This window comes from Schistocerca nitens, chromosome 10 (genome assembly GCF_023898315.1).
Source record: "Schistocerca nitens isolate TAMUIC-IGC-003100 chromosome 10, iqSchNite1.1, whole genome shotgun sequence".
Lineage (NCBI taxonomy): Eukaryota > Metazoa > Arthropoda > Insecta > Orthoptera > Acrididae > Schistocerca > Schistocerca nitens.
Window position 1 is genome coordinate 169,916,386 of NC_064623.1, and position 449,250 is coordinate 170,365,635.

Consider the following 449,250-nt stretch of genomic DNA (forward strand, 5'->3'; position numbering starts at 1 on the left):
TTCATTATTGGATTTATTACTAATGGAGAGGGGTAGTTCATTGAAGAGTAAACTGTCCATATTTCTCACCCAGTCACAACACCTGCTCAATCTATGACACACCAGACGAATGTTTGCTTCGGTTTGTGTCATGGTTATGCATTTATCCATCTGTTACATACAGGCCAAGTTTTTTGTTTCTCGAGAAAGAGGTGCTATTCTAGTGTGTGCTGGCTCACGATACACAATTTTCAATGGCACAACTGCCTGAGAATTCCAAATTCGTAGTAGAGACAACTGAAAATTTTCAGCAGTTTTTGTGGTGGCCGCAGTGAAGTTTGCTATCAGTGCACACCATCCAAACAATTTCTCTGTTACTTGTTAAATTCTATTCTCATCAATATGCAAGAATTTATATGGCACAGTGAATAAAATATCATAGGATTCATTTTGCTTCTGAGAAGATGTACACATCTTTTATGTAAATACCTATTGTGCTCCTGGCTACAGAAAAGTTTACCCTTCCCTGTCATTGGTGTAAGTGTTCTATGATGCAGAAACTAAGCACACCACAAAATTGTGTGATAATTTTTGCACTGGTCGGTGGGAAGGTAAATTTGATGCATCGGTTCATGCTACTGTACACAGCCAATATCTCTCTCTCTCTCTCTCTCTCTCTCTCTCTCTCTCTCTCTCTCTCTCCCCCTCTCACACACACACACACACACACACACACACACACACACACACACACACACACACCCCTCACTCTCTTGTTCTGTCATCCAATTGATTGCTATTGAGGGTATCTTCGTCCAACTTAAGTCACTCTGTGCTCTCAATACGACACTACTTAGCTTGGAGTATTCCACGTTCTGGTTTCATTGTGTGTATTCACACAAAAAAGAAAACTGAAAGTGAAACCCCCAATTAAGTATTGTTCACAGGTGTGTCATCGATGTAGGACACTTAAACGTCTACTATCTGAAATCAGCATCCTTAGAAAATGACAAAGATTGTGTAATTTATCTACTTACATAACGAAATCATATAAAGATTGTTTCTTTGGCAGTATAACTACTTACTTCACCACCGGTCTGCAGACTTTCTCAATTGAACAACACTACTGTAAAGCAATTCTACTGATACTACTAAAAGACTATGTGAGGTTCTAATGAGACTGAATGTAAAACTGTATTAACCAGTGTATGCCAACTTTCCAGCTTCGTAGTACAGCAGCACAACAATCATAGAGCTTTGTGGATATTAGAATGGAGGAGGCAAAACAAAACTTACTTTTGTTCACATATGTAACATTAGCAATGTGTCCCTAAAGACACAGCAGGTGTGACTGACACTTTTTCCCTCTCAGGTATTGCATGCATCTTCGTATTCTCTTTCCAAGTTGACAATGCATAAATAAGTGCCTAGGTATGTTTCTGATTCATTTTTCAGACTAGTCAGTGTTGTTTTTATTTAGGAGGGTTAAAAAATGCTAAGTGGCATCAGGCACCTCAACTGAGAGTAAGATTTCCAGTTGTCATGCCTGAAATTATGTCGGTACTACTCACTAAAAACTAACCTGAGTAACTTCCGTCATGCTCCAAACCTATATATTTCTGTGAATTTTTTCATGTAATTCCCTAATGACGACCTGTTAATCCTTGTCACCCTGCTGCAAAACTGTGAAGTGTATTGGCATAGCATTACATCAAACAGTCCTCTAATTGGCAATACCTTCTTCATCAGAGGGAGAGCAACCAGTGAGATGACCCACGTCTTACTAGCCAAAATACAAGAGACTTTCTATGTGGTATGTATATACACTGAGGTGACGAAAGTCACGGGATATCACCTAATATCATGTCGGACCTCCTTTTGCGTGGCGTAGTGCAGCAGCTAGACATGTCATGGACTCGACAGATTGCTGGAAGTTCCTTGCAGAAATACTGAGTAACGCTGCCTCTATAAGCATCCTTAATTGTGAAAGTGTTGCCAGTGCAAGGCTTTGTGCAAAAACTGACCTCTCGATTGCATCCAGTAAATTTGCGATGGAATTCACATTGTCCATCTGAGTGGTGAACTCATTCACTTGATTTGTCCAGAATGTTCTTCAAACCGATTATGAACAGTTGTGGCCCAGTGATGCGGCACATTGTTGTTTGGAAACCTGAAGCCATGAATGGCTACAAATGGTCTCCAAATAGCCGAACATAGCCATTTCCAGTCAGTGATCAGTTCAGCTTGACCAGAGGACTCAGTTCATTCCATAAAAATACAGCCAACAGCATGGCGAAGCCACCACCAGCCTGCACAATGTCTTGTTGATGACTTGAGTCCATGGTGTCATGGGATCTGCATCTCACTCGAATCCTGCCATCAGTTCTTACCAAACTCATCTGACCAGGCCATGGTTTTCCAGTCTAGGGTCCAACTGATACAGTCATGAGCCCAGGAGAGGTATTGCAGGCGATATGCTGTTAGCAAATTTTGCCGCACTGTCCTAATGAACACGTTTTTCATATGTCCCTCATTGATTTCTGTGGTTATTTCATGCAATGTTCCTTATTTGTTATCACTGACAACTCTATGCAAACGCTGCTGCTCTTGATAATTAAAGGCCGTGGGCCACTGCACTGTCCACGGTGTGAGGTAATGCCTGAAAATTGATATTCTTGACAGGCTCTTGACGCTGTGGGTCTCGTAATATTGAATTCCCTAATGATTTCCAAAATGGAGTGCCTCGTGCTTCTATCTCCAAGTACCATTCTAAGTTCAAAGTATGTTAATTCCCATTGTGCGGTGTTAGAAACATTTCGCATGAATCATCAAGATAAAAATGACAGATCCCCAAATGCACTGTCCTTTTATACCTTGTGTGCGTGATACTTCTACCATCTGTATTTGTCCCTATCGCTATCCCGTGACTTTCACATTAACAGGAGTGGAAAGTGCTCCACCATGAACACCTTACAGAATGCTACCAACCTGAGACTAGTATTTCCATACCTGTCAGATGTGATTAAAATTTAATCCTTATTCACACTTGCTTGTAGTAAAGAAAGAAGCCATTCCTACATATGAAGAATGGTGTGAGTTCATAATGGTTATCGGATGTGTCCTACATCACTGCAACATTTCAGGTGGAGATTGCAATACTGCTTGTCCAGGGGACATTCACATGCTGCTGATTGCCATCATTTGGACTTTGAGACAGGTCAAATCATTGGCATGGTTGAGATAGGAGTGTGTCAGTGTGACCGAATCTGACAGTCGGCTGTAGTGCAATCACTGCATAGTAAGTGTTGAGATTGATTCAGTATAATAGAATGCAAGAAGAGTAGGCAGAAGTCCTTCCAGAAGGACCACACCATGAAAAAATCTTAAAATTAGGATTGATCGACTCGCTTTAAAGGATGACACCTGAAATGTAAGCAGAGGTTACAGGCACCACGTACCATAAGGAAAATACTACTGGAAGGTAGGTTCAGACCTCAAGTTGCCATCAATCACCACAGACAAATAGAGATATTCATGGTGCAGAGGCAGAATCAGCAAGGACATTGAGTGATATTCTGTGTTGGTCAGTGACGAGTTTCATTTTTGTTCATTTTGCTCGTGCCGACGCAAATCTGCCCATGGAGAATATGGTGAAACATCAGTAGAAGCAGTTATTGTGGAGGCTCGTACCACAACTACTACTGGATTTGAGGTGTGGGAAAAAATTGGATATGACAACAGAACTGATGTGATAATTGTTGAAGGGAGGCTGAATTCTTGCCAGTATGTGGCAAGGATGGTAAATACTAATGACATATCCTTGACGATTAGGTACCAAACGGCATATTCCAACAGGATAATACAAGACCCTACACTGTAGTTTGCATCTCACACACATTGAGGAATGTACAGGTACTTGATTTACCTAACCAGTTCTTGATTTTTGACCCATAGAGCATGAATGTGATGGAAAGACGTACATTTGCATCCCACTGTCTTTGGGAACCAACAACAATTATTTCAGACGGGATAAGGAATTTTATAAAGATAATATTCGGAGGCTGTTTGCTTCCATGCCACAATAAAAACAAGAGTACGAAATAACAATGCAATGTTCCTTCGAACATGCATGCATATCCAGGGGAACAGGCACTGCAGTGAGTGCAGGTGTCAAGAAATGCCGGAAATGTATTTGCAATTGTGAATGTGGATCACCATTGGCTGTATATTGGAATGACGACAGTGAACATTTGTGCCAGACTAGGACTCGAACCCAGTTTCCTGCTTTACACGAGCAGTCACCTTAACCACTTTGGCTACCCATGAATGAATAATGGTGAGGCTCAAACTTCCATATGTTATTGTCCGTGTGTGACAACCTTCACTCGTATATTATGTATATTTCCATTCAGGAAGGACATATTTGTTGAGAGTCAAGGGCCTGGTATTGGCAAATGAATAAAAAGTACAGGCATGCAGGTCCAAAGGAACATCGCATTGTACTTTTTAACAACATATTTATTCGCCAATACCAGGCCCTCGATTCTCAACTAAATATGTCCTCCTTAGGCAATAATATACGTAATGTATAAGTGCAGGTTGTGTCTTATGGATGATGGGATGGAAGTTTAGGTCTGGCCATGATTCATGCACGGATAGTTGAAGTGGTGAAGGTGGCAGCTTATGTAAAATAGGAAATCCGGGCTCAAATCCTGGTCTGACACAAATTTTCATTGCCATCATTCCAGTATATTGGCAGGTTCTGTTTAAGGCCCCACTAGCCACTGCTTGGGGCACCAAGTGAAGAGGGGCACCCAGGTGCAAGATTTGTACACAGTGTCTATCACCATTAGTAGCAAAAACTGACGCAGGTGAAAGTGTATGAGAGAATGGCAGGAGAGGAACAAAGTGATAAGTCACTTCTGTGGAAAAATTATATCGAATTGGCTTGGAGTATTGGACTGGTGCTTCATGATATAACACTGTTTACTTCTGTTAATGTTGTAAGGTGTCATAAAGAATAATGGGACAAACGTGTGTCCACTGGTATTAAAAGCAATCCTATCAGAGCAATTTCTGTAATGTGATTGCAGTAACCTATCAGATACTTAATTCACTTTCCAAGGAGATGCAGTGACCAAGACACTGTAGTAGCGTTTGATGTAATTAGGTTTGAAATCTACACCTGACCTAAATGAAGTATATTCACAATTGTGAATACAGATCACCATCAGCTCTTTAATGGAATGACAACAGTGAATGTTTGTGCTGGGTAGGGACTCCAACCCAGGTTTCCTGTTTATTGTGAGTGCTCGCCACACCATTATACTATCTGAGCATTTCTCATGGCTAGAACCAAACTTCTGTATTAATTAACCATGTGTCTTCAACCTGTACTTATACATCTACTTTGTATGTTCCCGTACAGGAGAGATATTTAAATTAAAATTCATTTGACTGTTGCTGGCGGATCAGGCACTGTGGCAACTACCATCATTACAAACTAAATGAAATCTATTTACAACGGCATATGCAGACAGCCATCGGCTGTATAATGGAATGACAACAATTGTACAGCTAATCATTATCCATATTCACAATGGCAAATGCAGTACATGTATTTCGTAATGGCTGTAGTTGCCGCATAGTCTGTTCCTTCGGACATGCATGCATGTTGTTGTGGTCTTCAGTCCAGAGAATGGTTCGATGCAGCGCTCCATGCTACTCTCTCCTGTGCAAGCTTCTTCATCTCCTAGTACTTACTGCAACCTACATCCTTCTGAATCTGTTTAGTGTATCCATCTCTTGGTCTCCCTCTACGATTTTTACCCTCCACACTGCCCTCCAATACTAAATTGGTGATCCCTTGATGCCTCAGAATATGCCCTACCAACTGATCCCTTCTTCTAGTCAAGTTGTGCCACAAATTTCTCTTCTCCCCAAGTCTATTCAATACCTCCTCATTAGTTATGTGATCTACCCAACTAATCTTCAGCATTCTTCTGTAGTACCACATTTCGAAAGCTTCTGTTCTCTTCTTGTCCAAACTATTTATCGTCCATGTTTCACTTCCGTACATGGCTACACAAATACTTTCAGAAACGACTTCCTGACACTTAAATCTATACTCAATGTTAACAAATTTCTCCTCTTCATTAACGCTTTCCTTGCCATTGCCAGTCTACATTTTATATCCTCTCTACTTTGACCATCATCAGTTATTTTACTCCCCAAATAGCAAAACTCCTTTACTACTTTAAGTATCTCATTTCCTAATCTAATTCCTGCAGCATCACCCGATTTAATTCGACTACAGTCCATTATCCTCGTTTTGCTTTTGTTGATGTTCATCTTATAACCTCCTTTCAAGACACTGTCCATTCCGTTCAGCTGCTCTTCCAGGTCCTTTGCTCTCTCTGAGAGAATTACAATGTCATCGGCGAACCTCAAAGTTTTTATTTTTTCTCCATTGATTTTAATTCCTACTCCGAATTTTTCTTTTGTTTCCTTTACTGCTTGCTCAATATACAGATTGAATAACATCGGGGATAGGCTACAACCCTGTCTCACTCCCTTCCCAACCACTGCTTCCCTTTCATGTCCCTCGACTCTTATAACTGTCATCTGGTTTCTGTACAAATTGTAAATAGTCTTTCGCTCCCTGTAGATTCTACCATCATTACAAACTAAATGAAATCTGTTTACAATGGCATATGCAGACAGCCATCGGCTGTATAATGGAATGACAACCTTTAGAATTTGAAAGAGAGCATTCCAGTCAACGTTGTCAAAAGCTTTCTCTAAGTCTACAAATGCTAGAAATGTAAGTTTGCTGTTCCTTAAGACGAGTCGTAAGGTCAGTATTGCCTTATGTGTTCCAACATTTCTACAGAATCCAAACTGATCTTCCCCGAGGTCAGCTTCTACCAGTTTTTCCATTTGTCTGTAAAGAATTCATGTTAGTATTTTGCAGCCGTGGCTTATTAAACTGATAGTTCGGTAATTTTCACATCTGTCAACACCTGCTTTCTTTGGGATGGAATTATTATATTCTTCTTGAATTCTGAGGGTATTTCGCCTGTCTCATACATGTTGCTCACTAGATGGTAGAGTTTTGTTAGTCGTGGCTCTCCCAAGGCTGCCAGTAGTTCTAATGGAATGTTGTCTACTCCCGGGGCCTTATTTCGACTTAGGTCTTTCAGTGCTCTGTCAAACTCTTCACACAGTATCGTATCTCCTATTTCATCTTCATCTACATCCTCTTCCATCTATCTTACCCCTAGTGAGATAAGCCTCTACATCCTTACATTTGTCCTCTAGCCATCCCTGCTTAGCCATTTTGCACTTCCTGTCGATATCATTTTTGAGACGTTTGTATTCCTTTTTGCCTGCTTCATTTACTGCATTTTTATATTTTCTCCTTTCATCAATTAAATTCAATATTTCTTCTGTTACCCAAGGATTTCTACTAGCCCTCGTCTTTTTACCTACTTGATCCTCTGCTGCCTTCACTACTTCATCCCTCAAAGCTACCCATTTTTCTTCTACTGTATTTCTTTCCCCCATTCCTGCCATTTGTTCCCTTACGCTCTCCCTGAAACTCTGTACAACCTCTGGTTTAGTCAGTTTATCCAGGTCCCATCTCCTCAAATTCCCACCTTTTTGCAGTTTCTTCAGTTTTGATCTGTAGTTGATAACTAATAGATTGTGGTCAGAATCCACATTTGCCCCTGGAAATGTCTTACAATTTAAAACATGGTTCCTAAATCTCTGTCTTACCATTATATAATCTATCTGAGACCTTCCAGTATCTCCAGGTTCTCCCATATATACAACCTCCTTTTATGATTCTTGAACCAAGTGTTAACTATGATTAAGTTATGCTCTGTGCAAAATTTTACCAGGCGGCTTCCTCTTTCATTCCCTCCTCCCATTCCATATTCACCTACTACGTTTCCATCTCTTCCTTTTCTTACTATCAAGTTCCAGTCACCCATGACTATTAAATTTTCATCTCCCTTCACTATCTGAATAATTTCTTTTATCTCATCATACATTTCATCAATCTCTTCGTCATCTGCGGAGCTAGTTGGCATATGAACTTGTACTACTGTGGTAGGTGTGAGCTTCATATCTATCTTGGCCACAATAATGTGTGCAGTATGCTGTTTGTAGTAGATTACCCGCATTCCTATTTTCCTATTCATTATTAAAGCTACTCCTGCATTACCCATATTTGATTTTGTATTTATTACCCTGTATTCACCTGACCAGAAGTCTTGTTCCTCCTGCCACCAAACTTCACGAATTCCCACTATATCTAACTTTAACCTATCCATTTCCCTTTTTAAATTTTCTAACCTACCTGCCTGATTAAGGGATCTGACATTCCACGCTCCGATCCGTAGAACGCCAATTTTCTTTCTACTGATAACGACGTCTTCTTGAGTAGTCCCCGCCCAGAGATCTGAATGGGGGACTATTTTACCTCGAGGATATTTTACCCAAGAAGACGCCATCATAATTTAACCATACAGTAAAGCTGCATGGCATAGCGTTTCTGAACAACACAGGCTCTGCAACACCCTATGTCTGACCATTCACATGTTTTCTCTAAATAACTTATGATTCATTCAGAAATGTCACAGCCAGTTTCTTCTGTCATCGTTATCGAGTTGGAGCTGGTACTCTGTATAGTATCAGTGTGGCACTGACAAGATGCTGAACTCTGATGTTCATTCTTTTCACAGATTATTATCCAGATTCTGGTCATCAACAAGAGCCCCTTCAGAACTGGAAAGGTTTGACCTCTAGCATGTGATTGTTCCTCTCATGCTCATGGTCTCAACTCCTGCTCTCCTTCTGCATAACACAGTGTCATTTTACTATCAAATTCATTATCACAACTCATGATAGTTACTTAGGAATTCCGAAATGATAATGAAAGTATCAGCAGTAGTGTTAAGTGCTTTTGTTTTCTCATGCATTAGGTAGGTGCATACATTTGTAGCATTTTTGTTTCACATGGTGTTATTCTGGTTCATATTGGTTTATTTATTGATTGCCATTTTTTGTATGTAGTTCACTGTTGCTATCCAAGTTTACAGATCGTCATTTGGAAATATTGAGTGAAGCTGTGGATGGTAGAAAATGTTGTGCCAAGTGGAGAAATCCTAACATTTCTGACATATTCTTTCGCTAGAGTTCATTAGAAGAATGACAGCAGCAGAGGCAGTGAGAAACATGAGTACTGTGTATGGGGATAATGTCACTGGACGGAACCGGCATGAAGATGGTTTTCTCATTTTAAGGAGGATCTTTTTCACATTAATGGCTCTACACATTCTGGAAGACCGTTGATGTTTGACGGAGATCATTTAAACAAGTTACTCCACAATGATCCACATCATTGTACTCGAGAAGTGGCAAATGTGAGGAACTGTGATCATTCCACCGTCATGCAACATTTGCGTGCAACAGAAAGGTTCAAAAATCGGGTATATGAGTACCGCATGCTCTAAGCCAAAATCACATAAATCAGCTGGTGTCCATATGTGTATCCAGGATTGCCTTGGTTCTGGAAATCAGGGAATTTCAAACGTGTCAGGGAAATTTGAAGAAAACCTGGAAAAGTCTTGTTTGTCTCCGTACATGAAATGGTTTGTTTACTAAGGTGTCATGCATCGTCACTGGTTGGGTGCAGTGAAGTATGTTCGTCGCTTCCCTACTGCTTCTCCCCTTTCTACCACTCCCATCAGCTTGCAGTCAGTGTTGCCGACACTTCTTGCCGCTAGCCTAGCAGCTGCCGATGACAGGCAGGGACACAGGAGGGGTTTGCTGGGATCTGATTCTCAGAGATCGTTGATGCAGCAGCTGGAGACGGGGGTCATGTGTGCATGTGTTGCGTCTGAGTGATTGTGTGAATGTGTGTGCACTCTTGTTTTCTGACAAAGGCTGTGGCTGAAAATTTAGTTGTGAGAGTGTGACCATCTTTTATACGTACCTATCTGCGGCTCAGCAATCATCTCTTCGGTGAGTTGCTACCTATCCTCATTATTATTGATTCTCAGAGTATTTGAACAAGCTATCTGCTTCATGGATTGATCACTGCAGTCTCATTTCGTCAACATGTTTTCTGTGGCTCTTGAATAGTTGGCCACACGAGTGGAATTCCGTGACGGGCCAAAACTGCAGGCCGTTTCTGTGGGTATCTGTAATGGATCAGGCCTGCTGATCTGAAGCCATTCAGTTCCCACTAATGTGCATGACCTGCACATCGGATCTAGTGTCACTGATCTGCCCACAGTTCGGGTCTGTATATGTGTGGCGTAATGCAAGAGATTTTTGTGCTTTATCCATGGAACCAGGACTGCGGTGTTCCTCAGCAGGCCAGAGCCACAGGCGATGGATTTCAGGAATTGTGACTGTCTCACTGCAAGTACATGGTACAGTGTGGAGTTTTAGACACATTTTATTTGTTCTTGTACATTTTGGCACTTCAAAGGTAGTTTATGTATTATAAAGTACGGACGATAAGAAGAAGAAAAATGTGTCTGTTGCTGGCAGTTCATACGCTATGTACTCATATATTTCCACACAATACCTGTAAAATAATACATATAATACAGTGGGCAGTGACTGACTTTAACGAACATAGTAGAACCAACATTTGATTCCCAGTCGCTTAACAACGTTTGTTTACGCAGTTCTTTCCCACCAAATCCACTTCTTTCAAGAGACTTACTTTTTTCTGAGGTTATTGCTAAAGGTATTTTAAATCTGTCTTGTGATTCCAAGAAAATGTGTATTTTTGTCACCAAATGTGCTTTGATTTATTGAAATAAATATTCATTAAAATAGCACGTAAAGCAATTCATTAAAAAAGATGTTCATTTCAGATTTTTGCTCACATCAGGAAATGCCATCTGCTTCTTTTTATATCTCCTCATTTGCACTATTGTTTCTTTTCTGTAGCTCCAAGGACAGGTTGTCAATTTACATCTTAACTTACCCTTGATATCTCAAAATTTGTCATGGAAAAATGCTAAAAGTTGTCTGGAAATCAGGGAAATGTCAAGGAATTTCACTTGGGGAAACTTGTGGCAACCCCGGTATCTCTGCTTGCTCGCCATAAATTGGGTTGGGAACAACACTCACCATTCCTATCCTGTGTTGTTACTTGTGATGAGTAATGGTGTCTTTTTGCTAATGTAAGGAAAAGGAAAGAATGGTTAAGCCCAAATAGCAACAGCTACCTGTACAGAGACCTGGACTCCACAAAAGATAACATTATGCGTATGGTGCAACACTGACTGTGCGGTGTACTATGAATTGCTTCCCTGAGACGTAACCATCACTAATGATAATTACTGTCAACAACTGAGATGTCTTGCAGACGCAGTCCAAGAACAATGAGCAGGAAGACTGCATGAAGTGATGCTACTCCACGAATAACACCCGCCAGCATTTTGCTGAACGACAAAAAACACTGTAAAATAGTTGGATTTGGAAATCATTCAGCACCCACCTTATTCATCTGATCTTGCGACTTCAAATTTTCAACTCTTACGCTCTGTAGAACATCCTTCAAGGAACTTCCTTTCCGGATGAAAATGTGCTCCGAACATGGCTCTACAAGTTCTTTGCCCCAAATCAATGTTATTTCTACAGTCGAAAAGTTACCCCAGCATTGGCACACTGCTGTAAATAGTGAAGGAGAATACATTATTTATGACTAAAGTATTGTTATGTTTATGTGTGGTGTTCGTTAAACTTACATTAAAACACTATGAAATTATGCACCAACCCAATAGTTGCCTTCGAAGTCAAACTTTTTGGCATATAGTTTTGAATAGTATGTCCATTTTCCAGCCAATTATTGTATATGGGAGAAGTCCATTTTGATGGCATAATGCTAAGTAACTGGGCTTGTATTTTAGAGGAGCAGTGCTCAAATTCCTGTGTAATCATTTTGATGTAGATTTCACATGATATCACTACATCACTTGAGGTAGATGGGATGGTTCCTTTGATGTGTGTGTGATTCCTGCCTCATTTTGCCCAGACAGATCTAGAGATCTGTCATGACCTTGTCATCAGAAAGATGCTGAATGTCAGTGTTCCTGCAGAACAGCTACAGGTTAATATTGCCAGGTGTAAATTTTTCATAGCTATAAAGCTATTGAATAACAAGTGCCTCCAAAAAACTGTAATTGAAATTTCAGTTGATAGTAATGCAGTGTGATAAAATGGTTTTAAATATTACCCAAGTTTTTTTCTTGTATATTACAGTGATTCTTAAGTTGACCACAAATGCCAGTTTTTATATTGTATGTAATTGCCTAAAAAAAGGGAAATTAAAAGAAATTCGTAGAATGCTTTTCTATGAAAAAGAGTTAAAATTCATGCCTACCAATGTCTGTTTGCTCATTTGTTATTCATCAAAGCTTGTTTTGGCATTACTATGCCAACAATGTGCAGTTGTTTGCCTGCTTGACACACAGCAGAAATCGGCAATTATGTTGACATACCATCTGTTCCAGTAACTGTGTTCTATCTGTGACAGCCATGTGGAGCCTTTCTACTTTTTCTTTACTGACGTTATTAAGATTTAAGGAAATGTAGTTTCACAACCCACACTTATAGCTTTACTTCTGCTAGTACCTTTCTCATACCTTCCAAACTTCACAGAAGTTCTGCTGCATACCTTGCCTTGCAGGATCAGCACACAAAGAGAAGAAAGGACTCTTGAGTAGTTAAGTGGAATGAACAGTAGCTTGAAAAGAGATAATAAGATGTACAGTATCAAAAGTAAAACAACACTAATGGGATGGATGTAGTTTAATGAAACCAGGAAATGCTTAGAGAATTATATTAGAAATGAGACACTAAAAATTGTGACTGAAATCTGCTGTTTGGGCAGCAAAATAACTAACTAAAGACAACAAGAGTAGAGAGGGTTTTAAATGCAGACTGACAGTGGCAAGAAAAGCATTGCTGAAAAAGAGAAATTTGTTGTTGTTGTGGTCTTCAGTCCTGAGACTGGTTTGATGCAGCTCTCCATGCTACTCTATCCTGTGCAAGCTTCTTCATCTCCCAGTACCTACTGCAACCTACATCCTTCTGAATCTGCTTAGTGTATTGATCTCTTGGTCTCCCTCTACGATTTTTACCCTCCACGCTGCCCTCCAATGCTAAATTTGTGATCCCTTGATGCCTCAAAACATGTCCTACCAACCGATCCCTTCTTCTAGTCAAGTTGTGCCACAAACTTCTCTTCTCCCCAATCCTATTCAATACCTCCTCATTAGTTATGTGATCTACCCATCTAATCTTCAGCATTCTTCTGTAGCACCACATTTCGAAAGCTTCTATTCTCTTCTTGTCCAAACTGGTTATCGTCCATGTTTCACTTCCATACATGGCTACACTCCATACAAATACTTTCAGAAACGACTTCCTGACACTTAAATCTATACTCGATGTTAACAAATTTCTCTTCTTCAGAAACGATTTCCTTGCCATTGCCAGTCTACATTTTATATCCTCTCTACTTCGACCATCATCAGTTATTTTACTCCCTAAATAGCAAAACTCCTTTACTACTGTAAGTGTCTCATTTCCTAATCTAATCCCCTCAGCATCACCCGATTTAATTTGACTACATTCCATTATCCTCGTTTTGCTTTTGTTGATGTTCATCTTATATCCTCCTTTCAAGACACTGTCCATTCCGTTCAACTGCTCTTCCAAGTCCTTTGCTGCCTCTGACAGAATTACAATGTCATCGGCGAACCTCGAAGTTTTTACTTCTTCTCCATGAATTTTAATACCTACTCCGAATTTTTCTTTTGTTTCCTTTACTGCTTGCTCAATATACAGATTGAATAACATCGGGGAGAGGCTACAACCCTGTCTCACTCCTTTCCCAACCACTGCTTCCCTTTCATGCCCCTCGACTCTTTTAACTGCCATCTGGTTTCTGTACAAATTGTAAATAGCCTTTCGCTCCCTGTATTTTACCCCTGCCACCTTCAGAATTTGAAAGAGAGTATTCCAGTTAACGTTGTCAAAAGCTTTCTCTAAGTCTACAAATGCTAGAAACGTAGGTTTGCCTTTTCTTAATCTTTCTTCTAAGATAAGTCGTAAGGTTAGTATTGCCTCACGTGTTCCAACATTTCTACGGAATCCAAACTGATCTTCCTCGAGGTCCGCTTCTACCAGTTTTTCCATTCGTCTGTAAAGAATTCGCGTTAGTATTTTGCAGCTGTGACTTATTAAACTGATAGTTCGGTAATTTTCACATCTGTCAACACCTGCTTTCTATGGTATTGGAATTATTATATTCTTTATGAAGTCTGTGGGTATTTCGCCTGTCTCATACATCTTGCTCACCAGATGGTAGAGTTTTGTCATGACTGGCTCTCCCAAGGCCATCAGTAGTTCCAATGGAATGTTGTCTACTCCCGGGGCCTTGTTTCGACTCAGGTCTTTCAGTGCTCTGTCAAACTCTTCACGCAGTATCTTATCTCCCATTTCATCTTCATCTACATCCTCTTCCATTTCCATAATACTGTCCTCAAGTACATCGCCCTTGTATAAACCCTCTATATACTCCTTCCACCTTTCTGCCTTCCCTTCTTTGCTTAGAACTGGGTTGCCATCTGAGCTCTTGATATTCATACAAGTGGTTCTCTTCTCTCCAAAGGTCTCTTTAATTTTCCTGTAGGCAGTATCTATCTTACCCCTAGTGAGACAAGCCTCTACATCCTTACATTTGTCCTCAAGCCATCCCTGTTTAGCCATTTTGCACTTTCTGTCGATCTCATTTTTGAGACGTTTGTATTCCCCTTTGCCTGCTTCGTTTACTGCATTATATATTTTCTCCTTTCATCAATTAAATTCAATATTTCTTCTGTTACCCAAGGATTTCTACTAGCACTCGTCTTTTTACCTACTTGATCATCTCCTGCCTTCACTGCCTGCTGAGAAATTTAGTATCATATAATATGTATTTAAATGTTAGGATGTCCTTCAAATTTATTCTTGTGGAGTGTAGCCTCGTACGGAAGAGCGTCGAATAACTAATCAATTACTGGCCTGAACTGGAAAGGAAATGTAAAGCATTAGCATATTAAGAGGATTGGTTGTTCTGAAACATAGAGGACACATTAATTTGATAATGGAGGGGGAGTAAGTATTGTAAAAGGTACCAAGGTTCAAGTACAGTAAGCAGGTTGAAATTAATGTTGAACTTCCAGGCAGATTAAAACTATGTACCCGATGGAGATTCCAATTAGGAACTTTCCTTTTCACTAGCAAGTGCTCTACCGAGCTACTCTAGTGTGACTCACGATCTGTCCTCACAGCTTTATTTTCGCCCAGTAATTCATCTCCTTCAAAGAAGCTCTTCTGTGAAACTTACTAGAGTAGCACTCGTAGGAGAAAGGATACTTTGGAGATATGACATAGCCACAGTCTGGGGGACGTTTCCTGAGTTCAGGCCTCGGTTCATCACACAGCTTTAATGTGCCAGAAAGTTTCATATCATCATGCACTCAGCTGCAGAGTGAAAACTGTATTCTGGAAACATCCCATCGGCTGTGGCTAAGCCAAGCCTCCACATTATCCTTTCTTACTGGAGTGTTGTCTTGCCAGTTGTGTAGGAGACTTGTAAAGTTGGAAGGTAGGATATGAGTTAATAGTGGAAGTAAATCTGTGGGGATGGTGTGCTTGCATTGCTCACTCAGTAGAGCTCTTGCCTATGGAAGGCAGAGGTCCCAAGTCTGAGTATCTGTGTGGCACATAGTTTTAATATGCCAGGACATTTCATATCAGTGCACACTCCACTGCAAAGTGAAAATTTCACTCTGCAGCATTTATGCAGAGATGTAGAGGCTTACACAAGATAGATTTGTGTGGAGGACTGCATCAAACCAGTCTTCAAACTGAAGACCATAACAACTACAGTGTGAAATGTTGCCATGTGCTGTGCATTTATTGTGCATGTCCCATTTCCATAAAATGCAGTGATACTTTTGTGTACTCTACTCCTCCCCATATTGTCCAGGAAATGTGGAAATAACTTTGCAGTCACTGCATATGATCAGTCCATGGTCTCTGTGTTTTAGTTTAGTGAGTTGCATGTGTATAATGGGAGACAACAAGGGGTATTAAATATACATTGCTGGAAACAAAATTAGTACACCTGGAAAGACAATGTCAATTTTGATCTGATGACAGCATATACAACCTAGGGGATAGTAGATGTGGTGATAATGGTTTCAACATCATCCGCTAACAGACAGCTTAGTGGCATAGCTACCAGAGCCCATCTGCATCTATTCTTTAGCAGGAAATGCTCTCAGGCAGAAGGCATGGAGTGGAGCCACAGAGATGCTCTCGTGCTTCCTACAGCCAACTGAGCAAGTTTGAAAGGGTGGTCCTTAAACAGAATTGCCATACAGTTTGGATGTGGTTTATCAGTTGTGCAACAGTGCGGGTATCAATGGTCACACGAATATTCTCACACTTGCAGACAAGGTTCTGGATACACATGTAACACATATGCTTGCCAGGATCGTCATCTTCTAAGGACAGCAGTGACAGATCGTACAGCTACCACAGAACAAGTAAGAGGGCTTGTGAGCCTAGATGTTTCAACATGAACTGTTGTGCTTATAAGCAGTGGGACCATGGGCACACACGCCTGTAGCATGTCTTTCACTCAAGCCACTGCATTGACGTGCACAGCTCGACTCATTCCAGAGGTCACTTGGCATATGGAATGGCATGACCCGCTTGTAAGCAATGATAGCGGATCTGTCTGTATGCAGGTGATGGTCATTTGCACATACAACGTGGGTCTGATGAGTGCTGTCTTGTAAAGTGCATTCATCCAGAAAAAGTGGTCTGTGGTGTGATAAGCTTCAACTCTCGTTCATCTTTGGAGGAAACACTAATTGGCGCTTGGTATGAGCAGAATGTTTTTAGAGTAAGATGAGCAATGACTTTCTGGCCAGCACAATCTTTCACCTTGTTTCCAATAGAGCACATGTGGTTTACAATGGGACGAGAAGCGTCTCGTGGGACTCACCAGGCAACAACTCTTCCAGAACTATGTGAACAGGTCAAGCAGGTGGGGAATTAAGTCTTAGGTGAATTGGAAACCTCTAAAAGGGTGTACTAATTTTTTTTTCCATCATTGTGTTTAAAGACATGGAGTATGAATGGTAACAGGTTAGTTTGACTTGTGGGAAAACATACGGAGGTGCTAGAACAACTTTAAAGGGCGAATGCTTGAAGATTGCTGCAAACTATCCTGTGGATGCTATTCCTGTAAATTACGGCCCAGTTGTTTCTGAGTGTGAAAATGTGTTCCATTGGTTTCAAAGGAGACGAGTTTGGTCACCCAGATATCAATATAAGCTCACTATCATCATTCTCAAGTCACTGTAGCACGATTTTGACCATGTGACACAGACATTTATGCTGTTGGAAGACGTTGTCATTATCAGGCAAGTCATCAAGCATGAAGGGATGTAGGTTGTCTGCAATAATGTGGTAATAGTCCACAGTTGCCATGATGCCTTTGATTACTACTGCAGGTCTGATGATGGTAGCTCAGGTGTGTGTGTGTGTGTGTGTGTGTTTGTTTGTGTGTGTGTGTGTGTGTGTGTGTGTGTGTGAGAGAGAGAGAGAGAGAGAGAGAGAGAGAGAGAGAGAGATCAGCCTGCATCCACGGCATGACGCATATTTTGAGCAGCTGATCGTCATGTATCTGAATACAACTATTGACATGGTATAATAAGAAACGTGATTCATCTGACCAGACCACACTTTTCCTTTGATCTATTGTCCAGTCCCGTGTTGATTGCAATTGTAATTGTCAATGAACACTGCACAAACAGTTTGAGGGTCACTTTTTAGGAACGCCATCATTTCCTCCATTGTGATGCATATGTTTCAAATTTGTCTCAGATGTGGTTAGAACCTTCATCTGTAATGGTACTAATGCATGACACCTTGCAGTGTTAGCTTCAGGCTCGGTGATGCTTCAAACAGCAAAGTCTCAACACGTGTGGAAAAAAAAGTTCAGAAGTTCAATTCAGGTGAAACGTCTGTTAATGATGTCACATTTGCACGAAATTTCACTACAGCTCTTGCCCAACGCCACCGTGGACATACCACACATTGGAAAGGTCGTCACATCCCTCTCATTCACACCTCACCCCCCAATCACTTGACACCTCAGCGGTGGAGACAAGAACTACGACACACAGTGCTGAAATCGCATGGTTTTCTTAGGAATGGCTGAGGAAAACATTTAACACACACAGCCGCCAGAATTGACATGAGAATGTCTCTGGAGGTGGCATAAAGGGCATCAGTGAAACAACCCATTCACTTGGAACATTTATTTACACACAGTTCATGATTGAAAATCACAGATTGCAATGTGATATGCAACAGAACGACGTTTTTGAAAACGTGTACCGCTGCTGCCACCCCCTGGAAGATTCAACATTTCTATAAGGACGTTGAGGAGCTGCAACCACATTGCACATGCTCCGAAACCTTTGCAGCATAGCGTGACCACAATTTTTGTTCTGGTATGCGGGATGGAACCACTAGGGACCGTACGGCACCACTTGATGGAATCTGAACGTGAGCCGAACGTGCAATGCAGAATTGATTTCGCATAAGTGTCGGATGTACTTGCGAGATTCAGCTCAGCACAAAGTTTCTCCTTTCTTCTTCCCGTCGTTCGTCAGTGTACGTTCACGTGGCGGTATTCATATTGCTTATGAGCAGAACGAACCTATATTCAAAACTGTTCAAGTCTTTGATTTGGCCACTACTGTTCTTTCTTGTTTCGGCTATGTACAAGTTTAGAAAATATTCAGACTTTCAATAACGCTATGAAGTTCAACAAAACGACTATTCATGTTGGTGTATAGAATGTATGGGACTGGTGATACACCATCAGACTTTCAGAAAAACTTCACCCCACAATTCCGAAGAGAGAATGAGTTGCAAGTGCGAGAACAATCGCACTATCAGCTTGACAGCTGATGTATCCAAGTTGCTGACAAGAATAATATACAGAAGAATGGAAAAGAAAATTGAGGATCTAGTAGATGACGATCAGTTTGGCTCTAGGAAAGGCACCATAGAGACAGTTCTCAATGTTGCAGTTGATAATAGAAGCATAACTGAAGAAAAATCAAGACACGTTCGTCAACCTGGAAAAAGCGTTCAACAGTGTCAAATAGTGCAAGAGGTTCGAAATTCTGAGAAGGTGTAGGTTTGGTTTGGGGGATGAAAGGGACCAGACTGCTACGGTCATCGGTCCAAGGTGTAGGCAAAGGCAGGTAATATACAGTATGTACAAGAATCAAGAGGTAAATGATAAGACTGGAAGATCAAGAATGAAGTGCTTGGATTATACAGGGATGTAGTCTTTCACCCCTACTGTTCAATCTATACATCAAAGAGGCAGTGACGGAAATACACTGATCAGCCAGAAGGTTATGACCACCGATCTATTATCCAGGCGACAACAGTGTTACCTGACGAGGAATGACTGCTGGTCACACACATGTATGGTGCATGTAGTAAAATTTTGAAAATGCTCAATTCAGGTGTTCGAGGAGTGCTGTGGTGAGTGTCTTCAACATGTGGTGAAACCAAATCCACAAGTCATCAGGTTGGACACCCACGCTCATTAGAGATGTTGGATGTTACAGAGTAGTAAAACAGGACAGGCAGTGAACTATGGCAGAACTAACATCAGACATTATTGTTGAGCAGAGTACAAGTGTGTCGAACACACAGTGCACTGAACACTCCTAATGATGGGCCTCTGCAGTTGATGACCCATGCATTGACCAATGTTAACACCACGACATCAGCAACTACGACTGAAATGGGCACACGACCATCAGCACTGGTTCTGGCACAGTGGCAGAGCATTGCACCGACTCGCGAATCCTGATACCTTCTTCATGATGCTGATGGGAAGGTGCGAATCCATCATCTTCCAGGGGAGCAGCTCCTCGACACCTGTACTGCGGGATGGAGACAAGCTGGCAGTGACTCTGTTATACTCCGGCGAACATTCACGCTGAACTTGTGCAATGGATCGTGAGGGCCAATGAGTATTGTACACTGGTTGTAAACCACATACACCCCTTCATGACGATCGTATTTCCACACAGCAGTGGCACTTTCAGCAAGGTAATGCACCATGTCACAAGGCCAGGAGTACGATGGAGAGGTTCGAGGAGTGTAGTGGCGAGTTCCAATTGATGTGCTGTCCCCACAACTCGCCAGATCTGAACGTGATCGAGCACATCTGGGATGTGATTGAGCATGATGTCAGTAGTAGGGTCAATGGCGGTATCAGGTCATTTTGTTATTGAGGATTGCCTACATCAGGGGCAAGCATAGATTCAGGGGCCAACCTATTGTTCTGCTGCATGCCAGTCCTCAACCTATTGTTCTATTTCGATTGACAGGTCCTTAACCTGTTGTTATACACCACTTGTGATATCAAATTGATATGCAAATTAATTAAATTGTGATAACTGATTGATTTATAACTCCATCCACACCCCTTAACCCATTATTCTGCTAAATGTTTTGTGACCCACTGGGGACACTCCGTTCTGTTGAGAAACCACCCCCACACCGTCCCATCCTCACCCCACAGGGAATTGCCCTCGCCAATGCAAACACACGGTCAGGCGTGAGTTACTCGAATAGCCCCCTCCCACTCTCTCATTTAGATTGACTAATTGTTGTTGTTGTTGTTGTGGTCTTCAGTCCTGAGACTGGTTTGATGCAGCTCTCCATGCTACCCTATCCTGTGCAAGTTTCTTCATCTCCCAGTACCTACTGCAACCTACATCCTTCTGAATCTGCTTAGTGTATTCATCTCTTGGTCTCCCTCTACGATTTTTACCCTCCACACTGCCCTCCAATGCTAAATTTGTGATCCCTTGATGCCTCAGAACATGTCCTACCAACCGGTCCCTTCTTCTCGTCAAGTTGTGCCACAAACTCCTCTTCACCCCAATTCTATTCAATACCTACTCATTAGTTATGTGATCTACCCATCTAATCTTCAGCATTCTTCTGTAGCACCACATTTCGAAAGCTTCTGTTCTCTTCCTGTCCAAACTATTTATTGTCCATGTTTCACTTCCATACATGGCTACACTCCATACAAATACTTTCAGAAACGACTTCCTGACACTTAAATCTATACTCGAGATTAGCAAATTTCTCTTCTTCAGAAACGCTTTCCTTGCCATTGCCATTCTACATTTTATACCTTCTCAACTTCGACCATCATCAGTTATTTTGCTCCCCAAATAGCAAAACTCCTTTACTACTTTAAGTGTCTCATTTCCTAATCTAATTCCCTCAGCACCACCCGACTTAATTCGACTACATTCCATTATCCTCATTTTGCTTTTGTTGATGTTCATCTTATATCCTGCTTTCAAGACACTGTCCATTCCGTTCAACTGCTCTTCCAAGTCCTTTGCTGTCTCTGACAAAATTACAATGTCATCGGCGAACCTCGAAGTTTTTATTTCTTCTCCATGGATTTTAATACCTACTCTGAATTTTTCTTTTGTTTCCTTTACTGCTTGCTCAATATACAGATTGAATAACATTGGGGAGAGGCTACAACCCTGTCTCACTCCCTTCCCAACCACTGCTTCCCTTTCATGTCCCTCGTCTCTTATAACTGCCATCTGGTTTCTGTACAAATTGTAAATAGCCTTTCGCTCCCTGTATTTTACCCCTGCCACCTTAAGAATTTGGAAGAGTGTATTCCAGTCAACATTGTCAAAAGCTTTCTCTAAGCCTACAAATGCTAGAAACGTAGGTTTACTTTTCCTTTATCCTACTTCTAAGATAAGTCGTAAGGTCAGTATTGCCTCACGTGTTCCAATATTTCTACGGAATCCAAACTGATCTTCCCCGAGGTCGGCTTCTACCAGTTTTTCCATTCGTTTGTAAAGAATTCATGTTAGTATTTTGCAGCCGTGACTTATTAATCTGATAGTTCGGTAATTTTCACATCTGTCAACACCTGCTTTCTTTGGGATTGGAATTATTATATTCTTCTTGAAGTCTGAGGGTACTTCGCCTGTCTCATACATCTTCCTCACCAGATGGTAGAGTTTTGTCAGGACTGATTCTCCCAAGGCCATCAGTAGTTCTAACGGAATGTTGTCTACTCTTGGGGCCTTGTTTCGGCTCAGGTCTTTCAGTGCTCTGTCAAACTCTTCATGCAGTATCGCGTCTCCCATTTCATCTTCATCTACATTCTCTTCCATTTCTATAATATTGTCCTCAAGTACATCGCCCTTGTATAGACCCTCTATATACTCCTTCCATCTTTCTGCTTTCCCTTCTTTGGTTAGAGCTGGGTTCCCATCCGAGCTCTTGATATTCATACAAGTGGTTCTCTTTTCTCCAAAGGTCCCTTTAATTTTCCTGTAGGCAGTATCTATCTTACCCCTAGTGAGATAAGCCTCTACATCCTTATATTTGTCCTCTAGCCATCCCTGCTTAGCCATTTTGCACTTCCTGTCGATATCATTTTTGAGACATTTGTATTCCTTTTTGCCTGCTTCATTTACTGCATTTTTATATTTTCTCCTTTCATCAATTAAATTCAATATTTCTTCTGTTACCCAAGGATTTCTACTAGCCCTCGTCTTTTTACCTACTTGATCCTCTGCTGCCTTCACTACTTCATCCCTCAGAGCTACCCATTCTTCTTCTACTGTACTTCTTTCCCCCACTGCTGTCAATTGTTCCCTTATACTCTCCCTGAAACTCTGTAAAACCTCTGGTTTAGTCAGCTTATACAGGTCCCATCTCCTTAAATTCCCACCTTCTTGCAGTTTCATCAATTTTAATCTGTAGTTCATAACCAATAGATTGTGGTCAGAGTCCACATCTGCCCCTGGAAATGTCTTACAATTTAAAACCTGGTTCCTAAATCTCTGTCTTACCATTATATAATCTATCTGATACCTTTTAGTATCTCCAGGATTCTTCCATGTATACAACCTTCTTTTATGATGTATGAACCAAGTGTTAGCTATGATTAAGTTATGCTCTGTGCAAAATTCTACCAGACGGCTTCCTCTTTCATTTCTTAGCCCCAATCCATATTCACCTACCATGTTTCCTTCTCTCCCTTTTCCTACACTCGAATTCCAGTCACCAATGACTATTAAATTTTCGTGTCCCTTCACTATCTGAATAATTTCTTTTATCTCATGATACATTTCATCAATTTCTTCATCATCTGCAGAGCTAGTTGGCATATAAATTGTACTACTGTAGTAGGCGTGGGCTTCGTGTGTATCTTGGCCACAATAATGCGTTCACTATGCTGTTTGTAGTAGCTTACCCACACTCCTATTTTTTTAATACATTATTAAACCTACTCCTGCATTACCTCTATTTGATTTTGTATTTATAACCCTGTATTCACCTGACCAAAAGTGTTGTTCCTCCTGCCACTGAACTTCACTAATTCCCACTATATCTAACTTTAACCTATCGATTTCCCTTTTTAAATTTTCTTACCTACCTGCTCGATTAAGGGATCTGACATTCCACACTCCGATCCTTAGAACCCCAGTTTTTGTTCTCCTGATAACGACGTCCTCTTGAGTAGTCCCCGCCCGGAGATCCAAATGGGGGACTATTTTACCTCCGGAATATTTTACCCAAGAGGACACCATCATCGTTTAACCATACAGTAAAGCTGCATGCCCTCGGGAAAAATAACGGCTGTAGTTTCCCCTTGCTTTCAGCCGTTCGCAGTACCAGCACAGCAAGGCCGTTTTGGTTATTGTTACAAGGCCAGATCAGTCAATCATCCAGACTGTTGCCCCTGCAACTACTGAAAAGGCTGCTGCCCCTCTTCAGGAACCATACGTTTGTCTGGCCTCTCAACAGATACCCCTCCGTTGTGGTTGCACCTACGGTACAGCCATCTGTATCGCTGAGGCACGTAAGCCTCCCCACCAACGGCAAGGTCCATGGTTCATTGGGGGGGATTAACTAATTAATCAAATCAATAAAATAATTAACCTGTCCCACATGGGCAACCCCCCAAGTGTCACCTTTCCCTCCCCACCTGGAAATTGGCGGGAAAAAGACTCAATTGACTGGCTGTTTGGCGGGTAGTCGATTACAGTGTGTGGAATAGTGTTTAAACAATTTCTGATAGACTAGGTATTATGTGGAATATTGTGTATTTAAACAATGTATGGGATATAAGGAAATATTTGGATTATAGGATATTTATTTAAAGGATATGTTGGGAAATCGACTACAGTGCATGGAAAACCATTTATTTAGACATTTTGAGGGTTACAAGGCAGTATGGAGTATTTAAACAATTGCAGTGCTTTTTTATTCCGATCATACACAGAATACCATCAACCTAAATCATCGCACGTAGTTGCACTGTTAAAAAGCCTTTCAATCGCAAAGTACGCGCTGACCTTCGTGCTGCATTGAGTGCCAGCCACCTCACATATTTTCACATACACACCCAAGCTCCACAAACACTGTTGGCTGCTGCACAGCCAGCCAGCTTATGCAGCGTGCAGACCAGAAGTTGCACTAATTCCCCAAACAAAAATTTCAGGTGATGGCAACCCTTTGGCAACTGATACCTGAGAAATCCCCGTTGAAACATAAGAGGAGCGTCTGAAAAGTCCGAGAGATGGCACCACCGGCGCTTATCGAGGTGATGTTTAGTTAGTAGCATCGTTGGAAAGAACGCACACCAAGTTTCAGACACAATGGTCTATTTCTTTGTGTTTGGCATTCGTGTGAATCAAGGAATTCGAGTGATTGTCAAAAAAATGGGCGAAAAATAATTTCGTGTGCTGATTAAACATTACTTTATGAAAGGAAAAACGCCTCAGGATGCTAAAGAGAAGCTTGATAAACATTACAGTGACTCTGCACCTTCGATTAGAACAGTTTATACGCAGTTGCAAAATTTTCGGAGTGGCCATATGAGTACAGGTGATGCTGAATGTTCTGGACGCCCTGTGAAGGTTATGACTCCAGGAATCATTAATAAAATCCATGCATGGTATGGTGATGGATGACAGAAGAGTTAAGGTGTGTGAGATTGCTAGTGTTGCAGGCTTCTCGAATGAATGGGTACATAATATTTTGCATAAACATTTAGATTTGAGAAAGCTATCAGCAAGATGGGTTCTGCGATTGCTCACGCTTGACCAAAAACGGAATCGTGTGAAGTGTTGCAAGGATGGTTTGCAGCTGTTCAGGAGGAATCTGCAGGACTTTAAGGGTTGTTTCGTCACTGTGGGTGTAACATGGAATTATTACTATACTCCCGAGACCAAACAACAATCTAAACAATGGGTTACCAAGGAGAATCTGCACCAAAAAAGGCAAAGACCATTCCTTTGGCCTGAAGGTTAGGGCGACTGTGAGGAATAATTCTCATCGACTAACTGGAAAAGGGTAAAACTATTACAGGTGAATATTATTCATCGTTATTGGACCATTTGAAAACCGAGCTGCAAGAAAAACGCCAGCGATTGTACAGCAAAAAAGTCATTTTCCAACACAGCAATGCACCAGCACACACCTCAGCAGTTGTGGTCGCAAAATTAATGGAAATAGGATTCCAACTCGTATCACTCCCCCCCTGTTCTCCAGACTTGGCTCCCTCAGACTACTATTTGTTCCCCAATTTGAAGAAATAGCTGGTAGGACAAAGATTTTATTCAAACAAGGAGGTGATTGCAGCAACTAAAAGCTATTTTGCAGACTTGGACAATTCCTATTGTTCGGAAGGGATCAACAAATTAGAACAACGTTGGATGAAGTGTATAAATTTAAAAGGAGACTATGTCAAAAAATCAAAAAGTTTACCCCAAACACGTAAGTAGTTGTTATTTTTGCACGGACTTTTCAAACGCCCCTCGTATTCTCACTCTCTCTCTCTCTCTCTCTCTCTCTCTCTCTCTCTCTCTCTCTCTCTCTCTCTTTCTCTCATGTGCCACATGCTTTCGCTTGCCACTGCCAGCCCTGCACGTGCCGTCGGTTGCGGTTGAACAGGACAGCAAACAAAACAGCATTAACCTGGCAAATCCCCAGCTGTAGATGTCTTGGAAATATTTCCTCATTCTATCAGATTGATCGACTAATTAATCAACCTATTGTTCTATTTTGATTGACAATTCCTTAACCTATTGTTATACACGCGCGCGCATATTAAGAAGCAGTAAAGACCACATATTTAATCATCGTTCCTTTCCGTAGTAGTAGTTGTCACAGCTAGACATCAGAGATGGCCGATGACATTCCATTCGCTCATGCCCCAATGTCCACCGGAGAGGACTGCCCACCAGTCGAAGGTTTTCTAGGCATGGTTCGAATGTTAGGAATGCGGATGTCCAGTACCAACACTTGTTAGTGATTGATACTGAATGATCTCCAATACCCACATAAAAATCAGAGAATTTTCGCAACACACGCAATCACAAAGGCTGCCAAACCTGTATTGCATATTAGATCGCTATTCAACTATCCAGAGGGCACCACTGCTGGGACATGCCTTTGCATCTACAGGGTGTTACAAAAAGGTACGGAAAAACTTTCAGGAAACATTCCTCACACACAAAGAAAGAAAATATGTGGACATGTGTCCGGAAACGCTTACTTTCCATGTTAGAGCTCATTTTACTACTTCTCTTCAAATCACATCAATCAAGGAATGGAAACACACAGCAACAGAACATACCAGCGTGACTTCAAACACTTTGTTACAGGAAATGTTCAAAATGTCCTCCGTTAGCGAGGATACATGCGTCCACCCTCTGTCGCATGCTATCCCTGATGCGCTGATGCAGCCCTGGAGAATGGCGTATTGTATCACAGCCGTCCACAATACGAGCACGAAGAGTTTCTACATTTGGTACCGGGGTTGCGTAGACAAGAGCTTTCAAATGCCCCCATAAATGAAAGTCAAGAGGGTTGAGGTCAGGAGAGCGTGGAGGCCATGGAATTGGTCCGCCTCTACCAATCCATCGGTCACCGAATCTGTTGTTGAGAAGCGTACGAACGCTTCGACTGATATGTGCAGGATCTCCATAGTGCATGAACCACATGTTGTGTCGTACTTGTAAAGGCACATGTTCTAGCAGCACAGGCAAAGTATCCCGTATGAAATCATGATAACGTGCTCCATTGAGCGTAGGTGGAAAAACATGGGGCCTAATCAAGACATCAAAAACAATGCCTGCCCAAATGTTCACATAAAATCTGTGTTGATGACGTGATCGCACAACTGCGTGCGGATTCTCGTCAGCCCACACATGTTGGTTGTAAAAATTTACAATTTGATCACGTTGGAATGATGCATCATCCGTAAAGAGAACATTTGCACTGAAATGAGGATTGACACATTGTTGGATGAACCATTCGCAGAAGGGTACCTGTGGAGGCTAATCAGCTGCTGATAGTGCCTGCACATGCTGTACATGGTACAGAAACAACTGGTTCTCCCGTAGCACTCTCCATACAGTGACGTGGTCAACGTTACCTTGTACAGCAGCAACTTCTCTGACGCTGATATTAGGGTTATCGTCAACTGCACGAAGAATTGCCTCGTCCATTGCAGGTGTCCTCGTCGTTCTTGGTCTTCCCCAGTCGCGAGTCATAGGCTGGAATGTTCCGTGCTCCCTAAGACGCCGATCAATTGCTTCGAACGTCTTCCTGTCGGGACACCTTCGTTCTGGAAATCTGTCTCGATACAAACGTACCGCGCCACGGCTATTGCCCCGTGCCAATCCATACATCAAATGGGCATGTGCCAACTCCGCAGCCGACCGCGGTGGTCTAGCGGTTCTAGGCGCTCAGTCCGGAACCGCGCGACTGCTACGGTCGCAGGTTCGAATCCTGCCTCGGGCATGGATGTGTGTGTTGTCCTTAGGTTAGTTAGGTTTAAGTAGTTCTAAGTCCTAGGGGACTGATGACCACAGATGTTAAGTCCCATAGTGCTCAGAGCCATTTGAACCATTTTGAACCAACTCCGCATTTGTAAACATTGCACTGACTGCCAAACCACGTTCGTGATGAACACTAACCTGTTGATGCTACGTACTGATGTGCTTGATGCTAGTACTGTAGAGCAATGAGTCGCATGTCAACACAAGCACTGAAGTCAACATTACCTTCCTTCAATTGGGCCAACTGGCGGTGAATCGAGGAAGTACAGTACATACTGACGAAACTAAAATGAGCTCTAACATGGAAAGTAAGCGTTTCCGGACACATGTCCACATGACATCTTTTCTTTATTTGCGTGTGAGGAATGTTTCCTGAAAGTTTGGCCGTACCTTTTTGTAACACCCTGTATGGGCAAGAACCGACTAGCCGGCCGGACAGAGCTTTTCCTTGTACCCACTGCTTGGGAGGCCTTAAGCTGGAAATCCCATTCGTTCCAGCCACAGGCTAGCTGCCACTTGCCATACATCCCAAGTGCTGTTGTCCTAGGAAACCAGCCATATATTTGTCACTGTAATTGCGATTGCAGCCTCAAACTGATGACATTCAACAATGAGCAAAATATCAGAAATACCTCCTCCTGACAGCTGTGGCTCTGGAAATACACTCCTGGAAATTGAAATAAGAACACCGTGAATTCATTGTCCCAGGAAGGGGAAACTTTATTGACACATTCCTGGGGTCAGATACATCACATGATCACACTGACAGAACCACAGGCACATAGACACAGGCAACAGAGCATGCACAATGTCGGCACTAGTACAGTGTATATCCACCTTTCGCAGCAATGCAGGCTGCTATTCTCCCATGGAGACGATCGTAGAGATGCTGGATGTAGTCCTGTGGAACGGCTTGCCATGCCATTTCCACCTGGCGCCTCAGTTGGACCAGCGTTCGTGCTGGACGTGCAGACCGCGTGAGACGACGCTTCATCCAGTCCCAAACATGCTCAATGGGAGACAGATCCGGAGATCTTGCTGGCCAGGGTAGTTGACTTACACCTTCTAGAGCACGTTGGGTGGCACGGGATACATGCGGACGTGCATTGTCCTGTTGGAACAGCACGTTCCCTTTCCGGTCTAGGAATGGTAGAACGATGGGTTCGATGACGGTTTGGATGTACCGTGCACTATTCAGTGTCCCCTCGACGATCACCAGTGGTGTACGGCCAGTGTAGGAGATCGCTCCCCACACCATGATGCCGGGTGTTGGCCCTGTGTGCCTCGGTCGTATGCAGTCCTGATTGTGGCGCTCACCTGCACGGCGCCAAACACGCATACGACCATCATTGGCACTCTCCATTCGTCCCTCCATTCACGCCTGTCGCGACACCACTGGAGGCGGGCTGCACGATGTTGGGGCGTGAGCGGAAGGCGGCCTAACGGTGTGCGGGACCGTAGCCCAGCTTCATGGAGACGGTTGCGAATGGTCCTCGCCGATACCCCAGGAGCAACAGTGTCCCTAATTTGCTGGGAAGTGGCGGTGCGGTCCCCTACGGCACTGCGTAGGATCCTACGGTCTTGGCGTGCATCCGTGCGTCGCTGCGGTCCGGTCCCAGGTCGACGGGCACGTGCACCTTCCGCCGACCACTGGCGACAACATCGATGTACTGTGGAGACCTCACGCCCCACGTGTTGAGCAATTCGGCGGTACGTCCACCCGGCCTCCCGCATGCCCACTATACGCCCTCGCTCAAAGTCCGTCAACTGCACATACGGTTCACGTCCACGCTGTCGCGGCATGCTACCAGTGTTAAAGACTGCGATGGAGCTCCGTATGGCACGGCAAACTGGCTGACACTGACGGCGGCGGTGCACAAATGCTGCGCAGCTAGCGCCATTCGACGGCCAACACCGCGGGTCCTGGTGTGTCCGCTGTGCCGTGCGTGTGATCATTGCTTGTACAGCCCTCTCGCAGTGTCCGGAGCAAGTATGGTGGGTCTGACACACCGGTGTCAATGTGTTCTTTTTTCCATTTCCAGGAGTGTATTAATATCTACATCTTCTTTATGACTGGACATAATTTTCCACATAAAATCCTTCACCACTCTTAAGGCTATCGGTGTGCTGAAATCACAGTCTCCCACTTCAAATCCATACCCCCCTTACGACCAGATATTGTCATTTTCTTTGCACATGTTGGAACAATGATCATAGTAACTTTACACACCAACACAAACTTTATGATTCTGCCAATCACAGTGAATACATCAGACATTCCCTATTACGTATAATACTTCACCAATAACTGAACGCTCGTGGCACTGAACGAAAACCCACTATGGATGGACGTGACTCATTTGTTTTTCATGCAAATTGTTCCAGTGTGTTTTAGGAAGAGAGACATATTCGTCTCATAAGTGACCAGCTGTTAAAAACGCGATCGCAACGACCATGTTAATGTCACCCCGCATAAAAAGCAGTCTCTGTTCTATAGGTACACACAAGTATCGTTAATGATTTTCAGGTTAAAACATGTACAAAAAAATGGTTCAAATGGCTCTGAGCACTATGGGACTTAACAGCTGAGGTCATCAGTCCCCTAGAACTTAGAACTACTTAAACCTAACTAACCTAAGGACATCACACACATCCATGCCCGAGGCAGGATTCGAACCTGCCACCGTAGCAGTCGCGCGGTTCCGGACTGAAGCGCCTAGAACCGCTCGGCCACCATGGCCGGCAAACATGTCCATGCTTTATAAATCAAGGTATGGAATGACCTCCGATTGAAGTAGTCTTCTGCGCAAATACCACGACATTCAACACACAGTGTTGAAATCACGTGGTTTTCTTAGGAATGGCTGAGGAAAACATTTCACACACACTGCCGTCAGAATTGGCACGAGAATGTCTCTGGAGGTGGCATAAAGGGCGTCAGTGAAACAACCCATTCCCTTGGAACATTTATTTACTCACATTTCATGATTGAAAATAACAGTTTGCAATGTGATATACAACAGAATGACGTTCTTGTAAATCTGTTCCGCTGCTGCCACACTCTGGAAGATTCAATATTTCTCTAAGGTCATTGAGGAGCTGCAACCACATTGAACATGCTCCGGCACCTTTGGAGCGTAGTGTGACCACAATTTTTGTTCTGGTATACGTGGTGGAACCACTAGGGACCGTACGGCACGATTTGATTGAATTTGAACGTGAGCCAAACATGCAATGCAGAATTGATTTCGCATAAGTGTTGGATGATCATCATGGTGTTTGTAGTAACAGACCGAAAGTGCGGGTGCACATCAGCAGCAGTGTAAGCTTGTAATAAAATCACCCTAATCACCAAATTTATAAAGTGGTTCGGCTAAGGAACATGATATTAAGCCGATATTTGCAACTCCCTCGTACCGTTTCTAGATATTTCCCACACTAACGTACAGTATTTGTAACATTCTATCTCGATGCCAAGTAGACAGTGTAACAGGGGTTCTGTGATATATCTACGAGTTATAGAGAACGGAGAACGATGGTTGAGTGAGAAGTATCACATACAGTATATGGTGTGCTATGTAAGGAATCACTTACAAATGCAACTCTAGATCAAAGTCATAAGAAATGTAGAAAATCCTCTGATCAATACATTGACCTTTCAGATCCATAGTTTTCTGCTTTCCGGTAGAAACACTATTTGTAATATGGAATCAAGTCTCTATTCGACCACATACTTGCGTTGGATCGTATGGAGATGTCTTTTATTGATTATAGCCATAGATTAAACATATCTGTGGCACTCTCTTATCTTGAACCGAGTCACCTATTTCGAACCTCTCTGCTAAGAACCCCAAACAGCTAAACTCCAACGTGGCTTTAGACAGTCCCTCTGCATCTTGTACTGTTCCTACGGCTCTGCTCCACCCTCCCTGCAGCTTTGTCCATATGACCACCACAACTTTAAGTCTGGACTGAGTGAAAGTCAGAGAGCGCTATATCTACCACCTTCCGCATACCATTAAGAAACAGGGTGAGCCGCGTTAATGCGACAGGACTGTGTTTTGACCACTTGTTGGAAATAAGAATATGTTGTCGTAGCTCTGGCAACCGTGTACAGTGTGTACAGTCAGCACAAATAATGCCTTCTCCTGCCACATGATATAGTAGAAAAGACAGTATGAGCAGTTACGGTGGTGTTTCTTATTGGCAAAATTAGGAGGACTCCACATCATACAGGAGCTGGAAGGAGGATGAGGATTTTGCTACTGCATTGCAACGTGTTTCCAAACTACATATAGGTACAGCTGTCCAAAGGAGATCTGCGTCCATCAGGGTGCATTCATGTCTGTCACCAAAACTTCCTATCTATCCTCATTATTTGGTACCGTCCAACACAGAAACTACAAACTATAAAAACACCACTAATGTCACCTGATAAGGAACTCGATAAGATGTTACCACGTCCCTCTCACACAATACGGTGAAAAAAAATACTATCTGTGTGCCAACATCGAGCATACGTGGCGATCCTATTAAATATACATGTATTGGTCCATTTGAGCAGGGGGCCAGTGATTGAAGTCACTTTCACAGACCAGAGTAAAGTTTCATTGGCCGTACTGTAGGAGGACCACACCCCACATACCATCAGTTGCAAGAGAGAGTCCCTGTGTTGTTCTTCCAAAAGTAGTTTGATACATTGTTTTCCTACTGTAACACATCCAAACAGTATATGACTACATCCTTGTACAGCACCATACATTTTGTTTTTTCACCACGACTGTGAGGTCTGTATCAGGTGCTAAACCGACATTAACATTTTTCCATCCATACGCTGTCACAAAAGAAGCAGGACATCACATGGTGTAAACTATGCTGCCCCCACAAGACACAGATTGGTTGAAATAAAAGACAGAGGTGATGTTTCTTATTGACAAAATTGCGGAAGATGTTGCAACCTATGGAAACTGCAAGAGTTTGCACCACTGTGGAGCATTTCAAAACAGCTGCCCAGAGGTGATGACCTGTACATTTAATCTCATCTTTCAGAGTGACAGGGTAGTAGATGGTTAGGTGTTCCATTTTGAAGAGACTGTAGCGACGCTGCCGCGCGCTAATTCAAGCTCGCCAGTGTGTGTGTGTGTGCTGTGCGCGTGTGTCAGTACAGTGATGTAGCGACGCTGTGTAGTTCCGCGCCCAGCCTCTAGAGGCGCTGTGTTTTATAACTTTTATATACGTTCTGTTTCTTATGATTAGTATTCCTTGTTTTTTAGAGTTAGTGAGTAGTTCCTTGTCTCCTGACTTGTGTGGACGGATACTATTTTCTCTCTTAACTAACTACAGAAGTTCCCGAGGATTGAGGATCCTCTGTATAGATCGGAAGCAAAATTTTATAGCCCCGAACTGTCCACGCATGCCGGGCGTCGTCAGATACGCGCCGCAATAAAGTTATTATTACTCAACTGAAGGTCTTCATTCTTCCGAATCACGTCAAGCAAAAGTCGGACAGCCACCAGTTTAGCTGTACCCGACAAGTGGTGACCCCGACGTGATCCAAGCAGAGACCGACGTGATTAAGAAGAAGCAGTCGTGAGCTACGCAAGTAACGAGCACATAATGACCGAACAGCAGGCCGTCTCCAGGATTGCAGTCCGTTTGCCGCCGTTCTGGCCCGACAACCCAGTACTCTGGTTCGCGCAGGCAGAGGCAAGTTTTAGCTGCGCTGGAATAACGGTCGAAGCAACTAAATTTGCGCTGATTGTGAGCCAACTCGACCAACGTTATGCAGCCGAGGTGCAGGACATAATCCCAGCACCGCCCGAGGCTGGAGCTTATGCCAGGCTAAAATCAGAGTTGATTCGACGGGTTGCCGCGTCACAAGAGGACCGGATACGTCAGGTTCTGACACAGGAAGAAATTGGCGACAGGAAGCCTTCTCAATACCTACGACACCTACGCAGCAAAGTTGACACCGTTACTGTGCCAGACAGTCTGCTTAGAACGCTGTGGAGCAGTAGGTTGCCGCCGCAAATAAAAGCCATAATCGCCTCACAAACGGACATGCCGCTGGATGACGTGGCGCAGCTAGCAGACCGGATTCAGGACGCGATCACACCGGCTCCGGTCAGCGCAGTCGCGGCGTTGGACAACAGTGCAAACAGTACCGCGTCTGTGGCACGGGCCGACCATGATTCTCTCGCTGCCAAGGTTGAGCTTTTGTGCGCTCAGGTCAGTGCGCTGCTAGCACGGGACGACGACAATAATAGAAGAAGTCTATACAGACGGCGGCGTTCGAGAAGCAGATCTTCAGGCAGTACTACCACTCCGCAAGGCGAGGTACCGTTGTGCTGGTACCACCGACGATTCGGCGATCAGGCAAGGAAGTGCACATCGCCATGCTCGCACCCAAACGCCACCGGCGGTCGACAATAGGCGCAACCGACTGCCAGTTATCCTCCAAGCGCCTGTTCGTTACCGATAGGAGTTCCGGCGTTAAGTTTTTAATTGACACTGGGTCGGACCTGAGTATCATACCACGAACAGCCATACATCGTTGCCGGCCGCCAACTGCCTTCCGTCTGACGGCTGCCAACAATTCTTCCATCGCAACATATGGCACACAGAGGATGGAGCTTAATCTCGGCCTACGTCGCGCGTACGAGTGGAATTTTACAGTTGCTGACGTCACGGAGGCGATCGTCGGGGCTGATCTCCTCGCGCACTACCACCTGCTGCCGGACGTCGCGAACGCACGCTTGGTAGACAGCGTCACTGGCTTAGCTGTCACGGATTTCCGTCGCAACACCGCAACGCACAGTGCCAAGTTGGTCCATGCTACGGAGGGTGAGTACACTGAATTACTGCTTAACTATCCGAACTTGACCAGGCCGCCCGGCGCTCCCAGGTTCATACCACATGACACGGTGCATCACATTCAAACGACTGATGGTCCCCCAGTAGCATGCCGGCCTAGGCGTCTCGCTCCGGACAGATTGAAGATAGCGAAGGCAGAATTCGACGCCATGATTCGCGAGGGCATAATGCGGCCATCTAAGAGCCCGTGGTCCTCCGCATTACATCTTGTTCCGAAGAAGGGTGGAGCTTGGCGCCCATGCGGTGACTACCGTGCGCTTAACGCGCGAACGGTGCCGGACAGATATCCCGTTCCGTTACTGAGGGATTATAATCACGCTTTACATGGTGCCACGGTGTTCACAGTCCTGGACTGCGCTAAAGCGTATACACAGATTCCGGTGGCCAATGACGACATTCCAAAGACTGCAATAATAACGCCTTTCGGTTTATTTGAAAGTAAATTTATGACTTTCGGTTTACGCAATGCCGCTCAGACCTGGCAAAGGTTTATAGACTCGGTTCTCCAGGGGCTGCCGTTCTGTTTCGCCTACCTGGACGATGTGTTAGTGTTCTCTGCTGACCACGATCAACACCGACAACATCTGCGAGAGATTTTCGAGCGATTGGAGCGTTACGGTGTCGTCTTAAACGTGGACAAGTGTGTTTTTGGGCAGTCAGAGGTGACATTTCTTGGCCATAAGATTTCTGCTGAAGGCTCTCTTCCTCTGTCCGAGAAGGTGGACGCTATCTTGCAGCTACCCCGACCAACTACAATCAAAGAATTACGTCGTTTTTTGGGGATGCTCAATTTTTATCGACGACACCTTCCTCACGCTGCGGAGCTGCAGGAACCTTTGACGGCGGCATTATCAGGCCCTAAAGTAAATAGCAAGTCTCTGATACAGTGGACAGAGGACATGTGTTCTGCGTTCGAGGCAACAAAGAGGAGTATGGCCGACGCGGCGCTTCTCGCACACCCACGACTCGACGCGCCATTAGCAATTGTCGTAGATGCGAGCCAGACGGCGATCGGTGCCGCGTTACAACAATGGTCCGACAACGCATGGCAGCCACTGGCGTATTATTCCCACAAGCTTTCGCCTGCACAGAGAAAATGGAGCACATACGACCGTGAACTCCTGGCAGTATACCAAGCAGTGAAATATTTTCGCCCTCAAGTGGAAGCGCGAACTTTCACGGTATATACGGACCACAAACCACTCACTTTCGCCTTCCGTCGGAATAGTGTCAACTGCTCTCCCCGTCAATTTCATCACCTTGAGTTCGTGGCCCAGTTTACTACCGACATTAGACATATTTCTGGGATCGACAACATTGTTGCGGATTGCCTTTCACGGATCAGCAGTGTTTCCAGTAACATAGACTTTCCTGCACTGGCACAGGCACAGAGAGACGATGAAGAACTCCTTGCCTATGTTAAAGACACGGCTTCAGCATTGCAACTGAAACTTGTTGATGTTCCGGGGGAGGACACACAGCTATACTGCGACGTTTCTCGCGGCCGACCTCGTCCCTTTCTGACGCCGGCTTTTAGAAGGCAAGCCTTTGATACGGTACATGGATTGTCCCATCCAGGGGTACGCCCGACATTCCGCCTAGTATCGCAACGTTTCGTGTGGCCAGGCATGCAAAAAGACTGCCGCGAGTGGGTCCAATCTTGTCTTCAGTGCCAACGCTGCAAGATTAACCGCCATGTACACGCACCGATCGGCGATTTTCCGGATACCACCGCCCGCTTTGCCCACGTTCATTTGGATGTAGTCGGACCACTTCCACCTTCGAACGGGCAAAGATATCTGTTTACAATGATCGACCGTTTTACGCGTTGGCCGGAGGCAGTGCCGGTGGATAATATCACAGCAGACACATTAGCTTCCGCTTTTGCAATGACGTGGTTGGCAAGATTTGGATGCCCACTACATATTACCACTGACCGCGGACGGCAATTTGAATCAGACCTGTTCTCACAGCTGGCCAAGTTTTGTGGTTACACCCACCATAAGACCACAAGTTATCACCCAGCAAGCAACGGCATGATCGAACGCTGGCACCGTTGTTTGAAGGCCGCGCTGATGTGCCACGAAGAAACCTGGACAACCGCACTACCAGTGGTCTTGTTAGGCTTACGGACGACTTTCAAACCAGACCTGGGGTCGTCAGCGGCAGAACTGGTTTACGGAGAAACACTGCGCCTTCCTGGTGACTTTGTAGAAGCTGATGCCACGGAGACAGTTGCTACTGGCCAGCCGGATTTCTTGCGACGATTGAGGGACCATGTATCAAGGATTCGCCCTCCGAAAGCCACACGTCATGGCAAGCCGCCCACTTTCGTGCACCAGGACCTGGAACAATGTCGTCACGTCATGCTCCGCACTGAGGGCGTTAAACCGCCTCTACAAGCTCCTTATTCTGGTCCATATGAAGTGCTACGGCGCGGTGCCCACACCATGGATATCCTAGTGAACGGCAAAACGACGACTGTCGCGTTGAATCGGGTTAAACCTGCATATGTTTTTCCTGACACCCCACTAGCGGCACCTCGTCGTAGGCGTCCACCTACCGCTGTTCCAGACACTGACACCACATCTCCGGCGCCGGCTCTTCAACATTCGCCGCCCAACGCAGCACAACATCCGCCTCCTGACGTTGTTCCTCCTCCTCCGACGAGGACGACCCGTTCTGGACGTCGGGTGCACTTTCCGGCGCGGTATCTCGACGCCGACGCTCCGCTTCCGCCCGGGGGGCTGATGTAGCGACGCTGCCGCGCGCTAATTCAAGCTCGCCAGTGTGTGTGTGTGTGCTGTGCGCGTGTGTCAGTACAGTGATGTAGCGACGCTGTGTAGTTCCGCGCCCAGCCTCTAGAGGCGCTGTGTTTTATAACTTTTATATACGTTCTGTTTCTTATGATTAGTATTCCTTGTTTTTTAGAGTTAGTGAGTAGTTCCTTGTCTCCTGACTTGTGTGGACGGATACTATTTTCTCTCTTAACTAACTACAGAAGTTCCCGAGGATTGAGGATCCTCTGTATAGATCGGAAGCAAAATTTTATAGCCCCGAACTGTCCACGCATGCCGGGTGTCGTCAGATACGCGCCGCAATAAAGTTATTATTACTCAACTGAAGGTCTTCATTCTTCCGAATCACGTCAAGCAAAAGTCGGACAGCCACCAGTTTAGCTGTACCCGACAAGACCAAGAGCATAGATTCCTTATATTGCACCCATGTATGTAGTCACTGTTTCGGTGCTGTCCATCCCCAAATGTTGTTGCTTGTTACTTCCACTAAGACACTTCCCATCTCAAAGAAGTGATATCAGTCAATCATTATGTGGTAATCGTTAGTGTACCAGTGGATGGACGGGTGGAAGAGACACCATCAATATGGGATAATGTACTGTAATAAGCATCACAGTTGATAGTGCGAACAATTTTAGTACTTTTACCAGATTTTTGGTAATTTCAATGACACAACAGTATGCTTCCCAGTTTCTGCTACTTTGTGTGTATCATATACTAGATTGCAAATGTAGATAGATGACTATGCAGTACATCCATTCGTGGTTAATTATCGAACATATACACCAAAGCATACCAGACAGCGCCCTATTCGATGCAGTTAGGTTACCTACGTATTTCTAGCACTTCGATGATTGTGTGTAATTTACGATTGCTCATCTTTTCCTATGTGGAAGGGAGTCACAGAGCATTCTTACGATAAAGTTGGAGATAGAAAGATCTTTGCGCATTGTCTTTGATCAACCCTCCACACAACACTGTCATTGATTTAATTTTCATCTGACCAGAAGTAGGAGGGTACTATACCCACTACAGTTCATGTCTCGTGTAGGAACAGAGTGAGCTGAGTCCGTAACTGCTATTAAGGGGCTCCGGAACGCCCTATACTTGCAATGTTAAAATAACGCTTATAAATTACATCTTTCCTCACAAAGTATTTGAGGTAGGAAGTTGAACTTTTTACAGATTACTTATTGGAATATGGGCTGCAACTTAACACAGGGATTTTACAAAATTTTAGTTCAGTTATTAAAGATGATTTTTTTTCAATTGTAATGAAAATTCACAAAATTTTTTTGCAATTTTTTATTTATATATTCAAAAATATACAGTTTTTTGGAAAAAGGCTGTGTTAAATTATGCAGAAGGTACTGTGTAACATTTACTGAAAGTTTGAAACAAATATGTTTGGAAGATCCTTAGAAAACATGTAATTAGTATGAGAAAATAAAAGTTTTGGGAATCGAGCGACAAAGATTGGATTAACTTTTTAGTGCATTCCAGGTCCATAGGATGGATTATCTTCATCCTCTGCAAACTCCTCCTCCAGCTTCCTCTTGTTCCTCCTCCTGTTTACTCTTGCTTGTATTTCTAGACTCTTTACAGCCCTGTCTGCAGCCCGAAGGCGTTCCTTGTCTAAAGCAAGCATCACTCGTACCATGTTAGAACCTATCTTCATTCCCATATTTCTAAATACCTTTGGCTTTCCAACATTTCTCCTTTTCTTAAAAGCCTTCAGAGGATTTCTAATAACTTTACTTTTACTCATTATTATACTTCAACAAAACAGAGACTCAAGAAACAGAATTAATTACGAATATTTTCGAGATAACGACAGAGTAAATAAACATGAAACAATCGACAATCACACCAGCGATATATATTGAACCATCACAGGTTAGCCACAACACATACTTTATCTCACATCACTAAAATGTACCTGATGAACACGGACGTTAATAATAACACCATTTGACAGCAGTTTAACAGCGCCACAGTGGGTCACGCCCATGTAGAACACATTTCAAAAAAAATTTAAAAATAGTTGTAGTCTTCGGAATTGAATAAATTATATATCTATTAAAAGGTAATAGTCTGCAGATTCAGAAAACGCAAAAAAGTAAAAATTGAACTTTTCATGATTTTGAGCCTTTCCGGAGCCCCTCAAACAAAGACTGTCTGCACCAGTCTTACTCATGGCCCCCATTCAAGTGCACAAGATCTCTCCAGATGCACGCATGTCAAGGAGGTTAGCACCATTTATCGGTTTATAGTAGATATGAGAGTGTTGTGATGATATAACAGACAGTTCAGAACAAACATGTCTGAAGTATTGTTCTAGTGTCTGGCGTCAGTACCAAGAGATAAATGATCATAGAACATAAACACATGCAATCCTAAGGCTACACGGTTGTGCACTTAAACACACTATATTGTTAAGGCCATGTGATTTCCAAAAATTAGTCATGTGGAGTGTAAAGCTCTTAATACTCTAATGCAGGATGTATACGTCCATCATCTGAGATACATCCATCCTACAAGTTCTCTATCTCACTCACTACAGTGACAAACTTTAAGATGATAAAACTACTTCCTTCTACACCAGAGAGAAACATAGCCTTTGTGACACATACACAGTATAGCTTTCTGGAGGTGTATAGCGCCCAATGTTCACATTCGATTATGGTTCAGAAATTATACTATGATCGCGTCAGTCCTGTAAAATGATCGTCAGCAATGGAGACTGCCTCGTAGAAGGAAACAGACAAATGAATGGCAGCGGTGTTTGATGTGTAAAATTACGTGCCATGGTGCACTAACTCCATAAACACTACAACAGTCAAGCAGATGTATACATAGAGTTTGCAGTACTAACTTAGAATCACTACAGTTATGAAACTGAAGACTCAATTTACGTCCAAGATGCGGCAGCCAAATGGAGTACTTCGCATACATCTTCATTCGTCTAGAGGAGGGTGTTGAAATAGATTTTCGACAGATGGACATCATTCATCAAACATGTGTTGGAAGCCCTCTGTTAACTATGGTATGGACACATTTACTGTTAACGATTGCAGGTAAATAGCACTCTAAGTCACACAAAGAAAACGCAATTGTATATGAGTCAAATGCAGGTAACACCACCCAACTGAAGTACTTTGAGACAACAACGGAAAAAATGGTTAAATGCGTGATAAATGACCTGGAGCAACATCTCCCTCTCTGTAGTTTACCATTAAATGATACTTCATTACAAACCTTCTCAACCAATTGCTCCACCCACCTTCTGTCATCCTTTAATGCAGATCCATGTCAATTTAGAAGCAGATGGTTCTCTTTTCCAGGAAAGTATCAAAGGCAGCAGTCAACTTTTGTGTATGCTTGTGATCCAAGATACATAAATTTATTACTCTACATTTAGCGGTCATCCATGTTAAACATTCTATTCAAGTTGCCTTAGTGTTGTCGACGAAAAACTACTGTTTTCCTGGTTCCCGATGCTTCCATATCAATGTTTGTTTGTATTCCTCTTGGTGTCACATATTCGTCCCCAAGTACAAGGATTTTCCTGCACCAAGCAGAAGACATGCAAGTACTCCTTCATCCTCCCTCCCCCAATTTCCCCGCATTTTACCATATTTACCCTCAATTTATATGTATTTGCAGTCAATTTTCGTATTTTCATCGACTTTATGTCACTTCTGCCCATGAAATCATGAGACTTCTCGCCATGAATTCTGAAATTCTTGTAAACGCATTACAGTTGTCAACACTTAGTGCAAATGCATCACTTTTTCGGTCAGACGGTTTAGTATAGCACTATATTCAAATGCATCTAGTCACCTCCAACCACATATTCTACAGTTGCAGTGCATTTGCTCTGTTTTCAGTATGTCTGTGTCTGTGTGTATGTTGTAGATGGCTCCCATGACTCAGAGCAGACCCGGGGTAGTGTTCAAGTGTCAATCCCAAATGCGTTATTTCTGGGGCGATGTTCGCATGCAGATCCTACCTCGCCTATAGCTCCATTCTTATATTGCAGAACCTCTGTTACACTGTCAATGTGGTATTGAGATAGAATGTGTTACAAATACTGTTAGCCGGTCAGAGTGGCCGAGCGGTTCTAGGCGCTACAGTCTGGAACCGCGCGACCGCTACGGTCGCAGGATCGAATCCTGCCTCGGGCATGGATGTGTGTGATGTCCCTAGGTTAGTTAGGTTTAAGTCGTTCTAAGTTCTAGGGGACTGATGACCTCAGAAGTTAAGTCCCATAATGCTCAGAGCCATTTGAACCATTTTTGAACAAATACTGTTTGTTAGCGTGGGTAATATCTAGCAGCGACACGAGGGAGTTTCAAATATAGGCTTAATTCCACATTCCTTAGCCGAATCACTTTCTAAATTTTATTATGAGGTTACACCGCTGGCGACGTGCACCTGCACTTTGTCTGCTAATACACATCCTGAGACCACCATGTACACTCCTGGAAATGGAAAAAAGAACACATTGACACCGGTGTGTCTTACCCACCATACTTGCTCCGGACACTGCGAGAGGGCTGTACAAGCAATGATCACACGCACGGCACAGCGGACACACCAGGAACCGCGGTGTTGGCCGTCGAATGGCGCTAGCTGCGCAGCATTTGTGCACCGCCGCCGTCAGTGTCAGCCAGTTTGCCGTGGCATACGGAGCTCCATCGCAGTCTTTAATACTGGTAGCATGCCGCGACAGCGTGGACGTGAACCGTATGTGCAGTTGACGGACTTTGAGCGAGGGCGTATAGTGGGCATGCGGGAGGCCGGGTGGACGTACCGCCGAATTGCTCAACACGTGGGGCGTGAGGTCTCCACAGTACATCGATGTTGTCGCCAGTAGTCGGCGGAAGGTGCACGTGCCCGTCGGCCTGGGACCGGACCGCAGCGACGCACGGATGCACGCCAAGACCGTAGGATCCTACGCAGTGCCGTAGGGGACCGCACCGCCACTTCCCAGCAAATTAGGGACACTGTTGCTCCTGGGGTATCGGCGAGGACCATTCGCAACCGTCTCCATGAAGCTGGGCTACGGTCCCGCACACCGTTAGGCCGTCTTCCGCTCACGCCCCAACATCGTGCAGCCCGCCTCGAGTGGTGTCGCGACAGGCGTGAATGGAGGGACGAATGGAGACGTGTCGTCTTCAGCGATGAGAGTCGCTTCTGCCTTGGTGCCAATGATGGTCGTATGCGTGTTTGGCGCCGTGCAGGTGAGCGCCACAATCAGGACTGCATACGACCGAGGCACACAGGGCCAACACCCGGCATCATGGTGTGGGGAGCGATCTCCTACACTGGCCGTACACCACTGGTGATCGTCGAGGGGACACTGAATAGTGCACGGTACATCCAAACCGTCATCGAACCCATCGTTCTACCATTCCTAGACCGGCAAGGGAACTTGCTGTTCCAACAGGACAATGCACGTCCGCATGTATCCCGTGCCACCCAACGTGCTCTAGAAGGTGTAAGTCAACTACCCTGGCCAGCAAGATCTCCGGATCTGTCCCCCATTGAGCATGTTTGGGACTGGATGAAGCGTCGTCTCACGCGGTCTGCACGTCCAGCACGAACGCTGGTCCAACTGAGGCGCCAGGTGGAAATGGAATGGCAAGCCATTCCACAGGACTACATCCAGCATCTGTACGATCGTCTGCATGGGAGAATAGCAGCCTGCATTGCTGCAAAAGGTGGATATACACTGTACTAGTGCCGACATTGTGCATGCTCTGTTGCCTGTGTCTATGTGCCTGTGGTTCTGTCAGTGTGATCATGTGATGTATCTGACCCCAGGAATGTGTCAATAAAGTTTCCCCTTCCTGGGACAATGAATTCACGGTGTTCTTATTTCAATTTCCAGGAGTGTATATTGAAGTTCACAGTATTTATGTGGAAGATCACTTCATTCAGAAGCAGTGCCGTATCTCGACATATAAAGCGCATATACTTGTGTGTACCTGTAGAACAGAGACTGCTTTTTACGTGGGGTGACAGTAACACGGTCGTTGCGATCTTGTTTCTAACAACTGGTCGCTTATCGGACGATTATGTCTCTCTTCCTAAGACGCCCTGGAACCACTCGCATAAAAAACGAATGAAGCCTGTCCATCCATAGCGGATTTTCGCTCCAGCACTAGTATTCAATTGTTAGCGAAGTATTGTATTTAGTAGGGGATGGGTGTTAGATTCGCTGTGATTGGTCTGTAAGGTTACTGTGGTCATTATTCCAATATGTGCAAAGAAAATGACAATGTCTGGTCATAAGGGGGGGGGCTATGGATTTCACGTGGGAGACTGCGATTTCACTGCACCAATAGTCTTAAGGGAGATGAAGGACTGTCCATGGAAAATTATGTCCAGTCATAAGAAGGATATTGATATTGATACTGTAGTTCCAGAGCTACAGTTGTCAGAAGGACGTATTTCCAATACTTTGCTCATTGTCAAATGACATCAGATTGAGGTTGCACTCTTATGGTTCAAATGGCTCTGAGCACTATGGGACTCAACTGCTGAGGTCATTAGTCCCCTATAACTTAGAACTAGTTAAACCTAACTAACCTAAGGACATCACAAACATCCATGCCCGAGGCAGGATTCGAACCTGCGACCGTAGCGGTCTTGCGGTTCCAGACTGCAGCGCCTTTAACCGCACGGCCACTTCGGCCGGCGGTTGCACTCTTAATTACAGTGATATATATGTGGCTGGTTTCCTAGAACGACACCATTTGGCGTGCGGGTTGCGTGGCAGAGGTAGTCTGTGGCTGGAACAAATGGGCATTTGCAGCTTACGACTCTCGTGAGTGGCAGGTAACAAAGAAAAGTTCTTGCTCACAGTTGCATGGGGAAATCCTGGTGGTGGTGACCTCTGGATAGCTGAATGGTGGACTAATACTCAGTATGGGTTGGGCAGCCCTTGTGAGTGTGAGTGTTGTGAGTACTCCGTGAGTTTTATGTGGATATTTGAGAAGATTCAGTATCGACCACTGACAAGTGTTAGGACTGGGTATATCGATTACATCAAAATTCTTACCACTCCAATCATCCCCGGACACCCTCCATGACCAGGCGGTCCCCTATGGTGGGCCAGGCCTGTCTGATGACCTGGCACGATCACTGAGACACGCGTACACTGCGGCAAATATCAGTGCACGTGTCCCTGGCCTGGCTGGTGCTTGTGGACATTGGAACATGAGTGCAAGGGATGTACGAATATTTCAGCAATCTCCGATGTCTAGTTGCGACAACCGCTACTATGGAACAGAACGAGGATTAAGTGTGTGGTGTTCACTGCTTCTCAATACAGTCCCGTGGAAACTGTCTTGCAGTTGTATTTGTTCTTGTTACTATCCCATCACGTGGTAGAACCTTCATCTTCCTCCTCCTCTTGCTAATTCTTCGTCCAGGTGTAGTTGAGAGAACCAATTTTGGGGTTATATAGTGTTTTAAAAACCCAGTGGCAACATCAAATTCCAGATTTATCAATTTGTTGTCTCCAGTAGTGGTATTGCGAGCACACATACATCAGTGCAATCACTCCACAGATTGTTTAAGGTCATAGCATGCGACTGAGCTGAAAATTGAAATATTTCAGCTACCTCCAATGTAACGGACTTCCTACCAAATGACCTAACTGTGCCAGTATCCACCGATAGGAGGCCCCAATAAGGTTTGGAAGGTTGAATCCCCCCAAATATCCCAATCCTTGTAAGCACCAGTAGGAAGCAAGGAAAAACTGTCCCACACAAAGTACGTCGATTTAATTAATAGTCAACCAACCCGATAGAGTGAGGGAATATTTCCAAGACATCTACAGCTCGGGTTTTACCAGGTTAGCCCTGCTTTGTTTGCTGTCCGGTCTGACCACAACCGACGGCACATACAGGTCTGGCAGTTGCATGTGACAGGACGTGGGCAGTTGTGTGTGTGTGTGTGTGTGTGTGTGTGTGTGTGTGTGTGTGTGTGAGAGAGAGAGAGAGAGAGAGAGAGAGAGAGAGAGAGAGAGAGAGAGACCATGTGTTTTGACAGGAATTTCTCAGGTATGAACTATCAAAGCGTTGCCGCCACCTGAAGCTTTTGTTTGAGGGATTAGTGCTACTTCAGTAAAATGACATACGGCCGGGAGAGTGGTGTGCTGACCACATGCCCCTCCATATCTGCATCCAGTGACACATATGGTCTGAGGGTAACGCGGCGGTCGGTCGGTACCATTGGTCCCTCATGGCCTGTTTGGGCGGAGTTAAGTTTTAGTTTTTTAGTTTCCTCGAGATGATGTTCCTGGCGGCAACCTTTTGACAGGTCTCCTCGCAATGACATTTGTATGCTAGTGATCTGCCCGGATTGACACCTGGCTATGTTGATTTATTTGTATGTTCTACATTGCTGCCGTTCCAGGTGGCGTTCAGCTTTCTCCTTGCCTGTTTTGAGCAAAGGTGGAAAATGCTAACTTGCTTTTTTGTAGGATTTGATTTGAGGGAATTGTTTGCTAATATTTAGATATAATGTTTAATGTGTTTTCCAGTTTCCTTCCTACTTCCTCAAAGCTCTATCTTTGTGTAGTAATAGCTGCAACATTGGCATGCAAGAAATTCGTAGTATGGTCTGGTGTTGGTTGATTATTTCTGTACAGATTAAATAAAAGCGGGGCTAGGACATTGCCCTTTGTACGACCTCTGAACCGTAAATTTATTTTCAAAATCTTTTCTTAAAGAAATTACTTTATTTACTAGCGATTCATCAAGAACATTAACACACTATGTGAGCGTGAAAGTAGTTGCCAAGCAGTAACTGATGGAAACAAATTAAATTTCAAGCAATGGAAATTTTATTCATAAAAGCCTTTTCAAAAACCGATTTAAAATTTATAAGCAGAAAAGCACCCTCGAAATATCAAGTTACAATTATTCAGAGGCAGAATTATTTTTTTATGTTTTTTTTATTTTATTATTATTTTTTTTTCTTCTTACAGTAGGAGCCTTCGGGCTGAGAAGCTTCCCGCTCCCTTTCAACACGGCCGTAGTCACGACTGCTCACAACGACCTCTGAAAAACTACACCGGTGCAAATCTGCAACACACCACATTACTGTAAACTAAAAATTTTAACAATCACACAAACACATTAACTATGCACCCCGTAAGAGGGATGGAAATGGTACAAACACTCACACAAAGAAATTATTTTCCACCAAAAGTGCAATTTGCTTTTAAAAAGGCTCTTACGGTGAAAGAGTGGCAACCTTATAAAAATGACTATTTAATTAAAACCTATGAAATTCAGACTTACATAAAGTGTACAACATGCTCTACATAACATATATACCGCCTCGCAAGATGATAGGCAAGATAAATACATATTTCAGGAATTCGGCCTTTACCTTTATTCTATAAATTCATTAACACCGAATACGACAAACATGACAGAGGCAGCTATTAACGTATGGCAGATTGACAGACAGACAGACACTAACTGCCTAACAAATACGGACGAGAGACAAACGAGCAAGCTGGGGACAAGAGACTGACCAACCACACAAGTAAAACTTAACAAGTACTTGAAACAACATATCACTAATCACTCAACTTCTAATAACTGCGATGTCTGGCGAAGTTCTGGCGCAGCACCCACAAAACGCTCTTCTGGACCGTCTGCTGCCAGCCGCTTCAAAGGACGCAGGAAGGCGCGCCATCTCCCGTCCCACGGCGTCGCAGCTCGCCCCGGCTACACTGATGTGGGTTGACTCCTGTTGCTCTCGTGGCGGCCGCGAAGCCACTACCCCTCGCTATACGGCGCGGCCCACTGGACTCACGTGGCGACCTCACCTGCGAATACGCTCAAGGTTCAAATGGCTCTGAGCACTATGGGACTTAACATCTATGGTCATCAGTCCCCTAGAACTTAGAACGACTTAAACTAACCTAAGGACAGCACACAACACCCAGTCATCACGAGGTAGAGAAAATCCCTGACCCCGCCGGGAATCGAACCCGGGAACCCGGGCGCGGGAAGCGAGAACGCTACCACACGACCACGAGCTGCGGACGAGACGCTCGAGGCGGACAAGTCTTCTCGTGTCTCAGTGGGCGACCGACCAACGAACAATCCAACCACCAATGACCGTTGCCCGAGCAACTCGAGCAGACTGGCGGCCTAACGCGCATACTCAGATGCACGAACTCAGCCCCGACCGGGCGACCACTAGCTGAGTTCTGTTACTGACGGAGTGGGAAGACTCTCATTTTCTGGCTTTACGGTTTGATCCAAACGACAGACATACTAGCACTCCGACGACAGACAGACACTAAGTGTTGGAACATCGACACTGTCGATGACCTCCTGAATGACTGCTTTCAGCTCACCAATGCTTTTGGGGCTATTGATGTACATCTTGTCTTTAATATACCCTCACAAAAAGGAGTCGTATGTGTTCAGATCTGGAGAATATGCCGGCCACTGTAGGCCCAAGCCAGCGGCCTCTTGGTATCACAGAGCCTCTTGCTACCCCCAAGCGCTCCTCCAGGACATCAAACACTCTCTTGACTCTCTTGTTTCGATGGGGTCGAGCTCCATTTTGAATGAACCACATCTTGTCGAAATCTGGGCCACTTTGGATAATGGAGATGAAATCATCTTCCAAAACCTTCATGTAATGTTCGTTAGTCACCATGCCATCAACAAATATCGCAGTCACCTGTTGAGAGTGAAGAGACTTCTCGATTGCGAAATGCGGATTCTCAGTCCCACAAATGCCAGTTTTACTTATTGACAGACCTATCCAAATGAAAGCAGACTTCATCGCTAAACCTAATCATGAAACTTCCTGGCAGATTAAAACTGTGTGCCGGACCGAGACTCGAACTCGGGACCTTTGCCTTTCGTGGGCAAGTGATCTACCAACTGAGATACCCAAGCAAGACTCACGCCCTGTCCTCACAGCTTTACTTCTGCCAGTATCTCGTCTCCTACCTTCGAAACTTTACAGAAGCTCTCCTGCGAACCTTGCAGAACTAGCACTCCTGAAAGAAAGGATATTGCGGAGACATGACTTAGCCACAGCCTGGGGGATGTTTCCAGGTCACGAGTTTGAGTCTCGGTCCGGCACACAGTTTTAATCTGCTAGGAAGTTTCATATCAGCGTACACTCCACTGTAGAGTGAAAATCTTATTCTGGAAACCTAATCATATTCACATCAAAGTCCTGTTCCTCAATTCTGTGGGCAATAGTGTTGGCGAAACACAACCGCTGTTCCATGGCCCTGATACTTTCTGGTTAAAGTCAGTCGTGGCACCCGCTGTTTTTATTTCAGATTTAAGTTTATTGATGTTTGCACATAGCGCAATCCCTTTTCCAGACTTCGTTTAAATCGTCAATATCGTATGCACCACGCTCTATTTCCACAATTTCTTTTCCACTACTAAATTTCAGAAGAAGTTTATTGTTAGCCTCTGTAATATTCGGAATGCTGTTATAAGTATCCAGGCCAATCACCACAATACTGCACTCCCCGTTGCATAAATAAATCGGTGGAAAGTAATTCACGCATAATACTGACGATCATTCTTTTAAACTCAGAATATAAAACACTGCATCTGAACCATGACTGATGGGTGAATGTTTAGCAACGACCTTTCCGCAGTGGATACACCGGTTCCCGTCAGATCACCGAAGTTAAGCGCTGTCGGGCGTGGCCGGCACTTGAATGGATGTCCATCCGGGCCGCCATCTGCTGTTCCCGGTATTCGGGGTGCTCTCAGCCTCGTGATGCAAATTGAGGAGCTACTCCACCGAATAGTAGCGGCTCTGGTCGAAGAAAACCATCCTAAATGACCACACGCCCCTCCTGTCCGCATCCTCAGCTGAGGATGACACGGCGGTCGGATGGTCCCGATGGGCCACATGTGGTCTCAAGACGGAGTGCACATGTAAGTGTTAGGACGAATATGATGAACAAATGCCCACATAAGTAGGTTTTAAAGTCTTGGTAGCGACGAAAATTGTATAACACACGTCTTCTGTTGGTGAAGTATGTTTGTAACTCTTCTGGCGGCTGCAAGTCTCCAAATGAGTCGAAATAGTAGACGTTATTTGTATTTTTCTTAACACACACCACCCAGTGGGTTCCTGGCACTCCAGCAGCATCTACATTCACAATTCCACATTGTCCAGATTTCCACATAGACTTCGGTAATGTATCCTGCATAAACACACCACGGAATCTTGAAATGCTGAATTTTTTCCTGACAGAATTGAGCTGATTTGTATCTGTAAGCGGTCTATCCAGTAGGATAGGTGATGGGCTTTTTTTTTTATTCATGAAGAGGCCTAGTCCTTTCTTGTATGGCTTCAGGTATAGTCCTTTTCTGGTGGCCGCTGCTTCCATCATGCGGTTGTGTCTTCTTGCTTCTTCTAGTTGCTCCTGGAAGTTCTGTGCATTATTCTCTCTTCTGGCAATAGCCACAGCTCTACTAACCATTGAACCCATAGCTGGCAGACATGCAAGGGCAGGAATGGGGACTGGGGTAATTCCACCTGAAGTCTTGGGTACCAGCAGAACCATGGGTGCTTTAATTGGGCTTTATACTTCAGGGCACTTTTAGCTGCACACTTCGCTGTCAGGATACAATTTCATCGCTATCTTCTTCTTCAGTGGACTATGTGCAGTGTTCATAACTTGCTTGAAATTCACACCCAAGCCCAACTTAATTTTACCACACATGGTTTTATCAACTACAAATGCTGCAATGCACAGTCCTATACCAATATACTTTCTTGCACATATTGCCTTTGTTTTATAAGCTAAAATTCCTGACGTCCTGGAAGATATTTATACTTTGCATATACTGTGTCGTGTTCGAAACACGCATCATCAAGCAGGTTAATCCCCTTATCACAATTAGCCAAACGTTTTTGAAGCTTTCCGTCAGATCCACAGTAATAGTACCCTGGAATGTGCAGTTTGACGAGAAGTTTGTCGAGAATACCACCACCTACTATTACGCAGCTCCTATCATGCATGTTATGCTACTGTGCTGGTTGTGCAGTGTGCACCGCATTATACAGCAAATCGTCAGCGTGAATCGAGCTGTTTTATGTTGCAGGAAAACTATGCCATTTAACTAGTGCTCTATTCCCTTGACATCATATGACACACTCTATTGAGAAACATCTGTGGTTCTGAGCTCTTCTGCATTTCCTAGGTGTAAAAGCATCCTGTAATTTCAGTGCCGTTGCTATCCTTTAAGACATAAGTTCTATGATTTGTTGTCTGCACTTCAGAAACTCTGAATATGATGTCACTCGACGAGTTTGGGAGTGTGAATTCTCAAATGCTGTCTTGTGTTTTGAGATCTGTACCAAATCACTACATAAAATTTCTATTTACATGGATCCAGCATATTAACACGATAGTACACCGTATCCATGATTCCATTATCATGATCATCGATTGGTCTCATTTTTATTGTGCTATGTTTGATCCGATTACACTGTGCAATTATTTCTGGGACGATATCTGTCCATTTCTATGAACCGTGAAGATTGAAACCCATCCACATTTGAACTTCTTTTGTTCTGTTAAGACGTTCCATGATACTCACCTTTAGGTGGTTAAATGTTGAGTAGTGATGTATTCCATACCGCTGCATCACGGCCTTGAAATACATATTGTAAAATTCTCCACCATGATTGGTTTGGAGGTTGTCTGTGCATCAATTCGACCCTATCTGCAACAAACGCACAAGCACATCGACATTTCTAACAATTTTTATTTCAACAGATAGTGCTGAGTTAAATTTGAAGTATGTATCAATACCCATTAAAATATATTTGAATCCATTATTCTCATGTGAATATTATCTCATATCTGCAAGATCAGCCTGACGTAAGAACAATGCAGGAGTCCATCTCTAGTTCCCTAACACTAGCATCTAATTTGTTGATCAGTCTCAGAAGGGTCGGGGCATACATCTCTAGCTTCTTAACTTTATGTCTGAGAGACTGAAATTTTCCATCTATGTACAGACGCATTCTCTGTCTATGCACATCTATCCTCTCAGGCTGAATGCCTGACAAACATGCAAACATGTCCATGGTGTTATGTATACTAACATTCTCATCACTTTATACATAGAAACTCCTGTAAGTTCTGTCTATACCTGCCATCATTCAGTTTTCTTTATTTATTAATAAAAAAAAGCCCATACTGTGTGTAATTCCAGCAATCGGCACATATCTTTGCAAAATCATTGAATAAGATTTCAGTCCCTACATGTACCTGGTAAATCGGTTTTAGACTGAAATTTTCTTGTCCGAAAGCTATAACGAGATCTGCATTATCCCTCACCAACTGTTTCAGGATTCTGAAATATGTCTGACTCAAAATATATCAATATCCAAGTGACGACTGAAACAGAAATATTGTAGAATTTATGTTGATTTTCCACAGCAACATAATCAAGTACAGACATTGTATTTGGTTTTACTTTTTCTGGCAGAGAGATCTCACTGCTGTGACTGAATATCATGTATGTTCCACCACCAACACTCTGCAGTATCTTTAGTAGTAGCCGACACTTGAGTTGAAACAGCATTGTTGAAAATACATATGCAAGCTCAAAGTGGACTGCATCTGGGTGTGTTAGCAGTGTGACATGAGAACATTTGTCTTGCCACAGTTGGGTGGACCTACAGTTATTGCTCTTATGTTATTGGGTAGGAGTACCGAAAGCTGCTTCTTCTGCACGATCACAGTACTAGTCACTTATAACAAAGTCCTGTGTTTCACCCATCTGGTCATCATACTGACTACATCAGATTTTCATGTGTAATGGGCTCATAGAAAAATGAATGCTTGTAATAATAATATATGCAGCCATTATAGCACAATCATCTTACCAACTGGGCTACAATGGCTACACCCTACATTGTATAATGAGGGGGTAGTTAAGAGAGGAAAACAACAAAGATTTGCAATTTTATGTATATCTTATTTACATTTTGCCACTGATACAAACGCTGCATTACATCAACAACATAAACAACTGATTAATTGTTTTACAGTATTTCCTGAGTAACTGTTTCTTGTATACAGTAAATTCAGCATGTATTTCTCTCAAAATGATGAGTGTTCCTTCAGTTTCTTCTTTTGACATCATATTAATGCATGGTACTAAATCATGTGTGTGCATACTATATGTACAGAGATAGTTCACAATGTCTTTATACATACTTTGAATACATGGCAGCCCACGGTTCAATCTTTCTGCAACAATGAATAACACCGTCCATAGGCTAAACAAGTTTGTAACGGTGGGCTGTTTCAGATAATTGGATCGGCCTCCAGATCTCACCATGAGTGTCATGTCATCATACAATAATGTTATAGATAGCATCAGGCTAGCACGGTAAATGTCCAGAAATGGTGAATACTGGAGGGCATATGTTGGTTGATGTAGTGTTCTGCACGGCACAGTTCACTCCATTCCAATTCCATAAATGGCACTTCAACACTTCTTGCTGCATTTTCAATCTCTGACAACATGCCAGTCACTGTCCTCTGATGCTTCTACACCAGTATTTAAGTGCTTTGGACCTACATCTGTTAAATTATAAGCTGAAGTGAAAAGCAGTAGAGCACTGGGAGGCACGGGCAGCTTCTCATCCACTGCACGAACACTCTGCACTTGCAGTAACATTAAAATGTTCTGGGACGGTGTGAATGTCGGAGACCGGCACTGGCCTGCACCGTGTGGTGTAGGGCCCCCAGCAAAGTTCTTCTGAGAGTCACAGACTTGCTGGGTGTCTTCATTACACAAATCAATGAGCAGGATGGGTAATAGCAACTTGTTGTCCTGCTCCAACATGCTGGTCACGTGCACAGCAGGTCCCACGGTGCAGCTACCATTGCTAGTCATGACAGGTCTGAGTTTGCTGCAGATCCTGATGAGCCAATGGTAGCTGCTGCTAGCGCAGATACGCTGGATGTTGCTACAGTTCTAGGCATGCCAGTTGTTGCTGAACAAAGAAGAATAAGAAGAAGAAACAATAAGCATCCAAGACAATGGCATTGAGTTGAAAAAAGAAAGGATACTTGACAAAGAAGAGCAGGAGGAATCACTACTGCGGTAATAGTAGCAAAGACATGTAATGAGTACTTGCTTTTAGGCTTCTGTAATGGAGAGGCAGATAAGGATCTAGGCTGCTATTGATACTTCACGGTTCATCTTTTTCCAGAGACTGACTGTGACAGATCTGTGAGCTACAGCATCCGCTTTATATCCTTTGCATCATCATTACATGACTGGAAACTAATAGTAAATCAATTTATTGACTTTGGCAGTATTTCTGGATCGATTCCCTCTCAGGTATTTGGGATGAGTTCTGGCATGTCCTAGTATCTTGCAGCACAGGGTTTGGGGGTTCACCAAGTAAACAATGCTTTGTTTTTGGTGGCACACTACAGGAAGTGGCCAGTTGAGAGAGAGAGAGAGAGAGAGAGAGAGAGAGATGGATGGATGGAGAGAGAGAGAGAGAGAGAGAGATGGATGGATGGAGAGAGAGAGAGAGAGAGAGAGAGAGAGAGAGAGATAGATAGAGAAAGAGAGATGGAGAGAGAGAGAGAGAGAGAGAGAGAGAGAGAGAGATGGAGAGAGAGAGAGAGATGGAGAGAGAGAGAGAGATGGAGAGAGAGAGAGAGAGATGGAGAGAGAGAGAGAGAGATGGAGAGAGAGAGAGAAAGATGGAGAGAGAGAGAGAAAGATGGAGAGAGAGAGAGAAAGATGGAGAGAGAGAGAGAGAAAGATGGAGAGAGAGAGAGAAAGATGGAGAGAGAGAGAGAAAGATGGAGAGAGAGAGAGAGAGAGAGATGGAGGTAGAGAGAGAGAGAGAGAGAAAGATGGAGAGACAGAGAGAAAGATGGAGAGACAGAGAGAAAGATGGAGAGAGAGAAAGATGGAGAGAGAGAGAGAAAGATGGAGAGAGAGAGAGAGAGAGAGAAAGATGGAGAGAGAGAGAGAGAAAGATGGAGAGAGAGAGAGAAAGATGGAGAGAGAGAGAGAAAGATGGAGAGAGAGAGAGAAAGATAGAGAAAGATGGACAGAGAGAGAAAGATGGAGGTAGAGAGAGAGAGAGAGAGAGAGAGAGAGAGAGATAGAGAGAGAGAGAGAGAGAAATCATGTGTTTTGACAGCAGCTTCTCAAATGTAAATATTAATATCAAATGGTTGCCATAACCTGACACTTTGTTTGGGAATAGCATGACTTCCGGTCTGCACACTGCACAAGTCGGCACTGTGTGCGTGGTAATACACAAGGCACCTGGAACATGGCTGCACAGTGTCCCAGCCATTGTGGATCCTGGCACGACTGAAATAAGCTTAGTGCAAAGAGAGGATCAGAAAATTATTTAACACTGTAATTATATGTGATGAATTATGTTGACATCGATTTTGTGACAGTATTCCTTGTGCGATTAGAAGAAAGCAATCTACTTAATTACTTCATTTTTATGTATTTTACAAGACCTGCATCGTCTCAAACAGCAGATATTGACGAGCTTTTACCACCAAATAAAAGAGGAATCCAACCCCTGTGCACTGAATTTTATAAATAAACAGTATATCGTTTGATAAGTAATTGACATTGATTTGAGCTTCTTTCTGTCATGAGACCCTTCCTCTCCAGCACAGACCGAGTCCTTTCCCCACCATTTTTCAGATTCGGAGGGGAGGGGTAAGTAGGGGGGGTGAGTGAGGAAGGGGGTGGAGAGCTGGGAGAGTTCCCAGAGGGCGAGGGGTTAATTAATTTAAAATTTAATTAATTAGTCAGTTAATTTGATATCAAAACTGTGCTTGTAGCAGCGATGGGATTTCCCAGAGAGGTGGGGGAGGAAGGAGGAGGAGAAGGAGGAGGAGGAGGAGGAAGTGGGGAGGACAGATTACACCCAGAGGATTATAAATCAACCCCCAGGTTGTCATAAGTAAATTAACAGAATTATAGGTTGGGGAGAGGGAGGTGTTTGCCCCTGAATGTATGGAAGTGTCATTAACAAAATGCACCGATCCTGGCTTTGTCCCTCTACTAGCATGTGCTACTAATTGCTTCCCCAAGGTGTAGCCTCACTGACACGTCTTGCAGATGCAGTCGAAGAACAACAATCAGGAAGACTGTGTGAAGCAATGCTTCTCCACGATAGCGCCCACCTGCGTTCTGCTAATCTGTCAAAAAAGATGTATACATAGGCTGGGTTGGGAAATCATTCTGCATCCACCGTATTCACCTGATCTTCTACACTGTGAAATTTTCGCCATTTCTGCTCTCTATCAAACTACACTCAACGAACTTCCTTTTCAGATGAAGATGCGCTCAAACATGGCTTGGTGAGTCCTTCACCCCCAAACTTTGTAATTTATACAGTTACGGAATCGAAAAGTTACCCCAGCATGGCAAACTGTTGTAAATTGTGAAGGAGAATATATTATTGATGACTAAGGTTCAAATGGTTCAAATGGCTCTGAGCACTATGGGACTTAACATCTGAGGTCATCAGTCCCCTAGAACTTAGAACTAATTAAACCTAACTAATCTAAGGACATCACACACATCCATGCCCGAGGCAGGATTCGAACCTGCGACAGTAGCGGTCGCGCGGCTCCAGACTGAAGCGCCTAGAACCGCTCGGCCACTCCGGCCGGCAGAGTCACAACTGTTAGACTGCTCAGGTTGGCAGCAATCTCAAATAGACCACCATCAACATGGAGTGTTCTGAACTGTACTGACATGTTGCGATCAGTACGTTGAGGCTGCTGGCCAACTTCTCGCATGTCTGCTATATAATAAACTATCAATAACGAAAGTGACCAGTAGTTACAGACGTGCAGTTTTCAAGCGCTCTTCAGATTACGAAGACCTGGGACATAGAGGTTTTATTTCAAATTTCCTCGATGAACGCACCACCGCGTAAATACCTCAGCAAGCACAGAGAAGTTTACCCATTGTGTTGTAAATATTAACTGCAACTACAGTGTGACTAATATTATATTCCACTTGACAGTTAAGAGCACGTATTGCCTGTATTTGACTGGGCCAATCATATCTTACAGTCTAGCATGTGAACTCTCCATAGTTGCCATTTGCCCGACAAGCGCTCTGTTAGAACTGTCGATACGGTTCTCTAGATGTGGCAATGCAGTGCGACCCTTTCGTCGGCTGGCAGGTACAAAGTAATTTTAATCGCACTACTATGGGAACACTGTCTCACATGATACTCGAACATTCGCATTTAGAAGACCCAATATGGATTGTATACATCTGAACAGGTGCAAATTGAATGCTGATAATGTTGGTTTGTGGGGCGCTCAACATCGAGGTCAGCTGCACCCGAAATATGAATGACAAAGCCAGAAAAGTGCAGCAAAAAACACAATAATTAAGTACTTTTTATATTTTAATTTACGGGTAAAGAATAAATACTTACCGTTTGCAGTTGTTGTCTGTACCTGACTCCGATGTCGAATCAAAAATATACTGCAGCAATTACAGAAGCCGGATGTGAGAGCACACTTGACATCTTGGTAACAAATAATCCTAAGCTAATAACGAACATCAAAGCGGATGCAGCGATTAGTGAACACAGGGTAGTCATAGCAAGATTGAATATTATAACCCTCAAATCCTGCAAAAGTAGACGAAAAATATAACCATTCAAAAAAGCAGAAAATAATTCGCTTGACGCCTTCCTGGGAGACAATCTCCTCTCCTTCCAAATTAACAATGTAAGTGTAGACCAAATGTGACTTGAATTGAAAGAAGTATAAACAGTAATTGAGCGATTTATGTCAAATAAAGTAACAAATGACGGAGCTGATCCCCCTTGGTACACAAAACTGATCAGAGTACTGTTGCAGAAGTTCAAAACAAATTGCGAAACGATTTAGAAAATATATCTGTATGGTGCGAAAACTGCCAATTGACCCTAAATGCCGGCCGCGGTGGCTGAGTGGTTCTAGGCACTTCAGGTTCGAATCTTGCCTCGGGCATGGATGTGTGTGATGTCCTTAGGTTAGTTAGGTTTAAGTAGTTCTAAGTCTAGGAGACTGATGACCTAGATGTTAAGTCCCATGGTGCTTAGAGCCATTTGAAACATTTTGAATTACAGAAGGCATGTGGAAAGTTGGCCAGTCGCCTCAGGGACGAAGCTGGGTGCAGGGGCCGACGGATTTGTCATTGAAGGATGAGAGGACTTGATACGACGATTTCCTTGTTTGGCTTCCAGTGGTGCCTCGTACAGATCAGCTGCTATGGTATCAATTTCAAATGGAAGTAACATAGATTTGTGAGTGTCCAGGTCATCTTCGTCATCTTCGTGTGCACTACATGCACTGAAGAGACAAAGAAACTGGTACACCTGCCTAATATCATGTAACGCTCCCCAGAGTAAAACTGAAGTGATATCAGGTGTTCCCCAGGGAAGCGTCCTGGGACCTCTGCTGTTCCTGATCTATATAAATGACCTGGGTGACAATCTGAGCAGTTCTCTTAGGTTGTTCGCAGATGATGCTGTAATTTACCATCTAGTAAGGACATCCGAAGACCAGTATCAGTTGCAAAGAGATTTAGAAAAGATTGCTGTATGGTGTGGCAGGTGGCACTTGACGCTAAATAACGAAAAGTATGAGGTGATCCACATGAGTTCCAAAAGAAATCCGTTGGAATTCGATTACTCGATAAATAGTACAATTCTCAAGGCTGTCAATTCAACTAAGTACCTGGGTGTTAAAATTACGAACAACTTCAGTTGGAAAGACCACATAGATAATATTGTGGGGAAGGCGAGCCAAAGGTTGCGTTTCATTGGCAGGACACTTAGAAGATGCAACAAGTCCACTAAAGAGACAGCTTACACTGCACTTGTTCGTCCTCTGTTAGAATATTGCTGCGCGGTGTGGGATCCTTACCAGGTGGGATTGGCGGAGGACGTCGAAAGGGTGCAAAAATGGGCAGCTCGTTTTGTATTATCACGTAATAGGGGAGAGAGTGTGGCAGATATGATACGCGAGTTGGGATGGAAGTCATTAAAGCAAAGACGTTTTTCGTCGCGGCGAGATCTATTTACGAAATTTCCGTCACCAACTTTCTCTTCCGAATGCGAAAATATTTTGTTGAGCCCAACCTACATAGGTAGGAATGATCATCAAAATAAAATAAGAGAAATCAGAGCTCGAACAGAAAGGTTTAGGTGTTCGTTTTTCCCGCGCGATGTTCGGAAGTGGAATGGTAGAGAGATAGTATGATTGTGGTTCGATGAACCCTCTGCCAAGCACTTAAATGTGAATTGCACAGTAATCATGTAGATGTAGATGTAGAGCACTCAGAAGTACCGGAACGTGGCGTCGCACGGACTCGACTCACGTCTGAAATAGTGCTGGAGGCAATTGACACCATGAATCCTGCTCGGCTGACCATAAATCCGTAACAGTACGAGGAGGTGGAGGTCGCCTCTGAATAGCACATTTCAAGGCAGCCCAGATATGCTCAATAATGTTCACGTCTGGGGAATCTGGTGGCCAGCTCAAGTGTTTAAAATCAGAAGAGTGTTCCTGGAGGCACTCTGTAGCAATTGAGGCAGCGTGGGGTGTCTCATTTTCCTGCTGTAATTGATCAAGTCTGTCGGAATGCAAGACAGACATGAATGGATGCAGGTGATCAGACAGGACGCTTACGTACGTCTCACCCGTCAGAGTCGCATCTAGACGTATCGGGCGTCCCACATCACTCCAACTGCACACGCCCCAAACCATTACAGTGACTCCACCAGCCTGAACAGTCCCATACTGATATGCAGGGTCCGTGGATTCAAGACGTTGTCTCCATACCTACACTACTGGCCATTAAAATTGCTACACCACGAAGATGAGGTGCTACAGACGCGAAATATAACCGACAGGAAGAAGATGCTGTGCTACGCAAATGATTAGCTTTTCAGAGAAATCACAAGGTTGGCGCCGGTGGCGACACCTACAGGGTGCTGACATGAGGAAAGTTTCCAACCAATTTCTCCTACACAAACAGCAGTTGACCGGCGTTGCCTGGTGAAACGTTGTTGTGATGCCTCGTGTAAGGAGGAGAAATGCGTACCATCACGTTTCCGACTTTGATAAATGTCGGATTGTAGCCTATCGCGATTGCGGTTTATCGTATCGCGACATTGCTACTCGTGTTGGTCGAGATCCAATGACTGTTAGCAGAATATGGAATCGGTAGGTTCAGGAGGGTAATACGGAACACCGTGCTGGATCCCAACGGCCTCGTATCACTAGCAGTCGAGATGACAGGCATCTTATCCGCATGGCTGTAACTGATCATGCAACCACGTCTCGACAGCTGGGGACGTTTGCAAGACGACAACCATCTGCACGAACAGTTCGACGACGTTTGCAACAGCATAGACTATCAGCTCGGAGACCACGGCTGCGGTTACCCTTGACGCTGCATCACAGACAGGAGCGACTGCGATGGTGTACCCTACGACGAACCTGGGTGCAAGAATGGCAAAACGTCATTTTGTCGGATGAATCCAGGTTCTGTTTACAGCATCATGATGGTCGCATCCGTGTTTGGCGACATCGCTGTTGTGATAAACCTTTTGCATTTCCTTTATGTTTTCGTCTTCTTTAAAGGCAAAGAGACAAGATGAAGCGGTAGCCCATCATAGAGCCTATGCCTACCGTCATGTATTTTTTGACTTTCAGTTGTTAATAAACAGAGGATTTTTTCTGGTACCAGAAGGAGTAAGGAGGGAGTCGCGCTCAGCTAGTGAACGAGTGAGAAGCACGCCATTTTTTAGCGAGTAATTGTAGACCGCCATTTTGGGGTCGCTATGAATAAGTGAGGAGTGTGGATTTCATATGTGCACCGTTTAGAAAAATACAGTATTGTTTTATTAACAGAAAGGTCGTGTGAGTTGTTATTTCAAATAGTACAATAATTACAATAACTGAAGCCCACCTGTGTACTTTGGAAAATTACGAAGATCCGATAAGCTTAATAGGAACACGGTCAAGACTTCAAAGGTGAACGCGGCGACCAAACGTAGCATTATAAAGAATGGTAAGCACAAATCTACAGCGGAGAAAGAAACGACTTCTCCCTGCAAAATAATATGAACTAATACGAACTTATTTCCAGGCATAGCTCAGCTTATTGTGCTTGTCATTCACGTCGAAAAATTAATCTCATTAATTCAATACATTTAAAAAGTCACGCATTTTATTATCATCTATTCCATTATTTTATTATAATATAAAGTGGCGACAGGTGACAGGCACGATACGCAGTGGGCAAAACTGTGAGTACTAGTATTGTTAGGAAAATGAATATACATGTATGTTAACGATTTCTTTATGTTCCATGTACGCTGATGATGTGACGGAGACGATGATGTGGTACTGAAGAAGTACTATAAAAAGGAAATAATAAATAAATTAGAAGGAAAAAGGCGACAATATCAAGAGCACACAACAAAGCACAATAGAGGAAGTACGATTTACAAGACAACAATCAGGTAGGACCGCGCAATGCATATAGAGAATGCGTTCCCAGTAGACCTATTAGAAAATCCATCCACCTATTTCCTAAATTCCAGAACCTAAAGCTTCAGATATTAACGCTATTGTAGTGAAGTGGAGATAATGACATTTCTTTATTAGTATAGAAAATATATTGACTAAAGAACAGCTGAGACTACAATTACATACAACTGTATATGCATTTTTTCGCGTGAGAAGTAGCGCGGAAGTAAAATCTTAAAAAAGAAAATTTTATTTTGATAACTGCAGTGGTATAAGGATTTCTATAATGGAGGGTCAAAACAATAAGGAAATGTCATTCGAAAATCATAATGCGAATGTAGTGGATGTTCATTTGCAAAATGCAACAATGAGTGGTTTGGAACTGTTTAACGGTGATTATTTGGATGCTGGGCGCGACATGCCATTGTTGCATTCGACGCCCGTGAATACAGAACATTTAATTACAAGCAATACGTTAATTACAGTAGACGTAACTAATGGAACCTCGAGGCCAGAGAATATTTTAAATGAGAGCAGTACGCGTAGTACGGACACAGATACTGACAGGCGTAGGCCGGAAGTGAATACGGAAGATATGCAAGCCTTATTTCGAGCCTTAACAGAATCCATACAAACAAGCATGAATGCAATGAAAGCAGACATAAATTCAAAAATGTCGGGCTTAGAGACTAAAATGTCAAGTTTACAAACGATACAAGCAGACATGACTAATATGAAAGCAGACATGACCACAGTAAAGTCCGAGATCGAGAAGGTTAATACAAACATGACACACATTTCAGACGACGTAAAAAATTTGCGCACAGAACTCAATAGTCTGGACACGAAGTTCACACAGCAGATTTCACAAATCTCCACGGAGGTCGATAGTAAAATTAATGAACAAGTACAAATTTCGGTTCACGATATGGGTGAGAAATTAAAAGGCATAGTGGGCGAAAAATTTGAAACACTAACACACACGTATCGACAGGAGCTATCCGGAATTAGAGAAACCCAAGAGAATTTACAGGCAATGCAAAAGAATACACAGGTCAACTTAGACAATGTACAATCAGATGTAGCGAAACTACATTCTTTCTGTAACGACTTGCCAGAAAATGTAGAAAAAATCACATTGGAGGTAGGATTACTCAAGTTAGAACACAAGAGGATCAATTCAGACATTGTGCACCTTTATGAATCGGTAAAGAGCAATGCAAAGGACGACAATACAACGTTCGCAGAAAAATGCGTACGTGAACAGCGTACCTATGTGGAAGCGGTAAAGGAAGTAATGGGGGACAAGGAAGAAGATATCTTAAAACGCGTAGAACATGATATGAGGCAGTTAGAACAACGGTTAAGAGACGAAATAGGTAACAAACAAAGTACGGTAATATCATCGCCTGGGGCGGTAAGCGGAGCGATAAACAGCCATCCGCCAGTGGGAGGAATCAGTGGCGCGGACAACAATGCCCAACCCACGCCGCGCGACCGCATGTCGACGCGCGACGCGAGCAGCGGGCAAAACTTTGCTGAAACAAATATACCATCACCGCAGGGAAATGCTGTTCCGCCGTGCTGGACAGCGTTGTTAATGGATGAGAGCTTAATAAAACATCGACAGTTTCCCGTATTCTCAAATGAGAAAAAGCGAACGCACCCAGTAGTGTTTGTCCGAGCCTTTAGAAACGTACTGCCCAGGACTTGGACAGAAGCTCAAAAAATTAAATATGTAGTAGGACACACCGAGGGTGATGCCCTTTTGTGGGCTACGGAGATGTCAGAACTTTGCGAGACATATGAGCAGTTTGAGAATGCATTTTTAGATAAATACTGGTCAACAGCTATCCAGGAGAGGTTAAGACGAGAGGTATTTAACCCAGTACCATATCATTCAAAATTCGGGGGGCTAAGAAGCTATTTTGAAAAATATCTAAACAAGACCCGTTACTGGAATAATCCGATATCTCATGTCGATGTACTGAAAATCTTAAAGAACAAGTTACCTGCAAATGTTAGGGAAAAATTAATAACTGTTCCCGAATATGATCTCGAGTATTTTCTTTCAGTGCTCGACTCAATAGATCTGATTCATGAGGATGGGCAAGCCACGCCTAGTTATCGTAACGGTAATGGGCACAACCCAAACGGGAAGAACTACGGTAACGGCAACGGCTTTGGAAATTATAACGGTCGTGTGCGTATGAATGAATGGCATCCGTATGTACCGCCGCGCCACAACGGAAATCCGTACAATCGGTCTACCTACCAGCCACAGAGTGGCCGAGGGTCGTACGAAACTAAATATCAGCCCCATAGGTACGGTAATGGCAGAGACAATAGAAATTCGAGGGAAAACTTCGACAACGGGCGACAAGGAAATGCAAATTACCAGGAACGGAATATGCAACACAGGGATCCGAGAGATAACAGGCAGCCCGTACAGTCAAATCGAAACAACCGGGACACGAACTGGCGAGCACGCGAACATACAGTAAACATAGTAGAAGTGACGGCAGAAAATGAAACAATACCTTTACCGGCCCCAGGAAATAATAATCTAGCGTGACTAGAGGAAGAGGGTAATGAACTGTCAGTGTGCCACAGTACTAATATGAGCGACTTCAACACTAAAGCGAACAGGAACGGAAAGGAGGAAGCAGACACTGAAACAAACCTACACATACAGCATATCCGGAATCTATTTTTAAGGTATGATAAGGGCGCAGAAATGAAAGAAGACTTGTTTATCGAAGAGAAAGAAACAACACGCAAGGTAAGTGAAATTATTCAAGCAATAATAAAGGTAAAGGTGGGAAACATAGATGTACTAGTTGTTTTGGATACTGGCGCGTCGACAAGCCTGATGTCTACTAGCTTGTTCAAAGAGATAGCGAGGGAAGTAAATGTTCCCACACTACCTGTAGAGAACTGTAAGATCGTAACGGCGACGGGAAGTAAATCTAAAGTTATAAAATTACAGGCCAGCATACCCATTAGCATCTGTGGTGTAATTTTGCAGTGTACTTTCTTGTTGGTAGACAAACTTATAGTGAACCGTTCATTATTATTTTACTGCACACTTGGTATGAAGGTGTCAAGAAGGTAGGAGATTTGTCGCTCTTTGACGAATAAACCGACTGGCGCTCGGTTCCTCTCCAGCTAGGGGGTACAATATTTATATTTCCGGTGCCCTCTCCCTCTTCTACTATCCTGTTTAGCCAATAAGTAATGTTCAATTTTCGTCTACTATCTAACATGCAGAGAGTGAGATGCAGCCTAGTGAAAAGAAATTTTCCTTGTGTTTTGATATTGTACTTTCTTAAGATTTAATTCACTGCGCGCGAGCTTTAGGCGAGAGGCATGAGCGATGAAGTGTACTGAGCCATGCTGCCGCGCTTTAAGCGGAGCGTACTTCAACAATTATATACGAAGCGGCTCACAGCTGATCGTAGGGGCCGAGTAGGCAAAAAGCAAGGTTGAGTTCAGTGTCCCCTGTAAGATGCGCAAAGACACACTGCGCACCGCGACGGAAACCATCCTAGAATTTAAGCGAATCGGCACTCACGGCGCGCAGCCAACTGGACAAAATAGGAGCAATAGGAAATGGAGTATCTATCAGCTAATTACTACGACGTAAATCAAACACACAAACAAGACGAATAGAGACATTTATTCCAAAGTCGTAGGCTAGCACTAATTTTAAGAGTGTATCATTAGTTTAAGCATACGTAGCTTTAAGAAAATGAGCGCATTGACGCAAGTAAACCATAAGGAGAGTAGAATACGCAAAATTTGTGAACTTAACACGATCCATTGAACGTACATAGTTATACTTATTTCTCAGTATTCAACGTAGAAGAGAATAAACACAGGAAATGACCTATCCGACTATATACAACAGGATTAAGACAAGTTGAAAAGGGTAGTAACAACATGTACACTTGAAAGAACGCGATTAGCACATAACTTAAGAACTAAGCGACTTACATACAACACATACGCGAGCGACGATGTGAAAGGTAGAATGAGACATAAACATAGAAAAATGCGTGTGACTGAGACGTGCGTGTGACTGAGACATAAACTATAAAATAACATATCATAGAACCACACTTCTTTACAGACAACATTAGAAGTAGTGAGCTTAATGTACAGGGAGAATACATATCCACAAATTTGTTATTACAGAGCTCACCTATGTTAGTTGCTATTAATTACACGATACCTTATAGTATAAGCAGCAAAATAAAGCTGTAAACATGAATTGAACAACACGCGGGAGATAAGCTAAGTAAATACAAACACCAACCAATACGCACACAACGTAATTGCATGAACTTAAAACAAAAGAACTGAGGTAAGTACTGTATGTTTACAAAAGCGATATGGAGAAATAAATGAAATTTCACTGCCGGATAATATTTTGAAGTAGAGAGAGTGAAAGGTTTTATTAGATTCGATTGAAGGTATTAATTGGTTAATCTACGTTTGTGGTGACGTACCGTGCATGGAGTGAATCTAGGAAGAGAATGAAAGTGTATTCGAGTAATACGAGTTTATTTATATTTGTGGGAAGAAATAAATAGTGCGGTGGTTCTAGTGTGAGGGCCCTGTAGGTAGTACACGAGTATAAATGGCGATTTATGTGGAACATTTTAATGAATAATTATATGGGTATACGGCGATGAATATGAAGATTAATGTTACAAAGGTACCTAGGAAAGGGCCACGAAGCTGACGTAAGAAAGAATACACTATATAGTTTTAAGTCTTAGAATGAATGGTTGTATGAGTGTGGAAAGCAAAGTATGATGATGCACGTACGGTAAGTAATTATGAAAACGAACATCACGAAGAAGCAGTGAGTAGTATAAAAGAAACAGTGAAGTCGATAGCAACAATGGTACATGATAAACATTTAAAACACACCACAGCACAGTGATTTGCTACACAGACATCAGAATGTAAAACAAACTAGTATGAAAAATATTGCCTTAGCGACTAACTGTTACAGCTCGAGAAACTATAAGGTTAATATAAATGAAAATGTGATACACGATTCGTATGAGGAATGAACAAAAAAAAAAATGCAGTGAAACAATATTTTCTACACTGAGTTCTTGCACGCAGAACCGAAGGCATCATTTTAACACATGCGCGTTCTTATCTATCGGTAATGAATTATGAGTGGAGCAACACATGACAAAAATACGGTAAAATTATCGGTCACACGTCACAAAGGTAAACATGTACATGTCGTCGAATCAATAAGGCAGAAATATGGCTTGAAATATGTGTTCACGAATGTGGAATATTACGACGATTAACAAGCAGTGATGATAGTCAGGTTTGTCAAGGGATAAAACATCCCCCACACTCGCTCACAAACGAGCATTGGTAAATATTATACATAGTATGAAGATTTATCAAATGCCAAGGATAGAATAAGTACACTAACGACGCACTACAAATAGCAATCCTAGAAGCAGCTTGATCTCTGAAGCAGACCTTAGCAAATCCTGTTTTCCATGTAGTGAGTAGTGCTGGAACGTATTTTCTATGTGTATTTGTGATGCTAAAAAGACGCAGGAGGTTGAACCTGCAAGTCAAGAGAAAAACAAAAATTCAGAACAAATGAGAGATTCCTTCTAATTTACTTATTAGTGTGTAAGATGGATGATGCCTAACATGGAACCCATATAGGAAATATGAATGTGACTTGAACATTTATGTGTCAACTTTACTATTGCCAATGTCGATGTCTATGAAAATATGTATGTAGTATTTTCTATTGTAGTTGTGGATGTAAAAACGCGCAGGAGGTCGGTCCTGCAAGACAATAACAAGAAAGAGCAAACATTCAGAACAAGTGCAAGATTCCTTCTAATATACTTATTGCTGTGTCAGATGCTGCTTAACATAAGAGTCCATATACGAAATGTGAATGTGAATTGGACATTTATTTGCCAACTATATAATTGTTAATGTCGATGTCCATATAAAATGTATGTATGTACTCTTTTCTTCCTTTCTATGTGTATTTGTGGACGTAAAAACGCGCAGGAGGTCGGTCCGACAAGACAAGAACAGAAAATGGGAATGTTCAGAATAAATGAAAGATACTTCCTGATTTACGTATTAGTGTGTAAGAGGGTGCATGTCATGGAGTCCGTATATGAAATGTGGATGTGAATTTTAAATTTATGTGTCAACTCTATTATTGTCAATGTTTATGTCTATGTATGTACTATTACCAATTTTATGTGAGATTTTATACTTGAAGAAGAACAACTTATGTATGTATGTGAAGTGCAACGTGACGGACGAGTAAAATACTCGCACGGGTGAAGTGATATAAAAATATTAAGGCGTAATAATATTGAAAATAACGGCTCAGCCGTAATATGAGTAAACGCTACAATCTAGCAAAGTGAATACAGAGAGTGTGATGCGTGTGCGACGGAGATATCAGAGGAAATCCGTATAACCACGAGTTGAGGTGTAAGACCCACTGAACTATAATGCACGACGGAAGATAATGCCGTATCCTGCAGTGCGGCTCTTACCTTCAATGTCACTGGCCGAAAACCTCGCCCAGGCGCGAGATGAGGTATTGGTGTTCTTCGGGTTGAGCGTTGGAGCTGAATCCGTCGTATCCAGTCTCCGGACTGGAGGGCAAATACAACACCGACTTCACGAGCCTGGAGCGACATTACAGTGTGGGCGCGGGCAGTGCTGCTGCTCACGTGGCGCTTGCGTCACTGAGTCGGGCGCGTTAAACAATGAGCTGCTGCTGGCCATAAGTGCAGCGAACAATGAGATAACGTGTGCCGAAAGGACAGCTTATCAGAATGGCTAATGAACCAAACACCAAGGAGAAAAACAATTATTAAAATATGGTGAAAGGACAATGTAAGAAATGTAACATTTTCCTCCTGATAATACTGCTTAACAAATGTAAGGAGAAATAAGAGACTACGACGTTAGCACGCCATGGACGTGCGATATGTAATATGAATATATGTGAATGTAATTACGTGATATAAGTATATGTGAATGTATTTATATGTATGAATTTGTAATGGCCAAGAAAATGAGCTTTTAGATATATTTGTAGTAACATAAGGGTATTAAAACTCCATTGACGTGCACCAAGTGACTGAACTATGAGCCCCAAGGTTAATAAGACTACTGTATACTGTCTCCCTAAATAAAGAGACTTATTTCCGACAGTATACAGTAGGGGGGCATTTGTGATAAACCTTTTGCATTTCCTTTATGTTTTCGTCTTCTTTAAAGGCAAAGAGACAAGATGAAGCGGTAGACCATCATAGAGCCTATGCCTACCGTCATGTATTTTTTGACTTTCAGTTGTTAATAAACAGAGGATTTTTTCTGGTACCAGAAGGAGTAAGGAGGGAGTCGCGCTCAGCTAGTGAACGAGTGAGAAGCACGCCATTTTTTAGCGAGTAATTGTAGACCGCCATTTTGGGGTCGCTATGAATAAGTGAGGAGTGTGGATTTCATATGTGCACCGTTTAGAAAAATACAGTATTGTTTTATTAACAGAAAGGTCGTGTGAGTTGTTATTTCAAATAGTACAATAATTACAATAACTGAAGCCCACCTGTGTACTTTGGAAAATTACGAAGATCCGATAAGCTTAATAGGAACACGGTCAAGACTTCAAAGGTGAACGCGGCGACCAAACGTAGCATTATAAAGAATGGTAAGCACAAATCTACAGCGGAGAAAGAAACGACTTCTCCCTGCAAAATAATATGAACTAATACGAACTTATTTCCAGGCATAGCTCAGCTTATTGTGCTTGTCATTCACGTCGAAAAATTAATCTCATTAATTCAATACATTTAAAAAGTCACGCATTTTATTATCATCTATTCCATTATTATATTATACTATACTGTGAACGCACATTGGAAGCCTGTATTCATCGCCATAGTGGCGTATCACGCGGCGTAATGGTATGGGGTGCCATTGGTTCCACGTCTCGGTCACCTCTTGTTCGCACTGACGGCATTTTGAACAGTGGACGTTAAATTTCAGATGTGTTACGACCCGTGGCTCTACCCTTCATTCGATCCCTGCGAAACCCTACATTTCAGCAGGATAATGCACGACCGCATGTTGCAGGTCTTGTACGGGCCTTTCTGGATACAGAAAATGTTCGACTGCTGCCCTGGCCAGCACATTCTCCAGATCTCTCACCAACTGAAAACGTCTGGTCAATGGTGGCCGAGCAACTGGCTCGTCACAATACGCCAGTCACTACTCTTGATGAACTGTGGTATCGTGTTGAAGCTGCATGGGCAGCTGTACCTGTACACGCCATCCAAGCTCTGTTTGACTCAATGCCCAGGCGTATCAAAGCCGTTATTGCGGCCAGAGGTGGTCGTTCTGGGGACTGATTTCTCAGGATCTATGCACCCAAATTGCGTGAAAATGTAATCACATGTCAGTTCTAGTGTAATAAATTCGTACAATGAATAAACGTTTATCATCTGCATTTCTTCTTGGTGTAGCAGTTTTAATGGCCAGTAGTGTATATACATCCATCCGCTCGATACAATTTGAAACGAGACTCGTCCGACCAGGCAACATGTTTCTAGTCAGGCCAATGTTTGTGTTGACAGGCCTGGGCACGGCATACAGCTTCGTGTCGTGCAGTCATCAAGAGTAAACGAGAGGGCCTTCGGCTCCTGAAGCCCATATCGATGATGATTCGTTTAATGTTTCGCACGCTGACACTTGTTGATGGCCCAGCATTGAAATCTGCAGCAATTTGCGGATGGGTTGCACTTTTTCACGATAAACGATTCTCTTCAGTCGTATGTCGCGATCTTGTAGGATCATTTTCCGGCCGCAGCGATGTCGGAGATTTCATGTTTTATCAGATTCCTGGTATTCATGATACGGTCTTGAAATGGTAATACGGGAAAATCCCCGCTTCATCGCTACCTCAGAGATGCTCATGCGCCGACTATAGCAGCACGTTCAAGTTCACTTAAATCTTGGTAACCTGTCATTGTATCAGGGGTAACAGATCCAGCCACTGCGCCATAAACGTGTTGTCTTAGATAGGCGTTGCCCACCGCAGCGCCATATTCTGCCTGTTTACACATCTGTGTATTTGAATACGCATGCCTAGACCAGTTTCTTTGATGCTTTAGTGTATTTATAACAACACACAAGAAATTAAGGCTGCTGTAATACGACGCACTGAGTAGAAGAAAAATGACATTCAAAACATTTATCTAATATTGGTTATGTGTCTTCCATTCTATAATGAATTTAAATATACAGTCACTGTTATTAACCAGTTAATCATCCGCTCAGACAGACAACACATTGTCGGGCAATTACAGTGTCACTCCTTTAGGGTCGCTCAAGGTGACAGCAATGTGAAGAAGAGAGCAGCTGACACGAAGTGTTCGAATGGATTTCTAAGGACCGTACTTGGGGACCAGGGGCCAACTTATTGCGCCGTTACTATAGTTGGCGTATTGGGGGCTCGTAACATACTAATTTATGTAGGCTGCAAACCCCCATGCTGCTTGTAATGTATGACATATGCATGTGTGGTTGCTTAATGCTGTCTCCGGGATGGAATTCTCACGACGACAAATGACTAAAACGACCCTGCCATTGACATCCCACACCTGGGGCTTTCTATAAAATGAAGTCGTGCTGTGCTTTTACGTCACTTCACTTAAGCAAATCAAACCAATTATTCTTATTGGGATGGAAATAGAATGAATCGCAACTTCGATACCGCAATTACACTGGTGTCCAATATAAGTTCGATTATTTCTCAGTTCGAATATAATGAATTTCCTTGAGACAGAGAAGTTGCTGTCCATGCATCAGCACGGCTTTAGAAAGCATCGCTCCTGCGAAACGCAACTCGCCCTTTTTTCACATGATATCTTGCGAACCATGGATGAAGGATATCAGACAGATGCCATATTCCTTGACTTCCGGAAAGCGTTTGACTCGGTGCCCCACTGCAGAATCTTAACTAAGCTACGAACATATGGGATTGGTTCCCAAGTATGTGAGTGGCTCGAAGACTTCTTAAGTAACAGAACCCAGTACGTTGTCCTCGATGGTGAGTGTCCATCGGAGGTGAGGGTATCATCTGGAGTGCCCCAGGGAAGTGTGGTAGGTCCGCTGTTTTCTGTCTACATACATGATCTTTTCGATAGGGTGGATAGCAATATGCGGCTGTTTGATGATGCCGTGGTGTACGGGAAGGTGTCGTCGTTGAGTGACTGTAGGAGGACACAAGATGACTTGGACAGGATTTGTGATTGGTCTAAAGAATGGCAGCTAACTCTAAATATAGATAAATGTAAATTAATGCAGATTAATGGGAAAAAGAATCCTGTAATGTTTGAATACTCCATTAGTAGTGTAGCGCTTGACACAGTCACGTCGATTAAATATTTGGGCGTAACACTGCAGAGCGATATGAAGTGGGACAAGCATGTAATGGAAGTTGTGGGGAAGGCGGATAGTCGTCTTCGGTTCATTGGTGGACTTTTGGGAAGATGTGGTTCATCTGTAAAGGAGACCGCTTATAAAACACTAATACGACCTATTCTTGAGTACTGCTCGAGCGTTTGGGATACCTATCAGGTCGGATTGAGGGGGGACATAGAAGCAATTCAGAGACGGGCTGCTAGATTTGTTACTGGTAGATTTGATGATCACGGGAGTGTTACGGGAATGCTTCAGGAACTCGAGTGGGAGTCTCTAGAGGAAAGGAGGCGTTCTTTTCGTGAATCGCTACTTAAGAAATTTAGAGAACCAGCATTTGAGGCTGACAGCAACTTATATTTCGCGGAAAGACCACACAGATAAGAGAGATTAGGGCTCTTACAGAGGCATATAGGCAGTCATTTTTCCCTCGTTCTGTTTGGGAATGGAACAGGGAGAGAAGGTGCTAGTTGTGTGGTACGAGGTACCCTCCGCCACGCACCATATGGTGGATTGCGGAGTATGTATGTAGATGTAGATGAAACTTTTGATTGCTTTACTTTACGTAGGTTTTCCTGGAGTTGGTTTGCTCATGACTTGTGTTCCTCCCACGTCTGATTTACCTGAGCACTGATATTTTTGATGTCCGTCCTCGTCTCGTTATCTCGTACTAACTCCATTTCCTTTAGTCCATCACTTTTCTTCTTCATTCCCATTAAAAATGCCACCAAATTTAAGCCCTCTTCCTTTTCCGCAGTATTGTGATCCACCGAACTCATACTTGAATTCTGCGATGTTGTTTCCACATCAGTGCGTTCTGTTACCTCCCTGTCTTCTCCGCCTGGATTTCTAATAATCACCTCTGCTTCGATATGTTGTAGTATGCTCACATCTTCCATCACTTGCGATCTGACACTGCCCGTCCCCTCAAGGTATACCATATCTGTTTGCTCGCTAGCCAGGAACAGAAATTGGATTCAACTATTTTTATATAGAGAAGCACTTAAATGTGTGTCAGTCTCCACAGAGAGATAACAAATCGTCACTTGAATAAAGAAAGTAACAACTCCGTTCATGGAGAAACGACTTCAGTTCTGAAAATCTAAGCGCTTGATTTTCCACTGTGGGTCTCGCCCGTGAAGGTTGATCCCCGGAGAGAAGTGTCTTCACTCGATCCCTGTAGGGAAGTCTCTCCACACCCGCTCCCTCCTGGATACGTGGCCCTACGTTTATGCCCAGCCAATTAATCCGAGCGGACGTTACAAAACCATTACCTCCCACTACGTGGGTCACGAATCAGCCAGCCAATCACCTGTAGCTCATACTCCTTTCAGAAGATTTTCTGGAAGTTTCCATTTCCCCTGCTACATCCTTAGTACTTCGCCAATCAAATATGCATCTCTGCTTTTCTGTGCGAAGTGTGCCCCGGCAGTCCCCATGAGAAGATTCCACAGAGGCCAGCTGGCGACCATCGTGTGTGACCCTCCCTATTCCTTTCCACTGAAAAGGATGTCCTTTCACCTTTTTCCGCCCCTGACGCTTGTAATAGTAAAATGGTTCAAATGGCTCTGAGCACTATGGGACTCAACTGCTGAGGTCATTAGTCCCCTAGAACTTAGAACTAGTTAAACCTAACTAACCTAAGGTCATCACAAACATCCATGCCCGAAGCAGGATTCGAACCTGCGACCGTAGCGGTCTTGCGGCTCCAGACTGCAGCGCCTTTAACCGCACGGCCACTTCGGCCGGCATGTAATTGTACTGTCTGCTGCTGCTGTACCATAATATTAAAGTTGGAAGAAGGTTGTGAATTAAAACTATCTTATTAAAGTAATTATGGTATAAAGCAACAGAGCAGTGTTATCCTATGAGAGGAATTTTGTTGTTGACCGTGTTGTACCTAACTGACATGGCTTATCGGAAGTGAAAGTCAGAATTACGTAAATATTCAAAGAGTAACAAATAATGGTTTACCTAGCTACACTGTTTAAAGAATAAAGAAAACGGTCTCTAGCCTAATTAGCAAGAGAAAGATTAACGTTCTTGTTTAAGAAAGTAGGTATGAGTAACTTTAACGGACAAACACAACCTATATTTTGCCACACGCGAGCGCAATGAACTCTGATAACCTGCATTTGTTCACGGTTAAGATTGGAAGCTGACAGAGCAGAACAAACTATTTACATAAATATAACATAACAATACACACAATTACTTTCGGGGCTTATTCAAACTGAATGGTCTTTGTAACATTACTATTAATATTCACTGCAGAATCATTAATTGGACATAGGTTAAGTATTATTTTTCACTTTCCTAATTGACATAAAATTATAAATGTAGTTCACTGCAAAATTATGAAGGAAAGATATGCAACATCAAGCACACAGGGAACGCAGGAGCGCCGTGGTCTCGTGGTAACGTGAGCAGCTGCGGAACGGAAGGTCCTTGGTTCTAATCTTCCATCGAGTGAAAAGTTTAATTTTTTATTTTCAGTTTCTGTGACCAACTCTTATGTTTTCATCACTTTTTTGGGAGTGATTATCACATCCACAAGAAAACCTAAATCGGGCAAGTTAGAAGAATGTTTTTACCCATTCGCCAAGTGTACAAGTTAGGTGGGTCGACAACATATTCCTGTCATGTGACGCACATGCCGTAACCAGTGTCGTATAGAATATATCAGATGTGTTTTCCTGTGGAGGAATCGGTTGACCTATGGCCTTGCGATCAAATGTTTTCGGTTCCCATTGGAGAGGCACATCCTTTCGTCTACTAATCGCACGGTTTTGCGATGCGGTCGCAAAACACAGACACTAAACTTATTACAGTGAACAGAGACGTCAATGAACGAACGGACAGATAATAACTATGCAAAAAAAAAGAAAGTAAAATTTTCACTCGAGGGAAGACTTGAACCAAGGACCTCTCATTCCGCAGCTGCTCACGCTACCACGGCACCACGGCGCTCTCGAGCTCAGATCGTCCATGATGTTGCTTATGTGGCCCATGGACTACTCAGTTTGTATATTTTGCTTATTTTTTCACAGTTCCACACAACTTCTTCCTGTTTTCTCAATTGATCTGTGTTCAGTTTATCAAGGCCTATCCACTGTGCCAACTTATAACTAAAACTGAGGGGGGTGCGATGGGGAGGTTCCCTTGTCAGCCATGCAGTGCTTCATAAATTGTTAGGGCATGGTGCTGGCCAGTATCAGCCAATGAAATGGTTAACAATCCGATTCCAGAATGAGATTTTCACTCTGCAGCGGAGTGGGCGCTGATATGAAACTTCCTGGCAGATTAAAACTGTGTGCCGGACCGAGACTCAAACTCGTGACCTGGAAACATCCCCCAGGCTGTGGCTAAGCCATGTCTCCGCAATATCCTTTCTTTCAGGAGTGCTAGTTCTGCAAGGTTCGCAGGGGAGCGTCTGTAAAGTTTGGAAGGTAGGAGACGAGGTACTGGCAGAAGTAAAGCTGTGAGGACGGGGCGTGAGTCGTGCTTGGGTAGCTCAGTTGGTAGAGCACTTGCCCGTGAAAGGTAAAGGTCCCGAGTTCGAGTCTCGGTCCGGCACACAGTTTTAATCTGCCAGGAAGTTTCAATAATCCGATTGTGCATCGTAAACAGTGACCTAATATAAATATAAATCGAAAGAATTTAAAGAATATTATATCTGTTGGGGCAAAATGTTGCTGCCTTACAAGGTTGTCAATAATAAGAGCGCACTGTTTACAGTACGAGGTACCACTCTACAATGTCACTATTAGCTCTTGAAAAAAGAAGTTTTACGACTAATGTTACAGTGAGGTATCCTCAGCTAAGGGTCGACATATGAAGCGTCCCCTTAGAAAAATTATAAATGACTGTGCTGAAAAACCTCTTACATTATTTGGTTTTCAAACAGCTGAGCAAAACTGAACGTACTCAGACATTACTCTCTTTACTTATTCTGATCAACACTAAACTGACACACAATATTTTTAGCGCAACGCAATCTGACTTTCAATAATCCCTACAAACGAATGGCCCTGACTAACAATAACGTATACCTTTCATGAATCACTTACCTCACTAAAATCTTCGTTACTCAAACTACTGCAATACAGCGAGCGCCAATACTGCCAGCTAAATAAAAGATTCAAACTACTGAAGGCACTAACTACTGATAGGCATAGTTAGCAAATGAAAGATTTTGATAGAGAACAAACGATGTATTTACCTTAATAGTGTTCAAAAGTCATAATATATATATCAGTTCATGACATCCAGTCTTAACAAATTTACTATCTCTGATGTACACACGTCCAGATCATCCGCTCTCAAAACTCCGCCATCTCTCTCCCCACATCCACCACTGCTGGCGGCTTTCCTCCAACTGCGCAATGCTACGCGCTGTTAACAGCCAACTGCCCAACACTACAATAGCGACTATTCGAACAATGCCACCCAGCCACAGACTGCACACAGCACAGCTAGTGATTTTCTAACAGAGCGCTACGTGGTGTTACCAATATAAAAACCTAAACAGCCTACTTACATGTTTTACCTCGCTGCGCGGGATTAGCCGAGCGCCGGCACGGTAGCTCAGCGTGCTCCGTCAGAGGGTTAGCTGCCCCCTGTAATAAAAAAACTGAGTGAATGGATCAATAACGAACTTCAACGGGCGTCAGGTGACGTCCGCCACGAACAATTGAAACGAACAATAACGAACAAAAAATGAGATTACAAAAAAAAAAAAAAGCGGTCTAAGGCGCTGCAGTCATGGACTGTGCGGCTAGTCCAGGCGGAGGTTCGAGTCCTCCCTCGGGCATGGGTGTGTGTGTCTGTCCATAGGATAATTTAGGTTAAGTACTGTGTAAGCTTAGGGACTAATGACCTTAGCAGTTAAGTCCCATAAGATTTCACACACACTTGAAAATTTTGTTTTACCTCCAAGAGGTGCTGATAAATATTCTCTACTGAGCAACCATTTTCGGTCCAAGGACCATCATCAGGTTCATAAAACACTTTCATCATACCAGGCGATATAAAATAAATGGCATCAAATAATAAAATCCATGTATTCGTCACTGTTGTCAAATAGTAATACAAATTACATCGTCTGTCATAAAAATCTGCCAATCAGTGCACTGATTCATATTATACAAACAGCCAACATTAATGTTACTGTGGCATTCTACATACTCTAATATTGACAATATCATGTATTTCATTATTTGACGCTATTGTTCGCCAGGATGAACAAACGTTACGAATTTTGTATAACTTCCAACAAGAAGTTGTACCAAAGAACAGATTATTGTAAAGGAACCTGAATCAGGGGCGGTTCTAGAAGTTGGTCAAGGAGGGGGCTAATTGGGAGAGGGAGGGTATTGGGGGAGTGGAATATCACCTAACAAAAGGAGAGTTGGGGTCCTCCGCCGACAAACTGGTAAAATTTGGTGTTGCTTAGTTTTTGGTAACTGTTTTGGAGTTCAACGTAAAAGAAACTTATTTTCACGTGGGAGATTTTATAAATTACATAAACCATGAAATAGGTCGACTTACAACAAATAAGTTTTCATTAATTTTCTGGATACAGAAGGTGACATGAATGTAGAAACTTGAACTTGACATGAATATAAAAAAAAATCTGTAACAAAATTCACTGTATATTTCCGTCTTCTGCCCAATTTGTCATGCTCATTCGCCTCTGTTTCTTTTTACTGAATATGTCAATGAGATTTTCAATTTCCATATATCTTTCCTTATGGATATTTGCAAGAGCCAATTCATTTAGTCTCACCTGCCCCATTGTGTTACGCAAATAAATCTTTATTCGTCTCAAAGTAGAGAAGCTTCGTTCAGGAGTGCTTGTGGTGACAGGAATAGTCCCAAATATTTTGAGTAAAACATATACATTTGGGAAAAACTGCTTGTCACAGTTCTTTAATGCTTCAGTTACTGTTTCAGGTCTTTTACTTTCATCAACCCACTTTTTCTTCCATAGTTTCAGTTCTCCTTCCATTAAAAGCGAAGAACTCTCCAAAAACTGTTCATATTTCTCGGATGTCTGGATCACTTCATCCTCACTGTATTTTAAACAGTATGCAGGAATAAGTCCTTCAAGTGGTAATATGGTGCGAAAATCTTGGTGAAATCTTGTTTCTAACTCGGCAATAAAACGATCCACAACAGGTAAAAATACTGTTCGCCTGAAGTATTCCTCGGCGTTTGAAGCAGGAACGTTGTCTTTTTTGGTTTGTGTTGAAATAGTTCTTGGCATTGCTATTACACTTCCAATATCTTCTGCCAGTTTAACAGCGTCTTCAAAAATACTTCCGAATTCTATTTCCGAATCCGTCCTTATATTGTTGAACACCTCAAGCACATCATTGACATGATTTAAGGCATTTGTTAAATCCATTTTAGGACTTTGGAGCTGTTCGCTTAGTCTTAAAGAGAAGCAATATGCTGCAGTTGCTAATGCTACTACGAAGTCTCCTCTTCGGACAGCAGAACTAAATATGCAAGCTTTACAAGCCGTTTCTGCGTTGGTTTCACGACTACTTGAAAGTTCATCAAGCAAGGCCACGACCGGGACAAATAGCTCCTTGAAAGTAATAAGGGTATCGTGTCTTCCCACCCATCTTGTTGGACACATTGCCTTCAACTTTGTTTTCTTTGACTCCGTGAACGGTACTCGTGATGTAACTTCCTCTAGGGAACTTTTTCTGTTTGCAGAGGCAGACAAGAATGCTGAAACTGGTCCTACAATTCCCATCATATTTCTAACTATTGGAGTATCACAAGACTTAGAAATGCACAAGTTCAAAGAGTAGCTAAAACAGTGGGTATAAATAGCCAACGGTTGTTTACTTAAAATAAGAGCTTGAACTCCTTTAAATCTGCCAGCCATGTTTGAGCCGCCATCATAGCCCTGTCCACAAAGATATTGATAGCCCAGCCCCAGTGTCTTGAGTTCTTCATCGATGGCTTCTGCAATCGAAGTGCCAGTAGCTGATTTAAGCTGAGTAAAACCCAGAAAGTCTTCTTTGGTAACAAAGGTCTCTATGTCAATGTACCTAACACAAAATGTCATCTGTTCCTTAGTGCTGACATCAGTTGTTTCATCACATATAATGCTAAAAAATTTAGCCTTTTTCACATCCCTCGATATTGAGGAGCGAATAGCGTCACCAATGCAATGTATGACTTCGTTTTGGACTGTGTTACTTATCATAGAACTGTTTCGGCCATATGTACTGAAATGTTTTAAATCTTCATCTCCAGCATCCATACGAAAAGCCAAAAGACTCTGAAACACTCCATGTTTACTCTCTAGAACAGGGGCGGGCAAACGTTGCACGCGGCTCATGAGCACACAGCGGTGCACGTGTGCTGCTCGCGTGCAATCGTCGACAGGGGCAGTGGCGACAGCCTGCAGGTTGCGGCAGTGTAAATAGTACCAGGCTAAGCTGCGGACGTTGAAGCGAAGCGACCACTACGTAGTGAACGTTGTATTTCAATAACCGGAAAATGCAGCGTGAATCGAGGAAACGGAGAATTGGAGATTTGCTATCTTTTAAAAAGGAATGGGAGAATCATTTTTTCTCTGTGGAAAAACGTGAAAATTGGAAATGTATAATATGCGACAGTATTCTCGCTGGTGAGCGGAAGTTTAATATTGAACGCCATTATAATAAATTTCAGTATGTTGCCGTTCTTAGTGCAATAAAAGAGGAATTTCTCAACCGATTTGGGGATATATCTTACTTATCCCAAGGTTTTGAATAGTTCTCGAGAGAATCTGGTTTCTGTAGATGATATTAATCTCAGTTCGCAAATGGAATTAATAAATCTACAGTGTAATTCTCGTCTGAGAGACAAGTTCCTTTTGGCAAGTGGTGTAATAGATTTTTATCACGACTTTCCACAGCAAGAGTTTCCTCGTCTCCATCGTGAAGCCATGAAGATAGTCAATGTTACGCTCGACATACTTTTGTGAGAGATTTTGTTCTGTTATGAAAATTAATAAGTCTCGGTTAAGAGCAAACATCAGTAAAGAAAATTTACGTAACTGTTTGCGTTTGTCTGTATGTAGAAATTTTGTTCCAGACATTAAACGTATTGTAAACTCCACCTGTGATAATTAAATAAAACGTATCGTAGGTAATAGGTACTCTTTCAAACCATGATTACTTTCAAGCAGTCCTACTAACCTTATTCCTTCATTTAATAAAGGAGGCCAGGAAACAAAACGCATTACAGAGGAAGAAGCGGAGAGACGGTATGGTGGGGAGGGGTGAGAAGCGGGTGGCCAGCTTGCCCCTGTGTGCACGCAGAACACCTCGTAACTGCACACGTGCATGTGCACCGCACACGTGCAGAATTCCTGCCCGCCCCTGCTCTAGAAGATCATCAGTTTTTTCTTCTTTTAGCTGAGGAATTAAACCATGATCACGATGTCGTCGTAAAGGTAGGTTATTTCTAGCACACAGGACTATAGTCTTTATAATAGGCCTCAAGCGTTTCCGGTTTTCTTCAATACCTGAAGATTTCTTGGTATCGAGGACAAAGGCAATACGTTTTTTACTTGATTCCATAGACTTTGTGAACTCTATAGCCTTCTCCATGGAAAATTTGTGATGTTTTGTGTTTTCATGGTGACGGGAATCTTCCGTAGCCTTCTTGTATTTGACCAATGGTTCTTTTACCAGTGTTTTCAACGCCTATAAAAATAAATTAAAAATGTCTTAGGCAAAGAATTAAGTAAAGAAAAAATAGCGCGAACACCAAACCTTGCAAGCACTCGAAATGTTAGCAACATAGAAATTTTTGCTGAGAAAGCAAGCCTGAAAACTATTTGAATACTTATGTTTTTGTATCTGAAGTGTTTCCATTTAAAAACGACACCTCCAAGTTATTTACGTTTTTTATCAAGCCAGTTAAAGGTTTCAGTTATTTAGAATAATCGGAAGCTGTAATAAGAAGTACCTGGGAGCCGATTCCGGCACCTGGAGCAGAAAACAGAACACATGCAGTATAAAATGCACCACGCAACATTTTACTGTATGAAAGCCAGTTGTACTGGCTCATCCATTCATGCTTAAATCTTCGGCTTTGCTTCCCTTCTAATTGAGTAGGAATAGAAAAGTGTGCAGGAGGCTTCCAAGTATTCTTTAAAAACTTAAGCTTATCATCACGTAAGGCGCCTTTAACAGCTCTTCCTATGTCATATGGGTCATAATATGTTTCAGTCCTTTCTGATCTTTCTTCCTGTGAATTAAATATGCTTTAAATGTCAGTATTACGTACAAGTGGCTCAACACAAAAGTATATAGCGTTATTTACACATATAAAAAATTTAAATTTATTATGACCACTAAAAAGTCACCATTTGTCTTCCAAAACATTAACGTTACCCCATATCCCTCGGTCTTGCTCCCTCCCTCTTCAAACATTCGTATGGGCGCCCTCGGTAAATAGTATTGAAATGGTCTTGTGTATTGACATGCTTAATGAAGGTATTAACTCCAGCAATTCCGTACAGTAATGACAAGGAAAAAAGACACAGAACAGTGAAGCAGTAAAGAGTAAGAAAGCAGACAACCATGGCTTCTTCAGACAGTGTTTCAGCCACCTAATGTTACCGGCAGCCCGGAACAAGTGACTGCCATCGCCTGACTTTTACCAATTCAGGACTGTCAAGATACAGTTTGTGGTGTCTGGCGGTGACACCACACAGTTTACACACTGTAACTCTTATTTGTTTGTGAAACTGGTCTGTGAACGGTACTTATGAGTCCAAAGATACATAAAATCTAAGTTTCTCTTAATTTAGTGGTCTCTGCCCGGAAGTTTTGTTTGAAAATGTTCCTACAGAAAGGCTTCAAAATTTAGCACGACATTAGCGATCTATGTCAGTGAAGGTCGTTGCTTGGTTCCGCCCTGTGCCATCAGGCGGTCACAGTCAGATTAATAACAGCAAAACCACTAAAGATTCCGCATCACATTATTTACTGCGAGCCTATAAGCTTTCTTCTAGTAGTTTGAAAAGCTTTTAGAAACTTCAGAAATTCTCTCACATGTTTATAGACTATTACTGAAAGTTGGTAGATCTTGTTGAGAAAGAAAGATTTGAATAATTTGTAAGGTGACAGAATAAATGAAGGTCAATTTAGCACCTTACATAAGAGCTTTATATATCGTAGAAGGTGAATATGACACCTAACTTAATTTGGCGGTAATGAGCAGATTGGCCTGTAAGTATGTAATGCAAAAGGGACGACACTCAATCGACGGTATTAACACACGGATCATGTAATGCATGTCTATGAGCAGAAGGTGAGACAAGCAGCGAGGAAAAACGTTTCGATTTGGAAGCAATCGCGAGGAGAGGCGAAGGCCACACCACAGGGGGTACCACGGAAAGCACTTAGGGCGCGACCCAAGGCGGGTCAACGACCGACCGACCAGGTGACTCTGACCCTATTGATCGAAGAAAGCCGTGACACGGAGAATGAAAGAACCCAGGTGTGGAGACAGTTCGGCTACGAGAAAGACAAGACGGAAATTTTCGAGGACTCTTCTCTGACCAGGCGTCAAGTGCAGAACGGGGAGCATAACGCTCTGTACGACGCAGAGGTGAAATTTGTGTGAACACTGCGTTCACAGCGGCTGACGTCCAGCTAGGAATTAGCTCCAACAGCGGAGAAACGAACCAGACAGTTAGTTAATTGTTCTCGAGAGTACTGAGAGGGCATTATAATATGGAAGCTGCTCCAGCCATGCGCGTGTATATTGCCATATTCCAAAACTAGGGATGAGTACTTATTTTCTCGCATAACGAGAAACTTAAGGAAAAATTCAGCAAACGTTTAATAAGCTTTTATAGGAATTTCAGAGGCAGAGAGCGGCCATGCATATGATAGCTCATCACAGCAAAGGTAAATACCGCGTGCAGAGGCGTAAACTTGTAGGTTCACCAGTTTGTGTTCACTGTAAACTCGAGCGACCTTGGGTAATCTTTTGCTCAACTTGTCGCAAAACTAACCATCCTCCGTGAACTTGATTGTCATCCTAAATAGAACCGAACTTTGAAACGGAATCGGATATTTTATCGTTGTACTAACCAACATCATAACGTAATTGTAAGAATAATTTTGTAAAGAAACTTCTAGTTAACATTTAATATTGTTGTGTTTAGGATTAGTTAAATTTCAGAGGACAAGATGCGTCATTTTCACAACTGTCTTAACATTGTCACATTGTAAACTGTGGCCGGCCGAAGTGGCCGTGCGGTTAAAGGCGCTGCAGTCTGGAACCGCAAGACCGCTACGGTCGCAGGTTTGAATCCTGCCTCGGGCATGGTTGTTTGTGATGTCCTTAGGTTAGTTAGGTTTAACTAGTTCTAAGTTCTAGGGGACTAATGACCTCAGCAGTTGAGTCCCATAGTGCTCGGAGCCATTTGAACCATTTTTGTAAACTGTGTAAAAGCGTGTATATCTCTGAAAAGTTTGCAACATCAAACAAATGTCATTACAGCATACACAGTTGTGTCCTCAGTCATAGAATGAACAACCACCATCTCACATCTTACAAATTTTGTCGATATTATTAATACCAAAAATACCCATGGCCAGGTTTAGTAAAAAAAATACAACAATAAAGTGTTATTTTTTAGTACAAAATAATTAAATAATGCTGGTTTGTGCAGAAAATATTTTACCTCCTTATAGACGAATAGCGTCTTTAAAAATTGACCTCACTTTTTATGTTTTCAAGCAGTCGTATTCTTATCATTAGTTATCGATTAAACATAATAGCGCTAATCCTACATAATTAAACTAATAACTACTAGTAAAAAATTTCAGTAACATGAACGAAGTGTTACTTAAAATTAAAAAGATATGACGCTTACCAACTGTTTTGTGTTGTCGAAATTGTAGTCTCTAGATGCACATGCCTGTGACGGTTCCAGTTCTATAGCGCAAGCTTCAGATTCCTTACGAGAGTTTTTGGTCCTACGCTCAGGTTTGCCAAAATAATCCGTTAGCTTGCGATTCATTGCAGTAACGTCTTTAAACGTTCACTCCAATCTCTAATACACTATTACTTCAGAAAAAAATTGACACTTCTCGACGCATGATTCGGTCACACTACTCAATTACACACTTCAGTAATATCAATAATCGTACTCGGAAAACAAGTGTTCGCTGACAGCACGTGGAAGCGTTGGAAGGACAACTGACTGTGTTTAACAATCGATTGGTCAGTCGATTGTTTTTTCATGCAGTCGGTTTCTTCACTCGTCTGCAGCCGTTATATGAATTTTACACTCAGTTTCCGGGTGTGAGTAATTTTATTTACTTTCTCTTTCGGACTTTTCGGTTATCATATCAATTCTTGGCTGGTTTTTAAAATTTACTATCAGAGGCTGTCCTTTAAATTTATGTATATATAAATGAACCATCACCTTTTAACACGTTTCTGAAATATCTATGATCAAAGTTGTAAAGATCGTTTTGGAACACCGTGTATTTTCCTTACTTCTTTATTGAGATAATGAGAAGCCGCCAACAATAGGCGATCGTATACACCGCGACGTTGCCCCGCTCGCCAGACAACTGAATAATTTAAATATCGTTTGCCTTCTACTCATTGAGCTGTATTAAAACAGTCTTAATGTACGTTCATATTCCTTACTACAAACGCGTACTATGTTTCAATATGAACGTCCCTATAATGCGCTTTCACAAATTCCTGTAACTCTCGTGTGTAGTTTATATCTTCTGGTCGAAAGGTGGCGCGCACCCGCTGGCGTTGCCAGCACTACAACGCGTCTACAGAATGTATGTGCCCGGGAAAATAATACGATTTGACCCAGATGTCCAGCTATTTTGAAGTTTTTGTCTGGGGTTAGTAATTTAAGTATTGGTAGGCATACCTGGCATATTTAGCATTCATGATTATTGTAAGTGGTACATTAATACACATCCAGTATATTAATAAATAATAAGACGCCCATTTTAAGTTAAATGATATTTATTCGTTTGGATAGTAAGCTGTTTGCCGCTCTTATTTTTTTGTTAAAATGTGTTTGAAATATATTGCAACCTATATTGCTACATAATTATATAAAAAAAAGATTGAATCTGTTGAAGTAATACACTCCTGGAAATTGAAATAAGAACACCGTGAATTCATTGTCCCAGGAAGGGGAAACTTTATTGACACATTCCTGGGGTCAGATACATCACATGATCACACTGACAGAACCACAGGCACATAGACACAGGCAACAGAGCATGCACAATGTCGGCACTAGTACAGTGTATATCCACCTTTCGCAGCAATGCAGGCTGCTATTCTCCCATGGAGACGATCGTAGAGATGCTGGATGTAGTCCTGTGGAACGGCTGGCGCCTCAGTTGGACCAGCGTTCGTGCTGGACGTGCAGACAGCGTGAGACGACGCTTCATCCAGTCCCAAACATGCTCAATGGGGGACAGATCCGGAGATCTTGCTCGCCAGGGTAGTTGACTTACACCTTCTAGAGCACGTTGGGTGGCACGGGGTACATGCGGACGTGCATTGTCCTGTTGGAACAGCAAGTTCCCTTGCCGGTCTAGGAATGGTAGAACGATGGGTTCGATGACGGTTTGGATATACCGTGCACTATTCAGTGTCCCCTCGACGATCACCAGTGGTGTACGGCCAGTGTAGGAGATCGCTCCCCACACCATGATGCCGGGTGTTGGCCCTGTGTGCCTCGGTCGTATGCAGTCCTGATTGTGGCGCTCACCTGCACGGCGCCAAACACGCATACGACCATCATTGGCACCAAGGCAGAAGCGACTCTCATCGCTGAAGACGACACGTCTCCATTCGTCCCTCCATTCACGCCTGTCGCGACACCACTGGAGGCGGGGTGCACGATGTTGGGGCGTGAGCGGAAGACGGCCTAACGGTGTGCGGGACCGTAGCCCAGCTTCATGGAGACGGTTGCGAATGGTCCTCGCCGATACCCCAGGAGCAACAGTGTCCCTAATTTGCTGGGAAGTGGCGGTGCGGTCCCTTACGGCACTGCGTAGGATCCTACGGTCTTGGCGTGCATCCGTGCGTCGCTGAGGTCCGGTCCCAGGTCGACGGGCACGTGCACCTTCCGCCGACCACTGGCGACAACATCGATGTACTGTGGAGACCTCACACCCCACGTGTTGAGCAATTCGGCGGTACGTCCACCCGGTCTCCCGCATGCCCACTATACGCCCTCGCTCAAAGTCCGTCAACTGCACATACGGTTCACGTCCACGCTGTCGCGGCATGCTACCAGTGTTAAAGACTCCGATGGAGCTCCGTATGCCACGGCAAACTGGCTGACACTGAGGCGGCGGTGCACAAATGCTGCGCAGCTAGCGCCATTCGACGGCCAACACCGCGGTTCCTGGTGTGTCCGCTGTGCCGTGCGTGTGATCATTGCTTGTACAGCCCTCTCGCAGTGTCCGGAGCAAGTATGGTGGGTCTGACACACCGGTGTCAATGTGTTCTTTTTTTCCATTTTCAGGAGTGTATATTCGCTGATTTCTGAAGTCATTTTATCCAATATAAAATGGTACTCCTTCAAGGGGGGCGGGGCTATAGCCCCCCTCCCTCTTGCCACCGCCCCTGAGCCTGATGGAGGTAAAAGAAAGTAACTTAATGGTCCTTTGTGGGCAAACGCAGTAAATACGCTTGGTTTTCATGTTCCGTCAAAATGTCGGTTCATTATTTCTGGCAACTCTTCACACTAATTGATTTGAACGCAAATACCCTCAAGCAATGACGTAGAGACTCATACTGGACCATTTACTTTGATTTAAATCAATTAGTAGTCTATAGTTGTGCCGTCGCTAAACGTGATTCTTCGCGAACGGCGTTCAGCCTTTATCGCCTACCAATTAGGCTACCTGCAAAACAGTACCGTGTAATGTATTATCTATCGGCCAGGTGCAACGAACAGCTGTGCATACAATTACATTCCGTGACCCTTCAACTAGAGAGCTTTCTGAACAAATAATATATCGCTGTCTATGCCTGACATCTTGTGCTAGTACACTGCTACAACGATCAGTTTCCGTATTTCGTAGGATCACTACGGTTGTCGGAACACATTGCTTCGCTTCTGCAATACACATAATTGTGACCTGTATCAGTTCATACCTTTATTGCGTGATAAAGTTTCAAGAACTATTTTCACAATGTGGTAAGTAAACATTAATGTCGGTAACAAATTATTTTTTAAATACAGCAAAAAAACATAAAATAAAAGCAGAAAACACTGTTCATTATTTTTTACGTGTAATGGCAACACTTAACAGAACATAAAAGGGAAGAAGGAAATCCATTTACCATCAATTTTAATACCTCAGGACGGTGTCGTGGTAATATATGTACCACCATTATTTTGGTTCCAAATCACAAAAATAAAATTATCAAAAAATAAATATAATCACTTGATCACATTTCTAATAGGATAGTAAAAAAATTATCTTCGCTGAGTTGCTACAAAAAATGCACCCGCGAAAGGGTTAAATGTAAGTACAATTATTGTTACTGATATCGCCCATGGTCGAAACTCCCTTATAACACAATGTGAGTGCCGTTATATCGAGTACAGTAACGTCAGATGCGAAATTATTTGCATTACAAAATCATCAAATGGCAATTAAAACTCTCAAAATTATCCGGAATTACGTGCGGTGAACATATCAGTTTATCTTTCAATGCAACAATAGAATTATCATCTTACTTTGTCTACACAAAAATTGTATCGCTTTAGCTCTTCGCCTTTCAGTCCAACTCATTAGTGTTCTTCTTCGAGGTACAGCCTCAAACAAATATTGTTTCCGTATGACAAGGAAAGTTGTAGTTATTAAGAGTGAAGGAACTGAAAATTAGAAACACTTTAAATGTTGTGGTAACTGCGGCAAACGAACACAAAGTTAGTTCCGTTTACTCTTAGACGAATGTAAGTAAAAACGGGACGTTAATAAACAGCGCGTTTGCTGCCCCTTTACTTCGTTACTGAGTTTCATATTCCACTGCTGACAGCATCGGTCAGTAAATTGTATTGTAGCATTGTAGCCACCATGTATGCATGAGTTACTGCAAATGAACTTCTGCAACATTTAAACATGAACGTCCCTAGAATGTGATTTGACGGACCTTTGTTACTTTCGTATTTCATTCTACCGTAGCACCTGATCGGTGTTGGTACCAGTGTTTAGCAATGTGGAACGAAGAAAAACTTTTATCATGTATGTCTACCTCCTTTTACCTCTCATATTGACTATGTACACAAGATTTTTTTCTTATTCTTGCATGGCGAAGTTCCTTACGAACTATATAAGTCTCATTGGCCTCCTTGTATAATTAATTTTAGAAATCGGTACTTCAATTTTCGATTTTCACGTTCTAATATTATTACAGTTCAGTAAAACAGTAGCATTATCATTATGAGTGTACACATTTCTATTACTTTCTCTATTCGAAAATTGCGTCTGTCTAGTTCTGTGTCTTTCATTCAGAACCATTAGTGTTCTCCTTGTAGGCATAGTCTAAAACAAACATGGTTTCCGTAAAATAAAGGAAGTTCGAAGTCATACATATTCAAAATGAAGAAATCAAAAATTAGAAACTTAATTCAAATATTCTGGTAACGGCGGTAAATGACCGCAAAGTTACTCTCACAGAAAAGTAAGATATATAACGACGGCAATATACTACGCTACTTTACAGAATTCGTCACTACGATATTTTGATTCCCACCGTGGAAACGTAATAGACCCAGCAGTTGTTGCACTGTAGCTGCCTGGTATGCCCGTGTCATTGCAAATGAATCAAGGAAACATGAACGTCCCTAGGTGGCGATTTCATGAAACTTTGTTACTTTCACGTGTCATTTCTACCATAGCGCCTTATCGATATGCAGGGCAGACGTTGGTAGCACTTCAATTTTCGATGTTCACTTACTAGAGATTTTGATGCCCTATTGAGAAGGTGTTACCAGAGCTATGAATATGAAAGCATCTACTTCGTTTTACCAATCTTAATGGCTAGGTATATACATAAATTTTTCTTTCTGCACATTTATGGCAAAGTGTCTTTCGAATTATATAATTCATTGGCCTCCTTGTGTAATTCATATTAAAAATCGGTACTTCAATTTTCGTGTTCACGTATTAATATTATGATTAATCAGTTAATCATCTGCTGGCACAGGCAACACAACAACACTTTGTCAGACAGTTACAGCGTCACAGCTTTGGGTGGCCAAATGTAGCAGCAATCTGAAACAGAACAGTTGATACGAAGTGTTCCGAATTGTGCCGACTTTTAACGATCAGTACTCGAGAGCCAGTGGCCAATATATTGTAATCCCACTATAGCAAGTCTATTGGGGGTTCGTAACATGTTAATTAATGCAGGTCAGCCCTTTAACAGTGAAGAGTGACGACGACCAGTCTACCTCTTGTTCAACCACGCCAGTATTTCCACTCTCATCATTAAATTGTATCTCCTGTAAATATTCGGGCTCCATCTTAAATAACTACCTTATCTTTACCATAAAACTTACAATCTAACTGAAGTTATATACAGGGTGAGTCACGAAGATATGCAAATATTTTAATATATTATTCTACAAGAAACTATAAGGAAAAAAGTTCATATAAACATAGGTCTGCAGCTGTTTAGTTGGCAATTTTTCTGATATGAAGCCATCGCAAAACTGTATGAGGTTAAAGTAAAGCACGATTCCCATTTATTTTATTGTTATTGGTCTGTTGGATCTAATATAACATGTCCCCAGAGAACCTGTCTCCTGTAACATTCGAAATATTCCACTAATGGTTCGTGCATTCGGAATCCTGCGAATTGGATAACGTACGCGATATTTGTTAATTGGAGCCGTAGCATTATCATCACATTTGCCACCAATAAACACCATATCGGCGTATTACTCTGTCGTAAATTTGAAAGGCATCCCTTTTTCACAAACTATCTACAAACTACAACAGTTACCATGTGGTTTCACTTCAATACGCTGCTGTTATTACGTTTTTTCACTGAACAATACAGAGAACTAACACGTTCCAAGGTTAGAAAACAACTGAAACAACTCACTAACGGTTGCCAACAATGACATAAACGTTTCTATATTCTTAATAGTAAATAAACAAATTTACTTACACAGGGTGAAAAGTATTTAAACCGACAAACTCTGGGAGGTTGTAGGGGACATAAAAACAAATATTTTTCGCTAATGTCATTTTTTCCTATGAGGAGTTTTTAAACCGGTAGAGGAAGATTTATCTGGCCTTAAATTAATTAAACCGACAAACACTTTTCCATTTTTTTATGACCAAGAGACAACACATTAAGATAGCCCAATTTCAATTACAGTAGATTTTCTAAAATGCCTTCATTGACACGTAAACAAAGGTTACACCGTCGGATCATGTTCTGTCTGACACGGGAAAAACCCCAGGAGTATCCTGAATTGTTCCTGCTGCTGCTACTATCCGGGCAACCACATCCTTTTCTGATGCAACAGGAGTTGTGTAAACAAGGTTGCGCATCTCCCCCCACACAAAAAAGTCCAGAGTGGACATATCTGGGGATCGAGCAGGCCATGGTACAGGAACACCTCTGCCAATCCACGTTTCTGGGAACTGTCGGTCCTGGAATCGATGCACACGACGACTGAAATGTGCCGGCGCCCCGTCACGTTGGAACCACATGCGTTGTCTTATAGGGAGCGGGACGTCTTCTAGCAATTCTGGCAATGCTCTGGCGAGAAAATTGTAATAGTGCCTGCCATTTAATGGCCTAGGAAGCAGATACGGCCCAGTTAAACAGTCCCCAACAACACCGACCCACACACTAATAACGAAGAACCGCACTTGATGAGCGCTAGTAACTGTGGCATGTGGGTTATGCTCACTCCAAACATGGGAATTGTGCATGTTGAAGACTCCATCACGCCCGAACGTTGCTTCATCGGTAAACAACACAGAGGATGGAAATGTAGGATGCATTTCACACTGTTCCAGGTACCACTGCGAAAACTGTGCTCTGGGTGGATAATCAACTGGTTCCAGGTTGTGGACACGCTGTAAGTGAAATGGACGTAACAATTGCTCTCGAAGAACTTCTTACATTCGTCTGATTCGTCCCCATGTTACGTGCAATTGCACGAGTGCTGATTGAAGGATCCCGCTCCACATGCTGCAAGACAGCCTCTTCAAATTGCAGCGTTCTTATCGTGCGACGGCGTCCCTGTCCAGGTAATCTGCTAAATGACCCGGTCTCACGCAGACGTTGGTACACAGCAGCAAAAGTCGTATGATGCGGGATACGGCGATTCGGATATTGTTGTTGATGAACCCGCTGTGCAGCTCGTCCGTTGTGGTGCGCTACGTAGTACGCGCCAACCATATCAATGTACTCACTCCAGGTGTATCGCTCCATTAGTAAACAGAGACAATGCACTACTACACTAGTGGACAGCAGTTGCCTACAACTGCGGATCGTAATACGGCCTCTAACAACTGAAGAGCGTAATACGGCCTCCACCGGTTTAAATAAGCCTCATAGGAAAAAATGACATTAGGGGAAAATATTTGTTTTGATGTCCCCTACAACCTCCCAGAGTTTGTCGGTTTAAATACTTTTCACCCTGTATAATAATGTTTGCTTCTCTTGATGCTCCGGAAAACTACCGCAGATACACGTCTAGGACATGTTTTATTAGATTCGCCTGACCAATAACAACAAAATAAATGGAAATGTTGCTTTACTTTAACCTCCTACAGTATTTCGATGGTTTCATGTTAGCGAAGTTGCTAAATTTCAAAAAATGGCTCTGAGCACTATGGGACTTAACATATGAGGTCATCAGTCCCCTAGAACTTAGAACTACTTAAACCTAACTAACCTAAGGACATCACACACATCCATGCCCGAGGCAGGATTCGAACCTGCGACCGTAGTGGTCACGCGGTTCCAGACTGAAGCGCCTAGAACCGCACGGCCACAACGGCCGGCTGCTAAATTTCAAGCACCGTAACTAAACATTTGCGGACCTATGTTTATATTGACTTTTTTCTTTAATTTTACTTGTAGAATAACATATTAAAATATTTGCATGTCTTCGTGAATCACCATGTTTTTGATTTAGGGTATTAATAAACTTCTTCAGCTGTATTTAATTCTTTATTATTGAATCACAACCGGTTTTGTGGCATTAAAAGCGTCATCTTCAGGTGAAGACCTAATAACAACAAATCCACAAGGTATAGCAACCCTGAGATATACACTGGCATGTAAATTATTTTAAGATTTAAAAAAAATTTTAAAATATTAAAAACTTTTACATGAGAATATCAAAAAGTTTGAACTCACATTACCAAAACGTTACAGCGGAAAAGGTCAGACGTTTGTACCCAACATTCGTTGTCTGTCAGGACAAAACTTCGCTAAAAGGCGGTACCAGAATGAAGCAGCCGGATTCCAATATAGTGGATGGGTCCTAAACAAATCACGCCATAGTGATACATTGATATGATGAAAATAAGTGAAAAACTATTAATACCTAATTTTGGGCCAGATTGAAAAACCAAGAAGTGGTTGCCACGAAAAGTAGGTATGTTCTATCTGGATCAATCGCGTCAAGTAAACAGCTATTGACTGAAAAGTAGAACATGAAACCGCACTTACTGCTTTTATTTATTTGGCCCTCCGAGCAGCAACTCAATTTAGCCATCAGTTAGACGTAGTTACAATGTACATAGAACTGAATATAAATGTAGAGAAATGTCAAACCTTTGTAGCTGTATCCACTATATTTATTCAACAATTGGATTGAAAGGTAGTTAAAATTGTGTTGAGTTACAGTTCACACCATTCCTGAAATACTTTCAGAAGCGAGACAGAAAAATAGAATATCTACACCAGCCGCTTCTCCGATCTGTACGGAATCGTGAACAGGGGACGCCGCCGCGTGTGTCATACTGACGGCAGAAAACAAATAAGCAGCTTGCCTGTGGACGGTCCACGCATGCGCTGAGGATATATGGGCTCGACCGAGTTGTTGGTGAATTTACGTAAACAAAATTATGGCGATACACAATTGCAAAAGCATGTAAAACAAGAATGTTTTCGAATACGGCCTCAACAAAATGCAACAGTCGACCGTAGCTATGTATCTACGCATGTTTGCGCTAATGATTTCAGCTAGGGTGACCAGATGCAATTGTTTAAAAAGGAGGACAAACAGCTTCAAAAAGGAGGGCAAAGGAAGAAAAAAGAGGTTACATCAAACGGGTCAACTGCAGATGAAGATACCACCCGTCAGCTTTGGACAAGTCACGTGACTGCCGGGAATTACCGGTTAAACTAGTAGTTAATTGTTACTGATGGTCAGGTGGTGGTTAACTGAGCAGTATAAAAAAAGTAAAAACATTGTGGTGACAGTGTGGCGTCAATTGTTTTTTTATGGCAACAACACGAAATTGTTTACAAAGCGGAAATGGTTCAAATGGCTCTGAGCACTATGGGACTCAACTGCTGTGGTCATCAGTCCCCTAGAACTTAGAACTATTTAAACCTAACTAACCTAAGGACATCACACACATCCATGCCCGAGGCAGGATTCGAACCTGCGACCGTAGCCGTCGCACGGTGCCGGACTGCGCGCCTAGAACCGCGAGACCACCGCGGCCGGCTACAAAGCGGAAAACATAAGACCATTCACCTCCCTTCATTCGACGCACCGCCAAGTCAAGCAGCAGCTGACGACATGTAAACTGCACTTTAACCTTCCGAATACAAATAAACTGAATGACAATGAAATAAAACCAAGACAGTTAATCTGTCGAGTTATTTCTTACCTTTATTCGCCACTGAGACGTACGTTCCAGCTCCACATATCTTACATTCCGCTTCAGATTCATTTCTCCCTTTCTTAAAGCCGGATATTTGCAGGAAAGGACATCAGAAAATGTATACTTTCGTTTAGGCATAGCCAAATATTTTACGTAGCTCACTCGGTTAAAAATTATACTCACAAATGACATGTGCACTACAGGAAGCCAAGCCAATACAAAGCGAAGATACGAAACGAAAATTTTAAATAATCAATATTTGCATTCGCTTATAAGTAGATCAACAATAACATCGACAATCCTGGCACTACCTACTGACACCGCCTTCGTGCGTGTTTATCACGAAGGCTGTGCCAATAGTTAAAGTATTTAAGAAATGAGCAATAGAACGGGACGAATTGTAAATTTAACTGTATTACGCTCAACTATGCGAAAAATCCGGACACTGTAAAAATCCGCCCGGACCCCGGACAAACAGAGAAAAAGGAGGACATGTCCGGATTAATCCGGACGTCTGGTCATCCTAATTTCAGCCCTCTTGCTCAACTAAGCTGCTGGTTATTGTTAAGTGTAAATACTACTAAAAAAATTTAAAGCAGAACCCCAACCCTGTACGAGTACTCCACACTCGGAAGAGAAGAGGAGGAAAACTCTATACTCAAGCAAAATAATAGACTAAGTCTTTCTTATCTGCTATTTTATAACAACATATAGACATCGATAATTTTTCTAGTTTTATATTTATGATTCTAATCCAGTACTTCAGATCTTTTGTTTTTGTATATTTATTATTTTCATATTCTTTTTTAATGAATATATACTCCTATCTTTTTCGCATTCGATGCATTGTTTCCATCAAAAGAAATAAAGAATAATTATAGCAATGTGACAGACACAATCATGTAATAATTCCAATGCAGGTGATGACGGGTGTGAATATTTGCCATATTTGCAAAACACTAACAAGAATTCTTTAGAGAAAAATGGAAAAACTGGTAGAAGCCGACCTCGGGGAAGATCAGTTTGGATTCCGGAGAAAGTAGGAACAATAGAGGCAATACTGACCCTACGACTTACCTTAGATGGTAGGGGAAGGAAAGGGAAAGCTCAGTTTATAGTATTTGTAGGCTCCGAGGAAACTTTTGACAATGTTGACTAGAATATGCTCTTTGAAATTCTGAAGGTAGCAGAGGTAAATAACAGAGAGCGAAATACCATTTACAACTTGTAGAGAAACAAACTACTGTTATAAGTGTAAAGGGGCATGAAAGGGAAGCAGTGGTTGAGAAGAGAGTGAGAGAAGGTTGTAGCCTAATCGCCTTGATTATTTAGTTTGTACACTGAGCAACCAGTAGAGGAAACAAAAGAAAAATTTGGAGTAGGAATTAAAGTTCAGCGAGGAGAAATAAAAACTGTGGGGTTTGCCGATGACATCGTAATTCTGTCAGAGACAGAAAAGAACTTGTAAGAGCAGTTGGACGGGATCGACAGTGTCTTGAAAGGAGGATATAAGATGAGCATCAACAAAAGCAAAACAAGGATAATGCAATACTGTAGAATTAAATCTGGCGATGCTGAGGGAATTAGATTAGGAAACGAGACACTTAAAGTAGTAGATGAGTTTTGTTATTTGGGCAGAAAAGTAACTGTAACTGATGGTGGTCGAAGTAGAGAGGATATAAAATGTAGACCAGCAATGGCAATAAAATCATTTCTGAAGAAGAGAAATTTATTCACCTCGAGTATAGATTTTAGTGTCAGGAAGTTCTTTCTGAAAGTATTTGTATGGAGTGTAGTCATGTATGTAAGTGAAACATGGACGATAAACAGTTTAGACATACACAGAATAGAAGCGTTTGAAATGTGGTGTTACAGAAGCGTGGTGAAGATTAGATGGGTAGATCACGTCGCTAATGAGGACATAGGGAATAGAATTGGTGAAAAGAGGAATTTGTGGCGCAACCTGACTAGAAGAAGGGATCTGTTGGGAGAACACATTCTGAGGCATCAAGGAATCACAGATTCAGTGTTGTAGGGAAGTGTGGTGGGTAAAAATTGTAGAGGAAGATCAAGAGACGAATACAGCAAGAAGATTCAGAGGGATGAAAGTTGCAAAAGTTATTCGGAGATGAAGAAGCTTGCATGGGGTAGAGTTGCACGGGGAGCTGCACCAAACCGATCTTTGCTCTGAAGTCAACAACAGCATCATACATGAGGTGCTGTTAAAAGAAGTCCTGTCTCGGTATGCCCCAGTGTATCTCACCCGATAAAAAGGGGAGAGAGGGAGTGGGAAGGAGAGAGAGAGAGTAGCTAAAATGTTTTTCTTTTGTTAAATAACATGAATCGAAGTTCGTTTAATAAATTTACATTGCAAAGGTTCGACTTTTCTGTAGTGTGCAGATCAGCACACAATGGCGCGTGGTTGGAGCGCAAATCGACAGCTCACCAAACTGCTCTCCCTCCAACTTCAGTTATGCTAAAATAGAGAAAGCTTTTATATCATTAGTGACAAAAGATAACAACAATGATCTACAAAAGAAACATGGACGAAAGTAATGATTAGTACTGTTGTTACCAAACTTCATGCTAAGCTGCTGCGTGAGAGAGAGAGAGAGAGAGAGAGAGAGAGAGAGAGAGGGAGAGATTTAAAAAAAAGAATGTCGTAATTCACATGAGGGATTGCTGTGGAAATGTAACAGCAACGCCTTAGGATTACTTTCCTATCGAAATATTTACTTCCAGTATCACAATTTATAGGGATATGAAGTGGAACGATGACAGAGGCTCAGTAGTACGTGCGGGAGGTGCAGGGTTTGGTTCATTGGCAGGTTAGTGGGGAAAAGCAGTCACTCTACAAAGAGACTGCTTGCGAATCACTTGGGTATCCCGTCTTACAATGTTGTTCAACTGAGTGGGACCCGTATGAAGTGGATTTAACAAGTGATACCGAACATATTCAGAGATGGGCGCCGCAAATGGTCACTGGTTTGCTTGACAAATGGGAGAGTGTCACGGAAATGCTGAGAAACTTGAAGTAACAGATGTTTGATGATTAGACGCTAGTTATACAGCGAAAGAGTACTTACGAGGGGCGTTTGAAAAGTCCGTGCAAAGTCCAAGAGATGGCACCACCGGCGCATATCGAGGTCATGTTTAGTTACTAGTCTAGAAGCCAATTTAAAAAAAAAAGAAGTTAATAGCATCTTTGGAAACAACGCACACCAAATTTCAGCCATATTGGTCTATTTCTTTGTGTCTAGCATTCGTGTGAATCAAGGAAGTCGAGTGATTGTCAAAAAATGGACGAAGAAGAATATCGTGTGGTGATTAAACATTTCTTTACGAAAGGCAAAACGCCTCAGGAGACTAAAGAGAAGCTTGATAAACATTACGGTGACTCTCCACCTTCGATTAGAAAAGCTTGTAAGTGGTTTGCCGGCCGGGGTGGCCGAGTGATTCTAGGCGCTACAGTCTGGAACCGCGCGACCGCTATGGTCGCAGGTTGGAATCCTGCCACGGGCATGAATATGTATGATGTCCTTAGGTTAGTTAGGTTTAAGTAGTTCTAAGTTCTAGGGGACTGATGACCTCAGATGTTAAGTCCCATAGTGCTCAGAGCCATTTGAACCATTTCTTTGTAAGTGGTTTCAAAATTTTCAGAGTGGCCATATGGGCACAAGTGGTGCTGAACGTTCTGGACGCCCTCTGGAGGTCACGACTCTAGAAATCATTGATAAAATCCATGATATGGTAATGGATGACAGAAGAGAAAAGGTGTGTGAGATTGCTAGTGTTGTGGGCATCTCGAATGAATGGGTACATAATATTTTGCGTAAACACTGAGACATGAGAAAGCTATCCGCAAGATGGGTTCCGCGATTGCTCACGCTTGACCAAAAACGGAATCGTATGAAGCGTTGCAAGAATGGTTTGCAGCTGTTCAGGAAGAATCCGCAGGGCTTTAAGCGTCGTTTCGTCACTATGGATACATTACTGTACTCCTGAGACCAAACAACAATCTGAAGAATGGGTTATCAAGGGAGAATCTGCACCAAAGAAGGCGAAGACCAGTCCTTCGGCCGGAATCGTTATGGCGACTGCCTTTTGGGATTTACAAGGGATAATCCTCACCGACTATCTGGAAAATGGTAAAACTATTACAGGTGCATATTATTCATCGTTATTGGACCGTTTGAAAACCGAGCTGCAAGAAAAACGCCGGTGATTGGACCGCAAAAAAGTCCTTTTCCATCACGACAATGCACCAGCACCCACCTCAGTTGAAGAAATGGCTGTCAGGATAAAGATTTTATTCAAACAAGGAGGTGATTGCAGTAACTAATAGCTATTTAGCAGACTTGGAAAATTCCTATTATTCGGAAGGGATCAACAAATTAGAACAGCGTTTGACGAATTGTATAGGTCTAAAAGGAGACTATGTCGAAAAATAAAAAAGGTTTGCCCCAAACATGTAAGTAATTTTTATTTTTGCACAGACTTTTCAAACGCCCCTCGAACAAAGTTTCTTCATGCGTGGATCCAAAGGCTCGACATAATTTCTGAATGATAAATCTGTTTTGAGGGGGTAGAAACGCTCGATTTTAGAACCGATAATCGTGATTTTTTTTCAATAAAATAACTAATTACAAAACTGACTTTAGAGCTTTATGGTACACCCTTAAGAATGTATTATGTGTTTTAAAACAAATAACTTGCACCCATACGGCACTGCAGGACATCGACGAAAGGGCTTCGCGGAGTGCGATGGCGTTTGATGGGAGCTCTGAACGCCAAGATTTTCAACCGAACAACAAAATTTCAAAATCTGCTTTGAAACTGATGATATGGTCTAACGTTCTATATACGGATTTTTTTTTAAAAAAAATGGATTTTAACAAAATAACAGTAAATTTTTTCGACAAAAAAATCGACATAAAAACGTGCACCAAAAATCGAAATTAAGATATATCGCATAAATCCTAAGTACTATAGTAGTGAAAACGCCGACTCACGTGTTACAAAAAGTTATAGAGTAATTGCATGTGTATTTCATAAGTTATGGCTCCCGCCAACTCGAAAAATGTTGATTTGAAAAAAAAAGAAGAAAAACAAGACTTTAAAGTTTAATCTTGTGTTTTTTAATATTCAGATTTAACAAACCGCCGCGCGGGGTAGCCTTGTCATGGTCCGTGCGGGTCACCCCCCCCCTCCCCCCCCCCCCCCCCAGCATTAAGTTAGTTTAAGTCAGATTAAGTAGTGTGTAGGCTTAGGGACGGATGACATTAGCGGTTTGGTCCCATAAGACCTTACCACAAATTTCAATTTAACTAACCTTTTGTCGGAAATGCCAACATCGTACAGTTTCCGCTTTTTCGCCGATGTCGAAACAGTCTCATTTTGACGAAATTATATCAATGAATTGTCTTCCTTTCCCCAACAAAAGCGTTTTTTGCACGACTGGAATTACTTTTTCGAATCTTTTCTATCCGTGTAAATAAGCTTGTTTGTCATTTTCAGGCACTCTCGTTTTACTTCGTATAAAGAACAAGCTAAATGACAAATTAAGCAGACGCGAGACAGTCACGTGCTTTCACACTGTTTACCATAATTAAAGTATTGTTGAGAATAGTATTTTGGTTGATAGAAATGCCCTCAGTGATACTGTCCAAAATTGACAGGAGCCCTATTCCATTACAGTATTACATATGTTGCATTCTGGCGCTGGGATGCGCCACATCTCCATGCAGTAAATCGCGGTCTTAACATATTTTGACATTTGTTTCGAAACTCATGAAATGTGCTACGTGAGATTGCTGAAGATTAAGTGGTTGGATCATGTAATTAATGGGGAGGTACTGAATAGAACTGGGGAGAAAAGAAATTTGTGGTGCTATCTGAGTAGAAGAAAGGACATCAAGGGATCACATACTTAGTAGCTGCTGAAAGGAAGAGTGGGTGGGGGGGGGGGGGGGCGAAATTGTAGAGGCAGACCAAAAGATGAATATAATAAGCAGATTCAGAAGGATGCAGGTTGTGGTAGTTATTCAGAGATGAAGAGAGTTGCACTGGATAGAGTAGCATGGAGAGCTAACAACCCTACCACAACAAAGCTCAAAAATTAATTACGATTGTAGTGTTGCTCATGCTGCTAAATATTGCATTTTCGGGCAACAACAAAGTTATATTATGTGGCAGGTGTCATTAGAGCACAGTTAATAAAGTCATTTCATGAAATAATGGATTAACTAGGCACTCATCTTTTCGTGTTTCCCACGCTGGTCTCGTTGTGAACTCATGGCTCAATCGTCGAAAATCTAGGTAGTGATGATTCCAAGCTCGGATGCAAAGAGGCCTAGGTGTTATTCTGCGAAATTCAAAAGTTTTATAGATGTGTTTCATAAACCATTCTTGAAGATTAAACTTTTGCAAGTTAGGATAATGGTGATGTAAAAAAGTAATCAGCACTCCGTATTTAAGTTTCACTTCTTTTTTATTACTTTTGTTGCAATATCACGTAACTCGTTCCAAAACATCACTTCACAATATAAAACATACTTGAAAATATCTTCCTCACTATTAAAGTTCACATTTCATAAACCGACTACAATTTGTGTCTTTTTGACATGACGACCAAAGCTTGACTCTCTAATAACCGCTTACGCGCCCAAAAATCCGAGTTACAAGTACGTCAAAGATCATAGTGACAAAAGAAAGAATAGACATAAGAATAATATCATTGCAATATATACATATCGATGTATCGAAGTACCTCTACATTAATGAAATCAAATCTGAATGTTGTCACAGAAATATGTTAACTATTTTACAGAAACACAGTAGAATATTGCTGGTATCGAGAGGTTGAGGTGAGGTGCCGTAATGGTTACGTAGTTCAAGTACCATTACAAGCTGCATCAAACTATTCCTCGAACTGAGGACCATATGTAGCGTTTCTCAACAACAAAAAAAAGGTATTTTATACTATTGTTGGTTAGATAGATATCAATGAATTAATTAAAATTTAAAGTTAATAGATTAGATTTCTGCTAGTAAACACGACATTTAAGAAAGCATTGAATAATTGGGTAAGTACTGGTTGAGAACACTACAGTAATGTTCCTTGCTTTGCTGGAAGTAATACTACTGAAATGATAACACATGGCACAGAAAAAGTTTACTCCGTTTTCTAATTAAGCTCAGCTCTGCCTTCCAGCTTCGTCATTACATCAGACAGGCGGATGCGTTGGTACACAACATTGTTTGGAGGCCAATGACCGATCTGAATATTACGCGATTCGCGTAATTACATTGCCCGGATTCTGAGAGAAAATGATCGGTAAAAATGATCTCGGGGACGTATGAATTATAATCTGACGGATTAAACGGCGAATGAACAACAACAAAAAGAAAAAATGTTCGGCCGTGACCACCAAACAATGCGCCAGCACCTTCTCTTCGATGCAGCCTGAAACTGGACTAAAACAATGCATAATAAAATCACATATAACATGAAATTAACGTAATTATTCAACAAAAACGTGTAAGTAACACCTACACAGGTTATCTCGGTAGCGGAGGGCAAAAGAGGGAGTGCGAAGTCGCGTTCCTCTTTTTTAAATCGTTAGACAAACGGATGTACCTATTACATTTTGTTTCACCGAGTTCTTTACACATTTTAACGCACAGACACTTCTTACGAAATTATTCATGAATGATTAAAAATAAATAATCTCATTAGTGTATTATTTCTTTCTATTAATATACAAATTTATTTATATATGTAAAATTATTTATTATATTTTCAGGGGTTAATTAAAATTGAGGTTACTTTTTTACACATTTATAAGATATTTCACACAATAAACAAAACTTGATATACTTTGTAGACGTGAATCTCAGAAATAGACTCTCTAAGGAACACTTAAAGCTAATAAAAAAATTAGGTTAAAAAAATTGTGCCCTGGTCCGCTCTCTTCAAATGTCCACCGGAAGCTGCCAGATATTTTTAATGCAGATAAACTTTATTGCATTACGTACAGTATTGCATTAATGGCCTGTTTTGGCCCGTGGCCATTTTCAGATTTATCTGCGTCGGCGAAATGTGTCTCATAGCACTAAATAGTTTTTTAATGACTGTCACAGCACTATATAGTTTTTAAACATGACACATGTATTACCGATGCAAGGAATCTGAAAATGATAACAGGCCGAAGCTCCTCAGTAGTGTAATACATGGTGCGATAAAGTTCATATGTATAAAAAAATATCTGAATGCCTCCGGTGGATATTTAAAACGGGTTTATCTGCTTTCAAAGTTTCGAGAAGCAAATTTAAGTGAAGAATTTTAAGGTCTACGTATTGACCCCGTAGAGACCGAGATGACAATATTAGACTAATTACGACACGCGTGTTGACATTTAAATAGTCAGTGATCCTTACCGAGCCGGCCGTTGTGACCGAGCGGTTCTAGGCGCTACAGTCCGGAATCGCGCGACCACTACGGCCGCAGGTTCGAATCCTGCCTCGGGCATGGATGTGTGTGATGTCCTTAGGTTAGTTAGGTTTAAGTAGTTCTAAGTTCTAGGCGACTGATGACCTCAGAAGTTAAGTCCCATAGTGCTCAGAGCCATTTGAACCATTTGATCCTTCCCGAGGTCCATACGCAACTAGAACGAACAAAAAGCTATCATACTTTCTGGTTACATACCATGGGCGTCACCGCCAGGGGTGGGGTGGGGGCGGAGGAACGTGTCTTCCCCCCACTCCCCTAATATTTTGTGGAATAAAATTACAAATTTTTGAGTCTTAGTTGACAAAAAATGACACCTCTGAACGTATAAATCCATGCTTAACTAATTATCACTGTTCTACAAAAAAAAAACTTTTTTTCTATTTCTGATAAAAAATATTGTGATCCTAGTTGTATTTTGAGTGCTGAATTGAAAACTGTTGTTGGCTTTATTCTGTCAGGGATAGTTTATGAGTAATCGCAATTTTATTTCTCTTTTCAGTTTCTGATATAGTGCAGCAAACGTGAGGTGAAATTCGACAAACAAATGCACATCTTTATGATGTTATAAGTTCATCACATTAATGGAGGGTGGGATCTAACATATAACACAGTAACCTATGTGTATACACTTTGAAGCATTTATTTGACATGAGAAATTGCAGATAATTGACAAACAACTGCCTTGTAATGCACATCACTTTTTTCTCTTGTATTGTGAATCTTTCTTCTCTCGAATGATATTCCAGCAATAATCTGCTAACATAGAAGGTACCCACTTCCCTTCATAGCGCCTTTCTATGGTAGAAATGTCTTTATGGAATCTTTCCCCATGTTCATCCGATACGTCACTACAACTCTCTGTGAAGTAGTCCAGATGAGAGTCCATCATATGTACCTTCAAAGACATATTGCACCCCAAACCCTGATATGCTTTGATCATAACCTTCACAATTGCTTTGTAGTTAGTAGCTCTTTTTCTTCCGAGGAAGTTTTCCGACACCATCTTGAAACAGTCCCATGCGGTTTTTTCTTTATCAGTTAAACATGCTTCAAAATTTGCATCTTTCTGCAGCTCCCTGATTTGTGAGCCCACAAATACACCTTCCTTTATTTTTGCAGCTGAAAGACGGGAGAATTTGGTAGCTAGATATGCAAACCCACAGCCTGTTGGATCCATGGCCTTCACGAATTGTTTCATCAGGCCAAGTTTGATGTGAAGCGTTGGAAGTAGTATATATTCAGGAGCTACCAGACTTTCGCCAACTTTCCATCTCCGCCTAGGCCATTTCTTTTTCACGAAGTGAGAATTTCGGTCTCGACTATCCCACTCGCAAAGAAAACAGGCATACTTTGTGTAGCCTTGTTGCATTTCCAGTACCATAGCAATTACCTTGAAATCTGCACATATTTTCCATTTGTGTTCATTGTATTTTAATGAATTTAGCATCCTTTGTACGAATTCGTAATTCTCTTTTGTCAAACTAGCGTAAGCTACTGGAACAGAGGGTATTTTATTTCCGTTATGGAGCAAAACACCCTTCAGACTTGTTTTCGATGCATCTATGAAAAGTCTTCACGCACTTTCATCAGGCCAGCAACATCATTGCAAAATGTCAGTGCTTCGTCAGTTGAAAAATAAGAAATAAAGGCATGTTCTCTGTGCCTGAACACACTGATTTTAGTACTTTGGTGCAGTAGATTATACTCTTGTAATCTTGAACCAAGCAGCTGCGCCTTTTGTTTACTTAGCCCTAGATCACGTACTAAATCATTTAAATCTGCCTGTGTTAACAAATGTGGCGATGACTCACTTGTGCAGTGATATAAAGAATCATCATCTGTGATTTCTTCAGTACTACTTATTTCACTGTCACTCGGAATTTGATCTCGAGCTCTTGAAGGTACTGGAAGGTTGGCCGAATGCCGCACTGGCATTCTCGCTGAAGGCAGATCTGGGTAAACAATGTGCCTCTTCGACTTTTTGTTTGTAAAACCCTGAATTTTTGTTAGACAGAAATAACCATCAGTAACATGATCCTTAGGCTCCCTCCACACCATTGGAACAGTAAACATCGCCACATTCTCTTTACCTTTCCACCACTGAATTAGTTTGCAGTAACATGTAGCACAACAGAAATGTTGTGCCCATTCTTTATCTTGGTCTCCACCTCTACTCCAAAGTAATGTTTGTATGCTTTCTTTATGACTGAAGAAATTTTCTTCCTATTTCTGGCAAAAGTGAACTTCCCACAGATGTAGCAGAAGTTGTCCGGCTTATATCGACATCCACGACGACGTGGCATTTGTGCAAATTAAAAAATACCACTTTGGTAATACACCTGTATTAACTTAATAGTAGGGAACCAGAGGAACGCTGATGTGTAAAAACAAGCAGTCGTTTTACCTTCAGCACCAGGCTCAATCAGTTTACACACAGGAACTAAAAAATTCAACCGTACTCAGAAATATGACAGTCACTTGTCAGCCAAAACACCCACTCGTTAAGACTGACACAAATTGCGGCTAACACCACTGTTGTAAACTCGATGCACCTGCCCCTAGGAGGCGTGAAGCTTTACTGCCGAGGCTGCGACCGGCTGTCGCCGTTCGAGTTAATGAGATGTTTCAGGTGGTCTTAATGACATAGGTGTGGCGGGGGTAACCTAATGATGTCTGATTCTTCCCACCTGCTGTTGCACAAGAAATTATCACGTTCTATCACTACTGGATGCAGCAACATACTCGTATTTCTCCAAAACATCTCTGGGTTTGCCATGAATTGTGAATATATATATATATATATATATATATATATATATATATATATATATATATAGTATCCCTGACAACGATTTCTTGTTTCCATATTTGAATTTCCCACGGTAAAATGGTCTAGAAGCACATACTTTAATATCAGAAATAGAACCCATGTCGAACAGTGTTATCCATACTAACAAGGAGACGACACGGCCGTGGGGTCGGGGATTTTTCCGCAATTTTTTGTGGTGAAAGAGGACCTCTAACACATCATGTGGTTAAAATATTAGGACGCACTACCCGGAAAATCCCGGGAAAAATCGAACCAAAGTTTCTTAGGTGCCTTATGAGCATAAAATGTTCAGTGTCGTGCCGCCGTCTGGCCTACATGGTTAGCGCTCGGACCCTTACGCCAGAGGTCTCGGGTTCGATTCCTCCTCCGGCACTGCTTTTTTTCTTCTGTTGCTTGCAAAATTGCAGCACATTGTTACAGGAGCATCGTGAAATTAATTCCCGGGAAGATTGTATAAAAATTCAAGCAGTAAAAGATACAAAAAAAAAATTCGGAGTAGGTATTAAAATCCAGGAAGAAGAAATAAAATCTTTGAGGTTCGCCGATGACATTGTAATTCTGTCAGAGACAGAACGGAATGGATAGTGTCCTGAAAGGAGGGTATAAGATGAACATCAACAAAAGCAAAACGAGGATAATGGAATGTAGTCGAATTAAGTCGGGTGATGCTGAGGGAATTAGATTGGGAAATGAGACACAAAGTAGTAAAGAAGTTTTGCTATTTGGGGAGCAAAATAACTGATGATGGTCGAAGTAGAGAAGATATAAAATGTAGACTGGCAGTGGCAAGGAAAACGTTTCTGAAGAAGAGAAATTTGTTAACATCGAGTATAGATTTAAGCGTCAGGAAGTCGTTTCTGAAAGTATTTGTATGGAGTGTAGCTATGTATGGAAGTGAAACATGGACGATAAATAGTTAGGACAAGAAGAGAATAGAAGCTTTCGAAATGTGGTGCTACAGAAGAATGCTGAAGATTAGATGGGTAGATCACATAACTAATGAGGAGGTACTGAATAGAATTGGGGAGGAGTTTGTGGCACAACTCGACTAGAAGAAGGGATCGGTTGGTAGGACATGTTCTGAGGCATCAAGGGATCACCAGTTTAGTATTGGAGGGCAGAGTGGAGGGTAAAAATCGTAGAGGAAGACCAAGAGATAAATACACTAAGCAGATTCAGAAGGATATAGGCTGCAGTAGGTAATGGGAGATGAAGAAGCTTGCACAGGATAGAGTAGCATGGAGAGCTGCATCAAACCAGTCACAGGACTGAAGACCAGAACAACAACAACAATTCACCATCAATTATCGTCACCAATATTCCGAGACATGATTTAATATGCCTGGTTTGCCTCAAAATTGTCAGAAACTCGAAACATTTTCGTAAATGTTAATGGGGCATGTTTTTGTATAGATTTATTGCAAACCCCCTGTGATTGTAAAAAATCGGCTTTTATATGTTGCGCAAGATGTCGCAAAAATTATTGCTTTGTTTGTTTTTATGATAATTAGCACTGCGGTTCTTGTTTATAATTATTATATGTATAAAAATTGAATGTTTCCCAATCGACTTTGTTATTGTGATTAAAAAGGCAATGTTTCTCCTCATATACTTTACAATGAAAAATGGAAAACCCACCGCCATGAATTGTGTTGTTGGACAAAAAGAAAATAATTTTTATTCAATAATGTAACTAATTTGTTAAAGATAATGTAGGTTTGGGAAACTTTCTGAATAATTGTGGGAATAACCAAAGAAAATGAAACAGAAGAAGAAAAAAGTGCCATAGGAGGAATCGAACGTGAGACCTCTGGCGTAAGAATCCGAGCTCTTAAGACCGAGGCAAGACGGCGGCTCGGCAGAATACTAACATTTTATACTCATAAGGCACCTAAGAAACTTTGGATCGATTTTTCCCGGGATTTTCCGGGTAGTGCGTCCTAATATGTTCACCACGTGAGGTGTTAGAGGGCCTCTTTCACCACACAAAATTGCGGACAAATCCCCGGCACCACGGTCGTGCCGTCTCCTTGTAAGAGCTCTTGTGTAGGCAGAATTAAGGGTTTGTAGGATATGCTAACGTGTCAGTAAATCAAATCCGCTTATATTATTCACTAAAGCGACAATATTCCAAATTTTAATTAATTGTGTTCGTAAGGCCACAAGTGACGAGGATACGAGGTATGTAAGCACGAATCTGATTAGTTTCGCTGTGTGTGGTAACGGTGGCCAGCATGCAGACGGCTAACAATCGTACGCCTCATGAAGGTGCGTTTTTACATTGCTATTTGTATCGGCACATGTATGAGATACATGTATATGCGACTTTGCGACATGTATCGCGACTTGTATGAGTTGACAAGTATCAACTTCATACATGTATGAGCGTGCGTTTACACTGATTGATTTGTATCACTGTGCGATGGCTTCCGACGACGATTTGGAAGATTTCACATTTTTATGTGCTGGTACACTTGCTCTTCTGGAAGATGATAGGAAGAAAAGGCGGAGGAAGCGTAGATGGTGGCAGAGAGAGTTTCTTCGCAAACGCTCTACTCACGGAGCTTACGCAATGCTCGTTCAGGAATTAACGCTAGAGGATGGCGCATATTTTAGAAATCATGTTAGGATGAGTATGGAGGATTTCCGCGGTTTGTTATCTCTTGTTGCTCCTCTTGTGTCCAAAACCAACACAAACTTTCGGGAAGCGATTCCACCAGAGGATCAGTTAGCAGTAACACTCCGTTTTTTGGCCACTGGGGATTTCTTTTCGACGTTAATGTATCTGCATAGAATATCAAAAAGTGCCATATGCAACATTATTCTTCGTGTTTGCGAGGCCATTGTGCAAGTTTTATCCCAAGAAGTAAAGGTAAAAGTTATATATATATATATATATATATATATATATATATATATATATATATATATATATATATATATATATATATATACTCCTGGAAATGGAAAAAAGAACAGATTGACACCGGTGTGTCAGACCCACCATACTTGCTCCGGACACTGCGAGAGGGCTGTACAAGCAATGATCACACGCACGGCACAGCGGACACACCAGGAACCGCGGTGTTGGTCGTCGAATGGCGCTAGCTGCGCAGCATTTGTGCACCGCCGCCGTCAGTGTCAGCCAGTTTGCCGTGGCATACGGAGCTCCATCGCAGTCTTTAACACTGGTAGCATGCCGCGACAGCGTGGACGTGAACCGTATGTGCAGTTGACGGACTTTGAGCGAGGGCGTATAGTGGGCATGCGGGAGGCCGGGTGGACGTACCGCCGAATTGCTCAACACGTGGGGCGTGAGGTCTCCACAGTACATCGATGTTGTCGCCAGTGGTCGGCGGAAGGTGCACGTGCCCGTCGACCTGGGACCGGACCGCAGCGACGCACGGATGCACGCCAAGACCGTAGGATCCTACGCAGTGCCGTAGGGGACCGCACCGCCACTTCCCAGCAAATTAGGGACACTGTTGCTCCTGGGGTATCGGCGAGGACCATTCGCAACCGTCTCCATGAAGCTGGGCTACGGTCCCGCACACCGTTAGGCCGTCTTCCGCTCACGCCCCAACATCGTGCAGCCCGCCTCCAGTGGTGTCGCGACAGGCGTGAATGGAGGGACGAATGGAGACGTGTCGTCTTCAGCGATGAGAGTCGCTTCTGCCTTGGTGCCAATGATGGTCGTATGCGTGTTTGGCGCCGTGCAGGTGAGCGCCACAATCAGTACTGCATACGACCGAGGCACACAGGGCCAACACCCGGCATCATGGTGTGGGGAGCGATCTCCTACACTGGCCGTACACCACTGGTGATCGTCGAGGGGACACTGAATAGTGCACGGTACATCCAAACCGTCATCGAACCCATCGTTCTACCATTCCTAGACCGGCAAGGGAACTTGCTGTTCCAACAGGACAATGCACGTCCGCATGTATCCCGTGCCACCCAACGTGCTCTAGAAGGTGTAAGTCAACTACCCTGGCCAGCAAGATCTCCGGATCTGTCCCCCATTGAACATGTTTGGGACTGGATGAAGCGTCGTCTCACGCGGTCTGCACGTCCAGCACGAACGCTGGTCCAACTGAGGCGCCAGGTGGATATGGCATGGCAAGCCGTTCCACAGGACTACATGGGAGAATAGCAGCCTGCATTGCTGCGAAAGGTGGATATACACTGTACTAGTGCCGACATTGTGCATGCTCTGTTGCCTGTGTCTATGTGCCTGTGGTTCTGTCAGTGTGATCATGTGATGTATCTGACCCCAGGAATGTGTCAATAAAGTTTCCCCTTCCTGGGACAATGAATTCACGGTGTTCTTATTTCAATTTTCAGGAGTATATATATATATATATATATATATATATATATATATATATATATATATATATCAGAGTATGTAATACATTATATAATTTTTTCATGCATCTGGCACGTATATCAGTTTTTTGCTATTATTCCGGCGGCCTCGCGTGATAATGTTGACAACGGATGCTAATGCCGACAATCGTGTGTGAGACGTTGGCATTAGCAATCGCGCGACAATGGAAATGTTTTGTCATGGAATCTTCGTTTTACGAGGGCAATTACTTTTAACGAGCGGACGAGGGTACATACAAGTGAGTGTCAACCAGGAACAGCAGCACAAATTTTCTACCGCGCCGTTGATGTTGCCAACATAACCACGTGAGGCTGCTGGAATAGGAACTAAAATTTTAACGGCACATACATTTTGCAGCATAAATTTCGCAAATTTTGCTGAAATGGGTTAGCTTTTAGTTCTTTGGAACGACTGACATGCTTCACTCAGTAATACAATATCACAATTTCTGAGGACACTTTCTGCACAGTAAAGATATCCAACAACATTAATTTGTATTTAGTTTTATTAAGTAGTACTTGACAGCACATGACATGCATATTTCAACATTTATACACGTTTTTAAGGAATCCATATATTACGTTGCATTTGCATCTATTAGTTCATCGTTTGCCTCCTGTAAACATCTGTATATTCCGTTCTCAAGTCTTGCCATAATTCTAGTATGGCCATTTTCATAATGAAATCTGAGCTGATTGGCGACAAAGTCACCCAAGTGGGTAAACTGATTCATTTTTCTGCCTGCCAAATTGTCGCCAACTTTTCTTAAGGTCTGTAAAAGACCTCGGTCTTCATCCAGGTCTCTCCTGGCTCTCTTCAGTGCACTTGATCTACCACTTCCACTCTGACTTGGAGTGGTACAGGGTGACACGGTTGCACATCCACTTTCATGTGGAGGCACAGAGATGACTGGAGTGGTTTCCACTTCCACAATGTCTTGTGGGGGCGTGGCAGATGTCATCTCCTCCATTTCTGTTACATCGAAAGGGAAACTAATGCTTCCTTCTCCTTCTCCTTCACCATCTCCTTCTGTGGCTGGGGCTTCCATGACCTTTAAAATACATAAGACATTTCTAAGACAAAGTGAGCTATATGTTATACATACATTTAATCAAAGTATCTTAACGTATTGAGAATTTTTTGAGTGTCCATGTGTAAATTAAATTAAAAAAGTAACAATTTTTTTCCAGCTTCCTGCTACTGCAGAGGAATGGCTGAAATTTGCCAAAGAATATGAAGAAAAATCGAATTTCCCCAGGTGTTTGGGAGCTATAGATGGGAGGCACATTGACATTGTGGCACCACCCAACAGTGGAACAGTTTATTTTAATTATAAAGAGCGCTTCAGCATTGTTTTGCTAGCAATTGCTGATGCTAATTCTAGAATAATTTACGCTGATGTTGGCACGCAGGGGAGGATTTCACATGGTGGTGTCCTTAAAGACACCACATTTTACAAAATGTTAGGAACCAAAACTTTAAATATACCACCATCAACTCCTCTTCCTGGTAGGAGCAAGCCTGTTCCATATGTTTTCGTCGCTGACGAAGCCTTTGGTCTAGAGGAAAATATTGTGAAACCATTTCCAGGTCTGCATGAAAAAAATAGTTGGCAACGTATTTTTAACTATAGAGCATGCAGGACAAGAAGAGTAATAGAAAATGTATTTGGGATTATAAGTGCTGTTTACAGAGTGCTGAGGAAGCAAATGCTTCTCAGTCCGGAAAAGGCTACAGTGGTGGCACTAGCCTGTCTTTATTTACATAATTTTCTTCAAAACAGAAAATCTCAAAGGTATTGTCCAGCAGGAAAATACGACAGAGAGGGAGATGATGGCAACGTAATACCTGGGTCCTGGAGGGACACCCCTACTGTGCTGGAGCCACTGTCCAGAACTGGTCGAAGACCTTCATTGCTGAATGACAACAGAAGAGAATATGCTGAATACTTCTGCAGTATTCAGGGCTCCATCCCATGGCAGTATGGAAAATAAGTTCCACATCATTGTTAAATGATGACATAAAGTTATATGCTCTATTCTTCTGCAGTATTCAGGACTTCAAACCATAGCAGTATGGAGAATCATGTTTTTCAGTGAAATTGTAAATATTCACATTATGTAAAGCATTAGCACGAAAAACTGTTGCCAAATATATGATTAATAAAATAATATAACAAATTTACTTACTGGTACTACTTCATGTGTGCTCCTATGAGAGAGTGGTTTGTAATTGTCTCTTATGAACTGCATACTTCCAAAAGCATACCTTGAAGAGTGGTACAAATTGCTTGTAGCACTTCCAGTTCCTTTGCTGCTCTTCCTTTTCGCTAACTCGCGACTACATTGGCTTTTCAAATTATGCCACTTGTCCTCGCATTCCTTCCTTGACACGTTAAATGCCTTGGCAATTTCCTCCCACTCGTCGTACCTTTTCTGTGTGTTCTTATAGTCTCCTAGTTTCACATCCCAAATACAGGGATGCCTGCGCACTGCCTCTATAAAATGCAGTGTATTTTGTTTTGACCAAGAAGTCATGGCAAATTTTAAAGTATTACATGAGGGCACAACACAAGACACAATACACAAATAACTACACAACAAACGACAGTCGGCACCTCCAAAACTCTAACAGCCGCCAAAGCGCCTGGTACTACGCATACGCCGGCCGTGGTGGCCAGGCGGTTAAAGGCGCTACAGTCTGGAACCGCGTGACCGCTACGGTCGCAGGTTCGAATCCTGCCTCGGGCATGGATGTGTGTGATGTTCTTAGGTTAGTTAGGTTTAAGTAGTTCTAAGTTCTAGGGGACTGATGACCTTAGAAGTTAAGTCCCATAGTGCTCAGAGCCATTTGAACCATTTGAACTAAGCATACGCTAATCGTCAAAATAAGCGGCAGGCGACAAGACGACAGGAAATGATAGTATTGCGCATGCGCGAGTTCTTAAAATGTCGCTCATACATATCGCGTATATGGCCAAAAAGCGATATACAAAATGTATATGCGACATGTATGAGCTCGAGGGTCCGCATACAAGTTCCGTGAATTTTTGTATGAGGTATCACATCTCAAATTGACGTATCGCTCATACATGTCGCGATACATGTATCCCAGTGTAAACGTACCTTGACAACCACTCACAGTTAGACATGGGCAAACTGAAACACGCAACTGTTTCGAAACAAATGAGACAGTACAGCGTTTCGAAACAGTGAAACAGTTTGTCTTTTGTAATTTTATAGGCCTACACATTATATCATATTGTCTACTGTATAAATATTGTCATAAAACACAAATGAGGTGCGAGAGCGCCAATAATATCGCAGAAAGTATGAAAATTTCACTTAGGTGTCTTGGAAGTTTCGTATTTCCTGCAGCAAATGCGCTGCTATCATGTCATGTGACTTTCATATTTTCCAATTGGCTGTATATTTGACATAACAGATTTTGCCAAACTCGTTTCCCTGTATTCTAGTGCCTAAATATGATAGGTTCCTTGAGTGATGATCTGTATGTGCTCTTGAAAAGGCATGTTGTTGTTGTTGTGGTCTTCAGTCCTGAGACTGGTTTGATGCGGCTCTCCATGCTACCCTATCCTGTGCAAGCTGCTTCATCTCCCAGTACTTACTGCAACCTACATCCTTCCAAATATGCTTAGTGTATTCATCTCTTGGTCTCCCTCTACGATTTTTACCCTCCATGCTGCCATCCAATGCTAAATTTGTGATCCCTTGATGCCTCAGAACATGTCCTACGAACCGATCCCTTCTTCTAGTCAAGTTGTGCCACAAACTTCTCTTCTCCCCAATTCTATTCAATACTTCATCATTAGTTATGTGATCTACCTATCTAATCTTCAGCATTCTTCTGTAGCACCACATTTCGAAAGCTCCTATTCTCTTCTTGCCCTAACTATTTATCGTCCATGTTTCACTTCCATACATGGCTACACTCCATACAAATACTTTCAGAAACGGCTTCCTGACACTTAAATCAATACTCGATGTTAACAAATTTCTATTCTTCAGAAACGCTTTCCTTGCCATTGTCAGTCTACATTTTATATCTTCTCTACTTCGACCATCATCAGTTATTTTGCTCACCAAATAGCAAAACTCCTTTACTACTTTAAGTGTCTCATTTCCTAATCTAATTCCCTCAGCATCCCCCTACTTAATTCGACTACATTCCATGATCGTCGTTTTGCTTTTGTTGATGTTCATCTTATATCCTCCTTTCAAGACACTGTCCATTCCGTTCAACTGCTCTTCCAAGTCCTTTGCTGTCACTGATAGAATTACAATGTCATCAGCGAACCTCAAAGTTTTTATTTCTTCTTCATGGGTTTTAATACCTACTCCGAATTTTTCTTTTGTTTACTTTACTGCTTGCTCAATACACAGATTGAATAACAGCGAGGAGAGGCTACAACCCTGTCTCACTCCCTTCCCAACCACTGCTTCCCCTTCATGTCCCTCAATTCTTATAACTGCCACCTGGTTTCTGTACAAATTGTAAATAGCCTTTCGCTCCCTGTATTTTACCCCTGCCACCTTTAGAATTTGAAAGAGAATATTCCAGTCAACATTGTCAAAAGCTTTCTCTAAGTCTACAAATGCTAGAAACGTAGGTTTGCCTTTAATTTAATCTTTCTTCTAAGATAAGTCGCAAGGTCAGTATTGCCTCACGAGTTCCAATATTTCTACGGAATCCAAACTGATCTTCCCCGAGGTCGGCTTCTACCAGTTTTTCCATTCGTCTGTAAATAATTCGTGTTAGTATTTTGCAGCTGTGACTCATTAAACTGATAGTTCGGTAATTTTCACATCGGTCAACGCCTGCTTTCTTTGGGATTGGAATTATTATATTCTGAGGGTATTTCGCCTGTCTCATAGACCTACCTCACCAGATAGTAGAGTTTTGTCAGGACTGGCTCTCCCAAGGCCGTCACTAGTTCTAATGGAATGTTGCCTACTCCCGGGGCCTTGTTTCGACTCAGGTCTGTCAAATTCTTCACGCAGTATCGTATCTCCCATTTCATCTTCATCTTCATCTACATCCTCTTCCATTTCCATAATATTGTCCTCAAGTACATCGCCCTTGTATAGACCCTGTATATACTCCTTCCTCCTTTCTGCTTTCCCTTCTTTTCTTAGAACTGGGTTTCCATCTGAGCTCTTGATATTCATACAAGTGGTTCTCTTTTCTCCAAAGATCTCTATAATTTTCCTGTAGGCAGTATCTATCTTACCCCTAGTGAGATAAGCCTCTACATCCTTACATTTGTCCTCTAGCCATCCCTGCTTAGCCATTTTGCACTTCCTGTCGATCTCATTTTTGAGACGTTTGTATTCCTTTTTGCCTGCTTCATTTTCTGCAATAATTTACTGAGATAGCATGCTGGGAAGTGAGGCAGTGAATTAACATTGACTGTGCCACTCACACTTTTCTTACTCACAGTTAAATTTTCCATTGCTTTCGGTATGTTTCCTTGAAGTATAAAATCCAGACTATAATTTAAAGCAATTCATACAGTGTAATGTCTTTGTGATACCTATATCATGGCAGATCTGGCTCCACACCACTTACAATTCTTGTTAAGGAAGTTTGTTCGATGTACAGGTATATGGAGTGCCCTCAAGTACTCACAGCAAGCAGATATATTATCATTTTATTACAAACTTCCACAGGAAGTCAGAGATAAAGTTAAGTTGCTGTTGAAATTCAATTTTTATCACAGTATCTGAAAGCCAAAAATGAAAGTATCAAAGTACCGTTGTTGATTTGCCTGAGAATTATCTATGACACACAAGTAATAAGATCCCTATATTGTGTAATAACCAAACATAGCAGATTTACAACACACAAACATATACATACATGAATCAGATAATTATTCTCGAACACATAAATAAACATACTCAAAAAAAAAAATTAAACTCACTGAATGGTGAGCAAAAACGTAAGTGTCTTCTGCGTGCAACAAATCTGAGAAAACTGTTCTTGTAAGATAGCTACATGTAAGATTTATTGGACTAAACAAAATACAGCCAAATACAAATTCAGTGTACATTGGCCAGAGAAGAAGAAAATCATCTGAAAGTTTACTGTTTCATTTCTGAGTAGATCTACTGTACCCATTCTAAGTTGTAGTTTGGAAATATCATTTTCAATACTTTTTAGCTTGAAAGACGGGATCGTCTGTCTGTTATTGTTTGCCCTGCTTTGAAAATATGCGCTCACGTGGAACAGAGGTAGCCATAACGCAAAGACGCCGTTTCATTATTTCAAACAGCGTAGGAAATAACATATGATTTTCTTTCCACCATAGCAATGGATCTTGTGATCTGTGTATCAAGGGCATCTTCATATACACTCCTGGAAATGGAAAAAAGAACACATTGACACCGGTGTGTCAGACCCACCATACTTGCTCCGGACACTGCGAGAGGGCTGTACAAGCAATGATCACACGCACGGCACAGCGGACACACCAGGAACCGCGGTGTTGGCCGTCGAATGGCGCTAGCTGCGCAGCATTTGTGCACCGCCGCCGTCAGTGTCAGCCAGTTTGCCGTGGCATACGGAGCTCCATCGCAGCCTTTAACACTGGTAGCATGCCGCGACAGCGTGGACGTGAACCGTATGTGCAGTTGACGGACTTTGAGCGAGGGCGTATAGTGGGCATGCGGGAGGCCGGGTGGACGTACCGCCGAATTGCTCAACACGTGGGGCGTGAGGTCTCCACAGTACATCGATGTTGTCGCCAGTGGTCGGCGGAAGGTGCACGTGCCCGTCGACCTGGGACCGGACCGCAGCGACGCACGGATGCACGCCAAGACCGTAGGATCCTACGCAGTGCCGTAGGGACCGCACCGCCACTTCCCAGCAAATTAGGGACACTGTTGCTCCTGGGGTATCGGCGAGGACCATTCGCAACCGTCTCCATGAAGCTGGGCTACGGTCCCGCACACCGTTAGGCCGTCTTCCGCTCACGCCCCAACATCGTGCAGCCCGCCTCCAGTGGTGTCGCGACAGGCGTGAATGGAGGGACGAATGGAGACGTGTCGTCTTCAGCGATGAGAGTCGCTTCTGCCTTGGTGCCAATGATGGTCGTATGCGTGTTTGGCGCCGTGCAGGTGAGCGCCACAATCAGGACTGCATACGACCGAGGCACACAGGGCCAACACCCGGCATCATGGTGTGGGGAGCGATCTCCTACACTGGCCGTACACCACTGGTGATTGTCGAGGGGACACTGAATAGTGCACGGTACATCCAAACCGTCATCGAACCCATCGTTCTACCATTCCTAGACCAGTAAGGGAACTTGCTGTTCCAACAGGACAATGCACGTCCGCATGTATCCCGTGCCACCCAACGTGCTCTAGAAGGTGTAAGTCAACTACCCTGGCCAGCAAGATCTCCGGATCTGTCCCCCATTGAGCATGTTTGGGACTGGATGAAGCGTCGTCTCACGCGGTCTGCACGTCCAGCACGAACGCTGGTCCAACTGAGGCGCCAGGTGGAAATGGCATGGCAAGCCGTTCCACAGGACTACATCCAGCATCTGTACGATCGTCTCCATGGGAGAATAGCAGCCTGCATTGCTGCGAAAGGTGGATATACACTGTACTAGTGCCGACATTGTGCATGCTCTGTTGCCTGTGTCTATGTGCCTGTGGTTCTGTCAGTGTGATCATGTGATGTATCTGACCCCAGGAATGTGTAAATATAGTTTCCCCTTCCTGGGACAATGAATTCACGGTGTTCTTATTTCAATTTCCAGGAGTGTATTTATCAAGCTCGACTATAGTTGCAGCACGTGTATGTAATAAGAGATGTGGAATTTGACTGAATTTTTTTCGCACTTTTATTATTTTGAATGCAAATAGTGCGCGTTATTTTATTGTTTGTTGGTGTTTATAAAGCAGATATTACGCTGTTTCGGAATAGGGCAGTCAATTAGAAACGAAGCTTTATTTTCGGAAATCTTCAGTTTCGTGCTGTTGTGTGTCAAAAAGATTTCGAGACACTTGAAAGTGTTTCATGAAGTGAGATGTTAAATGTGTTTCAGTATCTGTACCGTGCCAAAACCACGTCCGAGACAGAGCGGAATGAAAACTCTCTGTTTCGATACAATTAGTCCGTTCCAAGCGTAAGTGGACTGAAACAGCGACACAGTTTCTGTGTCTGGCAAGAGATCGAATCTGATCCCGGTATCCGAGACACCACTGTTTCGAAACAGTGAAACATAGCCGTTTCGAAACACAAACAGTTCCACGTATCGATACACTGTATCGAAACAGTGGCCAAGTCTGCTCACAGTCCTGTGTTATACTGCACTTGTCAATGAGGAAAGCTATGAAGAGAGTTCAAGGCACTTCATCAGTACTGTCTAGCTGTAAAAGGCAAAGGAAGTAAATATTTATTACAAAATATATTCCAATTTACACAGTTTTACCTCTTCATTGTAGTAGAACACCTGGTTTATACGAATTAACCAAAACAGGAGATGCTAAGCGGTTGTCCGAGGACATGGTTCCATATGAATTTCCGTCGCTTGAAGAACTTTACAGGCAAGAATATTCTGAAAGGGCTGTCCAAGTGGTTAGGTATGGAATACTTGGCTAACCTGGCATGAAGAAATAGGTTTCCTTGGAAAAATTATTGTTGCAGAAAAAACGACACGATATGGTAGCTCCATACCCGGAAACCAATATTCGATTTTTGAAAACGGACCTTGAACACTTTAATGTAGGATACAACGTAAGATCCCTGAAAGACGCAGAAAACATGAAAGGTCTCTGTTGGATTCCTTTCATGTTTAATTTCTCAAATTTGTTGTCTTTTAAGGAATAAATTCCTCTTCTAAATTTACTGTGGCGTTTCTGACTATCTGGGAGGAGACTGAGTAGTGGAACGTGTTACTTTTACACGTAAACAAGAACGATCTCTCACACTACTACACTTTAAAGCACAGTTTATATGTAATTCTTATATGTAATTCATGTCACACAGTCTCATACGGAACCTACATCCGCTTTCTTTTATATACTGTGTATGATAAGATACTGTCATCCCCCTTCCCTTCTGTGTGAGAGGATGAATGATCAAATGTGTTTGTAGCTGCATGCTTGAGGGTAGCAGACAAGGCTGTCTGCTAGAGAACAGTAGGACCAACGTTGAAACAGGTAGCTACGGTTCCTAAAAGCAGAGAGGTTTCCATTCTTAGTATGGTCCGGTCCGTCCCCTGTCATGTTGGTATAGGAAGCTGCCCCTCTGGCGCCTTCCGTTTGTCTTTGTGAGCGACTCTCGGGAGCACGCTGGGAGTTCAGTGGGAGTCTGGCAGTTGGAGAGTTGCAGCCGAGCAGTAGGCAGTTGGAGTCCAGTAGTAGCGCAGGGCAGTCCAGCAGTAGCAGTCTGGCGGTAGCGAGCGTCTGAAGTGGTAAGATCTCCGGCTAAGCGCGTGTCTGTTAAGTCCATAGGACAATGGATTTGTTAAGTTCAGCTTAACTGAGAATTTAATCATTTTATTTCGGGTTAGCTTTAAAATAGCTAAGGTTATCTTTAATTGCAGCGGAGTGTGATTCTCGTGTCCAGTTCAGATTATTTGGCGGTAGTTGCTTTGTTATTACTTTGTGAGTAAAGTGGAACCACGTGTTGGTCAGTAACTCTAAGTAAGATCAATCTTAAAGGCAAATGCTTGTGTGATTATAACGTATCGTCTTGAAAAGATTTTGAATATACCAACTTTTCTTTATGTTCAACCCACGTGGCGTGTACTTTGTGAGACCAGTACCACGTGCTTATATAACTGTTTGACCCATCAGGTTAGTAGTAAGACGTTAGTAACCAGTTCGAGGTTTTTCTTTTGTAATTTGCTTTTCGATCGAATGTATTTTTATTATCTAAATTATTGCGGAGTTATACGCTTTCTGTAAACCAAGTTGACCACGTGAAGGGTAATTACAAGACGGACAGGGAAAAGAAAATTTGAATCTATTGGTTGTGGTTAACTTTCTGTTGCATGTGTTTCAATGTTCTTTGTGTGTTGTTTTATGAATGCAGTGTTGTACCCAGTCTCCCAATCTTGGCTCCATATTTTATGTGTTCCGTAATATTCCAATCTCACAGTCTCACAATCGTAAATAAGGCACCAGCTCAGTTATAACTCACGTATAATATGCTGAAATTTCAATGAACAATCTTTAAAATAAATTTGCAAATATAGATTTCTTTCTTTTTATTTAAATTCTCCTTTTATATAGATATATTACCGGTTGTTGTATGACTGTAAAAGATTATAATCAATGTTAGTCTGATTGGTAAGGTGGTAAACCTAGACTAGTTACCTGCTGAAACAGTGGCTCAGTAAACGCTCGGTTAACCTCCCAAGACAGCTCACAGTTTTAAACCGCTTTCATGGTCTAATTAGCACCCGATTTCAGCATACCAAATTCAAGTCACAATCTTACGCTATTCAGCAAAGCAAATTAGAGTTACAATCTTTCACATGGCGACCCTGTTCTGTGATTCCGCTAGACTCTGGAATCTCTGAGACGTTAGATTGCAAGCGTTGAATAATCTTAATTTTTTTCCCTACAGCGCTCAAACAACTTTTGCGTTGTTTCCGAGCAGACGTTCAAAAGATTAACGGCGTTGTTGATCGGCGTTGCGTTGTTTGTCTTGTTTTGTTTTCTATATTTGTGTGTTTTATATGTGTGTGTGTGTTTTTTTTTCTCTCGCTTGTAAATTCCACTGTTTCGATCTAAGATAAAAATTTGTTTTGCGTGTAAAAAAGTGCGTACTAGGTTGAGTATCTTTCGTGTGACTGTCGTAATTTTTGGGGGACACATTTATTGTGATTAGTGTGTTGCGTACTGGGTGTAAACTGCACTAATGCTGACACGTAACCAAGCTAAAAGTAAGGGGTCCGACAACTTAAGCAACATGGACCAAGGGGATAATTTGATTTCCAATATTAACGCGTCGGGCGGTTCCGAAAATGCAATGGGGAATACTTCAGACGAAATGCAAAACAGCACGAACGGGCTCACATCAGAGCCAGAAATTAATTCGCCTCCAACTAACCAAATTGATTTGGCAGAATTCATGAAAGCCTTATTGCAACAAAATAAAGAAAACGCAGAGAAATCTGAAAAATCGATCCGCGAGCTAGGCGAACAAATGACGCAAAAATCAGAAAAATTGTTCCGAGAACAAAAAGAATCCGAAAAATCGATCCGCGAGCTAGGCGAACAAATAGACAAAAAAATTAATCCAGCAGACAAATAAAGTTGACAAGTCGATGCAGAGAGTGTCCGATGATATCTCACAAAGAATAAACAATCTGGCAAGTGAAATAAAAAGTGACATTATGAAAGAATTAGGCCGTACATTTGAACAAATCGATGGTCGTCTGCAAGCCTTAGAACAGAGTAAGCGGATTGGCGAGGCCAAATCTAAAGAAAGCGAAGAACGGCTACTTAGGAATTTCCAAGAGCTGAGAGAACAATGCCAAAGAGATCGCCAGCAGGTACTCTCGAGGGTCCAAGAGGCTGAAACGCATTGTCCCACGGCCGTTAGCAACACAATAGCGGACAACAGTTTAGCGATCCACGCGTTGGAACAGGAGGTCGAACAATTGAAGCAGACTGGGGCGGAGGACAAGAGACAAGTAGATGAGAAGATCGCGGCATTAGCGGACATTGTAGGCACGATGAAGCTGACGGAAAGCGAGAACAATATCACACAGGTAGCGGCCGCAGAGACCGAAGAAGTGCGTTCGCTTCTTAAATTCCAGAAGGGACAGTTTGAAGTGAACAGACAGCACAAAGCTGTAACAGGCGATTTACAAGAACGCGTGGCGCATCTGGAAAACCGCATGGCGTGTGATTCCGAACTCGCCAATAGCAATAAAAATAGCCGTACGAACAGTGCAGAGAGGGACTCCGGCCACGAGGGAGATTTTGACGACAGGGAAGAATGTAATTTAAGGGGCAGACATGAGACAAATAGAAACATTCAAGGGCCTCGCCAGGAGGAAATGCGGGGATTTGATTTCAAACATTTCCTTACGGTAAGAAAATTTGAGATATTCCGAAATTCTCAAAAAGGCTTACATCCACGAGCATGGCTCGAGCAATTTGAGTTCTGTCTTCCTCCCGACTGGGCAAGTTCACATAAAATAGAGTATATGTGTGGCTATTTGGAAGGCGAACCGGCGAGTCGTATGAGGTCGGCAGCGCGTCACTGCAACTCCACTCGGGAGTTTCGACAAGCCTTTCTCTCCGCCTATTGGTCGGAAGCGGCACAAGATAGGGTCAAACATGGCATAATTATGCTGCCAAATTTGAACCAGTCTGGTTTCGGCAGCCCTGCACGCCTATTCGACCACATGCTGCAGGCAAATCAATTTTTATACGACCCATACGGACCTGCGGAACTAATTAGGATATGCATCACCAAATTGCCGATGCACTTGATGCACTTGCGGCACGTCATTCTTGCGGGACGATGCAAAGAGGACGTGGAAACGTTTAAAACGCTTCTCCAAGAGATGGAATACAATACAGCAGAATGTCCGCCTAATCAGGCACAAAGTTATTACGGGGCACAGCAGCGCGATCGCAGTCGTGGCCGTATTACTAATCAACGGCGTGACTGGTCGTCGCGACGCGAACGAAACAATAATCGGGACAGGCCGTATAGAAACTGGGGTAACAGTCGCGAACACAGGTGGAGCAACAGAAATGATCGAGGACGTGGACAGAATCGTGAACGGAACAGTTACGGCAACCAGAATCGATACTACGGTGAACACCTCATGATGTTGAAATTCGGCCAGCTAACCCTAGACATAATCCAGCAAATGGAAATGAACAAAACCGGCAATGACAAACGATCAGCGCAGAAGGCGCCCAATCGGAACCAATGAACGACATGGCAAAGGAGTGCATACGGTATATAGAGAGGGAAGATATTAGAGAGGATCTGTTGCAAGAAACTACGAGTGCTAAAATTTCGGGAATAAATCCAGTCGTGACAGTTGCAGTAAACGAAATATGTTTTAAGTGTATCATTGACACTGGAAGCCCTTTCTCGATAGCGAGGCAGCATTTCAAAAATGCGAAGGGACTGGGACTTGGCCCGTTTTTCAAGTGCGAGGAATAAAGGTGAAGGGCGCAATCTACGGTAAGAGCGTAGAAATCCGAAGGCAGACTCGGCTTAATTTTACCTGCCAGGGAAGAGAGTTTGAGTACAATTTCTATGTGCTCCCAATGCTGAATGTGGCAATGATTTTAGGCAATGACTTCATGAATACCCACCATGCGGTAATTGACATGGGTGGAGGAGTAATGACAGTTCAAGTTGGGGATCAGCAAATTAATTTAGTATTTGATGAATGCATATTACGTGCCGAATCAGAAATTAGTTGCCTAAAATTTCAAGCTCAAACCGAGTCGCAACCCAAACTGGAGCCACTCGTGAACTATGTAAGTGAGTCGTGCTCTATGTCTGGTGAGCAGGGGAAAGATGTTGCTTTTGCTGATGCACTGAGAAAGAGCATCGCGGGTGTCAGAACCACGGACAGGGAAAAGGAGAAATTGTATTGCCTACTTAGGAATCATGAACGGGTATTTTCTGAGACTCCGGGGGCCATTAAGGGTTTTATGTACCAATTCAGAGTACGTGACCATCAGAAGTTTTCTGTTAGACCATACCCTATTCCCGTGGCGTATAAAGCACAGGTGGAGGAGGAAATAAACAAGATGTTAGATCAAGGAATAATTGAGCGGGCAGTAAGCTCGTACAACTCACCTTTGCTTGTCGTGCCAAAACGCGACAACTCAGTTCGTTTGGTGCTAGACTCGAGACAGATAAACACAATTATCATGTCGGAAACGGACAGGCCTGAGAGCCTTGAGGAACTCTTACAACGTTTCCACGGGGTAAAGGTACTATCATCTGTCGACCTCCGTTCGAGTTTTTGGCAAATCGTGCTACACCCGTCTTGCAGATTATATACAGCGTTCCTGTGTTACGGAAATTGTTTCCAATTCCGGCGTCTCCCGTTCGGACTAAACGTCTCATCAGCTGCTTTTATAAGGGGATTAAATAGCATTTTACCTGATGATTTGAAACAGCGAGTGACAATTTACGTGGATGACATATTAATTGCGGAAAAGTCGTGGGAGGACCATAATGACGTTCTGAACAGACTACTGGATGTTTTTGAGAAGGCAGGTGTAACAGTCAACTTAGATAAGTCACAGTTCGGACGAGAGAACATAAAATTCTTAGGCCATATTGTCTCAGCAAATGGAATACAACCTGACCCGGAGAAAATTGCGGCGATAGCGGAGTGTGCAATGCCGACAAATAAAAAACAGTTGCGAGCATTCTTAGGCCTGTGTAATTTTTATAAGCGATTTATAAATTTTAGTGTACTTGGTACACCCCGTCTATGTGGACTAACAGGGAAGAACGCTTTGTGGGTCTGGGATCAAGAGGCACAGGATGAATTTTATAAATTAAAAAAGGCATTGGTAGAGGCTCCCATCCTCGTGCATCCCGACCTGACACAAGAATTCTGTTTAATGACGGACAGTTCCTTGTCAGGATTAGGTGCGGTACTGTTTCAAACGGAAGGAAATGATGATATTCCAACTTGGAAAACAATCTCGTTTGGGAGCGGGGTGCTCTCTCGATGTGAAAAAAATTATTCCGTGACAGAACTCGAAGCACTCGCGATAGTTTGGGCATTCTCAAAATTTAGGTATTTTTTATTTGGAAGGACCACCAGGGTGTACACTGACCATCGTGCACTCCAATTTCTGATGAGCACAAAAATCACGCATGGGAGACTAGGACGCTGGGCACTATACCTACAGGAATATAACTTCACTGTAGAATACATTCCTGGACAGAAAAATGTAATTGCTGACGCTTTATCGCGCATTCCTATAGGTTTGGTTCACACAGAAGAAAGGGAACTCGGTGAAAATAATTTTAGCATCCTATACTTACAGAATGTAGCGTTCGAGAATTTTGTTACCACCTCTTTAGGGAGTATAGCGGACGAACAGGATAAGGACGCAGTATTGAAAGATATAAAGAAGAAGTGGGAGGACAAGGAGAATGTAGGAATACGCCAGTACTACTTAGTCCGCAACAGAATATTATTCAAGAAACGAGCCCCGGACGACTCCAGATGGGTGTTGGTGATTCCGGAGGAACTCGTAAACAAAATTATATGGTACATACACTTGAGTTATGGTCACTTCGGAGCACAGAAATGTTGTGAAAAACTGAAAGAGACATGCTATTTTAATAACATGCTACGGCGTATTCGTGATGTACTTAGAGTGTGCGGACCTTGTCAGCGAGCAAAGGCGGCCACAGTGACCTATGCTGCATCTTTGCACCCGATAATACCTAGCAGACTTTGTGACCTCGCGACCGTGGATCTATTTGGGCCACTAATACGATCTAAATCAGGTTTTGCATATGTTTTCGTAGCGGTAGAGCTAACCTCCAAGTTTGTGTGTCTGACTCCGTTGAAGCGAGCCACAGGAAGGGCAGTGGCAACTGCATTTGCAAAGCAGTTTCTGCATGAAGTTGGGAGAGTGAAAAGAGTTATCTCAGATAATGGACCACAATTTAGATCGCAATACTGGCAGCGGATGCTTCGAAGAAGAAGAATTAAACCTATATATATATCTCTGTTTCACCCCAGCTCGAACCCCAGTGAGCGTATTATGCGTGAATTAGGAAAATTATGTAGGTTATACTGCAGTCGTGATCACCGATCGTGGGACATACACCTAAAAGGGTTTCAGAATATAATTAATGAGTTGCCTAATACGTCAACAAAGCTTCCGCCAATCACTGTGCTAAAAAAAACAAGGAGCCCCCAAGCAAAATCAAAGAGGTGGTGCCTTGGCCACCAGAGCCGAGACTACGCCGGAACGCAATTGTTGACTTAGCTTTACGCAACATCAAACGTGCAGCAGAAGCCAGAGTCAAGGCGTATAAGAAACACGTGAGAAAAACAGTGTTTCATGTAGGACAAAAAGTTCTTATCAGATCACACAAGCTGTCTAACAAACGGTCAGGTGTCTGCAAGAAATTTTTTAATCTCTTTAGCGGCCCGTATCGGATAAGGAGGATTCCCCATGAAAACGCCATAGAAGTGGAAACTCTTCGATCGAAGAAATCAAAAGGGCTACACCACGTGTCAAACGTAAAACCATACATTGAGTAGAAAGGACAGTGAGAAGTAGAGAGGACGGTGAGGAGAGAGAATTGATTAGTTTAAATTTATGGCGTAGGCATTTTGAATAATATGATGGTAAATATAGTGATAAAGATATTTTTATGTGATTGATTGAAGTGATGTTGTTAATTTGTTTTCTTTCCTTGTGCAATTAGGATTTAGTTTGATTCAAACGTAAAGATAAAAGGTTTCCTTGTGAACAAGTGAAATGCTTTTTTTTGTGTCAATTGAAAAGAGTTGCTCCTGAGAGAAGCAAGATCGTTGCTGAAATTGCAAGAACTCAGGGGAATATCCGATCTGTGGATATTATGGGTCTGGCAAACCCAGGTCCCCAGCTGTTAGTAGCCGTGTTTCCGATTTTCTGTTTTCAGTGCTACTATCTATCTATTACTATTCTATGTCTGTCAGTGTAAATGAGGATCTCTTACTATAGTATGCGTGCTGTATGAATATTTTAAGATAGGAGAACTCTGAGAAAGGAATGAGTAAGTTTAGAATCTTGAAAACAGGATGTGATAATACGATTGTTTAACCATTGGCTTCCCAATATGCGATGATATGTTAATATTGATGATATATGTTTTTTTTTTTTTGTTCTTTATAGCTGAGTACGTAAAGTGCTGTCTGTGGATTTCGTAAGTATATTGATTCCCTTCAAGGTGAAAGAAGAATTGTGGTTTGTGTAATTTACGTGGTTCTGAAATATTATTGTGGTACTCAAATACGAGCAGTTTTTCAGCAAATGGAGAATGGAACGGAAATATGGATCCTTTTTTGTTGTTGTCTTGATTGATGTTAAGCCGAAGCCTAAAAAATTATTCTGCGTTAATACTTGTCCTAGAAAAGCGACGTTTATGTGTTTTGCTGATGCTGTGAGCATTACAGCTTACTGTTTTCGCTGGTGCGGGATGCACTGCAGCTTATATGGTTTGTACTGAGGAAGTTTCCCTCTTGAAGGTAGAGGATGATTAAATAATTTTGATTATGGGAACGAAGGAAAGCTTGGTTTAAGGTAATAAGGATGAAGCAAAACATTTGTCATTTAAACTACAAGAGGATTCGAATCTTTTGTGTCTGTTGTAAGTTCAAATATGTAAAGATGAAACTGTTTTACAGAATAGAGGTCACCACAATTTTGCCATTCATGAGAAATGAATCCAGAATAACCACCACAGGCGAAATAACTGATTTGAAGGCGAAAGGTAACGTAAAGAAGGAACGAAATCGAAGCAAAATGGGTAAGGAAATGTAATATAACCTGTATAATTAAAATATTTTACCTTCTCAGAGCCATCTGTGTGATTAATTCTTGTAATAACGTAATTTTAGATGAAATTTTCTTACTGTGTTATGTGTGAATATATGAGTATGATAAATGTATAATTGCGAGTCTCTTTTCAGGTGTGTGAACTGGTATAAATGTTTTTGCGTGTAAATAACCATTGTTCTTTTTACTGTGTATGTTTAAGGAAAGTTCTCCATTTATCATGTGACAAGACGTATGCCGCGAGCGTCAAGAAGAGGGCGAATTAGAACATTTCTGTAGTGGTGTAAACACTTTGTTGAAGTAGCATTGAAGTGGCTTGTGGGATTAATTAGTAGTGGATAGAAGTAGAATTTTGAGTAATGCATGTTTATGGGTAGTTAGTTTGTAGAATAGACAACAGGTGTGCATGTGTGTGTGTAAATAACATGTGAACCCCATGCTCTCCTAACCTATACTTGCGCAAGGCATAACCCTATTCATTTTAGTGAATTAATAAGTGGCATTTGATTTATTAAAACACAAGTGAACCACATTAGTGATGTGGATTTAAATATTGTATTGTCAGTTCATTTAATTTTTATTTTTACATTGTAAAGTCATTTCACTTTTATTTTTTATATTGTCAAGTCATTTAACTTTTAATTTTATATTGTCGATTCATCTAACTTTGTTCTTAAAAATTGTGAAAGACAATACTAAGTGATATTATGTATGACATTGTGTAATCACATAAGGATGATGAAAAATTTCTGTGAATGCAGATGAGAACGTGAAAGCGAACCGGCAAAACTCTTAAGAGACAGCGGGAGCAGCCAGGTAGTTGTAAACTGGCGGGTTTCCCAGCGGGACACGCTGTCAGGCCACTTCGGGAGCGCGGCCGACAACAAAAGGACGCGGGAAACACTTTCCCTTGCACCTGTAGCTAATGGGCGGCCGCCCCGCGCGACCCTAGCTGAAGGGAATGACCTGAGATGGGCGAGCGGTCCACCGCGCGGAAATCCATCTCCTGGCCACGCACGCGACCGTGACGAGACGGCCGCGGTGAAACAAAACAAGGGGCGTGGGGCCTTTTCACAGGTACTGTCCAAAGAAACTTGCAGACGTCAACGACGCCTATCGACATTTCCTGACGGATGCCTACTGTCAAGCGACAGTGAATCATGGTTCGATGTTCTCTGGTCGCTAATGGTGACACAAAGAAGAGCCATTAAGTGTCATCCTTGCCCAAGAACATCAACCTGGCATGTCAATAGAGGATACCACACGAATTTGACAATACAAACATGGAACAAAATCGAGATGTACGTGACACAAGAGAAACTTCATGAGAGGGCAGAGACGGCGGGATCGCACGCAACAGATGGACAAAAATCCCTACTGACAGCTGCGGCGACGAACCCCCTCCCCCTCCCCTTATATTGTGCCACGGAACAGTGGAACTAGTGAGTGTATAAGTGAACAGTGATTATACGGTTCTTAGTTCAATGCATATACGTGTGGTTCTGTCACAGAAACTTTGACTCGTGTGTTTTGCAGGGACTCGATTTATTGGTGTTTATTAAACTCTGACTCTTGTATTTTGCAGGTGTTCTATATTTTTTTAAACTTTGACTATTGTATTTTGCAGGTGTTTTATTTATTGGTGTTTTGTTTTAGATGTTGACTATTGTACTGTTTTATTGATCAATGTTTGTTCTTGTGTTAGGTATTAGATTTGTGATATTTTGTTTCATAAATTCATTACTGTGGCACTGCTTCCTTTATCAGTCAGATTGCTATTCATTCTCATTGGGCTGTGATCGATTAGCCTTTGCATGGGGCATATTTATTGTGAGGAACCCCTTAAGGGTAACAATCACACAATTATTGTAGTTTCAGTATAATGACACAGTGCTCATTGTTTGCTAACTAACTGAAATATTGTAGAGTGATTAAATTAGTGCCACATAGTTAGGTTAATTCTACAGATTATTAGTTTTGTAAGATATAGAATTTTTTTTGCGATAACCGCTTTGTAAAACATGTTTTTTCTCTTATCAATTTTTTTTGCTTTTGCGAATTGTGCATTGTAAAGTTCTGCTTTATAATACTGATGTTATTTCATGTTCTTTTTTTTAATTGCTGTGGCACCTTTGCTATTTTCATAAATTTTGCTTGTTAATAAACAGTCATAAATTTGCCTGTGATCAGTTGGCTCTTGCAAGGAGCAAATACTGGTGAACTCCATAAGGGTAACAACCAGAAATTGTTTTCATATCAATGACACAGGAACCATTGTTTTTACTTGCTGACCGATTTAGGTCTACACGACCTTTTAAATAGGTGTCACAGATTGTGTGTTTTTTTTTTTCTCTCTTTGAAATTGGTAGATTGTAAAGATGTTTGAAATTATTGTGTTTTAGCAAGTAGCTGGTGACCTTTTGCCTTTTTCTTTACACTTTTGGTTTAAGTAGGGTGTGAGAAGCCTGCTTGGGAATGTCCTAGCATGGCCAGAAAATTCCCTGCACAGTCTTTTCCCGGAGCGTTGGGGTTATGAAAGGTCTCTGTTGGATTCCTTTCATGTTTAATTTCTCAAATTTGTTGTCTTTTAAGGAATAAATTCCTCTTCTAAATTTACTGTGGCGTTTCTGACTATCTGGGAGGAGACTGAGTAGTGGAACGTGTTACTTTTACACGTAAACAAGAACGATCTCTCACACTACTACACTTTAAAGCACAGTTTATATGTAATTCTTATATGTAATTCATGTCACACAGTCTCATACGGAACCTACATCCGCTTTCTTTTATATACTGTGTATGATAAGATACTGTCATCCCCCTTCCCTTCTGTGTGAGAGGATGAATGATCAAATGTGTTTGTAGCTGCATGCTTGAGGGTAGCAGACAAGGCTGTCTGCTAGAGAACAGTAGGACCAACGTTGAAACAGGTAGCTACGGTTCCTAAAAGCAGAGAGGTTTCCATTCTTAGTATGGTCCGGTCCGTCCCCTGTCATGTTGGTATAGGAAGCTGCCCCTCTGGCGCCTTCCGTTTGTCTTTGTGAGCGACTCTCGGGAGCACGCTGGGAGTTCAGTGGGAGTCTGGCAGTTGGAGAGTTGCAGCCGAGCAGTAGGCAGTTGGAGTCCAGTAGTAGCGCAGGGCAGTCCAGCAGTAGCAGTCTGGCGGTAGCGAGCGTCTGAAGTGGTATGATCTCCGGCTAAGCGCGTGTCTGTTAAGTCCATAGGACAATGGATTTGTTAAGTTCAGCTTAACTGAGAATTTAATCATTTTATTTCGGGTTAGCTTTAAAATAGCTAAGGTTATCTTTAATTGCAGCGGAGTGTGATTCTCGTGTCCAGTTCAGATTATTTGGCGGTAGTTGCTTTGTTATTACTTTGTGAGTAAAGTGGAACCACGTGTTGGTCAGTAACTCTAAGTAAGATCAATCTTAAAGGCAAATGCTTGTGTGATTATAACGTATCGTCTTGAAAAGATTTTGAATATACCAACTTTTCTTTATGTTCAACCCACGTGGCGTGTACTTTGTGAGACCAGTACCACGTGCTTATATAACTGTTTGACCCATCAGGTTAGTAGTAAGACGTTAGTAACCAGTTCGAGGTTTTTCTTTTGTAATTTGCTTTTCGATCGAATGTATTTTTATTATCTAAATTATTGTGGAGTTATACGCTTTCTGTAAACCAAGTTGACCACGTGGAGCATGTGGTGTAATCACCAAAGTAGCCATCAGCTATTCTTCTTGGGAAGATTTCACAAAGATTTAATGTGAATTTAGTATACCAGTGTGTGGTAATTACATGACGGACAGGATTGTGCTTCGAACGGAAATTCTTTGGGTAAAAATTTGAATCTGTTTGTAGTGATTAACTTTCTCTTGCATGCGTTTCAATGTTCTTTGTGTGTTGTTTTATGAATGCAGTGTTGTATCCAGTCTCCCAATCTTGACTCCATATTTTATGTGTTCCGTAATATTCCAATCTCACAGTCTCACAATCGTAAATAAGGCACCAGCTCAGTTATAACTCACGTATAATATGCTGAAATTTCAATGAACAATCTTTAAAATAAATTTGCAAATATAAACTGATTTCTTTCTTTTTATTTAAATTCTCCTTTTATATAGATATATTACCGGTTGTTGTATGACTGTAAAAGATTATAATCAATGTTAGTCTGATTGGTAAGGTGGTAAACCTAGACTAGTTACCCCTGCTGAAACAGTGGCCCAGTAAACTCACGGTTAACCTCCCAAGACAGCTCACAGTTTTAAACCGCTTTCATGGTCTAATTAGCACCCGATTTCAGCATACCAAATTCAAGTCACAATCTTACGCTATTCAAAAAGCAAATTAGAGTTACAATCTTTCAAACATTTTGGTTGCTATGAAAAAGAAAGCCAGTAATTATTTGCTACTGCTGAAGCACTGGTAAGTGGTAAGACGCTTTTGTGTCCAGCTTCAAGCTGCGAAGCAAAACGAAGTTTTACTGCTGTGCGGCAACAGAGGAACAATTTGCGTTCAACAATGAGACAGCAATGGCTCAATCGTGTAGCAGTTTTCAGTGTGCGCGACTTGTTGTTGGATCAAACAGACTTTAGAAATGTTGCAAAAATATTTACATCCAGTTTTGACAACAGGAGAGGATCGTAGCAGGTCAGTCGCACTCCCATTATCATTTATTATTCTTGCAGATCTAGATTTCGGCTATAAATAGCTACATTCAGTGCATTTTCGTTACAATTCAACACGGCGGTTGAACAGTAACGAAAACGCACGGAAAATGGCTATCTACAGCCGAAATCTAGATTTTCAAGAATAATAAAAACTAATGGGATTGCGACTGGCTACTGTGTGCGTCTCCTTCCTTACAGTCTATGGAATCAGAGTTAATTAACAGGAGAAATGTGTTTGGAACACCATAGAATGAACATTGCGTTTATTATATCCTCTTGACGAAGCAATTTCCGTTTTGCCCTTTTTCTGCTTACAGTTTTATTCCTAGTTCTCATGGTTTTCCGTTTATGATTATAAATGTGTTTTTTATATTTGAAGAACGAAATAAATAAAATCGTGTATGTAATAGACGTAATGTCCACATTTCCAATAAAAATCAGGCAGAATTTAGTTTGAAAAAGTATTCAGTTTGAAATAGGTTCCACGGTTGTTTGGGACATAGTACATAACAATCGGACACACAATGTCGAGAAATTTAAATGTTAACATTATGTAACTTTTTTATACTCGGTAATCGCAAAATATTTTAACCAGACCAGAAAATTGGTATGCTTTAGGAATTTTAAGTGCCATTGAAATATATGGTCTGAGACATCCAGAATGCTAGAAAGTGGAGTTAGGTTTCAGTTTTTCAACTTTCTTCAAAGGGATCTCCAGTCTATGACGAAGTGCCAAGCAGAATATTAAGGTACTGTGCTACACATATTAGCCCTGTATTTAGCCATATTTGTAATTTTTCCTTTAGGAATGGTCAGTTTCCTGAAGATTAACGTACTCAGTAGTAAAGCCGCGTTATAAAAAAGGATAAAGAGATAATGTAGACAATTTTAGACATATTCCTATGCCATCAATTTGCTAAAGTTATTGAAAACGTTATGTATGTAAGGATAATTGATCATTTTATATCACACGATTTGCCATCAAATGTACAGTTCGGCTTCAGTAGTAGTTTAACAGCTGTAAATGCTATATTCTATTTTCTCTATGAGGTACTGGATGGGTTAAACAAAATGTTTCGAACGCTAGGCTCATTTTTTGATTTAACTAAAGCGTCTGATTGTGTTGATCGTAATATATTGCTCTAGAAGTTGGATCATTACGAAGTACGGGGAGCAGCTCGCGGTTGGTTCACCTCTTACTTTAACAACCAACAGCAAAAGGTCATTATCCACAATATTGGAGCCGGCCGCGGTGGCCGTGCGGTTCTAGCGCTGCAGTCCGGAACCGCGGGGCTGCTACGGTCGCAGGTTCGAATCCTGCCTCGGGCATGGATGTGTGTGATGTCCTTAGGTTAGTTAGGTTTAAGTAGTTCTAAGTTCTAGGGGACTGATGACCTCAGATGTTAAGTCCCATAGTGCTCAGAGCCATTTGAACCATTTGAACCACAATATTGGGAATGTCTGTGATGTGGGGTCTGAGTGGGGTACAGTCACGTGGGGGGTGCCCCAGGGATCAGTGTAGGGGCCACTCCTGTTCCTTATTTATGTAAATGATATGCCCTCTGGTATTACAGGCAACTCTAAAATATTTCTGTTTGCTGATGACACTAGCTTGGTAGTAGAGGATGTTGTCTGCAACACTGACTCGGTTTCAAATAGTGCAGTTCATGGCATAAGTACATGGCTTGCAAAAAATAAACTGACGCTAAATCACAGAAAAACTCAATTTTTGCAGTTTCTAACACACAATTCATCAAAACCTGACGTTTTAATTTCACAGAATAAGCATATGATTAGTGAAGCTGAGGAATTAAGATTTCTGGGTGTTCAAATAGATAGTAAACTGTTGTGGAAAGCCCACGTTCAGGATCTTGTTCAAAGGCTTAATGCTGACATTTTTACTTTTCGAACGGTATCTGAAGTGAGTGATCGACACGGGAATTAGTCTACTTTCCTTATTTTCATTCGCTTATGTCGTACGGCATTATATTTTTGGGTAACTTCCCATTCTAAAAGGATATTTTTGGCTCAGAAACGGGCGGTGCGAGCAATTAGTGGTGTAAGTTCACGAATATCTTGTCGACCCCTGTTCACGAGTCTGGGGATTTTGACATTGGCGTCTCTATATATTTTCCTTACTGTCATTTCTTGTTAACGACATCAGCTTATTCCCAAGAATAAGCAGCTTTCACTCAGTTAATATTCGGCAGAAATCAAACCTACATTGGGATCGAATAATTCTTGTGCAGAAAGGTGTGTAGTATACTGCTGCGCCCATTTTCAGTAAGCTACCACTAGAATTCAAAACTCTTAGCTGCAATCCACGTGCTTTCAAATCGAAACTGATGAGTTTCCTGATGGGTCACTCCTTCTATTCTGTCGAGGAGTTCCTTGAAAAATTAAGCTGATTGTTGTATTGTTGATTGCAATTGCTTAAACTTATGGCTTGACCTTTTTCGGGTTCATAAACATTTTATTTTTATGTGTTATTACTTTTATGTCGTAATTTAATGTTGCTTAAACTTATGGCTTGACCTTTTTCGGGTTCATAAACATTTTATTTTTATCTGTTATTACTTTTATGCCGTAATTTAATGTACTGACACGTTCCATGACCTTGGAGATTTGCTCCTCAATTTGGTCCTATGGAACTTGACGTGTAAGTAAAATAAAAATAATAAGAAACCCTTGTTATCCATACCTTATCTATCGAATCGTTGTCCCCAATAATTTAGTGCTGGTGACGCCCATGGGTAGCACTCTCTGCCGTGCATTTCACAGTCGTTTGCAATCAAGTACACTTTTCCGCAAAAGCGTTTTTCCCCGAAGCTGAAGTCCCTGTTGCTTTCGAGGCACGCCTGCTGTTTCGTGCAGATGCAGGCGCGCGAGCGTTGTTTTTCTTCTCTGTCCCCCCACCACTCGCCAGCCCCCACCCCACTTAACTGTGACGTCGCTGGCTTGCCAGACCTCGGTCTCGTGAAAACTGGCTAGCGGCAGTCGGTGAGAGAGAGAAGCCGCGTGAGGAGATTGTCAGTTGCCCGTGTTTCAGCGCTGTGCAGTGCAACCTTGTCAGCTTCTAGCACTATTCATCCGGAAATCAGTTCTACCTCCTTCTAAGGTACGTAACATGACGTACGTCATTAAACAATCGATCGCGTCGAGATAATCGTAGGAAAGTCAGTACGTTCTTTGACTGTAATATCTTTGTGGGTTTGATACTTCAAACCGTATAGTTGTGAAGTTCAAGACGGCTGTGGTGTCGTTTGTTGCAGAGATGCGCTGATTAATAACAAATGCAGCTGGGGAAAGATATTCAATTGTTCTCCTATTAAGGCCTGTATGCTAGGATGTGTGCATGTGCATGTGACGGGGAAATATTGATTTGCTGATGTGTGCGTGGGCGAGCTGAAAGGAATATATTGTGAGTTACCGGCAGTTTTGTTTTCATGACATGACTTGTAGTTTTGTTTACACCTTTAGTGTATTACATTTTAGTATCGTGGCTGTGACAACATGAAACTGTGAACGTGAAATCAAAACTTTTTGTAGCCGTCCGCTGTCACGCTTTTCCGTTCGTAAACGTGGAAATGTTTTACGATAGATTTGTGTGAGTACATTCAGCAGGAAGAAGTATTGAGAAAGTTTATCGGTTGCATGTCTTTGACATAATGTAGGATATTTGCTGATGTATGGATGGACCTGTTTTGGTAGAAATGGGTTCATATTACGTTCTTATAATTGTTAATGGTCTAATAAATTGCGTATTACATTCATTATGAAAGCTCGCCTACGCGACCGTAAACGGTTGTCTGTTCATTGTCATCAGTACTACAAAACTTACGAACAAGAAGCAGCAAATATAGCTTGAATTTAATTGTCCTTGCTGCAGATTCTTGTTCGACAGCATTCCCATGCAAGTTAATCGTCTGAACTCCCACGAGCAGTTTACGTGAAATGAATCAGCGATGCTGCCAGTAAAGACGTGTGTGTGTGTGTGTGTGTGTGTGTGTGTGTGTGTGGGTGCAGGAGTGATGCAGGGGTGATGCAGGGGGCTACCCAGAGCTGTGGAAGAATTCCAGTAATGGAGTTTTAACTGTGGTGCGTAAGAGTATTCATTGCAACAGAACTCCTTTGAATAGCAGTGTAATCAGTGTACTGATCTGTCTCCCGTCTAGGCAAATCGCCTTTGCATATTAGCAGGCTGTAGGAGAAACGTCCAGTTCTGAAGCTCATTTCATGGCTTAAAATTGTATCTTATTATTAACGTTTGACGGTGTTTAGCAAACACTTGCTTACTGCTTCAGCTGTACTTTATTTTGAAAATGCAGTCGGAAAAATGACATACAAACTTGAATAGTACCACATCAGACGTCTGTTCATAGGCAGGTAGAACCAAAATCAGAACATTACGAAATTTGTTATGTACGCGAATGCCTCTCCCTCCTTCCCCATGAGAAAGAAGGGGATGGGTGGTGTAACCCCCATTACGTATACGGTACACATCAAATGTCGTGTTGTTCCCTTGATTCTGCCTGTTTGTAAGCACGTTTCTGATACTACTGTTAAAAGAAATGCCCTCTCATATTTCATTTCAGTTTGTTTACAAAATCTTTCAGATCGCTTCACAGGTTGTAAAGAACTCCACCTGTTACCATGTATTATGCACAGGACGGTTTTATTTATAAAAGCGTAGGTGTTGTAACTTTTAGTTATTCCTCTTATCAACCAATGTCTCCTTGCAAGATCTAGTTGATTCCCCTACATCTCGCCGATAATCCAAATCTTTTTCATTTTCCCGCGAGTGTAACAATGACAACCCCCCCCCCTCCAACCCAAAAATAAATAAATAAAATAAAATCTTGCAAGTTTCGATGCCAGACTGGTAGCTCGAGGGCTGCGTTTGTGGTTGCCAACATCCGTTCCACTGTGCCCTTTTTGAAAATCCAAAATCTTGAAGTAAATTAAATGACCCTGTATTGTATATTTAACGAATCTTCGCTTATTTTGTAGAATATTACGCGCGACATTGAACATAAGATCGATACAACGAGGCATTGCCTTTCATTGGGCTACTTTTCACTGGTAAACGTTTGACTTCAGTTTTTCTCTTAACAGTTTCTTGGGAACTGTTCGCTTTGCTCACAACTACACAAATGATTCCGTCGTTTGAATTTTGTATATATTGTCACCCACCCCCAGCAGAAGTCTCACCGCCCATTAAAATATGTGATATGGATCTTAGTGTAGTGCTAGATACAAAATATTCCTCGCGAAAGACAAAATAAAATTTTAAAGTGTCACAGTTGTTCACTGGCGCCGGCCGGAGTGGCCGGCGCTTCAGGCGCTTCAGTTCTAGGCGCTTCAGCCTGGAACCGCGCAACCGCTACGGTCGCAGGTTCGAATCCTGCCTCGGGCATGGATGAGTGCGATGTCCTTAGGTTAGTTAGGTTTAAGTAGTTCTAAGTTGTAGGGGACTTATGACCTCCGCTGTTAAGTCCCATAGTGCTCAGAGCCATTTGAACCCCCCGCTTTTTTTTTTTTTTTATTTTTTTTTTTTTATTTACCCACTGGCAAACAAACCCTACCGGTTCATTAATATACAGGAGGTGAAATGGCTAAATATCTTAAATTTTGTGGTAAGTTCCTAGGGTAGCAAACTGCTAAGGTCACCGGTCCTTAGGCTTGCACACTACTTAATCTAACTCACGCTAAGAACAACATAGACAGCCATGCCCGAGGGAGGACTCGAACCGTGGGAAGGCGCCTAAGACCGCACGGCTACGCCGCGCGTCTGCAAATTAAAGGATAAGTGCGGTCTCTTAACGTGTCTTGGGTACAATGACTTATTTTTTATTTATTTAAGAACGCTGTCAGTAGAACCACGTTAATTTAATCCCTATCAGCTTACATCATACACAAGGGGTACAAAGAATACCATCACTATAACATGAAACTCTGATATATTACGCACACAAATGCCTACCAACAGTACGTCCTTCACAATTCTAGTATTCAGACACCTATTTCTGGCTACTGATATGGAGTGTGTCCACACTTCGCCTTTATGATGAACTCTGCTGAGAAAACTTTCAATACGGTGTCGGAATGCCTGTGGAGGAAGAGCAGTGCATTCCTCCTGAAGAGCCGAAACCGGAGAAGGTACTGATGTTGGATGCTGTGATCTGTAATGAAATTGACGTTGTGACTCATTCCAAGGGTACTCATTGGGTTCATGATGGGACTCAGGGCAGGCCAGTCCATTTCAGGAATGTTATTGTCCACAAACCATTGCCTCGCAGATTATGCTTTATGACAGGTGCATTGTTATGCTGATACAATTATAGTCTGCGGCTGTTCTTTTACCGTACATAGCACACGATGCTGTAACATGTGTTCATATCATTCCACATCTTCTTAAGGACAATAAAGGGACAACATCCTAAACACTTCTATAGCACACCCAAGTGCTCCGCACTTCATTGCTGGCACTACACTTGATGGCAGGTAACGTTCTCCACGCATTTGCCAAACCGAAACTGGAGCGAAATCGACATTCTGAATCATTCCAAAGGTAGTCATTGGGGTCAGGTTGGTACTCAGAGCGGGTCAGTCCATTTCAGGAATGTTATTGTCTACAAACCATTACCTCACATATGCTTTATGACAGGGCGCATTGTTATGTTTATACAATCATAGTCTCCGAACTGTTCCTCTACCGCAAACAGCACACGACGCTGTAAAATGTGTTCATATCCTTCCGCACATTGCGTTTTCTTGAGTATAATGCAGCGACAACATCCTAACACGAAAAATACCTCCTTAGCACACCCATGTGCTTCCCTCTTCACCTCATTGCTGGCACTACACATGATGGCAGGTAACTTTCTCGAGGCATTCGCGAAACTCAAACCCTTCCATCGGATTGACACACAGTGTGATTAATCACTCCAAATCACTCACTGTCTAGTGGCGTCACCTTATCAAGCATCACTTAGCATGGACTACAAAATTGTGCGGCCTAGGAGCATCTGTTCGACCACTGTACTCCATTCTTTTCAACTCACTATGCACACTGTGCTAGCTAGCTAGATCGTTCGTAGCACTTTGGAACTCGAGAGAGATTCCTTCCGCTGATTCCATGGCATTTTCGTACAACCACCCTCCGCTGTACTCGATGGTCCCCGTTCGTCAGGACACGCGGTCTGCTTGGTGACGTCACCACAGCGACCTGGGCAGCTTTAGAAGTGGTGAAATGTCCCTGACGGATTTGTTACTTGGTGACGCCCTGCACTAGTTCACATCGATCCACTGTGCGCTGCTGGCGCACGCATTCTGCTGTTCCTGGTGCTCTACTTCAAACATAATACTGCCTGCCACCCTTGGCACTTCCAGATCCATCCCTCGTGACATCGAGTCGTCAGTTGCGCATTACATATGGCTGTCCGGATTCTTTTGATCAGGGCTAACCTACGTTTCTGGCATTTGTAGACTTAGAGAAAGCTTTTGACAATGTTGACTCGAATACTCTCTTTTAAATTCTGAAGATGGCAGGGGTCGTGTGACGAGGGCCTCCCGTCGGGTAGACCATTCGCCTGGTGCAAGTCCTTCGATTTGACGCCACTTCGGCGACTTGCGCGTCGATGGGGAGGAAATGATGATGATTAGGACAACACAACACCCAGTCCCTGAGCGGAGAAAATCTCCGACCCAGCCGGGAATCGAACCCGGGCCCTTTAGAATGACAGTCTGTCGCGCTGACCACTCAGCTACCGGGGGGCGGACGATGGCAGGGGTAAAATAAAGGGAGTGAAAGGCTATTTACTATTTGTATAGAAATCAGGTGGCAGTTATGAGTCGAGGGACATGAAAGGGAAGCATTGGTTGGGAAGGGAGTGAGAAAGGGTTGTAGCCTCTCCCCCATGTTATTCAATCTGTATGTTGAGCAAGCAATGAAGGAAACAAAAGAAAAATTCGGAGTAGGTATTAAAATCCATGCAGAAGAAATAAAAACTTTGAGGTTCGCCGATGACTTTGTAATTCTGTCAGAGACAGCAAAGGACTTGGAACAGCAGTTGAACGGAATGGACAGTGTCTTGAAAGGAGGATATAAGGTGAACATCAACAAAAGCAAAACGAGGATAACGGATTGTAGTCGAGTTAACTCGGGTGATGCTGAGGGAATTAGATTAGGGAATGAGACACTTTGAGTAGTAAAGGAGATTTGGGGAGCAAAATACCTGATGATGGTCGAAGTAGAGAGGATGTAAAATGTAGACTGGCAATGGCAAGGAAAGCGTTTCTGAAAAAGAAATTTGTTAACATGGGGTATAGATTTAAGTGTCAGGAAGTCGTTTCTGAGAGTATTTGTATGGAGTGTAGCCATGTACTGGGAGATGAAGCAGCTTGCACAGGATAGAGTAACATGGAGAGCTGCATCAAACCAGTCTCAGGACTGAAGACCACAACAACTGTGTTCTTGCAACCGATTCCTTTTACTGAGGCGATGTACTACACTGCATCTGAAACAGAGAACAGGAAACTACCTGGAGAAACATTGTTGAGCAAAGATACCCACACTAAAGGAAGCACGTTTGTTATAAGGTCAAAAATACATTCTACGATAGCCTGGACTATTTTAAGCTAATACAGGGTGTTTATAAATGAATATCAGGGTTTTAACGCTTTAGAATATTTTACAGTTATAAATGATATGTCAAATGAAAGAGCAACTCAAATAGTTTTACCAAGGTCCTTATAAATGGTCAATGGGAGCACCGTTTGTCACATGGCACACATCAAGTTTATAGCCGAGTTCTTCCCAAAAATTGATAAGTGTGTCTTCAGTGATTGTAGCAACAGCTGCTTCAATCTGATTTCTTAATTCAGCGAGGTCTGCTGGTAGCGGAGGCACGTACACACGATCCTTGATGAAGCCGCAAAGGAAAAAAATCGCATGGCGTTAGGTACGGGTGCACGTGGAGGCCATGCAGAGCAAGGCCTGTCATTGGCCCCCTTGCGGCCTACCCAGCGTTTGGGTACAGTGAAGTTCAACCAATCGCGTACTTGGCTGCGCCAGTGAGGTGGCGCACTGGTGGCAAACTGTTTGAGTTGCTCTTTCATTTGACATATCATTTATAACTGTAAGTTTAATGTAATAAATATTATAAAGCGTTAAAACCCTGATATTCATTTATAAACACCCTGTATATTCAGTTACATTGCAGATACACACCTCACAGAAATGTTTTTAACTCTGTTGGAAAAGCCGTTTCCTTCTTGTTGTGTCTAGACAAGACAAGACAGCCTAGACACAATGAGAGGAAGCCGAAAGGCACGCGCTTAAACTCACGCAGGCTGGCGTGAGGTCTGAAACAGGATACGTAATGAACGCTATAAAGAAAAGTACGTAGCTTCTGGAATACTTAACTTTAATCCACATTTGTAGAACATCGCTCTTGATGATACATTAATAGAATCTCAATATCAATTGAATACAGCGCCTTGCTAGGTCGTAGCAAATGTAGCTGAAGGCTATGCTAACTATCGTCTCGACAAATGAGAGCGTAGTTGTCAGTGAACCATTGCTATGAACGTCGGCTGTACAACTGGGGCGAGTGCCAGTACGTCTCTCTAGACCTGCCGTGTGGTGGCGCTCGGTCTGCTATCACTGACAGTGGCGACACGCGGGTCCGACGTATACTAATGGACCGCGGCCGATTTAAAGGCTACCACCTAGCAAGTGTGGTGTCTGGCGGTGACACCACACTTCTCCAACCTCTGTATGTCGGCAGTGCATTATAAGATATGACACCAAAGTACGGCAGCGGCCGCCTTGCATTGAGTCCAGAAAACAACAGCTGGTTTAACCGAAATTGAAAGAAAAACAGTAAGCGACATGTTTCGTAGATGTGAAACGAATCTCTCACGCCTATTCTACGAGGTGGTATCCAACAGTTCCCGAAATATATTTATTACAGTTATTACATGTTACTTAGACATTTTTATGCAGCGTCAACTCCCATGGGAGCTAATACTACGATCGTAACGTTTTCGTCGCTTTTGAAATGTATCCTGTAAGTCTTTCTCTGTTACAGTGTATACACACTCCGCAAAGCTGCTTCAATCTCCTCCACTCTATCAAACCTTCCTCCCTTCAGCTTAGCTTTCATGCTGCTGGTGAGGGGGAAGATTCCTTTGATTAAAAATTTCTGAACAATGTAGGCTGTATGGGATCGAACATTGTCATGGCGGACATGTTCTCCTCCTCCTTTCCTCAAGCATCTGAGCACATCGTGAAGAACTGTTTATAGCCTGTATCACCAGGAGGGACGAACTCTTTGAACAGTCCCGTCCCTGTATACGGGTTGATGTTGGTAAGGCCGATATTACACTGTCAAATTTCTTTGTCCAGTATCTTTGTCAAAGATATTTGATGGTGTAATAGGGAGCTTTGTCAAATGTCGTCCAATATTTGATCAAATCTAGGGCCTCGGTGTAGATTTGATCAAAGAAGTCGCTTGTCTTCTGTTCACTGCAATGTGACATGTTACCACATGGAGCGCTAGCATCGCTGCAGCATTCTGTCGTCTGTAATGTTTTTATAAACATTGCCGGTAAATACAATTGGTGTTTGCCGACAACTACAAAACTAATAGAGATGTATGAAGCTGATGAGGCGCTTTACAACGTGAGGCACGCTGAGTACAAAAATAGATTAAGAAGATTGGAGACCTAACCTAACTTAACCTAACCTAACCCTCTCCTTTAGCAAGGAATCGGAGTGTTACAGTGAACCTGTCTTCTGCAGATGTAGCACTTCTTAAGTGAGTATTGGGCTTTGTGATGTGAGGATACACTTCACTGAGCACATACAGAAATGTATGCTCATCCATTCTTAAGTAATTGATGTACGACTTGACGCGCTCCACTGTAAGCTCACGTAACAAGTTTTGTTGAATGCTTTTTGTTGTGTTGGCAGAAGAGCCAACACCGTGTTACGGGAGGAGGCCAAAATGCATGCGTTTTAGCTCACGCAGGCTGGCGTGAGGAGGGAAGAACTATACTGATGTGAGGTCTGGAACATGACAAGGAATGAGAATTCAGAAAGCGGACGTAATTAGTTTGATACTTAACTTTATTCCATTAATGATGAACGTCGCTCTTGACGGTACATGATTCACAATATTATCTGTTCAGATTATAGTAACTGAATATAGCGCCTTGCTAGGTCGTAGCAAATGACGTGGCTGAAGGCTATGCTAAACTGTAGTCTCTGGAAATGAGAGCGTATGTAGACAGTGAACCATCGCTAGCAAAGTCGGCTTACAACTGGGGCGAGTGCTAGGGAGTCTCTCTAGACTAGACCTGCCGTGTGGCGGCGCTCGGTCTGCAATCACTGATAGTGGCGACACGCGAGTCCGACGTATACTAACTGGCCGCGGCCGATTTAAAGGCTACCACCTAGCAAGTGTGGTGTCTGGCGGTGACACCACACTTTTATCGTGTCGTCGTAAAACCCACGGCTTCACCCAGGTATGTTTCCTTTTTTTCCCTCCACTTCTCTTCCGCATGTGCACACAGTGCAATTGTGGTACATGCAACTGCTGTGGTTAATAACACGTTGTTGTTGTTGTCAGCCATTTTGAACTTTGACAAAAAATATGACAGTGTAATACCCCTTCTAGCGCTACGTCAAAGATCTTTGTCAAATATATTTGACGGAATATTTGGTCACATCTTTGATCAAATCTTTGGCAAAGAAATTTGATAGTGTAATACCGGCCTAAATGCTGACAAACTTCAGGAATCCCTAAGAGGATAAGGACCCAAAAAGGTCATATGGATATATTACCGGAAATGCATTCCAAGGGAGGTACAACCTCTTGAAAGTAGAGAAAAAAGATTTCTGACAATGTATGTTTCAGTGATTGAAAGTAGACGTGAGGATACACCAGGCAAGTTGGAATGTTATGTCTGTACTAAGGTTTCAACTCCTCGTTCAAGAGAGCAGAAATCTGGAGCATCATCTTGTATGAGAGTCGTTCGATATGTCTGACGAATTTCCATCAAAGAATGGAACATTTTTGTCGCGTCTTCGTGGTTGATAAGCTCGATTATTCCAAGGATCACATAAAGAAGTTCAACAATGTAGAGTATACAATTTATTGTTGACAGCCGTTTGAATTGGTCAGCAGAGATGGGCAAACCGAAACACGTAACTGTTTCGAAACAAATGAAACAGTACAATGTAATGTTTCGATACGAAGTTTCGAAACAGTGAAACAGTTCGTATTTTGTAATCTAATAAACCTACACATTTTATCATCTTGAATGTCTACTGTATAAGTATGTCCATATAAGCACAAATGAGGTGCGAGAGCGATAATCATATCGCAGAAAGTGTGAAACTATCACTTAGGCGTCTTGGCAGTTTCGTATTTCCTGCAGCAAATGCGCTGCTTTCGTGTCCTGTGACTTTCATACTTTTCAATTGGCTGAGGACAGGCATAGCTGAAGTCAGAAGAGCCACCACGAACGGAACTGGAGATGGGAGCAAACTGCAGAAACAACGCATATGCTACTGGGATTGCCACATTCCGTTAGTATGAGTAATATACCCATCCTGCTAATTTCCACGCACACAAGGGAATCATTGTGGATAATAGGCACAGTGACTGTAGACTCACAAATAACGCCAAAAAATTCGAATTAATAACAAAATATAACAAAAACATTTTGGTCTTTCAAGGTGTTCCGAACCGTTCCTATAAATTCATCATGCTTCCCAGCCCTTCCCGTTCACCATTGCACTATCAGTTATATGTCAAACAGATTGCTTGCAATTATACCTACATTAAATTTATGTATATGTATAATAACTGTCACTCTACGCCTTTTTTTATTCAAAATGTTGTAGGCTTACTTGCGTTTCTTAATATGATTACTGTACATGAACAGAGAAGCGTATGTTATAAAAAAAAGTATAATTTAACTGAATGATTTTCACATATTCATTATTTTGAATGTGAGTAGTATGCGTTGTTTTATTGTTGGTTAGTGTTTATATAGTAGATGTAACGCCATTTCGAAATTGGACAGTCAGCTAGAAACGAAGCTTTATTTTCGGATATCTTAAGCTTCATGCTATTGTTTGTCAAAAAGATTTCGACACTCTTGAAAGTGTTTCATGAAGTGGTATGTTGTGTTTCAGTACCTGTGTCAGCCCGAATCTCGTCCGACACAGAGCGGAATGAAACATCACTGTTTCGATACAATCAGTCCGTTCCAAGCACAGGTGGACTGAAACAGCCTTATTTTGAAACAACGATACAGTATCTGTGTTTGGCTCGAGATCGAATCTGGTCCGAGACAGGGGCGGAATGAAACACTACTGTTTCGAAACAGTGAACAACAGCCGTTCCGAAACACTGAAACAGTTCCACGTATCGATACACTGTATCGAAACACAGAAACAGTGGCCAAGTCTATTGGTCAGTGTGTTGACTGTGTTTGAAAATGGAGAAAACCGGGTTTCGGGCTGTTTTTAAACATTTTCATTTGAAGGATTGGACTCTTGCACAAATCAAAACAGAACTAAATGAAATTCACGCTGACTCTGCACCGTCATTGAAGGTCATTTACTTTTGAATTAATGAATTTAAACGTGGTCGGACAAGCACCAAAGACAAAGTGTGACCTGGCCATCCAACTGAGGTCATCACGAAGGAAATCATTGACAAAATCAGTGATATGGTAATGCAAGACCGCCGAATAAAATTTTTCCGAGGCTATAGGTATCGCAACTGAGCGAGTGCATTATATCCTGCATGGAGAACTGGGCATGAAGAAGCAGTGCGGGAGTTGGGTGCCGCGATTGCTTACAGTCGACCAAAATCGCACTAGGAACAATATTTAAACTCAACGTCTAGCGATCTTAATCGCAATCCGCAAGACTTTTTGCTGCGACATGTGACTGTGATGAAACCTGGATCCGTCATTACACACCAGAGTCAAAACCGCAGTCAAAACAATGTACAGTGGCCGGTGAAAGTTCAGAGGCAAAGGCAAAGACCACTTTGTCAGCTGGTAAGTTGATTGCCGCTCTTTTTGGGATTCCCAGGAAACAATCATCGTAGATTACTTGGAGAAAGGCAGAACCATAATTGGACCGTGTTGTTGAATCGTTTCAGAATTGCATTGGCTGAAAACAGACGAAAGTCTGCCACGCAAAAAAAAATTGCTCTTTCACCAGGGTAATGCACCATCACACAATCAGTAATACTAATTGCGAAAGTGCACGAATTGTTCTTTGAGCCGGCCGGAGTGGCCGAGCGATTCTAGGCGCTACAGTCTGGAAACGCGCGGCCGCTACGGTCGCAGGTTCCAATTCTGCCTCGGGCATGGATGCGTGTGATGTCCTTGGGTTAGCTAGGTTTAAGTAGTTCTAAGTTCTAGTGGAATGATGACCTCAGAAGTTAAGTCCCATAGTGCTCAGAGCCATTTGAACCATTTTTTTTCGTTCTTTGAATTGATTCCTCACTCACCCTATTCACCAGACTTAGCCCCAAGTGACGTCTTACTGTTCCCTCACTTGAAACTGTGGTTTGCTGGAGTGAAATTTTCATAAAATGAGGAAGTGATAGTTGCAGTTACCGAGTATTTAGGAGAGTTTGACAGAACTTATATCTCCGATAGAATGGAAAAGGTGCAGGATCGCTGAACCAAGAGTATATAACTCAAAGGAACTCATGTCGAGAAATAAGGTGATCGTTTACGAAACTAACATTTTTATCTTGCTGTTCTACCAGTCTTATCAAACCACTCTCGTAGTAGCCACGTTATGCTTCTCGTAGTGTTGTCAGATTCAAAAACAGAAACGCCGGACCTTGCATTATGTTTTGCCCAAGAGTTTTCACTAAAAGCAGGTCTGTTTTAAATGGAAATAGTCCGTTGGGCAATTTCAATTGTTTATTAATAATCAGTGACAGTATTTTTTTGTGAAATCGACCTTAAACATGCCTAAAAGAAATCAGTGAACAGCCTTCTAATTTGGCAATTACAATAGCGACTAAGTCCTCTGTCTTCTTAATTGATGTTTCTTCCTAATATGATTTTATGTCAAAAAAATAACAATTATCTATTCTTCTGGGGCGGATCACGGAAAGATATTCAATAACGTTGGTCATTTCAATTGGACTTGCAGATAACATTCTGTAGTTATGTATTGATCCTTTTCATTTGAACCCACTTTATATGGAACGTTATTTTTCTTGGAAATTATTTCTTGGAACTAGTGGCAGAATAATTTTAAATTACACAACAACATTATAATCTTGCTGATTGTGCCGGTTTGCAATTTATTGCGTTCCTTTGCCCATTGGGCGTTTATGAAAGAGACCACCCTTTCGACGTTCGCGTTATGGGCTAGAGTTGGAAAGTAATATTCCGCGAATTTCGGTTATTCCACGAAAAATTCTTCACTACGCACGTGTTTTCAACATGGATCGGAGCGACGAGCGAGAGTATCGGAGCGCAGCGGTTTGGCATCGGCTGGTCGGCACTTTCATTCTGTTCTTCGGCGCGCTCGCTCGGCGCGGTTGTGTGTACGAACACTTCGACTGAAATGTGCAGGAGCTCCATCGTGGATGAACCACATGTTGTGTCGTACTTGTGAAGGCGCATGTTCTAGCAGCACAGGTAGAGTATCTCGTATGAAATCATGATAACGTGCTCCATTGAGCGTAGGTGGAAGAACATGGGGCCCAATCAAGACATCACCAACAGTGCCTGCCCAAACGTTCACAGAAAATCTGTGTTGATGACGTGATTGCACAACTGCGTGCGGATTCTCGTCAGCCTACACATGTTGATTGTGAAAATTTACAATTTGATCACGTTGGAATGAAGCCTCATCCGTAAAGAGAACATTTGCACTGAAATGAGGATTGACACGTTGTTGGATGAACCATTCGCAGAAGTGTACCCGTGGAGGCCAATCAGCTGCTGATAGTGTCTGCACACACTGTACATGGTACGGAAACAACTGGTTCTCCCGTAGCACTCTCCATACAGTGACGTGGTCAACGTTACCTTGTACAGCAGCAACTTCTCTGACGCTGACATTAGGGTTATCGTCAACTGCACGAAGAATTGCCTCGTCCATTGCAGGTGTCCTCGTCGTTCTAGGTCTTCCCCAGTCGCGAGTCATAGGCTGGAATGTTACGTGCTCCCTAAGACGCCGATCAATTGCTTCGAAAGTCTTCCTGTCGGGACACCTTCTTTCTGGAAATCTGTCTCGATACAAACGTACCGCGCCACGGCTATTGCCCCGTGCTAATCCATACATCAAATGGGCATCTGCCAACTCCGCATTTGTAAACATTGCACTGACTGCAAAACCACGTTCGTGATGAACACTAACCTGTTGATGCTAGTACTGTAGAGCAATGAGTCGCATGTCAACACACGCACCGAAGTCAACATTACCTTCCTTCAATTGGGCCAACTGGCGGTGAATCGAGGAAGTACAGTACATACTGACGAAACTCAAATGAGCTCAAAAAAATGGTTCAAATGGCTCTGAGCACTATGGGACTCAACTGCTGAGGTCATTAGTCCCCTAGAACTTAGAACTAGTTAAACCTAACTAACCTAAGGACATCACAAACATCCATGCCCGAGGCAGGATTCGAACCTGCGACCGTAGCGGTCTTGCGGTTCCAGACTGCAGCGCCTTTAACCGCACGGCCACTTCGGCCGGCCCCAAATGAGCTCTAACATGGAAATTAAGCGTTTCCGGACACATGTCCACATAACATCTTTTCTTTATTTGTGTGTGAGGAATGTTTCTTGAAAGTTCGGCCGTACCTTTTTGTAGCACCCTGTATAGGTTTGCTACTTTCAACTAACGAAGCGAAAGCAGACTGCCAAAAGAACTTCGCTAAAAACTCTCAAACGTCATTGTATATGTCAGAAAAATGTTTTCCCACATATCAATTTCATGCGTAATCTGTTAAAGAAAAAAACCCCATCAGCAGTTTGCGAACTCGTGACCCTTTGTACGAGGTTCTGACGCTCCACCACGTCACCTAGCAGAGATCTTCGCAATTAGAGCACACAGATAGCGTTTACCTATACTATGTAGTTCGTTTAATTATCATTTTCGCATCTTCTACTGGGCGACAGCACACAGCACGAATTAAATCGGTGTTGTGGTCGGTACTCTATCGTCACACAATGTTTGGTACCAGTGGGAGTGCCGGCCACGATGGCCTAGCGGTTCTAGGCGCTTCAGTCCGGAACCGCGCGATAGCTACGGTCGCAGGTTCGAATCCTGCCTCGGGCATGGATGTGTGTGAAGTCCTTAGGTTAGTTAGGTTTAAGTAGTTCTAAGTTCTAGAGGACTTATGACCTCAGCTGTTGAGTCCCATAGTGCTCAGAGCCATTTGAACCAGTGTGAGTGCCTGACATCTGGAGGTTTGGGTGTCAGATACTTAAACGGTAACATGAGACATGATTTTAAATGTTTAATAACCCACAGACTGAAAAAAATCGCAACAGCAAAAAATAATTAAATAGGGCAATGAAATTTGCGAAATATATTTGCCTATGTAACATTTGAGCGTTGGAACTTTAATAGTGGCAACTATTTATTTACAGCTCGTACAGATACGGATTTCAAAGTTTTACTGACCTTCAAAGTCACCTGCATTGTGTATAACCCGTCGCCAGCGATTTGGAAGTCGTAGGATACTCTTAGCAGTGCCAGTAGTGTTGACAGTTCGAGCGGCGCGGTCTATTGCCCGACGAAGTAGCAGTTCTCAAGCGAATGCCGTGAAGTGTTCCCTTCAGTTTAGAAATCGAGTTGAACTTACGAGGGCTTACGTCAGGGGAGTGCAGTAGGTGGTATAGCACTTAACAGCCCCACCAGTCAAACAAATCATTAACAGCTTGCACTGTACGTGCTTGAGCATTTCCCTGCAAAATGATGGTCAGGTCCTGCAGAAAGTGTCGTCACTTCTGTCTCTATGCTGTTCATTCTTGGAACACAACCTACGACCATCTTAGAGACAGAAATGATGACTTTCTACAGGATCTGCCCTCGGTCATGAACGATGCCTACATTCTTGTAAAGTCCTTCTGCAGTGTCATGGAAGGAATATCCACCTTCTCGTAGCTCTATTACACGACCTCCTTCAAATTTAGCGAGTTCATGATAATGGCGTCGTCGTCGTCTTACAGGAATTTTTGACGAACATCAACTCACTGCGTCCGATCTTACAAATAACTAACGCTCACGACCGTTACAGCTCATGTTGTTGTTGTTGTGGTCTTCAGTCCAGAGACTGGTTTGATGCAGCTCTCCATGCTACTCTATCCTGTGCAAGCTTCTTCATCTCCCAGTACCTACTGCAACCTACATCCTTCTGAATCTTCTTGGTGTATTCATCTCTTGGTCTCCCTCAACGATTTTTACCCTCCACGCTGCCCTCCAATGCTAAATTTGTGATCCTTTGATGCCTCAGAACATGTCCTACTAACCGATCCCTTCTTCTAGTCAAGTTGTGCCACAACCTCTTCTCCCCAATCCTATTCAATACCTCCTCATTAGTTACGTGATCTACCCACCTTCTCTTCAGCATTCTTCTGTAGTACCACATTTCAAAAGCTTCTATTCTCTTCTTGTCCAAACTGGTTATCGTCCATGTTTCACTTCCATACATGGCTACACTCCATACAAATACTTTCAGAAATGACTTCCTGACACTTAAATCTATACTCGATGTTAACAAATGTCTCTTCTTCAGAAACGCTTTCCTTGCCATTGCCAGTGTACATTTTATATCCTCTCTACTTCGACCATCATCAGTTGTTTTGCTCCCCAAATAGCAAAACTCCTTTACTACTTTAAGTGTCTCATTTCTTAATCTAATTCCCTCAGCATCACCCGACTTAATTCGACTACATTCCATTATCCTCGTTTTGGTTTTGTTAATGTTCACCTTATACCCTCCTTTCAAGACACTGTCCATTCCGTTCAACTGCTCTTCCAAGTCCTTTTCTGTCTCTGCAGAATTACAATGTCATTGGCGAACCTCAAAGTTTTTATTTCTTCACCATGAATTTTAATACCTACTCCGAATTTTTCTTTTGTTTCGTTTAGTGCTTGCTCAATATACAGATTGAATAACATCGAGGAGAGGCTAGAACCCTGTCTCACTGCCTTCCCAACCACTGCTTCCCTTTCATGCCCCTCGACTCTTATAACTGCCATCTGCTTTCTGTACAAATTGTAAATAGCCTTTCGCTCCCTGTATTTTACCCTTGCCCCTTTAGAATTTGAAGGAGAGTATTCCAGTCAACATTGTCAAAAGCTTTCTCTAAGTCTACAAATGCTAGAAACGTAGGTTTGCCTTTCCTTAATCTAGCTTCTAAGATAAGTCTCGTAAGGTCAGTATTGCCTCACGTGTTCCAATATTTCTACGGAATCCAAACTGATCTTCCCCTAGGTCGGCTTCTACCAGTTTTTCCATTCGTCTGTAAAGAATTCGTGTTAGTATTTTGCAGCCGTGACTTATTAAACTGATAGTTCGGTAATTTTCACATCTGTTGAAACCTGCTTTCTTTGGGATTGGAATTATGATAGTCTTCTTGAAGTCTGAGGGTATTTCGCCTGTCTCATACATCTTGCTCACCAGATGGTAGAGTTTTGTCAGGGCTGGCTCTCCCAAGACCGTCAGTAGTTCTAATGGAATGTTGTCTATTCCCGGGGCCTTCTTTCGTCTCATGTCTTTCAGTGCTCTGTCAAACTCTTCACGCAGTATCGTATCTCCGATTTCATCTTCATCCTCTTCCATTTGCATAATATTGTCCTCAAGTTCATCGCCCTTGTATAGAACTTCTATATACTCCCACCTTTCTGCTTTCCCTTCTTTGCTTAGAACTTGGTCTCCATCTGAGCTCTTGATATTCATACAAGTGGTTCTCTTTTCTCCAAAGGTCTCCTTAATTTTCCTGTAGGCAGTATCTATCTTACCCCTAGTGAGATAAGCCTCTACATCCTTACATGCTTAGCCATTTTGCACTTGCTGTCGATCTCATTTTTGAGACGTTTGTATTCCTTTTTGCCTGCTTCATTTACTGCATTTTTATATTTTCTCCATTCATCAATTAAATTCAATATTTCTTCTGTTACCCAAGGATTTCTACTAGCCCTCGTCTTTTTACCTACTTGATCCTCTGCTGCCTTCACTACTTCATCACACAGAGCTACCCATTCTTCTTGTATTGCACTTATTTCCCCCATTCCTGTCAATTGTTCCCTTATGCTCTCCCTGAAACTCTGTACATTCTCTGATTTAGTCAGTTTATCGAGGTCCCATCTCCTTAAATTCCCACCTTTTTGGAGTTTCTTCAGTTTTAATCTACAGTTCATAACCAATAGATTGTGGTCAGAGTCCACATTTGCCCCTGGAAATGTCTTACAACTTAAAACCTACTGAAAGCAAATCTGATTTGAATCCTCATAGTGGCGCTACTAACGCCACTGTTACATGACAAGCGTGACATCCGATGAACGTGATCTATCAGATGTAGAAACACGCCTACCAACTTTCTCTTATCTTGCACAGCTTCTATTTGCTGTTGGGATTTTTTTTTCTGTCAGTGTGTTACAACTGACTGAATTTGAGTTCATATTCATTAATACAAATAAGTACTTCATTTGCACATGAATGTCTCCATAATGCTCTTTAACAAATCCATGTTACTTTCGTGTGTATTTTACATCATAGCCGCTGATAAGTGCGAAGCAGGCGTACTCTGACGTTGTCAGGATTGAAGCCGAAACGAAGAAAGATCTCTCTGTCCTGTGCTCTCTCCCTGCGGTGAACACTGATCTTCGGCTTAAGTATCGTCGACAGACTGTTTTTTCCGGCGAAACAATCCGACTTGACCCAAATGTCCAGGATTATCGACGTCTTTGTCCGGGGTCCACAGCACAGTATAGAGTATAAATATCTGTGGAGTGAGCATTCGGATGCGCAGAACGAGAATCCTATCCGCAGCATCTACTGCAGTAGAGTCACGTGTTTTAGGGACGGCCCGTATAGCGCTTGGAGTATTTTGAGTGTTATTATTTCGCTGGTATAGATAAATCACTTTCAGAAGTGCAGTGAAACTTTGTATGCGTGTATTGTAGACATCTTTACAGTTTGATACTTGGAACTTGAAGCTACACTGTGTGACCAAAAGTATGGGACACCCCCCTGCAGTGTGCTGCCAGGTACTCCTTATCAGCGACATCAGTAGTCAGTAGACATTGTGAGAGAACCGAATGGGGCGCTCCGCAGAAATGACGGACTTTGAACGTGGTCAGGTGATTGGGTGTCACTTGTGTCATACGTCTGTACGCGAGAGTTCAACACTCCTAAACATCCCTAGGTCCACTGCTTCCGATGTGATAGTGAGGTGGAAACGTGAAGGGACACGTACAGCACAGAAGCGTACAGGCCGACCTCGTCTGTTGACTGACAGAGACCGCCGATAGCTGAAGAGGATCGTAATGTGTAATAGTAAGACATCTGCCCAGGCTATCACACACGAATTCCGAACGCCATCAGGATCCACTGCAAGTACTATGACATTTAGGCGGGAGGTGAGAAAACTTGGATTTCATGGTCGTAAGCCACACATCACGCCAGTAAATGCCAAACGACGCCTCGCTTGGTGTAAGGAGAGTAAACATTGGACGATTGGACAGTGGAAAAACGTTGTGAGGAGTGACCAATCACGGTACACAATGTGGCGATCCGATGGCAGGGTGTGGGTATGGCGAATGCCCGGTGAACGTCATCTGCCAGCGTGTGTAGTGCCAACAGTAAAATTCGGAGGCGGTGGTGTTATAGTGTTTTTTATGGAGGGGGCTTGTACCCCTTGTTGTTTTGCGTGCCGCTATCACAGCACAGGCCTACGCTGATGTTTTAAGCACCTTCTTCTTTCCCACTGTTGAAGAGCAATTTGTTGGTGGCGACTGCATCTTTCAACACGATCGAGCACCTCTTCACAATGCACGGCCTGTGGCGGAGTGGTTACACGACAATAACATCCTTACCATGGAGTGGCTTGCACAGAGTCCTGACCTGAATCCTATAGAACACCTTTGGGATGTTTCGGAACGCCTACTTCGTACCAGGCCAACCGACAATGTTACCTCTCCTCAATGCAGCACTCCGTGAAGAATGGGCTGCCATTCCCCAAGAAACCTTCCAACACCTGATTGAACGTATGCCTGCAAGAATGGAAGCTGTCATCAAGGCTAAGGGTGGGCCAACACCATATTGAAGTCCAGCATTCCCGAAGGAGAGCGCCACGAACGTGTGAGTCATTTTCAGCCAAGTGTCCGGATACTTTTGATCACTTAGTGTAGCATAAATGGCCGGCCGGAGTGGCCGTGCGGTTCTGGGCGCTACAGTCTGGAGCCGAGCGACCGCTACAGTCGCAGGTTCGAATCCTGCCTCGGGCATGGATGTGTGTGATGTCCTTAGGTTAGTTAGGTTTAATTAGTTCTAAGTTCTAGGCGACTGATGACCTCAGCAGTTAAGTCGCATAGTGCTCAGAGCCATTTTGTAGCATAAATATGTGAGCAGCAGGAGTATTGTGCTATTTTGCCACAATGTCATAGCTCAGATTCCACTTTATTTGCGTTTATTTCGGTTACGGAAAGATGTGACCTCCAACAATAGCTTCTTACTTTTTCTATTTCACTTATTCAAATTTTCGGATCTCTGTTCTAATTAATTACGTTACAGTAACGCTGTATAGGGCACCGAAGTGGAACTGTAAAATTGTTACAGATAATAAGCTAACCACACCACCGGTTTGTCCATTGTTCAATTTTGGACTCTTTGTTCATCATCCGGGAAACTAGAATCCAAAAAAGCCAGTAATGTAGAAAACATGTAGACTACTTCGATACACACAACTGTTTAAGAACCTACATAAATTGGAGGAAATTAATCAGATTGTCACGTATAAATTTTATCAGCATATGAACATAGCGTGAATATTTATACAATGACTGGCATTTTATTCAAAAGCACCTTGAAAATTCGTCTAGCAATTGTCTCGTAAGCACATGGCCAAAAAATCGCAGAAATTATCTCTACAGCACCAGACATGATAGTACCGTTTTTTCAACATATAAAGTGCCGCATATCAATGTGACATAATTTTACATTTCTTGTAGTTACCTTTGAAAGGCTTCTCCATGCACATACTTCTCTTTACATCCGTAGCAGCCGGCTGCTGTGGTCGAGCGTTTCTAGGCGCTTAAGTCCGAAACCGCGCTGCTGCTACGGTCGCAGGTTCGAATCCTGCCTCGGGCATGGATGTGTGTGCTGTCCTTAGGTTAGTTAGGTTTAAGTAGTTCTAAGTCTAGGGGACTGATGACCTCAGATGTTAAGTCCCATAGTGCTTAGAACCATCTGAACATCCGTAGCAATAACAATATAGCACCATAGCTGTTACTAATACTCAGATATGCAGAAACGATTATGAAACAAGGTGTGAGTACGTGTGGTATCCAAGTTTCGCTACTACTGCAAAGTGTAGACAAACAGCTTCGTCCCAAATACACGCGACGAGCCCGGTTTAATGTTTAAAACATGCGCAGCAGGCCATGCTCACTCCGTAGAAATATATGCACTATTGTCGGCAGCTTACGTGATAGTAGGCCTAATCAGGGAAGGCAGGGTCACTCGTAGATATGCTTCGTCCTTGAGACTTCGTGGAAGGGTGACTGGTCCGACGAGGTGGTCGCCGATAGTCCCCACCCGTACGTTGACATCTACGCCTACACCTAGGCTATTCACAGTAAAGTGCCTGGTAGAGGGTTCAATGAACCACCTTCAAACTCTCTCTCTACCGTTCCACTGTCCGACGGCGCGCGGGAAAAAAGAGCACTTAAATTTTTCTGTGCGAGCCCTTATTTCTCTTATTTCATCGTGGTGATCATTTCTCCCTATGTAGGTGGGTGCCAACTGTAAAAATTCAGTACTGCTACCTGCTCCTTAAGATGGAGAGAGAGTTATCCTATATATTTTTTCCCCTCTGACAGCTTATACAAGCCCTTGTCAAGTGCATGTGAAATGTTTAGCTGTCATCTGCAACAGCTAGGTAGCAAGCAGAAAGTTCACTAAATCTATTTATTGAGTTTCCATTAAATTTTTCAAGGATAACTTAAAATCGTCATCTACGAAGTAAATGTTTCTGTCTGAGCTGAATAATCAGATTTTGAAATGAGCCTCGTTACAGGTGTTTCAGTGGGCTAAGTGCAGAGGCAATGGGGGTTATTCGCAAGATTTAGTCCTGTTGTTGTAACAGGATATTACTAGTAGAAATACTGTTTGTTTTTAGTGTAGCAAGCGCAGAAAATTTATGTTAAATCTTGTGTTTTTCTGAATTACTGCACATATAGCAAAGGCTGATCAACAAAGCAGCAGAAAATATTTTCAGTAACAGTGATGACTGTCACTATTTTTACACTACTGGCCATTAAAATTGCTACACCACGAAGATGACGTGCTACAGACGCGAAATTTAACCGACAGGAAGAAGATGCTGTGATATGCAAATGATTAGCTTTTCAGAGCATTCACACAAGGTTGGCGCCGGTGGAGACACCTACAACGTGCTGACATGAGGAAAGTTTCCAACCGATTTCTCATACACAGACAGCAGTTGACCGGCGTTGCTTGGTGAAACGTTGTTGTGAAGCCTCGTGTAAGGAGGAGAAATGCGTACCATCACGTTTCCGACTTTGATAAAGGTCGGATTGTAGCCTATCGCGATTGCGGTTTATCGTATCGCGACATTGCTGCTCGCGTTGGTCGAGATCCAATGACTGTTAGCAGAATATGGAATCGGTGGGTTCAGGAGGGTAATATGGAACGCCGTGCTGGATCCCAACGGCCTCGCATCACTTGCAGTCGAGATGACAGGCATCTTATCCGCATGGCTGTAACGGACGTGCAGCCACGTCTCGATCCCCGAGGCAACAGATGGGGACGTTTGCAAGACAACAACCATCTGCACGAACAGTTCGACGACGTTTGCAGCAGCATGGACTATCAGCTCGGAGACCAAGGCTGCGGTTACCCTTGACGCTGCATCACAGACAGGAGCGCCTGCGATGGTGTACTCGACGACGAACCTGGGTGCACGAATGGCAAAACGTCATTTCTTCGGATGAATCCAGGTTCTGTTTACAGCATCATGAAGGTCGCATCCGTGTTTGGCGACATCGCGGTGAACGCACATTGGAAGCCTGTATTCGTCGTCGCCATACTGGCGTATCACCCGGCGTGATGGTATGCAGTGTCATTGGTTACACCTCTCGGTCACCTCTTGTTCGCATTGACGGCACTTTGAACAGTGGACGTTATATTTCAGATGTGTTAGACCTGTGGCTCTACCCTTCATTCGATCCCTGTGAAACCCAACATTTCAGCAGGATAATGCACGACCGCATGTTGCAGGTCCTGTACGGGCCTTTCTGGATACAGAAAGTGTTCGACTCCTGCCCTGGCCAGCAAATTCTCCAGATCTCTCACCAATTGAAAACGTCTGGTCAATGGTGGCTGAGCAACTGGCTCGTCACAATACGCCGGTCACTACTCATGAAGAACTGTGGTATCGTGTTGAAGCTGAATGGGCAGCTGCACCTGTACACGCCATCCAAGCTCTGTTAATGCCCAGGCGTATGAAGGCCGTTATTACGGCCAGAGGCGGTTGTTCCGGGTACTGATTTCTCAGGATCTATGAACCCAAATTGCGTGAAAATGTAATCACTTGTCAGTTCTAGTATATTTGTCCAATGAATACCCGTTTATCATCTGCATTTCGTCTTGGTGTAGCTATTTTAATGGCCAGTAGCGTAATTCATTAAAGTGATAGATGCTGAACGATTAGTGTATACATTAATCTTCAAACTAAGAACCTTCAACATCGCAGCGCGTCAGCAATCGTTGGTTAATATATTAAAAAAACTAAAAACCCGCCTCGGGTTAAGTAGTGGTTTTGACTTTGTACATATGTATTGTTTGTGTTTTCCTTTTCTTTTTCGTTTATAAATGTATAGCTATGGTGTTCTTTTAATCATTGGCAAAGGTCTTCTTAGGCACTTGTGGGTTTATTGTTGTTCTGAAGAAGTTGTAGTTATCTACGCCGATACCTAGGTTAACACTAGGTGCTTTTTTCGCAATCGAGTCGGGTTTTTATTTTTTTAATATAAATCTTCAGACTACTCTGCAGTATGGCACTGAAATGTTTTCAAGGTCATGGTTTCATAAAACTTTCTGGTGGGTGTTACGAACATTGACGGTACCGCCGACCGCCGCCCTTAAACGCACCCTTATCTGTAAATAGGATGAATGACAGAAAATCCAGCTCCCTGGTGGCCTGTGCGACGTACCGACGACAAAGTCGCCTCCGCGGAGGCACGTCTGTAAGTAATAAAGCCCGCACGTGTTGCTAAGTGATACGGATAGCAGCAGTTGTGGAGAACGTTCTTCACGGTCGTCTGGCTTAGGCCCGCCTCTCACTGTGCGCAGCGGAGGCAGAACAGAGGCGGCGCAGGTTTTAAAGCATGCTTTCCAATAAGGCATGCACTGGACGCAGCCAAGGCGCAGGGCAGGGGATACTTCTGTCGTGCCGTGTATAAAGGTTCCCTCCGGTTACATTCACGTATGAATGACAGTTTGTATCCTCTATGCGAATTGTCGTTTCTGTGATTTTATCTGCACAATCGCTACGTTATACTTGCACAAGGGATTGAAGAATATTTCCAGTTTCTGCCCTGAAAGATAATTTTTGAAATTTGCGAAGATTCTCGCAAGATGTTCGGTGTCTTTATGTTGAAGCCATCTATTCCCCGGTCGTCCTACATCCCTTTCCTACTGGTTTATAATTGTTTATTTAATCCTGTATTACAAAAACTGGGTGTGGAATTCCAACATTAGGGTGGCAGAAGAGCTAGCAACATTATTTAACGTTGCTATAGGGTGTCCAAAAAGAATACAACTTTTGAAATGAGCGCCATTGCTCATGTCGAAAGTTGGCAACACTGAACGTGGCACGATTTTCATCTGTTTCCTTTGGATACGTGACGGAGCGATTCACGACGAAGCAGCGAGCTGTCGTAATGAAAACTTGCCACATAATTTGTATGGTGAGTGTTGTGCAAATTTTGTGAATGTTTTGGTCGACATAATACACCGGGTAAGTCGACTGTGGCGAGTCCGTATGCTAAAAATGAAAAAACCGTTTCCGCTGTGGACGTTCCTTGGGGGTGTCCGCGGGAAACATCGCCATCGTGAGTGATAAAGTTTTTGTAAATCCTATGAAATCTATTCGCCGACGTTGACGACAATTGGATTTTATCAGAACCAGTATGCAACGAATTTTAAAAGATGATCTCTACCTTTGGTCTATAAAATCTGACACAAGATCTGAAGCCTTACGACCACGAAAGCCGCCGAGCATTTACGCATTGCATTGTTGCGAAACAAAGAGCGGACGACAATTTCATCACGAAAACAATGTTCACTGATAACACGGACTTTTCTGTTAAATGGCTTCGGGAACAAGCAAATTACAGGCTTTTGGGGCACAGGAAACTCTAGAGTAGTTACAAAGAGCCCATTACATCGACAACTAGTGACTGCGTGATGTGACATTTAGGCCGAGAGCGTAATTGAGTCGTAATTCTTCGAAGATGGCTCCAGAAACTCATTAACAGTGGACTGCGAACGCTACAGCAATAACGTAGGAGAGTCTTTTTGGTCTGAATTGGATCGTGTGAAGGCGGAAGACGTATGGTTTCAACAGGATAGCGCAACCTGTCACAAATAGATGTCAGCAATATAAAGGGTGATTTATCGCAATGGTGACGTAAACTGGCCTCCTAGATCTCGTGATTTGATTCCATGTGACTTCTTTATGTGGGGGGAAATGGGAGCGCGCGCCAAGAAACTACGATCATTTAGAGAGCTTAAGGCCAAGATTTAGCGTGTGATTTCAGATCTAATGGTGCAAGAATACCGCAAAGTTGTGCAGAATTTCATCGAAAGAACGAGGGCTTACCTGCAGAGTCCTGGAGGCCATTTGAATAATCATATTTTGTACATGTAACACACTCTTCAATAACACGTAAATTACTAAGGTTCATCAATAAATTTGTTATGACGCACTCGAAAGTTGCGTTCTTTATGGGACACCCTTTATTTCTTTAATTTTCCGTCGTAGCTGCATTTAGATGTAAATTGATGGTGACTAGTTTCAAACGTATTTAGAGCTGTACGCACTACTTCTCATCTGAACTTTTAAAATGTGAACTGCTGAGAACAGCTCGAAATAAATAAATGTTATACAATGAAATTAATGAAATAATCACTTAAGAACGATTCAGGTAGTGGTTTGAAAGTGTACAAACACGTTCGATATTAGTCACTTTAACTCAAATGTGAACGCAAATATGGCAGAATATTAAGAAGTAATCAGAAGAGAAGGGTCAACTGAACCTACCGATACCGGATGTCGCTTTTGACCCGTGACGTTGTTGTCGCAAGTTAGCTCATACGTCCGTCAAGAGAAAGAGAACATCTCACTGACAATATTTGTTTCGCGTAATTGTGGAACACAGTTTGTGGTGACAGTCTGATCTGTAACGTAACCCGAAGTCTAGGTTATACTTCAAGTTGGCAGCTTGATTGTGAGTTGGCAAAGTGCACTAACATGTCACAATAATTGTAATTCCTGTTATGGTGCAGGACATATTTGATTTCAATGAGTCGGTTATCTCCGCGATTTGGATGACGTTGTCGATTAAAAGCGACAGCCAGTATTGAAGGCTTCAATTATCCTTACTCGTTCCATGTAATTTTGATTTAAAAAATCTTGCGGAAGATGTAGCCAATTAGTTGATTACGAGCGAGCTCACATAGGTTTGCACAGTGTTCCAGCTAAGTTCTTTGTGAGCAGTCTATCTGGTTGACAGATTGTAATTTTAGCAGTTTGTTAACAATGTAACGAAATCTGCCGTCTGCCTTTCCAAATGCTGAGTGTGTGTGACAGGTCCATCTCACATTTCGTTACAATTTTTAGACGATACCAACACCAGTAACACTTTTTACAACCCATAATTAAAGGCTTGCTCACTGTGCACAGGTAGTGGCTGCAACCTTACCTCATTCCCTTCTCAACTACTGCTTCCCTTTCCATGTCATTGGAATGTTATTACTGCAATCTGGCTTCTATAGGATTTGTAGAGAAACTTCCTGTATTTTGGATGTGCTACGTTCACAGTTACAAAGAGTGTATTGTCAACACAGTTATTAAAATCTACGAATACTATGAATGTAGGGTTGCCTTTATTAAGTCTATTTTACAAGATAAGTTGCATTCGGAACCCAGAGTGATCTTCCCAGATGTCGGCATCTACCAGTTTTCCCATTCTTGTGTCAATAACTCGAACCAGTATTTAGCATCCATGAAATATTAAACTGATGGTGTCAGCATCTGCTTTCTTTGCAGTTGGAATTATTAGATGCTTTTCTCGAAGTCTGAGGGTATTTCGCCTGTCTCACGTATGTTGAGTATAACATGGAATCGTTTTACCACGGATGGCTATCCCAAGTATCTAATTAAAGAATGGTTCTGATGGCTCTGAGCACTATAGAACTTCTGAGGTCATCAGTCCCCTAGAACTTAGAACTACGTAAACCTAACTAACCTAAGGACATCCCACACATCCATACCCGAGGTAGGATTCGAACCTGCGACCGTAGCGGTCGCTCGGTTCCAGACTGTAGAGCCTAGAACCGCTCGGCCACCCGGCCAGTTCATGCGTGTTTCGAGTTAGGTCTTTCAGTGCTCTGTCATATTCGTCTCGCAGTATCATATCCACCAACTCATCTTCCTCTACTTCCTCTCATCTCATAATATTATCGTCTAGTTTGTTTCCCTTGTTTATAGCCTCGATATGTTCCTTCCCCCTTTCAGCCATAACTCTTGTTAAGTACGAGTTTTCCTTACGAGTCGTTAACAGTCATACACGTGTTTCTCTTTTCTCTAAATGCCTCTTTAATTTTTCTATAAGGGGCATCTATCTTTCCCCTAGTTGTACATGTTTCTGCAGCCTTGCATTTCTCGCCTAGCGTTCCTGCTTCGCCAATTTTCACTTACTGTCAATTACGTTTTCAGTGTTTATATTTCCATCTAACAGCTTCATTTTTATTTCTCTTGTCGGCAGGTAAATTCCATATATGGTATCCTGAATTATCACTGGTCTCTAAAAGGCCTTCTCTTTTTCACAGTGAAGCGCCAAAGGAACAAGTATAGGCTTGCGTATCCAAATACAGAGATATCTAAACAGGCAGAATACGGCGCTGCGGTCGGCAACGCCTATATAAGACAATAAGTGTCGGGCGAAGCTGCTAGATCGGTTAATGCTGCTACAATGGCAGGTTATCAAGATTTAAGTGAGTTATAGTCGCCGCACGAACAATGGGACTCAGCATCTCCGAGGTAGCCGTGAAGTGGGGAATTTTCCTTACGACCATTTCACGAGTGTACCGTGAATATCAAGAATGCGGTAAAATATCAAATCTCCAACATCGCTACGGGCGGAAAAAGATGTTGCAAGAACGGGACCAACGACTGAAGAGAATCGTTCAACGTGACAGGAGTGCAACCCTTCCGCAAATTGCTGCAGGTTTCAATTCTGGGCTATCAACGTCAGCGAGCGAACCATTCAGGTAAACATCATCGATATGGGCTTCCCGAGCCGAAAGTCCACTCGTGTACCCTTGATGACTGCACGACGCAAACCTTCACGCCTTGCCTGGGCCCGTCCAACACCGACATTGGACTGTTGATGACTGGAAACATGTTGACTGATCGCACGAGTCTCGTTTCAGATCGTACCGAGCGGATGGACGTAGACGGGTATGGAGACAGCCTCGTGAATCGATGGACCCTGCATGTTGGCAGAAGAATGTTCAATGTGATGGAAGCCTTGTAATGGTGTGGGGAGTGTACAGTTGGAGTGATATGGGTCCCCTGTTACGTCTAGATACGACTCTGACAGCTGACACGCACTAAGCATCGTGTCTGATCATCTGCATTCATTCATGTCCATTGTGCACTCCGACGAACTTGAGTAATTCAAGCAGGACAATGCGACACCCCGCATCTCCAGAATTGCTACAGAGTGGTTCCAGGAACACTCTTCTGAGCTTAAACACTTCCGCTGGCCACCAAACTCCCCAGTCATGAACACTATTGAGCATATCTGGGATGCCTTGCAACGTGCTGTTCAGAAGAGATCTCCACACCCTCGTACTCTTACGGATTTATGGACAGCCCTGCAGGATTCATGGTGTCAGTTCAGACCAGCACTACTTCAGACATTAGTCGAGTCCATGCCACGTCGTGTTGCGGCACTTCTGCGTGCTCGCGGGGGCCCTACACGATATTAGGCAGATGTACCAGTTTCTCTGGCTCTTCAGTGTACCTACTGGAACTTTGGTAAGGGGGTTGAAGTTCAGCGAGAACAAATAAAAACATTAAGGTGTGGCTAAAATTGGTTCAAATGGCTCTGAGCACTATGGGACCTAACTTCCGAGGTCATCAGTCCCCAATAACGTAGAACTACTTAAACCTAACTAACCTAAGGACATCACACACATCCATGCCAGAGGCAAGATTCGAACCTGCGACCGTAGCGGTCGCGCGGTTCCAGACTGTAGCGCCATTAAGGTTTGCCGATGTAATTCCATCACAGACGTCAAAGGACTTGCAAAGGTGGCTGAACGGAGTGGATGGTGTTTTGAAAAGAGGTTGTAAGATGAACATCAACAAAAGAAAGACAGCGGTAATGTTGGTAAAAAGCTCAGCTTTCCAGCCGGGTTGCAGTGTTAAAGTACCATGACGTTTCGACGATTATCGTAGTCATTATCTACTGGAGAAGCGGTGACGTCGTTGAAATGTCGCAGTATTTTAACACTGCAACGACACACATAAAAAAAAAGTTTTGTATCACCTTGATTCTGACAGTTCCGGAACACGTACAGAAAATTAGAATAGATATCAACATAGACATCATTTTCGCCTTTATTATTGCTCATAAAAACCACACATTGCATGTTGTACCACCACACAGCGAGACATTCAGAGGTGGTGGTCCACATTGCTGTACACACCGGTATTTCTAATACCCAGTAGCACGTCCTCTTGCATTGGTGCATGCCTGTATTCGTCGTGACATACTATCCACAAGTTCATCAAGGCACTGTTGGTCCAGATTGTCCCACTACTCAACGGCGATTTGGCGTAGATCCCTCAGAGTGGTTGGTGGCTCACGTCGTCCATAAATAGCCTCTTTCAATCTATCCCAGGCATGTTCGGTAGGGTTCATGTCTGGAGAACATGCTGGCCACAGCGATGTCTTTATCCTGAAGGAAATCATTCATAACATGTATGAAGACGAATGCTTCGCCAGTATGCTGCCGAAATGGTTGCACTATCGGTGGGAGGATGGCATTCACGTTATTGTACAGCCTGTACGGCGCCGTCCGTGACCACCAGCGGCGTACGTCGGTCCCACGTAATGCCACCCCAAAACAGCACGGAACCTTCACCTTGCTGCACTCGCTGGACAGTGTGTCTAAGGCGTTCAGCCTGACCGGGTTGTTTCTAAACATGCCCCCGACAATTGTCTGGTTGAAGGCATATGCGACACTCATCGGTGAAGAGAACGTGATGTCAATCTTGAGCGGTCCATTCGGCATGTCGTTGGGTCCATTTTTAGCGCACTGCATGGTGTCGTGGTTGCAAGGATGGAACTCGCCATGGTCATCGGGAATGAAGTTGCGCATTATGCAGCCGATTGTGCCCAGTTTGAGTCGTAACACGAAGTCCTGTGGCTGCACGAAAAGCATTATTCAACATCGTGGCGTTGCTGTCAGGGTTCCTGCGAACCATAATCCGTAGGTAGCGGCCATCCACTGCAGTAGTAGCCCTTGGGCTGTCTGAGCGAGGCATGTCAACGACAGTTCCTGTGTCTCTTCTGTATCTCTTCCTTGTCCGAACTGTGGTGTCACCGCCAGACACCACACTTGCTAGGTGGTAGCTTTAAATCGGCCGCGGTCCATTAGTACATGTCGGACCCGCGTGTCGCCACTGTCAGTGATCGCAGACCGAGCGCCACCACACGGCAGGTCTCGAGAGACGGACGAGCACTCGCCCAGTTGTACGGACGACTTTGCTAGCGACTACACTGACGAAGCCTCGCTCCTTTGCAGAGCAGATAGTTAGAATAGCCTTCAGCTAAGTCCATGGCTACGACCTAGCAAGGCGCCATTAGCCTTACATAGCAATTGATACTTATCGTATAAAGCATGTCTCATCAAGAACGATGTATACAACAAGGATGGATTAAAGTTAAGTATTCCAAAAGCTACGTACTTTTCTTTATAGCATTCATTACGTATCCTGTTTCAGACCTCACGTCATCCTTCGTGTGTTTATAGCGTGCATTGCAGTCCCCTCAAATCACACTGTGTCGGCACTTCTGTCGACACATCACGAACAACATCGCTTTATTTCACTCCGAGACGCCTGGACACTTCCCTTATTGAGAGCTCTTCCTGGCACAAAGTAACAATGCGGGCGCGATCAAACCGCGTAATTGACTGTCTAGGCATGGTTGAACTACAGACAACAAGAGCTGTGTACCTCCTTCCTGGTGGAATGACGAACTGATCGGTTGTCGGACGCTCTCCGTCTAATAGGCGCTGCTCATTGTTGTTTACATCTTTGGGCGGGTTCAGTGATATCTCTGAATAGTCGACTCTCTATGATAAAATATCCACAGTCAACGTCTATGTTCAGAAGTTGTGGGAACTGGTGTGATGCAAAACTTTTTTTTGATGTGTGATGTGTGCATTAGAGCTTCATGAGCGGAACGGCAATGGCTGCATTGGGCGCAGTAAGCATGCTCACAGACTCCAAGATGGTGGCTGGTCCCGAACTCAGGACCGTCGTAACTGCTCACTCCGTTCAACCTCGATCAACTAGTCACAACTGGGCGATTATGTCATCTCTCGTCACTCCTGTGGCCGGGAAACTCCGATACAGTAAGCCTCCCAGCACGGATTTAGAAAACATTGTTCTTGTGAAACCCAACTTCACAACTAGCTTTGTACCCACAGGAAGTATTGAGTGCTATTGAGAAGGGATTTCAAATTGATTCCGTATATCTAGATTTCCGGAAGGCTATTGAGACTGTACCACACTAACGGCTCGTATTGAAATTGCGTGCTTATCGAAAACCGTTTCAGTTAAGTGACTGGACTCCAGATTTCCCGTCAGAGACGTCACAGTTGGTAGTAATTGACGGAAAGTCATCGGGTAAAACAGAGGTGATTTCTGGCGTCCCTCAAGGTAGTGTTATAGGCCCTTTGCTGTTCCTTAGGTAGTTAAACGTTTTGGGACACAACCAGAGCAGCCATCTTAGGTTGTTTCCAGATGACGCTGTCGTTTACCGTCTAGTGAAGTCATTAGGAGATCTAAAACAGTTGCAGAATGATTTAGGTAAAATATCTGTAAAGTGCGAAAACTGGCAATTGACACCAAATAATGAAAAGTGTGAGGTCATCCTCGTGAGTGCTAAAAAGAATCCGTTAAACTGCGATTACACAATAAATCAGTCAAATATAAAGGCCCTCAATTCAACTAAATGCAGAGGATCAAGTAGGTAAAAAGGCGAGGGCTAGTAGAAATCCTTGGGTAACAGAAGAAATATTGAATTTAATTGATGAAAGGAGAAAATATAAAAATGCAGTAAGTGAAGCAGGCAAAAAGGAATACAAAGTCTCAAAAATGAGATCGACAGGAAGTGTAAAATGGTTAAACAGGGATGGCTAGAGGACAAATGTAAGGATGTAGAGACTTATCTCACTAGGGGTAAGATAGATACTGCCTACAGGAAAATTAAAGAGACCTTTGGAGAAAAGAGAACCACTTGAATGAATATGAAAAGCTCACGTGGAAACCCAGTTCTAAGCAAAGAAGGGAAAGGAGAAAGGTGGAAGGAGTATATAGGGGGTCTATACAAGGGCGATGTACTTCAGGACAATATTATGGAAATGGGAGAGGATGTAGATGAAGATGAAATGGGAGATATGATACTGCGTGAAGAGTTTGACAGAGCAGTGAAAGACCTGAGTCGAAATAAGACCCCGGGAGTAGACAACATTCCATTAGAACTACTGACAGCCTTGGGAGAGCCAGTCCTGACAAAACTCTAACATCTGGTGAGCAAGATGTATGAAACAGGCGAAATACCCTCAGACGTCAAGAAGAATATAATAATTCCAATCCCAAAGAAAGCAGGTGTTGACAGATGTGAAAATTACCGAACTATCAGATTAATAAGTCACAGCTGCAAAATACTAACGCGAATTCTTTGCAGACGAATGGAAAAACTGGTAGAAGCCGACCTCGGGGAAGATCAACTTGGATTCCGTAGAAATATCGGAACACGTGAGGCAATACTGACCCTACGACTTATCTTAGAAGAAAGATTAAGGAAAGGCAAACCTACGTTTCTAGCATTTGTAGACTTAGAGAAAGCTTTTGACAATGTTGACTGGAATACTCTCTTTCAAATTCTGTAGGTCGCAGGGGTAAAATACAGGGAGCGAAAGGCTACTAACAATTTGTACAGAAAGCAGATGGCAGTTCTAAGAGTCGAGGGGTATGAAAGGGAAGCAGTGGTTGGGAAGGGAGTGAGACAGGGTTGTAGTTTCTCCCCGATGCTATTCAATCTCTATATTGAGCAAGCAGTGAAGGAATCAAAAGAAAAATTCGGAGTAGGTATTAAAATCCATGGAGAAGAAATAAAAACTTTGAGGTTCGCCGATGACATTGTAATTCTGTCAGAGACAGCAAAGGACTTGGAAGAGCAGTTGAACGGAATGGACAGTGTCTTGAAAGGAGGGTATAAGATGAAAATCAACAAAAGCAAAACAAGGATAATGGAATGTAGTCGATTTAAGTCGGGTGATGCTGAGGGAATTAGAATAGGAAATGAGACACTTAAAGTAGTGAAGGGGTTTTGCTATTTGGGGAGCTAAATAACTGATGATGGTCGAAGTAGAGAGGATATAAAATGTAGACTGGCAATGGCAGGAAAAGCGTTTTTGAAGAAGAGAAATTTGTTAACATCGAGTATAGATTTAAGTGTCAGGAAGTGACTTCTGAAAGTATTTGTATGGAGTCTAGTCATGTATGGAAGTGAAACATGGACGATAAATAGTTTAGACAAGAAGAGAATAGAAGCTTTCGAAATGTGGTGCTACAGAAGTATGCCGAAGATTAGATGGGTAGATCATATAACTAATGAGGAGGTATTGAATAGGATTGGGGAGAAGAGAAGTTTGTGGCATAACTTGACTAGAAGAAGGGATCGGTTGGTAGGACATGTTCTGAAGCATCAAGGGATCACCAATTTAGTATTGGAGGGCAGCGTGGAGGGTAAAAATCGTAGAGGGGGACCAAGAGATGAATCTACTAAGCAGATTCAGAAGGATGTAGGCTGCAGTAGGTACTGGGAGATGAAGAAGCTTGCACAAGATAGAGTAGCATGGAGAGCTGCATCAAACCAATCCCAGAACTGAAGACCACAACAACAACAACAACAACGTATAAATTACAATTACGAACAACTTAACACATGGAAAATGTTGTGGGGAAGGCAAAGCGAAGACTGCGTTTTACTTGCAGAACACTTAGAAAATGTAACAGATCTACAGAAGGGAGTTCCTACACTACGCTTGTCCGTCCTCTTTTGGAGTAATGCTACGCGCTCGGGGATCCCTACTAGATAGAAATAACGGAGTACATCGAGAAAGTTAAAAGAAGAGCAGCATGTTTTGTATTACCGCGAAATAGGGGAGAGTGTGTCACGGGTGTGATACAAGATTTGAGATGGACACCACTAAAACAAAAGTGGTTATCCTTGCGGCGGAATCTGCTCAAGACATTTCAAAGTTTCTTCTCCGAACCCGGAAATATTTAGTTGATACCGACCTACATAGGCAGAAACGATCGTCATAATAAAATAAGGGAAGTCAGAACTCGCACGGAGAGATCGTTTTTTCCACGCCGTTCGAAATTGGAATAATAGAGAATTATTGTGAAGGTGGTTCGACGAACCCTCTGCCACGGCTTGAGTGTGATTCGCAGAGTGTTGATGTAGATGTAGAGCAGAAGAGAACCGTACAGCCATGGCCAACCAAACTATGGCTGCGGTTACCGTTAGCCGGCCGTGCCGCGGTCAGTGCCAGCTGCCCAGGACTTCGGAATACTGGAGAAGCGGCGACTCGCGGCTTCGGCGGACACTCCCGTGTCCCTCCGCGGCAAGAATCCGAGGCCTGAATTTGGCACTATGGGTGGCTAGCCTCTGCCAGTATTCTCCGTCTTGCGGTATTGTAGAATTAATCAAATAGTTGTAGAGGAAGCTCAAATCAACTAGCACTTACTTGTTGTCGTTGTTGTTCTGGTCTTCAGTCCTGAGAGTGGTTTGATGCAGCTCTCCATGCTACTCTATCCTGTGCAAGCTTCTTCATCTCCCAATACCTACTGCACCCTACATCCTTCTGAATCTGCTTAGTGTATTCATCTCTTGGTCTCCCTCTACGATTTTTACCCTCCAGGCTGCCCTCCAATACTAAATTGGTGATCCCTTGATGCCTCAGAACATGCTTTACCAACCGATGCCTTCTTCTAGTCAAGTTGTGCCACAAATTTCTCTTCTCCCCAATTCTTTTCAATACCTCCTCATTAGTTATGTGATCTACCCATCTAATGGTTCAAATGGCTCTGAGCACTATGGGACTTAACATCTATGGTCATCAGTCCCCTAGAACTTAGTACTACTTAAACCTAACTAACCTAAGGACAGCACACAACACCCAGCCATCACGAGGCAGAGAAAATCCCTGACCCCGCCGGGAATCGAACCCGGGAACCCGGGATACCCATCTAATCTTCAGCATTTCCTGCAGCACCACATTTCAAAAGATTCTATTCTCTTCTTGTCTAAACTATTTATCGTCCACGTTTCACTTCCATACATGGCTACACTCCATACAAATACTTTCAGAAACGACTTCCTGACACTTAAATCAATACTCGATGTTAACAAATTTCTCTTCTTCAGAAACGCTTTCCTTGCCATTGCCAGTCTACATTTTATATCCTCTCTACTTCGACCATCATCAGTTATTTTGCTCCCCAAATAGCAAAACTCCTTTACTGCTTTAAGCGTCTCATATCCTAATCTAATTCCCGCAGCATCACCCGATTTAATTCGACTACAGTCCATTATCCTAGTTTTGCTTTTGTTGATGTTATCTTATATCCTCCTTTTAAGACATTGTCCATTCCGTTCAGCTGCTCTTCCAGGTCCTTTGCTGTCTCTGGTAGAATTACAATGTCATCGGCAAACCTCAAAGTTTTTACTTCTTCTCCGTGGATTTTAATTCCTACTCCGAATTTTTCTTTTGTTTCCTTTACTACTTGCTCAATATACAGGTTGAATAACATCGGGGAGAGGCTACAACCCTGTCTCACTCCCTTCCCAACTACTGCTTCCCTTTCATGTCCCTCGACTCTTATGACTGCCATCTGGTTGCTGTACAAATTGTAAATAGCCTTTCGCTCCCTGTATTTTACCCCTACCATCTTTAGAATTTGTAAGAGAGTATTCCAGTCAACATTGACAAAAGACTTTCTCTAAGTCTACAAATGCTAGAAACATAGGTTTGCCTTTTCTTAATCTTTCTTCTAAGATAAGTCGTAAGGTTAGTATTGCCTCACGTGTTCCAACATTTCTACGGAATCCAAACTGATCTTCCCCGAGGTCGGTTTCTACCAGTTTTTTCATTCGCCTGTACACAATTCTTGTCAGTATTTGGCAGGCGTGACTTATTAAACTGATAGTTCGGTAATTTTCACATCTGTCAACACCTGCTTTCTTTGGGATTGGAATTATTATATTCTTCTTGAAGTCTGAGGGTATTTTGCCTGTCTCATACATCTTAGCACTTAGATACATGTATAAATTGAGTAACAGTAGACTAGAGATCCCTGTAGTGGTAAAGGTATATTATTATACCTCTACTGTTAGAAATTAAGCTGCAGAAATGTAAAATAATATGAAATTAGGACCCACTAATGTACTTAGGTAGTGGGCTGATATGTATAATTATACAAAAATGAATAAAGATTAAAAAAAGGATAAGATCCCACAAAATTCGTCCGCCTCCACGACGTCATAGTTCGCTGGTTAGGCAAGCCGATGGTGATCTCAGATCATCGGGGAAAAATAGTCTGATAGCGAATAAGTAGACATTTATTATGACGACTTTTGGAATAACAATTTAAGCAACTCGAGATCCATGTCAGACGAAAGGTAATTTTCTGAGTAACATGAATCTGATGGCAAAGAAATTGATTTAGTTTACTTACATCCCCCTCAGACTTAGTGGTAAGAGGGCCCAGTGGGCAGGCTGTCATAAACTGAACACAGATCAAGCGTGAAAACAGGAAAACGGTGTACTGAACTGTGGGGAAAAAAAGGCAAAATAGAAACTGTGAACGGTCCAAGCAAAGGAAGTCTGGTACAGCTACGGCGATGTGGTTAAGTGATCAAAGCTCACTCACGCCGACTTTTTTCCCCCGCTGTTCGCTATATTCAAATTTGTCTCTGTGTCATGCTGTAACGTCCGTTTGCAACAGCGAGGTGTAAGGAAGGGACCTATAATGAAAGTTGATTCTGCACAACTACTCTATTAGCAGCCGAAAGGACATATGCATTCGAATGGAAACCGCAAACATCCTCCACCGAAAAACACGTCTGGTGTCTCATGCACGGCATTGGTGAGAGTACGTGTGTTACGTTATACACTGAAGCGCCAAAGAAACTGGTATAAATATATAAACAAGCGGAATACGGCGCTGCGCTCGGCAACGTCTATGTAAGACAAGAAGTGTCTGACGCAGTTGTTGGATCGGTTATTGCTGCTAAAATGGCAGGTTACCAAGATTTAAGTGAGTTTGAACGTGCTGCTATAGTCGGTGCATGAGCGATGGGACACAGCGTCCTAGAGGTAGCGATGAATTGGGGATTTTCACGTACGACCATTTCACGAGTGTACCGTCAATATCAGGAATCTGCTAAAACATCAAATCTCCGACATCGCTGCGGCCGGGAAAAGATCCTGCAAGAACGGGACCAACGACGACTGAAGAGAATCAATCGTCCAACGTGACAGAAGTGCAACCCTTCCGCAAATTGCCGCAGATTTCAGTGCTGCGCCATCAACAGTTGTAGCGTGCGAACCATTCAACGAAACATCATCGATATGGGCTTTCGGAGTCGAAGGCCCACTCGTGTACCCTAGATGACTGCACGACGCAGATCTTTACGCCTCGCCTGGGCCCGTCAACACCGACATTGGACTGTTGATGACTGGAAAATGTTGCCTGGAACGTGTACGGTTGTGGAGATAACCTCATGAATCCATGGATCCTGCATGTCAGGCGTGTGCAGTTGGAGTGATACGCCTAGATACAACTCTGAAATGTGACACGTACATAAATAAACATGCTGTCTGGTCACCTGCGTCCGATCACGTGCATTGAGCGTGCCGTGGAACTTGGGCGATTCCAGCAGGACGATGCGACACCCCACACCTCCAGAATTGCTACAGAGTGGTTCCAAGGACACGCTTTTTTTTTTTTAATGTTATGGGACGTAACTGCTAAGGTCATCAAAACCTAAATTATCCTAAGGACAAACACACACACCCATGCTCGAGGGAGGACTCGAACCTCCGCCGGGACCAGCCGCACAGTCCATGACTGCAGCGCAGGAACACTCTTCTGAGTTTAAACACTTCCGCTGAGCACCCAACTCCCCAGACTTAAATCGTATTGAGCATTCAGAATGAGATTTTCACTCTGCAGCGGAATGTCCGCTGATATGAAACTTCCTGGCAGATTAAAACTGTGTGCCGGACCGAGACTCGAACTCCGGACCTTTGCCTTTCGCAGGCAAGTGCTCTAACAACTGAGCTACCCAAGGACGACTCACGCCCCATCCTCACAGCTTTACTTCTCCCAGTACCTCGTCTCCTACCTTCCAAAGTTTACAGAAGCTCTCCTGCGAACCTGCAGAACTAGCACTCCTGAAAGAAAGGATATTGCGGAGACATGGTTTAGCCACAGCCTGGGTGATGTTTCCAGAATGAGATTTTCACTCTGCAGCGGAGTGTGCGCTGATATGAAACTTCCTCAGATGGTAGAGCACTTGCCCGCGAAACGGCAAAGGTCCCGAGTTCGTCTCGGTCCGGCACACAGTTTTAATCTGCCAGGAAGTTTCAGTATTGAGCAAATCTGGGATGCCTTGCAACGTGCTGTTTAGAAGAGATCTCCATCCCCTCATACGGATCTATGGACAGCCCTGCAGGATTCATGGTGTCAGTTACCTCCATCGCTACTTCAGACAGTCGAGTCGATACAACGTCGTGTTCCGGAACTTGTGCGTGCTTGCGGCGACCCTACACGATATTAGGCAGGTGTACCAGTTTCTTTGGCTCTTCAAGGTATGACAGGACTCTCTTATCGACTCTCTTATCTTTGTACGCCTGGTGAGTGAGTGAAATACGCCTCTCTGCCCGATTTAGGTGTTCGTATCAATGTGAATGTGATCACTCCGAAGGAAATGATGAAAACATAATAATTTGTCATACACTCCTGGAAATTGAAATAAGAACACCGTGAATTCATTGTCCCAGGAAGGGGAAACTTTATTGACACATTCCTGGGGTCAGATACATCACATGATCACACTGACAGAACCACAGGCACATAGACACAGGCAACAGAGCATGCACAATGTCGGCACTAGTACAGTGTATATCCACCTTTCGCAGCAATGCAGGCTGCTATTCTCCCATGGAGACGATCGTAGAGATGCTGGATGTAGTCCTGTGGAACGGCTTGCCATGCCATTTCCACCTGGCGCCTCAGCTGGACCAGCGTTCGTGCTGGACGTGCAGACCGCGTGAGACGACGCTTCATCCAGTCCCAAACCTGCTCAATGGGGGACAGATCCGGAGATCTTGCTGGCCAGGGTAGTTGACTTACACCTTCTAGAGCACGTTGGGTGGCACGGGATACATGCGGACGTGCATTGTCCTGTTGGAACAGCAAGTTCCCTTGCCGGTCTAGGAATGGTAGAACGATGGGTTCGATGACGGTTTGGATGTACCGTGCACTATTCAGTGTCCCCTCGACGATCACCAGTGGTGTACGGCCAGTGTAGGAGATCGCTCCCCACACCATGATGCCGGGTGTTGGCCCTGTGTGCCTCGGTCGTATGCAGTCCTGATTGTGGCGCTCACCTGCACGGCGCCAATCACGCATACGACCATCATTGGCACCAAGGCAGAAGCGACTCTCATCGCTGAAGACGACACGTCTCCATTCGTCCCTCCATTCACGCCTGTCGCGACACCACTGGAGGCGGGCTGCACGATGTTGGGGCGTGAGCGGAAGACGGCCTAATGGTGTGCGGGACCGTAGCCCAGCTTCATGGAGACGGTTGCGAATGGTCCTCGCCGATACCCCAGGAGCAACAGTGTCCCTAATTTGCTGGGAAGTGGCGGTGCGGTCCCCTACGGCACTGCGTAGGATCCTACGGTCTTGGCGTGCATCCGTGCGTCGCTGCGGTCCGGTCCCAGGTCGACGGGCACGTGCACCTTCCGCCGACCACTGGCGACAACATCGATGTACTGTGGAGACCTCACGCTCCACGTGTTGAGCAATTCGGCGGTACGTCCACCCGGCCTCCCGCATGCCCACTATACGCCCTCGCTCAAAGTCCGTCAACTGCACATACGGTTCACGTCCACGCTGTCGCGGCATGCTACCAGTGTTAAAGACTGCGATGGAGCTCCGTATGCCACGGCAAACTGGCTGACACTGACGGCGGCGGTGCACAAATGCTGCGCAGCTAGCGCCATTCGACGGCCAACACCGCGGTTCCTGGTGTGTCCGCTGTGCCGTGCGTGTGATCATTGCTTGTACAGCCCTCTCGCAGTGTCCGGAGCAAGTATGGTGGGTCTGACACACCGGTGTCAATGTGTTCTTTTTTCCATTTCCAGGAGTGTATAAGTTGCAACAAATGAACGCAACTGTTTCACAATCACACTGTTTCTCTGTGCTCTGTCAAAACATATGTTTTTAACGTTTTTCAAGTTGCGTTTTTTGGAGGTTGTGACCCCTAAATTCCTTTGTTGTAACATACACTCCTGGAAATGGAAAAAAGAACACATTGACACCGGTGTGTCAGACCCACCATACTTGCTCCGGACACTGCGAGAGGGCTGTACAAGCAATGATCACACGCACGGCACAGCGGACACACCAGGAACCGCGGTGTTGGCCGTCGAATGGCGCTAGCTGCGCAGCATTTGTGCACCGCCGCCGTCAGTGTCAGCCAGTTTGCCGTGGCATACGGAGCTCCATCGCAGTCTTTAACACTGGTAGCATGCCGCGACAGCGTGGACGTGAACCGTATGTGCAGTTGACAGACTTTGAGCGAGGGCGTATAGTGGGCATGCGGGAGGCCGGGTGGACGTACCGCCGAATTGCTCAACACGTGGGGCGTGAGGTCTCCACAGTACATCGATGTTGTCGCCAGTGGTCGGCGGAAGGTGCACGTGCCCGTCGACCTGGGACCGGACCGCAGCGACGCACGGATGCACGCCAAGACCGTAGGATCCTACGCAGTGCCGTAGGGGACCGCACCGCCACTTCCCAGCAAATTAGGGACACTGTTGCTCCTGGGGTATCGGCGAGGACCATTCGCAACCGTCTCTATGAAGCTGGGCTACGGTCCCGCACACCGTTAGGCCGTCTTCCGCTCACGCCCCAACATCGTGCAGCCCGCCTCCAGTGGTGTCGCGACAGGCGTGAATGGAGGGACGAATGGAGACGTGTCGTCTTCAGCGATGAGAGTCGCTTCGGCCTTGGTGCCAATGATGGTCGTATGCGTGTTTGGCGCCGTGCAGGTGAGCGCCACAATCCGGACTGCATACGACCGAGGCACACAGGGCCAACACCCGGCATCATGGTGTGGGGAGCGATCTCCTACACTGGCCGTACACCACTGGTGATCGTCGAGGGGACACTGAATAGTGCACGGTACATCCAAACCGTCATCGAACCCATCATTCTACCATTCCTAGACCGGCAAGGGAACTTGCTGTTCCAACAGGACAATGCACGTCCGCATGTATCCCGTGCCACCCAACGTGCTCTAGAAGGTGTAAGTCAACTACCCTGGCCAGCAAGATCTCCGGATCTGTCCCCCATTGAGCAGGTTTGGGACTGGATGAAGCGTCGTCTCACGCGGTCTGCACGTCCGGCACGAACGCTGGTCCAACTGAGGCGCCAGGTGGAAATGGCATGGCAAGCCGTTCCACGGGACTACATCCAGCATCTCTACGATCGTCTCCATGGGAGAATAGCAGCCTGCATTGCTGCGAAAGGTGGATATACACTGTACTAGTGCCGACATTGTGCATGCTCTGTTGCCTGTGTCTATGTGCCTGTGGTTCTGTCAGTGTGATCATGTGATGTATCTGACCCCAGGAATGTGTCAATAAAGTCTCCCCTTCCTGGGACAATGAATTCACGGTGTTCTTATTTCAATTTCCAGGAGTGTAGTTCACACCCGTTTATTTGTTGAGAGGTCTATGTGGTATCTCGTCTGCTCTCAGTGCTCATCACATTTATTTGCGACGCTAATCTATTCTTACCACATGACTCATATTCTATAACACAGGCCAACGAAAAATGCTTTTTGGCACTCGTTTTTACTTCGATAGTGGGTCTTTGTAGATTTTTATGAGCTGATTCGAAATCTAGCCTTAGATTTTTTTGTATCACCCATAGTTTTTGAGCAGTATGCTTATTATATAGTATAAAAGTCCTATGCTATACGGTAAAGGGGGAAATTAATGAAACGCTTTGTTACAATATAAGCATGGTTTGTATTTACAGTAAGCTACTTAAAACGATGATATGTGTTAATAGAGGTTTCGCTTGTCAGCTGGAATTGGTTTCTCTTTTTTTCTTTGAAGCTTCTTGTGTAGTTTTTTCTACGATGAGTCGCTTGCTAAACTTCTCGGTGAAGTGACCAACAGTAGTCCCCCATCATGTTGGTGTTCCAGCGGCCTTGGTAGCGTTTCTCCATCACTTTAATGTCCTGCTCAAAACGCTCTTTTTGCTCCCCACTAACATCTCCCATATTGTCCGGGAAGTAATCAAGGTGACAGTTCAAAAAGTGAACTTTCAGGCACATTAAACATCCTAAATTTTTAAACGTCTTTAACATTGTAGCTATAATAGAAACATATTATGGGTCTTTTTCATGTACTAAGAACTTTGTAACGACTTGCTTGAATGATACCCTTGCTTCTTTCTGATTTAAGGTCATTTCGGATTCAAAGTTAACATCAAAGATCAATTTTCTAATGTCAGGTCCGACAAAGACGCCTTCTTTTAGTTTAGCTACTGAAAGGTGTGGAAACTTTTGCCAGAGATACTAAAACGTGGTTCATCTTTAGGCAAAGCCTTTACAAACTGTTTCATTAGGCCTAACTTTATATGTAGAGGTGGTAGGAGTACATTTCTTGGATCTACAAGGTTTTTGCGTAGAATGTTCTTCTCACCAGGTTTTAAAGACTCCCTCGCAGGCCAGTTCTTTCTGCACCAGTGTTGGTCCCTAGTCCTACTGTCCCACTCACACAAGAAACATGGAAATTTGGTAAATCCACCTTGCCGACCAAGGAACATGCATGTTACTTTTAGATAGCTACATATCATCCAACCATGAGCAGAATAGCATATTTTATTTAGCACTATTTCTAGGTTTTAATAGCTTTCTTTCATATGTACAGAATGTCCAACAGGTATACATGCATACATGTTACCATTGTGTAACAAAAAAGCCTTTAAACTAGTTTTGGATGAATCAATAAACAGCCTCCGGTCTTCCTTTTTGTGTTCAACACCAAACTCATTCAGCAGACTGTGGTGTCACTGCCAGACACCACACTTGCTAGGTGGTAGCCTTTAAATCGGCCGCGGTCCATTAGTATACGTCGGACCCGCGTGTCGCCACTGTCCGTGAGTGCAGACCGAGCGCCGCCACACGGCAGGTCTAGTCTAGAGAGACTCCCTAGCACTCGCCCCAGTTGTACAGACGACTTTGCTAGCGATGCTACACTGACAAAATACGCTCTCATTTGCCGAGACGATAGATAGCATAGCCTTCAGCTACGTCATTTGCTACGACCTAGCAAGGCGCCATTACGTTTATATTGAGATATGTATAAACAAGAGCGATGTACACCAATTATGGATTAAAGTTAAGTATTCCAAGATCTTCGTACTTTATTTGCAATTCTCAAGACATTGTCCTGTTCCAGACCTCACGCCAGTCTGCGTGAGATTAAACGCGTGCCTTTCGGCTACCCGTCACTGTGGATTGGCTGTCTTGCCAAGACACTACACAGACTGGGAATGTCTGAGCAGTACACTAAATCACCTTCCTGTTGAAAAAACTTGGAAAATTGCTGCTTTCTCATTCTATACATGTATATGCTAGTTCCAACTCCCAGTAAGATCTTCTTTTAATCTAGAGCCAAGCAGTTCAGCTTTTTCTTTCGTTAAGCCCAGATCCCTAACCAAATCGTTAAGCTCGGTCTGAGTACACGATTTGGGCTCTAGACGTTCTGTATTACAGTGGAATTCATCATCATCTGGTTCATCTAAATCAGACTGTACATCAGAATATACTTATGTTGGAATAGAATTTAAATCATCTGGTGGTTCAGGAACCGGTAAATCTACGACATGGTCTACTGGTCGGATGACGGGCGGAAGTTTATGGTAGCTTGTTACCTTCTTGTTTTTCGAATTATGACCAGTAATACCGACACTGCAAAAGTAGCAATGATCGGAATGACTTCTTGGCTCCCTCCATATCATATGAACAGCAAAACAAAAGGCTTTTTTCTCCTTTTTGGACCATTATCTCAGATCTTCAACACACACGTAACATACCTTATGCGGCGCCCAAGATTTATCTTGATCACCAAGTTTAGATCCAAAGTATGATAGATAAACCTTTTTTACAAAGTCTGTAGTGTTTCTTGATGTTGTTTTAATCACAAATTCGCCACAAATTTAACAAAAACTATCAGCAGAGATTTTGCAACCACGATTAGACTTGTACTGAGCAAATTACAGGAAACGGGAAAGTGATGTTAGGTTGACAGTAAACAGAACACCATCTCCAGAATGAGATTTTCATTCTGCAGCGGAGTGTGCGCTGATATGAAACTTCCTGGCAGATTAAAACTGAGTGCCGGACCGAGACTCGAACTCGGGACCTTTGCCTTTCGCGGGCAAGTGCTCTACCAACTGAGCTACCCAAGCACGACTCACGCCACGTCCTCACAGCTTTACTTCCGCCAGTACCTCGTCTCCTACTTTCCAAACTTTCTTTCAGGATTGCTTGTTCTGGTAGGTTCGCAGGAGAGCTGTGAAGTTTGGAAGGTAGGAGAAGAGGTACTGGCGGAATTAAAGCTGTGAGGACGGGGTGTGAGTCGTGCTTGGGTAGCTCAGTTGGTAGAGCACTTGCCCGCGAAAGGCAAAGGTCCCGAATTCGAGTCTGTCCGGCACACAGTTTTAATCTGCCAGGAAGTTTCAAATCCATTTTCCATCGCCAGTAACAATTCGATGCAAAACTGATTTTCTTTCATGTCTTTGAAGCAAAATTAGACAAACGGTATTTCCATCTGTCTTTCATTCAATTCATGTGGCACCCATTTTCCACACTTTTGGATTTTTCCCATAGCTTTCAAACGGTCAGAAATTGTTTGTTGTGCAACATTTAGCATTGCTGCTATTTGCTTCTGACTCAAAGTATCATCTTCATCCAATATTGCTTGCAATTCGGCGTCTTCGAACTTTTTTGGTGGTCTTCCACGTTCTTTTCTTACATCAAAATCATTATTTCTGAACCGTTGAAACCATCTTTTGAATGTTGCTTCTGATAGAGCATGACCAACGTATGCCTCGACAAGCATTCGATACGACTCTGCAGCACTTTTTTTCAAATGAAAACAAAAAATTAATGCTTTCCGCAAATCATCACTTTCTGGTACGAAATTCGACATTGTTAACACGATGAAAACATATGATGATGTTGTTTGTTCCATGACTCGATGTATACTAAATATCTTTGACAGATGTCATACCAACCAAACAAAAAAAAAAAATTAAGGCTCGTTCACAACAAATGTTCCCTATCGACACATTTGTATCTTAACGCTCATTTTATACCGGTACACCTGGTACAATATTACATCAAAATATTACGCCACACTGTATAACAGCAGAGAATCCAAATGAAATAGATATTTTAGAAATTCACGTGAAATATAACAAAAAATGTCATCAGATACGGCCACAGCGGATGTTATATACACGTCAGGACAACGTAGGCGTAAGTATCCCTCCTACTTGCGTAACTTATGAACATAAATATTAATTAGGGTATAGTTGTTTGTGTAATTCGTGATAATGAAAATGACTGCAATTTCAGTTGTACCTCAATAGGTCACCAAATTCTTCACTTGTAAAAAAAATTAAGTCCAAAATTTCTATAGAATTGAATTCTCAAACTTTGTGTACGCAGTCAGTTGAAAATGTCAATCTTCCGAAACAGCTGTCTCAATCGTCAATGGACGTTTTAAGCAGTGATACTGGAACCATAGTTACAATGTCCTTTCAAGTCACGTATTTCACTGCAGGCCCAATCATCAAGAAACCAAAACAGACATGTAAGAGAGAGCCGATTCCTTAACACAAATCTTTCTTTATTGGAACGTGATTCCGCATCCCGAGAACACTTCCAGTATTTGGCGCTGTAGTTCCCGGTACACTTTCAGTATTGTGCGCCGTAGTTGCTGCCTGTGCTGCTGTTTGTGCGCACGAGGACGGCGGCTGACACGCCCACGCTCACAGGCGGCAGCAGGTCGCTTCCACAGAAATCGATTCTCGTCCGCTGCGCATTACCGCCCCCGACGAGCGACGTATCTGAGTTGGGCGCTCGCCCCTCAGACCTTCACCATCACTTTAACCCTTTCGTGAGCCATAGGAAACATGCTTCCCACTACAATAACTCGCTCCTAGTGGGATTTACAATTCCAACTTATGTACGGTGCTACCACCTAGTGAACAGTATAGGGTACTACTTCCATTCGGAAGTTGCCGCCGTTTTTGCTGTACTTTCGCGCAGAGGCATTGTATAGTTGAGTGTTGCTCTGTAGAGGAGCCTTTCAGAGCTGTTTGCGTGACATTTTGTGATTCTTTCCTCAAAGCTATAGTATAAGGTAAATACATTTGATTTACCCAAATTGATGAAGGAAAACGTAAAATTGGAACGAGGAGAGTTCTAGTTTGAAACAAAAGGAGCCATTTCCGCAGTAAAATGGATGGGTAACCGTGCAGTCCCTTTCCTGTCCTCAATTCACGACCCATGAGAAACAGCTACAGTGAAAAGGAAAAACAAGGATGGTACTAGTACAGAGATTTCTTGTTCTTAAGTTGTGGCAGAATACAAGAAAATAGTGGGTAGTGTCGATAAGTTTGATCAATTACGAGAAAGGTATGCTATTGGCAGACGTTCTGTAAAATGGTGGCACAGAATATTTTATTTCCTGGTGGACGTTGCTGCAGAGAATAGTTTTATCCTGTGGAAAATTAGTAAAAGAGAAAGTGGACAGCACGATCAGCTCACATACAGGATCCATCTAGCCAGACAATTGATCGCTGGCTTCTCATCCCAAAAAAAGGCGTGGACAAATACCTGTCTTTCTGGCAAAAAGGGGTAAAGTACCTGAAGATTTTCGTCATGTGGCTGTAGGGGAGCATCAACCCATATTAGGAGAAACCTACTGGACGTGCCGTCATTGTAGTACCAAAGCTGCGGAAAAGAGCACTCGCTGTGGTTGCACATATTGTCAAATACCACTTTGCATAGACCCATGTTTCAGAAAATTTCATGGCAACTAATTGTGAACAATCATTGTAACAAGAGAAGTAAATTTATCAAATAAATATGACATATATTGAAAAAGTTGTTTTTGTCATTTAACTCCAAGGAAGGGCAGCGGGAAGAATACTCCCCACCTTGTTGTGTGACCTCACTTTCACAGTTGGAGCAAATTTGATATTCTGTATGATAAATATTGTGGTGTCACCGCTAGACACCACACTTGCTAGGTGGTAACTTAAATCGGCCGCGGTCCTGTAGTACATGTCGGACCCGCGTGTCGCCACTGTGGGATCGCAAACCTAGCGCCACCACAAGGCAGGTCTCGAGAGACTGAGGAGACCTCAGCCCCAGTTGTACGGACAACATAGCTAGCGATTGGACGTGCTAAGCCTTGCTCTCATTTGCCGAGAGATAGACAGTAGAATAGCCCTCTGCTAAGTTAACTGGCGACCACCTAGCAAGGCGCCATTTGTATCAGTGCCTATAGCTTACTAATATTCAAGAGAGATGTATTCCAAGGACTAATTAAAAGTTAAGTAACAAGCATCTACGTACTTTTCTTCTTATTCATTTATAAGTCTCATGTTCCAGACTTCACGCCCGTCTGCGTTAGCATTGTGTGCCCTATCGGCTACAGCATTGTGTCTAGGCTGTATGGTCTAGACACAACAAATATACCTATCTGTTAACTACTATCTGTTCTCCATTCATTAAAAAAAAACTGCTTAGTAATTTTGCCCACGAAAGGGTTAAATGACCCAGTCGGCAGATTGAAATTGGCAAATATGAGTATTTTTTGCTCTCGAGAAAGACACAGGTGGTAGTCTTTGACTGTTGTTATTGTCCCGCTTTCCCAGCACTTCCCCGCCTTTGCAGCTAGTGCCAATTGCAGCAAGACAGCCACAGTGCGTCCTCTCAGACAGTGCAGATTTTTTGGACAGTTGGTCCCTAGCTGTGCCAGCAGTCTCTACTGCCGCATGGTCCAACTCACATGCGAAATTTCCCATGCCCCCCCCCCTCCCCAAGTCAGATTTATTGGTAAACTGGTCCAGGTAAAAACTGAACACGGATCAAGCATGAAATGAGGAATAACTGAGGAAAAGAAAGCATAATAGAAACAGTGAACGGTCAAACATAAACAAGTGGAACACAGCGTAATGCAATAGTCATGGCATCGAGGTTAAGTAGTCACGGTGTTGGACTGCAAAGTGAACGAGCCGTGTTCTAAACTCCCTCGTGTCACTTCTTTTCACAACATTTTCCAATCATTGAAATATCTGTTCTCTTTCTGTACTCTTCACAGCTGTCCTACTATTATACTTATTATACAGGCCAACGATGGAAAAACTTTTTGCTGAAAATACCTTATGCTTACGTTTTTTAGAGTGGGAAAGCCAAATATGATACTTAAACTATTAGCCACTATTTCTTCACATTTTACAGTTAAATTTATTAAATTAAGCGATTTTTAAAGAATTTAACAGCTTTTATATAGTTAAAATAATTTAAAAAGGTGTAATGAATGTAGATGACTGCTGAAAAACATTTGCTGGCAAAACAAGGTCGATTCAATTTTTGTGTTAACAGATGGTGTTCTGAAACTTCCTGGCAGATTAAAACTGTGTGCCGGACCGAGACTCGAACTCGGGACCTTTGCCTTTCGCGGGCAAGTGCTCTACCAACTGAGCTACCTGATCACAATTCACGCCCCGTCCTCACAGCTTTACTTCTGCCAGTACCTCGTCTCCTACCTTCCAAACTTTACAGAAGCTCTCCTGCGAACCTTGCAGAACTTGCACTCCTGAAACAAATGATATTGCGGAGACATGGCTTAGCCACAGCAGTTCTACAACGTTCGCAGGAGAGCTTCTGTAAAGTTTGGAAGGTAGGAGACGAGGTACTGGCAGAAGTAAAGCTTTGCAGAAAAGAGAAGCAGCTGTATGACCACCAAGCTAGAACTGCCCAAATGGAGGCGGGCCTCTGAATGCAAGAAGAATGTAATAATACCAATTCCAAAGAGGGTAGGCCAGGATCGTCAACATCTACATCTTCATACGTACTCCGCAATCCACCATACGGTGCGTGGCGGAGGGTACCTCGTACCACAACTAGCATCTTCTCTCCCTGTTCCACTCCCAAACAGAACGAGAGAAAAATGACTGCTTATATGCCTCTGTACGAGCCCTAATCTCTCTTATCTTTCTGGTCTTTCCGCGAAATGTAAGTTGGCGGCAGTAAAATTGTACTGCAGTCAGCCTCAAATGCTGGTTCTCCAAATTTCCTCAGTACCGATTCACCAAAAGAACGACTCCTTCCCTCTAGAGACTCCCACCCGAGTTCCTGAAGCATTTCCGTAACATTCGCGTGATGATCAAACCTACCAGTAACAAATCTAGAAGCCCGCCTCTGAATTGCTTCTATGTCCTCCCTCAATCCGACCTGATAGGGATCCCAAACGCTCCAGCAGTACTCAAGAATAGGTCATATTAGTGTTTTATAAGCGGTCTCCTTTGCAGATGAACCACATCTCCCCAAAATTCTACCAATGAATCGGAGACGACTATCCACCTTCCCCACAACTGCCATTACATGCTTGTCCCACTTCATATCGCTCTGCAATGTTACGCCCAAATATTTTCAGTCTGTATATTGAGCAAGCAGTAAAGGAAACAAAAGAAAAATTCGGAGTAGGTATTAAAATCCATGGAGAAGAAATAAAAACTTTGAGGTTCGCCGATGACATTGTAATTCTGTCAGAGACAGGAAACCACTTGGAAGAGCAGTTGAACGGAATGGACAGTGTCTGGAGAGGAGGGTATAAGATGAACATCAACAAAAGCAAAACGAGGATAATGGAATGTAGTCGAATTAAGTCGTGTGATGCTGAGGGAATTAGATTAGGAAATGAGACACTTAAAGTAGTAACGGAGTTTTGCTATTTGGGGAGCAAAATAACTCATGATAGTCAAAGTAGAGACGATATAAAATGTAGACTGGCAATGGCAAGGAAAGCGTTTCTGAAGAAGAGAAATTTGTTAACATCGAGTATAGATTTAAGTGTGAGGAAGTCGTTTCTGGAAGTATTTGTATGGAGTATAGCGATGTACGGGAGTGAAACATGGACGATAAATAGTTTGGACAAGAAGAGAATAGAAGCTTTCGAAATGTGGTGCTACAGAAGAATGCTGAAGATTAGTTGGGTAGTTCACATAACTAATGAGGTGGTACCGAATAGGATTGGGGAGAAGAGGAATTTGTGGCACGACTAGAAGAAGGGATCGGTTGGTAGGACATGTTCTGAGGCATCAAGGGATCACCAATTTAGTACTGGAGGGCAGCGTGGAGGGTAAAAATCGTAGAGGGAAACCAAGTGCGGAATACACTAACCAAATTCAGGGGGATGTAGGTTGCAGTAGGTACTGGGAGATGAAGAAGTTTGCACAGGATAGGGTAGCATGGAGAGCTGCATCAAACCAGTCTCAGGATTGAAGACCACAACAACAACAACAATAATAATCATCATCATCATCATCGAAGGTGGAATGGCGCGCCGTGGCCTTTAGCGATGATAGGAGAGTCTGGCTGCACGCAAGTGGTGGTCGTTTGCGCCTACGGCGTAGACTTGGTGATGGGTGTCTCGTAGAGTGCGTAGAGTGGTCCCACCTCAGGCCTTATGGGTTGGGGTGCGAGAAACTGCAACACTCGTTCACCTTTGGTGTTTACCGAGGGGAAGCTAATCAGCGCTCGGTACGTGCAGAGTGTTGGTAGAACCGTTCTTTTGATGTGTGGTTGCATCGAGATAATGCTCACTCACATACTGCCCCTGAAACTGAACGTGCAGCAACTTCCCAGGCCAGCACGACCTCCGGACTTGTCTCCAGTTGAGCAAGTTTGGGATTTGATGGGATCTGAAGTGACTCTTGCTGCTCGTCAACAACAACTCTTACAGAACTACGTGAACAGTTCGCGCAGATGTGGCATAACGTAACCCAGGACAGTATTCACCACCTGTACGGTCTGTGCTGGATGCCAGTCAACACCTGAATTGCCGCGAATGGATTCTACACCACGTTCTCGGTTGATACTCGTATTCGAGTTTTCATTTCTCTCCTGAGATTTCCTTCGTCACGGTTTAGGCGTGGAAGTGTTGTTGATGGCTTAGCAATCCAATTCTAGCGTGGAACGGGCGGCCACAGACATTACAGCTGCTGGAAGGTGGAGGGCGTGGCTGAGCCTGGAGGAGTTTATGTCTCCGGCGTTTGTCATTCTCCATTCTTCGACGTTCCAGCTCGAAGTTTTGAAGAGCATTTGAGGTAACTGAGCGCCAGTGACTTCGGTCTTCTGCTATTGTGGACTAGTTACTGGGATCGATGTTCAAGTTTTTCAGATTTTTCTTTTACTGATCCTTATAACGTTTGAGAGGGGCACCTCGTGGCCTTTTACCTGTGCTCACTTCGCTGTACAGCATTTGGCGTGGAAGTCTGTCATTTTTCATCCGCTGGACATGTCCGACCCATCTGAGTTGATGCCCAATGATAAGAGCGTCCGTGCTATACATTTTTGCTTTCTCAAGAACAGCCTTGTTGGATATGAAGTCATCCCATTTCAGGTTCATGATATATCTTACAAGGGAACCTCCTCATCGCACCCCCCTCAGATTTAGTTGTAAGTTGGCACAGTGGATAGGCCTTGATAAACTGAACACAGATCAACTGAGAAAACAAGAAGAAGTTGTGTGGAACTGTGAAAAAATAAGCAAAATATACAAACTGAGTAGTCCATGGGTCACCTAAGCAACATATTTGAGCGAGTGAGCATAGGAGCGCCGTGGTCCCGTGGTAGCGTGAGCAGCTGCTGAACGAGAGGTCCTTAGTTCAAGTCTTCTCTCGAGTGAAAATTTTACTTTCTTTATTTTTGCATAGTTATTATCTGTCCGTTCGTTCATTGACATCTGTGTTCACTGTAATAAGTTTAGTGTCTGTGTTTTGTGACCGCATCGCAAAACCGTGCGATTAGTAGACGAAAGGACGTGCCTCTCCAATGGGAACAGAAAACATTTGATCGCAATGTCATAGGTCAACCGATTCCTCCACAGGAAAACACATCTGATATATTCTATACGACACTGGTGACGGCATGTGCGTCACATGACAGGAATATGTTGTCGATCCACCTAACTTGTACACTTGGCGAATGGGTAAAAATATTCTTCTACCTTGCCCGATTTAGGTTTTCTTGTGGATGTGATAATCACTCCCAAAAAAGTGATGAAAACATAAGAGTTTGTCACATAAACTGAAAATAAAAAATTAAACTTTTCACTCGATGGAAGACTTGAACCAAGGACCTTTCGTTTCGCAGCTGCTCACGTTACCACGAGACCACGGCGCTCCTGCGTTCCCATTGTCCTTAATGTTGCATATCTTCCCTTGAACTACTCAGTTTGTATATTTTGCCTATTTTTTCACAGTTCCACACAACTTCTTCCTGTTTTCTCAATTGATCTGTGTTCAGTTTTTCAAGGCCTATCCACTGTGCCAACTTATAACTAAATCTGAGGGGGGCGCGATGGGGAGGTTCCCTTGTTAGCTTCTGTTCTTAAGATCACAGCAATATAACGTCCAGGTTTTGCAACCATATATCAGGGTGGAAATGACTACAGCTTTGGACTTTATATTCAGGAAGACACGCTTTGTAAGACGTCCAAATGCTACATGGGCAGCACGTAATCTATTCTCCACATCTTTTCCAGATGAGCAGTTAGATGACAGTATCCTTCCTAGGTAGAGGAAATGGTCCACTTGTTCCAAGGGTGTATCATAAATGCATATGCTGAAGTCAGGAACGGAGGAGCCAGGAGTTGGCTGCACCATCACCTTTGTCTTTGGAATATTGATGGGGAGACCAAATCGTTCGTACGCCCTGCTGAAGGAATCAACTGACAGCTGCAACTCTGCAGGTGAATGAGCTGGAGAAGCATTGTCATCAGCATACTGCAGCTCTGCCACACGAGTGGTACTGGTGAACCTTGTTGAATGGAGTCTGGACTGGCTGAATAATCCTCCATCGAACCTGTACTTTAGTTCTATTGCTGCATTGTTTACGGATGTCTCGTAAAGCTTAGCTGCCAGATACACCACGTACTAATACACAATACCTATTATTCAACATGGGTCGATACCTGGAACCTCAGAACCGCTTGTGCTACTGATCTGTAAATGTAATCGTGTACTCCATATGCAGTGTTGCAACAGTAAATTTTGAGTGAATTGGAAACCTCTAAAAGGGTGTACTAATTTGTTTTTTGGCAATTTAGCTTTTGAAATGTAATTCTGCAGCAGAATCTCGAATTCTAAATTGATAGATAGATCGTATAACTACAGTACCGAATTGGGAGAAACTAAATTCGTGGTACGTGTTGTCTAAAAGAAGGTATCGGTTGACAGAACAGGTCCTGAGGTATCAAGGCACTCTAAATTTCGCAGTTGGAGAAATGCATGGGGAGCACCTAAAAGTAGTAGAGGAAGATTACGGCTGAATACAATAAGCAGTTTCAAAAAGATGTAAGTTGCAGTAGTTATTGGGAGATGAAGAGACTTGGACAGGATAGAGTAGCATGGAGAGCTACATCAAACCAGTCTTCGGACTGAAAACAACAACAACAACAACACGAGAAATGTGAGGATCTATAAAATAAAAAAGAGACAGATGAAAAAAAGCTAGTAGAATGTTTATTATTTTAAAAGTAATCGCCATAACTGGCTCTGAGCACTATGGGACTTAACATCTGAGGTCATCAGTCCCCTAGATCTTAGAACTACTTAAACCTAACTAACCTAAGGACATCACACACATCCATGCCCGAGGCAGGATTCGAACCTGCGACCGTAGCGGTCACGCGGTTCCAGACTGAAGCGCCTAGAACTGCTCGGCCACAAAGGCCGGCAATCGCCATAACTGTTAACACATTTATCCTGTTGTGAGACGAGTCAGTGCCTTCATGGAAAAGTGCACCTTTTCGTCCGAAGCAAATCGGCGCCCACAAACGTCTATCTTCCGGGTTCCAAAACTACGGAAATCGCATAGGGAGATGGTTCAAATGGCTCTAAGCACTATGGGACTTAACATCTGGGGTCATCAGTCCCCTATAACTCAGAACTACTTAAACCTACCTAACCTAAGGACATCACACACATCCATGCCCGAGGCAGGATTCGAACCTGCGACCGTAGCAGCAGCGCGGTTCCTGACTGAAGCGCCTAGAACCCTTCGGTCACAAAGGACGGCGCATAGGGAGAGATCGGGACTATACGGAGGATGTGTAAGGGCTTCCCAGCGAAACTTCTGAAGCGTGGCCGATACCTTTGCAACCTGTGGATCGCCCACAGTTTACTTTGTTTTTTCCATACGTCTCGTTTACATTTAGCTGGCCTTTATATAATGTGTGAGTGAAGGAAACTTCTTAATCCGAAAATTTCTATTAAGATACGGCGCAAGCATGAGCAATGGATTTTTAAAAAAAGCTTCCCAATTAAGCTGCAGCTATTCTAGTCATGTTACGGCTGCTGGCGTGCGTTATCGTCACTGGCTGTGTGCCATTTCAGTGTGTTCCTTCCAAATATCGCTGCCTGAGCTACTGGCAGTAAATACTAAAATGTATGATTACATTCCCACGAAATAATTTGTGATACAGTGGGGAAAACATAATGAATAAATATTGTAGTGCGGTGAATGGGCGATTGGAGTTTATGGGGATTATTCTGACGTAGCGAAAGCGTATTGCAGCTGCGAAAGTCAACGGCCAATAAGTATCTCTCTCTCTCTCTCTCTCTCTCTCTCTCTCTCTCGCTCTCTCTCTGTGTGTGTGTGTGTGTGTGTGTGTGTGTGTGCGTGCGCGTGCGCTTATATTGCGTTCTGAGAAAGTCTCACGCACGCAGCCTTCCGTGTTATATTCATAATTAATAATGCATTCCAGTCAAATAAACGGAACAAATATATCGGAGAAAGGATTAGTTGGAATACTGGGGAAAGCAAATCAATAGAATCCAGAAAAAATGAACTTGAATTGGCCTTCCAACTAACAAAAAATACATACAACAAAAAATCCCTTTCATGGGGGTCCAAAATTACACATTACAAGACAGTGATTAAGCCAGAATCACTGCATGCAGCAGAAACACTAAACATGAATTTCAAAGGCCAAACGGAGAAATTTGAGCTAAAAGAAAGAAAAATTTAAGGAAAATCATAGGACAAAACTTTCAAGACAATAAGATTACATACATCAAAAATGAAACTCTCTACAAGAAAACTGAAAAACTTTCAGATACTATGCGAAAAAGGAAGATACATTTTTAAGGTCATCTTCTCAGAATGAATTCCAACAGATTAACCAAACAAATATTTTACTTTTTCCGTAACCGCAAAACGAAACCCAACTGGTTTAAAGAAACTGATAAAGATCTAGTAGAATTAAAGATTTCAGAAAATTCACTTATCGACCGAACAGCTAAATTAATTACTAAAAATGAATACATAAGGTTCCAAGACAGTTCCAAGACAAATCTACACCAAAGTCCAAACCCTTCATCTCTGAAGAAGAGAGGAAAAGAAGATCAGAAAGAATGAAGAAATACTGAGCCCCAAAAAAGAACAACGCACAAAGAAATGATTTATCCAGTGTACCTCAAAGAGGGTGAAACGAAAGAAGAAGAAACGGAACAAAACTTCGTAGTGTTTGCAGACAACTTTCTGTACCCTTCCTTATTATAACCGGATAGCCAAGTGAACCAGAAAAACTTTTGAGAGCGTAAAAACCACGTTCTTTTATCTGATTATATCGTTTTAGAAGTCCGCAAAGGACAGTTCAGTTTTAACGTCTAGTAAACATACCTCCTAGCTCTCCAGTATCTACATCTACATCTATACACTGTGAAGTGTATGGAGGAGAATAATTCCCGTTTTACCACGTAGTGGAGTATTTTTTTCACTAGCCCGCGTCTGGAGCGTCGGAGGAATGACTGCTTAAGCATGTCGCAATTAAATGCCGCAGTTAGCGGCACTAGACATCACAAACCTATATTAAAATATACCTGTTAAAGAAGCTATGGGAGTAATAAAGAACAACTTACTAAAGTGCGCGTCATTTATGACGGCGGCCGAGTCCAGGTTCGTTCTGCGCATCTGACGTCACAAACACAGTCGGCCAATGAACAGAGAACGACCATGCCAGAACTCGACTGCAGTGCAGAGCACGGACGAGTCATAAATAAAGTAACTGATCGAAAGCAAAGTCTTGACAGCAGAATTTCTTTTATAGAAAGTTTGGAAAAAGCATTCTTTATACCAATTGCTTCATATTCTATTACTTAATTAAACCAAAGAAGCAATAAGCCTCCTAATTCAGGCGATAGCAAGGAAACGTGTTTGTATCATTCTCACTAACCGATTTTTCGCAATAAAGAACAGTGGTAATTGTTTATTTCCTATTGTACTTCGACGAAACGTGAGTAATTCATAGTCATACCAATAGTGTTTGTCGGTATTTTGCGACGTAGTTTCAAGTCCTCCAGGAACTATATTGAATGATGAGCTGCGTTAGCGTAATGGTTATAGTGTTTGGCTGCTAAGCGAAAGATTCCGAATTCAAACATTATTCTGTGCTTAATATTTTCTTTATTTAAAAACAACATCGAAGTGTCTTACTTTATGAATTTTATTCGTTTGAATGTAATTTTTTGAAATTTCTAGTGGCAAGTGAAATCAACCATACGGAAAGTATACGCTAAGGACTTTTACCTCTGCAAACTCTTCAAAATTTCGTGCAGTGGTTTACTACATTTAATGCTGCACAATAACTGCGTTGAACATCGAAACAAAGTTGTCATTTATGGGGGGGAAGGTATCAGTCAAGAAGATTTGTAAAAATCAAATTTTTGGGCCTAATAGCTTTTGTGAAATCGAATGATAAGTGTGTCAAAGCAGTCGGAACACCATGTGTCTGCACAGGCGAGCAGTGCAGTGATGACAAAATCGCGCACAGCCCGGAATGCGGGGAGCACGTCTCTGTAGCAGCGAAAGGGTTAATGCGGCCGTGGTGGATTTACTTCATAAACTGCGCGCTCCCCCCTAAACGCAAGTTTGCTTGGCGCGTGCAACTGCCAACGCACCAATCTCCCGCGTCTGGGCGGGCATGCGCGAACCGCCAAGATAAAAGAATTAGAGCACAAAAAGTGTTCACAAGTTGAAATTATTGAATTTACGGAATTACTGGAAATAATCCTTAACTACAACTACTTTGCATTCAGTGGTAACATTTATGAACATCAAGATGGGCTAGCCACGGGTTTATCCGTATCTAACGCAACAGCAGACATTTTCATAAACCACCTAGAACAGAAAGTACTCAGCACCCAGGAACACTGCTTAAAAAAAAAAAAAACATTGTATACTACAAAAGATATGTAGATTATACCTAAATTTTACTCAAAGGGGGCACCAAAGACACCAAGATCATCATAAACTTGTTTAATAATGTATATAAGAAAAAAAATTTCACACCTGAATGCCAAAAAAAAGGCATCAATTTTCTAGATCTGTGCATAGAAACAAAGACAGCATGCACAATTTTAGCATGTACAGAAAAAGACAACCTCAAGCAACAAATTCCCTGCCACATTATGTCACCCAAATGTACACAAGAAAGGTGCATACAAAACGAACATACACAGAGGAAAAGAATTAACAAATAGGACAGGAAGAAAGAGCTAGACATCATCGAGGAGACTTATCCGGCTCAGTGATAGTATGCAGGGAAAACCTTAAAAAAAAGAAGAAATTCCTAGCTCTTCAGAAGGAGCCAATAATACCATCGAATGTATGGCTGGCGTACCCTACGTAGGTAAAATTTCTTAAAAATAGCAAATCTACTTAGATCACATGAAGTGAAAGTACTGTCATCAAGAAACAACAGAAACTAGTCCATATCTTAAACAATAAAAAAGGTAAATTCTTAGACTCAGGAATATACAAAAAAACACGTGAAACTTGCTCAAATTACTACATAGGATAAACTGGCAGGCGTTTTCAAACTAATACAATGAACCTATCTTAACTGTTACATACATAACAGTTTACAAATTCAGCAATAGCAACACACACAAAAACCCCTGGACACCCATCCTAAAACGTACAAGATCTTAAGATACTCCAACACTTCCAAAAATGGCATGCAGTCGATTTAATGGAGGAGCTCGAAATTTTTGAACACCAGAAAAAGTTCTCAATGACAAACTAGATAGTGAATCAGTTAACTTCTTCATATGTTTTTTCTGCATATGTTAACAGTAACAATTATTATAAGTATGCACGGTCCCTCGTTAGAAGAAAATGCAATCGATAATTTAGTAGTCAATAATGGTAAAACACGTTTTATAATTGGCAATATAATCCAAAACCCGCCAGGGTAGCCAAGAGCGCTAATTCGTTGTTTCCTGGACTGAGGTAGGTGCCTGGATGTGGTTTTTAGGCGGTTTTCCATATCCCGCTAGGTGAATACCGGGCTGATGCCCACGTTCCGCCTCCGTTTCACAACTCACAGACATTTGAAAACGTTCGCCCTATTCCATGGCTTACACTAGATGCAGGCAGCTGGGGTACACTCATTCCTCCCCTTGGGATTCGGGGTGGCGGCAGGAAGGTCATCCGGCTACCCGTGAAGAATCTTTTATAACATGATTTGTAAACACAGTCTATGTTATGGTTTGCGTCTTCGTGATATTCTGTATAATGGAGGAGGCACAATACCTATAAGTAGTCAAACAAAAATGCTGTTACCAACATTAGCGTTTAAAAACACTCAGTGATTCATTTTGTTCGATGTTCCAATTGCAGTCTAACTTCAAAAAGACGCAAGAGAAGCAGTCACACATGCAAACAGCACCAGTCATTCATGTAAACAAATGTACTTGACAATGAGAATAAATTCTCGAAACGGGTTCTGCCGAGCATCAACAAATAAGTAACTGGTGTGCAGTTTTTATCAAAAAAATGGTTCAAATGGCTCTGAGTACTATGGGACTCAACTGCTGTGGTCATAAGTCCCCTAGAACTTAGAACTACTTAAACCTAACTAACCTAAGGACAGCACACAACACCCAGCCATCACGAGGCAGAGAAAATCCCTGACCCCGCCGGGAATCGAACCCGGGAACCCGGGCGTGGGAAGCGAGAACGCTACCGCACGACCACGAGATGCGGGCGCAGTTTTTATCATTTAAATCATGAATGAAATATGTTTCAGCTTTTTTGGAAATTCGACCACTAAGGGGGTGAATAAGTGGGCGCAAGTGAAGATAAATCGTTATTGAAGAAAGACTAAAGCATTTTTAAAGCTACATTTATGAAAATTGGTGCTTCTCGGTTACGAGGGTGGTTTGAAAAGTTCTCGGAATCACCACGACAGGTCAGCGCAAGCGCAACGAGTTGTTCACGTGTTTTGTTCCCGCGTAGTGATTTGCGAAGATGAAAAAAATAGAAAGTCGAGCAGTGATTAAGTATTTCTTAAAGAAAGGTGTGAAAGCCAAGGACATTCATGCCTATTTCCAGAATACACTGGAGGACTCTGCTCCTTCATATGCGACTGTTGACAAGTGGACAAATGAATTTAAATTTGGTCGGGAGAGCTTAGATGATGATGCGCGCAGTGGTCGGCCAAGATGTGTCGCTACTCCAAAAATCATTGAAAAAGTGCATAAAATGGTCATGGAGGCTCGCCGATTGAAAGTGCGTGAAATTGCTCGCGCTTGCCAGATGTCATCTGAAAGGGTATATCACATTTTAACTGAAGAATTAAAAATGGAAAAAAAAATATCTGTAAGATGGGTGCCACGACTCTTGATGCTGGATCAAAAACGCATGAGAATGGACATACCGGAACAATGTTTGGCCAGTTTTAGGAGAAACGAACAAGATTTTTTGGGCCGGTTTGTGAACACAGATGAAACTTGGCGCACTGCTATACTCCACAGACAAAACAGTCAAAACAGTGGAAACATGCTGATTCTTCGCCACCAAAGAAAGCAAAGACAATTCCTTCGGCGAGGAAACTGATGGGATCAGTGTTCTGGGACACGAAGCGGATTCTGTTTCTAGATTGTCTCCTCACTGGGCAAACAATTACTAGAGAATACTATGCTAACCTCCTGGACAAATTGCAACAAAAGACACGCGGAAAAGGCGAGATTTAGCAAGGAAGAGAGTAATCTTCCACCAAGACAATGCCCACCCGCACACCTGTGCCGTCGCCATGGTGAAATTACACGAACTAAAGCATAAATAATTGTTGCAACACCCGCCTTGTTCATCTGGTATGACTCCGTTAGACTTGCATCTCTTCCCAAAACTGAAAATTTTTCTTGGTACACGAAGATTCACTTCAAACGAAGAATTGATAGCAGGAGTTGACAACTACACTCTTGGAAATTGAAATAAGAACACCGTGAATTCATTGTCCCAGGAAGGGGAAACTTTATTGACACATTCCTGGGGTCAGATACATCACATGATCACACTGACAGAACCACAGGCACATAGACACAGGCAACAGAGCATGCACAATGTCGGCACTAGTACAGTGTATATCCACCTTTCGCAGCAATGCAGGCTGCTATTCTCCCATGGAGACAATCGTAGAGATGCTGGATGTAGTCCTGTGGAACGGCTTGCCATGTTATTTCCACCTGGCGCCTCAGTTGGACCAGCGTTCGTGCTGGACGTGCAGACCGCGTGAGACGACGCTTCATCCAGTCCCAAACATGCTCAATGGGGGACAGATCCGGAGATCTTGCTGGCCAGGGTAGTTGACTTACACCTTCCAGAGCACGTTGGGTGGCACGGGATACATGCGGACGTGCATTGTCCTGTTGGAACAGCAAGTTCCCTTGCCGGTCTAGGAATGGTAGAACGATGGGTTCGATGACGGTTTGGATGTACCGTGCACTATTCAGTGTCCCCTCGACGATCACCAGTGGTGTACGGCCAGTGTAGGAGATCGCTCCCCACACCATGATGCCGGGTGTTGGCCCTGTGTGCCTCGGTCGTATGCAGTCCTGATTGTGGCGCTCACCTGCACGGCGCCAAACACGCATACTATCATCATTGGCACCAAGGCAGAAGCGACTCTCATCGCTGAAGACGACACGTCTCCATTCGTCCCTCCATCCACGCCTGTCGCGACACCACTGGAGGCGGGCTGCACGATGTTGGGGCGTGAGCGGAAGACGGCCTAACGGTGTGCGGGACCGTAGCCCAGCTTCATGGAGACGGTTGCGAATGGTCCTCGCCGATACCCCAGGAGCAACAGTGTCCCTAATTTGTTGGGAAGTGGCGGTGCGGTCCCCTACGGCACTGCGTAGGATCCTACGGTCTTGGCGTGCATCCGTGCGTCGCTGCGGTCCGGTCCCAGGTCGACGGGCACGTGCACCTTCCGCCGACCACTGGCGACAACATCGATGTACTGTGGAGACCTCCCGCCCCACGTGTTGAGCAATTCGGCGGTACGTCCACCCGGCCTCCCGCATGCCCACTATACGCCCTCGCTCAAAGTCCGTCAACTGCACATACGGTTCACGTCCACGCTGTCGCGGCATGCTACCAGTGTTAAAGACTGCGATGGAGCTCCGTATGCCACGGCAAACTGGCTGACACTGACGGCGGCGGTGCACAAATGCTGCGCAGCTAGCGCCATTCGACGGCCAACAACGCGGTTCCTGGTGTGTCCGCTGTGGCGTGCGTGTGATCATTGCTTGTACAGCCCTCTCGCAGTGTCCGGAGCAAGTATGGTGGGTCTGACACACCGGTGTCAATGTGTTCTTTTTTCCATTTCCAGGAGTGTATTTTTCAGGCCTGGAGGAAACTTATTTTCGAGATGGGATGAAGGCACTGGATTATCATTGGACCAAGTGCATTAATCTACTAGGAGACTACATTGAAAAAAAAAAAAATAGTTTCAGGGATGTAAGTACTTTTTTTCTCTTCCGTTCCGAGAACTTTTCAAACCACCCTCGTAGGAATAAAGAAATACTTGTTTCGGAGTTTTTGAAAATTCCCCGAAGGGAATGAAGTGGGGATGAAAAGTTTTGCGAATTTTGTTCATTATGAAAGCATTTTCAAAGCTAAGTCTGAGAAAATTTGTATTGGCTTCTGTAGGAAATTAAAAAAAAAAAATGTTTCACTGCTTTTGGAAATACAATGCCTAAGGGGGTGAAATGTTGTTGTTGTTGTTGTTGTTGTAGTCTTCAGTCCTGAGACTGGTTTGATGCAGCTCTCTATGCTACTCTATCTTGTGCAAGCTTCTTCATCTCCCGGTACCTACTGCAGCCTACATCCTTCTGAATCTGCTTAGTGTCTTCATCTCTTGGTCTCCCTCTACGATTTTTACCCTCCACGCTGCCGTCCAATACTAAATTGGTGATCCCTCGATGTCTCAGAACATGTCCTACCAACCGATCCCTTCTTCTCGTGCCACAAACTCCTCCCCAATTCTATTCAATACCTCCTCATTAGTTATGTGATCTACCCATCAAATAGGGGACGAAATTTTTAGGGAGATATTTCGTTACATTAAAAAAATCGAAGTTACATCTGGGAATGTGGTATTTCACTTCTCGGTTAGATGCAAAGGAATATGTGTGAGGAAGATGAAAGTTTCTATGGAAATGCCACCACAAGAACGCAGAAGGCATGATTAATAAAAGCTGTGGACTCGAGTTGTCAGAAGCGCTTTTTTGGACAGAAGTACATTCGGAAAAGGTCATGTTTAATTAACGTGAAAAGTTTAGAAGGCACTGCAGTTTGTGAACAAAATAAAAATTCTATTAAAGAAAAACAAAAAATCTGTGCAGACGATACACACTACGCGAGTGAAGCAGGGGGCGCTAAGCTTATTTTTGTAAGTATGGAGTCTGTAAAAAGCCAGAGGTTACTGTTGTGTAGTAAGTCAGTCGCTAATTGAAAGAAATGAAATGATCGTGTGGCATTCATGGCCAGGAGGCCCCATCTGGGGAAGAGTTCGGCCGCCGAATTGCGAGTCTTATTTCAGGTGACGCCACATTGGGCGACTTGCGTGTCAGTGATGACGAAATGATAACACAACAGCCAGTCCGCAAGCAGGAATTGAACTCGGGCTCCCTGCATGGTGGGCAAACACGCTGCCGCTCAGCTAAGCAGGCGGTCAGATCGCTAAAATACAACATGAACAGCAAGAATGCCACCGGGGAACACCTGAATTTACTTCTGCTTTTGTCGGTGACTCTCCATCGAAGATACTATAATGCGTCATTCCTACCAAGAAATCCTCCATCTAATCACAAACTTGGATTGATACCCCATACGACAGTATTTTCGGTAATGGAAATGTCCTGTGGCTAGGGCCTCCCGTCGGGTAGACCGTTCGCCTGGTGCAAATCTTTCGAGTTGACGCCACTTCGGCGACTTGGGTGTCGATGGGGATGAAATGGTGATAAGGACAACACAACAACACCCAGACCCTGAGCGTAGAAAATCTCCGACCCAGCGGGGAATCGAACCCGGGCCGTTAGGTGTGACATTCCGTTGCGCTGACCACTCAGCTACCAGGGGCGGACTTTTCGGTAGTAAGCGTTCGTGTGATATTGAGTCAAATGCCTTTGGGAAACCATGAAATACTGCGCATCTGAGTGCCCTGACTCACGGTTTTCAGGATGCCATGTGAGAAAAGCTCGAGATGGTTTTCGCACGACTGATGTTTCCAGAATCCGTGCTTTGCGAGATACCTGATTGTGTTTGAATTCGGAATATATTCTAAGACTCTACAACAGACGTCAGTGATGTTGGACTGCGGTTTTGTTGATCACTGTCTCCCTCACTGCAGATGGAAGTGACGTGTTTCCATGCAACTACTGGGTACAGCTTTCTTTAGTTACAGAACGTCACGTTATGTTCACTAAGACCTTATATTTCATAAACTGAATCTCTTTTGATAATATTTGAGCACTCCTTTCAATATTGGTCGCTTCTTAAGAATGCTCAGTGAGACAGGGTTCTGCAACAAATACACTCCCTGTCTAAAAGTGAAACATGCAGAGGACACAGCTGTCAGCGTAACTTCGTACGCAAAAAAATCATCAAGAGAGTATCTAAATGACATCAAGTGAGTATCTGAATGATTGCAGTTCTCTGTGAAGCGTACAACGGCCACGAGAGTGCATTACTGCTGCTCGAGTTTAGTGTTGATATCAGGCTTGGTAGGGTGCGTGAAGAACGTCAGATTTTGAGTGATGACTGTGAAATACACGGGGATGCAGTGTACTCGTGTGAGACAGCATTATCAGCACCTGACAGTTTTAACGGGGCCTCACTGTGGGTCTCCATTTGGCCGGCTGGTCGAACTGCAAAGTATCCAGATGTGTGGAGCATTCTCATGTGACAGTGACGCGACGTTGGACTTCACGGGAACGTGAGGGGCCGGCCGCTATGTCCGAGCGGTTCTAGGCACTTCAGTCCGGGGCCATGCTGCTGCTACGGTCGCAGGTTCGAATCCTGCCTCGGGCATGGATGTGTGTGATGTCCTTAGTTAGGTTTAAGTAGTTATAAGTCTAGGGGCCTGATGACCTCAGATGTTAAGTCCCATAGTGCTCAGAGCCATTTTGAACGTGTGGGGAGGCGTACTCGTCTTCAAGGTTCCGCGACAACGTCTCACCACCACAAGGGGGGAGGGGGGAGGGGATTCCCGTATTTTGCTCAAGATAATCTTAACCCCTCTACATCTACGCCTGCCATCCGAGAACAAGGAGTGGACTCTCTGCAACATCCCCCCTCCCATTGGTCGGTGTTAGTAACTTGAGGATTCCATATACCTAGATTTCCGGAAGGTGCCTCATTATAGATTGTTGAAGATCAGAGCACACGGGGTAGGTAGGTTTGCAGATGTGGATGGCTCGAAGACATTTTAAGGAATAGAGCCCAGCACGTTGTCCTCGACGGCGAGTGTTCATTGTGGGTATCGACAGAAGTGCTCCAAGAATGTGTGATAGGACCGCTATTATTTTCTGTATACATAAAGGATCTGACGGACAGGTTAAGCAGCAGTCTAAGGCTGTTCGCTGATCCTAGGGCGTGCAGGAAGCTGTCCACTGACTGTGGGAGAACACAAAATGATTCAGACAAAATTTCTAGGTGATGTGATAAATGGCAGCTTGGTCTAAGTGTAGAAAAATGTGAGTTAATACGGATGAGGTCTATACAAGGGCGAAGTACTTGAGGACAATATTATGGGAATGGAAGAGGATGTAGATGAAGATGAAATGGGAGATAGGATACTGCGTGAAGAGTTTGACAGAGCACTGAAAGATCTAAGTCGAAACAAGGCCCCGGGAGTAGACAACATTCCATTAGAACTACAGACTTTACAGACGAATGGAAAAACTGATAGAAGCCGACCTCGAGGAAGATCAGTTAGGATTCCGTAGAAATGTTGGAACACGTGAGGCAATACTGACCCTACGACTTATCTTAGAAGAAAGATTAAGGAAAGGCAAACCTACCTTTCTAGCATTTGTAGACTTAGAAAAAGTTTTTGACAATGTTGATTGAAATACTCTCTTTCAAATACTGAAGGTGTCAGGGGTAAAATACAGAGAGCGAAAGGCTATTTACAATTTCTACAGAAAGCAGATGGCTGTTATAAGAGTCGAGGGGCATGAAAGGGAAGCAGTGGTAGGGAAGGGAGTGAGACAGGGTTGTAGCCTGTCCCCGATGTTATTCAATCTGCATATTGAGCAAGCAATAAAGGAAACAAAAGAAAAGTTCGGAGTAGGTATTAAAATCAATGGAGAAGAAATATAAACTTTGAGGTTCGCCGATGACATTGTAATTCTGTCAGAGACAGCAAAGGACTTGGAAGAGCAGTTGAACGGAATGGACAGTGTCTTGAAAGGAGGTTATAAGGTGAACATCAACAAAAGGAAAACGAGGATAATGGAATGCAGTCGAATTAAGTCGGGTGATTCTGAGGGAATTAGATTAGGAAATGAGACACTTAAAGTAGTAAAGGAGTTTTGCTATTTGGGGAGAAAAATAACTTATGATGGCCGAAGTAGAGTGGATATAAAATGTAGACTGGCAATGGCAAGGAAAGCGTTTCTGAAGAAGAAAAATTTGTTAACATCGAGTATAGATTTAAACGTCAGGAAGTCGTTTCTGAAAGTATTTGTATGGACTGTAGCCATGATGGAAGTGAAACATGGACGATAAATAGTTTGGACAAGAAGAGAATAGAAGCTTTCAACATGTGATGCTACAGAAGAATGCTGAAGATTAGATGGGTAGATCACATAACAAATGAGGAGGTATTGAATAGAATTGGGGAGAAGAGGAGCTTGTGGCACAACTTGACTAGAAGAAGGGATCGGTTGGTAGGACATGTTCTGAGACATCGAGTGATCACCAATTTAGTATTGGAGGGCAGCGTGGAGGGTTAAAAATTGTAGAGGGAGACCAAGAGATAACTACACTAAGCAGATTCAGAAGGATGTAGGCTGCAGTAGGTACTGGGAGATGAAGAAGCTTGCACAGGATAAGCATGGGGAGCTGCATCAAAGCAGTCTCAGGACTGAAGACCACAACAACAATGCGGATGAGTAGGAAAAATAATCCTGCAGCTTTCGAATGGAGCATTTGTAGGGTGCGGCTTGACACAGTCTCTTTGATTAAATACCTAGTCAAAGCGGTATTAAATGAAATGAACACGTCTGGTTGGTGGTAGGGGAGGGGAATACTTCTTTCTGTGTAGATTTGACTCGATTCTGTACTCACCGAAATAACATCACATACCCTCTCAATTGCTGAAGCTTTATGTCATTTCTTCTTCTTGTTTGTGTTTCACTTCGTTTGTCAGACAATGTACAGGCTATTCTAAGGCTTGCGTGATAGGTTTATGCACCTCATGTTCCGCGCATGCGGTAGAGTTGCGTGTATGTCCAGATATCTTACTTCGGAATCATTGTGAGAAATACATGCAAGGCACGTTTCTTCGTTTACTGGCGTAGCGAAGGGAACTGTTGAGCTTTTAAGAAGGAGAGTATCAGACTAAGTTTCGTACTTGCAGGGTTTGTTAGCCCCATTACACAGGTCTGCAAAAAATATTTTTTGAAAGTTGTTTGAAATTTAATAACTAACTATGTACTTTTAAGCGCTGATTTCATAAATGCAGTCCATTTTTTCTATCACGTCAGGTTTTCTCACAAAAAAGGGAGTATTTTTGGGTATAATAACAAAATTTAAGCAATTTATCACATTTCTTCCAACGTTATAAAATTTTATTTTATTTATAAATCATGTTCTAAACTACTTTTCCAGTACACTTCCATTTCTTTTTAAGCTCATAAGTCCTTATAATAACGCTTTCGCTTTCTGTCCAAGCTTCTTTCATTGCTTTTCCGGCTGTGGACTCGTTGAGGAGCATCTCTTTTCATCATCCAGCAGTAGTCCGCTATCATGTTGACGTTCCATCTTCCTTGATATCTTCTTTCCATTTCTTTGATGTCTTGGTGGAATCTTTCGCCCTGCTCTTCACTTACATCACCAATGTTTGCAGCGAAGTAGTCAAGATGTGAGTGGAGAAAATGAACTTTAATGCTCATGTTACAGCCCAGCTTCTTAAAGTTGTCGAGCTTGTCTGCGACGATTGTCTTGTAGTTTGGATCTCTTTTGTTTCCTAGGAAACCGGTAACAACTAATTTAAAAGATGTCTATGCTGTCTTTTCTTTTGTTTCCATTTTGTCCACAAAGTTGGGATCTGTCATTAGATTTCCCTCGATCGATACCAAGAAAAGGATGTACCTGGAGCCAAGATGTGTTTATCTTTCAATCTAGATCCTAAAACCTCTGCCGATTCTTTAGAAAGGCCTAGGTCTTTTAATCAAATTACATTAAAAAATCAGTTACCTTTTTTTAAATTTGTTTTTAGTTAATTTGCCTTTCTTTCCTTCTGTGTGTACGAACTTCGTTGTAGAACATCTTATTTACGTGTGGTAATAAAAATTCATTTACACAGAATTAAGTACATTTAAAATTACGTGAATTCATATTAACTGATCAAGAATATTTAGTTGAGAATTAAATCCTTTACATAATTCGGCCTTGGCGCACATTTTCTAAATGCAGTTGTTTTTTTTTTTTTAATATTTACTGAATTCTTTCCCGGCGTTAGCTGTGGAACACAAGACTGTCTCTATTAGCAGAAATGGTTAAATATTGCCAAGCCGACGTTTAATTATCATTGATAAAACACACTTCACTATATATTTAAGTTATTTGAAAGAACCAAAATTGTTAAATTTCAACGTTAACTATCCGCCTATGAATGCACAAATGTGAAACTAGTAATAAATTCCGTCAGTCTCAGGATCGCTGTAAAAGAAAAACATTTTCTTAATTCACTGCTAATTTTTATCTGCTCCCGATTTACGGGTTTGGTTAATTTTTCTTAGCGGAACAATTTTTAAATGTGCCGCCGCTGCAAATCGTTCGGTCGCGGCACAGCCCAGCAACACAGCTAAAAATGCTGAAAATTCTTTAAAGAAATATTATAGATGACATGGGCAAGCTAATTTACATTAGTAATACACACTTTTGTCAAATTATAATGTATTTAGACCACAACAATAATTCAACTTACATTAGTTTGTAATTTCTCCTCTAATGGCGGCTAAATCTAGATACAGACAAAAGAAGTCTACCCATTCATAAAATGCTACGTCACAGCTTCCTCTCACTCTCAGCTCTCGAGGAAGACGACAAAGAATGCACACTATGTATTCCTATTTATATCACTATCAACCGTTAATGTCTCTTTGCAATCTGCGGCTGTATTTTACATTTTTGTTATCGCAGATATTGACACATTTCGTAATTACATTATGAGTATAGAAATATTACAATCATAAATACATTGAGAATATTACTACAGAAAATATTACAATAATAACGAATGTCCTTTACACAAAATTAAATAATATTTTTTGTTAAATAATTACAGTATATACGAATTGCTTCATAGCGGCGTATATAGTACAGTTAAATTTTAGTTTATTAATATTGTGAGTGTTGCCAGGGAACGTTACAGCCTCTAACTAAATCGTTCAGTTCACATTCTGAGAATGGAATGGGATCGGTTGTGCCAGGGTCGTAGCAATCTCTGTCTTCTTCACTATCGCCTTGCTGAGCCAATGGCTAGTGATCGTCTGTATCATCCAAAGAATCTGGAGGAGAGGGTATTGGTACTTCAGTTCCATGAGGAACAGGGCGAATGGCTGATTGAATGTTAGGGTAAGAAATATCCTTTTTGTTTTTCAAATTGAAACCTCGTATGTTGCAAGAACAAAAACAGCAGTCATTACTATGATTTTTGGTCAGCCGCCAAACCATTGCTGTTCCAAAACGTAAGGACAGCGTTTTACGTTGAAACCGTTGCCTCAGTTCTTCAACACACACTGAACAAACTCTGGTTGGGGCCCAAGGCTTATCTTTATCACCTAACTTTATACCAATTTAGGCGAAATATGCTTTTTCAACAAAATCGGAAATATTTCTTTGTTGCTTTTTGACGGCATAGTTACCACAAATGTAGCAGAAGCAATCTGGCGAGTTTGTAGGGGAAGGTGGGGGAATTACACGCATGTGGGTAATCCCACGCAGGCTGATTTCCGCAGTTTGACTGGCGCAAGCAGTTCCCAGTTGGTGCTACACCCTGCCGGCGGGAGTAACAACTACTATGCGGCTTACACCAGCCATTTTCCAGTGGCATTGTTGGAGTAGTGAAGTATTGTTTATTTTAGGCGTGTCTCATGTAATTTTGGTCAGCTGTATTTTGCAAGGTAACTGCTACTATAAGTTGCTTTAATGTAATTCTTGCGTATCAACTACTAACCCTAGATAAAACCTGTAATTTAACTGTAGATTTGTCCCACTATTTGAATTAGGTGCCGAGTTATGCTTAGGTTAGTCATCAAACTTACAGTGGGGCAATGCCACGCAGCTGTTGAAGTGCGTGGTATTCCCCCTTGCAGGTTATATTTTCAATACTAACGAGTTTTTTTTAATCTCAGATGGGTAGATATTATAAAAGAAAAACCCAGAAAGCAAAATGGACGCAAGAGGAACTTTGTAAGGCTCTTGATGCCATCAAATCTGGAAGAAAAATAAGAGAAGTATCAAGATCTTTCGGGATTGATGAAGCTACTCTGCGAACGAGAATGAACGTTAAAAATACCGAGGGTCCAAAACTTGGAAGAAACCCAACATTTTCGACAGAACAGGAAAATGAAATTAGGGATCATGTTATTACAATGGCATTACATGCATCCAGCTGCGAAAGATTGCATTTGAGTGTGCAGAGGCTAACAAAATTGCAAACAATTTTGATAAGTCATCTAGGTTAGCTGCAAAGGATTGGCTAGCTCTGTTTTTAAAAAGAAACCCATGTATTAGCATGAGAAAACCTGAAGTAACTAGCATTAACAGAATACAGGCATTTAATGAAGAAGAGGTTAATGCACGTTTTAAAAACTTAGAACATGTCTTTGATAAATATAAATTTAAAGAGGGGCGAGTGTTCAACGTCGATGAAACGGGCATAAATACAAAAGCCCAAGAGAATTTCGGCTCCTAAAGGTGTTAAACAAATAGATGGGGCCACGTCTTGGGAAAGGGGTAAAAATGTAGCGATTTCAGAAGATGTCTGTTTAGTTTGTAGAGAGATTGGGAAGGATGGAGAACTATGCTACCGATGTATTTCTTGTAGCAGATGGAGTCATGAAGAATGTAGTGGCTGGAACACTCCAAAAGGTTACAAGTGCGATCTTTGCTGTATGGTATGAGAAAATGAACTCTTTTCACATTAAAAAAATGTAAAAAACGAAAATTGTAAGAGATGTTTCTAGAATTACATTATTTCGTTCTTAAATATACTGTTTACTATTTGTAGTAACTAATAAACAAATAAAAATAGCATGTATTGTACATTTTCATGGTTTGTTTGTTTTTCGTGTTTTTACCCAGTACTTTGCGTGTCATTACCCTCAGGGGTGGGGAATACCACGTATATGCACTTTTTTTTATTTTAATGTTCAAAATTAAGTTACTGTTTATAATTATTTATAGACGATTGGAATATGTGGAGAAATGTCCATTGTATGGTATGTACTTATTTTCGTAGGTTTTAATGACGTAAAGAATGGTTGACATCGATTTTTCCTTAGGTGCGTGTATTTCCCCCACTCTCCCCTACATCCTCTGGTAGCCATTGTCCATTGTCCATAAAACATCTTCAGAACACAAGAAAACAGTCACTACTTTAAAGCACTAGTAACAACACGTGAACAGCACAGAGACAAGAGGTACTGTGAACTGCAGGACAACAGCGGAAGCTCACTGCTTGGTGATGGTGGGAGAAGGGGCAGCACGACAGACAGGCACTGAAATGATAATACTGCTGGTTTCTCCTAATTACTCTTCATTTTACGTTTATCTAGTATAAAAACGGCTAAATAACAGTTTATGGAGATACTAAAAACCAAAATTCAAACTCACTAGAGTGCTTAAATATCGAAAAAAGCTATAACTAGACGAGCAGTTTGTGAAATAACTATATGTGATGGAATTTTTTCAATATTTTTTTTTTCGAAATCAGCGTTGAAAACACTATAAAATCACTTGATAAATTTGAAACAATTTTTATGTCGCAGACGTGTGTTATTAATCGAATGGAGAGCCAAGGGAGAAGTGCTCGGATTTGACACGGCGTAAAGCGAGGATGCAGTCTTTCTCCCAAGCTGTTCATCCCGTACATCGAAGAAGCGATGATGGAAATAAGAGAGGTTCAGGAGTCGGGTCTAAGTCCGAGGTGAAAGGACATCCTCGATAAGATTCGGTGGTGATCTTGGTATCCCCAATGAAGGTGCGACAGAATGGCAGGACTCGGTGAATGGAATGTACAATCTAACGAGCACACATTGTAGGTTGAGAGTCAACCGAAGAAAGACGAAGTCTTGAGGAGTAGCATCAGTAACACTTGCAATAAACTTAACAACAAAACTCGAGACAATGCAGTTGATAAAATGAATGAATTCTGGCATCGTTCTCAATTAAAGGTAAAAATTTCTGAGATTTTATCTTTTGGAGCACAGCACTGTACTATATGGGAGTGAATCACGGACTGTGACAAAAACGAAAAAGGAGAGAATAGAAGCAATTGAGATGTGGTTCTACAGCTTGTGACGAAAATTAGGTGGACTGATAAGATAAGGAATGAAATCGTTACTAGAATCGTTGAGGATAGGAATATGTGGAATCAACTGACTAGGAAAAGGGTTAGGATCATAGAACATGGGTTAATACGCCCGAAAGTACACTGAAGCGCCAAAGAAACTGATATAGGTAAGCGTATTCAATTTTCGAAAGTAGACGCACGCCTCAGTGCAACAAGGACTTCCATTAAGAAATTAACAGCAGTTGTGGAACCTGGAACCATACATAATAAATATACTTATATGGATATGGTGTCTGTTCATTCGGACATGTCCGAAAGAACAGACACCATTGATGACCTTCAGTCGTCCAGAACGAAATTAGAATTATATTAATACCTTCAGATGCTAACGGGCGTTGATATAAGGTATTAATATAATTCGAATTTCGTTCTAGACGGCTGCAGGTCATCAGTGGTGTCTGTTCTTTCGGACATGTCCATATAAGCATATAGTTCTGGCAATACCGGCCATGACCTACTTCTTCTGTGCGGATGCACACACATTCCCCGGATTCTTACGGGACTTGCTAAGAGTGTCTTCCACGAGTAAGGAGTGTTTTGGGCAGGGACACTACGAATGTACTGTGTGGACGTATAAGGTGAAAATGTAGTCTCGCGGGAGGTGTGCGCGAGATACTCCCTGCAGTCGCACTATCCTCTGTGCCCTCGGTGGCTCAGATGGATAGAACGTCTGCCACGTAAGCAGGAGATCCCCGGTTCGAGTCCCGGTCGGGGCACACATTTTCACCTGTCCCCGTTGATATATATCAACGCCCGTTAGCAGCTGAAGGTATTAATATGGAACCATGACTAGTAGGCCTGTATACCAGTGCGGTGTTCAAATCAACCTCCGGGTTAATGACGGCAGGAGCACATTTTTTTAAATGAAGTTTTGATTACACCTGTCATTTCCTGCCAGAGCGTATTCTGTTAGCTAGGCAGCACTGTGGAAGGGTTCCGCCATCTGCAGCCTTCCGGTATCGTGATTTCCTAACGACATCCTCCCCGCTCGCACAATGGTAGTGCCAAACTGCGCACACTGCGTCCCGGCCTATAGGTTAACAACACCAACACTTGCTCTCGCCAGACGTAAACACTTCTGCATCTGCCGTATACTTTTAAGTGTAGTAACCTGAATTTAATTGATGAAAGGAGAAAATATAAAAATGCAGTAAATGAAGCAGGCAAAAAGGAATATAAACGTCTCAAAAATGAGATCGACAGGAAGTGCAAAATGGCTAAGCAAGGATGGCTAGAGGACAAATGTAAGGATGTAGAGGCTTATCTCACTAGGGGTAAGATAGATACTGCCTACAGGAAAATTAAAGAGACCTTAGGAGAACCACTTGCATGAATATCAAGAGCTCAGATGAAAACCGAGTTCTAAGCAAAGAAGGGAAAGCAGAAAGGTGGATGGAGTATATAGAGGGTCTATACAAGGGCGATGTACTTGAAGACAATATCATGGAAATGGAAGAGAATGTAGATGCAGATGAAATGTGAGATATGATACTGCGTGAAGAGTTTGACAGAGCACTGAAAGACCTGAGTCGAAACAAGGCCCCGGGAGTAGACAACATTCCATTAGAACTACTGACGGCCTTGGGAGAGCCAGTCCTAACAAAACTCTACCGTCTGGTGAGCAAGATGTAAGAGACAAGCGAAATACCCTCAGACTTCAAGAAGACTATAACAATTCCAATCCCAAAGAAAGCTGGTGTTGACAGATGTGAAAATTACCGAACTATCAGCTTAATAAGTCACAGCTGCAAAATACTAACGCGAATTCTTTACAGCCGAATGGAAAAACTGGTAGAAGCCGACCTCGGGGAAGATCAGTTTGTATTCCGTAGAAATGTTGGAACACTTGAGGCAATACCGACCCTACGACTTATCTTAGAAGAAAGATTAAGGAAAGGCAAACCTACGTTTCTAGCATTTGTAGACTTAGAGAAAGCTTTTGACAATGTTGATTGGAATACTCTCTTTCAAATTCTGAAGGTGACAGGGGTAAAATACAGGGAACGAAAGGCTATTTACAATTTGTACAGAAAGCAGATGGCAGTTATAAGAGTCGAGGGACATGAAAGGGAAGCAGTGGTCGGGAAGGGAGTGAGGGTTGTAGCCTCTCCCCAATGTTATTCAATCTGTATATTGAGCAAGCAGTAAAGGAAACAAAAGAAAAATTCGGAGTAGGTATTAAAATTCATGGAGAAGAAGTAAAAACTTTGAGGTTCGCCGATGACATTGTAATTCTGTCAGAGACAGCAAAGGACTTGGAAGAGCAGTTGAACGGAATGGACAGTGTCTTGAAAGGAGGATATAAGATGAACATCAACAAAAGCAAAACGAGGATAATGGAATGTAGTCAAATTAAATCGGGTGATGCTGAGGGAATTAGATTAGGAAATGAGACACTTAATGTTGTGGCGTAACAAGCGAGCTACGCCACACTGAGAAGGAAGCCGAAAGGCACACGTACAACACACACGCCGACTGGCGTCAAGTCTGGAACAGGATACGTTATGACTGCTATAAAGAAAATACGTAGCTTTGGAATGTACTTAACTTTTAATCACTCCTTGTGATACATCTCTCTTGACTATACAAATGAGACTCGTAAGATACATGCACTGATACAATTGGCGCCTTGCTAAGTCGTAGCCATTAACTTAGCTGAAGGCTATTCTAACTGTCTCTCGGCAAATGAGAGCAAAGGCTTCGTCAGTATAGTCGCTAGCAACGTCGTCGTACAACTGGGGCGAGTTCTCGTACGTCTCTCGAGACCTGCCGTGTGGTGGCGCTCGGTCTGCGATCACACAGTGGCGACACGCGGGTCCGACATGTACTAATGGACCGCGGCCGATTTAAGCTACCACCTAGCAAGTGTGGTGTCTGGCGGTGACACCACACTTAAAGTAGTAAAGGAGTTTTGCTATTTAGGGAGTAAAATAACTGATGGTGGTCGGACAGGATATAAAATGTAGACTGGCAATGGCAAGGAAAGCGTTTCTGAAGAAGAGAAATTTGTTAACATCGAGTATAGATTTGTCAGGAAGTCGTTTCTGAAAGTATTTGTATGGAGTGTAGCCGTGTATGGAAGTGAAACATGGACGATAACTAGTATGGACAAGAAGAGAATAGAAGCTTTCGAAATGTGGTGCTACAGAAGAATGCTGAAGATAAGGTGGGTAGATCACGTAACTAATGAGGAGGTATTGAATAGGATTGGGGAGAAGAGAAGTTTGTGGCACAACTTGACTAGAAGAAGGGATCGGTTGGTAGGACATGTTTTGAGGCATCAAGGGATCACAAATTTAGCATTGGAGGGTAAAAATCGTAGAGGGAGACCAAGAGAAGGATGTAGGTTGCAGTAGGTACTGGGAGATGAAGAATCTTGCACAGGATAGAGTAGCATGGAGAGCTGCATCAAACCAGTCTCAGGACTGAAGACCACAACAACAACAACAACAATGGCCGCTATCGACAGGGGATCTCAGGTTGATTCCGTGTGTCAAGCGACTTGTAATCAAGCTGCGGGCCTATGGGGTATCGTCTCAGTTGTGCGACTGGATTCGTGATTTCCTGTCAGGAAGGTCGCAGTTCGTAGTAATAGACGGCAAATCTTCGAGTAAAACTGAAGTGATATCAGGTGTTCCCCAGGGAAGCGTCCTGGGACCTCTGCTGTTCCTGATCTATATAAATGACCTGGGTGACAATCTGAGCAGTTCTCTTAGGTTGTTCGCAGATGATGCTGTAATTTACCGTCTAGTAAGGTCATCCGAAGACCAGTATCAGTAGCAAAGTGATTTAGAAAAGATTGTGGCAGTTGACGCTAAATAACGAAAAGTGTGAGGTGATCCACATGAGTTCCAAAAGAAATCCGTTGGAGTTCGATTACTCGATAAATAGTACAATTCTCGAGGCTGTCAATTCAACTAAGTACCTGGGTTTTAAAATTACGAACAACTTCAGTTGGAAAGACCACATAGATAATACTGCGGGGAAGGTGAGCCAAAGGTTGCGTTTCATTGGCAGGACACTTAGAAGATGCAACAAATCCACTAAAGAGACAGGTTACACTACACTCGTTCGCCCTCTGTTAGAATATTGCTGCGCGGTGTGGGATCCTTACCAGCTGGGATTGACGGAGGACATCGAAAGGGCGCAAAAAAGGGCAGCTTGTTTTGTATTATCACGTAATAGGGGAGAGAGTGTGGCAGATATGATACCCGAGTTGGGATGGAAGTCATTAAAGCAAAGACGTTTTTCGTCGCGGCGAGATCTATTTACGAAATTTCAGTCATCAACTTTCTCTTCCGAATGCGAAAATATTTTGTTGAGCCCAACCTACGTAGGTAGGAATGATCATCAAAATAAAATAAGAGCTCGAACAGAAAGGTTTAGGTGTTCGTTTTTCCCGCGCGCTGTTCGGGAGTGGAATGGTAGAGAGATAGTATGATTGTGGTTCGATGAACCCTCTGCCAAGCACTTAAATGCGAATTGCAGAGTAATCATGTAGATGTAGAAGTACTGTTGCCAAGTTTTCAGTAAACTGTGGACGGCTTGTTCATCGACGCAAACGCGCTGGTAATATTTCAGACGTTGGAATTACAAACGACCTGACCTTTTCGACGGAGTCAGTATAGAACAGGGATTAATGAGAATGAAGTCATCATGGCGACGATGGTTACTAAAATTGTAACATCCCTGTAATGGACTGGCCTACACAGAGTCCTGACCTAAATCCTACAGAACCACCTTGGGATGTTTTGGAACGCTGCCTTGATGACAGGCCTCACCGACAGACATCGATACTTATCCTCAGTGCAGCACTCGGTGAAGAATGGGCTGCCATTCCCCAAGAAACCCTCCAGCACCTGATGGAACGTATGCCTGCGAGAGTAGAAGCTGTCGTCAAGGCTAAGAGTGGGCCAACACCATGTTGAATTCCAGCATTACGGATGGAGGGCGCCACTAATTTGTAAATCATTTTCAGTCAGGTGTCCGGATACTTTTGATGACATAGTCTATGGTGAAACATGGATAGACAGAGTACGGCTTGTTCCATGGCTTTCAAGGTCACCTGTTCTCAGGATCTTGCTGTCTTGAGTCTTCGCAGAAGTGACAGCACTCCCGTTGATACGGTAAAAGAACTGGAGCAGTCTTGTCAATACTTAGGAGATGAGACGTCGATATTTTGAGGAATTTCTAACACATTCCAGAGAAGAGTGCAGTACTGCATTTAAATGCGGAGACGACACGTGGAACACTTTCTTGTAGCATGGCAGTGTACTGTAACAGCCGCACGGAGTGGCCGCGCTGTTTGAGGCGCCATGTCACGGATTGCGCGGCCACTCCCGCAGGAGGTTCGAGTCCTCCCTCGCTACTTCGCTGTGGACTGGCTGCCTTAACAGTCCACTACAGGACATTTGTTCGAAAGACTGCGAGCGCTGGTGTGTGTGTGTGTGTGTGTGTGTGTGTGTGTGTGTGTGTGTGTGTGTGTGTTGTTCTTAGGGTAAGTTAGTTTAAGTAGTGCGTAAGTATAGAGTCCGATGACCTCAGCAGTTTTGTCCCTTAGGAAGTCACACAAATTTGACCATTTTATTTTGTACAGTAACATGAGGAATTTCCAAGAATCGTTACCTATCGAACGCACGGGCAGCGAACGATATATATCTAATGACGAAATACATCGAACGCAGATATGGAAAGCGTTCAGTGCGTTGTCAAGGGTGTATCGTGTAACGTTTAGCGTTGTGAATAGGAATGAGTTACGCTGTTCCAATTTCGAGTCCCCATACTCTCATCTGCCGAAATTTAATTCTTGTTATTTGGATTTCTGTTGGAAATATAGCTTGCTGCCAAATGACAATTTCAGGAATTGTGTGAATTTTCATGGGGGCCACTGTGCGAAACGTCGTAAGAAATACGCAAATGCTGATTTCCCTTTTCAGTTGTTCTGCGCGCCTTGTCAGAAAAGGACATGGTTCAATAGTTACAAGCTGCCCATCGAAAAGGGTATTACTTTAGTCACGTCTTGGGTAAGAGAAGCGACCCCTTCCGAAACCGAGGGATTGACAAACACCGTTTGTGACTACTGTAGGCTCCGCCGAAGAATCTGCTACGTGATAATCACGAATGATAGTGTGCGTATCAGTGAACGAAACAAGATAGTTGTAATAGACGGATCACATATGGCCACTCGGAGGTATAAGGACAACCCCTAAAAGATCATACTGAATACTTAAGGATCTTCGGAGACGCTGAAAGGGAATTCCGAAAGGCCTTCATACTTAGAAAGTATTCGAGAGGCAGGAAAACTGTTTCTCCTAAAGCACCTCGTTTTGCCAGGGGCTAAAATTACAACAGCCGGCATTAAGTCCTACAGCACCTAGAGGAAGAAGGAGTCCAACATGAATTTGTGAATTCAGTGGAATTTGTCTCTTCGGACAGTCCATCTGCCTCCACACAGAATATAGAGCGATTGTGGAAATCTGTCAGAACGCCGAGTAAAAGACAAGGCCGACGGGGAGATGGGGGCGAACTGTTCCTCTTCCAGTACCTGTACTTCCACGTTTGTGGTTTGCATGGGAAGATTCAACCTTCTCAGACTCTCCAAATATTTCTCAGATTCACGTGTAGAATGTGTTCGATTTACGGGAAACAACGATTGCTTCCGGTGGCGTATGCAACACACGGAATAGTCTGACGAGCAGAGTAAGTAAAAGTACTAGTTCCCTTTCTAATTAGTGTTAATAAACGTTTGTCTTCTATCGATGCCCTAGTCACAACAATAAACAGTATCCATATTTGCCGCCACGAGAGTCGCGCAGTCGATATACAGGGTGTTACAAAAAGGTACGGCCAAACTTTCAGGAAACATTCCTCACACACAAAGAAAGAAAATATGTGGACATGTGTCCGCAAACGCTTACTTTCCATGTTAGAGCTCATTTTATTATTTCTCTTCAAATCACATTAATCATGGAATGGAAACACACAGCAACAGAACGTACCAGCGTGACTTCACTTTGTTACAGGAAATGTTCAAAATGTCCTCCGTTAGCGAGGATACATGCATCCACCCTCCGTCGCATGGAATCCCTGATGCACTGATGCAGCCCTGGAGAATGGCGTATTGTATCACAGCCGTCCACAATACGAACACGAAGAGTCTTTACATTTGGTACCGGGGTTGCGTAGACAAGAGCTTTCAACTGCCCCCATAAATGAAAGTCCAGAGGGTTGAGGTCAGGAGAGCGTGGAGGCCATGGAATTGGTCCGCCTCTACCAATCCATCGGTCACCGAATCTGTTGTTGAGAAGCGTACGAACACTTCGACTGAAATGTGCAGGAGCTCCATCGTGCATGAACCACATTTTGTGTCGTACTTGTAAAGGCGCATGTTCTAGCAGCACAGGTAAAGTATCCCGTATGAAATCATGATAACGTGCTCCATTGAGCGTAGGTGGAAGAACATGGGGCCCAATCAAGACGTCACCAATAATGCCTGCCCAATCGTTCACAGAAAATCTGTGTTGATGACGTGATTGCACAATTGCGTGCGGATTCTCGTGAGCCCACACATGTGGCGGTGAATCGAGGAAGTACAGTACATACTAACGAAACTAAAATGAGCTCTAACATGGAAATTAAGCGTTTCCGGACACATGTCCACATAACATCTTTTCTTTATTTGTGTGTGAGGAATGTTTCTTGAAAGTTTGGCCGTACCTTTTTGTAACACCCTGTATATACACACGCCAAAAAATGTTTTGCGTCACCCCGGTTCCCAGAACTCCTGAAGATAGACGTTGGCTATGAATATTGTATCCCTTTGCTTCATCAGAGATGTCACTAAACCCGCCCAAAGATGTAAACAACCATGCATGAGCAGCGCCTACTAGACTCGTGTTGTCTGTAGTTCAACCATGCCTAGACTGTCGATACCGCGGTTCGATCGCGTCCGCATTGTTACTTTGTGCCAGGTAAAGCTCTCAACAAAGGAAGTGTCCAGGCATCTCGGAGTAAACCAAAGCGATGTTGTTTGGTCATGGAGTAGATACAGGGAAACAGGAACTGTCGATGACATGCCTCGCTCAGACAGCCCAAGGGTTACTGCTGCAGTGCACGACCGCTACCTACGGATTATGGCTCGTAGGAGCCCTGACAACAACGCCACCATGTTAAATAATGCTTTTCGTGCAGCCACAGGACGTCGTGTTACGACTCAAACTGTGCGCAATAGCCTGCATGATGCGCAACTTCACTCCCGACATCCATGGCGAGGTCCGTCATTGCAACCAAGACACCATGCAGCGCAGTACTGAGGGGCCCAACAACATGCCGAATGGACCGCTCAGGATTGGCATCACGTTCTCTTCAAATGGTTCAAATGGCTCTGAGCACTATGGGACTCAACTGCTGTGGTCATCAGTCCCCTAGAACTTAGAACTAATTAAACCTAACTAACCTAAGGACATCACACACATCCATGCCCGAGGCAGGATTCGAACCTGCGACCGTAGCAGTCGCACGGTTCCGGACTGCGCGCCTAGAACCGCGAGACCACCGCGGCCGGCCACGTTCTCTTCTCCAATGAGTGTCGCATATGCCTTCAACCAGACAATCGTCGGAGACGTGTTGAGAAGCAACCCGCTCAGCCTGAACGCCCTAGACACACTGTCCAGCAAGTGCAGCAAGGTGGAGGTTTTCTGCTGTTTTGGGGTGGCATTATGTGGGGCCGACGTACGCAGCTGGTGGTCATGGAAGGCGCCGTAACGGCTGTACGATACGTGAATGCCATCCTCCGACCGATAGTGCAACCATATCGGCAGCATATTGGTGACCCATTCGTCTTCATGGACGGTAATTCGCGCCCCCATCGTGCGCATCTTCTGAATGACTTCCTTCAGGATAGCGACATCGCTCGACTAGAGTGGCCAGCATGTTGTCCAATATGAACCCTATCAAACATGTCTGGGATAGATTGAAAAGGGCTTTTTATGGACGACGTGACCCACCAACCACTCTGAGGGATCTACGCCGAATCGCCGTTGAGGGGTCAGATAATGTGGAGCAACAGTGCATTGATGATCTTGTGGATAGTATGCCACGACGAATACAGGCACGCATCTATGCAAGAGGACGTGCTACTGGTTATTAGAGGTACCGGTGTGTACAGCAATCTGGACCACCCCCTCCGAGGGTCTCGCTGTATGGTGGTACAACATGCAATGTGTGGTTTTCATGAGCAATAAAAAGGACGAAAATAATGTTTATGTTGATCTCTATTCCAATTTTCTGTATAGGTTCGGGAACTCTCGGAACCGAGGTGATGCAAAACATTTTTTGATGTGTGTATGTAGCTTGGAGCTAGCGCGTTCGATTGGCAACGCTTTTCGTAAATTACCCTAATACTGCCTGAAAAACCGCACAAGAGACAGAACCTAGCACTACAGAATGTAAGCTTGAGGGCTTACAATAAAGTGGGCATTAACTGTTATTGACAATAAGTTCTGTGAGTGAATAGAACAACTTTGTTTCTAAATAAGACGCACAGCGCATAACGTCGGTCTGCAGATATTTTCAGTGCATTACAGATACAGGAATAAAGAAGGCCATCATATTAAACGAAATGAAATTAGTCAGTAACGAGCCACCGACGATCATTGGTGCCTTGTACCAAAATACACAAAAAATATCCCAGAACCATCTCCGAAATTTTGTCTGTAATTTTCGGACTCCATCAGTAGACGGGAAAGCTGAATGTAAGTACACCTGCAGATAGCTCCGCAGGATTCGAAATTCGTCGTGCAACACGCCGCCGTGAATATTTGTGACGGAATATACCGCCGTTTATTGTGTTCGCTTTGCAGTTATTTAGGCAATTGCTACTCATCGCTAACTCCAACCCGGAAGGCTCAGCGCAGTCTTATTACACGCCGTATCCTGCAATAACGAAGGCCTACTTCTCTTGGGGAGGGGGGGGGGGGAGGGAGAGGCTGAAGGGAGATCAAATTATAGTGATTCGGCGAGACGCGGATCTTGGCCGCGTACAAAAAGGTAATGAGACTGCGCATCGAGCAGTTACGCCTGTGGTAAGGGTGACGCGGGGACTGCAGGAAATCCTTGAGATGAGTGGCACTGTGGACACCGCCAAGAACTGGTTCTGTCTGGTCCGTAGTTAACCTGTCGAAGCGTCTGAGAAACTGACGCGAATTCGAAATTCGCAGAGAAAAATATTTTCTCCTGAATCATAATTTTACTTGCATAAATGTTCATCCTGTAGAATTCTTTTTGCTAAGTACTTCACTTAATCCAGTGATGTGAAAATTAACTTTGTTAGCTTAAAGCTCAAACGGAAATCATTCCTGCTTGTTACCTCTTTCTGCTACAGAGAAGTGTATCTAAATGTGTAGTATTATAGTGCATGAGAGAGAGGGAGGGGGGATCCCTAATAGCGTTAATGTAAATCACCATAAAGAAAAGCTGTCATCGAATCGAAAGTCGGTCCGAATACCACAGATGTTTGGTTTGTGGGGCGCTCAACTGCGCGGTCATCAGCACCCCGTACAAAGTACCAATTTTTACACAGTTAATTTTTTTTTCACAATCCAATCTAGCCACTGTCACAAATGATGATGATGATGATGATGATGATGACATACCCACTCCTCGGGCAGAGAAAAACTCGAACCCGGTCGGGAACCGAACCCGGGACCCTGTGATCCAGATACTAGATGTGGTCCCACTGTAAGTGATTAGTCCTAACTTTCGTCTACACTTTTTTTTTAATTTACTGGATTTAGGGACGTGTTTGCACATCCGTGTCACTTATGGAATGTCAGTTAGCACGATACGAACGTGAGGACAACACCCAGTCCCCGCGCAAAGAAAAACTCCCACCCTGCCGTGCAGCTACATAAGCGGACATTCATCTGACCTTTGAACTGTCTTACCCAGACCGTTTTGGGGTGACCGGCAGTTCAAAGAGGGCACCAGACCGCGGTACAAAATCAGTAGCTTACGACTGATGTAAAGCACGGTCATGTGCACTCTAGCGTCAAAAGTGTTCGGACACACATCAGTGGTCGTTAATATGGGGTGTGTCCCCCTCCCCCCGCTCCTTCATGACCGCCTGAACTGTGCTGGGGATACTCTCAATGAGGTGGCTGAATGTCTGTGGAGGAGTGGCAATCCATTCTTCCTCAAGAGTCGACACCATTAAAGGTAACGGTTTTGGATATTGGATGTGGAGCGAAGTCGACTTTCTGACTCATCCCAACAGGTCAAGACTATGGGCAGGGCACTCCATTCCAGGCGGATTTCGATTATTGCTTGGAACGAACAGCTATGAATTGAAATATTGACTAAATTGTTGATCAAACAAAAATTTCCGTCTGCAGATTGTATTTTCAGGAGGCTAACGTCACCACACATGTGAAACAGTCACCCTGAAGAGTCTTGGCGTACGTAGGTGACTCATTGTGTAAGTGCCAGTCTGTAGTTCAAAAGGCATGTGGTTAGATTCCTGGTGAGTCCGAGAAGTTTTTCTTTCTCTTATCACTTCTTTCACTTCAGACATCGATTTATTAATGAGAAAATTGCTAAGATTCACTATGGGCTAGAGTCCATGTTAAACTGTAGGTCTGAGTAAGTCATTTCAATGAGTGGAGGGAGGCTAGGCATACCTTCTCCAATAGTATCTTGTATACTATAACACCCATAGTATTCAAACCAACCTTCGGCTTGACGACAGCTCTATTTTATTAAAAGTGTAAGCTAATGTCAACAATATATGTGGAAACAACGTATGTTAATTCAGGAAATGAGTAGGAAAAATAATCCTGTGATGCTTGTTTATAGCATTAGTAGTGTGGTGGTTGACACAGACATGTCGGCTAAGTACCTAGTGGTAACGTTGCAAAGTGCAATAAAACGTAAGGTCGGTAGTAGGGAAGGGAATAGCTGTAGGGAAATTGTAGTTCATTTTTATAAAGGTTGTGCGACCCATTCTTGAGTAATGTTAGAGTATTTTGTTAAAGGAAGACATGAAGACAATTCAGAGGCGTATTTCTGGGTTTGTTACCGGTAGATTCGATCAATATTCTGTTATTACAGTTACTTTGCGAGCTTAAAACTTGAATCCTTGGAGGGAAGATGTTCTTTTCGCGAACGGACGATGCTACTGTCACTAACCTACATCTCGCGTAATAACAACGAAAACTAGAGAAATCAGGGCAAGTACTGAAGCATACAGACCGTCGTTTATACCTCGCTCAGTTTCCGAGTGGACCCGGGAGGAAAATGGCTAGAAGTGGTGCAAGATATCGTCAGCCATGTTCAGTGTTGTGGCTTGCGGAGTATGTATTTAGATGTAGAATGTATAGTAAAGAACATTTTGTATTTCAAAGTATGAAAACTGTGTTACGCGACTCTAACGTAAACAAAATAATGTACAGTGTAAGTTAATATGTTGTTTAACATCAGCAGGTGTCTGCTTATGTGTGAAAATTGTTGGGAGCATTAATAGTAACAGCTGTAAGCTATGCGCGTGGATGTACACTATGTGATCAAAAGTATCCGGAAACCTGGCTGAAAGTGACTTTAAAGTTCGTTTAGCCCGGGGAATGGTAGCCCATTCTTCACGGAGTGCTGCACTGAGGATAGGTATCGATTGTCGGTGAGGCCTGGCATGAAGTCAGCGTTCCAAAACATCCCAAGGTGGTTCTGTAGGATTTAGGTCAGGACTCTGTGTAGGCCAGTCTATTACGGGGATGTTACTGTCGTGTAACAATTCCGCCACAGACAGTGCATTATGAACAGGTGCTCGATCGTGTTGAAAGATGCAATCGGCATCCCCGTATTGCTGTTCAACAGTGGGAAAAAAAATGGTTCAAATGGCTCTGAGCACTATGGGACTCAGCTTCTGTGGTCATTAGTCCCCTAGAACTTACAACTACTTAAACCTAACTAACCTAAGGACATCACAAATATTCATGCCCGAAGCAGGATTCGAACCTGCGACCGTAGCAGTCGCACGGTTCCGGACTGCGCGCCTGGAACCGCGAGACCACCGCGGCCGGCTCAACAGTGGGAAGCAAGAAGGTGCTTAAAACATCAGTATAGGCCTGTGCTGTGACACCGCCACGCAAAACAAGGGGTGCAAGCTCCCTCCATGAAAAACACGACCACAGCATAACACCACCGCCTCCGAATTTTACTGTTGGCACTACACACACTGCCAGATGACGTTCCCCGGGCATTCGCCATACCCACAAAAAAATGGCTCTGAGCACTATGGGACTCAACTGCTGTGGTCATAAGTCCCCTAGAACTTAGAACTACTTAAACCTAACTAACCTAAGGACAGCACACAACACCCAGCCATCACGAGGCAGAGAAAATCCCTGACCCCGCCGGGAATCGAACCCGGGAACCCGGGCGTGGGAAGCGAGAACGCTACCGCACGACCACGAGATGCGGCCATACCCACACCCTGCCATCGGATCGCCACACTGTGTACCGTGATTCGTCGCTCCATACAATGTTTTTCTGAGCTCCCGCCTGTCATAGTAGTTGCAGTGGATGCTGAAGCAGTTTGGAATTGCTGTGTGATAGTCTGGATAGATGTCTGCCTACGACACATAACGACCCTCTTCAACTGTCGGTGCTCAGACGAGGTCGTCCTGTACGCTTTTGTGCTGTACGTGTCCCTTGACGTTTCCACTTCACTATCACATGGGAAACAGTGGACCTAGGGATGTTTAGGAGTGGGAAATATCGCGTACACACGTATGACACAAGTGACACCCAATCAGCTGACCACGTTCGAAGTCTGTGGATTGCGGGGAGCGCCCCCATTCTGCTCTCTCACGATGTCTAATGACTATTCAGGTCGCAGATATGGAGTACCTGGCAGTAGGTGGCAGCACAATGCACCTAACATGAAAAAAGTATGTTTTTGCTGTGTCCGGACACTTTTGATCACATAGTGTATGTACTCGGTTTCGAGCACCATATAAATAAATTAAAAATTAGCTATCAGTAAGTGACTGTTGTTGTTTTGAGTGAATAAATCCGTGTTATTTTGGTATCAGTGTATTCCGTATTCCGTATTCAACAACATCGCAGCATTATATCCCATATGTCGAAAGGAACAGTCACTGCAGCGACTACAGCCATTATTAAATACATTAAATGTATTTGCACTTGTGAATAAGGACAAACACCAGTTGTAGAAAGGAATGGTGACAATGAAAATTTGTGCATGAGCGGGACTCGAAACCGGATTTCCCGCTTATGGCGAGCGGCCTCCTTACCATTTGGCTAACCGTGCACGACTCACCGCGAGATCCAAACTTCCATGTACTCCAGCCATGCGTCTACGACCTGTACTCGTGCGTCCATGATGTATATTCCCGCGCAGGTCAGACGTTGCACTTGAAAGTCGCTTACCCGGTATCGGCAGATAAATGCGATATTGCAGTGCCTTTATGGAACTTTGGGTGTGACCGTGAGTCGTGCACGGATTGCCAAATGGTAAGGCGACCGCTCGCCATAAGCGGGAAATCCGGGTTCGAGTTCCGCTCAGGCACAAATTTTCATTGTCGTCTTCCCATTCTACAGCTGATGGTTGCCGTTATTATCACACACATTTCAAGAAGCCAGAAGAAATAAAATTCTGGTGCCTAAACGTACGTACATGAAATACACTACTGGCCATTAAAATTGCTACACCAAGAAGAAATATAGATGATAAACGGGTATTCATTGGACAAATATATTATACTAGAACTGACATGTGATTACATTTTCACGCAATTTGGGTGCATAGATCCTGAGAAATCAGCACCCAGAACAATCACCGCTGGCCGTAATAACAGCCTTGATACACCTGCGCATTGAGTCAAGCAGAGCTTGGATGGCGTGTGCAGGTACAGCTGCCCATGCAGCTTCAACACGATACCACAGTACATCAAGAATAGTGACTGGCGTATTGTGACGAGCCAGTTGCTCGGACACCATTGACCAGACGTTTTCAATTGGTGAGAGATCTGGAGAATGTGCTGGTCAGGACAGCAGTCGAACATTTTCTGTATCCAGAAAGGCCCGTACAGGACCTGCAACATGCGGTCGTGCATTATGCTGCTGAAATGTAGGGTTTCGCAGGGATCGAATGAAGGGTAGAGCCACGGGTCGTAACACATCTGAAATGTAACGTCCATTGTTCAAAGTGCCGTCAATGCGAACAAAAGGTGACAGAGACGTGTAACCAATGGCACTTCATACCATCACGCCGGGTGATACGCCAGTATGGCGATGACGAATACACGCTTCCAATGTGCGTTCACCGCGATGTCGCCAAATGCGGATGCGAGCATCATGTAAACAGAGCCTGGATTCGTCCGAAAAATGACGTTTTGTCATTCGTGCACCCAGGTTCGTCGTTGAGTACACCATCGCAGGCGCTCCTGTCTGTGATGCAGTGTCAAGGGTAACCGCAGCCATGGTCTCCAAGCTGATAGTCCGTGCTGCAGCAAATGTCGTCGAACTGTTCGTGCAGATGGTTGTTGTCTTGCAAACGTCCCCATCTGTTGACTCAGGGATCGAGACGTGGCTGCACGATACGTTACAGTCATACGGATAAGATGCCTGTCATCTCGACTGCTAGTGATACGAGGCCGTTGGGATCCACCACGGCGTTCCGTATTACCCTCCTAAACCCACCGATCCCGTATTCTGCTAACAGTCATTGGATCCCGACCAACGCGAGCAGCAATGTCGCGATACGATAAACCGCAATTGCGATAAGCTACACTCCGACCTTTATCAAAGTCGGAAACGTGATGGTACGCATTTCTCCTCCTTACACGAGTCATCACAACAACGTTTCATCAGGCAACGCCGGTCAACTGCTGTTTGTGTATGAGTAATCGGTTGGAAACTTTCCTCACGTCAGCACGTTGTAGGTGTCGCCTCCGGCGCCAACCTTGTGCGAATGCTCTGAAAAGCTTTTCATTTGCATATCACAGCATCTTCTTCCTATCGGTTAAATTTCCCGTCTGTAGCACGTCATCTTCGTGGTGTAGCAATTTTAATGACCAGTAGTGTATATTCGGAAACTGCTCATACGGTACCACCAGTGCTATACAGTTTACTGTAAAAGCACCAAAATTTGTATCGGACCGGCACACGAACTCTGATTTCCTGATTTAGACGAGCAATCGCCCAAACAGCATCGGCTATCTGAGTACGGTCGCAGAGTTCCCAGTGTCCCATTGTCTGTTTCCGACAGTGCACGCACAGTTGTGTAATTCCCTCACAGGGAGAGACACTTCTTTAGTTTTTTCGTCAGGTTGCATTTGCTTTTGCATGGAATACATCAGTGCATTGTCTCTATTTGACAAAGTCTGCGATGTTCGATGCAAGGTTCCCTCGGACATACATGCATGTCCGCAAGTACACAGCATCTAACTACAGGCACTGCACAAACGTATGAATGTATAAACAGGTTGTCCGTCTGCTGTTCCAAGTTATCATCAAAGAGGGTACCTCTTTGATCAGTTTCTCGGCTGACACATATTGCCACCCGGATGTATACACTCGAAATTTCACCAGCACACACATTAGAGACAAAATGTGTTACACTCTAAGACAAAAGACGCGTCGCGAAGGAATTATTCGAATGGTACGGAAATTCGCAGATTTGATATACATCTGCAGACATACAAAAAATTTCAGTTTCAGAAGAAATGGATGATTTATTCTTGAGAAAGGGCTTCGCAAATTGAGCAAGTTAGTAACGTGTTGGTCCACCCGTGGCCCTTATGCAGGCAAATTATTCGGCCTGGCATTGGTTGACAGAATTGTTGGATGCCCTGCTGATGGTTATAGTCCCGAATTCTGTCAAACTGGCGCGTTAGAGCGTCAGAATGCAGAGCAGCCGGCTGAAGGGCCCTGCCTATAATGCCCCGAACGTTCTTGATTGGGGAGAGCTCCCGTGTCCTCGCTGGCAAAGGTAGAGTTTGGCAGTCACGAAGACAAACGGTAGAAACTCGCGGTGTGTGTAAGTGGAAATAATCCTGCTGAAATGTAAGCTCAGGATGGCTTACCGTGAATGGTAAATAAACATTGCGTAGAATATCGTGGACGTACCGCTATGCTGTGTGTGTGGTAGAGATGACAACCAAAGGGGTCCTGCTATGAAAGGGAATGGCATCGTATACCATGACTCCTGGTTGTCGGGTTGTATGGGTGCGAGAGTCAGGTTGGTATCCCACCCCTGTCTGACATGTCTCCAGACACTTCGTCGCTGGTCATCGTGGCTCAGATCGAAGAGTTTCATTAGTGAAGACAGTCCTGCTCCAGTCAAGGAGAGTCGAGGCGGAAGACGTGTTTGGCAATGTCCCGGACAGCGGTGGGATACCAACCGACTTTCGCCCGCCATACAGCCCGACAACCAAGAGTGATAGTCTGGAGTAGCTTTTCATTTTATAGCAGGACCCTTATAGGCTGACGTCTTCGGTACCCTTGTCTTCATGGCAAGTCATCCTGGTCTTACATTTCAGCAAGATAATAACCGGCCGCACACTCCGAGAGTTTCTACTGCATGTGTTTGTCAAACCCTACGTTGTTGTTGTTGTTGTGGTCTTCAGTCCTGAGATAGGTTTGATGCAGCCCTCCTTGCTACTCTATCCTGTGCAAGCTTCTTCATCTCCCAGTACCTACTGCAACCTACATCCTTCTGAATCTGCTTAGTGTATTCATCTCTTGGTCTCCCTCTACGATTTTTACCATCCACACTACCCTCCCATGCTAAATTGGTGATCCCCTGATGCCTCAGAACATATCCTACCAACCGGTCCCTTCTTCTTGTCAAGTTGTGCCACAAACTCCTCTTCTCCCAAATTCTATTCAATACCTCCACATTAGGTATATGATCTACCCATCTAATCTTCAGCATTCTTCTGTAGCACCACATTTCGAAAGCTTCTATTCTCTTCTTGTCTATACTATTTATCGTCCATGTTTCACTTCCATACATGGCTACATTCCATACAAATACTTTCAGAAACGACTTCCTGACACTTAAATCTATACTCGATGTTAACAAATTTTTCTTCTTCAGAAACGCTTTCCTTGCCATTGCCAGTCTACATTTTATATCCTCTCTACTTCGACCATCATGAGTTATTTTGCTCCACAAATAGCAAAACTCCTTTACTACTTTAAGTGTCTCATTTCCTAATCTAATTCCCTCAGCATCACCCGACTTAATTTGACTACATTCCATTATCCTCGTTTTGCTTTTGTTCATGTTCATCTTATATCCTCCTTTCAAGACACTGTCCATTCCGTTCAACTGCTCTTCCAAGTCCTTTGGTGTCTCTGACAGAATTACAATGTCATCTGCTAACCCTACAGTGGCCGGCAAAGTCGCCAGATCGCTCCCCAACTGATAACGTTTCGAGCATTACGGGCAGGGCCTTCCAACAAGCTCGGGATTTTGATGCTTTGACATGCCAGTTGGACAGAATTTGGTACGATATCCATCAGGAGAGCATCCAACAACTGTGTCAACCAATACCAGGTCGAATAACTGCTTACACAAGGGCCGGAGGTCGATCAACGCGTTATTGAATTACTCGATTTGATCTTTCTCTGGAATAAATCATCCATTTTTCCTAAATTGTAGTCGTTTATTTGTACCTGTACATCACGTCCACCGATTTCAGTCCAATTCGGATAATTCATTCGTGGTGTGTGTGTGTGTGTGTGTGTGTGTGTGTGTGTGTGTGTGTGTGTGTCTGTTTCTCAGTGTATGATGTTTCCGTTCTTTGATACTAGCACACGACATTTTATTTCTATCGTATCGGAAATTTACCACGAAGAATCGTTGTAACGCTTTTGTCCAACTTTGCCATGAAAATCTTATGTTATCAGCTGCTTGTTGTTGTTTTTTACAGTTTTGATTGGAGGCTCATTGTTCGTTCTTATTCTGTTTCAGGTCAGTATGCAGCTACTGGCTGCTCTGCAAAGAATTGTGGCTGTCGTGCCTGGGTAACCTTACGCTTAGTTTGAAACTCGTTCAGCATTCTGCTGCAGTCAGCTGGGTAAGTGGAGTTTACTGGTGCAAGATAATTTGTAACGTAATTATTCATGACGGTCTCTTGATAATTTTTACTTTGTGGACCGTCTAATTACAACTGAATGAAACTATTTTTGTGCCATACATGTTTCGCCTTCGCTCTTTGCAAGGCACCTTCAGTGGCGTAGAATATCTACATACTTTTGCTTATACTATTTAGTTTACATTAAGGACAATACAAACAGTTGGGGCACTTTTTGCTTTTCTATGATGCAGTAATAATTTAAAGCTCTACTTGCGAGATTTCATGGATGTTGGTTTACATGTTGTGTTTTTGTTCCTTTGCTGCCACTGTTCTGCTTATTATATGCACCATTTGAAACTTTGTTCCCCGACTTCACAGCATAGGAACTTAACACTCGTTTTAACGTCATGTTTTGGTTGGTGTTGCCAACTGTTGATTGTTATTGCATACTATCGACTGTGTTTTTGGGTTGCGTTGTTGCCTACTATTCACTGTGTTTTTGGGTTGGTTTTTTTTGGGGAGGGGGCGGTGGGGGGGTGGGGGGTGGGAGGAGACCAGACAGCGAGGTCATCGGTCTCTTGGATTAGGGAAGGACGGGGAAGGAAGTTGGCCGTGCCCTTTTAAAGGAAGCATCCCGACATTTGCCTGGAGCGATTTTAGGGAAATCATGGAAAACCTAAATCAGGATGCGAGTCCAGTGTGCTACTACTGCGCCACCTCGTTCGGTAGCGTGTTTTTTTAGTAACTTTGTGTGTGTGTGTGGGGGGGGGGGTGCGTGTGTTCGTGTGTGTGCGCCCGCACGCATGTAATGATATTTGTTTTAGGGGGGAAAATATGATCACCTAATCATTCCAAAAAAAAAGAAAAAAATGCCATTACACACACACACACACACACACACACACACACAGACAAAGAAAGAGAGAGAGAGAGAGAGAGAGAGAGAGAGGTATCACAAAAACACATACGGTAATTGGCAAAAAAATTCAATACCAAACTGCGAAGTCGAAAAAGATAATTTAAAATGACAGCTGTAAGAGTGGCAGTCCATTCTTTCTCAAGAGTCGACACCACAAAAGGTAACGGTGTTGGATATTGGGACTGGAGCGAAGTCAACTTTCTAACTCATTCCAAAGGTGTTTCATTGGTTCGGGTATCCCGAAGGTATTTCATTGGGTTGGGTCGAGACTCTGGGCAGGCCAGTCCATTTCAGATGGCTTCCGAAAATTATTTCTTGAAACGAACAACTTTGAAGTAAAATGGGGCAATTTGTACTTTCAGCACGCTAACCTTACCAAGCATGTCAAAAAGTCACTCTGTTGGTGTAGGTGGATGGCTCATTGTTTAAGTGCCAGCATATAGTTCGAAAGGTATGTGGTTAGATTACTAGTCGCTACGAGGATTTTTCTTTCTCTTCTCACTTATTTCATTTTAAGCCTTGATTTAGTAATGAGAAAATTGTTAAGTTTCACTATGGACTAGTCCGTGTTAAACTGTAGGTCTGAGTTAGTCAGTTCAAAGCTTGGAGGTTGCTGCCCATACCTTCTCCTGTGTAGTATAACACAAAAAGTATTCAAACCAACCTTCTGCTTGAGGACAACTTTATTTTATTATACGTGTAAGCTACTGTCAGATTCCTTAGTTTGTGGAAGCACCATATATTCTAATGCAGCAAATGATTAGGGTATGTAGATCAGCAACCATGAAACCTGTAAGTAGAGCTTTAAAATATTACTGTACCATATAAAAGCAGAAAGTACCAGAACTGTTTCTAACAACGTCCTAAATGCAAGATAAATAGTATAAACAAAAATATGTAGATATTCCAGACGAGAGAAAACAGTTGTAAACAATAAAGACGAAACGCGTATGGCACAAAAAACAGTTCCATTCAATTGTAATTAGGCAGTCCACAATTTAAAAATTATCTACGTACTAGAATATTATTCGCAACTGAGGACGACAGCATCATTCATCTTTCCACGGTAGTAGCTGAGTATTCGTATTTTGATGTGATTCATTAATTAGTATGGTGACCTGTCGTTTATCAGAGGGCCGAACAGCCGCGTTTCCTTTCCTTTCTCTTCTTAGATGTTAGCGGTTTTATTTATGTATTGTATCTCCTGAACTATGTGTCGCACAGTGATATAATTTAGCAGTGACATTGATTGCTATTTGTGGATACTGTCTGCAGTCTGTGTTGCGAATAGAGTAATAAATTAAAACGTTATGTCTCGCGCTAAATTTTTGATGCATGAACAGCGAAATGTATTAACTGATTATCTACTTCCCTTTCATTATTTTGTGGGGGGAGGGGTTTCATCAGCGCGAAAAAGTTTCGAAACGATTTGAAATTGTGTGTGAAGTTCGTTGGAAGTCGTTAAATGCACTCTTTCGCAAATAATGGATGAATATAGTCCGGATAATTTGCGCGCTACGTGCATGAGTACCAAGAGCTCAGATGGAAACCCAGTTCCAAGCAAAGAAGGGAAAGCAGAAAGGTGGAAGGAGTATATAGAGGGTCTATACAGGGGCGATGTTCTTGAGGACAATATGATGGAAGTGGAAGAGGAGGTAGATGAAGATGAAATGGGAGATATGATACTGCATGAAGAGTTTGACAGAGCACTGAAAGACCTAAGTCGAAACAAGGCCCCGGGAGTAGGCAACATTCCATTAGGAGAGCCAGTCCTGACAAAACTCTACCATCTGGTGAGCAAGATGTATGAGACAGGTGAAATTCCCTCAGACTTCAAGAAGAATATAATAATTCCAATCCCAAAGAAAGCAGGTGTTGACAGATGTGAAAATTACCGAACTATCAGTTTAATAAGTCACAGCTGCAAAATACTAACGCGAATTCTTTACAGACGAATGGAAAAACTGGTAGAAGCCGACCTCGAGGAAGATCAGTTCGGATTCCGTAGAAATGTGGGAACACGTGAGGCAATACTGACCCTACGACTTATCTTAGAAGAAAGATTAAGGAAAGGCAAACCTTCGTTTCTAGCATTTGTAGACGTAGAGAGAGCTTTTGTCAATGTTGACTGGAAACCCTCTTTCAAATTCTGAAGGTGGCAGGGGTAAAATACAGGGAGCGAAAGGCTATTTACAATTTGTACAGAAAGCAGATGGCAGCTATAAGAGTCGAGGGACATGAAAGGGAAGCAGTGGTTGGAAAGGGAGTGAGACAGGGTTGTAGCCTATCCCCGATGTTATTCAATCTGTATATTGAGCAAGTAGTAAAGGAAACAAAAGAAAAATTCGGAGTAGGAATTAAGATCCATGGAGAAGAAATAAAAACTTTGAGGCTCGCCGATGACATTGTAATTCTGTCAGAGACAGCAAAGGACTTGGAAGAGCAGTTGAACGGAATGGATAATGTCTTGAAAGGAGGGTATAAGATGAACATCAAGAAAAGCAAAACGAAGATAATGGACTGTAGTCGAATTAAGTCGGTTGATGCTGAGGGAATTAGATTAGGAAATGAGATACTTAAAGTGGAAAAGGAGTTTTGCTATTTGGGGAGCAAAATAACTGATGATGGTCGAAGTACAGAGGATATAAAATGTAGACTGGCAATGGCAAGGAAAGCGTTTCTGGAGAAGAAAAATTTGTTGACTTCCAGTACAGATTTAAATGTCAGGAAGTCGTTTCTGAAAGTATTTCTATGGAGTGTAGCCATGTATGGAAGTGAAACATGGACGATAAATAGTTTGGACAAGAAGAGAATAGAAGCTTTGGAAATGTGGTGCTACAGAAGAATGCTGAAGATTAGATGGGTAGATCACATAACTAATGAGGAGGTGTTGAATAGGACTGGGGAGAAGAGGAGTTTGTGGCACAACTTGAAGACGGGATCGGTTGGTAGGACATGTTCTTATGCATCAGGGGATCACCAATGTAGTATTGGAGGGCAGTGTCGAGGGTAAAAATCGTAGAGGGAGACAAAGAGATGAATACACTAAGCAGATTCAGAAGGATGTAGGTACTGGGAGATGAAGAAACTCCCTTAGGATAGAGCAGCATGGAGAGCTGCATCAAACCCGTCTCAAGACTGAAGACCACAACAACAACAACAACATTCTACAGTAGTACGTAATTTTCAACTGAGATTTAAAAGTAATAAAACATACTAAAATTAATTACAGGTTCCTTGACATTTTAGTAGTAATCAAAGTCTAGACCAGATAGTGATGTTCGTCATTTGATCGTATGTGTTTTTCAAAGATCGGATGTCTCACGTTTCTTCATGTTTTGAATCGCATCATCGATAATTGGAGTTCACATGACGGTTCTTCTGAGGAAGTTGGTTTACGTACCCTAGTAATAATTGAAGCGTAGCAGCTTGTGATGCTGGTCGGAGATGTACGTCCAAAAATCCCCATCGCTCCTTTCTTTACTGGGCAGTGGGTAAAATACCGCCTGTCCAGATTACTGAATTTTTCTTCGAGGCGGGGTATAGTTCTCCTTCCGGGTATAAAAGGCACGTTGGCGTTATCAAATACGACGGTTTTCTCTGCATAGGTGCTAGTTTTTTTTCTGATTGACAACCATATGTTTTTTGCATTTCCACAGACAAACTGATGTTCATCGGTGTCAATCAAAAATGGTTCAAATGGCTCTCAGCACTATGGGGCTTTACATCTGAGGTCATCAGTCCCCTAGAATTTAGAACTACATAAACCTAACTAACCATGGACATCACACACATCCATGCCCGAGGCAGGATTCGAACCTGCGACCGTAGCAGTCGCGCGGTTCCAGACTGTAGCGTGTAGAAGCGCTCGGCCACATCGGCCGGCTGTGTCAATCAGGTTGCAAGTGGTACACAAAGGGGAATCAGCCAGATGAATGGAATGTAGTCTGGGCCGGCGGGAGTGGCCGAGCGGTCCTAGGCGCTACAGTCTGGAACTGCGCGACCGCTACGGTCGCAGTTTGGAATCCTGCCTCGGGCATGGATGTATGTGATGTCATTAGGTTAGATAGGTTTAACTAGTTCTAAGTTCTAGGGGACTGATGGCCGCAGAAGTTAAGTCCCGTAGTGCTCAGAGCCATTTGAACCATTTGAATGTAGTCTGGAGTTCGTTGGAAATTTCCTATTCACAAAATAATACCACAATGACCGCACTTTTGTTGGTAAATGCGCGCGGTGTATGTTCCTCCAGATGTCACGCCAAGGGTGACCGACGTGTTTTTGTTCTATGAACTTCTTGGTCTGAAAGTTCATTAAGTTGTGGTATATTTTCTTGACTTTGACGATATCTTTCTCAGGTGTTCCCAGTCTAATGTAGCTATATTCTACGAAGAAATATTTGAGGTGGTAAAGTTCATTGGGGATGTGGTGAACGTCTATTGGGACGTCCTGGCTGGCCGTTGTTATTTCACAGAAATGCGTCAACACTATTGACTGACCCCTTCCACAGTTTATATGTTTTACAGATGCACAATGCTTGTGCTTTATGGTACACGTCTGTAAGATACAATCCACCGTTCTCAGTCGGTAGAGTCAACGTTTGGCATTTGACTTTGAAGATGTGGCCGTGGCTGATGAAATGGCCAAGAGCAGCCAAAATCCTGTTCGCCACTTCCTTCGGCATTGACAGGGCTTGCGCCACGTAATTTAATTTAGAGGATAAATAGATGTTCAGGAGAGCCACTGTCTGTATCTCATCAAGAGTACGGAGATTGTGCTGACGTATACTAGCAGATGGTGTTGATGATTCTTCTATAATTAGCTGCGATGGTCTGCCGAAGATTCCTTGTGTACTCCATCACAAGACATGTCATGGTGTCAGTTTGCTTTATTGGTCCATGAATGTGAACTCCTAATCCGCTTCCAATATTCATTGTTGTTGTTGTGGTCTTCAGTCCTGAGACTGGTTTGATGCAGCTCTCCATGCTACTCTATCCTGTGCAAGCTTCTTCATCTCCCAGTACCTACTGCAGCCTACATCCTTCTGAATCGGCTTAGTGTATTCATCACTTTGTCTCCCTCTACGATTTTTAGCCTCCAGGCTGCCCTCCAATACTAAATTGGTGATCCCTCGATGTCTAAGAACATGTCCTACCAACCGATCCCTTCTTCCAGTCAAGTTGTGGCACAAACTTCTCTTCTCCCCAATTCCATTCAGTATCTCCTCATTAGTTATGTGATCTACCCATCTAATCTTCAGCATTCTTCTGTAGCACCACATTTCGAAAGCTTCTATTCTCTTCTTGTCCAAACTATTTATCGTCCATGTTTCACTTCCACACATGGCTACACTCCATTCAAATACATTCAGAAACGACTTCCTGACACTTAAATCTATACTCGATGTTAACAAATTTTTCTTCTTCAGAAAAACTTTCCTTGCCATTGCCAATCTACATTTCATGTCCTCTCTACTTCGACCATCATTAGTTATTTTGCTCCCCAAATAGCAAAACTCCTTTACTACTTTAAGTGTCTCATTTCCTAATCTAATTCCCTCAGCATCACCCAACTTAATTCGACTACATTCCATTATCCTCGTTTTGCTTTTGTTAATGTTCATCTTATATCCTCCTTTCAAGACACTATCCATTCCGTTCAACTGCTCTTCCAAGTCCTTTGCTGTCTCTGACAGAATTACAATGTCATCGGCGAACTTCAAAGTTTTTATTTCTTCTCCATGGATTTTAATACTTACTTTTCTTTTGTTTACTTTACTGCTTGCTCAATATACAGATTGAATAGCATCGGGGACAGGCTACAACCCTGTCTCACTCCTTTCCCAACCACTGCTTCCCTTTCATTCCCCTCGACTCTTATAACTGCCATGTGGTTTCTGTACAAATTATAAATAGCCTTTCGCTCCCTGTATTTTATTCCTGCCACCTTCAGAATTTGAAAGAGAGTATTCCAGTCAACATTGTCAAAAGCTTTCTCTAAGTCTACAAATGCTAGAAATGTAGGTTTGCCTTTCCTTAATCAATTTTTTAAGATAAGGCGTAGGGTCAGTATTGCCTCACGTGTTCCAACATTTCTACGGAATCCAAACTGATCTTCCCCGAGGTCGGCTTCTACCAGTTTTTCCATTCGTCTATAAAGAATTCGTGTTATGCCACACATATTTCTATTCAGTTTCGCCCCAGATACTAGTTCATATTTGTTTATTATGTCGAGTGCTTTCTGTATCTTGTCTTTCACAATAAATGCAGACAATCCTAGGGCCGCGTGTAGTGAGTCCTTGGAGGTTGCGGCTCAGGCGAAAAAGTAATGGCTCGATTGCTATTGCAAAGAGTGACATAGACATTGGGCGCCCTTGTCGCACCGAACTTTTCACTGCAATGGGACTACTGGACTGAGCGTTTACCATAATTGTCGATGTTGACTTCTGCAGAAGATTTGCAATGATGTTGATAAATCATTGGGGAAAGTTCGTGGCACACATGTGTGAAAAAGGTAAGCATGATCGACTGTATCGAACGCTTTCAGAAATGGTTCAAAATGGCTCTGAGCACTATGGGACTTAACTTCTTAGGTCATCAGTCCCTTAGAACTTAGAACTACTTAAACCTAACTAACCTAAGGACATCACACACATCCATGCCCGAGGCAGGATTCGAACCTGCGACCGTAGGGGTCGCGCGGTTCCAGACTGTAGCGCCTAGAACCGCATGGCCACTCCGGCCGGCTCGAACGCTTTCTCAAAGTCCAATGATACGATGGCGCACTTGAGTTTACAACGTGCAGCACTGGAAATAATATCTCTGTAGTGGCACAGTGTCTGGTAGATGGACCTGTCTTTTCCTACAGTCGATTGTTATGATCTAGTGTGTTCAATACCGATTTTAATCTTTCATTTATGATGTGGGCAAATATTTTATAGTTAGAGTTCAGGAGAATGATAGGCTTGAAGTTTGTTACCGAGTTTCCTGCAGGATGCTTCGGAATTGGAACTATGGCTCCTTATAGGAAGTCATGTGGGACGCCATTGGAGATATTCATTAGTTCATTACAGATACACGCTAATTTGGGAATCTGCTGCCCTCTGAACGTTAGATAAAACGTCATGCCCAGGAAACTTATTTTTCGGGCTTCATGTTATAGCGTCTGCGACTTCTTCTTCTGTAATTTGAGTTAAGAGGTTGTTTGCTTCTACCGGGTCGAGCCTGCGTGTTAATCCCGTCATGAAGTCATTGTCCGCCGGGATATCCGTTGTCGTATTGCCTAATAACTTTGTGAAGTATTTCTGAATTTCGTTCTTGATGTCACTTTGCTGCGTGAGTAATCTGCCGTCAGAAAATCTTAGTTCGGTTATTATTTTCCTACGTTGCCTCTTCCTCTCATTAATCACATGATATACAGATGTTCGTTCTCCTTGTACGGCATCCTGAAGTCTTGCTCTTACTTTACGACCTTCCAGCTGTTTCCGCTTCAATCCGCGAAGTTTAGCCTGAGTTCGTTATATTTCCACGCGATTGGCAATTAATGACACATCAGATTGGTACAGGTCACGAAGGACTTGGAAGTAATATTCTACCGTCCGTTTTTGCCAAACATTTTTCTCGCAGGAGTAATTCATCAGCGATTTTCTTATCGCGGGTTTCACACATTTCATCCACCATGCCAGTGCCGAGGTACATGAAGTTAATTTGTTGTCGCACGCGTTCCATAAGTTACTGATTATTTCATGGTATTCAGGGTATATTAGGTGTTCCACGTACTTTTCTTGCCGTTTTAAGTTCATGGTACATATGTACGCAGCGTGATCCGAAAATATAGTGGGCCATAACTCTTTCTGGAGGACGTGTGTTTTCAGATCGACTGTTACATAGATCCTGTCGATGCGACTAGCGGAATGAAGAGTTCCTAGATAAGAGAACGCAGCATGTCATTCTCAATGGAGAGAAGTCTTCCGAAGTAAGAGTGATTTCAGGTGTGCCGCAGGGGAGTGTCGTAGGACCGTTGCTATTCACAATATACATAAATGACCTTGTGGATGACATCGGAAGTTCACGGAGGCTTTTTGCGGATGATGCTGTGGTATATCGAGAGGTTGTAACAATGGAAAATTGTACTGAATTGCAGGAGGATCTGCAGCGAATTGACGCATGGTGCAGGGAATGGCAATTGAATCTCAATGTAGACAAGTGTAATGTGCTGCGAATACATAGAAAGAAAGATCCCTTATTATTTACCTACAGTATAGCAGGCCACCAACTGGAAGCAGTTAATTCCATAAATTATCTGGGAGCATGCATTAGGAGTGATCTGAAATGGAATGATCATATAAAGTTGATCGTCGGTAAAGCAGATGCCAGACTGACATTCATTGGAAGAATCCTAAGGAAATTCAATCCGAAAACAAAGGAAGTAGGTTACAGTACGCTTGTTCGCCCACTGCTTGAATACTGCTCAGCAGTGTGGGATCCGTACCAGATAGGGTTGATAGAAGAGAGAGAGAAGATCCAACGGAGAGCAGCGCGCTTTGTTACAGGATCGTTTAGTAATCGCGAAAGCGTTACGGAGATGATAGATAAAATCCAGTGGAAGACTCTGCAGGAGAGACGCTCAGTAGCTCGGTACGGGCTTTTGTTGAAGTTTCGAGAACATACCCTCACCGAAGAGTCATGCAGTATATTGCTCCCTCCTACGTACATCTCGCGAAGAGACCATGAGGATAAAATCAGAGAGATTAGAGCCCACACAGAGGCATACCGACAATCCTTCTTTTCACGAATAATACGAGGCTGGAATAGAGGGAGAACCGATAGAGGTACTCAAGGTACCCTCCGCCACACACCGTCAGGTGGCTTGCGGAGTACGGATGTAGATGTAGATGTTTCGTAATAGGAGTGAAACCCGGCAATGCAGCGTTCTTGAGCTCGCAGGTGTGAACCAAGCGGAGTTCTGTAATTACGGCTCCGAGTTCTGCACAGTTATTAAAATGCGGCGTCTGGTGTTTTGGAGACAGCACAGTTGGACTGAGCATACCGCCCACTAATAGCATCTAAATTACGTGGAAAACTTTGACGGTCGCTTTCTCGAAAACGGTTGAGTATCTACAGATAACCCGAGGCCGTGCTCGCTTGTTTTGGCTCCTCTTCCACTTGCCGTGCTATCCTCGCTAGGAGGAAGCATATCAGTTGAGTCTTCTAGGAACGCACGCTCTCCGAACTTGAGCACTGCTAACCGCGCCGTGATGCACAGCGTCTCTATTGCAGACTGCCACTGCAGTCGGCCGAGCATCTCAGCGAGGCTTTCGCGCTTACTAAAACGAACCTGTGATGAAACGCGCTGCTCTTCTTTGGATCTTCTGTACTTCATATATCAGTCCTGTCCGTTAAGGTTCAAAGTCTGTTAAGTCCCGTCGTGCGGCCATAGGCACGTCAGAAACCTTCTCACATGACTCACCTAAGTAGAAATGACATCTCCGCCAATGCACTGCCCTTGTATATCTTGTGTACGCGATACTACCGCCGCTATGCAGGTACATGTCGCTATCCCACGACGTGTCATCCCAGTGTACTTTTATGGCGTTAATAACAGAGTCCGCGAATGTGATACACACGCCAAGACGGAAAAAGAACATTAGAACATAACAGGTCCCGGACCGTAAACTTTCACTTTCCGATTGTATAGGTCTGGAACGGTTCCAAGTAATTCGGCTGTTTCTTTACGACATAGTGCTCTTTTGCGATATACTGTAGGTATTTCTGCGTTGTTGCTGTAGGATAAAGAGTACCGGGTGATCAAAAAGTCAGTATAAATTTGAAAAGTGAATAAATGACGGAATAATGTAGATAGAGAGGTACAAATTGCCACACATGCTTGCAGTGACATGGGGTTTTATTAGAACCAAAAAAATACAAACGTTCAAAAAATGTCCGACAGATGGCGCTTCATCTGATCAGAATAGCAATAATTAGCATAACAAAGTAAGACAAAGCAAAGATGATGTTCTTTACAGGAAATGCTCAATATGTCCACCATCATTCCTCAACAATAGTTGTAGTCGAGGAATAATGTTGTGAACAGCACTGTAAACCATGTCCGGAGTTGTGGTGAGGCATTGGCGTCGGATGTTGTCTCTCACCATCCCTAGAGATGTCGGTCGATCACGATACACTTGCGACTTCAGGTAGCCCCAAAGCCAATAATCGCACGGACTGAGGTCTGGGGACCTGGGAGGCCAAGCATGACGAAAGTGGCGGCTGAGCACACGATCATCAGCAAACGACGCGCTAGAGATCTTTCACGCGTCTAGCAATATGGGGTGGAGCGCCATCCTGCATGAACATCGTACGTTCCAACAGGTGTTTATCAGCCAGGCTGGGGATGATGCGATTCTGTGACATATCGCCGTACCTCTCACCAGTCACGGTAGCAGTTACAAAACCAGAATCACGCATTTCCTCGAAGAAAAAAGGCCCGATAACGGCAGATGTGGTAAATCCAAACCATACCGTGACTTTCCCGTCGTGCAATGGAGTTTCCACGACAGTTCTAGGATTTTCGGTAGACCAAGTTCTGCAGTTGTGGGCGTTGACAGACCCTCGGAGCGCGAAATGAGCTTCGTCGGTCCACAACACGTTACTGAACCAATCGTCATCTTCCGCCATCTTTTGCAACGCCCACACCGCAAATGCCCTCCGCTTCACTAAATCGCCAGGTAACAGTTCATGATGCCGATGGATTTTCTACGGATAGCATCGGAGGGTACGCTTCAGTGCCAAACAAACAGTAGTGTATGGAATGCCGGTTCGACGAGCGACTGCACGAACGCTGACTTCCCCGTGCATAGACGAACCCGCTACAGTCTCCATTTCTTCCTGAACTGTCTCAGCAGCATTACGCCTTGTGCTCGGTCGGGCACTACGGGGTCTATCGTCTAAACAACCCGTGGCTTCGAACTTCGAAATTACCCTCGCCACAGCTGCATTTGTCAACGGACCTTTACCTATGGCGATAGGATCGTAATGCTGAACTAGCACATTTCCCATTCTGATAATACAGCTTCACTAAAAGCGCCTTTTCAGGTAACGTCAACATGCTGCTACTGCTGGCGGATCTGATTCTCTCTCTCATTACAGCTCCTTTTATACACAACTGTCATGCGCAGTCACTGACGTTTTGCTGTCCAGCACCATCTGCCGGACATTTAGTGAACTATGTTTTTTTTTTGTTCTAATAAAACCTCATGTCATTCAAAGCATGTGTGTCAATTTTTACCTCTCTATCTACATTATTCCATGGTTTATTAAGTTTTCAAATTTATACTGACTTTTTGATCACCCGGTACATATTGTCGTAAGAGTCATATCGTGCTGCTGTTCTTTGCCACCGGGTAGTAATTCCACATTGGTCGGATTACATCTTTTAAATGGATTGCGTTTTCAGGCGTGCAATTGATAATGGCCACGAGATGCGGAAAAATACACACACACACACACACACACACACACACACACACACACGTCCCTATTATCTGAACGAGCTAAAACTGACCGGCTCACTGGGTGACTAATTGTCCTGTTGACGTCCTTGGCAGCTCTCTGATGCTCGCCCTACTCTTTGGGACGCCGTGTGGCACGTCATCTCTGCGTCGGCGGGTTACCCGTTACCGGTTGCAAAGATTATGAAGAAACCGGGGAGGAAGTTAGCCAATTGTTCTGCTAGAAGTGCCACGGCGTTCGGCGAAGCAAGTATGCAGGCAGAAACTTTTTCACTTTCGTCACCACACTGCCGCGTCTTGATTCTGAATTTCTTCACTTCTCATGTACACAGGATACTCAGTATTTGAGGATATGACAGGAACGATCATTCGAAACAGATGTACAGTAATCATAGGCTCTAAAATACCTAAACCCTAGAAAACTACACTGAGGTGACAAGTCATGAGATACCGATATGCACAAACACTATGTGACCAAAAGTATCCGGACGCCCCAAAAAGCGTAAGTTTTTCACATTACGTGCATTCTGCTGCCACCTGCTGCCAGGTACTCAATATCAGCGACCTCAGTAATCATTACACATCGTGAGAAAGCAGAATGGGCCGCTCTGCGGAACTCACGGACTTCGAACGTGGTCTGGTGATTGGGTGTCACTTGTGTCATACGTCTGTTCGCGAGATTTTCACACTGCTAACAAGAGGCCGCCGACAGTTGAAGAGGGTCGTAATGTGTAATAGGCAGATATCTATCCAGACCATCACACAGGAATTCCAAACTGCATCACAATTCACTGCAAGTACTACGACAGGCGGGAGGTGAGAAAACGAAGATTGCATGGTCTAGCGGCTGTTCATAAGCCACCCATCACGCCGGTAAATGACAAACGACGCCTCACTTGGTGCAAGGAGCGTAAACATTGGACGACTGAACAGTGGAAAAACGTTGTGTGGAGTGACGAATCACGGTACACAATGTGGCCATCCCATGGCAGGGTGTGGGTATGGCGAATGCCCGGTGAACGTCATCTGACAGCGTGTGTAGTGCCGTCAGTAATATTTGAGGGCTGCGGTGTTGTGGTGTGGTCGTGTTTTCATGGACGAGGCTTGCACCCCTAGTTGTTTTGCGTGGCGCTATCACAGCAGAGGCCTACATTGGTGTTTTAAGCACCTTCTGACTTCCCACTGTTGAAGAGCAATTGGATGGTGATTTCATCTTTCAACACGATCGAGAACCTGTTCATAATGCATGGCCTGTGACGGAGTGGTTACACGACAATAACATCCCTGTAATGGACTGGCCTACACAGAGTCCTGACCTAAATCCTATAGAACCATCTTGGGATGTTTCGGAACGACGACTTCGTGCCAGGCCTCACCGACCGACATAGATACCTCTCCTCAGTGCAGCACTCCGTGAAGAATGGGCTGTCATTCCGCAAGAAACCTTCCAGCACTTGATTGAACGTATGCCTGCGAGAGTGGAAGCTTTCATCAAGGCTAAGGGTGGGCCAACACCATAGTGAATTCCAGCATTACCAGTGGAGGGCGCCACGAATTTGTAAGTCATTTTCAGCCCGGTTTCCTGATACTTTTGATCATATAGTGTATACAGATGGCGGTAGCCTTGCGTAGACGAGGGATAATAGGGCAGTGCGGTGGCGGAGCCGTCCTTTGTACTCAGATGATTCAGGTGAAAAATTTTCCGATGTAATTATGGCGCCGGCCGCTGTGGCCGAGCGGTCCTAGGCGCTTAAGTCTGGAACCGCGCGATCGATATGTTCGCATGTTCGAATCCTGCCTCGGGCATGGATGTGTGTAATATCCTTAGGTTAGTTAGGTTTAAGTAGTTCTAAGTTCCAGGAGACTGATGACCATAGATGTTAAGTCCCATAGTGCTCAGAGCCATTTGAACCATTTTTGGACTGGGTACTAGAACTACCGGTGTGTACAGCAATCTGGACCACCACGTCTGAAGGTTTCGCTGTATGGTGGTACAATATGCAATGTTGGTTTTCATGAGCAGTAAAAAGGGCGGAAGTGATGTTTATGTTGATCTCTATTCCAGATTTCTGTACGGATTCCGGAACCGATGTCATGGAAAGCAAATTTCGCAGCCGTACCATACTTAGAGCCCACACTGGGCGTCCGTGAGTAGCTGCATTTCGACCACCGTGATGATGAACGAGTTCAGTCATGATGTTTGAAGGAGGAAACCCTTTAGAAGCACTTCTTTAAGCTGGCCGTTTCCACAGTTCGCTAGTGGGCAGAGTCGATGTCCTTGCGTTCGCCGAGTCAAGGTAGTGAAAGCTGAAGGTTTCTGCTAACGCGACGTGCCTGCGAAGCAGATCGGCGTTGCCCTTTTTAGTACTTCGTGAGACACTCACTGCTCACATAATTTTACACGAGTGGAAACAAGAGAATCATATAAGTTAGTCTAATATCTTGGTTATTGCGATGCAGGCACGATTAGTGAACTCCATAGACAGCGAGAGTGAACTAAGATTGTTTGTGTGCCTTATTGCGAGCAGACAAGTTTCGTGATTATGTACACAGGTAGAACGGACCAAAGCAAGACAAAAACATGGACTGCAAAATGCATACCTCAAGAGCTATGAGTATTTATTTATCTTCGCAACTCTGAAGTACTTCTTCTGCAAGCTATTTGCTATTACGAGCAAATGAAGTATTCTCAGAACACAGAAACAATAAGCCTCCTTTGACTTATTGTTGCGTCATACTGCAAAACTTTCCTAGTACCCTTTATTTCTAATAGAAGCAGGTTGTGCTATGTTTAGTTTATGGACTCCTTTTGGATTGTAGTCTTTTTTATTTTTACACTTACCATCATAATGGGAACCTATTATCACATGGGAATGATCTGTGATGGTGTGGCAAATGGAACCAACCGTCTAGCCCGTGTACTGTATGCTGAAAAATATCCAGTACGCACATTTATGCAGCCGTCTCTTCCAGAGACTAACAGATTCCAGCTCCGTAGCTCTCACATCGGCAGATCGTCGCAGACCTCGCACCTTGCATAACCCTGTTGTGGAAGAGCGAATTTTGCAGTGTGAGAGAAGATCCTGGATCTGTAGTCCGATCCACTAACGATGGCTGTTCGCGCATATCGAGGCACGGACGGGGATTGCATTGTTGACAATTCCAAGCGACAGGTGTCGTCTGCTTGAAGAAAGCGTTATGTCCTGCAAATTATGTCTCTCGCTTGCTTATGCAGAATGTATCACCCCACAATCAGCGATGACAACTCGCAACAAATAGAATCGAAATTCATTAAACAACTCGCTACGATCACGTTTAATGCTCGCATTAGTTACGGGACTCAGAGCAGAGCGCTGAGAACATGCTGAACGCTCATTGGCTGTCGGAGAATGCGTGACGTAGGTGCGCAGGACAAGCCTAAACTCGACCGCCATCGTTCGTGACTGCAGCTATAGTGCATGTAGAATTTCAGCATCTAGCCTGGCCGTACTGAATGAGCACTTGTTATACCCAAATTATATACAGCGTGTGAAAGCTCTTTGGCCACAAGATCAGCCTGACAGAATGGAGTTCTGCCAGTGGCTGTTGTAGAGATGTGGTGAAGATCCACTTTTCACAACAAAGATATTACTCCCAGGCGAGGCTGGTTTCGAGCGAGACGAGATTGTCAGTCTTGACAAGCAACATGTGTGCTGATGCAAATCCACACGCAGGTGAAGAAGCAAGCTATCAGCTCAGATTTGCAATTGATTCGCGCACAGAAATTAGTGACGGTAGACTGATAGGATAGAAGGCCTATGATTGCGTACATCGCAAGAGCCTGCTCAACTGTTTAAGGGAGTTTGGCATAGCAGAGAAACTCATCAATCTGATAAAGATCTGTCTGAACGAAACACGTGCAAAGGTGAAGATGAGAAATCGCGTAGCTGAGGAGTTTGAAATTGTGACAGGACTTAGGCAAGGAGATGGGTTGTCCTGTATGCTGTTGAACTTTGCCCTCGAGAAGATCGTATGCGAGACCTTCCAAGAGAACGAAGGGATTGAAATCGAAGGAAAGAGACTGGCATACTTAGCCTATGCAGACGACATCTGTTTACTCTCTAGGTCGGAAGAGGAGTTGGAGCAAATGACCAAAGCACTAAAGGAGGCTGCCAGCTAATTTGGGCTAAACGTAAACGAAGCCAAGACAGAGTACCTCGTTATGACGCGTGGTCATTGTCAGACTGCTGATCATCTACAATCACTGCAGGTTGGGGCCAGTCCTACAAGAGAGTGCAAGAATTCAATTACCTAGGGGCACTTTTCACTGAGAACTCGTCATGTGAAGCAGAGATCAATGCCAGAAAACAAGCAGGAAACCGATCTTACCACAGCCTAGCACAACTGCTTCGGTCCAAATCTCTCTCCAGACAGTTCAAGATTCGACTGTACAAAACCCTGATCCAGCCTGTTGTTCTATATGGCTGTGAGACATGGAGTACCCGGAAACAGGACTTCCATAAGCTCCTTGTTTTTGAGAGAAAAGTGCTTCGAAAGATCTTCGGTCCGGTTCTGGATGCAGATACAGGGGAATGGAGGATCAGATACAGCCGAGAGCTTGAGGAACTATACCAGCAGCCCAACATAGCAGGAGCTGTCAAAGCCAAACGAATGCAGTGGGCCGGCCATGTGGCCCGGATGGAGGATCACAGATGGCTTCGGAAGCTCCTGGATTTCACACCTGCAGGAAAGAGACCGCCAGGGAGACCCAAGAAGCATTGGAGGGATGGACTCCATGAAGATTTAAACCAAGTGTCAATAGATGTGGACGAATGGCGGATAGCAGCAATGGACAGAATACAGTGGAGGAGGAAACTTGTAGATGCGTGCGGTCCACTGGGCCTTATCACGAAGTTGTAGTAGTAGTAGACTGATAGGACGTGACGTACTACCAAACACGCTGACTGGTGCAGCGTACCGACAGTTCCAATCAGACCGACTTGCTAGAGGAGGTGCCATTCCAGCAACAGCTGGAGATGTTTATGTACCTGCCGATTTTCTCCGAAATGCCCGCGAACACCTCACACAGACATGCGACTGCCTATAAAAACTTCCATATTGAAATTGTTTACGCATTGGCACAGTTCCGGTCGTCATAGGTCATCTTCAGATTTGGAAGAAACAACTGCGAATGAGGCTTAACAAGATACGTCATAATAGAAATATGTGAAATGTGATGATAAAAAAAAAAAAAAACGATACAGAAAAATCATTTGAGGCCCTTCAATTTAACATGGACCTCGAAGTACGGTGCAGCTCGGCAGTTTTCGCGTCAGCAAACATTGCGATAGATGAAAGACGTGGTAAACGACTTAAAAAAGACGGCAGGGCTCCTTAGATTGAGAATTTAGGCATAAAGAACCAGTGACCAGAAATTAATATTTTTGTTGTTTATTTTTTGACAAAAAGAAGAACAATCATCTGTGATGCACATATGTAGACTGAAACGACGAGTGAAATGTGTACCAAGGCCGGGATTCGAACCCGGGTCTCCTGCTCACTGCGGCACCCCGGCGCCGTGGCTTCGCACAACTGCACGGACTAGCCTACCACTCGTCCCTCCCGTTTCCAAATTTCCATTCACGCCTCAGCCCACTTGGTTTTTCCCAATATGTGTGAGACTTGAAAAGCTCTCTTTAACAACATAGTTCCATTTTATTAAAGTATATATCCCTGTGTTTCGGGCGTGATCACCCCTTTTCTTTCGATGCTGAGGTTCTGTTCCAATTCAGTGGCACTGCCAACAATGCTGTTAAGAGTTTAAGGGCAATACAAAGTGGGCTGGCAAGTGAATGGAAATTTGGATTGGGGAGGGAGGCGTGCTGTAGTAGTCCGTGCCCTTCAACCAAGCCACTTTGTGAGGGTGGCGTAGTGGTTAGCGCACCTGGCCAGTGAGCAGGAGACCCGGTTTCGAATCCCGACCTTGGTACAATTTTTTCATTCGTTTCTTCAGTCTGCACATGTACATCAAAGATGATTGAGATTTGGAAACGTCTTTGGAACTCTATGGTTTCATGTGATTTATATTTTAAAAAAAGAACAGTTTACACGTTACGCTTACAGCAACAACCTGAGCTCATAGCAACCGTTGACAATTACGAGCTCCAATCTCTATGCACACGTTACGGCATGATCCAGTGGCAGTACTGAGCTGTGCATTCAGTAGTACTCTCTGCCACACGCCTTACACTAATAAGAAGAGATCCTCCAGTAGTGTGATCGACTTTTGAAACTATCTATGTGGTGATGTAGACTAAGATCCCATGTAAGGCACGCTGCAGTTGTTCACCCTGGTGGACCCTCGTTTGCGAGTAATTGGCGGAGAAACAATTGAGAATTTTATGTGACACTCAGTAGCCTTAAAGTTGCACTGTACGGGCCGATTGTGTGGTGTAATGGATATGGTAGCAGCTTCGCATCCTGAAAGTTGTGGTTTGGAATCTTGTCAGCAGATGAAATTGCTTTTTATTTTTCAATCTTTATCGAAATGGCTTTGAAAATCACTTTTATTCAATTAATTGTTATAAATGTGATTTTTTTAATTCCATTTCTTTGTCACATAATTTTAATCATGGTATCAGCTTCTTCAATTGCTCTCATTTTTCTTCCTATGATTCTTTTGTGTTGTCTCGTTGTCACCGTAGGCAAGCAAGGACAGTATGTTGATTGGTGGCTGGTATCCTCTTTCTTTAACACAAACTCCTTGCATATATTAACTGGGTTCTTTATTCATAAGAATATAAAAAATGGTTCAAATGGCTCCGAGCACTATGGGACTTAACTGCTGAGGTCATCAGTCCCCTAGAACTTAGAACTACTTAAACCTAACTAACCTAAGGACATCACACACATCTATGCCCGAGGCAGGATTCGAACACCATAGCGGTCACGCGGTTCCAAACTGACGCGCTGAGAACCGCACGGCCACACCAGCTGGCTTGTCCTTTGTGCGATAGGTATTTAGGCCATATTTCCAATGTCTGTATGACGATTACTGCGTAAAAAAGTGCACATCTGGTGAAAAAATACATTTTTCAGACCATTGCACAAATATGAGTAGATTATTTCGTCCTTTATTTTTTGACTGACAGATCGGAATTTTCAAATAATTGAATAATTAAATTCATATTTCCAAAAAATCCGGTTGGAAATAGAATGATCTAAAGAAAAAAAAACAAATGAAAAAGTTCATTTGGTGAATAAAATGATGTGATAAAGGAATAGAAATAAAAAATTACATTTAAACCAATTAACTGGATAAAAATGATGATCAGAGTCATTATGATAAAGATTTAAAAATAAATTGTTTTTGCACCTCATGTGATTGGAACCCGCCTCCTCCTGCATGCGACACTGTTATCCTATCCATCTTTTCCTTTTTTTTTTAAAAACAAAATCTCATTTTGTCCGACAATGTTGTTTGTTGCATTTGTGCAGGGCGGACGACCCGTGATGCCCATTCGAGTTCGCTGTTGGTCCTTTCATTCAGTTTTTGATTACATAGGGTAGCTAACCCTCTGACTGAACACGCTGAGCTACTTTTTTTTTTTTAGTCTCATTTTGTTCGCTTTTGTTCATTGCATCTGCTCGGTGCGGACGTCGCAAGGCACCCGTTTCAGTTCCTCGTTGATTCATTAACTCAGTTTTTTTTGTTACAGAGGGCAGCTAACCCTCTGACCGAACACGCTGAGCTACCGTGCCGGCAATAATGAGATTTTCACTCTACTGAGCTGGCTATCCGTTGCATCACACAGCTACAGTATATTAGAGGCCTTTTAGAAAGCTATTATCGCACAAAATTGCGAATTTTTTTTCCGCCAATTACTCGCAACGAGGGTCCACCAGGGTGAATGACTGCAGTGTGTGATGTACGAGATCTTAACCTACATTACCGCATAGATAGTTTCAAAAAGTCGATCGCGCCGCTGGGGACCTCTCCTTGCAAGTTGCTGACAAGGGAACCTCCCCATCGCACCCCCCTCAGATTTAGTTATAAGTTGGCACAGTGGATAGGCCTTGAAAAACTGAACACAGATCAATCGAGAAAACAGGAAGAAGTTGTGTGGAACTATGAAAAAAATAAGCAAAATATACAAACTGAGTAGTCCATGCGCAAGATAGGCAACATCAAGGAGAATGTAAGGTTAGGAGCGCCGTGGTCCCGTGGTTAGCGTGAGTAGCTGCGGAACGAGAGGTCCTTGGTTCAAGTCTTCCATCGAGTGAAAAGTTTCTTTATTTTCGCAAAGTTATGATCTGTCCGTTCGTTCATTGACGTCTCTGTTCACTGTAATAAGTTTAGTGTCTGTGTTTCGCGACCGCACCGCAAAACCGTGCAATTAGGAGACGAAAAGCCCGCATCTCGTGGTCGTGCGGTAGCGTTCTCGCTTCCCACGCCCGGGTTCCCGGGTTCGATTCCCGGCGGGGTCAGGGATTTTCTCTGCCTCGTGATGGCTGGGTGTTGTGTGCTGTCCTTAGGTTAGTTAGGTTTAAGTAGTTCTAAGTTCTAGGGGACTTATGACCACAGCAGTTGAGTGCCATAGTGCTCAGAGCCATTTGAACCATTTGAGAGGAGACGAAAGGACGTGCCTCTCCAATGGGAACCGAAAACATTTGATCGCAAGGTCATAGGTCAACCGACTCCTCCACAGGAAAACACCTCTGATATATTCTACACGACACTGGTGACGGCATGTGCGTCACATGACAGGAATATGTTGCCGACCCACCTAACTTGTACACATGGCGAATGGGTAAAAAGATTCTTCTACCTTGCCCGATTTAGGTTTTCTTGTGGATGTGATAATCACTACCAAAAATGTGATGAAAACATAAGAGTTTGTCACATAAACTGCAACAAATGAATGCAAGTTTCACAGTCGCACAGTTTTCCCTGTGCTCTGTCAAAACATATGTTTTTAACGTTTTCAAATTTTTCCGTGTGTAGACTGTCAAATCCATCGGACGGACAGATAATAATTGTTTGAAAATAAAAAATTAAACTTTTCACTCGAGGGAAGGCTTGAACCATGGACCTCTCGCCCCGCAGCTGCTCACGCTAACCACAGGACCACAGCTCTCCTAAACTCAAATTGTTCTTGATATTGCTTCTCTTGCACATGGACTACTCAGTTTGTATATTTTGCTTATTTTTTCATAGTTCCACACAACTTCTTCCTGTTGTCTGGATTGGTCTGTGTTCAGTTTTTCAAGGCCTATCCACTGTGCCAACATAATTAAATCTGAGGGGGGTGCGATGGGGAGGTTCCCTTGTGAGGACGCCTGTAGCTGCAGGTGCGGCGCACAGCCATCTCTGTTACTCCCCTCCCCTCCCAACCACTTCTCCGCAACGGGTTGGGCGCTTTTCTGCATTCTACGCTCCACGGCACAGGTCGAGCTGAAGGGCTGCTTTGAAAAAGGGAAAACGAGTTGAAGACACGTGGCACGTCGCGTCCTTGGCGTATGGCGCCGAGTGAGAAGGCGCGAAGGGGATTGCGTAAAACGCGGGCTCGCTTCCAGACGCGGATGCAGTGGCTACATCAAACGCCGACGGCTGCAGAAATAGCCTGGCGCCAGCCGGTTCCTATCCACTCCCACTACTCCAGTTCTCGAGACACACACAGCTGTGAGCACATCCCCACTCGTAACCTTCACATGGTTCAGTCAGTCAATTAAACACACACACACACACACACCGTAACCAACTCCAGCGGTCACCTTCATTTCCACTTATCGCAGACTTCTACTAGAGGCAGTCATAAAGTTTTGATTATATCTTCGAAATATTATTTTCTTTATTTACTCGTGAAGTTCCGTAGCACCAAATTGAGGAGCAAAACTCCAAGGTCATGGAACGTGTCAGTACATGAAATCACATAGTAAACGTAATGTTGTTGTTGTGGTCTTCAGTCCTGAGACTGGTTTGATGCAGCTCTCCATGCTACTCTATCCTGTGCAAGCTTCTTCATCTTCCAGTACCTACTGCATGCAGCCTACATCCTTCTGAATCTGCTTAGTTTATTCATCTCTTGGTCTCCCTCTACGATTTTTACCCTCCACGCTGCCCTCCAGTACTAAATTGGTGATCCCTTGATGCCTCAAAACATTTCCTACCAACCGGTCCCTTCTTTTTGACAAGTTGTACCACAAACTCCTCTTCTCCCCAATTCTATTCAATACCTCCTCATTAGTTATATGATCTACTCATCTAATCTTCAGCATTATTCTGTAGCACCACATTTCGACAGCTTCTATTCTCTTCTTGTCTAAACTATTTATCGTCCACGTTTCACTTCCATACATGGCTACACTCCATAGAAATACTTTCAGAAACGACTTCCTGACACTTAAATCTATACTCGATGTTAACAAATTTCTCTTCTTCAGAAACGCTTTCCTTTCCTTGCCATTGCCAGTCTACATTTTATATCCTCTCTACTTCGACCATCATCAGTTATTTTGCTCCCCAAACAGCAGAACTCCTTTACTACTTTAAGTGTCTCATTTCCTAATCTAATTCCCTCAGCATCACCCGACTTAATTCGACTACATTCCATTATCCTCGTTTTGCTTTTGTTGATGTTCATCTTATATCCTCCTTTCAAAACACTGTCCATCCGTTCCACTGCTCTTCCAAGTCCTTTGCTGTCTCTGACAGAATTACAATGTCGTCGGCGAACCTCAACGTTTTTATTTCTTCTCCATGGATTTTAATACCTACTCCGAACTTTTCTTTTGTTTCTTTCACTGCTTGCTCAATATACAGATTGAATAGCGTCGGGGAGAGGCTACAACCCTGTCTCACTCCCTTCCCAACCACTGCTTCCCTTTCATGTCCCTCGACTCTTGTAACTGCCATGTGCTTTCTGTACAAATTGTAAATAGCCTTTCGCTCCCTGTATTTTACCCCTGCCACCTACAGAATTTGAAAGAGAGTATTCCAGTCAACATTGTCAAAAGCTCTAAGTCTACAAATGCTAGAAAAGTGGGTTTCCCTTTCCTTAATCTTTCTTCTAAGATAAGTCTTAGGGTCAGTATTGCCTCACGTGTTCCAACATTTCTACGGAATCCAAACTGATCTTCCCCGAGATCGGTTTCTATCAGTTTTTCCGCTCGTCTGTAAAGAATTCGCGTTAGTATTTTGCAGCTGTGACTTATTAAACTGATAGTTCGGTAATTTTCACATCTGTCAACACCTGCTTTCTTTGGCATTGGAATTATTATATTCTTCTTGAAGTCTGAGGGTATTTCGCCTGTCTCATACATCTTGCTCACCAGATGTTAGACCCCCCAGGGGGTCCACAACTCTTTTGTGGATACGTGCGTGGCGAGCACGGGGCCCCGAGCCATTGCAGCCTTCTTTCTCTCCCGAGCTGCATTTCCTTTCCCTTCCTCTCCTTTCCCCTCCATGCTCCTTTCCCCTCGCCCCCTCCTCTCCCTCTATTGGTGTCCTTGCTTATGTTGGCCCCCGCTATCCTCCTGGTTCTGTTGGTTTACACTCTGGCTTTGTTGCATGATCATCTCCTCCTTTTGGCATTCCTTGGTCCCCCTCTGGGGTTTGACCTCCATTCCAAAATTTCTCTTCCGTAGTGTGAGCCATTTGGGGAAGAGCACCTTACCTAGTGTCTCCGACGTGCGCCCTCCTAGTACATTCCACCTTTTCTTTCACGTCGTGGTCTGATGCTAGGGTGCATAGCCAGCACGGTAGCCAGCCCGTGTGGTGGGGTCGCTATGTACCCTTTTGGTTGAGCCCCCTGAACACACAGGGATCACACTTCTGATACCTGAGCTGTGACCTCCTCATGCATGCCTTGGAGTGGTTGCTCGTCATCCTGGAGCATCGGAACTCCCGGCAATGGCCGCCGTGCCAGACGGCCCTTGCTGTGGCTGGGTGGCGCCCGTGAGGAGAGCCCCTGATCGGAGTGGGTGGTATCAGGGCGGACGCTATGCAGATGAAACGCATAAGGGTCCAAAACTCTGGCCGTTCTGCGGCCGTCTCTCTGCGTGGTACTGATTCCTCAAGTGCTGCTTCTCTTGCCCCTTCGGCCTTCCCTTCCATGGCTACCCCCTGGGAAGAGGGTCAGGCCCGTCGTCTAGGGGCAAAACCTTTCCCCCGTTATCTAGTTTGCACCAGGACTGATGGCGATACTTTCACCAGTGTCAAGCCTTTATTCTTTGTGGAACACATTGAAGACAAGTTTGGCGAAGTGGACTCCCTGAGCAAGATGCGGTCGGGTTCGTTGCTGATTAAAACTACTTCAGCTGCCCAATCTGCGGCCCTTCGTGCCTGTACCCATCTTGGCACGATTCCTGTGTCTATTACCCCTCACCAGTCTCTAAATATGGTACAAGGTGTGATTTTCCACAGGGACCTCATCCTTCAAACTGATGAGGAACTTCGGGACAATCTCGCACGGCGGGGTGTTCACTTTGTTCGGCGTGTTCAGAAGGGTCCTAAAGATAACCGTATTGATACTGGTGCCTTTATCCTGGCCTTTGAAGGGGATACCCTTCCTGAGAAAGTTAAGATTATGGTCTATCGCTGTGATGTGAAGCCGTACATCCCACCTCCGATGCGGTGTTTTAAGTGCTTGCGTTTTGGCCACATGTCTTCTCGCTGTTCCCAGGACCCTCTCTGTGGTGACTGTGGACGTCCACTCCATGAGGGGAGTCCCTGTGTTCCCCCTCCTGTATGTGTAAATTGTCGTGGTAGTCATTCTCCACGTTCACCAGATTGCCCAGTATATAAGAAAGAAAAAAAGATACAAGAGTATAAGTCCCTCGATCGTTTAAGCTACACAGAGGCCCGTAAGAAATATGCACGACTGCACCCTGTGTCCATGACATCAAGTTACGCCTTGGTTACATCTTCCCCCCTTCCCCCCCCTTCCTTACCCCCATCCCGGACCCCACTCCTCCCTCCCTCCCCTGCGGCTCCCACACCTTCTCCTCTGGGTGCTGCTCCCCCTCCCCAGCCGGAGAAGTGTCCCACTCCTTCGGCGTCTGCCGGTCAAGGGCGCCTCTCCCGGGATGCCCCTTCCCGGCACCTTCCAGGTCAAAGGTCTGCTGCCGCGCGGCGACCGCGAGAGCCGCGGTCTGTCGGCCCCCAGGTCGCCCGGTCTCTTTCTGTTCCTGATCTTGCTGCAGCTGGCTCCTTTATGCCACACAGCCCTCCTCGATGTCAGCCTGAAAAGAAGAAGAAACATAAGTCCCGGGACAAAGAGCCTCTGGTGTCACCGGAGGTCCCTTCCCCGACTTCACAACTGGATTCTGACCTGTCGTTTATGGATGTCGCCCCCTCCTTGTCTGTGACGGGTGGGGACCCGGCAGTATGACTGGATTTAGCGTGTTCAGCCCTCATTTAAACCATCGTTCTGTGGTTCTCCAATGGAATTGTAATGGCTACTATCGACACCTTCCGGAATTGAAATCCCTTCTTTCGTCCTACTCTGCAGCTTGTGTGGTTCTCCAGGAATCTCATTTTACTGATGCTCACTCACCGACCCTCCGTGGGTTCCGTGTTTTCTGTCGAAATCGGGTCGGACCCTTGCGGGCTTCTGGTGGCGTTTGTACGTTGGTCCGTACCGACATTGCTTGCACGTGGATTCCTCTCCAAACTACATTGGAAGCGGTTGCTGTTAGGGTCCACTTAGACTCTGCAGTCACCGTTTGCAATCTTTATCTCCCTCCTGACAGGGCTCTTACACCTGCTGCCTTAACCACCCTTCTTCAGCAACTTCCTCCTCCCTTCCTCCTCCTTGGGGATTTTAATGCTCATCATCCTTTGTGGGGCAGTGCCTTTCCATCTAGACGAGGTCTTCTTATAGACCAATTTATTGCAGACCACGACCTGTGCCTTCTTAATGATGGCTCCCCTACTCATTTCAGTGCTGGTCATGGTACCTTTTCTGCCATTGATCTTTCTCTTTCTTCTCCCTCTCTCCTCCCTTCATTACACTGGTCGCCACACGACGACCTTTGTGATAGTGACCATTTCCCGTTGATTCTCTCTCTCCCTTCCCGCTCCCCGATGAACAGGTTACCTCGTTGGTCTTTCCACCGCGCCGATTGGCCTCTATACACTGCACAGGTCGAGTTTTCTCCCTCTTTGTCGGGTTGTATTGATGACGTCCTACGTGACGTGTCTGACGCGATTGTTCGCGCTGCTAACGTTGCTGTCCCGCGCTCATCTGGACTATTTCGTCACCGGCAAGTTCCGTGGTGGAGTCCGGCCATTGCCATTGCCATCCGTGATCGCCGTCGAGCTTTGCAACACTTCAAGAGGCACCCATCCGTAGCCAGCCTTACTACTTTTAAACGCCTTCGCGCTAAAGCCCGTTATTTAATCAAACGGAGCAAGCGGTTATGTTGGGAACGATTCGTTTCTTCCCTTGGTTCCACTGTCCCTCTGTCACGGGTATGGGCTACACTTCGTTCTCTCCAAGGTTGCCATCGGCAGTCCACCCTACCAGGCCTTCACCTCCCAGATGGCATTTGTACGGACCCATTAGTTATCGCCGAACATCTTGCGACCCATTTTGCAGTGGCATCGGCGTCAGCTTCCTATCCCGCTGCTTTCCTTCATCAAAAACAGCAGGCTGAAGCTCTCACCTTATGTTTCACCACTTGCGAGTCAGAATCTTATAACGAACCTTTTACTGAATGGGAATTTCTTTCTGCTCTATCTTCTTCTCATGATACGGCCCCTGGCCCAGATTCCATTCATAACCAACTGCTTCAACATCTCAGTGCTCCACAACGGCAACATCTTCTTCGGGTGTTTAACCGTATCTGGCTCCAGGGTGACTTCCCTTCTCATTGGAGGGATAGCATTGTGGTTCCTGTCCTTAAGCCTGGTAAGAACCCCCTATCTGTTGACAGCTATCGGCCAATTAGTTTGACCAATGTTGTTTGTAAGTTACTTGAACGGATGGTAGCCCGTCGGCTCACTTGGGTCCTCGAATCTCGGGATCTATTGTCCCCTTACCAGTGTGGCTTTCGAGAGGGACGATCTCCAATCGATCATTTACTTCGCTTGGAATCCGCAGTTCGGCAGGCTTTTTCCCAGCGCCGCCATTTGGTTGCAGTGTTTTTTGACCTTCGCAAGGCCTATGACACGGCCTGGCGCTATCACATCTTACTAACCCTTCATCAGTGGGGTCTTCGGGGCCCACTCCCGAATTTTATCCGCCAGTTCCTGATCCATCGGTCATTCAGAGTTCGAGTTGGTACTGCTTTTAGTTCTCCACGGACCCAGGAGACGGGCATCCCACAGGGTTCTGTCTTGAGTGTCCTTCTTTTCCTCATTGCTATCAATGGACTTGTGGCCTCTGTCGGTCCCTTGGTCGCCCCTGCCCTGTATGTGGATGATTTCTGCATTTGGGTTAGTTCCTCCTCGATGGCATCTGCAGAACGGCAGCTCCAGGTGGCTATACGGCGTGCCTCTGCATGGACCCTCTCACACGGGTTTCAATTCTCTCCTTTAAAATCGCGGGTGGTCCACTTCTGTCGCCGTACTACGGTCCACCCTGATCCAGAGCTCTATCTCGCTGCACAACGATTGCCTGTGGTTTCACAGTTTCGTTTCCTGGGTCTTCTTTTCGACAACAAGCTCACTTGGTTGCCCCATATCAGACTCCTGAAGGTAGGATGTTTCCGTAAACTCAATGTCCTTCGCTTCCTTGCCCACTCCTCTTGGGGTGCGGACCGTTCCCTCCTCCTCCGTCTTTATCGTGCTCTAGTTCTGTCTCGTTTGGACTATGGTTGTCAAGTTTATGGTTCAGCTGCTCCTTCCACACTGCACGTGCTGGATCCAGTCCACCATCGTGGTATCCGTTTGTTTACCGGTTGGGCTGCGCCTTGCGTCTCTTTACCGTGATTTTCAGCTTCCTTCTTTGTCCTGTCTTCCTCGCTCCCTCCCCTCCACCCCTCCTTGGTTAGTTCCTCGGCCTCGAATTCGGATGGATCTCCGCCGCGGTCCGAAAGATTCCATCCCCCCGGTGGTGTTTCGTTCCTTTTTCCGCAAAATTTTATGGGAGTTTCGGGATGCTGTTGTTTTTTATACTGATGGCTCTAAATCTGTTGATCATGTTGGGTATGCCTTCACGTCCTCTGTTGGAACGGAAAATCATCTGCTGCCACCTACATGTGGGGTGTTTACTGCTGAATTGATGGCAATTTCCCGGGCCCTTACCTTTATTAAACAATCCCAACACAACCGCGTTTTGTTATGTACGGACTCGATGAGTGGCCTTCTTGCTATTGACCGATGTTTTTCGCGCCATCCCTTGGTCTCTGCCATCCATGACCATCTCGCTGATATTCACCGTGCTGCTTGTTCCATTGACTTCCTATGGGTCCCTGGCCATGTGGGTATCCCGGGAAATGAGCTCGCTGATCGTTTGGCTGGGGGAGCAGTTACTTACCCCCCGTTTCCTGTAACCCCTCCTGCAGCGGATTTACGGCTTCACATCAAATCCCACTTCGCGCAGTCATGGGCCAATTCTTGGGAGGCTACTCCACTGTCTAATAAACTTCGTGCAATTAAGGTGACACCAGGCCCATGGCGTTCTTCCTTTCGCCTCTCCCGAAAGGACTCGACCACACTGTGTCGTCTCCGCATTGGTCATACCAGGCTGACCCATGGTTTTCTTTTGCGTGATGAGCCACCCCCGCTATGTGGTTGTGGAGCCTTCCAGTCAGTGGCCCACATTTTGGTTGAATGCCCCCTTCTTTTGGCTCTGCGTACTAAGTACAGACTCCCCCACACTTTACCTTTGATGTTGGCTGACGATTCCCGGATGGTCTCTCTGGTTCTCGGTTTCCTCCGGGAGAGTGGTTTTTATTCTCAGTTTTAAGGTTTTTAATCTCTCTGGTGTTGGGGCAGGGCGGTGAGTGTTTGGGTGTCTCCCACTGTAGGCAGTGTTTAGAGATTCCCGATTCACCTCCCTGACCGGAATCCTTTTTCCTTCCCCTTTTACTCTTTTTTACCCTTTTTTCAGGCTTGGTTAGTCTTTTTATTCCCATACGTATTTTCTGCATTTTAGCAGTTATACCTTTTAAGTCACAGGTGGTCTTGCCTATGCTGCTTCAGCATAGTGTTGGGTTCGTTCTCTTGCCGACTTCCCTCATTTGTTTTTACCAATGACAATGTGACTGCCCTTTTACGTTTTTCCCTTTTTCCGTTTTATTGTTCTGACTTTTCTGAGATGTCCCGTTATCAGAATGGAGTATATTTGAAACAAGGGACTGATGACCTCGCTGTTTGGTCCCTTAAACCTCAAACAACCACCCAACCAACCAACCAGATGTTAGAGTTTTGTCAGGACTGGCTCTCCCAAGGCTGTCAGTAGTTGTAATGGAATGTTGTCTACTCCCGGGGCCTTGTTTCGACTCAGGTCTTTCAGTGCTCTGTCAAACTCTTCACGCAGTATCATATCTCCCATTTCATCTACATCCTCTTCCATTTCCATAATATTGTCCTCAAGTACATCGCCCTTGTATGGACCCTCTGTATACTCCTTCCACCTTTCTGCTTTCCCTTCTTTGCTTAGAACTGGGTTTCCATCTGAGCTCTTGATACTCATACAAGTGGTTCTCTTTTCTCCAAAGGTCTCTTCAGTTTTCCTGTAGGCAGTATCTATCTTACCCTTAGTGAGATAAGCCTCTACATCCTTACATTTGTCCTCTAGCCATCTATGCTTAGCCATTTTGCCCTTCCTGTCGATATCATTTTTGAGACGTTTGTATTCCTTTTTGCCTGCTTCATTTACTGCATTTTTATATTTTCTCCTTTCATCAATTAAATTCAATATTTCTTCTGTTACCCAAGGATTTCTACTAGCCCTCGTCTTTTTACCTACTTGATCCTCTGCTGCTTTCACTATTTCATCCCCCAAAGCTACCCATTCTTCTTCTACTGTATTTCTTTCCCCCATTCCTGTCAATTGTTCCCTTATGCCCTCCCTGAAACTCTGCACAACCTCTGGTTCTTTCAGTTTATTCAGGTCCCATCTACTTAAATTCCAACATTTTTGCATTTTCTTCAGTTTTAATCTACAGTTCATAACCAATAGATTGTGATCAGAGTCCACATCTGCCCCTGGAAATGTCTTACAATTTAAAACCTGGTTCCTAAATCTCTGTCTTACCATTACATAATCTATCTGAAACCTTTTAGTATCTCCAGGGTTCTTCCATGTATATAACATAAACGTAATAACAAATAAAAATAAATGTTCATGAACCTTAAAAAAAGTCAGTCCATATGTTTAAGTAAACGCTATCAGCAATACAATAAAAAGAAAATCAGCTTAATTTTTCAAGGAACTCCTCGACAGAATAGAAGGAGTGACCCATCAGGAAACTCTTCCGTTTCGATTTGAAAGCGAGTGGCTTACTGCTAAGATTTTTGAATTCGAGTGGCAGCCTATTGAAAATGGAACAGCAGTATACTACACACATTTTTGCACAAGAGTTAAGGAAGTCCGATCCAAATGCAGGTTTGATTTCTGCCGAGTATTAACCGAGTGAAAGCTGCTTATTCTTGGGAATAAACTAATATTGGTAACAAGAAACGACAATAAGGAATATGCGTATTGAGAGGCCAGTGTCAAAATACCCAGACTCGTGAACAGAGATTGAGAAGAGGTTCGTCGACTAACACCGTTTATTGCCCGAACCGCCCGTTTCTGAGTCAAAAATATCCTTTTGGAATGAGAAGAGTTACCCCAAAATATAATACCATACGACAATAGCGAATGAAAATAAGCAAAGTAGACTAATTTTCGTGTCGAACGATCACTCACTTCTGATTCCGTTCGAATAGTAAAAATGGCAGCACTAAGTCTTTGAACAAGAGCCTGAACGTGGGCTTTCCACGAAAGATTACTATCTATCTGAACACCTAGAAATTTGAACTGTTCAGTTTCACTAATCATATGCTCATTCTCTGAAATTAAAACGTCAGGTTTTGTTGAATTGTGTGTTAGAAACTGTAAAAACTGAGTCTTACTGTGATTAAGCGTTAGTTTATTTTCTACAATCAATGAACTGAGGCCATGTACTACACCATTTCAAACCGAGCCAGTGTTGCACCCAACATCCTTTATTACCAAGCTAGTGTCATCAGAAAACAGAAATATTTTAGAGTTACCCATAATACTAGAGGGCATATCATTTATATGAATAAGGAACAGGAGCGGCCCCAACACTGATCCCTGGGGCACCTCCCACCTGACAGTACCCCACCCAGATCCCACATCACAGCCGTCATCAACATTGTGAATAATGACCTTTTGCTGCCTGTTGCTAAAGTTGCTATTGACAGTTCCATTGAGTTTGAATTGGGCTTCATCCGACCAAATTATGCTACCCATAAATCCCGGTTCACGTCTCACCATCTCCCGAACCCATTCACAAAATTCTAAACTTCGATCTGGATCGTCGTCACTTAGCTGTTGCACCAGCCTTGGAATGTACACACGAAACTTGCCTTTCTTCAGAATGCGTAGCACACTACTAGCACTTACATTACTCTCACGTGCCGCTTGCCTTGAAGATTTTTGAGGCGAACGCTGAAACAGTTCCAAGACCGCAGTTGTGGAATCACCACTTGTAGCTGTACGAGGTCGCCCTGATCGACCTTTATGCACATCACACACTGTCCCACGAATTTCGAATTTGTCTCGTAGACGTGTAATTGTTAACCTTGAAGGTGGTTCTGTACCATACTCACTTCTCCACTGTCTTCGAACCGCAGCTACATTCTCAAACTTCCAGTACCACTTCATTATCTGCTTACGCGCTTCAAAGCTCAAACGCACGTCCGCCATGTTGCAGTTACTTCCTTGCCACTGCTGCCACCTGTTGAAGAAACATAACATTACTTTCTCACGTATATTTAACCTTGTAGAACGGGAAATAAATTGTCTATGACAGTTAAAAGTGTGTATACATTTTTGACGCACTGTATATATTTACAAGGCAATTATTTACACTTTTGCCGCCCAGAAGTTAGCGACCTCTATTGCATTCGGCGTTGCATGTAGCAGGTCTTCTGTTGTTTGTGTTGCTGGACATTGGGTACACTGGAGCAGCTGGAAGGTCGTCTGCGTTGCTCCACACTCACAGAATGGCGGCTCCTTTAGGAAATCACATTTAGTTAAATTGCTCTTACATTTCGTGACATCCGAGCGTAGTCTGTTGAGGGATCTCCATGTTCTCCAATTCTCTGTGTAGCCGGGCGGTAGTCTCTCGCTTGGTGTAATCCATCCCACGCTACTAGTAAGCCTTGCACGCCATAGTTCGATTCGGCATTGCTGTGGTGCCCCAACTAGAACCTCGTTAGATCTCGGGAAGCTCTTTCTGGATTTTAGTCGCGGGTTTGCTGGTTGATTGCCATATACGGGGTGAGCTTCAGAAGTTTCTGTGTTTTTTTTTTTTCCCTCTCGACCGATGCCGTGAGGGGGGGAGGGGGGGGGTGCAATACCCGCGAGGCTGTGCAGTTTATCCAGAGGAGTAGGCTTCAGGCACCCGATTATGATACGACAAGTATCATCAAGAGCGACATCTACTGTTTTGGCATGGCAAGAATTGAATCGCATTGGGCTTGCGTATTCTCCGGCAGAATAACACAGTGCAAGGGAAGAGGTTCTCACAGTGTTGACGTGTGCTCCCCACGTTGTGCCTGTTAGCTTTCTGATGATATTGTACCTGGCTGCCACTTTTTGCTTGGTATTTAGGCAGTGTCTCTTATACGTTAATTCACGGTCGAGGGGGACCCTAAGGTATTTGGGATGCGTAGTGTTCTAGTGATGTTTCTTCCCAGGTGATTTTCAAGGCTCTAGCTGCCTGCCGGTTTTTAAGATGGAAAGCGCAAGTCTGTGTTTTTCCAGGATTTGGTCTCAACTGGTTTTTTCCCGTAGTAAGCTGACAGTTATCTCAATGCTTGGGACAGATTCTCTTCAACAGTTTCAAAGCAGCGGCCTTGGGCGGTGATTGCACAATCGTATGCATAGATGAAACTCTGTTCCTTCAGGTAGTGGTTGATCATTTGTGTGGATGTTAAACGAAGCTGGAGCAAGCACACTTGCCCGGGGTAATCCGTTTTTCTGTGATCTCCATCTGCTTCTCTTGCCCTGGAATTCAACAAAAAATCTATTTTCAAGGAGATTCCTTATGAAACAGGTTAGCTGGTGGCATTGTACAGCTTCGTATGACGTTTTCTGTGATTAACTGTGTCATAAGCTGCTGTTATATCTACCGGGTGATCAAAAAGTCAGTATAAATTTGAAAACTTAATAAACCACGGTATAATGTAGATAGAGAGGTAAAAATTGACACACATGCTTGGAATGACATGGGGTTTTATTAGAAGCGAAAAAATACAAAAGTTCACAAAATGTCCGACAGATGGCGCTGGACAGCAAAACGTCAGTGACTGCTACCGTGACGGGTGAGAGGTACGCCGATATGTTACAGAATCTCATCATCCCCGGCCTGGCTGATAAACACCTGCTGGAACGTACGATGTTTATGCAGGATGGCGCTTCACCCCATATTGGTAGACGCGTGAAAGATCTCTTGCGCGCGTCGTTTGGTGATGATCGTGTGCTCAGCCACCACTTCTGTCATGCTTGGCCTCCCAGGTCCCCAGACCTCTCAGTCCGTGCGATTATTGGCTTTGGGGTTACCTGAAGTCGCAAGTGTATCGTGATCGACCGACATCTCTAGGGATGCTGAAAGACAACATCCGACGCCAATGCCTCACCGTAACTCCGGACATTGCTTTACAGTACTGTTCACAACATTATTCCTCGACTACAACTATTGTTGAGGAATGATGGTGGACATATTGAGCATTTCCTGTAAAGAACATCATCTTTGATTTGTCTTGCTTTGTTATGTTAATTATTGCTATTCTGATCAGATGAAGCGCCATCTGTCGGACATTTTTTGAACGTTTGTATTTTTTTGGTTCTAATAAAACCCCATGTCATTCCAAGCATGTGTGTCAATTTGTACCTCTCTATCTACATTATTCCGTGATTTATTCAGTTTTCAAATTTATACTGACTTTTTGATCACCCGGTATAAATACAGCTCCCGTGATCTCTTCCCTTTCAAAACCATCTTCGATGTGCTGTGTTAGTTTCAACACTTGAGATGCGCAGCTCTTTCCCTGTCTGAATCCAGCGTGCTGTGGAATGTATATTGTCTCTAGCTTCTCCGTTAAACGGTGTAGGGTGAGTCTTTCAAGAAGTTTATACAGACGACATAGGAAAGATATAGGGCGGTAGCTTTTAGGATTATTTTGGTCCTTGCCTGGCTTGCGGATAGCTATAACTTTGGCTTTCCTCCAGAGTTTAGGAATCTTGCAGGATTGGGCACAGTTGTTCATTAGGTCTCTCAACCATGCTTTTCTTATCGGTCCAAAGTTCTTTGTCTTATGAGAAGTGTAATTATTATCTTTAAATAAAAGTATCGTTTATGTTCGTCTCAGTGCGTAGTTCTTTGAGTTACCTTCTGCCTTATGCTGTGGCACTTCTTTCTATGTGTGGTTCAAGTTCCATTCTGCTACATTATTTAGCAGTGTGACACATTATGCGAAAGTTACTCTCGTCATTAACCCTTTCTGCATCTGCGATTCCAAATGGCATTATTAAGTCTTCCTGGCGTGTTTGAGCTTCCCAATGCTTCAATGATACCGTTTGGCATCGCTTCACGTAGTTCTAAGTTTGGCCAACAGGTCACAGTGGCGTTTGCTTTCATGACTCGCCGTTTGTTTCAAATGCAGAACAGAGAAGTGTCGTGAGTTGTGCTAGTGCATTTGTGAGTGAACAAAACTGTTGTTTAGTTTTCTTCTGTGTATACTGAAATTCTTGGTTATCGAACCAACTTTACCTAGTTCCTCAAGGGCAAGGGAAAGAAATACGGTAAATTTACAATACACTTACGTATGCATTTTTTGAGTAATTATTAAGTAATTTATAATGATGCCATTTGGAATCATTATTTTATTTATTAACCAATAGCTTCAAAAGAACTTTTGCAATGGATATGGCACGTGTGCGACATATACAGTAAATATTCATCACAAAAACAATTTCCCCCAATTTTTTTCTAAATGTGACGCCTAAAGGGTTAAGTTTTGGACGCCAGTGTAGGCCTACTATCTCATTTCGGTGGTCACGTGGTTACCGTCATAATACTCTCGCATGTTGCTGGACAATGCGAAGTAAAGATTGCTACGGAAGGGTGGCTTAGGCTGTGTTGCCTGTGCCACTCTGGCAATAGCGGATCGGCGGCCTGTACCCAGCGGCGGTGTACTGTTGCAGAGGGACGTCGATGCTGTAACGCAGTTTTTTGCTGCAGCTTCTTTAGACTACTGAACCCGAGTCAGGTGGAGCGCCTGGCTGACGAAAACGCGTAGCCCCCTAGACTGGCGACAACCACAAAACACAAAAAATCAGCGTAGTGTTTTAGTTATTCTTAGTGTTTCGTAACGATACGGCTTAATGCCCAAAATTATTTTATTGAAACTCGTTGTAAGAAAAAAAAGAGCTTCTTTCAAATGCCACAGAAAAGTGTGTATAGTTACGTTAGGGGCAAAAAAGCAAGTTGGTGTCGCAACTAGGCGTCTATAAGCCGTAAAATTTACATGCGAACGTCAGGAAATTCTCCATACTTGCCGCTATAACTTAGCGAAAATAGCACCTTGATATATTTCTTCGTGCTGTTGATATACGACGGCTATTCAGTAAAGAAAGATCATAATTTTTTTACGGTCATAACTTCTCGTGCTAAAATTTAATCTTATGATATTCTTCTGTTTAGCTTAATGTGCAACAAACGCGCCGTAGTAGTCTCATTGTTGAGACTCCTTGTTCCCGCCTGTGAGAGGCAGGCAAGGTCAGACACGTTCAGTATCGCTGTATCGGCTACCGCTGCAATGGAGGTAACGCGCGAGGAACAATATGCGGCTTCGAAATTCTGATTTCATCTCAACAAATGTTCAGGTGAGGCCTATACAATGTTACAGGAGGCCTATGGAGAGTCTGTTCTTCCCTACAGCACAGCTCGAAGGTGGTTTGAAAGGTTTAAAGAGGGGAGACAATCGATTTCAAAGGAGGGTGACCCGGTGCTCCAGTTACTGCTCTTACGGAAGAAAGCATTAACACTGCTGCTGTCGTTGTGAGAGAAGATCGACGAATCACCTTAAGATCACTTTCTGAAATACTGAACAATTCATTGGGTGCCACCCACACGTTGGCGACAGAAAAATTACACATGACACGTGTTTGCCCGCGATGGGTTCCAAGACTGTTGATTCCCGAACAAAAGAACATCCGCGTGTAGGTCTGCATACAGTTAAAGTTGATGTTAGAGGAAGATCCGGAGTTCCTTTCAAATGTAAGCACTGCTGATGAAACTTGGCTACATCACTTTGATCCTGAGAGCAAACAGCAAAGCTCTGTGTGAAAATCTCCCTCATCACCAACCCCCAAAAGGTAAAAGTGATTGCTTCTGCTGGGAAAGTTACGGTCAAATCATTCTTCGATATTCGTGGAACGGTTTACCAGCATGTTGTACCTGCACATACATCAGTAAGTGGACAATACTACAGGGATGTTCTGAAAACATTGCAAGTACATATCAGGCGCAAAAGACCACATTTCCGTGAAGCAGGCTGGATGCTGCACCACGATAATGTACGATCGCGTATTGCCAACGTTGTTGCTGAATGTCTTGCAAAAATCAAGGTGAAGAGCATCCGTCACCCTCCCTATAGGTGCAGATTTAGCCCCCACGTAACTTTTTCTATTCCCTAACATGAAGAAACGCCTTCGTGGGAGGCATTATCAATCATCAGAAGCAGCGGTGAAGGCTTTCCAGCACGTATTTTAAGACAGGCAAAACGCTGGGACAAGTGCGTCGCATTCATGGGAGACTACTGGGAAGTACCATCAACGTTATGAGAATGAGTAAAGCTATGTTATAAAAAAAATATGATCATTCTTTATTGAACAGCCCTCGTATTTGGGATGGTCTGCCTTAGATGGCTCTCGCTGTATATACAGGTTGTAACGGGCATAAGTGGAGATATTTCTCATTGTGACTCAGAGCGATGCACTGAATAAAACTTACTATTTACGCCAGATACAGACAAAACGTTTTAGCTATTATAAGTCGTATGATAGGCCTTGAAAAACTGAACACAGATCAATCGAGAAAACAGGAAGAAGTTGTGTGCAACTGTGAAAAAATAAGCAAAATATACAAACTGAGTAGTCCATGCGCAAGATATGCAACATCAAGGATAATGTGAGCTCAGGAGCGCCGTGGTCCCGTGGTTAGCGTGAGTAGCTGCGGAACGATAGGTCCTTGGTTCAAGTCTTCCCTCGAGTGAAAAGTTTAATTCTTTATTTTCCAACAATTATTATCTGTCCGTCCGATGGATTGGACAGTCTACACACGGAAAAATTTGAAAACATTAAAAACATATGTTTTGACAGAGCACAGGGCAAACTGTGCGACTGTGAAACTGTTGCATTCATTTGTTGCAGTTTATGTGATAAACTCTTATGTTTTCATCACTTTTTTTGGGAGTGATTATCACATCCACAAGAAAACCTAAATCGGGCAAGGTAGAAGAATCTTTTTAGCCATTCGCCAAGTGTAGAAGTTAGGTAGGTCGACAACATATTCCTGTCATGTGACGCACATGCCGTCACCAGTGTCGTGTAGAATATATCAGAGGTGTTTTCCTGTGGAGGAGTCGGTTGACCTATGACCTTGCGATCAAATGTTTTCGGTTCCCATTGGAGAGGCACGTCCTTTTGTCTACTAATCGCACGGTTTTGCGCTGCGGTCGCAAAACACAGACACTAAACTTATTACAGTGAACGGAGACGTCAATGAACGAACGGACAGATCATAACTTGGCGAAAATAAAGGAAGTAAACTTTTCACTCGAGGGAAGACTTGAACCAAGGACCTCTCGTTCCGCAGCTGCTCACGCTAACCACGGGACCACGGCGCTCCTAACCTTACATTATCCGTGATGTTGCCTACCTTGCGCATGGACTTCTCAGTTTGTATATTTTGCTTATTTTTTTCATAGGTCCACACAACTTCTTCCTGTTTTCTCGATTGATCTGTGTTCAGTTTTTCAAGGCCTATCCACTGTGCCAACTTGTAACTAAATCTGAGGGGGGTGCGATGGGGAGGTTCCCTTGTAAGTTGTTTCGTGCCTCCAAGTAATGTGACAAAAGCAAGCCATTCAGTGCTCATTTTCCCCTGAGCATCAGATCAGGTGTTGAGATGTGGACCAAAACGGTTAGTCTGTACTGACAGATGTAGTCCACTTAGTGGTGTAATTACGGCCGTGCAGGGAACAGCAGATCGTAAAGTTTGTGGCGTGTTTGTGGGAAGACTGTTCGACGCTGAGAGAAAACAATCAACGCAGTGATGTGTGTACATGTCAAGCTACCTCATACTAGCATAAAAATGTGTCTTTGTACCCGTCACACCCTGTATACTTCATGACGCTGCGTGCCCACTGAGGTCTCAGTGTGGTGTTCAGAACGGATGTGGTCAGGGAGTGTGCCAGACATGGGCGTCACCTGTTGTAGCGCCGGTGTTTGCAAACTGCTGCGGCTGTCAGCGCTCTCGAGTTGCGCCTCCCTGTGCTGGAGCACTCGGCGGCACTTTGAACAGCGAAGCCGGTTAACTACCGCGCCGCAATTACTCGTGTGACGGCTGCAGTGTCACGCGAGTGGGAGTAATCGCCGCTTGCGTTCGCAAAGAAGTCACGCAACCGCAACTGCGCGCTTTCTTCCACGCAGCAGTCAGCGACACCGAAGTAGGGCGTGTTGCTTTCTGCTGCCCATTTCAGTGATACATACAGCGGTCAAAATAAATGTTGCAAATTGCTTTATTGTTAAGACTGGAGATAATTTGAAGCAAATCTGGTTTTTGTGCGAAGAGATTTCGGGATTCCAACCGGTCGTCGAAAACTTCATTCCACGTGAAACTTCCTGGCAGTTTAAAACTGTGTGCCGGACCGAGACTCGAACTCGGGACCTTTGCCTTTCGCGGGCAAGTGCTCTACCAACTGAGCTACCCAAGCACGACTCACGCCCCGTCCTCACAGCTTTACTTATGCCAGTATCCCGTCTGCTACCTTCCAAACTTTACAGACGCTCCCCTGCGAACCCTGCAGAACTAGCACTCCTGAAAGAAAGGATATTGCGGAGACATGGCTTAGCCACAGCCTGGGGGATGTTTCCAGAATGAGATTTTCACTCCGCAGCGGAGTGTGCGCTGATATGAAACTTCCTGGCAGATTAAAACTGTGCGCCAGTAGAGCACTTGGCTGCGAAAGGCAAAGGTCCCGAGTTCGAGTCTCGGTCTGGCACACAGTTTTAATCTGCCAGGAAGTTTCATATCAGCGCACACTCCGCTGCAGAGTGAAAATCTCATTCTGGAAACATCCCCCAGGCTGTGGCTAAGCCATGTCTCCGCAATATCCTTTCTTTCAGGAGTGCTAGTTCTGCAAGGTTCGCAGGAGAGCTTCTGTAAAGTTTGGAAGGTAGGAGACGAGGTACTGGCAGATGTAAAGCTGTGAGGGCGGGGCGTGAGTCGTGCTTGGGTAGCTCAGTTGGTAGAGCACTTGACCGCGATAGGCAAAGGTCCCGAGTTCGAGTCTCGGTCTGGCACACAGTTTTAATCTGCCAGGAAGTTTCATATCAGCGCACACTCCACTGCAGAGTGAAAATCTCATACATTCAACGTTATTTCAACTTGACACTTGCCAGTCATCTTCGGGTGAGCTATCAAAGACTGACGATACTTTCTCCGCTCTGCCTTAGATTTGTCACGCACAGTGACAAATCTGAAGTGTTCAGTGAAAAAAAAAAAAATTACCTGTGTTACAATAAGAAAGCAGTGGGAATGTATTCACATCTGTTGGACGAATGTTATGAAAACAAACACTCCAAACGGACATTTCACGACAATTAATCTGTAAAAAAACACACCACATGGCATAAAGAAAGCTTGTAAACCGTCTGAAGATGAATCATAACGATTCGAAACCGGTAACGGTACCCTTTGAATAAAGGAAGTGAAAGTAAATTTGTGGCTGGTTGCTGTCCCAACACCATCAACATTTGTCTTCAAACAACAGCCACCGTCTCCATCATGTCATCATATGACAAAATTGCATTGTAATCGCTTGTTCATCTGTACGTGAACATCTCATCTACCTGTTTCCGTCCCAGTCGAATAATTCCTTCATGGTGTGATTTTTTTTTTTCCTTAGACTGTATTTTCGTTTTTATTACAGTTGACAAGCCGGCCGAAGTGGCCGTGCGGTTAAAGGCGCTGCAGTCTGGAACCGCAAGACCGCTACGGTCGCAGGTTCGAATCCTGCCTCGGGCATGGATGTTTGTGATGTCCTTAGGTTAGTTAGGTTTAACTAGTTCTAAAGTTCTAGGGGACTAATGACCACGGCAGTTGAGTCCCATAGTGCTCAGAGCCATTATTACAGTTGACATTCAGCACACCGTGTATCGGTAATCACCTGTCCTAAACATGGATGATCCGTGGATTGAATGAATACGGTTGTAATTACGGACGCATGAAACTGGGTAAATTCAGGTAAACTGTCTGGGTTTAGCTTGACAGCAGAGGCCTGGAAACAGCAGCTGAAATTACAAACAAGTCTTGAGGCGCCACTCGGGTTCGGCGTCAGAGCGTTATCAGAAAACGTAGGCATCCATACGGTACTGGTTAATGATTGCTAAAGCCAAGAAATGTATTTGTAGTTGCGAATGTGATCAAATTTCAGGTGCACAGCATAATGGTGACAATTAAAATTTGTGTTGGACTGGAACCCCGCTTTACGCAAGCTTTCGCCTTAACCCCTTTTCTGTTGATCTCCTTTTGTTCGTTGCATTTATTATTCGAGGCGGACGTCCCATAACACCCGTTCAAGTTCGTCGTTGATCCATTCACTCTATATGGCAGCTAACACTCTGACCGAACACAAGGACCGACCCCAAACTTCCACATGTCACCGTATATCTACGTCCTGTACTCGCACAACTGCTGTGATTCCCGCACAGGGAGAGACTTAAGATCATTGTCGTGGAATTTTCTTGGCATGAAATACTGTTTTGCAGTGCCCGTGTTTTTACGATGTATTCCGCAAGGTCCTTCAAACACGCATGCATTCCCTGACTCATTCCGCCTTTCTAAAGCTTCGTGTCATGGACATTTGTTCGAAACACCGTGAGCGAGCGAGCGCTGGCGCGCGCGCGTGTGTGCGTGTGCGTGTGCGTGTGTGTGTGTGTGTGTGTGTGTGTGTGTGCGTGTGTGTGTGCGTGTGCGTGTGTGCGCGCGCGCGTGTGCGTGTGCGTGAGAGAGAGACTACGTTGTATCTGTTTACGCATAATTATTCTGCCAACAGTATCTTAATGGCAAGTTCAGGAATCCGTTTCCTCAGTCCTTTGATGTTCGACCCGGAAGAGCAACGAATGTTCGCTGTTTTAGGCAGAGCTATGGGAAAATGAATGATGATAAAGCTGTCTTTTCAGCAGTTGCAATGGTATAGCAATCTAGCGGACAATGCAGAGAGAGCACAAAAGTAGATATAATTACTTACACAACGGGATATATCAATTTTACTCATATTGCTTAGTAAATTTCCTTTGAGTAGTGGTAAACAACTGAGGCATTGAGAATCATAAAAACCCAAAGCAGAGACACAAAGTTTTGAGAAAAATAGATGTCGGATAAAATCTAATTTCTAGACAAATGAGCAGTATCATTTGTCTGAAAAGTTCCTTAACCAAGTCTCGACACGCTATATTTCTTGGGAAAAAATTATACACCCACTTTATACTATGAAATATTAATTAATATTTAGGATTATATTCATTATTGATCTTAATTCATAGAATTTCTATTTATATGATATTAATTGCAGTGTTTTTTGACAGTCGTAAAGTTTGTAATTAATGTGAAACTAGAATCGGAACATACAGAAAAGATACTGAATGCACAACATACACTGTTAACAGCACATTTGAACACCTGATAGTCCTCGTAAACACCGGGTGATCAAAAAGTCAGTATAAATTTGAAAACTTAATGAATCACGGAATAATGTAGATAGAGAGGTAAAAATTGACATACATGTTTGGAATGACATGGGGTTTTATTAGAACAAAAAGAAAAAAAAACGTTCACAAAATGTCCGACAGATGGAGCTGGACAGCTACCGTGACGGGTGAGAGCTACGCCGATATGTTACAGAATCGCATCATCAGCCTGGCTGATAAATACCTACTGGAACGTACGATGTTTATGCAGGATGGCGCTCCCCCCTATATTGCAAGACGTGTGAAAGATCTCTTGCGCGCGTCGTTTGGTGATGATCGTGTGCTCAGCCGCCACTTTCGTCATGCTTGGCCTCCCAGGTCCGTGCGATTATTGGCTTTGGTGTTACCTGAAGTCGCAAGTGTATCGTGATCGACTGACATCTCTAGGAATGCCAAAAGACAACATCCGACGCCAATGCCTCACCATAACTCCAGACATGCTTTACAGTGCTGTTCACAACATTATTCCTCGACTACAGCTATTGTTGAGGAATGATGGTGGACATATTGAACATTTCCTGTAAAGAACATCATCTTTGCTTTGTCTTGCCTTGTTATGCTAATTATTGCTATTCTGATCAGATAAAGCGCCATTTGTCGGACATTTTTTGAACTTTTGTATTTTTTTGGTTCTAATAAAACCCCATGTCATTCCAAGCATGTATGTCAATTTGTACCTCTCTATCTACATTATCCCGTGATTTATTCAGTTTTCGAATTTATACTGACTTTTTGTTCACCCGTTATATTTTTTATGAAGGAAATTCTATGGCTTGAGGTTCATATAAAACTGCCAACATGCCTCCGACTACGAAGCACCAATACTGCCGGTTCTAGCCGCTTCAGTCCGGAACCGCACTGCTTCTACGGTCCCAGGTTCAAATCCTGCCTCGGGCATGGATGTGTGTGATGTCCTTAGGTTAGTTAGGTTTAAGTGGTTCTAAGTCTAGGGGACTGATGACCTCAGATATTAAGTCCCATAGTGCTTAGAGCCATTTGAACCATTTGAATCAATTCTGCATACATGATGCAAGAAACTAAATTACGTTGGCAACACTATATGACAATTGAGCAGCGCAGAGCAACAAAATTATGCTTTATGCTTTCGGGCCATATGGAAATGAATATCCAAGAAATTGGTGAGGCAGCATGTCGTAAATCTTCGTATGAACAAAGTAGGCCTATAATGCAGATGAAACTGGTTCTCCATAAGATCAACAGATGGCAGGATCGCATCCTACAATCTCAGAATTGATGAAGGTGTACTTTGGGCCCTGAATGTCCTCAACGTCTCAATTTCTTTTTCCTTGTAGCCTCTCTCTCTGCTTGGGGACTTAGAATGTCTGAACAGTTAATTTATTCCAGCCGCGCGCGATTAGCCGAGCGGTCTTGGGCGCTGCAGACATGGACTGTGCGGCTGGTCCCGGCGGAGGTTCGAGTCCTCCCTCGAGCATGGGTGTGTGTGTGTATGTCCTTAGGATAATGTAGGTTGAGTGGTGTGTAAGCTTAGGGGCTGATGATCTTAGCAGTTAAGTCCCATAAGATTTCACACACATTTGAACATTTTTTTTAAAATTCCAGGATATGTGTCTGGGAACAAAAAACTCACACTTTAATTAATAAAATTAATAAGAAACAGAAAATAATTTGAAATTAACCATTAATGTATTTTTTTGTCGCACCAGTTCATTCATATGCGAGCATGTGCAGTAATTTCTCCATCATATATATGTTATTGAATCTGCCGCCACGTCTACAGATTTATAGTAATCGAGCAGTATAAACTGGGAGCGACTTGTGTAAACTACGTCTAACAAAGTGACCTGACATTATCAACACTATCAGTACAGGGACGGAGATCAAAGATCACGATATCATCATAGCCTTGATGGTTCCTAAAGTTAATAACTACACCAAGGAGGTTGGAAAGAACAAATAAGCTATAGTTAGCATCCTTCTTAGACAATGAATTTGGCATCATTTAGTTCCAATACGATGGACAGAAAAATTCGGAAAATGCTGACGAAACAGACTATCGCTGTCTCGGTTTGCAAAAGAACCCCGAAATGTCGACAGGGAAAAGTCAGTAGGATTGCTTGCGTCTATCAGAAGATCGATACGGAAAGCAAACAGCTACTTCCATCATCATATGTTAGCGAAAGCTCTTGCTACGTAAAATCATTAATTGGGTTGAAGGCTTATACGAGGGTGGTCTGATAAGTTTGGTAGAAAAGCAAGAAAAATACCCTTTCAGGGATATACACTTTGTCCAGTGATTCTCCACCTTTTTCATTCCATGGAAAGAATAGTTCTGTCAAACTTTGCAAAGTACTCGTTGACTGCAACTATCACTTCATTTGATGAAAATTTCTTTTTGCCAATCCAAAGTTTCATGTTAGGGAACAGGAAGACGTCCCTTGGGGGCAATTAAGGTAAACAGGGTACAGGAGGAACCAATTCAAACCCCAGTTCACGTACTTTGGCCATTGTTATCGCTGACGTGTGGGATGGTGCATTATCATGGTGAAAGCACTTATTTACGCGCCAGTCTTGGTCTTTTTCAGTCAACGTAACTTTCAGACGATCCAACAATGAAGCATAATAGTATCCACTTATGGTTCTGCTTTCCTCTAAGAAATCTGTGAGGACTATTCCTTGGGAATCACAAAAACTTTGCCCATTATCAGCTGACAAAATTGTCTTTGCCTTCTTCAGTGCTCTTTCGCCAGCCTTTGTCCATTGTTTTGATTTACGTTTTCGCTCTGACGTGTAATGATGGATCCAGGTTTCATCAACAGTCACAAATCGGCGCAAAAATTCTTGCGGATTGCAATTAAACATCGTCAGACATTGCGTTGAAGTGCTGTACCGGATGCGCTGTTGGTCGACTGTGAGCAATCGCGGCAGCCACCTTGCACACAGCTTCTTCATAACCCGCTCTCCGTGCAGGATATTATGCACTCGCTCATGCCTACAGTCTCAACAACCTTACGAATTTTTATTCGATTGTCTTGTGTAAATATATCATGTATTTTGTCAATATTTTTCTTTGTGGTGACCTCAATTGGACTGCGGGAGCGCGCTTCGTCGTAATGCTTGTCTGACCACATTTGCATTCATTACTCCAAACGTAAATGGTCTTCAATGAGATTGCATAGTCCATTGAACTTAATCCAGTTCTGCTTTGATTTGTGCGTCAGTGCAACCCTTCAATTGGAAATGTTTAAGAACAGCACGAATGTTGGTTTTCTCCATTTGCAACTGCAGTCGACGCACTAGCTCAGACGATTGACGACAATGAACAGTGCGTTGTAAGCATGGAGGTAGAAAAGAAGGGAGTTGGCGCTATAGGCTTAGCACTGTACGTTCTTTTGAGGCTAGAGTGGGCGGGGCCTGCCGCCATCTTAAATAGCGCAAAACATTGGCACCCTTTCGTTTACGATTGTTGCTTGTTCATTATTTCTGTTCTGGGCACGGAACAGCTGTTTTACATACTAAAAATTACAAACGTTTTTCTGTTCTTGAATAGGTATTTTGCTCTGGTAACACTACACACTTGGCACCGTGAATGTAACTTGTTTTTTTTGCTGGTATATGTCGAATAACCAAGAACAGAAAGGGTTGTAAAAAGCATGCATTCGTAATCCATTTAATTCCAATTTTACTGTAATTGTATCGATAGTAAATGATAGAGATATGCCGTCACACTGAATAGAGTTCATGTTTTGTTAGATTGTCAGTGCACCAGTGTCACTGTAGTTTACACATTTTCCCATTTTGAAATCTTACCTACACACATCAAAAAAAGTTTTGCATCACCTCGGTTTCAAGAGTTCCGGAACCTGTACAGAAAATTGGAATAGAGATCAACATAAACAACATTTTCGCCATCATTACCGCCCTTTTTATTGCTCATGAGAACACACGAGACCTTCCGATGTGGTGGTCCAGATTGCTGTACACACCTGTACCTCTAATACCCAGCAGCACGTCCTCTTGCATTGACGCATGCCTGTATTCGTCGTGGCATACTGTCCACAAGTTCATCAAGGCAATGTTGGACCAGATTGTTCCACTCCTCAACGGCGATTCGGCGTAGTTCCCTGAGTGATTGGTGCGTCACGTCGTCCATAAACAGCCCATTTCAATCTATCCCAGGCACGTACGATAGGGTTCATGTATGGAGAACATGCTGGCCACTCTAGTCGAGCGATGTCATTATCCTGAGGGAAGTCATTCACAAGATGTGAACGATGGGGACGCGAATTGTCGTCCATGAAGACGAATGCCTCACCAATATGCTGCCGATATGGTTGCACTATCGGTCGGAGGATGGCATACACGTATCGTACAGCCGTTACGGCGCCTTCCATGATCACCAGCGGCGTACGTCGGCCCCACATAATGCCACCCCAAAACAGCAGGGAACCTCCATGTTGCTGCACTCGCTGGACAGTGTGTCTAAGGCGTTGAGCCTGGCCGGGTTGTCTCCGAACACGTCTCCGAACATTCGTCTGGTAGAAGGCGTATGCGATACTCATCGGTGAAGAGAACGTGATGCCAATCCTGAGCGGTCCATTCGCCGTGTTGTTGGGTCCAACTGCGCACAGTTTGAGTCGTATCACGACGTCCTGTGGCTGCACGAAAAGCATTATTCAACATGGTGGGGTTGCTGTCAGGGTTCCTGCGAGCGATAATCCGTAGGTAGTGGTCATGCACTGCAGTAGTAGCCGTTGGGCGGCCTGAGCGAGGCATGTCATCTCCTCCATGTCCGAACAACATAGCTTTAGTTCACACCGAGACGCCTGGACAGTTCCCTTGTTGAGAGCCCTTCCTGGCACAGAGTAACAATGCGGATGCGATCGAACCGCGGTATTGACCGTCTAGGCATGGTTGAACTACAGACAACACGAGCCATGTACCTCCTTCTTGGTGGAATGACTGGAACTGATCGGCTGCCGGGCCTCCTCAGTCTAATAGGCGCTGGTCATGCATGGTTGTTTACATCTTTGGGCGAGTTTAGTGACATGTATGAACAGTGGAAGAGACTGTCTCTGTAATACAATATCCACAGTCAACGTCTATCTTCAGGTGTTCTGGGAACCGGGCTGATGTGTGTATTATGCATCATTCAGTGTGTGACCACAAATAGCAATTCACTGCGTAAATAAAAGAGGTGATTTTTTAAACATGTTCCAGCATTGTGCAATACTATAAATGTGATAAAGGGGATATTCTCAAACGCTCAGATCCCTTAAAATGGATATTTTGCTCTAACCTTTTCATCATTAGCCTATTTGCTTCTTTTCCTGGAATATTTCTCATCAGTAATTCTGTCAATTTTTTTGGAATAAGCAAACATCAACATTGGAATGAACGTCTACTTTGATTATCTCCGTTATTTTACTTTTAAATTCCATTTTACGGCTTTGGAAGTATATAATATTATACCATGCTTTGTAGTATGACAATAGGTAGTTTCATGTTGAATGTATCATTAAGACGATAAATCGTAATGATGTGGAACGAGTCATTTTTATATTAACAATTTTTTTAATGTACCTCGATGCTGATCATGTATTTCTTTTAGACAGACAGATGTTAGCAATTTCTACCGTCACCATTTACACATTACAATACATAGTGTTCTGCGGAAATGGAAGATTTATCAAAGAGAAACGTTTTCAGTTTAGTTTCAGATACTACTTTGCTATCTGCCAGGCATTTTATATCACTGGGTAGTTATCAAAACTTTTGATTGCAGCATTGTGAACCCCTGTTTGTGCTGCAAGAATCTTAATGTGGCGTAATGGATGCCATTCTTTTTTCTTCTGGTATTGTACATTGCTCCTATTAAAGTGAAGCGGGTTATTTACAATAGACTTCATGAAACAATAACTATACCGTGAAGCTGATGGATTTCTACTCACTCGCCGAGCAACAAGCAGGCAGGCACCACGAAAAGAGTGTTCTATTAAGTTTTCGGCGGCAGCCTTCTTCAGAAAGGAAGCAAATAACACACATACACACACACACACACACACACACACACACACCTTCATGCAATGCTACACACACAAGACAGCTGTCTCCGGCTCGGGGTGGCCGAGCGGTTCTAGGCGCTACAGTCTGGAACCGCGCGACCGCTACGGTCGCAGGTTCGAATCCTGCCTCGGGCATGGATGTTTGTGATGTCCTTAGGTTAGTTAGGTTTAAGTAGTTCTAAGTTCTAGGGGACTGATGACCACAGAAGTTGAGTCCCATAGTGCTCAGAGCCTTTTTTTTTTTTTTTTTACTCTGGCTGTTCTAGCCAGAATCTTTATTAAAGAGGGAGGAAATGTAAACTATGAATTACGAGGGTCGGTCAAAAAGTAATGCCTCCCATTTTTTTTCTACTTAAAGAAATTAAGTTAAGTGAAAAATTTGAATTTGGCGCCATTCCTCAAACCTTCTTCTGCAATCCACTGCAGTAGTAACTTTCTGTGTCAACAGGTGGCAGCACAGCAGAAGTTTGTAAGATGGCCGACATCGATGTTCGTTTGAGACAGCGTTGTGTGATTGAATTCTTGAATGCAGAAGGTGAAACGCCCATACGCATTCATGAAAGACTGAAGAAGGTGTATGGTGTTGTGACAGTGGATGTCAGCACTGTTAGACGATGGGTTCGTCGTTGTAAGGAAGCTGAAGGGCAAACACCGTTGACTGACGAAAAGCGGAGCGGCAGGCCGGTGAGTGCAGTGACTCCACACAACATTCAGCAAGTTGATGACATCATTCGTGGTGACCGTCGGGTGACTGCAGATGAAGTGTGTCGCATTATTTCTCTTAGTAAAGGCAGTGTGATCACGATTATTAAACAATTGGGGTACTCAAAAGTTTGTGCACGGTGGGTTCCAAGAATGTTAACCGATCAGAATAAAGAGGCAAGGAAAACAATAGCCTCCCAACACTTGCAGCGCTTCCGTTTGGAGGGAGATGAGTTTCTGAAAAAATTGTGACCGGGGACGAAACATGGGTGCATTTTTTTGAACCCGAATCAAAGAGGCAGTCAATGGAGTGGCGTCACACAAGCTCGCCGAGGAAGAAAAAATTCAAAACTGTGCGATCGGCAGGGAAAGTTATGGCAACAGTTTTCTGGGATACAGAGGGTGTGATTCTGGTTGATTTTTTGGAGCAGGGATGCACAATAAATTCTGTTCAATACGTCACAACCCTCAAAAAACTTAAAGCACGTCTTCAGCGAGTTTGCCCAACAAAATCAATGGCAGATGTTCTTCTTTTGCATGACAATGCAAGACCACACACCAGTCGTCACACCTCTGACGAGATTGTCAAAATTGGATGGGAAGTTTTGCCTCATCCCCCATACAGCCCTGACCTGGCACCATCAGACTTCCATCTGTTCGGGCCACTAAAAGAAGCTCATCGTGGGATTCATTTTGAAGATGAGGAGGCCGTCAAAACATCCGTGCGTCAATGGCTTAGGAAGCAGAGCTGTGATTTTTACCGTGCTGGGATACATGCCCTTGTTCAAAGATGGACCAAAACTGTAGAGATGGGCGGAGATTACATTGAAAAATGACAAAATGATCCTCAATGTTGTGGTTTTCAACCTATGTAATTGCATTTAAATTTCCTGACAATTAAACGTAGAAAAAAAATAGGAGGCATTACTTTTTGACTGACCCTCGTATTATCGGTAGTAGGAATTTAGACATGAGATGCTGCACAATCAGCGCGGTTACGTAACCGTATGTTGTGCGGATACGAGACTATTGATACATTGTGGCTCAGATGTCGGAGTATTTTAGGTTTGGAAGACAATGAAAAACAAGAAAGAATTGCCCAACCATAATTCGTGCATACTAAATAAAATATTGCTTGAACAGCACCACTTACGAATGAAATGTGATTCCTCTAAACTTTAGATTACGATCGGATCGATTAGCACATCCGTAAACGCCGCAAACTGGCATTTTTGATGAAACAACTACGTCTCCATACAATCAAAGCATCAGATGCTGTTTTGGATAGGACCACAAAAGTCGATACATATCCCAAAGGTCAGAACTGGCCAGGGGCACGTCGGCGTGACATCACGTGGGAGTATCACTGTGTGACCCGTGAAGTTACGAATGCGGTGAACCTAACGTGTGGCCTACGTAAAATGGCGGACGTCGCCTTCAAGTTTGTGACCTAATGACAAGTCCCTTCTTTTTTTACCTCCATGGTCCTTAGAATACTCAAGCTTACCAACCATGAAGGCGCAACAAAAGTGTTCCATTTTTTCAGGGAAATTACCACACCGACCAAACGACACTCTTAAAGCAAGTAACGATACTTTGATGGTGTCGGAACATCACTATTTTCGGTTTTCTTGCTAGATGCCTCTACTGCCTCGGAGACTCGTTTACCGTCTGGATAACGCTGCCGGCAACATGTGCTTCGGCATCGTGTGTGCTGTAAATTTTGCGTAATGTGGATTTCCGCGCCAGAAAAGGATGACGCAATCTCTTGACAGCTCAGGCAGTGAAACGAACCTCTAAGGCCTGTTTTGCTAGTAGCAGTCAAGGCCGCACGTGAGTTTATTCTTAAGAGTTTATCTCGCGAGGCTGTCAACCCGCTATTAAAAGCAGTCCAGAAGCAACGGTGGTCTGTTTGGGTAGTCCAGAACTCACTTTACTGCTCTCCCTGCTTATGTAAGTCTTGCACACCTTCACGACAAGCAATGCCCTCACCCAGCGTTGCCAATGCCAATACTCCAAATTCCCCAAAAGTCTAGGTGAAACTCCTCAAATTTGGGGACAAAAATTTCCCGATTCCCCGCAATTTCCCAACATAATAGGGCATTTGAGTGTTTTATGGTACTCGTCTTGAGTATAAATTGTCGATTTCATTCTTTCATGCTCATAATATGTTTTTATCCTTCGTACATTTAGGTATTTACAAGAAAAAAAACAGAAATTCAAGTAATTCGGAAGGTCACAAAAACTTTGTTTGTGGCGTGATGCCTGTGACATCTTGATTAAGCAAACTTTCACTGTAGCCGTAAAGTAGCTTGAAGTAGCACACTGTTTTGCAATTTGTTGTGAAAAATGAGCCGCAAATGATGTGTAGTACCACTTTGTAGAAATGAATCTATAACAACTCCGGAAAATTGTTTGTGAATGCTACATAAACTCAGAAGATGCTTCAAATGTGTTTACAGTTCTCGTAGAGATTCGAAAGATATAGTTGTGATTCCAAGTTTCTTACTCTGTGAGGATCATTTCCAGATATGTAAACACAGCGTATCATATATACTATTCCACTAATTCCCAATGAATAAATGTGCACACGCTGGCCGGGCGGGGTGGCCGAGCGGTTCTAGGCGCTACAGTCTGGAACCGCGCGACCGCTACGGCGCAGGTTCGAATCCTGCCTCGGGCATGGATGTGTGTGATGTCCTTAGGTTAGTTAGGTTTAAGTAGTTCTAAGTTCTACGGGACTGATGACCTCAGAAGTTAAGTCCCATAGTGCTCAGAACCATTTGAACAATTTTTTTCCACGCGCTGTGTGAGCTGAAGAGTGTCTCGAGTGGCGAGACAGCAAACAAGAATGTGGAAGGGCAACAATACTTTGCTCTACGCATGCGATCAACAGCTTTTTCTCGCATGCGCCCAGCCGTTATGTTTATTCTCACTTAAGTAATACCAATGTAAAAAAGAATATTTATCATCCCTGTTTACATGGTATTGCTTAATATCTTCTCTATGAAATTCATTCTGAGCTTAAGATCTTGAAAATCATTAGAATCCACACCAGCAACACACCCACCAACCAACACATTATCGATGTAACAGCTGCGATATGTTAATAATAGTAAAACGTTAAAATCCTCGCATATTCCCCACGTAATGGCAATCCCCACAAAATTCCTAATTGAATTTAAATTCCCCACAGTTTTGGGAATTCTCCACAAATTGGCAACGCTGCCTTTAGCAGCAATAAACAGGCAGCTGTTAGCAGCAGTCTCATATTGAATGCGTATACCGGGCTATTTTACGTCAACATACGTGGCATATTCATAAAAGTAAGCGTAGTAGATTTGTGTGTTGTGCAGCAGTGAAGTCGCATTGCAATACTACTTGTATGAGTACTCTAAAGTGTCTATACATACAAGGTTTATTTGATAAGTCTGGTAAATGTGTCTGGTAAATGAATGGAACATTTTTGGTGTGCCTTCACGACTGGTAAGCTTGATTGTTCCAAGGATTGTATTAAGATTAGGATTGTATTAAGATTTTCTACAATATATAGTGTATAGTGTATTATTGACAGCTGTCAGTTGGTCAGAGTGTCGACTGCGATTGAAAATGGAGAAAGTAGAGTTTCGTGCTGTTATTAAACATTTTCATTTCAAGGATGTCCGCCCCTGGTAGCTGAGTGGTCAGTGCAACGGAATGTCGTACCTAACGGCCCGGTTTCGATTCCCGGCTGGCTCGGAGATTTTCTCCGCTCAGGCACTGGGTGTTGTGTTGTCCTTATCATCATCATTTCATCCCCATCGACATAAGACTTTCACCAGGCGAACGGTCTCCCCGGCGGGAGGCCCATAGCCCCTGGCATTTCTTTTTCAAGAATTGGACTGCCACACAAATCAGAGCAGAACTGGGTGAAGTAGACGCCAGTTCTAAACGTGTATTTGAAAAATATTATAGGATATTCTGGATTTTTTTTCCGCATAATCGCCATCCCGTTCAGTGCATGTGGTGAGCCGTAATACAAGCATCTTTCTGCCCCCTACGAAAAACTCACCTGGTACCTCCTTCCCCCAATTCTCCTTGTTTGTATGCCAAAACGATATTAAAAATGTTTACTACTGAATTAAATTTACGTTTATGTAATTTTAAATTTCACCGAACAAAATATCGACGTACATGCCTATAGCCGGCCACTGTGGCCGAGCGGTTCTAGGCGCTTCAGTCCGGAACCGCGCTGCTGCTACGGTCGCAGGTTCGAATCCTGCCTCGGCCATGCATGTGTGTGCTGTCCTTAGGTTAGTTAGGTTTAAGTAGTTCTAAGTCTAGGGGACTGACGACCTCAGATAGGTAACGTCCCATAGTGCTTAGAACCATTTGTACCATTTTGAACCATGCCTATAAAAATATCGGCAGCACATCTGTAAATATACTTTCGGTTTTAAAGCTGTATTTTTAAGTATTGATTTATTATTAGATATTCTGTACATCAGCAAGCTAGCAGTCTGCCTATCCCCTTCAGAGCAAGAATGCCGCGCGGGATTAGCCGAGCGGTTGTAGGCGCTGCAGTCATGGACTGTGCGGCTGGTCCCGGCGGAGGTTCGAGTCCTACATCGGGCATGGGTGTGTGTGTTTGTCCTTAGCATAATTTAGCTTAAGTAGTGTGTACGCTTAGGGGCTGATGACCTTAGCAGTTAAGTCCCATAAGATTTCACACACATTCGAACATTTTTTTAAGAGCAAGAATTGAAGGGAAAACGATGCACGTTCACGCTTGGCGATAAGCATTTGCTAACAATGGAACTGTATGTAAGTGGCACAATAAAAGGTGTCCGATGGGTCGTCCGTCGTTAGGTTTCATCACATATCGGATTTTTCCGGAACACTTCGTGTCGACTTCGCTATTTTTTCATCTCTGCCAATGCCAGTGACCTAGCAGTTGTAGCGTCAAAATAGTTGTGGTGAACCTGAACTCTGCAGTTTCCGTTGGTGGCGCCGATTACGTCAGCATTTCACCTCACACGTGTCCGCCCACCGTAAAGACTAATCGTCTCACGTAGATTTTTGTTCATCCTTCTCACAAGGGAACCTCCCCATCGCACCCCCCACCCCCCCTCACATTTAGTTATAAGTTGGCACAGTGGATAGGCCTTAAAAAACTGAGCTCAGATCAATCGAGAAAACAGGAAGAAGTTGTGTGGACCTATGAAAAAAATAAGCAAAATATACAAACAGAGTAGTCTATGCGCAAGATACGCAACATCAAGGATAATGTGAGCTCAGGAGCGCCGTGATCCCGTGGTTAGCGTGAGTAGCTGCGGTACGAGAGGTCCTTGGTTCAACTCTTACTTCGAGTGAAAAGTTTACTTTCTTTATTTTCGCAAAGTTATGATCTGTCCGTTCGTTCATTGACGTCTCTATTCACTGTAATAAGTTTCGTGTCTGTGTTTCGCAACCGCACCGCAAAACCGTGCGTTTAGTAGACGAAAGGACGTGCCTCCCCAATGGGAACCGAAAACATTTGATCGCAAGGTCATAGGTCAACCGATTCCTCCACAGGAAAACATGTCTGAAGTATTCTATACGACACTGGTGACGGCATGTGCGTCACATGACAGGAATATGTTGTCCATCCACCTAACTTGTACACTTGGCGAATGGGTAAAAAGATTCTTCTACCTTGCCCGATTTAGGTTTCCTTGTGGACGTGATAATCACTCCCAAAAAAGTGATGAAAACATGAGAGTTTGTCCCATAAATTGCAACAAATGAATGCATCAGTTTCACAGTCGCACAGTTTTCCCTGAGCTCTGTCAAAACATGTTTTTAACGTTTTCAAATTTTTGCGTGTGTAGACCGTCGTGTGTTTCGATGTTTGTTTAGGTGTAGCGTCTCCATACTACGGCGCAGTTACCTCGCATCGGACGGACGGGCGGAAGATAATAATTGTCTGAAAATAAAAAATTAAACTTATCACCCGAGGGAAGACTTGAACCAAGGACCTCTCGTTCCGCAGCTGCTCACGCTAACAACAGGGCCACGTCGCTCCTGAGTTAATACTATCCTTGATGTTACCTATCTTGCGCATGGACTACTCAGTTTGTATATTTTGCTTATTTTTTTCATAGTTTCACACAACTTCTTCCTGTTTTCTCGATTGATCTGTGTTCAATTTTTCAAGGCCTATCCACTATGCCAACTTATAACTAAATCTGAGGGGGATGCGATGGGGAGGTTCCCTTCTCAGCAACTGTTTCCGACACACCGCCATCCCCCTAGTGCAATCGGACGCTACACACACACTCAAAAGAGAAGGATTGGACGTTTAAAAGCTCAAAAAGTAGTAATACTCCTTCACGCAGTGACATTAAATTTGTGTTCTATTACTTCAAAAGAACAACTTCACGTATGTACCAAAATTGTGAAAAAAAACTGTAATACAAAATAAAAATATCGGCACTCGATATTGCTGCTTTGATATCGATACATCAGAAGTATTTACCGCTGACTTTCGATAATTTTGAAGGGAATTTTTATATAGATGTGTCGATATTATACCAAACGCCGTAGTCTCCACGCTGATCAAGAACAAGTGTAGGCCGAGAGCCGAAACGATGGAGCTCGCTACACTGCGGGACGAACGCTGGGGAAGTAGTACTGCCATGCCAGAGTCAAGTGACTATTTGTGTCTGATGCTGGCGACATGTGCGCTGTGCAGTACTTCGCATCCGCGTACAAGCCCATAGAGTAAATATATCTGGAGTGAGCATTGCGTTCTGCGCATGTTGTCAACATTAAACCAGGATTGTCACGTGTTTTCGGGACTTCGCTGTGCGTGCGTGCTTTCTGCAGCGTTTGCAGTTTATAATATCAAAGAGTTTTTGTTGTATTTCGCCGTTTGTTGATAGTGTAATAGCGATGGTAAATTACTGTTGTTGCTACGGATGCAAAGAAATATATGTGAAAGGAGGGATAGTAACTTTTCATGGGTACATACACTGTAGCTCTAATTACACACTACTGGCCATTAAAATTGCTACACCAAGAAGAAATGCAGATGATAAACGGGTATTCATTGGGCAAATATATTATACTACAACTGACATGTGATTACATCTTCACGCAATTTGGGTGCATAGATCCTGAGAAATTAGTACCCAGAACAACTACCTCTGGCCGTAATAACGGCCTTGATACGCCTGGGCTTTCGAGTCAAACAGAGCTTGAATGGCTTGTACAGGTACAGATGCCCATGCAGCTTCAACACGATACCATAGTTCATCAAGAGTAGTGACTGGCGTATTGTGACGAGCCAGTTGCTCAGCCACCATTGACCAGACGTTTTCAATTCGTGAGAGATCTGGAGAATGTGCTGGCCAGGGCAGCAGTCGAACATTTTCTGTATCCAGAAAGGCCCGTACAGGACCTGCAACATGCGGTCGTGCATTATCCTGCTCAAATTTGGGGTTTCGCAGGGATCGAATGAAGGGTAGAGCAACGGGTCGTAACACATCTGAAATGTAACGTCCACTGTTCAAAGTGCCATCAATGCGAACAAGAGGCTACCGAGAAGTGTAACCAATGGCTCCCTCATACTGTCACGCCGGGTTATACGCCAATATGGCGATGACGAATACACGCTTCCAATGTGCGTTCACCGCGACGTCGCCAAACACGGATGCGACCATTATGATGCTGTAAACAGAACCTGCATTCATCCGGAAAAATGACGTTTTGCCATTCGTCACCCAGGTTCGTCTTTGAGTACACCATCGCAGGCGCTCCTGTCTGTGATGCAGCGTCAAGGGTAACCGCAGCCATGGTCTCCGAGCTGATAGTCCATGCTGCTACAAACGTCGTCGAACTGTTCGTGCAGATGATTGTTGTCTTGCAAACGTCCCCATCTGTTGACTCAGGGATCGAGACGCGGCTGCACGATCCGTTACAGCCATGCGGATGAGATGCCTGTCATCTCGATCCCTAGTGATACGAGGCCGTTCGGAGCCAGCACGGCGTTCCGTATTACCCTCCTGAACCCACCGACTCCATATTCTGCTAACAGTCATTGGATCTCGACCAACGCGAGCACCAATGTGGCGACAAGCTAAACCTCAATCTCGATAGGCTACAATCCTACCTTTATCAAAGTCGGAAACGTGATGGTACCCATTTCTCCTCCTTACACGAGGCATCACAACAACGTTTTACCAGGCAACGCCGGTCAACTGCTGTTTGTGTATGAGAAATCGGTTGGAAACTTTCCTCATGTCAGGACGTTGTAGTTGTCACCACCGGCGCCAACCTTTTCTGAATGGTCTGAAAAGCTGATCATTTGCATATCACAGCATCTTCTTCCTGTCGGTTAAATTTCGCGTCTGTAGCACGTCATCTTCGTGGTGTAGCAATTTTAATGGCCAGTAGTGTAGTTATCATATTAGTAAGAGACACTGTATATGTTTAAAAATTTCGAGACGCATTATAAGGAAGGCTTGATTCTGTAGACCTATTTTTCTACGATTTTATGACTATGTAATCAATTTTACGGCTCGTACAATAGCTTACAAACAATCGCTTCCTCTCGTAAATTTGCTAGTGGAACAGGAAAGGGAATGGTTAGTTGTTTCAGCAAATAATATCCTCCATGCATTTATAAGTGACTTGTCGATTATGTATATAGATTACTCAGTCTACTATTTATTTAATAAACTGGGAGCAAGTACGTAAAATTGGTTAAATAAATACTTTGAAGTGTCACCAGTAAGAAAAAGTGTGCTTTAGGTCGCAAAAACGAGAAAATAGCAGAAAAAAGGACGAATTAGCAGGGGTATAATCGCTAATGTGTGGCAAATTCGGTGTTTCTCGGACACTTGCAAAAGTACTAGCGTACTGTCAAGTCGTTTTGCAAGACTATCACTGCAAAAGGCTCCGTAATACTATACAGTGCCGTATCATACCGAAAACTACAAAAAATCGAGTGCATCTGTACTGTGACACGTATCGCAAAGAAGCAGAATGTAATATCACTTGCCCTTAAAAGTTACGTAGCTGGATTATTCCCGGTGTCAAATGGATACTGTTAAAATGTCTGCGCAACATATATAAGTAATCCACGACACGTACGAAAAGAATCCGTCTGTACTAGAGATGTAGTGACATTCGAAATGTACAGGGCGCTATACGGACAAACACACGACGTCCCGAGAACACGTGACGAGGCCGGCAATGTATGTTGACAACACAAAATTTGTTCTGCGCATGTGAATGCTCACTCCAGAGATATTTACTCTATGTACAAGGCCACTAGCAGTGCGGTATTACACAGGTGGGTAGCGGTTCTGTCTGTGCGTGCCGAGAGAATGCCCTCGTGTGAGCCCCCGCACCTCGCTGGAGTGTCGCGTTCCACTTCCCTCGATTCTCTGACGCACCCAACATCAGCTTGTCTGGCGCACCTCAAAGCCAGTTTCACGCGAGGGACTTTCTGGTCTAACAAGAGCACCTTATCGACTTGGCACTCTTTAGTTTCATTCATACGTACGGTACTTCAACGTTGGTACCCGAAAAAAAAAGTCGTCTCATTCGAAAATTAGATTTCCGAGCGCAGTTAAGTATAAAATATTGGATTTTTAAAGCATTGGCCACATACCGATTGTGTACGTGACAGAGACAACCACGAGCAATAGATGCTAACACTTTTTATTCTTTTATTAAATGGTTCGAATGGCTCTGAGCACTATGGGACTTAACATCTGAGGTCATCAGTCCCCTAGAACTTAGAACTACTTAAACCTAAGGACATCACACACATCCATGCCCGAGGCAGGATTCGAACCTGCGACCATGGCGGTCGCACGGTTTCGCACTGAAGCGCCTATAACCGCTCGGTCACCGCGGCCGGCCACGAAGAATCGTTGTAACGCTTTTGTCCAACTTTGCCATGAAAATCTTATGTTATCAGCTGCTTGTTGTTGTTTTTTTTTTTTTCAGTTTCGATTGGAGGCTCATCGTTCGTTCTTATTCTGTTTCAGGTCAGTATGCAGCTACTGGCTGCTGTGCAAAGAATTGTGGCTGTCGTGCCTGGGTAACCTCACGCTTAATTTGAAACTCGTGTTGAAGATTCATCATTCTGCTGCAGTCAGCTGGGTAAGTGGAGTTTACTGGTGCAAGATAACTTGTAACGTAGTTATTCATGACGGTGTCTTGATAATTTTTACTTTGTGGACCGTCTCATTACAACTGAATGAAACTATTTTTGTGCCATACGTGTTTCGCCTTTGCTCTTTGCAAGGCACCTTCAGTGGCGTAGAATATCTACATACTTTTGCTTATACTATTTAGTTTACATTAAGGACAATACAAACAGTTGGGGCACTTTTTGCTTTTCTATGATGCAGTAATAATTTAAAGCTCTACTTGCGAGATTTAATGGATGTTGGTTTACATGTTGTGTTTTGGTTCCTTTGCTGCCACTGTTCTGCTTATTATATGCACCATTTGAAATTTTGTTCCCAGACTTCACAGCATAGGAACTGAACACTCGTTTTAATGTCATGTTTTGGTTGGTGTTGCCAACTGTTGAATGTTATTGCCTACTATCGACTGTGTTTTTGGGTTGCGTTGTTGCATACTATTGACTGTGTTTTTTTTTTGGGGGGGGGGGGGGGAGACCAGACAGCGAGATCATCGGTCTCTTGGATTAGGGAAGGACAGGGAAGGAAGTCGGCCGTGCCCTTTCAAAGGAACCATCCCGACATTTGCCTGGAGCGATTTAGGGAAATCGTGGAATACCTAAATCAGGATGCGAGTCCAGTGTGCTGCCACTACTGCGAACTCGGCCCGACACACAGTTTTAATCTGCCAGGAAGTTTCATATCAGTGCACACTCCGCTGCAGAGTGAAAATCTCAGCCGGCCGGTGTGGCCGAGCGGTTCTAGGCGCTACAGTCTGGAACCGTGCGACCGCTACGGTCGCAGGTTCGAATCCTGCCTCGGGCATGGCTGTGTGTGATGTCCTTAGGTTAGTTAGGTTTAAGTAGTTCTAAGTCTAGGGGACTGATGACCTCAGATGTTAAGTCCCATAGTGCTCAGAGCCATTTTTTGAAAATCTCATTCTATCGTATTGACGTCTGCCATGTCACTCATGGTTCGCATTTCGAATGTTTGTTAAAAACTTTCAGCGTTTCTGTTCAAAATGCAATATGTATGACATCTGTACAATGTTTAGTTCTTGTGCAATAGATAATTGAAAGCGTTCCCGACTTTCTGTACCCACTGTATTATTTGGAGCTTTAATACCGGCAGTGTGAAACACGTAAAGAGCAGTGTGAAGCACCGTACTAGCTCGTATGTTAACAGAACATCTCCGGTTTTTTCTGCATTGCAATTTCATTGAAATTAATGCTGTTTTAATTTCATAGGTTTGCGCGGAGAAATATTATTGTGTGACGTATTTATCACTGATCATTTCGGCGTAATGTTATTTCTGTGAACGCAGCTGAGATAAAAGATTGTCTTTATGCGGCAATCACAAGAACTTAATGAAAACCACTATTAATCTTTGCAAATAAATTAAAATGTTAACTTTGTAACTTATTTCTTCAGCTCTGTGCCGCTTAGCATTGGCAACATTCTAATAAAACGCCGCGACCGGTGCAAATGGCCGACTGCAGTCAATCATTGGCTCGCGCTACATTGCGTATTCTGATAGTTAAAGCTATTCGTTTCCTAACATGTAGGGATGCTAAAGATACATAAATAAATATTTTAAGAGCAAATGAACACACTTATTTAACCAAAAATGCAATGTAAGTACACTTACAATGTGTCTCGCTCCTGTCCTCATCCAAGATGAAGACCAGAGCAAGTAATTACATAGTCATTCGACTGTTCCACAGATATTAAAATTTTTAACATAGAACAAAAAATAATATGCATAACACACTGAAGAGCCAAAGAAACTGGTACACCCGCCTAATATCGTGCAGGTACCACCTGAGCATATAGAAGTGCCGGAACACGACGTGGCATTGACTCGACTAATGTCTGAATTAGCGCTGGAGGGAATTGACACCATGAATCCTGTAGGGCTGTCCATAAATCCGCATGAGTACGAGGGGGTGGAGATCTGAACCGCACGTTGCAAGTATCCCAGATATGCTCAATATCTGGGGAGTTTTGTGGCCAGCGGAAGGGTTTATACTCAGAAGACTATTCCCGGAGCACCTCTGTAGGAATTGTGGACGTGTGGGATGTCGCATTGTCCTGCTGGAATTTCCCAAGTCCGTCGGAATGCACAATGGACATGAATGGATGCACGTGATCAGACAGAATGCTTACGTACGTGTCACCTGTCAGAGTCGTATCTAGACGTGTCACGGGTTCCATATCACTCCAACTGCACACGCTCCACATCATTACAGAGCCTCTACCAGCTTGAACAGTCCATGGATTCATGAGGTTGTCATCATACCCGCACACGTCCATCCGCTCGATACAATTTGAAACGAGACTCGTCCGACTCCGCAATTTGTTTCCAGTCATGTCGGTGTTGGCAGGCCCAGGCGAGGCGTAACGGTTTGTGTCGTGCAGTCATCAAAGGGGCTCGAGTGGGCCTTCCACTCCGAAAGCCCATATCGATGATGTTTCGTTGAATGGTCCGCACGCTGACACTTGTTGATGATCCAGCATTGAAATCTGTAGCAATTGGGGGAAGAGTTGCACTTCTGTTATTTTGAACGGTTCTCTTCGTCGTCGTTGGTCCCTTTCTTTCAGGATCATTATCATTGACATGGAAGAACAATGAATTTTGTCAAAAGTATTTCTGTAGATAGAATTCGAAACAAGGGCACTGTTTGTGTCCAGTCTGGTCTCCCAGTACATATGTCTATGCATGACCTTACAATATCCAGCTAACAGCAAACTAGCGATGTATTTGTGGATGTCATCATGACTTATTTGTATGTTGTGTCCCTTTTGAGCGGCATATTTTACCGCCTCTCTCGTCAGAATCTCAACCAAATAAGTATCAAAAAACTTTACGATAAAGGTCTACTGGAGTCGAGTTTGATGTGCGGAGATCTATCAGGTGTAGGATCACGAGATACCTCAAATTTTTGTGAAGAGCCTAGTCTTTCATCTATCCTGTGTCTTGTTTTCCTAACTCGGGACCGCGATCGTGATTTGGAGCAGCAGGGATTTTCCTCTTGAGTGGATAAAGATGTAACATTTTCAAGAAGGCCGCCGGTATTTCCTGATCTTATCTCTGCAGTTTGTCCCAGAACCTTCTTCCCTAAACCAGCAACAGTTGCGGGTTGTCCTTCTGCATCACTGCCTACATCATCATTATCAGTGTCCCCACCATCATTTGGCGGAACAAGCACAAAGACAAAGTTTCATCATCTTCAGTGGGGAACAGGACATTTGGAACCTCCTCCTAAGTCCCTCGCCTTTTCCAAATTACATCTGAAATAAATTGGACCACCTGCGAGAAAATGACCCCTTACTGCCCACCGCATTATATTTCATACGTAAACATATATATGCCAGCACCATAGCAAAGCAAGTAAAGTACTCTTTCCCAATTTGTGCTTATTTATTGCATTTAAGTATTCAAATTACTGTACTAATCCGAAATAATATGACCGAAATTATGAACCTGCACAAAAAAATGGTTCAAATGGCTCTGAGCACTATATGACTTGACTACTGAGGTCATCAGTCCCCTAGAACTTAGAACTACTTAAACCTCACTAACCTAAGGACATCACACACATCCACGCCCGAGGCAGGATACCAACCTGCGACCGTAGCAGTCGCGCGGTTCCAGACTGTACCGGCCACCCAGGCCGGCGAACCTGCACATCGTAAATTTATTATTACTTCTCGCCTGTCCATGACGAGAAGCAACAGAATCAATAGCACTACAACAAATGTTTCCCACCAGGAAATAAACAATCCTGATCTCCACTGTTAGTTTCAACAATGCACTTTCAAATTAACAATAAAACACTAAAGAAATATTTCATATGTTGACAAAGAGATTCTGAAAACAAATATGCCTGAGAAGAGCAAGCGTATGATAAATCATACGATGGGATAAAATGGGTTAAGATACGCGTCGTATGTGCAGTCTGCAAGACTTGTCTCCCACCTGGTCTATGCGGCAGTTTCTCGCTGTCTTCGTCAAACATCCGTTATACTGCAGAATGGCACCAGTCGTAGTCTGGAAATACACTGTGATGAAAAGCATCCGGACACCCCCAAAAACATACGTTTTTCATATTAGGTGCATTGTGCCGCCACCTACTGCCAGGTAAGAGTGGGAGACAAGAATGGGGCGCTTCACAGAACTCAAGGACTCGAACGTGCTAAGATGATTGGGTGTCACTTGTGTCATACGTCTGTACGCGAGACTTCCACACACATGAAGATCCCTAGGTCCACTGTTTCCGATGTGATAGTGGAGTGGAAACGTGAAGGGACACGTACAGCAGAAACCTGCGCAGGCCGACCTCGTCTGTTGACTGACAGAGACCGCCGACAGTTGAAGAGGATCGTAAAGTGTACTCGGCGGACATCTATTGAGATCATCACACAGGCATTCCAAACTGCATCAGGATCCACTGCAAGTACTGCGACGGTTAGGCGGGAGGTGAGAAAACTTGGATTTGATGGTCCAGCAGCTTCTTGTAAGCCACACATCACGCCGGTAAATGCCAGACAACGCCTCGCTTGGTGTAAGGAGCGTAAACAATGGACGATTGAACAGTGGAAAAGCGTTGTGTGGAGTGACGAATCACACACAGTACACGATGTGGCGATCCGATGGCAGGGTGTGGGTATGGCGAATGCCCGGTGAACGACATCTGCCAGCATGAATAGTGCCAACAGTAAAATTCGGAGGCGGTGATTTATGGTGTGATCGTATTTTTCATTGAGGTGGCTTGCTGTTTTGCGTGGCACTATTTTAGCACAGGCCTACATGTTTTAAGCACGTTTTTGCTTCCCACTGCTAAAGAGCAATTCGGGTATGGCGATTGCATCTTTCAGCACGATGGAGCACCTGTTCATAATTCACGGCATGTGGCAGAGTGGTTACACGACAATAACATCCCTGTAATGCATTGTTGTTGTTGTTGTGGTCTTCAGTCCGGTTTGATGCAGGTCTCCATGCTACTCTATCCTGTGCAAGCTTCTTCATCTCCCAGTACCTACTGCAACCTACATCCTTCTGAATCTGCTTAGTGTATTCATCTCTTGGTCTCCCCCTACGATTTTTACCCTCCACGCTGCCCTCCAATACTAAATTGGTGATCCCTTGATGCCTCAGAACATGTCCTACCAACCGATCCCTTCTTCTGGTCAAGTTGTGCCACAAACTTCTCTTCTCCCCAATCCTATTCAATACTTCCTCATTTGTTATGTGATCTACCCATCTAATCTTCAGCATTCTTCTGTAGCACCACATTTCGAAAGCTTCTATTCTCTTCTTGTCCAAACTATTTATCGTCCATGTTTCACTTCCATACATGGCTACACTCCATACAAATACTTTCAGAAACGACTTCCTGACATTTAAATCTATACTCGATGTTAACAAATTTCTCTTCTTCAGAAACGCTTTCCTTGCCATTGCCAGTCTACATTTTATATCCTCTCTACTTCGACCATCATCAGTTATTTTGCTCCCCAAATAGCAAAACTCCTTTACTACTTTAAGTGTCTCATTTCCTAATCTAATACCCTCAGCATCACCTGATTTAATTTGACTACATTCCATAATCCTCGTTTTGCTTCTGTTGATGTTTATCTTATATCCTCCTTTCAAGACACTGTCCATTCCGTTCAGCTGCTCTTCCAGGTCCTTTGCTGTCTCAGACAGAATTACAATGCCATCGGCGAACCTCAAAGTTTTTATTTCTTCTCCATGGATTTTAATACCTACTCCAAATTTTTCTTTTGTTTCCTTTACTGCTTGCTCAATATACAGATTGAATAACATCGGGGAGAGGCTACAACCCTGTCTTACTCCCTTCCCAACCACTGCTTCCCTTTCATGTCCCTCGACTCTTATAACTGCTAATCATACAGTAAAGCTGCATGCCCTCGGGAAAAATTACGGCCGTAGTTTCCCCTTGCTTTCAGCCGTTCGCAGTACCAGCACAGCAAGGCCGTTTTGGTTAATGTTACAAGCCCAGGTCAGTGAATCATCCAGACTGTTGCCCCTGCAACTACTGAAAAGGCTGCTGCACCTCTTCAGGAACCACACGTTTGTCTGGCCTCTCAACAGATACCCCTCTGTTGTGGTTGCACCTACGGTACGGCTATCTGTATCGCTGAGGCACGCAAGCCTCCCCACCAACGGCAAGGTCCATGGTTCATGGGGGGGGGGGGGGGGGGGCTGTAATGGATTGGTCTGCACAAAGTCTTGACTTCAATCTTATAGAACACCTTTGGGATGTTTCGGAACGCTGACTTTGTGAGAGGCTTCACCGATCGACATCGTTTCCCCTCCTCAGTGCAGCATTCCGTGAAGAATATGCTGTCATTCCCCAAGAACCTGACAACGTATGCCTACGAGAGGGGAAGCTGTCGTCAAGGCTAAGGGTGGGCCAACACCATATTGAATTCCACCATTACGGATGGACGGCGCCACGAATTTGTAGCCCATTTTCAGCCAAGTGTCCGGATACTTTTGATTACATAGTGTATTTTTGCGAAGTGACATAGGAAGGTTTCACAATGTTTCATTTGCTGTAAAAGGCTTAAGATTCGTGTGCCATTTCTGTGAAACAATAAAAGAGGAAGGAAATTGTGGTGACAGTAATAAACTAAAAACTTAACAACAATACAGTCATAGTATAAAAACAGAAAGCAGCTGGTTTTACTGCCTGTTTATGCATATTATGACTTTATGTGCTTAAAGACCTTGAAAATGGACAAATTAACACGAGAAATAGCAGTCGTCAACTTGAGTTTTCACCCTATAGCACTGACTGTTCTTAATGCCCAAATAGTGGTACGATCCCCGATTGCAGTATGATTTTTGAGTAAGAGTTTCAAATCACTGGAATCGACAGGAGAATGCTGGTGATTTTTGTGTAGTATTCAACCACTTCCGCTTTCCGAGAAAAGCAACGGACAGTGGAGAGACTAAGTTTTCTTTTTTTGTTTGCCTGTTTAGTTAAATATTTTGATTCTGTATGTCTTGAAACTGAGTAATTCGAAATTTTTCAGTCTTCGTTCAATTCCTAAGTTTATTACAGGAAATAATAGGATTTAAAAAACCGAAAATTTTGAGCGGGTTTACCAGTCCAGCTGAAACGGCGTTGAAAAAAAATCTCATATATCAGAAAATCGGAAAATTGGTTGTTTCAGCGATAACGGCCCGACTAATTGAGGTACGGAACCCTAAAAGTGATGAAGAGAACCTGCTATAACCGAGACCAAACAAATAAATGCCGGTTAGTCAGAACTAAAATACTGGTGAGAGTTTTAACTGGTCGGTTTTTTCTGTCGCCTGTCCAGACTGTGTGTGCAGCGGAAACGGCTTCGTATGGGCCTCTATGCGTCAGGCCCGTGTTTCGCTCCAGTTCGCACGGCTGGTTGTCTGCTGCGCAGAAACAACGGCTTGTCGGGCGCACCTTAAAGCGGCGCTCTCCCTCTCACGAGGGCTCCACGCCCACTGGCAGTAGCCGTGGCGGTTGTCGCCGAAACAACACATATTCAGTTTACTGTTGTTTGTTCAACACCAGTTTAACCGAACTGTTAAAACCGCTCAAAATAACCGATTTATGAAATAACCGATTTTCGGTTTTTTTTATTCCTATTATGTTCGGTAATAAACGTAGAACTCGAACAAATATTGAAAAATTTTGACTCCCCCAGTTTTAAGATAGGTAGAATCCAAATATAAAGTGAAACAGGCAAATAAAAGAAAACGGAACACAGTATGTTGTTCTCAATGGAGAGACGTCTATAGACGTTAGAGTGACCTCTGGCGTGCCACAGGGGAGTATTATGGGACCATTGCTTTTCACACTATATATAAATGACCTAGTAGATAGTGTCGGAAGTTCCATGCGGCTTTTCGCAGATGATGCTGTAGTATACAGACAAGTTGCAGCATTAGAAAATTGTAGCGAAATGCAGGAAGATCTGCAGCGGATAGGCACTTGGTGCAGGGAGTGGCAACTGACCCTTAACATAGACAAATGTAATGTATTGCGAATACATAGAAAGAAGGATCCTTTATTGTATGGTTATATGATAGCGGAACAAACACTGGTAGCAGTTACTTCTGCAAAATATCGGGGAGTATGCGTGCGGAACGATTTGAAGTGGAATGATCATATAAAATTAATTGTTGGTAAGGCGGGTACCAAGTTGAGATTCATTAGGAGAGTCCTTAGAAAATGTAGTCCATCAACAAAGGAGGTGGCTTACAAAACACTCGTTCGACCTATACTTGAGTATTGCTCATTAGTGTGGGATCCGTACGGGATCGGGTTGACGGAGGAGATAGAGAAGATCCAAAGAAGAGCGGCGCGTTTCGTCACAGGGTGATTTGGTAAACGTGATAGCGTTACGGAGATGTTTAGCAAACTCGAGTGGCAGACTCTGTAAGAGAGGCGCTCTGCATCGCGGTGTAGCTTGCTGTTCAGGTTTCGAGAGGGTGCGTTTCTGGATGAGGTATCGAATATATTGCTTCCCCCTACTTATACCTCCCGAGGAGATCACGAATGTAAAATTAGAGAGATTCGAGCGCGCACGGAGGCTTTCCGGCAGTCGTTCTTCCCGCGAACCACACGCGACTGGAACAGAAAAGAGAGGTAATGAGAGTGGCACGTAAAGTGCCCTCCGCCACACACCGTTGGGTGGCTTGCGGAGTATAAATGAAGATGTAGATGTAGAGTTTGTCCACTGTTTGCTGCTTTTCTCGAAAAAGATAAGTGGCTGACTGCTATAAAAAATAACATTTTTTTTTACTCTGCGTGCCGGATCCATCTTCAAACCCTGTCCTGAACATGGCATGTTGTGGATCCGCATCCCAACCTCGCTCTGGATGTAACGCGTTGTGGATCCACACTTGAACCCTGATTCGGGATTACTCTGGGTCATGGGAGCCGTCCACGAACAACACACACACACACACACACACACACACACACACACACACACACAAGCAAATGCACTGCAGCTGTCGAATGTCTGGTTGGAGATGATTGGATATATTCGAGTACAGTGCTATACTCTGCCGTCCGACCAGAAAAATAGTGCATGTGCGCTAGGTGTTGCCAACTGTGCTTGTAGACAATCTTAGAATACGGAGCGAGAAGTGATGTCATGATGAAGTGACATAAAATTGCGAAAAAACGATGGAAAATACGTGTAAATTGAATAAAAATATGCCGAAATGCGGGGAAATTGAGGGAGTACTTGTATGTCTTCTGCTTGGTGCTGTGCAATTCTTGTACATGGAAACGAGTATGAGACAGCAAGAGGAATACGAGGAAAAGATATGAAAGCAGCAGGAACCAGCGAAGCAGTATTTTTGTTTTTTTCGTCCGTATAAGAGGGTTGGAACAGTAATGGTTCAAATGGCTCTGAGCACTGTGGGACTTAACTTCTGAGGTCATCAGTCCCGTAGAACTTAGAACTACATAAACCTAACTAACCTAAGGACATCACACACATCCATGCCCGAGGCAGAATTCGAACCTGCGACCGTAGCGGTCGCGCGGTTCCAGACTGTAGCGCTTAGAACCGCTCGGCCACTCCGGCCGGCTCTGGGATAGTATGTTTAACGTGGTTGACCACCAAATGTAGAGTAATAAATTTATATATGTCTGATCACAAGCTCTGGTGTGACCTCAGAGTTACTGGCAAACATCTTATAGGTTTTTATACAGTGTCCTTACCTAAAGAGCGTTTTATTACCAGCTGGGGTGACTGCAGTATACAACTACAGAATGGTTCGATTGTTTGACCCTGTGCAGGACTGTTCACATGCAGCTAACAAACGGTCGCTGCATGGTTTTTTTAACAACATTCTGCTGTATGTCTGTTGAGGTAATAGTGATACATGCAAATTGACTGCTGTCTTTGATGCTTTCCTGGAAAAGAGAGCCATCTGCCTCTAAAGTGAAATGGATCCGCGTTAAAGGACTGTAGAAAGCAGATGGAGTGATCGGTTGAGAAGGAGAGAGGAGTATGTTGCTGCAAGCCATTTATCACGAATTTAACCATTTTTGCCGTTGTTCTCTCGGGGTGTATCAGTTGTTTGGTATAACATCCGATCGACTCGAATACAACTGCCTGTTCTGTGTGTGACTTACAACACTATCTACCTACAACCGTTAACAGTTAACCCTATCCGAACCACAGTCATCAGAGGACTTCCAACTCATGTACGATGAAATACGTCGATCGGTGGAAAACCTGTCCCGGTACCCCCCTCTAGACGAACGAAGATGTATGTGAAGCAGTCCATTTCACTGCCCATCACGGATGTAAATCGAGTCTTCAGTTTCATATAGGTACGAAGCAACTGTTGCTATACTTTTCATGTTCGTCCTGTCCTAAATGCATGCAATGGATCATCGGGAAGAGGGCAAGTCTTAGGATTTTTTAGTTGGTTGGCGTCTAAGATGCGCAAATATTCTCGTATAAAATCAAACGGCACATGGGTATGTCAGCAGTGTGGCCATATGCACACGGAAAGCTGTGAAAAAATTGAAAATTACATAAAATAGGTAAAATTCGAGGAAAACCTGATATAATCACGAAAAATTGAAGTGAGATACGTAAAAATTGAGGGAAATATCATGACGCATGTAAAATCGCGAAAAAGTGGTGAGATATGGAAACTGACTGAGAATACATAAAATTAGAGACAAATACGATGAAAAGGGTACTGAGCAAAATCAATGAAATTGCGTGTTCTGGAGGAGGAGACTTGACTGATGCTACAGATAGTGGAGAAAGGAGGCATTCTAGAGATGTAAAGTAAAGGCGAAACGGCAATATTATCCCGCACATGAGCACTACAGCGTAACATGGCCATGACTTTTACGTGCAAGAGGAAGGTTACCGGAGGCAATGGTAAACTGTGGTAAGACTATTACATCTCCTCTGGCTACTGATCATGGTGTTTATTTATATCCGCCGGCCGCGGTGGCCGAGCAGTTCTGGGCGCTTCAGTCTGGAACCGCGCGACTGCTACAGTCGCAGGTTCGAATCCTGCCTCGGGCATGGATGTGTGTAATGTCCTTAGGTTAGTTGGGTTTAAGTAGTTCTAAGTTCTAGGGGACTGATGATGACCTCAGATGTTAAGTCCCATAGTGCTCAGAGCCATTTGAATCATTTGTTTATATCATCGTAAGATGTCACTGTTTCTTGGTATGCATTTTCGGCTGTCAGCTATCATTTTGTAGGGCTGCTTTGAAAATATCATAATTTCCTAACCGTAATCATGCTTGAACTTCTTAAACAGCAGGCGTCATGCTCCTCTGGAAGCCTATCTAGTGTTTGTGTTTCAAAGAATCGAAGTTTTCTTTGGTGTGCAAACTTTACAGTTTGTCATCATGGTTTATCGTAGAGAAATTTGCAGGGAGAATGTATGTCATGCGCTGGGAATATATTTCTTACATTGGAATATTAACAGTGTTGCATTCCTCACAACTAATAGGTCGGAAGCCGCACTGCTCTAGCATTATAGCATGTTTTGAGTAGAAAACAGTGTATCCTTAGGAATGATTGTGTTTATGTTCCATAATCATTTCTCTCTTACCAATACGTTCTTGATACTGACCCCAGGCAGTAGAATTGATAGCGCAGTTGATTTACGTAAAATGCTTCGAACTATGTCAGTCTGGAGCTTCCTCATGCATAAAAACCACATGTTTCTTCTTCCTAACCATCTGTTATATCATCACAACATTTTAATATCTACTATACACCGATAAGAGGTGCTAACCTTCCTGATGTGCATGCATCTGGAGAAATCTTGCGCACTGGAATGGGGGTCGTAAGATTGGTGTGGAACATCAGTTACAGACTCGGGGCACCCAGTTCTTTCACGAGATGTGCAATGTAGCCTCCTACTTTCGGTCACCTGCATATTAAATCGGTAACAGTGTTGCAGCAAAGGTTGGTCAAATACAATGCAGGGAGAGCTTTCAGTCTCTAACTTTATCCTAAGATTGCGAGAATGCTCTGTGACTCCCATTCGTATCGGTAAAGATAAGCAATTTTAATCGTAAATTACATACTATGATCAAAGTGCTAGAAATATATAGATCGATATAGGATGCTGTGTGGTATACTTTGGTATATGTTGGTTGTTTTTGGGGAAGGAGACCAGACAGCGAGGTCATCGGTCTCATCGGATTAGGGAATGACGGGGAAGGAAGTCGGCCGTGCCCTTTGAAAGGAACCATCCCGGCATTTGCCTGGAGCGATTTAGGGAAATCACGGAAAACCTAAATCAGGATGGCCGGACGCGGGATTGAACCGTCGTCCTCCCGAATGCGAGTCCAGTGTCTAACCACTGCGCCACCTCGCTCGGTTGGTATATGTATGTTACAGGATTAACAATGAATCAACGTACTCCACAATCATCTATCTACAATTGCAATCTAGTATGTGGTGAAACTTCCTGGCAGATTAAAACTGTATGCCGGACCGAGACTCGAACTCTGGCCCTTTGCCTTTCGCGGGCAAGTGCTCTACCAACTGAGCTACCCAAGCACGACTCACGTCCCGTCCTCATAGCTTTACCTCTGCCAGTACCTCGTCTCCTACCTTCCAAACTTTAAAGCTCTCGTGCGACCGCTATCCGTTGTGACCGAGCGGTTCTAGGCGCTACAATCTGGAACCGCGCGACTGCTACGGTCACAGGTTCGAATCCTGCCCCGGGCATGGATGTGTGTGATGTCCTTAGGTTAGTTAGGTTTAAGTTGTTCCAAGTTCTAGGGGACTGATGACCTTAGAAGTTAAGTCCCGTAGTGCTAAGAGCCATTTGAACCATTTCTCCTGTGAACCTTGCAGAACTAGCACAGGATATTGCGGAGACATGGCTTAGCCAGAGCCTGGGGGAGGAGACGAGGTATGGCAGAAGTAGAGCTGTGAAGAAAAGGGCTGAGTCGTGCTTGGGTAGCTCAGATGGTAGATCACTTGTCCGCGAATGGCAAAGGTTCCGAGTTCGGGTCTCAGTCCGGCACACAGTTTTAATCTGCCAGGAAGTTTCATATCAGCGCACACTCCGCTGCAGAGTGAAAATCTCATTCTAGTATGTGGTGTTCGCAAAATAGTGGAGTGGTGGTTTAATTAGGAAGCATGCTGCTGTGTCATTGGCCAGCATTGAAATTACGGAAAAAACTGGTAAAATTGCTAAAATTTATCACCCTATGAACTTTGGTGCTTATTACGGTACATCGATGGTGTCTTTTCCATCCCATCCCTCCACTGGTACGCTGTTGATCACGACATAGTGAATAACTTATATAACTTTTTTGAGATGTTGGGAGAGTTTTAGTGGGAGGAACACCCTCTGGGGATGACCTGCACCGTAACAGTGATCACGTACATGTCTGAATTATGGGGGATCAATCGAAATGGTAAACCTAGACATCTCTACCATTCACTGTGAAAACTAACTTCCAGATAGCTGTTTGGAAACATACCACAACACCGCAAAATTCTTCCAGTGTCCATATATCACGATGTCTTCCGCATATATATATATATATATATATATATATATATATATATATATATATATATATATATATATATATATATATATATTCATTAAGAAACGCCGCCACTGTCTTTTATTTCAATCATCCTGTGTATTGTGGAAGCAGCGTCAGCATACATACTGTGTGTTGTCCAGTTTTCTGTCAGAGCCAGGGGATTAAAACGTGTTAATGTGATTTAGCACCTGACACAGGTCTCTGAGTCATGGTGGAAAAACAAAATGATGACGGTGTATGTAGCTGTAGTCATACACTGGTTGGAAGTGTTACAGCAGAAAAAAAAGTATCAAACAACAACACAGGGACCCTCTCTTGTGAATGATACGGTCCTCCTGCAGTACAGGTGATGACTTTGATCGCTGCCCACCTGCTACAGTGAACCAGTACCTGTGTATTTAATAGGATCGCCATGTATGCCGTCCAATACTAAATTGGCGATCCCTTGATGCCTCAGAACATGTCCTACCAACCGATCCCTTCTTCTAGTCAAGATGTGCCACAAACTCCTCTTCTCCCCAATTCTATTCAATACCTCCTCATTAGTTACGTGATCTACCCATGTAATCTTCAGCATTGTTCTGTAGCACCACATTTCGAAACCTTCTATTCTCTTCTTGTCCATACTATTTAGCGTCCATGTTTCACTTCCATACATGGCTACACTCCATACAAATACTTTCAGAAGCGACTTCCTCACACTTAAATCTATATTCGATGTTAACAAAATCCTTTTCTTCAGAAACGCTTTCCTTGCCATTGCCAGTCTACATTTTATATCTTCTCTACTTCGACCATCATCAATTATTTTACTCCCTAAATAGCAAAACTCCTTTACTACTTTAAGTGTCTCATTTCCTAATCTAATTCCCTCAGCATCACCCGACTTAATTTGACTACATTCCATTACCCTCGTTTTGCTTTTGTTCATGTTCATCTTATATCCTCCTTTCAAGACACTGTCCATTCCGTTCAACTGCTCTTCCAAGTCCTTTGCTGTCTCTGACAGAATTACAATGTCATCGGCGAACCTCAAAGTTTTTACTTCTTCTCCATGAATTTTAATACCTACTCCGAATTTTTCTTTTGTTTCCTTTACTGCTTGCTCAATACACAGATTGAATAACATCGGGGAGAGGCTACAACCCTGTCTCACTCCTTTCCCAACCACTGCTTCCCTTTCATGCCCCTCGACTCTTATAACTGCCATCTGGCTTCTGTACAAATTGTAAACAGCCTTTCGCTCCCTGTATTTTACCCCTGCCACCTTCAGAATTTGAAAGAGAGTATTCCAGTTAACATTTTCAAAAGCTTTCTCTAAGTCTACAAATGCTAGAAATGTAGGTTTGCCTTTTCTTAATCTTTCTTCTAAGATAAGTCGTAAGATCAGTATTGCCTCACGTGTTCCAACATTTCTACGAAATCCAAACTGATCTTCCCCGAGGTCGGCTTCCACCAGTTTTTCCATTCGTCTGTAAAGAATTCGCGTTAGTATTTTGCAGCTGTGACTTATTAAACTGATAGTTCGGTAATTTTCACATCCATCAACATCTGCTTTCTTTGAGATTGGAATTATTATATTCTTCTTGAAGTCTGAGGGTATTTCGCCTGTCTCATACATCGTGCTCACCAGATGGTAGAGTTTTGTCATGACTGGCTCTCCCGAGGCCATCAGTAGTTCTAATGGAATGTTGTCTACTCCCGGGGCCTTGTTTCGACTCAGGTCTTTCAGTGCTCTGTCAAACTCTTCACGCAGTATCTTATCTCCCATTTCGTCTTCATCTACATCTTATTCTATTTCCATAATATTGTCCTCAAGTACATCGCCCTTGTATAAACCCTCTATATACTCCTTCCACCTTTCTGCCTTTCCTTCTTTGCTTAGAACTGGGTTGCCATCAGAGCTCTTGATATTCATACAAGTGGTTCTCTTCTCTCCAAAGGTCTCTTTAATTTTCCTGTAGGCAGTATCTATCTTACCCCTAGTGAGACAAGCCTCTACATCCTTACATTTGTCCTCTAGCCATCCCTGCTTAGCCATTTTGCACTTCCTGTCGATCTCATTTTTGAGACGTTTGTATTCCTTTTTGCCTGCCTCATTTACTGCATTTTTATATTTTCTCCTTTCATCAATTAAATTCAATACTTCTTCTGTTACCCAAGGATTTCTATTAGCCCTCGTCTTTTTACCTACTTGATCGTCTGCTGCCTTCACTACTTCATCCCTCAGAGCTACCCATTCTTCTTCTACTGTATTTCTTTCCTCCATTCCTGTCAATTGTTCCCTTATGCTCTCTCTGAAACTCTCTACAACCTCTGGTTCTTTCAGTTTATCCAGGTCCCATCTCCTTAAATTCCCATCTTTTTGCAGTTTCTTCAGTTTCAATCTGCAGTTCATAACCAATAGATTGTGGTCAGAATCCACATCTGCCCTTGGAAATGTCTTACAATTTAAAACCTGGTTCCTAAATCTCTGTCTTACCATTATATAATCTATCTGATACCTTTTAGTATCTCCAGGATTCTTCCATGTATACAACCTTCTTTTATGGTTCTTGAACCAAGTGTTAGCTATGATTAAGTTATGCTCTGTGCAAAATTCTACAAGGCGGCTTCCTCTTTCATTCCTTCCCCCCAATCCATATTCACCTACTATGTTTCCTTCTCTCCCTTTTCCTACTGACGAATTCCAGTCACCCATGACTTAAATTTTCGTCTCCCTTCACTACCTGAATAATTTCTTTTATCTCGTCATACATTTCATCTATTTCTTCATCATCTGCAGAGCTAGTTGGCATATAAACTTGTACTACTGTAGTAGGCATGGGCTTTGTGTCTATCTTGGCCACAATAATGAGTTTACTATGCTGTTTGTAGTAGCTAACCCGCACTCCTATTTTTTTATTCATTATTAAACCTACTCCTGCATTACCCCTATTTGATTTTGTATTTATAACCCTGTAATCACCTGACCAAAGTCTTGTTCCTCCTGCCACCGAACTTCACTAATTCCCACTATATCTAACTTTAACCTATCCATTTCCCTTTTTAAATTTTCTAACCTACCTGCCCGATTAAGGGATCTGACATTCCACGCTCCGATCCGTAGGACGCCAGTTTTCTTTCTCCTGATAACGACGTCCTCCTGAGTAGTTCCCGCCCGGAGATCCGAATGGGGGACTATTTTACCTCCGGAATATTTTACCCAAGAGGACGCCATCATCATTTAATCATACAGTAAAGCTGCATGACCTCGGGGAAAATTACGGTTGTAGTTTCCCCTTGCTTTCAGCCGTTCGCAGTACCAGCACAGCAAGGCCGTTTTGGTTAATGTTACAAGGCCAGATCAGTCAATCATCCAGACTGTTGCCCCTGCAACTACTGAAAAGGCGGCTGCCCCTCTTCAGGAACCACATGTTTGGCCTCTCAACAGATACCCCTCCGTTGTGGTTGCACCTACGGTACGGCCATCGGTATCGCCGAGGCACACAAGCCTCCCCACCAACGGCAAGGTCCATGGTTCATGGGGGGGGGGGGGGGTTTGCCGACTAGGGAAAACAAAGTCAGCCTTTGCGGAACATGTTCTTCAGTCGGATGATCAAGTAGTGAAATGTTCGGAAACTGAAGTTTTATGTACTATGACGATCTATTATCCACGGCTATATAGAGAAGCTATCGAAAACATAAACATGGGGATAATTTTAACAGAAACGAAGCTATGAAACTCCACCATATATGGACAGTGGCGCTACAGAATCGATGAGAAGTTTTTATCTTTGATGTACTATAATCGATAGTTATATTTTATCATTGACAAGGTTTATCTTTGCTATCACGTGAAATCCAGACCACGCCCACTTCCCGCGGTATTTAGGCCGTTCTTCGATATCCGACTCGTCAGTCGGCAAGACTGAGCACAACCAGGAGCACCTCCGAAGACGTCCAACGTCGTAGCTTTGCACGAAACGTTGCGGATTGAAGAATTCCATGGACCACGGCCATATACAACCTTTTTGAATCATAAACTGGGACTTTTCGGGACACTTTTTTTAATGTTAATAAAGTGTAATATTTTTGCAAATTACTGATATGTTCAATTTATTGAGTAAAATAAATAAATCAACACTTTATACTGTGATTAATTAATAAAACCCAAGGGAGTGCATTCAAATGGTAATAACATTTTACAATATTCGTCGCAGATAGTCAGTCGAAAGAAATAAGTTATTGCAATTTTTGTTGATTTCTGATTCAGTGAACTGCTTGAGTAAAGAAAACTGGTCAAACAATAAACCACCATTTACTGACAATCCTCTACCTTGTCACATTGCTGCACTCAGGTTCTGCGTCCAGCAACATCCATTTAAAAATGGAAAACTCATTGAGATTTGTTGACCATTTTTCTAAATAAGCTGTACACGTGTCATAAAACTGTTCTACATCAACGTGAAATTTTTGAATTTCACTAGTTAATGCGACCTCGCTGTTCTACAAGAGAGATGTCATTTTGAGTGGAATAAAAATTTCTTCTTTACAGCGTTCTGTGATTTTGCTAGTATTTTCCAAAATCGCAGCTACTTCTATAATACTGCTGTCTGCTTTCTCAAGTTTAAGTATTTGTCTCTGAAACACACTCAACTGACTATGCAGGAACAACAGATTTGCTTCCGTTAACGGATTCTGAAAGAAGGTTGTTAGAAATTTAGGTGCTTCTTCTAAGAGGAAGAATGTTTTAACAGTATCATACAACTTCATTACTCTCTCTACAGCAATAAACAAAGATAACCACTTTGTTTTTGTATATGAAAACAATGATGATACTCTATGTCCACAAATGGAGAAGCAATTGTAAAGTTTATAAATAAAGTTTTCTACGTCAACATCCATTACGTCAGCGGCTGTATTGGCAGCACTGTGTAGTATGCGAGCAGGGCAGCCAACTCCTGAAAGATTTTTGTTTACTTCAAGTATCAGTCTAGCAAATACATTGTTTGTATCTGCTTGACGCACTACTCCAAAATTAGTGTTAGCATTCTCACCGCAAAATGCAAAACACTTACTCTTATAAATTTTATTTTCTTCTAAAGCAGTAATGCAGTACGTACTTATTGTAGAGCCGGTTCCATTTGGCAGCGAAACTACTTTAAGAAATTTCACTTGAATTTCTTTCTGAGGTGTGAAATAATGAACAATTAATGGAAATATTTTTTCCAGCCTTGTGATTACTCGCATCTGTAGCTATTGAATAATAGCGGACCAATGAAAGGTCGTCACATATTTGTTTGACAGTGCCAGGTGCCAAATCTGCTTTCAAAAGTGCTGTTGTTTTGGTTCTGCCCAACGTCACACTCTTCGCTGTGACAGAATCGTTAAAAAGATTTGAGCTGAGCCTAGAAGTATAGTACACAGACTTCGGAGACATGATGTTTAACGGTATGAGATAACATATTGTTAATTCCGCTGCTGCTACTGATTGGCTCTGTTTCGACGACTTTGAAATAAAGAAGCTGTCAATTTTTTTTTAGTACTAGCAGAGCACGTGTCTGATTTACGCTTTTGGCTGCCTAAAAGATCTGTAATATCTGCCCTTCCTCCATGACTTACACCATCCACTTCATAGGCATGTCTTCCTCGTTTGATGATGATGATTGGTTTCTGGGGCGCTCAACTGCGCGGTCATTAGCGCCCGTGCAAAGTCCCAATTTTTTCCACAGTCCAGTTTTCTTCACAGTCCAATCGATCCAGTGTCACGAATGACGACGACGATGATGATGATTATGATGATGATAATGAAAAAGACCCAGTCCCTGGGCAGAGAAAATCTCCCACCTGGCCTGCATTCGAACCTCGGACCCCGTGATGCAGAGGCAGCAACCCTTGCCACTAGACCACGAGCTTTCCTCTTTTGATGTAAGACCATTCTTTGCCATTTGGAGCTCGCTTCACACGCACGCAAATATGAACTACGCACCAATTTGTACAGAAACCAGATGGCAGTTATAAGAGTCGAGGGACATGAAAGGGAAGCATTGGTTGGGAAGGGAGTGAGACAGGGTTGTAGCCTCTCCCCGATGCTGTTCAATTTGTATATTGAGCAAGCAGTAAAGGAAACAAAAGGAAAGTTCGGAGTAGGCATTAAAATCCATGGAGAAGAAATAAAAACTTTGAGGTTAGCCGATGACATTGTAATTGTCAGAGACAGCAAAGGACTTGGAAGAGCAGTTGAACGGAATGGACAGTGTCTTGAAAGGAGGATATAAGATGAATGTCAACAAAAACAAAACAAGGATAATGGAATGTAGTCGAATTAAGTCGGGTGATGCTGAGGGAATTAGATTAGGAAATGAGAAACTTAAAGTAGTAAGGTAGTTTTGCTATTTGGGGAGCAAAATAACTGATGATGGTCGAAGTAGAGAGGATATAAAATGTAGACTGGCAATGGCAAGGAAAGCGTTTCTGAAGAAGAGAAATTTGTTAACATCGAGTATAGATTTAAATGTCAGGAAGTCGTTTCTGAAAGTATTTGTATGGAGTGTAGCCATGTATGGAAGTGAAACATGGACGATAACTAGTTTGGACAAGAAGAGAATAGAAGCTATCGAAATGTGGTGATACAGAACAATGCTGAAGATTAGGTGGGTAGATCACATAACTAATGAGGAGGTATTGAATAGAATTGGGGAGAAGTGGAGTTTGTGGCACAACTTGACAAGAAGAAGGGATCAGTTGGTAGGACATGTTCTGAGGCATCAAGGGATCACCAATTTAGCATTGGAGGGCAGCGTGGAGGGTAAAAATCGTAGAGGGAGACCAAGAGATGAATACACTAAGCATATTCAGAAGGATGTATGTTGCAGTAGGTACTGGGAGAGGAAGCAGCTTGCACAGGATAGAGTAGCATGGAGAGTTGCATCAAACCAGGCTCAGGACTGAAAACAACAACAACAACACAAAAACCTCGGACAGAGAACCACGTACCTGAAACGCCTTAACTGAACTGAATCCCAAGACAAGAGTTAACAATAGAAAGAAGCATTGTACACAATAAGGGTCCTTGATAGACGCTGGCAGGTGCAACAGTGAAATAAATTATTATTTTGTTTGACACTGACAGTTAAAATACAAATCCACACCAGCATTTGGAAAGAAGCAGATGGTTTGAGAATATTTCTTTGGCATTACAAAACCGGGGCTAAACTGGCGTCCCGAAAGCAATTTTCGGAACGCTCATTTTTTTAAATCCGAAACCGGGGCTGTCCCAGAAAACCGAGACCTCTGGCAAACCTGTTTAGGTCTGAGAACTAAGCTACATCCTAACGTTCAACTCGTGGAAACAGTCTCTGCAAGAATTTTAAATGGTTTTGCTGTGTAGCTTTGTGAAGTTTCGTTGAAAAATCTGCCTCACCAAAGAGCGAAGCATCGAACAATCCTTAATGGTTTATTACTGGCGGAAACTGTTGCCAGTTTTGAATTACGTACATATATGAAGCTCAGCATAAATAAGAACGGAAGACTTTTCAGTTAATATTTTCCTGAATTTCTGCACATATTTTTGCGCGGTAGATATATAATGACCTTTACTATTCAATTGGTAATATTTAGACAGAAATCAATATCCTCAAGCATATCATTCGCATCTGCTTGGCAACGATATCACTCCTTGGATTCAGCCTGACCGCAACGGTCGCAGGTTCGAATCCTGCCTCGGGCATGGACGTGTGTGATGTCCTTAGGTTAGTTAGGTTTAAGTAGTTCTAAGTTCTAGGGGACTGGTGACCTTGGAAGTTAAGTCCCATAGTGCTCAGAGCCATTTGAACAGCCTGTAGATTCACTGACTTAATCTCAAAACATATGTTCGCAAATATATTCGTATTTTTAAACCAACTTCACATGTAGAACGAATTATTACTTCCTTTCAAGCATCTTCCGGTGTAACCAAACGTTGAGTGAAGAAACTATGACGGAATATACTACAGTTAAGGTAAAAATAAATGAAACGCCATTCCAGACGTCGTCTGCTAATGGATGCTACCACCAGTCATCTTATCGAGGCGTTGGTTTCAGTGTAACGAAATCGTGCGCGCTTCATATCGTCTGTGGTCTTGAGTTCCGTGGATGGACCGGATTGTTGAAGTACCGTATCACGATGAACCTGAAACGCACGAGGAAGCAGCTCCAGTGTGTTCTTCCTACGTTTGTTCGGGGAACGCCCGTGACGTCACTGTGCGGTTCCGAGCAGCCAGCGGTAGCCTCGTGACGTCAGCGCGATTATCGTGTGTCACCATCACATACGCCGACCGGTCTCGGGTTACTGGCTCCGTGGACCTCTCTATGGTGGCGTTTCCGACAGTTCTGTAGGTGGCGCAGGTACCTAGCAATTTTGCACCGTGGCATTTCCGGCGGAGCATCCCCCATTGTTGCGGCTTCCTTTGACGCGGAACGGAAGTGTACTATTAACGCTGTTCGTTTCACTAGCAACAATATAAGCTGTGCTCTTCTTAGTTTCCTGCCTCATCTACATGTATCCTCTGCAAATAACACTTAAACGCGTGGCAGAGGGTTCATCAAACCACCATCAGAATAATTCTTTATTATTTCAATCTCGAACAGCGCGCGGAAAAAACGAACACACATCTTTCCGTGCGAGCTCCGATTTCCATTATTTTATGATGATGATCGTTTCTCCCTATGTAGGTCAGTGTCAATAAAATATTTTCACATTCGAAGGAGAAAGTTGGTGATTGAAATTTCGTGAGAAGATCCCGCTACAACGAAAAACGTTTTTGTTTTAACTGTGCCCATCCGAAATCCTGTATCATGTCCGTGACAGTCTTTCCCCTATTTCACGATAATAAAAATCCTGCTGCTGCTCTTGTTTGAACTTTTTCGATGTACTCCTCTCCGGTAAGGATCCCACACCGCGCAGCAGTATTCTAAAACAGGACGGACAAGCGTAGCGTAGGCACTCTCTTTCGTAGATCTGTTGCATCTTCTAAGTGCTCTGCAATAAAACCCAGTCTTTGGTTCGCCTTGCCCTCATTTTCTGTGCGTTCTTTCCAATTTAAGTTGTTTGTAATTGTAATTCCTAGCCATTTAGTCGAGTTTACGGCCTTCAGATTTGACTGATTTATGGTGTGACCGAAGTTTAACGGATTCCTTTTGTAACTCATGTGGATGACCTCACACTTTTCATTATTTAGGGTCAATTGCCAATTTTCGCACCATTCAGATATCTTTTCTAAATCGTTTTGCAGTTTGTTTTGATCTTCTGATGACTTTCCTAGACGATAAACGATAGCATATTCTGCAAGCAACAAGACGGCTGCTCGACTATCACCTAAATCCTATATATAGATAAGGAAGAGCAGAGGGCCTATAACACTACTTTGGGAGGCGCTAGAAATCACTTTCGTTTTACTCGATGACTTTCCGTCAGTTACTACGAACTGTGAGCTCCTTGACAGGAAATCACGAATTCAGTCGCATAACTGAGACGATATTCCATAGCACGTCGTTTGACTACAAGCCGCTTGTGAGGTGCAGTGCCAAAAGCCTTCTGGAGATCTATAAATACAGAATCAAATTGAAATCCCTTGTGAATAGCCCTTACCCTCGAAAATCGCAACGTATTCGGAAAAAAAACAACCATACACTTGCGACAAACAAGAATACAATGACTTTGCTGCTCTTTTCTTGATTTCTAAAAGAAATTTCCCCCATTTCACTGTTAATCTTCCATTTATTTTACACAGTGATGATTTAGGCTTTATAGTCATTCTGAAGTGCAAGTTCAGCTGAAAATTAATACAGCGTGTATGTCACACAGGCAGGCCATAGAAGATGTTTTCGGAAACATTACTTACATGTTGAAATACGGTGTGTCCAAAAAGTCTCTTCGCAGTGCCGTATGATCGTTAGCCGCGCGTGCCGTATGATTGTCGCCTGCCTGGGTCACTTCCCTTCAAGTGGACTCTCCCAACATTCCACTGTTTCGTTTATCTCAGCCAGCGTCTGTAGTATCGTTGGTGTGTGTCGATACGTGTTGACGTAACGTTTAAATTTAGTTCCTTTGTTCGTTTGTTTCGTTTCTGTCACTGTTAAAATGCTAACCATTGAAGAACGTGTGTTTTTAGTCGAAAAAGTGTTCAAAGCTGGCGGTTAATACACAGTTTCAGTTCGTCAAACATTTAATTCAGTTTTCCCGGAGACAACACTCCCACATCGCTATACTGTACTAGATTTGATTAATAAATTTCGAAGTACGTGTTCAGTGACAGATGCACCAAGAAGTGGTCGTCCTAGCGTTTTGTCTGAGAATAAACTACTCGATATTTCCGATAAAATGTCCATGAGTCCGAAGAAAACTCGCCTAGGAAATCGATGTTAGTTTCGGAGCGGCCCACACAGCTGTAAGGAAAAAATTAGAACTTTTCCCATACAAAGTGACAGTTGAGCAAGAACTGAAAAGTACTGAGACTGCATTATTGTCAATGGTTCAAAAATTTCGTTCAACAACATGGAAGGGATATTCTTAATAAAACATTTTTCACTGATGAGGCGTGGTTTCATTTGTCAGGGTACATGAAATCGCAAAATTCTCGTATGTGGAGTAGTGCAAATCCATTGTGTATTCATGAGGAACCACTTCATTCTGTGAAAATAGGAGTTTGGATTGCAATTTCTATAGGTCGGATTGTGGGTCCCATATTTTTGAACGAAACAATAAACGCACAACGATACTGCAGTGATACCTGTACTCATTCATAGTAGAACTTGTGTTAAGTGACATACTGAACGGTTATTTTCAACAAGATGGTGCCACCGCGCATACAGTTCGCGTTTCAGCGTTTCAATGTCACTGCTTGCTGATGTTTTTGGTGATCGCATAACTTCACAGGGACTTTGGCCTCCACGATCGCCTGACCTAAAACCACCCGACTTTTCCTTCTGGGGAGCAGTGAAAGCAACTGTCTATAAAAACCGTCCAAAATCCATCGATGAATTGAAAACTGCAATATTCACTTTCACTGCTTCTGATACAGAAGAAATGTCTTAGCTTGTGTTTGAAAACATGATTAGACGAATTGAATTGTGTATTCAACAACATTTAATGTTAAAATTTGTAAGTAAAAATGAATATTCAATAAATTAACAACTTGTATTTCACTGAGTTTCATTTCGGTATATTGACTCTGTATATTGCGCAAGCAGTAAAGAAAACAAAAGAAAAATTCGGAGTAGGAATTAAAATCCATGGAGAAGAAATAAAAACTTTGAGGTTCGCCGATGGCATTGTAATTCTGTCAGAGACAGCAAAGGACCTGGAAGGGCAGCTGAACGGAATGGTCAAGGAGGATATAAGATGAACATCAACAGAAGCAAAACGAGGATTATGGAATGTAGTCGAATTCAGTCGGGTGATGCTGAGGGAATTAGATTAGGGAATGAGACACTTAAAGTAGTAAATGAGTTTATCTATTTGGGGAGCAAAATAACTGATGATGGTCGAAGTAGAGAGGATATAAAATTTAGACTGGCAATGGCAAGGAAAGCGTTTCTGAAGAAGAAAAATTTGTTAACATCGAGTATAGACTAGTATAGACTTAAATGTCAGGAAGTCTTTTCTGAAAGTATTTGTTTGGCGTGTAGCTATGTATGGAAGTGAAACGCGGACGATAAATAGTTTAGACAAGAAGAGAATAGAAGCTTTTGAAATGTGGTGCTACAGAAGAATGCTGAAGATTAGATGGGTAGATCACATAAGTAATGAGAAGGTATTGAATAGAACTGGAGAGAAGAGAAATTTGTGGCACAACTTGAATAGAAGAAGGGATCGGTTGGTAGGGCATATTCTGAGGTATCAAGGGATCACCAGTTTAGTATTGGAGGGCAGCGTGGAGGGTAAAAATTGTAGAGGGAGACCAAGAGATGAATACACTAAACAGATTCAGAAGGATGTAGGTTGCAGTAAGTACTGGGTGATGAAGAAGCTTGCACAGGATAGAGTAGCATGGAGAGCTGCATCAAACCAGTCTCTGGACTGAAGACCACTACAACAACATATTCACTGCGGCGTACGGCACGTGCGGCTAACAATCATACGGCACTTCGGTGAGACTTTTTGAACACCCCGTATATCTCATATGTCTGTGACATGTCGTTGTCGAAAAAATATTTCTGTTTCATAATAGACCAGTTCTATTACAGTACACCTCGAAGATTAGTATTACGGCTAATGTTCACAGTGGAAAATCTTTATCACACAGTCTGGCGTATTTAACAGTCAGTACATTCCAGCGACCTGCATTCGTCACTTTTGTTCATAAAACGACGTTAACATACGTCAGAACAATGACAGAGATGGCAATAGAGCAACACCACCTTGCATTACCAGACATATTACCAGGAAAGGGAATATTTATTTAGCTAAATGTTTAACATGTACTTGTAATAAAAGTTCGTAACAGCCTCTTACTGAGAGAAATTGTAATACTCCTTGCTTCGAGTATAAATAGAACTATTTTAGAGGCACAATAAAATTTTTGTCATCAAACCGCAATATTATAAAATTGTAATTTCCAGTTTTATGGACACTTAACAAGAGATGTGGGACACTTCCCATCTGTGCAGCAGATAACTTAAGTTCTGGAAACAGATGAAAATCGGATGGGGCCAAGTCGGGACTCTGTGGACGATGGTCGATAACGGTGAACCCAAGGCGTCGCATTGTTGCAGATGCCGTTCCTCTTGTGTGTGTTGTGGCGCTGAGCTGAAGCAAACGGTGCTCCATGCGTGGGCGAAGTTTTCGGAACAGAAACTCGATTACAGCACGCTATTTCTCAACACCGGCGTAGTTAACGGTACACACCGCCGTGGTATATGCTACAATTCGAAGCACTGTAGCGACACAGTAGAAATGAGGAATAAAGATATGTTTTTGTTGTTGTTGTGGTCTTCAGTCCTGAGATGGTTTGATGCAGCTCTCCATGCTACTCTAACCTGTGCAAGTTTCTTCATCTCCCAGTACCTACTGCAGCCTACATCCTTCTGAATCTGCTTAGTGTGTTCATCTCTTGGTCTCCCTCTACGATTTTTACCCTCCACGCTGCCCTCCAAACCTAAATTGGTGATCCCTTGATGCCTCAGAACATGTCCTACCAACCGATCCCTTCTTCTAGGCAAGCTGTGCCACAAACTCCCCTTCTCCCCAATTCTATTCAATACCTGCTCATTAGTTATGTGATCTACCCCTCTAATCTTCAGCATTCTTCTATAGCACCACATTTCGAAAGCTTCTATTCTCTTCTTGTCCAAACTATTTATCGTCCATGTTTCACTTCCATACATGGCTACACTCCATACAAATACTTTCAGAAACGACTTCCTGACAGTTATATTAATACTCGATGTTAACATATTTTTCTTCTTCAGAAACGCTTTCCTTGCCATTGCCAGTCTAAATTTTATATCCTCTCTACTTCGACCATCATCATCAGTTATTTTGCTCCCCAAATAGGAAAACTCCTTTACTGCTTTAAGTGTCTCATTTCCTAATCTAATTTCCTCAGCATCACCCGACTTAATTCGACTACATTCCATTATCCTCGTTTTGCTTTTGTTGCTGCTCATCTTATATCCTCCTTTCAAGACGCTGTCCATTCCGTTCAACTGCTGTTCCAAGTCCTTTGGTGTCTCTGACAGAATTACAATGTCATCGGCGAACGTCAAAGTTTTTATTTCTTCTCCATGGATTTTAATACCTACTCCGAACTTTTCTTTTGTTTCCTTTACTGCTTGCTCAATATACAGATTGAATAGCATCGGGGAGAGGCTACAACCCTGTCTCACTCCCTTCCCAACCACTGCTTCCCTTTCATGTCCCTCGTCTCTTAGAACTGCCATCTGGTTTCTGTACAAATTGTAAATAGCCTTTCGCTCCCTGTATTTTTCCCCTGCCACCTACAGAATTTGAAAGAGAGTATTCCAGTCAACATTGTCAAAAGCTTTCTCTAAGTCTAGAAATGCTAGTAACGTAGGTTTGTCTTTGCTTAATCTTTCTTCTAAGATAAGTCGTAGGGTGAAGATATAGAATGTTAATAATGTTTGTTTTATCAGATAAGCGTGCGGGGGCGTTACCTATCAGTGCACCCACGCATTATCACCTATTCACCCGTGTCAGTTTTCGATACCAATTATTTTTAATGCGGCGTGCGGATTTTACACTTGGCTCCCCAAGGGACCTGCTGCGCGGGGTAGCCGCGCGGTCGTTGGCGCCTTGCCACGGTTCGCACGCCTTCTGTCCTCCCTCGGGCATGAGTTTGTATGTTGTCCTTGGCGTAAATTAGTTCAAGTTAGATTAAGTAGTGAGTAAGCCTAGGCACCGACGACCTCTGCAGTTTGTTCCCAAAGCAACTTACCACCAAGAGACCTCTTATGTTGATTGTGCCCGAAATCAGCTCTGATTACACTGTCGCGTTACAGTGTTGTGACCACCTCATATATGTGACGTCAATACAGACTGCCGTTTATATGTCAGGCAGTTTCCTTAATAACTTTCGAACTCAATTGTGTGTTCACAGATCAAAGGTACACGACAATGCTCCGGATATACAGAGAGGTATTTGTTAGATAACAAACAGTCATAGAAATCAATGTGAAACGTCGGAAGACTAGTTTTATAAAACAAGTGATTTGGGAGGATGGTAAAGTAACGGAACCTTTAATATTCGGTCACGTAAGAGCATGGAATTTAATCGAATCAAATCATTCGACGCTTAGGGAAATTAAGAAATGAGACACTAAGAGTAGTAGATGTGTTCCCTGTTTGGGCAGCAAACTAATCTTGTGATGGCGGAAGTTGTGAAGGCATTGCTAGTTACGCACATAAAAATTTTTTTCGTGATTTTCTTTAGATTTCTATTCTTTTTCTTTTGTTCATATGGGCATTTCTAATTGTGATTATGTAACATTGTACTGTGGTTTTTAAATGTAAAGATGTAATTGTGATTATTTCGTTTGCCAATGGATAAATATGTTTCTTGCTTTGTACCTGTGGTAAAGACTGTAAAGTTCTCTTTTGGAATATTATTAATTGTGAAAAATGCAGTCAATAACATTTATAAAGATTTATGTAATTTACGATAACGATATAACATCTATAGACATGGGACAGCGATAGTGATATCGATAGTCGAAACGTTGTCGTGTAGTAGAGGGGATGGATGGTGGATGGTGTGTTTGTGAAGCCTGCGCGGAAAAATAATACTGTGTTTTATGAAAAAGCATACGTAATTGTATGGACAGTGATACGGAACTATCAGACTGTTACTTCTCTTTACCACTGCGGTATGTAATGCCATCGCCAGCGAACTTTAAGAGCAAATAAACCTGACTATGAAAGTGCCGCTAACAAAACCTTGTTGTGGCCGACACGAACAGTGCTTTTATGCGAAAGAACTTTGCTGGTATTGGTTTTGGGTGGTGGAACTGTTGTATATTATATCCTATCAAGCCGTGAAAGTGAAGACTTTAATTAACTGTGCAATATAAATGACTTTCAATGACGTTGTCGAAGTTTGAAATGCGAGAACAGAGTGGACATTGTTTACGGTGTGCTTCACACACCAGAACAATTCTATGAACTGTGTATTTGTGGCTAAGACTATATGAACGTGACGAACTGTGTAATTATGGACGATAGCGTCACGGACAGTGCATCAAGTGTAAAAACGAGCGATGTCTACGTAATGTACTTTGAAAGAGAGGACATGTCATCAACGGTTGTATATTGGCGTCTTGTGGTTTGTTAATCACCACGGGGTTAATGATACAGCTGTGCCGGAACTTTATTTGCGTATCGCCTGAGAAGATTAACCAGCGGAACTGTCTGTATCCTGCTCTCATCATCGTAACCCGCCGACATCGTGCTGCCCAACGCAACGCTTCGTATGCAACAAAAAGTTAAGAGATTTCGCCGAACGCTGGCCCCTGACCTAGTAACTTTCTTTCTCTATTAAAAGTATAAGAATTACAGACTCTCTTCAAATAAATTCTTTGTTTAGTTTATGTTTTCTTTCTGCTAACGAAAATAAAATTACATTCAGTGAATTAAAAGTTGCCTGGTAGTCATTGTTGAAACACCAGTAAATATAAACTCCTTCCTCTCATTAGAACTATTTTATGTAGTTTTATGTATTGTTATGAAACTAGATATATGACAGTGACTAATAAGAGTATTTTGTCGCGAAATATGGCGTCGCGCGAAAATTACGGCGACCGCCATAATTGCTTGCGTTCTGACCAATAACGTAAAAGCTGCTATTCCCGTATTGGTGCATTTCCTGACGTGAGCGTGAATTATAAATGTCAGCTGTCAAATCACGTAGGGACTGTTTACCCAGTAATAAAAGTTTTTAATATTGTATTGCTACGAGTCGTAGTATTAAGAGACACTGGTTATACTCGAAAGTGGGTAGATGTATGGTGTACCCCCCCCCCCCCCCCCCCAGTGTTAATGCAATTATTAACAGTATTGTGTTTGTGTGTGATTCACTTAATTTTATCACTTTTTCTAATTCCTTTCAGATATTGTCTTATGCAGATTTGCAGTTGCAAGAATAATACGCGGAATTTGACTTATTGCCTGTTGGCTCCTGCATTGGAACCTTCGGACGATGTTTGTTTGACGATGTTTCTGACGTTTCACTAGCATGAGTGGCTGGCGTTGTCGAAGGATCACTGCTGGTGGCGGACTGCAGCAAAGGAGGGTAGCAATGCCAACCACTCGTGCTAGTGCAAGTCAGAAAAACCATCAAACAACCGTCGGCCGAAGATCCCGATACAGAAGCCAACAGGCAATAAGTCAAGAGGTGATCCCGAAAGATTCGACAATTCTGTAAGGAGAAATTTTCTAGCATCGAATATAAATGTATCAGAAACTATTTGGAGTGTAATCTTGTATGGAAGAGAGAGGTGGACGATAAAGAGCCCCGATAAGAGGAGAATACAAGCTCTTGAAATGTGCTGCTATATAAGAATGCTGAAGATTAGATGACTAGATAGGATAACTAGTGAGGAAGAACTGAATAGAATTGGGGGGAAAAAAGAAATTTGTGGCACAACTTGACTAAAAGGAGGGATCGACTGACAGGATGCATTCTGAGACGTTGAGGAATCTTCAGTATTAATTGGGGGCAGGGAAGGGGGTGGTGGTGGGGGAGGGGGGGGCTAGAGTGCAGAGTGGGGGAGGGGAGTAAGCATTGCAGAGGGAGACCAAAGCTTCACTAAAGTAAGCAGGCTCAAATACGTGTAGGTTCTCTTTCCTTTTAAATCATAAAATTTAATTTTTTCTGTTTGTGATACTAATTATGCCATTTTTCTTAAAATTCGTTAGATCAAGTCAGTCATGTTCTTGATCAAACAATACGAAAAAAGGGGGACAAAACACCTTCCCAGACTCTTAGATAGACAAAATTATTGCTTTGTGTTCAAAATAAAGCTCTTGACTCACAGAATCTTCACTGTTATCACTTGTCTTTTTCTTCCTTTAATCTACATAATACACTACTGGCCATTAAAATTACTACACCACGAAGATGACGTGCTACAGACGCGAAATTTAACCGACAGGAAGAAGATGCTGTGATATGCAAATGATTAGCTTTTCAGAGCATTCAAACAAGGTTGGCGCCGGTGCCGACACCTGCAACGTGATGACATGAGGAAAGTTTCCAACCGATTTCTCATACAGAAACAGTTGACCGGCGTTGCCTGATGAAACGTTGTTGTGATGCCTCGTGTAAGGAAGAAAAATGCGTACCATCACGTTTCCGACTTTGATAAAGGTCGGATTGTAGCCTATCGCGATTGGGGTCTATCGTATCGCGACATTACTGCTCGCGTTGCTCGAGATCCAATGACTTAGCAGAATATGGAATCGATGGGTTCAGGAGGGTAATACGAAACGCCGTGCTGGATCCCAACGGCCTCGTATCACTAGCAGTCGAGATGACAGGCATCTTATCCGCATGGCTGTAACGGATCGTGCAGCCACGTCTCGATTCCTGAGTCAACAGATGGGGACGTTTGCAAGACAACAACCATCTGCACGAATAGTTCGACGACGTTTGCAGCAGCATGGACAATCAGCTCAGGGACCATGGCTGCGGTTACCCTTGATGCTGCATCACAGGAGTGCCTGCGATGGTGTACTCAACGACGAACCTGGGTGCACGAATGGCAAAACGTCACTTTTTCGGATGAATCCAGGTTCCGTTTACAGCATCATGATGGTCGCATCCGTGTTTGACGACATCGCGGTAAACGCACATTGGAAGTGTGTATTCGTCATCGCCATACTGGCGTATCACCTGGCGTGATGGTATGGGGTGCCATTAGTTACACGTCTCGGTCACCTCTTGTTCGCGTTGACGGCCGTCTGAACATTGGACGTTACACGAAACCCTACATTTCAGCAGGATAATGCACGACTGCATGTTGCAGGTCCTGCACGGGCCTTTCTGGACACAGAAAATGTTCGACTGCCGCCCTGGCCAGCACATTCTCCAGATCTCTCACCAATTTAAAACGTCTGGTCAATGGTGGCCGAGCAACTGGCTCGTCACAATACGCCAGTCACCACTCTTGATGAACTGTAGTATCGTGTTGATGCTGCGTGGGCGGCTGTACCTGTACACGCCATCCAAGCTGTGTTTGACTCAATGCCCCGTCCTCACAGCTTTACTTCCGCCAGTACCTCGCCTCCTACCTTCCAAGCTTTACAGAAGCTCTCCTGCGAATCCTGCAGAACTAGCACTCCTGAAAGAAAGGATATTGCGGAGACATGGCTAAGCCACAGCCTGGGGGATGTTTCCAGAATGAGATTTTCACTCTGCAGCGGAGTGTGCGCTGATATGAAACTTGCTGGCAGATTAAAACTGCTTGCCCAATGAGTGACCACTCACTGCTGCCATTTATTGTCAACTGAGGCGTGTTGCAGACGCAGTCGTAGAATAACGTCCAGGAAGACTGCGCGATGCTACTCCACGATGACGCCCGCCCGTATTCCGCTAGACTGACTAAAAGCAGTGTACTATTCAGTTGGGAAGTCATTCCGGACCCACCTTATTCAAAAGTTCTCGTACCCTCAGATTTTCACTTTTCCCCTTCAAACAACCTTCATGGAACTTCCTTTCTAGATGAAAATGCGCTCCGAACATTACTCGACAAGTCCTTCGCCCCCAAAACCACGTGATTTCTTCAGTGGCGGAATCGAAATGTTTCCCCAGCGTCGGGGGGACTGTATTAAATATAGAATATATTATGCGTATTTGTAGTGTTTATTAAACGTACGGAAAAACGCTACTAACTTATGCACCGACCGTATAGTATGATTCACCGGCTTGCGAAGGTACGAAGCAAACTAAAAACAAATTCTGCTTTATTTTTCGAATATTTCTTTATTTCTATTTTAAATATATTTAATCTTTGTGATCTTGTCCGAATCACTAGAAGAGGCAGTTAAGCAAACCGCAGAACTGCAGAGACAGGCAGCTAAAGCACGCCTACAGATCGCTATCGAGAAGACACAATGTGTGACAAACATCACGACAACTCCTAGATGGATGACAGTAGGAGGTAAAATTCAAAGGGTAGAGGGATTCAAATACCTTGGAGAATGGATAGACATTGGGCTGACCGAAAAAGAGGCAATGAGAGTACGAATAAACAAAATGAACTTAGCATGTCAACTATTAATACCTACAATAGGAAGAATATTTCGCTAAATGCAAAATTGAAACATTACCAAACAGTGATCCGCCCTGAACCTCTAGCAGAAACTCTCAACAAGAACCGGAGTCATCAAGAGGCTATAACTGATAGAACGAAAGATTCTCAGGAGAATATTAGGGCTTCGAAGAACAGAAGATGGTTAATTTAGAAACCGAGCCAACCAGAAACTGTATACCAAGATAGAAAAAATTTCTAACGCCATCTGGAAAAGGAGCATCTTTTTCGGACATACCCTCAGAAAGGACCACGGGAGATTAACACGGCGAATCCCACAATTTCTGATGAACAAGAAAACCAAAGTACGATGGATCCAAGAGATACAAAGAGATCTGGAAGAAATGAGAATACAGGAACCAGAGATATAGAACAGGTTAAATAAAAAAATTGAGGTCTTTATATTGGGGATAGAAAGAGACCCGGAACGAAGAAGGTTCTAAAAGTATGAGAATGAAATAATATTGGGAAAGAAGAAAGACCAGAAGAAACGAAGCTGAAGCGATTTAACGTGGTCCTAAGATAGGCAAAACGAAAAAAGAAGAAGATATTTATTCTTTTTATAAAGTCTCAGAACGTACATTCGTATTTATTCCCAAAATGCACTCGAAATTAACATTAGTGCGAGATGACAGGTCAAAGTGTTCTCTAACAACTCTTGTACCTTCTTATTATCCATCTGCACTTCCCCACTGTCCCTCCATCACTTCCCCACTGTCCCTCCATCACTTCCCCTTCTATTCCCCTCTCCCCTCTTCGTCTAGACTTCGATGCTGCGCACGACCTCTGCCTGCCCCTGCGCCCTTGACCTCCATCTGCCATAAGCGCTCAGAACCGGATCCTGTACACTTGCAACGTTGTTTCTCTGCCATAGTTGCTCGTCGCAAACTCTTGGCAGTGGGCGCGCAGCCAGCGCATCAAAATACATTTATTTTCCCCGCAACGCTTGCGACAGGTACATACCTGAGCTACAAGATTGTAATTCTCTTGCCAGGCTGAACGCAGCGCTTTATCCTGGATGTAGCGTCATCTGCAGACACTGAAGTGATATTTCTTTGCCAGTGTTCCGCGAAAGCTTTTCAGGAAGTGGTATTTCTTTGATGGGAGTGTTCTGTGAATGCGTTGCAGGAAAGTGATACTTCTTTGATGCCAGTGTTCTGCGAATGCTTTTCAGGGAGTAAAACATGGCAATGTGATATATATATATATATATATATATATATATATATATATATATATATATATACCCCCCCCCCCATGAACCATGGACCTTGCCGTTGGTGGGGAGGCTTGCGTGCCTCAGCGATACAGATGGCCGTACCGTAGGTGCAACCACAACGGAGGGGTATCTGCTGAGAGGCCAGACAAACATGTGGTTCCTGAAGAGGGGCAGCAGCCTTTTCAGTAGTTGCAGGGGCAACAGTCTGGATGATTGACTGATCTGGCCTTGTAACATTAACCAAAACGGCCTTGCTGTGCTGGTACTGCGAACGGCTGAAAGCAAGGGGAAACTACAGCCGTAATTTTTCCCGAGGACATGCAGCTCTACTGTATGATTAAATGATGATGGCGTCCTCTTGGGTAAAATATTCCGGAGGTAAAATAGTCCCCCATTCGGATCTCCGGGCGGGGACTACTCAAGAGGACGTCGTTATCAGGAGAAAGAAAACTGGCGTTCTACGGATCGGAGCGTGGAATGTCAGATCACTTAATCGGGCAGGTAGGTTAGAAAATTTGAAAAGGGAAATGGATAGGTTAAAGTTAGATATAGTGGGAATTAGTGAAGTTCGGTGGCAGGAGGAACAAGACTTTTGGTCAGGTGATTACAGGGTTATAAATACAAAATCAAATAGGGGTAATGCAGGAGTAGGTTTAATAATGAATAAAAAAATAGGAGTGCGGGTTAGCTACTACAAACAGCATAGTGAACGCATTATTGTGGCCAAGATAGACACAAAGCCCATGCCTACTACAGTAGTACAAGTTTATATGCCAACTAGCTCTGCAGATGATGAAGAAATAGATGAAATGTATGACGAGATAAAAGAAATTATTCAGGTAGTGAAGGGAGACGAAAATTTAATAGTCATGGGTGACTGGAATTCGTCAGTAGGAAAAGGGAGAGAAGGAAACATAGTAGGTGAATATGGATTGGGGGGAAGGAATGAAAGAGGAAGCCGCCTTGTAGAATTTTGCACAGAGCATAACTTAATCATAGCTAACACTTGGTTCAAGAATCATGAAAGGAGGCTGTATACATGGAAGAAGCCTGGAGATACTGACAGGTTTCAGATAGATTATATAATGGTAAGACAGAGATTTAGGAACCAGGTTTTAAATTGTAAGACATTTCCTGGGGCAGATGTGGATTCTGACCACAATCTATTGGTTATGAACTGCAGATTGAAACTGAAGAAACTGCAAAAAGGTGGGAATTTAAGGAGATGGGACCTGGATAAACTGAAAGAACCAGAGGTTGTAGAGAGTTTCAGGGATAGCATAAGGGAACAATTGACAGGAATGGGGGAAATAAATACAGTAGAAGAAGAATGGGTAGCTCTGAGGGATGAAGTGGTGAAGGCAGCAGACGATCAAGTAGGTAAAAAGACGAGGGCTAATAGAAATCCTTGGGTAACAGAAGAAATATTGAATTTAATTGATGAAAGAAGAAAATAATAAAAATGCAGTAAATGAAGCAGGCAAAAAGGAATACAAACGTCTCAAAAATGAAATCGACAGGAAGTGCAAAATGGCTAAGCAGGGATGGCTAGAGGGCAAATGTAAGGATGTAGAGGCTTGTCTCACTAGGGGTAAGATAGATACTGCCTACAGGAAAATTAAAGAGACCTTTGGAGAGAAGAGAACCACATGTATGAACATCAAGAGCTCAGATGGAAACCCAGTTCTAAGCAAAGAAGGGAAGGCAGAAAGGTGGAAGGAGTATATAGAGGGTTTATACAAGGGAGATGTACTTGAGGACAATATTATGGAAATGGAAGAGGATGTAGATGAAGACGAAATGGGAGATAAGATACTGCGTGAAGAGTTTGACAGAGCACTGAAAGACCTGAGTCGAAACAAGGCCCCGGGAGTAGACAACATTCCACTAGAACTACTGATGGCCTCGGGAGAGCCAGTCATGACAAAACTCTACCATCTGGTGAGCAAGATGTATGAGACAGGCGAAATACCCTCAGACTTCAAGAAGAATATAATAATTCCAATCCCAAAGAAAGCAGGTGTTGACAGATGTGAAAATTACCGAACTATCAGTTTAATAAGTCACAGCTGCAAAATACTAACGCGAATTCTTTACAGACGAATGGAAAAACTGGTAGAAGCCGACCTCGGAGAAGATCAGTTTGGATTCCGTAGAAATGTTGGAACACGTGAGGCAATACTGACCTTACGACTTATCTTGGAAGAAAGATTAAGAAAAGGCAAACCTACGTTTCTGGCATTTGTAGACTTAGAGAAAGCTTTTGACAATGTTGACTGGAATACTCTCTTTCAAATTCTGAAGGTGGCAGGGGTAAAATACAGGGAGCGAAAGGCTATTTACAATTTGTACAGAAACCAGATGGCAGTTATAAGAGTCGAGGGGCATGAAAGGGAAGCAGTGGTTGGGAAAGGAGTGAGACAGGGTTGTAGCCTCTCCCCGATGTTATTCAATTTGTATATTGAGCAAGCAGTAAAGGAAACAAAAGAAAAATTCGGAGTAGGTATTAAAATTCATGGAGAAGAAGTAAAAACTTTGAGGTTCGCCGATGACATTGTAATTCTGTCAGAGACAGCAAAGGACTTGGAAGAGCAGTTGAACGGAATGGACAGTGTCTTGAAAGGAGGATATAAGATGAACATCAACAAAAGCAAAACGAGGATAATGGATTGTAGTCAAATTAAGTCGGGTGATGCTGAGGGAATTAGATTAGGAAATGAGATACTTAAAGTAGTAAAGGAGTTTTGCTATTTAGGGAGTAAAATAACCGATGATGGTCGAAGTAGAGAGGACATAAAATGTAGACTGGCAATGGCAAGGAAAGCGTTTCTGAAGAAGAGAAATTTGTTAACATCGAGTATAGATTTAGGTGTCAGGAAGTCGTTTCTGAAAGTATTTGTATGGAGTGTAGCCATGTATGGAAGTGAGACATGGACGATAACTAGTTTGGACAAGAAGAGAATAGAAGCTTTCGAAATGTGGTGCTACAGAAGAATGCTGAAGATAAGGTGGGTAGATCACGTAACTAATGAGGAGGTATTGAATAGGATTGGGGAGAAGAGAAGTTTGTGGCACAACTTGACTAGAAGAAGGGATCGGTTGGTAGGACATGTTTTGAGGCATCAAGGGATCACAAATTTGGCATTGGAGGGCAGCATGAAGGGTAAAAATCGTAGAGGGAGACCAAGAGATCAATACACTAAGCAGATTCAGAAGGATGTAGGTTGCAGTAGGTACTGGGAGATGAAGAAGCTTGCACAGGATAGAGTAGCATGGAGAGCTGCATCAAACCAGTCTCAGGACTGAAGACCACAACAACATATATATACCACCCTGTATATGAATTTACTGTGTTTTCACTCCTTTCCTGAAGCCAACGAGCAAGTCTAATTACAAATCACGAACACTGATATATATCAGTGTTCGTGATTTGTAGTTAGACTTGCTCCTTGGCTTCAGGAAAGGAGTGAGAACACAGTAAATGCATATACAGGGTGGTTCACGAAGATATGCAAACATTTTAATATGTTATTCTACAAGTAAAACTAAAGATAAAAGTAAATATAAACATAGGTTCCCAAATGTTAAGTTACGGAGTTACGGCTAATAAAAGATTTTGCCTGAAATTTAGCAACTTCGCTAATATGAAGCCGTCGCAAAACTTACGAGGTAAAAGTAAAGCACGATTTCCATTTATATCGTTGTTATTGGTACGGCGAATCTAACAAAACATGTCCCAGACGTGTACATGCAGTAGTTTTCCAGAACATCCAGAGAAGCAAAGATTATTATACAAGTAAATTTGTTTACATTCCGTTAAGAATGTAGAGATGTTTGTGTCATTGTTGGCAACCGTTAGTAAGTTGTTTCAGTCGTTTCATAACATTGAAACGAGTAAGTTCTGTATTGTTCAGTGAAACAAAATAATAACAGTGTATTTAAGGGAAACCACATAGTAACTGTATAGTTTGTAGATTATTTATGAAATAGGGATGGCTTTCAAATTTAGGACAGAGGAATACGCCAATATGGTGTTTATTTATGACAAAACTGACGGTAATGCTACGGCTGCAGTTGCCGAATATCGCTACGTTATGCAACTCGGAGGATTCAGAAACACGAATCATTAGTGGAGTATTTCGAATGTTACGGGAGAAGGTTCCCTTCCTAGCGTTCTGGAAAACTACTGCTGATACACGTCTGGGACACGTTTTACACTCCTGGAAATGGAAAAAAGAACACATTGACACCGGTGTGTCAGACCCACCATACTTGCTCCGGACACTGCGAGAGGGCTGTACAAGCAATGATCACACGCACGGCACAGCGGACACACCAGGAAACGCGGTGTTGGCCGTCGAATGGCGCTAGCTGCGCAGCATTTGTGCACCGCCGCCGTCAGTGTCAGCCAGTTTGCCGTGGCATACGGAGCTCCATCGCAGTCTTTAACACTGGTAGCATGCCGCGACAGCGTGGACGTGAACCGTATGTGCAGTTGACGGACTTTGAGCGAGGGCGTATAGTGGGCATGCGGGAGGCCGGGTGGACGTACCGCCGAATTGCTCAACACGTGGGGCGTGAGGTCTCCACAGTACATCGATGTTGTCGCCAGTGGTCGGCGGAAGGTGCACGTGCCCGTCGACCTGGGACCGGACCGCAGCGACGCACGGATGCACGCCAAGACCGTAGGATCCTACGCAGTGCCGTAGGGGACCGCACCGCCACTTCCCAGCAAATTAGGGACACTGTTGCTCCTGGGGTATCGGCGAGGACCATTCGCAACCGTCTCCATGAAGCTGGGCTACGGTCCCGCACACCGTTAGGCCGTCTTCCGCTCACGCCCCAACATCGTGCAGCCCGCCTCCAGTGGTGTCGCGACAGGCGTGAATGGAGGGACGAATGGAGACGTGTCGTCTTCAGCGATGAGAGTCGCTTCTGCCTTGGTGCCAATGATGGTCGTATGCGTGTTTGGCGCCGTGCAGGTGAGCGCCACAATCAGGACTGCATACGACCGAGGCACACAGGGCCAACACCCGGCATCATGGTGTGGGGAGCGATCTCCTACACTGGCCGTACACCACTGGTGATCGTCGAGGGGACACTGAATAGTGCACGGTACATCCAAACCGTCATCGAACCCATCGTTCTACCATTCGTAGACCGGCAAGGGAACTTGCTGTTCCAACAGGACAATGCACGTCCGCATGTATCCCGTGCCACCCAACGTGCTCTAGAAGGTGTAAGTCAACTACCCTGGCCAGCAAGATCTCCGGATCTGTCCCCCATTGAGCATGTTTGGGACTGGATGAAGCGTCGTCTCACGCGGTCTGCACGTCCAGCACGAACGCTGGTCCAACTGAGGCGCCAGGTGGAAATGGCATGGCAAGCCGTTCCACAGGACTACATCCAGCATCTCTACGATCGTCTCCATGGGAGAATAGCAGCCTGCATTGCTGCGAAAGGTGGATATACACTGTACTAGTGCCGACATTGTGCATGCTCTGTTGCCTGTGTCTATGTGCCTGTGGTTCTGTCAGTGTGATCATGTGATGTATCTGACCCCAGGAATGTGTCAATAAAGTTTCCCCTTCCTGGGACAATGAATTCACGGTGTTCTTATTTCAATTTCCAGGAGTGTATTAGATTCACCAGATCAATAACAACAAAATATAAGATTTTCACTCCGCAGCGGAGTGTGCGCTGATGTGAAACTTCCTGGAAGATTAAAACTGTACAGCTGTGAAGAAAAGGGGTGAGTCGTGCTTGGGTAGCTCAGATGGTAGAGCGCTTGCCCGCGAAAGGCAAAGCTCCCGAGTTCCAGTCTCGGTCCGCAACACAGTTTTAATCTGCCAGGAAGTTTTAACAACAAAATAAATGGAAATCGTGCTTTACTTTAACCTCGTGCAGTTTTGCGACGGCTTCATATTAGCGAAGTTGCTGTGTTTCAGGCAAAATCTTCTATTAACCACAACTCCGTAATTAAACAGTTGCAAACGACGGGATGAGAAGAGCAGATATTTTCTTTGATTTAACAGAAGCATGTGAGTGTGTGGACCATACACTGCTTCTACTGAAGTTGGACATTAAGGTTCTGGGGAGAAATTCAACGATGTTCAATTCGTACCGCGATAACAGGAAGCAGAAGGTTCCCCCTCCATTGTCAACAACCTGGGAAGAGATTTGAATCAGGCTGCGATTGGCACAGGCCACCGTTTCCGCTACTTTTCATGATATACAGGGTGACCCTTACCAACGTTTAAAAACCCCAGAAGAGATGTAGATAGCGCTGCGACAAGTAATTTAATGCAGAGATACACAGGGTCACAAATGTCAGGAATGCCCCAGAAAAGAATGAGAGATGTTGAACATGTGATGTCGCCAGATGACGTACACTATGAGATCGAAAGTATCTGGACACGTGGTTGAAAATGACATAAAAGTTCGTGGCGCCCTCCATCGGTAATGCTGGAATTCAGTAAGGTGTTGGCCCACTCTTAGCCTTGACAACAGCTTCCACTTTCGCAGGCATACGTTCAAGCAGGCGCTGGAAGGTTTCTCAGGGAATGGAAGCCCATTCTTCACGGAGTGCCCCACTGAGGAGAGGTATCGATATCGGTCGGTGAGGCCTGGCACGAAGTCGGCGTTCCAAAACATCCCGAAGGTGTTCTACAGGATTCAGGTCAGGACTCTGTGCAGGCCAGTCCATCACAGGGATGTTACTGTCGTGCAACCACTCTGCCACAGGCCGTGCATTATGAAAAAGTGCTCGATCGTGTTGAAAGATGCAGTCGCTACCCCCGAATTGCTCGCCAACCGTGGGAAGCAAGAAGCTGCTTAATTTTACTGTTAGCACTACACACGCTGGAAGATGACGTTCAGAGGACATTCGCACCCTGCCATCAGATCGCCACATTGTGCACCGTGATTCTTCACTTCACACAACGTTTTTCCATTGTACAATCGTACAATGTTTACGCTCCTTACACCAATCGGGACGTCGTTTCGCGTTTACTGGCCTGATGTGTGGCTTATGATTAGCCGCTCGACCATGAAATCCAAGTTTTCTCACCTGCCACCTAACTGTCATAGTACTTACAGTGGATCCTGATGCAGTTTGGAATTCCTGTATGATGGTCTGGATAGATGTCTGCCTAGTACACATTATGACCCTCTTCAACTGTCGGCGGTCTCTGTCAGTCAACGGACGAGGTCGGCCTGTACGATTTTATGCTGTACGTGTCCCTTCACGTTTTCACTTCACTATCACATCGGAAACAGTGGACGCAGGGATGTTTAGGAGTGTGAAAATCTCGTGTACGGACGTATGACATAAGTGACACCCAATCATCTGACCATGTTCAAAATCAGTTCCGCGGAGCGCCTCATTCTGCTCTCTCACGATGTCTAATGAGTGCAGAGATCGCTGATATGGAGTACCTGGCAGTAGGTGGCAGCAAAATGCACGTAATATGAAAAACGTATGTCTTTGGGGATGTCCGGATACTTTTGATCACATAGTGTACCTCTCCGTTCGTGCAGTGGTTGGACTTGGACGTGAAGTAATGATTGAGCGATGTAATACTTGCGTTCGAGCAAATGTGCAAATTTTGAACGTCTTTCGTAAACGTGGTCTAGCGTGAACGTAGAAGTAACAAAATTATTGTCCTCACTCTAACCAAGTAAAAACTTTATTTTATTTCTGTTTATTTTTATTTTTTACGTTCTGTTGGGCCCGCAGCGTATTATATGTCGGTATAAGATATTATTACGTTATTGCAGCTTGTTTGGAGCATTCATTTCCTTAATGTCTTATACATTCTTATTTTGTGTTTCTTTACTTCTACCCCATCTTTTTTTGGGTAGGTTATTTACTGCTAAGAACGCAAGTCGGAAGATCACACTCATTCACTTGTCACGCAAACCAGAAGATTTTTGTTGTTCTGTAGTTCAAAACAAACCAGAAAAGATCGGTAAATAAAATAATAAATCGCATCTCAATGTAAACGCACAATTGTGTAACACGTGACAAAAATACTGCCTGACAGACAAATAGGCTCAAACGCTGCACGTGCGGTGAGGTGCATCTTATGGTGGCCGCACACGTACGACATTTGCCATCCACTTTTGGGGTATTTCCCGACATTTGCGACTCCATGTGACTTGTATTAAATTAATGAGCTCATCGTCATGTGAGTCCCTTCGGTGGTTTTTAAAGGTTGATAAGAATCACATTGTATAACAACGATCTGTCACTAGATGTGAGGGAGGAATAAAAATAGAGTGGTCACAATAAATGTTGCGTATTGGCGAAACGTTAATAGTGAACGTTGTGATCCAGAAACACCTTACGATATGACCACACTGGTTTCTTTGTAATGTAATTCTAGCGAGAACTGTCCATTTCTCTACTGTGAGGGGGGAGTAACTTATTTATTTATTTTAAATCAAATTTTTGTATTGAAAACATACCACTGGAGTGGCTGAAATCAGAGTTCATTACTCTGCCCATAAAGCCAAATGCAAAACAATACGCAGATTATCGTATGATAAGTTTAATGAGCCATATCTTGATATTCGTTTTGAGAGTGAATAGTATATCGACCATGTGAGGACAGATAGCCCCTAATGAGTTTGGATTTGTTGATTCCGTGGGTACGAGAGAAGCCTTGTTCAGTATATAAAGGCCGGCCGGAGTGGCCGAGCGGTTCTAGGCGCTACAGTCTGGAACCGCGCGACCACTACAGTCGCAGGTTCGAATCCTGCCTCGGGCATGGATGTGTGTGACGTTCTTAGGTTAGTTATGTTTAAGTAGTTCTAAGTTTTAGGGGACTGATGACCTCAGAAGTTAAGTTCCATAGTGCTCAGAGCCATTTGAACCATTTTTTCAGTATACAAATATTGTTTCACAGATGTAGAGATGTAAATAAAAATGTATTTGCTTGCCTAATAGATTACTAGAAGGGTAAACACGACAAATTGATGGAAATTTCGATTGGAATGGAGGAAAGTGATCTGCGAATCATCAAGAACCTGTAATGGAGCCAAACGGCGGTGTTGCATATTGACAGAGAACACACTCACCCATACTGTTTAATATATACTCGGAATTCATATTTAGAGAATTCCTAGAAGAAGTAGAAGAAGAAATTTTGATAACTGGAATAAGATGAAACAAAATTCGATATGCTGATGATACTATTTTATTTGTTGACAGTATTCAAGCGTTACAACTATTAATGGATAGAACTGTAAAAGTCAGCAGTCAGTATGGGCTTGAAATAAACAACACAAAGTGAAACTCGTAAACCATTGGCTATAGGAAGGGTAAAACAATATACATACCTTGGAACCATAACAAATGAAAATTGGGATAACTCGCAAGAAATAAAGGTTGCCATCGGGAAAGCAAAAATTGTGTTTCAGAAAACGAGTGTTGTCTTCAAAAGCCATAACGTAGCTCTTCCCCCCTGCGGGTTCGGGGGTTAGAATAGTACCGCGGTATTCCTGCCTGTCGTAAGAGGCGACTAAAAGGAGTCTCACACTTTTTGGCCGTATGTGATGGTCCCCTGTTGGGTTTGACCTCCATCTCTCAAAATTTTTCCGAAGAGCGAGCCGATTGGGGAAGGGCGCCTTACTTGGTGCATTGTGTCCATCTAGCGATCAGACCTTCCGCCAGCTTCTTTGTCGTTGCATTGCAGTCCTGCCCGCTCTCCATCTCTTGGGCATGGATGCGGTCCTGCGTGCACTTTCCACCTTGCGCTGTGCAGTGCCACTTTCTGTACTGACGGCGACCATGGACCACATGTCACCTAACATCCAGCACGGTAACCAGTCCGTTGTGGTGGGGCCGCCATGTACCCTGTTGGTTGTAGCCCCCTGACAACACAGGGATCGCTCTACTGATGCCTGCGCCGTTAACTCCCCACGTATGCCAAGGAGTAGATGCCCTTCTCCCTGGGGCATCAGGACTCCCGGCAATGGCCATCCTGCCAGGTGGCTATTGCTGCGGCTGGGTGGCGCTCGTGGGGAGGACCCTTGGTCGGAGTAGGTGGCATCAGGGCGGATGACCCGCAATGAAGCGCGTTACATCATCTCTCGCTGGCGGCCAGCTGCCAGCAGTCTCTAAGCGTTCTCGGGCTTAATTTAATGCTCAGAAGTACGATCCGAAAGCGTTCCCCTCTCTGGCCACGCCGTGGGAGGAGCGTAAGTCTCAGGATGGAGGTAACAGTTATTCACCCGATTCTTAGTTTGCACGAGAGCTGATGGGGTGTCTTTTCTATCCACAAAGCCTCAGTTCTTCGTCGAGCATTTAGAGGACAAGTTTGGGGAGGTGAAGGGCTTGTCCAAAATGCGCTCTGGTTCAGTACTGATTAACGGCATCCTCCGCCCAATCACGCAGGTTACTTGCTTGTGACAAGTTGGGGGATGTTAACGTTACCAGGCCTGAGCGAGGCATGTCATCGACAGTTCCTGTCTCTCTCTGCATCTCCTCCATCTTCGAACAATATCGCTTTGGTTCACTCCGAGACGCCTGGACACTTCCCTTGTTGAGAGTTCTTCCTGGCACAAAGTAACAATGCGGACGCGGTCGAACCGCGATACTGACCGTCTTGGCATGGTTAAACTGCAGACAATATGAGCCATGTACCTCCTTCCTGGTGGAATGACTGGAAATGATCGGCTGTTGGGCCCCCTCCGTCTAATAGGCACTGCTCATTCGTGGTTGTTCATGTCTTTAGGCAGGTTTAGTGACATTTCTGAACAGTTAAAGGGACTGTCTGTTTATCTTGATGAGTTCTGGGAATGATGCAAAACTTTTTTGTTGTTGTGTGTAGTTAGCCAGTATGGCTCTGCTATATTGGTGCTGCGAACGGCTAAAAGCATTTTGTAAACTTTTCACGCTAATCAAGACCATAGAAACATGCTCTTTTCCAGAGGTACTTCCGACCAAAAAGCGATTTTGGTAACCGAAGTTGAAGGTGTCTATTAATCATACCTTTTGCATTCTTATGGTGATATTTCCACAGACACTTTCATCCTGTATTTCTTTACATCTAACAGAGAAGTGAAATACCAGTTTTCATAGATGTAGCTTTAAAAAGTTTTCACCCTCTTAAGAGTTGAATTTCCAAAATAGTGAAATGCTAATTTTTTTTATAACAGTGAAGTCAAATACCAATTTTCATAGATGTAGCTTTTAAAAATACAGTAGTAGTACGTTAATAATGAATTATTTTTAAAAAATTTCACCACATATTTGTCCGCATTGGGGTTGAATTTCCAAAAATTCTGACACACATTTCTTTATTTCTGACCGAGGAACAAAATAGCAATTTTCGCAGGGCTAGCTTTAAAATTGCTTTAATTGCGATGTATTTTTCAAAAAAAGTTTCATCCACTATTTCACCCCATTAGGGGTTGAATTTTGAAAAATATCTTCTTAACCGACGCCTAGAGTATAAGATCAACACACACTCCTTAGCGGTTTGGGCTGGGCGATAATGAGTGGGTCAGGCGGGACATTGCCTTTTGTATTTGTAGATGGCAGCTTTAATGAAATTGGTCATGATCTCTCCGTCGTCAGTAAGGTGACGCGTGGGCTTGAGAAGAAAATTAAGAATTTCAGTGACAGTAGTAAACTGATTTTTCACAAAATGGTATCGGATTTCGTAATGCAAGTTTAAAGTGTTGGCTGGTTCTGCACTGACCATGAGAGAGGCGTTTAATGCTGCTACAACGGCAGCTGATCAGTGGTATTAAGGCGACCGACTTGATTCAAACTCTGCGACAAATTTGTGAAAAAAATAGAAAACAAATTAGGACAATCAGTGGTGAAAAGTAATAAGTAATTGTACTACGCATCTCACTAAATTCGTAAATATGGGAAGATATACGATAAAGAATGAGAGCATCTTGTGCCTAATGTGCAATCAGGAGGAGCGCCAACGAGAAGAAAGACAGTAGTAGTTGCTGCGACGCCAGCATTTGTTCTCTAAACAAAACACAACTGAAAAGTGAACATAGAGCACTTTTATACACCACATACGGGGGGCGTTCAGTGAGTACTGCAACACATTTTCTATTGAAAACTGCAGAATTCGTTATGGGACATCTTGGAATAGCCGACCGTTGTGGCCGAGCTGTTCTAGGTGTTCAGTCAAGAACCGCGCGCCTGCTACGGTCGCAGGTTCGAATCCTGCCTCGGGCATGGGTGTGTGTGATGTCCTTAGGTTAGTTAGGTTGAAATAGTTCTAAGTTCTAGGGGACTGATGACCTCAGATGTTAAGTCCTATAGTGCTTAGAGCCATTTGAACCATTCGAACATCGTGGAATGTACCCACTTCAGCCCCTGTATGTTTCATGAAGTTCATATAGGTGGCGGCGTCTATAACCGAGAGGTGTCACTGAGTTTCTTTTGGCGGAAAACCAGAGCCTCGGAGCTATTCGTAGGCGCTCGCAGAATGTCAACGGAGACCTAGCAGTGAACAAAAGCACGGTGAGTCGTCGGGCGAGAAGTTTGTCATAATCGCAGCAAGGTCGCGCAAGCGTGTCCCACCTCCCCCGTGCTGACTGGCCGCACACAACTGTGACTCCTGCAAAGCTGGAACGTGCGGACACACTCATTCGAGGTGATCAGCGGATCACAATCATACACCTCTCTGCTCAACTGGAAGTCTCTGTTAGTAGCGCTGAGACACTCGAACAAGAGCTGGGGTACTCAAAGGTGCGTGCCCGCTATTTTCCTTGCCGCCTAACAGAAGACCATAAAGAGCAACGAAGGACCATCTGTGCAGAATTGCTTGCGCGTTACGAGACTGGTCGTCAAAGTTTTTTGCCGGAAATCGTCACAGAGGATGAAACAGGGGTTCATCACTTTGAACCGGAAACAAAGACGGTGCCACACCACCTCTTCTTCTTCCTCTTCTTCTTCTTCTTCTTCTTCTTCTTCTTCTTCGTCGCCTTGCCCCACGTCACGTAGGATCGGCGTTGCTCTTCTGGATCCTTCTCCTCCACAATACTCTACCCATTGCCTCTTCCTTCTTCCATCGTTTCTGCCTTCGGTCCCCGGATATCTTATCCTTCCACCTCATCTTCGGTCTTCCTCTCCTTCTCGCTTCTTCAATCTTTATATCTTCACCTTTGTTTCCGATATATTCTTCCACTTTTCTCTGTAAGTGTCCGTACCACCTTAGTCTACCACGCCTCCTCCCCTCCGAAGAAAAAGTTGAGAGTCGCCCCCTCGGCTGGTATAGTCACAGTGGCAGTCTTCTGAAGGAGTTATTTTGTTTGATGTCCTCCCTCATGGCGTAAGAATCAATTCTGAAGTGTAATGTGCTACCATCGGGAAATTGAAGAAACTATTTCACCGTGTTAGTCGCCACAAAAATACAAACTAACTTCCATTTCTCTATCACAACGCAAGGCGTCAGACTAGTCTGCGCACCCGAGAGAAGATCAAAAAACTTCATTGGACTGCTCTTCCTCATCCACTGTAAAGGCTGGATCTCAAACCTTCCGACTTACATCTGTTTGGCCCAAAGAAGGATGCAGTGCGCTGGAAGCAGTACGTGGATGAAGAGGAGGTTATTGATGCAGCAAGCCGTTGGCTCCGACATCGACCAGTAGAGTGGTACCATGCGGGCGTACAGGACCTCCCACTTAAGTGGCGTAAGGCCGTAGTATTGAGCGAAGATATGTTGAAAAGTAAGGTTTTGTAGCCAAAAGACTGGAGAATAATATAGTCTATTGAAATCCTGAATAAAACCAACCTGCTTTCAGAAAATGTGTTACATTATTTACTGAACGCCCCTCGCCTATACTCGATCACGTTATCTCTAGGTTCGGGAAGCTGTCATTGTTATTCTGCAGTGCTCTATTGCAACGGGTAGTGGTCCAACAGTGTTAAATGGGTAGAATTTTCTCACAGGAAACTGCATCACCTGTGACAAGCCGTAGACTACAACAATTATCATTCACGTGTTCTGTAATATATAACTTTAACACAACGGTCCACCTATAATCCACTGGAATATGCTAGATATTACTTCATTGTCTACACATAACACAAGATCACATCTTGCCGGTACTGTCCCGACCTACACTGTGTGATCAAAAGTATCCGGACACCCCCAAAAACATACGTTTTTCATATTAGGTGCATTGTGCTGGCATCTACTGCCAGGTACTCCGTATCAGTGTCATATGCAGTTCACGACGGTTGCCGGGGGGGCTTTCACTGTTTTTGTGATAACTTTATATCACTTGAATCCGTTGCTCAGTTTCCATCTGCTCAATGACGAAAATAAACATCAAACAACAATCCTCACCAGAAAAAAGGAGTGAGGCTACTAATGGGAAGGATCACTGACGATAAACATGACAAAACCACAGATGCCAAACGTGATATGACAAAATGGCGCAAAATTCAAATTAGTCCTTACTTCCGGGACACCCGTTATTAACCGCCTGGGTAACACACAGAGTAAATATCTCTGGAGTGAGCATTGCGCTCTGCGCATGTTGTCAACATTAAACCAGGATTGTCACGTGTTTTCGGGACTTTGCTGTGCGTGTGTGCTTTCCGCAGAGTTTGGAGTTTATACTATCAAGAGTTTTTGTTGTGTTTTCACAGTTTGTTGATATTGTTATAGCGATGGTGAATTACTGTTGTTGCTACGGATGCAAAGAAAAATATGTGAAAGGAGGGATAGTAACTTTTCATGGGTACTATGTTTAAAAATATCGAGACGCATTATAATTAAGGCTTGATTCTGTAGGCCTGTTCAAAAAATGGTTCAAATGGCTCTGAGCACTATGGGACTTAACATCTATGGTCATCAGTCCCCTACAACTTAGAACTACTTAAACCTAACTAACCTAAGGACAGCACACAACACCCAGCCATCACGAGGCAGAGAAAATCCTTGACCCCGCCGGGAATCGAACCCGGGAACCCGGGCGTGGGAAGCGAGAACGCTACCGCACGACCACGAGATGCGGGCTGTAGGCCTGTTTTTCTACGATTTTATGACTATCTAATAGATATTACGGCCCATACAAAAGCTTACAAAGAATCGCTTCCTCTCGTAAATTTTCTAGTGGAACAGGAAAGGGAATGGTTAGTTGTTTCAGCAAATACTATCCTCCATGCATTTATCAGTTCAAATGGCTCTGAGCACTATGGGACTTAACATCTGTGGTCATCAGTCCCCTAGAACTTAGAACTACTTAAACCTAACTAACCTAAGGACATCACACATATCCATGCCCGAGGCAGGATTCGAACCTGCGACCGTAGCAGTCGCGCGGCTCCGGACTGAGCGCCTAGAACCGCGAGACCACCGCGGCCGGCCATTTATCAGTGACTTATCGATTATGTATATAGATTTGAAAGACAGGAGACAGATAAATTCAATAGAGTGCGAGTCTATAATTGTCTTCGTAAAATATGTGTGTCCAAACCTTTTCGTGTACTATAAAGTTACAGTAGGAGACCATTTTAAGTGTGTCTAGGACATCGCGAATGACTATGTGTGACTTATATTTTAGTTTCCCGAAGGATGAACAACGAGTAAAGATGTGGCTCCAGAAAATGAGGAGTAATTTTGTCCCCACAAAATATTCCCAAGTATGTTCAAAACACTTTGAGGAGGAATATTTAGACAGAAAAATTTGGACGTGTGTGGCTGAAGGTAGATGCTATACCAACTATTTTTAATTTTCCACAGCACCTACTACCAATTTCTGCATTCAGCTTAAATACATTTTCTGCACAAATCAAATAAAAAACACAATAGTGTAGCTAATCAAAGTACACATTAATCTTCTTTGGTGTATTTTGCCTTCAATTTATTTTCTTCACCATTTGATTAAGAAGCGTAAAATATTAGTAAACATGTCCCCAAACTCTTTCATTTGTGTCACTTTCCACTTCCCTTAATGGTGTTATATGAGTTGACTCTTACATGACCAACTGTATTTGGTTTACAGTACATTTATTCTCCGGTCGCCTTTTTTTCCCCCTTCTTACTCAGTCTATTATTTATTTAATAAACTGGGAGCAAGTATGTAAAATGCGTTAAATAAACATTTCAAAGTGTCACCAAGTGCCGTATCATACCGAAAACTACCAAAAGTCGAGTGCATCTGAACTGTGACGCCTATCACAAAGAAGCAGAATACAATATCACTTGCCCTTAAAGGTTACGTAGCAGGTTTATTCCCGGTATCAAATGGATACTGTTAAAATGTCTGCGCAACATATATAAATAATCCACGACACGTACGAAAAGAATCCGTCTGTACTAGGGATGTAGTGACATTCGAAATGTACAGGGCGCTATACGGACAAACACACGACGTCCCGAAAACACGTGACCAGGCCGGCAATGTATGTTGACAACACAAAATCTGTACTGCGCATGCGAATTCTCACTCCAGAGATATTTACTCTATGGGGTAGCAGGGCGAGTCATGACGTTGCTTCCGGGATCCATCGAATCCGCCCGGCAAAGTAACGACGAGGGCTTATGTGCCAGCCAACCTGGATGTGGTTTTTAAGCAATTTTCTACAATCCAGTAGGTGAATACCGAGCTAGTGTCCACGGCCTGCCTGTTAACGATTCGCACACGCTTTCAGACGCAGAACAGTAAATTCAGACAGAAGGAAGAGCATCTAGCCACCCTCTACAACTAAAATTGACAAATCCAATTATTAAGAAGCAGCCCCCACGAAGACACGGGAGAAAGAAGAAAGAATAAGATTCTCCCTTAACTACGTGGTTCCAGAGACCTTTTCAATTCTCAGCCGTCGATGAGGTATACATGAAGACTGAAGGGATGAATGAATATTTGTACCATGGCTGAGATTCGAACCCGTGTCTCCTGGTCTCTAGGCAGACGTGCTAACCACTACGCCAACCTCGCACAATGACTTTGCGTAACTGCATGGACTTTCCTAGCACAGCCGGCCGGAGTGGCCGAGCGGCTCTAGGCACTACAGTCTGGAACCGCGCGACCGCTACGGTTGATGACCTCAGAAGTTAAGTCCCATAGTGCTCAGAGCCATTTGAACCTTTTTTTCGTAGCACGCCCCCCTCCTTAATCCAAATTCCCATTCAGTTATGTTGATCTGAAGACGGCAGCTGCCAAGGGACGGGACTGGAGAAGTGCGTGTAACCAATGACTGAAACAACTGCCCTCCCTCTGCCAGTCAGTTTCTAGTGATGATGTTTTCCTCCACTACGTGCATTCCGCCCGACTACCGTCGAACTCAGCGCCATTCCTCTATTTAACGAGGTTGAAGCACTTCAGCAACCAGCTTCCCGTCACGTTGCATATTACCCGCCATTATAGCCGTCACACTCCAGGAACATTGTTGGCCTTCAAACTGAAGGTTGACGCCATTGCAGGCTCACAGGATAACAGCTTGCGTCACACAGGCAATGGATGTCCTACGGCCTGCAGTAGGCATATGCTTCCCTCACGCACTGCAAAACATTACGTACGCGAGACTCATAACCTTTTTTTTCCCTTCTTGTTAGTGGGTACCACAGCAAGGAATGTATCAAAAGAAAGTGGCATTCTCCCACTTTATATTGGTTTACTTAACGGTTTGTACCTTTTAGGCCATTTCGAAGTGATTTTCCGTCCGAAAGAGAGCACATTCCCCCCCCCCCCCCCCCTTCCCCCGAACAGAAACACGATGATATGTATGTAACTTTATTAGAAACACAGTTACCTGCGGTGTAAACATGTGCAACATGCACTGAAAAACCCTGTATGCTGTTTTGTTGGTTCGACAGCTTGTAACTGCAACAAAGCGTGGAATTATTCAAAGATATTAGACAACATTCCATTAGAGCTACTGATACCCTTGCAAGACTCTGACAAAACTCTACCATCTGGTGAGCAAGATGTATGAGACTGGTGTGCAAATTGCCGAACTATCACTTTAATAAGTCACGGTTACAAAATACTAACACGAATTATTTATAGACGAATGGAAAAACTGGTAGAAGCCGACCTCGGGGAAGATTAGTTTCGTTTCTGTAGAAATGGCGGAGCACGCGAGACAATAGGGTCAGGAAAGGCAAACCTACGTTTCTAGCATTTGTACATTTAGAGAAAGCTTTTGACAATGTTGACGACAATACTCTCTTTCAAAGTCTGAGGGTGGCAGGGGTCAAATACAGCGAGCGAAAAGCTATTTACAATTTGCACAGAAACCAGATGGCAGTTATAAGAATCCAGGGGCACAAAACGGAAGCAGTGTTTGAGACGGGAGCGAGACAGGGTAGTAGCCTATCTACGATGTTACTCAATCGCTATATTGAGCAAGCAGTAAAGGAAACAAAAGAAAAATTTGGAGTAGGAATTAAAATCCATGGAGAAGAAATAAAAGCTTTTAGGTTTGACGGCGACATTGTAATTCTGTCAGAGATAGTAGCCGAACGGAATGGATAGTGTATTGAAAGGAGGATATAAGATGAACATCAACAAAAGCAATATGAGAATAATGGAATGTGGTCGAATGAAGTCAGGTGATGTTCAGAGAATTAGATTAGGAAACATAAAGTAGTAGATGAGTTTTGCTATTTAGGGAGCAAAATAACTGATTATGGTCGAAGTAGAGAGGATATAAAATGTAGACTGGCTATGGCAAGGAAAGCGTTTCTGAATAAGAGAAATTTGTTAACATGAGTATAGATTTAAGTATCAGGAAGTTTTTTTCTGAAAGTATTTGTATGGAGTGTAGCGATTTATGGAAATGAAACATGGACCATAAATAGTTTAGACAAGAGAATAGAAGCTTTCGAAATGTGGTGCTACAGAAGAATGCTGAAGATAAGGTGGGTAGATCACGTAACTAATGAGGGGGTACTGAATAGAACTGGAGAGAAGAGGAATTTGTGGCACAACTTGACTGTAAGACGGAATCATTCGGTAGGACACGTTCTGAGGCATCAAGGGATCGCCAATTTAGTATTGGAGGGAAGCGTGGAGGGTAAAAATCGCAGAGGGAGAACAAGAGATGAACACACTAAGCAGATTCAGGAGGATGTAGGTTGCAGTAGGTACTGGGAGATGAAGACGCTTGCACACGATGGAGTAGCATGGAGAGCTGCATCAAACCAGTCTCTGGACTGAAGACCACGACAACAACAACATTACATTGACCAAAGAATAAGACTATTAATTTCAAATAACTGTGACTATTAAATAACAAATAAGCTAATGCAAACGTTCACTTGTTGCGGCAATTTACTAGTCAATTTCTTTGGACTCTAGACCAGTCGTGCTCTAATATCCGTGGTCACAGAAGATGCATGAACGGTGTGCGAGCATGAGCACTTCCAAACACAATACCTCCTTTCTGCCACTCCGTCAAGTCTCCATGTTGTCCCATGTTGTCCCGCCCCACGGATTCCACACAACCAGCTGGACACTACTCACTGCACTGCCATTAGTTGTCACAGATGGAGCGTCACATGACCACCTGGGACCAGTCCTGCAACATATACAGTTCTCCAAAACAATTCGTTTTTGCGTTTGCAGCTACCCCTATAGTACGCCACTATGCCACCAAATGCTGTATATTGTTCTTTGCTGCTGTGGAAACTCCAGGAAACCTCTTTGCAAAAACGTTCCGCGTTTGCTTAACTAAACCAGCAGACACGTACACCTCCACTATTGTGTGATTCTTGAAGAGAATACATCTCGCTGAGATATTTACTTTACACGTCTTGACCCTTAACGTTCGAGGATCGCTCTCACAGACCGCTAGCGTATATTGCATACGTGGAGACAACAAAATTTTTAGGTCTTACATTTGGCAGGAAACTTAGCTGGTCTCCACATGTGTCATATTTGACTGCCCGTTGTACCCGTTCTGTAAATGTCCTCCGTGTTCTCAGCGGTACGTCGTGGGGAGCGGATCGAACCGTCCTACTTCGCCTATATCAAAACTGGATTATGGGAGCTTTGTATACTCCTCTGCACGGCCGTCCATCTTACGCCGCCTCAACTTTATATAACATCGGGGGTTACGTCTTGCGATCGGATCGTTCTATACTAGTCCCGTCGAGAGTCTTCATGCTGAAGCCGGTGAATTGCCACTAACCTACCGGCGCGATATACTGCTTTGTCGGTATGCCTGTCGGCTATTGTCAATGCCCAACCACCCGTCTTATCGTTCCTTTTTTGACAACTGTCTCGACCGTCAATACGGGTTGTATGTATCTGCCCTGCTACCCCCTTGAGTTCGCTTTCGTCGCCTTCTTCAGCACCTTGATTTTTCACTCCCTGCAACCTTTAGAGTGGGCGAGAGCCAAACGCCACCTTGGCTCCAGGCTCAGGTTCGCGTTCACCTTGACCTCAGCTCGCTCCCAAAGGTGGTTACCCCAGCTACGGTATACCACTCACGGTTTGTCGAACTTCGTTCGAAGTTCATTAATACGTTCTTCATTTATACAGATGGCCCTAAGACCAACGACGGTGTCGGGTGTTCTTTCATTGTCGGGGCACACAGTTTAAAATACCGGCTCCATGGCCACTGTTCGGTCTTCACAGCTGAGCTATTTGCCCTCTATCAGGCTGTTCTTTACATCCGCCGCCACCGACATTCTACTTATGTCATCTGCTCTGATTCCCTGAGCGCCATCCAGAGCCTCAGTGATCCGTATGCGGTTCACCCTTTCGTGCACCGGATCCAACGCTCTCTTCAGCAGCTGGCGGACGACGGTTCTCCGGTTAGCTTTATGTGGGTTCCTGGCCATGTCGGTATCCCTGGGAACGAAGCTGCAGATGCCGCGGCCAAGGCTGCGGTCCTCCAGCCTCGGACAGCTTCTTGTTGTGTGCCTTCATCTGATTTTAGCAGGGTCATTTGACAGCGCATTTTATCGGTGTGGCATGCCGAGTGGGCTACACTTACGGAGAACAAGCTTCGGGCCTCGAAACCTCTCCTCACGGCTTGGACGACCTGTTCACGCCCTTCTCGGCGGGAGGAGGTCGTTTTGGCCCGGTTACGGATTGGACACTGCCGGTTCAAAAAAATGGTTCAAATGGCTCTGAGCACTATGGGACTCAACTTCTGAGGTCATTAGTCCCCTAGAGCTTAGAACTAGTTAAACCTAACTAACCTAAGGACATCACAAACATCCATGCCCAAGGCAGGATTCGAACCTGCGACCGTAGCGGTCTTGCGGTTCCAGACTCTGCCGGTTCAGCCACCGCCATCTGCTGACGGCTGCGCCGGCGCCGTTCTGCCCATGTGGGCGATTGCTGACGGTACGCCACATTTTAACGTCCTGTCCGAATTTTAATACACTGCGTCTTGATCTTGGCCTGCCATGTACTCTGGATGCCATTTTGGCGGATGGCCCAGGAGCAGCTGCACGCTTTCTTCGTTTTATCCACTTGACAAACCCGTCTAAGGACATTTGATTATGCTGTTTTCTTTTAATCCCTTGCCTGTTAATGTGTCTTTTATAGTGTTGTCCTTTTTAGTTGCTGTTTTAACATTGTGCCTCGCAGTGCATTCCTAACGTAGTCTGGGCGCTAATGACCACTGTAGTTGTGCTCCCTAAAACCACAAAAAAGCGTATATTGTTACTTAAATCAATAAAAGCAAGTCTTCTGGTCCAGAGTATATTGATGCAATAGCTCGATACTTAAGAATCATATACAACCATTCGGTCGACGAAAGATCCGTATCCAAAGACTGGAATGTTGCACATGCCACACTAATATTCAAGAAAGGTAGTAGGAATAATCCGCTAAATTACAGACCCATATCATTAACGTCGATATGCAGCAGGATTTTGGAGCATACATTGTGTTCGAAGATTATGAGTTACCTCGAACAGAATGGTCTATTGACACACAGTCAACACGGATTTAGAAAACATCGTTCCTGTGAAACACAACTAGCTCTTTACTCGCACAAAGTGTTGAGTGCTATTGACAAAGCATTTCAATTAGAGTCCGTATTTCTGGATTTCCGGAAGGTCTTTGACACCGTATCACACGAGTGGCTTGTAATCAGAATGTCAGTTAGTCCACAAGATCTTGCACCGACACCGACACCCCCGTGCCCGCTGACTAGATCTGACGTCAGTACCTGGATGATAACCCTTCCTTTCCATTTCTCTATGAATGATACTTGAGCAAATGGTGGCAATCCATTTAGCTACATTTCATGGTTCAAGACACGAAGCATATTTTGTATGTTTTTCTGTCTCTTTCTTCTCTGTTCTAGTGTACACTTGAAATTTGATGGGAAGGAAATAAATGTGCAAGTGATGTTGCTCTCTATTGGAACAATGAACTGAAAAGAGTTACAGGTCTTCTCGAATGCAACGCTTCACGCGGCTTCCTCCATCGGAGACTCGAGTCCCATCTCGGGCACGGATGTGTGTGTTGTCCTTAAGGGGCTCCGGAACGCCCTATACTTGCAATGTTAAAATAACGCTTATAAATTACATCTTTCGTCACAAAGTATTTGAGGTAGGAAGTTGAACTTTTTACAGATTATTTATTGGAATATGGGCTACAACTTAACACAGGGATTTTACGAAATTTTAGTTCAGTTATTAAAGATGATTTTTTTTCAATTGTAATGAAAATTCACAACATTTTTTTTGCAATTTTTTATTTATATATTCAAAAATATACAGTTTTTTGGAAAAAAGGCTGTGTTAAATTATGCAGAAGGTACTGTGTAACATTTACTGAAAGTTTGAAACAAATATGTTTGGAAGATCCTTAGAAAACATGTAATTAGTATGAGAAAATAAAAGTTTTGGGAATCGAGCGACAAAGATTGGATTAACTTTTTAGTGCATTCCAGGTCCATAGGATGGATTATCTTCATCCTCTGCAAACTCCTCCTACAGCTTCCTCTTGTTCCTCCTCCTGTTTACTCTTGCTTGTATTTCTAGACTCTTTACAGCCCTGTCTGCAGCCCGAAGGCGTTCCTTGTCTAAAGCAAGCATCGCTCGTACCATGTTAGAACCTATCTTCATTCCCATATTTCTAAATACCTTGCACCTTACAATGTTGCCATCATTGAAAGTCGCAACAGCATCATACACACCAAAGTGAAGTGTTTCTATTCCAACAAATACAGTCTTGGGGATTCTCGACCATATAACACTATTTACACTTTCATTGGGGTTTTGAGTTTTTCCGTGAATACACTTTTTCAACAGTTCAGGTGCTGCTAAGTCTCTGAAAATAGGTTTTATCACCTCCATTATTGCATGAGGCAGACTATGCTTATGAGTGTACACTTCACCAGTTAGCAATCCTTTGTTATATTTACACCAACTGTCTTCTTCTTTGGAACACAAGCTATGTTGGGGATTTTCATCGTCTTTATCGTTTACAGTAATAACACATATCTTTGGCTTTCCAACATTTCTCCTTTTCTTAAAAGCCTTCAGAGGATTTCTAATAACTTTACTTTTACTCATTATTATACTTCAACAAAACAGAGACTCAAGAAACAGAATTAATTACGAATATTTTCGAGATAACGACAGAGTAAATAAACATGAAACAATCGACAATCACACCAGCGATATATATTGAACCATCACAGGTTAGCCACAACACATACTTTATGTCACATCACTAAAATGTACCTGATGAACACTGACGTTAATAATAACACCATTTGACAGCAGTTTAACAGCGCCACGGTGGGTCACGCCCATGTAGAACACATTTCAAAAAAAATTTAAAAATAGTTGTAGTCTTCGGAATTGAATAAATTATATATCTATTAAAAGGTAATAGTCTGCAGATTCAGAAAACGCAAAAAAGTAAAAATTGAACTTTTCATGATTTTGAGCCTTTTCGGAGCCCCTTAAGCGTAAGTTAGTTTAGTTGATGATGGAGAAAGTGAGCCACTACAGAGCTGTCGTGTGGTGTGTTGCAGGTGGCGATGGACTGGCGTGTGAGGATAGCGTGGTGGCTGCTGGTGGTGCTCCTGCTCGCATCCGTCTCGACCCCCGCAGAGGGGGGCAGAGGAGGTGGGTCCCGCGGCGGGGGTTCGCGGGGCGGTGGCAGCCGTGGCTCGGGGTCTACCTGGAGCAGGAACAGGAACAGGAACAGCGGCAGTGACAGCCACAGTTACAAGCACGTCACATCGAAGCCCGTCACCCAGAGGTGAGTCCCGCCAATCGGTTCCATCTTTTGGAGAGGTTGCAACACGTGGTTCTCGATTGGGTACACGACCGTCTGTTAGGTACACGTCAAGGAAACAAATGAGTGAAATCGCAAAGTAGCACACGATCTTGATGGCCAGCAAGTCGTGAAATGCACAAGAGCTACCACTAAACGTCGTGGCTTCGATCCCAAATGGCCCAGACGTGATCCTGTGTAATCTCGATTTCTCTTGAGACGTTCTGTGTGGGAGTGCTTACCGGACGACTGTGTCAAAAAAGTTGCTGTCCGTTCACGCCCTGGCCGTGATTGCGTGGGTCAGGTGCTCCAGCATTCTTCAGAGAAAGCTTGCCCATTCCTTCCCACATGTTATCGGGCATTGCTGTGCTGAAATATGGAATGTGAGGTTGCCCAGATGAGGAACAGTCTATGGGCTCTACAATCTTCCCGACTACAGCTCAGGTTGCCTTCGATGCATAGGGTCAATATCTCTTATTGTAATCAGAGGCAGCATATGTTCAGTTTCGGCACTGTCATCAACATTATTTTCATCACTATTATCAGCATCATTGTTATTGGCATCATCACTTTTACGATATTTTTTGTCTCACATCATCATTATTAGCATCATTACCATACTCATCACTGTTGTCGTTGTAGTCATCACATTATCTCTGTCATTATTGTCATCATATCATCATCATCATCATCATCATCATCATCATCATCATTGTCATATCATCACCATTGTCATCAAATTATCGCCACTGTCATTATTGTCCGCTTATTTTGCTAATTATCATCACATTACTATTAGCATCACTGTCGTCACATTGTATTGGTCCCTGTCTTAGGCTGTTAACAGCGCACACATCCCAGGGGCTAATGTGAAAGAAACTCGTGCCAGTTTGCAGAGGCGGCAAAGATCAACAGGCTGCCAGGATTCTACTAATGGTTAACTATTCAGTCTCTGACCGTGTAAAGAACTGAAAACCTCCTTGCAGCTGGTCCTTGACTAGTATGGAGACTAAGAAAGAGGGTCCGCAGAAATCACAACTAAAAAGGTATAATAGGAAAATTGGGCATATAGAATTAAGAGATTATAACTTTACAATATTCAGCTGAGGGCAGCCTTTGCTAATGTTAAGCATTGCTAAATGACGGCATATGAATTGAAAACTTAGCTAAGAGACACTATAAATACACAGCTCAGTGAAAACTTCCTTGGGCGGCATGAAGGGCAGTGGTGAGCTAGATGGACAATGTTGTGGGGTATTCAGAGGGAGAGAGTATTGATCCATAGTACAGATTCACATGACAGGGGCAAGGTCACGGTGGAAGCTTACTCTGTGGGTGGTGCCATCAAACGGTCATATTAGCCCGAGATGGTTGCACACACCACCTGAATGAAGTGGCGTTCCTATGCGAGAGACTCTGCCGAGTTTTTCTCGAGTTAAATTGTCGCTAAATTTGTGCTAATGATACCACCCTCACTGGCGTCTTGCAGTCGGCAATGGAAATGCCTGTTTCTGACAGATGCTGATAGCGAACACGCACGGGGATTTGGCAGATCTAGTGATGCTTGCCCGCTGGGCCAAGCCTACACTGGCGCTGACTAAGAGTGCCCCCTGCTACTGCTGGTGGCAGCTACACGACCCAGTCTGTCACAGTACTACTTGGGCATTATTGCTGTTTGTTCTTTTGTAAAGTTTCTTCACAGTGCTTGGAGAAAGCTACAAGTTAAATAAAACTTAAGTGTTTGCTAATCATTCCTGCCCTGTCCAACTTCCCTAAATGACAGCTTGTCCAATTTCCCTAAATGACAGCTTGTCCAATTTCCCTAAATGACAGCTGCTACACTGCTCTTTAGCCAACCTCTCCTTACCTTTGCGTTTGAAGTAGTGCACAACAAAATGCAAGGCAGCAAGTGCCTACAGCAAAACACGTCTGTGATGGACACGAACCTTCATCTGTTGGTCCACATCTAATCCAAAACTGAATGGGGATTAGTGCAGTGGCGGTCCGACCTTTTATGACTTCAGAAGACACCCCCCCCCCCCCCCATGTGCCCTCCAGTGGGCTTCTGACTCCAAACAAAAATAATGGAGGCGGGGGGGGGGGGGAAGGGGCACTGACCATATCTTTTGCTGACAGTATCTTCACGTTCGGGGCTAGTCACAATTGTGGGAAAAGCGGTCTTCATTATGTTCCTGCCCCTCTGCATGGAAGATAGGAGGAACTGTTTAAAACTTGAAGAGTATTTAATGATTGCCACCATTTTCAGTGAATTAAGAATTCTTTAAATGTCTCCAGCTAAAAATTTGGTTCTGGATTTTGATTCCTCATCACTTGTGGATACTTATGATATTCTCTCTCTCTCTCTCTCTCTCGCTATGATGATGATGATGATGATGATTTGGATTGTGGTACACTCAACGGCATATTTATCAGCACCTGTGTAAATTCCAAATCTTGTCACAGTCCTGCCTCGCCATTTTCCTTAGTGATAATGAAACGACAGCACAGGCACCCAGCTCCTGGGTGGAGAGAATCCCCAACCTGGTCGGAAATCAAATCAGGACCTGATGATCCAGAGGCAGCAGTGCTAACCACTAGGCCACAAACTGTGGACTGCAAACAAATGAGTACACTGCTGGAGTATCTGTTATCGAAGAGTTATGAATCTGTAAGAAGATTGCACGAGTTTTGATTATCACTATTTTTGTTCTTTGCATGAGGTACAGTGTGGCCACTCACACGTGCATCTCGAAATGTGACATTACAACATCATTCTTATTGTGATTCTCACTATAATTGTCATTGTCATCATCATCATTATTATCATTATTATTGCCCTTGTGGTGACATCACTTTCATTATTGTTGCAGCCATGTTGTTTTCACATCATCTCATATCATTATTATTATTATTATTATTATTATTGGTATTTGGAGGTACTTGATTGTATCGCTGGTGAAATCTTCTCTGCTCTTCGATGAAATTCTACCACACAGAACGTTTTCCATATAGGATTTCCCCATTTCACTCCCACCATGGAATCTGTCACTTATGTATCATTGCATATGTGCTGGCTTCAATTTCACTGTGCTTTCTCTGCATTCAGAATTTACGTTTTTAAAATTTTCTTACATTCTCTATGTTGAAAACTTGACACAACGTCAAGTGGCGGTACATCTACAACAGCTGAATTATTATTCTAATATTATTTTGTATTGCAGTCTTTTGTTGCATTTGTTTTTATAATTATTACCAGCCTCATTGAAATTTTGAGCACCTTCAAATCCATTGTTGTTGTCACTGAAAGCCATCAATTTTATATGCCATGTGTGGCCACCATTAGTGGGTTACAGAAGTTGTGCACAGTACATAATGCTGACAGGTTGCTCTGCAACTATTGTGGATCTGAAAATGCTCAAAATTTGAACGAAACTGATAATCATTATAAAGACAAATGTGCCATTACACTGCAATAAAACATTAGAATAAAAGTTCTCTGTAATTTGTATCAATGTATCACTATGTATTTATATCTAAAAACAAAGATGATGTAACTTACCAAACGAAAGTGCTGGCATGTTGATAGACACACAAACAAACACAAACATACACACAAAATTCAAGCTTTTGAAACCAACAGTTGCTTCATCAGGAAAGAGGGAAAGAAAGGAAAAGATGAAAGGATGTGGGTTTTAAGGGAGAGGGTAAGGAGTCATTCCAATCCCGGGAGCGGAAAGACTTACCTTAGGGGGAAAAAGGACAGGTATACACTCACACACACACATATCCATTTGCACGTACACAGACACAAGCAGACATTTGTAAAGGCAAAGAGTTTGGGCAGAGATGTCAGTCGAGGTGGAAGTACAGAGGCAAAGATGTTGTCGAATGACAGGTGAGGTATGAGCGGCGGCAACTTGAAATTAGCAGAGGTTGAGGCCTGGTGGGTAACCGGTAGAGAGGATATATTGAAGGGCAAGTTCCCATCTTCGGAGTTCTGACAGGTTGGTGTTATGTTAGTTTTTGCAAATATGTTTGTTATTGTCACTGTTGCATTTCGAAATCTTTTCTGTCATCTTACTTTCTCTTTCTGTTTTTGCAAGTACACTAACACCAACCTGTCAGAACTCCGGAGATGGGAACTTGCCCTTCAGTATATCCTCTCTTCCCATTACCCACCAGGCCTCAACCTCCGCTAATTTCAAGTTGCCGCCGCACGTACCTCACCTGTCATTCGACAACATCTTTGCCTCTGTACTTCCGCCTTGACTGACATCTCTGCCCAAACTCTTTGCCTTTACAAATGTCTGCTTGTGTCTGTGTATGTGCGGATGGATATGTGTGTGTGTGTGTGCAAGTGTATACCTGTCCTTTTTTCCCCCTAAGGTAAGTCTTTCCGCTCCCGGGGTTGCAATGACTCCTTACCCTCTCCCTTAAAACTCACATCCTTTTGTCTTTCCCTCTCCTTCCCTCTTTCCTGATGAAGCAACTGTTGGTTGCGAAAGCTTGAATTTTGAGTGTGTGTTTGTGTGTCTATCAACATGCCAGCACTTTCGTTTGGTAAGTTATATCATCTTTGTTTTTAGATATATTTTTCCCCACGTGGAATGTTTCCCTCTATTATATTCACTATGTATTTAAATATTTGTAATGCTACATTCATTTGGAATTCCCTTGTACTTTGTTCCAGTAGCTTAAAGCGAAAGTTATCATGGCTGAAGTTTTTGGCAAAGGGCTGGAGGGGGGGGGGGGGGGGCGCTCTGAGTGAGAACTTATGCTGGAGTCACTAGGGGACGTTAACTGACAAGTTGCAATGTGCTCAGGTTCAGTGGCAAGCTGAAAACGACCCCAAAGACCAAGGACCATTGGTCTTCACACTACACAACCAGCAGACCTATTGGATGGAAAATACCCCCTCCACGCAAGGAAGACAGTGGTAGTGCAAACAGCATCGGTGGCCATCGGTACAAGCCGACAGAAGACTCCCGAAAAGCTGTCACAGAAAAGTACGACCGGCGCTACAAGCCGACCGAGGCCGTTCCTGTTGCCACGACACACCGTCACCGACACGGGCACCGGAACCACACAGAGCCCTCGATCTCGAAGCACGACACTACGAGCTCACGTAATGTTTCCAGACACGGGGGAAATCTGTGGCCTTCTCAGCCGACACAGCGGCCGAGCCTCCACACGAAGGCCCCGGTCACCAGTTCGTACAACAGGTCTCGTGATGCATTCCAGGCTGGAGGAATTCCAGGTCACCTCCAACCGTCACAGGAACCCAGCCACCGTGTGAACCACTGGCCACCACTTCCTGCATCCACGACTGGGTGAGATTTGAACAGAGGAGGCATGTGTTGCTTTAGAATGTCCTGTGCTGTGAAATACAAGTGTCCTGCTCATCCGTGTTTTGTCGCTTGGAGTGATGGAATGTCACTTCACTGTGCTGTCAGTTTCTTTGGGAGAAAAACATTGTAATATGTTATGTTATTAGCAGACATTTTGTCAGAGGCAGTCAGAGACTGTGTATAACTTAAAGGGTAGGAATATTTTTGTCAGTAATATGCCTTGTACAGTGACAATATTTTCTCATTTTGGTCAGAACCTTTTCAGAGCTACAACTTGGTTCTCAATGACTTTTTAGGCATTACATCTGTTGCAGTTTATCACCTAGCAGTAAATGAATGATATAGTTGTTTGTCTTGTCACAGATGCCTATTCATATCATTTATATCTAAAGACAAAGATGATGTAACTTACCAAACGAAAGCATTGGTATCTTGATAGACACACTAACAAACACAAACACACACACAAAATTCAAGCTTTCACAACCTACGGTTGCTTCATCAGGAAAGAGGGAAGGAGAGGGAAAGACGAAAGGATGTGGGTTTTAAGGGAGAGGGTAAGGAGTCATTCCAATCCCGGGAGCGGAAAGACTTACCTTAGGGGGAAAAAGGGACAGGTATACACTCGCACACACACATATCCAGCTGCATATATATAGACACAAGCAGACATCTGTAAAGGCAAAGAGTTTGGGCAGAGATGTCAGTCAAGGCGGAAGTACAGAGGCAAAGATGTTGTTGAATGACAGGTGAGGTATGAGTGGCGGCAACTTGAAATTAGCAGAGGTTGAGGCCTGGTGGGTAACAGGAAGAGAGGATATACTGAAGGGCAATTTCCCATCTCCGGAGTTCTGATAGGCTGGCGTCAGTGGGAAGTATCCAGATATCCTGGATGGTGTAACACTGTGCCAAGATGTGCTGGCCGTGCACCGAGGCATGTTTAGCCACAGGGTGATCCTCATTACCAACAAACACTGTCTGCCTGTGTCCATTCATGCAAATGGACAGTTTGTCGCTGGTCATTCCCACATAGAAAGCTTCACAGTGTAGGCAGGTCAGTTGGTAAATCACGTGGGTGCTTTCACACGTGGCTCTGCCTTTGATCATCATTTGTTTACTGCCAGGTGACAAACTGCAACATTTATTCTACTCTATGGACCCAAATGGTGACTTTAAGTTTCCCATTAACCTAGGGTTCATTTCAAATAACTGCCTGCTTTTGCACCAATACTGTTGTGTGTCTTCTGTAGTCAAGTACGTGGTTTTTAAGTTGCTTTGGAACCATGAAGAATTCTCACTAATATTGTCTAGTCTGTTCCTATCTTATTCAAGGATATTATTTTCCGCAGTCCTACTGCCACATATGCCACCCAAATGTATTACAGTTTCTTAATCTTTCACATATTTCACTATTTCCTTGATTTCCTCATGTGTTTCCTGCATTTCATCATCAGCTTGTGGCAAGAATGACTTTTAGTGGTACTTGGTGATGGCTTCATTACTTACAGACTAATAAATAAATGCATTACCCCCATTCTCTAATCATCTTAGCCTGTTTGTCATCTTAACATAGCTTAAATTTTAGCTTTCCAACAAGCTTGTATATATGTAAACATATTCATTTTTGAAAGTCAAAAGTATTCAACATTTACATCCTCAATCATCAGTGCTGTTATTCAGTGCCTAGAATTATGTCAGGTCAGTTTTGACATATTTGCTTGCAAAAGCAAAAGTCTTAGGTTCTGGTTCCAGTATTGCACACACTTTTGATCTTCCAGGATGTTTCACTATAGGTGATGTCAACTGATAATAGGAAAGAACTTATTCTGTGCAGGCAGAAGTGGCTATCAACATTTCAAATTAACTAAGATCATATCTGTTAACTGTGTGAGGAACCTATGAAAATATTCTCAATCACATTTGAATGCCTCTGTAACAAATATAGATGTATTTATCATTGGAACGGATGATGCATCAAAGTTCTGATAAGAGCTATGTTCCTGTGTTATGGTTCTTTGAAGAATGGGTACTGAGTAGTGTGTAGTCGCAAGAAAAATTTCATGATGCCAATACATCAACCACTTCTAATGCAGTGACCAGCAGATGACATGCCTGGGCATCACAGAGGTAATTTATGAAACCACTAAACTGGCCAATACAACTTAGTTAATCAGTTACTGTTTTTGCCTTGCAAACTGATGTGGTGGGTGCACACTTCAGCCAGTGGCATCGTATTACATCTCTTGGCTCTGAGTAAGTTTGAATTTCTCATTTCTACAGTACTGTAGCGACATCCTGGATATCTGATGTTATGTGCAATGCAATATACAAACTCACTCACATTATACTTTTTTTTCATTCCTGTTTCCTTATTAGTGCACTGAAGACCCATCCCTGGTGCCATATTGACTATGAAAGTCAGATCCCTGCCGTACACATTCTCTTGAAATTTTTGTTCAAAGTCACTGGCTTAGCCACCTCTGAATACAATAACTGTTAACTCTTGCTGATAAATGACTTCACAGAGTTGTTGGATTAACAACAAAAGTTAACAGTTGCACTTATACAACAAGAACTCCTTAAGTGAACGTACCAAGAAGTAAGTGGATAAAAGAAAGGGCTACAAAATAAATCCAAGAGTTCGCAGTGTGAGATGAGTAAAAAATGCAGAGGATTATGATTATTGAGACACACAAATCTTAAAATTTGTTATAATTTCTGGAAACATTTGTGTTCTAGAGACAGCCACGGCAGACATGGATTATAAAGACTGCATAAGACAACAGATGAAGATGCTGTTATTATTAACTCAGTTTCACAAACTGTTGGGATAAATAACAATGCGTTGTGTAACACTACAGGTACATTGGAAAGCCATACCTTTGCAGTGAAAAGTATTGTAACAATGTGATGTAAACTCTCAATATCAATAATTTTAATATCTGAAAAAAATGAAGTATTCTTAATAGTTTAGTACCTATGGTCTCACAAGAGTATTTGTTACTTGCTTTAAAATTTTTTTTAATGTTGTGTGGAGCTTGATTGTTTTTGTGCATCACCCCAAATGACTGTGTTACCATCGATAATATATGTGCATTGGTGTGCTTATTTTGTCCAGCATTACCCTCATATTGCATTAGGATTGTCAGGAAGATGGGTAGACTAGACACTAAATTAAAAAAAAAAAAAAAAAAAAGTGTTCACAGAGATTTGAATTTTCCATTGAATTGAATCATGCATTAAATATTCTGCTATAATTACTAGCAGACAGGATGTATTGAAAGTCCTTAACTTCACGACGTGAAATTACTAGTACCACAGTACAAACCGAGTGAGGTGGTGCAGTGGCTAGCTCACTGGACTCGCATTCGGGAGGACGACGGTTCAATCCCGCATCCAGCCATCCTGATTTAGGTTTTCCGTGATTTCCCTAAATTGCTCTAGGCAAATGCCAGGATGTTTCCTTTGAAAAGGCATGGCCGACTTCCTTCCTCTTCCTTCCCTAATCCGATGAGACCAATGACCTTGCTGTCTGGTCTTCTCCCCGAAACAACCCAACCCCCAATACAAATGTGTGAAGTAGAAAATGCTAATCCTGCTTTTTAGTACTTGTGTGATGCTCTGTCAGGAAAAACAAACCTGTAATCATTAGATACATAATTAGTGGTGTCCTGCTTGACACATTCACACTGTGTAAATATCTGGGGATGACATTGCAAGCAAAATGAAATGTGAGGATTGCAGTAGGGAAGGCAAATCATTGTGTTCAGTTTATCCTGAGAATTTTGGGAAAGTGTGAGTCATCTGTAAAAGAGACTGCACATGTGACATAGTGTGACCTATTTTTGGGTACCGGTACTGCTCGAGTGTTTGCAATCCGTTCCAGGTCATATTACAGAAAGACATTGAAGCAATTCAGAGACGGGCTGCTACTTGTCACTGGTAAGTTTGAACAACACTGAAGTGTTACAGAGATGCTTTGGAAACTCAAATGGGAATCCTGAAAGGAAAGACAACATACTTTTTGAGGAACGTTGTTGGGGAAATTTAGAGAACTGGCATTTGAAGCTGACTGCAGAACTACTGTCACTGAGATATATTTCACATAATGATCATCAAGGTAAAATACGAGAAATTAGGGCTCATTTGGAGGCATATAGACAGTTGTTTTTCTCTCATTCTATTTGCGAGTGGAACAGGAAAGGAAATGACTAGTAATGTATGGGGTATCCTCTGCCGTGCACCATTCGGTGACTTGCAGAGTATGTATGAAGATGTAGAGGAAAGATGAGTTGGCTGGGGAAGGTTTTGAGGGGGTTGAGGGAAGGGGGAGAAGAGGGGAGCTGATGGCAAGTCTTTCTGATCCTAGGACAAGAATGAGAGTAGAGAAAGATAAAGAATGCAGAAGGCATGACTGTTGCTTTCTGTATCACTCACAACTGCTGCAGCATCCTTGACAAACCATATAATGTTCACACACCATTACCTCTACCTGTGCTTCCCCCCCCCCCTCCCCCCTCCTCTCCCTCCCCCACAATGCCCCACCCCCTTGCAGTCATTCCTCCTTTAAAACTTACCCTTACATGCTCCCTTTACTACTGTCCTGTCTTATCGCTGATAAACACTACAGCAAAAAAGCCTGAACGACATATGAAATCACTAATGTCATTTAGTCACTGACATATTCATTTCATGGCTGTTTTTACAGGGTGTATACTAAGGTCAGAGCAGGGTAGGAGATGTGGACACTAGCAAAATTTTCCAAATAAGCAAAGACCGGAAATGCACTGTTGTGAAGCTGCTGCCATAAACTGACAGCTGAGCAGCGACAAGTGCGTGGAAATTAGTGTAATTAGTTATCAGCAGTGCAGTTTTGTCCACCTAAGCTGCAGCTGTGTTATACTGTGCACTGTACTTCATCAGAATTCATTCATATTCTCCATACATTAAAACATACAGGGAGTCCATAATTAAAATTCCAGTTTCAGAACACTGTAGAAAGAGAACAACTGCTCAGAATGACATCAAATTTGGATGGCATATTATTGTCACATCGGGAACCATCATGGAACAAAAAAAATTTTACGAACATATGGCAGTGCAAGCATCTTAAGGTAAATGGAGTCAACTACAAATGACAGATGAATCGCAATGCGACGGCTGTGGTTTGAATTACACATTACACCATCCGTACTCTTCGATCTGCAAGACTTTGCAAGTTTGGTAGGTAATAGTTGTGGCACTCTTAGCTAAGTAAGTCTATCCACCACGGCAAGGTCGTACCGCATTGTATCGGAAAAGTCAGGTTTTAATTGTCCTGAGGCCAGAAACTGCATAAAAAGCAAATTGACATTTATTAATTGTCCTGGTGCCAAAAATCATTAAGAAGACAAAATGACATCAGTTTCTGATTGTCTTCAGAGTGGTGCAGGACATGTTCAGTATACTGTCCACCATTTTCTGCCACAAGTTTAAATCAATAAACAGCACATTCTACAATGGATCAGATTGTCTCGTGGTTCACATTCAGAATGTGTTGTGTAATATGTACCATCAGTTCAGCTATATTTGTAATTTGAGCACTCGACACATCTTTCAGATAACCCCATAGCCAGAAGTCACCGGTGATCTGGATGGCCAGGTTGTATGGAAATGATGGCTGATAATTCTAGCATTTCCAAAATGCCTCTGCAGCAGCCAATTCACTGGCTGTGCAGTGTGCAGAGGAGCACCATCATGCATAAAAATGATCACATTTACCCTTGCAGAATGAAGCTGTACCGGTTGATGTGCGTGCAGACTGTCCATTGCCCACATTCTACAATTCTGTACATTGACATGACTTTGGACATGGAAATGGTCTTCATCTGTCCGCAAAATGTTCCTTGGCTTTCCACTGTCCGCTTCCATGCAAGCAAGAAATTCCAGAGCAAGCATTTGTCTTGCTGGCAGGTCAGCAAGAAGCAACTCCTGAAAATGGGTGATTTTGTATGGATAGCTATGCAGAATGTTTCGTTGGATTTTATGCGCTGTGCTCACTGGCATGTCCAGTGTTTGGGCAATTTCCTGTGCACTGCATGTTTGCACACCACTATTAGTCCCTCCTACAATGCTATGGCCACATCTTTGACAGAAGTCTGATCAGCTGCTTTCCACCCTCTGCCATATTGCACCTCAGAAGCGCCTGTCTTCTTGAATTTTGTAATCATTTTCTCCAGACCCTTATCAATGTCCTTTCTCATCCCCCTCAGCATCTTGAACTCCTGCCATCACTATTCTTGTAACAGAGGTTTGCCAGTGAGTGTGATCCTTCATGGAGATAGTCATGTTAGGTGCAGACAGAGGAGCAGCTGTGTGCTGTGTGTCGGTTGGTTTGCATATTCTGACATTTACAGTGCAATCTGTTGCTCAATTTTTTTGTTACATGACGTTTTGCCCTGTGTCAGTAATATGCTGTTCAAATTTGATGTCATTCTGAGCAGTGGTTCTCATTCTGCAGTGTTTTGAAACTGGAATTTTAATTGTGGACACCTTGTTTTTCCTTATTAATAACACCGCCCCTTACAGTAACACATGTCGACTAATTTACTGCACTGCTTCAGCGTAATTGATTTAACAGCGCACAGTAAGTATGACAGAATATCCAGCACTAACATGACCAGTTGTGGATAGGTATTGAAGGTTTGCCTAGTTTTGACTGTTGAGCTAAAACCATTACCTTCAGCTAATTCAATTTGTAACTGATTTCCTTAGCTAACGGATATTAGCCGGGACTATTTAGTTTAAATGCATACACTTCTGTCACTGTTTTTCTGTCATTTTATGGCTGTAGCCCACAAGGGTGTTTTTATGGCTCGTCATCTGGAGAATTTTGCTCAGTTTGATATCCCACCCATGCTCAGATATTATCGGGTTGTTTTTCTGTACCCTGTATAAGAAAGATCACAATGAAACTGGCCCAATGCATGACTAGATACATAGCTACTGTCCACCTTGGGGGGTCATGCAGCACCCAGTTGCCGAATGTGACTCAAGGACCCTGGGTTCCTTTATCAGTGCACTAAGCTATATATGTATATTCTCTCTGTGAACTTAAGTTCTATGTGATCTTCCCCAACCAATCCCTCTTTCCTATTTGTGATGAAGGGAAATGTAAGTTACAAAAAATAAGATCGTTTTTCCAACATCCAGTTTTTATCAACAATAATAGGGACTTTTTTTACTGGAGATAAGGCCATTCTCTCTCCTAATTGTAACAGTTGTCTCAATTGAATTTTTCCATTTGATACAATTAAGTACACTATCAAACACAAGACCACATGGAGTTGCAAGTACCATGCATTTAAAATAGTTAACCGAACGACCATCAGAAGTGACTATTAAAGTTACTGAGTAGAATCTAGTTTGTGAAGTATGGGTGAATTCTGGGTAGTAATTTTGAAAAATTGACTTGATTTCTTCTGCGTGTATACTATCTGATACGAGAAGAACTGATACAAACTGTTACTAATCCAAGCAGATGAAGTGCATGTTATTGGAAGTGAGATCACATTGGCATGAGTAGGAAAGTGGTGTGATTTTAACCCAAATTTACTGCAGTTCATAATGTTTATTTGTAAGCAGCAGTTTTATTTGCTGTATTCCTCACTGTGTGCAAAATTTTGGCAAAAGAATTTGAAGTGCAGTAACTAGCACAGTGTGTGTTATTTCACATGGTTAAATTTCTGTTGTGACTATTTACAGTGTGGATAGTATGTTAAAACTTCACCTTGTTGTTTAATTGCAGTGTACTTCTATGAGCCATTGTTGTCAGTTATTGTGCTTCTTCAGATAAGGAGAAATTGTGTGCTTTGTACACTGTGCAGTTTCTATAACTTCTGCAGCCTTACATTGTTGCCCATGTCAGATACCATGTATGCTTGTGCAAAATTATGTATGTTTGTTTTTTGTGCCAAAAGTAACACCAGTGATGTCTGTCCTGTTGTGAGCTTCATAACAAGATGTTACCATTGTTATGTTGTTGCAAGTATTGTTATTATTTAATGATAATAATAATAATAATATTGCAGGTCTGTGTTAGTATTTAGTAGTTTTTGTGATTTTTCTGATTTGGCAACAGAGGGCATAAAAAATGTTGGGGAAGTTTTCAGAACACACATCTCATAGACAGAGGTAGAAACTTACATTACGTGCATTATCCACAAGTCTTCATAGTACATTTTTTATGCAAACGCAGGAACAGAATATATTAGCATACCAGTCGAAACTCTTCCTTATGTAAAATGTTCAAAATGCGTTCCATTAACACTGTTACGTGCATGGTATTAAACACACACACACACACACACACACACACACACACACACACACACACACACACACAAGAAAGAATGATATCTCTTCTACACTCCCTATTTTTTCAGAAAGCCTCTTTTTCATTCTACAGCTTTCCTCTAGTGAAACACGAGGGCATGTATAGCCTGTCAGTACCACTCCTTGTTCTGGTCACGAAGCCATTTCTTTAATGTGCAAATCACCACACTGGTATTATCAAAATGCCTTCCACAAATGGCATCCTTTAATTGCAACTCTGAGGGACCTAGGTCAGGACTGTAGGGTGGCTAGGCCAACACTGTCTAACCCTGTTTAGTGACGTGTTCCAAAGTCTTCAAACTTGTGTGAGGCCGAGCATTATCATGTTCAATCAATCAATCACCTGGATTGTTATATCACAGAAGTCACTGGAAGTGGTTCTTGAATTTAGTTAATGTGTTCACATATGCTTCAGAATTAATGGCGCTTTCACTGTATGCATTATATGCTTGTGAATGAACATATCAGCAATCTGCTTCCTGTCAGGCGTGACAGCCATAGATGGTTACTCTGAACACTGCAAATCTTGGAGTCCTGCCAAGCCACATTCTCGTAATGGCTTTGCCCTATTTGCCCAATTACTAACTGTACTTCTGTTAACTTAAGGTGCTCCAGGAATTGCACACAAACATTTGGGGATGATCCCAACAGTTTCTTTCTCTGCAGTGAGAAACTCAGTGATAACACACTGCTTTTGAAGTACATCACTTACCAATGCCATAATGAAACACTCCTGCAACTAAGATATCTGTCAGAGGAAACTGAAAGTTTGCATGTGCACACTGGAAACTTCAAATAATTCTTACCTAAAGTTTCACATTTTTACCTTTGTTGTTTGAGAAAAAAATTGTGGTGTATAATTTTCTTGTTGACTCTTGTAGGTCTGAAAGGTACGTAGCATGCCCGTTTAATATTTATGAGCACACTTATTGGCAGTACTACCCCAAGATAAGTACTGACCAGCAATTCTGTTTCTTAAATTATAAATGTTCTCAAGTGACTTTTTGTTTCATAAGGTTTCAGAAATTATTCTTGTTTACAGAGGCAGAAGAGTATCCTGCCTTGTAGGACAGTAGTATTAGCTGAATACTTACCACTATTCTCCATATGTGACAGGCCCATTGGATGGAATGTACCAGGGACAAACCATCAAGGGTCCCATGCTCAGCCTCCTGGTCCAGGCTGGAATTTGCCAGGAACAAACACGAACAAGCAGCCTCCTGGACCAGGCTTTAACATCCCAGGGACAAACACAAACAAGCAACCTCCTGGACCGGGCTTCAATGTGCCGGGCACGAACCCGAACCAACAAGGTCCGCACGCTCAGGCTCCTGGCCCCGGCTGGAATGTTCCAGGCGGCAGTGCCAAGCAGCAGCCTTCAGCCTCTGACCTCAACCCACCCCATCAGGCACAGCAGGGCTGGAACGTAGGAAGGTGAGTGCTGTGTTGCCAGTTAAATCTATCATACATAGGGTACTCAGTTTTGCAAACCTGCCTTTCTCCAGAATTACTTTTTTCATAAAGATCATTGTCATCCCTGCCACCACTGCCATGCTCCTGCCTCTGTACCAACACCCTCACCACCTCTAACTAAATGTTTCATCTACTTTTGAAAAAAAATGCAAGTGTTATTAATAATTCCATTAAGCAGGTGATTTTGTTGGTAAGACAACAGAATTTGGTGAAACTAATCTCATCAGAACAGCATTGATACTTATCTTCCATGGTGAATAAACAGCTCCAAGACCCTTAACTGTAAGAAATAATCTGACTTAGAATTTGTATATTTTTCCATTTATCATTCCAGGTACTACAAACAAAGTTCACAATTTCAGGTAATGATCAATTTCCAGTTTGTACGTAAATTAAAGTCCAGTCTCCATCAAAAACAATTTGAACTGAACTGAGCCATGCTAACACAATACTGAGAGATCAAATACAACCAAACCAACACTGCTGAACAGTTAAATGTGCATTAGCTGTTTATAAAATTTTTAATAATACAGGAGCATATATCATCATTAACAAGATCAAATACAATTAAAGCTGTTGCTTTACAAAGAATTATTAACTTCGTGCAGTGTTTTTGAGTCATTAAACCTCAATCTTAATGTTTGAAAGTACATCTGTTTGTAATTGTAAATACTGAAAAAATAACCAGTGAAATATAATTATAATGGTTTGTCAATTACAAAATAATTTTTCCTATTGATAATTTTGCATGTAAATTGATTCCAAAATTAGTGTTAACATTTTTAGAAGAATTTCATGATATTCATTATATTTGTGTGTAAATGATTTATTAAACAAGTTTTTCATTATTCCTGAAAGGCTATTGAAATGATATTGAAATGATGGGTTCCTTTTGTTTACTTGCAGCTATTAACAAAATGTAAAATCTTATAAGAACTGATATTAGCACAAAATAAATATAAAACATTTAGTAAACATTTAATTATGGCTCAGAACTAGCAAAATAAAAAATCTTTTGTTAGCAAATTGATATAAACATGAAAAAATACACATAATTAGAGTGTTTACTAATTGGAAACAGTCTTCTCCAGTACTACCAGACATTGGCAGTTATACTGTACACTGTTGCTGTGACTCCACCATTTGACACCCACTGCTGGAAAGGGTCTCCTCCAGATGTTTCCCTGTGTAATGTAATGGAGCTAATTGCATATATATTGCTGCTGTATGTTTTCTAATCTACCACTTTACATTAGGTTATTTCACCATTCTTTTCTTATCACCTGTAGCCCAGAAAAGGATTTCCTTTGTTCAGGTTCCATGTATTTGCCAGGCTATATGCCCCTCCCACATCTCCTCTCCACTTTGTTCCTGATGCATTTGTTTACATTCCTGTCTCTCCTATTTATTCGCATCATGCATGTCTCCAGTACCCACTTGGAACTCCTTAGTTTTTGAATGTTTTTCCCATTGGAAGTCCATGTCTCACTACCACAAGTAAAAACTATAATAGACACTGATTACTGAACTCCTTTTTCAGATTCATTTGCAGCTTTGTTTTTCATCTTAACCCTCTGTCTGCCTTTTCCTTTTGCTGTCCATTCAGTCAATCTTTTCAGCTTCCCTAAATGAAAAGAAACTCGTCAACAACTGATTCTGTCACTTCAGACTTTTAATATATCGATTGTACCTCATTACAATTCTGTTACGGTTGAGTTTCAGTCCTAGTTTAAATGTGTTGTGGATATAGTGTATCAATTCATACATGCATTATATTCTTTACAACCTATAAAGAAGATAAATGTTTGAGGATTTACAAGATGATGAGTTTTATATTAGCAGTGACAAACAGCTGTTTGTAAGTACCTCTGCCAGCCGTTGTAGAATGTCTGAAAAGGAACTGTATTTAGGGATTTTTTCCCCTCAGAAATTCCAATTGAAATAAAACAATTCCAACACTTGCAAACACATACTTGTACAAAGTTTTAGGTAGTCTGTGTACAAATGTGGGGGTAATGTATCCCTCCTCAGTCACACAGGCATTTGATTTATTATACTCATCGAGTATTGAAGGCTGTGTCTTCTTCCTAGATTGTAAGTTGGTGGATTAATGATCTATTCTACAAATTTGAAATTTTGTTCTTTTGTTGTAGAATTTTATTGATGTTAAAGATGAAACATGACTATACCATTTATCTGTGATGCAGAAGTGACCTTCATGTGAAATTTTCTTGAGTGGCACTTTTTTAAAAGAGAAATAGTGTTTACTTTGCAGTTCACTGTGCGTAGATGTTTCAAAATGAGTCAATGATTTTATACAAAATACAGATATTATGTTATGAAAGGTATAATGTACATTGCTAATAACAGAGACTGTTTGGATTTATACGATAAAAATTATGTTTCCTGAAACCTCAGAGCAACTGATTGCTGAAAATTTATTTTTCAGATTGCTATCACCAATACAAAAATAGAAGTAATGCATATGATATTCTTCAGCTGTACGCAAAACATTTTTCAGATTTGTTTCTTCTCTCCATGCTGGTCTCTAAATCTCTGCATAAGAACTGCAACATATACACGGCCCAGGCACATTAATGTGACCACGTGCAATAACCACTAGCAGATGGCAGTGGCAGCACTAGAAGTGGAGAAAGCATGTTAAGGAGATGTGGAAAACAGTGCAGCCGTTGTCCTAATGTGAAACAGAGTGATTTATCTGATGTCCAAAAGTGCACGATCAGTGGCTTTTGGGCCAAGGTTGCCACTATCCATAACTGGCGCCAAGGGTTCTATGGCTCACCATGGGCCATAGGTGACAGGTGAATGCCAATACTGCAACTAGACATCCACTTGCCTAATTATAACCTTCTTTCACATGTGTGTTCTGCCACCAATTGATGAGTAGATTTTTTACCTATCCTACAAATATCTACATCTACATCTACATGTATACTCTGCAAGCCACCCAATGGTGTGTGGCAGAGGGCACTTTACGTGCCACTGTCATTAACTCCCTTTCCTGTTACAGTAGCGTATGGTTCGCGGGAAGAACGACTGCCGGGAAGCCTCCGTGCGCACTCGAATCTCTCTAATTTTACATTCGTGATCTCCTCGGGAGGTATAAGCAGAGGGAAGCAATATGTTCGATACCTCATCCAGAAATGCACCCTCTCGAAACCTGGACATCAAGCTACACTGCGATGCAGAGCGCCTCTCTTGCAGAGTCTGCCACTTGAGTTTGCTAAACATCTCCGTAACGCTATCATGCTTACCAAATAACCCTGTGACAAAAAGCGCCACTCTTCTTTGGATCTTCTCTGTCTCCTCTGTCAACCCGACCTGGTACGGATCCCACACTGATGAGCAATACTCAAGTATAGATCGAACGAGTGTTTTGTAAGCCACCTCCTTTGTTGATGGACTACATTTTCGTTGATGGACTACATTTTCTAAGGACTCTTCCAATGAATCTCAACCTGGCACCCGCCTTACCAACAATTAATTTTATATGATCATTCCACTTCAAATTGTTCCGTACGCATACTCCCAGATATTTTACAGAAGTAGCTGCTACCAGTGTTTGTTCCGCTATCATATAATCATACAATAAAGGATCCTTCTTTCTATGTATTTGCAATACATTACATTTGTCTACGTTAAGGGTCGGTTGCCACTCCCTGCACCAAGTGCCTATCCACTACAGATCTTCCTGCATTTCGCTGCAATTTTCTAATGCTGCAACTTCTCTGTATACTACAGCATCATCCGCGAAAAGCCACATGGAACTTCACACTCTATCTACTAGATAGATTTTCTTGGCATGATGGCATCTGCCAGCAGGACAAAGCAACATGTCACACAGCTTGCATTGTACAGGTGGCCTTTTCAGATGCATCACATTTTATGCTTCATGGGACAGATGGCCGTATGCGTGTATTAATTGTCTGAAAGCAAAGACGCTGCAAGCAAGAGGTAGCGTTATGGTCTGCAGAATGTTTTTTGTGGCATTCCCTGGGTTATCTCATCATTCTGGAAGACACAGTGGCTCAACATAAGTGTCCATCCATCCTTGGGGAGCGTGTCCATTCCTATAAGCAGTTTAATGTAATTGGATAGATAAAATCTACTCACCAAGCGGCGGCATAACACACACATAAAAGAAGGTTATCAGTAGGCAAACTTTTGGAGCCAATGGCTCTTTCCTCAGGCAGAAGGGTTGAAGGGGAAGGAAGAGGGGTTAAGGAAAAAGACAGGACAGGTCTAGGAAAAGGGATAGATTTTGGAAAAGTCACCCAGACTGCACTGGATGAGATTTGAAAACCTGAAAGGTTACAGGTGGAATACATGGTAATATGTAAGACAGAGATTACTGCTAATGTGTACTGCTACTGTGTAAGAGCTAAGTGCATTGTTTGTAACAGAGTTGGGAGGGGGACATCGAAATCTAGACAAATAAGAAAATGAAAGATGTGGAAAACTAAAATGGAGTGAAGAAAGGAGTAATTACTGTGAAGAAATGCTGACACAGAAGAAATCAACATAAATTAAGGCCAGGTGGTGAGAATCCATGACATATTGTAGTGTGTTCCCACCAGCAGAGCTTGAGAAACTGATGTCTGGGGCAAGAATCCAGAGGGCACATGTGGTAAAACAGGCACTGAAGTCATGACTGTTATGTTTCAGAGCATGCTCTGCAACAAGATATTGTGTGTTGCCAGTATGCATCCTCTGCCTACGCCCATTCATCTTAACTGATACCTCAGTGGTAGTCATGCTGGTGTAAAAGGCTGAACAGTGTTCCATAACAGCTGGTACATGGCACGTGTCATTTCATAGGTGGCTCTTCCTTTGATAATATATGTTTTGCCAGTTATAGGGCTAGTATAGGTGGTGGTAGGAGGTGCTTAGGGGAAGTCTTGAAGTGAGGATGTTCACAGGAGTAGGAGCCATAGGGGAGGGAGATTGATGCAGAAGGAGCATAGGATCTGATAAGATTGGGAGGCAACAAAAAGCTGTTCTAGGTGTGGTGGGTATAATCTTAAAGACAATGGATTTCATTTCAGGACATGATTTTAGGAAGTCACGGCCTTGTCGAAGTAGCTGATTAATACATTCCAGACCAGCATAAACCTGAGTTACCAGTAATGTGCTCCAAAGCTGGTTTTTGGAGGGATTAGCAGCACCAGGATTGGTTGTGAGAATGGTGGTGTATCGGTGTAATGACTCTGCATCTGAACAAATACGTTTGCCTCTAATGCCAAGGCTGTATGGGAGCGAACATTTGACGTGGAAAAGTTGGCAACTGTCAAAATGTAAGTACTGTTGTTTGTTAGGAGGTTTAATGTGGACAAAAGTGTGTAGCTGGCCTTCAGTGAGGATGGGATCAACATCATGCAAAGTGACATGGGATTCAGAATAGGACCATGTGATTGGGTAAAGGTATTAAGAGGTTCCAAGAATTTTAACAGATCAGCCCTACCATGAGTCCATATGGTAAAGATGTCATCAGTGTATCTAAACCAAACCAGGGGTTGAAGACTTACGGATACCAGGACAGTCCCCTCCAAGTGACCCACAAAAAGGTTGGCACGGGAAGGGAGTCATCCTGATTCCCATGGCCGTACCCCTGATCTGTTTGTATGTCTGCCTGTCTAAGGTGAAGTTGTTATTGGTAAGTAAAAGTTGATTAACATGAGTAGGAAGGATGTCATAGTTTTGGAATCAGGTGGGCGCTGACTGAGAAAATGGTCAGTAGCAGATAGACCATGTGTGTGGGGGATGTTGGTACAGAGGGAAGTGGCATCAGTGTTGACAAGAAAGGTGTGTGGTGGGAGTGGGACGGACAAGGAAATGGTTGGTATCTTTGATATCGGAGGGAGGTCTTCGTACTTTGGGTTGCAAGTGCTGATCAGCTAAGGCAGATGTACATTCAGTAGGTTCTTTGAAGCCAGCAACTTTAGGATGGCCAGGATGATTGGGTTTGTGGATCTGAGGATGAAGGTAAAAGGTGGTGGTGAATGGTTTGGGAGGGCGAGAAGTTCTGTGGATTGAGGTGTTAGTCCTTGTGAGGGGCCTGAGGCTTTAAGGGGAGACTGCAGGTCAGTTTGAATCACAGAAATGGGATCTTGATGGCAGATGCAGTATGTAGAGGTGTCAGACTGCTGGTGTAGACCTTCACTAACATACTCCTTTTGGTTAAGTACCGCAGTGATAGATACTATGTCTGCTGGAAGGATAATGATGGAGTCATCAGCGTTTAGGGAATGTAGGGCCTGGACTTCTGCAGAGGACAGGTTAGGGTTATGTTGCGAGGACCTGAGGAAGGGCTCTGAAGGAATGCTGGATGTGAGGAATTCTTGGAAGGCTTGTAAGGGATGATTTTGAGGTGGTGGATAAAGTTGGGATTGTGGTTGGGACTGTTCAGGACAGGGTTCAGTGATAGGTTTGCTATTGGAAAGGTTTTGGTATTTGGCTGCAAAGTGATATCTGCAGTTGATATTACTTGTGAAAAAGTAGATCCTTCACCAAAGCAGCGTGATCAACAGTTGGTTTAGGGTTGAAAGTGAGACCCGTGGATAATACTGGAGTGCGGAGTACTTTAGATGAGAGGTTGGACACTGCACTGTTGTGACTGGTTCTTATGATTATGGCTTATTCTTGGTCTGGGAGGCAGTGTGATGTTAAGGTGGTTGGCCAAATTTGGTATGTAGGAGGGGAGTGGCTGCTTAAGGAGCCGCAGGGGGACAGGAAAGGAAACAGGTAGTTTAGGAGAAGGTGGGATAGTTTTTTGAGGTGAAGTCTGGCTGTTGTTGCAGTTTGAAGTTCAAACTGCAACTGCATGCCAGATTTCACCCCAAAAAGCTATCCATCCTTCTCCTAAACTACCTCAACAGTGGTGTTTCCCTTCCTGACCCTTGGCATCTTCCTAAATGGCTAAGAGCTAAGTGCATTGTATGTAACAGAGACGGAAGGGGAATGGCGAGAAACAGACAGGTAAGAAAATGAAAGATGTAGAAAGCTAAAATGGAGTGAAGAAAGGAGTAGTTATAGTGAAGAAATGCTGAGACAGAAGAAGTTAACATAAATTAAGGCAAGGCGGGTGGCGAGAACCAAGAAAATGTTGTAGCGCTAATTCCCACCTGCAGAGTTCTGAGAAACTGATGTCTGGGAACCTCTACAGTCGTTCCCCTTCAACCCTTTTGCCTGAAGAAGAAGCCACTGGCTCCGAAAGCTTGCCTAATTATAACCTTCTTTCACACGTGTGTTCTGCCACCGATTGACGAGTAGATTTTTTACCTATCCTACAAACAGTTTCCCTTGGCACGATGGCATCTACCAGCAGGATGAAGCAACATGTCACACAGCTTGCATTGTACATGTCTGGTTTGAAGAGCACCTCGACCATACTCCTCTGACCACCAGACTGCCCGGAGTTAAATCCATTCGATAATCAGTGGGACCAGCTCGAACGGGCTGATTACGCTTTGGATGTTCATCTGAGAAACCTAATGCAGCTGGCCACAGCACTAGAGTTGGCAGGGCTCCACATACCTGTTGGTAGCTTCCACAATCTCACTGACTATCTACCGGCACATCTCGCAGCAGTCTGCACTGTGAAACGTTGTTATTCAGGATTCTGACAGATAGTCACCTCGATGCGGTTGAACAGTTTGTAATTTAAAGTGTGCTTACTTTATTCAAGCTTTGGTCTCCCTTCACTCCTCCCTCCAAAACTAAACTGGCTCTTCATTGATGCCACACTGAATATAATCTGTTGTTGTTGTTGTTGTGGTCTTCAGTCCTGAGACTGGTTTGATGCAGCTCTCCATGCTACTCTATCCTGTGCAACCTTCTTCATCTCCCATTACCTACTGCAGCCTGAATCTGCTTAGTGTATTCATCTCTTGGTCTCCCTCTACGATTTTTACCCTCCACGCTGCCCTTCAATGCTAAATTGGTGATCCCTTGATGCCTCAGAACATGTCCTACCAACCGATCCCTTCTTCTAGTCAAGTTGTGTCACAAACTCCTCTTCTCCCCAATTCTGTTCAATACCTCCTCATTAGTTATGTGATCTACCCACCTAATCTTCAGCATTCTTCTGTAGCACCACATTTCGATAGCTTCTATTCTCTTCTTGTCTAAACTATTTATCATCCATGTTTCATTTCCATACATGGCTACACTCCATACAAATACTTTCAGAAACGACTTCCTGATACTTAAATCTATACTCGATGTTAACAAATTTCTCTTCTTCAGAAACGCTTTCCTTGCCATTGCCAGTCTACATTTTATATCCTCTCTACTTCGACAATCATCAGTTATTTTGCTCCCCAAATAGCAAAACTTCTTTACTATTTTAAGTGTCTCATTTCCTAATCTAATTCCCTCAGCATCACCCGACTTAATTCGACTGCATTCCATGATCCTCGTTTTGCTTTTGTTGATGTTCATCTTATATCCTCCTTTCAAGACACTGTCCATTCCATTCAACTGCTCTTCCAAGTCCTTCGCTGTCTCTGACAGAATTACAATGTCATCAGCGAACCTCAAGGTTTTTATTTCTTCTCCATGGATTTTAATACCTACTCTGAATTTTTCTTCTGTTTCCTTTACTGCTTGCTCAATATACAGATTGAATAACAATGGTGAGAGGCTGCAACCCTGTCTCACTCCCTTCCCAACCACTGCTTCCCTTTCATGCCCCTCAACTCTTACAACTGCCATCTGGTTTCTGTACAAATTGTAAATAGCCTTTCGCTCCCTGTATTTTCCGCCTGCCACCTTCAGAATTTGAAAGAGAGTATTCCAGTCAACATTGTCAAAAGCTTTTGCTAAGTCTACAAATTATAGAAACGTAGGTTTGCCTTTCCTTAATCTTTCTTCTAAGGTAAGTCGTAAGGCAGTATTGCCTCATGTGTTCCAATATTTCTACAGAATCCAAACTGATCTTCCCCGAGGTCGGCTTCTACCAGTTTTTCCATTCGTCTATATAATCTATACAAATTAATTAATGTAAAATCTGCAACTTAAAACCTTTGTGTTCAGCTAGGAGAGATGGACTGGCTGTAAAATGTGACAAACACTTTCTGTTGCCTCAAGCTTACTTTGCACAAGTTTTTGGTGAAACTTTCAGGGTCCATCACACACTAAATTGTAAGTGTGTGTTAATAACAGCCATCACAAGAGATGGTAAAACAGCTTATTGGTAGAGGCAATGTATTGCGACGAGCCGAAACTACTTTTGTCTGTCCACAACAGTGGGTTCTTTGATTGCTCTGGAAGAAGGTTCATCATACTAGAACACATGAAACATTAGTTCACTTTATTACATAAATGAATAAAAGATTTACTTAACTTTGGCACTGTTCTTTGTGACAGGAGCATTGGATAATTTAAAACTGTCATTGACTATTATTGGAAGCACTATGTAACAGACTGTTATCTTGAGGTAGAATGTTCATCATTTACAACAGAACATTTCATCCCAAACTTTTAACTGTCACTGTCTTGCACTATGATGTTGACTACTGTAGCTGAGGTCACAAACGGGACACAGAGCTCTTGCAGGCTCGACATTTATTGACCTCAGTGTGAGGGTGCTGCTGTGCTTAGAGGGGAGGTGTGGTCTCCAGGAGTGTTTCCCATACATCCTTGTGGATTGCAGCAAGACCTCCCTAATGTCTGTGATACTGATTTGCATTGCCGACTTTGGTATGCCACAGCGATCTGTGGGTGTTACTACACGTTGATGTTACAAAGTTTTCACTTAGATCGCAGGAGAAATATTCAACATAACAACTACCTTAACACACTATGTGATAACAGTGATCAAATTGAATTTTTGAAGAAGACCATGTCATTTTCATGGGAAAATACACTCAAAGACTTTATAAGAAATGTAATGTAAATTTTCTTCGTATTCTTTTGCTGTATCTTGGTAGATTTCAGGCTCAAGCAAGCAGTAAATAATGGAAAATGAAGCTTTCAGCTTCTAGGCTAACATAGCTAGCTGGCTACAGATCTGTATATCATCACAATCTAGATTCCACTTTCAAGTAAATTGGCTTTGCCAAAATGCAACTGAATTAACTCCTTTCAAACTAACCTAAACCTTGGACTACACTGCAGATAAATTGCCTTAAATGTAGAATCTGCCTTTGAGATGGAACCATTAATAATAGTTAAAGACTGACAGTGTTAAAGTGCTGTGTATACTAATAAAAGAAAGTGCTGTAAATGGCAGAAACAGAAATTGAAAGTACCGTCCATAAAAGGTGCGTAGTTCATATAATTTTGTCATCACAACCAGTATTAGTATTTCACTAATAGAACAGGCACAGGTACAAATTATGTATATATTTTATTGGTTACCATATAATATCCTCCTGTACTCTGTTTCAGGTGTGACACTTTGATACTTTTGCACCATATTGTGAACAAGTACAGCACAGTGATGGCCCATGTAAAGTTTAGCCCTGATTTTATTTGGTGCTGTTTCACTTTTGTTACTCAAAAATAGTACAGTAGTATTACTTTGAGAGGAAAGGTATTTTGAGCAGTTGTGTAGCAGAATATCAACAATGTAGGAAAACATAGGTTGCTACAAATCGTAAAGAAGACGTGTCAAGTTGCAGACAGGCACATTTAAAAGACACTCGCACAACGCTTTTTGGCCACAGCCTTAGTCGGTAAAAGAGAGACATACACACCGTTCTGGCCTGAGATGCTGGAGTTGTCAATTATATGTGCAAGAGGTGTGATTGTGTGTGCTTGGGGGGGGGGGGGGGGCTGAAAGCTTTATACGAGTGTCTTGTAATTGTGCATGTCTGCAACTCGATCTGTCTTCTTTACGGTAAGTAGAAATTTGTCTTTTTGTAAGTTGTTGTTATTCCTACTTGGAGTTTTCATTGTTTGTATAGCAGAATATTTTTGTTGCAGTGGTACGGGAAGCAAGACTGCAGACTACCCACGGCAGCCACCGTACAACCCCAATTATCACGGGACACAACAGGCACCACCTCCTTATAACCCAAATTACCACGGCACTCAACAGGCACCGCCACCGTACAACCCAAATTACCACGGCACGCAGCAGGCCCCACCACCGTACAGCCCTCCAGGCCACGCTCCCCCTGCCTACAATCCGAACCAGCCACCTCCAGCGTACAGCCCCGGCCACCCGCCAGCCTATCCGGGCTACCCGACCCATCAGGCTGGATACCCTGGCTACCAACAGGGCTACTCCGGCTATCAAAACCATCCGGGTGGTTACTCTGGGTATCCCGGCCATTACGGAGGCTACCACCAGGGTTACCCGTCGTACTCGGGGGGTGGTGGTGGTGGTGGTGGTTACTATGGCTACCAGCAAGGTTACCCCGGATCTCCAGGCTTTGGTCATTATCCCGGTGGCTACTATCCTGGTGGTGGCTCACAGTGGAGTCCTCCGGGCTACACCTCCAGCTACAGTATGATGCCAGGGCTCTTCGGTGGATACGGCGGTGGAGGCGGTGGCTTTTTCTCGTCGAGCTACCATTCCAGCCCATTTGGATACTCGAAGAGTTATTTCAGGCCAAGTTTCCCGATGATCATCTTCTTGCCGATGCCACAGTGAGTACTGCTAAGGATATCAGTTTATTTTTATTTCTAAAATTATCTTATTTCCTTTATTATTAAGCACGCTGAACAAAATATTAGGCATCTGATTGAAAGAGTCTGCTGATTTTTTTGGAGATCTGTAGATGTTGTGGGATTGGTACCAGATGGTCATGTGACCCTCCACCTCTGACGTAAGTCAGGACAGTGTAGTGCATAGTGACCAGATGGTCATGTGGAATCTGTACAGTGAGATAGGTCAGCATGGAGACTTGATAGAATGGCAGAAAGGAGGTATCATGAATGAAGTGGCCTAATTTGTCAGTGTATGAAGGGAGGCCATCCAACATATCTACAAGGTATGGTGTACCTATTGCAGCCCTGTAACACATTGGTCATAAAAAGATACCAACAGACAGGTACTCTTGTCTCTAGCCAGTGACAATCAAACAAGTCAGGAATGGCTACTGTCCCCCAATGCAGTTCCATCTCAGTCAGTTTACGAGTAAACATTGTGAAGGGAACTGCGTGCAGTGGATATTTGGAATTGGGTACCTCACAGAAGGCCTTTGGTCGTGATGACCATAAAGCTTGAAATCTTTACTGAAACAACCAAAACAGAACAATAACTGACTGAACTGACTGGAGGGGTGTAATCTGGTCCAAAAAGTCACCATTTTGCCTCTTTTTCACACGATGCAGGGTGTCTAGCTCACCAGTGCCCCTCTGGAGCATTTAATCTACATTGTGTAGCGAGTGTAATTCAGGCCAGAGATGACAGTGTGATGTTTTAGGGGTGTTTTTCATAACATGTCTTGGATCCACTCATCAGGCTACTGTGGACTTGATTGTGTATATTGTTTCAACATTCTTGGTTACAAAGTACTGCTCTTTGTTCATGACGAGCATGCTGTGGACACTGCCATTCGTCAAGATGACAACAGTTATGCTCACAGGGCTGCACACATACATTCCTGGTTTGATGAAAACTAAGGCACACTGTCGAAACTCAAATGGCCAACTCAGTCATCCAGTTGTAGTCCCATATAAAATGCCTGGGATTATTTGGAAGGATGAAACATAGCAGTCAGCATCAAAAAGTGGCTCCGCCTGGATATGACATATGGTACCTGTAAGAGCTCATGGGTGCTCTTTCTTAACACACTGATGTCATTACCGGGGCCAGAGGACTCTTGGTGGTTAATTACCCACTTCATAATGATTGACCCTTGACTTTGAGCTCATATTCAATTTACATCAAATGGCAAATATGAATGTGTTGCACCTTGCTGGAATCGTGGAAATATCTACTTTTAGTTGGTGTGTGAATACTGCATTTTAGTTGCAAAGTGGGCTACATACATGATGATATTCAAGTGAAAGTCTGCTTTTTCGGTCATTTTTTGCTGATTGTCAACTTTGGGGAGTCATAGAAGTCACACTGTAACTAGGAGAAAAATTTCCTTTGCACAGTTTAAAGACACAACTATCTGTAATTACAGTTAAATATTCATTGCTTTCCAACCAACCATTTTGTCCTAATAATGTTTGATGTACATTGCCACAGTTCAGATAATGTATAATAATGTGTTAACACGTATCAATATGTATTAACAAGATGAACAGTGTAAATGCAAACTCTTTAGTTACCATACACAGCTTTTATGAATTTATGCATATAAATCTACATAAAGCACTAACATCTACATCTACTTCTACATCTACATCCATACTCCGCAAGCCACCTGACGGTGTGTGGCGGAGGGTACCTTGAATACCTCTATCAGTTCTCCCTTCTATTCCAGTCTCGTATTGTTCATGAAAGAAAGATTGTCGGTATGCCTCTGTGTGGGTTCTAAACTCTCTGATTTTATCCTCATGGTCTCTTCGCGAGATATACGTAGGAGGGAGCAATATACTGCTTGCCTCCTTGGTGAAGGTATGTTCTCGAAACTTCAACAGAAGCCCGTACCAAGCTACTGAGCATCTCTCCTGCAGAGTCTTCCACTGGAGTTTATCTATCATCTCCGTAACGCTTTCGCGATTACTAAACGATCCTGTAACAAAGCGCACTGCTCTCCATTGGATCTTCTCTATCTCTTCTATCAACCCTTTCTGGTACGGATCCCACTCTGCTGAGCAGTATTCAAGCAGTGGGCAAACATGCGTACTGTAACCTACTTCTTTTATTTTCAGACTGCATTTCCTTAGGGTTCTTCCAATGAATCTGTCTGGCATCTGCTTTACCGACGATCAACTTTATATGATCATTCCATTTTAAATCACTCCTAATGCGTACTCCCAGATTATTTATGGAATTAACTGCTTCCAGTTGCTGACCTGCTATATTGTAGCTAAATGATAAAGGATCTTTCTTTCTATGTATTTGCAGCACATTACACTTGTCTACATTGAGATTCAATTGCCATTCCCTGCACCATGCGTCAATTTGTTGCAGATCCTCTTGCATTTCAGTACAATTTTCCATTGTTACAACCTCTCGATATACTACAGCATCATCTGCAAAAAGCCTCAGTGAACTTTCGATGTTATCCACAAGGTCATTTATATATATTGTGAATATCAACGGTCCTACAACACTCCCCTGTGGCACACCTGAAATCACTCTTACTTCGGAAAACTTCTCTCCATTGAAAATGGCATGCTGCGTTCTGTTATCTAGGAACTCTTCAATCCAATCACCCAATTGGTCTGATAGTCCATATGCTCTTACTTTGTTCATTAAATGGATGTGGGGAACTGTGTCGAACACCTTGCGGAAGTCAAGAAACACGGCATCTACCTGGGAACCCGTGTATATGGCCCTCTGAGCCTCATGGACGAATAGCGTGAGCTGGGCTTCACAGGATCGTCTTTTTTGAAACCCATACTGATTCCTACAGAGTAGATTTCTAGTCTCTAGAAAAGTCATTATACTAGAACATAATACTTGTTCCAAAATTCTACAACTGATCGACATTAGAGATATAGGTCTATAGTTCTGCACATCTGTTCGACGTCCCTTCTTGAAAACGGGGATGACCTGTGCCTTTTTCCAATCAACGCTATGCTCTTCTAGAGACCTACGGTACAGCAAGAAGGGGGGGCAAGTTCCTTTGCGTACTCTGTGTAAAATCGAACTGGTATCCCATCAGGTCCAGCGGCCTTTCCTCTTTTGAGCGATTTTAATTGAATCTCTATCCCTCTGTCGTCTATTTCGATATCTACCATTTTGTCATCTGTGTGACAATCTAGAGAAGGAACTACACTGCAGTCTTCCTCTGTGAAACAGCTTTGGAAAAACACATTTAGTATTTCAGCTTTTAGTCTGTAATCCTCTGTTTCAGTACCATTTTGGTCACAGAGTGTCTGGACATTTTGTTTTGACATAAGACCAAAATTTCGTAGGATTTTCTGGCAAGTCAGTACATAGAACTTTACTTTTAATTCATTGAACGCCTCTCGCATAGCCCTCCTCACACTACATTTCGCTTTGCGTAATTTTTGTTTGTCTGCAAGGCTTTGGCTATGTTTATGTTTGCTGTGGAGTTCCCTTTGCTTCCGCAGCAGTTTCCTAACTCGGTTGATGTACCACAGTGGCTCTTTTCCATCTCTTATGTTCTTGCTTGACACATACTCATCCAATGCATATTGTACGATGGTTTTGAACTGTGTCCACTGATCCTCAACACTATCTTTACTTAAAACAAAACTTTTGTGTTGAGCTGTCAAGTACTCTGAAATCTGCTTTTTGTCACTTTTGCTAAACAGAAAAATCTTCCTACCTTTTTTAATATTTCTTTTTACGGCTGAAATCATCGATGCAGTAACTGCTTTATGATCGCTGATTCCCTGTTCTGCGTTAACTGTTTCAAATAGTTCGGGTCTGTTTGTTACCAGAAGGTCTAATATGTTATCGCCATGAGTTGGTTCTCTGTTTAACTGCTCAAGGTAGTTTTCAGATAATGCACTTAAAAAAATTTCACTGGATTCTTTGTCCCTGCCACCCGTTATAAGTGTTTGAGTCTCCCAGTCTATATGTGGTAAATTAAAATCTCCACCCAGAACTATAACATGATCGGGAAATCTGCTAAAAATATTTTCCAAATTTTCCTTCAGGTGGTCTGCCACAACAGCTGCTGAGCTAGGGGGCCTATAGAGACAGCCAATCACCATGTTTGAGCCTGCTTTAACCATGACCTTCACCCAAATTATTTCACATTTTGGATCTCCGTCAATTTCCTTCGATACTATTGTACTTTTTATTGCTATAAACATGCGTGCCCCTTCACTGTCCAGCCTGTCTCTGCAGTATACATTCCATTCCGAGTTTAGAATTTCATTACTGTTTACATCTGGTTTCAGCCAACTTTCCGTCCCTAGTACTATGTGGGCATTGTGACTGTTTTTTAATGAGAGCAGTTCTGGGACCTTTCTATAGATGCTCCTGCAGTTTACTATTACCACATTAATATTGTTATTCCCTGTTGCGTTTTGCCTACTACTACCTTGTCGTGTCTCAAGAGGCTTCTTGTCAGGCCTAGGGAGGGAATTCTCTAACCTAGAAAACCCACATGTGCACTCAACACATACTCTGCTACCTTTGTAGCCACTTCCTGCATGTAGTGCACGCCTGATCATTTCTTCACCCGATAGTGGAGGTCAAGAAATTTGCACCCCAGATCTCCACAGAATCGTCTGAACCTCTGGTTTAAGCCTTCCACTCGGCTCCAAACCAGAGGACTACAATCGGTTCTGGGTACGATACTACAATTAGTTAGCTCTGATTCCACCCTGCGAGCGAGGCTTTCCGCCTTCACCAACTCCGCCAACCACCTATATGAACTGAGGGTGACCTCAGAACCCAGATGGCAGGAGTCATTGGTGCCGACATGAGCAACAATTTGCATTCGGGTGCACCCAGTGCTCTCTATCACTGCCGGCAGGGCCTCCTCCACATCTCGGATGAGACCCCCCGGCAAGCAGACAGAGTGAACACTGGCCTTCTTCCCCGACCTTTCCACTATTTCCCTAAGGGGCTCCATCACCCGCCTAACATTGGAGCTCCCAATCACTAATAAACCCCTCCCCCCGTGTGCCTGCTCGGACTTTGCTGAAGGAGCGGCCACATGTCCACTCACAGGCAGAGCGGGCGATGCCACACGGCCAGCTTCCACATTGACCCTCCGCCTCGTACAATGCGAACGTCACTGAACCCGCCACTCCTCTTGGGAAGAGGGCGGCCCAGCTGCGCCCGGTAGCCGCGAAGATGTCTCGGCAGCAGGGACTGTGGGTGAAGCATGTAACACCTGGGGTGTACCATGCGATGCAACAGACTCCCCACTGCCGCTACACTCTGAGGCAGCAGCCTGAAGACGGCTGACCGTGGCCATCAGCACGCACAGCTGTTCACGAACAGTGGCCAGCTTCTCCTGTGTCTGTACACAGCAGTCACACATCCTATCCATCCTAAGAAATCAACAATTTACTGTGGAGAGTTAATCAACTTTTAACTAGACAGGTGATTCACTAAAGGCGGCTGATAGCTGACTAAACTGTGGTTACTAGACACTTCTTGCTGGAAGTCGTCACCAGCATCATCATCTTGAAGCATATATAGCCATAGGCTGGGTCTGTTTCTAACATAAACCTCACCATCTAACATAAACCTCACCATCTTGTCCTGTTTTCCCTCAATCTTTCTATGTTCACTCTGGTCCAGCCCTCACTTCATTTTTTCAGCACACTCCTGCTTACCTTTCAGCCATATAATCCTTGGTCTTCCCTCTTGGTCGTTTCCTTCACATCCATATTTCATATGTAAATCATCATGGGAATTCTCTTTAAATGTACTAATATCACGTGTTTAATTTATTTGCTTTTGCTTCCTTATGCGCCTCATTCTGGCATATGCCATGTCGCTGGACCTCTGAACAGTAGATTTCAATTTCATTGTTCACTGTTGTAATATTACCCTGTTATTTGCCCCATTTAAACTAAAATGATCGATTAAATAAAAGTAGACACTTCCACAATTCTGGCAAGGTGCAACATGTTGACGTTTGTCATGTGATGTAACCAGAATATGAGATCAAAGTCAAGAGTCAATCATTACGAAGTGGTTATATTAACAAAAACAATCAATTTTTGAAAATAAAATGTATCTGGATAAATAAAAAAATCTACTCACCAAGTGGAATATTATTCCATATAGATTATCCATGTTTAAAAACCAGTTAAACTATTGCTTATGACTAGTATGTCTCAGCTGAGAGGAAAGAAAAAAAATTCATTATTGTGATATGACTGCCCCACCCCTCCTGCTCACCATTAATTTATCAGGAGCATTGTGGCACCATCTTCCTTCTCACATTCTCAGAGATTCTTTTTTAGTATGTTTTTATTTATTTTTATTTTATTTTTTTATGTTTGAGTAGCTGCCTCATTCTCAATCCCTCACCTCTCTTGTCCTTCCTCCCTTGGAGAGTCCTACACTTCCTAAAGCTAGCAATACTATTTTATTCAGAATGAATCTATGACTCTGCAGCCAATTGTGCATTGCTTTGAAACTCCCTGGCCAATTAAAACCGTTTGACAGACAGGGAGTCAGGCCCAGAACTTTGCCTTTGCTGGTGATGGCTTTACTGACTGAGCTATCCAGCCGTGGCTTATAACCCAAGGTTCTGCAGTCAAGTCCTGGTCTGACAAGACAGTTTTAATGTGTTCGAAGTTTTGAAACAGAGTACATTGTGCTGTAAATTGGAAGTATTAGTCTGAAAGTGACCTCTAGTCTAGACTGTGGCTTAGCCTTTCCTCAGAGATAGTTAGGACTGCTGATCCTATAAGGTATGCAGGAGAACTTGTTGAAGTCTGGAAAGTCGGAAATAGGTTGAGGCACACACTGAAATACACGTACTGATATTTCACAGTAATATTTAGTTTATATTTTTTGTGAACTGGCTTGTGGTTTTCTAGGCCAGACAGCTTAAGACTTTTATTTTTTTATGTATGTTTGTGTTGGCTGTACTAAGAGCTGCATCTTCTACAGGTTGGTACTGGCAAACACAAGTGTCTCTTTATGTACTTTACATATTTTTAAAGGGGATTTTCGTTCTTGCACAGTTAACTTTAAAAATTAAATTTAATATACTGGTAAGTTAGTAACATGCCCAGTAGATGATATTCACTATAAACATTATGATGTGAAACAGGTCATCTGGTAAACTTGGAAAACATTTTTTTTAAAGTGTGGAAATTGTTTACGTGGCTGCATCTTGGCCATTTACTGTGTTTTTTTCTGTATAAATATTAGCTTCATTGAACCATTATGCTATGGTATTCAAGACGTTAAAGAGAAACATTTTTAATCTACATACGAAAACACTTCTGCTATCTGTCAGATGTTTTACTTGTGCAGAAAGTTGTCAAAGAGTCTTATGGCTGTATAAGCCACCACTTTATACACTGAAAATCCAGGATAGAATGTAACAATATATTGTTACTTTACATACTGAAGTTAGAAACACTAGATGATAATGCAAATCATTTTTTCTTCTAGTGTTGTGAAAATCTCAGCTACTTTCCATCTCAGACAGATTGTTGATAGCAAATTTTGAAAGTGAAAGTGAGTAAAAATACTATGTGGCTGTGGTAAATATTCCCAGCTGCTTCAAGAGAGATTTCTTGTATTTGCCTTTGAAAATTCCTACAAAAGAAAAGTAATCTAAACTAATTATGTTAAGAGAATCTGCCTACATGTTTATCACCTGTTTTGCAGCTACCACTACCCTTCAAGCATTCCATCAAGGAGGACTTGGGGCTGTGACTGCTACGTCCAGGACAAAACAGCGGTGTGCACATACAAGCTGAAGGATGACCACATACCTTCATGTGTGAGTTCGTCTGTCACTGCAGTGTTCATCCAGTCGAGGGAGGTGGACCGGCTGTCGGTTGACGCATTCAGGTTAGTGCTTATTTTGTAGTTGGTTCCTACCTGTATTCAGGCAACATGCTATCACTGAAAGTGGCCACTTTGACTGTAGTCTGGAATGGGTCCAGCCACCCTAATGGTCTGTGTACTTCATTCAGTCCCTGCCAAGCAGCATACTCATTCTTCATAAGGACGACAAGAATGATGACTTTTATACCTTATGTATCTGGTACTGTCAAAACACATACTTTTACTACTGTATTATGAGTAAATCTTATTTTAAAATTTGTCAACCTTCTTCTGCCTGAATGAGACAGTTAAGAAAAATTACTCTTTGCTTCATTTCTTGTCTACTCTCAATAAATAAACAAATAAAAATAAAAAAATAAATAAAAATAAAAAATAAAAAAATCACCCTGCTTCTTTCCTCCTTCATCGATTGTTGCAGTATACAATGAGAAAATGTGATAAATAATCATTAATATGAACTCATGTTAATAGTGCAGTGGGTTGTTGTAAAATAAAAATGATCTTTACACTCAGCTCAAATAAATTTAATGTTTAACATTGTACTGAACTTTTAGATAGGTATAACTGATTTATGTTGGATACTTACAGTTTCCACACAACTCAAGACAGTGAATTTAAATTCACAAGACATAGTGTGTGGGATGTGTCTAAGAGTAAGGAATCAGAGGATTACGAATACCACCAACTCTGTCTGAGCTCGACACATAGTACATGCGGAAAAGAAAGCACGGAAAGTGAAGAAATGTATAAAGTACTTAGTGTCACTATCTGCTCGCACCACAGAGGATAAGAAATTGAATGAATTAAAAAAGTACCAATATGGCACTAACTATGAGCAGGGAAGAAAACATCTGAATAACAAGCTGTTTCAGACAGTAACAAAACAGTTCTAGGCATCTCCTCGCATATTTATTACGCAGTAATGAATACATATGTTATGCAAACGGCTCTGGTTGTCATCTGTCCCAGATTTCTTTTCCAAAGTTAACATTAGCCTTGGTCAGGTTGCATTTATTTTGCTCACCTGTTCTTGTAGTGTTACTCTTTCCTTCTCATGACACTGTCCTTATTTGTTGCATTTAAATTTAGCAGCCTGTTACAGTATTGGCCCTAGTACAGCTTCTTAATGCTTGGTGTTGTGAAACAAGCGACACACCATGTCTTTGTGTGATACTCACTCACTGATCATAGTACTGAGTAACATTTCTGAGCTGCTTTACACATGCAATCCATAACATTTCTGTTCAGATTTAATTAAAAACTGCTAATTAATCAGTTGCTTCTGTCCTCAATGTGGATAGAAAAGTTTGCATCCAAATAATAGAACTTCCTTTTACACAGAAGTTCTAATGATGTTTTTTTTTTCTGTAGGATACTTACATAACAAGTAGTTTTGCTGATGAACTTTTCATGTCGTTTGACTGAAAGATTCACTTTCTATTATATAGACAGGGTTGGTTTGGAGCATTGGCATAAAAGGATTTTCACTGATAATTTTCATCAAAATACATACACTCTATTTTTGAGTTCAAGACTGCAGAATGTGTATGCACACAGATATAGTGTCCACCTCTACTGAAAGAAGTTCCAATTGCAGTTGGCAATCTTTTATTTTAATTTCAAATACATTATCACAATGACAGAACACTGGCAGTTATCCGTATCAAAAGTAAGGTAGCATTCCATTGTGTTCCCAGCATTTTGCTTTGTTGCTCTTTCTTCTGCTTAGAGTTGCTCAATGGAGTTTTTTGCATGAGAACTCCCCCTTGCTGTTATACTGTTTATAATTTTACACTTCCCTTTAATTCTATGCTACTCACTCTTAACTCTGTGTCCTTGTCCATATTTCAGTGCTCTGTCTTTACTTTTCTAGCTTTTTTGATCCGTATTTCAATTTTGTGATATCGTATATTTGTTTTTGTATTACCTTCCTATTTGCTGTATATGTTCTCCCTAATTGTTATTACCGAGCGAGGTGGCGCAGTGGTTAGACACTGGACTCGCATTCGGGAGGACGACGGTTCAATCCCGTGTCCGGTCATCCTGATTTAGGTTTTCCGTGATTTCCCTAAATCGCTCCAGGCAAATGCCAGGTTGGTTCCTTTGAAAGGGCATGGCCAACTTCCTTCCCCATCCTTTCCTAATCCAATGAGACCGATGACCTCGCTGTCTGGTCACCTTTCCCAAAACAACCCAACCACCCAACCCAACCTAACTGTTATTTCTGTCTTCCTTTCCAAATTCTTCACCTAACCTTTGCCCTTATTGAGAAAATTGTTTACTCTGCTCCCAAGTGATCGGCTATTTCACGAATCTCCAGATCAAATAGGGCATGCAAAAATAAACTAGGCGTAAGGCATCTGCAATTATCATATTGTCACATTGAAACTACAATCAGTTGAAATCCGAAGCCAGGGTCGTCAGTGAAGTACAGATAACACTGAAAGCACGTCCATTACTGACATCAATGCACAGCCCCAGCAGACATCTTCTGTATGGAGAGAGCTGTTATTACAAGAAACATTAATTATTCCAGACTGCTTCTATGTTTACATACACTGAATATTTTAGAATAAACAAACATAAAATATTTTGAGAACTTTCTGGAAAAGATAAGTACTAAATAATAAACAGATGCTGGTGTTAGGATTTGAACTGGCAACCTGCAGCATGCCATACAGTGACTCCTAGCCACCATGCTACAATGCAGTAGTATAATATTTGTGATTCATATAAGGTTCTGCAATGTGCTTACATTCTATGTATGTAAAATAGGAGCAGTCTCTGCTGAGGCATGCACTTCATGATACACTATACCTGATTTAGGATTCTAAATGATATTATTGTTATTGTTTTATTTATTTACTTACACATTTAAACAAAGCTTTCAGGTCCCTTCTTGCATGTAACCAGACATCCTCAGTGAGTTAACATTACAGTATCTATATTAAACGAGCAATAAATAATAGATAGTAATAAATACAGTAATTATAATAAACACACTAATTAAATCCATACACATTATGTAAGGGGATAAACGCATGCACGTGTGTGTGTGTGTGTGTGTGTGCGTAGACCCTCTATATAGTCCTGCCTCCTTTCTGAGTTCCCTTCCTTGCTTAGCACTGATTTTCCATCTGAGCTCTTGATATTCATGCAGGTGGTTCTGTTTTCTACAAAGTCCACTTCAATTTTCCTGTAGTTGGCATCTATCTTACCCCTAGTGATATATGCTTCCACATCCTTATATTTGTCCTCCTTCCATTCCTGCTTAGCCATTTTGCACTTCCTGTTGATCTCATTTTTTAGACGTTTATATTCCCTTTTGCCTGCTTCATTTACTCCATTTTTATATTTTCTCTCTCCATCAATTAAATTCAATACCTATTCTGTTACCCAAGGATTTCTACTAGCCTCGTGTTTTTACCTACTTGATCATCTGCTACCTTCACTATTTCTTCTCTCAAAGCTACCCATTTTTCTTCTTCTGCTGTATTCATTTCCCCTGTTCTTGCCAATCATACCCTAATGCTTCCTCTGAAACTCTCTACAACCTCTGGTTCTTTCAGTTTATTCAGGTCCCACCTCCTTAAATTTCTACCTTACTACAGTTCATAACCAATAAATTGTGGTCAGAGTCCACAACTGCCCCCCTGGAAATGTCTTACACTTTAAAATCTGGTTCCAGAATCACTGTCTTACCATTATATAATCTATCTGAAACCTTCCAGCATCTCCAGGTCCCTTCCCCATATACAACCCTCTTTCATGATTCTTAAACCAAGTGTTAGCTATGATTAAATTGTGCTCTGTGCAAAATTCTACTGGGCGACTTCCTCTTTAATTCCTTTCCCCCCGTCCACATTCATGTACTACTTTTCCTTACCTTCCTTTTCCTACTATTGAATTACAGTCCCATGGCTATTAAATTTTTGTCTCTCTTAATGATCTGAATATTCCATTTACCTCATCATACATCTCTTCCTCATCTGTGGAGCTGGCTGGCATATAAACTTGTACTACTATGGTGGGTGTGGACTTCATGTGTGTCTTGGCTACAATAATGTGTTCACTATGCTGTTCATAGTAGCTTATCTACAGTCCTGTTTTTTTTTTTTTTTAAATGCATCATTAAACTTACTCCTGCATTACCCTTATTTGATTTTGTATTTATAACACTGTATTCACTTGACAAGAAGTCCTGTTTCTACTGCCACTGAACTTCACTAATTCCCACCATATCTAACTTTAACCTATCCATTTCCCTTTTTAAATTTTCTAACCTTCCTGCCCGATTAAGTGATCTGACATTCCACGCTCTGATCCGTAGAATGCCAGTTTTCTTTCTCCTGATAACGACGTCCTCCTGAGTAGTTCCCGCCCGGAGATCTGAATGGGGGCTATTTTATCTCCGGAATATTTTACCCAAGAGAATGCCATCATCATTTAACCATACAGTAGAGCTGCATGACCTCGGAAAAAGTTACGGCTGTAGTTTCCCCATGCTTTCAGCTGTTCGCAGTAGCAGCACAGCAAGGCCATTTTGGTTGATGTTATGAGACCAGGTCAGTCAATCATCCAGACTGTTGCCCCTGCAACTACTGAAAAGGTTGCTGCCCCTCTTCAGGAACCACACGTTTGTCTGGCCTCTCAACAGGTACCCTCTGTTGTGGCTGCACATACGTCAAGGCTAACTGTATCGCTGAAGCATGCAAGGCTCCCCACCAACGGCAGGGTCCATAGTTCAAGAGGCGGGGGCAGGGGGGGGGGGGGAGTGACATGACATCATAAACAGTAAGATGCATGAAAAAGTGCCTTGTCATGATGCATGGTGTTTAGATTTATTACTTCTGTGCTACTCACTCTATTTGCAATAAATTTTACAGACATTATCCACATATTCTCCACCCCACCACAAACAATGGATCTTGTCATTGGTGGGGTGGCTTGCATGCCTCAGTGATAGAGATAGCTGTAAAGGTCCAACCATGTTAATAGTGTATCTGTTGAGAGGCCAGACAAACACATGTGGTTCCTAAAGAGGGGTTGCAGCCTTTTCAATGATTGCAGGGGCAACAGTGTGAATGATTAACTGATACAGCCTTGTAACATCAGCCAAAACGGTCTTGCTGTGCTGGTACTGCCAATGGCTGAGAGCAAGGGGAAACTGTGGTGTCACCGCCAGACACCACACTTGCTAGGTGGTAGCTTAAATCGGCCGCGGTCCATTAGTACATGTCGGACCCGCATGTCGCCACTGTCAGGATCGCAGATCTAGCGCCACCACATGGCGGGTCTCGAGAGACTGACTAGCACTCGCCCCAGTTGTACGGACGACGTCGCTAGCAATGCACGCTGTCGAAGCCTCGCTCATTTGCAGAGCAGATAGTTAGAATAGCCTTCCGCTAAGTTAATGGCTACGACCTAGCAAGGCGCCATTTGTAACATTGCATGTATCCTAAGAGTCTCACTTGTATCGTCAAGAGCAATGTACCACAAGGGTGGATTAAAGTTAAGTATTTCCGCAGCTACGTACTTTTCTTTATAGCATTCATTACGTCTCCTGTTTCAGACTTCACGCCATCCTTCATGCGCTTATAGCGTGCATTTCGGCCCCCTCAAAACACTGTGTCGGCACCACTTGTCGACACAACAGAAACTACAGCCGTAATTTTTCCTAAGAGCATGCTGCTCTGCTGTATGGTCAAATGTGATGTCGTCATCCTGAGTAAAATATTCCGGAGGTAAAATAGCGCCCCACTTGGATATTCAGGTGGGAAACTATGCGGGAGGATGTCATCAGAAGAAACAAAACTGATATTCTGCAGACTGGAGCATGGGATGTTAGACCCCTTAATCACAGAGGTAGGTTAGAAAATTTAAAAAGGAAAATGTATATGTGGGTATAGAGGGAATTAGTAAAATTTGGGGTCAGAGAAACACAACTTCTGGTCATGTGAATACAGGGTTATAAATACAAAATCAGATAGGGGTGATGCAGGATGGGATTAATAACTAATAAGAAAACAGGAATGTGAGTAAGCTACTATGAAGAGAATAGTGACCTCATTATCATAGCCAACATAGACACAAAGCTCACACCCACCACAGTAAAAAAAGTTTATGTGCCTACTAGCTCCACAGATAATGAAGAGATTTAAGGAAAATTATTATGGTGGGAGACTGGAATTCAATAGTAGGAAAAGAAAGAGAATGAAAAATTGCAGTTGAATATAGACTGGGGGAAAGGAAAGAAAGAGGAAGCCACAGCGTAGAATTTTGCACAGAGCATAATTTAATCATCACTAACACATGGTTTAACAGTCATCAAAGATGGTTACATATGTGCAAGAGGCCTGTAGACACTGGAAGGATTCAGACTGATTGTATAATGCTAAGGCAGAGGTTTTGGAACCAGATTTTCAATTGCAACACATTTCCAGGGGCAGATGTCCTTTCTGACCACAATTTATAATTATGACCTGTAAATTAAAACTGAAGAAACTGCAATAAGGTAGGAAATTAAGAAGATGGGACCTGGATAAGTTGAAAGATTCAGAGGCTGTTGAGAGTTTCAGAGGGATCATTAGGCAATGATTGGCTAGAACAGGGGAAAAGAATACAGTAGAAGACAAATGGGTAGCTTTAAGAGAAGAAGGAGTTAGTTGAGGATCAAATAGGTAAAAATACAAGGTGTAGTAGAAATCCTTGGATAATGCTGGATATGATGAATTTAACTGATGAAAGAAGGAAGTATAAAGATGCAGCAAATGAAGCAGGTGAAAGGGAATACAAACCTCTAAAATATGAGATTAACAGGAAGTGCAAAATAGCTAAGCAGGGATGACTAGAGGACAAATGTAAGGATTTAGAAACATATGTCAGTAGGAGAAAGATAGATACTGTGTACAGGAAAATTGAAGAGGCATTTGGAGAAGAGGGAAGCAGCTGTATGAATATCAAGCTCTAAGATGGGAAAGCTGAAAGATGGAAGGAGTACATAGATGGTCTATACAAGGGATATGAAGTTGCAGGCAATATTATAGAAATGGAGGAGGGCACAGATGAAAATGAGATGGAGAAATGATACTGAAAGAAGAATTTGACAGAGCATGGAAGATCTAAGTCAAAACAAGGCCCCAGGAGTAGGTGACATTCCATCAGAATTATTGATAGCCTTGGTAGAACCAGCCATGACAAGACTCTTCCAACTGCTGTGTGAGATACGAAACAGGCAAAGTACCCTCAGGCTTCAGGAAGAATATAATAAATCCAATTCCAAAGAAAGTAGATGAAAACAATTTAGTAAGTCATGGTTGCAAAATACTAATACAAATTCTTTATTGAATACTGAAAAAAAAAAAAAAAAACTGGTAGAAGTTGATCTCGGTGAAGATCAGTTTGGATTCCAGAGAACTCTTGGCACACACGAGGCAGTACTGATCCAATTACTTATTTTAGAACATAGGTTAAGGAAAGGCAAACCTCTGTTTATAACTACGAACTTGCAGCATGCTGGAAGTGAAAAACAAGTCCTCAGCTTGTCTTTTAATTGAAATAAATGGTTGTGGCTTCATCGTAAGTTGCATTGAGAAGTATGCATTTTTTATTTCTTGATGTTGACTAGTTTTGGACACTTGTATCCATTTTCAGACAATCCATGCTGTAAGTGTGACAAATACAGGGGAAAGCCCATGTACAGAAAGTGCCCCTGCAGTAATCAAAGCGTTATGTGGCTGACTTAACAGCTGCAAATTACACCACATGGGACAGAGCTTAGAGACAGACATTCATAGCATTTGTATGCTTAGAGAAACCTTTTGGCAGTGTTAACTTGAATACTCTCTTTGACATTCTGAAGGTAATAGGGATAAAATATAGGGAGCAAAAGGCTATTTACAATGTGTACAGAAACCGGATGGCAGTTATAAGAGTCAAGGGACATGAAAACGAAGCTGTGGCTGAGAAGGGTGTGAGACAGGGTTGTAGCCTATCCCCAGTGTTGTTCAGTCTGTACACTGAGCAAACAGTAAAGGAAACCAAAGAAAAATTTAGACTAGAAATTGAAGTTCAGGGAGAAGAAATAAAAACTATAAGGTTTGCAGATGGCATTATTATTATATCACAGATGGCAAAGGACTTGGACAGTGTCTTGGAAAGGTGGATATAAGATGAACATCAACAAAAGCAAAATGAGGATAATGGCATGTAGTTGAATTAAATCAGGTGATGCTGAGGGAATTAGATTAGGAAATGACACACTTTGGGATTAGCTACTTGGGCAGTAAAATAACAGTGATGGTTGAAATAGAGAGGATATAAAATCTAGACGCAAGGGCATGTAGTTGAATTAAATCAGGTGATGCTGAGGGAATTAGATTAGGAAATGACACACTTTGGGATTAGCTACTTGGGCAGTAAAATAACAGTGATGGTTGAAATAGAGAGGATATAAAATCTAGACGCAAGGGCATGTAGTTGAATTAAATCAGGTGATGCTGAGGGAATTAGATTAGGAAATGACACACTTTGGGATTAGCTACTTGGGCAGTAAAATAACAGTGATGGTTGAAATAGAGAGGATATAAAATCTAGACACAAGGGCAAGAACAGCGTTTCTGAAGAAGAGAAATTTGTTAACTTTTAATTTTAATAATCAACAGCCTCAGCTGCAAAGTGTACCTAAATTTACCTAGGTTTCTGTTGGGATAACCCAACCTTCTTCAAAATAAAAGTAACTACCGTTTGTCGATAGTGGACATTGTCAAGATAATACTACAAATCCATACATTATCGTCAGACTGAAAAAACTTATCTGAAACTGCCTCGGCCCCACTTTGTGACCGCGATGCGGCAGCCACGAGTGCTGTACTGGAACTCGGTGATGAATAAAACAGAGTGTGTGAAAATCTCTACAATTTTTAGGCCCCAGAGTTCCTTCCTAGATGGCTCAGAATGCACCCCATCAACTGATTCCTTCTTTTAGTCAAGCTGTGCCATAAATTACTTTTCTCCATAATTTAACTAAGCATATCTTCATTAGATACTGGATCTACCCAAATAATCTAAAGCAGGGATTCCCAACCTTTTCAGCTGGCGGACCCCTTCTTCAGTCAGAAATCCATGGCGGACGCCTTCTTCAGTCAGAAATCCATGGCGGACCCCTCGTCAGTCAGGAGCACAGTAACTTTAAATTTCAGAGAGAAACCCATGGGAACTGAAAGCTTCTTAATGCATGCGCCATGTTCCCAATTCGTCTAGCATGTAAGAAAACAATATCATTAACACATGGCTTTATGAGATTTTCTGCAATGGTATGAGCTTTGCCTGTTTTTGCCACTCGATAACTAACCAAGAAAGAAGCTTTTAATGAATTTTTATTAATTGTTTTTGCACAAGTTTTTATGCAATGATGAGAAGCAGCTAGTTCAGCACTCTTCCTTTTGAAAAAAAATCAATGTCTTTATTCTGGAAATCTGGGTGAGTACCTTCAAAATGATGGTGCAATTTAACTGGAACCATTGAACTGTTCAGAAGGACTCGCACACAAATTACACACTGAGCTTTACCCTTCTTTGTCTCCATAAAGCCCACTTCTAAATAGCTTTCGTTGTACTTATACTTCTTGGTTATTCCACTTCTACAGGATATTGCAACCAATGGAGTACTTGCAGCATTTTCACATAATAAATCCAACTGTGGAGCTTCTTCGACAAAGCTCGATCCATGCATGCGTAAAAGGTTTCAGCGCATCTAGCGCTGTGAGCTGACACACAAACGACCCCGTATTGTTGCGAAACAGTCGATCAGAGAAGCCGCATTCTCTGGCACCAAACTGTGTATTCGTTCTCACTTAGGAACCGCAAAGGCTGCTTGGGAATACGACCTGAAGTAAAAGTACACATGTGTTTCACACGAGGGGGGCAAAAAAAATTGATGAATTTCATTTTCACATTTTATTCAATAATTTTACTCATTATTTTACACGATTTGGTGAAATGTGGCTGCAGAACCCCTAGAAAGAGCCGCAGACCCTTAAGGGGTCCGCGGGCCACACGTTGGGAAGCCCTGATCTAAAGCATTCTTCTATGACACCACATGTGAATAGGTTCTATAATTTTCTAGCCTGAGCCGTTCATCATTGGCATATCAGTTCCACATTTCACTTCCTTACATGGCTACACACCTTACAAATGTCTTCAGAAAAGAGTTCCTAACACTTAAATTTCTGTTACATGTTAACAAATATCTCTTTTTCAGGAGTCATTTTCTTGCTATTGCCAGTCTGCATTTTATATCCCATCTTTTTCGGGCAGCTGTAGTTAACTTGCTGGCCAAAGAGCAAAACTGATCTTCTACTTTTAGTGTCTCATTTTCAAATCCAATTCCATTAACATTACTGGATTTAATTTTCCTATACTGCATCAGCCTTGTTTCACTCTTGTTGATGTTTATATTATAAGCTCATTTCAAGACACTAAGCATTCCATTCACCTGGTCTTCCAACGCCTTTACAATCTCTGACGGAAGTATAGCGTCATTGGCAAACCCCATCCCCCTTCCCTCTTTTTTTGTACTTTTACTTTCTTCAGTCTACCGCTAGTATTAGTCATTTTGTGATATTTTAATGTTCAGAAGTGTAAAATTATGCAATTCACAAAATGAAAAAATTGTAGTAGTCTATGACTATAATATCAGTGGGTCACAATTGGAATCAACCAACTCATGCAAATACCTGTGTTCTTTGCCTTGAAGGGATATGAAATGGAAAGATCACATAGGCTGTGGCAGACCTCTGTTTATTGGTAGAATACTGGGAAAATGCAATCAGTCTGCAAAAGAGACTACTTACAAAGCACTCGTGCAAGCCATTCTAGAAGATCGCAAAAGTGTTTGGGACCAGTACCAAATAGGACTTAACAGGAGATATTGAACGTATACAGAGAAGGGCAGCACAAATGGTCACAGGTTTGTTTGACCCATGGAGAGTCACACAGTGATCCTGAACAAACTGAACTGGGAGACTCTTGAAGATAGATGTTAACCATCCTGAGAAAGCATACTTACAAATCTTCAAGAACTGGCTTTAAATGATGACTATATGAATATACTAAATCCCCCCTACATATCTCTCCGATAGGGATTGGGAGGACAAGAATGCACACAGAGGCATTTTAACAATTATTCTTCCCAGGCTCCATACATGAATCAAATGAGAAGAAACACTACCTAATAACTGGTACAGTGGGATGTACTGTTGCCATGCACTTCACAGTGGTTGGCAGAGTTCAGATGTAGATGGTGGAAGTATGTACAGGTATTTTAGTAGTAGATGTGAATGTTGGCTTACATTGTCTTCTGCTATAAGTAATTATGAGTACTCTGCTTTCTGGCACATGAAATTTTCTTTCTACAGGCACGTTCCTCGTCTGGAGTATTTAAACATAACGGACACAAAGCTCAGATCACTCCCGAGGGATCTCTTCCGTGACACCAGAGACTTGAAGCATCTGCTTGTTCAAAACAATCCTAACTTGAGATCTTTGGACAATGATGTCTTCAGAGATGCTAGCAAGCTTGAGGATGTAATTCTGGATCGGAATGACATCAGTTCACTGGACCGAGATGTGTTCACACACCTGACAAATGTCAAGAGGCTGAACCTTGCCTACAATAAAATCAGGAGTCTGCCTGAGGGGATCTTCAGAGATAACCGTGAACTACAGGAGCTAGGGCTGTCAGGGAACCCATTGCGCATTACGGCAGATACAGCAAGGTAAGTTTCTCTGTTGTTTTCTCGAAGTTTTCGACTTAATTAATATTGTGGAGAAGGATTCCTGAAAGAACAACTTTTTTGAGAATTGGGTCTTAATAGTATAGGATATTGGCAAGTAAACACCCCCCTCCCAGTTCCTTAAAGAATTCATCTCCCATGTATAAAACAGACTGAAACATCTGATTGGTTTACAAATGAGTTAATGTGTTACACGTTTCATGTTAAGCCTGTAAAACATTTACAGTGAAGACGCAAAAAATCAAATTATGTTTATTTTATTTGTTTTGGATTATTCACCCACAGCCTAATGAAAAAGTCGAAACCAAAACTGGTAAACCTCTTAATACGAGGTGTGGCTAGAAAAAAACCGCACTAGTACTGGTGAAACAATAAAACGAATGCAATAAGGCTGAAAGTCGCATGGCCTGTCACGTGACTCTCGCTCCGCCCACTGCTCGAGTTTCATCTGCCTCCTGCACTCAGTCTGCCCGTGGCGTCTGTTTTAAGTAGTTGACGTTTTGTCTGTGCGTCGGAAAATGTTGAGTGTACAGAAAGAACAGCGTGTTAACATCAAATTTTGTTTCAAACTAGGAAAATCTGCAAGTGAAACGTTTGTAATGTTACAACAAGTGTACGGCGATGATTGTTTATCGCGAACACAAGTGTTTGAGTGGTTTAAACGATTTAAAGATGGCCACGAAGACACCAGTGATGACACTCACACTGGCAGACCATTGTCAGCAAAAACTGATGCAAACATTGAAAAAATCGGTAAACTTGTTCGACAAGATCGCCGTTTAACAATCAGAGCAGTGTCTGAGTTAACAGGAGTTGACAAGGAACAAGTTTACCGATTTTTTCAATGTTTGCATCAGTTTTTGCTGACAATGGTCTGCCAGTGCGAGTGTCATCACTGGTGTCTTCGCGGCCATCTTTAAATCGTTTAAACCACTCAAACACTTGTGTTCGCGATAAACAATCATCGCCGTACACTTGTTGTAACATTACAAACGTTTCACTTGCAGATTTTCCTAGTTTGAAACAAAATTTGATGTTAACACACTGTTCTTTCTGTACACTCAACATTTTCCGACGCACAGACAAAACGTCAACTACTTAAAACAGACGCCACGGGCAGACTGAGTGCAGGAGGCAGATGAAACTCGAGCAGTAGGCGGAGCGAGAGTCACGTGACAGGCCACGCGACTTTCAGCCTTATTGCATTCGTTTTATTGTTTCACCAGTACTAGTCCGGTTTTTTTCTAGCCACACCTCGTATGTTCATTTAAGACTTTTTTGGCAAATAGTGTATAGTGTCAAACTGGTTTGGTAAGGATTGATCATAGCAAAAGTAAGGTATAAAAATAAAGTCATAACATATAAAACTTTGAACATAGCTGCTAAGGTTCAGTGACAGTGTCAGAATTATATTGTAAGAAATAAGCCCTCGGTCTTGTTGCAACCCTTGTTCACAGTACGAGCAGCCCTTAGCGGCTCGCCACCTCACAAGTGTTCATGACGTCGCCTTTCCGGCTTAGATCTTTTTTAATATGTGACTTGTAAGTACTGCATCTTTTCCAGTCAGTACAAACTTTAACTTTATTAATGTACTATATACCTAATGTTTTAGTACAGTTAGTCTAATTCTGAAGACGATGCTCATAGTAGCGTCGAAACCAGGTCAATTTTGACTTAATATTTGTGACCGAGGGCTTATTTGTTACAATATCATAACATATAATTTCACGCAATATTACAATGTTAATTTTATAATTTACACTATGGGTATTTTACAAAAGATTAAGGCATTTTATTATACATTTAATATAAGTAAGTGAACAAACAAAGATTAAAAAAGAACAGTGTGTGTATTTGAAAACAAAAATATCCTTAAAATATTTCACATTAAGATTCTGGTAGCTGTAGTAAAAAAAGAGGTACTTAAAGAATGATTCTTATATTTGAAAAATGTTTAACCTTAAGCTGTTTTAGATTTGTGTGAATCAGCTTTCCACAATGATGAGTAGGTAAAACCTTTGCTTTTATGTCACTTGAATGTCAAACCTTTGAGAATATAACATAAAGCTGCCCATGCCTGAAAACTGGTTTCTAACAGAAATATTCCTACTGTGTTCACTGTTTGACCTTTGGAATTGTTGGTCATCATGGCAAAAGAATCCTGTTATAACGTCAAGTTGAACACATATATTTCAAAACGACACAACACGTATATGTCACTGAGCAAGTTGACAAAGCAAGACATGTGATCAAGGTAACATTCGAATGAACACTGAGTTGTGTGCCCTAAAACACTAATAATCATCATCATCCAAGTCCAGCAGCCGATGGCTGGCTGGCCGCTTAGGTGGCGCGGTTGCTGCATGGCTGGCAGACAGCGCCACACGTAGAGGACAGGTGTAATTGCGCGGCGGTACTTTGACTGATCGGCGAGTCATAACACTTTTCCCCCCTTTAAATTTTTTGCACAGGTCTTGATGGAGGTGGCCTGTAGATTGGCGTTGTTTGACTGGCCGTAAAGTCTGGAGGAGGAGGCTTACCATACAGACGGAAGTGTCCCCGATGATAACGGGTCAAGATGACAGGAGACGTAGGGGCCGAATCTGCTGGGGCTCCATGCACCAATCTGCCCATTGCGGCAAGTCCAGTTGATGTAACAGGAGGCGTGGGCAATGTGTTGGCATCCGTAGGAGAAGGAGGCAAGTAGATTGGCTCCGACAGATGATGGTCATCCGGTTCCTGCATGGGCACATCTCCTGGTGGCATCCGTTCTTGTACTGGCACTGAGATGACGGTGATAGGGCTGCGTTGTGAGTAATGAGAGATGCCAAGATCCCAAGTGTCAGGTAGAGCCGAAGGTGGTGTAGCGGCATTCGGAACAGGCGTTGCCAGCACACGAGGCCGAAGTTGGTCTGCATGATGCACTGCAACACCCGTGTCCGTCTGGATTTCATACAGACGTCGGCCACGGTGTTGTAAGATGCGGCCCGGACTCCATTTTGGCCGCCTGCCATATCCCCATACCTAGACAAGGTCGTCGGCGGTGAACCGGCCAAGCGAAGGCACCCGCGGCTGTGAGGTGAAAGGCCGCAAAAGATGAAGTAGCGTGCGGGGTTGTCGGCCATGGAAGAGCTCAGCCGGGCTGTGGTCGCCAATAGGGGTGAAACAGTAAGAAGCCAGAAACTGGAGAAGTGCATCATCAGCAATAGAAGAAGTCAGGAGTTTCTGCATCTGAGCCTTAAATGTGCGGACCAGTCGTTCAGCCTCACCGTTTGATTGAGGATGGAACAGAGGGGTCATGACATGCATGACGCCATGACGAACATGAAAATCCGCAAATTCAGAAGAGGCAAATTGCGGACCATTATCAGTAACAAGAGTAGAGGGAAGGCCTTCCAAAGAAAAATGCGGGCGAGAGCACTTGTGGTTGCCGCGGTGGTAGGCGACGTGCAACAGACAATGAAAGGAGAGTAGGCATCAATTACGAGGAGCCAATAAGTACCTAAGAAAGGTCCCGCGAAGTCAGCATGAATGTGCTCCCAGGGCATCTCAGGCGAAGGCCATGGTGACAAAGATGATTTTGGGGCGGCGGCCTCTGACGCATAAGGGCCGCAGGCAGTGACCATGTGTGCTATTTCAAGAGTCGATGCCAGGGCAGTAGACATGATGGCACGCCAGAGATTTTGTGCGAGACACACGCCAGTGCCCTTGGTGAAGGAGGCGCAAGACCGAAGCACGCAAAGACGCAGGTACCACAACACGCGGCGAAGCATTGTCAGTGGAGAGGAGGATAACACCATCCCTAGCCGTGAGGCGGTAGCGCAAAGTGTAGTAGTTCCGCAACGGATCAGAAGTCTTAGCGGACGGGCGATCTGGCCAACCCTTCTGAATACAGCGTAAAACCCGGGAGAGGGTAGGGTCAGAACCCGTAGCAGCCGCCAGCCGGTCCCCGATGATGGGGAATCCGTCCACAACCTGCTGCTTGGCAACATCCAGGTGGAAACACAAAAGTTCATCCCTATCGAATGTCAGATCAGGACCCATGGGAAGGCGAGACAGTGCATCAGCATTCACATGTTGAGCCGTTGTGTAGAAATGAATCTCATTATTGAAACGAGACAAGTAAAGAGCCCAACGCTGGAGGCAGTGTACAGCCTTGTCGGGAAGTGACGATGATGGATGAAACAAGGAAATAAGTGGTTTGTGATCCGTAACAAGATGAAATTTGGATCCATAGAGAAAAACACCAAACTTATGACGAGTATAAATAATGACCAAAGCTTCTTTTTCAATTTGAGAATACTTTTGTTGGGCATCCATGAGCGTTTTGGAGGCATAAGCAGTGGGTTGTTCAGAGCCGTCAGAAAAACGGTGCGCAAGGCCTGCACCGACACCATATTCAGAGGCATCCGTGGCAAGAACAAGATGTTGGCCAGGTCGATAAGTAGCCAGGCACGGGGCCTGTTTCAGCACAGTCTTCAATTTCTGGAAAGCTGCATCGCATGATGCGGTGCAGTGAAAAGGTACGTTTTTATGCAACAGGCGATACAACGGCTGAGCCACTGACACAGCAGATGGTAAAAACTTGTGATAGTATGCTATTTTCCCCAAGAAGGCCTGCAGTTCCTTAACAGATGTAGGGCAAGGAAGGGCATCGATCACAGCGACAGTTTGTTGAAGCGGACGAATACCATCCTGAGAGAGTTGAAACCCCAAGTACGTGATAGATGCCGGAAATAATTGTGATTTCTGAAGATTACACTTAAGACCGGCAGTCTGTAAGACATGAAAAAGTGTGCGGAGGTTCTGAAGATGTTCTTCAGTGGTGGAGCCAGTGACAACAATGTCGTCCATGTAATTTATACACCCGGGGACAGGGAGCAATAATTGTTCCAAAAATTGCTGAAAGAGAGCAGGGGCACTGGCAGCCCCGAATGGCAATCGTTGGTACTGATAGAGGCCGAAAGGCATGTTAAGGACCAGAAACTGCCGGCAAGCAGCGTCGAGAGGAAGTTGATGATAAGCTTCTGACAGGTCAATTTTAGAAAAATACTGGCCTCCCGCAAGTTTAGTGAACAATTCTTCAGGTCGGGGCATAGGGTAAGTGTCGATGAGGCATTGCGCATTTACAGTGGCTTTAAAATCGCCACAGAGACGAATATCACCATTGGGCTTAGCAACGACAACGACAGGAGAGGACCACTCACTGGAAGTGACAGGAAGCAAGACTCCTGAAGTAGTGAGACGATCCAGTTCCCATTTTACCTGATCACGAAGGGCCACAGGAATGGGCCGAGCCTGAAAAAACTTAGGCCGAGCAGTGGGTTTGAGCGTGATATGAGCTGCAAAGTTGTTTGCACGGCCTAACCCAGGAGAAAAAAGGGACGAAAATGTTATCAACAAGGAACCCAATTGAGCATAAGGAATAGCATCAGAGACAATATTGACAGAGTCATCCATGGAGAACCCAAAAACGCAAAAGGCATCGAAACCAAAAAGATTCTCTGGGGTACTCTGGTCGACCACAAATATGGGGACAGTGCGAACGACGGATTTGTAAGATACCTCAGCATTAAATTGTCCCAAGAGAGAAATCTTCTGTTTATTGTACAATAAACAGAAGATTTCTCTCGTGGGACAATTGCCGAGTGACAGGTGATAGGAGTGGAGAACCCAACTGAAGATACGTCTGAGAATTAATTATAGTGGCAGCAGAACCGGTATCCACCTGCATGCGAACATCCCGACCAAGGATTTGGACAGTGAGGAATAACTTTCCTGAAAGGGAAGAAGTGCAATTGACAGACAACACAGAAGCAGAATCAGCATCACGGTCATGAATATCATGTATGTGGTCGGATTTGCAAACGGCAGACACATGACCTTTCTTTTTGCAATTGTGACACACGGCCCAATATTGGGGACAGTCCTCCCGTGAATGTTTCGTAAAACACTGCAGACATGAAGGAAGTTGCCGGGGGTTTTGCTGCAGTTTCTTAGAGGGTTGTGTACGGTTAGGCTGAGGCTGCGCGTGGGAGAGTGTTGCGGCCACGTCGGCCGGCGGGGACGCACCGCACGCGTCGTCAACAGTGCACTGAGGTTGTATTTCCCCGACGTCACCCCACGCCTCTATTTGCGCCCCAGTGGTGCGAGAAATTTCAAAGGAGTGCGCGATGGATAGGACTTCATCTAGAGTCGGATTTGCCAACTGAAGGGCACGTTGCCAAACTACTTCGTCGGGCGCCGACCGGATGATGGCATCCCATACCGTGGAATCGGCATAGGATTCTTTGTGAACGTCAGTAACAAATTGACACTTTCGACCGAGGCCGTGAAGTTCAGCAGCCCAAGCGCGATAGGATTGATGCGGTTGTTTTTGACAACGAAAAAAAGGCAACACGAGAGGCTACCACATGCATTTGCTTTTGAAAATAGACAGACAGAAGTGAGCACATTTCAGCAAAGGACAAAGACGCAGGACCTTTCAAAGGAGCCAATTGTGACAACAACCAATACATTTGAGGTGAAATCCATGAAAGGAACAGAGACTTACATGTTTGTTCGTCCGTGACATGAAATGCCAAGAAGTGCTGTCGAAGACGTTTTTCATAATCAGACCAGTCTTCCACTGTCTCGTCATAAGGAGGAAAAGGAGGTATAGACAACGACGAGAAACATCCCGCATTTGATGCTGAGATGAAATCGCGAATCGCCGATGTTAGAAGCATTTGCTGTTCAATGAGACCTTGCAATAGTTGCTCGACAGTAGCCATGGAAACATGTGGGTCAATGATGAAAAGGAAAAATCCACTACCTTGTTGCCAATTGTTATAACGTCAAGTTGAACGCATATATTTCAAAACGACACAACACATATATGTCACTGAGCAACTTGACAAAGCAAGACATGTGAACAAGGTAACATTTGAATGAACACTGAGTCCAAGTCCAGCGGCCACTGGCTGGCTGGCCGCTTAGGTGGCGTGGCTGCTGCATAGCTGGCAGACAGCGCCACATGTAGAGGACGTGCGTAATTGCGCAGCGGCACTTTGACTGATTGGCGATTCACAACGAATCCTTAATGGGAAACTGTTGTTGCTTAAATATGAAGCATAATTCAGCATTGGAACCTGCCTTTTCTCAGATTTAAAACTATTTCTCCTGTATGAAAATCAGTAAGAATATCTGCATAAATCACATTGTCTTTTATACTTTCAACAACCAATCATATGCTGTTCCATTATCCCACATTTCTGTTAAAATGTCATTGTCCCATGACTGAGTTCAAACTTTAAGATGTAGTTAACGTTGCTTTAAGCCTGCAGGATTGTTGGTATTTAAAAATTCCAATGGGAAGTTAATACACTCATTCATGTCTTCCACTTCAATTTCATCAGTATTTAAGATAATTGCAGTTTTTCCCTGGAAGTACAGAGAAGTTTAGGTTGTTAAGTTGTATTATATGGCTATCTGCTGCAACTTGTAGATTCCCATCTGAAGGTCACCTCCATTCTCTGGAATCATTGCTAAGTCACTCTGAAGCACAAAAGAAACTGGTATGTAAACAGGCAGAATATGGCAATGCAGTCGGCAGTGCAATCCTACAACTGTCAGATCAGTTACCACTGCTACAATGGAAGGTTATCAAGGTTTAAGTGAGTTTGAATGTGGTGTTATAGTCAGTGCTCGAGCGATGGGACACAACATCTCCGAGGTAGCAATGAAGTAGGGGTATTCCTGTAAGACCATTTCGTGAGTGTACTGTGAATATCAGGAATCTGGTAAAACATCAAATCTTCGACGTTGTTGTGGCCAGAAAAGGATCCTGCAAGAACAGGACCAATGACAACTGAAGAAAAATGTTCAATGTGACAGAAGTGCAACCTTTCCGCAGTTGCTGCAGATTTCAGTGCTGGGCCATCAACAAGTGTCACTGTGCAAACCATTCAACGAGACATCATTGATATGGGTTTTCGGGGCCGAAGGCTCACTAGTGTATCCCTGATGTCTGCACGACACAAAGCTTTACAACTCACCTGGGCCCCTCAACACCGATACTGGACTGTGGATGGACGGAAACAAGTTGCCTGGTCGGGCAAGTTTGTACTGAGTGAATGGACGTGGACGTGTAAGAGTATGGAGACAATCTTATGAATCCATGGATGCTGCATGTCAGCAGCAGATTGTTCAAGTTCATGGAGACTGTGTAATGGTATAGGGTGTGTGCAGTTGGAGTGATAAGTGACCCCTGATACATCTACATACGACTCTGACAGGTGACATGTACATAAGCATCCTGCCTGTCACCTGCATCCATTCATGTCCATCACACATGCTGACAGACTTGGGAAATTCCAACAGGACAGTGCAACACCCCACAGGTCCAGAATTGCTACAGAGTGGTTCCAGAAACACTCTTATGAGTTTAAACACTTCTGCTGGCCACCGGACTCCTCAGACATGAACATTATTGAGCATATCTGGGAAGCCTTGCAACATGCTTTTCAGAAATCTCAACACCCTCATAATATAACGGATTGATGGGCAGCCCTGCAGGATTCATGGCGTCAGTTTCCTCCAGCACTACTTCAGACATTAGTAGAGTCCATGTAATGTTGTGTTGCAGCAGTTCTGCATGCTCACGGGGGCCTTACACAATATTATGCAGACGCACCAGTTTATTTGGTTCTTCAGTGTAGTATCATAATTAGTCTAGTGTCATGATCTAAAAATACTCCTTTTTTTAACTTGTTGTAGGAAAGTTCTGGTAGAATGTAAATACTTCTGTATTAAAGAGCACCTCTCACTGAAAATCAAAAACACTGGGTCATCGATAGGCATACACAAAATGGAAGAAAACTTGGTCGGTCTCTCTCTCTCTCTCTCTCTCTCTCTCTCTCTCTCTCTCTCTCTCTCCCTCCCTCCCTCCCTCCCCCTCCCCTCTCTCTCTCTCTCTCTCTCTCTCTCTCTCACACACACACACACACACACACACACACACACACACACACACACACACACACATTCTCTCTCTCTCTCTCTCTTTTTCTCGTTTTGTAGATATTTAGGTGGATTCTTCTAAATGAGAAAAGGAAAATATCTAGAATGTTTAAAATTGGTTACTCAGATAGTGGCCAAAATTGTGCATAAGATTGCTCATGCTGGTGGCACTGCTGACTGTAAACAACTATTTCAGGTGTTGCAGTCATACCACGAAGGTATTTTCAGTGCCATTGTGGGCTTCACTGTCAGTGTCTGGGCGCATTGCCTTAGACTAGGCAGCTACGAAACAATACTGCGACAAATTCAGCAGAGCGTACGTCTGAGGCCCACCAGTGCCTTTTGCACTACAACCGTAGAAGATTTACGGGTGATTTTGGGATGTCATGGTACCGTACAGGGCAGCATTGTATTCGTTGGGGCATGATCAATATGATCGCATGTCTGAGATCAAAGGAACTCGTATTAAGGGTAAGAGATCTACGAGTTTGGAAGTTATATGAATGGCAGTATGACTGAGACACTAGGAGCACTGCAAGGCATGTGTCTCCATGTACCTAGGCATCAGGAACAGGATCAAACTGTGCAACATTGCCAATACTTGAGGTATGGTGCACCTATTAACAGATCACAGTCCATATCCCACACACTTGCATCGGATGGGATGTAATAACACCCAATATGTGAATGTTGAGAGGAAAGTTTCACTGATTATGTCATTCTCAGATGCCCCATTTCTCAGGTAGAGAGAGACTGAAGACAATTAGACTGCAATCTGTGAATAGTTGTAAGTGACCAAAGCTTGTGAACTACAATCAGTATGATAGTACATCAAATATATAAAAGACAACTGCTTAACTTACAGTCCAGAAGAGAAAGAGTGCTATGGCCACTCACATGTATATGCATAGACTTGAGGATTGGCAGGGCGTGCACGTACCGATGTGGGTGATGTAGAATAGATAGCAACAATACGTGTAGAAGTAGTTATAGCTGTAGTTAATCAGCAGACTTAAAGCTATTTTGAGGCTGCCAGTATAAAATATCTAGTAATATAAGCTGGAATTTATTCATTGGAACCTGAGTTAATTTTTTTAAATTGGTTCTTATTTTTCAAATGTTCTGTTTTATTTCTACAGTAATGTTACCAATGGTTGCTGATAACATGATTTATTCCTACAGACATAATGTAAGACATTGTATGTCCCCATGATTACATCATCTTTGTTTTTAACAATATAGATATCTACATATTAGTCCTGTATATTTTCTTCATTGTTTTTGTAATTGCCAAAAAATCTGTTTCCTTTTCTTGGTAACTTTCCAAGTTCCAATAGATCATTTTTTCTTGTTCTGTTTCATGCCTATGTTGTCTCTAGTAATCAGTTGTCTTTCAGAGATGCATTCTGCAAGTACATTGATTCACATTTTCCTGCGGCTGGTTCAAAGTTAGCTGCAAATTGTTTTATTGGACACATTTAGATTACATTGATTCACAACAAACTCATTTTGGTGGAATTGCCATTTTTGAGTGATCCTGTTGAGATGTTATAACTGTTGTAGTGTACTTATGTCTATGTATTTTCTATGTCATATTACATTATACTGTACTTATGTCTAGGTGGAATGACATCTATAATGCATCGTGATCTGATTTTTCTGTCTGGTAGTATGTTGTTGTTACTATGAATCATTTTGTTTCATTTGTATTAGACTTTTAGTGGTTTTATATAGAATATTTTGACAGTTGTTTGACAGTTTTCATTCCAGCTAAATCCATCTCTTCCAGCATAACAAATTTATACAAATTATACTGGTATCTGAAACAACTGAGATTTTAAAGAACAACCTCTCTGTTATAGAAAAATATATTCTGTGGAAGCCTCTGAAATTGTAAACCTCCTACAGCTTGCTCTATTTCAAAATTATTTTAAATATGACAAGAAAATATACTCAGAAGTAGATGAAATAGCAGTGGGGAAACTGTGTTTCAAGCACCATCACATATATATTTATTAACTCACTAGAAGAAAAATTTTTCAGCTCAAACTGGCCATTTCTGAAGATAATTATCTATCACCAAATAGACAACACAGTACTACTGAGAGATGGAGATAATACTGACTAGAAACAATTCATCGGCAATTTAACAGTTACCATCCACAAATAAAATATTCATATGAACAGAGCAGAACAGATCCATAAATTTTCTCGACCTAAAAATAAGCAATAGTAATAATCACCACAAATTCAAAATTCACAGAAAACCTACAACAATGGACATAATTATAAATAAAACTTCATGTCACACAAATTCCAATAAATATGTATATTTCAGGTCAATGATCAATAGAAATATATATTTACCTCTCAACACTAATGCTACACAAAATGAAACAACAACACTACAGTAGTAGCACAAAGAAATGATTTTAACCCCACCACAGTGCTAAAATATATTTAGGAAGGAGAAATTCTGATCTCTGCCATGTTCAGGCAATGAAAGAATTCATTGACAACAGCCAGGATTCAAACATGGGTCTCCTACTTACTAGGCAGGTACATTAACCATCTGTGTCACCTTGGTGCAGTGGTTAGACACAACTTTATGGACTATCCGAGCACACCTCTCCCCTCAGTCCAAATTCCCATTTGCTCCACACTACCAAAGTAACGTGTCGTATCTCTTTTTCCTCTGTTTACTTATCGCATCATATGAAGTCCTGCACGAGGTCAGGCGAAGAGTGCTCTGCGCTGAATGATCATATTAGTCTTAGATTACATGAACAATAGACAATGTCTGTGACAGGTAAACTGACATAGGGAAGAGAGAATGAAAATGAAATCAGGCCAACCAATGTACCAACAACATAAATAGGCCACATATTGGACAAATTAATCACTTGCTAAAGAATACCAAAAAAACTTGTGTTTCATACAAACAACCTGAAAACAAAAATAAGACTAGGACAAATGAGGTCCCCATTTTGTCTAATCCACGGATTTGCAGTTTCCTGTGATGACTGCACTCCATTTTATATCAGACATACAAGAAGAAACTTTGGAATCAGATTTAAAGAATGTACAAGAAAATGTGACAGTAACCAATCAAGTTTTACTTAATACCTCAAAAGCAAAAATCTTAAGACAGAACAAATCAAAAATGCTTTGTAAATTCTACATAAAGTACACAAAGGTCATGCTATTAACATCTTAGAAGAACTGGAAATTAACAAAAAAATATCCAGATGACATCCTTAATGAACAAACAGATCTGAAACATAAAGTGGTTCCAATACAAAAGTAACTACATGATTCATGATAACACACCAGACTGTAAACTCACTCCAATATGGATTATGGATGTCATTCCACCTAGATCTCGTCTGACGCAGTTCCCAACAATCAGTCTTTCCTTCTCATCCCATACAGTAAGTCTCCCCTGACCCGCGGTTCTGGGTGACTTTCCCAAAATCTACCCCTTTTCCAAGACCTCTCCTGTCCTTTTCCTTCACACTACTTCTTACCCTTTCAACTCTTCTGCCTGAAAGCTTACCAATCACAACAGTCTTTTATGTGTGTGTTCTGCTGCCACTTGGTGAGTATTTTTTATCTATTCAACTAAATAAGTTCAACAGAAAATACATAGACATAAATATACTTATAACAATTATAACATTTCAACAGGATCACTTGAAACTGGTAGCTCTGCCGAAATGAGCTCATTGTGATTCAATGTAATCCACATGAATCAAACACAACAATTTGCAGCTAACCTAGAACTATTGAAAGAAAATGTCATATTTTGACCTTCTGTATGCTGTGGGCTCAATAAAGATGTAGTAATGTTTATTGAGTCCTTGAGTGGGATAATGGTCCATCACAGATAAAACTGGTGTTGGGACTGCCATCTATGAGCTTTGGCAACCACAGTTCATAATTAACCTAGCTGAATAGGGTACTGCACTTCCTCTGCTTTCGGTGTTCTATTAATCCTCCAATACTCGGTCCTCGGAGCCTCATCTGCTAGACAGACTACACCATGTTAAGGTAAAGTTGATATTTGGATGAGTGGGGTTCTGTATTCACATCATTATTCCTGTAACACCTGACTATTGTCTGTGGCAACATTAATTACACAAAACACAAGATTTGCTAAATGGTTGATGTCTATACAATCAGGCATTTTGGATCATAAAAAATATCAGTTATTGACAAGTACGTGAGAATTTTAGGCTTTCTCCAGAGATTTAACACACACACACACACACACACACACACACACACACACACACACACACACAAATATGCATGCCTACAAAGAGAAACTATCTGCAGATTGAACAATGGAGACTCCAGGTAGTAGTATCAACAATGTAGGGAAAAACAGATTGCTGTTTACCGTAAAGGTAACACATTAAGTTGCAGACAGTCACAATTAAGAAATTAAATGACTTCAAAATTTCGAATAAGAACAACTATTAACTGTAGAATGGAATGGTGACAATGAAAATTTGTGCCGGATCAGGACTCTGTGAACCTGGATTTCCTACATATCTCGAGTGGTCGCCTTACTATTTGGCTATCCGTGTACGACTCATGGCCACAGCCAAACTTCCATATGTCGTTAACCGTGCGTCTACAACCAGTACTCCTACATCCATTATGTATATTCCTGTACAGGTCAGACATTTTACTGGAAAGTCACTTGCCCGGTTTTGGCAGATAAATACAATATTGCAGTGAGTGTGTTATTCTGATTACAATGCAAAGTTCGTTTGGACATGCATCATAATCAGAATAACACAGGTACTGCAATATCATACAATTAAGACATTTACACATAAGCTTTTAGCTATAGCTTTCATCATTAAATGAACAACACACGCCATTTGTTCGCAAAAGCAAGCACACCTCATGCACACATGCCTACCAACACTGGCAGCTCGGGCTAGAATGCAGTTATCAAGTGAGATGCAAGCAACAAGGTGGGGAAGGGGAGGAAAGATAAAGATCAGTGTACAGTTGGGAGGGGGGGGGGGAGAGGAGCACTCTGTGGTAGAGTGCACAGGGACTAGAATGCCCACAGATGCAGCATCAGGAGGTTGTGTGGCATTGAGGTGGTGAAAAATGAAACGAGAAAGGAGTGGGAAAGAATGGGCAGATGTCTCGGCAGAGGGCAGAAAACAATGAGTGTGGGAGGTGAGAATGGGGAGGATGTGATAGGACAGAGGGGATGGAAACTGGTGGGTGGTGGGTGGAGGGTGTGGGGACAGATTATTACCTTTGGTTGAGGCCAGGATAATTATGGGAGCAGAGAAGGTGTTGTAAGGATAACTCCCATCTGCACAGTTCAGAAAAGCAGATGGTGGATGGGAGGATCCAGATGTCCGGGGTTGTAAAGCAGCCATTGAAATCAAGTATATTATGTTCAGCTGCATGTTGTGTTGCAGGATGATCTTCTTTGCTCTTGGCCACAGTCTGGTGTTGGCCATTCATCCTGATGGACAATTCGTTGGTAGTTAAATTAAAGCAAAAAGTTGTGCAGTGGTTGTAGCAGAGTTGGTAAATGACATGGCTGCTTTTGCTGGTGCCCAGCCCATGGTGGGGTAGGATAAGCCTGTGACAGGACTCTAATAGGAAGTGCTGGGTGGGTGGATTGGGCAGATCTCAACCTTGGATCTTCCACAGGGATATTATCCTTGTGACAAAAGGTTGTGACAGTGAGCAGAATAAGGATGGACCGGGATGTTGTGGAGGTTGGGTGGGTGTGGAACACTACTTCAGGAGGGGTGGGTAGGATCTCAGGTAGGTTGTCCCCCATTTCAGGGAATGATTATAGGTAATCAAAGTTCTGCTGAAGAATGTTGTTCCAGTCTGGGACGGTATTGGTTGACGAAGTGGGCACTCCTATGTGCTGGTTCTCGGAGGTGGTGGAAGGATTGTGGTGTGAGGGAAATGGAATGGGAGATCTCTTTGCAGACTGTTTCGAGGGGAACAGGAGGTGGTAATGTCTGTCTGTGAAGGCCTTGGCGAGACCCTCAGCATACTGGATAAGAGACTTCTTGTCACTGCAGATGTGCCATCCCTGGGGGGCCAGGCTGTACGGGAGGGATTTTTTGGTGTGGAAGGGATGACAGTTGTCGAAGTGCAGGTGATTGGTAGATTTGTTGCAGACAGAGGTGTGGATGGAGCCATCGGAGAGGAGGTGGTTCAGTGTCTAGGAAGGTGGCATGCTGCGTTGAGGATGACCGGGCAGAATGGATGGGAGAAAAGATATTGAGGTTGTGAAGGAGTTAAGATAGGGTGACTTGGCACACCTCTCTTCTCCTACTCGTGCTCTCTCTACCTCTTCCCTATCCCCTCCAGATTACTGATCCTGTCCCACGTGATAGTTGCACTCTGGCTCGAGCTGCTGGTGTCGGCAGTCATCTGTGCGTGAGGTGTGCTTGCTCGTGTGAATGATTGACGTACGTTTATCTTTTTCTGCCGAAGGCTGTGGCTGAAAGCTGTAAGTCTCTTTTAATTGTGTCTACGTAACTTATCATCTGTACAGTAAGCTGTGCTCTATCTTTTCCTACATTGTTGATATCTGCAGACTTATACTGGGATATGCGTGATACTGCTAAATAAGAGACAGACTTTGGAACCACAATGTCACCACCAATACAGTTGACACAAAGGTTAGGAAACTCGAATTGTATTTGGCAAAAGGGAGTTCAACCAATCCAATTATCATTTTCCTTCATTCCAAAAAGTCTCTTACGGTATTGTTAATGGTGCCACACCTGTTTGTGTGTCACATACTCTTCCAACCTGAGTGTGTTCTCCACCTCTTATGACATCAGTGACATTGACACATTTAACTCGAAGCTCCCTTGTTTTGATACAACAAGAAACATTACTGTCACAGCTATAATATGTATAGTGTTCACTCTGTGCTAATCAAAATGTGAACATAGAAATTTGCTATCAATAGAATATTTACTGTTCTAATAATTGAGTCATGGTTTTAGTATACACCAGTAAACTGCTGGTGGCTTGTGAACAGTTGGTATTACGTAAGTAATTATTATTCATGTTTGGATCCTACTGGACCACAATAAGGGGCATTTCCAGAGTTTTATTTTATTTTTTCTTTGTACCCACATTACTTTCATTGTCACAGAATGTTTTTTTTTTTTTTTTTTTTTTTTTTTTTTTTTTACATTCATCAGGTCAAGTTGTTCCTGTCTTATTGGTTTTTTTTTTCCGCCAGTCCCAGCTGTCCAGTCATGAATTTCCTGCCTGGCATATCTTGGCCTGTTACTCTTCCTTCCTTCAGGCCATATTTCATTGCTTCAATCCATTTTATTGTTTCAATTTTAGTTTTGCCGCAACTTTCATACAATTCCACGTCTGTCTATGCAGTCTGGTTGGTTACAGTCTTTTAATATGTTCATAGAATTTTAGCTTTTTTTTTTCAAATCTGAATAAATGCTGGTGTAATTTTCACTTTCTTTATTTGCTCTTAATCTCTATGTTCCTTCATCAGAATAATTCGGACTTAAAATTTTTCTGATTACTTTTTGTTCTCCCAATTGGATTTCAATGGTGTCTCTCTTTCCCTGTTTGGAATGTGTGTTTCAGTCCCATAAACACACTCTGGTTTGATGAGTGTCTTGTAGTCCCTATGTTTTACGTATTTTGTAGTACATACGTTTCGTAAGTGTTGTAGTCATTTTGTGGCAATGACTTTCATAATCAGTCTTTTCCACGACAATCTCATGAATGATTTTGTCTAAATTTTTGAACTGAGAAACACTCAATTTTTGTCTGTCTCCATCTCTGCGCCCCCCCTCTCTCTCTCTCTCTCTCTCTCTGTGTGTGTGTGTGTGTGTGTGTGTGTGTGTGTGTGTTTAGAAGTTTGGCTGCCAGGTTGGTGTTGGACATGTATATTTTATTTTATTTATTTATATTTTTTTTCTCAAATTTTATTTGCAGACCTGCTGTTTCTTTAAGAATTTCTATTTGTCTTTGTGCTTTTTCAGTGCACTGACATAGAACTTCTACATCATATGCGAAGTCTATCCCACCCAGTATTGGTTCTTCCTACTTTGACTGGTTCATTGATTGTAAGCTAAGATTTTGCTCAGATTACTTTTGTTAACAGCTGAAAAATAATGGGGCAATTCATTCCCTTATGTCATTCATGTTTTAATTTCAAAATGTAAGATGTCTTCGACAAATTTTACCTTATTTAACATGTCACTAATAACTGCTGTAATTTTGATATCCTTGCCTTATTCTTTCAGAATTTGGAACAGAGACTTACGATCCACTTAGTCATAAGCTCCCCTTTTCTCAATCTACAATGGTACAGGCTACATTCTTATTACAATTTGATGTCAGAGAATTAGTTTTACTTATTCATTTTGCAGAGGATCTGTTTTGTCTGAAGCCTGACTGATACTCACCAATTTTGCATTAATGATGTTGCTGTTCACAGATCAGGAGACATTTGTTATATTTTGTAGTTTCCGTTGTGACTGCTACAGCATGGAGGAAAAACAAATATATGCTTCTTATATTACTGTATTTTCCTTTTTCTTTTTGCACTCAGCTAAGCACACTAATATTTTGTCTGGAAAACTTATTTCAGAACTGGCAATAAGAGAGTTAAGATGTTTCGAGATTTTTATTTTACATTTCATAATGTAATTTCTATTTACATCTGGTGCAAGAGACATTAATGGCAACTGCTTTTGTACTATGTTTGCAGGGACCTGCTGAGAAACAATGCCAAACTGCGAGTGCTTCTGATGCGCGACTGCAAACTGGAGGACCTTCCGACTGGCCTTCTGAGAAATGCGTCGAATCTGGAATGGCTGGACCTGTCGAGTAATGACATCTCACAGTTCCCCTCAGACTTCATTCAGGATTGCACGAAGCTGGCCTATTTAGGATTGGCCTACAACAAGCTTAAGGTTCTCAGTTCAGATGTACTGCACCAGCGTGGTGGATCTCTTGCAACGTAAGTGTGCCTCTAATTTAGTTTTAATTGACCTGTCTCTTGGTATCAGGCTAACTTCTATCCTTGTCTATTATATACTACTTCTAATCTCTATGAATCACTGTGAATGATTCCATTCTTTGAATTTACTTCCTGAAATATATCTTCATGGGATGTGGTGATCATTGTGATGCCTCTCTTGTCCTTCCATTTCATCAGCATCTGCTTGCTCCTATATACTGTTGAGTATTCACCCTACTTCAGATTTTTTGTTTTCTTTTCTGTTTGACTGTATTGCACTGGCAACTTTAGTGTTGTTACCCGCTGGCCATGGTGGCCGTGCGGTTCTAGGCACTTCAGTCCGGAACCACGTGACTGCTACGGTCGCGGGTTAGAATCCCGCCTCAGGTGTGGATGTGTGTGATGTCCTTAGGTTAGTTAGGTTTAAGTAATTCTAAGTTCTAGGGGACTGATGACCTAAGATGTTGAGTCCCATAGTGTTCAGAGCCATTTGAACCATTTGTTCTTACCCCTTAGTTTGCCAATCAAAATGGAGTGGTATACCAGTTGTTAAGATAAATGCAATAACTGTTTCCAAACATATTACGAGCAAGCTCCAGTACAGTTAGACTAGTTAGTTTCTCTTCAGCATAATGACTGCCATAATTCGTTACCTTATCAGTATGAACAGTGAAAACCTTGTAACTAACTGAGAATAAATTATCTTGACTGATGAGGGGTACTATCTGGTGGGGAAAGGATTGAATAATAGCATTGTAGCACCCGTGAGCCTGAAACTCATCATTCTCACTAGTTAAAAGTTGCAGAAGGCTGTGAACAATAATATCCATCCGTCCCACTGAGAATGAGGTTGTTACAGGTGCATATACCCATCGTGCCAACTTGATGGCTAAAACTCATTCTTGCTATTTGCAACCCTAGGATCCAAAACGGAAAGTTTGTAATTTTCTTTCACCTGTTACAGTTTGGCACTTGAAGGCAACCCTTGGCGCTGTGACTGCAACCTTCTGCCCCTGGCCGGCTGGGCCACGTTGAGAAAAGATGCGGTACCGGGACGGCCCAAGTGCAGCTCCCCACACGACGTCGAGGACGAGCCCCTGCAGCGCTGGTTCCACAGCAAAGACGCGATGAAGTGCGGTGGAGCCACCACGTCGCTGCGCACGGACCTGAACAGAGTACTGTCTGTGGCTCGTGCCATCGCCAAGCAGGGACCGAGCTTCTTCGCAAACCTGCTCCCCGTCTCTGACGAGGAAGTCGGTTTCACCGCTACAAATTACTTTTCGTACGCCATGGCGGCCCGGACCGACGCCGACGTCGACAGCGTGGTGTGGCACTGGGCGCGGTTCCTCGAGAAGGTCCTAGACAGGCGGCACCTCCGCTACAGCAAATTGGTTGCCGAGAAGGGCATAGACCAGATCGGCATGGACAGGATGCTGCTGCTCAGCAAGGAGACTGAGAAAGATCCTCTGAAAGTTAACATTGACGCCCTGGTGGATCCACTCACAACCACCACCTCGAAGCCACCGGCAGCCAGAGCTATCGAGCGGCCACTGAGGCCAAAGGGCTTCGAACCTCTTGTGAATTTCACTTACATTGTGAATAATGTCCCAGAGAACATTACAAAAGTAGTTGACGACGGTATTGAGGAAGAGCTGAAGATTCTGTTCGGAGTCATCAATGGCACTAATGCCACCAGCCCGAATGCTACAGCAGCCAATGCGACAGCATCGAACTCTACAGGTAATATCACGACTGGCTCCCCAAACACTACTATTGCTGCCACAAACGTGACCCTGGCTCCTTTCTTGCAAAATAGTGCTCCTGTCACAACACCACCTGCAAGACTGGCACCTGCCGTTACCTCCACTCCTTCTCCATCCAATCTGTCTTCTGTAATGGCCATATCGACAAGTACACCTCTTTCACCTAACGCTTCCATTGTGATGCCTGTCAACACGATCCCAAATACGACCTCACTTGTTAACGGTACTTCTCCCGATAACCGGAACGTAACGAACTCTACTTCGTCCCTGGCAGGTCTCAATGCGACTGCTGCATCTGCCAATGGCACATCGGTGCCACCGAAGAAGCTGAATGCCACAGAGCAGGTCGTGGCTGGCCTGCGTTCTGAGCTTCGCGAGGTGCTTTCCACTCTGCTGCTGAGCATCGATCGGGCAAAATGGGATGCGGCGTACCAGAAGTCCGTCAAGGAGGAAGAGGAGAAAGCTAAGAAATCACCGCAGCCGCCAAATTTTGCACAGCAACCGAAACCACCCACTGCTGAGATGAACACGAGGGTTGCAGGAAGCAGTGCAGAAAGTTGTGTATTGATGCAACCTCGACTTACTGTACTTATTGCTTTTCTGACTCTACTGGCCCATCCTCTTGTGTAACTGCTCTGTAGAACTGAGCATGCAATAGCCAGCTTTTGGTATTTCAGCCACAATTTAATATAAAATTCGTTTTCATCATCTGTGTGCATGTCATTGTCTTTATTCCTCTTTCACTGCTTATGAATTGAAAATTCAGGTGTACTTTGCCGAAGGATGTCCTGGGAACAGTTGTTTCTTTGAGTGGAATCATTTAGGAAAAGCTGCCTGAATGAAATTCTAGGTGCCTGTGAATGACTTCTGGCTTTATGCATTATATCTAATCCTTTGATTTAAAGGATTTATTTATTAGGAAAGGAACATAAACAAGCAGCAACTGGCAGGCTTCATATTCTATCCAAAGACCTATTTCTTGAAATCAGTGCCAACTGCAGTACATAATTGACTGAAGAACTAATTTTATTATTTAATGAATCACTCATGAGTAAATAAGAGATCAGGTTTGATTGCATAATATTGGATAACAGACTTCATTGTTTGATTGCTTGGCCTTGTACAATAAGGTAACTTCTGTTGTCGAACTGCTTAGTTACTGCATGTTGAAGGAAGTTGATGTTATGCGTAGACCGCTCACTGTTCAATTGTTCACACAGCAGTGGCTTGCAACCTTATCAAGAATGAAGCATGTACAGTTTCTTGTGAACATAAATGCTGTACTATAATAATTGTATGACATATTGTAGCACATCTTTGTTATTTGTGCTGAAAATATTCCATGAAAGGTGCTTTGTTCATAAATTACTTAGTTATTACTATTCAATATCTGTGTTGTTGTTGGAGAACTTCCAAATGTTAACACTGTTTGAGAAGTGTGTCTTGGTGTTGTAGTTCTGTCTTTCCCATTCCCATTTGCACAATCCCGACTTATTTACATAGATGTGTTGTAATAGAGAGCATAAACCACATAAGAAACTTATAAAAGAAATTTACATGCTTTGAGGCAGTGACCAAAATCCAGCAGTAAGGAGTTGAGAATGTGTGTGTGCATGTGTATAGGTGTGTTGCACGATTTTGTAGACTTAACAGTATTAGTAAATGCATGATGCCTGTTACATGTTTTAGATTCTTTACTTGTTATTCAATAAGCACTCCTACAGCTTTTATATTTTTTTTGTGTTCTGGATATTTTTAAATATTATATGGAATGAGAGAAACTAGGTCTTGATGTAAATTTTTGATACACTTGGAAATGGTTGAAATTTTTTTGTTACATATATGACCTCCTCCAGGAGGCCTAACACTTTCAGAATTTGTTTGACATTCAAATAAACTTTGGAGCAATGAAATTTGGTACTATTTGTCTCATTATAACTGGGATGTTGGTGAAGCATCAAACTTTATTCAATTATTATATAATTAAAAATGATTTTCCATTGAATTTGATCTGATGGTCTGATTAAATTCGGGAGTTTATATAGAAATAATTCGAATTTCAATTAAAGAAACATTTCATTTAATATGTATATACCTGATATGATTAAATTTAATATGGTTCACTGCTACAGAAGTGGATGTAGTAGCTTCTACTGTCTGTTGCTGAATAATGTGGCCCATTCCACATGCCTGATGGGCGATGGCTCTTCTTTGTGAGACTCTCTGTGAACGAATTAATGTTAAAACACATGTAACTGTTATTGCACATTCAGATAGGTACTTAAAAGTGAGAATAAGTTTGTTGGGAAAAGGAGTGGGAGTCTCAAGTTCCAAAGGTTATTTCTTTTTCATATTTTTAAAGTTGTAAGAATGAACCAATGAATAGTGGTAAATTAAATTTAATGATTGCTTCCACTATCTATTTCAAAGCTACCTTCAACAGATACACCTCAAATATAACACATACATTCTTCACTCACATTATGTTCCTTCTGTTTGACTTACAAAATCACCTTAAGGTAAAATTTCCTGGAGATGGTAACATATGAACAAAATAAGAAACTTACAGGAAGGTGGTCAGAGCAGCTACACTTACACAGAATATTCTACATGTTACTGTAAAATATTTCCCACATAGTTTTCCATTACATTCTCTCCCTCCCCCCTTTTCCAAATCCCTAGCCATTATTCCATTAACTCTCTCTCTCTCATCTCAGTGCTAATTATGTTATTTCAGAAAACTACAAATTAATCATTTTCTGAATACCCTGCCATAGACCTATATGTTCATGCATGGTATTGTACTGAGATGAAATAAGAGGTGTTGACTTTTAGGATTTATAGTATATTTTGTCATTCCCTGTTAATTGTACAGGAGAAAGATATTTTTTATGTTAAAGATATACAATACTCATTTTAATGTAAAAGACTGTAAACCATAGCACTTACGAAACTATGCGTTGTTTGCATGTGAATCTTGCCTCTTTTCTGTTGCTTTGTTTTGTTTTGTTTTGTTGTATATTTGGTTAATTCTAAAAGAGAAAAATTTGATAACACTTTTAAGAAATGATGAATATCAAGTGTCTGATGTTTACATTCCTCACAGTGATTGAAATATGACAAAAATTAAGCTAAACATTGTTTGAGACTAAGGGAGAATATGCAGTAGCTAATATATGGGACTGTATGCAGGTACAGAAATGGAAAATGAGATTTATTTCAAGTTGCAGGAACTTGTATCTCAAACTTTTTATGTTCACTATAATTGTCTCTTGATGTAGGAACTGGAAGATTGTAAAGATAAAGTTGTGAGGTTTTAATTTTTTTGTTTCCTGTGATACCTGACTTACCAGCCTACCTCCAACTCTTTTATTGAGACAAGTGTCACAAATTTTTTATTTCACAGGATCACATGTTTGTGATAGTATTGAAGCGGTTAATGTCGATGTTAACAATTCCTGTGACAGTATGTTCAGAAATTGTTGACAATATTTCATGAAATCTTTTTAAAAAACTAAGAATAAATAAAATATTTTTATGATTTCAGAAAAACTGTGATTTAAAACAATCTCAATCAGAACCACATAAAACTTTGTATGTTTTAGAGGTATTTGCTACGGAAGAAATGGGTAACCATTAGTAATCAAATATATTTTGGTTAGCAAATTTATTGGATTGTGCAAAAGGATTGATATACATTTTCAGCATTTCTCACAGCATTACAAAGGAAGACATTTTTCTGTTGTTAAATGTTATTGCCTATTATCATTTCTGTTTTCCTGTTTGTGGATATGATGTGTTATGAACTGCAAATATTTAATACTCTCAAATTGAAGTATTTTCATATTGTATTGCATTATATTGAACTTTTCTAAGCAAATGCAATTAAAATTGGTGGATTTCTTACTGTATTGTTATATTTACAAACTTTAAAGTATATCTAAAAATTTTAAAATAGTTTTTCATTTAAATATACAAAATCGTCCAGAATCCTTTTATACATCTTCTGTTATGAACTTGTGTTTGGCTTTAAAATAAGAATTTGGGGATTACTATCAATGGATCTTTGACACAACAGAGATTCATCACTGTCAATACACATTTGGGTGGAAGCTATATCGGCAAATTACTAACTGAACAGTTACAATCAACAAATGAGTGGCTCTGTGGGCATGTTTCTTACTAAAGATCCAAAGGGAAACGGAGGTGGTGTATTTGTCATAGTAGATAAGAAACTCAGATCCACTGAGGCACAAATTGAAGCTGCATGTGAGATTGTTTGGGCAAGACCTAGTATCAGGGATGAGCATAAAATGATGACTGCATCCTTCTATTGCCCACCAGCCTCATCTCCTGATGCAACTGGAAACTTCAGAGAAAACCTCAGTTCACTTGTACATATGTACTGTAATCATTGGCGGTAACTTTAATTTTCCAACTATTAACTGGGAAAATTACAGTTTTGCTAATGGTGAGTGTGATAAGACATCATGTGAGACATTACTAAAAGTCTTCTCTGAAAACTACCTAGAACAGTACTTAGGAACCCCACTCATGAAGGAAATATTTTAGACCCAATGGCAAAAAATAAAGATGACCTCTTTGAGGGTGTCCACATCAATACTGGTATCGGTGACCATGACGCAATTGTGGCAAAAAATGATTACCAAAGTACAAAGGACCACTACAACTAGTAGAAAGACATATATGTGCAGTAAACTTGATAATATGTACCCAGTACAATTGAGAGAACCTCCATGATAATAATATTATGTCACTGTAGAGAAACTTCTAAGGAAATGGGAATTACTGCATAATAGGTGTAAAAAAAAAAAAAAGCGTAGGGCTACAGACAGAGAGGAGATGCTGAATGGAAAGCATCTAGCTGTCAAAAGAACAATACATGCTGCCTTCAATCATTACTGTAGCAGAATATTGTCAAATGATATTTCACATAACCAAAGTTGGTGTCCAATCCCTAGTAAATGAGGCAGGCATTGAAACTGAAGGTAGCAAAGCAAAAAATGAAGTGCTTAACTCTATTTTAAAATGCTCCTTTACAAAGGAAAACACAGGATAATTGCCACAACTTAATCCTCGTACCACTGAAAAGACAAATGAAATAAGTATTAGTGTTAGTGATGTTGACAAACAGTTGAAATCATTAAAATTGAACAAAGCTCCAGGGTCTGATGGAATCCCTATCAGACTGTACACTGAATTCGTGACTGAGTTAGCTCCTCTTCCAACTGTAATCTATTGTAGATCCCACAAACGAAAAACTGTGCTCAGTTTATGGAAAAAAGTAAGTGATCCACAAAACTACCATCCAGTATCCTTGACATCGATTTTTTGTAGAATCTTAGAACATTCATAGCTTGAACATAGTGAGGTATGTTGTGCAGGATGACCTCCTCAGTGCCAATCAGCACAGATTTCAAAAGCCAGTATTTCTTGATTTCAGAAAAGCATTTGACTCAGTACCACACCTATGCTTATCGTCAGTATGATCGTATGGGGTACCAAGTGAATTTTGTGACTGGACTGAGGACTTTTTTGTAGGGAGGACCCAGCATGTTACCTCGGACAGAGAATCATCGTCAGATGTAGAAGTAACTTCAAGTGTGCCCCAGGGATCCCTGCTGTTCATGTTGTACATTAATGACCTTGCAGACAATATTAATAGTAACCTCAGACTTTTTGCAGATGATGCAGTTATCTATGATGACGTACTGTCTGAAAGAAGCTGCATAAATATTCAGTCAGATCTTGATAAGATATCAAAGTGGTGCAAAGATTGGCAACTTGCTTTAAATGTTCAGAAATGTTAAATTGTGCTCTTTACAATACAAAAAACATAGTATCTGATGATAATAATATCAATGAATCATTGTTGGAATCAGCCAACTCATACAAATACCTGGGTGTAACACTTTCTAGCGATACAAAATGGAATGATCACATAGGTTCAGTTGTGGGTAAAACAGGTGGTAGACTTCGATGTATTGATAGAATACTGGGGGAGTGCAATCAGTCTACAAAGGAAATTACCTACAAATCACTAGTTCTAGAATACTGCTCAAATGTGTAGGATCTGTACCAAATAGGACTAACAGGGGGCATTGAATGTATCTGGAGAAGGGCAGCATAAATGGTGACAGGTTTGTTTGATCTGTGGGAGAGTGTCATAGATATACTAAAGGCTGGAAGAATCTTGAAGATAGAAGTAAAGTATCCCAAGACAGTTTGTTAACAAAGATTCAAGAAACAGCTTTAGATGAGGACTCTGGGATTTATTTATTTATTTATTTATTTATTTATCTATCTATCTATCTCTTGTTCCGGTGATCCATGTTGTGACACTATCACAGGATATGGAACGTGTCAATTTTACAAGCTTTTGGCCAGAATTTATGGTAATACATAAAACAAAACAAAAACAGTAAACAGTAACAAATACATTTTAGAGATAGATAAAGATTACAAAATAATAAGTGTTACAGGGAAATAAATATTGCAAAATATATGTTTACAATAAAAATATTCGGTATTACAAATACAAATTTGGGCATACATTTGCAATTCACAACACAAGAGATGTTAAACACTGTATTTCAGGAACTCTTCTAATGTATAAAATGATCCTTGCAATAGGAACTGCCTTAAGGTTTTTTTTTTAATTAGAGATCATCATCTACCAAACACTTAATTCTTGAAGGGAGGGCATTAAAAATCTTACAGCCACTGAAATGGACTCCTTTCTGCATCATACTTAGATTTGGCTGTTCATAGTGGATATCATGTTTCCTTCTAGTATTGTGACTGTGATATGCACTATTCAGCTTAAAGATGGATTTTTCTTTCCTTATGGAGCACACCAACGAGAATATATATATTGCGCAGTGGATGTAAGTATTTCAAGCTTCTTAAAAAGATTCCTGCATGTGGCTCTAGGATGGACTCCACACATGATCCTTATGGCTCTTTTTTGTACACACAGTACTTTTTTAGCCAGTGGCTGATTTCCCCAAAATATAATTCCAAATGCCATAATTGCATGAAAGTAACCATAATGCGCTGACTTCATGGTTTCCATGGGAATATACTACAATCCCCTACATATCATTCTCACAGGAATTGTGAGGGTAAGTTTACAATAATTACTGCATACACAGAGGCCTTCAAAAAGTTATTCTTCCCATGCTCCATATGTGAATGGAACAGGAAGAGCTCTAATAACTGGTACAATGGGGTATACCCTGTATCATACACCTCGCAGTGGTTTGCCGAGTACAGGGGTAGATGTAGATCTTGCCAGTATGATGTCAGTTGCAGTCTTCCAGATCATGAAACACTGGCATTGGGAACAGTTTAATTGAACCACTATATTTCCAAAGTTTTAATATTATTATGCAACCTCTCAAAATCAGTCCGAGTTAGTCAATATTATTGCATATCTGGGAAATACTGTCAGTATTATTGATAGTCTAGAAGCCACTTAAGTGAAAGCTTAAAAATGGAGAATAAATGAAAGTACAAATTTTTATCCTAGTTACATAAATGAATTTACATTTTTGCCACCATAATTTAAATAAAAATACATTTTTATATCCTAGACATAAGTAAAAGTATCATATTTCTTCTTTTAAGAATATGTGTTTACCTAAGTAGTTTCCTGTACAATAAGAAATGCCATATAACTCCAAGAATTGATTGATTCTATAAAAAAAGTTTGATGTACGAGGAATGTTTTTAGTTTCCTTTTGAATACTTGTAAATTATTACTTTTATACCTGACGCAGTAACACTCTTTTGTAGTTTCGGACTCTTGGTGGAAGTTTTCCACCTGTCTTGTGTCGTGGTTGTGAATGTCACAATTTCCCTCAAAGAATTCCCTTTTGATGGCTGCAAAATCATGAGCGAGTGATATATAGACATAGAATAGTAAGTATCCTGAGACCTCTGCAGGATATAATATATATTAAGCTCAGGCTTGTCTTTTGAAGTTTGGAAACTTTTCCCATTCCTGCTGCACTCCCCAGCAGATTACACCAAGGAAGATTATAGAATGGAAATATGTAAAACCTGACAATGGCGTTATTTATCTGACAACAAAGTGAGAAATGGCTCTCAGTGCAAAGCATGCTGGGCTACATTTTTTGAGCAGTTGTTAATTTTTCTCATTCCATCTTAACTGATTGTCATATTCAGAAGCAACAAATTTCTTACATACAATTTCATTAATTTTCTAATTGTTAATATGTCTGCAGTTGTGATTACAAGAAGGAAATTCACTGTGACTAAGGTGGCACTGCAATGTGGCAAGTATATGTCACAGAAGAAGAGAGGGACACACAGAGAAATTGGGTTCTAGTAAGCACACACATGCAGTATTTTCATCATATAGGGTCTGTGGTAGATAAGTTCAGGATAGTAGCTCCATGCATGAGATGCATGTCTTCTTGTGGCAACTGATGCGCATGAAAAGTCCTCAGTGTGGCTCAGTAGGAAAACTGGCAAATGAGGTGATACAATAGAGGACAGGAGCTGGACTTAATTGTTTTAAATCTAGAGGGCCAGCCAAGTTTATTTGAGGGATGAGCAGTTGTTGCCACTAATACAGATGTCACTTTAGCAAACTGGACAGCAGCAGCTAAGATTAAAAGCTGGCATGTGCCCAAGTCTAACATCTAGTGAACCTAATGCAGTTTTCATCAAAGGAAAAGTGGCAGCAATAGAGGGAGACAAGCAGAGGGAAGCATAATTGGGTTAGACATCAGAAAAATGGAATGAGATGATTTAACTGCCTACATTGCATAATTTCCAATGGAATCAATTCCAGTAAATATATACTTGGGTGTGCAGCCATTAACTGAACTATTGCAAAGAGCACAGGATACTTATATCTCAAAGAAAAAATAAAGTAAACAGTCACTCTATTGGCCCAGGAAGCCCTGAACTTTCCATACGCAGGCAGAAAGTAAGAGCAAGAGAAGAGCTTATTAGTACACTTTAGGCCAATCAGAGCATACTGTGAAGCTTTATGAAAACAGGGTAATTAAAATGTGCTACAAAACAATGCTTCAGGAATATAAAAGAATGCATTGGGATAAGTTTTGTCAAAGGCAATTGCAATTTGACATGTAATTTGTTGATTAAAAAGATTAAGAGTTCATAGATAGGATAACTCAATGACAGCTGAATGGATGGAGTCAGCAGAATATCTGCAAACTGTCCCACTTCCTGATGTAACACGAACATGTGCACTGAAATGCTTGCACGACATAGCAATAAGTGAACTAGATAATAAATATGGCAGTCAGATGTTGGTGTTACCTTTTGTTCAGGAAGAAGTTGCTATCACATTCCAAAGCCCAAAACTGGAAAAGCACCAGGTATGGTTGACATCTACCCTGAGGTTGCATGAATGATAGGTCCACTGATAGTACCCTGTTTGGCAGTATTACTCAATGAGGTGTTGCAAATAGATAAGATCCTGGCAATTTAGAGAAGTGATTCAAAAGGAAAAGGATAAAGACTCCATAAGTGGTTCATTGTTTTGGGATCTTAGTACTGAAACCCTTAACATCTATTAGATGAGACAGATATTGTTGAAGGTGTTGTCGCATATGTGGATGATACCCTAGTTGCTCTGTCCGCAGACTCCACAGCGAGACTAGAAGAAAAGAAGACTGAGGTGCCTGTTCAGATACAGTGATGGTGTATGGGCAACAGTTATCCATAAAACCATATACGAGGGTCATTTCAATAACCGTGCACACTGCACATGCGTGACCATTAAGGTGGCATAATCGAGCTGAAATTCATGTCACTCGTGACTGAGACTTTACATGTGACAGTCGTATAAGTGTCCGCAGGTCTGTGTGGCTGTGTTGTGAGTCATTCAGTTTTAAAATGCAAGCTGAAACTGAGTAAAGTCGGATTACAAGAGGTGACAAGTGTTCCTATATCAAAATTGAATCCTGACATGTAAAGAAAACAATGGAAATTTACAATGCTTTGAGAGAGGCATCTGGTAATAGTGTAGTGGATCGTAGCACAGTATCATCACGGTGGTCTGCTCGTTTCCGTGAAGGTTGTGTAAGCACTCGTGAGAGAACAACCCGAGAAGTGGAAAGCCAGCAAATGCAAGAGACTACACATCTCAAGTTATTGTTAATGACATTTTGAAAGAGAATCAACAAAAAACATGTGAGGAAGTTGTATATGAGGCCAGAATGTCAGCCCCTTTAGTTTACAGAGTTGTGAGTGAAAAGTTAAAATGAGAAAAGTCGCTGTAAGACGAGTTCCACATGACCTGAGTGAAGAGCGAAAAGATCGCAAAAGAATCACAGAAGAATTATTTCAGCATTATCAAATAGAGGAACAGTTTCTGCAAAGGATTGTTGCACTCGATGAAACCTCGTTACGAGAGTCTGAGCCGCAACTGAAGAATCAGTTGTGACAATGGAAAAGTTTCGACTCCCCTCACCCGAAAAAATTCTGCCGCCAACAATCAAAGGTGAAACTGATAATGATCTTTGAGTATGACATGAATGGAGTCACAGCTACAAATAGAGGGGCCCTCGGGACATCTGTAACAGGTGCGTACTACAAGCTGTTTCTCCAAAATGTTTTGCACTCGAAAATTTGTCAAAGAAGGCCCTATGTCCTTGCAGCTGGTGTCCTCATTCTGTACAATAATGCAAGACCTGTATTGCCCTACCGGTGAGAGAAACACTCGACAAGTATGGATGGGAAACATTTCCCCACCCACCGTACAGTTCTGATATGAGCCTGACAAATTTTGATTTGTTTTCCAGACTGAAGGGACAACTCTATGGAAAAGGTTTTCATGCAACTAATGGAGCTTCCAGTGAGGTGGCTCAAGTGATCAGACAACCCAACAATGAAGGTGCCTATCCGGAATACAGACGGTGCCAAAACATTGGATAGCTGTCATAAGCAGGAATGGAGATTATGTTGAAGACCTGTAGACGTACTTTGTAAAATAAATTATTTTCTTCAATTCTATATTACAGTGTGCACTACTTTTGAAATGACCCTCATACATACCTCTGAAGGTAAGACTTTCTCCCACCAGATATCCTTCCCTAAGGTTGGACTGGATCCTTCTAAAATGCAGCACTGTTTTTATGTCCCTCTAGATATTCTGAGTGAGAAATGGAACCTTCTACAACACGTAAAATCCCCTACCAGAAAGCGGCTGAAATTATGCATATGACTGCCCATGCTGGTAGTGTCAACTGTAATTTACTTCTGCATGTTGTGCAGTCATATCATGAAGTTGTCTTCAGCGCTATTGTAAGCTTTGCTGCTGGCACCTGGTTGAATCACCTTCGACTGGAGAGATGCAGAACAATAGCGCAATGAATTCAGTGGAGCTTCTTTCCTGTCCCACTCACACCTTTTACACTACTTGTGTTAATAGTAAGTGATTCTTGGGGTATTTCTGATGATTATCATAGTACATGGGGGGGGGGGGGTAGCATTGTGTCTAATAAGACACTCATAAGCCTGGAAGTTAGACAGAAGAGTCAGACTGGAACACCAAAAACACTGCAAGGTAAGTATACAGTATATTCCCGAGCATTAGTAAAAGGCTCAGTATGGATGACATAGCTCCAAGTCGATGTGCATCTATTAACAGCCCAAGGTCCATATCCCAAACATCTACATCTAATGGGATGTAGAAACACACCAATCTGTGATTGTGGAGGACAAGGTTGTGCCGATCGTGCCTGTTTGAGGTGCCCCAAGTAGGGAGAGAACACACACAATTAGACTGCGATCTGCAAACAGTTTAAATGACCAAAATTATAGACTACAGGTAATATTATTACATATCAAATAAGTGGACACTGAATAGCCAAACAATTTCAACAGACTAGAAGGAGTGTTTTCTCCATTATAGAGAGTGGCAAGCATGAACAAAATATGATTAAGAGAAACTATAAGAAATATACATTGCTGTGTAAAACTTAATGACAAAAGTAGCTTTCGCATGAAGCATCACTACCAAGCAGTGGTGGCTGCTGTGTAAGACCATAAGGGCACATGAACACCCTAACTTTTGACACCCTGTGCATTTTTGGGTTATTTTTCTTTGAATGCTGTTAAGCATAACATAGGTACTGCAATCTGAAAGATATGGCATGTAGATGTACCACGCTACTGCTCCTCTAGGCTCCGTAAAACTGGACATCATGATTGTGAGCATACCTTCAGTTATGCATCTTTTTAGAAGCTTCTGCGCATGTGCAACTTGTGTGACGTAATTGTCTTACGGCCAAATACATACGGATTTAATAAACAATGTGCTCGGTTCACAATGTGCACAGATAGCCCTTGCCACTCAACTAGAAGTTCACATCAGTGCCACTAGGAGGTAGCGATCTGCGGCATACTGCTAGATGATAGTACACTCCTCAGATATACTATTCACTCACTATATACTGTATTAAAATTAGATTGGACATCAGTATATATTAAAGTTCTGCTGACAGTAAACATATTTTGTGGGTTTCTGAATGATTTATTGTATATTATGTTACGAGCATTATTGTATAGTAATCCATTTGAGACACTGAGAATCATAAGGGCCTAAAGCACATCACCGTCGATTGTGACAGTATCGAATTTATTCGTGCTTCTGAAATTGTTGATTTTATGGTGAGTCAGGTTTATCTGTGCTGTAGGGCCACATTCTATATATGAAACCAAGTTGGTAGACATTACTACTTGAGTTTAATCACTTCAACAAATGGCACTATGTGTTTGGAGTTGGTTGTTCACTGTGCAGGAATTGGCTTTCATGTGCACTGTAAACATGAACTATGTTGAATCTATTTTAAACACTAATAGAAAAGTACAGCTGTGTGGACGGGTTGCAAGTTGTGCTTAGGTAGCTCAGTTATTAGAACATTTGCCCAAGAACGACGAAGGTCCCGAGTTTGTGTCTTAGTTTGGCACATGGCTTCAATGAGCCAGGAATTTTCATAACAGCACATACTCTGCTACAGAGTGAAAATCTTATTCTGTGAACAGAAAAGAAAATTACCAGGAGAAGTTAGCTGCAAAGGAACTAGGGACTCCAAGAACAGATCCTTTGATTGAGAGAGTCACAAAATCAAATAAGCATGACTTTAACTGAACATTTGAACAAGGAAGTGTACTGTTACTGCAAGTTGTTGTGTGGGTGCAGCATAAGAGTATCTGATTTAGAGTCCAGAAGTAAATTTTTGAACTAATGCATGTGTTGGGATCTTGTACATTTGTACGGAAAAAAAAAAGGAAGAGCATGATAACTCCTATTTATGCAAAAACACGAAATGGAGAATTGCGAAAGCTTACACATTATTTAGTCATTGCCCTAAACTTTACTAAAATATGTATAAAACAACAAAATTCCACAAAATAATTCTTTCTTTTGTCAGATAACTTATATACATATTATTATTATTATTATTATTACTACTGTTGTTATTATTATTGGCAGTGACTGTAGTTGCATAAACTTACTGTTATACAACAGATACTATTAAGCTCACACTCTCAAATTTATCTGAATTTTAAAGTTGGTGTACACCCAGAATGTATACTCACGAGCCGCCACTTCTGGCAAGTAACATAGCTCAATGAAACTTGGATCGTGCATAGAAATAACTGCTACAGTATACCACAGAATGTGACTGAAATAAATATGCAATAAGACAGACAGAAATGACACCTTTAATTCAAACACAATGTTTACACTGAAATCACCAGAATTCATGATTGCCCCCTGGACATTACACCACCAACAGCAATGCATGCTCTGCAATGTGTTACCATGCTGGCACAAGGGTGATAAGGAGTTTTTGTGGTAGTACCTTCCATTCCTCCTCCAGTTCAGTTGACAGTTGCTGGACGGTCATTGACTCGTGTGGACGTGCTGTAGTACCTTTCCCCAATGCATCCCATACATGCTCCATGGGATTTAAGTAAGGGGAATGGGCAAGCCAGTCCATTCATAGAATATCCTCTTCTTTTAAGTCCTCCTCCACCTGCACTGCCCAATGGGGTCATGCATTGTCATGCATAAAAATGAACTCGGGGCGAAATTTTAATATGGCCTACTACTGCTCATGTATAAGTAGTTTCCACCTTTCCTTAATTAAAAGTTATGATAGAATGGGCAGACCATACTAAAGAAAACAATGAAATTAATCTTTGCCTTCACTACAAGTCCAAGTGCAATGACTGTAGTGGATATATAACTCTTTTTAAATATCTGTGACGTTTTCATCCAGATTTTATGAAATTAAGTAACATCAGCTAGACACACAGCCTTTGTGGAATCAAACCATGTAACAATTGCACGACCATGTGGTTATTAAACAGTATTCCTTACATGAAAGAAAGTCTTATTTAGCGTAATATTCAGAATCTGCCTCATAATTGTGTAGGTTCAGTTTTTAAAATGGTAGTGAATAAACTCCTCCCCCCATGAACCATGGACCTTGCCGTTGGTGGGGAGGCTTGCATGCCTCAACGATAAAAGATAGCCGTACCGTAGGTGCAACCACAACGGAGGGGTATCTGAAAGGCCAGACAAACGTGTGGTTCCTGAAGAGGGACAGCAGCCTTTTCAGTAGTTGCAGGGGCAATAGTCTGGATGATTGACTGATCTGGCCTTGTAACACTAACCAAAATGGCCTTGCTGTGCTGGTGCTGTGAACGGCTGAAAGCAAGGGGAAACTACAGCCATAATTTTTCCCAAGGGCATGCAGCTTTACTGGATGATTAACTGAAATGTGGTGCTACAGAAGAATGCTGAAGATTAGATGGGTAGATCACCTAAATAATGAGGAAGTATTGAATAGAATTGGGGAGGAGTTTGTGGCACAACTTCACTAGAAGAAGGGATCGGTTGGTAGGACATGTTCTGAGAGATCGAGGAATCACCAATTTAGTATTGGAGGGCATTGTGGAGGGTAAAAATCGTAGAGGGAGACCAAGAGATGAATACACTAAGCAGATTCAGAAGGATGTAGGCTGCAGTAGGTACTGGGAGATGAAGAAGCTTGCACAGGATAGAGTAGCATGGAGAGCTGCATCAAACCAGTCTCAGGACTGAAGACCACAAGAACAACAGTGAATAAACTAGAGCCAAATGAAACTCAAAATTATCACACAATATTCTGTTTTAAAGACAGCTGCATTTCACGTTACATCATTATAGCTCTCATTAATTGTTATCAAAGGTAATTTTAAATAAATTTTCTGATACAATTAATCATGAAATCAAATATTATTTTGTTTGAGAGAACAGTACATTTATCTTGTTTAACCTGGGTGATATCCAATGAAACATAAGAAAACACCAAAAGGGAATTATTCATTTTATTCTCTCAAAAAGACATAGGAATTCTCTCTTTACTGCCAATTATAGAATCACAATTTGATTATCTCAGCATACACTTTCGGTTGTAGCATGGAGATGAAATGGAATTGTGTTACGGGGTTTTACAAAAAAATTTGAAAAATAATATTTTAAGGCCCCCTTTCAAAATTCAACTGTGGCTACCACATTTTTTGGAAATTTTTTCTTCAGTTGTTAAGAATCCTTTAATTTGAATGATTTGGTTGTATTGACAATACATAGAGTTAGCTTCACCATACAGAAAATTGCACAAAAACTGCAGGAAGAGTTCAGCCCCAAACTTTCTTTCCTATCAGTAATATTTTCGACATAATTCAGTTGTCGTTTTCTTCAGTCTGAAGACTAGTTTGACGCAACTCTCCATGCTACTCTTATCCTGCGCAAGCCTTTTCATTTTGGAATAACTACTGCAACTGATATTCCCTGAATCTTCTTGCTGTATTCATCTTTTGGTCTCCTCCTACAATTTTTACCTCCCACACTTCATTCCAATACTAAATTGGTGATTCCTTGATGTCTTCAAATGTGTCCCATCAACCAATCCCTTCTTATAGTCAGGTTGTGCCACAAATTTATTTTCTCTCCAGTACTATCAGTACCTCCTCATTACTTACATGATCTACCCATTCAATTTTCAGCATTCTTAAGTAGCACATTTCTTGTGTAAACTATTTATCATCCATGTCTCACTTCCATACATGTCTACACTCCATGCAAATACTTTCAAAAAAGACTTGCTAGTACTTAAATCTTTATTCAGTGTTAACAAATCTTTTCCCTTTAGAAACGCTTTTCTTGCCATTACCAGTCAACATTTTATATCCTCTCTACTTCAGTCATTATCAATTTCTTTGCTGCCCAAATAACAAAACTCATTTTCCACTTTAAATGTTTCGTGCCCTAATCTAATTCAATCAGCACCAGCTGATTTCATTCGACTACATTCCAGTATCCTTGTTTTACTTTTGTTGACATTTATCTGCTATCTTCCTGTTAAGACACTGTCCATTCTGTTCAACTGCTCTTCCAAGCACCTTGTTGTCTCTGACAAAATTTCAATGTCATTGCCAAGCCTCAAAGTTTTTAATTCTTCTTCCTGAACTTTATTTCCAACTCCAAACTCTTCTTTGGTTTGCTTTATTGCTTGCTCAATGTACAGATTGAATAATGGTGAGGATAGGCTACAACTATGTTCACTCCCTTCTCAACCACTGCCTCCCTTTTAATGCCCTCGACTCTTATAACTGCCTTCTGGTTTCTGTACAACTTGTAAATAGCCTTTCACTCCCTGGCTTTTGCTACCTTCAGAATTTTAAAGAGAGTATTCCAGTCAACATTGTCGAAAGCTTACTCTAAGTCTACAACTGCTGTAAACATATATTTGCCTTTCCTTAACCTACCTACTGAGATAAGGCGTACACTCTACTGTGAAGAATTCTGGTTAGTATTTTGCAACCATTACTTATTAAACTGATAGTTTGATAGTATTCTCAGCTAGTTTCACCTGCTTTCTTTGGAATTGTAATTATTACATTCTCCTTTTAGTCTGGGGTATGCCATCTGCTTATACATTTTGCACACTAGATGGAGGTGTTTTGTCGTGACTGGCTCTCCCGAGGCTATCAGCTGTTCTGACTATGTCATCTACTCTAGGGACCTTGTTTCAGCTTAGGTCATTCAGTGTTCTGTCAAATTCTTCTTGAAGTGTCATATCTCCCATCACATCTTCATCTATGGTCTCTTCTCTTTCTGTAATACTGCCTTCAGATTCATCTTCCTTGTATAAACCCTCTATATACTCCTTGCACCTTTCCCATCTTTGTATAGTACAGGTTTTCCACCTGAGCTCTTCATGTTCATACAGCGACGTCTTTTTTCTCTAAAGGCCTCTTTAATTTTCCCGTAGAAAGTATCTATATTTTCCATAGTAAAATATGCTTCTAAATCCTTACTTTTGTCCTCTAGCCACTCCTGCTTAGCTATTTTGCACTTCCTGTCAATTTAATTTTTTTAGACATTTATATTATATTCCACCTACTTCATTTGCCTTTTTATATTTTCTCCTTTAATCAATTAAATTCAATATATCATGTGTTATCCAAAGTTTTCTGCTAGGCCTTGCATTTTTACCTGTTTGATACTCTGCTGCCTTCACTATTTCATATCTCAAAGCTACTCATTCATCTTCTACTGAATTCCTTTCCCCTGCTCTAGTCAATCATCACCCAATTTTCCATTTGAAAAGTCCAAAAACCTCTGGTTCTTTCAATTATCCAGGTCCCATCTCCTTAATTTCGTACTTTTTTGCAATTTCTTCAATTTTAATGTACAGTTCATTATCAATACATTGTGGTCAGAGTCTACATCTGGCCCTGACATGTCTTACAATTTAAAATCTGCTACTGAAATTTCTGCCTTACCATCACATTGGGAATCTGAAACTTTCTGGTGTCTCCATGTCTCTTCCACATACGAGGTGGAATCCAAAATTTTCGGGACTGGTGCTACCATCTGTAAAGCAGGAGTAGTAGATCTTTGCACCGCTAGGTGGCGAGAGCTGCATATCTGATGAGTCAGTGTGTGAGTGGCATTCAGGTGGGAGGACGTGTTGGATGTTCACAGTGATTTCCATAATACTCTGTGTTTGGTGTGTGGTGATTTTTACAATGGATCCGCGAAAACAACAGCGTGTGTGTATCAAATTATGTGCGAATCTCGGGAAAAGTGCTACAGAGAACCTTGCAATGATTCAGCGATTGTTTGGGGGACAGAGCATGAGCAGTACACGTGTGTTTGAGTGGCATGTTCAGTTCAGGGCCAGCCGTACAGACGTCGAAGATGATGCTCACACTGGAAGGCCCGTTAGCCGCACAACGCGAGACATTGTTGCCAAACTTCAGCAGTTGGTTCATGCAGATCGACGTCGAGCCATTCAAGACTTTGCGGATGAAGTGTGTATTGGTTATGGGACATGTCAAGGAATGTTGACTGATGAATTGGGCACGCATCGTGTCGCCGCAAAATTTGTGCCAACGATCTTGACTGCCGATAAAAAGTCAGAGCGTGTTGAAGTGTGCACGGACCTTTGTCAGACTGCATCTGGTGGTCCAACCTTCTTGTCACAGGTTATCACCAACGACAAGAGCTGGATTTACGGTTATGACCCAGAGATAAAGCAACAATCGTCCCAGTGGAAGAGCCTGGGCTCTTCCAGACCCAAAAAAGCGAGACAGGTGAAGAGCAAAGTGAAGAGCATGATCATCGTTTTCTTTGATACCAAGGGAATTGTGAACAAAGAATTCGTCCCACCCAACCAAACAGTGAATTCTGCATACTACTGTGACGTTTTGCGATGGCTCCATGAAAACGTGCAGCGACGATGGTACGAACTTTGGCGTCAAGGGAACTGGCTGCTGCGTCATGACAATGCACCCTCTCACACATCCTTGCTCACCAGGACCTTTTTGGCAAAAAACAACATGGCGAATGTACCCCATCCACCATACTCGTCAGATTTGGCACCTTGCGACTTCGCACTAATCCCAAAACTGAAACTCAAGTTGAGAGGCCGTCGGTTCGACACTCTAGAGAGGATTCAAGGCGGTGATAAACACCCTCAAAGAACAGGACTTCCAGAAAACGTTTGACCAGTGGCAGAAGCGCTGGGACTGATGTGTATGTGCGGATGGGAACTACTTCGAGGATGATGGAGACCATTAGTCCAATGGTAAGATTTTCAACAGATGGCAGCACCAGTCCCGAAAATTTTGGATAGCACTTCGTATATAACCTTCCTTCGTGATTTCTAAACCAAGTGTTAACAATGATTAAATTACGCTCTTGGGAAAATTATACCAGGTGGCTTCCTCTTTCACTCCTTTCCCCCAGTTCCTATTCACCTGTAATTTTTCCTTCCCTTCCTTTTCCGTCTATCGAATTCCAGTCGCCCATCACAATTAGATTTTCATCTCCCTTAACTATCTGAGACATTTATTTCATCTCATCATACATTTCTTCAATCTCTTGGCATATAAACTTGTACTACTCTGATGAGTGTTGGGCTTGTGCCTGTAATGACTATGATAATGCGTTCACTATGCTACTCAAAGGAGCTTAATCGCACTCTTACTTTCTTACTCATTGTTAAACCTGCTTCTGCATTACCCCAATTTGATTTTGTATTTACAGCCCGGTATTCACCTGACCAGAAGTCTTGTTCCTCTGCTGAACTTCACTGTTTTCCATACACGTAAAGTCAGTTTTTAAATTTTCTAACCTACCTGGGTCTAACATTCCACGATCTGGTCCATAGAACACCAGTTTTATTTCTCCTGTTGACGACATCCTCCTAAGTAGTCCCCACCCGGAGATTCGAATGGGGCACCAATTTACCTCCGGAACATTTTACCCTAGAGGATTCCATCATCATTTAACCATACGGTAGTGCTGCATGCCCTTTGGAAAAAATTTAGATGTAGTTTCCCCTCGATTTCAGCAGTTCGCAATACCACCACAGCAAGGCTGGTTTGGTTTATATTACGCTGACAGATCATCCAATCGTCCTGATTGCTGCCCTTGCAACTACTGAAAAAGCCTGCTGCCCCTCTTCAGGAACCACGTGTTTGTCTCACCTCTCGACAGATAAACTTCTGTTGTGGTTGCACCTGCAGTACGTCTATCTGTATTGCTGAGGCACACAAGCCACCCCACGAACGGCAGGGTCCATGGTATGGGAACGGGGGGGGGGGGGGGGGGGGGGGGCAGGAGGCGGATGGATAATTCAATTGCGAAACGTGGTATTTCAGTCTGAATAGAAAATTGTTCCATAATAGGGAGAGGTACATATGTTTGATTGACGCTGATACAGATTTGCTGTAAATATCACTAAATTCTTAACTCATATGTCATAGCAGTATGCAAGGGATCCTGGTTCACGTATACACAATAGATATTTCATAGTCCATTATCAACAATGTTTATTATGTAGAAGTTCGGATCGCTGCATGCCGACGCAGTCATTATAGAATACAAGATGTTGGTTAGTTCACAAGGATAACATAATAAGATACAATACGTCTGTTTCTTGATACCTGTAGCTGTGGGGGTGTTTTTCGTTTGTATTGTCATACCGACTGATTGTTGTGTTCCGTATTTCATTCTTGTTTGCGACGCATTACATACACAGTTTCCATTGCCCATAATGTATAAATTTTTCAAATTTATGCAGGTTAATAAGTACATACACAATGTGTAATTGCCTTTTGTTAGGTGGAAAACTGCACAGAGTTTCGTAAATTGTCATATTTCCAATAATCGGACGGTTGGCGCACCTTGGCAACAATCCGAGGTAAAGGGCTCCTTACAGCCGCATTCTACTGGTACAGCGAGTTTCCGAAGTTCAGTGTACGGTGCAGGCAACACGCGATTTCTGAATAGGAGACTGAATTTGTCTACATTGACGTCGCTTCACGCACTTCTGCAGGCTAGACATACTATACCGTGACTACAGACAAGGTAAGTGAGAAGTGTCACTGGTGTTAAGAGTTCGCGATAGATCTGCTGTCCATTCCGACTCACTAGATTGAAAATTTCTTGTTCTTTACACAACACAGAGTAACTGTGGTCAAGATAGCACTTACTCTGTTTTTCACTTTGATTGAGGAAGTCACTGTGAAAGAACGTCTTTTCGTTTTCACTGCATGGCTTCGCTATCAGCTTCTTGTATAAAGCCCTTCGTAGGAGTGCACGTATTCTATTCACCTAGAATGTTATCCAGAAGTACAGTATTATTTTGTCCTCACAGATTGTTTATGTCGTTACATACAAGTGGTGTACTGAACACAATTGTCATTAAACATTTAGCATGTACAAAAGTTTCTCCATTCTCAATCAAAATTATGCACGTGGCCCTGTTTGACTATGAGGCCTAACTTTATGTAAGTATACCGGAGTTTATATGCTGTGTGTCAATAAATTCTGTAAAAGCTAAGGAAACCACTGTCCTTGTACGACAAGTGAACATCTTTTCGTGTGTGTATGACCTATCGTGTTAGATAAACATCAGTGAGCTTCACATAAATGAAGCACAATTGAGGTACAGAACTGCCACAGCTAGCACCGAATTAACATTATGCGCTACTTCGGCACACTCTGAGATGGGGGTGTACGAATGAAGAAAAAACATAATTAGTATGCAAACCCGTACTACTGGACAAGTATGGTATTTGCTCGAAAGATTGCGGTAGATGTAGAAGGTGCTTGTAACGTCGATGCAGGATACGCAACATGCAACGCCATGTGTGAGACAATCTTGCAAAATAGGGACAAAATTGTGTCTTGTCGGGGCAAGAAAGTCCTTAACAGCGACGGTCCCGATACATAGGGACAGATGCCTACCCTACTCATGACGCACTTTAGCAAATCTTACGCATAAATAAGGACGTGTACAGCGGTATTTACACAAAATTTTTAAGAACATGAAATGAAGACCACTATAATTATGCATAAATATATGTACAAGTGACAGTAGATTATGACACATGTCTTTACAGTAGGGCCTATCATTTTTCTTCAACAATAATAATCAAATGAGTTACCACATTGTGGTTTATATTAACATGAGCCCTATCAAAGATGCAAAGCATTGACGCTTAGTGTTTTCAGAAGTTCTTCTTACTTTGACTAACATGTGCTTTTGCATAGCAATCCAACGAGTGACTTATAGTTCACTATGTACGGACAGAAAATTTATTATTTTTGAAATTACTTTCTACATTGTTACCGTACTGTGACATTTTCTTCACAGAATCTGTGCTTTGACATTCGTTTACCATTAGTACACATATATATGTAACTAGATTAGTGCCTACTGGTTTGCTGACATAAACTGTATGGTATGTTCTTTAATCGTACTTCTTCAAATTACAACACCTTCTAAAGTTTTCGCGCTTATTAAGGCCCGTGAAGCATGATCTTTCCGAATGTACGTCTGACCAAACAGCGATTCTGTTAGCTGGATTCCAGGATTTTTATTAATCATTCTTGTGGTGATATTTACTTAAAACCTTAAGTCTCCTAATACGTTTCTTTATATCTAACCGAGAAGATAATTACCAATTTTAATAGATTTAGATTTGAAAATGCTTTCATAATGGAATAATTTCGTAACATTTTTCATCCCCTGTTTGACTCCTTTAGAGAACTGAACTTCCAAAAACGCTGAAACACGTCATTTTTTAAATTTCTAATCAAGAAGTCAAATACAGTTTTCATAGATGTAGCTTTAAAAATGTTTTAGTAGTTATTTGGTAACTATTTGTTTTTTTTAAAAAAAACCTTCACTCCCTATTTTACGTCCCTAGATAGCGAATTTCTAAAAGTGCTGAAACAAGTATTTTTTAATTTGTATCAGAGAAACCAAATATAAATTTTTGTATTGCTGTCTTGAAGTTTGCCTTAATAGCGACATATTTTCAAAAATTTTTCGTTTCCCATTTCACCCCCTTAGGAGTGGAATTTCGAACAATCCCTTCGTAAACGGTGGCTACAGTATAACTTCCACACCCTCTCCAAATTTGAAGTTTCTATCCTTTGTGGTTTCGGCTGGACGATGATGTGTCATTGAATCAGTCTGGTATTATTTCACCCCAGTAAGGGTTGAATTTCCAAAAACAGTGAAAGACACGTTTTTTCGTTTCTAACCGAGAAAGCAGATACCAGTTTTTAAAGCTTCACCTTTAAAAATGATTCCAGTATGAAATATTTTCATAAAACGTTTCATCACTTATTTCACCTCTTTAAGGGTGGAATTTAAAAACAAAAAACACTAAAACATTCATTTTTAAAATTTGTAACCCAGTAATCAAATACCAGTTCTAATAGTTCCAGCTTTAAAAATCCTTTATTAGCTTTTTGATGGTGATTTATTTTCAATAAAAATTTTCACTTACTTTTTCAGCACCATAGGAATTAAATTTCCAAAATGCTGAAACAAGTATTTCTTTATTTCTGACCGAGAAACCAAATACCAATTTTCGTAGGTTTGGCTTCAAAATTGCCTTAATAGCGATATATTTTCGAAAAGCATTTCATTCTCTATTTCTAAAAAATCCTAAACGGCGCCTACGGTGTAACATCAACGCCCTCTGCAAATTTCATCTTTTATCCTAAGGAGATTGGGCTGGGCGATGATGAATTGAGTGAATGAATATCTGAAATTGCCTGTATTTCAGAAGACTCTCCTGGATAAGTATAGAGAATAAACTCCAAATAATAATATAGGGTAATAATATAGGGTAATAATATTTTGGAACACGTGAGGCAATACTAACCTTACGACTTATCTTAGAAGAAAGATTAAGAAAAGGCAAACCTACGTTTCTAGCATTTGTAGACATAGAGAAAGCTTTTGACAACGTTAACTGGAATACTCTCTTTCAAATTCTGAAGGTGGCAGGGGTAAAATACAGGGAGCGAAAGGCTATTTACAATTTGTACAGAAACCAGATGGCAGTTATAAGAGTCGAGGGACATGAAAGGGAAGCAGTGGTTGGGAAGGGAGTGAGACAGGGTTGTAGCCTCTTCCCGATGTTATTCAATCTGTATATTGAGCAAGCAGTAAAGGAAACAAAAGAAAAATTCGGAGTAGGTATTAAAATTCATGGAGAAGAAGTAAAAACTTTGAGGTTCGCCGATGACATTGTAATTCTGTCAGAGACAGCAAAGGACTTGGAAGAGCAGTTGAACGGAATGGACAGTGTCTTGAAAGAAGGATATAAGATGAAAATCAACAAAAGCAAAACGAGGATAATGGAATGTAGTCAAATTAAATCGGGTGATACTGAGGGGATTAGATTAGGAAATGAGACACTTAATGTAGTAAAGGAGTTTTGCTATTTAGGGAGTAAAATAACTGATGATGGTCGAAGTAGAGAGGATATAAAATGTAGACTGGCAATGGCAAGGAAATCGTTTCTGAAGAAGAGAAATTTGTTAACATCGAGTATAGATTTAAGTGTCAGGAAGTCGTTTCTGAAAGTATTTGTATGGAGTGTAGCCATGTATGGAAGTGAAACATGGACGATAAATAGTTTGGACAAGAAGAGAATAGAAGCTTTCGAAAAGTGGTGCTACAGAAGAATGCTGAAGATAAGGTGGGTAGATCACGTAACTAATGAGGAGGTATTGAATAGGATTGGGGAGAAGAGAAGTTTGTGGCACAACTTGACTAGAAGAAGGGATCGGTTGGTAGGACATGTTTGAGGCATCAAGGGATCACAAATTTAGCATTGGAGGGCAGCGTGGAGGGTAAAAATCGTAGAGGGAGACCAAGCAGAGTCAGAAGGATGTAGGCTGCAGTAGGTACTGGGAGATGAAGAAGCTTGCACAGGATAGAGTAGCATGGAGAGCTGCATCAAACCAGTCTGAGGACTGAAGACCACAACAACAACAACAATGAAATTTCGGAAATACATTTGCCTAGGTAAGACATTTGAATGATTGACATTACAATATAACAGATTCATGTAAGCACGGGACAAGCCATTGCAAATGTGAACTGCTGGAACATTAATAACCGCTGTCACCGCCAGGAAGTTGAATGCAAGCTTGCAAAGGTGCCTGCATTGTGTTGAACGGGTGCCGGATGTTAGTTTGTGGGACAGAGTTCCATGCCTGTTGCATTTGGTCGTCAGTACAGGGTCTGAATCCTGTTTGTGGATGACGCAGAAGTTGTGTTTCCATAATGTCCCATATGCGCTTGAATGGAGACAGATTTGGTGATCCAGCAGGCCAAGGCAACGTGCTGACACACTGTAAGCCCACATAGCAGTATGTGGGCGAGCTTTATCTTATTGGAAAGCACACCATGGAAAGCTACTCACGAAGGGCAATACAGCATGTCCAGTCACCAGATTGACGTACAAATTTGCAATCAGAGTTTGTGGAATAACCGCGAGAGAGTTCCTGCTGTCACACCAAGTCGTACCCCAGATCATAAAATCAGGTGTTGGCCCAGTGTGTCTAGCATGCAGATCCTCAGTTGCATCTATGACAACACCGCTGAAAGTTCTCTTTTAATTTTATTTACCTCTTCAGCCATGTCATTACGCCATTGTGATGATTTAGTGTCATTCATTTCGTTAAAGTCAGTCCGTCCTAACAAAGTCTCATCAGTAATTTGCGCTGTACTATTACCGTTAAAACTGGTCTTCCTATTGATTGATTGATTCATTCATTTATTTATTGGTCCATTTGATTCATTGCATACTTAAACAGTACACTGAATATAGGACAAGTCAAAATTGCAAAAGGAGCAGAAAAACACACACACACACACACACACACACACACACAGAGAGAGAGAGAGAGAGAGAGAATGACAAAATTAATTACAGATAACAATCATAAATTACAAGTGACAATATAGCAATTTTAATTTAACCATTATTACATAATCATTGTTTACAAGGCTATTTTTTGTAATTTAAAAATTATTTTACAGAGTAAAAACATTTTTCCACTAGAAATGACTTAAGATTATGTTTAAAAAATATTTTATGTTGCTGCGATTTAAAATCAGTGCGTAGGCTGTTATATAGCTGAACTGTTATATGTGATACACAATTTTGGTACAGTGCTGTTCTACACTGTGACATGTGGATATTATGTGTGTTTCTTGTGTTGTGACTGTGTATATGTATATTTTGTTGAAGATGTCCAGTTTGGTTTAAAAGATACTGATTTGCGAACAGGATACACTCATATATGTAAAGGCTCGGTAGGCTCATTATTTTCATTTGGATGAAATGTGGTCTACATGTTTCCAGTTTTCTTAGGTTTCAGATAGCCCTGATTGCTCTTTTCTGCATCCTAAAGATCTTTATGCTGGTGGCTGAATTTCCCCAGAAGATTAGCCCATATCGAAGTAGTGCATGGAAGTGTGCATAATACGCCTGAATAACTGTTGACTTGCTTGCACTTTTATTTAACACACGCAGAGCATCCAGTGAATGAAATCAAGCGTGATCATGTTACTCTTCTCGTTAAACTTATCCTGTATTTGTTTTTCTTGTTCAAGGGCAAGGTTCTGTACGTGTCCAGCTAGCTGCTGAACTGTTCCCTCTAAAGTTGCCTGGGCTGGTTTTTTTTTATTTTTTAAAAATTTTTGTTTCTAGTTCAGGCGCAAAACGTTCGAAATTAGTATTCATCTCTGTACTTAGCTGTACTGTTACTTCAGTATGTATTTCAGATGCAGCACGTTCAAAATTCGAATTTATATCTGAACTTTGCAGTTTAGTATTCATTTCAGATGACACACGCTCAAAATTTGCGTTCATTTGCGGCACGCTCTAAATTCGAGCTAATATCTCTTCAAACAATCTACAAAGATCGATCGACAATCCTGTGCATTCTGCAGGTAGTTCGCTTCTGCATATCACAGAATCCACCATTTCGATTGAGGTAACTGGTATTTCTTGTTCGTCAACCCCTGATTCCAGGTCACAGCGGAAGCCATCTCTTCAGGCCTTCCGAATTTTTTCATATTTAATTAATTAAAATAATTTTGAAAATTGATAAATACGCTAGCTACTATGCTAAAGTCAGTTCCGTCTGTTATTTCGCGCGACTTAACAATAAAACAATCTAACGACACTACGGATTGGAAGTTCTGCTCGAATATTCGGCCATCTTATCGACCGTAAACTCGACCGAAAATTACTTTATCCTCAATGCGCAAAAATTTTGGAAAAAAAATTACATGCCATTGTGGGGCACATTTAATCATTTATCACGTCGTGACTGCACGAAACAAGCAAAGATAAGTAATAGAACATTAATTGCCTTATCCGTCGTTGTTGGTGATGCACACAAACGCATAATTTATTATTGCAAAAAATTGAAAGATTTTTCAGTTACCTTCAGGGTGGATTTGGTCTATATGCTATCTCTTACACTTTGTTTTCATTTGCTGGACATGAAAAAAAAAGAATACACAATAATGCAAGACACAAAATTACATACGTACGTAAGATTAAATTCAGTACATCCTGATTTACCGACGCCATTTTAATATGGCCTAGTTCTATAATGGATAAGTAGTTCCCACTCTTCTTTAATTAAAAGTTATGATAGAATGGACAGACCTTATTGAAGAGTCAGTGAGTTTTTCATTCAGCTTTGATGAAATTAGAAAATATCAGCTAGGCTCATAATCTTTATGGAATCGATCCGTTCAGTGTGAGACCCCGTGTTTATTAATCAGTATTCATCACACGAAAATCTCATTTATCGTACCTCATATTCGGACTTCGACTCTTAATTCTGCAGGTTCAATTTTTAAATTTGTAGTCAATAAACTAGAGCCAACTGGCACTCAGAACTATTACACTAGACGAGTCGATTCCGTTTTAAAGACGGCCACATTTAACATTCCGTGATTATTGCTCCCATTAATTTTTTGAAAGGTAATTTTGAATAAGTTTTCCGAAAAAATCTTGAAATGGATGATTATTATTTGAGGGGCACCACAGGACATTTTAATTTCCATTGTTTACAATTTTACAGCTAAATTCATAAAACTTTGTCAGCTTGACCAGGAAGGATTCACACTCATAGGAGTGGAAGTTAAAAAACATAACAAAATAAATTTTTTTACATGTGAAATTACATCATTTTTACTTACTGAAGTGCAGTTTTACGTGCACTGTAATGCACATGTCGCGCTGGCTCAGCGCATATTGCGACGCGTAAACCAAACTTCTCATGCGCTGACTGGCGACGCTCTGCACTGACAGAACCGAAGCGCGCGCACCCTGTCATCTTTCTCAGACGATTTTACAGAAACTATTCAGTGAAAATATTTGATTTTCGCCTTACTTGTAGCGTTATATGTCAGCTTCGTGGCGAGGTGCTCATCATCTTGTGATGTACTGTACACATTTTAGCAAGACACTACGCAAAATTCAAAAAGTTTGCAACAAAAATTAGGTGTCGCTATAATTTTGCGTTTGGTGCGTATTACACCATAAGTTGCTGAGTATGATATTTAGCCAACGTATTGAATTTTTGTTTAGACTGGGGAGGAGGCCTCTATCTGTCCCCGGTCTCAAGAAAATGTGTACTATGTACACATGTACATGTGTACTATGTAGCGCATCACTCCCGATCTCACGCCCACGGGAACGATATATTCCTACATCCCTCATATCTCCTTAACCGCTCGAGACATCTAAACGAGAATTTGGCGTGCGATGGTACACAAGGAGGAAAGTACTTCGCCAGTTCGTAAACACACTGAACTTTCTAATCTACGACGATATATCAGAAGTACTTTCTGTTTTATTTTTTCCATTGCAGTGACTGTAATTCTTTAAGAGTTATCGAAAGCTAGTGATCAAGAGTCCTAGTATGAAAATAAACATGGAATTCCTTCTCTTATGTCACTACAAAACGACACAATGAGGTTTTTCGTGAGCTGTTGAGCTTTCCGGTCGCCATTTAGTTGTTTAATGAGACATTGTGTTTCAGAATTCTGTCACAATAGTTGCCGCAAAAAAGAGTTCGTGCAAATTATACTGTGTACTATCAAACGTGTCAACAAGAGAAATTTCGCCGTTACTCGTAAATGGTGATGCTCCTTCGAATGAAAAACGGTTAACAGTTCACACAAACATAAATCGCCAATTTTGTTGGAATTTGGGTTGAATCCCATAACCCATCGTATTTTTAACACTGAGCGACTGGAATGGAAACTTAACAGAGGAATTTAATCCTTTTCTTCGTCTGAGCAGTATCAAAGTCATGATAAGCGTAACCTTCAGGTGGAATGACACGCACATGCCTGATGCTGGTTATTCATCTGCGCCTTGCCAAACTGACAATGCGTGATTCGCGAATAAAATAGTTATTATTGGTAGAAGTAAACAATTGGTACGTGGCACAACACAATGGTCAGTGTATCGTCAGCAGCTGAGAATAATGCGTGCGATAGGTATGCGGAAGTTAGCCAAGTGTGCTTTGTGAGAGGAAGAGTGCACGTCGTTCGGAAAACATTGTCATGAAAGTAGATCTGCCTTTGTCAGCAATGCATTTCAACAAATTAAATATATCACACTCTTTCACGATACTCACACTTTCGTAATAATACCAGCCACTACTTCATTAGTGAAGCCTGTGGTACGAGGGTGAGTCAAATGAAAACCTTAAATATTTTTTAAAATATTATTTATTGTGCAGAAGTGGTACAAAGCTGTATCACTTTTAAACATAATCTCCCCCACGCTCAATGCAAGTCCTCCAGCGCTTACAAAGTGCATAAATTCCATTAGAAAAAAATTCTTTTGGTAGTCCGCGCAAACACTCATGCACCGCGTGGCGTACCTCTTCATCAGAACGGAACTTCTTTCCTCCCATTGTGTCTTTGAGTGGTCCAAAAATTTGGAAATCACTCGGGGCAGGGTCTGGTGAGTATGGTGGATGAGGAAGTCACTCAAAATACAGGTCTGTGATTGTTGCAACTGTTGTACGGGCAGTGTAGAGCCTTGCATAGTCATGTTGCAAAAGGACACCTGCTGACAGCAATCCACGTCACTTTGATTTGATTGCAGGCCGCAGATGATTTTTAGGAGATCTGTGTATGATGCACTGGTGACCGTCTCCGGCCATCCTGATTTAGGTTTTCCGTGATTTCCCTAAATCGTTTCAGGCAAATGCCGGGATGGTTCCTTTGAAAGGGCACGGCCGATTTCCTTCCCAATCCTTCCCTAACCCGAGCTTGCGCTCCGTCTCTGGTTCAAATGGCTCTGAGCACTATGGGACTCAACTACTGAGGTCATAAGTCCCCTAGAACTTAGAACTACTTAAACCTAACTAACCTAAGGACAACACACACATCCATGCCCGAGGCAGGATTCGAACCTGCGACCGTAGCAATCGCGCGGTTCCAGACTGTAGCGCCAGAACCGCTCGGCCACCAGCGGCCGGCCTCCGTCTCTAATGACCTCGTTGTCGACGGGACGTTAAACACTAACCACAACCAACCAACAACCACTGATGACAGTGGTCCTTCTAGGCATGTAATGCTCCAAAATGATGCCTTTTCGTCATAAAAGAGAGTCAATATAACCTTCCCTGCTGATGGTCTGTTCGAAACTTCTTTGGTTTTGGTGATGAGGAATGGCGCCATTCCTTGCTCGCTCTCTTCGTTTCCGGTTGGTGGAAGTGAACCCAGGTTTCGTCCCCAGTAACGATTCTTGCAAGGAAGCCATCGCCTTCTCGTTCAAAGCGCCGAAGAAGTTCTTCTCAAGCATCAACACGTCGTTCTCTCATTTCAGGAGTCAGCTGCCGTGGCACCCATCTTGCAGACACTTTGTGAAACTGGAGCACATCATGCACAGTGTGGTGTGCTGACCCATGACTAATCTGTAAACATGCTGCAGTGTCATTCAGTGTCAGTCGGCGGTTTTCCTTCACTATGGCTTCAACTGCTGCAATGTTCTGTGGAGTCACAACTCGTTGTGCCTGACCTGGACGAGGAGCGACTTCCACTGAAGTCTCACCATTTACGCCCTTCCGACTCCATTCTTAGACTTGCTGCTGTGACAAACATGCATAACCGTACCGAACCTTCATTCGTTGGTGAATTTCAATAGGTTTCACACCTTCACTACGCAAAAACCGAATAACCGAACGCTGTTCTTCCCTGACATAAGTAGCAAGTGGGTCGGCCATGTTTATACTGATACTGCGACGGTACGTGTGCATCTGCACTATGCTGAAATCTACAGGCCATTCTGCACGCTGTTTGTAGCACGCTTACCAACTTACAGGATAACGGCGCGAAATTTCGATTTGTTATTACAAATTTATGGTTTTCATTTGACTTACCCGCATATAATTAGTTTATTAATGCTGATAGTGTGTATGCGACCACTGAAATGCTATTTCTTCTCGCGACGATCCGATGAAAACATTCTTACTCATGAGGGCTTCTCGACTGTTTTTAGCTTGTAGTGGAAATGTGATGTCCACATGTACGTAGTATAACGTCTCTTATTACATCCATATCCAAATAATGATAGTGGAACTTATGTACTTCACATCTCGGACGCTAATTACCAGGAGCACAAAGGTGTCATACCTGTGGAAATTATCCCTTTTCGACTTTTTGTAATGGATTGTAGAGACACTCCAGTATAACAGGCAGCAAGTATATAAAACTTGTTTTACTCTCCTGCCTTGCTTCTAGATCACAGGGTTTTATAATATTCCTTACTTCCTTATTCACTACCCTCGCGATGAAATCGTCTGTCCCTTCTTACGATCTGAAAACATTGTGCAGCCAAAAGATATACTTCCAGTAGCTAATGGTTCACTAGTTATTGAACTCCGCATTTTTCTTGACAAAAGAATACAGAAACAAAAAGTATACTGATATGTGAAGTGATAACTATTAAAAATGGTTCAAACGGCTGTAAGCACTATGGGACTTAGCATAAGAGGTCATCAGTCCCCTAGACTTAGAACTACTTAAACCAAAGTAACCTAAGGACATCACATACACTCATGCCTGAGGCAGGATTCGAACCAGCGCCTGCAGCAGCTGCGCGGTTCCGGACTGAAGCGCCTAGAACCGCTCGGCCACAGTTGCCGGCTTGATAACTATTATGAGTTAACGAAAAGTGACAAGTATACCGTAATGCTGATTATTCGCATGGGCAATACATACGCATCCACTGTCGATATGCGCCACGCCGAAGTGAGCAGGACAGCCTTCCCGCTCCCAGCCCCCCCCCCCCCCCCCTCCCCACAGTGCTCGCGCGGCGCAAGAAACTGTGCCGCAAAGGCGAACATCCGCGCCGCACATCTTCCGTGTTCCAGTTCGCCGTAACTCACGATGGCAGACACACCACCAACTGCAGAAGTGTCTACTGGCGCAGTAATTAATCACGTGACTGTAAAACCGCCACCGTTTTGGCAACACAATCCCGTGCTGTGGTTTGCTCCAGTACAAAGTCAATTTGTGCTAGCGCACATAGCCGCAGACGAAACGAAGTACAGTTATGTACACTACTGGCCATTAAAATTGCTACACCATAAAGATGTACTACAGACGCAAAATTTAACCCACAGCAAGAAGATGCTGTGATATGCAAATGATTAGCTTTTCAGAGCATTCATACCAAGGTTGGCACCAGTGGCGACACCTACAACGTGCTGACATGAGGGAAGTTTCCAACCGATTTCTCATACACAAACAGCAGTTGACTGGCGTTGCCTGGTGAAACGTTGTTGTGATGCCTCGTGTAAGGAGGAGAAATGCGTTCCATCACGTTTCCGACTTTAATAAAGGTGGGATTGTAGCCTATCTCGATTGCGGTTTATCGTATCGCGCCATTTCTGCTCGCGTTACTCGAGATCCAATGACTGTTAGCAGAATAAGGAATCGGTGGGTTCAGGAGGGTAATACGGAACGCGTGCTGGATCCCAACGGCCTCGTATCTCTTGCAGTCGAGATGACAGACATCTTATCCGCACGGCTGTAACGGATCGTGCGGCCACGTCTCGATCCCTGAGTCAACGATGGGGACGTTTACAAGACAACAACCATCTGCACGGATAGTTCGACGACGTTTGCAGCAGCATGGACTATCAGCTCGGAGACGGTGGCTGCGGTTACCCTTGACGCTGCATCACAGACAGGAGCGCCTGTGGTGGTGTACTCAACGACGAACCTGGGTGCACGAATGGCAAAACGTCATTGTTTTGGATGAATCTAAGTTCTGTTTACAGCGTCACGATGGTCGCATCCGTGTTTGGCGACATCGCGGTTAACGCACATTGGAAGCGTGTATTCGTCGTCGCCATATTGGCGTATCACCCGGCGTGGTGTTATGGGGTGCCATTGGTTACACGTCTCTGTCATCTCTTGTTCTCATTGACGGCACTTTGAACAGTGGACGTTACATTTTAGACGTGTTGCGACCTTTGGCTCTACCCTTCATTCGATCCCTGCGAAACCCTACATTTCAGCAGGATAATGCGCGACAGCATGTTGGAGGTCCTGTACGGGCCTTTCTGGATACAGAAAATGTTCGACTGCTGCACTGGCCAGCACATTCTCCAGATCTCTCACCAATTGAAAACGTCTGGTCAATGGTGGCCGAGCAACTGGCTCGTCACAATACGCCAGTCACTACTCTTGATGAACTGCGGTATCGTGTTGAAGCTGCATGGGCAGCTGTACCTGTACACGCCATCCAAGCTCTGTTTGACTCAATTCCCAGGCGTATCGAGGCCGTTATTACGGCCAGAGGTGGTTGTTCTGGGTACTGATTTCTCAGGATCTACGCACCCAAATTGCGTGAAAATGTAATCACATGTCAGTCCTAGTATAATGTATTTGTCCAATGAATACCCGTTTATCATGTGCATTTCTTCTTGGTTTAGCAATTTTAATGGCCAGTAGTGTAGTTGCTGCTCTCAATGAAGGTATGGCCGCAAGAGTACAAGATAATCTGGCGTCACCAACGAGTACTGATCGTTTCACAACCATCAAGAACGCTCTGATTACTCGGCTCTCGCAGTCCGAGGCGAAGAGATTGGAGGAGCTACTCCGCACAGAGCTAGGCGATCGCGCGCCATCGCAGCTACTACGCCGACGGCGTACATTAGCAAGCAACGTGGTCAGTGACGACATTTTGCCGAATGTTTGGCTATCGCGCCTGCCACCCGACTCGCAGAAAATATTGGCAGTGTGCGCGCGATCTTGATGCACTCGCGCAAACCGGCGATCGCATTGCGGAAATGTGTTGTGGTAGATTCTTTTATGTGTTTGTCTATTTTTGGTTTGTCTGTTGTCGATGTATTATGCTCGCAGTAAAAGATTGTAACAACGTGATAAAATTGTCTCTTATTTAAATATCGACTGTGATTCTGCTATTTGTTTTTGCAGAGCAGACTGTAGTTCGTTATGAGACGCAGCTTGACTTTCTCGAAATTCTCGAGACATTTCCTCTATTCGTTTCAGTAAAACTGTCATAGGGTCAACTACCTCCTGCACATTAGTTTGAGGCACACTAGTTTCACCCGATTGAGCCATCTTGGTCTGAGATCGTGTCTTAACCATATAATCACACAATAATTAATACTAAATGATCCGTTAAAAACGTTTGTAACATATACTGTTTACTCAGTAGCTAATGACGTGCTAATGGTTATACAGATGACCGTTTTGTGACAAACAGCTAATCTAGTAGGGAAGTATGTGCCTATCTACACTTAACTCTTTGCTACTACCCATAGACGAGTCAGCAGAATAGAATATGACAACGTACACTTACTCCTTGTAGATAACTGCGATATAGACTGGCATAACTCCGCTATTTATTGAAAGGTCTCTGTTGGATTCCTTTCATGTTTAATTTCTTAAATCTGTTGTCATTTACGGCATAAATTCCTTTTCTAATTTTACTGTGGCGTTTCTATCCTGGCAGGGTCGCCATGTGTAACGTTGTTACTTTTATTTTGCTATGTAAGCGTTACTGCTAGGGAATAAAAGCGGGTTAAAAGCTGTGAGCTGTCTGGGGAAGTTAATCTTGCATTACTAAGCAACTGTTTCACCAGGTATCTATTCTAGGTTTACTAAATTCCCAACCAGACTAACATTAATGATAATCTTTTAATAGTCATACAACAACTGGTAATATATATATATATATAAAGGAAAATTTAAATAAAAAGAAAGAAATCAGTTTATATTTGGAAATTTATTTTAAGATTGATCACGAAATTTCAGCATATTAAATTCTATTCGTAACTAAGCTGGTGCCTTGTTTAGGATTGTGAAAATCTTACGGAACATATCAAATATAGAGCCAAGATTGGGAGTCTGCATACAACACTGCATTCATAAAACAACACACAAAGAACGTTGAAACGCATGCAAGAGAAAGTTAACCACTACAAACAGATTCAAATTTTTACCCGAAGAAATTACGTTCGTAGCACAATCCTGTCCGTCATGTAATTACCACACACTGGTATACTAAATTCATATTAACTCTTGGTGAAATCTTCGCGAAAAGAATAGCTGAGGGCTACTTTGATGATTACACCACATGCTTCACGTGGTCAACTTGGTTTACACAAAGCGTATAACTCCACAATAATTTTGATAATTAAAATAAATTAGATCGAAACGCAAATTACAAAAGAAAAACCTCGAACTGGTTACTAACGTCTTACTGTTAACCTGACGGGTCAAACAGTTATATAAGCACGTGGTACTGGTCTCGCAAAGTACATCCCACGTGGGTTGAACATAAAGAAAAGTTGCTATATTGAAAATATTGTTAAGACGAGACGTTATAATCACAAAAGCATTCGCATTTAAGATTGATCTTAGTTAGAGTTACTGATCAACACGTGGTTCCACTTTACTCATAAAGTAGTGACAAAGCAACTACCGAAAAATAATCTGAACTTCACACGAGAATTATACTGCGCTGCAATTTAAGATAACATTAGATATTTTAGAGCTAAACCTGAAATAAAGGTGATTAAATTTTCAGTTAGGCTGAACTTAAGAAATCCATTGTCCTATGGACTTAGCAGACACGCGCTTAGCCGGAGATCTTACCACTTCAGACGCTCGCCACCGCCAGACTGAACTGCGCTACTGCCGAGCGTGCTTCCTGAGGGTGGCTCACAAAGACAAACGGAAGTGGCCAGAGGGGCAGCTTCCTATACCAACATGACAACGGACGGACAGGACCATACTAAGGATGGAAACCTCTTTGCTTTTAGAAAGCGTAGCTACCTGTTCCGACGTTGGTCCTACTGTTCTCTAGCAGACAGCCTTGTCTGCTACCCTCAAGCATGCAACTACAAACACGTTTGCTCATTCATCCTCTCACACAGAAGGGAAGGGGGATGACAGTATCTTATCATATACAGTATATAAAAGAAAGCAGATGTAGGTTCCGTATGAGACTGTGTGACATGAATTACATATTAACTGTGTTTTAAAGTGTAGTAATGTGACAGATCGTTCTTGTTTATGTGTAAAAGTAACACGTTCCACTACTCAGTCTCCTCCCAGATAGAAACGCCACAGTAAAATTAGAAAAGGAATTTATGCCGTAAATGACAACAGATTTAAGAAATTAAACATGAAAGGAATCCAACAGAGACCTTTCATTATCTCCTTTGTTGTAACTTTGTTCTCTCGTTTCGTCACAAATGGTTATATGAAAAAGAAAATACAATTAACATCATAAAATATTAATCACAATACACATACAACCATTTGTTGCTATGACAACCGTGTGTGTGTGCTCATGTATGGTGTCCTGATCATCTGTCGCCAAATGTGGTAGATTCTTTTATGTGTTTGTCTATTTTTTTGTTTGTCTGTTGTCGATGTATTATGCTCGCAGTAAAAGGTCGTAACAACGTGATAAAATTGTCTCCGATAGTGCTGTTAAAAGAATCACTGTTTGTCGCGCGTATGAAGAGTCTCGGGAGAGACGGGTGGATATTTTTAGCAACTATTCATACATGAGATTGCAGGTTCGAGTGCTGTTCTCCACGTCTCTTCCCGTACACGTCGCATTCAATCTGAAACAATTCTGCTATTTCAATATTTCCAAAAATACTAATAAAGGTCGTGGCGCTCACCTGTGTTCTCATGAAATAATAACAGTTTATTGTGTCTCTTGTACAATTCTCCACATAACATCAAAGAAGCGAACCGAAAACTCTAGTTACCCTTAGTTACGAGTAAACCACAGAGTAATATTCCGATTCAACGATATAATTACACTGGTCAACACTCATTTTCTTGCCAAGGATATTTGAGTGGCTTTAGGATGGGTTAGTGGTGCTGAGGACGAATATAGCAACCATTTATGCAGTTTGGCTCTAGTTTTTGAGATAATGCATGATTTATTCAAAAAATTAGAAAAAATTGCTAATACTGAACTCGAGCGCTACAAACTACAATGAAAAAAGAAAATAATCTTTATAAATAGCTTCTATGAAAACCTGATAGGCATTTGTCCACGTATAAAACATAATTGAAAAGTTTCTCTATAAGTATATCATTTTCCGTCCATGACGAACCGCTTCCTGCACGCTTTCCTTTTATAGGTCTCTTCAGAACAGTCACGTTGCAGATTCCAGCAATAATCTGCCATCATATGCCTGTCCCATCTTCCTTTATATCTTTCCTCTATTCCTTTCATATCTTGATGGAACCGCTCTCCTTGTTCCTCACTGAAATCACCTAGATTACGAGGAAATCGATCCAAGTGGCTGTGAAGGAAGTGCAATTTTATGCTCATGTTAGCTCCTAAGTTTTGAAAGTTAGTGAGCATGTTTTTGACCAGTTCCTCGTAATTGGGAGCTTTATGATTGCCCAAAAAACATTTTACAACAGCGACAAAACTGTTCCAGGCCGATGCTTCAGTGACAGTCATGACACTTGTAAAATTGGTATCGTTGATGAGCCTGCGAATTTGAGGACCATCAAATATTCCTGCCTTAAGTTTTTCACTACTGAGTCCAGGGAACGTATTGCAGATGTATGTGAAGCAATTACCATTTCTGTCTAAAGCTTTGGTGAATTGCTTCATTAGTCCTAACTTAATATGTAATGGTGGAAGAACAATCTTGTCCCTACTAACCAGAGGTTCATTAATGATGTTTGCTTCACCAACAGCCATATGTTCCCTTGGAGGCCATGTTTTCTGCTTCCAATGTTCTTGCTTTGCCCTACT

At 42.7% G+C, this 449,250-nt stretch overlaps 2 protein-coding genes across 4 annotated transcripts; one reads left to right on the forward strand and one right to left on the reverse strand.

Annotated features, from left to right (window-relative positions):
* Positions 1 to 77,445: 77,445 nt before the first annotated feature.
* On the reverse strand, positions 77,446 to 78,882 carry LOC126209967 (52 kDa repressor of the inhibitor of the protein kinase-like). Its single transcript, XM_049939079.1, has one exon. The coding sequence runs from the start codon at positions 78,880 to 78,882 to the stop codon at positions 77,446 to 77,448; it is 1,437 nt and encodes a 478-aa protein (XP_049795036.1).
* A 55,783-nt stretch (positions 78,883 to 134,665) lies between these two features.
* LOC126210641 (uncharacterized) lies at positions 134,666 to 414,347 on the forward strand. 3 transcript variants are annotated; one of them, XM_049939961.1, is made up of 10 exons: positions 134,666 to 134,781; positions 344,458 to 344,687; positions 349,526 to 350,032; positions 359,540 to 359,857; positions 370,844 to 371,512; positions 379,275 to 379,460; positions 390,874 to 391,233; positions 409,013 to 409,264; positions 410,229 to 411,004; positions 411,302 to 414,347. In XM_049939961.1, the coding sequence occupies exons 2-10, from the start codon at positions 344,464 to 344,466 to the stop codon at positions 411,655 to 411,657; spliced, it is 3,648 nt and encodes a 1,215-aa protein (XP_049795918.1). In that variant the 5' UTR covers positions 134,666 to 134,781; positions 344,458 to 344,463; the 3' UTR covers positions 411,658 to 414,347. The 3 variants fall into 3 exon arrangements, with proteins under 3 accessions (XP_049795918.1, XP_049795917.1, XP_049795919.1); XM_049939960.1 differs by having other exon boundaries at positions 410,229 to 414,347; XM_049939962.1 differs by lacking the exon at positions 349,526 to 350,032 and having other exon boundaries at positions 410,229 to 414,347.
* The last annotated feature ends 34,903 nt before the right edge of the window (positions 414,348 to 449,250 follow it).

Coding starts and splice junctions, on each gene's coding strand:
- LOC126210641 (XM_049939960.1), top strand. CDS start 344,464: ATGGACTGGCGTGTGAGGATAGCGTGGTGGCTGCTGGTGGTGCTCCTG. Junction 371,513..379,274: donor ATCTTCTTGCCGATGCCACA/GTGAGTACTGCT, acceptor CCTGTTTTGCAG/CTACCACTACCCTTCAAGCA. Junction 391,234..409,012: donor ATTACGGCAGATACAGCAAG/GTAAGTTTCTCT, acceptor CTATGTTTGCAG/GGACCTGCTGAGAAACAATG.
- LOC126209967 (XM_049939079.1), bottom strand. CDS start 78,882: ATGACATTTTGTGTTAGGTACATTGACATAGAGACCTTTGTTACCAAA.